This window comes from Dromiciops gliroides, chromosome 2 (genome assembly GCF_019393635.1).
Source record: "Dromiciops gliroides isolate mDroGli1 chromosome 2, mDroGli1.pri, whole genome shotgun sequence".
Taxonomy (NCBI): Eukaryota; Metazoa; Chordata; class Mammalia; order Microbiotheria; family Microbiotheriidae; genus Dromiciops; species Dromiciops gliroides.
Genome location: NC_057862.1, coordinates 79,937,451 through 80,400,250, shown reverse-complemented (window position 1 = coordinate 80,400,250; position 462,800 = coordinate 79,937,451). Strand labels below are relative to the sequence as shown.

Here is a 462,800-nt window from a genome sequence, read left to right as displayed (position 1 = left end):
GCTAGTTAAAGAAATACCACCTTGGCTCGGAGGTACCTAACTTCTGGAGAGAAAGTCTTTAACTTTGATTAGCCTGGGGGCCTTTCATTTTAGCTCTACCTTTCTCCCCTCACACACCCAAAAAAGGTATCGCCTTACAGTATTTAAAATTAAGTAAGAGACTCCCCCTTCTGTCCGACTTGAGAATAGCTGTATGGTACTAGGTTTTAAGCTCAAAACTAGGCTTAAATATGTAGTGTTTTAAATATCAAGTAGGTTTTAATTAGGCTTAATTGCTAATATAAGGAAATCTGGATGTCACTATCATACTTCCTATACCATTCTCTCCCCCTCTTCCTCTTCTTTTTTTTTTTGTTTGTTTTTGTAGTGAGGTAATTGGGGTTAAGTGACTTGCCCAGAGTCACACAGCTAGTAAGTTGTTAAGTGTCTGAGGCTGGATTTGAACTCAGGTACTCCTGACTCCAGGGCCGGTGCTCTATCCACTGCACCACCTAGCTGTCCAAGTTGTTTGTTTGTTTTTCGGGATAATGGGGTTTAAGTGACTTGCCGAGGGTCACACAGCTAGTAAGTGTCAAGTGTCTGAGGCCAGATTTGAATTCAGATACTACTGAATTCAGGGCTGGTGCTTTATCTACTGCGCCACCTACCTGCTCCCTCTCCCTCTTCTTATTGAGAAATAGAAGTTATCCATTGAGTTTCCTATTCTTCCCTTTTTCGTATCACAAAAGCTTTCGTTATCAGCCCTGATTCTGCCCTCCCTTGCTTCTGTCTTTAAGAAAGAGGCTATTTGGGCAGCTAGATGGCGCAGTGGATAAAGCACCGGCCCTGGAGTCAGGAGTACCTGAATTCAAATCCAGCCTCAGACACTTAACACTTACTAGCTGTGTGACCCTGGGCAAGTCACTTAACCCCAATTGCCTCACTGGAAAAAAAAAAAGAGGCTATTTTCTTTATCAAGGCTAATCCCTCCATTTGTGAACTTGGCCCCAACCCCTCTCATATCCACCAAAACCTTATCCCCTTGGAACATAGATGGATAGAGCACTGCCCTTTGAGTCCAAAAGGCTTAGGTTCAAATCTCACCTCTGATACCATGTTGTTGTTCAATTGTTTCAATCATGTCCCACTCTTCATGACCCTTTTTGGGGTTTTCTTGGCAGAAATATTAGAATGGTTTGCCATTTCCTTCTCCAGCTCATTTCACAAATGAGAAAACTGAGGCAAACAAGGTTAAATGTCTTGCCCAGGGTCACAAAGCTTGTAAATGTATGAGGCCGGATTTGAACTCAGGTCTTCCTGACTCCGAGCCTGGCACTCTATCCATTGTGCAACCTAGCTGCTCCTAGCTGTGTGGTAGCCATGAGCAAAGTCATTGAACCTCTTAGAGCCTCAGTTTTCTTCTATCTAAAGAGGGACTAGTTATGTCTGCAATGCTTGCCATATAATGTTGTGAAATTCTAATGACACAATCTTTGGAAAAGACTTTGTAAACCTTAAAGATCCAGATAAATGTCAGATAATAGAAGTTTGTGGTCATAGTTACAGTAGTCATTTCCTCTCACAGATTTTCAGTTTCTCCTTATCTCCTGGCTTCTTCCCTTCTGCCTATTAATAAACTCAAGTCTTCCATTCTTAGAAAATATTAATTTGTCCCTGCCATCCCTTCAAGTTTTATCTTCTCCCAGTTTGCTTTGAAATTTCTAAAAATTATAATAACGATTATAATTGATCACTACTCTCTGCCCTTATTTCTTCAACACCCACTCACTTCTCCAGTCCAAAGGAATCTTGCTCTGATCCTATACCTATACCAAAACTGTTCCTTTTCCAATGATTTAATTGTTCAGTCCAATGGATTTTTTTCACTCTTTCACCTATTTGACCTGGTCTATGGCTTTTGACACCGTCAACCACTGCCTCCTGGAAACCTTTTCCCTTTCTTGGTTTCCAGAAATGGCTCTTTCTTGGTTCTCTTCCAGCTTATTGAAGCACTCTTTAGTTTCCTTTGCTGTATAATCAGACTTCTGCCCTTTTAATGTGGATGTTCCTCAAGACTGTGCCCTGGACCTTCACCTTCTTCTCTTTTTTTCTCTGTACTCTCTCCCTCTCTCTGTCTCTCCTCCCCCTTATCTCTTTTTCTCTTTCTCTTCCCTACTTTCTCTCTCTCTCTTCCCTCCTTGTCTCTCTCTTCCCTCCTTTCTCTCTCTCTCTTGCCCTGTTCTCTCTGTGTGTCTCTGTGTGTCTCTGTCTGTCTCTTTCTTTCTCTCTTCCCCATCCTTCTCCTCCTCCTCCTCTCTCTCTGTGTCTCCCTCTGTCTCTTTGTGTCTCCCTCTCCCCTTCCTTCTTATCTCTGTCTCTGTTTCTCTCTCTCTCTCTCTCTCTCTGTCTCCACCCCCCATCATTTCATCTTTTTCCACATAGATTCAATTATCATTTCTATACAGATGACTCCCAATCCTACATTACCATCTCTACCTGGACGTTCCATTACCATCTCAAATTCAACATTCCCAAAATGGAATTCAAGATTTTTCCCTAAATGCACACATCTTTCATACTTTCATGTTTCTATTTTCATCCAGGTTTGCAATCTCAAGACCAACCACTACACTTCGCTTGCTAAATGCTCCCATATCTAGTCAGTTACCAAGTCTTGTTCAATTGTACCACCACATCTTTCATATCTGTTCCCTTCTCTCCCCTTAATATATACTATTCCAGTTTATTCCTCATCACATTTGGCCTGAACTATTGAATTAACCTCCTAAATGATCTCTTTGCTTCCAAACTCTACCCTCTTCAGACCATTCTCCATAGAGTAGTCAAATTATGTTTCAAGCTTCAAAGATCAGTTTTAGCTTTTATCTCCTGTGAAAAGCCTTTCCTGATCCAATGGGTTGTTGCTGCTCCCTCTTTTCCCTTTTTCATATTTCCAATGGTCTTTTTAAAAACATATTACTCTCCCCCACACATTCTATGGTCCAGTCATACTGGCCTACTCACTGTTCCTCACACATGATGCTCCATTTCCCATCTCCATGCCTTTGCACCAGCTGTCTCCCCTGCCCAGAATGCTCTCTCCCTCACCTTCACCTCTTACAATCTCCGGCTTCCTTCAAGACAGCTCAAATACCACTTTCTACAGGAGGCCTTTCCCATTTCATTTTGCCACATCCCCTTTCCATCTATTCTGTATGTCTTTTGTATGTACCAGGGGTTTTTTGTTTGTTTGTTTTGTGGGGCAATGCGGAGTAAGTGACTTGCCCAGGGTCACACAGCTAGTTCCAACTGTCTGAGGCTGGATTCGAACTCAGGTCCTCCTGAATTCAGATCCAGTGCTTTATCCACTGCACCACCTAGCTGCCCCTGTACCGGTTTTTTGTACATGTCACCTCCCCCGCTGAAGGCAGAGACTGTTATAGCTTTTCTTTGTATATATATATATATATATATGTATGTATGTATCTATCCAGTGCTCCACACAATGTCAGGCACATAGTAGGTACTTAATAAATGCTTATTGATTAATTGAAGAGGGTGATCCTTGCCAGATCCCCAGACTAGGTAATAGGAAAGCCCTAGCCATCAACCAATGATCCCAAGAGACACAACTGCTATGGATGTCATAACTGGATGGTCAGATCTGGTCTCCTCTGTCCAGGGTCCCCAAGGTTGGACTGGTGGTTGTATTCCTGTGTGTATGCCACTTTGGCTGCTCTTAAAGTGTATGTCAGTCTGGAAATGAGCAACTTCGTTCTCAAACTGGAATTTCTCTGATTTGACAAAGAACTGGTGCTCATAAAGGTCCTGGGAGTGATTTAGACCAGTTTGACAGCAAAGGCTCCAGGATGGGATTTCCAGAGATGAAAGGGTTAAACCTCCAGGTGGCAAAACTGTAGAGAAGATAGGTGGTGGGAAATAGGGAATGAGGAGAGTGAGGAATAGGAGACAAGTGTTACAAAATTCACTCTGGCTAAGAAGTATAAAAGTGCCCTTTAATCAACATTTAAAGACAAATTTCTGTTTTGGATATAAAGAGGAGAAATTTTCAAAAACTAATGAGAAAGGCCTCTGAATACCGCCCTCTATCTAGCAGGGAAGAGAGAAAGAGAGACTGGGATCCTGGCCCCCATAGACAGAAATTCCTTGATGCCCCTAGGTAACTGATCATACACTAGGTCAGCCTCTTTGGAGGCTGGGGTGAGTAGGGGTTCTTCTAGAGTAGACCCAGTGATATACTGATAAATATTTAACAACCAGCTCCCTGGAGGAAAGAAATACCCCATGACATACTTTTAAGTTTAATCTGCATCATTCACATTTTGTCTGTCACTTTCTTAAATCTAGGCAAAGAACAAAACAATAAACCAAACTCTGATTTGCAGTGATTTCCAAGGTGAAAAAGCTCACATTGAAAATTTAACAATCAACTCTGAGTCAGAGCTGGCTCCAGCACATCCCAGGGTGTGCATATTAGAAAGAGGAAAAATCATCTGAGAGTTTCCCATTCTAAGTTTTCCAGTTTGAGAGGCTATGCGATATAGCAGATGGAGACCTGGTCTTGGAGCTAAGAAAACCTATGTCTCACACAGACTGGCTGTGTGACCCTCAGCCTATCACAAAACCTCTCAGAGCTCTTGGCAACTCTAAGACTGTAAGTTTCAGTGCCAGTGCCAGTTTGTATTGGTAGAAGGAACTGCCTCAGGTGGGAGCTCCTTACATAGTGAAATCATAGGCCGGCCCCTATAGGTATTCTTGCTTAGTGTCAACCTGAATTCAAGAGAAAACAGCTAATATAGCAAAACTGAGGTCTTTAATCAGGGCAAGAGAGTTGCAGAGCAGGGCACCACACAGCAAGTTCTGGGGTACCCGAGGAGGAGGCTGGGAACATGGTTTATAAAGGACAGAGGGAATAGCCAAGTCTCAGGTGGGAGGGTTATAAAATAATCAGAGTCCCGGAGTGACTGTCTGGTCAGCTGCAGGCTAGACAAAGTCAGCTTCAGTCAGTCCATAGTCAACTATGTTTATCACTTCCTGCATTCTAAACTCAGCTGTTTTCATCTGCTGGAGTGTAAGTGCCATCAAAACCTTCTAAATTTTTGTACTCTTGGACAAAACTTTGATTACCTTGCCCTAGTTATGCCCCCGACCAAGGAGGGCCTACGTCTCCTAGTCTGGCAGGGCATGAATCTTTGAAAAATTGGATTTCGTGCAGGTCATAACAAATATGATAGGTTGCCTTTCTGTGTACAGAAAAAAATATGTCTGTAAATGATACTATTTGGTGGCTCTCAACAAGCATTTATTAAGCAATCATTATGTGTCAGGCACTGTGCTGAGCGATGGGCATACAAGTAAGGCAGGTATTCTGTGATCCAGTGACACTGGCTTTCTGGCTGTCCCTTGGACGAGATATTCCATCTCCCAATTTCATAGGCTGTTTTCCATGCCTGGAACTCTCTCCCTCCTCATCTCCTTCACCTGGCTTCTCTGGTTTCCTTCGAACCCTAGCTAAAACCCCACTTTGTACAGGATGTCTTTCCCAATCCCCTTTAATTTTATTCCCTTCCCTCTGCCAATTATTTCCAATTAATCCTGTATATAGCTTAGATACATAGCTGCATGTTGTCTATCCCATTAGAATCTAAGCTCCTTGAGAGCAGCATGTGGTACAGTGGACCCTGATAAACATGATTGGTTGATTACAGACAAGGACGGTCTTTTTTTTTTTCTTCAAATTTTCATCCCCAAAACTTAGCACAGTACCTAGCATATAGTGGACACTTAATACATGTTTATTGACTAACTGGCTATATGCACAGACCTTTCTTTATGTCTGACTTCCTTGTTGATATCTTCCAGGAGTGAGATCTCTGGTCACAGGGTACAACTAACTGTAAGGGAGAATAATTCCAGATAGTTTTCCAGGATGGATAGGGCAATTCACAGCTCCAGCAACAGACCACGTTGCTCTTCTTCCATCATGGAGATAAGTGTAGAGGGGAGGAAGGGGTGTGGATTTAAAGAGGAGCTGGGCCCAAATAAGGAGCATAAACCAAAGGCTAGGTCAGGTCAGCAACCAGAGACTCTTGGCCCACCAAATCCAAGAGGTTGCAGTGTGAGGGAGGAATGGGAAACAAGATGATGACCCAGCAAAGAAAATGAGGGAAAGGGGATAGCAGTGTCTGAAGGCCAGGAAAGGAGAGAATATCTAGGAAGAGGAAGGCATTGATATATTGAATGCTGCATAGAGGTCAAGCAGAATGAGAACTAAGAAAAGCCTAGTGAATTTAGCTGCTAAGCTTCTGGAGAGCAACTTCACTAGTGGCACAGTCAGAAACCAGGTTGCCAGGAGATGAAAAGTGAGTGGGAGGCAAAGAAATAGAGACAAAAAGTATAGATGTTAATAAATTTAAATAAAAATACATATACATATATAATAAAAATAAATATATAGCAGCTGGCTCTGAAAGAGTCTTTAATAGCTTGAGGGAATAGGGAAGGTCAAGTGAAGTGGTTAAATTTTTTTTTTGATGTGGTTAAATTTTTTAAGAAGTAGGTAAGTCAGTTGGCAGCTGGGAAGGCACCAGTAGATACACAATGAAGATAAGAGACTGAGACAAGATTCCAGAGGAGATAGGAAGGGATGATGCATCAAGAACAAAACAGGGGCAGCTAGGTGGCCCAGTGGATAAAGCACCTGGATTCAGGAGGACCTAAGTTCAAATTCGCCTCAGACTCTTGACACTCATTATCCTGCAAAAAAAAAAAAAAAAGAGCAAACAGAGGGGTTTATCTTGGAAGGGAGAAAAAAAAAGCCACCTCTTCCTTAGAAGCTAGAACAAAGGAATCAAGAAAAGGAGAAGGGAGGTGATGTATAGGGGATTTGAGGTACATTATAGAAAAGAAGAGCAAGCTTATGATGGATGGCCTCAATTTTCTCTGTAATTAGAAGATAAGATCACTTGTTAAAAGGAAAAAGAAAGGGACCCCAGGGTACTTGAAGAAATTGGAGAGGAGTGGTACAGGAAGTCTCTAGTTCAAAGGAAGAAGAGATATGGGGTATTAAATTAAATGAGACGGGAGGGGCTCAGAAGAAGGAAAGTAAAATAGTTGCTGTGGCCAAAGATAGTAATGCTGGTCAGTAAGGGAAGACTAAAAGGATAATTGACCCTTTCCCTTCCATCCTCTCAAGTTGTGGGTGTTTGGGGCTGAGGAATGAGATAGGAAGAGATCACAGGAATTGAGACCCACATAGCTGCAGCAGAGGGCAGTCAGGGGCAGAGGCAGAGGCAGAGGCCTACTGGGGTGGGATGGCAGCAGAACTCCTAGCTGGGCTATGAGTCTTCTGACCCCATTCCATTCTGGGCTTGTGGAGGATGGATCAGAGGTCCTGGCCTGAGACAGCACAGTTAGCTGTGACTGGGAAAGGCACTGACTTTCATGGGTTCCAGTTTGCCACAGAACCTGAGTAATATATCCTGGGCTAAGCTGAAACCCCAAGGGCAGACACTTGCATCTTCATGTAATAACTAGTCTTGTTGGGTTCAAGAACAGAATATGGTTCAGTTGTTTCAGACTGTGTTCTATTATCCAATCTTGCCCCTTCATAATGGAGGGACCATAGGGGACAAAACAAATTCCAATTGTGCATTGCTCTGGGTTCAAGAATGATACTGTAGGGTCCAAATTTAATATGGGGAGAGTTAACTGGGTGGCTTGCCGTAATATTGGGGTTCAGAAAATAATGAGGGACCTCTAGGTCCAAAGTTTCCTCCCCTCTGAACCGCCTTTTTTTAGTGATTTCTCCCAGGCCAATAAGGGGATCGACAGCCTCTTTTCCACAAACAAATCAGGTTTTATTAATGGGAATAAAATACACAGCAAAGGTGAAATTAATAAAGTCAAGGACAAGGGAATAGAGAAAAAGAAAAATGAATAAGCTTCCTAACCCTAGCAAAGGCCTATACAATCCCCAAATTCACTTCCAGCTCAGCTAATTCAAAGAGCCAGACTCCTTTTATTAACTCACTACCTGGGGTCTGTAGTTTCAATAGGCAACAGCTGTGCAGCATCCAGGGTCAACAGGAAAAGCCCATAGGAAAACCGACAGAAAGGCTCACAGGAGAAACTGACAGGAAAAAATCCTCTCAAGTCCGTTCCCGGAAGCTCACTGACAGGAAAAAAAAAAAAAAAGCCCTCCCCTCAGTGAGCATTCCCTTTTCTACTTTTACTCTCCCTCCCCCAAAAGGGAGGTCCTTCAAGCTGGATCAGAGAGTGATTCTCCTGCTGACATCAGCAGCATACGTCACTCAGGACAGGCCAGGTGTGGCCCATATCCAATCATTCCTAGTTGGTTTCCCAAACAGTACTAGGTCATTCAGGTGGGACCCCTAGGCATCTGCCAAATTCTATTATTTTACCACAATACTATAACTTAGGAACTCTGATCAATGCAATGACCAACCAAAATTCCAGAACACTCATGGTGAAACATGCTACCAGCTACTGATGAAATCAAAAGTAGGATCCCTAGGGGCAGCTAGGTAGCAAAGTAGAGCGCTGGACCTGGAGGTAAGAAGACCTGAATTCAATCCCTTTCTCAAAAACATATTAGCTGTGTGACTCTGAATGAGTTACATAACCTCTGTGTCAGTTTCCACATCTCTAAAATGGGATGACAACTACTACTACCACCACCACCACCACTATTACTACTACTACTAGTATTACAACTATGACTACTGATGTGGGATGGAATTAAGGGTTCAAATTGATCGTGAGGCATGCCAAAGGAATTACAAGACTCAGTGACTCAGTTTCCCAAGTTTTATTGCAATACTGTGAGTGACCATAGGGAAAGAACCAGAAAAGTGTAAAGGTATCTCTCCCGCCTTTCTTGATGATCTTATCAGCTCCCATGGGCACAATAATCAATTTGATGCAGATGAAAGAAAAGACAGTTATAGTTATAGTATGGATAAACTGATTATCAGTCTCATTATAATAATCTCCACTTTAGGGAGGTACAGGGGAGGGCTTATCCTAATTTGGAGTTCTTAGGGTCCTAAGAGAACCCCCCCTCCCCCAGGCAGGTACCTTTTTCCATAGAGGTGTGTTTTGGGGGTTTACATGTCATAAGGTGAATCTGGGGACAGATTTGTCCTTTTCTGTGCATGTCTCTTTCTGGTGATCTCTTCAGTTCCCATGAATTTAATTACCATCTCTATGCTGAGAATTCTCAAATCTACCAATACCATCCCAAACTCTCTTCTCCCCTCCAATCTAGAATCTCCAATTGACTTTCAGACATCTCAAACTAGATATCCAGTAGACACGTTAAAGTCAAAATGTCCAAAGTAGAACTCATTATCTTTCTTCCTAAACCCTCCTCCCTTCCTTATTACCAGATTGGGAAACACCATCCTCCCAGTCACTCAGGAGTCACCCTGGACTTCTCACTGTCTCTCATCCCTCATATCCAATCCTGCCAAAGCACTACAGGGGCTCTCTATTGCCTTCAGGATCAAATACAAAAATGTTCTGTTCGACACTCAAAGCCCTTCATAACCTAGTCCCCTTTCCAGTCTTCTGACACTTTGCTCTCTGCTATATATTCTTCCCATCCAGTGACACTGGCCTCCTGACTGTTCCATGAACAAGACGCCCCATCTCTACTCTGGGCATAATCCCTGACTGTCCCCTGGTCCCTTTGGAATGCTCTCCTGACTTTCCAGACTTCCTGTAAATCCCAACTAAAATCCCACCTTCTACAGGAAACCTCCCCCAACTGCTCTTAATTTCACTACCTTCTCTCAGTTAATTATTTCATTTTATCCTACGGAGGGTTTGCTTTGTATATATATTTGCTTACATTTTATCTTCCTGGTTAGATTGTAAGGTCCTTCAGGGTAGGCACTGTTTTTTGCCTCTTTTTATTTCCGGCTCTTAGCACTGTGTCTGGCACAGTAGGTGCTTAATTAATGTTTATGGATTGATTGGTAAAGCTCTTTGCAAAAAAGTTATCTAAAGCCTTTTATCACTTGACTGTGACACCCAACTTCCTTTCCTTTATCTTTAGGACTGTTTAGCCGCTTTATCTTTTTTCACATCAATCTTACTTATTTAGCTAGGTTTTGTTTTTGCTTAGGCAAATGCACCCCTTCCTCCCAACCTCAGGACGTGGATTGTTTCTTCTCTTTCAATTTCGTAAATTTCTCGAGCACCCAGGGCAGGCCCTAAATTAAGGTCAGAGTAGTGGAATCGCAATTAGTTACTTGTGGTCGGAACAAAGCATTGGGGAGTCTTGCGAGGCCAATAAGCAGTCTGCTCCTTTTTGATCCTTCCATTTGGCACCAGTTTAGGTGAAGTCGAGGGGAAATGACAACAACGCTTAAAAAACGTGGTTAAAAAGTACAGCCCTGGGCTGCTTACTACAAGCCGCCCCAAAGTTCAGACTAAGCCCCTAGGGCAGAAACTCGAGCTTCGGGAAGCGGCCGCAAGGACGCCGCAGCCTCAGGGCTGGGAGATGGAGGTTAAACTTCACTTCCATCCCTTCATTCCACCGGAGGAGCCTGCCCCCGACCACTTGAGTTGCCGATCCCCTTCGTGAGGACTCTAACAGGTGAAAGAGGCGGAGCTCGGGGCAGGGAGGGACTGGCCGGGAGGACAGACTGACAGCCCCACCTTTCTCCTTTTCCCCCCCATGTCCACGTGTTCAGGTCCCGCCCATTATCCCTCACTACCAATCCAGAAAGAGAGCGCCTTTCTCTCCGCCCCTTCTCTGCCGGAACCGCGCCCCCCGCCGGCAGTGACGTCACGCCCCTCCCCCCAGCAGCCGCGGGATTCAAATTCCCGGAAGCTACGGAGGGCTCGGCTGTGAAGGAGGGCGGACGACATCGCTGTCTCAGGTGGGTGGTTGCGCTGGCGACCCGGATGGACCGAAGTCTGTCAATCTCCAGGAGACGGGAACCGGGGGAGGCCCGGACCTAGGAGCCGGTAGACCTTGGATGGGTAGTGCCCGAGGCGGCAGGGATGCCGGAGCGCCTCAGTGGAGGGCCCCGCCCCGCCCCGCCCCGCCCTGCGGCGGAGATTGTCCCAGATTGTCCCAGACCTGGTTCTTCGGGCAGCGGTCCCAGATTGTGGATTCGTCTCGCCTTCCGATTCGGTGATAGCTCAGAGTCGTAGATTTAGGACCCCTGGAGGCGATCTGGCCGGGCCCCGGAAGGCTCTTCCTGCGAAAGAGTCAAAGCCAGAGTCTCTCCTCTCCCCCTGGAGTCCATTGGTCCGTCAACTTCACCAACGTCCTCGTTTTACATCGGAGGAAACTGAGGACCAGAGAAGAGGAGGGACTCGAACAGGGGCTTATTAAGAGTCTGTCGTGTAGGTCGATAATAATAACAATAATAATAATAACTAAAATTTATATAGCGCTTACTATATGCCTGGAGCTTTACAATCGTTATCTTACTTGGTCCTCACAACCACTTTGGGAGGTAGGTGCTATTATCCCCGTTTTGCAGATAAATATTAATATTAGTACAATGCCTAAATATTAATTATTACATGTATAAAGCACGAAACAATCTCTACTCTGAAAGAGCTTGAGCATTCGAATGGGGGAGACAACAGATACATATATTAAATAGTAGCACAGTGGGGATTGAGTGTTCTTGCCACTATACTACCCAGCTTAGCTAACATTGCTTCTGTCTTCTCAGTTCTCTTTGCAGTATTCTCCTAAAAGATTTTCCTGCTTGGACTCTCCCTATACTTCGTGCCATTGTGAGAATGATCTTCACAGAATCTCTGTCAGAAGGGATCTCCGTGGTCATTTAGTCCAACCCACACGAGGAGGAACCTCCCCCCCTCTTCCCCCCCCCACACCTACCTTTAGTACATAACTGACAAGAGTTTATCTAGTCATTGCTTGTTGACCAATACCTCACAAAATAGCCTGTTCTGCTTACATCAAGCCTAATTTTGCCAGTTTGTGAGTTCTACCCTTTGTCCTTCCTTATGAACAAAGCTGCTCATGTCACTCCTTTGCTCAGAAAAGTTTAGTTCAAACTAAATTCTTAGTTAAAGGCTTAGTTCAAACAATCTACACTACCTTTCTGGACTTCTCTCCTGTTACTTTGTTCCACACATAATACACTCGAGCCCAAGGACACTTTTCTCTGTTCCACATTATACCATGTACTGTCCCAAGTTTCTGGCTTTGCTCACACTGTTCCCTATGCCTTAAATATTTTCTGTCTTACTTTTTGGCTGTTGTATTTCTGCTCAGTCATTAGAGCCCCACTGAAATGCTCAAAGGCAGCGTGGTATAGTGGAAAGAGTGTTGGATTTGAAGTCAAGAAAGATCTATGTTCACATTTTACTGTTGATATGGATTAGCTGTGTAATCATGGGCTAGTGATGACCTCTCTGAACCTGTTTCCTCCTCTATAAAACAGGGATAATTATATCTGTATTTATTTCATAGGGTGAGGTAAAAGGGCCCTACAAACTTTATATGATCATGATGATGAAGCCTTTGTTAATCCCAGTAATGATCTTCCTCCTAACACTTTGTTCAACAACTCTCTAATATATACCTTGTAATACTGTATGTTAGTTTTTCTGTGTTTATCTCGCCCCTCTACCAAACTATAAGCTCCATGAAGATAGAAACGGTCTTATCTAAATTTTTATACCCCCTCCACCACTGAGTAGATGCTTAAATATTTGTTGAATGAATTTCCTGCTTGTATTTGTATTCCCAACACTTAGCACAGTACCTTGTCCATAGAGAGCACTTAATAAATGTTTGTTGACTTAACTTTCCAGGAGGCACTTAAAAATAGAAAAGAGCTTTACTCTCTATCATGTCTTATCAATCAGAAAAAATTTGTTGAATGCCTGTTAATGTTCAAGGCACTTTTGGGAATTTAAGAAGCAGAATCACCATCACCGTAACAGCTCATACATATAGAATTATAACACCTCAGAGCTAGAAGGCACCTTAGAAACAATCTAATCCAAAGCCTTCATTCTACAGATAGAGACTGAGGCTCATAGAGGACTTGCTTTTAAAGTCACATAACTAGTGGCAGAATCAGGACTAGTAATCAGGTCCCCAGACTTCTAGTTCAGTAAAAGACAGGGTCCCTGAAACAGTTACTGAACTATCCAAGATAGAACATAGTAATTGTTCAATTGTGTGTTAACAGCTAGACTTTCTATAGGAGGTCAGAGTGTGGGGTGGGGTTCCATTAGGACTAGGGAATTGGGGAAGGCTTCAGATACTTGGGGAAGCCTTGGCACTTAAATCTGGCCTTAAAGGATGGTAGGTTTTGATGACAGAAAAGGAAATAGAACAGCATGAGGAAGAAAAAAAATAATATGGTATGTTTTGGGGAGGCAGTAAGAACATTAGCAGGATTAGAGTGGAAGACTTAAAGGTCTTTTTCGTTTTTGTTTTTTATCTCCTTGGAATACAGACCTAGTAGTGGTATTGCTTGGCCAACGGGTATGTATGCCATTTTATCGCTCTTTGGACCTACTTCCAGATTGTCCTCCAGAATGGTTAGACCAGTTCACTATTCCACCAATAGCCCATTAGTGTACCTCTTCCCCACTCCCCACCTCCCATTCCCTCCAGCATTTGTTATTTCTTATAGGTGTGAAGTGGTACCTTAGAGTTGTTTTAATTTGCCTTTCTCTAATCAATAATGAGCATTTTTCCCCCTATGATTGTAGATAGCTTTGATTTCTTCTTCTGAAAACTTCCTGTTTATATCCTTTGACCATTCATCAGTTGGGGAGTGGTTATTTTTATAAATATGACTCAGTATATATTTGAGAAATGAGGCCTTTATCAGAGCAACTTGCTGTAAAATTGTTTTTGATATTCATTGTCTATGGTATCTTTTAGCAAAATGTAGTTTCCCTGATTATCTCTTTTAATTAGATCTGTTTCTGTTTTTGTTTTGTCTTAGATCATGATTGCTATTCCTGCCTATTTTTAGTTTAACTGAAACATATTAGATTCTGTTCCAGCCCTTTATTTTTTGTTGTTGTTTTGTGTTTTGTTTTTGTGCAGGCCAATGAGGGTTAAGTGACTTGCCCAGGTCACACAGCTAGTAAGTGTCAAAGGTTGCATTTGAACTCAGGTCCTCCTGAATCCAGGGCCAGTGCTTTATCCATTGTGCCACCTAGCTGCCCCCCAGCCTTTATTTTTACCATGTGTCTTTCTACTTCAAGTGTATCACTTGTAAACAATATATTGTTGGATTCTGGTTTCTAATCTATTCTGCTATCTGCGTTTATTCTATGGGTGAATTCATTCTACTTATATTCACTGTTGTCATTACTGGGTTTTTCCCTCCATTCCATTTCTTTAATGTAATCAAATTGATTTATTTTGCACTTCACAATGTTCTCTATCTCTTGTTTGGTTATAAATTCTTCCCCTCTCCACAGATCTGACAAGTAAACAATCTTTTCCTTTCCTAATTTGCCTGTAGTATCACCCTTCATATCTAAATGTAAAATATACCCATTTTGACCTTAATTTGGTATATGGTGTAAGGTTTGATCTAGGCCTCAATTCTGTTTTGTAACATGTTTTCTTCATTATTTGTGTGTGTGTGTGTATGTGTGTGTGTGTGTGTGTGTGCTTCTTTTACCAAGCTGTTAATTACTTAAATGATATTATCTCATTTGAGCTTTGTCACACCCATGTGGGAGACATAGTATTAGTAGTGTTAGATGCAGAAACTGAGCATCATTTAATAAAGGTTAATTGATTTGCCCAAGGTTACATAGTAAGTGGCAAAAACAGAATTGGAACCCAGGTCCTCTGACTCCTAATGCCTATATCACACTGCCTCTCTGAAACCAATCATTACTCCTGGGCTTTTCCCTACTTGATTTACTTTTTAGATTTCATGCATATTGTCATTTTTTCCTATACAGTGTCCAGTCTTATACCTTTCTCACTTAAACCTGTACCCATCATCTGAGTGCCTGCTGAAAGAGATCACAGAAGAACATTGTACTTGAAACTAGATTAAGGGGCAACTAGGTGGCACAGTGGATAAAGCACCAGCCCTGGATTCAGGAGGACCTGAGTTCAAATCCAGCCTCAGACACTTGACATGAGCTGCGTGACCTTGGGCAAGTCACTTAATCTCCATTGCCCTGCCCCCTCCCAAAAAAGAAAGAAACTAACTAAATTGAATGGGCTCAAGTGTTACTTAAAAGCTAGTTTACCTTGTGAAAATCATTTAACCTCTTTGATCTTCTATTCATCTTTAAAACTAGGAATAATAATGAGTATTATAACCGCCTCACAGAGTTGTTATGAGGATTAAATAAGGTCGTGTCTGAGAAAGTGCTTTGTAAAATGTAAAGTCCAATGTGCACTTAGCATTTTTTCTAGGTTGTAAATGTTCTTAGTTGTGACCTATATATGTGTGATGTTATGGTAGGGCCAATATATGATTTGAACACCTTTCCATTTTGGGTACTTTTTTTTTTTTTAGGGCAATGAGGGTTAAGTGACTTGCCCAGGGTGTCACTCAGCTAATAAGTGTCAGGTGTCTGAGGCCAATTTTGAATTCAGGTCCTTCTGAATCCAGGGCCAGGGCTTTATCCACTGCTCCACCTAGCTGCCCCTTGGGTACTTCTTTTGCTGACAACAACTGGGTATGTATGTATAGCTTTGAATCTTTCAACTAATATCCTTTTATATGCTTTCATTCTTGTTTTTCCAGAATATTCCAGATATGTCCTCCAGAAGTCCCAAAGATTTCGTTAAAAGCAAATGGGGATTAAAGACTAGCAGCTCCAAATCTGAAACTGAATTAGAGAAATTTAAGAAAGAAAATGCAGCCCTTAAAAAGTCTGTGGAAGAAAATGCAAATGGAAAGGGAAAGCTGGCAGAAAAAGAAAGACACAGACTTCTAGAGGTAGATGGTTTTGACTTTTGAATATTGTAATTGAATTACATGTTCTGTTCATCATTTCCTTCTCTTATCCTATTAACTTCAAATAGTTGACCTTCATAACTCTTGAACAAGTGATCTGATGAAAAGGGTGGATAACAAGGACACTTCTTTAGTGTATTCCTTTATCTTAAATTTATACATAATTAGGGGCAGCTAGTTGGCACAGTGGATAAAGCACTGGCTCTGGATTCAGGAGGAACTGAGTTCAAATCTGGCCTCAGACAGTTGACACTTACTAGCTGTGTGACCCTAGGCAAGTCACTTAACCCTCATTGCCCCACCCAAAAAATTATACATAATTCATTGACATTACCAGGTGTATATTAGATATAGAGTTAGAATATATGTTAGAAATCATCTAATATAGAACCCTCTCATTTTAGAAGTGAGACTACAAGAGGTTAAATGACTTATCCAAGGTCATACATATTTGGGGAAGAACCCAGGTTTTAAACTCAGGTCCTAACTCCAAGTCCAGAAGGCCATCAAATATTAACATGTTGGGGGCGGCTACGTGGCACAGTGGATAAAACGCCAGCCCTGGATTCAGGAGTACCTGAGTTCAAATCCAGCCTCAGATACTTGACACTTACTAGCTGTGTGACCCTGGGCAAGTCACTTAACCCCCATTGCCCCACAAAAAAAAAATTTAACATGTTTTAGAAATGAGTTATAGAATCTTTACCTCTACCAAGCAACCTAATAAATTTCTTTCTAAAACTTAAAACAAGTCTTCATTTGAGCCTATAATGCCAATACTTTACTGTTACTTATCTATAAAACACATTTAACTAAATTTCATTGCTAGAGTATTTTTAACTGGGATCTTTTCCCCTAAAAGTTTGAATCTATATAAATTATTTTGTATTTAATATTTTCACAATTTTATAATTTAAGTCATAGACTGGCTATTTGGTAATCATTGCTTTTTATTATTTTATCAAATGCCAGCCATTTTCATATTTTAAAGCACTTGATTTTCCTGAAAAACACACACACACACACACACACACACACACACACACACACACACACACACACACACACACCAAGTCTGTCATGACCACAGTCTGGTTTGTCTCTTCACTAATATCAAGGCTGCTCATTTCAGATTGCTGAATTAACAATCTGAAAATTTCATGTGAATATTTAACAACATATTATATCATAGATTATCATTATGAATTTAGATCATAGATTTAGGGCTGGAAAGAGCATTGAGTCTAACCCCCTTATTTTACAGATGAGGAAATTGAGGCCCAGAGATTGACTTGCCCAAGGTTATGCTAGTTCACTAGTAAGTGTTCAAAGCAGGATTTGAACTCAGGCCTTCCTAAGTCCAGTGCTCTATTCACCATATTGCCTCTCATTTCTTGGCTTCCTTCTAGGTAGTCTGATAGTTTTCCCCAGGCTTTTTTAAGTAAAGTTCTTTTAAAATTCCAATTCATAAAAATTAGCTTTTGGACTTTAGGAAGGGGCATTTTGTTGAGATAGTCTAAATATCTTTAAACCCTTTTGAGTATTTGAAGACAGTATAGTTGTCTTTCTTACTTTTCTGTTGTATAGACTAAAAAAAAGGACCCCCCCAACTTTTCTATTCTCATATGATATGGTTTCCAGACCCATCCTCCCATTCCTTTGAATACACTTTAGTTTATTAATACTTCTCTTAAATTGTAGTACCTGTGCATAAAATACTTGAGTCAATCTACTAAAGTACACAATACCTGTATAGATTCAGTTGTAAGATGCTCCTTTAAGAAATAAAGAACAACTTAATTAGCTGATGGAATATTCAGTGTTCATGACTAGGCCATGATAATATGAAAATAATGATATTACTGAAGGTAATTTGTAGATTTAGTATTATAACACTCAAACTACCAAAGGGATAGTTTTGTTTTTGTTTTTTTTTTTAGTGAGGCAATTGGGGTTAAGTGACTTGCCCAGGGTCACACAGCTAGTAAGTGTTAAGTGTCTGAGGCCGGATTTGAACTCAGGTACTCCTGACTCCAGGGCCGGTGCTCTATCCACTGCGCCATCTAGCTGCCCCCAAAGGGATAGTTTTTAAAGATGGATAAAAATTATAATTTATAAGTGGCTTATGGAGTCTTTCCCTCTACCAAAAAACCTAATAAATTGCTTTGTAAACTTTTAAAAAAAGTCTTGATTCCATAATGTCAGCACTTTACTATCATTTCTCTATAAAACACATCAGCTTTTGGACTTTAAGGAAGGGGCAATTAGTCCAAGATATTCTAAATATCTTTAAACTCTTTCAAGACAGGTTGGCTTTCTTCACTTGATCTAATCCCAGGGTAGCTCTCCACATTGTAATATATACAACTGATTTTTTTTTTTAACCCAGGGAAAGACTTTGTTTATCCTGTTCAGTTATATCTTTCTGTTAGTTATCATGGATTGTGATTGTGCTACCTATAAAAGGATAGTTCAAATGATCAAACTTTTAAATGTGTGCTTATGTTTTTTATGATAAATGAGTAATTACTAGATGTTTGCTATCCCTGCTTGTTTCCTATCATTACAAATTTGATAAGATGTCTTCTGTGTCTTCAGTTGATAAAAATGTTGAACAGAGTAGTACCATGGACAGAGTCCTTTGCCACCAGAGGCCCTTAATCAATACTCAACAGGTTAAACATGAATGTAGTATTAATAGGTTGTCATGAACAGCAATAGGCTTTTGGTTTTTCCAATTTGACACAAAACCTTTAAATATAAGATCTTTTATCTAATTGAGTTTTACCTTCCTTTTATTATTTATTCATATTCTTTAAAAAAATGAGGCTTTTTGCTTTTTCTTTTCTCAATTATTGTCTTAATTTTGAATTAATTAGTCCAAAAGGAGAAATGGGGGAAATGATTCTACATCAGTTCCTGCTGTTAAACTATGACTTTTTATCTTAGGAGTGCTTGAGTTCTTAGAGTTCACTGCTTATAACTTCCTTTAAATAGGAACTTCTACCTACTTACCTTTCTCTAGTTCTCATCTAATCAGATGAAGAGGACTGGGAATTGAGGTAAAAAATGACAAGAGAAATGGGAAGTTATTGGCTTTGTGTATGAGAATCTGGTGGTAAAATATTCAAATAGCTCATGTTTAATTCTTTACATATTTTCCAAATTTAAAAAAAAACTATTTTAGTACTAACTGAAAACTTTATTTTGTTGTGACATGCATTATCTCGTCTTCATTTTTGACATGTTTGTATCACATTGTTTAACTGATGTTTCAGTTTGCCTTGTAGTAAGATTTTTACCTTTTTTTTAATCTAGAAAATACTTGCCCTTGAAACTGAAAAGGAGAAGAATAGTTACCATCTGGCAGAAAAGGAAAAAGAAATACAGCAATTAAAAGACCAGCTGAAATCTAGAAATAGCACCAGTTCATTACTAAATCAATTAGAAGAAAAAACTAAAGAGGCAGAGAGGAGAGAGCAACTCTTAAAGTCATTATCAGAGGAGACCGACATTCTGAAAAAACAGCTGTCCATAGCAACCACAAGACTATCAGAACTTGAAAGCAAAGCCAGTACACTTCATTTATCACAGGTATTTAAATTTAAACAAGAAAGCCTAGCCTCTGACTTATTTTGGTATATAATCCAATACTTAGAAGATGTATTTTGTAACTATAGTATGCCTATAGAGTAACTATAGCAAAATATATAATAGAGATTATCTCATGACTTAGTTATAGGGTAACTAATTTCTTTCTTTCTTTCTTTCTTTCTTTCTTTCTTTCTTTCTTTCTTTCTTTCTTTCTTTCTTTCTTTCTTTCTTCCTTCCTTCCTTCCTTCCTTCCTTCCTTCCTTCCTTCCTTCCTTCCTTCCTTCCTTCCTTCCTTCCTTCCTTCCTTCCTTTCTTTCTTTCTTTCTTTCTTTCTTTCTTTCTTTCTTTCTTTCTTGCAGGGCAATGGGGGTTAAATGACTTGCCCAGGGTCACACAGCTAGTAAGTGTCAAGTGTCTGAGGCCAGATTTGAACTCAGATACTCCTAAATCCAGAGCCAGTGCTTTATCTACTGCGCTACCTAGCTGCCCCTCTAGGGTAACTAATTTCAGCAACCATTTTCTTTTACCCAAAGTGTTATTCTTGCTGAATTGCTCATTTGTTCATTTTCCCACAAAAATAATTATATCAGAATTACTTTGTCCAAGCTAGCTATGTAATAGATGCTATATGGATAAGATTATATCACTGCTGAGAATTTGAATATTTTCATGGAAGTGTCTGGAAGAAATTAACTATTATTTTCTTTAAATAAATGCTTCATTTTAAGAGATTTTCAATATGCTTTGGTAACATGGAGGCAACTAGTATTAAAATATGATAGCGGGGTGGCTAGGTGGCACAGTGGATAAAGCACCGGCCCTGGATTCAGGAGTACCTGAGTTCAAATCTGGCCTCAGACACTTGACACTTACCAGCTGTGTGACCCTGGGCAAGTCACTTAACCCCATTGCCCCGCAAAAAACCCAAAAAAACAAAAAACCAAAAACACACACAAAAAGACATGCTAGCATGTTGTCTCTATTTTACCTACCAATTTATTAATGTTTTACATAAGTTATACTTCTCTCTATATAATTAAAGGTGCTGTCTAAAGAGGTTAGATAAAATCAGAGATGGCTAAATCTTTAAAAAAATTTAGTCTACAAAAATGAAAATATTTGAATTTGGAATGCAAATGTTAACTTTTTTTTTTTTTAGTGAGGCAATTGGGGTTAAGTGACTTGCCCAGGGTCACACAGCTAGTACCCCAGGGCTGGTGCTCTATCCACTGTGCCACCTAGCTGCCTCCAAATGTTAACTTTTAAATAGAAATTCTAATTTAGCCCTGCATGGATTTTATAGTATTTGACATTTAAGAGGTAATACAATATAGTGGCTACAGAGTCAGCCTTAGATTCAGGAAGACCTAAGTTCAAGTCTTGCCTCTAGCAAATACTAGCCATCTGACAGCAGTGTCATTTAACCTCTCAATTTTCCAGGCAACTGTCTCTAAAATAATAGTTGTTGTCTGCACCTATGGAGGGAATCCTTACACCAATGAGATCACAGTCCCATATAAATTTTTAAAAGTCATTTCTCAAACAGCATTGTATCCATAAGTAATTTCTCCATTCTTATGCATTATCCTTGGCCTCCTTATCAGTTGTTATTGTACTGTGTGCTAAGGGGTCATGCCTAGATACAAAACAGAATATAGAGCTGAGCCTTTAAAAAAAGGCTTTAAGCTTTTTAGTCAAGAATGACAACCAAGTTCTTTAGTAATAAATCTTGAAGAGCTGAAATACATTTCTGTTATGGGCTTTTTGTGATCTAGTCTGAAAACTTAACTATTAGAATCTTTTATATATCTGACAGGGTTACAAACTGATTTTTGGATAATTAAGTAGGTACTTAATTATATCTTTGACATGACAATTTAGTGTCTCTCAAAAGATATTTAAATAGTTCGATGATTTTCATTTGAATGAAAATCTTTAGGCTATTTGTGACTTATTTACAAGGAAGTTTGTGCTATTCTGGTGGGCTTAAGGGATACACATCATACCTTAAGAACTCTGCTTCTTCCATTCTACTTAAATTTCCAAGAGATCCTTATTCCACCTACCCAAAGCCACACAGTGCATTTATGCCATGATAATTCCCCAGAGTACACCAAACTGGAATGTAGTGGGTGTAGTGGAGATCATCAGACTGGATAGATTAATAAACTTATGCTTAGTCTAAGTAGCTAATAACTTTGATTTGTTTGTAGAACATGACTGCAAGTTTCACTGAGTCGCCTGTGGTTAATATTCATGCAGTGGAAATACAGCTGAAGGACGTAAGTTCAATGGGCATTTTCTTTTTGATGAGTTCTTTATTTAAATGGAACTTTACATTCTATGGCAGTAGCTACTATGTTATATATTATATACTATAATTGTAATAAGCTACTGATGAGCTAGCAGAGTTGAATTTTTAAGACCTCCCTGGCTCCCCAGTATTGTCCCATGTTGCCTAGAGAGATTTAGAAAGTTTGACCATTTCCATTAGTGGATACTCAAAATTTCCCTCTCCCTAAAGAGTTCTATGCCTTCAGTCACCTATAATACAAGTTAATTGGTGGAATCTGTTTTATAAGCTGTCCTTTTTGTCTTTAACCAATGTAAATTATAATTTTTTAATGTGTCTCATTTTTTAGATTTACATTTCCTAGTTTGAAAAATGACTTAATCTTGTAATCCTTAGTCATAAAATGAAAATATTATGAAGAAAGTATGTTTTGCTCTTGTTCACATGTGATTTTACTCTAGAATCACACATGTACTTAATATGGATATTTGTATAATAAAATTGTATTATATAACTTAATAAATTATACATGGATTATTGACATAATTAAAAATGAATAAACTAAAGATACTATAGAAATTTTGTTCATAGGCTATCTTTTCTTGCTTTAATATTTAACACACGAGAGTTAATGATAATCATGAGTTGATTATCAGGCCAGCAGTTGTCATTTAAACCTGAAAAAGTGACTGGCCTGAAAAATGCAGGGGTAGACTTTTAAGGTTTCTGCCTTATTCTGACCAATAAGTACACAAACCTTATATAAAGTGGTTTTGCATTCTGAAAGGAGAAATAGAATTAATTTACCTCACTGAAAAAAGGGTCACAGTGGAGCAGCCCAATCCTTGTCAAAGTGCCTCTTCAAGAGGTAATTGAAAAAATTATATGATTGGTCTTTCTTCTTTTCTAGTCATACATGTTCTCAGTAACATCTTTACTTCTTGTATAAAGACTATTATTCGGGGGCAGCTAGGTGGCACAGTGGATAAGAGCACCAGCCCTGGAGTCAGGAGTACCTGAGTTCAAATCCAGCCTCGGACACTTAACACACACTTACTAGCTGTGTGACTCTGGGCAAGTCACTTAACCCCAATTGCCTCACTTAAAAAAAAAAAGACTATTATTGGCAATATGCTGCAGCCTACTTAGACTTAGCATGAATCTTTCTGTTGCCCTTTGGGTCACCCAAAATATTTATTCTTCTGAGGTGATGGTGTGCCATGATTAACGGCCATGTAGCTAGTATTGCCAGGAAAATACTGGTGATAAAAATGAGCTTTTGTGACAGAGAACAGGTTGTGATTTGGGAAAACACAGTCTGATTTTCCAAATGTAATCTGGCCTATCCTCTTCCTGTTCATTTCTGGAGCCAACTCATTGGTCATCTTCAGTACCCAAGATATGTACTGGTGGATTGCCTATTCAACTATATGCATTTTTATCTACTTGTATGAATTGCTAGCCTCTCAAATCACCATGGATCTTATTACAGAGATTCTTTAATGCTATTGGGCTTTATATAATCACCACAGTATTATCTGCAAACTGGTACAACTGGTACAAGCATCTCCAGCTATAGAATATTCCTCTTTTGTTTGTGTTTTGTATGGAACATCCACGACACTGCCAAAAGCCTTTTGGTGAGCATGTCTCTCCTCTTCATGCCACATTTAACGTTGATACTCAGTAGTTCTTTGTAGTTAAATTTATCCTGTACTCTCCTATGATCTATCTATCTTTTTTTTTGGGGGGGGGGATTGGGGTTAAGTGACTTGCCCAGGGTCACACAGCTAGTAAGTGTTGAGTGTTTGAGGTCAAATTTGAACTCGGGTCCTCCTGACTCCAGGGCCAGTGCTCTATCCACTGTGCCACCTAGCTGCCCCTCTCTTATGATCTTTAAGATTTTATTGAGGCTTTTTGATGTCACCAGCTCCACTTCCCAATATCCTTTCCACCATCCCCAACCTTCCCTTGTCAGAAAGATAAATGGTTAAGCACAACTGAATGATATAATAACCATTCCCAACGGCATTTGCAACAAATATTTGGTTACTACTAAATGGTGAGTAAATCCACCTCATCACCCCACCCCACCCCTTACCTCTCCTCACTGAATTCTTAACTGGAAGGAGAGGGCTATTTTTTTTTTATCATCTTGACTCTGGTATAGGTAATTTTCTTTAATCCAAGTTCACTTGCCTTTTAGTGGTTTTTAAAAAAAATTTATATTATTGTAATTAGGCATGTACTCCTAGCTCTATTTTCTTCATTATGCATCAGCTCATACAAGTCTTTCAATATTCCTCTGAATTCTTCCTTGTTTAAGCATAATTATTGTGTCATTCCACAATTTGTTGAATCATTCACCAATCGATGGGTACCTACTTTCTAGTTCTTTGCTACCATTAAAAAAATTACTGCTTTTAATATTTTGCCATATATGGGACTTACTCTGAAAAAGCACTTATTAAGTGCTTACCATATGCTAAGCACTGGGAATACAAATACAAAAACAAAAATAGTCTCTGCCCTCAAGGAACTTACATCCTAATAGGGAGAGACAATACATAATAGGGCAACTAGATGGTTTAGTGCTGGGCCTGGTCTGGCCTCAGACACTTACTAACTGTGTGATTCTGGGCAAGTCACTTAATTGCCTTTGTCTCAGTTTCCTTGTCCCGTTAAATGGCCTAAGTGCTGCCTAATTGTCTATTGTTTGATTAATAACAGTATCTACCTCTGAGGTTGTTGTAAGGATCAAATGAGGAAATCATTATAAAGTGTTCAGCACAGTGTGGCAAGCCACATAGTAAATGCTGTAACATTTTTAGTTGGCTAGTATTAATTATTTAAAACATTTTTATTGTAAAGGATTGGCGGTCAGGGATGGGTGATTTGGTTTGGAAAGTTACAGGGATAGTGAAATGGAGCTATAAGATAGAGAAATAGATACACACACACACACACACACACACACACACACACGGAGAGTTGGACCATTTTACAGCTCCATGAACAGACATTAGTGTGACTATCTTCCCATATTCCCCCCCAATAAGAGTTTCTTTTTGTTTTTTAATCATCCTTGCCAAGTAGATAAATGTGAGGAGAAACCTCACAGTTGTTTTAATTTGCATTTCTCTTTTAAGTAACTTGGAGTGCTTCTTTTTCCTCATGGTAGTATGTTGTTCTTTTGAGAATTTCGTTCACATCCTTTGACCACTTACTTAGTGGGGAGTAGCTGTTAGTCTAATGGATTTGCTTCAATTTCCTACAGATCTTGGATATCAGATTTATATCAGAGAGATTTGATGCAAAGTTTTCCTACACTTACTAATTTTTTCCTCTTATTTTAGTAGCATTGATTTTTTTTCCTAGAAAAGCTTTTAAATTTTAAATAATAGAAATTCTCTGTTGTGTGACTCATGAACTTCTAATGTGCATGGGAAACAACTTGTAAGAGGAAAAATCCCATGGGTTTTTTCTTACACTGATGAATGAAATGTTTGCTGTTTTTTTGTAATCAGCAAACACGTTAGCATGGTGTTATCTACACTATTGTAAAGTGCTTACCTAAGAAAATGCTGCAAAAATTTGTACATACAAGTTTGATTTATCCAGAGAGCACCATTATATATCTATTGCATTATCTTTTATTCTGCCCTGCTTCTCTCATACATTCCAGAAGTTTCTTGGGATATCTTTCTAATTATCTTTTTTTTTCCAAAAAACAACTAGGGTTTTTTATTGTACTGGGAAATTTATTGTTTATTGAACAGAGACATTCTTTGGTCTGTTTTGATATTTATTGCTTATTTTTGAGATCATATTGAACCTCTTTTGCTCTCTAATCTTGCAATGACCTTCAATAGTAAAAATTATCCACTCCCACCAAATAGCTGTTTGAAGGGTCATAGTACTGATTTCCCTTTATTTGAATATCAACAGATATTGAATATAAAAATTAATTCTATATTATATATAATATTAAAACCCCAAAAGAAAATAGAATAGGAATATAATTCCTATTGTTGGTCATTCACTAACACCATTAATTAGCTAGACTGCAATTCTTGCCTCCACAGCCCTCTCAAAGTTCCTACATGATCCTTTTAGATGATTCCCAATATATATATTTTTTTATTTTGTTAAGACTAGGTTAATCCATGGAAAGCCTTGGGTGTTAATGATTGCCTCCCTAAAAATTCAGCTGTACAATTCTTTGAATGTTTGTAAAGTCTGACTCACATAACATGACCTCCATAGAAGTAATTCTGCAATCATTACTTACTCTGAAGGTTTGGCAACATTTTTTTCTGTCTAGAACCACTAACCTGTATAGGGTCACATAAAGGTTTTTGTTTGTGTGGGGGTTTTTAGCACAAAAAAAATAAAAGCATTTTATTTAGCTGTACTTTTAGACAAAATTCATCAATATATTTTTTTAAATAGTTCTATATTATAGGCACTTAAGGGGAAAGGAAAGAAAGACACAAGAAGATAGATCTGGATCACCTCTAAGGTCTATTTCTGTCCTAATGATTCTTTCGATCTATGAATCTAAGACTAAACAGAGATAAACCAGTGAGGAGAAAGAGATTTTCTCCTTTTCTAGAATAATACCACCATCTTGTGGCCTCTTAGGATATTGCTTTTCAAGACTTTAAATCATTATGCATTTTAGTAGTCTTGTGTGTGTTATTACCTCAGTGCATCACCCACGTTCAGACAAAGGCTTGATTAAGTCCGAAAGTCATTGCTTCTCCCCCTACTCTACCATGTGAAGGTATAAACCTGATGTTTCAGTCTATGGAAATGAGAACAACATACCATTGGTGGTGGACTATTATTCAAAGATGGCTTTAACACTATGACATCTGAATTGTAACTGGTATAATCCCAGTAAGGCTGTCAATGCCACAAATGCTAATCCAGATTTAATCTCCAGTCTGAATTGACTGGCTATGGCTACATACTGTACTGCTATGTCAAAGGTGCATCAAATGCTAAAACAAGACAGTCTCCCTTGGTATCACTGGATCTGACTCAATATTATTACTGACTGCTAACTACTTGGTGGCTATTCAGGCCCAGCAGTATTTTTTTAATAGAATTTTATTTTCCAAAATATATGTAAAAACAAAATTTTAACATCAATTTTTAAAAAACTTTGTGTTCCAACTTCTCTTCCCCCCTCCATTTGCACCCCCCACCAGTATTGAACCTGTCCAGACATATTAATTAATCAGGAACCCTTAAGACTAAAAATATCTGAACTTAGCATTCTTGATTATCAGAAGAGCCAGAATGGTATGGTAGAAAAAAGCTTTGGAACTGGAGTCACAGGACATATGTCCAAATTATTGCTGGTGTAGACTTGTTCAAATCATTTAATCTCTATGGACATCAGTTTTATTATCTTCAAAATAAAGGGCATAGACTAGATGTTTAAGATCTTTTAACTCTGATTCCTATGATCTTAAGGTAGAGCAGTTCTGGGACTATGCATAGGAGCAACTGTGGCAAGACACTGAGCATTCAATATAGTGCTAGAGGCACACATTATCTTTGAATGGCTGATATATGCCTAAAGCTGGGCTCAGAATTTCTTGAATTAAGAACACAAAGCCAAAGAATTCACCCCAATAAATTGTCAGAGAACATGGTAACATGCAAAGAGAATCCATACTATTAAATCCTCCATTGTGTAGCCCATGGTCATTCTTTATTGGGAACACTATAAGAGTTTACATCTGTCTAGGTCAAAAGCACTTAGGATCTTAGATGTGAACTCTACAGTGGAATGATAGTTGGAACTAAATATTTTGATAATCAGGCACCATCCCTCTAGATGCTACCTAATGGCAATGGTGATTGCTAAAAATATTGATTCAGTGTTTTATCAGCTAACCTGTTAGCAGTATATACAAATGATTAGAGATGAGTTCAGCCATCATTTTGAATCTTTTATGTGAAGCAAAAGGCAGTGTGATATTGTAGAAAGAGCCCTTCCCTAAGAATTAGAAGTCCTTGATTCTCATCCTCACTACAACATCGACTTAGCTATGTGTCTGTGGTCAGTTCCTCAATGTCCTCCTCTGTAAAATGAGAGGATTGCACTAGATTATTAGCTGTGGTTTCCCTTCCAGTAATTATCTCCATCCTACCTACCTCTGCACCCTCTCAGAGACATGCTTTTTGATATAAGTATTGGTACTGTTTTATTTCCCATGTGATTTAGCTCGATGAGGGAATGACCCACCCACACTCTGAACCCAACTTAGTTTGGTTGATTTTTGCAGGGATATAACATAACATTAAACACCACCCAAAAGTGCTACTTTATATATTCTTCTGACCACAATTTAGCCATTCTTCAGTTATATTGTCTTCTCCCTATGCATTTGTGCATATGCCTTCATGGGCATGGATATTCCTTACTAGATGGTCCTTCAACTCTCCTTACTTAATTTGTACAGTGGTCTTCTCCATCCTTCATCTGTTTGCTCTGACCCAGGAGATAGTGATCCATGTTTATTTTCTTTTAAAACATCCTTGAAATCAAGCTTTTCTGAAATTTTCTAGCCCTCAGCTGATTAGCACAAATCTATTATATTTGTCATACTTACCACAGAAAATTTCATTTGTGTCTGTTAGGCAATGTGGTTCCAATCCCATTCTAACATAAAACAACTGTTCATTGATTTAATGCATTAAGGTTTGCCTACCCTAGAGTCAGCCAATAAGTGTCCATTAAGCACCAACTATGTGATGCACAAGCTCTGTGCTAAGCACTGGATAAAGTAATGTCCTATTCTTGTGCCTTACAATGTGAGGATGACCCCAGGACCTGAGGTATCCAATGAAGCATAAATGCCAGTGGGTCCCGCCAAGCTGGAAAAGGCTGGAAAGGCCTATATGGGTGGTTTTGTTTTTCTTCCTTGCTATGCTCATAGCAAGTGATACTTAAATTAATTTGTAGATTTGTAATATACTAATCCAACTAATAACAATTTTATAGAATTAAACAAAATATTAAAACTAATTTTTTTAAGACTAAAGGTCTTGCATCTTGAGGGACAATGAAAAAAGACCATAAGGAAGGAGCAAAGCATTATCAGATTTCAAACTATTATGGAATGATAATTATCAAGACTATTTAATATTGGTTAAAAAGAGTAGATCGATGAAACAGGATATGCAAAAGAAGCTATCAAATAGAAAGAAGTCCAGTAACTCCCTATTTAACATGAAGTACTGGGAAAAATGCAAAGTAGTTTAGTAGAAAATAGATTTAAACCAACATCTTATACATCACAATAAGCTCCAAATCAAGGTGACACACATTTATGTGTGTATAGTATATATGTATATGTGTGTATGCATGTTTATACATATTTGTACACAAATGTGTATAAATATATGTGTATGAGACACCATTAAAAATTAGAGAACAGAAGACAGTATCTTTCACAATTATGGCTAGGTGGACAGGATTCATTGGCAGATCAGTTTCTAGGAAGTATGGGAGTCAGATCAGTTCTCATTCTGTAAGCACTGACTCCCTATATTTATTTAGCCCGACTCCTCTGTCATGTCTCTGACAATGTCTGTGTAGCCTTCCCCTGCAGACATCCAGTTATGGCAAGTTCACTGACATTTGGGGATTTTTATTTCACCTTTGTTCAGCTCTCATTGTTAAGTTTTTCCTCACGTGGAGCCTAAATCTGACTCTGTAACTTCCCCCTATTGCTCTTAGTTCTGCCTTCTAGTTCAAACCAAACAAGTTCAATCCGTCTTCTATATGACAGCCTTTCATTAACTAAGCATTGCTATTATGTCCCCCTAAATCTTCTTTTCTCCAAAGTTCCTTCATAATTCCCCAAACATGGCTGAAGTGAAAATATACCAGATATAGTGTGGCCAAGACAGTACAGCAGGACTCTAATTTCCCTCATTCTGGATACTTTGTTTTATTAAGGCAGCCTAAGATAGCATTCGGTTTTATGGCTGCCATGTCACCTTGTTGACACCTTGAGCTTGCAGTCCACTGAAATCCTCATATCTTTTTCACATAAACTTTTTTTATCATACTGCCTCTGTCCAGTTGATTTCTTAACTATAGTGTATATCTTTATACTTGTCTCTATTAAATTTAAATTTATTAGATTGTGCCCATCATTCTAACATCTTGGATCCTTTTAGATTCCCTTTCATTCAACAAATTCAGCAAATAAAAATCCAACATTAATTAGCCAGACTTCCTAGCTTTGTGTCATCTGCAAACTTGACAAGTAATTATATCTTTATTCAAGTCATTGGAAAAAGAATTGAACAGAACAGAGCCAGATGCCAATTACACTCCACTATTTCCTCCAACTTGATACAGATTTGATAATCACCACTTCTTGGGTCTGATCATGCAGCCAGTTTCAAATGCATCTAATTGCTACCTTCCAGTCCCTACCTCTCCAAGTTGCCCATAAGAATCTCATGAGAGACTTTGCAGATGCTTTGCTGAAATTTAAGGTTGATTTGATTCCCCTGATTTTTTTCTTACATGAAAATTCTATAGGGGGCAGCTAGGTGGCACAGTGGATAAAGCATTGGCCCTGGATTCAGGAGGACCTGAGTTCAAATCTGACCTCAGACACTTAACACTTACTAACTGTGTGACCCTGGGCAAGTCACTTAACACCCAATTGCCTCACCAAAAAAAAGTGTTCTAGAATTTTTCCAGGAACTAAAGAAAGCAAGTACACCAGCCTATATCTTAAAAAAAAAACTTCAATTTTACTTCTCCTCTTCTCTCTACTCCCTGTCCCCTCAAACCTCCCATGACATTTTTATACAAGTTAAATCAGGCAGCATGATGTAGTATCTTGGAGTCAAGAAGACCTGGGTTCAAATCCTGTCTCTAACACTAGCTATGTGACCGTGGACAAATCACTTAAGTTCTTTGTGCCACAGACAACACTATAAAGATTTATTTATTATTAGGTGGGTTATGATCTATGGTCTATATTCAAAGAGGAAATTTCGACAGTAGGAACTCCTCATGCTGGCAAAATCACAGATCCTTCCCATTTTCTCATCTCACTGAAATTAGATCTGGAAAGGACAAAGCATTACCAGATCTCAGACAATTGCAAAGTGATAATTATCAAAACTATGTAATGTTAGTTAAAGAGAAGAGTAGATCAATGAAACAAGGTAAGCAAAAAGAACCTATTGAACAGGGAGTCCAGTGACTCCCTATTTAACATGAAATGCTGGGAAAACTGCAAAGCAGTTTAACATAAAATAGGTTTAGACCAACATCTTATATCGAACTTCAAGGATAAACTAGAAGGATAAGAGAAATTTTAATACAGTGACAGTCTGAGAGATGTGTATGTAAAAGGAAGGAGAGAGTGCATTGTTCTGTCTTGATGTATATGTGGTAAGGATTATGAATTAATTTATGTCTGCATAAGAACCTCATATGTTTTAGTACCACCTAACAGAGCCATCTCTACCTTTCCAAATAGCTCTTGCGATATCTCTCTCTCTCTCTCTCTCTCTCTCTCTCTCTCTCTCTCTCTCTCTCTCTCTCTCTCTCATTATTCATCTATCCAGTAGTACAGCCATTCCCTCCTTCAACCCCAATCTGTCCACCCTTTTTCCAAAGTGGGTGCCCAGAGCACTAAAGGTAATTAGAAGGGTGCCCAGCTACTGACAGAAGAGCCTTTGAAAATTTACAATGTGTATTCTCCCTTGCCTAGGGTTTCTAAGAGTAATAGCAAATATAGATCTAAATTTTAATACGACACTGTTCTAAACAATAAGAAAAGCAATTTATCTTGTTTTAAACTTTTATTGGTGACATCAAGATCCACTACCCATTTCAACTACAGATGGTTAATACATTTGTCCCATTTTACAAGATCCTCTTAGCTATACTACTATTGTGAAACAGGAGCCTTAAAAAAGATCTCAAATCCACACACCCATATTTGTATGTCCCTCTTTTGTTTAGTCCACTAATGCCCTTGTTGGATTCATCACACTGTTTCCTATAACAGTATTTGTTTTAAAGCTCGGCTATAAATCACATGATGTAATATGATAAATGACTTCATATTTTATAAGGTTCTGAAACCTCAGTCATCTTCAGTTCCTGTTTTTCCCTTCCCCCATCTAAAGTCTAATGATTCAATTTCAGTAGTGTCTCTTAAATCTTCCCCTTTCCTTTCCCATTCTCATTGTCATCCCCTAGTCTGTAGGTCTCGGCAATTCATTGGATGTAGGGAATGAGAGAGAAGAAGGAGTCACTAACTCCTAGGCTTCAAGACTGGGGAACTGGATGATGCCAATAACAGAAATGGAGAAGTCAGGAGGAGGAATGGGTTTGGAACGAAAGATTAGTTTTGTTCATGTTGAATATGAGGTGTCAGGAGGGAGAAATAGAGGACTGGAACTTTGGTTAAGAGGTCAGAAAAAGATAGAGATTTGGTAATCATCTAGAGACACTAGAGATGCCATGAGTAAGCAGGATTACCAAGAGGTAAATTATATAGAGGGGAAAGGACTGAGGTCAACTTTGGGAATAATAACAATTCACATTTCCAAAGCACTTTAAATTGTGCAAAGCTCTTTCCTCATAACAGCCATTAGATGGATGGAGCAGAAGTGCTTTCCCCCATTTTACAGATGAGGAAATTGAATTTCAGAGAAATTAAGTGATTTGCCTTTGATCACAAAGCTAGTAAATATCTAAGGTGGGATTTGAACTTGGGTCCGCCTGACTCTAAGTCATTCTAGCCTCTGTGCCATATGATCACTAAATGACTATATTTGGAGCATGGGACAAGGAAGAAGAGCCATCAGAGGAGGCAGGCAAAGTAGCAGAAGAACGGGGGTGGGGGGGGATGCACTGTTACAGAAGTGAAGGAAGGAGACCATCTCAGAGAGGTAGTCAGTGTCAGCTGGTACAGAGGGGCTAACTACGAAGACAGAGAGAAGGCCATTAGATTTAGCCATAGAAAGGGTATTGGTAACTCGAGAGAGAGTGACTTCAATAAAACAGGTCGGGGGTAGAAGCCAGAGTGTCCACAGATAGCAAGGGTGTGGATCCAGTGAGTAGCCTACACTTCTATAAGTTTGGTGGTGACGAGGGGAGACATGGGATGATCACTTGAGGGAAGAGCAGGGGGAGAAAGATCTTTAGGTTTGGAGGTTTGGGGCATGTTTGCTGGTGGAGGAAGAGGAGAATGTTAGTACAGAGGGAAAGATTAAAAATATAAATACAAAGATCACAGTTGATATAAAGATGATAGCTAGTCTAGGCGATGAAGAGAGATGCAAAAGAAGAGGTCAGGTGAAGATTTAGGTGAAGAATCGGGGTGCCACGAGTAAAGAGAAGGGAATACTTGCAAGAGATAAAATGGAGACAGAATTGACAGGTTTTTAGAAACTAATTGGATAAGTGGGGAAGGGAGAGTGAAGAGGAAAAGATCACCCCAAGGTTTCTACTCTGAATTCCTGGGGAGATGGTGGTACTAAAAAAAGAAAGTTTGGAGAATTGCTTTAGGGGGAAATAAGAAGAGTTTGGTTTTAGTGTGTTGAAGATTGAAATGCCAGTGGGCATTTTGCAAGTGAGGAACCTGAGGCCCAGAGAGGTCAAGTAACTTGTCCAAGGTCACACAAGTAGTAAGGCAGGATTTGAACCCAGGTCCTCTGATTTCATATCCAGTGTTCTTCTCCCTTATACCATGTTCCTTCTCTCAAGCAATGGCAGTAGTGATTTAATTATGGTTCTAGAGGTAGAAGGTAGCTAGATGACATAGCGAATAGAATGCTTAGCCTGAAGTCAGGAAGATTTGAGTTAAATCTGTCCTCATATACTTACTAGCTGTGTGACCTTGGGCAAGTCACTTAACCCTGCTTGCCTCAGTTCCTCATTTGTAAAATGAGCTGGAAAAGGACATGAAAAACTACTTCCGTATCTTTCCCAGGAAAACTCCAGTTGGAGCCACGAAGAGTCAGACACAACTGAAACCACTGAGTAACAACAACTAGAGGTGGAAAAGGGGAGGGAGGCAGGAAGGCAAGAGGCAAGAAGACGACCAGGGTTAAATGTGAAGCCTGGGTGGAGCTGGCTGTATTTAGAGAGCCACATTCTAGTTAAAACGTGGCTACAAATTGTCAGAAGATCTGGAACATGGATGAGGAGGCAGAGCAAAGAATGCAGTTTCTTCAGGGAAAACAAACAAACAGAAACTGTTTCATGAGGACCAAAAGCTGGAGAGAATACGAGAGGAAGACTTACAGGATAAAGGAGGATTTCTAAACAATCCATCCAGATTTACAAAGGTTACTAGGGAAGGGAAGGGCAGAAGAAGCTAACATCTGGGCCTGCCTGGGTGGCACAGAGATGAGAATGTGAGCGGGCATGGTGAATAGAGGGTTTTTTCAACAATGACTGTGAATCCAAATGGGTACATATCACCTTGGATTCACACTATTCTCAAACATCTTCAAGCTCCAAGTCCCCTGGGCTGTCTTCTCTCTCCACCCCAAACATTTTTCCCACTCTGATCTTCCACTCCACCTCCCCCATGAAAGGAACTAAAACCAGTGCAGTTCAGATATAGCATCTGCTAGACTCTACTTACTATTCATTCAGTGTTGATAACATTGCATTGGGAGAACACTTGGACCCAGAGCCAGAAAAGTTCAGTGGCAAATCACTTCCCCTTCCCCTCACAAGATGAACCCAGAAGATCCTGTTCGGGCTCCACGACACACCCTGAACCTGATCACTATACACTCCCAACTGTATAGGGTTTTCCGGAGGGCCAAGTGCCAGATCTTCATTATTTTGTAGGATCATCTTACCAGCACTTTCTCTGCTGTAGTAGAGTAGAAGACTTGGGTTTTGATTGGTATATTAGGGGAATAACAATGCTGATGAAGGCCTCAGATCATCAGAATAGTCAGCCCTTTTTTATTTGTACATGGTTTATTCAGTTGTAGTAATTTATGCATTTCTCCCTGGTAAATTTTCATTTCTGGTCTATCTTCAAATCACCTGACACATTTTTGAGCTACCTTACTAGCTAGCAGTCACTCAGCATTTCCTCAATAAATGCAATCATTTTAATATTAGCAAAGCAAAATGTAATTTTTAAAAAACTTTCCCCAAATGCCCTCACATATAGTAGATTTCTTAGTATTTTGAGTTATGGTACTGTTCTCCTTGGACCTGAACAACTGTAAACATAAATGTATCATAATTCATCTCTTTTATGGAATTACAGTCTTTTTCTCCCTTCACACTTAACCATATAGCCCTCACACTTACTAGTTTGTACAAATGACTAATAAATTTCAGTTACTTACGCAAACTCAAGGTCTAAAGTATAAACCAAAATTTGTCAAAGTTGTTGACATTTTCAATTCAGGACACTATTATTTAACTATAGCAACCACAAGTATGTGGAAATGTGCCTAAGTATATGTGGTTTTCTGTTCTGAAGCGGAATATTTTTAGAAATCACCTCCATGCCATGGGTCAAACAGGAGGCAAAATAGCTGGTGAAGCAAGCACTTATATAGCCCTTTATGGTTTGCAAAGCTCTTTAAATAGATTTTCTTATTTGATCAAATTAAGTTCTTTTCTGTGCCAAGGGCTTTCTTCTGTGTGTGTTTTTTATAATAATATCTGGGCCCCTTTGTTTTTCTCTTTTTCTATTTCATTTATTTTGTTTTTCATCTTCACTCAAAGGCTCTGGAGAAGAATCAGCAGTGGCTTGTATATGATCAGCAGCGAGAGGCCTATGTGAGGGGACTTATGGCAAAAATCTTTGAATTGGAACAGCAGTCGGAAGCAGCTACTCATTCACTCCAACAGCAATCAAAAAAGAGTGACGAAGAAGGTCAGGCTGATTCAAAAGATTTCTTTTAGAATAAGCTCTCCAAAATCATTTGTCAAATAGGATGTCCTGTTGTATGTTAGAACTAAGCAACTAGGAGAACGTTACCAATCCTGGCATTAGTAATTCCAGCTCACCCTAATCCTTTTGATTTCCTTAACATTAACCTAAAAAAAAAGGCATGAAGCAAAGATTTAGTCACTACAATTTTGGATTAACAATAGCTAACATGTTTGCAGAGGGCTTGTTATATAAACATTGATTATTTCATCTGAGCCTCAGAACAACCCTGTGAAGTACACAATACAAAGTGCTTCCATTATAGAAATATGGAAACAGACTCGGAAAGGTTAATTAGCTTTCCCATGGTCACATGGCTAGCGTCAGAGGCAGGATTTGAACCTAGGTTTTTCTGAGGCCAAGTCTGTCGCTCCTTTCTCAATACCACATTGCCTCTCAGCATTGCTCCAGCCTTTTTCCCAATCCAGGATTCTTTAATTCTTCAAAATTCTGCCCCAAACTCCCTTTTGGAAGCTTTCCCTGATTTCCCACCTATATGTACTGAGTGGTTTTTTTGTAAGAGAGTAAGCTTGACCCCAGGTATATAGGTATATAAAATAGACATATATAACCTTTTACCATTGCCAGATTTTTTGCAACATCACATGGGGTTGTAATCCACAGTTTAGGAAGCTAGAATCTAGTCTATCTCTTTTTGCCTTTCACTTCCAGTTCCAAGTTTGTTGACTTTGACTTGGACATCTTATCTCTGCCAAAAAAAAAAAAAAAGTTTTCCTCACTAATTAGAGTTGGAGCTGTTTGACTCAGACTCCAAGTTTTTTCCTAGACTAGAGGGAAACTTCCATGTTGATTTTTAATTCTTCTGGCCTTCTCAGGTTCACACACACACACCCTTATTTCTGTTTTTGTGCATGAAGTTAAAAAAAAAAACTATCATGGGGCAGCTAGGTGGCGCAGTGGATAAAGGCCCAGCCCTGGATTCAGGAATACCTGAGTTCAAATCCAGCGTCAGACACTTAACACTTACTATCTGTGTGACCCTGGGCAAGTCACTTAACCCCAATTGCCTTGCCCCTTCCCCCAAAATGTAATAAGATTAACATTAAACTCATTTAAGAAAACTATCATAATAGTAATTTTAATATAGTCCTCCCCATAGAATCATAGGATTTGAGAACCAGAAAGGACCTCTACCATCTAATGTAGGGTTCTATCCTTGACTGTGCTATGGAGCCATGGAAAAGTCATTCATATATCTGAGCTTCACTGTCTTTATCTATAAAATGGGAAGAATAAAGCCTACACTATGTATTTTACAGGGTTTTTGTGAGGAAAGCACTTCGTAAACTTTAAATCACTACATAAACTGTGAGTTTTTCTATAATTAAGACTTGGAGCATGTTTTCGTAAAAATGTACCAAATAGGTGGGGGTTTTTTTTGGGGGGGGGCAGGGCAATGAGGGTTAAGTGATTTGCCCAGGGTCACACAGCTAGTAAGTGTTAAGTGTCTGAGTCCAGATTTGAACTCAGGTCCTCCTGAATCCAGGGCCAGTGCTTTCTCCACTGTGACACCTAGCTGCCCCCTGGGTTACTTCTTTAGTTATTATTTTGGGGTTTTTTGTTTGTTTGTTTGTTTTGCAGGGCAATGAGGGTTAAGTGACTTGCCCAGGGTCACACAGCTAGTAAATGTTAAATGTCTGAGGCCGGATTTGAACTCAGGTCCTCCTGACTCCAGGGCCAGTGCTCTATCCACTGCGCCACCTAGCTGCCCCCTCCTCCCGGGTTACTTCTTAATAGAGCTCTTTTTTTTTTTTTTTTGGAGGGGCTTAATAGAGTTTTTAACAGCAAAGCCGAGACGACCATTTTGTTGCCATTGAGTCTTTTTTTTAAGTCATGTCCAACTCTTTACGAATCCATTTAGGGTTTTCTTGGCAGAGATACTAGAGTGGTTTGCCACTTCCTTATCCAGCTCATTTTACAGATGAGGAAACTGAGGCAAGCAGTAAAGTGACTTGCCCAGGGTCACACTGCTAGTAAGTGACTGAGGCCAGATTTGAACTCAGGAAAATGATTCTTGTTGACTCAAAGCCTGGCACTCTACACACTATGGTGCCCCCGAGCTGCCCTCTGAGATGCCATTGGCTGAATACATTATAAAGGGGACCATGATCAAGTGCAGGTTGGAAATAGAGGGCCTCTGAGGTCCCTTCCACCTCTGGAATTCTGTGAATTCAAGGACATCTGCTTCTACAGAAGTAATAGAGTATGTAAATGGGTCTTTTAGGTTTTCCTTTGGTCATTATTTATTCCTATATCCTCACAAGAGATTGAGAGTACAGACGTTCCTAGTGAAATTAGCTGTAAATAAATAATTTAGAAAAAATCAATCTCAGCAGAACAAAGCACTCTTCAAAATGATAATAGCCACCAGAAGGCAGAAAGCCTTTACTTAAACAAAGCACGAACCTTATTCCAGTCAGCACAGAAAACTGATAAACACGAGCTTACTCTGTAATTTTTAGATTTCAGATGGAATCCCTTAAGATGGTGATGGCAGCCCAGAGAATGTCTAAAGGGGAATTCTCTCTTTAAATGATGTGGCCCTGTCATGCTTGGAACTAATCCTAAGGGAACATAATCTTTTTTTTTTTTTTTTTTTTTTAGTGAGGCAATTGGGGTTAAGTGACTTGCCCAGGGTCACACAGCTAGTAAGTGTTAAGTGTCTGAGGCCGGATTTGAACTCAGGTACTCCCGACTCCAAGGCCAGTGCTCTATCCACTGCACCACCTAGCTGCCCTGAACATAATCTTTTAAATAAAGATTTGCTGTCTTTTCAAGTGTGCTTCTAATTCCATACTGGGTCTGAGAACTTGTGGAAATAAGAACCACAGTTATAGTAGCAGTCAGTGGGAACACATGGTTTGTAGCAATTTGCTTTCAAGCCAACGTTTGAGGACCAAATTGGTTGGCTAAAATGAGGTATTCCTTACTGTCCCTTGTACTAGGCTATCTTCAGGAGGAGAAACAAAAATACTACAACCATCTCTTGATGAATGTCAAAAAGGACCTGGAGGCTGAACGGCAAACTGTAACCCAGCTAAGTTTTGAGCTTAATGAAGTCCAAACAAAATATGAAGAAACCAAGAAAGAAGTTTTAGATTTAAATAGCCTCTTGTCTTCCCTAAGAGAAGCTGATGTACAACATTGGGAAGATATCAAATACAAAACAGAGAAAATACAGAAGCTAAAGAAAGAGAATGAACTTGCCAGAGAGAAACTTGAAGAAGAAAAAAGAAGGTCTGAAGATCTGTTGTCTCAGGTGAGCCCTTCATGGTTTCTCTGGTGTGCTGGCAGCTAGATTTCAGGACCTTCACAGCATTCACATCTCATGAGCATTTATCTGGCTCTGTAATCCCCAGACTGTGCCAGATTACTTAGTAGAGTCAGGGCAGCTTGCTTTGGTGTTGGTTAGTGGGACATTCTTCTCAGCATTATCTTACTTGCAGTAGAGATTCACTAACAATACAAAGCAGCCTTTTCATAAAAAACTTCAGAAGGAATCAATGGGAAGGTGAGTAGTTCTTCAGGGTCTTCCTGTTTGGGAGTGACAGGAGTGGTGGTGTTTGAAAAATCTCTGTAATTGTGGATGAGGGCACCTCGCCTCCCCACTTTTTCCAACCAGCACACTTGGAGAGATATTGGCAAAGGTTAGGCCCGCCACTAAAAAAAGCGGGGGAGAAGGAGAGGAACTGAAAGAGACCTCAGAGGACATCTGGTCCACATTTTACAGATGAGGAAAAGGAAACCCAGGAAAGTTAAGGGACGTGTCCAAGGTCACTCAGGGCAAGAGCATCAAAGATAGGATTTGAACTCAGGTTCTTTCTGGATTCAGCCTTCTTTCCCCTTGTAAATGCAGCCTCCTGTTGGTACTAAAGTAGTGGTGGTGGCTGCTATAGAATTCAAGAAGCTATTCATTCACTTCCTATTCTGTGATTCATCCCCTTCTCAATCGTCATGTTGCCACCCCCATCCTCATCCCCAAGTTATAGTCAGAAGAGCAAATTAGAATAGCTTCTTCCTTTGGCTACATCCACATGGCTCTCCATAGACAAGTCCCTTTGGCTTGAGCGTGAATTCAAATACCAACCCCTGGAGGTGATGAAAGGTTCTGTTGTTATAATGTAGCTCTTCTCTCTCTGTGGTAGGTCCAGTTTCTCTACACATCTCTGCTAAAGCAACAGGAGGAACACACAAGGGTGGCTTTATTGGAACAACAGGTATTCCTTGTACTTTCTTTTTAACATGGATCCATCACTGAAGATTAAAGGTTTCCTTATCTTTACAATATCATGTGGACAACTATTACAAAGTACATGAGAATTTTTTTGAATTTTTAAGTAGACCATATCAATTATACACTGCTGGGACTAGCTTGAGAGAAGACCCAGGCACCTGATGAAAAGAGATGTCCCTTGGTAAATTCTGTTAAGCAGTAACCCATAGGAGTAGATGGGGATTTCTGCTCCAGCTGCTTCATCAGTTCCCATCTTGGGAAAGTTCCCTAATGTAGCTTTCTTGGAATGGCAAATAAAAGCAAAGGTCTCTCCACTCTTTAAAAGCACCTAGTGGGACAAATATTCCCAGTGTTCTATTCCTTATTGATTCCAAATCAGGGATAACCCTATAGGAAAAAATACATTACTGTTGAGTGTGGTTTTTTTCTTCTTATGAAGTTTGAGATAGAGGAAATAAAGGAACTTAAATCATTTTCTTCATCCCAAATTCCACAAAGACCAACTGAAAACATTTTTCCTAACATTTCAGCACTTGGCACAGTGCTTGACACATAGCAGACACTTAATAAAGACTTGTCGACTTAGCTTGACCATCCAGCCCTTCTCAAATGACCAGCCCTGACAACACCTGCATGCCTATTTGGTCACTTGGAGTTTGTGGATGGACCTAAATAAAGAAAAAATTTAAAAGCAGCTGAAGACCCAGAGATGAGAAGTCCACTTTGGGATAGTTTGTACCCAGTTTTGAAGTAGAGAAACAGAATTAAGTCCACCAGGAAAGAGTGGAAATATTTTTCTCTCCTCATCCCTCCCTCAAGCAATCAGTCATCTTCCTCCTTGGATATTCCATAGCTTTCACTAATCGGAACTTGTTTTCATATTCCTCTGAACTAAACTGATTTTTGTTTACTATTTATAAATAATAAATGCTTATTATTTATCAGTTATGTGGATATACAGTGAGGAAAACTATACTGTAATTATTACTTCAATAATATTTGTAACTGTAATTATTTGTCTTTGGGATTTACCAGATACAAGCTTGTACTATAGATTTTGAAAACGAAAAACTTGATCGTCAGAACATGCAACATCAATTGCATAGAGTTCTTAAGGAGCTTAGAAGAGCAAGGGAACAAATAACACGGTTGGAGCCTTTGGTGAGTGTTGAATACTTAAAACTAGTATTTCTTTTTAAAAAAGTAATAAACTTTTTATTTATAGTTTTGGGTTCCAATTTTTATCCCTCCTTTACTCCCTTCCCTCCCCCCTCCCTGAGGTGGTAAGCAATCAGATATAGGTTATAGTATTTCATTTTGAACTGTAATCTCACCCTTTTGGGGTATATTTCTGTATGAGCTGAGTGAGGGGCAGGCCAGGAAGAATCCATGTAGGTAAGACCATGAGCCCAGAGCCCACACTTCTATGCACACAGCTGCCTTTTGTTCTACAATTCAAGACATATTCATTTAGAGAAATGTCTTCTCTTCCTATGTAGAAAGTTAACAGATTGCCAATATCCAGGAATATATGCTTTACACATGGCAGAATCCCTCCCCAGACGCTTCTACTGGGAGAACCACTTAAATTAGGAGGGAGATTGCAGAGTTCCTGTGAGAAACTCAGAATGCATTTTCCTATTGGAACATTTAAATGATGATTAGGTGGAGTTGAAATAGTACTATTATTATGATATCTCAGTTACATTGTGAGTTCAGCAGGTTTTTATGGACTAGACTGGGAACTAGTTACCATTTTACTATGTTTTCATGGAGAAATGTATGGCAAGTTCCACACAACCAATTTATAGACTTTTAGAACTCAATCTGTTTATGAGTAGGAGATTATGTTATATGTTATACGTCTCTCTCTCTCTCTATCTATCTCCTTTTTGGGGGTATAGTCACACTCTGCAGAACACTGCTCACATAACATTGTTTCACAACAACTGCACCCCATTATACCATCCTAACTTCCACAGCACTGTTCTAAGGCTCACCACCAGTGTGACTGAACCCTACTGGGACCATTCTAACTCTGCCCCAACAGTCATGACATGACACTAACAGTCATGTTTTAAAGGAACAGTTAACAATCTTACACAAGTCTGTGATTACAGCAACTACTGAAAAAGTCACAAAACTTTTTTTTAACAGATAATGGAAGTGAACCAAAATATTCCTTGAGTTCTATGAAGATTAAAAGCAAAAATAATTTTAGGGGAAAAGGAAAATTAAAACCCCAAAATATTCAACTGTAACTTCTGAGAAAGAAGTTTACATAGTCAGTGCCATCATATACCATGATGCGTGAGTTCCTAAAAATCATCACACTGCAAAATTGCTCAATAAAAGGCTTATGGGAATAATGGGTATAGTAGTACAACACTCAAAAACTTTGTCAGTGACACATTAGAAAGAATAATAAAAACAGTGCACAGTTTTATACGTGTTAAATGGTTAAGAAATAGATAAGTACTACAGTAAATAGTAGTGGGTTCCCGGACTTCGGCTGCTGCTCAGCCTAGACCCTGGTTCCCTCCAGGCCTGGGCTGGCAAAGGCCACAGGTAAAGGTGTGAGGGCAATCTCATCAGGCCAGGAAGTCCAGAACAGCTCGAAACCATGGCTGGTGAGAGGGGGGATGATTTAGTGGAGGTAGAGTAGTTGGGTGAAGAGTAGGACGAGCCCCCCCTTTGTCCATAACTCTTACTATATAAGAAAATAGACAAGAAATACAGCAATTTACCTTGGAAAAGACCTGAAGTTTGCTTGTAGACATGGGAGTCAAAGGGGTGGCAGCTTCTGAGTTATCATGAACTAGTGCAGTTTTCTGCATTCTTGCTGTTTCTCCAAGATGAAACTGAACATAAGTATAGTCGAAATTCACTTTATGCTCAAATTGTTCCCTAGTATATCAATCATTTGGGAACAAATTCACATTTTCAGAACAAGTATAATAGCAGACTGACTGCTATTGACTGTGATTCTAGGTTAATAGGATTTTAGCATCAAAGGACGTTATTAAGGGTTGGACTTGAAGTGAGAGATTTAAATCCCAGCTTTTCCATTGACTAGCTTTTTGACCTTGGGCAAGTCACTTGCCTCTCTAGATCTTAGTTTGTTCAGTTCTAAAATGAGGAGATTGGATGAAATGACTAAAGGTCCCATTCTATGTCCAGATTTTATATCCTCCCCAGAAAGAGAAAATTATTTGCCCCCAGTCAGTTATTAGGTGGTGGAGCCAGGGTACTGATTTCACCTGTTTAACACACATTTTATTAAGCACCTAGCATGTATAGAACATTGTCCTAGATAGTGAGAGCTAAAAAAATTGAATGAGATATTTTACGGCATTTTCATAACATGAAGACTGCAGCCCACAGCCATGACACTGTTTTGGTGCTCCCATTTATGCATTTTGGTGGGAGACAGGAAATGGGGAATCATGATCCAAATCACTTAAAGCACTTTGGTTTTCCCCTGGTTGTAACCTTGTAAATTTCTTACAACTAAACTGTAGGCTTGGAGTCTTACAGAGTCGTAAGGCCTGGCAAGAACACCTAGTCTCTCTGCCTTTTCCTCTCCTCAGTGCTCTTCCCCTCTACCCAATATCTAGTACAGCATTGATCTTAACATTTTATTTTTAAAATGAAATGCATTGGTTTTCTGTGCATGACCAGGTGATTTTTAAAATTCAGGAATGTCTCCGGTCATCTGCCAGTCATTCTCTACACTTGTTTTTGTATCTGACCCATCCATCGTCTTCACAGAGTGTCTTAAACATTGGTTCAGAGTTTTAAGGTTCATAGAGTCTTCTAACCTCCTCAGAGGAAATGATAAAAGTACAGGGTTTTAGTTTTACAAGTGCTCTGTGTACACTCAATGTGACCTCTTATAAATGTACCCATCGATTTGCATTCTGTACTCCCTTGCTGGATCTGTTCCTTATCTTCTAACAAACTGAATCAGCATTGGTCTCCATTGGTCATGGCTAAGAATTTTAATTCAAATGAAAATGATGAGATCCACCACCACTCCTTCTTGGGTGAGTGGTGCTCCCCTGCTACTAGGGAGTCATCACTATTATGCTATGAGGGAGAGGTTCACAAGAAAATCCATCTGCAGGAATAAAGGTATATACTGACAGCTATAAGCCCACCTCCCCTTGTATTTTTATGCACTGTGGCTTCAGATGAAAATCTCTTTTTTCAGAAACAACTCCAGGAGTATGTCCACATACAGCCATCCGACTTCTTCCCAGGAGAACGTGAGGAAAAGTTAAAAACTGATTCACCAAAGTGCTCCAATCTGTTAGATGAGAGCTTCTTAGAGTGTCCCAAATGTAAAGCGCAGTACCCAACGAGTCAGCACAGAGAGTTGTTAGCTCATATTGATTTCTGCGAAAACTAGCAAGGTAATACTTGTATTTATGCATCAAAGACCCAATACTGTATCTTACATTAGCTTATGGACATTTTGAATTCACATTTCATTTAAAACTGTAAAAGATGTTGCCTGCCTGCCTGCCTTTCAGATTCCAGCTGAAGGAGTCAGTCATTGTACTTATCTGGCTACTTCCTATTTTCCATTGCAGTGATATTTCCCAGGGTTCGTGCATCATCTAAGCATGTTGAAGATAATAGACTGTACTGAATATGTATGACTATGAGACTACTGACATTTTGCACTATCAAATATTCATTTGGGAAATGGAAATGCATAGAGAGTTCAGATTATTTTTAGTGCTCATGCACCAAATATTTGATGTTCAACGGTGCAATAAAAGAAACACTGGCAAGAACTTTGTAGAAAAGCAGGAACAATTATATAGGAATGTTTTATCTTTTGGTCCAAGCACTTATAAACCTAGAATACTGCCTTGCAAGCACTGGTTTTCATGTCTTTTTAAAAACATTGCAGTGGCATTTTTATTATTTTCACATGATATTATAGCATAATATGGGAAAAGTCAGAAGTGACATGTTTCTGCTGCTTGTTGCTGTGCCTTCTATATCAGCCATGTTCAGAGTATAAAACAGATTGCCTATGCAGACTAAAGTAACCAATAAGCAGCTGCACATGATGTTTACTTTCATATTTGCAGGAAAGATATTTCACCAGATTTTCAATAGCATATGTTGGTCCACTGAAAAATTAAAACTAATTCTACCAAAAGCATCTAGGCCTCTCATTTGAATCAGAAACCTTTTAAAATTTTTTCTTGGCATTTCTATACTCTATAGCTTAAATTTGGGAAATGTAAATATAGGGTAACTTTTCAGAATAAATATTTTTATATATACTGTTAATATAAACTAAATGCTTTTAAATTTTTTTTGTTTTCTAAAATTCTTGACATTGGGCTGTTCATAATAATATAAAGAGAAAAGAATAAAATCATTTAAATAAGTTTCAATGTGTGCAACATACATGTGGAGATAGACTACTAAAAATTATCTGTACTCTTCTTACTACTGAAACAAATGAAAATGGCTTACAGATCAGAACACAGCAACAAAACCATTTTAACACTCAGAAAGTGGAGGTCACAGAAAGAAGTCAAAGAGATGCTGTTGGTGGGGCCTGAAGTGAGATCATAACAGTTTTCCAGCACACTGGAAAAAAGGGAACTTTGTTCTATAACTTTGTTTCCTGCTGATGAAAGTATTCAGATTCATTGGCAGAGGCAACATTTTTCCTGAAATTAAAACTCAAGCAGATATTTATCCTGTACATAAAGGACATTGAGTGACATAGTTATAGACTCACAGAATGTTAGACCTGGACATGAGAAACCATCTAAACCACTGGTGTCAAACTTGGAGAGAAACTGAGGCTCCTAAAACATGCATGAGGATCCCTGTGGGTTACACATTCACATTATCTATGTTCTGTGATATTTTTATTTATTTTGTTAAATATTTCACAATTATGCTTTAATCTGGTTCAGGCCACACTCGAGAGTGTTGTGGCTGCAGTGGCACAAGTGTGTTTGAGCCCCTTGATCTATACTGACCTCTTTGTTTTACAGATAGTCAATAACTTCCCTAAGGTTACACAGCTAATTAAGTCCTTGCTGTTGACATGCAGCTTTGAAAATGTTCATATTTGAGACAAGAGGTTCCTTGTCATCTACAAGATAAGTCGAAATGGCTCAGTCTGGCATCGAACACTTTCATAATCCGCCTCTAACCTACTGTGCCAACTTCTCTACCATTGCTGCCCTTCACGAGCCTTCTGTTCTGCTCACTCACTGTTCCTGCAGAGGTCACAACATTAAAGCACAATGGTGTTTAGTAATGCATGTGCTCCCCAAGATGTCTTTGGAGTTGGAAGACTTCACGCTGAATTCAGATCTACTACTTACTAGTTGTCCAAGCCTCTTCCTTTGTAAAATGGGGCTAGGAATGCTTGCACTGCCTCTGTGTCCTTGTTATTGAGGATAAATGAGGTGATGTCCATAGAACTCTCTGGTCAGCTGTTACTGCCCGTCCCAAAAAGAATAGGACTTGTAACTTTTTTAAAAGAAATTTCAGAGCTTTCATTTTACTGTTGCATCTTATGAAGTATGAGGTAAGAAAATCAAAATGGACAGGGTTGTAAGTAATTTTTCATTATAAATTTAGAGTCAATGACTAGACTGGAACTACTATGGTCTCTTGACTGTGGTACTTAGAACCCAGTCCCTTCTGTTTTTATATCATAATGTCATGAGTGAAATTCAATAATGGTAGACTGAGGTACATTTTCTCCAAGCAAGATAACACTTTATTAACAGGCCTGCTACGTGCCAATAGAATGGATTAGTGGCTGCCTTAGTTTAGTCAAAGATCCAGAGATGGGAAATCAATTCCTTTTTATAAAATTATAAAACAGAGAAAGCAGGGAAATACAATTGGTTATAGGGTTGATGACATCCTGAGGGTGGGGAACAATATGATTGGTTGGAAGTTGGGAATGATGAGCTAGCAACAACCCCCTCCTTCCTTTAAGTGACTAGGAAGTATTCATTGTTTGAGTCCACATAAAGGTTAAAAGATAGTGAGCCAGACACTGGATAGCAAACTAGACATCCTTGAAGGATAGCTTGGTGGTATAAAGATACTAGACAAGACTCTCAGGTGTCCACCCACATCCCTCAGGGATAAAAGATTTCCTTGAGTCCAGGATGTAACAATGATTAACAGAAGAACTGGATTTCTAAACTTAACTTATTACAAGCCAGCTGAATTCTGAACTAAATTCAGAGACAGAGAACCCTGACAGGCAGTTACAGGATAAAATCAATTGATTGTACATAGGATTAATAAAAAATTATACAGATTCCATTTAATCTTCCCAATAATCGTTTCCTTATATACGCCTACCACAGTGAACCCTCTCTTAGAACAAATAAAACAATCAACTAGAACCAACCAACAAAATAACCATGTCTAACTGTGAATTGTGCACAGGAAATACGTTTCATTATCTGACCTCCAGGATAGAGGTCATCACATTTAATGTGAGTTTGGCTGCCTCTTACTGTTGTCTTCATGGTGGATCTTGTTTTCCTGGTTCTGTTTACCTCATTCTAAATCAGTTGATAGCAAGCTTCCCATGTTTCTCGAAATTCCTCACATTTGTCATTCCTTATGGTTCATTAACAGAGGTAGCTAGATGGTTCAGTGGATAAAACACTGGGTCTGAAGTCAGAAAGATCTGAGTTCAAATCCAGCCTCAGATGCTTATTAGCTATATGACTCTGGGCAAGTCACTTAACCTCTGCCTTAATCCACTAGAGAAAGAAATCCAAGAAAACCCTATGGACAAAGAGTCAGACATGACTGAAGAACAACAAATGGTGCAATAATATTCCATTATATTCATAAATCACAACTTGTTCAGTCATTCTCCAGAAGAAGAGCACCCTCTTTGTTTCCACCTCTCTTCTGTGCTTTAGTCTTTCCACTGACTCATGCTGCCTCTATGAATGGCTGAACTTGAAACAGAGAGTCAGGCTGGAGTGCTCTTGGGAGTTTGATCCCAGAGGCAAAGGGGCTACTTTCTGGAGTTAACTATGCGGGGATTCTGGCATCTCTATTCTATTCTTTTCCCATTATTAGATGATTAGCCACTAGGGATGACTCACCTAGTGTCACCAGCCTACAACCTCTTTTGTTGTACACAAAAAGTAATACATTGGAAGACTAACATGACTCTGAAGAGAGAATCAGTTACTTCTGGGAAGCCCATCCATTATGTGACAACTTCCCCCACAATATTGATCAATTAGTCGATAATTAGATCCCCAAGACATTGTACTCCAGGTCATTCCACCAAAGCAAAGACCAACAAAAGAGGAGTGTTTCAGCCCTGATAACTTTCAAGGGCCAGAACATCAGGGTAGTTCTCACCTACTTACTTCTACATTCCATTCCTATCCCCTTGTGCTAGAGTGAGCTATGACTACCTGCGTCATCTTCCCTAAAGAAAACAAATTGGGATATCCAGTTAGCTCGAATGACTAGCAAACCTTTTCTAACTGGCAGTTGGGTTTTAGGCATTTTGACCTTGCTTCATAGAAGCCATTTAACCACACAAGCCCTATACCTCATACCCAACTATTGTCCCACCGTGACTGCTTTCCATATGGCCACTGCCACCAATACAACTTCCTTATTTGCAAGTGTACTCTGTATAATCAACTGCTTGTGGTTTCCTGATTTCCTCAGATATGTAGAACTGCTCAATTTCCCCATACCTTATGGGCCTGAGTCATTCCAGGTCTAAGCCTTCCACTGCTGAGAGAGATTCCCTTCTCTCCAAAGTTGACTCCTCCAACTATTCCTTTTTGTCTCCTAAGGGACCTTTCCCTATTTTCATCTCCTCCTTCTCAACCCAATTAATTGCTCTATCTTAAAAAAAAACTTTCACTTGTTTGATCTCAGCTACCGAAACTCACAGCCACAATATCTCAGACAAATGCGCCAGACCCACTGCCTCTGTTTTCTCATTAATCTCTTCCTCTGTAACCCCCTGCAATCTAAGTTCTCTTCCTTCATTCTAATAAAACTACACCCCAGTCAAGTATTGGAAAGTCTTTTTTTCCCCTCATTTCTCTTACCCTTCTCAGACTCCCTGCCCCAAACGATCTCATCCTTTGGCTGTCATGATGCCTTGGTTTGGGACATTAACTTTGAAGAGAATAGCAGGGCATTCAAGTCAATATTATGTCCATTCCAATTCAACAGTACTGGACTGGAACATGGGTAAAGAGTACAGAACTTAGTAATTACCCACATTGAGATAGTTGGGTAGTACAGTGGATAGATCTCTGGACCAAGAGAGAGGAAGAACTGAGTTCAAATCTGGCCTCTGATACTTACTGGCCATGTGACATTGGGCAAGTCACTTAACCTCTGCCTGCCACAGTTTCCTCATCTGTGAAAGAGGGGAGGGAATATGCATTTATATAATACCTACTATGTGATCTCATGATCCTCACAACAACCCTAAGAGGTAGGTGCTATTATTATCCCCATTTTACAGTTTAGGCAACTGAGGCAAAGAGATGTTAAGTGATTTATCCAGGCTTACACAGTTGGTAAATATCTTAGGCTGGATTTGAAACTCAGGTTTTCATGACTCCAGGTGCATTACTCTCCACTGTGCCACCAGCTGCTTCTAGGTGCAGCTAGGTAGCACAGTGGATAAAACACTGGCCCTGAAGTTGAGAGGACTTAAGTTCAAAGTTCACCTCAGACACTTACTAGCTGTGTGACCCTGGGCAAGTTACTTAACCTCAACTGCCTTAAATATCCCGGGCCATCTCCAGTCATCCTGATATATATATATCTTGCCCACTGGACCCAGATGGCTCTGGAGGAGAGAGTGAGGTTGGTGACCTTGCATAGCCCTCCCTCACTTAAATCCAGTTCACTGCAAGTCATGACATCACCTCTGGATGTCATGGTCCTCTTTGAGAAGGAAGGACAAACAACAATAACTGCTTCTAAATGGGGATAATAATATCTACCTACCAGGGTTACAAGGATTAAATATTTGTAAAATCTTTTGCAAACCTCAAAGCTCTTTATCAGTGCTGGTTGGGTTATTATTACTATTATGTGATAGTTTTAAGTCCTTGAAGATGGGTGAGCTCCTCAAGAGAGAATCTTTTTTTTTTTTTTTTGGTGGGGCAGTGGGGGTTAAGTGACTTGCCCAGGGTCACACAGCTAGTAAGTGTCAAGTGTCTGAGGCCGGATTTGGTTTTTGGGTTTTGGTTTTTTAGTAAGGCAATTGGGGTTAAGTGACTTGCCCAGGGTCACACAGCTAGTAAGTGTTAAGTGTCCTAGGCCGGATTTGACCTCAGGTCCTCCTGAATCCAGGGCCAGTACTTTATCCACTGTACCACCTAGCTGCCCCCCTCAGGGGAGAAACTAAAGAGTAAAGAACAGAAAAGCTGAAGACAGCCATATGGCTTGCCAATAGTTAAGGAGTGGAAGGAGGATGAGAAATCAAGGACAAAAACAGGCGTGTTCAGCGAGGTAGGAGGAGACCCAGGATACTGCAGTGTCACCAAAGCCAAGGAAAAGAGCTGTTCCTGGAGGGTGACTGGAGAAGTGTCCAGGAAGTTGGTGGGGATTCAGAGTTAGTATCCAGTGATATTCTCACCATTCCCCTGCCTGCCAGTGTATTGTTGGGGATATAAAATAAACAGAAAACCAAAATAAAATATTTACAGTTTACGAAGTGCTTTCCTCATAGTAATCTTGTGATGTCAGTAGCATTATCATCCTACTTTATAGCTAAGGAACGTGGCTGGGGTCCAGAGAAGTTTCTCACATTATCATTATTTGCCTTCAATTACCGGTAGGTAATGACAGAGCCACCTGACCCACACCATTTGATTTCAAACTCAGCACATCATGCTGTCCCATATGAATGGGATTATGGAGAACGGAATCTTAACTTTTTTTTTGGTGAGGCAATGAGGGTCACACAGTTAATAAGTGTCAAGTGTCTGAGATCAGATTTGAACTCAGGTCCTCCTGAATCCAGGGCCAGTGTTTTATCCACTGTACCACCTCACTGACACCCCCCCCCCCAGGAATCTTAACTCTTGCTGTAATAGAAATGACTCAATTTTTAAAAAATGTTTTAATGTTACCTGTGCCTGAATTAGGTTAAAAGTAAAATGTTAAGGCCTGTGTTATGCTTGCCAAACATTTATTCTGATAAAGAATGTACAGACGTGTTCTATGAACATAACTCTTAGAACGATGAAAGATGCTCCTTCTCAACCAAGAAACTTAATAAAATGAGGTTGAAAAGCAGGTTGAAGCCACCGAGGAGCCTGAGCCTGCTTGTAGCATCATGGAATAGAGAATTTTGAATGTTGAAAAGTCAAAGAGGGTTTTTTTGTTTGTTTTGTTTTTTAATAAAGTGAAGCTTTGTTCTCTGATAGTCATTAAGCTTGCAGAAAGGTAGCCATGTTAGGTCGCACAGAACCTCATACAAGTGCACATATTTACTCAGCTTTTATGAGGTAGGGTAAATGGCAAGAGGAAAAAACCTTCTGACAATTGGAGATCTATTTCCTTTAAAGCTAATCCCCAAGTGTTATAATTGGTTACCGATTCAACTCAGTTTCCTTTATCTAATGGATGCCGTCCTGATTCATGAGAACCCACTATCTCCAGCAGCTTCACCCAGCTAAAATGCATCTGCTTCCTCCTCTGCTCTTTCACCTCTACTTTATAGCTCCTACTCTGGGAACTGTAATCAAAGCAATAATACCATTGCTTCTGGAAAGGACATGTCAATCAACTGCCTTATTCATGTACTTCTCATCCCTGTGACCTCAAACCCAAATATCTCTTCTTGTCCACCCGCTCCCTTTTGTATTCATTGTCTCTCCCAATTATGATATAAGCACCTTGAGGGCAAGGACTGTTTTTTGTGATTGTATCCCCAGTAATTAACACAGTGCCTGTCACATTGTGAACACATGATACATGCTTCATCATTGATTTATTCATTCATCTAGTCATACGATTCAGAGATGATTTGCAAATCCGGATTTGCAAGCTCCTGGATCATTCAGAATAATGATGTTCTTTAACATACTACTGGCATCTTCACCATTTGGTATCAGGCCTTGGTGCCTCACTGTGGTATCCAAATGATGTTGGGTTCTTGAAGGCTATGTCAGAGGAAGGCAAGCCCTGGTGAGTCCTAAATCCATATGTCTGTCATCTGAGGAATAGTCTAAGCTTAGAGTATCATCACCAGAAGACTGGCCACTAGCCGACAGATATTCTTGACCACAGTACATTAGGAAGAACAGTCTGTATAAACGAAGAAAATATCCCAAACACAGAAATGGCCCCCAAATCCATACAGGGCTAAACAGAAAAGTGAAATTCTGTATTTCAGAAAGGATTCTAAGAACCCTTAAAAGAATTAATGAGGATTTATGGTATGGATTCTTGTTTCTTCTTCCTACATATGTCTTCTTCCCTTACCATTTTTTTCGCCATTCAGCTAGTTTTGTAAAGGTACAAGTTTTGCTATCTATTGGTTTGGTTTTTCTCACTAAGCTACAATTTTCTACTTCCCATAGTTTTTTTATAAAAGGGGAAGGGGGGAGAAATATTTATTATTGGGTTTCTTTGGAATTTTAAGGCACAGCTTGATTTGCTTTAGAGAGAGGGACCTCGAGCCTTATTTAGCAGCATATACTTGTAGGGGGAAACCAACCTTCCTAGCAGGAGGAGCTAAGAAGTTAGAGATATATGAGCAAAGACCACTTTTCTCGATGGACTTGCATCAAGGTGCATGAGTGGTTGTGTATATCAAATGAGATAATATTTGTAAAAAAGAGCTCAGCACAATGTTTGGCACATAGTAGGTGCTATATAAATGCTTATTCTCTCTGTCCCACCCCATGTCTAAACCCCTCTCCCCTTTATCACCTCTCAACTTCAAGAAATGTACCAAGTATTATAAAAGAACAACAAAAAGAAAAAAAAAGAAATCAAGGAAAACTTTCCAGAAAACTCAGCAGAGAATGAAGGAATGAGAAAAAAAGAAAAGAGGCCCTAATATGGTGAATGGGGAAAAGGAGGTGAAGAGAAATCTCTGGAAGAAAAGAGGCATAGAGGAATAAAAACAACTAGACCAATGGATGTGGGAACAACCTCAAGATTAAGTTAGAATTCTTAAAAACAAATTTTGGGGGAAAAAAGACAACTAGAGAGTCAGTGGTGTAGACCAGATGGTGAAAAATTTTAAAGCAGTAGGTTCAGTCTGAAAATGAATAGCAAAGACAATACAAAGTATGTAGAAGTATAAAAACAAATATCAGAGCTTTAAAAAATAAACACAAAATCAGAAGAACCCAAATTCTCTACAACCCAAATAATTGGCCATAAGGCATAGCATCCTGTTGTAGTCTACACTTGCCATACCGTAATTGGAGTGTTGTGTTCATACTGAGTATTCTTTGGAGCTCTATATTCATTGATCACTTTTTTTGAGACTGGTTCTTACTATCTCACCCAGGCTGGAAGTGCAGTGGCCACTCACTTGGGGTCCACTGCTGCCTCGGTGGGAAACATTAACATACTCCACTTCCAACTGGGCTGATGCATTAGCCAGGCTGGTGCCCACCCTGGGCCCAGGGTCTCAACATATTTGTGCCTGTGTGGACTTAAGGCAGACACTCCTTTAGCTTTTAACCCTACTGTAGTTCAGAACCCCTGGATTCAAGGGATTGACCAATCTTGGCCTCCTCTAGTAGCAGGGATTGCAGGCACTCACCCCACAGGATACCACGTTTCAAGAAAGACGTTGAGTAGAGAGTGTCCAAAGAAGAGCAATCAGCACAGTGAAGGGCCTCAAGGTCGTGTCATATGAGAATTAATTAGTAGAAATGAAAACATTTAAACTGCAAGAGATGTAGGAGGATAGGAAAGGCGTTTTCAAGTATTTGAAGGGCTATTGTATAAAAGATCAGCTTCATTCTGCTTGGCCCTATACGGCAAAAGTAGTGCCAGAGGTAACATTTAGGCTTCATGTAGGACAAACTTCCTAACAATTTCAACAATTCAAAAGTGGAATGGGCTCCTTTGGGAGGTGATGCAACTCCCTCCATTGGAGCTCTTTAAGCAGAGGTTATGTTGTAAAAGATTTAGTTAGTTTCGCCACAGAAGTCTTGTCTTGCTCTGAAATTCTGTGATTCCATCAATGGGTCAAAGAACAAGCTACAAAACCAATGGATAATTACAGTAAAAAGAATGCTAGCAGAGGAGCAACATTTATTGGATGTGACTGGAATAGTCCTTATATCTCTGAACACATTAATGAAAGATTTAAAAAATGATTAATGAATCAAGTATGCAATTTAACAAGAAAGCCAACAAATTAAGAATCACAAAACAAATACTAAAGAAATTTTAAGACATTTTGTTGATACCTCTTGTAATTACATTACAGTAAATTCTCATCCCCATTCCTCAAATTGAACCCTCCCTTGTGACAAAAACAGTTAAGCAAAAAGATCCAGTGCAGTGACCCAATCTGACAATATAATAGAATATCCTGTGCTAGTAGTACCCCTCTCCCTTCTGCTGTGAAAAAGGTGGCAGGTTTCATTATCTCATCTTCAAGACCTTAAATGGTTTTTCTGTTTGTTAGAGTTCAACTTCTTTTTACTGGTCTTTTCATTAACACTGTCAAAGGAAGGGAGTTTAAAAATCATTTGTGATAAAATGAAAAACAAAAAGACTATTGAACTAATAAAAATCTGTATGAAAATCAATAAAAACAATGTGTATGTGTGTATATCCCCATTAGATTGCAAGCTCCTTGAAGGTAGGGACTGTCTTTTTTGCCTATTTTTGTATCTCACACACATAGTAGGCACTTAAATGTGTATTGATTATTTATTTATTGACTATAGAGCAGGGACTCAACCTTTTTTGTTTCATGGATTCACTCAGAGTTATGTTTTAAATGTATAAAGAAAAATGTGCAGTGTTACTAAGGAAATTATTATATTGAAATACAGTCATCAAAAGGTTTACAAAGGTTTACAAAGATAGAGTTCTAGGATTACAGTCAAGAAGTTCTAGGTTCAGATCACACTTCTGACACCTACTAGTTGTGTGACCCTGTTTAAGTTAACCTCTATATGCCTCAAACAGCTTCCTAGGACATATGGCTATTAAGTCATAAATTAATTATTATCTGTATTGTTTGAAAGACTTCCCATAATGGCGAAGAAAATCCCCATGCTATAAAATCCATTCAACAAATAGTTCATTCCCATATTAATGTAATAATGTTAGTAAACCATGACCTAAGTTGGTTCTTCAAAGATAAAAAGAAAATCGTATTACCAAAATCAAAAGAAAGGAGAATTCACAATGAATGGAAAAGAAAATCAAATGAACCAAACCCCAAATAGAGAACTCAAATAGCCTAATCTTAAAAAAGAAATGAAGTAAGCCATAATGCCCTCCCAAAGGAAAAAAGAAATAGTCCAGATGGATTTGCAAGTGAATTCTATCAAGCATTTAAAGAAAAAACTCCCATGCCACAAATTCTTCTCAGAAACAGAGGAAGAAGCCATCCTATTAAACCACTTTTATTAGATAAATATGGTTCTGAAACAACCCAGGGAAGGAGAAAACAGAGAAAGGGAAGCACAAATTCAAAGATGAATATTGATGCAAAATAATTACTAAAATATTAGCAAAGAGACTATAGCAATGTATAAACAAATTTATTATGACTTGTCATTATGATAACTATTCAAATTAATCTACAGATTTAACATTATACCAACCAAATCACTCAGGTATACTTTAATGAATTAGACAAAATAATTACAAAATTAATATGGAAGAATAAAATCTCAAAAATGTTAAGGGAAATAATAGAAAAAAAGTAGAATGAAGGGTGCTTGGCTTTGTCAGATCTAGTAAATAAAAACAGAAGAGCTGAGAGGAAGGTTCATATGCAAAAATAATACAAGTCAAAGCATCTTTTGGAATGGCAAAATTCTGGAAGCCAAATATGCTCCTGGGAATGAGGGCACAAGTGAACAAACTGTGTATATAATGTGTAAATATAATGGAATATTACTGTGCCACAAGGAAGAACAAACCAGACGGTTTCAGAGAATCATGGGAGGGCTTGTGTGAAGTCTTTCTGCAGAAAGAAGAAAGCTGACACAAAAGAATAGTACTCAGAAACCATCACTGTAAACAGATGCACTAAAAGGGAGAACAGCTCAAGTCAGAGACAACCCACAGGGTTGGTAGCAAATGACAGAAGAACTGTCTTTCCTTTTTGTTGATCTATTAATAATCATGTCAGCTACAAAACTGAAGTTATATCCATCAAAATGCAATATAATGATACCAGATGTTTTTGCCTTCCTGTTTTCAAGAAATGTTCTTTGTCAGGTTTGTCTGAGCAATTATTGCATAGTGTTTGTTGTGTAAAAGCAAATGCTTCAATAATAATAATTATTATAATTATTATTTTTACAAAATGAAATACATTGATACTCAGTACCTTCAAAGGTCGACTGTCACTTGCCACTCTTTTGTTTTTCCATTCAACCCTGTCCTCTGTAAATGTTACTTATTTCAAACCCCTCTCTCCCACACACCTCTTTAACAGACCCTGTGCTTGGCAGATGTCATAGTCCTCTTTGGAATGAAGGACAAACAACAAGCCTGGGTGTGTTCAGTAGACTTGCTTGACAAAAAGACTGGTAGGTGGGCAGCTAGGTGGCACAGTGGATAAAGCACTGGCCCTGGATTCAGAAAGACCTGAGTTCAAATTCAGCCTCAGACACTTGTCACTTACTAGCTGTGTGACCCCAGGCAAGTCACTTAACCCTCATTTCCCCACCAAAAAAAAAAAAAAAAAAGATGGATTTAATTTTGGGGGCAGCTAGGTGGCACAGTGGATGAAGCACTGGCCCTGGATTCAGGAGGACCTGAGTTCAAATCAGGCCTCAGACACTAGACACTAGCTGTGTGACCCTGGGCAAGTCACTTAACCCTCATTGCCCAGCGCAAAAAAAAAAAAAAAAAAAAAAAAAGACTGGTAGGACATGACCAGAAACTACAAGGCTCTTACAATAATTATTGCATTTCTATATTTGTCTGCAAAGTATAATATCTTTAGAATTTCCAATATACAATAACTCAATACCTAAAAAGCATATGTATCAAATATTGTGCAAAGAAGGCTTCAAGTATGTAAGCTATAAAGAAAGTAAATATTTAACAAATTACATCACCTACATAAAACGCTTCTCAAAAAAATTTCTTCTTGCCTTTGGAAACCACTTCTGACATCTGTTTAAACAGGATCTTCATCTCCAGGTTTAGAATTATTACAAAGTTCTCATATACTCGGGGTGATTTTCAGTTTCACTATTGTTCTTTCTGGGAACTGAGCAATCACTAATTACCCCTTCCCACACAAATGTAGGCCTGGAAAGGTCCTAGCCATTCAAGAAGGCAAGACAAATGAAGATTTATGTTCTTGATCCCAAAGTCCAGAAAACTGAAATAAAAATTCCACGGGTGAAGCTGAAAGGGGATAAAGTAGAGGGAATTTCATAGTAAGTTTCCTTAACAAGGAAGAGAAAGCGAGAGGCTTCTAAATGTTGCTAAAGGAGAATATTCAGTAGAGAGGTGGGACTTTACTGGGACACCCAGACCATCAAGACAGCAGATTTACATGCAGGGGTGAAGAGGCTGGGGATGACTTTTGGAGCTGGACTGCCAATTTTCTTCCCCAAAGAGTTTCTTCCTAGCGTAGCCTGGGCTCAGATCATTTCTGAGCCCAGCACAAAACATACCATAGACTTCCTCTGGAATCCAGAAAGGAAAAAAGGAAAAAAAAGGTATCCTGGAACAAGTCAGGGTTGGTGTAATTTCAGACAAGTGAAGGTCTTGAGTATTGCTTTTGGCACCCAGTCCTGCCTAGTATTAGCCAGCCCTGATGTACACACCCATGTCCCCACCCGAAACCTTCCCCCCCCCCCCCCCCGCCCCACACAAATACACCTCACAAACAAGAGCAGTGGCATTGGTGAAATGGAAAAACAAAACCCTGTGGGAGTTATTTTTCTTCCCAATAGTGAAATGGATTTAGAGTGAATTGGGATGACTAAAGTGGATTGCCTTCTTAACATAGTGGAGTGAGCACGTGAATCAAGACCCAGGTCCAAGTCGTGGCTTTGCCACTTACTGACCACATGAACTTGCATAAGTTATTTAATCTGATCCTGTCACGGAGGGTGCAGCAGGGTTAGAGGTTTGGCAGGTTCTATTGCACTGGGAAGGACTGGAACATTCACTGATCCAGACATATTAGCGGTGTGAACTTAGAGAGGCATCTTCACTGGCAGTGTCTTCACCTGTGATATAGGTTACTACGACTCCCTCTGACCACTTAAATCCCTACTCTGATGCTTCATCCTGTCATGGAGGTGACCCTTGGTTTTTAAAGGCTGTGCCAGGAGAGTATGAGCCCTGGTAGGTCCTAAGTTGGAAAGACTTACAGAACGGTGATGCATTGTGTCCAATATAACATGCTGCAGCTGCTTATACTATCCACACACCTCTCCAATACCCTCTGGGTGACAGTGATTTAATTTTTTTTAAAGATTGGATATCCCTTTCTCACTTGGGCTGGAATGGTAGTGGCCACTCATAGGCCTAACCTCACTGCTGATCATCACGGAAACTCTGACTAGCTTTATTTCTGATCTTGGCCCAATTTACCCTTCTAATTCAGCTCAGAACTCCCAAGCTCAGCATAGCCACCAGCCCGGGGCCTCCCCTGGCAGGAATTACAGATAGATGCTACCACACCTGTCTCATTTTCAGTTTTTTATACAACATAGTACTCCATGACTCACAGCTATGAAACCAACACTAGTATAATATTAGTATTTTTCAGCTTTTGTGGGGGCAGCTAGGTGGCACAGTGGATAAAGCACCAGCCCTGGATTCAGGAGGACTTGAGTTCAAATCTGGCCTCAGACACTTGACACTTTCTAGCTGTGTGACCCTGGGCAAGTCATTTAACCCTCATTGCCCCACAAAAATAAAATAAAATCAGCCTTTGTCTCAGGAAAAAGTTGTCAATGATTTTAAAACATGAACCTAGCCAGTTGCATTATGGGGGATGTTGAATTTAGACATTGTGATCTTACGAGTGACTCCAACCTGCCCTTATCATAGACTGATGGAAACAAACCTTTTCAACCACACCAACTCTCAAAGGTCATCTACTGAGTAATAGAATGGTGGTGCTCTTCACTGATGGAAGAAGCACCCACAATGACCAACACTGTAGATCTCTGGAGTGTGAGCCTACCCCAGGGGTTTGTTGTAAGGATCCAAGGACACAATGCCAACACAAAGTGTTTTATAAATTCACTTTCTCTTAAAAACTTAGAAACAATTTACTTTGACTCAAGAAACAAATCCAGCAGACCATGTCACAACTGGCCTATAAATCCCAGTCAGCACAGGCAGCTGACAAATATTTAGAACTGAGCTATCGATCTAGCCAGTCGGTAGATGCCTCCCACAGATGGAAACCCACATTAGGGTGGCTGAGAGTCCAAAGGCCACAGAGAGCTAGAAAAGATGTATTCACTAACTTCCTTTAATTAACATGACGATGGAGAAGGGGGGAAGAAATAGAGACAGACAGACGGAGAGATACATGGTGGAGGGAAAAAGAGAGGGGAGGAAAGGAAGAGGGAAGACACAGAGACAAAAAACGAGAACCCCTTTTATCAGAAAACTGGCCAGAAAGAGAAGCAAGCATCTAGGACCAGTCCCTTCCCCAGTGCAACAGTGCTAAGCTCCCTCCTCTTCTGCCACAACCAGCCAGTTAGAAGCCCTGCAGAGGCAGCCACCACTTCTACCATCTTTCTTTTCTTGTATAGAGCAAGGGTTTTTGTTGAGAGGTTTGGATCAACTAAAAATTAAAGGTCAGAGACTGAGTACATCATGTACATCAATTCTAGATTTTAAAACAGGAACTACACGCATCAGTTTCCTTTTAGGCCTTATGGTCATGAAGCCTCACTGATGTCCTGTTTAGCTAAGCCCCCAGTCATCCTGCAAAAAGGCAAAAAGAGGGAGCTGCCCTAGGGAAGAAAAATGCAAAAGCAAGTGCACTGGCAGCAACTACCACCAGGGGGCAGGATGGAGCTACTTTTCAAAACCACCTTTAAGTTCCTGAAGAGAAGGGAACAAGCGTTAATTAAGCACCTACTAAGAGTCACATAAAAAAAAACAAAAAACAAAAAAACACACAGAATAAAGACCCTGCCCTCAAGGAGCACACTATTTTCCATCTAACTTAACTGCACATCAGCTATTCAACTTGGTTTCAACTCTATCAACATCATGCCTCAGCCAGGTACCTGCTGGTGGGATCCTTCCATGCCACTCACCCCCTTCTCAGCTTCTTTTTGTGTATTGTAAGCTCCTTGAAGGATTTTTCTTGTCTTTTTCTTAAATGTATCCTCAACACTTGGCACACTGCCTGGCACATAGTAGACGCTTAATAAATGTTTATTGACTATTGACTCTATGCTTGGGAATTTTTGCTGATGTGCTATAGGCTTATTTATTTTTTTGAGAATTAACTGGTTAGAAATGAACTAATATATATTCAAAGACTGTGGGATGACAGTACTTTGGTGTCTGTTATATATAGATTGTGTGTGGGGGTGGGGGTGTATGTGCATGCATAAATAAAACCAATTTTTGAAACACTTGTGGTTCAGGAAATACATTTGGCCAGACCGTGACTAATTCAGAATTGAACTATTTCTCATTTTGAGTTAATCTAGTTTCCTTTTTAAATTTTGTCTTTGAACCACAATTCTTTCCAAGACTTTTCCCTATCAGTACAACTTGATCATAGGATGTTAACATTTCACTTCTCAAATTATGAATGACTTGGTTATTCTCAGCAACACATTCATCCAAGACAGTCCAGAGGACTAATAATGAAAAGTGCTATTTCCTCCAGAGAAATAACTAATAGTATCTGAATACAGACTGAAGCATACTATTTTTCTTTTTCTTCCTTTTTTCCTACTTCCTTCCTTCCTTCCTTTCCTTCTTTCTCTCTTGTTTTGTTGCACAACATTTTTTACATGATTATACATTTATAACCTCTATCAGATTGTTTACCATCTCAGGGAATGGGGAGGGAAGAGAAGGATAGGAAAAAAACCCAAAAGTTAAAAACTCTTTTTATGTATAATTGGGGAGAAAAAATAAAATATTGTTTTTTAGAATTCACTTCTTTTTGAATAAAACTTTTGGGAATTAAATTTTTTTTTCCAAACAAGAAACAAGAAGCTCTTGCCAACTCAAATTTCATCTTATTCTCATTTAGTTGAAAATAGAAATGAATGAAACTCCTTCGGAAAAATCACCCAGTAACATCCATCTCATAGGATCATAGTTGTTGAACTGAACAGACTCTAAGGTAGTCCATCTAGTCCAACCCTCGATTTGACAGATGAGAAAACTGAGCCTAGAGATGAAATAACTTTGCTTAGTCACACATGTAATAAGTGGCAAAGATAGGATCCAAACAGAGCTTTTCCCTCCAGGGTCAGTGTTTTTCTCTCTCTATAACAACTCTTCCCCTTAGAGTGAGACTTAGACAGATCCATTTTCTTTTCTCAATGATTTATCTAACAGTGGGATGAGTCAAAGAGGAAAGCTGAGACTAACAAGTGACTATTCACAAATTTGTTTTAATAGCAATTAAAATAATAAACATGTTTATTTATAGTTTTGAATTCCAAATTTCATCCCTCTTTCCCTCCCTTCCCTCACCCCTGAGACAGTATAAGCAAGCAGAAATGGGATATACATGTGCAATTTTAATAACAGTTTAACCCTGACTTTAACTCATGGATAGAGTGCTTGGACTTGGAACCAGGAAGACCTGGGTTCAAATCCTACCTCAAACACTTACTAGCCTTGTGATCCTGGGGGAGCCACTTAATCCCTCATTAAGCCTCAGTTTCCTCTTCTGTAAAATGAAAGCATTAATACTTGTAGTACCCATGTCATAGGATTGTTATGAGGATCAAATGTGATCACAAACGAGGGACAATTTGCAAACATTAAAATGCCATATGAAGGTCAGTTTTTATCATTACCATCTTCCCCCAGGCACAAATAGTCTACTTGTATCTGTTCTGCGGACTGTGCACAGGGTCCCAGTGAGAAAGGAATTTCCCACCTGATAAATCCAAGGTGAAGAATGCTGTGAAATGAAATGAGTGCTAGTGTGAGTCAGGAGATGTGGGTTCCTGTTCTGCCACCACTCCCGGCCATCACTTCACCCATATGAGCTTTTATTCCCTCATTTGTAAAACGAGGGAGCTGAAATAAATATTTCTGGTCTCTTCTGCTTGTTCCCTAGCTTAGTCAATGTTGAGTGGAATGAGTGAACCCACTGTCAGTGCCTTCAATGGCGAGCTTCCCCAACTGGAGCCTGTGAAGCCTACAGGTAAAGCTACAAACAGGTTACAGCGTGAGGTGAAACATGCAGACAAAATAAAAATCAATGCTCTTTTGTCGTCGAGGCCTGCTAAGTGAAAAACAGTGCACTAGGCAGTGGGGATAGAGCAGTGGCTGCCCTCAAAATGCTTACCTTCTAGTGGAAGATACATGCACATGGAATACTTTAGGGGATGGAGGAAGGGGGACATTGGAAGCAGGGAGGCCAATTAAGAGGACGTTCAAATTGTCCAGGTAAGAGGTGGTAAAGATGTGAGATTTGTGGAGGTGGAATCGACTAGACTTAGGTTAAAGGTGTGAGGATAGTTTCAATTAGCCATTATAACAATGGAACAATCCTAGTGGGACACCGAGGCATGCAACTTGTTAGTTACTAGACACATTTTCAGTCCCACATGGAAGCACTTTTCTCTCATCCTTTTGTGATACTGAGTGCACACGCATACGCATACACACACACACACCCTCTTGGCCATTATATACATAAACACATACATGTACACATACATGTACACACGTGTAAATGCATATACAATACAGGTATGCACACATATATACCTTGTGCATGCATATATAGGTGACAGACTTGGACTGTACATATTTATACTGAATGGATCCATTCTCTGTTCCCAATGATTTTTCTATCCCTTCCCACTCATTCTTACCCACAAGAATATGCATATAACCACTCATATATACTGACAGGTACTCAGAGGAAGCACAGTGGTTCTTTGTTGGACCTAGACACCCCTATGCCCACCCACTGTTGGCACAATCTCCAACAGGAATCAGTTCTGGATTCTCCAAATGCCAATCTGAGGCACACCAGAATGTCATAAACGTGCCCTTGTGCAGACATATGCATAGATCAGCAGTTACAATCCCATAGAGGTAGTTCACAGACAGACGTATCCACCCACTTTTTGCACAGATGCACACATACTTGTAGACACTCAAAAATAGAAGGGAGACGGTGGGCAAATAGGAAAGAATAAATTTTTAGGTAAATGGCAAAAATCAGACGGGGCAAAGTGAATAGGCATGGAGATGAAAAAAATGGGCAGTTGGAAGAGAGGAAAGCTCAGTGAAGGGAAAGATTTTGGGAAGAGAGCCAAAGTTGCTCTCCCTCCCCCCTAAAAAAGAAAGAAGAGAATGGAAGGAAAGTCCGAAACAATCACAGACAGTGAAGCAGGACAGCTTTGAAAGTTCCATTCATTATATACTTAAAGAAAAGCAAGCTGTAGGTAACGGAGACTCAGTTTCAGTACTATCATCTGTTCTACAAGTATATGGAAATACTCTTTTTGTTGTTGTTAAATTCAGAGTGAAAATGAAATAAAAAATTTTAATGGGTAAGTCAAAGAGTCGGTCGGTAATCAATTATAACAGCTGGCAGACAAACCGCATTCAGGTTTGCAAACATTATTACAGACATTAATCCATTTTAATTTCAACAGTTCTGAGAAGAGTTAGTTATAGATATTAATCCCCATTTAGGTTGAGAGCTTGAGCGACTTGCTCCCCCTACCTACCCGTTACGCAGCCCGTAAGTACCAGAAGTGGAATTTGAACCCAGGTTTCCCAAACTGCACCACTAGCGGGGCAAAGCCACAAGCCACTAGTGTGCAGGAATTGGGCGACGACGGCCGGGCACCCTCTGGGAAGGGAGGGACTTACAAAGGGCTCAGCCCAGCCAGGCTTTTCCAAAGGGAGCCTGCTCGGGGGCGTGGAACCCCGAGGGGCTTGGCGGGGCACCCCGCTCCTCGCGCCCTGGCACCCCCAGCCCCACAGCTGAGGAGCCGGCGACCGCTCCCCGCCCAGGCCGAGTGTATCCAGCCCTCCCCCACCAGTCACTTCCTCGTTCCCAGGCCCACGGGGAGCAGTAAAGTGCACGGATCCTGGGAGGGGGCAGGAGGGGAGATGTCAGAACCGCCTCCTTCCTCTTTCCTGCCAGGCCCAGCCTGCCAGATGATTGCAGCCCGCACAGGCAGACGGCTCGGGGCCGGCGGGCGGCCCGGGGCGCAATGCTGCAGCTCCTGGACAGCCCCTTGGGGTCCTGGGCGGCCCGAGGGCTGCCCCCGCCCTCGCCCAAGAGCCTGCTTCGGGTCAACCGGACCTTCTTCACCTTCTTCTCGGAGTTCAAGGGGGACCATGGGCTGGCCCTGACCGTCGTGGAGACTGCGGCGCTGGCCCTAATCTTCGCCGTGTCCCTGGTGGGCAACGTATGCGCCATCCAGCTGATGGCGCGGCAGCGGCGCCGGGGCACGACCGCCTGCCTGGTGCTCAACCTCTTCTGCGCGGACCTGCTCTTCATCACCGCCATCCCGCCGGTGCTAGCCGTGCGCTGGACCCAGGAGTGGCTGCTGGGCGACCTCGCTTGCCACCTGCTCTTCTATGTGATGAGCCTGAGCGGCAGCGTCACCATCCTGTCGCTGGCCGCCGTCAGTCTGGAGCGCATGGTGTGCATCGTGCGGATGCGGCACAGCGCACAGGGCCTCGAGCCCCGCGCCCAGGCCGGGCTGCTGGCGCTCATCTGGACCTACGCAGCCCTGGCCTCGCTGCCCCTCGGCGTTTTCTTCTCCGTGCGCCGCCAGCGGCTCGACGGCCACGACGAGGTGAGCGCCGCGCGGGGGGGCGCCCGCCGCTGCGCCCCGGGGCCCCCTAGGAAGGGACCGGAGGAAGGGGCGCGGGGCCGCAGCCCGCGCCGGCCGGTCCAGAGTAGAAAAGGGGCTGGCGTTGGGGCGTTCCAGGGACCCGGGTGCGTGCGAAGCCTGGCTTTGGAATCTCTTGCCACCTGAGGGAGTGTGACCGGGGCAAGCGAGCCCGCCCTGCTCCGCCTTTGGCTTCTCCGAGCGCCTAGACCCGCAGCCTCGTCCCCTCCCCCGTGCTTGGCCTCTCTCCCAGACTCCCCCCCCCCTCCCGCTTCCTCCTTATTTGGGGGAGAACCGCGTAGCAGACGGTAGGATCCTCCCTGGGTTTTTGCGCAGAGCCCTAGGGAACAAACCCCCGGGGCGGATCTTCCCCTCGGGCGCCCACTGGTAGAGCAGGATCCCTGCGGATTCACTCTTTGCATCCCACGCCCAGGCTCGGATTGCAGCCCACCTGGCCCTTAATGCTGGGTCAGCATTCCTAGACGGGACTTGGTCTGGTTACCTACACTTGCCACCCCTCGAAGGTTCCCAGCCCTGTGCAAATAGATGATAGAACTAGGAACTTAGGGAAACACCTGCTGGCCTTCCCGCCCCCCGCTGGGGTGGGGGGTGGGAGAGAAGAGGAAATAGTGCCCCGTGTGCTACAGGGTCTGGAATTTAGGGAGCTGATGTGAGCGTACTTCTTACCCGAGAGCCCTTAACCCTTTTTGTTTGTGAAGACCTTCTCAGAATGGTGTTTTTAAATGCTTAAAACACATAGGAATACAAAGGGAACTAATTTAATAAGTGAGAAACAATGATTAAACCATGTTTTAAAAGTTTATAGACCCCAGGTTAAGAACCCCGATTTTAACCAATATCGAGCGTGTGTGTGTGTGTGTGTGTGTGTGTGTGTAGGTTCCCTTCTAACAGATGGCGTTAAGAATGAGTCCTGAGTTTCTGAAAATAGGAATTTTAACTAAGAAATCTTTTCAAATTGTTTCCTTAGTAGTTTTTTCCTGCGGTTCGTCCGGTGATCCTGCCCCCCTCCCGCCAAAAGTTCTTGAATGCACAATTAAAATAAGCAAACAAACAAACCCCACCCCGGGAGTATTTTATCTCACCCGGCCTGCCCCAGACATCTCTGAAATGTCTGGAGCCCAGCGCTTGGATTAGGTGGTGTGCTATTTGCCTGGGACACCAATTAGCCGAGTTAACGTGTTAAAAGCACTTCGTTCATCTTAAAGCAGCTATAGAAATGCTAGGTAATATTTTAGGTGCCGATTTGAATTTGATTTACAATTCGAATTGATTCATAAAATGCCCAAACTCGGTCCTTTTTCATTTGTTTGAGCTTCCCTCCTCTGCTCTCTCACCCTGTGTGTGTTAAGGAAATAAAAGAAAAGTGATGTTTTAGGATTCCAACAATCTCTCTGGAGTATAGCAGATTTTTGTGCGCACACACCTATACATATAGTCCTTATATTACATAATGGTTCCTCATACATAATATCTATTAAATTCCCCATATATGTATATAGAGCATACATTTAATGTCCCCTAACATATAAGCAAGTACATTATATTCAACTGTTACTAGATACATTAAATTAAATATTGCTATCATTCATTCATATACAAGCATATCTCTGGGGGTGCTGCTCTTTAAAGAATGGCTGTAAAAATGGTAAGGGGGGTTTGGTATTGCCTTGGACGTTTCATTTATGTTTATAATCCCTATCACCTGGCTCGCGGCAGGTTTTCAAATTCATTCATTCGCCAAATATTGATTAAGCCTCTACTGTGTATTGAGCATTGTTTTGGGATAGATATACAGATTAAATGTCCTAGGCGCATTTCTTTTCTTTTCTTTCTCATGGTGATTCCACCTGCCCCTTCTCTGGGAAGATAATTGTTACACCAGAGCTTAAATCACACTTTGCTATTCAATTCTGCAAGCATTTATTAACTGCCTACTAAGGGCCAGCCTTTCTACCCTGTAGTTAGACTTTAGACACGGAAAGACCAAAACCTAAAACAGTCCCTGCCCTGGAGGAACATTCCACTGGGTTGGGGGTTATTAGGTCCTGTTTTACTGATGAAAAAATCGAAGCTCTTACCCTAAGTGTTGCCCTTGGTCACAATAGCTCTGAAGTATGAGTAGGGGATTTGAATCCCTGACTCCCCATTTTCTTTCTAGTCTGTATCCTGGTGAATCCCAGATCTTTCTGTTTTAATTCCTCTCATTATCTGCATCAGCTCCTGGGTGTCTAGTTGGCACCTCAAACTAAAGACATCCTCCAGCTTTTGGGACACATTCACCCCACCCTGCACCTGACCCTTCCCTGTCTTTGAAGGGAGAGGAAGAGGGATTCTGGTAAAAGCAAGAGGAAAAAGGAAGTAGGGAAGGGTCAGACTCCTGCTTTTGTTTTCATGATCCAGCAGGAAGAAAAAGCAGTGATGTGGCTGGGAAGGGCAGTGTTTGGAAGATGTTGTTTGACTTTCATTCTCAAATGATATCACAGCCCCAGACCTTTAAAGCAATTGGGGTTAAGTGACTTGCCTAGGGTCACACAGCTAGGAAGTATCTGAGGTGAGATTTGAACTCAACTCCTCCTGATTCCAGGGCCAGTGCTCTATCCATTGTGCCACCTTGCTGCCCCTTGGAAGATGCAGGTTGGAATCTTGCATCAGTTTCTTCCTAACTGCCCATCTTTTGGTTTGAATTGAAGCTAGTTCTGCTATGTATTTGTCAACCCGAAAAAGAATGAAACAATCAGTATAATAAAATTAAAGGCTTTAATCAAGGCAGAGGAGTTATAACAGGGTAGTGCATGACAGATGCTAAGAAAATCAAGAGTCGGGTTGAGAACAGATTTTTATATGGTACAAAGACAAAAGTGAATTGGTTACCTCAGGTTTTACCAGGTAAATTCTTTTACATAAGAAGCTGAGGGAGTCATGAGATTATCTTTGGGAGGGTTAAGTATGGAATAGTTTCATAAGGTAATTTGTTTTACATAACAAGCAAATGTACATAAAGAAAACTTGAGATTCTTTGGAGGGGAGAGTTTTGGGAGATCTACAAAATAATCAGAAGCTAGAATTGACAAAGTCTGGTCAGCCCCAGACACACCATTGGCTTGGGAACAAAACAAGATGAAGTCATGATTTCAGGATTTTATTTTATTTTTTTGGTAAGGCAACCAGGGTTAAGTGACTTGCCCAGGGTCACACAGCTAGTAAGTGTCAAGCTGGTGCCCTATCCACTGCACAATGGCCCAGGAGTCAGGAAGACCTGAGTTCAAATCTTCCTCAGACACTTGACACTTCCTAGCTGTGTGACCCTGGGCAAGTCACTTAACCCCAATTGCCTTAAACATTCAGGGCCATCTCTAGTCATCCTGATATATATCTTGCCACTGGACCCAGGTGGCTCTGGAGGAAAGAGTAAGTCTGGTGACTTTGCGATGCCCTCCCTCACTTAAATCCAATTCAGTGTAAGTCATGACATCACTTCCCGATGTCATGGTCCTCAAACAACAACAAGATGAAGTCAACCAGTTATCAATAATTGTGTATATCATATTATATATGGCCTGTGTGATTTTGGGTAAACGACATCATCTCCCCAGCCTCATCTGTAAAGTCAAGGTGAGTTTAGTAGTATTTAGTACACTTTGCTTCTTATTCTAGTGATTTTTCCCAGATTCACTTTATTCATAAGGTAGCATAGTAGATAAGGTGCTCAACTTTGAGCTAGGTTGCACTAGATTGAGAAGAGCTGGGTTCCAATCCTGCCGTTTCCCTTTATAAAGCTAGCTAGGTGCTTCCATAGAATGCTGAGCTTAGAGTCAGGAAAGCCTGAGTTAAGTTATCTGTCTCAGACACTGTGAGCTGCATGACTCTGGGCAAATCATTCCACATCTTTCTCATCCATCTAAATGGGGCTCATGTTGTTTGTCCTTCATTTTCGAAGAGGACGAGTGACATCACAGATGACATCTTGACTTGTGTGGGTGAATTGGATTAAAGTGAGGCAAAGTTGTACATAGTCCTCAGCCTCACTCTCCCTTGGAAGTCCAGTGGTGGGACAAAAGTCAGGCCTCAAATGGGTCTCGTGATGTTTGTGAGAAAAGGGCTCTCTAGGCTATAAAAGCAGAAATTGTTATTCTTCTAACAATAATAAAAATAAGAGAAATACTAGTAATTCAGAAATCGAAGTGAACTAAGAGATCATATAGACCAGGACTTTCTTAACCTTTTTCTTTTGTGGCCCCCCCCCTTTGGTAGTCTGGTGAACCCCTTCTCAGAATTGTGTTTTTAAAGGCAAATTTCATTTAAATTGTGTTTTTAAATGCGTGGGACTACAAAAGAAACCAGTGATATTGATACAGTTATCAAAACATTTTTCAAAACAAGTTTGTGGACTCGGGTAAAGAACCCCTGAATTTCTTGTCTAACTTCTCATTTTACAGATGAGAAAACAGTCAGAATAGTTAGTTGTAGGCTGGGACTGGCACCCAAGTCTCCTGACTATTAATCTTTTGCTGTTTCTACATGTCCAATTTATTGGGTTTTTTGCTTAAATTGACCTGTACAGTATAGTGTCCCATGTGCTGTGTAAACTTAGAGGAAAAAAACCCCATACACCTACCTTTGCTCTAAATATACTTTATTCCAGTATTGAGGGAGATAGATTCACATAAGAGTTTTAGAATGGGGGTTGACCATATAGGCTTGATCTCTTGCCGGGTTCAGGAATCCCTTTTAAAGGATCCGTGGTGCATGATAGAGTCTCCACTGACTCCTCCAGTTATAGAGCCCATTTCATTTTGTACACAACTCTAAAATTATGAAGAAGTTCTTGACAGTGATAGAGCTAAAATATGTCCTCCCAATTGTCCTGGTTCTGACCTTTAGAACTATCCAGAATAGGGGCAGCTAGATGGCGCAGTCGATAGAGCACTGGCCCTGGAGTCAGGGGTACCTGAGTTCAAATCTGGCCTCAGACACTTAACACTTACTGGCTGTGTGACCCTGGGCAAGTCACTTAACCCCAATTGCCTCACCAAAAAAAATATAATAATAATTAAAAAAAGAACTATCCAGAATAAATTTACTTCCTCATCTAGAGAATGATAACTAACATTGCTAGATGAAGGTTTGCAAAGCATTTTACCTATATTATCTCATTTGATATGCATAGCAAACCTTTGATGTGGATGTTTTTAATATTATGCCATTTTTACAGATGAGGAAACTGAGCCCAAATGAGGTTAAGTGACTTGCCTAGGGCGACACAGCTCCTAAGTGTCTGTCTGAGACAGGTCTTCCTGACTCCAAGTACAGTATTCTATCTCCTAAACCCTAGCTTCTTAAACTGTGGGTCTCTACCCCATTTGAGGTCCTGTAACTGAATGTGGGGGTCACGGAAAATTTGGCAACAGTAAAAGGTTATGTATACCTATTTTATATACCTATATACCAGGTTATGTAAAAATTTCTTGGGTGAAAAGTGATCGTGAGTAGAAAAGATTTAAGAAGCCATGCACTAAACCGTACTCCTTTCCTTCAGATACTCCAAGACAGCCCTCGTGTTACTCCTAAGGAGTCTTCTTTCTTCTAGAAGTCAGCATCCTCCTTGCTTTCTCCTAGTTTGTTAGGGGCCGTCTGCCATGTCTTGCCCAGAACCAAACAGAGATATTCCAAATGTGGTCTGACCAGGGCAGGGATGGAGGTGGGGAGGTAGCACCTTCCTTTGACAGGCGCAGCATCCTTCCCCATCAATATAGACTACAGTTGTATTGATTTTTTTTTTCCAGGAAGCCATAGCTGTTGACTCACGTGGCATGCAGATCACAACATACTCCCGGTTCTTGCCTCTATCTCCAGTTCCAGTTGAGACAGATTATCCCCCACACCCCATCCTGTATTTGTTCAATTGATTTGTTGAACCTGAAATCTAGGTCTTTCATTTATCCTTATTAGCTTTCATCTTGTTAGGTTCAGCCCATTGTTCTAGCCTAGTGACCATATCTCTATATACATATGTATACATATACACACATAGACATACATATAGACATATACATGCACACACACACACGTGTGTGTGTGTGTATGTAAAATAAAAACTGCTCATTCAGGAAACCCCAACATCAGAGTTGGAAAGGAACTCAGACCATCCATTCCATTGTAAACATGAACACAGATCTCTTCTACAATATTCCTGACAAGGGATCATCCATCCTTTACATGACAACTTCTGTTGAGGCAGGACTGACTACTTTCTGCTGTAGCCCATTCTACTTTGAATAGAAAGTGTTTCATATAGCAGTCCTTTGGGGATACCTCTCCAACCAGGGACTTGCATGTTTCAGGTTGGGTCAAAGGGGAAGACTGCTCCTTCAAGTTCAAAGTGTTTTGTGGGTCTAGACTAATAAAATTATAGCTCACGAGCCCCTGCCAGGGTACTCCCCTTTAATAGTCAGGCCATAGATACAATTAGCTCAAAGCAAAGGCATTTACTGAGATGGTATCATAAGAACAGTAGATACAGAATGTTCCCCACCCACCCATAAACTTGGGGCACACTCTCCCTAAAATACACAGTGTATTAGTGGGGAGAGTGGACACCAGTGTACACTTGTAAGGAGGAACATACTTGAATAATACATAATTTGCAAAGCAACTCATAGCTCAGGCACTGCAGGGCTCAATGACCTTTCTCCTCTTGTTATATCCTCATATGACTCCCACAGTGTACACTGTCTCCACTAAGCAGATTGATTATCTGGGCTCCCTAAGGCATCAACCTCTTTTCAGCTCAACTCCCAACTGATGGGGCCTATTCTCTCTTCTGTCCATAGCCAGCTCTCTTCTCTGCTTCTTAGAGCCACACTTCTCCACAAGACTCTCTCCTGCCTGGACTTTGTTTCCCTGACAGGTTTATCTTTGCTTTTTAAAGACCATTAGCAGTGTGGCTAAACCTTTTGCCAGCCCATTGACTAGCTACTCTCAGATTCTATCTACTTTGCCAGGGGGATTTCTTCACACTTTTAAGATCTAAAGATCTCCCTATCTCTCTTGACTGTCCAATACTTTCTGAGATAATATCACCTGGGCTAGGGGGAAGCAGTTATCAGATCAACTCCCTCTATTACACCCAAGTCAATCCTGAATTGGCCTTTCTACAATTTACACCAGTTGTTCCCTGGAAACAGGTAGAACAAGTACAATCTCATCACTAGGACAGCCCTTCAAGTACAATCAAGTTCATCCTTTCTAGGAACAATGTGCTTGTTTCTCTAACCAATCCTTATATGGCCTGATCCCTCTTCATCTTGATTGTCTTCCTTTGGATGCATTTCAGTTAATTAATGCCCTTCCTACCAGCATAAGCTATGAGAAAATTATTATTAATTATTGATTTTTGGAGGGACCCAGAGATAAGTCCTTTCTCCCCTTCCCCCACTCTAGAAAGTCAGTTCTCCTTGAGAAACTTGATCAAATTTCATCTGGGATAAACCCAGGGGAGCAAAAGGAATGGAGATAGATTCTTTTGTCTAGATTGCTGAATGGACAAAATGGACTTTGTTTTGAGCAGCTTGAGTGAGAGTTTTTTGCATTTCTTTCCTTGATGTCATTCCTAGAGTTCATTTTAATATAGGCCACCTTCAAGATTTAAATAATGCTAACCAATGAGATTTATTGATGGATAATGACCCAATTAACTTCTATCAATGCATAATGACCCACCTTTATCAAAAGAGGATAAAAAAGCCCCTAGAAGATGCCACAAGGGGGCTTCTGGGTCATTTTCTGGTCTTTGGGGCTTTTCTCTTGCTCTCGATAACTGGCATGCTGAAGTTCTCTCTCTACCTTCCCTACCATGGCCTGAGACCATGAGAAATTAGGGAGACATGTGGTTAATCCTTTACTGGCATAATGTTGACAAATTCATATATGCTTACCCCAAACTGGTATCTATAGTAATTATTTTCAAACCTCATAAAGCCCAGATCTGAGCACAGCATGGCAGATATGGTCTGGCCAGAGCAGTGTTCCAAGATTTTCACCTCCTTCCTTCTAGACACTAGTCACAGCTCGTAATTGCATTAGTTTGTTTGTTGTTGTTGTTTTAAGCTGCCATTTTGGGCAGCTAGGTGGTGCAGTGAGTCCCTGAGTTCCAATATGGCCTCGGATACTTATTAGTTGTGTGACTCTGGACAAGTCCTTTTTACCATATTATCAATCGTTGGATTTGCCATCCAATAAAACTCCAGCTCATGTTTTTGGTTTTTTGTTGTTTTTTTTTGCAGGGCAATAAGGGTAAAGTGACTTGCCCAGGGTCACACAACTAGTAAGTGTCAACTGTCTGAGGCCGGATTTGAACTCAGGTCCTCCTGAATCCAGGGCCTGTGCTTTATCCACTGCACCCACCTAGCTGCCCCCTAGCTAATTTTTTAATATGAACTCATATACTTATGCCTCCCCCATCTTGTACTTCTGTAGTTGACTTGTGCTACACCAAGAGTAGGAGTTCACACTTATTTCTATTAGAATTCATCTTATTAGATTCCAAATTGTAGTTCTAGCCTGTCAGGATCAGGTCCAGCATCCTAACAGAGTTCTTCCTTCCACTGAACCAGAGACTTCCCTTCAAGTTGACATCAGCACCGTAGGTACTTTTCTACCAATTTCAAATCCACCTGACTGTGATATCCCTCCCACGTCTTTCCATCTCATCAGCAAGCATGGCCTTAGAGTCTTTGTCAGAAATGTTACTGAGTGGGGGCAGCTAGGTGGCACAGTGGATAAAGCACCGGCCCTGAATTCAGGAGTACCTGAGTTCAAATCCGGCCTCAGACAGTTGACACTTACTAGCTGTGTGACCCTGGGCAAGTCACTTAACCCCCATTGCCCCGCAAAAAAAAAAAAATGTTACCGAAATCTTGGTATACCCCCTCTTGAGCAGTCCCCTGATCTGGTCACCGTGACAAAAAAGGAGATGGGGTCAAGCTTGAGTGACCCATCTGTCATCATCATAACTGAAATTCATGCATCATTTTCACATTCCCAAAATATTTTCAAATACATTATCTCCTTTGATGTTGATGAAGATAACCTTGGAGATCATTTCCAGCTCTAAATTGATCTGCCCACAAGCTTATCCTGATCCTTAGTGCTCACTAATTCACTGTCTGAAGGCACACCAACTGTCCCTTTATTTGTGAGATTTGGCAAGGAAATGAATAAAGCTCACAGGTGTTACTAGTTTGTATATTCTACCCTCTTCTCAGGGGATGCTCCCAGGCCTCAGTTTTCCCTTCAGTGAAATGAGGGAAGAGGACACTGATCCCTAAGACTCTTCTTAGACTCTGTCCCACTGTAATTTGCTGAATATTGTAAAAACCAGAAAAAAAATATTTGCAAGTTACTTTTATTGGGTTAAAAGCAAAAAGTTAATCCAGAAATCCCCCTTGTTCTTTCTCAATAGGAAGTTAAGATTTGTACATTGGTCTGGCCCACTGTCGAAGGAGAAATCTCTTGGGATGTGTTGTTTGCTATTTTGAACTTTTTGGTACCGGGACTTGTTATTGTGATCAGTTACTCCAAAATCTTACAGGTATGTTCATTTTTGGGGGGGTTTGGTTTGTTTTTGTGGGGCAATGAGGGTTAAGTGACTTGCCCAGGGTCACACAGCTAGTAAGTATCAAGTGTCTGAGGTCAAATATGAACTCAGGGCCTCCTGAATCCAGAGCCAGTGCTTTATCCACTGCACCACCTAGCTGCCTCTCGGGGTATGTTCATTCTTCTTCATTACCAATTACTGGGAAAGGATTGGATCTCAGGACCAGAGAATCAAAAGGGACCTGGGAGGCTGCCTGGTCTATTTCCTCATTTTACACATGAAGAAGCCAACACCTGGGGAGGGAGGTTGAATGACTGGCGCAGGGTCACACAGGTAGTAAACATCAGTGGTCATATGTGAACCTCTGACTCCAAAGCCTGGGCTCTTTCCACCTTAACATACTGGCTCAGGGTCTCCCTGCACAAGAATCCCCTATACCTTCATGCAATATCCCTGACAGATGGTCATCCAGCATCCACCTGAAGACCCCTGTAAATGGAAAACTTGCTACTTCCCAAGCCCGATCACTCAGGTTCAAGGTTTTAAAATGCACTTTAATAAGCACTTCTGTACCATAGATTCTGAGTAAAAATCAATTTTTTACTAATTAGAAGTTAAAAGAACACACTTTTAACAAATATAAAGTTAAAATACTTAGCTTTCCCTGCAGTATCAGCACAACAAAAAGCCAGGAAAACATTCCCGTGGGAATAAGAAGTTTCTTAACTCCAGCTTCCCTTGGGCTGGGCCTTTTATACCCCAGGAAGCAAACTTGCCTCCTCGTCCCTTTAAAGAACCAGGCCAGCTTACTTAAAACAAGCATTACTCCTATCACATTTAATGCAGCAGCCTGCAATACTTTTAGATGGATTTCATTGGTAGGAGATGTTTCCTTCTGGTGCCAAAATCTACTTCCATATACCTTCTACCTGTTGGTCCTAGTTCTGTCCCTTGGGGTCAAATAGGCCAAGGGTTCCCTCTTCCACATTCAAACCCATCAAATATGTGAAGACCATTTCAATTCAGGGTATTCCATGTAGGGTATTATGATAGGTTGTATAGTGTGTTAAGTGTTTAACCAAACTATATTCAGATCCAGCCACTGTGATATTTGTTACACATGATTCCTGTAGCATTAGGTGCTTCTACCCCTTGGACCCCTTAGAGTCTAGTTGATTCTACCAGGAGGTGCTGTGTTATAGAGGAGAGTGGGAGCTCTGAATATGGAGGTAGAAGGCCTGTGTTAAGAACAAACTTTACCGCTTAATAGGTTTGTGACCTAAGCAAAGTCTCTCAGACTTTGCCTCCCTTATCTGTCAATTGGAGAAGTTAATCCTGGCATTAGCCATATGTGGGAGGATATTTGAAGTGGTTTATAAGCATAAATCCCTATATGAATGCGAGCTATTATTGTTATTATTATTAAGACCCCAAGAGAGATAAAACACTTAGTCAATATAGTGCTCTCTGTCTCTGCCTCTGTGTCTCTTCTGTCTCTACCTCTGTCTCTTTATCTCTCTTTCTGTCTTGTTTTCTCTTCTGTCTCTGTCTATACTTCTGTCTCTGTCTCTTTGCCTCTCTTCTGTCTCTATATCTGTCTCTTTTTGTCAAAATATCTCTGTCTATCTCTATTTCTTTCTCTGTAGCTGTCTCTTTCTCTTCTGTCTCTGTCTATACCTCTGTCTCTGTCTCTTTGCCTCTCTTCTGTCTCTATATCTGTCTCTTTTTGTCAAAATATCTCTGTCTTATCTCTATTTCTCTTTCTCTGTAGCTGTCTCTTTCTCTTCTGTCTCTGTCTATACCTCTGTCTCTATATCTGTCTCTTTTTGTCAAAATATCTCTGTCTATCTCTATTTCTCTTTCTCTGTAGCTGTCTCTTTCTCTTCTGTCTCTGTCTATACCTCTGTCTCTGTCTCTTTGCCTCTCTTCTGTCTCTATATCTGTCTCTTTTTGTCAAAATATCTCTGTCTATCTCTATTTCTCTTTCTCTGTAGCTCTCTTTCTCTTCTGTCTCTGTCTATATCTCTGTCTTTCTGTCTCTCTCCTGTCTCTGTCCATCTCTCTTTCTCTATAGCTGTCTCTTTCTCATCTGTCTCTGCCTCTGGTCTGAGGAGGGAGCTTTGTTTCATTATCTCATCTCCTAGAACATTATCAAATTTTTAGTCACTCCTAGTTCAGTTTCTTTTAGTAATAATTTCATTTAGATTGCTGTAGTTCTTTGTGGTGTTCTTTTGGTTCTGCTTATTCCATTCCACCAGTCCATGCATATATTCCCATGTTTCTCTGAATTCCTCCATGTTCTCCCTTATTGTCCTAGTCTTTGGTGAGAGAAAACTTCATAAAATGATATGATATAATGTACCTCACTGTCCATTGCTGGAGCAGAGCTAGAGGGGACCTTCGAAGGCCCCTAGCCTCTTACTCTCATTTTATGGATAAGGAAACTAAAAACTGGGAACTTTAATTGATTTGGCTGGTGTCACACAGTGGTAGTCAGCCGTGGGGCCAGGATTTGAACTCAGATCCTCTGACTTCAATTGCAGAATTCTTCCCTCTGCATCATGCTGTTCTGAACTCTTCTGATACAATTGAATCTATTATTTAGTGGAAATAAGCTGATGACCATCTCCTCGAATGATCCTACTCACTTTTTTATTCTTCTTTTTCACTAAATCAACCCTATCTCCTATTTCTCATTTTGACTCTTTCCATTCCTTTCTTTCTCTTCCCTTTTTCTCTTTCCTTTTTCCTTTCTCCCCGTTTGCTTTCCCTTTCTCTACAAGCAGCATCATTAATTGATGGTGTAAAGCAGGGATGTCAGGCTCAGAAAGTGATCCCTGCCAGCCCTGCGGGGCGACTTAGAAAACCACAGATTAACATTGAGTATGCTGGATTATGCTTCGATGCATTTTGTTAAACATTCCCTAGTGCCATTTTCAGTACTGCAGAGGCTGCTGTGAGTCTGACAGCCCTTCCAGAACACTCTCCCAGACCTCTTGGAGAAGGTCATGTTTCTTAGGACACAGGACCGGCTCTTTGGGGTTATTCCTTAATGGAAAAAGGACCGGGCTGTCTCTCAGCATTACCTGACGCCTTGTTTTGATATTGCAGATTACAAAAGCTTCCAGAAAAAGGTTAAACGTCAACCTGGCCTACTCCCAAGACCACCTTGTCCGAGTCTCCCACCAGGATTATAAACTCTTCCGGACTCTCCTGGTGCTCATGGTCTCCTTCTTCATCATGTGGAGCCCCATCATGGTCACCATCTTCTTGATATTAGTCCAGAACTTCCAGCAGGACCTGGTGATATGGCCGTCCCTGTTCTTCTGGATCATAGTGTTTACATTGGCCAATTCGGCGGTCAACCCCATTCTGTACAGTGCCACCCACTTTCAGAAGGAGTGGTGGAAAGTCCTTTTCTCCTGCTCCTCTCTTCCTGAGAAGAGCGGTATGGCCACAGACACTTCGGTGAGAAGAAATGACTTGTCTGTGGTCACTGGCTGATGAGGTCACTGGCGGTGATCTTCCTGATTGAGGTTACTATGGACTTTTTCCCCACATGCACATCACTGAACTGTGGAGTGGGTTTAGTTTCACTGTTGAGTGTGCATTAGGCAAGGTTTTTCTCGTGGTGGTATAATTTCTAGGACCCTCATTCCAAACGTTCTCTCCTTTAAGAAAGTTTGCTATATGAAAGCTGATTTTTTTTTTTAACAAAAACTGCTTAAATGAGGGTAGGTGCTTACTCACCATAACAAAATATTCTTTGCTTTACAAAAGGATCCATCCCATTTTCCCCTTGATTTGTGGTTTGCCTGGAGCACTACAAATACGATGGTTGAAATGTGATTTGTGTATACCTTTCCAATTTATGCATAATTTATCCAATTTCTAGCAATTCTATTTAAACTCAATAAGACATACCTTCCTGACCGTACCAAGCTTGTGATGTGCATTGGTGGTCTTGAACTCTAGAGTGTTGCAGTCCCCTATGACAACCATTCTGCTTCCTTCCCCCAGTCCAGTGATAGCTCAGGGTGTCTCCAGTCTTCTTAAGACTTCCCATGAACTTCCTCAAGTATAATTAACTTTAATGCAATTCAGCACTCAGCCAAAGAAAGGACAAGAGGATATGGAGTGATAGCGTGTGAGTTGATTAAATTCGGTGTGCTAAAGGCTCCAGAAAGCCAGGTCATAAGGTACATCTGGAACGTAGACATCCATGGGAATTTTCAGTTCACTGCTAGTTGAGAAGCTAGACTGAGCCACCATGATGTCACCTTGGTCCCATCCCTCCCCTTTCCCCCAGGAATTTTCCTAATTGATTTTCCTCATAACAGACTTCTAGTGAAATAAGGTCTACAGTCATTCTGGGTATGGAACTTTATAACAAAAGATATGTGATCTTTTTGGAAAAATGTAGTTGGATGTAAATTAAAACTGTTTTGTGAAAGGCTTTATTATTCCTTTTGTGATCCGGAGATGTCTAGGTGAAGACAACTAAATAGTGTCTTTTAGAACAGTATGAAAAAAAGAAAGAAAAAAATTTTAAAAGAACAGTATGATATAGAAATTGAAATGAAAACCCTTCTGGGTTGTCCCAGACATCTCTTCCTTTTGGAAAGTAGGTAAAGTGGCATTAATAGATGACCACTAAATTATCATTTCTCATTTGTAGGCCCCTCAGCATCCTTCCATACATTTTGGCATGGTTCTCTGCCTAGCAGAGCCTTGCAGAAATTTTTGTTTAGACAGGACTTTCAGCATCTCTCATGGAGGCTAAGTCCTCCATCCTGTCTGCCTGAAACTATGGGAACATCCATTGGGAGCAGAGCACTAACCTAAGGCACCTTAGCATACCCTTCCCCACACCACTGAAATTCAGCCCTAGCCCTTTCTGTCATGCTTTATTTGTCATCATGCCAGGGAGAGAGGAAGTATGGAATGAATACCCCCTCACCCTTATACAAACAGGCCCCAGTTCCTCCCCATCCCTACCTCTAGTCTGCTAGCACCCACTTCCAAACCAGGACTCCATAGATGAACAGATTATATCTTTCTGTAAGGACAATGAAGCAATGGAGTTTTTCACTTCATTTGATAGAGAGTGAAGTGGCTCTAGGGTCAAGAGCTGGAGGCCCAACTCTGACCCCACTGGTTACCTTGAGCTCCTAACCTCCCTGAGGCTCAGTTCTCATAAGGATAAAATGAGCAAGGTGGACTAGATTGCTTCTCCCAACTCTAAATCTCCAAACCTGTGAAAGGAGAGTGAATGGACTCTGTCATTCAACCACAAAGGCCTTGCCATAGACCAAGGGGTCAACCTTCCCAATTGGACAGAGGCATAGAGCCACCTATGAAGTACTAAGGATCACTTGCTTAATAACTGGAAAACGCTGCTTTAGGAAATGGGTGGGAACCACTGTCATAAGAGTTAATTGGAGGATTATTCCAAGTCTCTCATTTTAATGGTAAAGAAAATGGGCCCATGGAGGTTGATTAACTTGCCCAGAGGGTAATAAGTGGTAGAGGTGGATTTGAAAACTGGGTTGGTTCTCCAAAGAGAAATCCAGTGTTTAACCATACCAGGCTTAAGTTGAAATTAACCATTAACATACTGCTTTGCATGGGGTTTTGTATGGGACTTCAGCATTCTTGAAGGACACACATGGGAATCTTCAGCTGAGAAATCTCAGTACTTAAGAATATACTCTCCACACTGTGCTTGTATAGAACAGAGCTGAGTACTTCTAATTTGGACAGCAACAAAAAACACAACAAGGGTAAATGGAAGAATACGTTTTTATAACATTTTGAAATCTTTAAAAGAAACTGATATTAAACATGTACATATTATTACAACTAGCATGCATTCCTTTATAACATTATGTTCAATAAAGGTTTCTTTATTTTTCAGAAACAAACTAGGCAACTCAGATAAATAGATCTGAAAGCTGAATGAGGGTGTTTCTGAGATTTTCAAATGAAACTCTACATTCATGGTGTAGTGACAAAATGAGTTTCCATTGCTTGGGGTGCCTATTAACCGCAGTAGCCTGAAATAAAAAATAAAACAAAACACCAAAGTTATTACTTCGAGGTAGATGACATTGTGAGTTAATTGCCTAGAAAACAGTGTCCTCTAACCTGAATTTGATCTTTCTCCATCAGTGCCTCCCAAAGGCTATGTTGTGGCACCTTACTATGCCAGGAGTTTAGACTAGGGGTTCAGAAAATTGCACTGTGCATTATAATTCCTCTTGGCAAAGCAAGATGTGCCACAAGTAAAAAGTAGTTGGAGAACCACTTGTCTACATGATGCAAATCAAAACAAAAAAATTGTCCTGGATGAAAATTGAAAAATTCACATAATCATCTAGAGTTTCCAAATGGTACCATGGAATCATCAGTCAAGGTCAGGGTCCCAGGAAGCTGTAGCCTACATAGATAGCCTCGATGCCAGTCTTAAAAGCTTATCTATAGGGGGCAGCTAGGCACAGTGGATAAAGCACCGGCCCTGGATTCAGGAGAACCTGAGTTCAAATCTGGCCTCAGACGCTTGACACTTACTAGCTGTGTGACCCTGGGCAAGTCACTTTTTGGGTGGGGGGTGAGGCAATTGGGGTTACGTGACTTGCCCAAGATCACACAGCTAGTGTGTCAAGATAATGGAACTCAGGGGTTCACCTGGAGATTGATCTGGGCTGATTGAGTTGGGGAAGAGTGACTGACTGGCATACTAGATTGTAAGCATGTCTGGCTAGTACTTAAGGGTACTTTGACTCATTTACTAGATTGTAAACACATCTGGATGGTACCTAAGGGTACTTAATGCATTTGAATGACACTAGCCAATCAGCTTGAGGAATCTCCCATTTCTGGGAGGGGAGCATGAAGCAAGAAGTGGATGCTGGAGGAGGGTTCTTGCTCTTTGGCTTCCAGACATTGGTGTGGTGGCAGAGAACTTCAGAAGTGGGAGATTAGGATGGCTAGAATTGCCAGGTTATAGGAAATCTGTTCTCAATCTCTTTCTTTAACTATTTTTCAATAAACCCTTAAAAAACCTAAACTCATTTATTATTAGTTTATTAGTTTAATATTTATTAGTTTAATAAATTAGTTTATTATCTAATTAGTTATTAGATTTTAGTCAGTTTCCCCCCAAAACTGGGGGGACAGATTAGAACCCACATTTAGAATTTTAAATTATACACTATTAAGTGTCAAGTGTCTGAGACCGGATTTGAACTCGGATGGTCCTGAATCCAGGGCCGGTGCTCTATCCACTGCACTACCTAGCTACCCCTGGGCAAGTGACTTAATCCTCATTGCCCTGCCCTCCCCCCCCCAAAAAAAAGCTTAGCTATACTCCATCTTCTCTTGGTAGCCATAGGTAGCCTTGTCACTCAAATCTGTCTAAACCCTCTTTGAAGCCTCTTCTCTTTCTTGCCTGCCTGTGGGGAGCTAGAGAGGGCATCATGGGCTCCCTGAGTTTTTTTGCTCTCTGAATTTCTACTGTGAGGCAGCATGTTGTACACAGTGGAATGAGCGCCGAACTTGGAGCCAAGGAAACCTGTCTTCATGACTCTTTGGTGCAAGTCACTTAAGCTCTCCTTATTCTGAGTAAATCCCTAAACCTCTAAGTGATAGAGATGGTCCTTATCTGGATTGGTAGAGGGAGTTTTCCTCACCCAGGTTCCCCCTGAAACCTATGAAGTCATAGATCCTGTCCCTGTCCCTGTGAGTGTGTTTGTCTTTGAATATGTCAGTTCTCTCCCATCCTTAAACAGCTTTTATTCATCCCTCCTAGAGATGCATCTACCACTTCCCTTCACAGTTATCTGTACTTATCTCTCCAGTGTCAAAGAGGGCTTCCTTGTCCCATGTCCTGGTATTTCTGGATTTGGTGGCCAAGTCATGATTTGATCAATCTTGAGCATGTCTCCTCTTGGCCCTCACTTCTCTAGCCCTGTGTCTTCTTTTTTTGGGGGGGGGGCAGGGCAATGAGGGTTAAGTGACTTGCCCAGGGTCACACAGCTAGTAAGTGGCAAGTGTCTGAGGCTGGATTTGAACTCAGGTCCTCCTAAATTCAGAGCCGGTGCTTTATCCACTGCGTCACCTAGCTGCTCCCAGCCCTGTGTCTTATTAATGTGTGTCTATTTGGCAAACATCTGGATGCCTGGTACTATGCAGGATAATAGGGCTAGGTTTTTCTTTTTCATTTTGCCTGGAAATTTGTCTTCATGGGATGCATGCTGAGAAAAGTTAATGCGGCCCCGTTTTTGGATTTTGGTAAGCAAAATCTGTGCACTGGCCAAGGAAAGCCACACAGCATTCTACTAGAAGCATTCTCTATGTTGGATTGCAACTCAACAAGCCTTATCAAGTGCCTGCTACACATGCGACTGTATTTGGTGTTGGAAATACAAAAGCCAAATGGTGCCTCCTCTCTCAAGAGTCAGCAAGAGCACTGTGATCGGATCAGTGGATGCCTCCCCTCAAAAGGAAGAAGGCAAGTAAGTAAATTTAATTATTAAGAAGGAAAAAAATTACAAACTCTTATTTGACCTCGGAGGCAAAAATAAATGTTGCCTGAAATGATCACATTTCAGCCCCTTTGTGGCAGTTACTATATAAATATTTCTTAGTCTTTTGCCTTTGATACAAACATGCACATTTGCTTTTCAGTATGATAGTTGTGTCTTCCTGATGCCCAAACAACTCTACCAGATTGGATAGTTACTCACAGACTCTTAGAGTTGGAAGGAAGATGAGGTCATTTGGTCAGACCCAACAAGTTATGCAACCTTCTCTTAATAAAGACTACCAGTGAGTGGTTGCCCCTCCTTAGGCAGCCATTTGGGGACATCTCTCCAAGGTTTTCCACAAGAATACCATTGCCAAATGTGCTCCTTGATAATTCAATGGCCTGTGAGTGAGACATCTGATTTTTTTTCATTTTTCAGTTGGTTATATTGGTGTCCTTCCAGTCCAGGAGAGGGCAATAGGGAAGAGAGAACAGAAATGAGCTCAGTCCTTAAATTTAGATTTAGGTTTTTTTAGGGTTTAGAAGAGACCTCACTTTTCTTCTTGCATGCACATAATATTTCTCTCTACAGGATTCATTACCAATTCACTAGCAAACATCAAGAGTGTCATAATTCAGCAAGATAAATGCCGTACCACACTCCTGAAGTTCGTGCTGACTACTGGCTAGATGTACCTAGAGGGAATTGGAAAAACACTTACCATCATGAACTATCATCCGGTACTGCTTCCCTAAGCAAAGCTCTTCTTGCCTTTGCCTAATCACTCTCTGAGCACGAAGGGGTAAACCATGAGGATCCCGAGAGAACACGAAAGAGTAGCTGTCAGCACAGGTACCATCAGGATTTTTGAGGCGGCAAGAGTACTGAAGTGCGTAGGTATCATAGTCAGTATCCACAATCCAGTGATCATCATCTAGGATCCAAGAAATAAAGGTGTCAGTACTTATGAGGGATAAAGTTCTACAGCTAGATTAAGAAGAGGACGCACTGGGGATGAACAGTGCTCCACAGCAGTCTTCTCCAGAGGCACACAAACCTGGCTTAGGACGATCTGAATAGGATTTGGTTCATTTAGTTCAGAAGTTAGCAAGTAAAATTCAGATAATTTTATGGCCAAGAAAAGTTGAGATAAATTTTACAGAATTGGAAAAAAATCTGGAAATTATTTTGCTTCATTTAAAACAACAAAGAATAACATCATTTTCAGTGATCATCCATGACCCTAAAATAATGATACTATCTTCCATTTTCAATTTATTATATGTTACCCTATAATACAGATGAGTGAGACCTCCTAGATGAGCATGTCATAAAGAGCAAATCCCATATAATGTTGATATTAGCCAGAAGGCTTTGGCTAATGTCAAGATCTCAGTCCAAAAGGTAAGTATAAAACAATCATAGTATAGTTGAAAGACATGTTACTGACATTTCCCCCTTGGCTCGTAGGAGATAGATGCCCCACTCAGATTGATTGTCCAAGAAATAAAGCTAATAACAGGAAGTGTATTTGTAGGACATGGGATGGGATGAAGGCAGTTTATGATGGTTTTGTATTTCCAATTCAATATTGATATAATCTTTTACAAGTTCACAATATTTCCTATGAAGAAATCCACTTTCAATGCCCTGATTAAGTTCCTCCTCCTGCCTCTGCCGGGTCATTTCAGATTCAGCTATGTTAAACTGAGAATGGATGAGAGTAGAAAGGGTACCATTCTATACCTGAAGACCCCTCCCCTTTCCCGACTGGATGAAAAGATCTGGGTTCGAATCCCACCTCTGCCACTTATCTGTGTGACCTTGATCAAGTTACTTAACTTCTCTGGGCCTCAACTGGGACTAGAAGACTTCTAAGATTCCTTCTAGCTCTAACTGTATGATAGCTATCACCATCCTGCCTTAGACAGGTGTGAATTATCAACCTAAGAAAGTAAAAGTTTGCCTTTCTCCAGCTTTGCTATCCTTGTCTCATACTTTCTTTAGTTAAGAAGCACAGTTAAAGCACAATTAAATTTTATTTCAAATGCCTTGAAGTATATAGGTTGAAAAGGCTTTTTCTGGGCTATATATACTATAAACAATAAACAAAACCAGTATGGCCAGTGTTTTCTTAGAACCAAGCAGAGTGGGTAATGATGTCAATAAAAACTTACAAACAAGATCTGCCATAGATAACGAGCTACATGTTTGGCCCATTTGTGGATAATTGAGTATTGACTCCATTATGTTGTTGTTGTTGTTGTTGAGTCAGTTTGGTTTTGTCTGACTCACCATGACCCCATTTATAGTTCTCTTGGCAAAGAAATTGGAGTAGTTTACCATGTCCTTCTTCAGTGTGTCCCCATTTTACAGATGAGGAACTGAGGCAAATAGGGGTTAAGAGATGCGTCCAGGGTCATATAGCTAATAAGTGTCTGAAACTGGGTTTGAACTCATATCTTCCTGACTCCAGGCTCAGTGCTCTATCTACTGTACCACCCTGCTGCCTAACACAGTAGATAGAGCACTGGCCCTGGAGTCAGAAGGACCTGAGTTCAAATCTCACCTCAGACACTTACTATCTGTGTGACCCTGGGCAAGTCACTTAACCCTGAATGCCTCAAACATCCAGGGCCATCTCCAGTCATCTTGGATGTACATCTTGCCACTGGACCCAGAAGGCTCTGGAGGACAGAGTGAGGTTGGTGACTTTGCACAGCCCTCCTTCACTTAAATCCAATTCACTGCAAGTCATGACATCACCTGCCTATATCATGGTCCTCTTTGAGAATGAAGGACAAACAACAATCACCACCACCTTGCTGCCAACAAAATATATTAACAATTGATAAACTCAGTACTCTGATATGTCAGATGATACAGAAAAACTTATTTCTTGCTCTTCCTTGGGAAGTGGAACAGGGTATCGCACTCCTAAAGTTCATGCTGGGTACTGGGTAGATGTACCCAGAAGTAGCTGGATGCTCCAGGAATTCTTATGAGCCATGAGCATGGACAGTCAATGAATAAGCATTTATTAAGCACCAACGGTGTGCCTGGCTCTGTGCCAGTTTTCTAGGAATATGAAGGATCTTGTATTCTAAGAGGAGAGACTATATAAGGAAATAAGCACAAAGGAATAGATGACAAAGTAGTTAAGGAAAGGGAGCTAGTTAGGGGCATCAGGAGAAGCTTCATGTAGATAGTGTCTTGAAAGAAGAGAGGGATTCTCCAAGACAGAGAGGAGGAGAAAATGCATTGCAGAGATAGGGGATGCCGGTCAGCACAAGAGCAATGAGATAGATGGTGGGTCATGTATCAGGAGCAGAGAGCAGGCCAGTTTGGCTGGTTCACAGAGCATGGATGGAGAGCAATGTCCACTGAGGCTGGAATGATAGTTTGGGGCTTTAAAAGCTAACCAGCTAATACTTTATCCTAAAGTGCTTGGCGCAGCACCTAGGGCATGTAGGTTTGTTCATAAATGTTTACTGGCTAAAGGCAATAGGGAACCATTGGAATTACTTGAGTAAGGGACTGACATCACTTTGGTGGCTAGATGAAGAAAAGACTAGACTGTGAAGAGACTTGAGGCAGTTAGATCAATTAGCAAAAATCTAGATGAGAGGAGATGGAGAGCCTAAACTAAAATGGCAGTTTGCGAGTACAGAGAAGGGGCCGTGTGCAAGAGCTATTGTGTAGGCAGATAAGAGCCAAGAATAAAACCAACAGTACAAATATGAGAGACTCAAAGGATGTTGGTGCATAGAACAGAAAAGGGGGAGTCTGGAAGAAGGAAGAGAATAGCATAGAGGGAAAGATTATGTTAGGGGCATGTTGAGTTTTAGATGTTTCTGACACATCCAGTTTAAATGTCCAGGAGGCAACTGGAAATGTGGGACTGAAGCTCTGGGTAGCCACTAGGGCTGGGTATATAGATCTGGAAGTTACCTACAAGGATGGTCCCTAATTTTTGTCCTAGGGTACTTGTACATACAACCTAGGACAAAGATTAGGGATCATCTATGTCTGTGTGAATGTGTCTTAGCAAAGAGATGCACACAGCAATCCTCTAGATGTAAATTGTGTTCTTATCCTGATCCACTGCCATCAAGTAATCTATGGCTGAGCCAAGAACTGGTTCCAAGACCATCTTTTTGTACTTTCTACCCCAGGCAAGACAGTGAAAAGAATTTGATTAAGGACCCTGCTTTATAATGCTGAATGTCTTCCATGACACACTTACATATGTAGTAAATGTTTTTGACTACTTTCCCAAACTAAAATCCCAACCTTTCTGTTTGGTAAAATTACCTCCATTTACTAATGGAGGAGCTGGTGGGCATCTGTTAAATGACTGGCCTGTGACACACAGTTAGTTATTAAGCCACAGAGCCAAGAATAGAAACCATGAGAATGAGTCCCACTTCCTCCCATGCCCCCACAGACTCCCTGGCAAATGGAGAATTCTCCTTTGTTCTCCCTTAAAGGCTTTCTTAGAATGATTCATAAATGAGCATGATTTTTCCTGTGGAGGTAAAGATCATTTTTCTTTGACATTTTATTTAGATAAACTCTCCAGGCTGTGACTAGCTCTGCAGATCTGTGCCTTGTGAATTTCCCCTACACAACTGGGAGAAAACAAATTCTGAGACCAAGATTCACTTGAGTTTTCACTTTTGGTTCTGTCAAATTTAAGACTGTTCTTGACTTTAAAAGGAATTAGAGTATTTGGGTTTACCCCCACCACACTCCCCATGAGCTTTTCTTTCTTTTTTTAAATGAGAATTTTATTGGTGCTTTTTTAAATAGTATAGTCATTTCTGGATATATCACCCCATCCATCTACCCAACCAGGGAGCCTTCTCATGTGACAAGGAAAGGAGATAAGTACAAGAGTTGTGATTTCATTGATAGGGGCAACTTCCAGATGAGAAAACTTCACCTACCAAAGGAGATGAGCACCTTCTATGCAATTTATAGTCTTGGAATTGGCTAGAAGTTAATTGACCTGATTGGGGTCACATAGACTTTAATCCAGGCCTTCCAAAGCTCTCCATCTACTACAACACAATGTCTCTACATGACAGAAAAGATTAGGAAAAAGCAATCACAGCTTCTGTCTGATACTATAGAAACATTCTGCATCCATTATTCCCCACCTCTTGAAGGAAAAGGAGGAGAGTCATTTCCCTGTCTCTTCCTGGATCCCTTTCTTTTCAGTTTAATGCCTCAACGATGATGTTAAGAAATAATGCCAGAGTAACAACCCTGGTCAGTCTCATCTTTATATTTTCAATGGAAGAATTGTTCATGGCCTATTGACAAGGACCAAGCCCACAATCTTACTGATACTGAGGGAGGAGCAGGCCTACATGATCCATTGGATTTCCATTTACTGGTAATGCTACTCTGTAGTAAGTCTCAATATTCTATATAGTGTTTCCTTATGTAGGGAGCTGATTCCCAAATGGTATCATGACATAAGACTTAGATGGTGGAAAGGCTGCTGCCTGGTTTTCTTAAACCCAAAAGGGAAAGATATCAACTGGTACATACACAATTTGGCTTAGCTACTCTGACCGCCATTTTCTTGCCCCCCAAAACCCCCACACCCTGCCCCCCAAAACTAGTCAAGTCAGTCCAACAAACAATGTGACTGAGACTTTTTCTGACTTATGAAACAGGTTTACTCCAGACTCTACATGGACAAGGTTGGTAGAAAATGAAAAGCATTAAGACTAGAAAAGGTAAAGAATCCAATTATCTAGATCAATCAGGCTGGAGTGTTTGAGGGGTTAAAGTTAATCCTCCTCCTTACCCCCTCCCCCTTCACCCAAAACCCCAGCCACGACTCAACAGGAACACGGTGCCTTTGGGACAGGGACAGAGGAATGCCCTTTGTCCTCCATTTGTAGGACACGTAACTCAGAGGGGAAGGTGCCAGGGCAGTTATTCATTTAAAGAAAACTTATTTGAACTCAAAATAGATGGGGGGGCATTTTGCAACTTTCCTTTTAAAATTAATGAATTTTTACGATTAAATAATAGCATTTGAATTCTTTCAGTGATGTAGATAGCCCTTCCTTAAATAGCTTGGGAACCAAAGAATTTAACTAGGAAAGGGGAGTCTTTAGAGACTGTCTGGGTCAATGCCCTTCCCCCAATTTGCTGATGGAGAAATAGAGGCCCTGATGAGCTAAAGGTGAAAGGCCCCGACTTGCCAAAGGTCAAACAACAAGCATCAGAGCCAAGATTTAAATCTAGGGCACCTATCTCCAAATCCATACCACACCTCCTAAGAAAAATAAAATAAAAAAAAAAAGGAGCAGCTATTTAAAAACAACGGTTCCTCACATTTTTACGGAGCTTTACAATTTACAAAGCATTGTACAGGCTTCATTTCATTTGCTCCTGACAGGAATCCTATGAGGCAAACTGGGCAAACATTCTTGTGCCCATCTTAAAGGATGAGAAAACTAAGGTCCATCTAAGTGACATCCCCAAGGTCACAAAGCTAGTGCCTCAAATCTAGGTCCTTCTGACACCCAAGTCTAGTGTCTCTGAACTGCATAGAAAAGGAAAGTGTTTGGGAGAATACAAACCTAAATAAAACTCATGGGCTTGGACGCAAAAACACACAAAAGTTCCCAGGAACTGAAAGGAGTTTCAGTCAGCTTGAAAATAGGGGAACTGTCTATGTCAAGAATGAATTCAAATCTCAAGACTCCAGATACTTAACTTTTTTTGTTTAGTGGATCCTTTCGACATTCTGGTAAACCCTTATCTGGTGCCCTTATCAGGATAATGTTTGTAAATGCATAAAATAAAACACATAATAACACAAAGGAAACTATATTGAAATGGTTATCAAAATACTTAAAAAAAAAAACAACACAAAAAATCAAGTTCAACAACCCCAGCTTAAGAATTCCTGTGTTGGGGGTAGTTAGGTGGTGTGGTGGATAAAGCACCAGCCCTAGATTCAGGAGGACCTGAGTTCAAATCCGACCTCAGACACTTGACACTTAACTAGCTGTGTGACCCGGGGCAAGTCACTTAACCCTTACTACCTCTCCAAAAAAAAAAAAACCAAAAAAAGAATCCCAGTGTTAATAATATATGCTACTAATTAGCTGTGTGGCCTTGGACAAGTTACATTACTGATCAAAAATAATTCTTTGGGCCTCAGTTTTCTCCGCTGGAAAGATGACCTCTAATCTCCCTGCCAATTCTATCAATCAGTGATTCTTTATTTGTTTATATTTCGTGATGGTTGGTAGTACCTTCCTAGTCAGAAGGAATTAATGATTAAGTCATGCAGATTGCATCACTTTCTCTATATTATTATGTGTCTACAGTTTCTGATTTGAGTCATATCTCAGCTGAGGTTTTGTAATCATAATTAATTTTTAGCAATAGTGTTGTTTGATTAGAAAATTCAATTTTCCCTTAAATGTATTATTTTTAAAGTTTTCCTGCTTTATTTAACGTGCTTTCATTATTGCTTAGGATGAAACTTCTTTTCCCTTGTGGGAATGCATTGACTTTTGGGGGGGGCGGGGCAACGGGGTTTAAGTGATTTGCCCAGGGTTACATAGCTAGTAAGTGTCAAGTGTCTGAGACTGAATTTGAACTCAAGTCTTCCTGAATCCAGGGCTGGTGCTTTATCCACTGTGCCACCTAGCTGCCCCCAATGCATTGACTTTTAAAAAATGTAAAACATCATTAACATAAAATTTGATATACATAGTTTCACCTAATATAGCTTTTTTTTTTTTTTTTTTTTAGGCAATGGGGGTTAAGTGACTTGCCCACAGTCACACAGCTAGTAAGTGTCAAGTGTCTGAGGCCGGATTTGAACTCAGGTACTCCTGAATCCAGGGCCGGTGCTTTAACCACTGCACCATCTAGCTGCCCCCTAATATAACTTTTTAGGAACTCATCTAATGGGTAAATGTATGGACACCTAAGGAGCAAGGATTTGGAACTGAAAGTGACCCCAAGGATCTGTCTGGTCCAACCCCCTTCATTTATAGATGAAGAAACTGAAGCATGGAGAGGTGAAGGAGCCAATCCAAAGTCACACAGGTGGTAAGTGACAAAGCTGGGATTCAAACTCAGATCCTTGAATTCCAAAGCCAGCACTTTTTCCAACTTATTCTACAGTAACTTATAAAAATAAGTTCCAAAAATACATTCTGGAAAGTGGATTTAGAATACTAGAATGATGGTAGGTTATAGCACCTACTATGTGCCAAGAACTGTACTAAGTGCTTTACAAATATTATCTTTTTTTTTTTTTTGTGAGGCAATTGGGGTTAAGTGACTTGCCCAGGGTCACACAGCTAGTAAGTGTCAAGTGTCTAAGGTCAGATTTTAACTCAGATCCTCCTGAATCCAGGGCCGGTGCTCTATCCACTGCACCACCTAGCTGCCCCTACAAATATTATCTTATTTGAACCTCACAACAACCCTGCAAGGTAAGTGTTAATTTCCCCTTTTTACAATGGAGGAAACTGAGGTAGGCAGAGGTTAAGTGACTTGTCCAGGGCCACACAGCCAGGAAGTATCTGAGGCTGAATTCCAACTCAAGTCTTACTGATTCAAGGCCCAACACTCTATCCACTGTGCCACCTAGCCAGAGTTCCTGTTTTAGAGGAAAGGGGAAGACATGATATGTAAGAAGCAGATCCATCCCGGGGGCAATGTCCAAGAGTTGTCAACAGAGCAGGATCATAGATCACAGGGAGTGCATTACAGCCTGGGGCACTCATCAAACAACTGAAATCACCCAAGGGCCCTGGTCAGCCCTCACCTCCTCTGACTTGGCACTTGTCTAAGATGTCCATCTCCCCTCCTGTTACTCAGCAGCACAACTCTTAGCTATAATGACAAAACAAAGGCACTGCATGGGGAGGCTGGCCATGTGAGCCATCATCTTGGCTCTGCCGGTCACAGGCTTCCCTGGGGCAAGTCACTTAACCCTTTGGGGCTGAAGCTTCCTCACAGAAAGCCTCCAGATCTATGCCCATGGCAGCTGAGGCAGAAGGGAAAGAACATGGCATTTGGAGACAGGACTTGGCTCAGTTATTTATCACTCACAAGGACTCGTGTAAAAGGAGGTACTTGGGTTCCATAATCCCGAAGGGTCCTTGTAAACTCTCAATTTTCAATTTCATTTTTTTTCTGTTCTAACATTTAGAACAATGCTCATATGACCATAGTTCTAGAACAGGAAGGGATCTCAAAGGTGATCCAGTCCAATCCTTTGTTTTATAGATGCAGAAAGTCTTTCTTTAGAGTCAGAAGTGGGATTTGAACCCAAGTCCTCTGACACCAACATCATGCTCTATTTCTTCTCATGAATAGACATAATAAAGATGCTTAAAAATATTTGTGCTTAGTGTTTACAAATGTTATGTTATTTATGCCGATATCCCCATTTACAGTTAAGGAAGCTAAGTCAAACGGATTAAATGACTTGCCCAGGGTCACACAGTTAGTAGGTGTATAATGCTAAACTTGAACTCAGGTCTTCCTGACTCCTAAGGCAGTCCTGTGGTGAAGTGGATAGATGTTCAGGGGCTAGAGTCAGGAAGACCTGAGTTTAAATCCAGCCTCAGACACTGGCTATGTGATCCTGGGCAAGTCATTTAACCCTGTTTGCCTCAGTTTCCTCATTTGTCAAATGAGCCAGAGAAGGAAACAGCAAACCATTCTAGTATCTTTGCCAAGAAAACCCCCCAAAATGGGGTCACAAAGAGTTGGACATGCCTAAATAACAACTATTTCCTGACTCCTAACGAGTGATCGGATTATTAGGTCCAGATACTCATTACCATTCTTTCCATTCCTTAAAGTCTGTGATTTGATGCTTCTTCATTCAGTACCTAGCAAGGAGGGTTACAAAGAGAATGCATCTGTGACTACATAAAGCCCCTTTTTTTTAAGAGAGTGACGGCTCATGAAAAAAACAAAACCAGATGAGGTAATGATATCTTTCCCTGCCCTCTCCTTATATCACTACCTGAGTGGCTAGGCAAGGAGAGGAGGGGAGGGGGAGGGGGAGGGGGAGACACCAAATGAGAGGATGAATAACTGGCTAGTAGAGATGCGACCAGGTAAAGACTACTCAACTTGGAGTCAAAAGATATGAGCTAGGGTCCCAGCTTTGCTACTTCCCAGCTGTGTGATGTAGACAAGTTCTTTTAACTCTTAGAAGCCTTTTTGTCATCTGCAAAATGAGGATAATGCCTGTTTTAACCACCTCATGGAACTGTTAACATCAAATGGGATGATATGTAGGAGAATTCACTTGGTCAGTGGTAAGGTTCTATGCAATTTAAAACATTATTTGGAGACACTGTTGGGTGACTACCTAAACTAGGATGATACTCCCCAAGAAAAGTAGGTAAGCATGTGATTTTTGCATATTTAAAGATATAGTAGATGGGGAAAAAATATCCCTAGCCAGTAATCTGCCACCTCACCTCCTCAACAACCTGGGACAGTATGATGGTGTAGAATTAAGGCTCCTGGAAATAGTCTGAATAATCCAAAGACCCCACAACACTCCCAAGAGACCATGCCAATTCATCTTCTCAGGTTTCCCATCCACTTCTATTTTCAGGCTCATCATCAACTCTGTCCCCAAGGAGTAAGATTTAGTGACTGGGAAGAAACATGTTTTTGCCCCACAAATCCTGGATCTCTGTCTCTCAGACCACGGCAATACTCACTTCCTCTCTGGAGAAAGGACGCCATTCCCCAGTATTTCATTTTGAACTTGGCAGGGTCTTCTGTATCCGTGAAAGTGCCCACCATGTCTGCGCACACGTTCCAGTCGCTGCAAAGGGGCCAGAAAAGGAGCGTTAAGTGGTGCCCGGCCGACGCACCCTCCTCTCTGATACCTTCTCCGCTCACCCACCCCCACCTCCCAGCACCGGGGCTGGGGGACCGGGGTGCAGACGCCTAGGAGAAGCGTACCCTGGCCCCGGCGCAGGCAGGGGCTGGCCGGGGCGCAGGGCGCAGGGCGCGGGGCTCGGGGCTCGGTGTTCAGAGCCCGCGCGAGTCCCGCCGACGCACAGAGCGCAGAGCTCGGACCCCGCGCAGTGGGAGCGCAAAGCTATTCCGGGGTCACTAACTTGAGGAGCCGGACTCTGCCCCTGGCCGTGGCTTTCATCTTGCCAGTCTCCGGTTCCACCGAGAACGTGGTGACGATATTGTCCTGCAGGAAGAGCCCCTCAGGGTCCTTCTTGGCCATTGCGTACCAGGTCCCGGAGAACTGTAAAGGAGAAGGGGAGGGGTCACTGGGGAGATCCGGCCAGGCCCTGAACGGGGTCCTGGGCCGACTGGGCGCAGGGGACGGACGGGCTGATACCTACTCGGGCCTTGTCGAAGTTTTCCATCACTCGGAAGGTGTCCACGCGGCAATCGCGCTCCGCTCTGCAGGCGCCCAGCGCCAGAAGCAGCAGGAGAGCCGAGGCTCGCTGCATCCTCCTGCTCCTGCGGTCCGTCCTGGTGGGCACAAGGGAAAGGAGCGTCTACAAGACGGCTGCCCCCTCCTGCCTGCCTGCCTGTTTTCCCGGGAGGCGAGCGCCGGGGCTGGCTCAGAGACAGACTCACTGAGATGCTGCGCGGCTCAGCCTGAGCGTCCGGCCAAAGCGGAGGCGCGCGGCTCACCGCCCCTTTTATAGCACCGGGGTGGGCCTCTCTTTCGTAACTTTGCAGGGTGAAAGACCGACCGACTGACCGACGCGGGAGCTGGGGGAGGGGGCGTGCACAGTCAAGCTCAGTAGGTGGTAGGGGGCTCACGGAGACTGAGCCTACGGAACAGTCTTTTCTATCTGCCGTCGCCTTCTGGGGGCACCATTTATCCGGATCTCTGGGGCCAGCCCACACACAGGGGTCTTCGGGAGGGACGTCAAACCCCTTCAGTTCCAGTGGTTAGAATCTTTGGGCTGTTGCTAGAATTGAAAGTGGGGTAGAGGGGTAGGAAGCAGCCCAACAATAGCCTAAAGTCCCCGGGTTCAGTTTCTCAACAGCTGTGCCCAGCTGTGGCCTGGCGTGTGTCTGCAGGGTCGTGGCTTCGGTGGCAGAAGGCCCTTTGCAACCCTGGCAAAAGGGAGGCGTTTCCTCAGAAGCGTTAGGTCCCTTAGAGACCCTGTGGAAATCAGTGTGGTCATCATTATATTAGTAACCATGGAGAGAGCTAACGTTGTCAGAGGTTTTCCTTCTCCCACTGGAGAATAAATTATGAGGAAAATTAGAGAGAATTTCAGCAAAAGAGCTCTTCATTACATAAAGGATTTCTTTTTCTCTCCGGGCAAGTGGTGGTGCCCCTAGGTCAATATTTGTCCGAGCCTTTCAACATCTGTAGAAACACTGAAACCCCTGTTAAATATTCTCCAGCAATGCAACCCTGGACAGCAGAGGAGAACTTTCAGTAATGGCTGTGATGACCCCCTTGCACCATTACACCATTCGCAAGGGAAGTTAACCATTTTAGAGTTCAATAGAAATTTGTTTTGTTTTGTTTTCTCCAAAACTGGTGATCTTGGGAAGAATCTGGGGTCGTCACAGATAAAAACCTATGTCCTGAGCCAATAGAATTCCAAAGTGTTTACGCAATACTATATACATACATACATATATATACATATATATATACACACACACATATATACACATACATATATATGTATGTATATATGTGTGTGTATATGTATATATATATGTATATGTATATTCAGATGGACTGGATTTTTTGAGTCTGAAATGGTTTGCTTTAGGTTTGTCTAGAGACAATCAAGAGATCAGCTTATTTAGTGCCCAAGGAAGACACAGCCTTTGACCAAAAGGAAATGAATTGGCCAAATGACCAAGAAATGGGGTCTTTCACTGAATATTCCATAAGTCCCCCCCCCCCCTTGCCCATATACTACCAGCATTACTGGCATGGACGACAAAAGATTCATTTGAACAAATAGATCAAGTACTTGATGAGAGGTTAAAAAAAGTGGGTTAGTTTGCAAACCATTTCACAGGTAAATTTATCTTTATCAGATAAAGTAGAGTAGGGCAGTTGGTTCCCAAGAATGGTCCTTTTAGGCAAGTATTGAGATGGCTTGAAGATCTCCTAAAATGACTTCCTTCTTTAACCTGTTTTTTTTTTAATTCTCTGTCTCCTACTCCTCTTTTCTCCTACCCATTTTTTTTTTAAACCAACTGAATGTTTTCCCAGACTAAGGCCTATTTCTATAACTTCTCCAGTGAGAGCACTGATTCCAGTTATAAGAGGCTTGAATAGGCTAGAGTGAGGACTGGTCAGTTTCTTGATGAGAAGGATTCCACTGAAGAACATATAATCCCACTTATATCCAAAGGAGATCCTCTTCATCTCTGTAATATTATAGTCAGGATGTGTGGTTCCTATGAGAAAGTGTGTCGTAGGAGAAAGAGCTAGCCTGGGAGTCAGGGTTTTAAGATCTAGCCCTTTCCTCTGCTTCTAATTAGCTGTATAACCTTGGGCATGTCTCCACCTCTCTGGCTCTCAGTTTCTGCATCTATAAAATAAAATATTTGAATTAGATATTAAGGACTTTTCTAACTGCCATTCTAAAATTACACTAATCACACCCACCACAAGTATGGGGGGAGGGGGGAGAGAGAGCTAAACATTTGGATGTGATTTTTACAACAAACTGTAAATCTTAGTCACCCAGGAAAAAGGTACTTAATCTTCATTCTTGTATGTTTTTTAGTTGGTCCTGATGAAATTAAGAGTTGATTTTGGCACACTTACTCAGATTTCTTCATGATTACAAATACTTGTATATAGGTTAACTCAAGTTTTGCTTTGGTGGGTAAAATAAGGTTGAACCACACTGAGATTTAGCCCCATAAAATAGTCTTAGATTCTCATTCTCATGCAAATGAAAGACTATTTTAGGTAAATTTTTCAGTCCTTCTGTCCTCAACCTCTGTTGTTCTAGGTAACTCCCCAAGTTCTTTAAAGGAAGGTGATCAGTAGTTTGGGGAATTGGTAGACATTTCCCCCTTGGAAGTTCCCCATGCCAATAAAATCAAAGGTCCAGTCCCCATTGCTATCCCTATGCTATGTGACACATTAAAAAGTAAGCTTCTGGGGTAGCTAGATGGAGCAGTGGATAGAACACCAGCCCTGGAGTCAGGAGTACCTGAGTTCAAATCCAGCCTCAGACACTTAACACTTACTAGCTGTGTGACCCTGGGCAAGTCACTTAACCCCAACTGCCTCACTAAAAAAAAAAAAAAAGTAAGCTTCCTTACCATACTTTACAATGGACAGGTAGTGTCTCATGTATAATCTTTATATCTCCTGAGCATCTCATGTTTCAGTTTAAGAAACTCCAGGTATAAAAACCCTCTGCATCTGTCACACATTATAACACCATCTTGGAGAATTGCCCATGGCCCTAAGAGGTTAAATGATTTGCCCACATGGTTTGTGCTCGAGGCAAGATCTGAACCCACATCTGACTCTAAGGCCAGCCTTTTCTCAACTATGGTGTGATCCTTCTCTGAGTGCACTTGTATGTAAAATGTTTTTAAGAAATATTTTGATTTGATTCTTCCCTCACTGAAACTGGCTTTTGTATACCTCAAGAGATCCATGATCTCGTTAATGCATTTAATTCCCTTAATTGATGCAGGTTGAACCCCATCCACTCTTCTTATCCTATTCGATCCTTGATTCATCTTAAATCTTTTCTTCTTTTATGCCTTCCATCTTGTACTCAGTGAGACCTGGCTCCCTCCTCCTGAAATGGCTTCCCTTGTCACCCTTTCCAACTCTGGTTACTTTAACTCACACTCCTGACTTATGGGTCATAGAAGGTGAATGGGAATACTCCTTGCTCTACTACCATCACTCAGTGACCTTTTTCTCCTTTGAGGTTCTTTTAATCCATTTATCACCAAATCAAGATTCTGGTAGCTGTTATTGAATGACCTCTGGGACATTCTCCTTCCATCCTTAATGAGTTCAGTGTCTGTCTCACAGTCTTTCCCTCCTTCCTAACTTCTACTCTTATTCCAGAGAACTTCAGCACACATACTGATATTCCCTCAAACATACTAACCTTCCAGTTTCTCAACTGATACATTTGACATTTTCCACTTCTACCCCACTTCAGCTACACACAGAGATAGTCAAAACCTCATCCTTGTTCTGCCTCCATATTTATGAACTCTGAAATTCCTTTATCTGATCATAATGGATTTTCCTTTCACCTTCCTTTCTGTTCTGACCTTCAGACTCACATTTCCTAGTGCCTATTAGGCATCTCAAACTCAACATGTTCAAAACTGAACATTTATTTCCTCCCTAAAGCCCTCCCCTCTTCCCAGTCACCCAAGCTCACAACCTAGGTGTCATACTCAGTTCCTCACTGTAACAACTGGAATGATGCCACCTGCTGGAGAGCTACTATAGGAATGTTCTGCCATGAGGAGAAGGTATCTGAGGGCAAGCCATGTGGTCAAGGTCCTTGGCATCAGGAAGTGACATTTGCTCATGGGTACTGTCTATCAAGGCTATCAGCCAATCAACTTGAGGAGCCTCCCATTTCTGGGAGGAGGACACGAAGTAGGAAGTGGATGCTGGGAGAGGGCTTTTTCCTCTTTGGGTTCCTGACCTCGCCATGGTGGGTCGGATGATGGGGTCTCTTAGAATTAGTTAGAGTTTTACCTTTCTCTCTGATCCTAATGCTCTTTAATAAATACCTAAACACTTAAATACTCTTGCTAAAGCTTATAATGTATTGGCAACCACTCATTAAATTTTAGATACTATAGCTAGAATTTTAGCCCCTTACATCACTTTTTCTTACTTCCCATATCCAATCTGTTGCCAAGTCCTGTTGTATCTACCTTCCTAACATTTCATATACTCCCCTTTCTCTCTTCTGACATTTCCACCACCCTGGTACAGACCCCCATCACCTCATTCTTGGACTATTACAATGGACTTCTGATTGGATTCTCTGCCTCAAGTCTCTCCCTACTCCTGTCCATTTTCCACTCAGCTTTCAAAGTAATCTTCCTAAAGTATGAGCGTGTTCACATCACATACCATCTGAACCATTCAATAAATTCCAATGACTGTCTGTTGCCTCCAGGATTAAGCACAAAGATTCTCATTTCACTTCTAAAGCCCTTCATAACATGCCTTCTAGGGTTGCTTTATCAAGTACCAGCCCTGGAGTCAGGAGTAGCTGAGTTCAAATCTGGCCTCAGACACTTAACACTTACTAGCTGTGTGACCCTGGGCAAGTCACTTAACCCCAGTTGCCTGACTAAAAAAAAAAAAAAAAGAAGAAGAATGTACATAACATGCCTTCTTCCTTCATTTCTAGTCTTCTTACACCATACTCCCCTTCACATATTCTGAGATCCAGTGCTACTGGAATCCTTGCTCTTCATCACAATAGATACTCCATTTCCCAATACCATCTATTTTCCCTGGCTATCTCCCATGCCTGGAATGCTTTCCCTCCTTATCTCCACATCTTGGCTTCCTTTCAAGTTTAAAGTAAAATCTAATTTTCTACCAGGAATTTTTCATGGTTTCCTTGAATGATAATGCCTTCCCTCTTAGTTTATCTCCATATATATATATATATATATTAACATGTATCTATTTTATTTGAACATAGTAGTTTACATGTTGTCTCACTCCTTTAAATTGTAAGTTCCTCAAGGGCAAAGATTATTTTTGCCTTTTTTGTATCCTCAATACTTCGCATAATGCCTGACACAGGGTAAGCACTTCACAAATACTTCTTCACATCATTTATACACATTTTTCATAAATCTTCCATAGATACAACTTATATCTGATTATTTACCAGCTCAGGAGGGGAGAGGGGAAGGAAAGAACAAGGGAGAGAGAGAAGTTTGAACTCAAAACTTTAAATAAAAATGTTTATTAAAAATTTAAAAAAGATAAACCTTCCATGGAGAATCTACTCAACATGCTAGAGGTTTCACCTAAGCCATTTAATTCTTTATGGGTACCATTACAGCATCTAAGTTATCCTTCCATTTTTTTTCTTTTCTTTTTGACTAGACCTGTGATTTCATTGGCATGGAAAATTTCTGATGAAGAAACTCCTTCTGGCCAAGGAGATTAGCAGCTATTCTGCAATTTCTAGTCTAAGAGATTGACCAAGGGCACTGAGAGGTGAGGTTACTTGCTAAGCATTTGAATTCTACCACCTCTCAGGGTTGTGGTCTGTCTACAGCTCCAAGCTGACTTTTTCCTTGTGCGCTATCTCTATTTGACTAGGCATACTCTTTCCCAGTAAAGTCTATCACAAAATCACAGTGTTTTAGAGTTGGAAGGTACCTTGCCACATATCTGCTCCAACTCATCCAAAATAGGAATCACCAACTATCACTTCCTTTACAATGATCACATAGCCTCAGCTCAAAGCCCTCCAAAATGGAAGAACCGCCACCTCCCGAAGTAGCCAGTTTCCATTCTTTTCTTTTCCTCACATAAAGTCCAAATTTGCAATTTTCCCCCTTGCAGTTTCCACCCATTGATTCTGGTTCTGCTTTCTGGGGTCAAACAGAAGAAATCGAAACCCTCTTTCACATGATGGCTCTTCAAATTCTTGCACACAGTTGTCATGACCCTCCAAGTCTTCTCTTCTCAGGCTAAAACATCACTCCTTTCTTCAACTGACCCTCATATAACATGGATTCTAGATCCTTTGTAATCCTCGTCACTCTTCTTTGGACATTCTCCAGCTTATGAATGTCCTTCCTAAAATGTAATGTCCAGAAATGAACATAATACTCCATATGGGGTCTGACCAGGGCAGAATTATCTCCTTATTCCTGGAAGCTCTTAATGCTGCCCAGCATCATACTAACTTAGCATCCACATCACACTGGTGACTCATACTGAGATTGCATCAAACCCCCTAGATCTTTTTTTCATGCAGACTGTAATTTAGGCACTTTTACTTCTGTTTATTTCTAACACTGATTTCTGAACCCAAGTCTAAGACATAACACTTATCTCAATCAAAATATGTCTTGTTAAACTCAGCTCAGTGTTCTAGCCAGTCAAGAGCTTTTTGGATTCCAACTGTTTCATTCAGTAGGAGAGCTGTCCTTCCCAACTTTATGTCATGCTCCTCTTTGAAAACAGAGACAATAACAACAAGAGCAACAGAGCAACAACAAGAACAACATCTATGAAGTTGAAAAGCATGCCATCTATGCCTTTATCCAAATTATTGGTAAAAAAATTATTACACATTGCAAAGACAAGACCAAGTTCCTAGGACACTCCAATGGAGAATTCCTACAAAATTGATATTCAACAATTAAAGACTAATCTTGGGGGCAGCTAGGTGGTGCAGTGGATAAAGCAACAGCCCTGGATTCAGGGGGGCCTGAGTTCAAATCCAGCCTCAGACCCTTGACACTTACTAGCTGTGTGACCTTGGGCAAGTCATTTAACCCTCATTGCCCTGCAAAAAAAAGACTAATTTAGTGCTGTCATTCAACCAGTTCCAAATTTATCTAACTTTATCATCTAGTCCATATTCCTCTATCTTTTTCGCAAGAAGATTATAAGATACTTTATCAAATATGTCACTAAAATCTAGGTAAACTATAGGGATAGGTTGTAAAGAATTTCCTCTACCACTTTAGGTTAACCTGAACTTAAAACCTTATCAATGCCAGGAGCACTGAGAAGTTAAGTGAATTGGTATCAGTTAGGACATAAACCCAGTTCTTCCTTTCATCGGAGCCATCTTTCTATCCTCTATGCCACACAACCTCTTAAGTAAACAATATCTACAGCCTCCCCTTGAGCTATCAGTTTGGTAACCCCATCAAAAAAGGAAATATATGTTTTGTCTGGGTTGGTCTGTTCTTGATAGAGCCATATTGGCTCTTTGTAATAAGTGTTTCCTTTTAAAGATGTTCACTATCAATCAATCAACAAACATTTATTAAATGCTTAATACATGTCAGGCACTAACTCTTTAATTATCTGTTCTAAAATTTTTCCCAGAAATCAAAGCCAAGGTTAGTTGCCTCTGGCTTGCAGACTCTTTTCCCTTTTTTTGAAATTAGGCCAACCTTTGCCGTTCTCTGATCCCAGGACACATTTCCTGCTCCCACCATCTTTCAGAGATCATTGGCCATTTCTTCAAAATCACAATCACTTATGCTAGCTCTTTCAGTACCTGAGGATGCACCTCATCTGGGCCAGGTGACTTGAATGAATCAAGGGCAGCCAAGTGTTTGCATCATGAGCATCAATACCATCTTAGCCATTTTCAGTCCCTTCTGGTAAAAAGAGCTTTCTCCTTGGCAGAAAAAAGAAGCAAAATGAGAATTGGGCAGCTCTCTCTTCACTCAGTGGGTGGTGATTATTGTCTCAAGCAGCAGCCTATTCTTTCTTTGATCCTCCTTTTCCTTGCTCCAACATAGCTTTAACAGCAACGTCAAAACAAGAGCAACTCTTTTTGTTGTTCTTCGCTTTCCTTGTCTGCTTTCTGCTCATTCTGAGCTCTGGTGTCCCTCTCTTGTGTTTCAGTCCCAGGACCACATGCTACTACAGGAATTCTTGACCACCACTCCAAAGCTGGAGTTTCAGGAGTTCCTACCACTTGGCTATGAGGTTCTTTTAGTCTTGTTTATCATCTCTTGGGTTATAAGGTTACACCAGTGCCTCTCCACAGCTGGTTCTAAGAATGTAAGGTCCAGGAACTTTGGGTTAGAAATTGTCCCGAGGCCACATGGTTGAGAAGCCCCATCCACTGCCCCTCATTGCCACTTCTCAGGCCATGTATGTGAGAGCACCCACACTTGCAATATATTTCTGGTCCAAGCTAAGGGCGGGGTACTAATGAGATCACAGGGTCATCGGTTTACTGATGGTGACCTGGGTAGTTTTCAGCACGAAGAAACTGACCTGGTCAGACTAGTTGACCTAACTTTGAGCAAGCAATTTGTAAAAATACATGGTCACAAGAGAGGCAGAGTAAATAAATATGGATAACTTAGTCAAAACATCTCTACTACCAGAGAAAATAAAATAAAATAAAAACATAGTCCTTCTTACAAAGCAGTATTTTCTACTTTGTTTAGCAGGTTCATACTATGAGTATGTTAGACCCAGAGTGAGGATAACAGCTCTGACAAATAATCCCAGTTGTGTGACCATAGGAAAATCACAACATCTCTGAATATCAGTTTCCTCATCTGTAAAATAGAGATAATTGTATTTATGTTATCTACCTCGCAGCTTTATTGTGTGAATAGCACTTTGCAAGCCCTAAAGTGCTGAATAAATCTATGAGTTGTTCCACTTAACCTTCGTGCATCTATAGATCATTCTCATAAAGATTTTATAGAGAAAGTAGACATATGGATCAGTAGCTGCTGCTGATTTCGTGATCACCTTTTGGTATTAATATAAACTGTAACGCTTTCCATCCTTTTGGGATCTTGAAAACTGATCTGAATTTCGCCTTCCAAACTCCATAACCTCAAGCATGGTTTTCATCTGTATATGTCTGGTCAAGGATTGCTACTCTTCCCAATTTCACTTTCTTAAGTGACAGTTCTACTTCCTCATATTATACACTAGGGAATCAGATATTAGAGTTCAAATGTGTTGAGTCTACTACCACTGATGATGATATTTGGTTGCTGACTAATCTATTACATTTGACACCAATTTCTGTTGTTATTCCCAGTTTCAACTATAAATGCTCTTGGGATAGTCTGGCTTAGTCTTATGCCAAACTTTCTTTTTCTTCTTCCTCTTTTTTTTTTTTTGGTAAATGGTATTTTATTTCTTTCCAATTACATGTTAAGATAGTTTTCAACATTCATTTTTTATAAGATTTTGAGTTCCAAATTTTTGTCCCTCCTTCCCTCCCTCCCCTCTCCCTTCTGCAAGACAGCAAGCAATCTGATATAAGTTATATATGTGCAATAATTTTAAACCTATTTCCACATTAGTCATGTTTTGAAAGAAGAAACAGGACAAAAGGGGAAAAACCATGAAAAAAACCCCCAAAACAACAAAAAAGTGAAAATAATATGCTTCTCTCTGCATTCAGACTCCATAGTTCTTTCTCTGGATATGGATAACATTTTCTGTTCATGCCAAACTCTCTACAGAGTCATTTTGCCCTTTGATGATTTTTGCTCTTTTGCAAAGTGGTACACTTTACTTAATCACCTTTTCATACAGTATTTTGCAAATGAGCCTATGCTCTAAAAGGTTTTCAATTCACTTTGATTCAACAAGTATTTGTTAAAGATGTGTGCTATGTGTGAAGCAATGTGTTGGGAATTCAAAATTAAAATGTGACAGGATTTTCTCTTAGGAGTTGACTTCCTTCTGGGGTATTATGAGATGTACAACACACAGATAAGTATAAGACAAGGTAGAAATTGAGACAATATACTAGAAGGAAAATTGAAAGAGGAAAAAAAATTGTTTGAACTAAGAGGTACCAAGTCATACCACAAATATTTTCCACAAGTACTTCATTACTCTTGTTATGACAAGATCAAGTGTTTGCTACCTCTGGCAGTTTCTCCTCCTCCTCCTCCTTCTTCTAGGGGCAATGAGGGTTAAGTGACTTTTCCAGGGTCACGCAGCTAGTGTCAAGTGTCCGAGGATGGGTTTGAACTATGGTCCTCCTGAATCCAGGGCCGGTACTTTGGCCACTGTGCCACCTAGCTGACTCCCCACCCCCCACCCAGCAGTTTGTAATTTCTTTTGGCATCTTTTTTTTTGTAGCAACTAGCTTATAATGTTTAAACTACTCTAAGTAATAATAAGAGTACATCTTTACTTTTAGCCATTTCCCACTTTAGGGAGTCAACTGCTTATTTAAATAGGTTGAGTTAGAGCTTTTATACTCACTCACACCCAATTTCTTCATGTCTTTATCTTTTCTCCTAATTTTTACCTTTGCTCTAAACAATATCTGACAAGTTACAAATAATTAATTCTGAAAGGACTGCCACACTGGCAAAATCATTTTCTGTCTTATAAGAGGTAGCATTTTCATTTCTTTTGTGTTCTTGTTTTGGGCTTGCTATGTCTGACACTTTGCAGCTCTCTTTTTTTGAGATGTATTTGTTACATGTGGGTGTGAAGTTTCTATTAATTTACAAACCTTCGGCCTCTTAATCCTGAAACATATTTTCCGATATATTTTTCACTTTCCTCCCCTCTGCTTACCTCCTCATTAAAGTCACTGAGAATTAAAATGTATTTTGACTTTGTGGAGGATGTTGTTAAATTCATTGTAAAATTTGTTATCCCTTAAAAAAATTTATTAAGCACTTGTTATTATTATTTCCTTTGATCATCCCAACAACACCATGAACTAGATACTTTTATAATCCTCATTCTACAGATGAGGAAACTAAGACTGCCAGAAGTTAAGTGATTTGCCCAGGATCATACAACTCCTAAGCGTCTGAGGTCAGATTTGAACTCAGATCTTCCTGACTCCAGGCCCAGTGCTCTCTCCATTGAGCCACCAGAGGAAACTGGTTCCTGGAAAGTGCTTTTTAGAAAAGACCCTCAAATTTGGATTTCTTATATTGAAAGATAATAACAATAATGATAACTCACTGGACTCGGTGCTTTAAGAATAGCTCGCATTTGCCCGGTCTGCCTATATAGATTGATAGAGTGAGTTAAGGTTTCAATAGGCTCTAAATAGAGTACCTAATTTAGGCTTCACATCAACCCTGTGAGGGAGATATGATCAGCATTCTCTCCCATTATCCCCATTTTAAAGATGAGAAACTGAAGTAGAAATAGATTGAGTGACTTGTCAATGGCAGCAAAAATTGCAGAAGCAGTATTTAAATTCTGATCTCCTTGACTACAAATCAAGCACTCTACCTATTATAATCTGCTAGTTTAGTTGGCTTGCCCATAGTCACACAGCAAAGTGGGTGGTGAATCCTGACCTGAATCTTGGTTTTCTGATTCTAATTCTAGTGCTTTTCATTTTTTTTTAAACAGAAGCTGCCCTGGCCTAGACTTTTAAAACTCATATTTTTATGAAACTTATGTAGTCAAAAGTCCTTTCCCCTTGTATCATTGTGACATGGAGGTCTCTCTGGATTCATAAAGGTTGTATCAGTGAAATAGAAGTCTCGGGGGCTTTTTTACATCCCTGCTTTTGGATGGTTAGTAGAGCAATGATGCTTTTGATTTTGCATAATTCTCCATAATTTTTTGCAAATAACCTGGAACTCTAAACCTGTGTTGCTCTTGACTGCCATGTCTATCTGTTAATAATAAGACACATTGTTTGCTAGCTTTTATAGTTTTTGTGTTGTTACAGCACCTCTTTTGGTGATTGTTACACCTAGTTAAAATTTTTCAAAGAAAAGGTGATAAGCAATGATATATTACCTTTATCTAGCAGTTCTCATTTTTTGAAATCACTACCAGCTTGGGCTAGAGAGGCATGTCTTCTCTTTTTTAAAATTTTTGCAGGGCAATGAGGGTTAAGTGACTTGCCCAGGGTCACACAGCTAGTAAGTGTCAAGTGTCTGAGACCGGATTTGAACTCAGGTCCTCCTGAATCCAGGACCAGAGCTTTAACCACTGCCCCACCTAGCTGCCCCCTTCTCTTCTTTATCCTTTTCTCTAAAGGGTCATTTTATGTTTATATCTGTTTTTTTTTATTTGTTTGTTTGTTTGGTTGGTTTTGGTGAGGTAATTGGGATTAAGTGACTTGCACAGAGTCACACAGTTAGTAAGTGTTAAATGTCTGAGGTCGGATTTGAACACAGGTCCTCCTGAATCTAGGGCTGGTGCTCTATCCACTGTGCCACCTAGCTGCCCCTGTTTGTATCTGTTTTGTGTATCATTATGACTAAAAAAAAAAATTATCATCTAGTGTCTACTTCCTGGTCATGAGGCTCTCTATATTTAAGTAGGCTGTTCCTCAAATGGGAGATACTTTGGGGATTATACTTGAAGTCTTTCCAACTTGGTAAGACCTGCTAAAACTTAGGGTGATTGGGTATGGGTTTCAAGAGCCAAGTCATATCCTGATGCCCTGACAACCCATATACCTACTTTATCTTTATAAAATGTACAAGAATGGTCTATTAATGCAATAAAGTCATTCGTAGTGAAAATACTAGAAGGGAACAAGAAGACTTTCATAGACAGTTTTTTTTTTACAACAAGCCACAACTTCATAATTACACAATTGACATAGTTATAGAAAGCATATGGTATAGAGAATATAACTGTAACCACCCAGGACAAGGGCTGACCTGGCCATAAAACCCCCTGGGATTTGTGGTTCTTCCCAGTTTTGGAAGAAAAGAAACTAAATCAAGATCAGAGGATTGTATGGTTAACCCACCCCTTGCCCTGGATTCTTCCATAAACAAAATATATCATACCATATTTATCCTTTATTAATTACAAAAAAGCATTTGACTTAGGAGAGAAGAATATAGCCTTAAAGAGTCACACAAGGTGTCTCCGGTATATATGTTAATATCCCATGGCAGATGTTAGCGATGATTGTGTTCAACAATCTTCAAAAATTCAAAATCAAAGTATCACAAGGGGAAACAAATGATCTTCAAGGTTCTCATCAATGTCATGGATGATGTCCTGTGCAAAGTCCAAATAGAATCTATCATTCATTTAATGGCTATTCATTAAGTTCCTGCAATTTGCAAAGCATCAATTTTCCTAGGGGCAAAAACCAAGCAGTCTCTTGCCCTCAGAGAGCTTGCAGTCTACTAGGGGGATATAACATGTTCACAAATAAATAAATACAAGATATATACAAAATTGACCAGAATTTATTAAAGATCTGCTATACGGGGGGGGGGGCAAGCTAGGTGGCTCAGTGGATAAAGCACTGGCCCTGGTTTCAGGAGGACTTGAGTTCAAATCTAGCCCCAGACACTTGACACTTACTAGCTGTGGGACCCTGGGCAAGTCACTTAACCCTGATTACCCCGAAAAAAAAAAAGAAAGAGAGAGAGATCTGTTATATGTCATGCACTGTGTTTGTTTTTAGTTAGGGAACTAATAACATGGTTTATGCCTACCATACATGATCAGAGTAATAGATGCATTCTTAAAATATGGAGAGTAAAGAAAATCATGTTTACAATAGGATTATAAACAGAAACACAATTGATTTGCTAATTTTTCTTCCCTGTTGTGTTTATTATTTTGTGTTATGTCATTAGCCATAATATCTACATATCACAAATGTTTATTTGAACACATATTCTAATGGAAAAATGTACTACTTGTATCCCATATTATTATGCCATCATAATGTAATTTTGCTGTCAAATCATTAATAGATTTTGTTTAAATAAAGTTTTCTTTGATTAGAATTAAGGGCACTTAAAATAGCCTGCCAAATCCACTTCCCTGAAATATGACTTGATAAATTAAAATACACTTCTGAAATCCATATGGTTTCCCTTACTAGCAGTGTAAAATTAGTCTTTGCTTCAATGAAAAAACAGTCACTATGCCCAAAGGACTATAGAACTGTCCATACCCTTTGATACAGCAATACCACTGCTAGGTTTATATCCCAAAGACATCCCCAAAAAAGAGAAAAAGACCTATTTGTACAAAAATACTTATAGCGGCTCTTTTTGCGGTGGCTAAGAACTGGAAATCAAAGGAATGCCCATCAGTTGGGGAATGGCTAAACAAGCTGTGGTATATGATGGTGATGGAATATTATTGTGCTATAAGCAGGATGATTTCAGAAAGGCCTGGAAAGACTTTTATGAACTGATGATGTATAGTGAAGTGAGCAGAACCAAAAGAACATTGTGCACAGAGACAGCAATATTATTTGATGAAGAACTGTGAAAGACTTAACTATTCTCAACAATATGATGATCCAAGATAACCTCAAAGGACCATTGATGAAACATCAATCCACCTCCAAAGGGAAGACTTTGTGGTTTCCAACACTCAACCACCTTCAAAGAAAGAACTGATATTGATGGAACACAGACTTAAGCATGCTATTTTTCATTTTCATTTTTTCTTTTACTCAAATTTTATTATACAAATGACTAAAAAGTGATGTTTTACATAATCCTACATGTATAACCTATATCTGTTTGCCACCTCAGGGAAGGGGGAGAGGAGGGAGGGAAAGAAGGATAAAAATGGGAACCCCAAACCATAAATAAAAATGTTTATTACTTTAAAAAAAGAAAAGGCAGTTACTTTACAAAGAGAATGCTGAATAAACATAATTTGTGAAATTCCCTAGATTTTTGTCCTCACCAAAGATGTTAACCAGTGCTAGGCCATTGCCTGTGACATATTCCCTTGTGATTTGATGTCTAAGAATGGATTGATCTAAGATGCTCAAATGATTCTCTCAGGATTTAGGAGCTAATTGCGCTTATAGGGCTTAGTGTCCTGAACAACAAAGTCACAGCTTCCAGGCTACCCCTGGCTAAGAGTACACTAAGCCAGCGCCTTCTGTCACATCTCTGGGTTTTCAGAAGGTTGGAGAGGGGCCAGAAGATGTCTCCTCTGGGAAGTGGTGCATATCTCTTCCTGTTTCCTCAGTAGCTGTTACTGCTTGTCCCTCCCTCCCCACCACCTTTGCTGTTACTGCTTCATAGGCAATTTGATTCTTCAGAGGCAAGAAGAAAAAGAAAAAGCAAAGCCAAAATGGGTGAGATCACCAAGGAAGATGTGGAGAGATACCTAGGAAACAACCCCCAGTTTGCTAAGGAATATTTTGACAAGAAGCTGCGGGCAGAGGTGCTGGGAGAAGTCTTCAAAAGCAGCCAGGCATCCATCAAAGAGAGTACCTCCTTTAAGGAGATGACCCAAGTAGAGGAATCTGCCTTGATCTTTGAGTTGCTGAAGAACATTCAGGATGAAGCAGCCAGCATGGAGGTGGTGGTGCACCGGGGTCTAAGGAGGCTGTGCCAGTTGCTGTCTGCAGACCGCTGCAGCATGTTCATTTGCCGATCACGCAATGGAATTCCAGAGGTGGCGTCAAAGCTGCTCGATGTCACCCCAACCTCCAAGCTGGAGGAGAACCTCGTGCCTCCTGACAAAGAAGCTGTTTTCCCTCTAGACATCGGCATTGTGGGTTGGGTTGCTCATACTAAAAAATCCTTTAATATCCCAGATGTAACCAAGGTAGGTGACCTGGGCATAGAGTGAGTAGGGGAGAGTACCTGTTTTCAGGGGAGGGTCTCATGGAAAAGCAAAACTTGTAGCCTAGGGACCCATTCCTATTAGTCATGCAGCTGCTCTTGGTTAATTGGACATAAGGAGAGAGACAATGACTGGAACTTCCTCCTGTATTTGCTATACTCTTTTGCTGTTATTTGATAGACCAGAGCCTGGGGCCTGCTGAGGGTTTATTCAGCCCACATCCTATAACTTCTGAGGTTGGTGGATTGTTTGCCCCAAATATGTTATCAGTTCATCTGTTCTTCCCAGTGAGTAAATGCTTTTCCCCAGGCTGGAGCATAAAGTGATTGGCTGTTTGCTTCCTGAAATCCTCCATGATGCCAGGCTGGGGATCCCACAGGGGCATTCTAAGGAAATGTTCTCCATGGAAGATAAAAGGTATCCCAAAAAACAAGTTTGATTTTTTTTCCTGAGAAAAAAAGAACAATCTTTTGGGAGAGAAGACTGTCCCTGGTGCTTGTGGGAAACGCAGCCAGGATTGTTTCTAATCTGGAAATATGATCCGGGTAGAAGAAATTCCTGAAGTGAGACAGTCTTTTGTGAAATCAGGGTAGAGTTCTACAAAGGGGAGTGTTGGGGTAGGCAAATAGAGACTATTTCTCAAGGCGAGAGAATTTTGCCTTTGTGCTAAGGTATATTTAAACTAGAGTGTGCCCCCAAAGTGACTCATGGGGGTAAAGTTTGTTTGTGACAGATACCAAAGAGCTGGTCTACATGTTACCTTCTTTACCTTTAGAAGTCAGGAAATCTGGGTTGAGTTGCTACACTAAAAATATTTATTAATAGAGATGTGAATTTTAACAGGACCACAGAATCAAAGAAGTTGAAGGGACTTTAGAGATCATTTAGTCTAATGTCCTCATTTTGCAGATGTGGAACCCCAGAGAAATTCAAGCAAGTTTGTTCAAAGTCCTGTAGTATGCTGGTCTATGACTCCTATTAAGGGTGGTGAGGTGCCACAATGAACAGAGTGCTGGGCCTGGAGTTAGGAAGACTCAACTTCCTGAGTTCAAATCTGGCCTCAGATACTTTCTAGGTGGGAGACCCCAGGCAAGACCCTTAACCCTATTTGCCTCAGTTTCCTCATCTGTAAGATGAGCTGGAGAAGGAAATGGCAAACCACTCCAGTATCTCAGCCAAGAAAACCCCCAATGGGGTCACAAAGAATCAGACACAACCAAAAAATGACTAAACAACAAAATGACTCCTATTCTCCCTTTGTTTCTTCCATTTCCAATGTGTTTACTTATTTGCCATTATTTACTGCTTCTGAGATTATTTCTCGATTTCTCCAACACTTGACCGTAAAGTCTTCCCTTTAATCTAACCAAATAGGTTCACTCCTGAACACTGCTCTTCTGTCTACAGACCACTTACAGCATGTAGAACTTAAAAACAGGTTCCACAGTGAGATGCTAAGTGGAAGTTCAGATAGTTCATTTTCTCATCATTTTCATATGGATTTTAAAACAAAATTAAATATAATTGCTTTTGTTTGAAGCTTTTCTACACCATAGGAATTTTTTTGTTGGGGAGAGAAGAGGAAGGGATCTGATTCTATTATGTTATTGGAAGGGTAGGAATTTCCAGTTATAGAAATTCTTTTCTCCATATGGATAGACATTAGACTGAAGCATTGAGAGGTTAAGAGACTTTACCTTTTGTCACACTTTTAGTACGAAACAGAGCCAGAATCTTAACCCAGGTCTTCCTAATTCCAAAGAAAGCTCCCTTTCTTCTAAGTCTGGATTATCTGGATCAGTTACATACAATGTATATAACACAGTTAAAATTTCTTGAAGGAAATAATCAATACAAACACAGGCCATCACCATTGTACCTTAAGATGGGGTAGGAAGAAAAGGTCTTGCAAAAGGACTGCTGTTACAGGACTGTTTTGTGCTGGGCTACTATTAATGCTGGGCTTTCCCTGTAGGGCTGCCTCTGACAAGCCATGGGCAGGCAGGAAGGATAATCCTTCTAAATTCATGAAGCTGATTACATAGGGAAAAGACTGCAGAGATCAAGAAAGATGCCACATGGGTGATTCCTTTCATGCCCTTCTCTCTGGTGAAGCTGACCCAAGTTTGCTTCTAGAGGTGATGGGCATAGATTTAGGGAGGACAACACACTGCTGTGAACCCTTGGTGCAAGGTGCTTTGATCAGCTGGAAGGATGGTAGCTCCACATTCTGAGTCATTTGCTACCAAAAAGCTCCTTTTTTTTTGTTCAGGGTAATTACGTAAGAAAAAAAACCAAACCTGAACATGTTCACATGAGTTATAACGTCTCTAGCTGAATTGGTGCTCATAATTGGCAGGACATTGGGTTATTAAGTAAACACTAAGTCAAAAGATTTTTGGTTCCTTTCATTTTTAATTAGAAAAAAATGAACTGCTTTTAAACATTGGTTTATTCCTTTCTGTGGCCTTTATGTAATTAATAGGCAGAGTTTCTTAAGTTCAGGGAACAAGCACAGTGGGAGTACTCAGCACACTGCAGCCACGGTCACATGTCTGCCCACAAGAAGAACAGCAGGTATTACAGAGAATGACCTATACCCAAAACCAGTTCACAATGGGAGGGTCCTCTAAAAGAGTACTAGTTCTAACTCTCCCTCTGAAAGACAAGGAAACAGGCTCAGAAGTGGTGCCCCTCCCTTTTTGTCCTCCCACCATGATTCTAAATGGGGTTGATTGAAGAGTGTGTCTCCCGCCATTAACACATTACTGGACCCAGAAGAAAGATGAATCACAAAATCAAGGAAACCTTAGAGTAAAAAGGGCTCCCACAGATGACTTAGTCCAATCCCTCTCAACTGACAGATTAAGAAATTGAGGTCCCATTGACTTGTCAATGTTAACACAGGTAGATGACTTTTGAGGGGAGTGAACCAGAGTCCTGGCTTGTTACTTCATCAGTGTAGGGAATGTCTGATGTTGATTAGCCAATGCCAAGGCAGATTAGCAACTATGCAATTTATAGCTTTATAGAATTGCAGAGGGAAATTAGCTAGTTTGTGTAAAAGGTAAGATTTGAATGCAAGCCTTTCCAATTCCAAGACTGGCCATTTATCCACTACACTATTGTAAAAACTATCATGAAACCTGCAAAATATCACATAGTTAATTTTTAACACAGACCCCCATAAACTGTCTTGCAACACCCCTTACTCTAGAAAAGGATCCACATGCTGATTTCTGAAAGCCCATTCCTTTCTACTGGTGGAACAAGAGGACCTCTGGGTTGGGGATCATCTCTCCACTCATCAGCTAGCTACCTTTTAATTATTTTATAGCTTATTAACACTTCCACTAGGGGGTGAGCAGGTACAGGAAGAGGTTAGAAAATTCTCATCAATTTACAAGGGCACAGTGAGGAAGAAGGTGGAAACTACTGAAAAAATGCTCTATAGACTTCATGGGTCCATGTTACCCTTGTCCCTCATCAGCAAGAATAATCCAAAGGTTTGTCTACATGCTATAAAATGCCCATTAACCCAATGCTCCAAAGTATCACAAATTCCCATCGTAGGCAGGGGAGAGTGCCTATATTATGTATCAGAACATGTTCCTTCAAAGATAATAGTTTGAACCAGACCTACCATCTCATTGATATAAGGAGCTTCTGAGGGGGGGCAGCTAGGTGGCTCAGTGGATAAAGCACTAGCCCTGGATTCAGGAGGACCTGAGTTCAAATCTGGCTTCAGACACTTGACACTTACTAGCTGTGTGACCCTGGGCAAGTCACTTAACCCTCATTGCCCAACCAAAAAATTAATAAATAAGGAGCTTCTAGAGGAAATTCCCTCTACCAATCCAGATTGGCAACTCTTCTGCATTTTATGCTCATCTTACAGAGTTGCCCAGGGACATTGTTGTTTGTCCTTCATTCTCAAAGAGGACTGTGACATTGGGGTTATGTCATGACTTCCACTGAATTGGACTTAAATGAGGAAGGGCTATGCAAGGTCACCAACCTCACTCTCTCCTCCAGAGCCATCTGGGTCCAGTGGCAAGATATACATCAGGATAACTAGAGATAGCCTTGGATGTTTAAGGCAATTGGAGTTAAGTGACTTGCCCAGGGTCACATAGCTATTAAGTATCTGAGGTAAGATTTGAACTCAGGTCCACCTAACTTCAGGGCCAGTGCTCTATCCACTGTGCTACCTAGCTGCCCCCAGGAGCATTGAGAGGTTAAATGACTTGCCTGGAGAAACATAACCAGTAGATACTAGGGGTAGAACTTGAACCCAGGTCTTTCTGAGTCAGAAGCCAGCTCTGCCACTATGCTAGTCTGCCTCTCAAAAATAATAATATTTATAATGAAACTTTTAAACGTTGACTTAATGGTAGACATTATTCCTGTTCCCTATCTCCCTCACTCCCCAACACAATGCTTATTAAAATGCTCTTATATCTTATTCTTTTCAAATTTCTACTGTTAAAAAATGTGTCATTTCAACACCAGAGGATTACATGGTGGGTGGACCAATAATAGGGTGTCACAACAGAGAGGAAACATAGTATCTAGTGAGAGGCAATATGATAGTGGATGAAAGACAAGGAGTCAGAATCCTGACACCCTTTTTTTTCTAACTGCCTCTTGACCACACATCTCTACCTCTGAGAGCCTCAGCTTCTTCATCTATAAATAGGAGATAATAATATTTATACTCCCTACCTCACAGTTGCTATGGGGAATCCATTTCAAAGTTAGAAGTGACCTCAAATGTCTAATCCAACCTTTACCTGACCAAGAAGTCCCATGACATACCCATCCAACCTTCTATTGAACATCTCTAGTGAGGCAGAACACAGTACTTACTGAGGCAGTCCACTAGCTCATTTTTAGATTGGGCTAAGACTATAACTTGCAGAAAAGGTACCAAGCTGTTTCTTAGGACAGATATACCTTGGAGACATTGTGAATTTGGTTCCAGACCACCGCAATAAAGCAAACATCTCAAAAAACCTCATGAATTTATTGGCTTCAAAGTGCATATAAAATTACGATTACAGTATACTGTAGTCTGTTAAGTTGCAATAGTATCATGCCCATAAAAAAACAGTGTACATACCTTAATTTAAAATACTTTATTGCTAAAAAAATTACTAACCATCATCAGAGCCTTTTTTTTGCCGGTGGAGGGTCTTGCCTAGACATTGATAGCTGCTGACTGATCAAGGTGGTGGTTGCTGAAGGTTGTGGCAATTTCTTAAAAAATGACAATGAAGTTTGCTGTATCGATTGATTCTTCCTTTCACTTGAACACCTAGAGACCATTGTAGGGTTTTTAATTGACCTAAGTTCAATATTGTTGTGCCTCAGGGAACAGGAAGTCCCACAAAACGGAGAGAGATGGGGAATGGCCAGTAATGGAGCAGTAGGAACACATATAACATTTATCGATTAAGTTCACCATATTATAAGGGCACAGGTCATGGCACTCCAAAACAATTGCAATTGTAACACCAAATATCATTGATCACATAACAAATATAATAATAATGAAAAAGTTTGAAATATTTTGAGAATTACCAAAATATGACATAGACACGATGTGAGCATATGCTTTTGGAAAAATGGTGTCAATAGACCTGCTCAGTACAGGGTTGCCACAAACCTTCAATTTGCAAAAATAAAAAATAAATAAAAAATAAAAACCCCATAATGTCTTCAAAGTGCAATAAAGAAAAATGCAATAAACCGAAGCATGTCTGTAGAGAAAGTTTCCTCGCTCAGATATTCCTATACCAATGAAATCACAGGTCTAATCACTATCCCCTAATGTAACAATGGCTCTGACCTTAAAACTATTTGTTAATGATGTCTCACAATCTTATTACATCATTATCATTACTATTTGAGGCCAAGATTTTAGCGTGAATAATGGCAGATTTCTAGCTTGGAGCTACACATACTCCATCTCCAGAGCACAAAAAGAGGGTACGAGAAGAATATGGGATGGAAAAAAAAGAAAATCTTGGTGACATGGCCAGGGCCCTGGAGTGGACTCTTCCCCTATAAATTTTTCTCTCTCTTTTTTTAGAAAATTATCTTGAATGACTTCAATTTAATACTTTCTGAAACTGAGAATTATTTGGTCTGCAGAAACTTTCAGGACTATGAAAAATAGCTACTTAGAATATGACCAGTGCTCACAGCTATACAAGTGTGTGCTAGTGTTACATACAGGTGCGTTGCCTTGAGTATTAGATTTGACATCAGAATGCTCTGAATTCAAAATCCAGCTCTGATACTTGTTAACTGTATATGATCCTGGGCACTCCCTCAGGCCCATTTGTAAAATGTGGATAATAATAGCACCTATCTCAAAGGATTGTTGTTAAGGCTCAAATGAAATAATGTCCAATAAGGATCTTCATAAACCTTCCAGTACTATAGAAGTATCATTTGTTATTATCATTCTATAAAATATTTCCCTGAAAATGCATTATAACCAGGGCTATACTGGCACCAGCTCTAACTAGCTTGCAAGAGCTCATTGTTAAATTTTCATTGTGAGCATTTACACCTCAGAAATCCCAGTCACCAAATATATCTTCCTTTCTTTCTTTCTTTCTTTCTTTCTTTCTTTCTTTCTTTCTTTCTTTCTTTCTTTCTTTCTTTCTTTCTTTCTTTCTATCTACCTATCTACCTATCTACCTATCTCTCTACCCACCTATCTATCTATCCATCCATTCATCTATATTTCTATCCATATATATATATATATATATATATATATATCTGTAAACAGGGATTGAGTGCATTGGAAGGTTCAGGGAAGAAGTTGTTACTAGACTAGAGATTAAGAATAAGAATATTAACTGTCATTTATAAAGAGTTTTGAGGTTTGCAAATCACTTTACATCCATTATCTTATTTGAACCTCACCACATCCTTGATTATAATCAAACACCAGTATGCAGTTCACAACCTGTCATGTCCATTTGTCCCATGAGACTTTTGCCCATCTCCTCCCATAATGTCACCACAGAGGGCCATGAAACACATAGGAAACCTCCCTTGCTTTCCTCTGACAATGAGGGAATCCCAATGGAGCACATGTGCCCCCTCACACTCACCCATCGCCTCACCAGCCCATATCTCAGTTACTTTAAAAACCACCAATAAAAGGGGAAAAGGACCCACATGTACAAAAATATTTATAGCTGCTCTTTATGTGGTGGCAAGGAATTGGAAGTGAATACAATGGAATACTATTGTGCTGTAAGAAACGATGAGCAGGAGGAGTTCAGAGAAACCTGGAGGGTCTTGCATGGGCTGATGATGAGTGAGATGAGCAGAACCAGAAGAACAATGTACACAGTATCATCAACATTGAGTGTTGATCTACTGTGATGGACTATATTCTTCTCACCAATACAATGGTACAGAAGAGTTCCAGGCAACTCATGATAGAAGATCTCCAAATCCAAGGAAAAAAAAGAACTGTGGAGTATAGATGCTGAATGAACCATACTATTTCTTTTGTTTTTGGTGCTGTTGTTTTTTCTATTTTGAGGTTTTTCATCACTGCTCTGATTCTTCTCTTATAACATGACTAATGCAGAAATAGGATTAATGTTACTATATATATATATATATATATATATATATATATATATATATATATAACCTATATCAGATTACCTGCTGTCTAGGGGAGGGGGGAGGGAGGGAGAAAAATCTGAAATTGGAAAGCCTGTATAAAGAAAAGTTGAGAACTATCTTTACATGTAACAGGAAAAAAATAAAATACTTTATTATTTTAAAAAAATAGGAAGGAAGGAAGAATAAAATAAAATCCAGTGTTGTCAGAGTTGTGGGAAAACATATTCTAACACATTATTCATGAAACTGTAGACTAGTGCAAAATATGACAATATTTAATAAAAATATAAAAAAGGATCATACACTTTGATGTAGATACAAAATCCAGCTCTCACTTCATTCAGCCAATCACCCATTTAGAAAATTGCTTCACCCCTTTTAAGCCATTTTTACTTGTGGCACTGTCTTGTTTCCAAAGAGATCAGGGTTGATGGCAATCTTCTCAGGCAAAAATCACACCTTTGATCCTCTGTGGAATCCCCTGACTGATGGGACCAATATGCCAACTCTTTCCACTGTGAGTGATTATGGGGAAGGAAATCAGAGGAGCAGGTAAACATGGGGTTGGGGCAGAGGAGGAGGAGTATCCAGAGAAGCCCCATGAGCATATGGAATTGGGAGGCAGAGCCATGAGACCATCAGTACCAGATTCCAAGAATGGGCTCAGTGGATAGATGTTGCATGTGGCCTGTAGGATCAGAGGCTGTATTGTTGACCACTACAGACTCCAAGGTGGTTATTCTTCATTTCCCTTTATATTTCTTTGGCTCTTCTCATGCCTTCCTGGGAAGAGGGGCAGGTGGGAGCCTCCTAATCTATGTATGTCATTGTTGAATCGAATCAGAGAAGGGAAATTAGGGGGCATCTGAGAGGAAAAATAAATTTAAAACTGTAGTTTTTCACAGCTTTTTTTTTAAACCAGCAACCTAATGACTGGGAGCTCAGAGATGAAAAAAGAAAAAAAAATTAACTCCCTATGGCATAAAGAGAAACGTGTATCAGGATCTCTCTAGACAATGAATAAATGAGTCAGCAGTGCTGGGGGAAGGGGAGGAAGAAGGTGGGCTCTGACTAGATTGGGATGGTGTTGGAGGTGGGACCTTCCTCTTTTCCTTCCCATTGTTTCTCACAACCAAATTTAAAAGGAAAACAATTCTTCCAAAGAGGAGAGGTTGAGGGGGTAAATGGTTAAAAAAAATCTCACCCAAAGGGGAGTAGATCCCTCTCATCAAGGGTTGGGAAAAGGAGGTGAGTGAGAGGGAGTGACAAGCTAGCTCATATGCCCTACCACTATTATTTGCCTAATGTCAAATATCCAGAGAACTAATTAATGCCCTTGGGTAGGGGGCAGGGTTGGATCTGCCTGAACAACTTTAATAAATGAATGAATATTTCTTTTATTTCAGAACAGCCACTTTTCTGACTTTCTGGACAAGCAAACGGGTTATACCACCAAGAATATGCTGGCAATTCCTATTATGATGGGCAAGGAGGTGCTTGCAGTCATGATGGCCCTAAACAAAATCAATGAGCCCGAATTTACTAAGCAGGACGAAGAGGTAATGGCGGGTATGGAGACAAGGAACAAATACAGGTTCCATTTTAGAAATTAGATTGTATTCTCATTTGCTTCTTTTTCAAGATGAAAGACAGCATGGCATAAAGCCTGCAGGGCCAGTCTTGGAGTCAGGAAGACCTAGTTTTGAGTTCTGCCTTTGCCACATATTCATGGGCACTTCATTTCTCAGAACCCCAGACAGCTCTATGCCTAGAAGTTACAGATAATTAGTGGTCTACTATGTCAAGAGGCTATCAAGATGTGCACACTCTTTGATCCAGCAATACCACTACTAGATCTGCATTCCAAAGAAATTTTTAAAAAGGGAAAAGGACCTATATATACAAAAATATAGCAGCTCTTTTTGTGGTGGGAAAGAATTAGAAATTAAAGGGATGCCCATCAATTGGAGAATGACTAAACAAGTTGTGTTATGTGATTATAATGGAATATTGTTACTGTATAAGAAATGATGAAAAGAAAAAAGACATGACCAGCAGGATGATTTCAGAAAAATCTGCAAAGATTTACATGAACTGATGCAAAGTGAAGTGAGCAGAATCAGGAGAGCATTGTACACAGTAACAGCAATACTACATGTTTTAGCTATTCTCTGCAATAATGATCTAAGACAATTCTAAAGGACTCATGATGAAAAGTGCTCTCCCCCTTCAAAGAAAGAACTGATGGAGTCTGAATGCAGATTAAAGCATACTATTTTTCCCTTTAAAAAAATTTTTTGTGTGTTTTTAAAAATTTGGTCTCTTTTCTTTCACAACATGACTAATATAGAAACAGATTTACATGACTGCATGTGTATAACCTATATCAAATTGTTTACCATCTCAGGAAGGGGGAAACATAAAGGAGAGTGGGAGAAAATTTTGAACTGAAAATTTATAAAAACAAATGTTAAAAATGGTTTTACATGTAACTGGGAAAAATTAAAATACTATTCAAACAAAAAAGATAAGTAGGGGTCTATTTAGGGCAACTGGGTGGCACAGTGCACTCCTTCATGAGTTAAAATCTGGCCTTAGACACTTACTAGCTAGCTGTGTGACCCTAGGCAAGTCATTTAACCTCCTTTGCCTCAGTTTCCTCATCTATAAAATAAGCTGGAGAAGGAAATGGCAAACCATTCAAGTATGTTTGCCAAGAAAACCCCAAAACAGTCAGACATGACTGACCAAGTTTCACACAGGAAATTCTCTATATTGGACCTATATTGCCTATATATGAATCATCTGCCCTGAACAAGAAAAAAAAAGAAAGAAAGAAAATTTAATTGCTACTCACATGTTGTTTTCTTTTTTTTTCTTTATAGGTTTTTTCCAAATACCTCAATTTTGTTTCTTTTGTCCTAAGACAGCACCACATGGCATACCTCTACAGTATTGAATCTCGAAAAACTCAGGTAAAAGAATAATGAAACCAGTCACCAATATACTCTTTTGCTGAGGAAGGCGCACAAGGGACAATGAGCTGGAATTCCTCCAGAATCCCAGAGGCAAGCCTTACCTCATTAAGCAGGGTATTAGGGCTGAGACCCCCGAGGCAGGTCTACACCTATGTGAAGATTTAGCTGTGCAGTAAGGGCAGTAAGTAGTTTCTCTACTAACCCTCCCAGATTTGACACTGTTTGTTATGGTTTGACTGGTGGTCTGAAGTCTAGTCTCTTGATTTCTTGGGTAGAAGGAGAAGTTGTTGAGTATAATCAGTCACATTGTCAAATGTCTACTATGTGCTTAGGCACTGGTTGTATACAGAGAAATAGGATCCTATACTGGGGACTAGGGTTGACTTCCTCTGCTGGTGCTTCAAACCCTGTGATTGAGTGTGCGCTAGTTGCTAGTGCTATCTCTATAGAATGATTCTACTTCTGGAGACTATGATGACAAAAATCCAGATAGGCTTGATAGGCACGGTTCTGAGCCTTCAGCTGAAAAAGGGGAAAGGAGAGGAGAGTATGAGGGAATCCAGAGCCAGTGCGTGAAAGTGAGCATGTGTTTATGTGAGCATGTGTCAAAGGCTCCTGAAGGGAGAAGGAAGTCACTAAAGCTTGGAATGCCTGTCCTCCTTACCTCTCTCTCTCTCTCTCAAATGTTTATTTTTAATTTTAATTTATAGAATAAAACAAGCATTTCCATAATATAGTACAATAAAAAAGATGATTGCACATAAAACTGCAAACATATTATGCACAACTTGATATTCTTTTCAAATATACAACAAAATTATGTAAACTGTTTTTTTCCCTCCTTCTATTCTCTCTACCCCCTGCCCTAGAGATGGCTACCATTAGACACAAATGAGTATACATATACATATGTGTGTGTGTGTGAAATTATTCTACACATACTTGTAGCTACTGGGGGATCAGGAAAGGTGGCATTTGAAGCTGGGATTTGAAGGAAACTAGGTATCCTATTTATTATCTGCCACCTTTCCTGATCCCCCAGTAGCTACATTTTTTTCTACCACTCAAAATGACCTTGGATTTATTTTGTACATCTTTGTCTCTATTTTTATGTGTACATGTTTTCTCTGCCAATAGAATGTAAGTTTCTTGAGGGCTGGAATTGTCTTGTTTTTGCCTTTGAATACCCATCACTTTTAAGTTCCTGGAACATAGTAGGTGCTTAATAAATACTTATTTTTATTTATTTTTTTATTTTAAATTAATTTTTTTTTTTTTGCAGGCCAATGAGGGTTAAATGACTTGCCCAGGGTCACATAGCTAGTAAGTGTCAAGTGTCTGAGGCCAGATTTGAACTTAGGGCCTCCTGAATCCAGGGCCAGTGCTTTATCCATAGTACCACCTAGCTGCTCCTAAATACTTGTTTTTAAAAAAACAAAACAAACTGACAGCCTTTCTGGATTTTGATATCTAGAACAAACCCCAATACTCCAGATATTATCTGACCTAGGTAGAGTACAGTAAGTCTGTTATCAAATGAAATGATATAGAGAAATTGCTTTACAAACCTTGAAGCTTTATATAAATGTTAGATAGTATTATTAATATTATTATCGGAGGCAGCTAGGTGGCACAGTGGATAGAGCACCGGCCCTGGATTCAGGAGGACCTGAGTTCAAATCTGGCCTCAGACCCTTGACACTTACTAGCTGTGTGACCCTGGGCAAGTCACTTAACCCCAATTGCCTCACCAGAAAAAAAAATTATTATTATCTCCCAGTTCTGAACATTGTCTCTCTTAATGCATTCTAAGTCTATATCAGCTCTTTTCGTTGTCTATATGATACATATTGAAATCGTTTACTTGGAAAATAGATTTTTTGAAACCAGGTATAAAAATTTTACATTTATCCTTATTAAAGTATATCTTATTAGAGTCGATCCAATGCTCAATCCTGTCAAAGTCTCTGTTTGGTCTCAACTTAGTTGTCCAGTATATTAACTAGCTTTCTCAGCTCTGTGTCATGTGAAAATCTGATGAACATGCCATTTATGCCTTTATCTAAATCATGAGTAAAAATGGTAAATTGTGTACAGTCAAGCACAGGTTTCTGGAACCATCTACTGGAGACCTCATTCCAAGCTGATATCAAACCATTAATAACTATTTTCTGGGTTCATGCATTCAATTGATTCTGAATCTTCCTAATTATACTATCATCTTGCCTATCTTTTTCCATATGTTCTATAAAAATAGCATGAAAGACTTTGTCAAATGCTTTGCTAAAAGATAGGTGAACTCATATGTACAACATCATTCTTTTGACCTACCAGTTCCAGGTATTGTAAAAAACAAAAAAACAAACAAAGTTAGTCTGATGTGACTTTTTTTTTTTTGGTGTGGCAATGAGGGTTAAGTGACTTGACCAGGGTCACACAGCTAGTAAGTGTCAAGTGTCTCAAGCTGGATTTGAACTCAGGTCCTCCTGAATCCAGGGCTGGTGCTTTATCCACTGCACCACCTAGCTGCCCCCTTAAAGTTAACTTCTTCTTCTTTTTTTTTTTTGGTGGGGCAATGAGGGTTAAGTGAGTTGCCCAGGGTGATGTGACCTATTCTTTATGAAATCACGATAGCCATTTGTACTCACTACTTCTTTTGGTGGGAGAGGGGGAAGTGGCTAGGTCATGCAATGTGTAGAGCTCCAGGCTGGGAGTCAGGAAGACCTGAGTTCAAATCTGACCTCAGACACTTACTAGCTTACTAGCTCACACTGCCCTCACCTTATGTTCCATATTCAGAGATTTGTACATTCAAGTTTTCACTAGATACTATTCTTTATGTTAGAATACTGTGCCACCTTCTCTGTCCCAATTAATCAATCCACAAAGGATGTCCCCTCAATTTACTTTCAATTGTCTACTCTTGCTCCTACTTGAGGGAGAATTGGGTACATTAGGAAGCTGTTGAAATATAGTCATAAAATATCAGTATAAATAAAATTTGTTTTGCCTAATACAAATACTCTAATCTTTCTAATGTTCTACCTAAATACTATAGATTTCATTCTTTCTTTTTCCTACCATTATTCACAGGTACTTTTATGGTCAGCCAACAAAGTATTTGAAGAACTTACAGATATTGAGCGACAATTTCACAAAGCTCTATATACCATTAGAGCCTATTTGAACTGTGAAAGATACTCCATCGGCCTACTGGACATGACTAAAGAAAAGGTCTTCATCATTCCATTGATATTTTTCCCATCTACAGTCTCTTGGAAATCATATACTTGTCATATAAAATGTAATTAGCTTAACGATTCACCTGAATTATTTCAATAACTAACTAAAAATAGATTGCAAGTACTTGGCTCATGTAAAGTTGCAGCTCTTAGCTTTGCACCACACACACAAAATTAAAATAGCATCTGTGAGGGTGTTTACCACTTTTGGTGAAATATAAAGAGCTTATAGTTCACCACTTTGTAATCCATGGTAATTAAATTCCATGTCTACTTAGAGAATCTATTATTATACTATTATATTAATAGCTAATTATTAAGTTGTGATGTGCCCTTTCCCTTGCTTTTTTCTGTTAAGGGCCAATTCCTGAAAAGGTCAGTTAGTCTCTGAAGGACATGGCTGAGTGATGAGATTGATTCTAACCCCCAAGGAACATGCTTCTTACCCTAGGTTGGGCCCAACCCTATCCAACTGGAAACCTAATTTCTGTTTAGAGTATAAACAGAGTCCAGTCTGGGTGAGCCTCTGCTTGGAGGAGGAATCCCCTGTCCTTGGTCCTCTCCATTAGAGTTTAGGGCAACCCAGCTCATGAATGAGAAAACTAGCTAGCGAGGTTCTTATGGAAATGGGTTCCCCTGCCCAGATACCTTGAGGCTGCTGAGTCTCATGATCAAACTACTTTCTCAGGAGGAAGAGCTGAAGACTTTTCTTCTACTTCCTTATTAAATGTCCACCAATCAGGGTTGAGCTCCATTTGTGAGAAGAGTTCCCTTTCAGAAAGGATTTAAGATAATTCTGAGCCTCCCTTTGGGTATTTGGTTACTGAGAGAAACTACTGACCATCATTTTATTGATTACTGGCTAGTTTAATTAATAAATTGATTATTGATTACCTAGAAATTCTTGTCTATTAGGGGTTTTCATTCATCACACTACCAATAACCAATCATTTTTTCTTGACACTCTTGAGATTTGAAGTGACATAAGCAAAGAGGTGTGGTGGTAAAGAAAGAAGGCTATCCTGAATTCTAATCCCAGTTCTGCTAATTATCTAGTTGTGTGACCCTGAGAAAGTCATTCAACTTTTCTTTTCCTCTTTCTTCATCTGTAAGGTGAGGGTGTTATACTAGATGACCTCTAAAGTAATCTAAATAATTCTGTGTCAATGAATGAGAAATACTGTGAAATACACTGAACTAAACAACCACATAAGATGTATCTAGAGTGTATTAATTTGTGAAATATTTTGTTGAATAACATTCAAACCTCATTGTCTGTAGGAGTTCTATGATGAATGGCCAATCAAGCTTGGAGAAGTGGAGCCTTACAAAGGCCCAAAGACACCAGATGGAAGAGTAAGTTCAAAGAAAGGTTTCCTTGGCTCACTGGAGCCATTGTACTGAAAGGAAGAAAATCCTGGGTCTTAGTTGCCTTTTGGGTAGGAGGCTCCACAAAACATAGATTGGGAGAGTCATCAATCCATCCATCCATCCACCTACCCACCCACTCATTCATCTATCCATCTATCCATCTGTTTATCCATCCATCAAAACTAATTGTGTAAAATGCTTTGCTAGATTCTGAGGAAGATATACCCAGGGGTCCACTGTCCTGATTGAAACTGCTGCTTCTGGTTAATTACTTCAGGAAGATATCAGCCATGCTTTGCTTCACTCTCTATTCCCCAGACATCTTTCTTTTCAATCTTCATAACCACCTTGTAACTGTAGGTAGTCTCTGCAAACTTCCCCCACTCCTAGTTCAGTTCAGCAGCCATTCAAGATCCACCTTCAGTTTCCTTCCTCTCATTTTTTTTTTTGCTGGGCAATGGGGGTTAAGTGACTTGCCCAGGTTCACACAGCTAGTAAGTGTCAAGTGTCTGAGGTCAGATTTGAACTCAGGTCCTCCTGAATCCAGGGCCGGTGCTTTATCCACTGCGCCACCTAGCTGCCCCCTCTCATTTTTATAATTATAAAATATCCTATGGTTCTTGGAGCACTGGAGAAATTTCAGTTCCACACCAAGGGAACCATGATTCACTTATATTTTCATTGGTCCTGTAAGGGTTCTGTCATTCTATTGGGTGCCTCCCCCTCCACATGACCCAAATCACCTGCCCTGTAAATTTGAAGACCAAAGAGACCTTCCCTGAACTCCTCTGCCCTACATGTATGTCTTCCACTGTAATAATGTAAACTCCTCGAAGGCTCATTTTATTTATATCTCCAGTACTTAGCACAGTTCTTGGCACATAGTAAGTGTTTAATAAATCCCTTTTCATTCATTCATTTAGTCAAGACATAGTCTCTGTGGAACTTTATTTTACAGGTGGGAAAGTAAAACTTCCATTGAAAACTGAGCCAGATATGACTTTTTGAGAACAAGTTTGAATATCTATCAGGCTACTTGTACATCACCAAAATCAAGCAGTTAAAAGTTTGGGGCGGGGGGAGAAGGGGGAAGGATTAAATCTGCTAAAATTTATGGCCACTTCTCTTCTCCTCCCAAAAATTCCCACAAAAACTTGACCAAAATTCAACTGTTTTTTTAAACAACTAAATTTGGTCAAAAAAGATTTATTGTATAGCTAAGTAGGCAGTACTCTTAAGTTTTACTACAACCTTAATCCATAGAAATAGATATTTATATCAGGAAGAAAAGGTATGTTGGGGAAGGGAGGGTGGTAGAGAAGATGCTGGACTATCTACTTTAAAGTGTTCTTATGAAAAATATTTCCCAAACTATGGGTTCCTTCCAAGAAACAGACTTCTTTGTTCATTTTGACTGATTCTCAGCCTGTCCCTTTCATTTAGGAAATTATCTTTTATAAGATTATTGATTATATTCTACATGGAAAAGAAGAAATCAAAGTCATCCAGTGAGTATTCTTATAAATGAGATTGTTATATGAATGGCAAATCATTTTTATCCCATATGTACCGACAGATTTTGTATAGCTTATATTTATCTACTCCATGATTTCCTTTCTTTTTTTGCCCTAAAGGACGCCTCCTGCAGACCACTGGTCTCTTGTTAGTGGATTGCCAACTTATGTTGCTGAACATGGATTTGTAAGTTTCATTGCAATTATCATTTATCAAAATGTAAATACCAACTGATGTTAGCTAAGAGACTGAAAATAATACACCAGGATATGGGCAATTAGCCTTGGAGCAGACCCTTCTTTCAACTGTGAGACAAAGTGGCGCATATGTCATAAAGCTACTTAAAGATTTCTAAACTCCATATTATTGGAGGAATGCCAAAGGGGCACCCAATAAGTCACACAACCAGGCGTAGAACTCAGGTTTTTGGACTCTAGGTTTCAACAGGATTCTTTCCATTGCACTATGCTATCAATGTCTCATAAATGGGCTCCTTGTTATAGTAGGGTTTTTTCATTTAAATCTTATTTTTATTTATTTATTTATTTGCAGAAAAATGGGGGTTAAGTGACTTGTCAAGGGTCACACAGCTAGTAAGTGTCAAGTGTCTGAGGCCAGATTTGAACTCAGGTCTTCCTGAATCTAAGGCCAGTGCTTTATCCACTGTGCCACCTAGCTGCCCCAAATCTTATTTTAATTGATGTCTTTTGTTCTTCTACCATCTTTATTTTCTAACCTGTCCCTCTCCCCTCACTTACCCAATGAGCAACCCCAAATATTAAATATATACATATATATTTATTTTAAATAAATCAATAAAACCACCACATTGTTCATGCCTGATAATGTATATACCATTCCACACTCATAGTCTACCCTGTCTTTGCAAAGATGGGCAGGGGAAGAGACATTTTCTCATATCTTCTCTGGGGCCAAACTTGGTCATCATAATTACATAGCATTTAGTTTCAAGTTTTTCTTCTTTCATATAGTCTCCTTCTATAATTTCCTTGCTCTTCTCTTTCATTCATTTCCCCCTCCCATACTGGCTCCTCATGAATTACCTAATTTCCTATCTGTTCCATGCACTCAACAGCTAATGAAGGATGAAGCCTCAATTTCCTTCTCCACTTTCTTCTAGCTTGAAAATTCTTTGATTCCCCAAGCACTGGAGGAAACCTGAGATTTGTACCAGTTTCTTCCATGTCAAATACCTCCTTCTCTACATCTGTGCTGGCTACTCCCAGATAGTATCAGGGCTCATTCATCATAACATAACCTTCCTATTGCTTATATAGAATCACAGAAGTTGGAAGCCATATGCTGCAACACTATTGTGTTGTTCTTTTATTAACATGCCAAAAAAAAAGTATCTCAGAGAAATGAAATGAACTGTCCAAGGTCAATCAACAAATTGGAGGCAAAGCTGGGAGTAGAACTCAGATCTCTTAACACCCCAGTTCACTGTCCTATCTAATACCCCGCACTGCCTAGTCCTTTTTTTTTTGATGAGGCAATTGGGGTTAAGTGACTTGCCCAAGGTCACACAGATAGTAAGCATCAAGTGTCTGAGGCTGTATTTGAACTCAGGTCCTCCTGACTCCAGGGCCGGTGCTCTAACCACTGCACTGCCTAGCCTTTTAAGGACACGTTTTTTCTCATTCCTGAATGGCTTGCCTCATTCAGCCCCTCCAAATCTGTCTTTGTCCCAGTCCTCCCTATTCCTGCTGATTCCTCCTACCAGCTTCTGATTCCTCATTCATCTACATCAAAATCTGTCCATTCCCAAAACATGGTCACCAGAGTCAGATTTTTCCTTGTTACCATGGATTCTTTTCTCCCCTTCACAGCCTGGCACCGGAAGTGTATTTTTACTGTGCTCACTTGCATGATTTCTCCTTTTCCTCTAACATTTTCTCTACACCTTTGGCAGCCTCCATTAAGTTTTGGCCACCTGGACTGAGAGTCCCAGTGACTCATAATGACTCATGGAGATTTACAAAGCAGTCAGTGTGAACCTATTTAGAATCTGGACCTTGTGATATTTTTCTTTTCTGTGGGTAATTTTTCTATGCTTGGAGTGTAGTTTTAATAGGCTATTAAAAGAAGGAAAAAAGAGAGCAAGGGAGAAATGGGGAAGAGGAGAAAAGGAGAAAATGGAGAGGAGGGGACAGGAAAAGGAAGAGAAGGGAAATATGAGCAGGGGAGGGGAAGAAAAGGAGAAGATAGAAAAAGAATGAGGGAAGAAAGTGAAGAGGGAAAGGAAAAGAAGGGAAAGAGGAGGGGAAGGAAGAAGGGAAGTGAAAGCAAGGGAGAGGAGAAGAGAGGGGGCAGAATGAAGAGAGGTGAAGGAAAGAAAGGGAGAGGGGGAAGATAGAAAGGAGCAGAGGGGGGGGGGACAAGGAAGAGAAGAAGGAGAGAGAAGTGAAGAAAGAGGGGAGGGGAAGATAGGAGAGAGCCAGGGTGGGGGGAGTGGGATGATAGCACATAGTAGAGGAATGTGTAGGACCCAAGAGAGGAGAGAAGGAAAGGAAATTTGCAAGTAATTACAGACTCAAAGCTGAGTAACAGCTCCATTATCTGCTATTTGGGAACCAAAAATAGCAGATAATGGAATGTCATCTTGTGCATACATTTGAATATAAATATGTCTCATGTTCTGAGAATTCACAACATTTAAAATAATGAAGTCACACTGTGAAAACCTAATTCAGAAGGAGCTGGGAAACTGTCTAGTTTCCTAGTCCTGCCCTCCCCTCATCTTCCCTAATCCCATTCTGTGTTGGAAAGACAATCTCCAGCATCCTTTAATACAAACCATTGAGTCTAAGCAAGGCTTCTTTCCACCCCACCCCACCCCATTCGCACTCCACCTCTTTTATCCCTGTCTTCCTTGGAGATGGGAAATAAAGGGCTTTGGTCTCAAATTACTAATAAATCAGTTTGCATGCAGAGGTATATGAGTCAACAGAGATAGTGCTAAGTGTCAACAAGTGACTTTAAGCAGAATAAATGTTAATGTCAATAAGAAGTCAATGGGTATTTGCTATAGATAAGCTTCTATTTGAAAAATCTATCTGGTTCATTAAGAATTAACTCCATAAAGAAGTCCTTGAGACCCCTGGTATACTCAGAAAGAAAATGAATGGGCTTCAGTTTTCACATAGCTGGGTAGGTTTGAATGGTTAATGACACCATTTTAATTAATAATTTTGTTTTGACACATTAGATAAATACAAAAAACCCCTACAAAATACTTCCATAAAACAGTTAAGCAAAACCCTTAATATTGATTCTGACTATTAGTGCATGCCACTTTCTACTTTGGTAATTGACCAGTTGGTAACATAGTGTCTTAACTTTGAAATTGTTGGTACTAAAGCTACTCACCATACTTGAGATTTGCTGTCTTTCATCATAGTCAGTTCCACCATTTCCGAAGATACTTTTCTTCTCCCTGCAGATTTGTAATATGATGAATGCACCAGCAGATGAATATTTTACATTTCAGGTAAGGTATTATCCAGTTCCTTCCTGTCCTTCCTCTCTGCCTCCTTCTTCTCCCCACCTTCCCCCAATCTTCTCCTCACCTTTCCCAATTTTTCTATCATCATTCCCATGGATGGACATGGCCTTAGAAACCCACTCCAACCCCTTCCCCCTCAACATCATTCCACATCTCAGGGGACAATAAGATTCATGTTCTTTTTTATAGATCATAATATTTCAAGGAGGAATCTGGTCCAACCCTCTCCTTTTACAGATAAGGAAAATGAAGCCTGGGAAGAAGAAATAATTGGATAAAGTCACAGGAACCCTAAGGAGCAGAGTTCTGATTCAAATCTTGGTCCTCTTATTCCAAATTCATTGTTTCCTACTTCTCTTTTTAAGTCCAATTTACCTGGTACGGCAGTAGTATTGGCTGTTGGCTGGGAATGAGGAACAAGGTTAGCAATATAAGTATGGATTAATTTATGCAAGTGATCAACAAACATTTATTAAGCACCTACTCTGCGAAAATCACATGATGAGGATACGAAAGTAAAAATGAGTTTCTTCCCTCAGTTGCTTAAGGGGAGGGAAAGGGGAAAGAAGGAATAAGAAGGAAAGAAAGGAGGGAGATAGTTGAGGGAAAAGAAAGGCAAGAGGGAGAAGAATATACCTTCTTCTTCATTCTGGCATTCAGGACTATACATCCTAGAGAAGGTTGTACCCCTACCACAATGCCATTCTTTCTTTTTCCCCCCACAATATTTTATTTTATTATAAAAGTATTTTATTATTTCCTAGTTACATGTAGAGATAGTTTTCAACATTTGGTTTTTTTTATAAGATTTCTAGTTCCAAATTTTTCTCCCTCCCTCCCCTCTCCCCAAGACAGCAAGCAATCTGATATAGGTTATATATGTACAATCACATTAAACATGTTCCTGCATTAGTCATGCTGTGAAAGAAGAATCAGAACAAAAGGGAAAAACCTCAAAAAAGAAGAAACAGTATGGTTCAATCTTTTTTTTTAAGTGAGGCAATTGGGGTTAAGTGACTTGCCCAGGGTCACACAGCTAGTAAGTGTTAAGTGTCTGAGGCCGGATTTGAACTCAGGTACTCCTGACTCCAGGGCCGGTGCTCTATCCACTGCGCCACCTATCTGCTTCCTCTTTTTTAAGTGAGGTTCAATCTTTATCTAGATTCCACAGTTCTTTTTTTTTCTGGATTTGGAGAGCATTTTTCTTCATGAGTCCTTTGGAATTATCTTGGACCATTGTATTGCTGAGAAGAGTCAAGTCTATCACAGTTGATACTGTGTACAATGTTCTCCTGGTTCTGCTCATCTCATTCAGCATCAGTTCATGTAAATCCTTCCAGGTTTCTCTGAAATCCACCTGCTCATCATTTCTTATAGCACAATAGTATTCCATTACATTTATATACCACAACTTATTCAGCCATTCCCCAGTTGATGGGCATCCCCTCAATTTCCAATTCCTTGCCACCACAAAAAGAGCAGCTATAAATATTTTTTGTACATGTGGATCCTTTTCCCTTTTTATGATCTCTTTGGGATAAAGACCTATTAGTGGTATTGCTGGGTCAAAGTGTATGCACAGTTTTATAGCCCTTTGGGCATAGTTCCAAATTGCTCTCCAGAATGGTTGGATCAGTTCATAGCTCCACCAACAATGCATTAGTGTTCCAATTTTTCCACAGCTTCTCCAACATTTATTATTTTCCTTTTTTGTCATATTAGCCAATCTGATAGGCGTCAGGTGGTACCTCAGAGTTGTTTTAATTTGCATTTCTCTAATCAATAGTGATTTAGAGCATTTTTTCACATAATGCCATTTTTTCTTACTCTCAATGGTAGAAATTTACCTCCTTCATCCTGAAATCAATTCCCTTTGATGGTTCTTCAGTTGCATTCATTTTGCTAAGTTTTTGTTGAGCTAATTAAACTTCTGCTACTGTCAAATTCCTCATTCCACACTCCAAAGTATGGCTTCCATTGCCTGAGAAGCATACCCTCTCATTCTACTCATCATCTTGCCTTCCTTAGGATAACTCCCCCATTTGGCGCCTCACTACATCCTGGGGAGTCTCGGAATGCTAATTCTTATACTACTTCCTTCCCTCAAACTTCACCCATTTCTTCTACCATCATTCTCATGGATGGAAATGGCTTTGGAAACCCACTTCAACCCCTCTCTCCTCAACATCACTCCACACCTCAGTCATGGGTCTGGTGAAATCTCTCAGTTTATATGCCACCTTTCTTCCCATCTGCCATCAGTGGCTGACCTTCACTGAATCTATCAGAAGGAGGATTGGCATTGATGTTGGAATGTTTCTCGTTCTATTTGGGACTTATTCTCTTATGTTTAACAAGCTTCTGGATAGAGCTAGAAGATCCATTCCCAGATAGAACCAGGGAGTAACAGTTCCCAGGGACATAAAGGTGAAACCTGGGACTCTCCCAACAGTCTGTGACACCCAGGAAGCTTAATTTATACTGTGTCATTTAAAATCTAAATGTGTGGTCACCTTAAATTAGAAGCTTTAGCACAAGCATTTATTAAAGCATACCAAGTATTCATATGGAGTTCAGAAAGTTAAGAAAAGGCCTATCTAGCCGAGAGTTCCAGCCTGGTTTGGGGTTAAGTGACTTGCCCAGGGTCACACAGCCAGTAAGTGTTAAGTGTCTGAGGCCGGATTTGAACTCAGGTCCTCCTGACTCCAGGGCCGGTACTCTATCCACTGCGCCACCTAGCTGCCCCAGGGCAATACACATATATGAACTCACAGACATACACATTCAGCCCTTGTCAGTGCTTGGAAAGAACATAGTACACATGGATAAAATAATCTTCCTTCAGCAAAAGGCTGAATTATGTTACTTGTGCTCAAATATCTCCAGCGGTTCCCTATTACCTCTAGGATACAATGTGATCTTCTCAGTGTGGAATATAACATTTTCCATAATCTGCCTCCAACCCACCTTTCCAATCTAGTTTCACATTATTGTCCTATGTTTACTCTATGCCACAAAGAGCTAGAAGATGAGCTGTTTTCTGGATTTAAGATTCCATATCCTCCCTCCATGCAATTAAAAATGCACATGGTACTTTTTATTCTGAATTTAACAACAAATAAAATGAGCATTTCTATATATAGTAAAACAGGAAAAGATGATTATACATGAAACTGCAAATCTTTACGTACAGCTTGCTTTTCTTTTTAAGCCTATAATATATAGACTTGGGGCAGCTAGGCAGCACAGTGGATAGAGCACCAGCCCTGGATTCAGGAAGACTTGAGTTCAAATCCGGCCTCAGACACTTAGCAGTTACTAGCTGTCTGACCCTGGGCAAGTTACTTAACCCTCATTGCCCTGCAAAAAACCAAAACAAAACAAAACAAAAAAACCAAACCAAGAATACTAAGGGGAGCATATTGTTACTCCTCAATTTGGGACCATATAATATATAGACTTAAATATATAAGCATATAATATATAGAGAGACAATATAACATAATATAGAGGAATAATTTAATATATGGGCATAAGTATATGACACAATCCATAGACATATAACTTATAATAGAGACATAACTTATAATACATAACTCATATGGGCATAACAATATATAGGCATATAAGTTATAATAAATAGGGTCATATAAATTATACTATAGAAGACATATGCTTTCAAAGCTATCCTGCTTGTCTGTGATGCCCATCTCCTTCCCATGAAATTTGCAAAAGGCATCCTCCCCCATGCCCAGAATTACCTCTTCCCTCATCATTGCCTCCCAGAATCTTTGTCTTCTTCCCTACCTCAGTTCTGATACTTATCCTCCAACAAGCCTTTCATATTCTCCACGGTTTATAGTTCTCTCTCCTTCTCTCCCTCCTCAGGTTATTTTGTATGTGTTTATTTGTATATTCTATATCACCCAATAGAATGGAATCTTCTTCAGGGCAGAGACTGTGCCTAGCACAGTGCCTTGCACATAGTAGGGTCTTAATAAATGTTTGTTGAGTTGTTGAATAAGCATTTTTTTCTTAACAACAAAACCAAACCTTCTGTGCCCAGGCTAATCAATGACCCATGTGCATGGACACTCACACGTGCATGCATTCATGCTTGTTCAGTACCAGGGAAAGCAACTAATTGATCCACCTGCTAATCTACTTGCTTATTCATGTGGAAAGCATGAAAACACCAGATGGAGGGAGTGCTCGCATCTTCTTTCTTGCAACCAAAGTCTGTCTGGGGACATGGTCCTGTGCAGGATTGATCAGTAGGGTCATTTCTATTGGAGCCAATAGAAGGCAAAGGAGGGAGAAAGGGTAAGATTTCCTAAATGCATTCGCACCTAAAGAAAAACTATTAAATCATTCAGTCATTATTTATCAAATACCTACCCAGTACAAAGCACCATGCTAGATATTGTGGGAGATCTGAAATTTAGGTAAAGCCTAGTTCCTGCCTGCATGGATTGACAATTTCATAAGGGGATAGCACATCAATAGGTACAACTATGATGTGCAATATTACATAGCAAGTGAATGAGAGAGGTACAAAACAAAGGCCTCTGAGGACCAAGGAACAAGGTTGTTGTTGGAACTAAGAGTGGCAATTAGAACCCAGGGAGAGACGATGAAGGTGAGACTGGAGAAATTCTACTCCCATCCCTTACCCCGGGTTGCCTTCCTCTTCTCAGTTTCCATTTTAGGAGAGGATTATAGAATCCGGAAGACATCTTAGAGGCGATCACCATAGTAACCAGCAATAACAAAGCACTTTACACATAGCATCGCATCTGATCCTCACAAACATCCTGTGAAGCAGGTTATTATCCCCATTTTATAAATGCAGAAATTAAGGCACAGAGAGGTTATGACTTGTCCAAGTTCACACAGCCAGTCAGTTTCTGAGTCAAGATTTGAACTCAACACTTCTTGACTCCAAGTACAACACTCTTATCTACTGCACCAGGTAGCTGCATCAGCTGATCTAGTTTTATTTTACATATGAGGAAACTGAGGCACAGAGATGAAGTGACTTGCTCGAGGTCTTTGCTACAATTAGTAGCAAAGCTGGGGCTAGAATTCTTGATTGTCAGTCTGGTGGGGCTTTTGCAGGGGGCTAGCCCTATATCTATCAGGCTCATTCTCATTGGGATGGCAATGCTTGATCTGAGTACTGTCACACACAATTACATGAATACAATTGGCAAGGAATAGACTGTGGGGTTCCTTGAAGCAGGGTGCATACCATTCTTAGTGTCTGACAGAGTCTGCCCATGGTGGCGGCTTGTTATGCAAAGAAATGACCTGATCTTCCACAAAACACCCTTTTAAGACCCTCCAGGATAGAGCATTAGCTGTCCCCCAGCCACACCTTGACCCTTCTCTGCCCTCCCTATCATGTAAATGACCACAGTTCTTATCCTTTATAGAAAGGACCCGTCGATGAAACAGGCTGGATCATTCAGAATGTCCTCTCCCTACCCATAGTCAACAAGAAGGAAGACATCGTGGGAGTTGTGACATTCTACAATCGAAAAGATGCGAAGCCCTTTGATGAATATGATGAGCAACTGACCGAGGTGAGCATTATGAACTAACGTGGGATAAATGCCTAATTACTGCTTTGGTGTGCTCATATTTCCTTTGAAAGCTTCATTATGTAGTGATTCACAAATGAGTGCTCAAAATAACTACCTCTCCAAATTGTTACTTCTGTATCCGGTCTACAGTACATTTTGCAGTCAGAATTTTAAATGGGGGCTTGCCAGGATGTTTCCCCAAATTAGGTAATGGAGAGAAGGGAGTTCTGCCTCCTGTTGTGGGGCAGGTAACTTAACTCCTGGCCTCCACACGGAACTCATTCCATTCTTTCTTATTATCCCTCCTATAGTCCCATTATCATCCTATTTCCCAGCTCTTATTTTCTCATTTTTAAGAGAACTGTGTGACCTGGAACAAATCACATCGCCTCTCTAAATCTCTGTTTCCTCATCTGCTCAATGAGACCCCTAATGTCCTTACTAGCTTTAGATACATGATCCCATGGGGCACTTAGGTGGTGCAGTAGACAGAGCACTGGCCCTGGAGTCAAGAGGATCTGAGTTCAAATCTCACCTCAGACACTTACTAGCTGTGTGACCCCTGGGCAAGTCACTTTACCCTAATTGCTTTAACATCCGGGGACATCTCCAGTCATCCTGATATAGATATAGATATAGATATAGATAGATAGATAGATATAGATATAGATATATCTTGCCACTGAATCCAGATGGCTTTGGAGGAGAAAGCGAGGTTAATGACCTTGTACAGCCCTCCCTCACTTAAATCCAATTCAGTGCAAGTCATGATATCATCCTGATGTCATGGTCCTCTTTAAGAAGGAAGGACAGGGGGGCAGCTAGGTGGCACAGTGGATAAAGCACCAGCCCTGGATTCAGGAGTACCTGAGTTCAAATCCGGACTCAGATACTTGATACTTACTAGCTGTGTGACCCTGAGCAAGTCACTTAACCCCCATTGCTAAGAAGAAGAAGAAGAAGAAGGAGGAGAAGAAGAAGGAGAAGAAGAAGAAGAAGGAGAAGAAGGAGAAGAAGAAGAAGAAGGAGAAGAAGAAGAAGAAGGAGAAGAAGGAGAAGAAGGAATGTGATATTTACCCTCAAGTATTTGAAGGGTTATCACACAGACAGAAAAGAGAAGGAAGGACAAACAACATGATCCCATAATCCTTTGGTGTTCCCTTCTCCCCTTTTCCCCCTTCTTTTCTTGCTGACATCTCAGGCTCTGTTTCCCCCCTTTAGAGATAAAGAAACTGAGACAGTGGCTGTGACTTTCTCAGGGTCACACAGCTAGTAAACATCTAAGGCTGGATTTGAATTCAGATCTTCCTGTCTCCAGGCCTGGTGCTCTATCCACTGTGCTGCCCAACTGCCTCTCATCTATAAGCAAGGCAGACCCTAATTACTGTTATTATTACTAGTATTGTTCTTGCTTGATCAAAACAAGAAACCGGGTGGTTGAGGATGAGGACATTGACTGACAGGGGGCCACAGTGTTTTTCATAACCAAATCACTCTAGTTACCTTCAAGAAGCAGACTGTTTTCTTTTCTTTCAGATTCTCACACAGTTTCTTGGTTGGTCCCTTTTAAATACTGACACCTATGAGAAAATGAATAAAATTGAAAACAGAAGGGACATCGCTTATGAAATGCTCATGTACCAGACCAAAGCTACTGCTGGTGAAATTGAGTCAATTTTGGTAAGTGTAGAGTTTAGCTTTCCAGATAGTTAATTACCTACCTGTTTTCCCCAGAATTCCCCCTTCGGGGTATGGTAAACTCATGTTGGAGTGAGAAACAACATGTCTAATGTAAAGAATTAATTGTTATTTGAGGTTTTTATGCCTCGGCCCACACTGGCCTAGACTCCGCAAACCGCACGGTGCTCCACCCACTGGTTGTAGCCGTTGCCAGGGCTCTGGCACCTCACGTCATCACCACTCGCCGACGCCTACATGGGCCTGGCAAAATTATAATGATTGGAAGCTTAGTGAGGGCAGTCATGTGACTGTCAGAGCGGCCATCCCATTGGCTGGGATTGTGTGGGGGTGTTTCTAGGTTTGGGGGAGGAGAATTGGGCATTCTAGGTGGAAGCTGGAGAGCAACAGGCGTTCTGCTGCGTATTTTCATCTGATTCCTGGGCGGTGGTATTTTTCAGGTATTATAATTTCCTTTTCCCCATTTTTATTTCCTTTCCCTTGATCCTACTGATCCTGTTTGTGTTGTTTTTTTTTAAGTTCGTTCTTGTTAAAATCAGTCTTGTTCTGTTTTGAGGGAGGCTGCCAGTTTCCTTCCTTGCCCCGATATTGTGGCGAGCTGCTTAGCTAGCACTCCCCAATTAAAAATTGGTCCCAGGGGCGGCTAGGTGGCGCGGTGGATAAAGCACCAGTCCTGGATTCAGGAGTACCTGAGTTCAAATCTGGCCTCAGACACTTGACACTTACCAGCCGTGTGACCCTGGGCAAGTCACTTAACCCCATTGCCCCGCGCAAAAAAAAAAAAAAATTGGTCCCCACACTATCATGGGTTGTGATTTCTCTTCTACTGAGAGGCCCTGAAAGAGATGAAGACTGGCAAACCTGGCCAAGAGAAGATTTGCCATAGATAGAAATCCTGATATGATAAATTCATCAGGCCATCCAGAAATTATATAATGGAATTTCATCAAATATGGTGAAATGTTATATTCTCAGACTTTGAGAGCTGGAGATCAAACAAAGCAATGTCCAGACCCTTTGAAGTTCATTGGCAAGTAAAATGAATGGTGTCTAATAGAGAAAGGAAGGAAATTCCATGCCCAGACCACTTCTTTTTTTGGCAAGGCAATGAGGGTTAAGTGACTTGCCCAGGGTCACACAGCTAGTGTCAAGTGTCTGAGACCAGATTTGAACTCAGATCCTCCTGAATCCAGGGCTGGTGCTTTATCCACTGAGCCACCTAGCTGCCCCCACCCAGACCACTTCTAACCCTTTACTCTTCCTAGCTCTTGGATCAGAGGAAGAAAGAGAATGTTGGAGCTGGAAGGGACCTTGCATATAGTTCAACCTCATTCTACAGAGTAACTGAAGCCAGAGAAGGAAGTGACTACTTCCAGGTCAAAAAGATGTAACTCAAACTCAGATTTCTGACTCCAAAGTGAGGGAGTTATCATGCTTTCTACATAAGTGGCAATAATTAAAACACCTGAGATAGTACAAAATCATGGCTGCTTGGGATAGCCACTCTACTCATGATTTTAAATAGTGTGAATTTTTATTAATTGTCTAGAAAACATCTGCATATATTGTGGTTGGGCTAAAAAAATAATTATTTTAAATATTTGACCTTCTGCGAGTGACACATCTCAGGACCTCATCTGCAAAACAGATCAAAATCTATGATTTTGTGATATTAATGAGAAGCAGCATGAAATAATAGATAGAATGTCAGACTTGCAAAAGATCTGGGTTCAAGTTCTTCCTTCTGTGATCATGGGCAAATCAATTAATCTCTCTAAGTTTCAGATACCCCTGAGACTAAGCCACTAAGTCATGTCAATCAATCAACAAGCATCTATTAAGAGCCTACTATATGCTAGGCAACAGTGCTCAGTGCTGGGGAAATCAAGCACTACTCTCAATGAATTGACATTTTCTTATAGGCTTGTTATAGATAGAATGTGCCCTGTGTTGAGGTTCCGTAGACAAACTCACAGATCTTTGATGTACTGACACATGGAAGATCATCTCCTATGGAGCTAATACAGTCAAAACTTATCTAAGCTGAGCTCAACTTTTCTTTTTTGGTGAATGGAGAACTGTCCTTTTGCAAAGGCTCCATGACCAGTGGATTCCAATTCCTTCAATTTGCAAATACCAGAAATTGTTCTTGTTCAGTCATTTCAGTAATATAGGACTCTTTATATAGGATAGCCAGTAACTCATGACGATGAGTCTTCCTGACTTCAGGCCTGGCAGGCAAGTCAATGGCTGCTTTCAACATAAACAAAAAAAATCAATGAAAAAAACGAAGTATCTATGGGAGAAGAGGGCAGGGAGGCATGCAGATATTGTCAAATTACACTGGAAACTTGCCATTCTTAGAACCTTAGGAGTAATTCCAATTTTATTAAGAAACTGAGGCTCCAGGGGCAGCTAGGTGGCGCAGTGGATAGAGCACCGGCCCTGGAGTCAGGAGTACCTGAGTTCAAATCCAGCCTCAGACACTTAACACACACTTACTAGCTGTGTGACCCTGGGCAAGTCACTTAACCCCAATTGCCTCACTAAAAAAAAAAAAAAAAAGAAAAATGAAACCGAGGCTCCAAAAAGCCTAAGATTACAAAACTAGTCAGTTGTCTGGGCAAAGACTAAAGCCCATACTTTCTGACTCCCAGGTTAGGGATCTTTCCATTATACCAGGCTGTTATGGAATTCAAAGTAAATGAAATCTGCCATAGAGAAATTTTGCACTTGTGTTCAAGGGGACTGATTAGTATTAAAACTTTATATTTGTTTTGTTCAAACATCCGTTGGTTTACTCAAGGGAATGTGAATGTAGATCCAGCAAGGGTTACTAAGGAAAACTACTTAGCCAAATAGCTTTCATTTCTATGTTATTTGAACACCGTCCTTTCAACAACAGTCTTAAAGATCAACCCAAGAGCCTTATTTTGGATACATTTGTCTTCATAATGAAGACTTTGCAATTTTTCCCCAATGTGCTATAAAATAATCCGATTAACAAACAGGAGCTTTAGCAAACAGAATAATTAAATCACTTTTAAGGTAGCTGTTTACAGCTAGAAGTCATACTACATTTTTGTATTTAATATACTCAACAACTTATTGATAATCTTCTTATACTGTGGTGCCCAGAATTGGACACAGTAACTTAGATGTGTTCAGAATTACTTTTTTTTTCAGAATTACTCTTGTAGAAAAAAAAATCAAAACCCCCACCACCATAATCATTACTGGGAAGTCACATTCTTGATGAATTTTTATAAAATTTCTTAGGTTGGTTCTCAATTTTCAGACATAAAGATTTTGAGAACACTATGATCTAAGTTTTTCCAAACTCATGAGAGTTTTTGAATTACTAGTATTGTCTATAAGAACACAAAGTTATGTTTATGTTACTATGAGACATCAACATAGGACTTTAGTTAAGGGTACATAAAACACTGTATTTAAGTAAATATTGAATGAATAAATAAAGGAAAAATTGTCCTTTAAGTGAAACAAATCTGCAAATGAAATTTTTTAGTTGAGAAGCAGCTATCTTCGAAGTGGAAAAAGTTTATAAATTGTGTGATTTTATTTGACAGTGGTCATGCTGAAAGGTGAATATCTTAGAAAATAATGATAAGAATAAGAATAAATTAAGAAGGGGGCAGCTGGGTGGCACAGTGGATAAAGCACCTGCCCTGGAATCAGGAGGACCTGAGTACAAATCTAGTCTCAGACAGTTGACACTTACTAACTGTGTGACCCTGGGCAAGTCACTTAACCCTCATAGCCCCACACGAAATAAAAGAAAAGAAAACAAGCAAAAAAAGGAAGAAAAGATATTAAGAATAAATTAAGAAAATATTTTATTTGGCCACACAAATCCTATGCAATGGTCCATTGCACATTAATATTAAAAGACTAGGACAAAAAACCTTATGTTTGTGTGTAGGAATTTATACTTTTCAAAATGCTTTCACTACGATACATGATCCTCACAATAACCCTGTTAGATAGAGCAAATATTACTATTATTTCCATTTTACAAATAAGGCTAGTGGGAAATAAAAAGATCAAGAGACCTGTCCAAGATCACATAGCCAGTAAAAAAAAAATGTCAATATTATGAATAGAAAGAGCATTGAACTATGTGTTAGGCGATGCAAAAGTCTTAATTTTCCTACTTACTTGCTATGTAATCTTGGTGAGCCCCTTCTACTCCCTCAGAAGTAAAATGAAGAGATTATAAGGTACCTTTTAGCTCTAAAATCTTATGGGGCAAAAGCCCAGATCTTCTCTCTCTTACTTCCTTATCTCTCCTTCTTACTTCTCCCTCTTCTAACTTCCTTCTCTCCTTCTTACTTCCCCCTCTTACTTATAGAAAGGCCATCTGGAAGATAACATAGGATAAATATCTAATAATTTCATAGCACGATCCATGGGAATGATTTTATGATGACACTCTAGAAGAGAAATATTCTTTTTGCAAGGAGCCAGTTCAGATGATAACTGGAAGACTCTTTTATTTATTTATTTTTTATTTTTGGTGGGGCTATGAGAGCTAAGTGACTCACCCAGGGTAACACAGCTAGCACATGTCAAGTGTGTGAGGTGGGATTTGAACTCAGGTCCTCCTGAATCCAAGACCAGTGCTTTAGCCACTGTGCTACCTAGCTGCCCCTGGAAGACTCTTGAGGAACATCAGTTGTCCATTGATCATATCTTGAGAATTCTGCTTTAGATGTCAGTAGGAAGATTGACAAATAGTTGCTTTCTATAAATGGAGGGAGAGTATGAAAGAAGGTCAGAAGAGAAGGAAAGATGAAAGACAATGTGGGTGGGGCAGCTAGGTGGCGCAGTGGATAGAGCACCAGCCTTGAAGTCAGGAGTACCTGAGTTCAAATCCGGCCTCAGACACTTAACACGTACTAGCTGTGTGACCCTGGGCAAGTCACTTAACCCCAATTGCCTCACTTAAAAAACAAAAAAAACAAAAAGAAGAAAGACAATGTGGGTAAAAATAACCACTTCAGGAGGATGAAGAGGTACCAAAAATTACACCCCTATTCACTTGGCTTCTGTTCCACCCCATACAGGTTTGTCCTGTCAAACTATGATATTGTAAGGTAATAGAGGGAGACGTTTTCCAATGGATTGAGTCCTCAAATTTCTTCCAAGGTGAAAAATATAGTTCTTTCTCTTTAAAATTACATCTCCCAGGAACTCACAAAACTAGGATTCCTCTTAAAAACCCAACTACCATTTTTGTTATTAATAGCATTGGTAGAATTCAGTAGGAGTTAATTTCTGCTCCAGAGAAATTCATGATCTCAATGGCTTTTACATTTTAGAAATACAAAGAGAAGTTGAATACAAATATTGAAGACTGTGAAGAAAAACAACTCATCCAGATTTTGGTAAGTACTCTCTTATTCTGTTTAATGACCTCATGTAGCAAAAGGGCTACTATGTAAGTAAGAGATGTAAGTCTGTAAGTTGTCATTTGCTATTTTCCCAGACCATCTTTCCTGGCGCCCCAGGGCAAAATGTGGGTAGAGATTATCCTTGTTAATCAAAGACTGAGCCTATGGGTCCCAGCCCTTCTTTTATTTTATCCACAGTAGTTCAGCGCAAAAGGAAATGGCAGGGGGGCAGCTAGGTGGCGCAGTGGATAAAGCACCAGCCCTGGAGTCAGGAGTACCTGAGTTCAAATCCGGCCTCAGACACTTGACACTTACTAGCTGTGTGACCCTGGGCAAGTCACTTAACCCCCATTGCCCTGGAAAAAAAAAAAAAAAGGAAATGGCAAACCACTCCAATATCTTTGCCAAGAAAACCCCAAATGGGGTCAATGAAGAGTTGGACATGATTGAACAACAACAGTGAAACTGCATGTAGTTTAAACACCCAGAAGTCCTTACCCTATAGTATGCTTTTTTTGTTTGTTTGTTTGTTTTTTGTGGGGCAATGAGGGTTAAGTGACTTGCCCAGGGTCACACAGCTAGTAAGTGTCAAGTGTCTGAGGTCGGATTTGAACTCAGGTCCTCCTAAATCCAGGGTCGGTGCTTTATCCACTGTGCCACCTACCTGCCCTACCTACTTGCACTGATTCTTGACAGAAGTTAGGGACTCTACAAAGTGGAGGTAAAGAAGCTCATTTCAGGCATGGGACACAGAAAGATAGATTATCACAGAATAGCACATAGATTAGATAAAGCATTTATTAAGTATTTATTCTGTGCCAGACACTCAGCTAGGTGCTAGGAATGGAAATACAAGCCTTCCTGCTCCAAACGGTGAGTTTCTCCTGGGAACCTCCATTTAAGGAGATATCAACTCCCTTCTATCCCCACCTTAGCAAGACCATACTTAAAGCCTCTTTAGCAAAATAGATCTAGCTGAGTTTGTGGCTCGCTGGAAGGGCCTTTGAGAAAATGTGGTGACCTGCATACCACAATGGGGCACTGGAGGATGCCTAAGGGAACATTGGTGTTATAAGATCAACTTTTATGCTAGGGTCCAGTTTCGGATCATGGAAAGCACTCACTGCAAAATTTCTGAAATGCAACCCAAGTCTCCTATTCAGTCCTGGGCCTAGGTCATTGTCCATATTCTCTCTGTGTCTAAATTACATGTTTTGATAGAAAAATTCAATGGATTGCCCATCTAACCACTTGTCATAAACTGGATAACATATATTATTTTTCTGTTTGGTTTTTCCTTCATGGATGCCTTCCTTGGCTGATCTCTTCAGAGAGGCCACAATTCTTACTAGTTAGGTTCTATGGCACTAGATAAAACTATTGCTCATTTATATTATATATTATAAGTAAAACAAAGTTTTGCAGGAAAGCCCAAGAACCAAGTACTGTTCATATGGAAAATATGTTCCAAGTACTGAACAACCAATTTTTTCCTAACATTTGGATTAACTCATTTGTAAGTCAACGACTCCAAATTGCTCTTTTCCTAAAAGAAAAAAGAGGCCCAAGCAAAAACAAAATGAAGGTTAAAATCCCCATTTTGTACCTGTTGATGCATATACTCTGAATATGTACTCAAAATATCAACAGTTCTACCAACACTTACCCGCCATCACATGTCACATGGCAAATAGGACAGCAAGGAGCACTGCCTAACAAATATGTGTGTCTCAGCATGTGGTAGGGTTAGACCACAACCCCCGGCAAAGAGAGAGGTCACCTCTCTACCTTTCCTTAACTCTCTAGCACGTCCCAACTCACTCCAAGATGCACTAAGAATTAAGGGTCCCAACAGGCTTCATCAGAGAGGGAGGAGGAAATCTATACAAGACACGCTTTGAAGTTTGCATTATTAGCATTTTCTTCTCCACTTTCTTATGTCTAAGCAATCAGCAAGACAATAAACCATGCCGTGATTTATAGAGTTTGATTTCCACCGTACAAATGCTCACAAAAAAATTTTGACAATGGGTTCACCCCCTAGCCCTGGGGAATTAGGGAATGATCCTCAGGTGATTGCTAGCCACATAAGAACATTCTCTAACTCGGTCCTACCCCCGCCCTCTTTGTGTCCCAAGCTGTGTTCCTAAGGAACCATTCCAATGGAGCCTCTCCTTGTAGATGTTTACTCTGTCCCCTGGAGAGTTAAGAATGGAATTACCAAACCCTGCCCTGGCTAATCTGGTCAATTTTGCACATGCTGATAAAAGCCTTCAAGTTAGGATTCCTTACTGATTAACTCCAGACACATTTAGGAAACTAGGTTATCCTAGCTGATTTCTTTCACATTACTGAGCAATGAGGAGAACCAGCAAATGAGGTCTCTAAGGTTTTCCTTTCAGGAAGGAACACACTGCCACATTCAATGATTTCAGGCATTTCCTATTATAGTTACATAACAAGAACACTTTTTGTCTGTTGACACATAACTCCTAATCCACGTTATCAGACTGGGCTTGGAAAGCTAATCAACTCAACAAAACCTTGAAAGCTCTGAATTGTCATCTCAATTTCCTCCATGATTTTGTGACCTCAGAAAAGTAACATCTCAACCATATGGCTTTCCACAAAGAACATGAGATCAACTTGTCTAATGACACCTGAAAGCAGACACCCTTCCTTTCCCAATCCTTCTGGTACTTAACTGTTTCTGACCCATTGGATAAGAGCAGAGGTTTGTTAATGGCAAGTCTTTACAGGATATAGGGGCCAGACCACATTCTCCTGACCTGGAGTTCAAACTGTAGTAAATTTAGATCTGGAAGGAACCTTAGAATCCATTTTTTAAAAAGTAATAAACATTTTTATTTATAGTTTGGGGTTCCAATTTTTATCCCCCCTTCCCTCCCTCTGCTCACCCCTCCCTGAGTCAGTCAGTAATCAGATATAGGTTATACATGTACAATTATGCAAAACATTAGTCATTTTGTATACAAAAACTTGAATAAAATAAAAAAATGAAAGAAAGAGAAAAATAGTATGCTTCATTCAGTCTGTGTTCCATCAATATCATTTCTTTCTTCCATCAATATCATTTCTTTCTTTGGGGGTGGATAGTATGTTTCATTGATAGTCCTTTGGGATTGTCTTGGATCATTGTATCATCGAGAATAGTTGTTTTTCAGAGTTCTTCATCAAACAATATTGCTGTCTCTGTGCACAATGTTCTCTTGGTTCTGCTCTCTTCACTATACATCAATTCATATAAGTCTTTCCAGACCTTTCTGAAATCATCCTGCTTGTCATTTCTTATAGCGCAATAATATTCTATCACCATTATATACCCCAGCTTGTTTAGCCATTCCACAATTGATGGGCATTCCAAGATTCTATTCTAAGATTTCCAATCTTAGAGTCCATTTAATCCATTCTTCTCATTTTAATATAAGGAATTTGAAGCCTAGAGAAAAGGTTAAGTCACTTGCCCAGAGTCACACAGGTAGTCAGTGATAGAGGAAGGTTCAAAGTACTTTGCAATTTGCCTATGGCTTAGAGTCTTAGAGCCTGGTCCCTTAACACTGATGATATATTTAAGGCTGAGGGAATACTATGGGCTGGAATTCCAATCATATTCTGAGGGATTCTCTTCTTCTGTCTTTTTTTACTCTACTCTGCCAGTCCTGGTCCTTATCCCAAGTTCCACGACTCTATTCCCATCTTGGTTAGGATTTTTTTAAATCTAAAACTATGGTTTTTACTCATGTAGGACATTCCTGGTATGGAAACTCCCTTTTCTAATGCAGATCAGAAACTCATCAATAACTAAATAGCTTAGATTAGTTGCCAGGAGACACTGAGTAGTTAAGTGATTTTCCCCATGCTCACATAGCTAGAATGTGTCATTCAAGTAGGACTTGAATCTGGGTCTTCTTGACTCCCAGGCTAGTAATCCTCTATCTATTTAGGCCGTGCTGCCCCTCTGGTCAAAGACAGGGTTGTTTCTAATTATACATAAATAAAATAAATAAATAAATGTATTTTGGGGAAAAGCTAAGCCTTATAGTAACCTTGGCCTCAGTGTTGCTTTTCTTATTCTAGTGCCTCCTCACTCTGTTCTGGCTTTTTTTCACATGTAGTTCCTGTCTGAAAATCTCCAGCTAATTTCTCCACTTAACTAACAATTTTCTCATCCGGTTTTGCTTATATATGTCTCCCAAAGCACTTAGTGGGAAATGTACTGAACTTTGAAAGGTGTGTAAGCATTAGTCATCAGCAGCACATTATAAATGAAGAACTTGCACAAGAGAAGTCACTTAAAGGTTGTCATTGGGGAAATGTGTGACTGAAAAAAAATAGGCCAGTCACATAGCAAGAATGAGGGATACTCCATGACTACCCCACATCCTCCATTAGTATCCACATAGTGTCAAGAGAAGTAGAGAAAGGGCACTAGTCTAATGGGAAGACCTCCTGTGGAAGATTTATGAGGAGAGAAGAGCTATGTGTTTTCAAGTAGTCAGATACAGCTGTGAGAATTGGACTATAAGGAAAGCCGAGCACCATAGAATCAACACTTCTGAATTGTGGTGCTGGAGAAGACTTTGCACAGCCCTCCCTCACTTAAATCCAATTCACTGCAGGTCATGATGTCACCTCCTGATGTCCTAGAATGAAGGACAAACAACAACTCTCTATTTACTTTGTAAATGGGTTGTTTTTATTTTGTGAGTACAGTTATTTTCACGCAGTAGAATGTGAATTCCTAGAACTGGGATTTCTCACCTCTTTTGTATCATGGACCCCTGTGACAATCTGATGAAGCCTATGAACACCCTTTCAGAATTAGGTTTTTAAATGCATAAAGTAAACCTCACAGGATTACAAAAGAAACCAGTGATATTAAAATACTCTCTCTCTATATATATGTGTGAATATATATGTATATACATACATATACATATATTTTTTAATGTGTTTCAGGTTAAGAACTCCTGTCCTAGAAGGCTGGGACTATTTGTGTTCCTTGTATTACCTCTCTTATAATAGGTCAGTGCTCAGCCCATCCTAAGCACTTTATAAATAATTGAATTGGATTCAGAAGGGCTTACTCTCTAGTTAACAATGGAACAACAGGAAAAGATGAGGGAAAACTGGTACTCACTGGCTGCTAACAACTTCAGATATTTTATCCAAGCAACTTGTTTTACTGTTTTTCACAGAGGACTGGCCAGTGGGAGCCATCCTCTGAGCATGCAGTGTTTTGCCTGTGGAGCATGAGCCAGCCTGGTTCCAGGTATTTGTAATGGAGGGCCCACTCCCCACTTCATAGTTGCATGGGACTCCCATTGACCAGCCCTCCGTCACCCTATAAATGTTTGAGTTTTGTGAGTATGAAAAGGACTGAAAGGTCAATTTTATTTGGAATATATCATCCTTGTTTTTCAGAAAGAGGAGCTGCCAAACCCAAAGGATGTAGAACTTTATGAATTCCACTTCAGTGACTTCCCCATGACAGAGCATGGATTGATTAAATGTGGGATCCAGTTATTTTTTGAAATAAAAGCTGTGGAAAAGTTTAAAGTGCCTGTGGAGGTCAGATGATATTTACTTGATCGCTAGGAATAGCAGTTCTTATAGTTTTCGAACCAAATGTCTTTTGTGTTTAGAAACAGTGAATTTTCAGTTTGGGTTTTGACTGACAAGAATGTATTAACTTTACAAATATTTCTGTGGAAACCTACCTAAACAAGACCAAGTGACCTTTTTTAGATAAGATCGATTGTCAATTACACCATCCCAGACCTTCTTAGCCTTTGGGAGTTAGATTCCAAAGTCTGAAATATCTTTTACCCCCTTCTTAATCCTTCCATCCATCCTTCCTTTTCTCCTTTTCTTCTTTCTTTCTTTTTTTTTGCTACAGGTCCTTATCAGATGGATGTACACAGTGAGAAAAGGTTACCGATCTGTCACCTATCACAACTGGAGGCATGGATTCAATGTGGGACAGACAATGTTTACCCTGCTAATGGTGGGTTCAGGAACCCTACAGATAATTGTAAAGGACAATGGTGTTGATTATCATGGTGCTGATGATAATGATGATGGCATTATGAAATAATAATAATAACGCCACGTTTCTACAGCATTTCATGGCTTACCAATTTCTTTCTGACTGCCAAAACTTCAGCATGACCAGTAGAGCCAAATTGATCACAGCCTCCAAGCTGGGATTCTCTATTCCTGTTCCCCCATTTTACTGTAGAGGGAACTAAAGTCCAGAGAAGTTTAGTGAATTGCTTAATGTTACAAAGCTAATAAATATCAGAGGAGGAATTTTAACCCAGTTGTCCTTGTCTCTAAGTCTAACATGCTATCCACCATGCTGGGCCGCCTCCTCATAAGTTTCCTTCACGCAGCAACATGATGTAATGGATAAAGTGCTAGATTTGAGGTCAGGAAAACTGGGGTTCAAATCCTGTCTCAGACTTTGTGTGATAATATACACTGGATGAAATACAACTTCTCTAGACCTCAGTTTTCTCATATACAAAATAATTGAGTTGGACTTGATGACTTTTAAGTTTTTTCCTACTCTAAGTCTCTGATTCTATGAAATGTTATTTTTCAAACGTATGTAGATGCTGTTGTGATTAATATAATAAAATAATGGAAAATTATTTTTCAGTCATTAGTTTTTATCAATTATTTTATTTTTCTCAATGACATATATATACAAATTTTTAACATTAATTTTTTAAAAATTTGAGTTCCAAATTCCCTCCTTTTCTTCCTTCCCTCCCCCATCTTTGAGAAGGTGAGTGATTTTATATAGATTATACATGTGTAGTCATGCAAAACATATTTCCATATTAGTCACAATCATTATATTCTAATAGTACTAACCCTAGTAATGTGTGAGGATATGACAGTTTTGTTGACACTAAAAAACAGGCCTCATCCTCAAAAAGGTTGGAATCACTCATTTTCAGTCTTCAAACTACCTTGTATATCAGATAGAGCTGTACCTAGCATTTGTGGCCCCCTGGTGAAGCAACACAAAACACTTGTTCAAATCAACTTCTAAAGAGAAATTCAGGGTTGTTCTTTTGTTTGATTGTTTATTTGTTTTGAGGAGGTAGAAAAGAGAAACTCCAAATCACTGGAAAGGAACTCCGGGGATGTCGCCTGGGAAACTATTGTCATGGGTTGATAGGGAGGGAGAAAGCAGTACGCTCATTTGGACATTGCCATTTGGTAGCTTCCTCTTTTAACTTATTATTCTTGCTAAATAAAGTCAAGGGTCTGTTGTTTCTGTGCTACTGAACAAATGTAAACACTGTCAGCACCTTTAAAATTTTGGTATCTTGGGACAATGTCCCAGTTGCCCTGTCCTAGTTATGGCTCTGGAAGTAGATCATAATAACAATAAAAACTTATATAGTCCTTTAAGGTTTTCAAAGAACTTTCTTCACAACAACCTTGCAAGTGGAAGTATTTTAGTGGAAGCATTTTTATTCCCATTTTACAGATAGGGAAACTGAGTCTCAGAAGAATAAAGTGACTTGCTCAAGGTACATGCAGCTAGTAGGTATCAGAGCTGGCTTGGGGAATCTCAGCCTCCTGACTTTTTAGCTCAGTGTTCTTTCTGTTATACCAGGCGACTTCCATTAATCCAGTTCTGTTTCCTTAAACAGACAGGAAAACTGAAGAAGTATTATACTGATCTGGAAGCCTTTGCTATGATTGCGGCTGCTTTCTGCCATGATATTGATCACAGAGGCACCAACAATTTGTATCAGATGAAGTAAGTACAAACAGAGTCATGTTGACATATATTGATGTACTCTTGAAGAAACCAAGGAACACCCATGCTAAAAGAGACAAAAAAGAAATCTTTTACTGTTCAACTTTTGCAATGCTCTTATTGATTATTATTACTGTTATGGTTAGAATCTTAAAATAAATGAACACTAGAGATAGAGGGATCTCAGAGGTCATCTAGTGGAATCTGTTTTACAGATAAGAAAACTGAGCCCCACAGAGGTTAAGTGATTGGACAGGTTATACAGGTAGTAGTAGCATTGTAAGCAGGATTTCTGGGGTTTGAAGCCAAATGCTAAATTCAGCACCACACTGCCTCAAATTGTAATCCTATTATCAGGACATAGCTAGTTAGCAGCATCGGGACTAAGCAGGTCTCCTAACTCCCAGAGCAGTGATCTTTCCACTATACCACATTGTTTCAATCAATCAGTCAACATTTATTAAGCATTTACTATGTGTCAGGCACCATGCTAAGTGCTAGGGATACAAAAAGAGGCAAAAGACAGTCCCTGCTCTCAAGGAGCTCATGGTCTAATGGGGAAGACAACATGTAAACAAATATATTCAAAGCAAGCTCTATACAAGATAAATAGAAAATGACTGAGGGAAGGCACTAGAATTAAAAAGGGTTGCTTCAATAATGACTTGCATTTATAACACTTTCTAGTGACTTGTGCTTTAGATATACAAGGTAATCTGATCCTTGGGGGGCAGCTAGGTGGCATAGTAGACAGAGCACCTAAGTTCAATTCTCACCTCTGGACACTGGACAAGTCACTTAAGCCCAGACGCCTCAAGCATCTGGGGCTATCTCCAGTCATCCTGATGGCTCTGGAGGAGAGAGTGAGGACGGCGACTTCGCACAGCTCTCCCTCATTTAAATGCAATTCAATGCAAGTCATGATATCACCCTGATGTTACGGTCCTCTTCCAGAATAAAGGACAAACAACAACAATAATCTGATCCTGCCAGTGACCCCGTGAGATAGACAGGACAAAGATGATTATTCTTATTTTAAAGATAAGAAATTGAGACACACCCCCCCCCAAGAGGTTAAATGACTTGTCCATGGTCACACAGGTAGCCAGTGACAGGACTGGGACATCTATCTATGAAAACAATTTTTTTTTCTGCTACAATAGTTTCTGTGCCAGGATGAGGTTGACATCCTGCTGGAACCCAGGACCAAATCAGGGACCTTTACATTTTCAGTCAAATGCCCTCTCCCCCATGAAGCTGTGTAGTAGTATTAGTCAGTCAGTAAGCACTTATTGAATGACCACTGTGTTCTAGGCATTGTGCTAAGCATTGAGGCTACAAAGAAAGACAAAAAAACAGTTCCTGATCTCGAGGAGCTCACAGTCTAATGCCAGGGACAACATGCAAACAATTATGCACAAACATGTATAAACATATATACTGTACAAAGATAGAAAGAGGAGAGGTTGGAGATCATCTCAGAGGGAAGGCAGGAAGAATAAGGAGTTTGGGGAGAGTCTTCTTTTTTTACTTTTTTGGGGGCAATGAGGGTTAAGTGATTTGCCCAGGGTCACACAGCTAGTAAATGCCAAGTGTCTGAGGCTGGATTTGAACTCAGGTCCTCCTGAATCCAGGGTCGGTGCTTTATCCACTGCGCCACCTAGCTGCCCCTCAATGCTCCTTGTACTGTCTACCTGACAAGATTGTTATGAGGGATGTGCTTTGTAAAACTGTAGAACTATAAAAGTAATGATAGAGCGGAAAAGTGAGGCTCAGAGAAATGATGCTTCCAAAGTCACACAGATAAGTGACAGAGCTAAGAATCAAACCCAGTTTTTATGGCTCTAGGTCCATTGTTCTTTGTTTTTTGTTTTTTTGGGGTTTTTTTTTTTTTTTTGGTTTTTTAGTGAGGCAATTGGGGTTAAGTGACTTGCCCAGGGTCACACGGCTAGTAGGTGTCAAGTGTCTGAGGCCGGATTTGAACTCAGGTCCTCCTGACTCCAGGGCCGGTGCTCTATCCACTGCGCCACCTAGCTGCCCCTCCATTGTTCTTTGTACACATATGCCTTCACTTTTCTTCTAAATATTTTGACCCAGAATCACTAGATGAGCCTGTACAACACTGGTCCTGACAAAAGCTTTCTCCTAAAACAAGGAACGCTGGTTCTTCCTTCTTCCTTCTTTTTCTTCTTCTTTATAACCCCTAGTTCCATGATGAGGTCAAGGAATACTGTATTTCCAATATTCTCTGTACTTCCCATAGTGGTTAGCACAAGGATATGATCCCAGTAGGTGTTTCAAAATACGTTTGTTGACTCCAGGCCCAGGGCTTTTTCCTCTGTGCCATCTGGCTGCTTCTAGTAGATGACCTCCAGAAACTGCCAAAAAATCGTCATTTGTAGACACTCAATAATGAGTTTTTTCACATTTGGCTAGACTGATCTTTGGATCACAGACATGCAATATACTCTCAGAGTAAAAGGATCATAGTGTTAGAGCGAAAAGGGATCTTAAGATGCCAGGCATCTTAACTGGTGGTTGTTGTTGATTTAGCAAATATTTATCGTGCCACGACTACACGCAAAGCACTGTTTCAGGCATTGGTGGAACCACAAGAAACAAAAAGAATTAAGGTCACGGGATAAGGAGCTGGAAGGAACCTTAGAGGTAATTTAGTCCAACTCTCCCATTTTACAGATGAAAACACTGAAGCAAAGGAGCAAATGAACTGACTCGCTCAAGGTCACACATGCAGAATGTAACAGCACCAGAATATGAAGCCAGGTTTTCTGACTCTTGATATAGTCATCTTTTTACTAGATCGTGTTGCTTTGGAATAACCCCTTTATCTTCTTGCAAAAATGTGAATTTAAAATTAATATTAAGAAAGCTTTCTAACAAGTAGAGCCATCCAGAAGTGAAATGGTCTACCTTATGTGGGAGTCTTCAAACAGAGGCTGGAAGACCATAATTGGATATCTCACAAAGGAAATATTTTTGGGGGGTGGAGGGGGATGGAGTTTTAGACTAGATGGCAACTGAGGTCTTCTTCAAACTCCAAAATTATTCTGTGATTCTATGATGTTCTATCCATTTTTTCTACCATAACTAATAGTGTTTCAGACATTCTTAGGGAAATGTCTTAGGCATCAGATATTACTACAGAATGTAGATGTAATTTTCGCATGGCTGTAATTTGTGGCACATTGTTTTCTTCCTAGATCAGCATCCCCCTTAGCCAAGCTTCATGGATCTTCCATTTTAGAGAGACACCACCTGGAGTTCAGTAAGACTCTGCTGAATGATGAGGTATGGAAGTTTTCTGGCAGAAAAACTCTGAGAGTCAGAAGCAAATCTAATACCTTGCTCCTGGGATGGCTTTAGATTAATGAGTGTACCTATGGGCAAAACAAACCCACAAAGCAAATATTACAATGTGAACATATCAATTAATGAATTATTTGCCATTAGCTTCTAAACAACTGAAATGATAATGTCTGGTAATGTTGTAGGAGCGAAGCTGGAAGGGACCTTACAGAAAGAAATGACTAGCCCAGGGTCATAGAGGTGATATTCAAAACCAGGTCTTCTGACTTCAAATCTAGCATACTTTCCATTAGATCACACCACCTGGGAATCAGAGAGCTCTAGTGGGACTCAAACTCAGCAGTCACCACTTCCAGGGTTTCCAAAATTTTTTAAATATTTTTTTCTTTTAAATAGTATTTTATTTTTCCTAGTTACATGTAAAGACAATTTTTAACCATTTTTTCTTTTTTTCGGGGCAATGAGGGTTAAGTGACTTGCCCAGGGTCACACAGCTAGTAAGTATCAAGTGTCTGAGGCTGGATTTGAACTCAGGTCCTCCTGAATCCAGGGCTGGTGCTTTATCCACTGTGCCACCTATCTGTCCCCTAACCTTTATTTTTTAATAAAATTTTGAGTTCCAAATTTTCTCCCTCCTTTCCTCCCCTCTCTTCTCCCTAAGACAGTAAACAATTTGATATAGGTTATATATGTGAAATCATGTAAAACATATTTCTATATTAGTCATGTTCTCCAATTTAAAGAGAATAGTTCTGTGTCTCTGTGTCTCAGAGTCACTTCATCTATGAGCTTAAGGATAGATCACTTTGCCTTCCTTCATGTAATACAAGAGAGACAACAGGGCAACTAGGTGGCACAGTGGATAGGGCACCGGCCCTGGAGTCAGAAGGACTTGAGTTCAAATCCAGCCGCAGACACTTAACACTTACTAGCTGTGTGACCCTGGGCAAGTCACTTAACCCCAATTGCCTCACTAAAAAATAAATAAATAATTTAAAATATAATTTTAAAAAAAGAGAGAGACAAGCAGCTCTTCCCTTAGTTTCAAGGGTTTGGTGTGAGAGTAGAAAAATCATGGAGAAACAGTCAAGGAATGGTAATACAGGCATATCTCCTATGGGAAGTTTCTATAAGAAAAAGTTATACTTTTCTAAATTATTAGAATTACATTTAGGGGGTTAAAATAATGTGGCTGTAAGGAACCAGTGAATATATACTTTCAAAAACCTTTGATGAGTTCTTACATAAAAGGCATCACCTCAATTCCCAGTCCTTTGCCAATACAAAAAGAGCTACTATAAATATTTTTGTACATATAGGTACTTTTCCTTTTCCTTTGATCTCTTTAGGATACAGACATAATGGTGGCATTGCTGGGTCAAAGTGTATGCAGCTTTTATAGGCCCTTGGGCCTAGTTTTAAATTGTTCTCCAGAGTGGTTGGACCAGTTCACTACTCCACCAACAATTCATTAATGTGCCAATTTTCCCTCATCCCCTACAGCATTTTTCATTTCTGATAGGTGTGATGTGGTACTTCAGAGTTATTTTAATTTGCCTTTCTCTAATCTAATAATGCTCTAATGATTTAGAGCATATTTTCATATGACTATAGATAGCTTTGATTTCTTCTTCTGAAAATTACCTATTTATATCCTTTGACCATTTATCAATTGCAGAATAGCTCTTATTTATATAAATTTGACTCAGTTCTATATTCAGTATATATTTGAGAAATGATGATTTTCTCAGAGAAACTTGCTATAAAAATGTTTACATTACTTCATTATCTATGATACCTTTTAGTAAAATGTAATTTTCCCAATTACTTCTTTTAATTAGGTCTATTTTTACTTTTGCTTTGTCTGCAATCATGATTGCTACCCCTGCCTTTTTTACTTCAGCTGAAGCATATTAAATTCTGCTCCAGCCCTTTATTTTAACTCTGTGTATGTCTTTCTGTTTCAAGTGTGTCTCTTGTAAGCAACATATTGTTGTATCCTAGCTTCTAATCCATTCTGCTATCTGCTTCCATTTTATGGGCGAGTTCATCCCATTAACATTCGCAGTTATGATTATTAACTGTGTATGTAGCTCTATCCCATTTTCTTAATGTACTTCTTCCCAGCAGAATACAGCAAGCAACCACCAATGTGATTTCTCTTGTAAAAGAATTCTCTCCACTGAAGAAAATTACAGCTCAGTTATAACCTTAGCAGATATATTTTAAAGAATTGTCTGAGGCTCTGAGGGAGTAAGTCACTTACTGGTGACCACACAGCTTACATAAGGTGGATTATGAACCCAGATCTTTCTAAATCCAAGTCCAAAACATTCACTACACCATGCTGCCTCTCTGTGTGACTTTAAAAGGCCAGCAAAATTCAAGGCATCATCAGGAGATGCTGAGAACAAAACTGAAAACAGTATCTTGCTGTCTATCTTCCAATGCCTCAGTACACATTAACCTAGAATCCTGTGCACAGGTCTCAGGAAAGAACAGTGGATAAAGTACTAAGCCTGGAGTCAGGAAGACCTGAGTTCAAATCTTGCCTCATGTACTTAACCCTGGGCAAGTCACATAACCTCTGTGTGTCTGAGATTTCCCATATATAGAATGGGAATATTAATAGCACCTACTTCAAAGGGTTGTTGTGAGGATAAAATAAGACATTTTCAAAGTGCTTTGTAAACCTTAAAACACTATATAAACTCCAGTTATTATTTTTAATACTAGCGGAGGTCCAAATAATAGGAGGGATGCAAAAAAAGTGTATAGGAGACCAGATGAACAAGGATGAGGATTCTTTCATCTGGAAAGATTAAGACAAGGGGGAGATATAATCAAAGTCTAGGAAATCACTAAGGACCTGGTTAAAGTGAATATGGACTTTGTTTATCAGACCCTGAAACACTAGAATGAGGAAGTTTACCTACCTTAGTCTGAAACAGGGAAATATGGGACAAATTAAAGGAAGTACGATTTTACACAGCTCGCAATAAAACTTAGGGAAATCATTGCCTTAGAAAAAAGGTGCTAGTTGAAAATGTCATCATAGTTTCAAAAGAATGATAGGAGGATGGATTTTGCATTTAAAGCTGGAAGAGATCGTGGAGGCTATCCTATCTAACCCCGTCACTTTACAGCCGAGGACCTAGGCTTGCCTAGGGCCAGACAGCCAGTCTATATTAGAGGGAGGACTTGAATCCAGGATATCTGGACTTGGGGACAATTCTCTATCCACTACGGCATGGATGACAACTCTATAATGTTACTAATGGAGACAGATGCATATGTGGGGAAGGAGATGGGGGAGTGGTCAATGGACCATAAATTTGACCTAGTGTGGTCATTCTTACCACCTAATAACCATAGGGTTCTTGTTCTAGCTCTTTATCTGTAAAATGGTAATAGAAATACGTGTCCCACCTGCCTTGCCAGATTGTAGGAATAGTAAAGAAGGGAATACATCTGAAAGTTCTTTTCAAGGATAAAATACTGCATCCATGTATATTGTCCTTAGTCACATGAAGCCTAGTGTTTTGGAGAGGGGGGAGAATCAAATCCTTGATGAGTTAAATCCTTTGATTTCTGAGTCACAAAAATCACCAATATCATTTCTTCTTTAATGCACATGGATTTGGCTTTGTATTAAAATTACAGTCAGGGGGGCAGCTAGGTGGCGCAGTGGATAAAGCACCGACCCTGGATTCAGGAGGACCCGAATTCAAATCCAGCCTCAGACACTTGACACTTACTAGCTGTCTGACCCTGGGCAAGTCACTTAACCTTCATTGCCCCACCAAAAAAAATTACAGTCAGCTCAACAGTCAAGTGCTGAGTAGTTGATGTAGCAGGATAGAGTTGGCATAGCAAGCATCCTTCACACTCCTCTTCTGGGGTCTAAGAGTTCATAATGGGACTGAGGCAGCTTTAAAAGTCTTTCATTTGTTCAGATTATTTACTCAGTAGTCTGAACTGGTTCTGATGGGCATAAATGACTTAATTGTCTTCTCTAAAAAGGAATATTGCCCGTCAATAATCTATAACACCTTTGACAAAGCCTCTCTGAAGCACAGATCAACCAGCTAAGTGCCAATTTGGAGACCATTGTCAACAATGTTGCCAGGCACTGGGCTCATTCAAAGCTTGTTGACACCCAGTAAGTTTGAACGTTTACTGCTCTGACGTTTTTAGTCACTGAACAGCCCTGCTACATTTTTTAGTAAACAGCATATTCCTCAGTTTCTTTTTTTTAACATTAGAAAGACAATGCATCTGACTTAACAGTTGTCAGGCTTAGTTTTAAAAAAGAAAGGTAAAGTCTTAGGATGGATGCAGTCATGGGTGAAATGTACTTTACTTACATAGGTAATTTTTTGTTTGTTTTTATACTTCATGTTTGTAACTAAAAATCTCTTCAAGTCCCTCACGTTGTTTGGCAGCCATTAGATCACCAAAGTGTCAGGAACTTAGGTGTCCTGTGTCACATAATGGGCCACAGCCACACCAAAGTTTTCTCAAGTGCCTCACTGTAGCATGGCCAAGGTCACCTTGAGGTTTTGAAGGACAACAGGACAGGAGGTCCTACTAAGCTGGAAAGGGCCATTGACAGACTATATCTGCTGTTGAAAGACCATCCTAGCTTGATGTGGAGGGACTCCCCAGCTATAGACTGACCACCACAGACTGGCCACCAGGTGATGAATTTTTTGGCCATCGTGATTCATCAGCTAAGATGTGGAAGGTTCGTGATCTTCATTAGTGGAAGCAACATTCACTGTGATGATACCACAAATTTTGAGGTAATGGGCCATATTGTTATTGTTTAGTCATTTTTCTTAGTTATGCCCAATTCTTTGTGACCCCCTTTTTGGGGTTTTCTTGATAGATACTGGAGCAAGTTTGCCATTTCCTTCTCCAGCCCATTTTACAGATGAGGAAACTGAGACAAACAGGGTTAAGTGATTTGCCCGGGGTTACACAACTAGTAAGTGTCTGAGGCCAGATTTGAACTTAGGTCTTCCTGATTGCAGGCCTGGTGCACTGAACTTCCAATGGACCATAGAGATGGCCTAATATTTATCATTTCTTTTGGGGCAATTAGAGTATTTTCTTCTCCAATTTAAACAGCCCCCATTCTGCCAACTCTTCTTTATGTGATGTGGTTACTGACCCTTTACCAGCCATTTCTGAACTTTCTCTAGTTTGTGAATGTCCAGAGCTGAATGAAGACTATGCTCTAATCATTGTTTGACCATAAACCAAATATTGTTTCTAAAAGACTGACCTTTTGAAGGTCGGTAGAGCTGTAACCTTCCTTGAGCTGGATGTTTTATTAAAGAAGCCCAAGACTGTATTTGATTTTATAGCATCTGCATTATGTGACATTATATTGACCTTATGGTCAACCAAATCCTGGGGGCTTTTTTTATATAGTGCTATTATCAAAACAGATCTCTTCCTATTTTTATATCTGTCCAATTAGCTTTGGGGGGGGCAGGGCTATGGGGGTTAAGTGACTTGCCCAGGGTCACACAGTTAGTAAGTCTGAGGCTGGATTTGAACTCAGGTCCTCCTGAATCCAGGGCTGGTGCTTTATCCACTGCGCCACCTAGCTGCCCCCATGTCCAATTAGCTTTTGAAACCTAAACAGACCAATTAATCAATAAATATTCATTAAGCACCTACTGTCTGCCATTCACTGTGATTAAGTGACAGGGAGGCAAAAGATAATTTGTGTCCTCAAGGAGCTTACAGTCTAATGGGGGAGACAACATGCAAACAAATATATACAAACAAGTTATATACAGGATAACATGAAATTGAGGGAATGCACTAGAATTAAGAAGGGTTGGGAAAGGTTTCCTACAGAAGATGGGATTTTAGTTGGAATTTAAAGGATGCTAGGGAAGTCTTGAGGAGAAAGAATATTCCAGGGGTGGAATCCCTGCCAGAGAAAATGCCCAGAGCTAAGAGATGGAGGGTCTTATTCACGTGAAAACCAGGAGGCTGGTGTCACTGGATTGAAGAGTACATGGTAGACAGTAAAGTATTAGGAGACTGGAAAGGCAGGAGGGGGCTAGGTTATGAAGGCTACAAATGGAAAACTTTGTGTTTCCCCCTGGGAAATTTCAGCTTATTGGCTTTGACCTAGTATACGTTCCATTCTAAATTTTGAATAATTTGGAATCCCAGTTTGGTCACCAGTCATACTGACTGTCCCTCTTGGTGTTGTGTCACCCGTATATGAATTCATCCAAATTATTGATAAAAATGATGAAGTGGGACAGAAAAAAAATCATAATGTGGTAGATACATATATGTATACATGTATATGTGTATATAGACACATATTTGTATGTATATACATTCATGTGTGCATGTAAATGTGTATACATACAAACATCTTTTTGTGTATGTGTAAAATGCTACCTCATTTATAAATGGTTTTAAATGCCTTCCTTAGGCTAGGAGGACATTCCCTTCTTCTCTAAGAGGAACTGGCATTAAACCAAAAAAAAAAAAGACACCCAGACCTGTTTTCTACACATAGGCAGAGCAGGAGGGGCCTTGGTAGGAGAAGAAAGAGGTCAGAAAGAATGTCTTCTGATATATAATGCAATAGAAGTATCAATCAATCGATAGATGGATAATGTATGAACGTATGTGTGTATACACATACACATACTCACACACATATACACATATATGTGTATATAGAGAGACATATATATAAGATTATTATATATTTTATATATAATCTTGTTTTGTTTTGTTTTTTGGTGAATTGAATCACTTTTTTTGTTTGTTTGTTTGTGAAGCAATTGGGGTTAAGTGACTTGCCCAGGGTCACACAGCTAGTAAGTGTCAAGGGTCTGAGGCTGGATTTGAACTCAGGTACACCTGAATCCAGGGCCGGTGCTCTATCCACTGTGCCACCTAGCTGCCCCTTGAATCACTTTTTAAACATCTCAGGGAGCTAAGTCAGTAGATGAGGGGAGTGCTGTGGATATAACATGACTAGATTTTAACAAAGTTTTTATTAAAACTTTGAAGATAGAGAGAGATAGATTTACAGATAATAAAATCATATGGATTCAGAATGGTTGGACAGCCAGACTCAAGATAAAGTTGTTAATGGTTCTATGTCATCGCGGCAGGAGACGTCCAACAGAGTCCACCAGGGATCTGCACCTGGCCCAGAAGGCCAATGCTGTTTAACACTCTTGTCAGTATCCTAGATAAAAGCACAGATGGCAGGTTAATCAAATTTTCAGATGACCCAAAGTTGGGAGGGCAAGTTCACATCCTGGATAATAGCATCAGGATTGAAAATCCTGATCAGTATTGATTAGGTTCAATCTAATAAAATAAAATGAGGCAGCTAGGTGACCCAGTAGAGAGTACTGGGCCGGGAGTCAGGAAGACTCATCTCCATGAGTTCATATCTGGCTTCAGACACTTATCAGCTACATGACTCTGGGCAACTCACTTAACCCCATTTGCTTCAGTTTTCTCATCTGTAAAATGATCTGGAGAAGGAAATAGCAAACCACTCCAGTATCTTTGCCAAGAAAACTCCAAATGGGGTCACAAAGAGTCTGAAACAACTGAAAAATATCAAGACAAAATGCATTAGGGATAAATTGTGTGTGTAACACACACACACACACACACACACAAATCACATTCACAAGGGTAACACAAGAGAGATTCAGCTAGATAGAAGTTCTGAAAAAGATCCAGGGATTTTAGTGGACTACAAGCTCAAAATGAGTTAGCAGCAGGATGCAGAGACCAAGAAAACTCATGGGCTCTTGGAGTACATTAAGAGGGATGTAGTTTCTAGAATTAGGAAGTGATAGTCCCACTGTTCTCTGTCCTGGTCAGGCCTCATCTGGCATATTGTGTTTCTTTCTGGGCCCCACAGTTTAAAAAGAACATTACTAAGATAGAAAATGTCCAAAGCAGGGCAGCCAGAATAATGAAGGGTCTTGACCCCATGTCATATGAGAATTAGTTGAAGGAAGTGGGCATGTGTAGAATGAAGAAAAGGAGACTTAGAAGGGACATGTTAACTATATTGTTTGTTTGCTAGTTTAAGGGCTCTAATGCATAGAATAGATAAGGCTTATTTTATTTAGACCAGAGAGAGAAAAGCCAGGCTCAGTGGGTGCAAATTACAAAGAGGCCAGCTTAGCCTGGATGTGCTGGAAAATTGGGGTCAGCTGGTGACCCAGTGGCTAGAACAGATAGGAGCTCAAATCTAGCCTCAGAGACTTAGCAGCTGTGTGACCCTGGGCAAGTCACTTAACCCCTGTTTGCCTGTTTCCTCACCTATAAAATGGAGATAATAAGAGCACCTACCTCAACCTGCATTTGTTCCCATTTCCTCATCTATAAAATGTGGAAAACAATAGGACTTACATCCTAGGGTTGTTATGAGGATCAAATGAGATAATGATCCTAAAGAGCTTAGCACCTTGCCCGATGGGAGTTATTATTATTGCTATTGTTATCATAAACAAGTAAAGCTTTCTAAAAATGGAATGGGCTACTTTGAGAGGTGGTGGGTTCCCCTTCCCTGGAGGTCTTTAAGCAGAGGCTGGACAACCAACTGTTGTCCACCACTAAAATTCATGATCCTGTGAATTAAAGTCAGTCATATATTGGTTGGACACAAAGTCAAGATCTCTTTCAACTCTCAAATTCTGTGGTTCTGGGAACTTTTTTTTTTAAGTGAAGCAATTGGGGTTAAGTGACTTGCCCAGGGTCACACAGCTAGTAAGTGTTGAGTGTCTGAGATCAGATTTGAACTCAGGTCCTCCTGAATCCAGGGCCAGTGCTCTATCCACTGCGCCACCTAGCTGCCCCACTGGGAACGCTTTTTAAAAGAACCCAGAGACAAATTCCTTTATAAAGTGAGGGATCTACCTTTTATAACAAAGATGAATCACCCCCAATTGATAGGGTTTATAAGACTGGGTTTTGTTTTCTAAGTTTTATAACTATAATCGTATTTCTTGAGGTGAGGAGCACTTGTACTAGAAAACTAAATGCCAACAGTGATGGGTAATCGGGGTTTTCAGATGAAGTCCAGGGTTATAATTGAATACTTTGATCTTTGTGATTCTTCCATTAGCTGAGTAAATAAACAGCTAATTAGTGCATCTAGAGAGTCCTTAATTAAAAGCAGTGAACCTGGGCCTGCCCTTGGGCATTCCTGGACTATAATAGATGCCCTCTTTCTGTCACAGGCAGAATGGTGATGCATCATTCCCTCTTTGAAGTAATGCTTGACCCCTCCCTTTCCATCACTTCTCATGGGAGTGACCAAGCCGGGGCAAACCCACCTCCACAACCTCTCTGTTGCATCTACCTCGCCAAGGTTTCCACTTCTAGGTAGTCTTCCCCAAAGATGGGATGCTGAGCTCATACATACACACATGTATAGGTATATTTGGATTTTATATACATACATGTGTATACACATACATAGACATGCTTATATATAAATATACATACATACATACATACATACATACATACATATGGAGAGACGGGGAAGGGTACTTGTCTCCTCTACTAAATGCTCTTTGCAAGTAGGAATTGTTTTATGCATTGTATTTGTATTCCCAGCCCCCATTACAGAGACTGGCCCATAATAGGAATTTTTTTTTGGTGGTTTTGGGGTTTTTGTTTGTGTGTGTGTATGTGTTTTTTGGTGAGGCAATTGGGGTTAAGTGACTTGCCCAGAGTCACACAGCTAGTAAGTGTCAAGCATCTGAGGCCGGATTTGAACTCAGGTATTCCTGACTCCCAGGGACGGTGCTCTATCCACTGTGCCACCTAGCTGCCCCCCATAATAGGAATTTAATAGCTATTTGGTGATAGATTCACTGTAAAAGAGCAGCAATACAAGGAAGGGAGGCAGCTGGTGGCTAAGCAGAGTCTAAAGTCAGGAGGACCTGAGTTCAAATCTGGCCTCAGACTCTTACTAGGTGTGTGACCCTGGGCAAGCCACTTAATCACCGTTTGCCTCAGTTTCCTCAGCTGTAAAATGGGGGATCATGATACTACCTACTTCCTAGGGTTGCTGTGAGGATCAGATGAGAAAAGACTTTTAAAAGCTCCTGACACATAGTGGGTACGATATAAATGGTTTTTTCCCACCCCCACTACAATCTGCAAGATTTATTATCACTGCTCATATTCCCTCTGGTACATGTTCTGTGTCGTGGGTCACACAGGATACCCAGGGAAGCACAGACTGGTGGGCTCCTCACTGACCATCCGCTCAGGGGCACAGCCCCTAGAGAGGGGCACAGCAACCAAGCCAATAGCAAGGAAAACTCCAGACGTACCAAGGCAGAGTCCCTTTGAGCAGAATCTGTCCATTTCCCCACAATGTGATACACCATGGGGTCTCAAGGCTTGGGTTCACGTGACAAGGGCGATCCAGCATGGAAAGTGGCACAGGGTTGGCTTCAACACCTACCAAATCTGGGCGGAGTCTAACCCCCCAATTCATGGGAGCTAACCAGGGCAAAGAGCTGGTTTGTGGTCGTCAGTGCCATCGTTTCCAATTTGGTCTGGGAATGTCCACTCAGAGATTGTCTTGACCAACTTTCTCACTTTACAGGGGAAGCTGAGGCCCACAAGTTGACTTGCCCTGCGTCATCTGGTTAGAACTTGGCAAAAGCAGGATTCTGCACCCCAGGCCTCTGACTCCCAGGCTATGCCCTTTTTCACTAGGCCACTCTGCCTGTGCCTTTACCCATGAGCCCCCTCCCAGATCCTGGGTCCTTAAGAGACTAGTCTACACATGGCATCCCTCCTCCTCCAGCCTTTCTGGGGCCTTTGTATAGGCCCCTTCTCTCACATCTGCCTCTTGGAATTACCATCTCCTTTCCCCAAACTACCTTGTATTTATTAGTGGAATAAAGAGCTCAACTCAGGCTCAGGAAGATTTGGGTTCAAGTCCCACCCCTGAAACATACTGTCTATCATGGATCAGTCGTTTTTCACTCATGTCCAACTCTTCCTGACCCCATTTTGGGTTTTCTTGGCAAAGATACTGGAGTGGTTTGTCATTTCCATCTCCAGTACATTTTACAGATGAGGAAACTGAGGCAAACAGGGTTAACTGATTTTCCCAGGGTCACACAGCTAGGAAGTATCTGAGGCCAGATTTGAACTCTGGAAGATGAGTTATGTTGACTCCAGGCTGAGCACTCTCTCTATTGAGCCACCTAGCTGCCCAACTGGTTATCATAACCTTGAACAAATCACTCTGATCTAAGACTAGAAATTGTCAAACTGATCTACATTTGTAGAGGAACTTTCCTCACTGAAGAGTTCTATGTGACAATGAAATCACTCCAAAGGTCTGTTCCAAATATATATATACACACACACACATATATATATACATATATACACATATATACACACACACACACACACATATATATATATATATATATATATATATATCTTGTGTTGATATTCCTCAGGGAAAATTCCAAAACAAAGAGGTCCTGAGAAAGAAAGCCATAAGTAGATTTTTTTCCCTTCCTAAACTTTAACAATGAGTTAACAAGCTTTTATTAAGAATCTATGAGGGCAGCTAGATGGCGCAGTGGTTAAAGCATTGGCCCTGGATTCAGGAGTACCTGAGTTCAAATCTGACCTCAGACACTTAACACTTACTAGCTGTGTGACCCTGGGCAAGTCACTTAACCCCCATTGCCTCACTAAAAAAAAAAAAAAAAAAAAAAAGAATCTATGGGGGCAGCTAGGTGGTGCAGTGGATAGAGCACCAGCCCTGGACTCAGTTCAAATCTGGCCTCAGACGCTTGACACTTAATATCTGTGTAACCCTGGGCAAGTCACTTAACCCCAGCTGCCTCACCAGCAACAACAACAAAAAAGAACCTATGGGTAGGGTACAGCTAGGTGGCATAGTGGATAAAGCACTGGTCCTGGATTCAGGAGGACCTGAGTTCAAATATGGCCTCAGACACTTGACATTTACTAGCTGTGTGACCCTGGGCAAGTCACTTAACCCTCATTGCCCAGCCAAAAAACAAACAAACAAACAAACAAAACCAATCTATGAGTAGCTTGGTACAGTGGATAGAGTGCTGAGCCTAGAGTCAGGAAGACCTGAGTTCAAATCTAGCCTGACACACTCAGTAGCTGTGTTACCCTGGGTAAGTCACTTAAGCTCTGTCTGCCTCGGTTTACTCAACTATAAAATGGCACCTAACTCCCAGTGTCGTGATGAGAATTAAATGAGATCACTTTTGTCAGGTGACTGGGTCACAAATACAAAGAGTGAAACAATCCTTGCTCTCAAAGATCTCACATTCTAACCAGAAAGACAACAAGGACACATAAGTATACACAAGGGAAGAAATACAAAAACTACAAATTGGTTAATTACAAGATACTTAGTGAAGAAGGGCATTGACCTTTGGGGAAATCAGGAAAGATTTCACTTAGAAGATGGTGCTTGAGCTGTTTCTGGAAGGAATAGAAGAATTCCATGAGTCGGAGGTGAGGAAGGATGATATGCCAGGCATGGCAGATGGTCAGTACAAAGGCATGGAGGTAGAAGATGGGAGATGGAGCATTGTGTGTGAGGAACAGGGAGGGCAGTTTCACTAGATCAAAAAATGAAGGAGTAATGTCCATTAAGGTTGAAAACATAGGTTGAAATGAGGTTGTGAAGAGATTTAAAAGCCAAACAAAGGAGTTTATATTTTATCCCAGTCACTGATTGTTGTTATTGTTTATCCTTCCTTCTTGAGGTGAATGTCATGACTTGCGGTGAATTGGATTTAAGAGAGGGAGGGCTGTGCAAAGTCACCAACCTCACTCTCTCCTTCAGAGACATCTGGGTCCAGTGGCAAGATATAGATCAGGATGACTGGAGAAGGTCCCAGATGTTTAAGGCAGTTGAGGTTAAGTAACTTGTCCAGGGTCATACAGCTAGTAAATGTCTAAGGACAGATTTGAACTCAGGTCATTTTGACTCCAGGGCCAGTGCTCTATCCACTGCTCCACCTAGCTGCACCCAATAGAGAAATAGGAGAGTGCCATGGTCATACCTACACTTAGGGGAAAATCACTTTGGCAGGACTTTGCAGGCTGGATTGGAGGCTGGGGAGAGAGGAGGGAGGGAGGCCTTTAAGAGACCATTTTATCTCATTTGCAAATTAGGCTTCTGGAAAGCACTTTGTAAATCATAAAGGACTACATGGAAATGATTATTATTTGTTCATCTAAGGCCGTGAATTTAGTCCCAGGGCTAGTAATACTTTAGCAGGGGAAAGAGAATGGACCTGTGACTTCCCTGAAAGAAGTAACTTTCAGGTGAAGAACAGCCCCCTATCAAAGCTGATCAACACCTGCTCCCCCAACTGAAGCACCTTAGATCATTGTCTGGGACAATAAGAGGTCAAGTGGCTTGCCCAGGGTCACACAGCCAACATGAGGCAGGAGCAGGATTTGAACCCAGGTCTTTCTGGCTTCAAGGCCAGGTTGCTGTCCCCTGCAACTCTTTAATGTTCTGTAACTGTGTGTGCAGCAAAAATGATGCCTTAGTTCTGCAAAATAACCTTTTTTTACTTAGGGCCCTCAGAATTGTGGGTCACTTGACTTTCATAACCTCATTCTTTAAATCTATAAATGCAAGAGGATGATGAAGTGCAGGGGACTGGGTGGGAACATTTTGATTCATTCCTCAGGGGGAATTCCAAAGCAAAGAGGTGCTAGGGGTTTTCTTCTGGAAAGTGTAACAATACTATTTTGTAAATCAATTTTTGTGGCTGTTGAGTCATTTCAGTAATGTCTGACTCTTTGTGATCCCCCTGGGGGTTTTCTTTGCAAAGATGCTGGAGTGTTTTTGCCATTTCCTTCTCCAGCTCATTTTACAGATGAGGAAATTGAAGCAAAGAGGGTTAAGTGACTTGTCCAAGGTCACACAGATAGTGTCTGAGGCCAGTTTTGGACTCATGTCTTCCTGATTTTAGGCCTGTTGGTCTATCCACTGTGCCCCCAGCTGCCCTTGTCAACCAATTAATAGACTTTTGGGGGCCAGGTGGTGCAATGGTTGGAGTGCCAGTCCCGGAATCAAGAAGACTCATCTTCCTGAGTTCAAATCTGTCTTCAGATACTTACTAGCTGTATGACCTTGAGCAAATCACCTAACCATATTGCCTCAGTTTCCTCATCTGTAAAATGAGCTGGAGAAGGAAACAGCCAACCACACCAGTATCTTTGCCAAGAAGACCCCAAACAGAGTCGCAAAGAATCAGACATTACTGAAATGACTGAACAACAACAATAACGAATCATTTGTATGCTCAAGGACCTGAATCTGACTGCCACTTGTCATCCGTTGGGCCTGAGGCAAGTCACTCAGTTTCTCATAAAATGGAGATGCCAACACTATTAGGTGGGTTAACAAAATGTACCACCCAGGGCTGTTCTGAGCACAAATGGGCCCATTACTGGAAGCACTTTGCCAGCCTTGAAGCAGTGTAAGAATATCAGCTACTACCATGATCTGCTTTGGTTTAGAGAACTGAAGACCCATGATTGACTGCATTGTGTCGTGACTTTCCATCTTACAGAGTTTAAACATCTTCCAGAATCTCAATAAGCGCCAATTTGAAACTGTTATTCATCTGTTTGAAGTGGCAATTATAGCAACTGACCTGGCTTTATATTTCAAGTAAGTCCTTCTCTTTCTACAAGTCTCCCTGCACCTCTCCCTGAGACTAAACCCTGTTTTTCAGTTTAGAGGTTTTTTTCTTCCCTGAGCTATTTGCACATCTGATGTTTATAAGGTCGTTATTCTGAAGCAAATAAACCTGTTCATTTTCCTCTTGAGTTCTCAGTAAGGTATCTCTTTCTGCTCTGAGACAGCCCTAAATGATTGCCCAAACTGGCCCTCTGGGGCCAAGCCAGACAGGCCTAATCGCTCTTCTACTTGACAAATCTTTACATAGTTAAAGACAATTTTCATGGGCACCCAGTCCTTGGAAAGTGTAATCTCCAGTCCTTTAAGAGAGATTTTAACTCACAAAAAAGGTGTAGAAGGCCAGCTTGGCCCTGACTACACAAAACACGGTTTTCTATTTTCTGAATGTTCTATTCTGAAAAATAAAGAACAAGTCCCACTCCTCAACAATGCCCCTGCACTCAAGATCTTTTTTCCTTTTTGTACCTTCTAAAACCAGCTAAAATCTTGGGCATTTAGCCCAGGGTTGATGAATTTGTTCTTTTAAAATTTTGATAACTATATTTCAATGTAGTTGGTTTCCCTGGTAATCCTATGTATTCCATTTTATGCATTTAAAATATTCTAAGAAGGTGTTCGTAGGCTTCACCAGACTCCCAAAGGGCACCATAACACACAGGGGATAAGAACCCTGCATCTAAACCTTCACCAGAAGAGGCAGAAGTGGGTAAGTAGAGCAATGAAAATAAGGCCACTCTAGACCAGATGCTGAAACCACCAGACTATAACACAAGATTGCATTTTGAGAATGATGGATGAGACTTTCCATTAACTCAGAGAAAGCCTAATTTTGTCCTTCATCCCACTAAGGGATTGATTTAATGTGGCAAAAACCAAATGTTCCAAAACACCAACATAGACAGGTTGGCACCAAATAACTCTTGACTCTTTGATCAGGTCACTGATCCCTTCCTGGGCCAAACCAGATAAAAAAGAGTTTCTTGGCTCTTCCCTTGGTGCTTGTCCCATTTAACATCTGGCTAGATGAAGCAAATTGGCGAGGAGCTCCCTCCATGGTTACTAGCAAATGGGAATCTTTAACCCACTTACCTTAGGAATAGGTAGGCTTTTTAGGAGGAACATGGTAGACCAATAGGTTACATGGCAGAATCATCATGTGGATACACATACAATGAGCTAACAGTAAGACTATTCATTCACTCAGCAAACATTTATTTAGTGCCTCCTATGTACAGAGCACTGTGCTAGGTTCTAGGCCAGATTTACAGTTTCAATAAGATACTGATGGTGTTCTCATGAAGTTCTCAGCTTAGTAGGGGAGCAAGACATAAACACATATCGCTACAATACACAACATTACACAATAGAGGAGTTGCAAAAGAGCTGTGTGAAATCTGTTGGGGATGTTAGTTACAATGACATTTTGCATCCTGACATGTTGCACTAAATTTATGCGATGTGCTTTCCTACTTTACGAGCTCTATAATGCTACCCCACCCATGCCACAAATCTCCAGCCACTCCTCATTTATCATCTCTTCTATTTCATCTCCCTTTTAGATAATTGTTTCCTTCTGGTGCTCTCAAGGATTTGAAATCTCTTCTCATCCATGGACATCCCAGTGCTAAGGTTATATATAGGGCAGCTAGGTAGTACAGTGGATAGAGCACGGGGTCTGGAATCAGGAAGACCTGAGTTCAAATCCAGACTGTGTGACCTTGGGCAAGTCACTTAAGGTCTGTTTGCCTCAGTTTCCTCAGCTGCAAAATGGAGATAATAATAGCACCTTCCTCCCAGGGCTGTTGTGAGGATGAAATGAGACAATAATTGTAAAGTGCTTAGCATAGTGCCTGACACATAGTGATCACTAAATAAATGTTGTTACTACTTATTATTGCTATTGTGATGTATGTGATTGTGAAGTCTGATGCTTAAGAACACAAAGTAGCTTGTCACCCTTCCCGTCACCACACCTACACATCTGTGTCTTTTTCAGGAAAAGAGCCATGTTTCAGAAGATTATCGACACTTGTGAAAAAATGGAAACCGAAGAGGAGGTCATTAAGTACATCTCCATTGACCCAACCAAAAAAGAAGTTATCATGTAGGTGGCTGGCTTTTAATTCCAAATCATTAGATACAAATCTGCATGTTCCATGATTGTGCTTAGGCCTCCTTTGCTTTGTTCACAAAGGGCAATGATGATGACTGGGTGTGACCTCTCTGCTATAACCAAGCCTTGGGAGATTCAAAGCCAGGTGAGTAGCATCTTCCTCTAGGCACATTGTCTTTTCTGTGACATTTGGCTCCTGCCCAAGTCTTATCTAAGGGGATTTGAGCATTCCATGCAATTTTAATAACACTTGTTTCTTAATGAGGACTCTACAGAGAATGACCCTTAACCTGGCTGAGTTTGTCTCTTCAGCCAAGGGGAGGAAGAAGAGGGAGACAAATGGGTAAGACGTGGTTAGAAAGAAGATGTATTTTTCTGTCATGCCTCAGTGACTGAAGAATGTGAACAAGCATTCAGGTTGGTTTCAAGCACCAGGTCAGACCCTAGCCAAGGCAAATAGGAGAGGAGGTTGGTTTCCCTGGGTAACCTGGATAACAATTATAAAAGCTTATCTGAAAGCATTACCAAATGATGGAACAGATTGTAAAAATGTATTCGAAATTCATTCTGGGAATTTCAGAGTTGTTTAGGAGGAGCAGTTACATTGGGCTTGAGAGTAGGTAGAGAGGGAAAGTAGTATCTTCCCCCATGTGACTTCTCAGAATCAGAGTCAGAATGGACCTCTGGGTTCGCTTAGGTCCAATCCCTCATTTTACAAGACAAGAAAACAGATGTACAGACAGCCTGAGATGACCCAGTTGCTTAGTAACCTAGTTAAATGCAGAACCCAAGGCTCCTAATTCCCAGGAGACCTTTTTCCATTGTCCCACTAATGATGATGAATAAAATGAATGAATGAATGAATTAATGAATGAATGAATGAAAAAGCATTTATTAAACATTCTGTTTGGCATTCAGAGCTCTTCATAACCTAGCCCCCTCCTACCTTTCCAATCTTCTTACACCTTACTCTCCAATATTACTCTTTGATCCAGTGACATTGGCCTCCTGGCTGTTTCAAGAACAAGACTCTCCATCTCTCGGCTCTGGGCATTTTCTTTGGCTATCTCTCATCCCTGGCATACTCTCCTTCCTTAACTCTACCTACCCCAACTGAAATCCCATCTTTTATAAGAAGACTTTCCCAACCCCTCTTCATTCCAGTGCCATGTCTCTGTTATTTCCTTTTTATGCTGTTCAGAGGATCTATGTTTGTATGCATTTGTTTGTCTGTCTCCCCCATTAGATTGTAAGCTCCTTGAGAGCAGGAACTGTCTTTTACCTCTTTTTGTACCCCCAGAGCTTGGGACAGTACCTGGCACATAGTAGGTGCTTAATAAATGTTTATTCAAAAATTGATAAGATTAAACACTTGCTCTGTCCCAAGAACTAGTGCTGATGTCCCAAGTGTGATATTCTGTCCCACTAGTGCCCATGTCCCAAGTGTGCTAATCACTTGGGATAGAAATAGAAAAACAGAGCCAGTTCTTTCTTTCAAGGGGCTTGTGCTTTTAATTGGGGGAGACAACACATAAAAGAAAGTTCAGTTGCAGGGTAGATGGTAAGGCCTGGAAGGCTTTCCGTCTCACAGGAGGGAATAGAGCTGGCGACTCCTGTCTCATCCAAGCTATGTTTACAGTCAGACAGCCCAGATGTGGTCTTAGAGGTCAGGGTTCAGGGGAGGAGAGGAAGTCAGTTATTAGTGTGGTAGCAGGGCTTAGCTTCAAGGTTTGTAAAGCATGTTACACATCAGCTCATTTGGTCATCACAACAGCCCTGTGACATGACTACTACAGCTATTACGTCCATTTTACTGATGAAGAAACTGAGGCTCAGAGAGGCTAAGTGTCAGATTTGAGTTCAAGCCCTTCTGCACTCCATGATAAGGACTTTTTCCATTATACCATGTTGCCTCTCAAGAATACTTCCAAGTATAAAAATGTGCTGAGTCTGTGATCATGGAAGTATCCCAAAAAAAGAACCCTCAGAGGAATGATGAGATTATAGAAGAAACCCAGGCCAAAGTGGGGTTTGAAGTTATCTGGGTTCAAGTATAAGTGTAATAGGGGATTGTCCAATGAGGGACCAGTCTTGGGAGTGTGCCTAGGGGACCCACATGGACATGTGGTGAGCCTACTTCTGGAAGTTTGTGATACAAAGGCTTAATATGTGATACATAACTGGATGATGTGTACATAGAATGCTGAGCTTGGAATGAGGAGGACCTGAGTTTGAATCCTGCCTTAGACATTTAATTGTGTGACCTAGAGCAAGTCACTTAACCTTGATTTCATGGCTCAATTTCCTCATCTCCAAAATGGGGTCATTAATTGTACCTACACTAAAGGTAAGTGTCAGGATGAAGTGAAATAACTTGTGTAAAGTGCTTTGCAAACCTTTCAACACTGTACAAATGCTAGCTATTATAAGTCTAATGGGTTTTTCATGCTTACATACCTTATGGATCACTGTTATTTTAACCCTGGGAGGATGAGAGACTCAGACAGTGAGGCTTCTCGTAAAATGAATCATGCAAGCAAACAAGAAAATGTGTCTGTGTGTGTTCTCAGACATTTTTTAAAATTAAAATCTTCTTAACAGGAACATGTTTGCAGTATATATGCACATTCAGAACCTGTAATTTAGGTGCCATTTTGGGCACTAGGTGGCACTATAGTGTGTAGAGTGCAGGGTCTGAAGTCAGGGAGACTCATCTTCTAAGCTCAAATCTGGCCTCAGACACTAGCTGTGTGTGACCTTGGGCAAGTCATTTAATCCTGTTTGCCTCAGTTTCCTCATCTGTAAAATGAGAAAGAGAAGGAGATGGCAAACTACTCCATATCTCTGCTAAGAAAACCCCAAATGGGGTCACAGAGAGTTGGATGGGACTGAAACACCTGAACAACAAATAGTTATATTTGCATAGTTAGAGATTATCAAAACAATCACATAGAACTCCAGTGGCAAGGTGTTCCAGAGCTGAGTAGGATCCCATGTTCCATTTGTGATAACTCATATATGATTTGTATGGCTATATGGGTCAAGCTGGAGTATAGTATGATATATAATAAAATATATGTGTATATAATCCTATATATAGGATTAGAGGGATCAATTGAACAGATTTTATTTTTTTTTAGTGTCCAGACTCTTAGTTTGACAATTTTTTTCCAGTATGGATTCTATTAGCAATCCAGTCAAACTGATTTAAGGTACCTGCCAATCTGTCAACAATTTATTAAAGGCTGATTATGTGCCAGGCACTGTTCTGAGCAATGGGGATACAAAGGGAGCCAGAAACAAGTCCTTGTCCTCAAGAAACTTCCATTCTAAATGGAGAAGGGGAAGAACACCAGATACCCAGACAGACATGTGTTAAAGTGAACATATATTTTGTTGAAGTGATATGATTGAACTGTCATTGTCCATTGCCTACTTGTGGCCTGGGATAAATAGGTGCTATAGCTACTTGGGAATTAGAGAACAGTTGCTCCTTGGTGAGACCAGAGTAATGAAAACTATTGATCGGGGGACTATAATTGATAGATATCAGAAGGCCTTTATGCCATGCTATGAATTTTATGTTGGGGGAATATAAAAAAACTGGACTAAACATGTAAGAAGGAACATGAAATTGTATTGCCTGGGGTGCCTAAAACTGGGACATCCCCAGGAAGCCAAGTATATTCTCAAGGAGACACTACATGGAGAAGAAGCTTCCTTTTTTTTTTTTTTTTTTTGGTGAGGCAATTGGGGTTAAGTGACTTGCCAGGGTCACACAGCTAGATGCCCCTCTGATAGCTTTTTTTTTTTTTTAAAGTGAGGCAATGAGGGTTAAGTGAATTGCCCAGAGTCACACAGCTAGTAAGTGTTAAGTGTCTGAGGCCAGATTTGAACTCAGATGCTCCTGAATCCAGGGCCAGTGCTTTATCCACTGCGCCACCTAGCTGCCCCTTGATAGTTTTTTGATAGACCTCACCACAGACATGATACCAGGGGAGCAAGGGACAGAAACAGAGAAACAGCAATTACTAGAGAGTCTTAGAGAATCTGATCTTAAGGTTATGTTGCTAGGATGTTGGTTGATGCTAATTTTGTAGTGGTAAGAATACCAAGGATACCTAGAAGTATCTCTATACTTGCCCACAGGAGGGAGAAAAGCCATGATCAGGGGTGCATATTCTTCAGAATATATGTAAGCCAGTGGGCTGACCCAGGGGCTTGAAGGTATGAACATGAAGCCATGGATATTAATGAACCTGGAACTGCATAAATGGTAGGAATAGCTACTCAAAATGAAAACAACCAATTTAGGAGGTAAAGGAAAAGCCTATGAAGAGAGAGAAGAGAAAGACTATGGCATTAAAAAGTGACCCCAGGGGCAGCTAGGTGGCACAATGGATAGAGCACCGGCCCTGGAGTCAGGAGTACCTGAGTTCAAATCCGGCCTCAGACACTTAACACTCACTAGCTGTGTGACCCTGGGCAAGTCACTTAACCCCAATTGCCTCACTAAAAAAAAAAAAAAAAAGTGACCCCACTAGTATGGCCTTTGGAGGCCAAAATAGATGCCAGTCTTGCTGGTAAATCCAAGTCAAACCTCCTGTTTACCTGGTCACTGTTCACAGTCCTTCTTTCTGGAGGCTCAAGGAGTTTTGGATTTAAAGATCAAGGGTACTCTCATCAGCATCCACATAGGCAGAGCATCCCCAAAGAGGATGAGCAACTCTCAGTTGCTACAACTGAAGACTTGATGGACATGTTTTTTGGGGTACACTTTGGAAAGAAATTTGGAATTGTTTTATGAATTTCAATATCACTAAATTATAGATCTATATCTGCAATGTAAAATATATGTATAATCTATATATAATAGAATCCAATATCTAATGTGTATTTATTCTATATCTATCTATATCTGTATACATATATATATCTGTATCTATATCTATATCTATGTCTATGTCTATGTCTCTCTATCTCTATCTACATCTATATCCATCTCCAATATCACTTAATTAACATTCAGAACTATAGATGAGGTGGGGGATATGTGCTGCCCTAGGCCAAGGGAACTGAAACTCTACCCCATCTACCTTTCCTGGATCCTTTCCACCAGGAGTCACTGCCTGTGTGGCAGTGATGGTTAGGTTGGAAGGTGTAGAGAAGTTGCTTGTTGTGTCGCACATTTATCTCACAAAGACAATTATATTCCAGTCATCTTATAAAGGGCACAAATACTTCTATAGCCATACAGGAACTGTGCCTCTTCATATAGAACAAGAGGTACTACTCACATTTGCGTTATGCCATAGTACATTTTGGCATTCTTTAGGGAAATTACAAATATCAGAAAGAGACGGACACTGCAGCCTTTATATATACAGAACTAGCAAACATTTCTGGATTTTCACTGGTGATCAGGACCAACTCCAGCCCCTTTAGGGCACAGGTAAGAGCACTGAAGGCAGACGGGCTGGGAAATCATCCTGACAGTCTATGTCTCCATAGTGGAAGTTTACAATAACATAGAAGAAATGCTGGTGAGATGCATCAAGCAACCCCTGGACCCTCCAGCTCAAAGGAGGATCTAGAGAAATGAGACTTTGGAGATTCTTCAATGACTAAGGAATGGAAGTATCATCTGAGAAAGAAAGCCAGCCCAAGGGCTGGTGTGTTCTTACTGCTTGAGTGGGATGTGGGAAGTACCCAAGTGATTATGCAAAAATTCACCTGAATTACTCTCAAACTGATTGATGATATCATCTACTCCAATTGTTCAAGTATCTTATCTACACAGATGGATTGTGTATGCTGGGATGTATATGCGTATGCATATATTTGTGGATGTGGAAGTGGGTATGTGTATATCCAGTTCTTTTTCCTGAGAACTCCAGTTATGCATTATCATCTGCCTGCAGGACATCTCTGCTTAGATATCCTATAGCCATCTCAAACTCCAACAAAATTTATTAGCTTCCTCTTTAGACTTTCCCCTATTTCTATCAAATAAACTAGCATCCTCCCAGTCACCCAAATTTGCATCCTTGGAGATAGTCTTGATTCTTCTTTCTCTCTTACCCTCAAGGTCAATTGGACAACTAGGTGGTGCAGTGGATAGAGCACTGGCCCTGAAGTTGGGAAGACCTGAGTTCAAATCTCACCTCAGACACTTACTAGCTGTATGACCCCTGGGCAAGTCAGTTAACCCCAATTTCTTTAAACATCCAGGACCATCTCCAGTTGAGCTGATCTATATCTTGCCACTGTACCCAGGTGTCTCTGGAGGAGAGACATGGCCCTTCCTCACTTAAATCCAATTCACTGAAAGTCACGACATCACCTCGGTCCTCTTTGAGAAGGAAGTTCAAACAATGACAATGTCAATCAGTTGCCCAACCCTACTGATTTTAACTCCATAACATCTCTTCCATCAGTCTCCTTTTTGCTCTGCTCAAGGCACCAAATGGGGTCTCTACTTGGAGTCTTTCTCCTTCTTGAGTCCATTTTCCATATAGTTTCAAAAACAATCTTCTTAAGGCTCAGATCTGACCATGTCAATGCCTTGTTCCAAACATTCTTCAGATTAATGTTTGAAGCCCTCTATACTCTGACTTCCACCTATCTTTCCAGATTTATTTCACATTATTCCCTTCATAAACTCTGCCTTCCTGTCCAACTGGACCATTAGCTGTTCCCCAGACTTATGTTCCACCCCTCTTCTGGATTCACAGATTGTCCTGTATGCATAGAAGCATTCCCTCCTCATCTCTGCCTCAGAATCTTGGTCTTCCTTTGAGAATCTTCCCAGATAACACATCCCCCAGGAAGGCTTCCTTCCTCCCTCAAGATACTAGGACGAGGGGCAGCTAGGTGACGCAGTGGATAGAGCACTGGCCCTGGATTCAGGAGGACCTGAGTTCAAATTCGGCCTCAGACACTTAACACTTACTAGCTGTGTGACCCTGGGCAAGTCACTTAACCCCAATTGCCTCAAACCCCCCCCCCACCCCCCAAAAAAGATACTAGGACTAATCATGCCTTAATTTTCTATGTATTGTATTTAATTGTATACATGTACAGGATAATGTAAGCTCCTTGAGGGTAATGACTATTTCCTATTTGCCTTGGCATCCCTGGAACCTAACATGCTGCCTTATACTTTGGGGGATGGGGAAGAAGATTGAGGACATGTTCAGACCTATGATTTCACTGGCATGGGAAACTTTTGGTGAAGAACCCTTTCCACAAATGCAGAGGCTACTGCTAATCTTTTTCCTTTTTTTTTTTTTTTAGTGAGGCAACTGGGGTTAAGTGACTTGCCCAGAGTCACACAGCTAGTAACTGTTAAGTGTCTGAGGCCGGATTTTAACTCAGGTCCTCCTGAATCCAGGGCCAGTGCTCTATCCACTGCGCCACCTAGCTGCCCTACTTTTTTTTTTTAATTTTATTTTTCATAGCTATTCTTCAGAGAAGGGCAGATAGGTGTACAGAGTGCTGGGCCTAGAGTTAAGAAGACCTGAGTTCAAATCTAGCCTCAGATACTAGCTGTGCAATGCTGGGCGAGTCATTTAACCTCAATTTGACTCAGTTTCCTTAGCAACAAAATGAGGAATAATAATAGCACTCACCTTATGGGGTTTTTGTGAGAATCAAACAAGATAACATTTATAAAGCACTTAGCACAGTGCCTAGTATATAGTAAGTGCTACATAAATGCTTATTCCCTTTTTCTGCCCCACTTCAACTTATAGCTTTGGAGAGTTACCTCAGGCACTTAGTTAAGTAAATTGCCCATGGTTCCAAAGGCAGTATGTGTCAAAGGTAAGACTTGAATTCACGTCTTCCTGATCCTGAGTCAGGTTTTCTCACCACTATGCTATGTTGCCTCACTCCATTGTATGCAGTAGGCACTTAATAATTATTTATCACATTGCTTTATGAAATCACTGTGCAAGGTACTGATGGGGATGCAGCTACACATCAGACATGTTCCCTGCCCTCAAGAAGTGCATTTTCTTCTTAAGTGGAAAAGAGATCAGACTCATTCTGATTGGCATTAGAAGATAGAACTGGGAACAACAGTTGGAAGTTTCTTGGCATCACATAAATCTGAGTTCAAGCTCTGCCTCTGCTACTCACATTTTTTTCTGTTAATAATCAGATTTTGGTAAACTAAACCTTTCTTATTTGCAGGTAGCCCTCATGGTCGCGAATGAATTTTGGGAACAAGGAGACCTGGAGAGAACAGTATTGCAACAACAACCAATTGTGAGGGGTTTGATATATTAATTAGCATGAATATCCTATAAAAACCTAAAATCGATCTGAATGCCTCCACTAATATTCCCCTCTGATGCCTCACCACAGTATAGAGGAGAGCTTGGGCACTCCCAAACTGTGCCTGCAGAACACAATCTCTGCCAACCAGGGCTGTGATGGACAGTGTGTCTGTCTTCTGTGGACCAGCCTAGCTAAGTTGAGACAGGCACATCCCCAGGTTGGTCACATCATCAGAGAACAATGAACTTCTAAGCCAGAGACGCTCCCAGAGACCCTCTGCTAAGGGACAGAGGAGATGGGATCTTCACTGGTGGAAAAGGGAACCCCATAATGAATCACAGAAAGTTAAAGTATTATAGCATCACGTTCTTCCTGTCATAAGACAGGCTCCTTGGGGATGGAAAATTAGAAATAACAAATAAAGGAATTTCTTCCTTTCTAGCCTATGATGGACAGAGAAAAAGGAGACGAACTACCCAAGCTCCAAGTTGGTTTCATCGATTTTGTGTGTACTTTTGTATACAAGGTGAGAAGGCATGATTTCTTTCTTTTATTGGGAGTATCGCTGTTGGAAAGGTCATTTCTTCATGCAGGCTTCAGCTAAGATGAGAAGAGATCCATCAAAGGTATGCCCAGAAAGACATTACTTGAGCACAGAATGCATTACAGTATTTTGACACTGCTCTTATTTTTAAAAGAGCTTCTGAGATCATTCAGTAGCAGCTGGTGCCACTGGACCTGGATCCAGGTAGACCTGAGTTCAAACCCAGCCTCAGATATTTACTTTCTGTGTGACCCTGGGCAAGTCACTTAACCTCTGTTTGCCTCAATTTCTTCATCTGTAAAACGGAGATAATAATAACACCTACTCCCCCATGGTTGTTGTGAAGATAAAATGATATAGTCATTCCCCAATTGATGGGCATCCCCTCAGTTTCCAATTCTTTGCCAACACAAAAAGAGCAGCTATGAATATTTTTTGTACATGTGGGTCCTTTTCCCTTTCTATGATATCTTTGGGATATAATCCTAGTGGTAATCCTGGATCAAAAGGGTATGCACAGTTTTATAGCTTTTGGGGTACGGTTCCAAGTTGCTCTCTGGAATGGTTGGATCAGTTCACAATCTCACCAACAGTAAGAACAGCTTACATTTATACAGGCTGTCTCAAAAGTTTTAGTGCAGTTTTGTTTTTGTTTGTAGGGCAGTGAGAGTTAAGTGACTTGCCCAGGGTCACACAGCTAGCAAGTGTCAAGTGTCTGAGGCCGGATTTGAACTCAGGTCCTTCTGAATCCAGAGCTGGTGCTTTATCCACTGCACCACCTAGCTGCCCTTTTTGTGCAGTTTTAAACTACGTAGGATTTAGCCTGCACTAAAACTTTTGGGACACTCTGTTTCACATGCATTGTCTCACCTGAATATCACAAGAAGGGAGGTAGTGCAAGTATTGTGTCCCCTCCTTACAGACAGGGAAATTGAGGCTCAGAGAGTTTGAGACTACTCAGAGTCACCAAGACCTAAGGAGAAAGTTAGGAATCTGATGCTAGTTCTTGTTCATTGCATATGTCATCCTACCCTTCAAAAGGAAAGCAGCATTTGCTATCCTTTGTTCCTGGGCTTCTAGGTCAGCCCTGAGCTCTGGCTCATTAACCACTCCCCACCCCCCACCCTACCACGTGACACCTGTCATTGTTCTAAAGCAAAAGAAATGTTTCAGGTTTGAATCCTACAATTGCCCACTGACAATTATTCCTTAGGAATTCTCCCGGTTTCACAAAGAAATTACACCAATGTTGGATGGTCTTCAAAACAACAGGGTGGAGTGGAAATCCCGAGCTGATGAATATGATGAAAAAATGAAGGTGATAGAAGAAGAGAAGAAAAAGAAGCAAGAAGCCAACACAGTCCCAAAAGGTGAGGCAAACAAATAAACAAAAAACAAACAAACCCAACTCAAATGAAACTTCAGGGGTAGCTAGATGGCACAGTGGATAAAGCACTGGCCCTGGATTCAGGAGGACCTGAGTTCAAATCTGGCCTGAAACACTTGACACTTACTAGCTGTGTGACCCTGGACAAGTCACTTAACCCTCATTGCCCTGCCAAAAAACCCAAAAAGACAAAATGAAACTTCAGTTTTCTAATCACCAGGGTGTCCCAAAGGTATTGCTGCAGTTTTAAGCTTTTAAAAAAAAAGCTTTAAGACAATAAATCTTAATACTACACCAAGACTTTTGGGATACCCTGTATCACACACTTGATTTCCAGGGTGCTCAAAGTTATGCTGAATTTTACTTCATGCAAGACAAGCTAGAAAGTTTAAAAAGGAAGAAAGAAAAATAATAAGGTTGTTTTATTTAACATGAGAACATACCTCACTGCTCTGAAGATAAGCAGAGGAAGTGGTTGGCCAAACAGGCATCACTGAATAGCAGAAATGACCAGAACCTTTGAGCCATAAGGCTTGGGTTCAAATCCTGTCACTTAAAACCTGTGTGACTTTGGATTAGTCTTTTCTCCTTTTTTTGGACCTCAGTTTCTTCATCTGTAAAATTAGGAAGCTGGACTAGATGATGGCTAAGATCCCTTGTTTTTTCTAATCTTTTGTAATTCTGTGTGATTAAAATCATGTTGCTATGCTCTATCAGTTCCAAGATATTTCACCCATGTTAGCTTATCATGGTGCCATCTTCCACTGACCTGACCATACATTCCTTTTTTTTGGTAAGAAATCATCAGTTTATTGAATGAAAAACCCAACAGCAACTCCCCCCATAGCCATGGCCCCAACCAGGAGAACAGCTGAGCCCAGGTCAGGTGCTTTGGACCATGCATTCTTACCAGTAGAATCAATACTATAGATTACAGGTTAGAATCAGTGATGAGGAAAATGAGTAAATGAGTTTAACTTTATCATCCATACCAAATGACACCTTGGAAGGTGTGACAGACCTTACTTCTTTATATTTAGGTTTGCAAATTCAGCACTCAAGAGGCTAATTAGGAATTCTCAGTTTTCTAAAGAAACTATGGCCCATATTGAATAGTCAGGAAAATAACTTTCTATAACATCATTTTTTATTTATTTTTTAGTGAGGCAATTGGGGGTAAGTGACTTGCCCAGGGTCACACAGCTAGTAAGTGTTAAGTGTCTGAGGCCGGATTTGAACTCAGGTACTCCTGACTCCAGGGCCGGTGCTCTATCCACTGCGCCACCTAGCCGCCCCTCTATAACATCATTTTAAACTATTCTTCATAATATCCTCTCAACCCTCCTACTCCAAAGTTGCCATCAAATCACTCACCCCTTCCACTGGAATGCCTGTTCCATAGGCAACAAACCTCTTGTCTTAAAATTTTTCCTCTCTCACTCTCTCTTCTAGTTGTTACTGAGACCCAGCTCCCCCATGATGACACCACCTACTTGGCCACCATTTCCACTTCTTGTTGTACCTTTTGCTCGCTGCTCGCTGGTTGAGGATGGGGGTCAGAGGGAGGGAGGGTTGGAATGCTCTATGCTCCTAATTGACACTTCCAGGTTTTTCTTACTACCTCCATCACTCTCCTCCTTTGAGGTTCATGCAATTCATAGCTACCAATCAATCAAAATCCTTGTAGCTGTTAGCTACAGACCTCCCAGATGACTCCCTTTCCTTACTCAATAAATTTGGCTCATAATATTTCTCTCTTTCTCAACTCTTGGGAACTTTAACATATACATTAACTCTCCCTCAAATGCCTTAACCACTCAGTTCTACTTATTTCCCATGACCTATTCCTCAACCACACACAAAGATGGTCATCTTTGATCTTGCCAACACCCACAAATGTACTACTTCCATGTATAAGAACTTGGAAACCCCTTTAAAAGACCATAATATATTGGTTCTCAACATCTTTTTCTGCCTTCTCTTGCCAAATCCTAGTTTTTATCCACACCATGACCTCTAATCCCTTGATTCCATCTCCCCAGAACTTGCCACTCTCTCTTCCTCTTCATATCTCGACTCCTTGGTGAACCAGTTAAACTATGCTATTTTTTTCTCTTGAGTCCCTAACCCCCTTTTATCACCAATTGCATCCTGCTGAGCCTCAGCCTTGTATCACTTCCACCATTCATTGTCTTCACTTTTACACGTGCTACTGAACAAAGGTAAGGGAAAAAATCACGCAGCCATTCTAACTGGGTCCACAGCAAATTCATGTTATGTGACCTTAACTGTGCCGTCACTGTGGCTAAGTAATTCTACTACTGTTCCATCATCAGCTCCATATTCCACTCTCCACAGTGACTCTTCCAAACCTTTCATCCCTTTTCAAACCTCCCATTTCTTCCCCTACTGCCACCCTCTCAGCTGAAAACCTTGCTTTGTATTTTACTGAAAAAAAAAATGAGGCCATTTGCTATGAGCTCCCTCTTCTCCCCATCATATTCCAATGATCTGAACTCCTCTAGATCATCGTCCAAAATGCACTCCTCACCCACTACCCCCAGATTCTTCATTCCCATCCCCCTCAATCCTTCTACCCCAGAGTTTTATCTTAATACCACCCAGACCTTCCACTGTGCCCTTTGGAATGCCTATTCCATAGGCAACAAATTTCCCTTCATCTTAAATCTGTTCCTCTCCTACTTCTTTCACCTACTAGCTCTTACTGAAACCTGACTTTGCCCTGACTCCCTGGCCACCCTTTCCAGTACTGGCTGTACCATCACTTATTCTCCTGAGCTCACTGGTCAAGGAGGAGGAGTTGGAATGCTCCTTTCACCACATTGCCACTTCTGGGTTCTCTCCCTTCCTTTATCACTCAGTGACCTCTCTTCCTTTGAGGTTCATACCTACCACCCAATCGAAATCCTGGTAGATGTTATCTGCAGACCCCCATGTCACTCTTCTTCCTTCCTCAATGAACTTGATACTTGGCTTACATTTTTTCTCTCCTCCCCAACTCCTGCCCCCATACTAGGGGACTTCAACATATTCTTCCTCAAATACCCTCATGATTTAATTCTTTAGCTCATTAACTTCCCATGAACTACTTCTCTTCCTGACCTCAGCCATACACAAAGATGATCACATCCTTAATCTTGCTGCCACTCACAATATACCACCTCCATGTTCAAGAATTCTGAAATCCCCGTATCCCACCAAAATCTATTGGCTTTTTTACTTTTCTCTGCCTCCCCTTACCATACTCTATTCTTCATCCATACCATGACCTCCAATCCCTTGATACCTCAGTTATCTCCCAGGCCATCTCTGCTGCATGAGCCACTCTCCTCTTCTCCCCACTTTGACTCCTTTAACCAATTCAAGTCTATACTGACCTCTTCTCTTGAATCCCTAGCCCCTTTATCATATTGCTGATTATGCCCACTGTCCCTCAATTCATTGCTTTTGCTCCTACATAACTCCCCTCCCCCTAGTCTCTCAGTTGAGAACTTTGCCTTATTTTACAGAAAAAAATGAGGATATTCTCTGTGAACTCCTCTCCTCTTCCTCATCTCCTGTCACTGATACCTTCCGCCACTTTCTCCTGCCTCACTCCTGTCTCACATGATGAGTGGCCTTACTCCTTTTTTGTTGTTTGTTGCTAAGTTATTTTTCAGTCTTTTCTGACTCTTCATGACCCCATTTGAGGTTTTCTTGGCAAAGATACCAGAGTGATTTGCTATTTCCTTCTCCAGTTCATTTTAAAGATGAAGAAACTGAACAAATAAGGTTAAGGGACTTGCCCAGGGTCCCACAGCTAGTAAGTGTCTGAGACCGGATTACAACTCAGAGAGAGAAATCTTCCTGATTCCAAGCCCAGTGCTCTATCCAATGAGCCACCCAGTTGTCAAGGCTAATAAGCCCTCTACTTGTTCAAGTGATTCCATTTCATTCTTTCTCCTGCAAGAGATTGTCCTCTCTGTCATCTCCACTCTTTCACTTCTTTTCAATCTCTTTCTCTACTGTCTCCTGTTCTGTTGCCTACAAATATGCCCATATCACCTTCATCCAAAAAAAACCCCTTAACTGACTCTTTGATTCCCACTGTTCTCCTATATCTCTTCTGTCCTTTGTAGCTAACACCACCAAAGGCCAACTATAATAGGTGCCTCCATTTTCTCCCTTCTTAGTCTCTTCTTAACCCCTTACGATCTGTTTGACATCATCATTCCATCAACACTATTTTCTCCAAAGTTACCAAAGTGATCTCTTAACTGGCAAACCCAATGGCTTTCTCAATCCTCATTCTCCTCAACCTCTTTGCAGCCTTTGACACCATTGATTATCCTCTTCTCTTTGATGCTCTTCTCTTTTGGGATACCCATCTCTCCTGGCTTTCCTCCTCCCTATCTGATCTCTCCTTCTCTGTCTCCTGTGCTGAATACTCCTCCAGAATATGCCCCCTAACTGTTGGTGTCCCTTAGGGTCCTGTCCCGGGGCCTCTTCTCCTTCTACACTATTTCTCTTGGTGACCTCATCAGCTCCCATGGATTTAATTACCATCTTGATGCTGATATTTCTCAAATCTACCTATCCTACCCAAACCTCTTTGCTGACTTCCAGTTTGAGGTCTCCAAGTGCCTTTCAGACATCTTGAACTGGATGCCAAGTAGACATATTAAATTCAATATGTCTAAAACTGAACTCATTATCTTTCCCCCTACACCCTTTCCCCTCCTTAACTTCCCTATTACTGTTGTCACTCATAACTTAGGTGTCATCTTCAATCTCTCACTATCTCTCAACCCACCCCCCCAACCCCCAATATCCAATCTGTTGCCAAGGCCTATCAATTTAACTTTTGCAACATCTCTAGAATATGCCCCCTTCTCTCCTCTGACACTGCCACCACTGTAGTGCAGCCCATCATCACACCTGGATTACTGCAACTACCAGCTGGTGGGTCTGCCTGCCTCAAGTCTGTCCCCACTCCAACCCATGTCATCTCCCCTCCTTTCCCGATTCAGTATATTCCAGTGATAACCTATTGCCTCTGGGATCAAATATAAAATCCTTGGTTGGGTGTTCAAAGCTCTTCATAGCCTACCCCCATCCCACCCTTCCAGTCTATTTATACCTTACCTACCACTATGTTCTCTTTGATCCAATGACACTGGCCATCCTTCTGTTCTATAAACAAGCTACTCCCAACTCTTAGCTCCAGGTATTTTCTTTGGCTATACCCTGTTCCTGGAATGTTCTTCCTTCTCATATTCACCTACTGACTTCCCTGGCTTCTTTAAGTCTCAGCTAAAATCCCATTTTCTACAGGAAGCCTTTCCCAACCTCTCTTGATTTGAGTACCTTCTCTCTCTTAATCATTTCTCTCTTATTCTGTATCTGGCTTATTTATATATCATTGTTTGCTTATTGTTTCCACCACTAGATTATGAGCTCCTTGAGGGCAGGGAATGTCTTTTGCTTCTTTTTATATCCCCAGCAGTTAGCACACACCTGGCATATAGTAGGTAAGTACATTGACTGACCGGTTATTGACTGGAGAGAAAAATAAATGTTTGTTCATTGAAAAAATTAATTAAAAGTCACATTCTATGCTTCAGTAATCATTTAAAACTATGAAACTTTAGGGTTATTATTTATATGCTTGACACTGTATAAAACACAGCAGCTACCAATCACTGTTAAAAACCAAATATGGATAATGTCTAATAGGTAAAAATTGACATATTCATTCATTGAAGTTGGGCATATAATCCACTGATGGATGAAGAATTGTTAGCTTAAGTAGAGATCTTAAGCTTCATTTACAAGTATCACTCATTTAAAATATTGAAGGAACCCACAGGAAATACAAAGTGGGTAGAAGGTTAATTGGTAGAATTCAAAGGTTATGATTTACTGCCTTGCAGTAGTGATCCTGGGGAAGGCTAGAGAGCTTATGACAAGCTAATGATTAGAGTTGAAAACAGAAAAGTAAATAGACTATTAAGTAGTAAATAGACTCTTTATTTTTTCCTGCTAGACATTAGCCCAATGCTGTCCAAATAGGATTTTGATGTGACCCGACCTTAGGGCAACTGGGTCATCATGTTCCCCACGTGATCATTGTGTCAGGTGCTGACGTGGTAAGGGCAGTGAGGAAGTAGGATGATGTTGATGATTGTACTAAGTTTAACTACTTGCAAAATAAACATATTATTCCAATGTTGTACGGTTAATTTCGGCTTCTTAGCAAAGGATTTAGAATGCCTCTTTGACTTACATGAACTGCAAAATATAGAGATGTCTACTTCCTGACAGTGAGGGAATGCTCATTCAGGGCTTAGCTGAAGTGGGTCTTATACATAAATCTAGTGTGCCAAGGCACTTGGGAGCCTCTGATAAATTTCTGAGATGTCAATTTGCTTACTTATAGGGAATATCAGTTTAATATAGTCAATATTACCTCTCCTCCACACTTCCTAAGAGTTCAGACCACCAAAAACTCAGGACAGGGGGGACCTTACTGCAGCAAGGTAATCCTTTTAAGTCTCACTAATGAAATCTCTGTCCTATTGATCACATACCTTTTCTTTCTTTTTTGTTGTGAGGCAATTGGGGTCAAGTGACTTGCCTATGGTCACACAGCTAGTAAGTGTAAATTGTCTGAGGTTGGATTTGAACTCAGGTCCTCCTGAATCCAGGGCCAGTGCTCTATCCACTGTACCACCTAGCTACCCTGATCACATACCTTTTCCAAAGCTTTTCACCTCTCCTCAAACTTCCCATCCTATTTCTACCCCACACCTTCTCACCTGAGAACCTTGCCTCTTATTTTGCTGAAAAAAAAATGGAAGCCATTCACCAAGAACTCCCTTTTCTCCCCTCCTCTTCATCTCACGTCATTTAGATGCCTCCAACTATTATCACCTCCTTCACTCCAGTCTCATGAGAAGGGGTGGCCCTTCTTGTTGCCAAAGCAAAGCCCCCTACACGTATATCCCATTTTATCCTCCAGCAAATTGCTCCCTCTATCATCCCCATTCTCCTACTAATTTTAAATCTCTCCCCATATACTGACTGCTTCCCTACTGCCTACAAACATGTCTACCCCAACCTCAAAAAACACTAACTTTATCCATCAATCCCCACTGGCCATCATCCTATATATCTCTGGCTAAACTCATTGAGAAAGCCATCTACAAAGAGGAAAGGTCATATATGAGTGTGAATAAATAAATGAATAACAGGGTATTCATTAAGAGAATAACAAAGAACAAGACAGAGGAGCTCAGATTTGGATAAGGAGTATAAACCAAACTACAAATTTCATAGATGACTGCAGATAAAGAGTTGACATCAGGGGATCAATTTTCATATAGGGATGCACCAGAAGACCCCACAAGTGGAAGTAGGAAAGAAAGCCCATGAAATCAAGGGAAAAAACAATGAAAGGGTAGGTTGGATCCAGAAAGGCAAACAGAACTCAGGGTAAGGGAAAGTAGGTAAAGTCATGGAAGAACAAGGAAAGAATAGGTCACACAACCACAGGATCTGAGCCTTGGAAGGAACCTCAGAGGCTATTTAGTCCCAGTCATAACTGAGGAAGAATCATAAGTATGTAGTAAGCAGGGACCAGGTGGACCAGAATTCTCAACCCCACCGTTCTAGGATTTTTCTTGTTGTTCAGTCGTTTCAGTCATGTCCAACTCTTCATGACCCCATTTGGGGTTTTCTTGGCAAAGATGCTGGAGTCGTTTGTCATTTCCTTCTCCAGCTCATTTTACAGATGAGGAAACCGAGGCAAACAGGTTTAAGTGACTTGTCCAGGGTGAGCTAGTAAGTGTCTAGGCCGGATTTGAACTGATGAAGCTGAATCTTCCTTATTCCAAGCCCAGTGCTCTATGCACTCTGCCGCCCCATGATTTTCCTCAAACATTCTTTCCCCCTTCCTCCAAGGAAAGGGTACTGCTGGTTCCAGGATGTGCCAACATACCTGGCCCATGATTGATGCACCTCTGCTGACAATATACTTAAGAAGTGATCATTAGAGCTTTACGGTGAGGAGGAATCTAGCCTCCAATTGTTAAGAAGTTCTTCCATACATTGCCTTACTATGTACCAGGTACTATGCTAGGTGCTTTATAATTATTATCTCCTTTGATCCTTACAACAACACTGGGAGTTAGATGCTACTATCATCCCCATTTTTATAGGTGAGGAAAGTTAGGCAAACAGAGGCTGTGACTTGCCCAGGGTCACACAGCTAGTAAGCATCTGAGGTCACATTTGAACTCAGGTCTTCCAGACCCCAGGCCTAGTGCTCTATTCACTGTGCCAGTTAGCTGCCTCAATACTAGTGAAATCACAAGTCTAGTTCAAAACAAAAATTTTGAACCCCCAAACATCAACTGTGGATAAAATATGTACATTTTTAAAAATCCTATATGAAATAATAAATTCCAAACTATTTACTAAATGGAACTAAATGGAAAGACTGTATGTATGTACACACACACACACACACACACACACACACACACACACACACACACACACACCCCTCCTTAAAATAAACTTATTTGCTTCTTTGTTCCTCTTCTTTTGTCTACTTATCAGATTATATTGCTATTTTTATATAGTAGCAGTCATTGTGGATGCCATTTTTCTGATTTTGCTTTGTTCTGCAGCATTTCCCATGTCTCTCCATATTCCTTTATATTCTTCATATCAAAGCTCTTCTTAACCTGGCCCCTTCCAACTTTTCAGACTTCTGGCATCTTCCTTCCTTCCATACAATCTCCAGTCTAGCTGTACCAGCCTATTTGAACGTCTCCCAACACAATCTTTATCTCCTTTCAATCCGTGCCTTTGTACTGTGTCCTCCATGCCTGAAACACTCTGCCCTCTTACCTCCCATTAGACTATCTAGCTTCCTTCAAGACAGCTCAAATCCAGTCTTCTTCAGGAAACTAATCCTTGCCCTGCCCAGCTCCTAATGCTTTAATATTACCTTTATTTACTCTGTATCTATCTTTGTATGTACCTAGAGATTTCTATTTTGTCTCCCTCAACAGAATGCCTGCTCTTGAGAAGAGAGATTGGGGGTGGGTGGAGTGTTGACCTGATTTCATAGTTGTCATTTCTTTGGTGCGATAATATTTCTGTTACTCTGATACAACATAGTTCATTTAGCTATTCCCCAACTGTTAGACATAGAAGTTACTTCCAGTTTTCTGCCATTACAAATAAAGATGTTGTGGGGCAGCTAGGTGGCACAGTGGATAAAACACTGGCCTTGGATTCAAGAGGTCCTGAGTTCAAATACGGCCTCAGACACTTGACACTAGCTGTGTGATCCTGGGCAAGCCACTTAACCCTCATTGCCCTGCAAAAACAAAGATGTTGGTATATTGCCTTAATATTCAGATCACAGGATCCAAGGATATGATTGGTTTTTGTCAGTCTGATTTTTGTATTGTCTGATTGCTTTCCAAAGTGACTACAACAAATCAGCCTCACCAACAATGTAACTGTATTTCTGTTCTCTTTTACCCCTACCCAATATTCCCCATATTCAATTTTATTATTTTTAAGCCATCTTTGTCAAATGGAATAACTTGCACTTCCCTTGCTATTAGAGAGTGTGTAATGTTTTTAGGTGAAATTGGTGTTTCTTCATTCAAAAACTACTATTTATATCCTCTTAGAGATAGGTATTATAATCTTGTAATATCCTCAAAGTTCCTTGTAGATTCTGAATGTCAGATTATTATCAGATATATTTATTGTAAAGATTTCTCTCGAGGGGCAGCTAGGTGGCACAGTGGATAAAGCACTGGTCCTGGATTTAGGAGGACCCGAGTTCAAATCCAGCCTCAGACACTTGACACTTACTAGCTGTCTGACCCTGGGCAAGTCACTTAACCCTCATTGCCCTACAACCCCCCCCCCCAAAAAAAAAGTAAGATTTCTCTCCAATATCTGTTTTTCTTTTTAGACACATTGCTTTTTTGTGAAAAAATAACCCTGTTTTTATATTCTAACATATCTATTTTGTCTCCAATAATTTCTTCCATTCATTTAATAGATATTCTGGTAATTTCTTGCTAACTCCCAGCCTGGTCTTGTTACATTCCAGGTTTTTAAAGTTCACCCAATTATTTTAGAATCTCAATTCTGTTGGCAGTAGACTCTGATAGTTTTCTTAAGTTTTTTTCTTTGCCAGTGTGGTTTTGAAATTTATCAATGATATACCTGACCAAGATTCATCTGGAGTTCCTTCCTTGGTGTCCTGTCAATTCTATTTATTGTTTTATTTTTAATATTTCCAGCAAGTTTTCTTGTATAGTTTTCTAAAATATATTGGTTAAATTATTTTTCTTCTTCAAAATTTTCCAGAACCTCAACAATCCTGAATTTCCCCATCTACCTCCATATTTGTCACTTACATCTGCATTATTTCCCAATCTTTTGCCAGTTATTTTCTGGGTTTGCTTGTATTTCAAATATGTCTTCTACCAATCTGTCTTCCAACATATTCTTTTTTTTCACTGTTTCTACTAAGGATTTTCTATTTTTAGAGTCAATTTCTAAGTTCCTAAGGTTCATCACTGAAGATTTCTGAGATTTCTTAGGGGCACCCAGTTCTTCTCTTTTTTTCCCCCTCGTATTTTGGCTATCTTTTATTCCTTTAATTCCCTCAGTGTGTACTGCTATCTACTTTATTGCATCTTGAGGAATCTCTTGCTTTATTTCTGATGTAATTTTTCAGCATATTTTTCTTCTAGTGTTTTTTACCTAACTTTTTTCCTTCAATTATATTTTCTGATTATTTTTGGACTCTCATTAAATTGAGCACTTCATTGCTATTTTTGAGGGGAATGAGGAGGTGTGTTCTCTCCTGTGACAGTCTTTTTTCAGTTCTCAACTTCTGAAGATTCTTCATAGACAGTATCTCTTGTACCCTCTTTTTTATTTCCACTGCTATTTCTGTTGTTCAAATTTTTGTTGTTGTTGTTTTTTGCTTTTTTTTGTTTGTTTGTTTGTTCTTTGCAGGGCAATGGGGGTTAAATGACTTGCCCAGGCTCACACTAGTAAGTGTCAAGTGTCTGAGGCCAGATTAGAACTCAGGTACTCCTGAATCCAGGGCTGGTGCTTTATCCACTGTGCCACCTAGCTGCCCCCTGTTCAAATTTTTATATCTTAGGCCTGAACTATTCCAATAGCTTTAATAGCTTTTTAACTAGTTTCCCCACATCCAGTTTCTCTTCTAGGCAATCCATGTTGAATACTGCTGCCAGATTAATTTTCCTAAAAACCCACTGATCACATCACTCCCCTTATTAAAAACATTTAGTGACTCTAAACTCACCAAATTTTAAAAATTTAACAGTTATAGCATGCTTTAGTCTGTGTTTAATCAATATCAGTTCTTTCTCTAGAGGCAGATAGGATGCTTCATCATTAGTCTTTTGGAATGTCTTGGATCATTGTATTGCTGAGGTACTGCTAAGAAGAGCTAAGTCATTCACAATTTATCAAACAATGTTGCTGTCACTGCACAATGTCCTCCTGCTTCTGTTCACTTCACTATATATAAGTTCATGTAAATCTTTCCAGGTTTTTCTGAAATCATCCTGCTTGCCGTTTCTTGTAGCACAATAACATTCCATTACAATCATATATGACAGCTTGCTTAGCCATTACTCAATTGACGGGTATCCCTTTGATTTCCAATTCTTGGCCACCACAAAAAGAGCTGCTACAAATAATTTTTGTACAAAGAGGTCCTTTTTTTTTGGATGGGATATAAACTTAGCAGTGCCAAAACGAAGGATATGCAGTTTTATAACTCTTTGGGCATAGCTCCAAATTGCCCTTCAGAATGCAAACCCACCGATTTTTACTCCTTTTTTCTTAAATAAATGAACCTTTTACACATAATTGGCCTATTCACCATTCTTTAAATACTCTTCTTTCCATGACCAACTGTCTTGTTTCATGAATAAAACCAATATTTTAGTTAAAAATTATCTTTATATGGTAATTGCATCAACAGAACTAGCTAATCATGTTTGTATTTATTACTTTTTTGATTCTGTGCTTTTGTTCATGGGGCTACACACACACACACACACCCCTAGACATATACAGACCCTTTATATTTCTTTACATCCCTATTTCTCCCAGGGCCAAGCCCAAATACCCTACTCTGCTCCATGAAGCCTTTCCTCATTACCATACCTAGAAATGATTTTTCTCATTCTCTACAATTCCTGTAGTGCTCAAATGGTGCTTACCACGTATTGGACAAATTGTTACAACTTTCCAACTAAATTACAAGATCATGGAAGTCAGGAACTATATTGTATAGGTTTTTATATTCCCCATTTAACACAATGCTTGCACCAATTAGGCATTTAATGTAAATAAATGATTAAAATTTAAATTTAAATCAGCAGAGATCCATTGAGCTAGCTAGGTGGTGTAGTGGATAGAGCAATAGGCCTGGAATCAGGAAGACCTGAGTTCAAATTTGGCCTCAGACACTTATTGTGACCATGGGCAAGTCACTTAACCCATTTGCCTGTTTCCTCAACTGTAAGATGAGAATAATAATAGAGCATATCTCCTAGGGTTGTTGTGAGGATCAAATGAGATATTTGTAAAAAGCTTGGCAGTTCCTGGCACATAGTAGGTGCTTAATAAGTACTTGTTCCCTTCTCCTTTCCACTGATTATGGGATAACAAGAATCAGGCTTCTTATGTTACCTAGCTGTCCTATCATATTGCTGTCCTGTTTTATTGCACATAAAAGGTTGTCTAAAAGACTATTTTAAAGGAAAACACAAAGTGTTTTATGACAGCAGCTATGACTATTGGTAAGATTTTTGGTAACGATACCTCTATATGTTTTAACACTCCTCAAATCTCACTACAAACATAAACACACATACATAGAAAATGCTACTGAATAGCAAATACTTTTTTTTAAAAATAAACATTTAGATAATTTTTTGAAAATTTCACAATGGCCCTTGCAGTTAACTGAAAGTACTCTGTAATATTACAAGACAAAGATTGAAAACCACTGAGCTAAATGAGACCTAATTTTTAAATATTTATTTTTTAAAATATTTAAAACAGGCAGTAAGTAATGGAAATGGATGGTTATCTCCACTTTGATTATCTTGGTCTACTTTTCTGCTGACCTACTTCAGTGGAAAGTCCAACATACATGTAAAACTAAATTAGATTTAAACAGTTTCATTCATTCTATGAAATATAGCCAAATATTTCCCAAAGTAGGAGACTGATTATGTGACGTGTTTTAATACAGGTGGAAAGGGTCGAAAATAACCTATTAACATGGTGATCCACAACTTTCAAATGTAAGTTTTAATTCTGATACTGCTAAGTTAATATAAGTGCAGCTGACATCATCAATTTCCACTGAAAAGAACATAAACAAGACCAATAAAATCAAATCTGTGGAATCATTCTGGAAAAGTTAACACTTAGAAAAAGTACATTTACTAAACTAATATTTAAAGGGGACACAATGCTTTAGTAGTAATAAGTAATACAATTTCTTAGAAAATGAACTTTTTTATTATCTAGTCAATAGACAGGTCACATACACTTCATACCAAACATTTATTTATTTATTTAGCTCAACTCTCTTAAGTTTTCTTGATTTATTTTTGTCTTCTGGGAGTGATGTTTCTGTATCTTTTAATTTCACCACACATATACACATATAGACACAAAGAACACAATGTGTTCCTGAAGTTATTTTTAAAATAAACATTTATTTAAACCATACTTTTCTGAAATACCAAATTAAGCATTTTACTTATTATATTCTTCCAATATGGATGGTTCAGTGTTTTTGTCTTTTGAAAAATGAAGATGCCAACTAACATATCATCTTTTTTTTCTATCCAATTAATCCATTTTTTAAAAAATGTACAACTAGAGAATCTGAATTCAACTTGGTCAAATTCGAATGGTTCCTCAAAATGAAATTACTAATTTAGTATTAAAGTTATTACTCGGAAAGCAAAACCAATGTTATTGACATTTAAAGGATGTATGTAAACTAACATCTTAACTTTCTGCTGTTTTTTACTAGCTGAAGAAGATTTAGGAAGTACTGGTGATGACAAAAAATCCAAAACGTGTCAAATTTTGTAATGTAATCCAATGGGACTAAGACACAAAGATTTTCTATTGATGGAGAAAAACAGAAAATGACCAAAGCGTTTCCATGGAGTTTAACCAAGTAAAGAACAATAAAACAAAAGAATCATCAAAAATAGCAAAAATACAAAGTACAAATCTTTTGGTCTCAAATCTTAGGTTTTAGACTTAAATCATATACAATCCATGTACTATCCACAAAACTTTAATAAACTATTTGTTAGAAATCAGTTTCCTTTTAATACCTGAAACCAACTTCCAGAGTCAAAATCCTTCAAGTCGACAAAAATTTGGGTACAAGAAAGAAGAAGTACAAGATGAAGAGACCAACCACTCAAGACTTCCTCCACCTGGAATAAACATCATCCTTTTTTTCCCCATATTTCTTACTTGATATTTTAATTGTCTAGGTTATATCACTTCCCAGCAGCCTATAATAAATCACAGCTTTGTGCCAACAGAGGCTCAAAGCATCTTTCCTGTTACTTAAATCTTTGTGACAATATTTTGTTAAGTTACAAAAAGTTCATGTCCTTACAAAGAACCATCATCTCTTCAGCTTCATAACACACACACACACACACACACACACACACACACACACACACTTATTTATGTCATTTAAAAATATTTCTGGAATTATTTGCCAGACATTTAAAAAGTATTATTTAGGAAAAAAAATAAAACGGAGGAAACATTACTTTGAACATATGGTAAATTTCTTGAGTCCACAGTAATTTAAAACTAAAAACTAAATAGAAATAATCTACTTCAGACTAAAACAGAAAAAAAAAAGACGATGTCAAAAGATTTCTAAATTAGAATAGCAATTCAAAACACCTGAAGGGCTCCTTTATTCTTAAAAATGTATATAAATATATTCTACTTGGCACCAATGGTTTCATTTTAAGCAGCAAAATAAAGTTTTATTGACAAATTTCCATCTTAATATTCTTTAACATAGGAATCATTAAGGACATGTATGACTGGATAGGGAAGCAGGTCATTTATAGAGTACAAAATAGACTCAGTTCACTGGTATCCATAAAATATTAAAAGAATGTCTTATTCAAACTGGGTAGGTTCTCTATGGAGAATTTATTGGAAGACTTGAATAAAAAATGCACAGGATGAAGAAGGCTGGCAAAATGCACTGGTGCAATAGGGTTTAGTCATACCAACGAAAGCATGGCTTCCTTAAAATACTGAAGTAATTAATACCTTCAAATTGGTTTTACCTCTATTCAATGGCACATCAATGGAATAAAGAAAATATAAAGTAATGAGCCTGATTTTTTATATGCAAACACAGAATGTATATATCTAAAAGACTACTTTCCTGTAAAGCATTCCATTTGGAACATTTAACATTATTCAAGCCATTTTTGGCACCCTTCTTCTGAAACTGCCTTCAGGGCCAGCTAATGGACTGCATAAAATCAATCTCATTTATAATCATACTTCACCTTGATCCAGTTTGATGTTGACTAGCTTGATCCACCATCTTATACATGAGATTTGGTTTCTGGCTGTTTCCAGAAGTCAAATCACTTACTCATATTCTAAGCTGGAAGAGACCCTAGAGGTCATCTAATTCAACTCCATTTTAGAAAGAAAGAGAGGAATAGAAAGGGGTAAAGTGACAGGCTCATGACAAACTGCTAAGTTACAGTCAGAAATTGAAATCAGGTAGCCTAAGCCAAACGTTTTTTCTATGACCCCATGCTGCTTTTTATTTTCAAAGTACAAAAGTTGGCTACCATTTGGGGATATTCAGAAAAATATGTTGCAGTCTCTGGAGTTAATTCTCAGTCACACCTTATATTGCCATTGCCTTCAATAAACATTTTAAATTTATATTTATGAAGTATTGAGTTTATAATAGATTGTAAAGGTTTTCAGTTCTTATCCTCACCCTCTGCCTCAAAGTATTTAGATTTTGTGTATTGTAGCAAAAAAAAAAATAGCAACGGATTAATTCCAGGGTCTTCATAAAACCAATGATAAACTGACATCTACCAACTGGATTAAGATCTAGTAAAGCTTGTGTTATAACAGAGAATTGACCTTTAAATCCATTACCTGATTTTAAAGAGAGCTCTTTAAATAGATTTTCTCTATTATTTAAACATAACTTCCTTGCTCTATCTACTATATATCTATAATCCTCTATTCAATTAATTGTCCACCCTCCCCAAGGTTATATTCATTTTTTTTCTTGGTAATAGACCTATATCCTTTACCTTCTGGACAGTCATATTCCAAGCTCTCTGCTCCTATATAATGGTGAGTGCTAAATCATCTGATATTCTGATTATGGTGCCTTGATTCTTTCATTCTTTCTTCTTGGCTGCTTGCATTTTTCTCCTTTGACCCAGAAGCTCTGAATTTTAGCTATGTTTCCTGGAGTTTTCATTTATGGGTTATCTTTCAGGAAGTGACGTGTGGATTCTGTTGCCACTTTGCCCTTTGGTTCTAAGAAATTTGAATAGAGGTTTTTTCGTTTTTTTTTTTTCTTTAAGATTTCTTGAAAAAGGATGTCTAGGTTCAGTTTTTGGTCACGGCTTTCAGGTAGTCCAATGATTCACAAAATTTTCTTCTTAATCTGTTTCCAGGTCAGTTATTTTAACTTATCTTTTATTTTTTTCAGCCTCTTGACTTTGTTTTAATATTTTTCTCATGTAGTCATTGGCTTCAATTTGGTATACTCCAATTTTCAGGGAGTTTGTTTTTTGGATAAGGATTTTGTACCTCTTGTGCCAAGCAACGAATTCCCTTTCCAGTTCTTTCTTCCATAGCTCTCATTTCTTTCCCAGTTGTTTCCTCAAGTGCTCCCATTTCATTTATAAAAACTTTTTAAAACTCTTGCTTCATTTCTTCCAGGAATTCTAGTTAAGTCTGTGCTCAAGCTATGTTTTTCTTTGAGGTTTTGATTGTAGATGTTTTGGATTTGTTTTCAAGTCTTGGGCATCCTTGCCACCACAATAACTCTTTATGGTAGGATTCTTTTTTTGTTTACCCATTCTTCTAACCTACTTCCAGACTTTAAGCTTAATGTTAAGGTTGGGCTCTGCAACACTTATGTAGAGGTCTGATCTGGCCTTTTTGCTATTTTTTTAAGGCATGGAGTGAGGAGGTATTGTGCTTTTCCAGGATCTCAACGACAGGCTGGGGATCTGCAAGCTTTCAATGTTCCCAAAGTGGTCTGATTGATGCAAAGCCTGCTGCCTCCCTAATCTAAGCTCTAGCCCTATTAGCTAGCCAGAAGTTCTGAGTGACAAAACTGCAGGCTGGGATTGGTCTGGGATTCTTGCTATACCTCTGAAGGCTGGGTTAGATGCTAAACTGAGATCCTACTATACTCCTGTTGTCTGAGCCACATAGCTGCTAATCTCTTCTAAATTTCCTCCTTTCTCAGTATACCACCCAGGGCCTGTCTACTGAGGAATGCCCCCTCTTAGAGCAGGTGCCCTTCCTGTCTGTCCTGGATCCCTGACCCAGAACTTGGTTGTGGGTGACAAATCTGCCAGTTAGCAACTGTTTCCATCTCAGTACCCTGATATGGGTCTAGGACTTCCTCTTGCCCTCACTCTGGGCACTGTAGTGTTCCACACATGATATGCTCTTAGATTGATCCATCCATCGCTATCTTTCTTCCTATACCAAAATGAGCTTGAGAAAGGACTCAAGGAATGACTTTTTTGGGGGGAATTTCCCTCTGAGGATTCAATTTGGTGCATTTTCTAGATCTATTTGGAATAGTTTTGTTGATGGGAACATCACTTCCTCCTACTGTGCTACTTTGGCTCCACCTCCTTGTCCAATTAACATTAAATATGTTTTAAAACCTAAAGATTTCAAAAACTATACCTATGATACTACAATTTATTAAAGTCATCTTTTCCATTATGATTTTCAGTTAGTTACTATAGGAACTCTTTCAGTACTATAAATATAAAGAATGAAAGTATCTTATTAAATATTTTATTGTATATTCAACTATTTATATCTTATTCCTATTATTTACAAACATATCCAATCCTTTCTATTCTCAAAAATCACATTTTTTATAATTAAGATATAATTTGTTTAAAAACAACAGGCTAATAATTTGAGTAGAGAATTCATTTAACACACTGTAGATCACACACTATAGTAACTAACCCAGGAATGGACTATTTATGGCTTCCTAATGGCATAGGACAAATTGCATATTATTCTCCTCCACAGTGCCCAATATATCAAACCTGATGATTAAATAAATGTCTACAGCGAACATTTTTTTTAAAAAAACAGATTCGATTATACATTTTGTGGTTTACTATGATAATGATTAATCAACTCTATAAAAGTTCTTAAAAGTTAATGTTGCAATGAACTAGAATCCTGTGGTCACTTCCATCCCATTTCCTCAATACCATCCATCACTTATTTACTGACCTACTCCCCTTTTATGGGCTATCTGCGTTACTATATCCAAGAATGTGTATGTATATATAAATAAAACTTATTCGGTTAAATTCTCCCAGTATATATAAACTGTTTTCTCAGAGGCAAGCACTTTGGAAAGCACACAAACTCTTGGAAGCCAAGATTAAAGCTTGCATTTGAAATATACAACAGCAATATTTTATACATGGGACCCCATGTGGCCCATGACTTTTGTAAGATAAACAAATTACACTTTTTACTAAGTATGGGAGGACACAGTGAGGTTGCCAGGAAAGGAAAGGTAGACCTAAAGTGAGAGATTGCTAGACATGTACCTAACTGGACAGAAGTAGATGCCTAAAAGAACATGCCAAAATTATGGGGGAATGGGTCATGAAAAGTGAAACAAGCAGGGAGTGGAGAAGACAAATTTGACTTACTTCCTAATTTTGCCTCAACAAAAATTTTATTTGGAGTAACAACAATAGGGGAAAACCAGCCTGAATTGGTAAAAATAAAATAAAATAAAATATTTTAGCAGTTATAGTGGAACCATGCTGTATTGATAATATTACGACTCTTCAGAGGGATTTTTGTGGCAAAACACTTGGTAAGTAAACCAGAATTATGTAACATGAGTTAATATTGTTATGATTACACTACTAGAAATCATACTCCTACTAAGAATTAAGAGATGAAATATAGCTTCTGATTCTCTGAAGTAAATTAATAAGTGAAGAGATCCTCTCAAACCTCTTCACCCCACCTCCAAGCTTGTAAAACTTTTTTTGTGTTACATTTTATTGAAGTAAATGGTCTGGGAATTTAGGTAGGAGGTAAAAGGGGGCCTAGGAGTAACTGCTTACTCCTGTTTCCCTCTTCCCCAAAAACAGAATAAAATCAACAACTTTTATAGGAATGACTATTTCACAGATAGAGAGATCAGAGAAAGCATTTTTGTAGCAGAATATGTTTTTAGGCAATTAGACAAACCAGAAACACTTACTATAGGCTATTCCCACAGTTTCATAATATGGAATATTCTATTATAAAGATAGACTAGACCTGTGATTTCATTGGTATGGGAAAACCCTCTACTAATGCAGATTGACATCTGCTCTGCAACATTAGAGTCTTAGAGATCTGTCTAGGGGCACTGAGAGGTTAAATGACTTACCCAGATCACAGAGCCAATATGTGTCAGAGTAAGACATGAACCCATGTTTTTCTGTTGAAAACAGAGGCCAACTCTCTAGACACTTGGCCACATCTCACTGTAATAATATTACCTATAGAAGGACTTTACCGATAACGTATTTCAGAAAGTGCGTCACTTCCAAGTAGTAATTTATACAAAGGACATGCTAACAATAAGGAACAAAATACATACTGAAATTGATTTTCTAAGGATAATACTGTCTAAATTTAGCAGTAGGAGGGAAGAAGGCCTACGTTGTCATTATCCATTCCCAACCCCTACCTCCTACTTTCTCTCCCCTCATCCCAAGTAGTGGTTCTGCACTGTGCAGAACTCGTTGGCTCCTTTGCTCCTTAGCAAAACAAATTCCATTTAGGAACATATGGAAAAGAACAGAGATAAGGAGACCTTATGCTTCTTATGGTTCTCTCCAACAAACTTCCAATCCTAACTAAATTTCTTCATATGGCTTTCATAGTATCATAGAGAAATAGCTAAAAAATAAGGATTGTCTTCTTTAGAACTTGAGGAAGAAATTTTTGGGAAAAGCAATGCAGTAAGGTTTTTTTACCCTTTCTACATATGAACAGTATCTCCTTGTAAGAATAAAATAAATCACATCTCATCTTTCTCAAAAATATCTATCCAAATTTTACCAGTGATGAAAATTACTTTGTGGCCAAGTGATTTAAACCTTTACAGAAGTAATTAGCTCTACAGGTTATGCAGAACTGCACTCTGTAAGAGAGTTAACATATCATATGAAGATCACTCCTATAAGATGTAGCTGAATGATTGGTTTTTTCCTAAAAAAGAAACTACTCAAGTTTTAACTTGGTAGAAAAAACATAAAAATCTAATTTAAAAAAGAGGTTCAAGGAAAATTTTCACATTAAGGAGTAAAGGCTCTATCCTGGATGTTTCACAGAAATAAATCTTGAAAATATTCATCAAACTCTTCTTCCCTGTTAAAAGAAAAAAAAATTAGAGATTTTCCTAGAAAGGTTTATGATAATCTGATTTTTTATCTATGGAATAGAAAATGAAGGAAACCATTACATTTCTTTTCACGTGGGACAGGTTATACTGGGAGTTTTTAAAGTATATACTAGAGGCATTTAAGAAGTAGATGGTTGGCCACCTGCCAGGGTCTTTTTAGCTCAAAGAGTCCATGGTTTTTCTATACAACCTTGTCTATTTTTTGAGACAGCTACTAATATACAGCCTCTGTAGCCAAGTGGTGCATTTATAACAGGGGCTGGGATCATTCTCTGTTTTATCCTGTTTGTGTCTAAAGATAATTAATTGGGAATAGATTCTGGTCTCCCTAAGCCATGTCATCTCTGCCATAAAAACAGCCATTTTTTATGCTTAATCTTTGCATAAGGTGCTAAAGAAAGGATAGGATGGTAACTTTCAGGTTAGGTTTTTAAGTTTGTTGTATTTTCTATCAATAGCAAAACTTACTGTGATTTTTCATCTGTTTCCTGCAGAGGACCCTTCCACAGTTCTGCTTCTGAAGTACCTTCTTCCTCATCACAGTTTTCTGAGGAAATTAAAATTTACAAGTTATTAAAAAAACATTTTGAGCAACCCGTAGCCCTATATTCACATCATGACCACAAACGCATTAAATTAACTTTGAATCTAACTGCAGCCTAGTTTCTATTATTGTAGCATCTTACAAACTTAATTATATTAGCCAATGAACGTTAAATACCTTTTTAAAAAACTGAGTAAAACAAAAGATGTATACCAATTGGCTCCTCCACTGAAATTCTCAGCAAAAAGATGAAAGATTTAATGGCTCAAGAAATGGTTCAAGTTTCACTGAACTAAAGTAACTATAGCAATTGTGTTACTAATGAACTTCTGAAAGTGCCAATCTACCTGCCATGCACGAAGGATGCTTATATTTTATAGTTTTGGCTTTACTTGTATTAGTTTTTCCCCTCAATATACATAGGTCCTAAATGATTACTTCTGTGGGCTTCATGCTTATATAAAGAACTTGATTTTCTTAGCTCTACTCTAGAAAAAAATTATCATAGTTTATTATGATAAAATATTTTCCAAACATATAAAATAACATATTTCTAAGAAAAATGTATTTTCACAACTAATTTTAAATGGTCCTTTCTATATTAAATAGTATTACAAAATGTTAAGTACTATATCACATAGCATTAAAAGTATGCCTACACAAAGCAAATGATTTTTGTCAATAACAACCATTTATGGTTTGTTTTTTTAAAAAGGAAAGAAAGAATGGAATCAACAAGAATTCTGCTTGTCAATGCACAATGTTACTTAGTTTAATACACTGTGAAAACAAAGTAGTATTGATTTGCCATGGTGGCCCTAAATCTGTTGGACTCCGATCCTTATATCAACACAAGTATCTGAACTTTGGTCTTGACCTAGTCTGTTCTGGCACAGAATGCCAACAATAACAAAAGAGATAGGAAAAAAAGAACCACTGAACCTCCTGATGATCTCAATGCAAAGAAAATACTATAATAAAAGTTTGAGAATAATCAATCAACCTCAGGCTCAATAATGAGCATTGAAATGGGAATTATTACTAGTACTGCAATTTGAACTACATGAAAAGAAAGCATAAAATCCACTTGTTCCACTTATACTAAAACTCACTGCAATGAGGCTACAAAAGAAAAAAGTAATTATTTAGGAGTTGGTTCTTTAGTGAAGCAATCCCTCTATAGGCACTCCGTTAATCCTATGGAGAGTAAGATTTATAAAGCTTTTGAAAGCTCCCATGCCAACAGTCCTTGAACCAGCTTTCAAGGGGCTAATAACCTGGCCACTCCATCTCTCTACATCCTTCCCAAGGATTCTCCCTGAACGCAGCCTTTCTGTTATCAGTTTGTTTGGGGGAAGGAAAGGAATCACACAATCTGAGTTTAATGACGAAAATAAGCAGAGGTGAGTTTTGTGTAAGACGACTCCTTTACTTTGAAGGGGTTATAAACACAAGATACAACTAAGTACCTTCAAAGAACCAGTTGGGGGGGGGGGCAGGGCAATGAGGGTTAAGTGACTTGCCCGGGGTCACACAGCTAGTAAGTGCCAAGTGTCTGAGGCCCGATTTGAACTCATGTCCTCCTGAATCCAGGATTGGTGCTTTATCCACTGTGCCACCTAGCTGCCCCAAAGAACCAATTTTATTAAGAAATATGATTTCCTCAAAAATCACAATAGCGCCTGTTGCTACCTGTTGAAGTAGGGAATGGTGTTACTATGTAAACAATAGCTGGAGAATGTCCAGTTCAAAGCAGAATTCATGTTCCAATTTCAAAACTATTCAGTAATTACTGGCAAATATGTATATATAGACATTTACCTGACCAATTTCAGACACTAAAATGAAGCTTTTATGAAAATGTTTTAATTCTTATGAAGAAGTTACTAAAATCACCAGTTAACAATACATTAATAAACAACTCAGTGAGCTCTGTGTCTGTCCTCAAACAGAAAAACAGATGCATTTGAAATCATTTTATGAGAATCCTTTTTGGGATAAGCTAATAAATTAAAATTACATATGTGAGAGCCAAATCTAATATATGGAAAGTTAATTGGGTGACTCGCTGAAATACTGGGGTCCCGGAAATAATGAGGGACCTTTAGGTTCAAAGCTCCCTCCCCTCTGAACTGCCCTTTTAGATATATCCTCCCAAGCCAATAAGAAAGTAGCCTTACAGCTTTATTTTCCACAAAAGATCAGATTTTATTACTTGGGAATTAAACAACAAAGGTGAAATTAATAAAAATGAAAGATAAGGAAATAGGGAAAAAGAAATACAGATAAATTCTCTTAACTCTAAACTAAATCTATGCAATACCCAGATCGTTTCCAATTAAGCTAATTCAAAGGAATGCAGGTTTTATTGTGTTCACTCACCAAAACCTGGAAAGTCTGCTAGCTTTCTTGCAGCACAAGGAAGAATCCAGGAAAGGGGGGAGAGGGAGAAAGGGAGAAAGGGAGGGGGGGGGGGGGAAGGAGAGGGAGAGGGAGAGGGAGAAGGGCAGAGGGACAGAGGGAGAGAGGGGGAGGGAGGGAGGGGGAGAGAGAGAGAGAGCGAGAGAGAGAAAGAGTGAGAGTGAGAGCGAGAGTGAGAGCGAGAGCACGAGAGAGAGAGAGAGAGAGAGAGAGAGAGAGAGAGAGAGAGAGAGAGAGAGAGAGAGCGAGAGAGAGCGAGCGAGAGAGAGCGAGCGAGAGAGAGAGAGAGAGAGAGAGAGAGAGAGAGAGAGAGAGAGAGAGTGTGTTTTCTAGAATTGAATCTTCGCCTCCCCTCAAGGAGCATTCAATCTCCCTCCCCCAAAAGGGGAGGTCCTTCAAAAACTGCCTATGGAGAGTTCTCCTTCTGACCTCAGTAGCATATGTAACTTCAGGGTGGGTCAGGTGTGGCCCCTCCCAAATGAGTCAGCTAAAACTCCAATGATTTTTACCACAAATAATTTTTTACCACACATATTATGCTACAAAGAATGATACAGTCTCAGAATGTCAGTCCTCTTTGAGGACCAAGTACGCCTTTGCTGCTCTCTGAACAGAATAAGGCATCAGAAAAAAGGGCTATAGAGGCTCAGAGAATAATAATAGCTAATGCAGATATAACATTATTTGATTCTCACAAAAACCCTGTGATTCCGGTAATATTATATTATCCCGATTTTATAGATGAGGAAACTGAGGCTAAAAGGTTTAGTGCCCTAAGTTTTCATAGCTAAGAGTTTGAGGCAAGATTCAAACTCATGTCTTCTGGCTACCATGCCATCTGATTGTCCTTATTATTACTCCTTCTGCAGACTGTAAGCTCCTTGAAGGCAAGGACTGTTTCGTTCTGTGTCTTTTTAAGCTCAGGGTCTAGTACAATATCTGGTACATAGTAGGGACCTAATAAATGTATGTTTGATGAAGATAAACATCTATACTAACTGCTGGCATACATTTGGGAATGAAAAAACAAAGTTCACCAAAATTTGAACAAAGGAAGCCTCTATGACCGATGCCTACAGCATATTGATATATATGATGGATTTTATATAACTACTAAAACAATTATCACCAGGCAAACATTTCTACAATCACAAATGACTTGAACATGCACACATAGTTTCAAAGGGAAATGTGCTGGATGAGGTTAGGAATAGATGAGCTCAACTAGGTTAACTAACAGAGCTCAAAGATTTGCTTAGCTCAGAAGACCCAAGTTTGAGTCTTAGCTCTTCAACTTCTAGTTGTGTTACCTTGGGCATAAAGAATCTCACAGGTGAGAGAGCCCTTACGGGTCATTTAGTATAATCCATTCCTCAAAAGTAACTCGTCCTGCAACATTTCCAACAAGTGGTCCTATAGCCTCCAGTGAAGACTTTCAATGATGAGAAATTTTTCTAAGGTAAACCATTACATTTTTGGCTAGTTCTAACTGTTAGAAAGTTCTTCATTTTATCAAATAAAATCTACTTTTTTTGTAACTTCCAACAACTGCTCCAAGTTTTGCTCTCTGAGGCCAAGGAAAATAACTACAGTCTCTCTTTCACATGACTTACTTCAATACAATGACAGGTCTATGACCTCATCAGTATAAGTACTCTTCAACTACACATACTGCAGCTCACTGTAGCACTAATTTTACCAATATCGATGCAAATATTTAAAATAAAAATACTAGGAGGGAGATGGCAACAATATATCACAAAGAACACATACTATGATCAGGTAGGATTTACATACCACAAATGTAGGGCTGGTTCAATATTAGGAAAACTAAAAGCATAACTGACATCAATAACAAAAACACCAAAAATCATATGGTTTTAACAACAAATTTGGAAAAAGCTTTTGACAAAATACAATACCCATTACTATTCAAAACACTAGAAAGTACAGGAAAAAATGAAGCTTTTCTTAAGGTGATACATAGCACCTATATAAAATTTGTAATGGGAGCCTTTCCAATATGAAAAGCTTCTCCAATAAGATCAGCGATGAAGCAAGGATGTACTTCATCACCACTATTATTCAATACTGTATTAGATATGCTAGCTATAGCAATAAGAAAAAGAAACTGAAAGAATAAGAATAGGTAACAATATAGTGATATACTTGGAGAACTCTAGAGAATTAACTAAAAAACTAATTGAACCAACTAACAATTTTAATAAAGCTACAAGATATAAACACATAAATCATCAGCATTTCTATATATCACAAAAAAAAACAAAAACACCCCAGACGGAAGAAATAGAAAGAAGAATTCCACGCAAAATAACTGCAGACAATATAAATACTTAGAAGTCTATCTGCCAAGACAAACTCAGGAACTATGTGAACACAATTACAAAACAGTTTTCACACAAATAAAGATAGATTTAAACAACTAAAGAATTATTAATTGCTCATGAGTGGGCCAAGTCAATATAATAAAAATTATAATTCTATCTAAATCAAATTACTTACTCAGTGCCTTACAAATAAAACAATTAAATAATTATGTTATGGGACTGGAAAAAATAATAACAAAATTCATCTGGAAGAACAAAAGGACAAAAGAAGTATCAAGGCAATCAATGAAAAAATGTGAAGAGAAAGTAGCTTAGCAGTACCAGATTTTAAATTATATTACAAAGAAAAAACCATCAAACTGAGCCATCTAGGTAGTGCAGTAGATAGAATGCTGGGCCTGGAGTCAGAAAAACTCATCTTCCTGAGTTCAAATCTGGCCTCAGACACTTACTAGCTATATGACCCTGGGCAAGTCACTTAATCCTGTTTACCTCAGTTTCCTCATCTATAAAATGAGCTGGAGAAGAACATGTCAAAACATGCCAATATCTTTGCCAAGAAAATCCCAAATGGGGTCAGGAAGAGTTGGACTTTCTACTTTCAGAGACAGAACTAATAAACCCTTGAGTACAAACTGAAGTATAATTGTTCCACTTTATTTTTCTTGCTTTTTTTTGCAATATGGTTAATATGGAAATGTTTTAAATATGGTTAATATGGAAAAGTTTTAAATGATTTTACATGTATAACTAACACATTGTTCACCTTCTCAGTAGGTGGGGGAATGATGAAAGGGAGAGAATTTGGAACTCAAAATTTTTTTTAAAACAATGCTAAAAAGGGATTGGAAATTGAGGGGTTGCTCATCAATTGGAAAATGGTTGAACAAATTGTGCTATGTGAATGTAATGGAATACTATTGTGTTGTAAGAAACGATGAGCAGGCAGATTTCAGAGAAACCTGGAAGGACTTGCATGAACTGATGATGAGTGAGATGAGCAGAATCAGGAGAACATCATACACAGTATCATCAACATTATGTGTTGATCAACTGTGATAAACTTGATTCTTCTCAGCAATACAATGGTACAAGATAGTTCCAAAGGACTCATCATGGAAAATGCTCTCCAAATCCAGAAAAAAAAGATCTGTGGAATATGGATGCAGATTGAACCATGCTATTTCTTTTGGTTTTGGTGCTGTTGTTTTTCTTTTTTGAGGTTTTCCTTTTTGCTCTGATTCTTCTTTCACAGAAAGACTAATGCAGAAATTTGTTTAATGTGATTGTACATATATAACCTATATCAGATTACTTGTTGTCTTGGGGAGGGGGGAGGAAGGGGAGGGAGGGAGAAAAATTTGAAACTAGAAATCTTATAAAAACAAATGTTGAAAACTATCTCTACATGTAACTGGAAAATAATAAAACACTTATAATTTTTAAAAAACAATGCTAAAATAAATAAATAGTATTTTTTTAAAATGAAATATGCTTAGCATGATTTCACAGATAACATGGGCATTGTATTGCTTACCTTCTCAATGGGTGGGGGAAGGGCCGGAGGAAGGGAGAAAATTTGTAACTCAAAAAAACTAGAAAATTATAAAAAAGTGTTTAAAAGTTTTTTTAAGGTAAAATATAAAGGGAAAAAAAGATGGAGCTTTGTTTAGAGAAAAGCTTACGGTCATTAAAAATACAATGCGGGGCAGCTAGGTAGAGCAATGGATAGCGCACCAGCCCTGGATTCAAGAGGAACTGAGTTCAAATCCGGCCTCAGACACTTGACACTTACTAGCTGTGTGACCCTGGGCAAGCCACTTAACCCCAATTGCCTCACCCCCCCCCAAAAAAAATATATATATATAATGCAATTTCCCAAAGACTCTCTTCATTTAAGAAGCCTCTGCAATGTTGCAGTACTTGATGCAATCAATAAAACATCTCATCCTCCACAGACACATCTTGAGGAATTCACTATCAGCTGGGAAGTCGTCTTCCTTCTGAATATCCTTCATGCTAGGAGCAAACACGTTTGGTTAATACATCACCCTATATTATGTCTCACTTGATTAAATAATCAGAGGATTGATGAACAGAGTTAAGTTGGCTTTATTATCTTTCAAGGAATATTGTGTATACTTTTGACATTTGCATAGGTAACATCTTGTTAGAGTTTTTAAGGCAGTCTTCTGCTCTGACAAATCAAATGTCATCTTATGGTGAAAAAAGTAAAAGACGATATTGTATTCTCTATGAATTTTGGTCAACTGAGTGAACATAAAGATACAGTAAATACAAAGTTGGGTGGTGCCATGAATAGAGAGCAAGGACTGGATGCGGGAAGACCTGAGTTCAAATCTAGTCTCAGACACTTGCTAGCTGTATGACCCTGGGCAAGTCGCTTAACCTCTGTTTACTTCTGTTTCTTCCTCTGTCAATTAGGACAATAGTAGCACCTACTGTTGCTGTTAGGATCAAATGACTAAATATCTGTAAAGCACCTGGTCCATACCAAGTGCTATATAAATGTTAGCTATTACTATTGTTGTTGTTGTCTGTTATAGAATGTCATTTGTGAAAACCTGGCTTTATACCTTGATCCAGCGTGCCCTTTAATGCAAATGTAGATTATTCTCCTAAAAGTTTTGGAAAACAAGAAAATGAGCATATAGGTTGGTACTTATTAATATTCTCTTAGTCTACATTAGAAGTTTTCCAACAAATAAATATAATAAGTATAGGAGTAATGCAAGGATGTACCCTTCTTCCCACTATTATTTGATATGATTTAAAAAATGCTTGCAAATGGCAGTGATATATGAGAATGAAATGAAAGGCATAAAAAGAGACAAATAGACAAACCTATCATTATTTGCTGACATCATGTTTTATGTGACCAACAAGATGGAGGACTAGACAGTTTCCTGATCCTCACAACTTCTCAAACCTCTCCAAAATAGAAATTATGTACATGAGATGAAGAAATTGCAGCTGTCTCCACAGTCTAGGACACCAAGAACCCAAATGAGATAACAATTTGATGAATTAAGAGCAGAGAAGGCTACTCAGTCGTTATGTTTTCAGACAGCCTAGCACACTCTACACACCAGAATCTCATCACTCTTCCACCATTACCACAGGAGTGGAAAGGGAGCCACATAGCACTGAGGGTCATTTGTATTTTTCTTTATTTTATGGTTTGCCAAAAGATTTGTTACAATTTTTTCAGACAACTGGAGATAATCTTCTCTATACTTAGTTGGCCTGGTCATTAAAACACACACAACGTTTGCTAGGATGCTTGCTTTTTCAGCATGAAGACCTGCTGGAGCTTGTCCCACTGCTGAAACAACCATCAAGAATCCAGAGCCCCCTCTATGCCACCTATGGGGCATCAGAGAAGGACTTCCACATGACAGTCATTTCACAAATAATTAAAATTTGGAAAAACAGCTCACTCCACTGGAAAAAATGCCAACTTTGAAATTAAAGAAGAATAATACTTGAATCCTGGTTCTGCTACTTGGTCAAGTCACTTAATTCTCTGGGATTCAGTTTCTTTACATGTAAAATGAGCTAAATCTATGATCCCGCTCCATCTCAACCTCCACTAAGATTTCTCTTGGCCAGGATATAAAAACTTGCAGTTAGGTACCCAGTTCCTTCAAATGATCTTTGGCATTTTCTTCTGTGTATGTGCTCCAAATTGTTAATTTCCCATCTAAAAGTTGCACTGGGAACATAAAATTCTAGATATGGACTAACCACAACAAGTCATTTAACCTTCTGTTCTCTAAGCACAGTTTCCTTATCTGTGAAATGAGGAAGATAATTCGATGATCTTTACTACATCTTCATTTTCTAAAAATAGTATCAGTAATATTAGAAATGCCCACAGGAACTATTGACCAAAAGTCAATTAATTTATTCTACTAAAGGAGATCAAACTTCAAAACTCTATTTTATACAAGAAAATCAATTGTTTTTAACCATTAAATTATTTTTCTTTAATATTACAGCTATTCTCAACATTTTTGCAATTTGTAAACTCTTGGGGTCACACAAAAATACTCAACCTGAATTTTTCTCCACTGGGAAAAAAATGCTCCAAATAGCTGTAAAATTTCAAGACTTCCAAAGGAAATGTTAATTCTTTGGTCTCCAGCTGGGTTAAATTACCATGCTTATCACATATGTTTCTGATTAAATTCTGGTCTAGCATTATCATCATTATCACCATGCTTATTATCCTTTTATTTCCACTGAGATTCAATATGGTATAGAAGAGTTACTGTGCTAAGTTGCAGAAAACCTAAGTTCTGATAGTTCCCCTATCTCGCCAATTGCCAACTACATAGCCTTACATAATTCTTAACTTGTCCTCTTTGGGTCTTAGTTGACCACCATGTGCAAAGTGAGGGTAACATGTCACCTTCTAGAAATGAGTAAACTGATCCCGATAATCCCTTTAGGTTTCTTATATCTCTAAGGCTCATATGACATTGTAGAAAAAGCACTAGGGTCTAGAGTCAGAGAACATGGGCTTGAATCTTTGCTCTAATACTGACTACCTGTGACATTGGTTAGGTCATCACACCTCTCTAGAGCTCATTTCCCTTAACTTTAAATGAAAGGGTTTGACTAGAAGATCTCCAAAGTTCCAACTACCTCACTCCAAAGAAGAGTTATGAAAAATGGAACATTGAACCTCCATTAAATTTTGGTTAAGTATAATCCATAGTTACTCCTTTTTTATTACTATATGGTGACGGTGCATTAGTATTGTGAAAATATTTTGTTAACTAGGGCTAATTTTGGGGGGCTAAACTATGGATGACTAAACTGGGGACTTTTGACTATTGGCTATCTGACTTCGTTAATTTAATGTGGGCCGTTTATAAAGTTCCACCACACTGCTCCCAAACTGATAGACTAAAGATTAAGAAGCCTCTTAACCAAATAATCAAAGCAGAGTTCATTTATGAGATACTATTTCAAATTAAGAATACAGGGAAATAAAGTACAACCTGCAGTCTCTTTCCCACCTACTGTGCTTCAAACTTTTTGAATACAATAAGGGGTTTAGCCACCTCCGGCCTCAGGGCACGTTACACTTTCCCTGCTCAGCTATTTTCTTCTAACTCCTCTTAATCTTCACTTTCTCCAACCTGTTCCCTGTGCTGACCTGCTTCTGTGCTCTCCGCTGCCTCCTGGTCAGTCTGTCTTCTGCCGCCTATGCTCCTAGTCCTGTGTTGCTGTTCGTCTCGTCCCCCCGTCTCTCCTTTCTAATCTTGTCAGCCACCTTCTTGACCTCTTCTCAGTCCCCTGTCTCCTTGTCCGAACCGAACTCTCCTCTGTCCTAGCTCCCCTCTAGTCCTGTCTATCTAGTCCCTCCTCCTCTAGTCAGCCCCTCTCCTCTTTTGCTGTCTAACTCCCAGGTCTACATATACCTTTTCTTCTCTCCACTCAAATCTCGGGGCTTCCTTTGTCCCCACAGACCAAGCTAATCCACCAGCCAGGGCTGCGGCTGGTTGGGGGGGCGGGGTGCACTCCCACTTCACGTGCCTCAGCACAGGCTATCCGGGATCTTTCAGATAGCTCCACTCAGGTCGGAGGGAGCTGGGGGCTTTTTTCCCCCCAGCTGTCTGACCTGGCATCTTGTATAGCCCACGGGGCTTTTTCGCTCAGCTGAAGCTGAGGAGGAGGGGGAGAGACCCTGAGGGCCTAAGGCTTTCTAATCTCAGCCTAAAGGTAGGGTCCCCAAATCAAAATAAATTTCCACAGTATGGAGAAAAATGAACTCCATCCAAAGAACAAGATGTGTATACAGTTCAGCATAAAATCCAGTTCTCAGAGATGAGGGAAACTAAGAAACCAAAATCACAATAATAACATAGATCAATGATAGCTAATGAAGTGTAGAATGGATTGGAGACTGGAGAGATAATCCTAGATTACAAAACCAGTGATATTGGTCCCATCCCACCCTGCCAGTGGTGCTATTCCAGCATCCAAACTGGGTCTCCAGAGACTATGCCTGGGATGACCTAAGCCACTCAGCTCTGAACTCCTTGAGACAATGTTTCTTTGGAAGAAGTTTGAAAGAGGTATGGGTTTGGAGGGGGGAAAGATGAAGTTTGTTTAGGACATGTTGAATTTTAAAAATCTCTGAGATATCCAGCCGAGATGTCTAATAAGGCAGCTGGTGGTGTGAAGAGAGTAGGACTAGATATCTGTGAGTCATCTGCATAAATATGGGAACTGATGAGGTCAGTAAGAGAAATTATGCAGAGAGAGAAGAGAGACCAAGAAAAAGCCCTGATTAGAACTTTCTTCCCTCTAGAGTACTAATTTTGATGACTTGAATAGCAGAAGAACACACAACTCATATCCTCTTGTGTCAGAAGATGACATAGGTCAACCTAATTCTTTTGTGATTAGATGTCAATGTGGATTTCAGGAGAACTCAAGAAACACCAAACCAAAATAACACAATGAATTAAGGGAAGAGACATTAAAAATCTGTCAGGACTGTGGAGAGGCTTGTAGAAGCAAAAACACTAGCAAGGGATTCCCGTAGCAGTAAGACATTGATCAGAATTAAAATTATATGCAACAAATGTTATGTTTTACCATTCTAATACTCAACATCAGAAGTTAGTTTTGGGGACAGCTAGGTGGCATAGTGGGTAAAGCACTGGCCCTGGAGTCAGGAGGACCTGAGTTCAAATCTGGCCTCAGACACTTAACACTTACTAGCTGTGTGACTCTGGGCAAGTCACTTAACCCCAATTGCCTCACCAAAAAAAAAAAAAAGAAGTTAGTTTTTATACTTTAAGGAGTCTTTTTATGACTTTAATTTATAGAAAGACTATTTTCTAGTGGGAAACTCAGCATGGTGCTAAGTGCTGGGGATACAAAAAGAGGCAAAAGTCTCTGCCTCAAGGAGCTCACAATCTAATGAGGGAAGACAACAAGCATAGATATATGTACAAGCAAAGCTATATGAAGGATAAATAGGAGATAATTAAGGAAGGCACTAGAATTAAAAGGGGCTGGGGGAGGCTTCCTGTAAAAGAGAGTATTTGAAGAAAGAATATTCAGGCACAAGGAACAGTCAGAGAAAATGTGCAGAGCCAAAAGATGTAGTACTTTGTTCTTGGAACAGCCAGGAGGGCAGTGTCACTGAACTGAAGAATACCTGTTGAGGGAGTCATGTATAATAAGATTGGAAAGGTAGGAAGGGGATAGGTTATGAAGGGCTTTAAGCATTCTGTATTTGCTCCAAGAGGCATTGGAGTTTATTGAGTAGCACAGGTGATATGGTCAGATCTGAGCTTTAAGAAAATTACCTTGGCAGCTGAATAGATAATGGATTGGAGTTGGGAGAGATTTCAGGCAAGACACATCAGTTGGCTATTGCAGTAGTCCATGCATGAAGTGATAAGGGTCTGCACCAGAGTGGTGGCAGGTCAAGAGGAGAAACAGAGGCACATTAAAGAAATATACAGATATACCTATATAGAGAGCTAGAAAGAGAGATTAAAAGGTAAAATCTATAGGCCTTGGCAACAGCTTGGATATGGAAGGTGAGAGACAGTGGGGATTTGAGGATGATACCTAGATTGTGTGAGAAAATAATGGGTTTTGGGGGTCCCAGAGGCCCCCCACTCGAGGGCCTAACTATGGAGTCTTGCCTTACTATTTTCAGAGCCAGCCCAGAGTCAGTAAAGTTGGAGTTATGACTCTAAATAGAGACAACAGAGATTAAAACCACACCTACCTTGAAAGCCTTTCCCCTCAGAAGGTCTGTCCTCTGGACTCTGACCTCAGCAGGTAATGCTCATTTTAATATGGATCACCCTTAAGTCCAGTAATCCAAAAGATTTGAATGATACTAGCCAATTAGCTTTGAGCAGTGTGTAAGGGCTGCCTCTCCTCCACTCTCTGACTCGCTCTCTCTTGGCTGGGACACTGGAGGAGACAGTCATGTTGTGTGTGTGTGTGTGTGTGTGTGTGTGTCTCTCTCTCTCTCTCTCTCTCTCTCTCTCTCTCTCTCTCTCTCTCTCTCTCTCTCTCTCTATCCTAGGTATGTAGGGCTTCTGAACTTTCAGAGCCATGTGCTCTCTCTTTATCACATTTAACATGCTTTAATAAATGCTTAATGTCAAAGACTGGTGCTATAGCCTCTAATTTATAAGTAGCAGTATATTAAAAACCCCAGCTAAGTTCCCTAAAACCTAGAACAGAGACAGGCTCCCCCATATAATTTCAAACGACACAGTTGCGAACCTGAGGGCTTGAGAGGATGGTGTTGCACTCTATAGGAATAGGGAAAGTGGAGAGGAGAAGAGAAGGGATTTAGAGGAATTTAGAAGAGTTAGAGGAAAAGATAATGAGTTCAGTTTTGGACATCTTGAGTTTAAGATGTCTACTGGACATCTAGTTTGAGTCCATCTGAAAAGTAGATGGAGATACAAGATAGGGAGTTAGCAGAGAAGTAAAGGCAGGATAGGTAAATCTGAGAATTGTCCACATAGAGATAGTAATTAAATCCATGGGAGCTGATGAGATTCACCAAGGGAAGTAATATAGAGGAAGAAGAGAAGGGGGCTCAAGGGAGAACCTTAACAAACACCCAGGGCTAGAGGACATGATCTGGAAGAGGATCCAGCAAAGGAGACTAAGAAGTAATGGTTAGAAAACCTAGAGAGAAAGTATCAATGAGGAGAGAGTGATCAACAATGTCAAAGGTTCCAGAGAGGTAGAGAAGACTGAGGATCAAGAAATAATAATAATAATAATAATAATAATAATAATAATAATAATAATAATAATAATAAAAATAATAATAATCAGATGATCACTGGTAACTTGGGAAAGAGCAGTTTTGAAGGAATGATGAGGTTGGAAGTCATATTATAAGGGGTTAAGAAGAAAATATTTCTCAAACCTCACTATCTCCACTAGAAATTTCATTTTCCCCTAACTTCCAAGAAATTGCTAATTTAAATTTTATCCATCTCCTAAGGACCACCATTTTCTGATTCTAGAGCAGCTACAAATTATACACATATTCTAGAAATTTGCAATTAAATCCACAACACATTTCTACAAAATATTTACAAGTCATATAAAATTAAAGTATGTAATAAAGATTTATTAAGCACTTATATGCATAGTAATGCAATGATGAATCTAACCTATTTTTTAAACAAATTTAACATATTCTAAATTAAAGGTTTATTTAAAAAAAAAACTGAACAGAAGTGATCCACCAGATTGCAACCCATCTAAGACCTATCAGACCTAGAACGTTGCCTCTAGTACAAAGTGGTTAAGTCATGTGACCAAAGTCACCTGGCCAACATGTATCAGAAGGATGGATTTCAACCAGTTTTTCTCATTCCAAGTGAAGTGCTCCCAATCAGCATGCTAAGATGCCTCTTATTAATTCACATGATTCAAATCTTTGGAATACCAAGGGAATAACCTGAATTTAATACTTACCATTATCTGACCCTTCTGATTTCTCTGAGGGTGAATGTTCTGCAAAGAAAATTGCATATTCATTAAAGCTTTACTATACAACACTTACACAACAACATGCTATGGTATTGATAAGCAGTGCCATGAAGTTTAGGTTCTTTGTTCTCTGAATATTTCAGATTTGTCAGTCATGTCTTCCCAACTAGAATATAAATCTCTTCAAAGGGCTGTGTTTCATATCCCTTTTGTGTACATCTATTCTCTGGAATGTGGGGCACAGCCCTCAGAACTTAGGCATGTCTCAAACACTTATTGATTGACTGGGCAGCTAAGGTGAATTAATAGTTCCAATGGGAGGAGGGGTCACACTTATCTGACCATAACTCTTGATTCTACCTGCCTGTCTATACCATAGATCTTTTACTTCTTAAAACAAAGTTAACTAAAAGCTTCTTGTTGCTTGTCCTTTGTTCTTAAAGAGGACCATGACATCAGGGTGATATCATGATTTGCACTGAATTGGATTTAAGTGAGGTCACCAACTTCACTTTTTCCTCCAGAGCCATCTGGGTCCAGTAACAAGATAAACATCAGGATGACAGGAGATGGCCCCAGATGTTTAAGGCAATTGGGGTTAAGTGACCTGCCCAGGGTCACACAGCTATTAAGCATCTGAGGTAAGATTTGAACTCATGTCCTCCTGACTCCACAGCCAGTGTTTTATCCACTTTTCCACATAGCTGTCCCTAACAAAATAAAACAAACAAAAAAAATAGAAACGAGTTTTAAAAAACCCACTGATTTCAGAATGGCTAAAAAAATTGAGCTATATGAATTTAATAGAATATTACCAAATCATAACAAAATAAAACAAATATGAGGAATTCAGACACACATAAGAAAACTTAAATGAACTGAAGGAAAATGAACCAGAAAAACATGTACATACCAAGACTGTCCCAAAATAATGTAAGCTCCTCAAGGGCAAACCACGCTCACTTCTATCATATCCCTAAGTCCTAGCATAAAGCCTAGCATATAGTGGGCGTCTAATAAATGTTTGCTGATTAAAACAGTAATGTAAATGAAACAACCATTAAAATGAAGTCAATTCTAACTCTAAATGAAACCAAATGGTCAGTGCTGGTTGTTTTATTGTTTTGTAGTCTTCCACAAGGAAAGGGTCACTGGATAAGGTAAAGGGCATTATACCTAGAAATGACTATGATGTAAAAAAACAAAAGGTATCAATAAAATGTTAACTTAATTAAAAAAAAATTAAACCAAAGTAGGTTAGTAGATAGCCTAATCTCCCATTTCTTAATCTATTACATAATATCTTTTTTACTGTGAAGTTAGTTTGTAATATCAGGATAATAATCATGTCAGGAAATTGCCAAACTGTTGCAAGTCAGCGGTATTAGACACCATTCAAGAGGCAGTCTCTATCCTCAGAAGCAGAAGTGTGGATGAATTAGAAAGCTGGATAACCATCAATATTCAAAGTGGAATTTCTAACATTTGTTTACATGAGTGTCACCTATCACCTCTATGGATCATATGCAACATTTGGGGGCTCAGAAGTATCCCAAGAGAAGTACAAAAAATAGGTGGGCTGGGTGGGAGCTGATAAGCCTTGAGAAGGCAAGAAAAGAACTATCACATTACATGCTTTTGTAGAATGGGATTATTCCTGGCCATTGGAAATTTCAATATGTAAGATTCTAATTATACACACACTCCCACCTAATGTAATCTGACATACTTCCCCACACAAACACTTATATATGGCCATAAAAATATCTAGAAAATATTCATAAAAAAGGGAAGCTTAGGTGGTTATTTTTATTTCTTCCTCAAAAACATTTATGTTTGCACAGCACTATTAGAGAAATTTCTAAAGAAATGTTTGCATCCTTAATGTACTTTGCAAACATTAGAGGCAAGAACTATTTTTCAAAACCAATCAGTCAGTAGCACACAGTTAGAGGCACAAAACAAAGACCTTCACCTCCATAGGCAATTTTCTATGAATTTAAGTTACAGAGAAGCCAGTGACTTGAATCAGTAAAAGGAGCTCCCTCATCTGGGAGTTCCCTAAACTAATGAAATCATTTCACTGCATTTTCTAAGTGAGAGAAAAGTACAAAAAAAGAAAAAAAAAATAGCTAGCATTTATAGAGCATTTAAGGTTTGCTGAATGTTTTATATATGCTTTCTCCTTTGATCTTCATACCACGCACTCTATTAGAATGAAAAAGAGCTCAGTTGTTATTCTTTTGTTGTTGTCCAGTCATTTCAGTCTTTGGATTCTGTGACCCCATTTAGATTTTCTTGGCAAAGATAGCTGGGTAGCTAGGTGGCACAGTGGAAAGAGTGCTGGGCCTGAAGTCAGGAAGACTCATCCAGTATCTTTGCCAAGAAAGACACAATGGGGTCACAAAGTCGGACACAACTGAAAAAAACCCCAACTGATTGGCAAAGATACTGGAAGAATGATTTGCCATTGCTTTCTCCAGCTCATTTTACAAATAAGAAATTGAAACAAACAGGATGAAGTAACTTGCCCAGGGTCACACAGCTAGTAAGTATTGAGGCTGGATTTGAACTCAGGAAGAGGAGTCTTCCCTGACTCCAGGCTCAGAATTCTGTGCAGTAAGGCACCACATAATTGTCCTTGTTACTCTAGGCCAAGAGCGTCACATAACTGAATGTGAAGGTGGTTAAAAATCTGAAAGTAAATGTTTTATTTGTATATCTATTTTATATACCTATATACTCAGGATCATGTAAAAATTTCTTGGGCAAAAAGGAGTCAAGAGTGTAAAAAGCCCTGCTCTAGGCTACTTAAGCAAACCAAAATAGAAGCAAGGCAAAGAGCCAGATCTCCCCTGACCATCAAGCACAGTTCAGCTTTTCCTAATCACCTTCCATTCCAAGTGGATGCCCCATAGGCCAAAGCTCAACAGATATGGCCTCTTTAAGGCTTCCATGAGAGAAATAGTGGGCTGTAAGGCAGGTATGGTTTGCTCTGCCAAGAGTCAAAAAAATGCTTTTTCTTGTTCATTTTCCCCTATTCATCATATATGATGAGTAAGAAAGCAAATACAAAGTAGCTAAACACCTGGCAACAACCTAATAAAAAGAGATCTATTCATTCAACAAGCACATATGTACACTATAATTTTGGGTAGGTTGAAGTAATTTGATATGGAAAAACACCAATAAGTCCAACCTGATTGATTACAGAAATCATTTATTCAATATTTGGGTCTTAAAATCAGTGACCTCCTTTACTACTTCAGAGCTCAGAATAAATCTGAATCCCAGAAACGACCCTAGTCATTCAACTTACATTCCTGGTCCCCCAAGCCCAGATAAGGCTTGGGACAAACTTCAGATATATTCTCACCTAGTTCTTTATTTCTGGGACCAGACTGGCATCTTGTAACAATAATCTACCTTTTTTATGTATATGTACATGAATTTAGGGAGAGCCAACATGTTCTTTGTTGATGAGTTGCTTGAGTAACAACCTTCTAAGACTCATGATGGGAATTGCTCTCCATATCCAGAAAAAGAACTGTGGAATCTGAATGCAGATTGAACCATACCATTTTTCCCTTTTGGGGTTTTTTTCTTTCTTGAGGTTTTTCCTTTTTGTTCTTATTCTTTTTTCACAACATGACTAATGTGGAAATATGTTTAATGTGATTGTATATATGTAACCTATATCAGATTGCTTGTCATCTTCAGGAGGGAAGGAGGGAGGGAGGGAGAAAATTTTGGAATTCAAAATCTTATAAAAACAAATATTGAAAACTATCTTTACATGTAACTGGGAAAAATACTATTAAGAGGGGAAAAAAAGAAAATGGTTAACAACTGAAAAAAAAAGAATAACTACCTTATAGGTATCATATATGTTCTTACAAGGTAGGGACTCTAAAAAATGTAGTACATAGAATAATGAGGACGTGTGCACATGAATGGCTAAAATAAAATGGTCCAAACTAATAAAATTTAATTTTTATAATAACATAATGAAGAACTAAGTCATTACTCCAAATTAGACCACTTAAAACTTTTATTAAAAAAGTATAAGTACATATGTGCATGTTAAATGAATAAATCTCCACAATTCAGATTATTTTTTTTTAATTGGTGAGAAGGCTGAGAGACAAGAAAGTGAGAAATCTGCTCTAAGTCCCATTTCTTACCACAATGTGAATAATATGTTTTCCCTACAGTTTAAATGACTTGGTCAAGCTTAAACCTAGGTCATTTACAATGTAGTTAATTGCTTTTTTTGGTCCAGACTTATGATTTCACTAGTGCAGGGAATTCACAATGTGGAAATTCTCTTTACTGATACAGACTAGTAACTCATCTGTAAGTAATAGCCTTAGAGGGTTATCAACGATCCTGAAAGGGTTGACTTGTCCAGGGTGACATAACTATTATGACTCTCAGGCAGAACGTGGCACTAGGACTTCCTAAGTTTAAAACTGGCCTTTCGACTACTACACTTCACCATGGCATAATTCACTAGAAATAAAAGGGGAAAAAATACAGTATGCTTATTTCCATAAGTGGAACAAGACAGCCCTCTCCTGTCTAAAGACAGAATTCAGCTTCAGCTTTGAAATTCCTATATTAGCATGGGACTGGATCAAATTCATAAGACATTTTCCTTCTATGTTATCTGCTTGCTTCTATTGATTGTTCATTATAATTATAGTGAATTTAGTGAATCTAAAGACAATTTAGTCTCATTTCATCTGTCTTCATCATGGGCCAACAGAACAAACAGATTCCCTCATTTGAAGAGATGAGAAAGTCACACAGAAACTAGCAAAGGTGAGATTAGGATTCAATTCTCTTGACTCTCCACGCATTGGCAAGTTACAGCCTCCATCCTAGAATTCAACTTTTGAAATGTTGAAGACATTTGAAATTTTCCCTTACATCTTTTGCATTTTATATCTGAAGAATAGAAGTCCAGTTCAACTTTATGTTTATAAATGAGTTTTATACATGTTACATTTATGCATTTGAATTTTTTTATAAATATAAATTACATATTGATTCCTCATACCTTTTCCCTTCTTTTTCTTGGAAGTCTTCATTTTTGAAGAAGATAATTTGGATTTTTTATTTGATGAGTCTTCACCTTCTTCTGTTCTATCTCTTATCTTTTTTGGTTTGACTTCTTTTCTCCTTTATGTTAAAAATTAAACAAAGAGTATATTTTATATTGATTTTTCCAAACAAAAATCAATGTGTGAAAAAGTATCAATTAAGCATTAAGAATAATGATAGTAATAATAGCATTTATATAGTGCTTTAAAGTTTGCAGTGCTTTACATACACTATTTCAATTGGTACTCACAACAAGCTTATTAGATAGGTGTTATCATATCCCCATTTAACAGAGGAAAAAACTGAGGCAGAGGAGTCTAAGTGCCTAGAGTTAGTTAAGTATCTGAGGCCATAATTGAACTCAGGTCTTTCTGACTATAAGTCCAGCACTCTATCCATTCTATCACCAAGGAATAGTTGCTTTCTTAAAATTACAAGTGAAATAATGGAACATTAGAAATACAATCATATTTTAATGTTAGTTTGAAAGATTTCTAAACCACAGAAACTATGCTACTGAAAATGGGCAATACCAGTTGAGAGTGAAAAATACACTCAAACAACCATCACCTAACTACTCCCACAGAACCCACCCCTTTCCATTCTTTAACTTATTTTTAGAATAAGTTATTAAGAATAAGAAAGAAGAAGATTGGAATGAAGAAATTCTTCTTTTCCAAATTCTAACAAGTAAAATATTTAATGAGGATTCCAAATATTTCTATGGTGAAATGACTTTGATCTCTAATGTCAATGTAATTATTTTGAATGTCACAGCTTATTTCAGGTAAATTTATTACAAGAAAAGAAAATATCACTTCACAATTCCATTGATGGCTTTTTAAGAGACCTAGTGCATCTAAAATCTCACCAAAAATACTCATAAACTCTAAAGTAGAAAGCAAAATCACTCTTGGATGTTTATGAATGAATATCCATTACATTTAACAACTTGTAAATAGGTCAAGAACACTATTTTTTATGTGCTACCTGAATGCTCTATAATATGATGGGATTTTTTATTTAATCAATGAGTACTGTACATTTGTGCCCATTTTACAGGATTTGGTCCATAATTTTACTATGTTAAGTGACTATTGAGTTTTACAGTTTTTCTTGACTTTAGCACATACTATTGGCCACTATCTGTGATCTGAAACCAAGTCCTTGATCAAAAATATAACACCTCAACTGTCACACTGTTCCTATAGGAAAATGTAAACTGCTATATGGAGATGTTTTATGACATAACTTCCTGAAATGCACTGAACCACAAAAAGTTGGAACAATCTGTTATAGTATCTGAATATAAGCTTTCCACCAAAAATTTGAACACCCATCCACTGCACCTACATAGGGCTATGAACTTACAGCTTTATAGGATTATATAAATTTAAAACACTTAGCACAGCCCTTGGCACTCAGTGGGTACTTAATAAATATTTGCTAAATGACTGATCAAGAATGGATGATGAGCAAGTACCATATTCCTGGCTTATGAGTGTATAAGAGAGTCCTGACATTCTTTATAACTATCCCACCATTTAGCCAAGCAAACAACCCACCAATCAATAATTAGGCACCCAAGGTAGGTAAATAAACATCTACTTCAAGGATACTGGTCCAGTAGTAGATATGCTACTTGAAATGACCAACTGAAATTGATTTTAAATATCACATTACCTGTGATGAAAATTTAGTCTGAAGGAACATTCTTGGCATAGTCCTAAAAGAAATATAAGCGGTAAAATTTATTTAATTGAATTTGAATAAACTGTCATACCATTTTTTACTTTGCAAATTCTCCTTTTTTCCCCAAAAAGTATTAATGGAAATAATCTGATAAAGAAACTATGGGCATATTATCTGTCTTTCCTAACCTCAAAAAGGTGTCTTAAGCATAACCAAAAAAGAGTCAGGGAATAAATAAAGCCACATAAACATATCCAGCTGATTAAAAATATTATAACATTACCTTAGAGGGAAAGAAGGGGAAAAGGGTTATCAGTATATTCAATATACTGATAAACAAATTAACAAAAATTGCTGCCAATATTGACTTGTCTCAATCCAAAGATATCTAAGAACAACAACTCGTTTATATATAAAATCTTTACTCTTAAGAGACCAGTGAGCTTGCAAATACAGCTAAAGCTCCACCTTTTAGGTGCTTGGTTAACCAGACTTCTAGCTCTTGATCCAACTGGCTGATCTTTAGATGAAGTTACACTGGGAAATGATCAGGAGCAAGGAATGGAGATCAAATTCAAATATGTTCTTTTTAAAATACTTTTTACTAGCAAATAGTGGCCATTAGTGCTTAGTAGGTACAATAAATGCTTTTCCACTGATAAAATAAAATTTGGAGATTATCTATGAATTTCCTTTATCCACAATATCAACCAGCCCATTAATACATATAATAAAAGTTTACTTTATTTTTCTTCAAAATATCTACATGACTAAGGAAAGGACAGGGACTACTATTCCCATCCATGTGCCCACAGAAAAAGTAAAGGAAGAGCAACTAAATATTTTGCTCAAGTTTGTGTGGTAAAGGGTGAACATATTACTAGAACCTTGGATGTTTGATTTCTAATTTAGTATTCCCACTGGAAAAAGTGGTGGTAGCTTATCTCCTAGCTTGTATATCCAGGTCCTAAAGTAGGCTAAATCAAGCAAGGTTTGGGACCAGGTATGAAAATAGGGGTAGTTTCTGAACATTTGAATGTGTGTACTCCAAAGTCAAATAGAAAAGATTTCTGAATAATCTATTATGTATTAGCCATACCTCTGTCTTCTCCCCTTTGATGCATGGATAATTGAGTATATTAATCTCCAAGAAACAGTGAATAGTATCTTATAAAACAACTTTCTTTCATTGCACTCATGTGACTTAACTCCACTATAGTCCATCAGCGATGAATAAGTAATTTCAGAATACCTTCTAAATTGAAGCATGCCTTTTTGGACAAAGCTCAATGCTATCAGAAATTATTTATAGATTATCCATGCTCTTCTCTATAAATATAGATAACTGAGAACTGACTATATGTGTTTGTTTTAAAAAGCTTATTTCTCTGATAATATATGTATATAAATATATTACCCTAAAACCAGTGGCACTTCATTTTGACAGAGAATTCTTTTACAAACTAATAATGCACAATTTATTAGCAAAAGAATAATAGATGACATTTATGTAAAACTTTAAGGTTTAAAAGATACTTGTGTGTGTATGTGTGTGTGTATAAAACTTATTTGATTCTTACAACAATCCTGTAAGGTAAGTGCACATTTAGTAGCAGCAAGAAGAGATGACAATATTGACATCTTCCTCATTAATCAACAAGAATTTATTAAGTGATTAATATGCGGTAGGTTCAAGGGACACAAATACAAAATTGAGACAGTCTTTGCTCTCAAGGAGCTTATATTCTGAGAGGGATACCCCATATTTACACATAAGTAAATACGAATGGCATACATAATAAATACATGGGGGTGTCTGTGCATTTGTGCCTGTGTGTGTATATAACAAATAACAACTGGGAACTCAGAAAAGATCTCTTACAGGAGGTGACATTTAAACTGAGCCTTGAAGGAAGCTAAAGGTTTCAAGAGATCAAAGTGAGTAAGTGAAGCACTGCAAGCATGGGGGAATGTGCAAAGGATGTTATGAATGGAGAACAGCAAGTAGACCAATTTTGCTGGAGTGTGCGGTTCATGAGAATATGGAATATAGGATAATCAACCTGGAAAAACAGGATAGAGTCAGACTGTGAAGAGCTTTAAACAACAAACAGAGAATACTGTGTTTTAACTTAAAAGGGATGGGGAACCAGGAGGAAAAAAAAAGTACTAGAGCTTCCTAAACAGAGAGACCCTGTTGGAAATCTGAGGAAAACGGAAGTTTTTAGGAAATTGTTTAACTTTAAAATGCAATTAGTCCAATTAATTTTCTAAAAATAGACATATTAATTCCAATTTTGCCTTAATCTGCTAATAAACATTGTTTTAAGAAGTGGTTCCAGTTAGATGTCATGTTAAATTAAAAACAATCCTTTCCAAATCAACTTACTTAATTTCACAAGCGCATTTCTCTTTTCACCATGTTCAATGTAGCCAAAATTCACTTCCCAACTCTTTAATCCTTCTTTTTCATCACATCGTTTATTTCCACAGAAAAACTGACCTAAAGGAGAGTCACAAAGAAAATTCTCCTTAAATAATTAGTTAAAATAATGTGTGCCTATGTTTCCTTTCTAACCTGTATTATGTAGTATTGTTGTTTAGTCATTTTCAGTCATGTCCAACTCTTTGTAACCTCATTTTGGGTTTTTCTTGGCAAAGATACTGGAGTACTTTGCCATTTCCTTCTCCAGCATCATATAACATTAACTGCAACTTAAATCTAAAATTCAGATCTAAAAACAGTTTAGATCTAATCTAGATTTGAAATGGAAACATAGCCTAGGTAACAAAATCAACTTTCCAAAAAAAAAAAACCCACCACATAAAGCTAGCCATGTTAAATTACATATTACTAGTTCTTTATGCTGTGAAAGTCTAGAATAGAGGGTAGGCCTTGAAGTCAGAAAAATGTGGGTTTAAGTTCTGCCCCTGACATGTTCTGGCTGTGGGACCTTCTACAAGGTAAGTCACTTAATCTTTACATTTCTCCAGTCAACTTAAATCAAGGTTAAGTTATGGAAGAGATGCCAAATCTGTACTGGTAGAAGGAATTCTTTCTGGGAGTTCTCTACCCCAATTAAATCACAAGTCCAGATTGTTCCCATAAACAAAAAAATACTGTCAACAATGTCAAAATTACCAGCCAAAAAGCAAAAATTGTAATTAAATTCCTCAATTCTCTTGCAAAATGGATACTTGAGCATTATATGATTTCCTGCCTTTCAATTTAGCTTGCATCTTTGCATAGCTAATTTCATATTTAACACAAGCAATACATTTACTTCACAGACTTAACCTTGGACAATATAAAAAGGCACTAATGCTGACAGGATAAATAAAAACAACTTATTTAAATTTTTTAACCTGGATTTTAAATTTAAACTAATAATCTTTTCAAAACACTGTAGGGGGCGGCTAGGTGGTGCAGTGGATAAAGCACCAGCCCTGGATTCAGGAGTACCTGAGTTCAAATCCGGCCTCAGACACTTGACACTTACTAGCTGTGTGACCCTGGGCAAGTCACTTAACCCCCATTGCCCCGCCAAAAATTAAAAAAAAAAACAAAACACTGTAAAAGTCTATACAGTTGTACAAAGAAATATCATGTGTAAAAGCACTATGCAAATACAAGTGATTACTAAAGATGTAAATAAATAGCATGATATAATTATGGAGTAAAAATAATAACTTCCAATTATTTACTATCTGAAACATTACACTGATGTAACTTTTAAGTGATCGTTTATGAAGAGGTCACAACAGGTGATTAGGAGCCTACTTGCTCCTCTATAGATAATTTAGGATAATCAAATAGAACCATTCTCTAAACAATGGGAGTCAGTCAGTCTAGAAGATCCATTAGTATCAAAGTAATATTTACTTTCTGTTTTCAAAATGTAGATTTGGCTATCATAAACATAATCCATTAACATACTTTGTTGTCAGAAACCAATTAGAGAGGTAAAAGCAACAGAGGTGGCACAGTTACGTATGCCAGGATGTCTGAAAAAAAGAGACAGCCACATTGTGAAAACAGCATAACACGCAAACTAAAATAACAAAATGTACAAAAATATTCATCAGTAAGTTTCTCTGAGTTTGAGTCTATTAATTCACATCAGTTAACCTTTACTTGTTCTGTCAAAGACCTACATGAGCTAGAGATAAAAAGACAAGGAAATGATTCCCTCCTTCAGTGAACTTATAAATATAAGCTACTGTGGGAACACACTGCAGAGAGGGGACCATAGATGGAGATTTCCCAGTAAGGGGCACCTGAGCTGTCCTGAAATGAAAGAGAGTCCTGAGGACAAAAATGGGGAAGAAACACACTCCTCACATGGACAAATGCAGGTAGTGATTTACATTTTATTCCATCCAATCCCAACAAAAAGTAAGCCTCATGAGGACCAAAATGGTTTCACTTCTGTCTTCAAAAAGCCCTGCACTAAGTAAGAGACTGGGCACAGAATGGGCTTGCTGTAAATGGAAAGCAGCAGATGGACTCGAGTTTGTGGATCATCAAATAGCTCAGTATGGCTAGAAAGTGGAGTCCATGAAAAACAATAATATGAAACATAGCTGCAAAGGTGGAATGCTTTAAATCCCAGGTGGTGAAGTTTGCATTTGATCTGGCTCCAGACGGAACAGGGAAGGGAGAAAAGTTTGAGCTCAAGAGACTTAGTTTTGGACTTAAGAAAACCAGAGATGAAATTAGAAGAGCTAGAGAAGTTTAAAGAAAAGGGCTCAAGCCAAAGGAAAGGGAATGTGATTACATAATGGGAAGACAAAGAAGGACCTGAGGAGTAGAAAGAAGGAAGAGGACTCTGAGAAGAAGAGGGAGAGACTGGGAAGACCAGGTAATTGGAGCAGGCAAGAAGACAAAGTGATAGATATGAAGGGGCGTACAAAGGACAAGAGGTGACAGGGAGAAGAAGATACAAACGAGGTGTAAAAGTGCTAATGAGAAAGGGACAGCTTTCTGTGCAGGCAAAACTGGATGTGTGCCCCACGGCTGCCCTGGGAAGCTATCAGAAGAACAAGTGCAGCATGAATGGAAAGAAGGGAGACCTTTGCCATGGCTTGTACAGAAGGTATAATTCCTATGTTTCTGCCATAGCCAGGTGACTGTTATCTCTGCTCACTAAAACACACAGGAGTCTAACAAAGGAAAAGGTCATGAAGAGACAGAAAGGAATGCATCTGAGGAGGGCAGAGGCAAAAAGGACATCCTGCCAAGAACACAAGGAAGAAAAGCAGCCCTGCAGATCTCCATGAAGCCCTGTCTGAAGAAGAGGATGGCAGGACATGACTGAGCCACAGGTGAAGAGAATCTGGGAATGGTCACAAGAAGAGATAAGGAGCTAGAGCTCATGGCTCTAGGTTGAGAGAGGCTGAGGCTGTTATCTGTCCTCTGATACTGATAGCAGCTTTTTCTTTCTTCCTGGGGCATGTAAACAACATGAGGCAGAGCCCCTCCCAAGACCTGTCAAACCAGATGACTCCTACTCACTCAACTCTAGTATTTCTCATGATCGTACATGATACCAGAAAGAATCTAAAATAAGCTTTTAAATAGAAGGTAGTCTTCAGCCAAACACTAGGGACACAGCTGGTATTTTCACTGCTGCCATTGGTCAAACGTGAAGGCTTTAGGGGCGGCTAGGTGGCACAGTGGATAAAGCACTGGCCCTGGATTCAGGAGTACCTGAGTTCAAATCCAGCCTCAGACACTTGACACTTACCAGCTGTGTGACCCTGGGCAAGTCACTTAACCCCCATTGCCCCACCAAAAAAAAAAAAAAAAGGTGAAGGCTTTAGAGGAGAAAGATAGAACAGTTATTTAAGGAGATGAACTCTCCCAGAGACTGGGGAACAGCTAAATTGTGGCACATAAATGTAATGGAATATTACTGAGCTGTAAGAAAAAAATGAGTATGAAGAATTCAGAACAGCATGAGAAGGCTTAAATGAACTGATACAGAATGAAGTAATAACAAAGAAAACAATATACACACTGACAAAAACAATGCAAAGAACAAATAAAGTGAATGGTGTATAATTATAATGACCAAGTTTATCCTCAGAGAAGAAATGAGTGAGTGTACCTCCTTCCCATTTGGTGTACTATTTAGTTATATTAAGAACATTGATAAGCTATGGGAGCATGCAAAGCCAGGAAACCAGGACAGCAAACGCTTACAATTTCATTTATCATGAGAACAGAAGTAATTAGGGATGTTTAGTTGAGTGAAAAGAGAAAAGTGAAGGGACACATGATAACTCTCCTCAAATATTTGAAGGATTGCCAGAGAGCACAGAATTAGGAACACTTGGTGGAACTTCCAGTGGCAAATTAAAGCTTGATACAAAGAAAAACATCCTAATTATTTAAGTGTAATGGGCTGCCTTGGGAGAGAATGGATTCTGTCTCACTGAAGATCTCCAAAGGAAAGACTGGATGTCCATTTGTCTGGCATGTTATGGAGAAGCTTCAAGTTCAAGAACAAATGGAATTAAGATGACCTCTTAGGTCTCTTTCAAGACTGAGATCTTGTGGTTGGTTAAAACAATTTAAGAAATAGTGATAAGCTTATAGGAACATGTTTTGTGGAAAGCAAAGAACTGAAAACACTGACTTTCAGTAGATAGATCCCTATTGTGAGATACAGTAATAACCTGAAAAGCATGCCCATATGAGGAACAACAAGGCAATATTATCTAGTGAACTATGTCAACTCAAGAATTTGAGAAAAGTAAGTTTTTCAGAGTTAGAGGGAGAACTGATAAAAACCATTTGGAGCTGACTCTCGCCAGTGTTCTAGTAAAAGTAGGTAAAAGTTCAACCCTAGTCACTACTGTGCTTGCTTAACAGACTTATTAATTAATATTAACTTCTACCATGCCTAAAATCTCCATCCCATTTTTGATCGTGGGTTGCAGAAAGATGTATGTGAATGGGAAGGGTAACATATTAAGGAGAATTTAGTCAGAACTCTTCTGGGAAGATTGTGAACCTGACATAACTGACCTATGGTGACTCAGGGGAGGGGCTTGCTGTGTTAGGGCTTAGGATAAATACAGGCTGCACACTCTTAGCACTTTCACTTGCTGATTGTTTTTACTGTTTTTACATTCTCATGAGAATGTAATAAAAAGCTTTTGTCATACCAAAGCTGCCTCTGAAAGAACTTATTTTGAGAACATGGTCAGCACTTGTTTCTCACACCTATCAACTGGGGAATGGCTAAATACACTGTGTACATGAATATAATGAAATATTACTGTGATTTAAGACAAATATGATAAATATAGAGAAGCACGAAAAGACACGAACTGATGCAAAGTAAGAAAAAGCAGTAAAATAAAATATATTATTACAACAATGTAAATGGAAAGAACAACAACCATAAAACTACTGAAAAATGAATGTTGTAAAATTATAAAGAACAAACTTGGCCCCTAGAAGAGAAATAAGAAGGTAACCAAAGAACTAAAGCACATTTCCTAAGGTAGGGTGTAGATCCCTTAACTACAGGTCCCACAAGTCTACTGAGATTAGAAGAAACAAATATAAAAAAAAGAGTATGGTCAGAAAAATGACACTTGGAGGAAGATCAATCAACCAATTAAGAAGCTAGAAGTAATATCAATGTAATAAAATGCCATATTAGAGAAATACTGCTGAGAAAAAAAATTTTAAATAAATATTTAGAAGCTATGTGATAAAGGAATGATTATAGTAAATAGTTTACTAAAATATGCAATATGTTAATTATATTTTTGCTTAAAGTGAAATTGTATTATATTCATTTGCTCATATGACATGTATATTTTTGGACAGCTAGGTGACACAGTAGATAGAATGCCAGGCCTGGAGTGAGAAAAAACTGAGTTCAAATCTGGCCTCGGACACTAGTTGTGTGACCCTGGGCAAGTCATTTAACTCCGTATACTTCAGTTTCCTTATCTGTAAAATGAGCTGGAGAAGGCAATGGCAAACCACTCCAGTATATTTGCCAAGAAAACCCCAAAGAGGGACACAGAGAGTCAGACACAACTGAAAAACAATTAACTAAAATATCTTCTATATAATCCTATTCAGAGATATTAACTGCCTAAGCCCAGAAATAACCTTCAGCAATGCTATTTAGGAGCATAATAAATAGCCTTTATGTTGAAAGGACAAAAAAATTACCTTTTCCTGAAACTACTTCTTTTTCTACTCGCCATCGAAATCCGAACTAACAAGAAAAAAACATTACATTAAGAGAGAAATACATTTTAACATTTTAAAAAACAAATTAAACTTGAGAACTGGATTTAGAATAATAATTGCCAACAAAAATAAGATCAATGAAATCTAAGGTAAATACTACAATAAAACGCAAACTGTTGTTTAAAGCCTTCCCCAATCTAGTTCCGACCCACCTTATCAGAATTATTTATCACTTCCCTTCACACACTCTAAGTTTCAGTCAAACTGGCCTCTCAGCTATTTCCCAGGCTTAATATTCCAACTCCTCTCTCTGTCTTTGTAAAGGCTGTTCCCCATGCCTGTCCTTACCTCCAACTCCTAGAATCCCTGGCTTCTGTCAAAGGTTCAGCTCAAGGGCCACCTGATCTATGAGGCTTTCCTGATTCCTCACAGTTGTTAGTGCTTCTTCCCACTTACATCAAAATGACCCTGTATTTACTATATTTACTTAAGTGTATAGTTACCTAAGTGTACATATGGTTTCCCATCAGAGAATGTAAGTTCCTAGAGGGGGCAAAGTTTTAGTTTTGCCTTTGCATTCCCAGGGCTAATATAGTACCTTGCACAAAATAAGTGCTTAATAAACATTTGTTGAACTGAATAGAACATCTAGAACAGTCCATGTCAAAAAAAACCCAAAAACCTGAGGCAGCTCAATTTAAATCTATATTTAAGCTTATAACTATATTTAGGAACTGTCTACCACCTAATATATTTTAGGACAGCTCATAAAACATGTTTTAATTTTCAAATTTTTGCATTCATATATTCAATAAACATTTATTTTTTTTAGAAATGAGTGAGGACTGGGAAGGCCATTATTCTCTCTCCTTCAAAATGCCTCGTAAATTTACTTATCAGTATATACACTGGATCTCCACCCCTACCCATTCCATAAACTGTAAGACTTCTGAGATATGTTTTTGTCTCTAGCATCTAGCACAGTACTCACTTAATAAGTAAGTGTTGTATTGAACTGAGGGAACAGGATGTATAAAGGTATGGAGTTGAAAAAGCTTTATGTTAAGGAAATAGGAAACAGTACAGTTAGAGTAGAGGGCTTATTTAAGAAAGCAGTAAGACACCAGGACAGAAAAGTAGGCTGTGGTAGGACTGTGGACAGTCTTGAACTACAGAGTTTGGATTTTATTTGGTAGGCAGTAGGGAAATCAATGAAGATGTTTAATAGACAAGTCACCTTTCAAGGCATTTATAGTCATTCATTCATTAGTTTCTGCATCAGGCCCCCAAGTAAGGGAGCACCAACTCAGGAGAAGTAGTAAAAAAGAGATGGAAAAGTTTCCACCAGCTGGTGTTAAAAAACAAAACAAAAAACCCTCTGAGGTTGATACATAAACAATCTATAAACACTATCCATCATCATTAAGGCAAAGAAAGATGAAGGATGACTTCCTCTCCCCTCTTCCGCTCACACGTATTCTTCAGTCTGTCTTTTCCTTTATGACTTTTCTTTTTTCCCTTCAGGGTCTCCCTTAAGATTGTATGTTGAAGGGGAGGTAGATAATAAAATGATAACTAAAGAAATAAATGGAATTGACTTTGAATGAATGCCTCTGCTTCCTACAAGGAATTTATATAGTGAAATCTAAGTCAATAATTTTGATTACCTATAGTATATTTGATTTAAATAGGTTAAACTTAAGATTCAGTGGTATAGTTTTGAGATAGATATATAGATATACACACACACACATTTTATAGAATAAAACAAGATATAAACAAAGGGAAGTGCATATTTGTATCCAATCGATTGGCATTTCATAAGCTAAGATGTATAACATAGTAGGAAGAATATTAGATATACTGCAAAAGACAAGAGACCTGGATTATTATCTCTGCTCTATGACCCTGAGCAAATCACTTAAACTCTCTCGGCCTTAATCCTCTCATCAGTAAAATGCTATTTTAGATGAAATATTCTCTAAAATCTCTTCTAATTTTAAAATTCTATTCCAACTAGGAGAATACTTCTATCATTATAAAGACAGGTGCAAGAATCACATAGGATAAGAAGAGATGCATCAGTGGAGTTAATACTGATGAAATTACAGATTCTTCAGAGATTCAATGTAATCATATTTGATTTTATAACATAAATTGATATTGAATTTTTACTTCAGAATACTACTCTTTTGAAAAAATATGATCTGCTTTAAAACAATCAACTTTGCACTGTTGCTTCCAGTCATGCATTTTGGCGAAAAATTGGAGCGTGCTTACATTTAACTTTTCTTTATTTTCTAAATGAATTTATAATTTTCTTTCAGGATTGTCTATCCCCTTAAATTTGGCATTGTCAGAAGGACAGTCTGCTGCCTTATACAATACCTTGTATTTTTAACTAGATTGTAAGCTTTGTGTATCCCCACAGTACTTGGCAGAATGATAATATCCACATTGTAGATGTTCAGAACAAACATCTTTACAGAATGAATGTACTTATTATAAATGGACCTAGGAGCTCAGCTGCTACTGATGTGTTAGATTTGTGTGGAGATCTAGCATAAAACAAGCTGCTGAAGTGTTGCTCAGTTTAGATTGGCAGACTCTTAGTTCTGAAATGAACTTCAAACTACAACCTAGATTCAATGACTGTTCATAACCAACTAGTCACTTCTTCAGGATTCACCAAACATTGCCTAGGAAATGTTGGGATACCTATTAGCCACTTAACCAAGTAATAATCCTCTGTATCTATCCCACAGAAATAGAAATTCGATGGAAGGGACCACAGAGGTCCCCTAGTCTACCACTTACCTAAATAATCTCCTCCAAACATACACACGTGTGCTCTCCATGCCAGCCAAACTGGCCCATATGTTTTTTTTTCTTTTTTTTAGTGAGGCAGTTGGAGTTAAGTGACTTGCCCAGGGTCACCCAGCTAGTAAGTGTTAAGTGTCTGAGGCCGGATTTGAACTTAGGTACCCCTGACTCCAGGGCCGATGCTCTATCCACTGTGCCACCTAGCTGCCCCTCCATATGTTTCTAAGTAAATGACATTCCACCTCCCACTTCCATGCCTTTGTAAAGGCTGGCCTCCATGCTTGAAATGCACTTATTCCTCACCCCTACCTCACAGACTTCTTAGTGGTTCCCCACCTCAAAGTCCATCTCTAGTGTCACTTCCTATGGAAGTCCATCCTGATCCTCAAGTTGTTACTGAGTGCCATTTCCCAGTATAAATAATTATCTAGTATGTATATTTTGGGTATTTACTTTCCTGTTTACATGTTATTTTCCACCAGAAGAATGTAAGTTCCTTGATGACAAAGACCGTTGAGTTTCTGTGTCTCCCCAATGCTTGGCACAATGCTCAGCCCAGTGTATGGCACATGACAGATACTTAGTAAATCCATGAACTGTCATCTAAATTTTGCTTAAACACTTTTAGTGAGGGAAACTTTCCAAGGTAGCCCATATCCCTCTTGTATAACTCTGATAATTAAGTTTTCCCTGACATTGAACCTAAAACTGTCCCTAAGCAACTTCCATAGATTACTCTTAGTTCTCTGGATTAGGACAATCTAGTCCCTCTTCCAAATGACAGCACTTCAAATACTTGAAGAGAACCAACATATTCAACACAAAAGCTCTCTTCTTACACCAAGCTCCAGTTCTTTTAATTGATCTTCATATCACAATACTCATGAGCAAGGATATTCATCACCATGGTTTGCTCTCTACTGGACACTCTCCGGATTATCAATGTCCTTCCTAAAATGTGCTGCCTAGAACTGGACACAACATTGCAGATGTGGTACAACCTGGAGAGAGCACAGTGGAACAATCACCATTACCTTGACGTGTTACCTCTCTTATGAAATCGTGCTATCACACTAGTCTTTTTGGCAGTCACATAACACTGCTGTCACACACTGAGGTTGATGATTAGTGAATTAGCAAGCACACTGGACAGTTCTTTCAGTACTTGGGCAGGGAATCTAGGTGTTCTCAATCCATTCCTCTCCTTATTGGTTTTCCAGTCCCTCACTATTTTTATTTGGCCCTTTCCAATGCAAAGATCATTCTCCTTGACAGAGGGGGAGAACTCCAATTAGGCACTATAAATATTTATTATTAAACCACAATTCCATTTAAGCATAATTGCAGTGAAAATCTAATTATCACTGGAACAAATAAAAAAACACTCTCAAAATAAACAAATCCAAGGCAGTTAATAGGCTGCCTTTTCCAATATAACTGTTGTCAAATTATGTACATGTAGATTTTCCGTAGCAAGTTTTTAATCCTAAAATAATTCTCTACTGTTTTACTAATCCATGCTCCTGGGCCACTTCCATCAGCCACAGTCAGTAAAGTCAATAAGCTTTAAAAAAAAAAGACAGGCTCTCCCTATCTTGCCCAGGTTGGAAGTGCAGGGGCTATTCAAGGCTCCAATCAGCACAGCTGTATCGTTGTTTCCAATCTAGTATAATTTGTGCCTCCTTAGGCAACACTGTAGGATGCCCCAGCAAGCTCACCTTATTGATGCCCACCTAAGTGCACATAGCTGTTTAGTTTATGCCACTGGAGCACAGAACTCCCAGCTTAAGAGCTCAAGAGATTCAGCTAGCTTCAGCTTCCTGGGCAGCAGGGAACAGAGACTGGCCATCACACCCAGTCCCAACAAGCTTTGATTGAGAACAGAAAGAAAGAAAAAACAGTCCTTGCACTAAAGGAGTTTCCATTCAAATAGAGGGCTCAACATGTAAGTAAGTAGATACACAAAAATAGATAAAGTATAGATGGAAGATAATCTCCAAAGGAAGGCACCAATAGCTGGTGGGACCAAGAAAAGCCTTCTGCAAAAGGTGAGATTTGTGCTAAATCTTGAAGGAATCCAAAGAACTCTTAGGAGCCAGAGGGGAGGAGAGAAAACATTACAGGTATGGAGAACAGACGTGAAAAGGCACTGAGATGGGAGATGCAGGGTCAGGAGGCCAGTAACTGGATCACAGAATGTGTGGAGGGAGGTAATGTGTAAGGAGACTGGAAAGGTAGCAAGGAGCCAGGTTATGAAGAGCTTTAAATGTCAAACAGTAAATTTCATATTTGCTCCTAGAATAGGGAGCCCCTGAGTTTATTGAGGGAGACTGGAAGGATAGTGAAACAGTCAGACCCATGCTTTAGAAAAATTGCTTGGGAAGATGACAGTAGCAAGAAAGACCAGCCAATCTCTCCCCCACAACTCCTCCACAAATATCTAGAAAATGCACCAAACTGAGTCCTCATCAAGATATCCAAGAAAAAAGGTAAGATTCCAAAATTAATGGAGTCAGGAAAATCTGTGGTTATAATTTCCCTAGATATTAAGAAAGCTTTTGATAGAATAGCTTATACTATTCTTCTGGAGAAATGGAAATAAATGGATTAACAATAAAATGAGATGATTTTTAAATGTTAATTTTTAAATGTACACTAATTTTAAATTAGTATATATAAAACATAACATAAGGAAGGAAATCTGCTGTTGCTATTTAGCACAAATAATCAAGAGCTAATTCTACCTGAATAAGCTCAAGTGCAACAGAAGAAATCACCTGCCTTTAATTTGGAGAATAACTTCTACTTCCAGTGTCACATGTGAAAGTACAAAAGAAATCACTTCACAGGAACAAACCCATGCCTGCGATCATTCAACTGCAGGATTCTCCTGCCACAACCCCACTACGAATTGCTCCATCTCCAGCATTCATTATATATTTTATTGCTGTCCAGCTGGACACTCATGTAGAGTCATTTGGAGCAGAATCAGATTCTTTAAAAAGTTAATATTAAAATGGGTTATGTAAGTTAGTAAAAGAAAAGTTTACCTTTTACTCATATAAAAATCAAATTTAGAAAAATAATTCATAAATAATGGTAAATTTTGGAGTTATACCTGGTTATCTTTGTATCTACTGAGATCTGCTATGCAGTATTCTTTGAATAATTTATCATAGTATTTCTTTGCAAGCCTCTTCTCCCTGGAGCCAGAAATATATAAATGTTACAATTTTAGAAATCCAACCAGTTGTTATTTGAAAACAAGGTCAAATAAAACAATGTAAACAGAAAGTGCAATTATTAATTTTAAAAGAGGTATATGGAAGTTTATTACAAGTACAATTTTAATGAGAGTTCTAATAAATTATTTTTTAAAGATGCAAGTCGAATAAATGAGAGTTTAAATAAAATTGCTAGGAATTAGCAAAATACTCAAGAAACACTCTCCTACCCTAGGAATGTTCTAATTTTTGCATAGGAAAAATCCCAAGAAGTAATTGGGCCTGGTGCAGTTCTTTCAAACCTGGCTGCTGTTCTGATGAAAGAGATAATGCTGTAAGCCCTGTATAGTAAGAGGTTTTAAGCTTTCCCCATCAGAAACTAAAATTTGGGATAAATATCCTCAGAGCTTATAAAGGCTACAAGTATGCACGCACATGCACACATCTATATACATATCTTTATGTATATATACATATATAAGATGTACATATATTTTATATACACATCTAAAATATATACACACATATGTATATATTTCCATTTGTGAAACAGAATGGACATGTATATGCACATATAATATATATACACACATACATACATATATATCAAGTATAGCTACACATACATATATAAATATATAAAATCTCCTCTGACCATATTATTTCAACCATTTTCTTGCCCAAAGTAATCCCTTAGTGAGTTTTTAATCATATGTTTTCAATATTTAAGGGGCTCAGTAAAATACTGGTCCACTTATATAGCAATTTGTTCCTTTTTTTTTTAAATGCTTCAATCTGTATTCAGACACCATCAGTTCTTTCTCTGGAGTTGAATCACATTTTTCACCATAAATCCTTCAGAACTGTCTTGGATCATTGTATTGCTTAGAATAGCAAAGTCATCCACAGCTATCTTACAATATGCTGTTAAGTTGTATACGATATATTTCACTTTGCATCAGCTCATGTAAGTCTTTCCAGGTTTTTCTGAGAGCATCCTGCTCATCATTTCTTACAGCACAATAGTGTTCCATCATAATCACATCCCACAATTTGTTCAGCCATTCCCCAATTAATGGGTATCCCCTCAATTTTGAATTATTTGCACTAGAAAAGAGCTGCCATAAATATTTTTTGTAATATAGGTCCCTTTAACTTTTTGGTTTTTATCTCTTTTTGGATACCAACCTACTAGTGGTATTACTAGGTCAAAGAGTATGCGTGGTTTTATAGCCCTTTGGCCATAGTTCCAAATTGCCCTACAGAATGTTTGAATCAATTTACGACTCCACCAACAGTGCATTAATGTCTCATTTTCCCTATATCCCCTACAACATTTGTCATTTTCCTCGGCTGCCTATTATCCAATCCAATAGGTATGAGGCAGTACCAGAATTGTTTTGACTTGCATCTTTCTAATCAATAGTTAGAGCATTTTTTTTCATATGACTATAGATAGCTTGATTATTTCATCTAAAAACTGTTCATATATTTTGATCATTTATCAGTTGGGAAATGGCTCTTAATTTAATAAATTGACTCAGTTCTCTATGTCTTAGAAATGATGCCTTTATCAGAGAAACTTGCTTCAAAAATTTAATTTGTTGCTTTTAATTCACTATGTATGTCTCTCATGACCAGGTCCTTCATTCCACCAGGGCAGACAATGAAGTTAAGAGAAGTGAGGAGTGAGGAGCCCAAAGTCACATAACTAATTAATAACAGAACTAGGACTAGAATACAGGTCTCCTCACTCCTGGCCTAGCTCTTTCCACTGCATCACCCCCACTTCCAAGGCTTTAGTCTTTCAACATTCCAAATTAGTAAAAGCAAATTGTTGAAGAATTCAAATTATTTCTTTGCATTTTCCTCCCTACTTTTCCAAACAAGGGAAAAATATGAATCTGAAAATCAACTGTCAAAGAACCTCAATGTGGTATGTCCCCATATAATAAAAATTACCAAGTCATGTCCATTTCATCTTCTTCATTCCATAGGAATCTATGATTTTCTCTTATAACATCCAAGTCTGTCTTGTCATTTTCCCTAGAAAAGATAATGTTTTATGAATTATTTAATTTAAATGTAATTTTAAACAAAAGTGAATGCCCAGATTCACCAGTATTGGCGGTGAATTTATCCCAAAGAAGACACCAAACAGACATTACAATCATAGATATAAATGGTCAACTATAAAAATTTCCTGGAGAAATGCTACTTGGCCAGAGAAAAAATAAAAGGAGTTCAAGAGTTAGTTGTTCCTGGAACAGAACCTTATGCTCATATAGAACAATTTGTTAATGTAGCCATCACTATACCAAACTTTACATCCATAATGACTAACAGGTCAAGAAAGAGATAAAGCCTTTATTAAGCACTTAGTATGTGCTAAGCACAGTGGGGAGACAGCTGGCAGTGGCCTGGAGGCTTGGATCTCAGTAAAACAAGCCAAAAAGCTCATCTATCAGATCCACAGAACCAGAGGTAAAGTCCAAATTTCTGGTACAATGAAGATGAAAGAAGAGTAGGGTCATGATAAGGGGGCAAACAGGAAAATGGCAAGGAGGCCTGGGCTCCAGCAAGACAAGGCAAAGGTCACCTATCAGAGTTGGAGGACCAAGGTGGACACCAGAACAACACATTCTCAAGGCAATGAAACCAAGAAATACCATACCTCTAATTCACATAACCTTGAGCAAGGAAGTATAAACTATATACTTCTAATTTACATAAACTTGCCATTATAAATAATACTTACCCTGAACGTCTGAAATCTTCTTTTTTGCCACCATAATATAAAATATAATCATTCACCAACTTCTTATGTCTTTCATACTGAAATATGAAAAATTAAGGAATTTTTACCCTTAAAAGCTATAGTTAATTAATGAATGATATACTGCTTCATAATGTCATTCATTCCAGTAACCAAATAATGAAATACAGAATTTCTCATTTCTAAAAACATAATGGGAATTCACTTTTTCTGCCTAGAAAAATAAGATTCAGCTAACCTGGCATAATTCCAGATTGGAGAGAATAGGATAAGTTATAGCTCTTAAAACTGAATTGTAAACTTAAGAACTCTGATCAACACAATGGAACCAATTTGAGGATGTATGATAAAACATGCTATCTCCTTCCAGACAGATAAGGTGATAGACTTAGAATACATCTTTTTAGACATGGCTAATGCAAGAATTTGACTATACATATTTGTAACACATTTTGTTTTTCTTGATTTCTCCATGAGTTGGGGAGGGGAAGAGGATGGGAGGGAGATATTGGGTTTGCAAAATTAAAATCTACTTAAAATCATAGACAAAAATAAAACTGTTTTCAGAGTAGAATGTGTTTATAACTGCTCACTTAAAGATACATTACATATAAAGCTTATAAATCCCTAAGACAGAACACTCACTAAAATTTTAAAAATATGATTATAACCTTGAACTTAGAATCACAGAATTTTACATTTGGAAGAGAACTCAGAAGGTATCTGGTCTAATTTGCCTGAAACATGAATCCTTCTACAAACCTCCCTAGCAGTTGTCTTCCATTCAGTTTCACGAATGGAAATATCTTTTGCATGAAGCCTTTTAAATAAAATTCATAAATAATACTCACATTTAAGTAGTACTATGAGGCAGTGGGAAAATCACTAAAGATTTTTAATAGATGAGTCATTTCTCAAGGCATTTATAGTCATTCCTTCATTCATTGGTTTATGCTTCAGTTTTGTCTCCCTCCCCTCAATTTCCCCATCTCCAGTAAGGGGGAATTGACTCAGGGGAAGTTGTAAAAAGGAGAGGGAAAACAAAATGAAACATCTAATAATACTGGCTCCTCCCACCCCTGGCTATAGCAATAGTTGCCCTGACCCACAGCATGGCTCAATCGAGTTGTTTTCATCCCCCACTATTTTTAACAGTAATATGGATTGACCAGGAGTCAGGAAAAACTGAAAATGTGGGCCGGTCCCATGTAGAAGCTAAACTGGAGCCAAATTGCTTCAGGTATGAGTCTTGGAGGGAGAAGGAAACTTTAAAAGACTATTTTAGAGGCTAAAAACCACAACAGGCCTAGGAACTACCACAAACTGACCTAACTAAAGCCTTCAGGTACAGGGTCTGCAGAGGTTTTAAATGTGAAAGGTCATAAGTTGGAAGTTCATTATACACCAGACAAAATGAGGTAGGGTAGGAAATACAAGGAAAATTTATTCTGGTGAATTTCTTAAATCTCTCCCTAAGACTTAAGAAATATTTTTTGGGGGGCAGCTAGGTGGCACAGTGGATAAAGCACCAGCCCTGGATTCAGGAGGACCTGAGTTCAAATCCAGCCTCAGACACTTGACACTTACTAGCTGTGTGACCCTGGACAAGTCACTTAACCCTCATTGCCCCACCCCCCAAAAAAGTTTTTTTTTTGTTTTGTTTTTGGGGTGGGTTTTTTTGGGGGGGTACTGTCTTAACTTTAGGTGTTAACAAAATGCAGAATATTATCCATTGGGATAAGTGGAAAAATTTTAGTTCAATAATGAACAATATACTTCTAAGTTTCTAGAGATTTCACTGAAAAAAAAAAAAATTAAAGAGTTTTCAATGTTCCACTATTCATTAAAGAATTGAGACCTGGGGGCAGCTAGGTGGCACAGTGGATAGAGCACCAGCCCTGGATTCAGGAGGACCTGAGTTCAAATCTGGCCTCAGACACTTGACACTTACTAGCTCTGTGACCCTGGGCAACTCACTTAACCCCAACTGCTTCACCAAAAAAAAAAAAGAATTGAGACCCATTAAAAGGATACAGCATTCATAGCTATTAGATGAAACCTCCTATTTCTTGCTTCTTCCCTGTTAAAAGGAATATTAAAAACATTTAAATTTCTAAAATTTTTATGCATTTAAATATTCTAGGTTTGTACAAATAAACATTATATAATCCACGAAAAAAATTACAAACTCAAAAGTTCACAATAAAATATCTTACCGATCCAGTTCCTCTGCTGCAACATGTCTATGAGCCACTTTTGCATACTTCTCTTTCTGAAATGGCTTTTTGAGCAATGAATCTTCATTAATTGTCCTAGTTCATTAAGTAGGGAGAAAAAAAGAATAAATGTTTCTAGTTAAAATAGTTTTTCTGACATTTTGTTTTTTCCAATTGGGTAACATATTTTAAAATATTCAGCACTAAACTCCAAATGATTGTGATAGGAGTGCTCAGTATTTGGCCTAAAAATGAAACCACTGACCTTGAAGTGATAATTTCCTATCTCTCTAACTTGAATTTTTATACCTCTAAAAAAAAAAAAAACCACTGATCACATCCTTACTTCATAGGTGTTCATGTGTATAAACAACAATTTTTAGAGGGCTCTTCCAGCTCTCAAATTCTATCAAGCTAGGGTGATGAGCTTTCTTTGGGCATTTTTAATTCCTTCAAAGAAAAGTATTACTTAAGGGCAAGATTATTTAATTGGCCATCAAAGTAAATTATACACTTGATCCATTAGCCTGAGTCTAGGATTCAATGCCCTCGGTAATATATTAGAAAGACAATATCCTGCTATGCTTTCCCTCCCAGCTCTGCTTCTGACTCTATGGATTTTGCCACCAAGCCTCAGTTGCCCTCTCACCCAGAAGTTGTCAGCACCTGTGGTCTCCTTATCCTAGAGCATCCCTGTGCCTAGGCAGTCCCCTTCTTCCATTGGTGTGTTCCTCCCAGAGAACCTCCATTTTAAAGAAGGGTGCCATCCATCCATCCATCCATCATTCTTCTCTTGGCTCGGCTTCTGGCACACTAGATTGTATTACTCCCCTTCTCCCCAGCCCTCCTACTCCTTTAAATTCCCTTTTCTGTGTGTCCTCTCACATTAGAATGTAAGCACCTTGAGGATAAAGACTTCTATTTGTATTTGCAGTGCTGAGCATAGTGCCTAGCACATAGGAAGCACTTAATATAAATGAGTACTGACTTCACTTGAGTCTACGACTCAGTTCTCTCAATATATATATATATATATATTTGAAAGGTAGCATGATATAGGAAAAGAATATTGGTCTTCAAGCCATAAGACCTTTTTGGTCTGAGTCCTGGCTCTCATAGCTCTGTGAACTTGAGCAAATCATTTAAGCTTTCTACAACTCAGTTTTCTTATTTATAAAACAGAAATAATAATGAAACCATCTAATTCACAAGGTTGTTATGAGCAATGTCAATTTATAGTTTATCTATTTGATATGAGCAGTATAGAAGGATAGGAGATAGAAACTAGACCTGTTATTCGTGCAGAGATGAGGAAGCTCCCTCTGACCAGTGCAAATTATAGTCTTAGAGCACTGAGAGGTTAAATGACTTTGGGAGGGTCATACAAACAATATGTGTCAGAAGCAGGACTTGAACTCAGGTCTTCCTGGCTCTGAAGCTGGCTCTCTAGCCACTAGGATACTCTGCTTCATTAGCAGCACTAGTTATATTAATTAGAATTTTAAGAACACAAACTTTTTTTTTCTTCCTTTGAAAGTTACCTATACTCAAACATATCTGTGATTCCTCCAGATATAACCACTTATCCAGAGTGACTCTTGTTCTTGTCTTCCATAAATTCTCCAGAAAGGTGACTGCCCAAGTACTGAAGGCTTTCCTCACTTTCTCCTCATATTGCAAGGGTACCTGTGCAACATGTTGGTTGTCCATCTGTCATCCCTAATTCTTTTTTTTTTTAATTTAAAAAGTTGAGTTTCAAATTCTATTCCTCCCTCCCTCCCTCCCTGAGATGGTAAGCATGTCAACCCTAATTCTTGTTAAGTGACCAACCCATCTCCTTTTCCTAGCATACAATTCACTGATGTCATCTTTTACCCCTGGTTTTCCTCAGAATTCCTTACTGGTTATTTATTGCAGCCTGTTTATATCTACCACATTCCTCTCCAGTGCCCTCCATGTGATACTCATTTTAAATTCTTCAGAAGTTCTACTGCATGTCTTGTTTGCATATAGGAATGCCAGTATGATGTTAATATGAACCACCAATAGAATATAAGACAATTTTTACTGGAGTCAGTAAAGCTTCCCATGAAAGCAAAGGCCCATCTTTTGAGTAGTTATAAACATACTGCACACATTTTAAAAGATTATTTCATTGATGACTGCTGTGGGCTACAGATGCAAGTATGACAAAGACAAAGTTTTGTCAGTAATCTTTACATTGTACAAATGAAGACTATTCTTATGTTGGCAGTCATAGCTACTATTTAAAGAGCTTATTACAGATTACTACTCTTACCACAGACTCAGAATTTAGTCATTGATCTTTACTAAAACAAAGAACTGCCCCATATCCAAATGCCATTCACTAAGAAAGTCTGTAATGCTGTTTGTAAATGGTACAGAGTTATACTGCATAGTTTAAATCAAGAGTTTTAATGCATTATTTTGAAGCACTGTGCCCTCCTTGGTTGTGGCTATCCTATCTCATTTACCACACAACTGCTCTTGGCTATCACATCATACATTTTCCATATATATTCAATGAAGAGGGGACGTGCTATGCTGAATTTTGCTTCAGTAGCAATAAACTGGCTATATCCTAGGAACTTATCATGATAAATTTGTCTTGTGATTTCTGTCTAGTATAGAGAGAATGCTGATGAAGCTGAATGAGAGGAACAAAGCAGGAGTAGGCCTAACAGGCACAAAGAGTAAGTTCTTAGAGCCTCAGTCTCTGTGTTAATAATGTCAAACCATATCAACCACCAGAAGGACATGCTGACCTTCTGGATTCAGTTTTATACTTTCTTATATCACTGCACTGTGATACTGAAATACAAGAAATTGTTAGCTGTTTTCAGCTTTATAGTGTTAATGGAAACGTTTAACATTATTAAGTAAAAATTCTTAACATTATGTAGTTATTCTTAATGCTGCCTTATAGTATATGAACTTCAAGCAAAGACTGAATGGCCATTTTGTCAGCTATCTTGTAGTTAAGATTCTTGTTTGGGTAGTGGTTAGACTAGATGGCTTCTAAGATCTCTTCCAACTCTCAAGACTTCATGATTCATTAGACCATATCACTGGGTTAACTCTTGCAAAACAGCTCAATGTCGTTAGCATGTCTAAACATTCAGTTTAAGAGAACAATCAGTAGCCCACAAGGTGTCGCTAGTAAAGTAAATTTTTTCAAAGCAAACATACCATAATATACAGAAATAAATGCATGTTATCTCTTTCAAAGTAACTAACTTGGTAGACTCTACACATTCCAAGGAAGCTACTGTTGCTCACAACACTTTTGGAGCTTCTTTTGGAACTTTCTTCATGCCCCGCAACATAGTCTTTTGAATAGCCTCAAAGGTGGTAAAATCATCCTCTGAGGGAGGGGCTGAATGTAATTCAGACCTACATGCTGAATAAGGCAGATGATTAAACTAGATGATACTTTTTTTTTCATTAATAACTTTCACACAAAGCCTACTGTGCAAAATTCAACCATGGAAAAGAAGCTAATCACAGAGGTATGATTCATTCAATTTTGTCATGAAGAATTTCTCAAAAAACTTCATAATTTCTACTTAATTAGTTTAGGTCACAGTTTAGCCTCATAAGATAAATTACATCACTTATTTCATGAAGCCTTCCCTTATATCCCAACCATTTGTTGCTCTTCCTTCTTCTGAATGCCATGAAATAAAAAACACTTTGTTTTATCTCCTTGATGATACTTTTCACATTTTGTCTTTTATTAAAGCTAAGGATTTTGAAGTCCTAGACAATAAAACTAAAGACTCTGGAAGCATATGTGAGGTTGCTTTTTTTCTTAAATCACTTCTGTTGATTGAAGGTAAAAGATTCAGAAGAGACAGGAAGAATTGAAAAAGTGAAGAACAGACTAAAAAGATGGTGTCCAAGAATAGGATTTTCACTTCTAAACCATGGCTTAAAATAAGCTAGCTTTCTTGAAGTCTTATGAATCTAAAAATGTGAGCTTTAAACTAAAAAGGGGGGAGGGGAAGGGAAAACAGCCCACAGGGATCTGAAAAGCCTAGTTCCATACAGAGTAGCAGGTACAACAGAGAAAGAGGAACCAACAAGAGAGTTCCAGAATAGAGTTTTGAATCTGATTTTCACCAATAGGAAAGAAATGGCTGTCTGACTGGAAATGTTGTGAAATGACCACTCACTGAAAGAGTTGATGCTAAGAGAGGTGAGGAAAGCTGGCCATAGTCTGACATGTACTCTAAATTTTGGGAAAGTTGATTTTAAAGGGTTAAAAAGGATAGGTATAGGGGGCAGCTAGGTGGCGCAGTGGATAGAGCACCGGCCCTGGAGTCAGGAGTACCTGAGGTCAAATCCGGCCTCAGACACTTGACACTTACTAGCTGTGTGACCCCGGGCAAGTCACTTAACCCCCATTGCCCCACCAAAAAAAAAGGATAGGTATACTCTATGTACTTTCCATCTCTTGCTCTGGGAACAGCAAAAATAAATAAATAAATGCTACCTCTGCTACTAAAAAAAAGTTACAACTGGCTATGCTTTGGCCCTACTCCTAATCCCTATGACTTCAAAGACCAAAACTCTTTTTCCTGCCTCTCTGGTCATCTCTTCCTAATATGTGTTCTTTTCCCTATTAGAACATAAGCTCCTCGAGGGCAGGAACTATTTCACTTTTTTATATTTGTTCTTAGCACTTAGTAAAGAGTCAGGCACATAGCAGGCACTTAAAAATGTTTTGTTTTTTACTTATTCATTTAATAATTCATTCAATAATGCAATATGATACCCTTTAAAAAAAAAAAACTAATGCAATCTTGGGTTGCATAAAGGTAGGGAAAGGTTCCAGTAATATTCGTTTGGTTCTGGGCACCATATTTCAGGAAGGTGAGTATTCAGAGAAAGTTGACTAGAATGATGAAAGGCCTCAAGTCCATGCCATATCAGGAACCACTGAAGGAAACGGGGGATGTTTAGCGTGGAGAAAGATTTAAGGGGCACATAAGAGCTATTTTCAAGAACCTGAAAGACTGTCACATGGAACAGGGATTAGACTTATTCTGTCTGGCCCCAGATGGCCAGTGGGTGGAAATAACAACAAGGCAAATTTAGACTTGGTATGAGGAAAAACTTCCTAACATTTTGAGCTATCCAAAAGTGAAATGGATCGCCTCTAGAGGACCTGGGTTCTCCCCTTAGCTGAAGGTCTTCAAGAAAAGGCTAGATAACCACATGTTAGGTGTCTCGTAGTCATGTTTCTTTTTCAGGTATGGGTTGGACCAGGATAGTGAGATTCCTAAAACTTCTGTAACCCTGTCATTCTGGGAACATCAGAAGAAAAGGTCAGCTATTGACAGAAGACAATATCCAAGAAAAGGATCAGCAATAAAATCCATGACAGATGTCTAAATATGAATGCACAAAGTGTGGGGTAATAAACAGGGTCAAATAGAGATCCTAATACAAGGAGGAAAATCTGATCTCATAGGCACTGGATGGAATGGGCGTCAAGGCTTGAATATGGCTTTACAAGGATATGAATTATTTAAAAGGAACAGAATAAATTAAAGAAAGTACAGTCATATTGTATACTAATGAAACAAGCTCCTGTGAAGAAATCCATTAGCCAGAGGAGAAAAGTATAGTACAGACTAGTTAGGTAAGTAGCAATAAGACAGAAAATGAAAAACGACACTGTTGCAGGGATATACCATGTACATTATGTGGACAGAAGGAAAAAAATTAGATGAAGAGTTTGGAAAACATCACAAAATTGGTATAGAAGCATGATACGGTAGTGGTATATGGCTTAAATTATTCAAACATCTGCTGGAACTATCTCACTACCAAAAGCAGAGAAGCTGAAAAATTTGTGACCTGCATTTACTGATGATTTTATCCTTCAAAAAGTGGAAAGAGAAATAAAGAAGGACTACTACCATCAACCTGATTATGACAAATTAGGAGGAACCGATTGTTAATGTAGAAAGACATAGGAAACCTCAAAGGCAAATAAAGTAGTTCCTCCTAGCAAGGAGGTCATAATCAGATCCAGAGTAGAAACAAGTTCTCCTTGTTTCTTATACCTTACCAGAAATGGTAAGAAAATCAAAGAACACACTATAAATAAATCAGGTAAAGAAACTACTACCTTTTTAGCTAGAAAAGAGCAGATTTAAGGAGAACAAGGTAGCTATGATTATCTAAAGGGCTATACTAAATAAAAAGGGAGAGCATTTGTTTTGCTTGGCCTCAGAATTAAAAGTAGGAGCTGTGGGGGCAGCTAGGTGGCGCAGTGGATAAAGCACAGGCCCTGGATTCAGGAGGACCTGAGTTCAAAGCCGGCCTCAGACACTTAACACTTACTAGACCCTGGGCAAGTCACTTAACCCCCATTGCCTCTCCAAAAAAAAAAAAAAAAGTAGGAGTTGTGGGTAGACATGGAAAAAAGGCAGACATGCTTGATGTAAGGAAGAACTTCCTAATAATTATATGTCCATAAGTAGAATGGGCAGAGGTTTCCAAGCAAAGGCAGGATGACCACTTAGTAGGGTTGTTATAGAAGGGAATCTTGTTGAGGTATCATTCTATTCCTATGCCTTATTTACTCCCTTTCTTCTTCCATACCACCTAACACAGAGCCTTACACAAAATAATTGACCAATATATGAATTAAATCTGACTCGACAAATATTTGTGTACTATATGCAATATACCATATTTAGAATGAATAATGTATATACCATATCCAAGATAGCAAAAAACTAGTGAACAATTCACTTGTGATTCTAACATATCTACTCTCTTAAAGTTTTGGCATGTTTTCCACTTCTGACATTAATGTTCTATTGTTAGCATGAGCTGGTAATACTACATTCAATTACTTGTTATTATTTTCCACACATAAAAATTATTTTATAGCATTTTCACTGAAAGGTCAGAAATGTTAAATCTAACTTCTCTGTTCATCACTCAAGATATGTGATATTATCCACACAAAGATTTTGGAATGACAATGAGGAGCCAAAAAAGGAAAAGGAAGACTAGCAGAAAGATAGTAGAAAAAGAAACTATAGGATCATTAAAGTCAAGAGATTATAAAGTACCCAGTAGAAGGAAGATTCAACTGTGTCAAAAGGTACAGACAGATAAAAGAGGATAAGGAGGAAAAAAAGGCAACCAGATTTGGTAATTAGGCCACTTGATGACTTTTGGGAGATGAGAAAAGAAACTGAAAATGGTAAAGAAGTCTGAAGTGAAAACAAAATGTATGGACATTTTTTTCAATAATTTTACAACTGTGAAAATGGATTTTGTAGTACCATTATATTAAAAAAACTGACAAGTTATATACATATGCACATATGAGCAACATGTGAGGGAATTTGACTTGATGATAATTATGGTCCCTTTCTAGCTTTAAGTATAGGATTCTAAGAATGATCCTACTATATACTAAAGAGCAAGATAAGATTTCAAAAATTGTAGCATTCCAGAAATGCAATCAGTATAGTTTTGCTGTACTGGATAACAATCACAAATGGAAGATGGTAGAATCACGAAAAATATGTTTCCATAGTATAAAGCTCTGTGGTATAAAAAAAAAAACTATGTGTACAGTTAACACAAAAATTAATGGCTTGTAACATCTTACTTCAACTGGTGAGGTTAGTAATGAAAATGCAATCTACATAGTAAACAAAGTATGATAACACCCTCAAATTGATTTAAGAATTTGTCCAGTAAAATCCAACACTAGTGAAAGGCATATGATATAATGTGTTGACAGCAGTATGCATCTGTGGACAGCTCCAGGGCTAAACTGTTCTCATATTTTAAAAACTTTTGCAGACAGTACAATGAAGGCTAAAGGCCTCATGTAAAGTACACCTCCTTAATTTGGAAACACTCAAGCAAAAAACATTTATTAAATGCTACTAGGCACTAGGCACTAGGCACTATACTAGGCACCAAGGATACAAAGATAATGAAACAGCTCCTGTCTTCAAGGAACTGATGTTCTATCTGAAGGAACAAATTATACACATGTAGATATATTTTTAAATGTAGAAAGCTGGGGGAATCTGGGAAAGCTTCATTTAAGAGATGGCACTTGAGCCGAGCTTTGAAGGAAGCTATGGATTCTAACAAATAGAAGGCAGAAGGAAGGATATTCCAGGGATGAAGGACAGTGTGCGCAAAGGCATAGACAGGAGATAGAATGTCATATATGAAGATGAGCAAAAAGGTCAGTTTGGACTTTAGATTATGTGAAGGGGAATGATGTTTAATAAGTCTGGAAAGATAGGCTGGAAAGGAAGGGAATAAAAATGTATGCTTATATAACCTGTGCTAAGAAATTAACATATTTCATTTCAATCTTACAATAACTATATGACATAGGTGTTATTATCCCCATTTTACAGCTGAGGAAAATTGAGGCCAAAGTTAAGTGACTTGCCCAGGATCATTCAGCTAATAAGTATCTGAGGCTGGATTTGAACTCAGGGCTTCCAGACTCCAGTTCCAGCACTAGCTGCCCAATTGTCCAAAAACTGGCTGGAACCAATCGTAAAGGACTTTAAATGCCAAAGGACTTTGATTTGAGGCAAGGGGAAACCAAGAGACCTATCATTTTGACAGATACATGGAAGGTGGGTTGGACAGGGGAGAGACCAGAGACAATTAAGACCAGAGACCAGCACAATTAAGGAGCTATTGTCAAAGTCCAGATAAGAGATGACGTAAGCCTGGTTGGGGCTATAAGAGTGGAGAGAAGAGAATGGATGTAAGAGCTTTTGAGGGGCAGAAGTGATAATACTTAACAACCAACAGAATAGGTGGAGTGAGGGATGACTCCAATAAAGAGAGAGATGACTCCAAAGTAACTGAGGTAGTATTCTCAACAGAAAAAGTAAAGTTAGAAAAGGGGTGGAAGTACTTAGAGGAAAACATAATGAGTTTTGCTTTGGATATGCTGAATTTGAAATGATCCAGTTCTAAATGCCTTGGTAACAAAGGACTAGATTAGGGTTGAATGTATAGATCTGGGACTCATCTGCAAGGACCAAACCCCATGAAAGTTGATAAAGTCATCGAGAGAGAGTGTGTATAGTAAAAGAAGGCCCAGGTCAGTCTTGGTGATACTCCCACAGATAGGTCGTAGGATCTAGATGATGATCCAGCAAAGACTGGGAAGGAATGATCAGTATGGGGAACAAAGAGAAAAAAAAATCCAAACCCAAAAAAGGTAAGTGGATTCAAGAAAGAGGGGTCAGCAATGTCAACCAACTACTGCAAAAAGATCAAAAAGGGTTAGAGGTTGAGAAAAGACCATCAGATTTGGAAAGTAAGAGATCACTGGTAACTTTGGAGAGAATAGTTTCAGTTAAGAGATGAGGTTGGTTGGGGGCAGCTAGATGGTGCAGTGGATAAAGCACCGGCCCTGGATTCAGGAGTACCTGAGTTCAAATCTGGCCTCAGACACTTGACACTTACTAGCTGTGTGACCCTGGGCAAGTCACTTAACCCCCATTGCTCCGCAAAAAAAAAAAAAAAATTATAAAAAAAAAAAGAGATGAGGTTGGAAGCCATATGACAAGGGGATGAGAAGTGAATGAAAGGGGAAAAGAGAAGGGGGAATGGAGACAACAAATGTCAACAGCTTTCTCCATGCCTTTGACTATGTAAAGAATGCTGGCTTGTGGAGATGAAAGGGTTGAGTGGGACTTGCCTCAGGATGAGGGAAACCTGGACAAGTCTGTGAACTGATAATACATAACATAATTTTGCAGTGCACCCAGTCACTTCCTTCAGCACCATTCAGCAGCAGGAGAATAGGAGTAGAAGGGGCAGATAGATAGTGAAAGGGTAAATGAGGGGTTGAACAAAACATAAGCAACATTAAGACAAGGGGAAAAGTTATTTGAGAGTAACGTTGGCCTGATTAACTACAGGATCAAAATTGAGAAGAGAGGAGAATGAAGTCAGATTAGGGGATGATAATATGGGATAAAAGAGGAGAACTAGAAGTCATGGTGAGAATGAAGAATAGGTTTAAAAGGAATGAGGCATAAAGAGAGACAGAAGGATTTGATGGTTGGAGGAATTTCAAAATTCTCAATTACAAAGTGGAATAAATTGATTGTGTTAAGAACAATTTAAATAAGTGGACGGATTTGTTACCAATAAAAATCTTGCCAGAAATAAAATGTCCTAAGAAATTCTGATTAGGTAAGAAAATGTTGATGAGGGGAGGCTATATCCCTAAAATCTAAAATCTTATTAAGAAAGCAATATTCTGGGGCAGCTAGGTGGTACAGTGGATAAAGCACCAGCCCTGGATTCAGGAGGACCTGAGTTCAAATCTGATCTCAGACACTTGATACTTACTAGCTGTGTGACCCTGGGCAAGTCACTTAACCCTCACTGCCCAGGAAAAAAGCAATATTCTAAAGTGTAATTCATAATAGTAACTGACATACATAGCACTTTACTTACACGTTTTTACTTATACTTTTACAGAGTACTTTACCTGCAACCCCATGAGGTGGGTAGTAAAGATATAAAACAGTATATAAATGTGTGCACCATTATGCCCATTTTACAAATGAGAAAACTAAGGTTTTTTTTTTTTTTTTTTTTTTTTTTTTTTTTTTTTTTTTTTATGCAATGGGGGTTAAGTGACTTGCCCACAGTCACACAGCTAGTAAGTGTCAAGTGTCTGAGGCCGGATTTGAACTCAGGTACTCCTGAATCCAGGGCCGGTGCTTTAACCACTGTGCCATCTAGCTGCCCCCGAAAACTAAGGTTTAAAGAGATTGACATACTCATGGTCATCCCACAGCAAAGTGTCACAGCCACAACTCTACTAGGTCCTTTGACTCCAAAACTATGGCCCTACTATATCATGATGGAATCTGAGAAACTGTAACTTAAGATAAATCCAGAAATTTGATAAATAACATCAAGAGTTGGCTAATAAAAATGTTTATAGTGTTTCTCTAACACAATCCAAAGGAAAACAAACTCCAAAATTCTAGACAATAAATGCTAGTAAGTTAAATAGAAAATTTCTGGATTGGAGAAAGGCAATTCACTAAGCTACCACTATAAGTAACTTTTTTAGCTATGATGTGGTATTAGTAAATTGTGAGAAAATAATGGGTTTGGGGATGCTCAGAGGCTCCAGGGGATAATACTGGGATTGATTGGATTGACTTTGATGATCAACTCACTTAAAGTTGACTTGATTGAAACCACACCTACCTGAGAGCCTGGCCCTCAGGGGGTATGTTCTCTGAACTCTGACCTCAGCACTCTGCTCATGGACCACCCTAAAGTCCAGTAAACCAACAGACTTGAATGATACTAGCCAATGAGCTTTGAGCAGTGTGAAGGGCCGCCTCTCCTCCAGACCCAGAGGAAGCTTCCACTCTCAGTTAGGCTCTTGGATGCACTCTTGGAGGACTTGGAGGAAGAAGCAGGCCAGGCTGAGCTCTAGGCTAGATAGGCCTTTTCTTAACTTTCTGAGCCAAGTGTCCTATCTTTACTAATATCTAATATACTTTAATAAATGCTTAATGACCCAAAACTGGTGCTAAAGCTTCAAATTTATAAGTAACAAATATATTAGCAACCCCAGCTAATTTTCCCTAAACTTGGGATGGAAATAAGGCAACCACATATAATTTTAAACTCCACAAAATATATCTACCAGGAGTGCCTTGTGTACATTTAATAGATTCCAGTTACTATAATAAATATATTTTTCCATTATACATTTATAAATTGACAACCTAATTTGGTATCTTCTGAGTTTGGTTAATGTGAATCAGTCTCTAAAAACTTGATCACCCCCTGACGAATTTATAAAGTCAAATTTCCAAACCTACAAAGCTAAGAGACCCTGGAACATGGTGATCTTGCCAAGGTACAGCCACCCAAATGGCCCAGTTGAATTAATCAACTAGACTCTCTCTACCCATCTTAATTACAATCAAAGGCTCAGTCCATTCATCCAAGTTACCATTTGAACTTGGCCTTATATTCTTGGCTCTCACTTTGCAGCAAAGCATTAGGAAAGAAAATAGATCAGGCAAATTCTCAGAGTTAACAAAATCTTAAGCAAAGCATGTTTCATAAATGAATAATATATGCAACAGATGGACCTAACAGCTTTGATCTTTTTTCCTTCTGTTTTCTGAAAAACATTCACAGCCAACAAATCCATCCTATAGCACCAACATCATTTTCTTAATTTTTCAAAACAGTTCTCAGCATTTGAGTCAAAGCATCACAGTTCAGTGGAAAGAAATTTTATTCATTAGAAATACAATCATGTACAGAGGTATGTAAATATTCTGCACAAAATTTAAGATAAGAATTAGGTACCTTTTTCTTTTTTTAGGTTCTCCACAGTTCTCATCATCACTAAAATCGGAGTCATAGCTTCCATGGCCATGGATCTGAAAAACAAATTTTTAATTGATTATAACCTTACAAGAAACTGACCACATATTATTTGATAATGTGAACTAACATTTGAAATAGTATCTGAAATTATACAAAATTTAGCTTGAGACAATTTTTACAGAATAATTTTAATAAGTAGCAAGATGCGGCTTGGTGACAGAAGATAGAGGTGCTGGTCCTGGAGTAAAGAAAACTTGATTTCTAATCTATCCTGAGACACTTCCTAGCTGTGTGACCCTGGGTACATCACTTAACCTCTGACTGCCAGTTTCCAAACCTGTAAAATAGGGCTAATAGCACTTCCTTTCCAGGGTTGCTATGAGAATAAAACAAGATAATTTGCAAAACTCTTTGCAAACCTTAAAGCACTTTATAAATGTTAAAACTATTATTATTAATATTTGGAGAAGGAAACAGCAAACCACTCTAGTATCTTTGCCACAGAAACCCTAAATGAGTTCAGTTGGATATGATTGAAAAACAACTGAACAAATTATTATTAATGTTATGTGGCACAATTACAACAAAGTTCTTACGTAAATTGTGGAGATCATGCTCATTGCTTTATGATCATACTATCTATACTAAAACCTTTTTTTTTTTCACAAAATAGGATATTACTCATATTGTGTATACATAGGCTATAGCATATTACCAATGGCAAACTGCACACATGAAGCAATCTAATTAAAAAATATATATGACTGGAAAATTTGACTTAATAGAGTAACAATTTTGGAGTCAAGAAAATCAGAGTTCAAATCCAGGCTCTGATACTTACTAACTAGCTGTGTGACCCTGCTTCAAGTCCTTAACTTTTCTGTTTCCTCATCTCTAAAATAGGGATAATAGCACTTTTCTCCTAGGGTTGTTGTGAGGATCAAATGAAATCATAAAGTACTTCGTAAACACTAAAGCACTATATGAATGTTAGCTTTTATTATTATTACATAATTATGTCAAGAGATTGTAGGCCACATAATTCACTGATAGTAAGACAATGTAAAGAGGTCTAGAGAAAAGCCAAGTGAACTTGGGGTGTACCTCCTGTGGCGGACTTATGAACAGAGAAGTCAGGGACAATTTGTGGCTTGTACCTCTGTAAGCACCTCTTACCAGTGAGATCTAGTAAGGTGCTGAACTTAAAGTAGAAGCATTATTGTCATGGGGTCTAGACTCAAGGGATTAAAGGTTCTCAAGATAACTAGTACAACGGCTCAACCTTCTGTGTCTGGCCCCTTTGGTATTCTGGTGAAACTTATGGACCCCTTCTCAGAATAATGCTTTCAAATACATAAAACACAGATTACCCCCCAAATTATACTAAAATAAAGATGTAATTTTTTCCCCATCCAAGCTTCTGGACCCCCTGAAATCTATTGCCAGGTTGAGAACACCTAATTTAGTCCAACATCTCATTTTATAGATGAGGGAAATGAGGCCTAGAGAAAAGAAAGTGACTGATTCTATTATTAAATGTAAAATGTATCACTGCAAAATTATTTCTTCAAAATGACAATGCAGCTTTCAACTAGATATTGCATTGCTAGTGTGCTGTTTTTAACATCCCAAAACATGCATTTTCAATTCAATTTTCAGTGATGATAGCTAATGCTCTATTATATACACATCTCAATTCAATGAACAATTATTGAGCAACTACTACATCAAATTTTTGGTCCCTATCCTCATGCCCTAAGCCATATGACTTAGTAACAGGTATCAGTGAGATTGATTGTTGGGAGGGGCAAACTGAGGTCAAGAAATAGACAGGGTTTGGTGTTTTTTTTTTAATATTTCATGGGAAATGCAGCGTAAAAAGGAAAAGTTACAAAGAAGGAACAGAGGAATAAAAATCAACCAACCCTTTTTCAAAGTGCTAACTCCTGGAGGTCTCCATAATAGAATCTGATCCTATCTTCAGAATTTAAACAACTTCTTAGATTCCTAATAATGGTAGCTTATATGTCTATAGCACCCTGAGGTATGTAAAGGCCTTTCTTCACACTCTCTGTGAGGAGGGTATGTCCCCCGTGCCTGGGATGCTCTGCCCCTTCACCTCCACTTCTTAATGTCCCCCAGCTGCTAATGCTCTCCCCTTTCTCTCTAGAGTCCTTGCACGTCCCTACGTGATTCCAGGTCGTGTCCATGAGAATGAGCCCTGCTGTTGGCGGGTGTCTGGATTTCGGTTTGGGGTCTTGGTATTTACGGCCAGGCCCATAATAAACTGGAAACCAGGCCGGCCTTCCACCCATGACATCACTGCCTCCCACGCGTGTCCGCAGTTCTGTTTACACCACACTGATACTCCTCCCCAGTCTGGAGGAACCTCCCCGAAGGCCGGCGGGGATTGCGTCTCTCGGTACCACGGCGGGCGCCGGTCTCTGCTGGGCAATGTATCGGGAAGGGGAGAGGAGGTGACGGATGAGGGAGGGGCTCCAGCCCCAGGCTCGCCCCTCAGCTGCCCTCCCCCCATGCTGACGGCCGGATGCAGCCTCACGTCCTCGCTTCTACTAGAGGCCCTTGACTGTTTGAAATTGCAAAAGGTCAGGGCCTCACCTGCCGGGGAGGTAAAACCTCCTGACCCAGGTCCCGCGGCCCTCTGCTCCCGCAGCGGGCTCCCAGGTTCCCCTACCTCTCCCCCGCGCCCACACCTCCCCGGCCCCGCCCCCAACGCTGCAGCGACCACGCACCGCCTGAGAGAGCCGCTGCTGGGCCGGCTCCATGGTCGGCAGCCGCACAGCCTCACGGGAACCGCCCCTTCAGCCTCGTTCTCCTACGGGCCCCGGATCTCAGGGGCTTCTTCCGCTTCCCCCCTCCGCCGCTGGTGCCACTGAGGAAAAGCACCGGCCGCGACTGCCGCAAAAGGCCGCTGCCGCCGCGTCCCGTAGCCTAAAGGGACCGGTCGGAAACCAGGGTGCCTGAAGGGACGGCCTCGAGCTTTCGCGAACACGGCGCCCTGAAGGTGCCGGGCGGCCCGCGGCCTGGTAGGGTGCTGTGGCTTAGAAAAGCCTGTTTTAGAACAAGCCCTGACGGATATAAACCGACACACACAAATGTAATCTCGTGCTCTCCTCCTCCCCAACCTTCTTTTCTTATCTCTCCCTCCCACCCCTCTCCCCTCCTCCGTTTCCCTTTCCCTTCTCCCCTTCCCTCCTCCCCCTCCCCCTTTTCGCCTTCCCTCTCCCCGCCTTCCGACATCGCCCCCCCCCCCCAATCATCTGCAACTTGTTGCAGCATAAACTGAAATTATTGCCACGGCGGGTTATTTGCAAATACTCAATAATGAGCTCTGCAATAATAGACATTTGTAAGAGTGATTTGTAAAAAAAAAAAAAATAAAAAAAAAAAAATAAAAAAAGAAATCATGGGGCAGCTAGGTGACGCAGTGGATAGAGCACTGGCCCTGGAGTCAGGAGTACCTGAGTTCAAATCCAGCCTAAGACACTTAACACTTACTGGCTTTGTGACCCTGGGCAAGTCACTTAACCCCAGTTGCCTCACTTAAAAAAAAAAGACTAAAAAAAAAGAAGAGTGATTTGTAAAACCATTAGTAAAATGCCTTCTACATAGTAGATGCTTAATAAATGTTACCTTCCCACACCCCTTCCCCCAAATGCTCCATCAAATCATGTTTCTTCTTATCTTTATATGTATGATAAGCCCTCCTCTATTTGCCTCTCCAAGGAGAGCCTGTGAGCTATCCTATTTACCTGCTATTTTCTTCTTCTGGTTTAGATAATAATAATAATAACATTTATACAGTGCTTACTATGTGCTAAGTGCTTTACAATTGTCCTACAAGGTAGGTGCTTTTATCAGCCCCATTTTATGGATGGGGATACTAGGACAAGCCCGTTAAGTGACTTGCCTAGGGTCATACAGCTTGTGTTGGAGAATGGATTTGAATTTAGCTCTTCCTGACACTGAGTCACCTAGCTTCCCCGGTATAGTAAACATGTCAAATTTGTAGATGATAACGCTTGGAGGGATAGTTAATATAACGAATGACAAAATTAGGATCTAAAAAGATCTTGACACATTAGAACAATGGACCAAATCTAATGAAGTGAAACTTAATAGGATCCTTCCTTATGAAGAAATTGCACTAAAGTCTTCATGGTGTGGAGGTAATCCTGTATTCTCAAAGGCAATAGGAGTCTTCTTTCATTTTCACTATTTCCAATGCCCGGAATTCTTTCCACACAAAAAAATCCCAGATGTCAAATTGTTATGTAGTCATCAACTTCTTTTTGTCATAAAAATGAAGCTAAGCAACTTCCAGGACAGTGGCGCATAGTAGGCTCTTGAAAATCCTTTGTTGACAGACTATAAAATGGATCACAGCAAAATTAATTATTTAGTTAGAATGACAAAGCATCCTTCTAACCAGACATTTGACTTGCCTTCTGGCTTTCTTCAAGTCTTGGCTAAAGGCCCACCATCTACCAGAAGCTCTTCCTGGTTCCCCTTAATGCTAATGTCTTCCCTCAAAGTTTATCTCCGATTTAGCCTACACCTCCTTCCCCCAAAACAATGACAACAACAAACCCAATGGCTTAGTCTTAATATCCATTCCCCTCCACCTCTCTTACAGCCTTTGATACTGTTGATCATTCTTTTCTCCTTGATACTCTTAATGTCTAGGTTTTCAGGACTCCACTCCCTTCTGGTTCTCTTCGCACCTATTTGACGGCTCTTTTCCTGTCTCCTTTACTGTATGTTCTTCCAGATCGTACCTTCTAATCATGGGTGTCCCCCCAGAGTTCTGTCCTATGCTTTTTCTTCTCCCTCTACACTACTTCACTTGGTGATCTCATCAGCTCCCATGGATTTAATTACCATCTCTATGCTGATAAATCTTAAGTCTGTCCTGCCCCAAACTCTCAGCTGACTTCCAGTATTGCATCTCCAATTGCCCATCCCTAAGCTCTCTACTCAAAATCCAGTGTCACCCTATTGCCTCTAGGATCAAACACAAAATGTTCTGTTTGGCATTTGACGTTCTTCATAACCTAACTCCCTCCAACCTTTCCAGCCTTTTTATGCATTACTCCCAGAAACACACTCTGATCCAGTGACACTGGCTTCCTGGCTGTTCCATGAATTGGGCACTCCATCTCTCAGCTCTGAGCATTTGCTCTTGCTTTCCCCCATATACGGAATTCTCTCCCTCCTCTACTCCACCTACTGACCTCCCAGGCTTCCTTTAAATCCCAACTAAAATCCCATCTTTTACAGGAAACCTTCCCCAACCCCTCTTAAGTCTAGTGCCTTCCCTCTATTAACTATTTCCTATTTATCCTGCACAGAACTTGCTTCTCATATATTTATCCTACATATATTTGCTTGCTTGTTGTCTTCCATTAGATTGTAAGCTCTTTGAGGGCAGGGATTGTGTTTTGCTGTTTTTGTAAAAAACAACCATACTTAATGTGGGGGTGGGGGAGAGACCAGGACAATTTGTGCAGAGTTATTTTTATCCTAATGCAAGGCACAGTGCCTGGGGCATAGTAGGTACTTAATACATTCTTTTTCACCTGACTCAACCAGACTTCCTAAGTTTGGAGAAATGAATTTTGCTCAGGTGGACTGCAGAGTGATCAATTTTTGGCTGAATCATCTCTCAAAAGCCATCTGTGAAGACATAGAGGGGTTGTAATCAGTGTCAGTGGAAGTATTGCACATACCAATGAAATCACAGGTAATGAAATAAGTTGTGAGGAAAGCCCTTTGCAACAACCTTAAAGCAGTATATACATGTGAATTATTGGAGAGATTTTAATCCAGCCTCTGAGACTAGTTGTGGAACAACTAACTTTACTTCCTGAAAATCTTAAAGCGCTATGTAGGTATCCTATTATTATAAATGTAAACTCTTATCCAGTGCAAAAACATCAACTTCAGTTGAAGGTGGCAGAGGCTGGGCTGCACCACAGTTTGGCTGGAGTAGATCTGAGTGTTCTAGCAGCTCAGCATGAGTCAACAATGCTACATTGCAACCAAAAAAAAGAAAAAAGAAAGAAAAAAAAGGAGAAGAAGAAAAGAAAGAAAGCTGGTGCAGGATTAGGGTTCACTGAGAAAGTATGTGTCCTGAAGACATCAGGCAAGAGAATACTGCTGTCCTCTGCCCTGGTCAGATCCCACCTAGAAGGACAATTCTGTACACCAAAGGCAACTGAAGTCACTTCACAGAGAGGAAGCAAATGTAGTGGAAAGGGTGTTGGACTGAGGATTTGGAATCCTCCCTCTAATACTTATGATCCGACCATGGACAAGTCACTTAATGCTCTCTGAGCCTCATTTTCTTTATCTGTAAAACGGGAACGATAGTATCTATAACAATACCCCACAGGGTTGTGTGAGGGAATCCAGAGAGATAACACATGTGTAACACAACTATGCAGACATTAAATTACTGCATAAATGTCAGTTATTACAGTAGTATAAGAGGAATGGTTAAAGGAATTGGGGACCTTTGGTCCAGAGAAGAGAAGTTTTAGGGAGGATGAGGGTATTATAGCTTTAACGGCTGAAGGATTTCCATGTAGAAATGGGAATAGAACTATTTTACATGGCTCCAAAGGGCAGAAGTGGTTGGAAGTTGGACTGGATAACTCCTGAAGTCCCTTCTGACACAGAAATTGTCTGATTCTGCTACTCTTTTATAGTTTACCACACTCCCTCTCCTGGGAAGAGAGGAATCATGTATATGTATTTTTGGTATGTGTGTACACTATATAAATATAATGTGTATATATATAGTACATATTATATGTAGTCAATTCAATTCATAACTATTTGTTTAACATTTAAATATGCATGTGCATTTTTATCATACTTGTGTATTATATAATGAACTTTAAAAGAAAAACTTAAATCATTGAGATCTTTAATTTTCTCTTTGGACAAAAGAAGTAACCAAATGCCTGCAACATCTTAGGTACTCTCTAGAGTATACTTTAAAGATCAGAGCTTTGCCTAAAGGTAAAACTTTGAAAAATTTTACTTTTTCATGATCTATGTTTTTTTTTCTTTTGTTTTGTTTTTGTTTTTTTTAGTGAGGCAATTGGGGTTAAGTGACTTGCCCAGGGTCACACAGCTGGTAAGTGTTAAGTGTCTGAGGCCACATTTGAACTCAGGTACTCCTGACTCCAGGGCTGGTGCTCTATGCACTGCGCCACCTAGCTGCCCCCATGATCTGTTTTTTTAAAGGCTATAGAAATAAAATCTTTTTTTTTTTGAATTCTGGCACTATGTTCTGTAGATAGATAGATAGAGATAGATATGTATATGTGTGTATATGCAAACATAAACACACATATATACATATATGAAATTATATGGACAATATGCAAATGCATATCCAAATATACAAAACAGATTTTACACACATAAATATGTATATTCACATATAATTATACATATATATCCTTTTTAAACATTATGAAGTTTTACTTGTAGGCAAAGGTTTAGTTTTTTAAAGTTCTCTCTAGAGAATACCTAAGATGTCATTGGCTACTGCTTACTTCTAAAAGAAAATGGGAAGATATTCTTGAAGGTTTTAAGTCCTTCTTTTAAAGTTCATTACATAAGACATAGGTATGATCCTGAAATTTTTTGAGGAAATAAAATATTTTGTAAATTTAGCAATTTAAAATGCAATAGAGAACTTCAGTGTTTGAAGGTATCCTATTAAATCATTTAGTAAAGTAGTTGAATCATTTAGTAAAGGATCCTTTTTGTAATGTGAATAACCATCCCTATATATCCTCTTTTCAATATCCATATCACCATATTCCTCAATCAAATTCATTTAAAACAAAATATTGTATGAGCCTCTAATTTACTTCATATCCCTTTTTGTTTTCATAATTTTAGCTTTTTTCAAAGAGCATTCACACCTCTTAATTCATCTTCAACTCTATAAGATAGCTACATTATTTTTCCCATTTGATAGTTGAGGAGCCTATCTAGTTAGGGAACAAGCTAGAACTAGAATATAGGTCTCCCAGCACCTTATATTCCTACTAGGAGACATTTCCTTTCTTTTTGACTCAAGCTTTCTTAGAAGAACAAAGATCTGAGTCAATCCACCTAGGATTCAGAACTGTGGTTCCAGGAAATGTAGTTATTCCAGAACTGTAAGCTATACTTTCAGCCAGTACTTTGATTTTGGCCATTTTAGTTAGAAAATAAAATGTATGTTAGGAATAAATTACATAGCCTGGAATAAAGATGTTTGCTTCTCTAGGAAAAACTGAAATATGCCTGAAAAGCATGCTATCTTCATTCAGTACAACTCAGCATCGGCATCACCATTATGAACAACAAACATTTATTTATTATCTATCATTTAGGTAGAATGATGTTGGGCATTGAGGATACAAAGAAGTAATAGACAGGTCTCTGCCCTCAAGGGACTTAAAATCTAATTGGACAGAAAATTCATATACTTAAAAAGATGGTATATGCTACCTTATGTTGTTATCCATTTTCCAAATGAATGTTACAGCCAAGAAGTATTTCCTGAACTCAGAGCAGAAAATTAATGTTGATGATTGAGAAGGTCTAGAAAGGTTCTCTGGAGAAAGTGAGATACAGGTATGTGGGAGGGAAGAAAGAAGGCCAGGGGTGGAGTGTTGGAGGTCGGGGGAGTTGCTGTGAACTAGGAGAAGGAGTAGGGATATTCATGGTTTATTTGGACAATAATAAATGCAGCGAGGTGGTTCAGTGGATAAAGTGCTAGGTCTGAAGTTAGATTCATCTTTGTGAGTTCAGTTCTGGTCTCAGACACTTCCTAGCTGTGTGATCCTGGGCTAGTTACTTAACCGTGTTTGTCTCAGTTTCTTCATCTGTAAAAGAATGAGCTGGAAAAGAAAATGGCAAACCACTCCAGTATCTTTGCCACTAAACCCCAAATGTGGTCACAATGAGTTGGACATGGCACAACAAAAACAACAAAATAAGTAATTCAATTTGGCTGAAGCTGAGAAGTCCTAGACTTGACAAGATAAATACCACAAATAAATACATCACAAGGCAGCATATTAAGTGTCTTTGCCTAGCAGTGTTAGGCACTTAAGTGCTAAAGGAGAGGAGAAGAGAAGGTTGAAGAGCCAGATACATTAGGTAGGTGAGTGCTAGCTGAAGTGATTAAGACTTTATTTTGCAGATAGTAGGGCACCATTAAAGCTTTCTGAGGAGGGGGAGGACTTGCCAAGTGATCATTTAGAAAGATTATTCTCACATCAATAATGCAGGATGTTGGGAGAGTTGGTGGGGAGACACTGGAGCTAAGCAATTGTGGCAATGATCCAAGAGTAAGGTGTTAGAAATGGAAAAGAAAGGGATGAATCACAAGAGTTGTTTCGGTGAAGAAAATGATGTGATTTGGTAAGTGATCCCTTAAAATTCTAGGTTAAACAGGAAAGGGTCATGAAGATGATGGCCCGAGAGATAGGAAGAACAATAGCACTAAGAGAAGTGGAGTAATTGAGAAGGGGAAGTTGGTTTGGGAGCAATAGAATGAGTTCACCTCCATGCATATTTAACTTAACATTGAGATGCCTCCTCTAGGTCTTCCCTAAATCTCCACTTTTGCTAATGCATTTACCATTGCTGGTGACTTCCTTTCTTTTTCTTTCTTTCTTTTTTTTTCAGGACAACGGGAGTGGGGGTTAAGTGATTTGCCCAGGGTCACACAACTAGTAAGTGTCAAGTGTCTAAGGCTGGATTTGAACTCAGGTCTTCCTGAATCCAGGGCCCGTGCTTTATCTACTTCACCACATAGCTGCCCCCGTGACTTCCTTTCTAAAACTATTCTGTATCTATCTTGTATGCAATGATTTATGTATGTTAGTTCTCCCATTAGAATTTAATTAGAATGTACTTGAGGACAGGGGCTGGTTTTGCTTTTTCTTTATGTCTCAAATGCTTAGCACTGGTATCCGACAGATAAGTCCTTAATAAACACTTATTGATTGATTGATCCAAGTGAAGATGCCTCCTTTGCAAGTTTGTAAAGTAAAATAAAACATTCTGGTATTCATGCCCTCACAGTTTTTCATCCCTTTTCTGCCACCAAAACCAGCTGTCAGGCACTTTATTGTGAATGAATTTAAGTCAGTCTCTCTTTTTTTAAAACTCTAATTTTGGAATGAAAGGCTTTGTCTCTTGTTAAAAGAATTTGAGACAGAAGGAACAGGTTGGAAAGGTTTTTGAGGGGATAGGAAAGTATTCTTGGAGATTCTAAAATTATACCACTCAGATGGCTGTCTCTTTTGCCTCCCTGTAAGCAAAATTTCTTCTAATTTTTGTTTGTTTTGTTTCAAGTAGATAATCAGGTTAAGGGCAAATAGGTGGTACAGTGGATGGAGCCTGCAGTTAAGAAAAGTCATCTTTTTTCATTTAAATCTGGCCTCAGACACTTACTAACTGTGTGACTCTGGATAAGTCACTTAATGCTGTTTGCCTCTGTTTCCTTATCTGTAAAATGAACTAGAGGAGGAAATGGCAAACCACTCGACCATATTTGCCAAGAAAACCCCAAATGGGGGGCAGCTAGGTGGCGCAGTGGATAGAGCACCGGCCCTGGAGTCAGGAGGACCTGAGTTCAAATCGGACCTCAGACACTTCACACTTAATAGCTGTGTGACCCTGGGCAAGTCACTTAACCCCAGTTGCCTTACCAAAAAAAAAAACACAAACAAACAAACAAAAAAAACCCACACACAACAAAACCAAACCAAATGGGGTCACATCAGATATGACTGAACAACAACATGTAAATGAGGTGCATCAATTTCTAGTGAACCTTTTTTGATTACATAAGAAGAGAGGAGCAAGATTGGCTAAGTAAACTCACTAGCCCCACCTCTAGGAACTTTAAATAGCTTGGACGAATTCCCAGTTTGAGTTTCAGTTTTGAAAGTTGAGGAACCCAGGCTGAAGAACATTTTGTGGAGATGCCTGGGGACTGGGAGGTCGGGAGGGGAGAGGAGGAAACTCGATCTCCTCCTGATCCCCCATCTGCCGTGTCATCAGACATACTGGGTGAGTTAGAAAGAACCAGCTCCAGCCAGCAGCCTGAGGCATATACCCAAGGATAGCCACAGAGTCAGACATGGTCACCTGAAGAAGTAAACACTTCCCCTGCCCCTAACTCCTTACAGCAGAGAAGACTACCAGATGTGGACTCAAGACAGGAACAGGCCCTGGGAGCCTAGCTGAATGTTCTACCCAGTAGAGTGTTAAATGCCTAAAGGAATAAAGGGGATGATGCTAAACCGAAAAGAGAACTGAAAGGGGATCGTAGGGACACATAATAACAATAATGATATCTAGCATTTATATAACATGAACTATATATATGCTTTACAAGTCTTATTTCGTTTGATTCTCACAATAACCCTAAGTGGTATGTACTATTGTCTCCATTTTATAGATGGGAAAACTGAAGCAAACAGGTTAAGTGACTTACCCAAGGTCACAAAACTAGTAAGTATCCGAGGCTAGATTTTGAACTCAAGTCTTCCTGACTCTCAGCCTAGAGTGCTTTGCAGAGGCCACCTAGCTGCCTCTAACTGTATTTGAGATAACATTCACCTACCCCAGATAAGTTTATGGAAAGCATAGAATTTTAAACATGAAAAGGACTTTAAAAATCACAGAGCTCAATCTTCTCAATATATAAATGTGAAGTGATTTTACTAAGGGTATAGAGATAGGGCCAAAAAAAAAACCAAACCAAAAAACCAGAGGCCTCAGGGGCAGCTAGGTGGTACAGTGGATAAAGCACCAGCCTTGGAGTCAGGAGGACCTGAGTTCAAATCCAACCTCAGACACTTGACACTTACTAGCTGTGTGACCCTGGGCAAGTCACTTAACCCCCATTGCCCCACAAAAACAAAAAAACAAAAAAAACTCCAGTGGCCTCCTCTCAATGAGGGCAGTGCCCTTTTGCCTTTGGTGCTCCCCACCCCCACCCCCAGCAGAAGACTTTTCATCAATAAGGACCCATTATAGATCCTTAAGTATGAAAGTGACATGATGAGAAAATGGCATTTGAAGGAAATGATTCCTGGCAACTAGAGCAAATTGAGAACGACAAGGAGAGAGCCTTGTTTGTAGGCTATTTGCATCAATTCAGGCACAAGGCGCTTTCTTTGTCCAACCCCCTACTTGTACATTTCACCTCTTGACTATTTAAATGATTTTTTCACTGTGTTCATGTAAGCCTTATCCCAATGTAAAAAAGTAATCACTTAAAAAAATACAAATAGATTGGGGCTCTGGAAATGAGTCAAAAGGAAGGAAAAGAGGGGCATTGTTCTTCCCACTATTGTGCCTGGGCCTGCATTCCACACACCCTCTACTGTCATTTCTGTTAGTTGTATGAGAACAAACTCCACATATCTTGGATGGTTTATTTTCACTTACAGCTAAATACAGTATAAACCAACCCATAAATCTTTTCTTGCTAGTTTACCCTCCCTTTGGACTTCAAAGTCTTTTTTACACATAAAATAAACCAAACCCACTTGTAGAGAGATAGTCTATTGCTATCTCTCTACAAGAAGTGGAAGGGAACAAGCATTTTTTAAATAATATTTTATTTTCCCCAATTACATGTAAAGATAATTTTTAACATTCATTTTTTTAAAAGTTGAGTTCCAAATTTTCTCCCTCTTTCCCTCACCCCCACTCTCCCTGAGACAATAAGTAATTTGATAAAGGTTTGCATGTGTAAACATGCAAGACATATTTCCATGTTAGTCATGTTATGTTATGCTACGAAATGAAATGAAAGGAGACAGACCAAAAGAAAAAAAAACACAACAACAACAAAAGAAAAATAGTATGATTCAAGCTGCATTCAGACTCCATTATTTCTTTTTTTGGAGGTAGATATCATTTATCACTGCGATTCCTTTGGAATTGTCTTGGATCATTTTATTGCTAAGAATAGCTAAGTCACGGGGCAGCTAGATGGCGCAGTGGATAGAGCACCGGCCTTGGATTCAGGAGTACCTGAGTTCAAATCCGGCCTCAGACACTTAACACTTACTAGCTGTGTGACCCTGGGCAAGTCACTTAACCCCCATTGCCTTACTAAAAAAAAAAAAAAAAAAGAATAGCTAAGTCATTCACAGTTGAATGTTGTACAAATATTGCTCTTACTGTGTACAACATTCCCCTGGTTCTACTCACTTCACTTTGTATCAGTTCTTGTAAGTCTTTCCAGGTTTTTCTGAAGTCAGCCTGCTCATCATTTCTTATAGTACAATAATATTCCAATATAATCATATACCCCAACTTGTTCAGCCATTCCCCATTTGATGGGCATCTCCTCGATTTCTAGGAACAAGCATTTATATTGTGCCTAGCATATGCCAGGCACTGTGCTAAGAGTTTTTTATGTATATTATCTCATTTGATCCTCACAATAACCCTGCAAAATAAAGCTGTTATTATCCTCATTCTACAGTGGAAGAAACTAAGGCAAAGAGAGGCTTTAATGACTTGCCTGGGGTCACGCAGCTGGTGAGTCTCTGAGGCCAGATTTGAGCTCAAGTTTTCCAGACTCCAGGCCCAGCCTCTCTTCCCTGTACCACTTCACTGCCTATAAGCTAATTTGGTATTTTTAATTTTTTAAAAAATAATAAACATTTTTATTTAAAGTTTTGAGTTCCAAATTTTAACTCTCCTTCCCTCTCTCCCCTCCCCACTCCCTGAGGTGGCAAGCAATCAGATATAGGTTATGCATGTGCAATCATGTAAAACACTACCATATTGGTCATTTTGTATAAGAAAACTTGAATAAAAGAAAAAAAGAAAAGAAAGTGAAAATATCATATTTCAGCCTGTATTCATTCAATGTCAGTTCTTTCTTTGGAGGTGGCTAGTATGCATCATCATTAGTCCATTGGGATTGTCTTGGGTCATTGTATTTCTGAGGATAGTTAAGTTTTTCAGAGTTATTTGTCAAACAGTGTTGCTCTCTCTGTGCACAGTGCTCTCCTGGTTCTGCTCACTTCACTATACATCAGTTCATACAAGTCTTTCCAGGCCTTTCTGAAATCATTCTGCTTGTCATTTCTTATAGCACTAATTTGGTATTTAAGAGGGCTACCCTCTCCATATCAGCTCCCTCTCCCTACATTTGCCCTACCTATTTTCTCTTGCCTGTGTGAAAACACTTATTCTCTCACAACAAAGATAGGAGACATCAGATGGAAAACTGAAACAAAGCCATAGTATTTTTAAACCTGTAATACAACAATACTGTATTAAGTGAGTATGTATAAGATACTATGCAGAATCAAAGTAGAGAAAAACAAAGTAACATTACCCCAAATTTAAGAATATTTCTGAGAATTGGGGTAATTTGAGTACTTTCATGAGTGTAGGGCATTCCCTGTGGGGAATACTCTTTGCCAATTCCAATCACTACCATCTTTGCCATTTATAGTTTTAGAGAGGTGGCTGGGACCCTGGGATGGTAAGTGATTTGACTCACAAAGTCAGTATGTGCTGTTTCTCTGGAAAACACTTTCCAGGCATAGCTACAGTGCTGTGAAAGCAAGAGTTCTCAAATGGTGTGACCAGGAGTTTCCCTGAATGAGCCTAGAAATCCCCAGCCACCATCCCCAGCTGCAATTTGCAGCCTGGTTTTCCCAGCTTGGCTTCAGGTAGGTCATGATAGAAGTTCTATCTGTGGAGGAACAAAGATGATTCCTCTGCTGGGAGCCCTGGGAAAGGAAAGAAAGAAGAAGAAGAGGAGGGGAAAGGCAAGGCAAGGCAGAGGTATCATAGGGTCCAGACAATGGGTCAGGAGGCCCAAATCCTGAAGAATCCTTCTTTGTTACCACCTTAAACATTGTGTGCTCTAATTCCTCTGGTCAAAGAAGACTGCCCTAAGGAAAAATAAGTTTAAGGACCACCACCATGAGAGAAAAATGAAGATTATTTACATTTTATTTATGAGAAAACCGCATAGGATATAAAATATATATACATACACACACACACATATATATATATAACATTGAATTTGTATTTAGTTTATATATATATATATAAATAGAGAGAGAGAGAGACATACAATAAAATTCAATGTTGATAGAATTTTGAGAAAACTAGAACCATAATGCTTTTTGTTGGGAATTCAGTTCAATTCTACATTTTTATTAAGCACCTGCTATGTGTCAGACACTATCAAAGAGTAAAACAAAACAGTCCCTGTCCACAAGGAACTTATATTCCACTGGGGAAAATAGCATGTACATAGACAAGTAAATAAAATATATTTGAAATAAATGCAAAGTAATCATGGAGGAAGAGATGGAGCAATAACAACTTAGGAAACCAGGAAAGGCCAATTGTAGGAAGTGATACTTGAGCTGAGCCCCAAAAGGAGCTGGGGGACCTAAGTATAAAGGGGGATTGGCCAATGAGAGCCCATTACTTAGTAGTTAGACATAGAGTGCACTGCCTGTTGGAATTCCCCAAGTGTATTTTTATTGAACCTTCTTCTAGGCACATCAATATATACATATCAGAGGATTCTCTCTGTCTCTCTCTGTCTCTGTCTCTCTCTGTCTCTGTCTCTGTCTCTCTCTGTCTCTGTCTTTCTCTCTCTCTCTCTCATTGTTTGTCATTCTATAGTGAAGAGGACCATGACATCAGGAGGTGATGTCCTGACTTGCAGTAAATTCAATTTTAGTCAGGGAGGGTTGTGCAAGGTCACCCTCACTCTATCCTCCAGAGGCATCTGGGTCCCATGGCAAGATATAGATATAGATCAGGACAACTGGAGATGGCCCTAGATGTTTAAGGCAATTGAGGTTAAGTGACTTGCCCAGGGTCACACAGATAGTGTCTGAGGTGAGATTTGAACTCAGGTCCTCCCAACTTCAGGGCCAGTGCTCTATCCACTGCACCACCTAGTTTCCCCTTCTCTCTATCTACCCACCTGTAAATCAGAGGGTCCTGATCTATACTTTGGAGAATGTTTGATACTCTGCGATTGTTTCCTGTCTGCTTACTATGTATCATTGTAAGGCCTTTTGATTGACTATTGAACAGTAACTGGTCAAAATGCTCTCTCTGTCTCTGTCTCTGTCTTTCTCTCTCCCTCCAGTTGCATTCCAGTAAGGAGAACAAAATGCTGTAAGCCTCCAGGTGGGAACAGAGGCCTCAGCCTTTAATTCCCCACCTGGACTGATACCATGGGGTTTGTCAGTGCATGACCTAATGTTGCTTCTGTCATTATTGTGTCTATTCTGGTCTTCTCTTGGTTGAAGACAAGTATTAGAGCCAAATAAAACTTTGTGAGCTTCAAAATATCAGAAGATTGAGCTACTTGGAGATCCAGGAACGGGAGTCCATGCCAGGACAATGAGGTCTATTTTAGACATGTTGAATCTGAGAAACCTAAGGGACATACAATTCAAAATGTCTAGTAGGCCAGTTGGTGATGCATTCTAGGCATAGTGGAGTCTGGACAAAGGCATGGAGAAGGGAGATGCAATATCTTATACAGGGAATACCAAGTAAAGTCAGTTTGGCTAGAACCTAAGCTGAAGAATATGATGGGGAGGATTGTAAAATAAAGCTAGAAAGAAAGGCTGGAGCCAGACCATAAAGGATGTTAAGTGGAGATGTAAATTGGTATTGGCTTTTTTGAGACCAATTTAGTATTATCGGTAAAAGTTATAAAATTGTCCATACTCTTTAACAAATAAGTGTTGTATCAATGGAATGAGATATTATTATCCTGCAAAAAATCACAATTGTGAAAACTACAAGGAAATTTGGAAAGATATATGATGTGATACAGAACAAAGATAAAATTTCTTTAAACAACATTTACATGAACTAATACTATATTTAAATACCAGTAACAGCAACAAAACCTCTTAAGTACCCATACATAAAAGAGATCAGTAGGGATTCACAAAGCAAGTAAATTATTATTATTTAAAGTTTAAATTTTGATACTTAAAGTATCTGTATTTTGTCACTGAGTAAACCAACATAGACTCCCAATCTGCTTCTGCCTTAGTAGATGGCCTTCAAGAATTTCTGTGATTGAAAAATTCATTACCCTACAGTCAATCTTGTGTTGAGCCCCTTTAAATTTAGTTAGGTTGTTCCTTAGACAGCCATCATGTAGTTTGTTGCTGGGTCTGTACTCAAAAGCATTTCTCCTGGGAAGAAAGCCAGAACTTGTTTCCCAAAAACAGTCTCTCCCTGCTTATCTTCTCCTATTCAATTGAGCTCAGTTCATGGTCCATTTCCAGTGTTTGTCCAATGGAGAAACCAATGGACAGTTCTTATGAGTTGTCCATCCAACTGCATGTTGTATTCAAGACATTAATAATCGACGGTATCCATGATGAAGGAACTAGAAGAGAACAATCAGGTTTTCACAAGCAATCGCCTACAGTCTTATAGGCTGTCCTCCAACAAGATGCCTCCCTTGCATGTCAAAAATTTCATGAGATTCCTCAAGAGGTGTCACAAAAGACATGCTTTTGTCAACAGTCTTCTGATCAATATCAAGCAAAGAACAAGACAGGAAGATGCAAGCTTGCCAAAGGTTTTTGGTGCCATAGTGGAGAGTGTCCAAGAGGGACCACATGGAAGAGGGATTCCTTATAGGCAATGAGTTTCTCCAGATTCTCCTATTTATGGATGATATTGCTTTGGGGCATATATAATAAGCAATTCAGAGACTCCTAAATAAGAAGATTTTTTTCAAATATTTATTATTTCAAATCGAAATGTAAAGCTCAGATTCTATGGTTTTACTAGATGTTAAACATTACATTCCACTTATTTGTATTTTTAGGAATATTAAGTTGATAATAAAAATAGTAAATATTTTAAATTAATTTTTATATTAGATTTTATTTTTGAATTATTTTAAAAAGATTTACTCTAGCGCTTAAAAAGGACAATAAACTAATGAAATTATTTCTTTTTTTAGTGCTTTTATGTATTTATTATTTCATATATGTCTATTTGGGAACCTATAATATTTTTAAGGATTTCAAAAGTTATGGTCTCAATATATAATTCTCAATTCAAATCACTGATTGCTTTATCCATTCAGTTGCATAGAACTGGATGAGTTATACCAAATTGTCTTTTGAAACAGATTCTGAAATTTGGCTCATGGTAATTTGGGCAGAATTCAATTAAATGTCTACCTACATATAGGTCAGTTTTCTTTTTTCAAGGAGCCTTTTTACTGAGGAAAGGAAAGGCCTATAATTTAACTTGTCATTTTCAAAAAAAAACATATTATACAAAGTACAGTCTCCTTGTTTTTCCTATAAAAAGGATGGGTGAGGAGTATTTTGGACCCTTCTATAAAATGCCTCAACTAAAAAGTTAATGAATATCAGAGCCAATAATTGGAAGTGAAGTGAAGAATGAAGACATGCTCAGTACCAGCTGCAGCAATTAAATAAGCACCTGCTTCATCTTCCATCCACCATCACCCCCGCCAATAAACCCAACGCTGCTTCACTTAGATTTGTTGCTGTGTTTTTTGAGGAAAAATACCCTTTCTTGTCCAAGCATACACACCTCATCTTATTGATTTTTAACTTGGACTTTCTGAGGAAAATGTAGGCAAGGGAAAGGTAGTGTTTACTTGAATGTAGTCATGCTTTTTGTGTTTCCACCATGCAAAATTTGAAATAACATAAGATCCCATGTAACCATAGCAATCAGCTTCAGTGACGTGAGGACCACTGTTAAGCTTAGCTAGGACAAAGTGGCAGATTACTCCATCTCAGGGAGGATAAGTATATCAGATTTCTTGAAGGAAGACTTCTAGGCTTTTAGAGAAGAACCATAGAAATTCATGAAAGGCAGCTTACCTTGCATGGATAAAAACTAGCAGACAACTGCTTTGGAATTTTTCTAGAATATGGTGAGCATTTCGTTGTCATGAGGAAAAATGAGATAACGGATGTGAAAGTACTCTAAAAAGTTAAAAGCACTGTGCAGAGGTAAGGTATTAATTATCATTATGTCTAAAAACAGAAAAGGGGCCAGAGAATGAGGTACTTAACTACAAAAATACAGTTATGCTAGGGGAACCCTTTATGAAGTTTAAATGAGTCCCTTGATTGAATCAGAAAGGAAGTAAATTCAAACCATGAAGAATTAGAAGCCACATAAAAGCCAGTTCAAGAAAGCACAGGAGACAGACTAGAAGAGGAACCTAGTTACTGATAGAGTGAGTAGAAGGTGGAAAAGGGGAATCTATAAGAAACCTGGGCCGAGTTGGGAGAATTGAGGCATAAGCGGTGGCAGCCACCATAAAGAAGGGAGCCAAAATTCTATGAACAAGGCTGCTTGGGCCAAGCAGGGAGCAGTGAAGCAAGAACCCAACCCTGAAAGAGAATCAGAATTGCTGTAGGGTAGGGGTGAGGGATAAGAAAGGGTTATTCCCCACCCACCCACCCAACCCCACCCTCCATCTCCCACTGTCCATATTGCTTTGAAACGGAGTTTTTCAATCTGTAGAAGACACTGTATCCAGCAGGGAGCAGAGATGCACGCTCCAGACAGATGTGGATGCAGTCAGTAACTAAAAGGAAGATGTTGTTGTTACTCATCTTTTATTCTTTTTTGTGTTTTTGTTTTGTTTTGGTTTTGGTTTTTGTTTTCTTTTTGCAGGGCAATGAGGGTTAAGTGATTTGTCCAGGGGAACGCAGCTCATAAGTGTCAAGTATCTGAGAGGCCATATTTGAACTTGGGTCCTCCTGAATCCAAGGCTGGTGCTTTATCCACTGCGCCACCTAGCTGCCCCCTATCTTTCATTCTTGAAGAGGTTTGAGGTCACTTTTCCTATGGACACTGTGTATTTGTGGGAGAGTGTACCTCAGGTTTAAATGAAGAGCAGGGGGAAGGAATGTTTTGTAGCTAACTATTATGCTTGCTATGACATCTTAAGTAAATACCTTTTCTCCCAGCTAATTATATCTGTTGTTGTTGTTGAGTCGTTTCAGTGGAGTCTGATTCTTTGTGACCTCATTTGAGGTCTTCTTGGATTGTAATAGTTAGCCATTTCCTGCTCCAGCTCATTTTACAGATGAAGAAGCTGAGCTAGCCAGCATCTGAGGAGGATTTGAACTCAGGGAGATGAGTCTTCCTGACTCCAGGCCCAGGTAACTGCCACCTAACTGCCCCAGTTATATCTATTGACTTTTAATGGAAAGCAGACTAGTGTAAACTTGTAAATTATAGTTGTAAAAAGTTGGGTCTACACAGGGGAATCCTAGAACCTGTCAGAGTAGTAACCACAATGTGGGGAGGGAATTAAGAGGGGAACTATACAAATAAGCATATATGCATGTATGTTTATATATATACACACAAATGTGTATATGTGAACACACCTATTTACATGCACATACAATATACACGTGTGTATGTATAGACTCACAAATATGTATATATGTGTGTATACACATGTGGAAGGCAAGATTAGAAGACAAAGATACTCATACCATAGTGTAAAACCTCTACCAGGCAAGAGAATTTGAAGTGAGAATTCCCAAGTTCTCATTTTGGGGTGGTGGGGAGGGGGGAGAAGATATTGAAGTCCATCCCCACCTTACAAGTATTTATATCACAGTCCCTGAGAATAGAAGTTCTCAGGATGGCTATAACAATCACAGAACACATTAGGTAAATCCAGCTTATACCCTCATTTTCTGGAGACCTAACGAATTCCTTTAGGGAGTAGATAATACATCGCTACTCTGGCACTGAAAGGGACTTCCACCCCCGCCCCATTAACAGATTTAGAGCTGCGAGGGAACTCAATGATTGTCATCTCCAAACAACTCATTCTATAGACGAGGAAACTGAAGTCCAAAGGGATCGTTTATTTAAGGTCACGAAGGTAATAAATAGCAAGATTGGAATTGGTCCTTTAGGGTCTGATTCCAAATCCGTCGTGCTTTCTCCTGAACCGTGCTGTCTCAGCTCCTCATCAGAAAATACTTTTTCTATACTTTCAGGGAGCATTCTGTCTCTATTCTGTAAGAGGAAATGTTTCAAGTTCCTGGACATTTTCACAACCATCATAGGGATGTCTACAGCAGGGTCAGGATAGATCTTACCTAGATAAAGGATAAGGCGCGGTGAGACCACTTGAAGTGATTTTATTCATAGCGGGATGATGGGAGGAGAGAACGTATCCTGTTCGTTTCCAGGTATCTTCTTATCCCCATCCCAAGAGACACTGTTTACAAAATGAATGCAAAAAAATCTCCAAGATGCTGCCTTCAAGACCTGCCTCTGTTTTAGATGTTTAGATTTTTTCCCCTCCCACTTTATTTTAAACAATGATTTCTCCCATTTGACACAATACCAACTCACGTCTCAATTTCTTGCCTTTATTTTGAAGTGAGGTCCTAAAATTAATTTCATGCTTTTCTTTTATCTCCAGCTTCGTAAAAGCATGCTATGTATTGGTGTGGGGGATGGGGGAGCATTTCTATTAACATGATAATGGTTCTGAAATGAGTCTGATGTGTGAAGAATTCCAATTGGCAGCCTTCTGAGCAGCTCCATTTTAGCTGTCTTTTTCTCCCAGTCTGAATAGTATGCTGGTGGACGTTGAATTATTTAGTGAGCTGCCATGAGTGAGCCACATAACATTGGGAAAAAAGGTCTTGCTGCATTTTCATGACATTTACAAAATTTAACTAAAATATTGAGGAAAGGAAAGCATGGGAAAAGGAGTCTAAGGCTATTAGGTAACTGGAATCAACTGATACCCTATAGTTAATGGTAACCAACCCTGTGAATAGGGGCCTTCCTGCATCCTGGCTTAAGGAGATATGGGAAAGCTCCCTTTGCCCTAAGATACTACACAAATTGGCTTTTCTCCTATTGTGGGAAATCTGTCTTCACTTTCATTCCTTTGCATTATAGCACTGTTCCCAGTTAAAAGACAAACCACCCCCTACCAAATCCCTCCTCCCAAAAGAAAAGCCACATAAAACAATTAAAAACAATTTCTAGTTATTATCATCTCTCTCTCTTTTGGGGGGTGGTGGTGAGGCAATTGGGGTTAAGTGACTTGCCCAGGTTCACACAGCTAGTAAGTGTCAAGTGTCTGAGGTCGGATTTGAACTCAGGTCCTCCTGACTCCAGGGCCAGTGCTCTATCCACTATACCACCTAGCTGCCCTAGTTATTATCATCTTAGGAGTTCCTTCCTTCCATCCTTCCTTCCTTCCTTCCTTTCTTGCTTTCTTCCTTTCTCCCTTCCTTTCTTTTTTCTTCTTTCTTCTTCCTTCCCTCCTTTATTTTTCTTCCTTTCTTCCTTCCTCCCTTTCTTTTTTCTATCTTTCTCTATTCCTTCCTTTCTTCCTACCCCTCTCTCTTTCTTTCCCTCTTACACTTTCTTTCTTTCTCTCTTTCCTTCTCCCTGTTCTCTCTCTTTCTTTCCTTCTTTCTTTCTTTTGTCTCAGATGAAGAGTGGTCCCTATCTTTGTCAAGGCTAATCCCTCTACTTGTGGCCTCAATCCCATCCCCTCCCAATTTGTAGTTTGTTTGTCATTATCTTTTCCTCCCTCCCTCTTCAATATCTACTGACTTCTCTGCTGCTTTAGAAACATTAATATTTCACCCCTCTTCTTAAAAATCCCTCACTATGACCCTACCACATCCTTTAGCTATTGACCTTTATTTCTCTTCCCATTTGTGCTAAACCTCTTGACAAATCCATCTCCATTTTGCGTTTTCATTTTCTCCTCTCTCACTCTTTTCCAAGCTAGCTTCCAATTTCATTATCAACTAGCCTCTTCAAAGCTATCAATGATCTCTAAATTGCTAGATCTAATGGCTTTTTCTCAAACTTTCCCCCTTGATTTCTCTACAGCATTGACACTGTTAAAATAATAATAATATTTAATAATAATAGCTAGCATTTTTATAACATCTATTATGTGCCAGGCATTGTGTGTTAAGCACTTTACAAATATTATCTCATTTGACCCTCATGACAACCCTAGGAAGGAGATGCTATTATTAGCCCCCTTTTTACAGTTGAAGAAACTGAGGCAAAGAAAGAGGTTAAGTGATTTGCCCAAGTTCACAGTTAAATGTCTGATTTGGAGTCAGGTCTTCCTGACTCGAGGCCCAGCACTCTATCTACTGTATCACTTCTCATCTTGGGTACTCTCCTCCCTGAGTTTTCATGACATAACTCTCTCCCAGTTCTCTCTATCTCTCTGACTACTCATTCTCTGACTCCTTTGCTAGTTCTTCATCCAAATCACACACTCCAGCAATGGGTGTCCCCTGAGTCTTTGCTTTGGGCCTCTTCTGTTTTAACTCTATACCATCTCTTTTAGGGATCTCATCGGTGCTCATTGGTTCAACTATATCTCTGTATAGATGACTCTCAAACTTATATATCCAACCCTAGTTTCTCTCCTGAGCCAGTCACACATCGCCAGCTTCCTCTTAGACATCTGGAATTGGAAGTCTCACAAACATCTCAAACTCCACATATCCAAAAAAGAATTAACTTTCTTCCTCTTCCCCTATTACTGTCAAGGATGCCTCTACCCTCTCAGTCATCTCTGCTAACAATTTAGGTGTCTTCATCCACTCCTGGCTCTTTTTCACTCTATTTGTATGATCCGTTGCCAGATCTTATCATTTCCACCTTCACAACTTCTCTCATATACACCCCCTTCTCTCCACTTACCCTGACAAAACCCTAATTCACACCCTCATCACCCCTTGCCCAGAAGGCTGCAATAGTTTCCCTGCTTCAAGTATCCCTTCCCTCCAACCCATCCTCCCCTCAGCTGATGTGATTTTTCAAAAGCATAAATCTGACCATGTCACCCCCCACCAATAGCTCCTTATTGCTTTCAGGATCCAATATAAATTCTTCTGTGTGACATTAATGACCTTCCTAACCTGGTCCCTTCCAACCTTTCCAGTCTGAGACTTCATTCTCTTCCATGTAATCTACAATCCAGCTATACTGGTCTATGTAGAGTTACTGAAACATGACTCTCCATCTCCTTTCCCTACAATTTTGCATTGACTCTCTCTAGACCTGGAATGCAGTGCCCCCTCTTGGCTTGCCTGGCTTCCTTCAAGACTCAGCTTGAATCTGACCTCTCAGGTGCTAGTACCTTCCCCTCTCAGATTATCTTCACCTCTTCCGGGTGTGTATAATCTCTCTACATCATATACATATGCACAAGTGTGTATGTGTATACACACATATATACTTGTATACTTATATTTTTATATATTTATAAACAATAATTGCTGCATATATACACACACATATATACTTGTATACTTATATATTTTATATATTTATAAACAATAATTGCTGCATATATATATATATATATATACACACACACACACACATATGAAGTACATCTAGTTATTTACATGTTGTCTCCTCCTTTAGAATATACACTGATTCCTTGATGGAAGTAACTGTTTTTACCTTTCCTTGTATCTGTAGTGCTTAGCATAATGCCTAGCAAATAATGTTGTTTGCTGTTGTTGTTGTTGAGTTGTGTCTGAGTCATCGTGACCCCATTTGGGGTTTTCTTGGCAAAGACATTGGAGTGGTTTGCCATTTTATTCTCCAGCTCATTTGACAGATGAGGAACTGAGGCAAATAGGGTTAAGTGACTTCCTTAAGGTCACATAGCTATAAGTGTCCGAGGCCAGATTAGTACTCAGGAAGACGAGTCTTCCCTACTTCTGACCTGGTGTTGTATCCACTGCAGCACCAAATTGCCCCTGGTAAGTATTAGGTATTTAATAAATGTTTATTAACTGATTGAATGAGCTCAGCATTTGACTCCAGAACATGCTAAAGATGTGAATAAATGGTGCTGAGCCCTTGGATAGGATCTATTGGTAAGGAGGCTGGCTACACACTGTGGTATATCACTGCTGTTTTCTACAATGTAGACCGCCACACTTAACCACAGTTTGTCCTATATCTACCACTGCCATGACACCTTCCACTGGCATTTTCCCCTCCACTATCTCCTAGTTTCCCTGTGTGCCCTTTTCTAAGGATAGAAAACCAGTAACAAATCCAATGGGCAATTTAGATGGACAGTACTAGACCAGGTTTGACTTTACAGTTTCATTTCACTTTTTCCCCCTCACTGGTCCCACGCAGAATGGGGACACTAAAGTGACCTAAGCCAAGAACTCAAACAGAAACTGATATTTGTGAACAACCTTTTCTCCAACACACACACACACACACACACACATACAGTGACAACAAAAGGGGAATTAAACCTAGCAATGATACTGTCCACATCTCTGACCTTTGCTGATCTCATTTCACATTCATTCTTTGAATATGAACTCTTACCAAAGGATCTATTTGTGCCAATTGACACTGCTTATCCACCAAATAACAATCAGTTTCTACATTCATCAAACTTTATACAGCAGCCAATCAACCTTTCCTTGAGTCAGCTGATCCCACAATGGGGAGACTTGCAGAGGGACCTTTTCCTCGTTGTTACAAACAGGACTTCTGTGCTCTTCAGGTCCCAGACAAGCAATTTCTAATGACTGCAATCATCCCTGGCAGAAATTTGGGGCAACTTAATATTTTCTGCTATCAACAAGAAAAGGTTAGTTCTATAAGAAATATTATATGGCAATATGTGTAATTGATCTGTAACTTCAAACATAAATACGAGTTATCTATGACTGCTCTAAAATCCTACTGCAACGCCCTACTGGGACATAAAGAGGACCCTAAGTACTCAAAGCCTATGCCAACAGAAGATAAGATCTAGGAGAAGGAAATGGCAAAGCACTCCAGTATTTTTGCCAAGAAAACCCCAAATGGAGTCACAAAGAGTCAAACACAACTGAAATGACTGAACAATAAACAATAGCAAAAAGAAGTGTAAGCTCCCTCAGGGTAGAGACCATTACATTGTGTCCCTATCACATAGCACAATACATGACACAGAGTAAGTGCTTAATAAATGCTTATTAATGGATTGATAGTCTACCAAAATTCCAAGGCTTGGAGTATGAACTTGAGGATGGATTACACCTAAATCATTGGAGAACCAACCTAGCTAAGTTCAAAGCTGGTTGACCACCAGGTAATGATTTTTGTGTTTCTCTATGGCAAGCCATTAAGCTGCCTACTCCTAAACAGGCAGTATGGAGGGGCTGAGACAGCATCAGTAAGTAATTACATAGATTAAATCATAAATCCCTAAAGCACTAAAACTAAAATACTTATGCTAATGGAACAGGGTAAAGTGACAGATTTTCCAAAACATAAAATAATTCCAAATTCTTTCTGTTTAGCTTTGGAATACATCCATCCCATTATTATCTTTGCAACAAAGTAACTTCCCTAAATTTTGCTTCGTCTAATATTTAATTTAGCTCATATTCTCTGACCACACACTTTCAGGCAATAATGGGGTGCTAACCTGGGAATATGTTGGATAAGACAGAGAACATATTTTCCTCTTAAAAATTAGCTACCTCTCATTTCGTTTTTTTGTTTTGTTTTGTTTTTTAGTGAGGCAATTGGGATTAAGTGACTTGCCCAGGGTCACACAACTAGTAAGTGTTAAGTGTCTGAGGCCGGATTTGAACTCAGGTCCTCCTGACTCCAGGGCCGGTGGTCTATCTACTTCGCCATCTAGCTGCCCCATACCTCTCATTTCCAAAACAAATAAGGCTCACACAGATAAATGATAGTTGTTAGTTTTTCTTTAGGGAGAAACAGACCAGCATACAAGCTAGTTTCTTAATAGCAGAAAGCTAGCAGGGCATTCTAAGGGAAATAAATCTCCCACTTGAATTGTTTTTAGAGGAAGAGTTTTGAAAAGCTATGGTTGGTTGCATTAAATACAGTAAATCTTAATTTATCTGGATCCCTTTAGGAATGAATCTTTATGGAAAGTTGAGCTTTTCAGAATGATACTAGAAAAGTTACTAAATTGAACATGTACTTGGAACCAGTGATCCCACTTCTAGGTATCTATTCCAAGGAAATCAGAGACAGAGAACAAAGATCTCATAAAATATTAAAAAAAACAAAACAAAACAAAACAAAACATTTGTGGCAGTACCTTGTACTACATGTGTCCCTTGGTGGAATGCTCTCCCTTCTCACCACCACCTTGATTTCCTGAGCTCCCTTCACATCTCAGGTAAATTCTCATTTATTTTTAGTCTTTTCCCAGTGCCCCCAGCAGCCTCTGGGATGATTTCCATCTATATTTTGTAGGTACCTACTTATTCATTTGTCTCCTCCATTAGAATGTAAGCTCCTTGAAGGCAGGGATTGTTTTTAACATTTATTTGGATCCCCAACATTTAGCACAGTGTCTGGTATATAGTAGGAGCCTAATTAATACTTGCCTTGAATTGAGTAGGGAAAAAAAGTAAACCCCTACAAATAAAGTGATTGTTTTTTGATTGGAGAATATCTGAACAAACTATGGTCTGTTAATATGATGGACTATTATTTCATGTAAGTAATGATGAATATGAGAAATTCATGGAAGCTTGGGAACACATGCAGAGCAAAGTAAGCAGAAAAAGGAGAACAATTTACAAGACAACCACCACAATGTAAAGAAAAACAAAAAGGAAAAGGAAAAAAAAGAAAGAAAAACAACAGTGAAGAATTCAGAGCTCTGCCAAGGACAGAGTAAAATAAGTAGAACTCTTGATTCAGGAGAGCTAATGATTACTTCCTTTCTTTTGACTGGAAAGTGATGGATTGGAAGGTAGAGTTTGGGGCACAAAATGTTACATTACCACCAGGCATAAACAATGTCCATTTTGTTTAGCTCTTTTTTTTTTTTGGTTAAAGGTATGTGAGGTTATTAGAAAGTTAGAACGTAACAGTAATGAAAAAAGGAACAATTTGAGAAGAAATTATTTACTCTATTCTGGATTATGACAATGTTAGCAATTAAAATAGAGGATGAATACTTGTATGTATTTCCTTCAAGTAGAGAGCTGGAAGAGAAACATAATTGTCAAAGATATTAGGGGCAGATAGGTGGCGTGGTAGATAAAGCAATAGCCCTGGATTCAGGAGGACCTGAGTTCAAATGCGGCCTCAGATACTTGATACTTACTAGCTGTGCGACCCTAGGCAAGTCACTTAACCCTCATTGCCCTGCCTCCCCCCCCCAAAAAAAAACTATAAAAAAAGACACTACTAGGCAACTAGATGGTACAGTCGATAGAGAGCTGGGCCTTGAGTCAGGAAGGCCTCCATTTAAATCTAACCCCTGTCAACTTAATGGCTATTTGCCTCAGTTTCCCCATTTGTAAAATGGGGATAATAATAGCAGCTACTTCCCCGATTGTTGAGGATCAAATGAGATATTATTTGTAAAGCATTTAATTGCTAACTATTATTATTGTTGTTCTCAGTGTTTCCATTATTTCATAATATTATCCTATAGATAGACAAAATGGGAAGAAGAGTCCAGAGAACAAGGTCAGAGCTTCAACCCTGCCATTTTAAAAAGCTCTATGATCTTAAGGGACTCACTCACTTCATCTCCTGGAGCTTCAGTTTCCCTCATCTATAAAATGGTAATCATTGTATCTACCCTGTCTGCCTCACAGAATTGTTGTGAGGATCAAATGATATAATGGAAATGAGAGCATGTTGTAAACCAGAGTGGTGGGTAAATAGAAGGCCCTAACTATTTTGTTTTCACCTTGGGTGCGTTTCAATGAAATCAGCCTGAGAACTGCTTGTTTCTAAGGGATAAAGCACTAAGGATGGGGGGAGGGGGCAGGGGGGAGGGGGGGTGAACCAGGTCTGGAGGAGGTGAGGCCCTGGGGGCGGGGGGCACAGGACAGTGGGGATGCAGGGAGACTGCAGACATCTGCCCCTGACCTAGAAACCTTTGGCATCATCATAATCAGAGCAGTCCCAGTGACGCAGGGAGCCACATGGGTGTTTTGCTCCCTGCAGGCCTGTTTGCTGTGCCTTTGGGAGGACCTTCCATCTCCCACCTCCAGTCTTTGCACTGGCTATTCTCCAGGCCCTCCTTTCTCCCTTCCCTCTCCTGGCTTCCTACAAGACTCAGGTCAAATCTCACCTTCTGCCCGAAGTGTTTCCCGGTACCTTCTCTTGCTAGAGTCCTCCCTCCGAGATTACTTTTCATTTAGGGAAAATAAAACTTGTATATACATAGTTATTTGCACGCTGTCTCCCCCCTTATAATGGGGGCTTCTTGTGGGCAAGGACCACATTTTTGCCCGTCTTTGTATCCCCAATGGCTACCACATAGCAAGCACTTAATACCTGTCAACTGTCTGAAATCTATCCATTAACTATAGAAAGGGCTGCTAGGTGGCGCCATAGTGCATAGAACACCAGGCCTGGAGTTAGGAAGACTCATATTCCTGAGTTCAAATTTGACTTCAAGACACTTACTAGCTGTGTGACCCTGGGCAAGTCACTTAACCCTATTTGCCTCAGTTTCCTCCTCTGTAAAAAGAGCTGGAGAAGGCACTGGCAAACCACTCCAGTACTTTTGCCAAAAAAAATCCTAAAACGGGGTCACAGAGAATTGGGCACAACTGAAACGACAGAACTACAAAAGCTATAGAAAGGCTAGGTACAAAGCTAATGCTGTGATTGCAAATATCTCTTTATGCTGAATAGTTGAAATGATGTTTTATGGAGAAGATTTGGGGATCACAGTCTCCTATTTTTGTATTATAACTTAGGGATTCCTTAAGGGAACATTTCTACAGGAAATAGCAAATTTATCTCATTTATCACAGTACAGCAGGACGTATGTCGAATTTGGAGTTAAAGGACCTCAGTTCAATCTGGTTCTGCCCTTACCACCTATGTGACCCATGGGCAAGTCTCTTCTCCTTCCTTATCTGTAAACTAAGGGGACTTTTCAGTTCTAAACCTATGGTTTTATTCACACACACACACACACACACACACACACACACACACACACACACACAAATTTGAAAATGCTGGTGGGTGACTTCTGCACAAGATTTTCCTTTTCCTGGAGGTGAAATCACCAAGATTCTTGCCAGAGAAAAATCATCCTGTTTATCCTGGACTCAGCATGGACAGCCTTCAGCTGCCTTTAGCTAATGGGTTATTGATTAATGCCCACAAATTTCCTAAAGATGTTCCTAATGTGTCCTTGCAGGGTTTTCCCGATATGAAGTGACCCTTTGCCCCTTTATTTGCTCTCCTCTTTCCTAGCTTAGAAGCAACAGCACCATGTAATTGGCAGCCAATAGTGGTGGGTAAGCCTAAGAATAAGGAAGTCCTGGGTTCAGGTCCTACCAGGGACACACTTTGGCAGAGCGACTATGTGGGCAAGTTACCTCTCAGTGCCCCCCAGACAACTATCAAAGGGTATAAATTGTAGATAAATTGAAGGAAGATCTGCATTGGTGGAGTTTCTACAACCGGGAGTTCCCTCCACTGATGAAATCAAAGGTCCAGGTCAAAAACAAACTGACTACCACACCATCACCACAATAAGGATCATTAGAAAGAAAGAACACTGGAAGTGGCCAGGAGTCAGGATGTCTGGTTTCTGCTCCTGATTCTGCTAATTGTATGTCATTGGGTAAGTCACTTCCTTCTCTGGGCTTTACTTTCTCTTTTTGGCTGAAGAAGAGTCTAGGGCTTTCTTGGTCCCTTCAATCAACTAGTCCACCTTTCTTTTTCTCCTTTCTCCTTGTTCTACAATGAAGCGCAAACTCTTCTTTCAACCAACCACTATCTTCAAGCACATTTGCAGTTATGTGGCCAGGACTAAGGGAAGAGGGGTAGGGAGCTATTCCTTGTCACTTACCTGCTAGACTCTCTAACTTTTCTTTCTCACTCCGACCCACATCTCTTTTAGGGGTTGGTGATGATTTGACAGGTTCCCTTTGCCCTCAAACATAAATGCTCCCTTTGACCTCAAATATTTCCCCTACTGGCCAATGCCTGCAATTCTACAATTGGAGTTTCATTCTTTTGGTTTCATTGCTCCTCTATTGAAAAAATAATTTAGAAGCTAAAATAATCTGGAGTTTCCTGTCATCAATTAACACCTTTGTGTGAATTATCTCTTTAGCAATCTTAGCAAGAGGTTCCCTACCAGCCACCTAATTTAACCCCATCACTTTTCAGGACAAGAAACTATAGGCAACAGAGGTTGTGACTTTCCTAGATTCACAGAATGAGTTACCAAAGTCAGCACAAGAACCCAGATCTCTGGATTCCAATGAGGTTGTGACTTGACAAAGGTCACAGAAGTGGTAAGTGCCAGAGCTGAAATTAGAACCCAGATCCTCTGATGACAAACTAGGAAGTCCCACATTGTTCTCCTGAGTCACCAGAAATTTGGGGAAGGGGGGGGGGAAGGGGAGGAAAGTCCCAAAGGGTTTCTTTCATAGCATCATTTTGCCTGGGGCCAGCCTGGGGTGTCCACAATACCTAGATTACACAAGGACCCAATGCCATTGCACACTCATTCTGTACTCCTAAAAAAGGGACAATGAGTCTTTCTGGTTTTTTGTGTTGTTGTTTTTTGTTGTTTTTTTTTTTTTTTTTGCGGGGTAATGGGGGTTAAGTGACTTGCCCAGGGTCACACAGCTAGTAAGTGTAAAGTGTCTGAGGCCAGATTTGAACTCAGGTACTCCCGAATCCACTGCGCCACCTAGCCGCCCCCTCTTTCTGTTTTTTAAATGAATTTGGACCTTCCTTTACCTGCCTCCCAGAAATAGAACCTAAGAGAGTAGAATTACTTCCATCTCTTCCAGTTTCCTATAAATCCTCAGGGAATAGCCTGAGGTCAAGAGTTGTCCAGCCTGAGGGCCACTGCACACATACTGTAAGCAGGATGATTATGTTTCAATTTAGCCTTGAAGATACATATTAATGGGGGAGGGGGCAGAGCCAAGATGGCAGAGGAAAGGCAGTGACTTCCCTGACCTCTCCCCAAACCCCTCCAAATACCTTCAAATAATGCCATAGGACAATTGTTGGAGCAGCAGAACTCCAAAAAGGACAGGCTGAAATAAATTTCCAGCCAAAGACAACTTAGAGGGTCAGCAGGAAAGGTCTGTTGTACCAGGTGAAAGTGGAGGGTTCTGAGCAGACCCAGTCCCAGCCCGAGAAGATACATATTAGCATTTTAACTTTCCATATTCTCTTAACTAACTCCCTCTGCCCTCTGCAAGGCCATATTAGCTGCATCATGGTTCCTCAGCAGTGGAACAGCCATTCTCTGGAATACATCCTATTATTCTTTTCTTCTTCTTCTTTTTTTTTTTTTTTTGCAGGCAATAGGGGGTTAAGTGACTTGCCCAGGGTCACACAGCTAGTAAGTGTCAAGTGTCTGAGGCCGGATTTGAACTCAGGTACTCCTGAATCCAGGGCCAGTGCTTTAACCACTGCGCCATCTAGCTGCCCCCCCTATTACTCTTTACAGCCCATTTACCTCCTTAAATTTTGCTCATTCCCTAAGCCAGGCTTCTATTTAAATCAGCTGGTATCTTCTGTCTGCACAAGTGCAGTCCTCCTGGAGTGCCTCTGAACTGAGCATGGCTTTTTTGGGAGCACGTCTGAATCGGTCCTTCCTAATATCCTATAAACCCCATCTCCATCCTGCTCTCTCCTGCCACAGGACCAATAGCATCCTGCCAGATGCTCCTCTGCCCCCATCGCCAGTAAGCAGGATCCATGTACTAGGATCCAGGGGGATGAGGTCAGGCACTTTCTGACCTGGAAAAAAAATGAATGTGAGAGAGGAATCAGAAGAAGAGGTAAAGAAGAGGACAGAAGAGGAGGGAAGATAAAGGAAGTAAGGAGAAACAGAGGATAAAAGGAGAGAGAAAGGAGGAACCGAGCACAGGAACATCTGAAAAATGAGGGCCAGCTCTGAGACAGCAGCTTTGAACTATTCTGAGGCAGTTCATGAATGGCGTTTGTAGACATTTCTCTCTGAAAATGAAACTTCTTGAAGAACCTTGGGGGTTGAGAGGCTTGGTCTGTGCAGAGCTCTAATCACATTGGGGTGACACTTAGAGATCCTGCCCCATTTTATATGTAGACTACAAAGCATGGGAACTGCCCTACTTGCAAGATTCAACATTTCCCCTTTCAGACCACAGTTTCTTGTCTGTCCGCCTCTTCCAGTGCTCTGCTAGTCCAGACCCTGCTATTGATCTTGAATTTGGTAGTGGGCTATAGCCTCAAAGGTGGAAAACTTGAGAGACCAACGCACTGCCACATAGGTATCTCCTCTTTAACATAACCAAGGAGTGGCCATCCAGCCTTTATTTGAAAACCTCAAGTAAGAAGTCATCTGAAAACTCCTATGGCAGCCTACTTCATTTGGGGGAGGCTCTAGTTATTAATAGATGTTTCTTTAAACAAGTCTATACTTTCAGCTTTTGCCCACTGCCCCTAGTCCTTCCCTGTGAGGCCAAGCAGAATAAGTCTCATTCCTCTTCTTTGTGATAAGCCTTCAAATACTGAAAGACAGCTATTACTTTGCTCAGTCCTTATTGAGCAAGATGATACAAGAGGAATTTAAGTCATAGAACTGACATCTCATCTTCACTGAGTTCCCATCAAATTAATCGTCTGAGGTTTATGAGGGGGTGAAATTTGCAAAATTGGAGTCTGTGTATTGAATAATGCCACATAATTCTCATAATGAATATGCCACATTGCTTTGATGGGCCTGAGTTAAAATCTGACCTCAGACATTTAGTAGCTGTGTGACCCTGGGCAGGTCACTTAAATCTCTGTCTCGGTTTCCTCACCTATAAAATGGGAATAATAATAGCATCTACTTTGCAGGATTATTGTAAGGATCAAATGAGATGTATTGGTAAAAAGCTCTTAGCACAGTACTGGACCCATAGTAAGCACTATATAAATGCTTATTCCCTTCCTACCCCCTCTCCTTTCATGGATAAGACTCCTTAATTATAGCAGATTTCTATGCTACTCTATATAAAGTAACCCCATGGTGTGTGTATTGTGAGATCCTAAGCAGGTAAGAGCAAACACCAAATTCAGCAACCCCTTAGCCTGCTACTAGCATGTTATTTTATTAATTCTTTCACCAGGTTCAAAAGCAATCAAAGGGTATGTTGTGGTATTTTCTCACAAATTTCTAAAAATGCAAACACTCTCATTAATTATTTAGCCTTGAGCCTCCACCCTAGTTTATAAAAACTGGTGAAACCTTTTTTTTTTTTCTATAAGCATTTTATTTTCTCTCTGTCTCAAATTCCGGTCTCAGAGCCATAGACAAATGTCAGTGTTGCTGGCCATATGATTTATTAACAATAACAAAAAAAAACAAAACAAGAAAACTAAAGAAACAAAAACAAAGACATGTGCTGTGTATGTGCTGTGAGAAAGGTCCCATTCTGAGGCATTTCACACCAATTTCTGTAGCTGCTGACTCCTCCAAAACACTGAAGCCACAGTCCAAACATTCAGTTCTCTCAGGATAGTAGCAGAAGGCTCTCAGGAATTCTCCTCAGAACATCTTCTCCATAGAATACCTTATCCACAGAACAAGAATTAAATTCAGTGCTCTCAAAATGTCTCTCCAAGATGGCATGTAACTCTCCAGATCTCTCACATACTCATTTTTTTCATGACAGTTAACTCTGATTTCTCACAGATCACACCCACCCACCCACCCATACATACATATCGCATGCATACACACACATATACACACATGTGTACACAACACACATATAACGCGAACATGTTAAATATACATGTGTACATGTACACACAAACATATAACACATTGCCTTGTGCATATATACACATGTATTTCTAGAGTTGTAGACAACACGTGTACACATGCATGTATGCATATATAAAATCTTGGAGACCGACAACTCACTGTTATCTTGGAAAGTGTCTGTATGAAGTAAGGTACTGAGAGGACTGGGTGATTTTTTTTCCCTAAGAAGACTTGGAGAGTTAATTGTCCAGGGCAGCTAGGTGGTGCAATGGATAAAGCACTGCCCCGGATTCAGGAGTACCTGAGTTCAAATCCGACCTCAGACACTTGACACTTACTAGCTGTGTGACCCTGGGCAAGTCACTTAACCCCCATTGCCCTGCAAAAAAAAAGAGTTAATTGTCATAAAGAAAAAAATCCAGAAGACACTGTTAACTATCATGAAAGGATATGTGTGTATATATTATTCATATATATTCTTAGAATAGATATATGTTCTTAGATTATATATAAAAGAAGAATAACAGGAGGCAGCTAGGTGATGCAGTGGATAAAGCACTGGCCCTGGATTCAGGAGGACCTAAATTCAAATCATGTCTCAGACACTTGACACTTACTAGCTGTGTGACCCTAGGCAAGTCACTTAACCTTCACTGCCCTGCAAAACAAAACAAAAAAAGAAAACAAAAGAATAATATAAACACATATAAGCATGCAAACCTATGCTTATATGTAGATGCATTTACCAAACCTCAGTAGTTCCCCTGAGTTCCAGGCTCATATTTCCAACAGTCAATTGGCCAGCTTCACCAAGATACTGTGGTCTCTCAACCTAGATTCATCTTCTCCATAGAACCCACTTCTCTGACTAACTAGCCTATTTTGATGATGGTACCAACATGTTCCCATCTATCCAGGCTTGAAGTTCCAACTTCATCTTCAATTTTCCCCTGTCTCTCACCCTACCACTTCTAAGTACCAAGTTCTATTGATTCTATGCCCACAGTAGTTTCCACATTTGACCCCCCTCATTCATGCTTATTCTAGCACAGCTTATCCCATATATTAAACTGTATACTCTTTAAACAGGGGCTATTTCAGTTTGGCCTTTATAGTCTCAGTGCCTATGATATTAGTGACTTGAAATTCATGTAGTGTTTTAAATTGTTCATAGCTCTTTAAAAACCTTAATCTCATTTGAATGTCCCAACAATCCTCTAAAGTAATTTTATTTACTATTTTTATGCTCCCTTTACAGATGAGAAAAATAAAGGACAAAGAGATTTTTTGACTTGCCCACAGTTCTAAAGCTAGCAAGCTTCAGAGTTCAGATTTAAATCCAGGTCTTCCTGATTTCAACTCTAGAACTCTACCCATTATTCTCTGCTGGTTAACACTTGCCTAGTCTGTGCTTAGTACAGAGTACACAAATAATAGTTATTTATTGAATAGAATTAAATTGAATATGGACATGAGACACATATAAAATTTAAAACAATATCCATAAATCTCGTAGAGATCCAAAAACCCATAAAGTATTTTGAAGGATTTAAGGAAGAAAATATTTACCATTAGGTAATTCAGAAAGGTTTCATGGAAAAGGTGGTATTTTAGGCAGGCCTTAAATTATGGACAGGATTTTACTAGTTGGAAATTGTAGAGGGCCCCTCACTCAGATACAGATAATGGTATACACATATGTTCAGAGGCATGAGAGTGTAAATTCAGAGGACAGTGAATAATTTGATTATAATATAGAGTATATAGGGCTCCACCTTCTCATCTTTTATATATTTTAAAATATGTACCTCCACCAATCTTTAATTCTTTTTACACCAGAATTCTCATCCAGCTGATAAGGACTACCAGTAGATCTTAAACTGATAGTTATCAAACTAACACACCCCTTCAGTGACATACTCTCTCTCTCTCTCTCTCTGACATGACCCCATGCCCATCTCAGGTCCCTTTATGGCTCTTCTCTCTCATACATTTTCCATAATATGCATATGGGAACTTGAGAAGAGAGAGGGTCACAACTAGTAGTACTTTCCACTCTCCCACTGTTATTCAGTTGTGAGACTCTTCTCCCCCATTCCTCCCCACCCATCACATTATAGTTATTTTATAGAGAAGTTAAACTGTTATAAGATATCCACCATAAACAGAAAGCCTGAAAATACCAGAAACAACCTCAGGCAGCAAAGAATTAATCTTCTTGCCAAGTGAAGAAATGAGAGAGCCAAAGGCAACACTGGTTTAGAATACAAATTGACTTGCAAAACATTTTAGGGCAGGATTATGGAAGATTATGAACAGAATTAACCTCACAAAACAAGGAAAAACAAAGGAGGAGGAAATCAGTCTTACAAAAAGTTTGGCATGAGAGCTGATCCAGTGTATCCCAAGAAGACTTGGAAATGAAATTGGAAGGAAAATAACAAATAGCTGTAAAATGGAACAGATCTACCAGCATTTCCATAGCAATTTATTCTCATTATAGATGCAAAGGAACTGCTACATTTAGACTGGAATTCCTCAGAACCTTATGTACTACTTGAAGGAATGGAAATAGCCCTCAACAGAATAAAATTAGGAAGCACAACTTGCCCCAACAGAAAAATCTGTACTGAAAGTGACACGTAGCCTGTAGGGATCAACCCTCAAGATACTTCAAAGAGGGAAAGATTTGAAAGGAACAGAGAGAATGATAATATCAGTGACGTTTGATTCATATGCCTCTTCTCTTATCTCTATAAAATCTTTGAGAGACAGCAGAGATTGTGAATAGAGAACTGATCTCAGAGCCAGGAATACTTGGGTTACAGCCCTATCCCTGACACATTGGCTATGTGACATGGACAAGTCATGTAACCTGTCAGTGCCCTAGACAGTTCCCTAAAGCTAAAAATTGCCAAGAAGGTGCTGACATTAGTTGGTACAGGAAGTTCCTTACTTGGAGTTCTTTTCACCAATGAAGTCAAAGTTTAGTACTCATCCCTGTACCATCTTTATCCTTGTTGAAAGCAGAGAAACAGAATAGGCAGGGTTGGGCAAATCTCTGAAATACACCTTCAAGGTTTCTTAATACCATGGTATAGAGAAAAGAGGAAAGGGAACAAACATTTATAGATGCATATAGAGGATAAAATTTATATATTCTCATAAAAAATATATAATCCTACTATGTTCATGATTTTTTTTTTGTTTACATAAAAGCATTTGACTCAATAGAGGAAATACAGTTTCTTTTTTCTTTCTTTCCTTCCTTCCTTCCTTCCTTCCTTCCTTCCTTCCTTCCTTCCTTCCTTCCTTCCTTCCTTCCTTCCTTCCTTTCTTTCTTTTCTTTGTGGGGCAATGGGGGTTAAGTGACTTGCCCAGGGTCACAAAGCTAGTAAGTGTCAAATATCTGAGGCTGGATTTCAATTCAGGTCCTCCTGAATCCAGGGCTGGTGCTTTATCCACTGCGCCACCTAGCTGCCCCAGAAATACAGTTTCAAGAGGTTTTTCCAATGAGGTGTCTCCTATACATACATTAAGATTGTACAAGATTCCTTGACAGATGCCACCAAAGAGATAACTGTCTAGTAATCTCTTGGTTACCAGTATCAAATGAGGTATAAAACTTGGAAATAGAAGCTCACCAAAGGTTTTGCCATGATCATGGAGAACATCCTACACAAAATACAAGGGAAAGAGGGATTCCCTATCAGAAGGGATGTTTTCTGGATATTCCTGCTTGTACATGATCATCTGATTGCATTAAGCCCTTGAACATTAAAGGACATCCTCAATGAGATCCACAGCCACCTAAAACATGATTCATGCATGAATCCACCCATAGCCGTAAGGAAACCCAAGTGGAAGAGGAATACCTATTTCCTGGATTATGGGAAGACCATTGAGTTAGTCCATATAACTTGAATGGACACTGAAGACTATGAATGGAGTCCAGAATTGAAAAGAAGGAAAACAGCAGGCTGGATTGCATTTGAAAAATTATACCATCTTCTTTCTCAAGCTACTCCTTACAACTAAAATCTGTCTTTTGAAGACATATTTTCACGGTCAAGCCATATGGTTGAAAGACATGGAACAATCTCATCTTAGAGGAATCATAATTGCAGGTGTCCCAAAGAGCAATGGAAAGATGTGATGCATATAAATAGACTGATAGCAATATATTAACAACGATGGCTTGTACAAAAGTGGTAGAAAAGACATCAATGAGAAAGGAGAATTTGTGTAGTGAGATTGAGGGTTTGATCAATTTACTGTTGCACAATTACTGAATTTTTTTTTAACATGGCATTCATTGCCTAGATCCTCTCTGGAGGACTCTTGGAAAGCCTTGGACAGGATGGGAAGTTCCATATGGATTTTGAACTATACCAGTGGAGGAAGTAGCAATATTGATGAGATCATAAATACATAGATGTTTCACTCTAAATATCAGACCTATCTTTTCTAGCAGGTGCTTCATCCTAGTCTGGAATTCTAGATTGCATAGAATTATAGAGTCATAGATTGAAGGGATTTCAAGAGACCATTTAATTCAACCTTTTCATTCCAGAGGTAAGTAAATTAAGGCAGAGAAAGGGGAAGGGACTTGCTCTTAGTTATTGGCAGAGCTGGATAGAACCTAGATCTCCAGACTTGCAGCCCCCTGCATATTCCACTTCCATAATAAATAATATTAACTCACATTTGTGAGAAGCAGTTCGGTTTAGTGTATGGAGACCTAAACTCAGGACGACCTGAATTTAAATCCCAACTATGTGACCACTGGCAAGTCATTTAACCCCATATGAGCCTCAGTTTACTCATTTGTAAAATGGGGATAATAAGAGAGGTAGTGGAAAGAACAATAGATTTTAGGTCAAAGAACCTAGGTTCAAATCCCACTTTTGCCAGTTGCTACTCACGTGACCTTGAGTAGGATATTTGACCTTCTTGAGCCTCAGTTTCCTCATTTATAAAATGAATGGGTTGAACTGAATGTCTCTTGAGGTCCCTTCCAGATCTAGATTTATATGTCTAGAACTATATTTAGTTCTCCTGCATTACCTACCACCTGTGTAGAGAGCTTTGCAAACATTTAAATGTCAATTATTATGGGTGCTTTATAATTCACTTTCCTAATATTCAGGATGGGGGTGGGGAGGGGAATGAGAGAAGAGGAACTCAACAGTACAGGGGCCTTACAGGGCAGTGAAGGAGACTGGCTGGGTGGAGCCCTAGTGTGTTCAAAATGCAACAACCCAGTAAGGTAGGTAAAAGGAAGTATCATTACCCCAGTTTTACAGATGAGGAAATGAAGGTTTTGACTCATGGTCACATAGAATTGGAGGCATAATTCGAACCCAAGTCTCATGGCTCAAAAACTGGTGCCTTTCCACTATACCCCACTGCTAAAAAAAAAAAAGTACTTTATTCATATAAAAAAGGCATTCTTCACTTCTACAACCTGATTTCTCAAATGATTCCTTTATATAGCAAGCTTCACTCATGCATTTAAAACAGGATTCGATTAACAAAAAAATCTGATTTACGGGGAACTTTTCAGGAAACACTCTGCTTGGGTAAAGTGAGACATATCTGTAATCTATCCAGTCTCACACACCCCTCCTCAGGAATAATATACACTCACCCCATGGTATTGATCAACAAACGTTTCTGATATTTATGATCATTATTCCCCTTGGGTTCATTTTTCTTTGGAGGAGAACTTGAACAAGGTAGAATAAAGGAAACATCAAAAGGCTCTCCAATAATGGGGAGAGTTTCGTCGAACTTCATTTTCCAGCGGGTGTCAGCTTTAAATAGAGCTTCACTTCTGAGTTTGCTTGCCATGGGGAAAGAAAATTCCCCAAGGTTTCTTCCGAGATTGCAGCGAGATCTAGTGCAGGATGACTGCTCCCACCCACCCACCCACCCACCCACTAATAAGCCATAATGCTGCTCTATTTTTGGTAACAATTAAAGGGCCTCCCTGTGAAAGCAGAAAGCTGTTTATTTTCTCTTACATCACTTTGCCCTCCAATGCTGTGTGGGGCTCGGTGTTGTCGCTGTGATGCAAGTCTGTTTTCTCTTCCAGCCAGTTGGATTCTCCCCATCTTAGAGCACCTCACAGGTCTCTCCCTCGGAGCTGTACACTGCCTGAGTGAGGAGCAGCTCACGAATCAGCTGCAGGTCCCTGTTTTCAAAAACAGGCACAGAGGCAAAGAGAAAAGGGTGGACGGATTCTGGACTTGGCCTGAGAGCAAGACAATCACCCTCTGAATCCAGAAGCGTTCTGTTCATGTTTGGGGAGATTTTTTCAACTGGATGGAACCAGAAAAGATCAAAAGGATGGAAAGTGTCAGCAGTGCCAGCGTCCCCTTGAAAAGAATTGCTTATTTCCTATGCTTTTTATCTGTGCTTTTGCTGACTGAAGGGAAGAAACCTACGAAGCCAAAATGTCCTGCCTTGTGTACTTGCACCAAAGATAATGCTTTATGTGAAAATGCCAGATCTATTCCACGCAGCGTTCCTCCTGATGTTATCTCACTGTAAGGCCCGTAAGCATTTTGTTCTTTCATTTATGTTATTTTTATATTAAAAAAAAATCTCTAAACCAGTGCATTTGGTATTTTGTACATACCGACAGAAGGATGATCTGAGGAGGAAAATTCCTCCTGCATGCCAAGCCTTCTGATAGTGTTACAGTCCGGCTGCATTTTAAAATCCTGATTCTTCTCCTCTCCTAGCTGATCTTAAAACCCGCTTTAGATTATTCTGTTCATTGTTATGAGAAACCTGTAGCGAATTCTTGCCTGTGACTTCATCTGGAAAGGAACAGTATTGTGTCACATAAAATAGTCTTTCATATAGTGACTGTTATGCTAAACTAGATTAACATAAGCTTCTTTTTTCTTTTTCTTTCAGATCCTTTGTGAGATCTGGTTTTACTGAAATCTTAGAAGGGAGTTTTATACTCACACCATCTCTGCAGCTTCTGTGAGAAATATTTATATCATGATTATTTATTATATCTTATTGATTACTTGTCCCTAAAAAGCTGAGTATTAGTTTTAGGAGAGGCATGGATGTGTTTTATAATATGTAGATATGTAGATATATATATATATATACATATGTATGTGTGTGCATATATACACTTAATTAGACAAAATAAGAAAGATATGGATTTTATCATCTCCCACTGGAAAGAGAATGGACAGCCCAGCTGGGGTGATGGCATGTTTGTTAACCTGTTCCACAGGGGACTTGAATGGCAATTGCTGAAGTTCGTTGACCATTACAACATTTCTTCCAATATCACCCCACTATTTCCCCTTCATTTTGGGCTTTGAGACTTTGGTGAATCTGCCCTTTCGGCTTGAATTAGTCAATACAGGCCCAATCATGACAACATATGTACTCAAGATGTTGACTCTCAGGAAAATTAAGCACGCAGTTGCTATGAGGGTGAAAAAAAACAAATTTTTACCATTCTCTGTATGGGTAATTAAAGATATCCTTAAGAATTTTCAACTGACAGATTTTGGTTTTATTTTTTGCTCATTAGCTAATCTTTAGCAATTTAAAGGAGTAGCTGCATGTTTTGAGTTGGCCACCAGGGACCAACATATTCAGGTCTATGCCTGAGAATATTTTTAAAAAATAACATTTGACCAAGAAATCAGCTCTCTGTGGTAGCTATTCAGCTGGTTATTTATTCTAAATTTTAACATTTGGGAGGGAACTTGCATTATTGAGCCTACCCTCTCTATAATTCACATTTAAAACGATGCTCAGGGTTGGTCTATACAGAACAAAGTGGAAATATTATAATCATATAACTCTTTTGATAATTTAGATAGCCTAACTGGATAATGAAGGGTCCAAAAGGGATGCTTTTGGCCTGAAGACATTGATTGGTTTGGATGCCTAAGGTTTTTAGATGCCTATCTGCACAGGGCCATGCAACCAGTATAAAAGGTAATTTAACCAACCCATCACTTTGTCTATAAGATATCAAAAAGCTGGCTTGACTGAGATTTTCACCCCAGTCTTTAAATTGGCCAGTTATTTTGATGTTGTATAGATATCTTAGCTAATGACCATAACTGGCTAAAAATAATGTCCTTCAGTGATGACAAATTTACTTGACACAGAATCTTAGAGTTGGAAGGTCATCTGGTGTCACCTCCCATCCAATGAAAAGAATGTCTTCTATAGGGAAAATGATAGATTTTTTTTCTAATGTTTCTGGTTACTCTTTTGCCCCGGAAGCTCTTAGTGAGGGGAGTGGAAATGTTTTTTTAAAATACTATTTTATGGCTCTAAAAGTCCCTAATGAAGACTGTTAATCAAGTGGTAAAGTTCAAAATAGAAGTGTCAACACAAGTCCAACCTTCTCTTTTCCTGACCCTTGATGGATATTAGCTGTGACACAGACAGCTGAAATTGATCAAATAAACCAATTACTCAATCTCTACTCCATTTCTTCCTGTGTAGACCTAGCCTTGGAAGGCACAGATGTGGTAGAACATTATGGAAATAGTTACTGTGGCTGCTCAGATAATGCAATTACACTTATTTAGAATCACAGGGGGAAGCCAAGTGACTTGTTTTTAAATAGCCTACTTGGAGAATGTGCCATGCTTCAGTGTTCCATGCTCTGAGTTCCTATGGAACATTCCAGCCCTTATTTCTAAAAGCAGTTCAGATTTCAGAAACAACAAAAGGACAAGTAACTCTTGTTCTATGCCCTTAGCTAACTCGTGCTGACATGCATCAAAATGGTAGATTGGTACCAGAGCTGATTCTCTATGACCTTGCAAAGTAGGTGAAGTTTATTCTTGATCCAGCATCCTTTTCTTCTCCCCCCCCCACTTTGTCTCCCCTTGCCATGTGCCACATTAAATATCAATTCCTTCTTATTCTCTCCCTGTTATCAAATTCTGATTTCAGGCAAGTATCTGATCAACTCATGTGCACTAAGGTGTTAATAAATGATAAGATTCAAAGTGGTGTTCCTCCCAGAGATATTTGTACTTTAATGGAGAAAAAGCCATAAGCCCCAAAAAAATGCTAAGGGTACACTTTCAGCCATCAGAAAATTGAAGAGAAAGGCATTAAGTTGGGGGGAAGGGGTGCAGAAAAACTTTCTGGAACCTTGAAAGCACACTAGCAGGACAGTTTCTACTGCCTCTATCTGTAAGACTGGAACTGATGGGTACACACATGTGCCAAGGTTCTAGCAATGTTTGGCTATGTCAGCAAGGTGAGAGGTGTAAGATACACCAACTATTACCTATGCTTTGTAATTAATTCGGGGAAAAGCTGTTAAATTGTTAGCATAGGTTACAGAACAAATTAGGTTGTATGTCATATCCTGTGAATAGACATATGTCAGCATTAAATCACTTTGTTGAGATGCAGAGGCAATTCATTGCTCTCTGTTGTGCTACGGGGGAGAGAAGGAAAGAAACAAACTATTTCTATCACCTCTTACAGCAATCTGACATTTTTTTAAATTGTGGAACCAAATGCTTTTGCAGACTTGCTGGTATTTCTGAGTATAGAAGTCAAGATGGAAGATACTTTTTAAAATGTCAGGCTGGGGTACCAAGGGAAACAGGCACAGTTCCTCCTTAAGTTCCAGGCAATGTGTGGAGAAAGAATCATGTGAGACTGAGGCTGCCAGTTTGTTTTGAAGAACAAAAAAAATCCACACTCTTGGAGAAGGAGAAAGGAAAAATCTGCCAATGGGAATAATAGAACGATCAAACAGAAAATTAAACAGATTGGTTGTGCAAGAATTCTTCAAAGTAATATCTCCAAGTAAGATTGTAGTTAACAAGATTTGCTAAAGCAAATTCATCTCTCTATATTCATGTTTTTTATGAAAGTCAATGATGAAACATAATCATTGAGAACATGTTCTCCCTCTAAGCTTAGCGGGTAAGAAGGAGATTTCATGAGTGAACACAATTTAGAGCACTGTAGTTTTTTGTGGTAATATGGCCCCTTTCCCTCTTGGATACAGGCTGGTTTTTTTTCTTCTTCTTTGAAATTCCCTAAAGGGAGGGACTAGTAGCTGGAACTTAACTCTAATTTGTAGAGAGCGATATGTGACCAAATCACCATTAGTTTGTGAGATGTTTTAATGCACTTTAAAGGCTTCTAGCTCCTAGGAGAATTCTCTAAGTACAGAGTGCATCTCGGGTTAGGATGTAGTATCAGGCTTCAGAAACTAGATATAAAAGGAGGTGATGTGAATAAGCAAAACTCCTATGTATTCCACTGAGATTCTGGCTGCGTAAGAGCTGCAAAATTGGTCCCCATAGAAAAGCTAGAAATACTTGTGGCTTTGATATTTTCTTGAATCTACAAATGAACCAACAAATTGGCAAAGATAAATAAACAATCCCAAACTAGATGACAAACAAAAATATGAACTTCAGAAATAATTATCAGCTTCCTAAGTTGTTTTTTAAAAAAATGAATAGGGTTCCCATTTATCCCTACCCATGCTTACTACTCACACATCTCTCCCCTTTCTAGCCCATTTCCATTTATTCCTTTTTCATCCGGTATCATTCCCCTAAAACAAAAACTCCCCAATGGAACAAAACTACACTCGTTAAATAGATAAAATCATACAAATTAGGGAACTAGAAGATACTTCAGTAGCCATTTGGTTCAATCCATATACCAAAGGAATCCCCACTCTAACATACCCAACAGATGGTTGTCCAACTTGTACCTGCAGACCTCCAAGGAAGGAAACCTGCTATTCTCAGAGGTCCCCCATATTGCTTTTGGGTAGCTCCAATAATTTAAGATGTTTTTCCTCTACCAAGCTTCATTTTGCTTCTCCCTCATCTACATGAAAGACCTTCAAATGCTTGAAGACAGATAGCTTTTGTGTCTCCTGCTGAGTCTTCTCTTCTTCAGGTTAAACATGCCCAGATCCTGCAAGTGATTCTCGTTTGTGATGGACTTAAGACCCTTAACCATACTAGTTTGCCTCCTCTGGACACCCTCTAGTTTATCAATGTCCTTTTTAAACTGTGGTGCCCAGAATTGAACACAAAATTCCAGATGAGGTCTGAGCAGAGAAGAAGCTCTCTATTTCTCAAAATTAGGCCCCTATTAATGAAACTCAAGATCATATTAACTTTTTTTTTTTGGCTGTTTCATCAACTTGCTGGTTCATATTGAGCTTGCAGTCTGCTAACAAACCCCAAACCCTTTGTCTACTAAACCTCTTTTCCAAAACAACTGCTAGCAATCTATGTCTCTCCCATGTTATATTGATGACATTGATTCTTTGTATCCAAGTGTAAAACTTTACATTTATCTAAAGTGAATTTAATTTTATTAGATTCAGTCAGAAGTTCTAGCTTGTTGATATGCTTTTTGGATTATGAGTGTCATCTAGATATTAGTTATCTCTCCTAGCAGCATTCTTAGGGGGAGAAACATAGCAAATATATGCAAGAGTAGGAATTCATTTTTTTTGTCTTTTTCTGCATGATCCCATCATCCACTAAAGGTCTATTCCATTGTCACTGTGGCATGGAGATGACCCTAGTTTAGTTATTATAGGCTATATCAACAGTTTCCTACCAAAGTGGAAAATCTTCAAGTATATACCAGCTGTAGACTGGGTATCTATTGTCTGAGGACCAGCCTAAATTTGGAAAGGTTTAATATCAGAGGTTAGCTGCTAGTAAAGTGTTTAGTTGGGTTTTTTTTTCATAGCACCAACTCAGGTAAACCAGATGCTCCCCAGGTGGAGTGAGATTTTAAGCTTCACTGGTACAAGTAATGCTTAGTACTCCAGTGAAGTACTCTCCAATGAGATCGATGATCTCATTAAGGTAGGTGTTTTCTTCAATGACGCAGCTCACAACCTATTCATGCTTTCCCATTCCATGTGTCTGGCATCCATATACTCTCCTAAGTTCTCCAGAGGAAGTCTATCCAAAGTGGTGGGACCATTTCATGTGTTCTCTTGACTGGACAGTCCATTGGTTGTCATTCACTCTTGCCACATGTATGGCCCATCACACATTTATTTATACCATTCTTTATACCACTTTTTCTGCCTAATTCCTGGTTTGAAACATGTTGAAGTCTGATTATGTCCACTTTACACTCAAATCCCAATTCTTTGGTATCTGAAATGTTCCATGACTCGCAGCCATAATGATATTTTTTAAATGGCTCGGTGTTTCAAGAAGAAGCTTGGAGTCCTTAAAAGAACTGTGCAATTTCTCAAGGTAATTTCCCACTCTCTCCCTCCTGTTCAATTCTGAACCTAGCTCATGCCCTTTTGCAAACTCTTTATGAGAAATAGAGACAGAGACAGAGAGATACCAGTGGGTAAGTTCTGTAGGTTGTCGATTGAACTGAATAGCATAATCTACACAATCCACTCGGTTTTTTCTGTGCAGATAGTAAAGCCAAACTCTTTTGAATAATAATGGATGTCATTTAGGAGGCTACACAATGTTTTGGGCCTTGATGCAAACAATACAATGTTACTGGCAAACAAAAGTACTATGAGGACCTCAACATCTACGTGATTTCACTCTTCAACTTGTACTATGCCCTAGATCTCCTCCATAACAGTGGCAAATGCCTCTGAAAAGCAGCCATTTTCCTATTTTTATGCTTTGCTTGATATTAATAGTCATAGGGTCATTGAACAAGGTTATCTGCTAAAAAAAAAAAGAATCTGCATAATTTTGACATGCATAGAGACACCTTATTGGAGGAAAGCCTTTAAGGGAGCATTTTGTAATCTTGAACCAAATGCTTTTTTATAGTTCAGAAACAAACACAGTGGAATCTTTTATTCTTTATACCTTTCATTCAATTGTGTATTGGTAAAAAATGTGTAATATTACTTGTGAAAGTCTACCAATTTTCTTGTAATATCTTCTTCATGAATATCTTCAATATGTGGGTAGATTATTCTCATTAAAGTTTAGTTTAGAAGAGAAAGTAGGTGCATAGGTTGGTTGTTTTAATGCTAGTTATGCTAGAATATAAGTCCAGTGCTAGGTCCAAGATTTTTTCCAAGTCCCTAATATTTTCTCTTCCTTCAGATATCTTAAAAATCAAGTCCGCAGTACTCTCAAAATTGTGTCACTTCCAGCACAGACTTGCTCTATATGTATTTGGTTTAGTCCAGTTGATTTATCCATCTTTGGTTTTTGAGGGGATTATTTTTATTTTGTCAAGATACACATCTGGGACAGGGGTGGCAGAGTCCAAATATGATGGTTCCACTATCCTGGATGTTAAAAAAAATTTACTATGAAAGTCTTTACAGATCTTTTCTAATTTTTGTCTGTTGTTTTCTTCTAAGTTTTACCCTTAAGTATCTTCAGAAAGACTTTGCTTAGTTGGTTACATATATAAACTTTCTTTAAATTTATTTTTTCCTATCATTATTTTATGAGGTAATCCTTCTTACAATCAGCTGAGGTCATTCATAGACTCTTCTGATCTTCATGTCATGACAATTGAGATTTATATCAGTTAAACTTCCATATGAAATCCTTATAATTGGTGTCAATAGTTTTTCCACTTTCCATATCCCATTTTCCAACATTAGCAATGTGTCTAAATAGTTCAGGTTTGAGTTATTTTTAATTGCATATGATACATTTTTCTTATTTTTGTTCTTCTGGGTTTTTATTATTAACTTTGACTTTTTTTTTCTCCAACAAATCAGTGGTCTGACTGTGCAAGACAGATCAATCAGTAATGACTCCCAGATCAATAATGACTCAATTCTTGCCTGGTAAAATATAAACAATTTTGTTTTTTGTGATGTTATTTGATGGTTGCCATAGTACCTCACAATTTTTGTCTCATTCATGATGTATAGGCCTGAGGCTTCTGTATGATCTATAAGCTATTGTCCTCTCTTCTTCATTGTTTATCAACTATGTTTTCAAAGATGCTTTTTGCCATTCTCACCTTTGCATGGAAGCTCTTGGGGACCAAGGTATATGTTCATTTACTAAATAGGGTTTTATCAAGTTCTTTGTAGAATTTCTCTGCCTCTTCATCCTCAGCAACAGATGCTGGTACATACATTGAAATTATTTTTTCAGATGCTATTTTTGCAAATATTTATTCTTAGCACCAGATTACAAGATGACCAAATGGGCCCATGAAGCAGTTTTTGAAAATCTAATAAAAAACCAGCCCTTTAATTTGCCTCTCCAAGAAAAACCCATTAACCATTTTTAACCTGCCCCTTTCTTTTGTCTTCTGGTTTTGTTTTTAGTGATGATATCAAGATGGCTATTCATGCTGGACACTGGATAAAGATTTGTCATTCAGGATACCAATAACTAAGTTGCTATTTAGAAACAGTCTAAAACTATGTGATGCTTGGCATTCTATGAACCGTCTTCTTCCACTTTCTCAACAGAAGTGGGCCACGGAGCTTTGTGAATAGTTTTGTATTTTTCATTATTCTAATGGGTTGCTTTGACCAAAGCATCCATCGCCAAGTGGGCATCCTACTGATTATGAACTTCTCAATATTTGGATAGGCAGTCAAGTAAACTCCAACTATGGCCAAAGCCACATTCAAAATCTCTCCATCATGAAAGAACTTCCAGAGCTTTTGCTTTGCTAACATAATTGTCAATAATTCCATGATGTAATGAGGGCTAAATGTAGGACTTTACAGAGGAAGAGGTAGCCACACTAATAAAATCAGGAGGGATGGGAAGCTCTCAAGAATAAAATTCTTATGTGAAGACATAAAGTAAAACAGTTCTTATGAGAAAAAAAGTGAAAGTTGCCTAAAAAGATATAGATGCACAGGGAACTCACCGGCCAACTTATACTTAAAGAAAGACAGGTGCAGAAAATAGACCCAAGACCAGGTAAAAAAGGATAAATAGAGAATAGTAGCACAATCCATAAGAATAGAACCAATAATGCTAAGGTTCACAATGAATTGAGGTTGGAGAAGTAAGCTAAGGATTGAAAAAAATCTTTGGCTATATTGGAGAAAAGAAAAGAAACAAAGAAGGGATAGGTCCACTGCTCAAGACAAATGGGATAATGCTAATGGAGGATGGAGTAAGGGAAGAACTACTCAATTATTAATTTATTTGTTTCCTCTATCAAGGAAAATGATCTTTGATCTGAAAAGAACAGAACAAAAACGGCTCCTGGAATGTTGATATCCAAGAAAGTAGTAAGATGAGAGAGCATCAACTTGTACTTGATGAGTTCATAACCAGGCCTAGATAGACCATATCCTTGGCTACTGAACGACTTTGGCAAGTGGATAGTTGAACCACTGTTAATAATCTGTAGGATCCATGAAAAATAGGATCAAAAGATCATAGAGTGAGAGCTGGAAGGGATATCACTGGTCCTCTAGTCCAACTACCTTATTTTATAGATAAGGAAACTTGAGGATCAAAGATGTCAAGTGTCTTTCCCAAGGTCAAAAGGTAGTAAGTAGCAGGATTAGAATTCAGGTTTTCTATACTCCAAATCTAGTATTCTTTCCACTATGCCATACTCATTGGGAGAAGGGAGTGGCATAGTACTAGAAAAAGGCAAACATTATCCTTATTTTTGTTGTTGTTGTTGTTTTTGTTTTTGTTTTTGTTTTTTTATGGGGCAATTGGGGTTAAGTGACTTGCCCAGGGTCACACAGCTAGTAAGTGTTAAGTGTCTGAGGCCGGATTTGAACTCAGGTCCTCCTGAATCCAGGGCCAGTGCTCTATCCACTGCACCACCTAGCTGCCCCCCATTATCCTCATTTTTAAAGATAAGAAGAGAATAGAGTCTATAAACTATAGGACAATGGCCTTGACTTTGATTCCAGGAAAAATTAAAAAACTTATTATTAAAGGAAGGTTTAAAGAACATCTAGAAAAGGAAGTAGTAACTACACAGGGCAAACGTGGCTTCATTTAGAAGAAATCATGCCAGAATAACCTCATTTCCTTTTTTAATGGTATTACTAGACTATAGGAGGAAATGGCGAACCACTCCAGTACCTTTGCCAAGAAAACCTCAAATGGGCTCACAAAGAGTCAGGCATGACTGAAAGTATGACCGAACAATAACAACTAGATTGGTAGATCAAGGGATGTCCTATCGATCTATTTGACAAAGACTCTCATGCTACTCTTATAGAAAAATGGGAAAATATAGACTAGATGGGTAATGCTCTCCTAAACCGCATTAGGAGGGGTGTAGCATCCAAGACTAGGGACATAATAGACCTGCTGTACTCTCCACTGACCAGACCACATCTGGAATACCATGTTCAGTTTGGTTTGCTACATTTTAGGAAGAACTCTGATAAACTAAACAATATCCTGAGAAGGGAGTCCAAGATGTAGAAGGGACTCTACTTTATGCCGTATGAGAAATGGTTGAAAGAACTGGGAATGTTTGGCCTAGAAAAGACTTTGGGGAATACTATAACTATATTTGATTATTAGAAGGGTTATAAGAGGGGTAAGTGTCTAGACTTGTTTTGTTTCACCCTAGAGGTCAGATCCAGGTAGAAGTTGCAAAGAGACAAGTTTAGACTCAACATCAGAAAAAACTTCCTAACGATCATATCTGTTTAACAGTGCAGCAAGGGCCTCACAAGGTAGCAGCTTCCCCTTTAAAAGTTTGTTACACAAAGGCTGGATGACCACTGGTCAGGTATGTTATAGAGGGGATTCCTGTTGAGTTATGAATTAGAATGGATGACCTCCTTCAGTCTCTTCTACTTTCAATGAACAAACAATTACATAGAGATATTTGCTGCATATAAACATGATTTCAAGATTCCTCCACAAAGGTTTTTGAAATTACACTAGAATCAAACAGCAAAGGCAGGATATATTAAGGTTTCTGCAGGCCCACTGTTAGAGTCTCCCTGAGAAAAACTTGGGAATTCACTACAAAACAAGGGTCCCAACCACTTCATTTTTAGACTGTTGTAGTTATTAGGAAGTCCTTTCTTCAATAGAGTTGAAATCTGCTTCTCCACATCTCCCACCCACTGCTCTTAGTTCTGCTTTCTGGGGCCAAGTAGAACGAATCTAATCTGTCTTCCATGGCAACCCTTCAAATACTTAGACAGCAATCATGGCTCCCCTTAGTCTTCCTTTCTTCAGGCGAAAAATTCCTGGTTTCTTCAACCACTTCATTAAATGTCTTCACCACCCTGGTGATATTCCAGCTTGTCAATATCTATCCTAAAATTTGACACTGAGAACTGAACACAATATTCCAGATGTATCTGACCAGGAAGATGAATAGCGGAACAATTTGTGGGTACCATTAAGATACAATACAAACTAATAGGAATTTGAATGTTTAGATGAGGGGAAAGAATGGAAAATTCTTGAGGATGCAGAAGTAGTGGAATGGGGAAGGAGAGAAGCCACAAAATCTGTTTGGATGTTGTTGAACTAGCTGGAGAGTAAGTCAGTTTGGGTTGTTAAGTAAAGGGTCATCTGTGATTTACCATCGGGACAAGTAGTTTTTTGTTTGCTTGTTTGTTTTGTAAATCTTCAAATACAGAGGGGCTCCAACTACCTGAGTATTCAGGAAGAACACTGAAAAAATGTTTATCATCAATTCTTCCCTCAGGATTTTCCCAACTCTATTTGTTAACTATTTGTTGACTGTTTTAACATATGCAAAAAAAATGTTTTGTTTTGTTTTGTTTTTTAAAAAGTAATATGTGACCATTCTACTGTGGCTTCAAGTGTCCATAATGACAAGACAAGGAAGCTTCCTGAGAAAGTTCCAAGATGGTGGAACCCTATGGCCCCTTATGCCTGGAAATGGGAATTACATAAGGCAGCACATGCTTAGAAAAAGACAATAGGAGAGAGGAAGCCATCTGGAGAAGAAACAAAAGTTTGTTTTTTAAAGTGAATCTATTCTAGGGATGTGCAGGGGAGGGAGAAGAGGTATAGAGAAAAGTTGTAGTCTGTGATCAGAGCTGGAAGACATAAGGGGGGCATATAGAACTCTGTATCTATGTTACCTAATCCAAACGTCATAGAAGAATTCTAATAACCCCAGAATTTAGGTAATAGGCTTCAGAGTTTTCTAGCCTTCACCAAGAGACAGCATGCGACCCTAAGCTTTTACCACCGAATCATGAGTTCTAAAATGATTATGTCCCTCTCTATATATGCTGGAGTGGAGGATTGCACAGGGATTGGGAGATAGATTAGGCTACAGTACCCCCTTGATTCTGCAGAGGTTTGTACCCATTTGCATGTAGAGGCAGAGAATGATTCTACTAGTTCGTTCCTTCTTAGTACTTACATTGTTGCTTTCACTATTGAATTTGTGACATGCCTAGTTTATTAATAAAGTTTTATACTGCTGGGGGCTCAAGATATGACTTGTGTAGAATAAGTGTAGCCCTTGAGCATGGCACCCAATCACCAACTTTCCTTTCTTGCTTTCTCTCTGGGATGGTTTGGTTGCTCAATTTACAGTTGCTTTGGAAGGTAAGGGAGGCTGCCAGAGGCAGTGTCATATGGCTACAATTCATTCTCAGGATCCTAGAGGTAATCTCTGGTGTGGGGGACCTATATATCTACTATTCACAGCTGTAGCCCCTGAGCTCCAACTATACCATTAGGTCTTAATCACTAAACATTTCTGAAACAGAATGCAAAGCAAACATAATCATGATGTAACAGTAAATTCATAAACCTCGGTCATACTTTCCCACCAATATACTCAATATCTCTAAGTGAGAGTGGACACAAACTACACAGAAACTTATCACAGAAATTCTGGGTTTGATGTCTTTGATTTCCTTAGGGAATGGAACAAGGCTTCTGCTGGGTGTGCCACTTCTGACTGCTCTATTCAGACCACCCTTAACTGGAATCGAAGTAGTATGTTCTTTTAGCAAAAATAGTTCCACTATGTCTTGAATCTACAAAGCTTTTTATGCCTTCTCCTGGCTGGGCTCTGAGGGATTTCAACCTCTTAAGTCATAAATGGCAGTGAGGGGCAAGGCTGACAAGTCTCTGCCTTTCTCAAGCCACACGTGGTAGTGCAGGGAAAGCCAGAGCAAACTTTCCTCTCTGTTGGCAGCAACAATTTCTTCTTCCTTCAATCTACTCCAGCAGCAAAACTGCTCCTCTAATCAGCAGCTCCCAGTAGCAGCCTGTCTTCCTCCAGGTAGCTCAGCAGGAGACAGAGAAGGTTCTATGCTCTTCTCTCAGCTCTCCTTTCTCAGCTTAACTCCATTTTTTTTTTGTGAGCCATCTACCCAGCTGGACTGCTGCATCTGGCTCTCTTCATGCATGAGGGGGCAGCCTATGTTTCTATATTCTTCCTCTATTCCTTTGGCTTCTACCTTCTCTGCTTTTCTTTCTGACTGATTCTTGCCCCCAAACAGGGTCTCCTTAGGTGAAGTGCCTCACCTCTACCATAAGGTGAGAAACAAAATTTACTTTCTGTTATAGACACCATAGACAATGTACAATACTCTCATAGTCACTAAAAATGACAGTTATCAGGGTGTTCCACCTATCATCCTCAAAGTCCTCATAATAGTTATATGCAAATTGCCTGCTGAGAAGCAAGATACTTTGGTCATCTTTGCCTTCAGGAAGTATTTTTTTTTTCTTCTAAAGGATTATTTCTCCCCAAATACTTTAAGGCTTTGCTTTTGAAGATTTTCTCTCTAAACTGTTTATGTTTCTACACCTTTAAACAACAACGACAGCAAATTGTTTAAATCCATTGATGGGTGTGAGGTGGCACCTCAGAGTTGTTTTAATTTGCATTTCTCTAATAAATAGTGATTTAGGGAATTTTTTCATATAATTATAGATAGCTTTGACTTCTAATACTGCCTATAGATATACTTTGACCATTTATCAATTGGGGAATTGTTCAAATTTTTATAAATTTGACAGTTTCCTATATATTTGAGGAATAAGGCATTTATAAAAGAAACTCACCATGATATTTTTTTAAATTACTTCACTGTCTATGGTACCTTTTAGCAAAATGTAATTTCCTTGATTATTTCATCACCTTACATTTGTAAAATTGATTAACCACACTGAATTTGGAAAAAAATAAAAAGCAGCTCCAAGGCCAAGGTTCTCAAAGTTTTGATGACCCAATGGTAACATTACTTTAAAAGTATACTGGGGAAGCTAGGTGGTACAGTGGATAGAGCACTGGCCCTGGATTCAGAAGGACCCGAGTTCAAATCCGACCTCAGACACTTAACACTTACTAGCTGTGTGACCCTGGGAAAGTCACTTAACCCCAACTGCCTCACCACTACCCCCCAAAAAAGTATTCCAATGCTTAATTTTAAATCTAAAATTAACATTCTAGTTTTAAATGTTGAATTGGCCTTCCCCCAAAGTAAAATGATGAATATCTCTCCTTCCAAAGAGCTCCACTGGCACTTCATAAAGCCTCTACCTTGTTTGTAGACTCTATTCTATCCTGGTCTTCCACCTCTCTCACTTCTCCCATTTCCCTCAAAGACCTTAAGAATGCTCTGGCTACTTGTATTTTCTTCTTTTGCTGCTTCTTAACAGCTAGTGAAGTTAGATCTGATCTAGTACTCATTTATACTAATCTTTCTTTTTAATCTTACTACTGCTTTACCTTCTCCCTGACATCATCTTATTACCTCTCCAAACAACAGGATTTACTGTTTCATTAAAAGCCTGTCTCTCCTCCTGAACCCTTGTTGTTTGCCCTTGAGTTGACAATTCTTCAAGGGTTTCCACTTGACACTATCCTCCCTTGCCTCTCCTTTTTGATGCCCATTCTATCAGACTCATATTATTAACCAAAACATTCCCTGCTTTCTTCCCCCATCTTTCCTTCTGACATGAGATGGTTCTCATTTTCCTAGGCTCAACCTGGAGACCTTCAAATATTCACTTTGAAGGATTCCTTTCAGCTCGCTTTTAAAAAAAAACATTTATTAGTCTCAGCTACAAAATAATCACCCCATTTACAAACTTGATTATTTACTTAATTTTGCCTTTTTGGTTCATTGTTTTAGGTCAAGCTGAAATGCATTTGTCTGTGGTCCTGATTTATGTGTCCTGAATTTCCTTCTCTCCGTTATTCCACTATTTCAAATCCCATGAATTCTCCTCACTTCTCTACTCTTTCCAATTCCATGCCAAATGCTTAGAAGCTATAAATTACTATATAAACAGGAGATTCTTTTTTCTCTTTCTTCTGATGCTTAGTGCTTTAACACCTGTTTCAATCAAAGCAATTCAGCTAGGCTGATCGTTGTTCTCCACAAAAACTTAAGAATCCTTCATTTTATTTTTCTTAGAGGAAGGTTCCAAGTAATTTATTTGCCAGCTTTCACAGAAGTGCAACTCTGGGGGATATTGAGCATTTTATAAGATTTGGAATAGAAAGAGAGCACTGCATAATATCCCACAGGACACAGTCTAAATCAAAATTTGGCAAAGACTGAAAGTTATGTTCTAACCCCATTGCCTCTTCCCTGTATCATCACTCCCTTTCCTCTTACCTCTACTTCTCCCCTCCCCTTCTCCCTTCTCCTCTCTCTCTCTCTTTAGATATAGATATGTAAATATATATATGTGTGTGTATGTTTGTCAATATATAAATGTATATACATACATATCCTTACAATTTACTTATTGTCTCAATTTACATCTTTTCCTGACTTCTATTCATTCTCCTTCCTTTCAACAATCAGTATTTGCTAAACCCTACAATGTATCCTGCCCTATTCTAGGCAGCATATAGCTCGACCCCTGGTATCAAGAGCTTTATACTCTAATTGGGGGAACCAAAATGTTTGGGTGTGCAAAAATTTGCCAGCCGTTATCCTACATACAGATAGAATCCCCTTTTCACTTATTTGAAAGGAAATCAAAACATATTTTTATATTCAAATTTTATTAAAACGAAAGATTTTTCTTTCATCACAATCTATGATGTACACAGCAGCAAAATAGTAGCCATTGGATAGAACATGGAAAAGACACTTTTCAAAGAGAATTGCATATTCAATTTACAGAAAGTAGAACAGCTACAAAAGCTGACCCAGTGGGACCTCACCAGAACCTCTTCCATGTCATCTTGCACAGAAACTCTGACCTATGGAAGAAGGGCTCATTCCCCTGATTAATTTACATACAAGATGTTGTACAAAATGTCTTAGCTATGACTAATGACACTTTTTTCCCTTACACGTATTTCTTTTTGGAAATTACCTTCAACGACATTTCAAAAGACAAAGAATATGAATACTTATACCTCCTTTCTCCACTCCCCTTCCCTCCCACCATAGGTATTTCCCAACCCAATGAGTCAAATTAGAATGAATTTTGGCTACTTCCAAAAATTATTCCCTCTCTAAAAATATAGAGATCTGCCAGCATTGAGGTATGAGAAATAATGTGTCATAGGCCCTAAATGAAATTACCAAATAGGAATTCCAAAAATGTTTTGAACAAAGGCAGAGTCTTTAGTCTAGTATATTGATTTCCTAAGGTTGAAAGGGAAAATACTTAGATGTTTAAGTTCTAGCTTATTCACTAGAAAATTCAGTCTCATTATTTTACAGTTAAACTTTATAAATATAGGTTGAATCTTAATGGGTACCATTGTGAACCTTGTTACATGGGACAGATATGCCCATGTCCCAACAAACATTTAAAATATTTTGGTGTTGTTGATATATATTATATGTGATTTCATGAGCGCCAGGTCACTGTAGTCCTCTCTATACTTAACGTTGTCCTCAATTGGTCCTCAATCTAGATCAGGGTTTCTTTACCTGTTTTGTGTCATGGACCTTTCTGGCAGTCTAGTGAAGCCAATAGACCCCTTCTTAGAATTGTTGTTGTTGCTGAGTCTTTTTGGTTATGTCCAACTCTCTGCAACTCCATTTGGAGGTTTCTTGGCAAAGACATTGGAGTGGTTTGCCATTTCCTTCTCCAGCTCATTTTACAGATGTAGAAACTGAGACAAACTGGGAGAAGTGACTTGCCCAGGGTCACACAGCTAGTAAATCTCTGAAGCCAGATTTGAACTCAGGTCCTTTTAAATCCAGAGTTGGCACTCTATGGACCATGCCACCTAGTTGGCCCTTCTTAGAATAGTGGCAATAAATAATTAGAGGAAACACTAAATTTTAGTGAGAAGTTAATAAAAAGCAAAGATGTAATTTCTTCCCTATCAAGTTCATGGCCCCTCTAAAATCTTTCCATGGATCCCTTGCCAATTTGTGGACCCTAAGTTAAGAACTTGTGATCTACATATATAAAATTATGCTATACTTGTTTTCCTGGCCAAATTAAATGAAAGATGGTACTTTTCAATGACAAATTTTTTATAAGTGTGAAATAATTGGGTTGTTTCATGTTTTATTATTTACATGCATTGAATGCATATTTTTAAAATTCTAAATAATTTATATAACACATTTATTTAAAATATGTTTGTTTTTACATCATCTTATAAGTGGATTACCAGACCATTATTAATTATCATTTAGTTTAATTCTGTTTTCTAAATGCAAAAGAGAGAATAGGGCTAAATAATATTAAGAACTGTAGGATTCATTTGGCAGCTAGATACATAGCAAACGAAATAATGATGCATGCCACATTGTTTATAAGCCTTAAAGAACCTCCCTGCTATGCCTTCCAAAAGACACTCCATCTCCCAACCCTGGCTTTTCCAGTGTTTGGAACTCTCTCCCTCCTCATCACCAAAAACCCACCTTCTACAAGAAGCCTTTTCTGGTCCTTCCTAATGCTAGTGTCTTCCCTACCAGATTACCTCCTATTTATCCTATATCTACCTTGTTTGCACATAATTGCTTGCATGTCATCTCTCTCCTTAGATTGTGAGCTCCTTGAGGACAGGAACTGCTTTTTTTTTGCCTTTCTTAGCATCTCTAGCACTTCGCACAGTACCTAACATATACATACGTAAGAAATTCTAGTTGATGAGTTGGGGAAAAACAAGAAACAAACAAATAAAAAAAAAACAATTGTAAAGATGGAAGGAATGAGGTATTTTTTTTTCTTTTTAAAATTCTTTTTGTTTTGTTTTGTTTTGTCAGGGCAATGAGGGTTAAGTGACTTGCCCAGGGTCACACAGCTAGTAAATGTCAAGTATTTGAGTCCGCATTTGAACTCAGGTCCTCCTGAATCCAGGGCCGGTGTTTTATCCACTGTGCCACCTAGCTGCCCCCCACTTTTAAAATTCTTTTTTGTTTTGTTTTGTTTTGTTTTTTGTTTTTTGCAATGAGGGCATTGAGGGTTAAGTGACTTGCCCAGGGTCACACAGCTAGTAAGTGTTGTGTCTGAGGCCGAATTTGAACTCGGGTCCTCCTGAATCCAGGGCCGGTGCTTTATCCACTGCGCCACCTAGCTGCCCCTTAAAATTCTTAATAGTATTTTATTCCCCCCAATCACATGTAAAGATGGTTTTCAACATTTATTTTTGTAAGATTTTGAGTTCCAAATTTTTTCTCCCTTCTTCCCTTCCCTCCCCCCTCCCCAAGACAGCAAGACAGCAAGCAATCTGATAAAGGTTATATATGTATAATCATGTTAAACCTATTTCCACATTAGTCATGTTGTGAAAGAAGAATCAGAACAAAAGGGAAAACCACAAAAAAGAAAAAAAAATAACAAAACAACAAAAAAAAGTGAAACTAGTATGGTTCAATCTGCATTCAGATTCCATAGTTCTTTTTCTGGATATGGAGAGCATTTTCCATCATGAGTCTTTTGGAATTGTCTTGGATCATTGTATTGCTGAGAAGAGCTAAGTCTATCACAGCTGATCATCGCACAATGTTGCTGTTACTGTGTACAATGTTCTCCTGGTTCTTCTCACTTCACTCAGCATCAGTTCATGTAAGTCTTTTCAGGTTTTTCTTAAATCTGTCTGCTCATTATTTCATGTAGTACAATAATAAGGAATAAGGTATTTGAAGGAATATAAGCAATGGCAAAATGGGTGCAGAGGGCATTCCTTTCCTCTCTAGGAAACACCTTCCAGTGATGTCCAGGAACTAATTCAGGTGATTCACTGGCCAATGGAATGATCTTGTACATATGCATGAGGCTATTCTCTCTTTCTCTTTCTCTCTCCCTCTCCTTATATAAATATATTATACATATATGTGTATATATAAATTGGCTAGGTAGATATAATGGTCCTATATAGATGATCTCAGTGGCTTCCTGAATATGAAAATATGAAAAGGAGCTTATGATTAATTATTTAAGACCCTGTAAAGCAAAGTGAAGTGGCAAATGACACCAAAACTTCTCTTGCCTAAAATAAACTAGATAATAGAGGGGAAAGGTTATTTTGGTGAATTATATGTAAAGCAGTGCCAATTCTTCAGATTGATTCATTAGTCAAGACATGAATCAAGTAGAGAAATATAGCTCATGATTTCCAAAAGCTTGTATCTAAGTAAATCAGAAAACTGTGAAAGTGGGGGAAATGACTTAACTCATCTTTTTTTCCCTTTAATAAAACATCCTTTTCTAGATGACAGAGCTCAAGCTTTTGACATTCTAGTGTAGTGCTTGGCATAGTGTGAACATTTATTAGCTTTTAAAGGATGATGGCAATGGAAAATGAGAGGCTACAGGGAGGCTGGTGGCAATTTAATCTTCCACTTGACTCTGGAAAGGGCCAGATAGAGGAGCTGTGGAATATCAAAACCCACCACTCTTCTTTCTAGGGCCTACATGGTTTTTTTTGTTTTTTGGCCAGGCAATGAGGGTTAAGTGACTTGCCCAGGGTCACACAGCTAGTAAGTGTCAAGTGTCTGAGGCTGGATTTGAACTCAGGTCCTCCTGAATCCAGGGCCAGTACTCTATCCACTGCGCCACCTAGCTGCCCTCTAGGGCCTACATGTTTTTGAAAGAACCCACACATTTAGTGTGGCTTTCTGAAACAATTCAGAGTCCCCCTACTAAGTTTCTCTTTCCTTTGACCCTGGCCCAGAACTGGATGGAGAAATCATCTCCATCTCTAATTACTTCTCCATCATATATTCTCTGAGACTCTGGCCCCTGTGCAAGTCAGGTCTCTGATCTCTCTGTCTTCCAGTTCTTCCCTTCCCCATCAACTTTCTTACTCCTCACCCAGCCACCTCAGTCCTGAACTATTCTTATACCCATGAATTTCCCTCAATCAAAATAGGATAAGAACTGAAGAAGAGAACTTCAAAGTACATGCAACACAGGGTAGTTGTGGGGTTCAAATGAAATAAAGAATGTAAAGTGCTCTTCAAATTTTAAAGCACGATTAAAAAAGCAAGTAGCTATCACCACCACCACCATCATCATCATCATGACTAGATTATGCATTGTCAGTCCTCTAATTCCCTCAGGAAAAGATCAAACAAACATATATATATATATATATATAAAACATTAAAAAATTATTGCTATCTTTTGTTTTTATATTATTTACACATATACCTGTATCCCTGTCCTACCCAGAAGGCAAACTAATAGGCTTTGAAAAGCAAGTCGAAGTTTATTACAAATATTTAAGACTGTGTTCAAATTCAATGCTGTACACAAAGTCCTTCACTTGCACACAAATGTGTCGCTTGGACCTATTATGGTCCATCCAGATTATGGAAAGCCTTGACATATAGGTAGGAATTGATCACTTGAAAGCTAAGCATGACATGAATGGTTGAATCTGATAGTGCAAAGGATGATGGAAAGAAAGGAAACAAAGACACTATAAATGCCCCGAGAGGCTGAAGTAAAATCATACCTTTAATGGGGAAGTAGGGAAGGGTTTGGACAAGAAGATGATAAATCAGATTCTTGTTCAGGTACAGGTTGGATTAGGTGGCTTCTGAGGTTACTTTCAATCCTGTCATTCTGTGATTTCCTTCCCAGGAACTACTACTGCTGTTCTGTGCCTGACGTCCTCACCTCAGACAGGTGGCCCACAATTCCTCTTTCCAGGACCCCATAACCTCCTTTGGGAGTTGACCTGCTGGGGAAATAAGAAATCCTAGAAGAATCCTAGAAGTAGGGGCAGGAAGGCTTTAGTGCCTGGTTTTTCTACTCTTCTGTTTTTTGCTTGTCCATTCTTTTACACTGCTGTTGACTCCCAACCCCTGACCATTAGGCTTGGACTCCCTACTATCCTTCCTTGGGCCAAATATTTCCCTTTACCTTCATCCCCCTGTAGCATCTTGTTTTGTTTCTGGCAGTCACTATGTCCTGGTAATTGTGCCTGATCATCAGTCCCCCTGCTGGTCTTCAGCATGTGGTTGGCTCCCCACCTTTCCTCCCTTCCTGGCTCCTTAAGTTGACCAGGTACCGGCCAGATAGCCACGCCCTGCTGCTGGTCCATGTTTGAGGTATGAAGATGGCCTCTAAGCAGCTAGAGCTATGTGGGACTGGAGCAGATTGGGTCAGGGATTGGGGATGGAGATGGAGATTCTGGAGTTAGAATCACAGGCTTTAGAGTTGATTTCAAATTGGTGGGAAGATTAGAGATTATCTCAGTGAATGAAGGTCAGAAGAAATAAGCATAGCAGTAGCTAAACTCTAGAGAGTTGGAAGAGGTCTTAGAATTCATCCAGTTGAGCCTTGTATTTACTCCCAAAATCCCTTACAAGGTATCCATTATGATTATTTAGCCTTTGTTTGAATACCCTCACTGACAAGGAACTCACTAACTATTGAAGCAGACTGTTCCATTGGAAGATGGCTCTAATTACTATAAAGTTCTTATTTATGTTGACCCCAAATCTGCTTCCCTGTAACTTCAATCCATTAGTCCTGATTCTACTTTCTCAAGCAACAAAGAACAAATTTGCTCCCTCTACCATTTGGTTTTTTTCAAATATTTCAAGGTAACCATTATATCATATATATTATATGACTATTATACCCTATTCTTCTCCTCTCCTAGCTGTGTCCATACTTCCTTCAACTGTTTTTCATTAGGCCTGGTTTCTAGACCCTTTACTTTCCTCATGGACCTTCTGACCACATTGTAGTTTGTCAAAATCCCTTTTCAAATATGGTACCCAGAAATGAACACAGTATTAGAGATGTGATCTGACCCCCAGATGTGAGCATAGCCCAGGCTGCATCTTAGCAGCTTCCCCTAATCTGCTGAAGTCAGTGGGAGTGCAGCAGTAGGACAGCGGTAAAGCAAATAAAGGTCAAAACTTGGTTTTCTGTACAGAAAATCCAAGTCAATCTATATGCTGAGTAGACTTACACTTTGCATGTATGGTAAATTGGCTGTTAAATAGACAGGGATTTATGAAGGCATCTGTTACACAGCATTTTTCATTAAATTAGAATTGTTATGTCCATACTAACAAAGCAATGTTTGCTCTCTGTTGGCTAATGGCCCACACCCCAGCTTCATCTCACAGACATGGACATTTTAATGAGGATTGTTTCATTGGGTTGGTACCTATAATTCATGGATGACAAATACAATCTGCCTAATTCTGCCCATCTTGCTAGGGAACATGTAACTCCTGATTACAGAAAGACATTTTCCTTCCCTCATGTTCCATCCCACCATACTGAGCTCATTTGGCTGCTGGCTAAGACATTCTTGTAAATACTCCCTAAGAAGTGGGCACAGGAGCATTAACATGAAAGATGTCAAAGAACATTACTCTGCCCCAGGGGAAGATTCCAGGCTTATGCAAGGTATGTTGTAAATGTTCTTCACACTTGTGCGTAAGAGCAACAGACAGGGTAGCAGAGATATATCCTTTGCTCCTACAGAACATAAGCAAAAAACAGATTCTATCTCCACTCTTATACAGTCAGTCAACAAACATTTAAGTGTTTACTATGTGCCAGGCACTAAGTGCATAGATAAAGCCAAAAGATGGTTCCTGTTTCTCAAGGAGTTCATGGTTTATACAAACTCATGGAGGCCTGCCTTTACAGGTTTGCCTAAACATAGTTTTCTTCTCTTTTAGAGAAAGAAGTTCATTTGTCTAGTTTTAGTAGAAATCTCTTAGAATACAGGTGTCAGAGGACAGTACCAAAATATTTTACAGGTCAGCAATGTTAGATCAAGGATTTTTCATGTCATTATGTTTGAAAGTCATGATCTGATCCATTTCTAAATCCATGTATTGTTATAATATGTATTAAAACAGACCCCTGTAGGGCAGCTAGGTGGCTCAGTGGATAAAGCACTGGCCCTGGATTCAGGAGGACCTGAGTTCAAATCTGGCCTCAGACACTTGACGCTTACTAGCTGTGTGACCCTGGACAAGTCACTTAACCTTTCATTGCCCCACCCCCCCCAAAAGGGGAAAAAATTAAACAGGCCCCTGTCATATCAATCAACAAGCATATATTAAGTACCCTCTATGTGGCATAGGGGTGACTAGATGGCAAAGTGGATAAAGTACTGGGCCTGAAGTCAGGAAGACCTAAGTTCAAATCTGACCTTGGATATTTACTAGATATGTGACCCTGGGCAAGTCACTTCACCCCGTTTGCCTCAGTTTCTACATCTGTAAAATGAGCTGGAGAAGGAAATGGCAAATCACTTCAGTATCTTTGCCAAGAAAACTCCAAATGGGGCCATGGAGAGTTGGACACAACTGACAATAACTGAATAACAACAAAAAATGTGCCATAAATACCCACTATATGCTGGGCACATTTCTAGACCCTGGGGATACAAAGACAAAAATGAAGCAGTCCCTGCCCTCAAGGAGCCTACAATCTATGAGGGGAAAGTACATAAGTACATACCAAGCACAGAGAAATTAAATATAAGATAATGTCAAGGGGGAGGCATCAGCCACTAAGGGAATCAGGAAAAGATCTCATGGAGAGGGTGGCATTTGTGCTAAACTTTGAAGGAAACAATGGATTTCAAGAAACAGAGCAAAGGCACCAAGATGGGAGATGGTATGTTGTGTGAAATACAGCAAGAAGCCCAGTTTGATTGAAACCCAGAGTACATAGCAGAGAGGAATATATAGACCTGGAAAGGTGGGTTGGAGCCAGGTTTTGAAGAGCTTTAGGGTACTTTCTAATCTCTGCTACTGAAGAGGCTAAGGCTGGTGGTTTACTTGAACTCAGGACTTCTGAGGTGCAGTGGGACTAAAGCTGATTGGATATCTATACTAAGTCCAGCATCAATTTGGGAGCCCCTTGGGGCATCCAGGCTCCCTAAGGAGGGGAAATCTGGCCAAGGTCAGAAAAATAAAACAGGTTAAAGCTTCTGTGATGACTTATATTAGAACTGGGCCTTGTGGGTGGCTGCTACACTTCCATCTTGGACAAGATAGGGACACTTAGTATTTTTTTTCATAGTGTACAGTATCACATGTTAGAGATATATAACTTCTAAGTATTCGTTAACTTCAAATGTACAATTTAAAGACTATTGTGCTTGTTACTGCCTTATCCAGTGGACTTCACTCATATAGTCTCCCAAGACTTGAATGTAATGTTTGATTTTTTATCATGTAAATATTTAGGCCAAATTCTGCCCACAAATGTCCAATTTGTCAGTCTCCTTGAGATCTGATTGGGCAGAAGTAGAACACATAACAGGAGTTGTTTACTCTGGTAACTTGGAATGTCTGATTTGAAATTACTGGCATACTGTTGGGCAGTTTTGCACAATAGCAGGACTGGGAACAGTTTCCATGCTTGTCTTTATCTTTTCCTCCTCCATCTTGACCACTGGAGAATGTGTCCACATCAGAAAGACCAAAGGTCCCCAGTTGCAGAAAGCTGCTGGAGGTGGTTGCAATAGCGTAGTCACTGGTGACCAGTCTTGCTATTTTCTGAAACCAAGAGGTGAGATCTTTAACTAGGTTGGTCCTTCAAGAACAGACCTTGAGGTTGTACTTAGTCTCTCTTGCTTGGTAGGACCTGACAGAATCATCCCCAGAGCTTTGGCCATGGATGAGGAATACTGTCAGTGACGCCAGCTTACAAAGAACTGTCTGTAAAGGTAGAGAGAGGTTGTGGTTTGTACCAGGGGAAGCCGTCTCTCACTGATGAAATCTTGGTCACCTGAAACACAAATATTAAAATATGAGGCAAGAAGCCATTGTATAGGGAATTCATTCCAAAAATAATCTCTTAAATTCCCCCATAACTTTGGAGCTAAAACAGGGGCCACTGTTTATGTTGCCACAGGATACAAGGGAGTTCCTGTACACTCTAAACTATTCCCCCCTCCTACCTATCCTAGTGCATCAGCAAGCTGGGTCTTAGCTCATTAATGCTCTCTGCAGGTTTCAAACTTATGTAATCACTTTGCCTTGATCCCCTAACTCCCCCCTGCCCCCAGAGAAAAGAGCTGTTTCCTTCACCTCATCCTTCCCCTTGCTTCCTGATACCAGTATATCAGCTTTTTAGATATTTAGAAATTTAAAAGGAGAAATGACTCAAACATTTTAAGGAATCATACAAATCATACAAAGTAAGAGCTTTCTCTTTCAGTGATAGATAGAAACAGCTAACAGTTCACAAAGGTATTCTAGTTTGATGTTGGTCCTCTATCGACTAATGACATTTGCAACTCTCCCTAGAACCTTCCTGCCTAAAATCTTCCTTAGGTCATCAGATTTTAAAGTCTAGTTCTCCTTGGGAATGACTGACGAGCAAATCGAGACCCAAAGAAATTAAGTCACTTTACTAAGGTACAAATTTTTGTTTTCTTTACTCCCCAATGCTCCTAATTCTCCCCTCTGGGATCATACAGTCTAAGTTTCTTCCCTCTTCCATGATAGCCCTTCAGGCATTTGAGAACAACGATCTACTCCATACTCCAATCCGCCCCAATTTAGGTTTGGCTAAGATCATGCCGTAGTCTTTTCTTCAGTAGTAAAATAGTCCCATGCCTTTCCTCTTATAACATGGCTTTAGGGGGCAGCTAGGTGGTGCAGTGGATAAAGCACCAGCCCTGGATTCAGGAGGACCCGAGTTCAAATCTGGCCTCAGACACTTGACACCTAATAGCTGTGTGACCCTGGGCAAGTCACTTAACCCTCATTGCCCTGCCAAAAAATAAAACAAAACCCAACAACAATAACATGGCTTTAGGCATCCTAGGTGCCCTTGTCTGTACATTCTCCGGTTTGTCAATGTCACTCTTTAAATGGCTCTTGGGCTCCATGGTAACTCAAGTCTAATTCCATGGTGAGGAAATTTGGCTGCCCTTCATAGTCTTCTGTAATTTGGCTGCCCCAGGTTTCAGTATGGCACACAGGAGTCTGCCCTTAGGCAAACATTTTTTTTTCTCAGCTTCCTGGCTCTGTCATCTTGCATAACTTCACCCTTAGCCTACTGGCTAAGGATGCTGAAAGCCTATCCTGTATTTGCCCATCCCCCGCCAAAGTCCTAGTAAGAAATGAGCATTCCTTTTCTGTCCCCAAAGTTCTCTCTACCCTGAGCTCGCTGTCTCCTTCCCCCTACCCAGGAGCTCTGCATGGCTCCAGCTGAAGCAACTCACCTTTTCTTGCCTATCTCCTAGCTCTTCCCAGTCTCTGGAAGCAGGTCACAGCTTTCAGTTGATTGAGCCCTTGACAAACTATTGGCATGTAGGCCTTGAGGCACAGTCAAGATAGACCCCCCCCCATAAATCTGACCCTCCTCCTACAAAAGTTTCCTCTCCCAGATGTTCTTGCTCCCTTGCTTCCAAGTGGACCCACCCTTAGGTTCCCAGTATTGGCTAAGCTAAGGTGACAGACAAACCAAAGAGCTAGAAGAGGGGGCACACTTTCCCTAGTCCTCCACTAGGGATCCAATCACTTTCTCTTTTTAGGGTCTAGTATCATTATCTTCATTTAGGCCACTCTCCACTCCCATACTCCCATGGATCCCTAAAGCCACTAGTAAGAGTTTATGGTTTATTGAAATATCAGGGGGGCAGCTAGGTGGCACAGTGGATAGAGCACCAGCCCTGGAGTCAGGAGGACCTGCGTTCAAATCCGGCCTCAGACATTTGACACTTACTAGCTGGGTGACCCTGGGCAAATCACTTAACCCTCATTGCCCCACAAAAACAAAACAAAAAAGCGAAACGAAATATCAGCATAGTCTTACCCCATGACTCACTAGAAACACTTCATTGCCCTGTTGTTCTTTTGTGTTTATTTATTTTTTGGATAAAGATGGAGGGAGCCCTTTGGCAGGAGAGGGAAGTTGGAAGGTTAATCAGAACATTTTAAGGAAAGGACAAAAGAATGACAGAATCTTAGAGCTGGAGGAAGTGGCATGACTCAATTTTACAGAGAAGGAAACTGAGGCTCAGAGAAGTATAGTGACTCACCTATTGTAGCATTACTAACAGAGTTGAGAGCATAGTACCAGGCCATGGCCTTCGCTCTTTCTTTTACCCCACAATGTCTCTGAGAGTGGAGCCCAAAGTAAGTGCTCCAACTCATAACCCTGAGCCTGAGCCTGAACCCTCTACTTACCGAGCTAATCATTTTGACATAAGAATTGACAGAGAGAATCAGACCCATAATTCACTCAAATCACAACCTTATTTCTGGCAAGGACAAGAAGAAGAAGAAGTAACCTCAAAAATTAGGGACATTCCCTGAACATTCTAGATTCTATTTGAAACCATTATGTCATCTATTAGTTTAGCTAAGAAACTTTTTGAAGCTACATGTTCAACCTGTACTGCCTTTGGGGGGGGGGTGTAAATTCCAGAAACTTAATGTCTAAGTTCTTATCTAAGTGCTCTATAAAACTTAAAGCAACATAGAAATAGGATTTATTATTTTTTAAAGGAACTGTGATTTAATGGTTAAGGAACTTCTAATGAGGAAACTCCCCGCTCCCCATATAAAGTAGCACTTGCTCAGCAATTTATAGCCAATCAGAAGGAGTTGCCCTGGGCACTGAAAAATTAAATGATTCACCTAGTGTTAACACAGCCAGTATAAGTGGGACTTGAACCCAGTGCTTCCTGACTTGAGACGCCTGCTCTCCATCTATATGCTATGTGATTTCTTTCTCTTTCTTTCTTTCTTTCTTTCTTTCTTTCTTTCTTTCTTTCTTTCTTTCTTTCTTTCTTTCTTTCTTTCTTTCTTTCTTTCTTTTTGAGGCAATTGGGGTTAAGTGACTTGCCCAGGGCCACACAGCTAGTGTCAAGTGTCTGAGGCTGGACTTGAACTCAGGTCCTCCTGAATCCAGGGCCGGTGCTTTATCCACTGCACCACCTAGCTGCCCCTGCTATGTGATTTCTTCCAGATTGTTGTTGTTGTTATTATTATTATTACTATGTAAAAATAGCCCCTTTTGTCTTCTACTTTCCATTATGGAATATGTGAAATATTCTTTGAAGAGCTCACCACTGTATTGGGCCAGACAGTGTATATTGTATTTCATAAGTGGCTTTTAAAACATTTCCTGCTGATTCTGAATGTGGATGTCTGTTTGTCAAAATGATAGTGGTGCTTGCATTGTTTAAGGAGAAAATAGGCTTATGTTTTTTGTTTTATCCTGCATTTTGTACTTGGCTTACCTCTCAACAAATGTTTAATTATTACTTATTTAACTGGTACAGATGGCTTGGCTGCTTATCTTCTCACCTCACCACTTAACATGACACCTTATTGGTTCATCCGTGGCCAACTGGTCAGGAACCCCACTGACTGGTCAGATGTTGTTCTGGTTGTCAGAAATCCTAAGCAGAAGAATTTCTCAAATAATTTTCTACTCAAAGCTATTGGTCTTGCTCATTGAGTGGTCTTGCCTGCCTCAAATGTAACTTCAATGATAGCTTTTGAACTTAAGGAGAAATGTCTCTGTTCAGTAAGGGCTAGTAAATATGTGTGTGTGTGTGTGTGTGTGTGTGTGTGTGTGTGTGTGTGTGTGTGTGTGTGTGTATGTGAGAGAGAGACAGAGAGAGAGAGAGAGAGAGAACAAGAGAGGGAGGGAGGTGGATCAGCACATGTGCTACAAGCTTTTTATAGCTAGAAAATTTGGGGTTACAAAAACTGCTTCAGAAATTACCCAAAGGAATACATCACGGGAGGCAGCCAGCAGGTGTTTTCCATACTAAGCTTCCACCAACACAGGGATTAGAGGCAGAAAACCTGGTGATTGTTGCCATTTTCACGATTACAAATTTTAAACCATATTTTCTTCTCTGCAGGTTGTTCACATCAAATTCCTTTGATGTGATCAGTGATGACGCTTTCATCGGCCTCCCTCACCTCGAGTACCTGTAAGTGAGCCTCTTGGGTTTCTCATCACAATTCAGTACACGAGCTTCCCAGCTGCTGTCGTTGTTTGACTAAAAAGTTATAACCTGTTGCAGATTCATAGAAAACAACAACATCAAGTCAATCTCAAGACATAGTTTTCGGGGCCTAAAGTCTTTAATCCACCTGTAAGTACGGAGGTTGTGTGTTACTTCTACTTCTACTTCTTCTTGCTGATTGAATATTCGGTCAACTCTCTGATTATTTGTGTAGGGATGATCCAGGACATTATGGGTTATTTGAAAATCTGGATCATCTCCTGTCCTCACTGGCATCTAACAGGTATCCTTTGGTGTGTTCTCAAGTGATTAAAAATAATTTGAATAAAGAATGTGAGCTGGAAAGCAGTCTCTTTGAAAGAAATCATGAGGGAAAAATCATTTGGGGGTTCCAAAATCACTGCCTACCTCCTCCATCAGCATGGTTAATGGAGGACCGACTCTTTCAATCTTTGGTTTTGCTATTATTCTCCTATCTGTGTAACTCATCAAAAACATGGCCTTGAGGACATGTCTACATGGAAATTAAATAAGGGGTTGAAAAAAGTACAAATTAAATTCATCCTCATGGCTACTTTTTCTGAATGATGCCAAGCAACTTATTCTGGGTGGCATTTGTAATTAAATCAGCAACTCTTTTGGTACCTCAAAGATACTTGCTCAGTAAGTAAATTATTTATGATTGAGTCATGTCAGCCTAGAACTACATTCTAGAATAAGATGATAGGGTTTTAGAGCAGGGAGGGACCTTAAAGATTTCCTGATCCAGGCTCTTCATTTTACAGACACTCATGAGAGCTGATATATGTATATGTCTTTAAAGATGAAAAATGCTTTCCATAGATTGCTTTCATTTGATCATCACAACTCCCATGTAAGGTTAAATCCTTTGGGCATTATCCCCATTTTAGAGATGAGAAATTTGATGCTTAGGTGAAATGACTTGCCCATGGTCACACAGCTGGAAAGGGTCAGAACTGGAATTCAGACCCAAGTCTTCCTGACTTCGTCTATTATTTTACACCGGATTGCCTCTTCAGAAAGGACCTGGGACCCTGAGCAGAAAAATTACTTAGGATCTGACATGTTAGAAGTTCTTATTTCAAGATGAATTCAGAAACAATACCTAAAAGTAAAAATGGAAACAAGGCCATGATTCATGAATTCCTTACTAATGCAAACCATGTCTACTTCACAAGAGTAGCTATTATTTCCTAGGGCATCTAAGTGGTTCCATGGATAGAGTATTGGTCAGGAAGATGAGAGTTCAAATCCAGCCTTAGCCACTTAGTAGCTGTGTGTCCCCAGACAAGTCACTTTAACCTCTTTCTGCCTCAGTTTCCTCATCTGTAAAATGGGGAAAATAATAGCACCTATCTCCCAGGATTGTTGTGAGGATCAAATGAGTTCCTATTTGTGCTTTATAAATGCTAGCTATTATTTTTATCTCTAACACCTAGACAGTGCCCTGCACACTGCGGATCCTTGATAAATGTTTCTGATTGAATTCAAAGGCACCCTAGCAAGAATTCTGAGGCACGTAGTTTTTATACCTCAGCGGTTGGTCGGAGCATAACAGAACTAAATGAGCTGATGATAGAGGGGGCAGTAACATCGGAAGTCATTAGATATATTTTTCTCTGCCTCTTCCTCTATCCTGATTCAATACAAACAGAAGGTCTTAAGTTGCACTCTGAAGATGCCAAGTACTCGCTGCTGTTCTGTAAACGTCTGAGTAACAATGGAAGCTAGCAGATCGTCACACTGCTCTGTGGTGTCTCCCGCCTTCCCTCCCTATAGTCGTAGTGGGGATGGGGGAGTAAGGGGGTGGGCAGAGGAAGGTTGGAGGAGGCTTACAGCTGGGACCTGAACATCCCCAAAGAAATGGAGCAGTGCCCCAAATACTCTAAAGTGGCTACAGCCCTGAATGGGGAAGTCTTATGACCCCAACCGGGAATGCCTTCCATTCAATTCAATCTAATTCAACAAGTATTTAGCAAGAGCCAACTTGAGTTGAGCCCAAAGCTCAATACACAGCACAAAAGAAGTACAAGACAATCCCTGCTCTTCAGGAGTTCATAACCTAATTAGGGAGTGACTGGGCAGCAGGGGATATGGAGCACCAGGCAGGCTGCACCAGGCAGGCAGGGACTCAAGACCCACTCTGCCTGCATAGAGGGCAAGCTCTGGACCCTCCCTACATCCTCCTCCTCAGCCCTTCACCCAGACTTCCCTTCACAGAGGAGAAGGGATTCTATTTCCACCTTCCTCCCTAAAAAGCATGAACAGTGATGGCTCAACAACCCAATAAAATCAGCTAGTTGTGTCTGAGAAGCATTCTGAGTGGGCCACTCGATCAAAATGAATGATAAATTTGGGTCATGATAAAAGTCATGCATGTAATGGTGATATCTGGAAGGGGATGCTCTCCTCATCCTCCAACCCGTCAACCTTTTTCTACAAGTAAAATATAATTACATTTCTTTTCATTTTTAAAATTCCATTTCTTTTAACAAACATCGTGGAGCTCCTACCATAGGCAAGTATGTATCCTTGGTGCTCAGATAATAAGACATGATTTCTGCCCTCAAAGAGATTACAGGCTTTAAGGCTGATAGAATGAAAGAATCTTAGGGAAATAGCCTAGTTCAGTTCTAACCTGAAGCAAGCATTCCCTCTTTAAAATCACAGAGAAGAGATGAGACAACTCCCAATTGAAATCCTCCAGCGATTCCCTGCCTTTTGAGGTAACCCGGTCCACATTTGGATAGCTCAAATTTTGGGGAAGTTCTCCCTGTACTAAATTAAAATCTGCCTCCCTGTAACTTCCATCTATTATACCTTGTTCTGCTCTCTGGGACCAAGCAGAATAAATTTAGTCCTCTTTCCATAACATAGCCCTTAGAATATTTGGAAAATGTAATCATCCCTTCTCCCCAACCCTTACCTCCACATATCTAAACCCTGTCTTTCTCCAAGTCAAACAGCCATAGTTCTTTCAACTGACTCTCAAATAATACTTCTTCACCAGCCTCATCTCCCTCAACCGGGTGCCCTCCAGTTTGTCTCTCACCAAAAATGTGGTGTCCAAAACAGGACATAATATTTCAGACACAGCTCAATTAGGGGAAAGAACAGCAGAACAATACTGTTCCCTTCATTCTAAACATTTGTATTTAATGCAGACCAAGAGCATGATGGATAAGATTGACCAATATTTTTCCCAAATCACTAGATCCCTTAAGGGATCTCTTGGAAGGGGAAAGCTCATAAGGAAAAGATAGTCTGGGATGGGGAGGAAGTGACTAAAGGAGAGAATGTTATGGCTAGAAGCAGCCTCAGAGATATTCTAATCCATAATGAGGAAACTTGGACCCTCAGAGAGGTCACACAGTGATAGAGCATGACAGGGCTGGCTCTAGAACCCAGCACTCCTGCCTTCCATGCTAAGTGCTTCCCTCAGCTGTCCACATGCCCACTCCTTTGCCTTAGTGTTGAAAGGAGTTATGGTTCCACTATAAGTAGGAACCTTGGGTCTTTTTTTTAGGACCATCTGGGGATGTAGCTCTTTCTGCCATTGCCCTGCCACTCCCCCACCCCGACACTGGCTGCCTTCCTGAGGCACCACCCAGCCCTCCAGCCAGGACACAGAACAGTTGTTCTAATTTGCTGTCCTCTCGAGATAGTGCTGGAAAAGACCAGATCCTGATAGGGTACGCTCGCCCACCAGTGGTCTTGCCATCTGTAATTCAATGACTGGAGACTGAGATGCTCAGTTCTGTGGCCACAGGGAGCCTGGGTCACATCTTTGGAAGTAGCAGTGAGGGCAGCCAGTGGAAGGTCTACTAGATGGTATGAGTAATATAGTTGGGAAACCAGAACCTTGCTGTGATCACTGGAGTATAGGTGAAAAGAAGGACTTTACAGCTGGTTCGTGGCAGTTGCCTGAAGTCAGATGAAGGCTTTTTAGCTTCATCTCATTATAACATATTCTCATATTCTCTAGCTGTGTGACCTTGGTAAATCATTTCTCCACTCTGGGCCTCAGTTTCCTTATCTGTAAAATGAGCAGGGCTTGACCTAGAGGATCTCTAAAGGCTCATCCAGATCTAACAGTCTGTGACTCTCTGATTCCTTCAAAGACAGGGATATAGCTTTGAGGGAATGAGACACAGGGCAGATAAAGTTTGGGGTTTTTGGGGGGCGGTTGGGGAGGCAGTTGGGGTTAAGTGACTTGTCCAGGGTCACACAGCAAGTAAATGTCTGAGGTTGGATTTGAACTCAGATCCTCTTGACTCCAGGGCAAGTGCTCTATCCACTGTGCCACCTAGCTACCCTGCAGAGAAGTTTCAATAGGAAATGAGAATTAAATAAATATTTGTTAAGCATTTGCTATGTGCAGAAACTGTGCTAAGCACTAGGTAAGATTAAATAAGATTGCATAAAAGGTTGAGTAAAACATAGCCCTTGTTCCCAATTAATCTCAGTCTCATAGGGGAATTCAGTAAGAGGGAAAGAAGGGTGTATTGGAGGTTACCATACCTGTGTCTGAATGCCAGCTCTGCCCTTCACATTATCTGTGCTACCTTGGGTAAGTCATTGAATTTCAATGGTTATCACTTACCTCAGTTGTCAAATCAAGAGGTTGAATTAGATTGCTTCCAATGTCCCTTTCTGTTCTAAATTTCTGAAGATTTAGAAGAATACAAATGCAAACATTAAAATACAAAAAGATTCAGGAGAGAGATGTCATGCATTGTGCAAGGTCCAAAGGGTTATGGGTTATTACTTACAGGGACAATCAAAATAGGACATTTGATCCGAGCATTAAAGGATGGGGAGAATTTCAAGGGGAGAAAGAGAGTGGAGAGGGCGTTCCAGGTCTAAGGAGGTGGGACAGTATAGGTTGTCTGCAGGAGACAGTGAATGGGCCAGTTTGGCTGAAACAGAACATGCATGGAGGGGAGGAGGGTAAAATAAGTCTGGGAAGGTCACAAGATGAAGAAGTTTAATTGAGGTGTTTGGTTTTTTTGACAAACTATATGGAGCTAAACAAGAGATGAAAAGGTAGGGGTCCCCTGATTCTAGAAGGACAGTCCAGGATGTTGGAATTCCTAGGGCAGATAGGGAGAAGGTAGGGGAATATTAAAAGGGGTTGAAGTCAAACATAAATTTGGTCTAAATTCAGACTTTTGCCCTGGGCTCTAGGAGAGCCCCTTAGCATTGGCTATATAATTTCTGATTGGTTTTACCAGCTAGTATATCTTAACAGAACAAGGTCACTTCGTATCAGCCCTCTGGTCTTTGAAATAGATGACAGAAGATAAAGTGCCACCACTAGGGATGGAAGATTATACAAACAAGATATCTCCTTTATCTCCTGGCTCCTTCTGCCTTTCTCAGTCCCAGCACTAGTAAGCTGATACTGTTTATCATTATTAGTATACTGCTGCCACTGAGGCTGACCCAGAAAATGGCAGGAGGGAGGGAACAGCAAAGACCCCTGGACCTCAGCTACCATGCTCTGTCTACCACATGTGCAGGGTTTCAGGTCACCACTGACCATCAGAAGGTTTTAAAAAGGAACAAAGGTCACTGAGTCTGGTCACCAGAGAAATCAAATGACTTGGACATTCTAGCCTCTAATTCAATTCTCACCATCCCTAGTCTTTGGCTATAGACATAGTTACTAAACTGGTGGGAATGACCAATCATCTCTTTTTTTAAAAGCTGCATGTGAAGACTTTTTGAAAGGTTATCATCACCTGCTTGCCAAACTAGAGGCCCTCCCTTCCCCAACTAGAACATGAGGGAATAGAAAAGACACTATAGAATAATCCTCAAAGATTCTACACAGCCCCAGTTCCTCATTGATTTGCATTTTCCTTGTTTGATTTTTTGCTCATATTGGCTTCCTTAGAGAGATTTCAGTTGGCCTTTTGTTCCCGGCTTTATTCTTGGGTTTTTTTGGACTGGCTAATAAATCTATGAGCTGGTTCCGCTTGCCTGAATTTACTTCACTCTGAATGTGAGGGGATTATTAACTTGTCTCTGCCAGTAATCTGCCTTCATGAGAATTTACTGAGAATCAAATGAGATTTTTATTCTCTTACAATTTCTCCTTTTGGCCAACCCTATTTGTTGACTATTTTGAATTCTCTTGGAATCTACTTCAAGCCTTAAAGCCAGTCATAGAATCATAGGATTAGGGCTGGAAAGGACCTTAGAAATGAACCCTCTCATTTTATAAATGAGGAAACTAAAACCCAGACACATTAAGTAACTTGTCTAAAGTCATACAACTAACAAGTGGAAGAGTAAGGAGAAAAACCCAGAACTTCTTAGGTTTTTTGACTCCAGGTTTAATGATCTTTCAGTATGCTCCTTCTGATCATGTATTTCAAAGTCAAAGTCAACTTGTTTCAGGAGTTGATTTATTTTTTCTTTATAAATTTAAGTTTCAACCTATGTAGGCAGAAGAATGATGGTATCATTGATTGATATAGGGACCTGCCAATGGAGAAGTCCCTCTACCAGTACAGGTTAGCACCTTCTTTGCAATTTATAGTCTTAGAGAGTTTCTTAAAGCACTGAGAGGTTAAAGGACAGCCATCATGTGCTAGAGCTTGAACTTGAACCCAGTTATTCCTAGCCAGCTATCTACAAGGCCATACTGCCTTTCAACCTGTTCAGCTCAGACCTATTCTCCCAGTCTCAGTGAAAGCAGACAATCCAAATATAAAGAAAATGTAGCTGTTGCCCAATGAGAAAGAAGACCTTGATTAACATGATTCAAGACTTGACAGCGAATTGGCTTAGGAGGAAACGGAAGATTCCAAAGCTAAGAAACTCAAGGCAATGGCCAGTATGTTCTTAGAGCCAATCTACAAAGGGATGCAGTATTAGGCATGCACAGGCACAGAGACTGGATTTGGAATTTATAGCCTGACTCTGTAGCCTTTCCAATGAACCTGCCTGGCATCATGAAATGTCATTCCCAGACTAAAATGAGCTAGTTTCATTTTTTGTTTTTGTATATCCAGGGCCCAACAAGGTAACTGGAACATAGTGGGTACTTAATAAATGCTTTTTGAATAGATATATTAAAAAGCAACTACCTTATCGCATCTTCTCATGCTTTAATATTCTAAACATGCCCTTACAGACCAGTTTGAAATTAGCTTTTGGCTTGTCGCGATAGCATCATATAAACATCCATATGAAGCTCTTCCAATACCCATGAGCTATTAGTAATATTTCCTAAGCTATCACATCAGATAGACTGTGATCCAATACTCTAGGGAGGAATTACTGTTGGTGTATGTTTATATGTAACATTTGGGAAGAATTTTCACTTTCCAAGTATCCACTGAGCACTTACTGCACTAGATGTTAGAGGATTACACAAGAAGTCTTTGTCATAAGATGCTTACCATCTCATAGTTAACCCCTTAATAGCTTATGTTTATACACTGTTTTAAGCATTACAAAATGCTTTGCACACATTTCTTCATTCGAGCTACACAGTAGCCCTTGGTGGGGATAAAGGTGGTAGACAGTGTGAGGATTATTATTTCCATTTTATAGATCAGGAAACTGAGACTCAGGGAGGTCATATGATTTGCCCAAGGTAACATTTCTAGTAAGTGTCAGAGCCAGGATTAAAATATAGGTTTTCTGACCTCATATCCACAGCTCTCTCCATTTGACCATATTATTCTTCCTCCCCCCATCCCAGATCTATGATTTTATCTATGTGGGGAACTCCTCGTAAGGAAACTCCCTCCATTGATGCAGGTCTCATTTATAACTTAGGATGTTAGAGAGTTGCCTGAGGGTATTGGAAGGTTAAGGAACTTGCCCATGGTATTTTTAGTATAAGTCAGAAGTAGGACAGGAACACAGGTCTTTCTGAGTCCAAGGCCAACCTTCTATTCACTACGATATGCTGGGTGAACTTAAACAGAGGTATATATAAATAGCTACTTGGAAAGAACATGCCTAGGTCTTTTTTTTTTTTTTTTGCAAGTGAGGATTTTAGTAACCATTCCTGCAACTTTAATATCAAAATGATAACTTAGAGAGGTTATACATTTTCAAAATGTTTTGGAATTTTGTAAGATTGCTCTTTAAGAAATACTGATTCAGTGAGATAAAAATGAGCATGAGGCTATCTACAATGCAGGGAAGAACAGGCCTGCACATATGGCTGTGGGCGGTACTTTCTTAACAACAGAACCCAATAGCCCTGACAGTACATTTTGGGAAACCATACCGTTTGAGCTGGTCTGTTCTCTTCTAGAGGGAGGGCGGGGTGGGTAAAGCTGGTCCCATTTTCAGATCTAGATGGTAGGGGTTTTTTCTCATGTAAACAAAGAAAACACTAAAATAGAAGGAATTACCCTGATTCCTATTTGTAAGCAAAGGCTATCTGTCTGTGGACATTTGTCAATCCTACTCCAACAATGAATTTAAGTCTTAAGTAAACAACGTAATCAAAAGTCCTATCTAGAGACAGTCCTAGTTTTGTATCTTTCAATCAATAGGCATTTAGTAGGTACTTACTTTGTGCCAAGTACTATGCTAGGCACCAGAGACACAAACACAGAAGTGATTTAGCCCTGCCCACTAGCATTTTATATTCTAATTTACAGGGGCAGCTAGGTTGCACAGTGGATAGAGCACCGGCCCTGGATTCAGGAGGACCTGAGTTCAAATCCGGCCTCAGACATTTAACACTTACTAGCTGTGTGACCCTGGGCAAGTCACTTAACCCCAATTGCCTCACCAAAAAAAACCCCAAAACCAAAAAAAAAAAACCATTCTAATGTACAATACATCCTTTTGCCAAGCACACACACACATCTCTTATATGGGCTCTCTTTCAGGGCCCATATAATATTAGCAGTAGTCACAGGCTGTGTATTGCTGTTTTGTGAACAGCTAAATCTAAGCTAAGTTGACATGGGTGCTTTCTAAATTCTTTTGTATAAACTATTGGATAATTAGTTCATTATAATATTAGATATTTAATTATAATGTTAGGTAATTATAATATTAGATATTTAATTATAATGTTAGGTAATTATAATATTAGATAATTATCAATTAGTTTAGAATAAGAACTCACCATACATCATAGACTTTTTCTGGAGCTCAAGAGAATTATACAGGTCACATAACCCAGTTCTTTTGTTTTGTAGATCAGGCCACTGAGGTCCAGAGAGGAAGGTAACACAGTAAGTGACAGAGCTAGGACAGGGGTTTTGGTTTGGCTTGGTTTTTTCCATGACAACATGCTGGGCAATTCACAGCTGGTCATCTCCATCCTGGAGGCCAGGAGCAACTTGGGTCAGCGAAGAGAATCTTCTTGCTTGGCCTAGCAATTCGAAAGCAGAAAGAAAAAGGAAGGCTGAATCATCGTTGACCTAGATGAGCAGCCCTCTCCATACACATGGTTTCCTGGCTCAGGATGTGGATCAGGGTTAGAAACTGGTTTATCACATACACTTAATCTACACTGGCTGCCCGAGAATATAACCACTTTATCTACAAGGGCTAAAAGAAGGGGTGGACAGAAAATTATTTTATATAGCAACCGATCTATAGAGTACAGAGCAAGAGGCAAGGGAGGAGGCAGTGTGTGATACAATGGGATGAGAGCTGAACTTAGAATCATAGCACCTGAGTTCAAATCCCAGCTCTTCCATAGATATGGGACCTTGAACAAATCATTTAGCCTTCTTGACCTCAGTTTCCTTATTTGTAAAATTAGAGGACTGAACTAAATGAACTCTAAACTCCCTTCCAGCTCTGTATTCATGATCCTATGAGAAGAAATAAACATAATATCAACTTATATCAGATTTACTTTGGAGACCAAGTGATATTAATTGCACCATCCTAAAAGTCAGTCCATTGAGCTACTAGCTCAATGTGTGGCTCTGGGTAAATTATCTCACTTTTCTGGACCTCAGGCTCTTCTGTAAAACAAAAGGGCTGGATTAGATCATCTCTAAGGTTACTACCAAAACCTTCAAGGTTTCTGTGATTCACCTCTCCTGGATTCCTCTCAGGTTCAGGCAGTCTGTCAGTCAAGTAGTATGTATTAAACACTTACTGGGTATCCAACCCTCGGAACTAGTGGTAGTATCTCTGAAAGGTTGGGTAAAATTATGAGGTTTAAGGGGCAGCTAGATGGCGCAGTGGTTAAAGCACCGGCCCTGGATTCGGGAGTACCTGAGTTCAAATCCGGCCTCAGACACTTAACACTTAGTAGCTGTGTGACCCTGGGCAAGTCACTTAACCCCCATTGCCTGAAAAAAATAAAATAAAATAAAAAGATCTATACACAAAATTATGAGGTTTAACTACAATTCCAGAAGACCAATAGTAAAGCATGCTGCCTACCTTCTGACAAAGAGGTAGTGGACTCAAGATGCAGAATAGGAAAATTTCTAGACATGGCCAGTGTGAGAATTTGTTTGCTTGACTGAATATTTGTTATAGAGGTTTTGCTTTTTATTTTTATTTTTCCAAAGGGGGTAGGTAGGAGGACCAGGAGGAAGTGAGAGTAGGTGGGGATAGGGTAAGATACCAAGAGAGAGACAGGGAGAGAGGGGGAGAGACAGACCAAGAGGGAGAGAGAGACAGACAGAGACAGAGAGACAGAGAGAAAGAGAGAGAACAGAAGGAAAGAAAGAATAAATAACAAAAAATACAACTTTGAAAGTTGCATGTTGAATTTCTTAGCTATTTTAAAAGATAAAGATCCACATTTTCATGTTTATACCTTTTTCTGAACTATTTTTGGAAACGTCCATTTTATCTGCTGTTTGTTAAGTTCAGGAAAACGTTCACAAAATTATGACATTAGCAAACTAGCTTTACCAACCATTATTTTCTGCCCCTCAGTAGTGACCTTTTCCTATTTTCCCCCATCGCAAGCATCTAGGAGCCCTAGCATTCTTTCCCCTCCTCCCTATAAAAACCTGACTATCAAAACTCTTTCTATGAAAATAAGTTTTATAGCATCACCTCTCCCTAAGGTATTTTATTTTAATTGGAAAAAAAAGGAATGGCTGGCTCCCTTGGTGTGAGACTCATGGAATTACAGAATTCCGTTTTTGTGGGTACTGTTCATTTGGAATGTAATCAAATCCTTCTTGGTGTTTATTGTTTAATTCATCATATGGATGTAGCTTATCTAGTGCTTCTTTGTCTGTTGTATAGAATCTAACCTGGAGCCAAGCACTTAAGAAGCTATTCCATAATACTTGTTGATTTAAATTCTATGAGTTGAAATCTCACAATATGTAGATTCCTTGCTGCTAGAGGAGTTAGACACCTTTAGAAGCTACATTAACTGACTTAGGTTGCTAGGATACTGTTTAATGTACTGGTTAGATACCTTTGGAAGCTATGTTAACTGTCTTGAGTTGCTAGGATACTGCTTAATGTACTGAAATGATTATTTATTAATGGTAATTTCATGAGCTGAAACCATTAGTGCAGCTGCCACAAGTGCCTAACTTATTCCTAAGAGCAGATCAATTTAAAAAAATGTATTTAATAAAAATATTGAAGTATTCAGAAGTATTCACCTATATCCAAAATGGCTTGAAGATGCTTACCATTTTAAATACAGCACAGGATAAGGCATTTAAGGATAAACTAGTGTAGAAAGGAAGCAGAAGGGATAGATGTCTTCAGGTACCTTAGTTTAGCAGAATGTAACGATACCAGAACAATGAATTTGGCGTGAAGTTTTCTGGCAACTAAGGCAAAAGGAGAAAAATTGAGTTATATCGTTTTTGCTTTCTGACAACAGAAAGCATGAAAATTGATCTTTCAGAGACCAGCATTTTCTTGAAGGAGGAATGGGTCTTAGAACAAAGGATACTGAGTAGCTAGCATAATGAATGATGTCTTCAACCTCAGTTTCACAGAAGCTGCAGAAATGCTGGTCAGCAGCAAGGGACTCATATTGACAGCCTAGAAGAACAGAGGGCAGAACATTAAATGACAACTCAGTGAAGGTATTTCTTCAAGGAGCTGAGATAATGCCCTTTGAGTATTTGACTTTCTAATGGCTTGACAGAAACAGAGCTTGGAAAATCCAGATGAGTAGATAAGATAACATATCCATTAGACTCTTTTTCAAATATCTGGTGTCTCAAGTGAGCTCGGGACAGTGGCTGGATCTTCTTCCATTCACAATTTTTGCTGGAAGAGCAAAAAATGTTCAATCTCAGGAGTACCAAAATGCCACAGTAGGGGCTCATGACCCCCATTAGTCGGGCATGATGCCCATAGCAACTTTGTCCTTGGTGATTCTCTATCTTGAATCTCAGAAACTTAGAATATCTTTTATAATTCATAGCATTTTTGTGAGGCTATGAATGTAGAGCAGTCCAGGAGATTCTTATATTGCCCATTTCAAGCCTAGACTGACTTCACATCTTGAGATTTCCCAGAGTGTGAGGGTTTGAACCTATACAAAGAAAGCTCACAACCAGCCTACTCCAACTAGCCTTCACATCCCTAGTTATGGTTTATGTGGGATTTCTTGGCAAGCCCTGGCAAGAGCGAACCCAATAAATTATTGCAGACATAGTCTTAATATCTTTACCATTCGTCCAGCCCCACCCAGGGGCAGGAGCAATTACAGACTAAGACTGGAGGAATATCATGTTGCTAATAGAAACCTTCCTGCTGCAATGGAAATTCTTGTGTAAAGGAGGAGGTCAGAAAAAAGCACCCTGGAAAAAAATCAAAGGTGTTAACCAGGATATAGGTTGTGGAGCTGAAGGGCCAGAGACAAAAAGTTTCTGGAACAACAAAAAAAAAAAGGGTCCAGGGGCAGCTAGGTGGCGCAGTGGATAAAGCACCAGCCCTGGATTCAGGAGTAGCTGAGTTCAAATCCGACTCCAGACACTTAACACTTACTAGCTATGTGACCCTGGACAAGTCACTTAACCCTCATTGCCCCACAACAAACAAACAAATAAATAAATAAATGAACAAATGAATGAATGATAATAAATAAATGAATAATCCAATGAATAGAAAGATACATAGATAAATGAATGAATGATTAGATAAATAAATGGATGAATAAATAAATAACATATATATATATATTTTTTTTTTTAAGGGTCCAAACAAAAGTGAAAAAAATCCAAGGGAGCTGAGAAGAAGGTCCAGGGTCAGGCTGTAGGGTTTTAATGCTAAGGGCAGGAGGGTCATATTTAGCAGAGTTCTCTCAACATTCAGTGTTCTATAGGCACTTACCTGTCTTCCATATCAGGCCATGTGTATCCGGGTCCATTTCTCTCCTGCCTTCTCTGACTTTGCCTCTGCTAGATAGCTCTCATTGCCTTCGTATAAAGTTCCATGAAGACAGCAAGCTCTAAATAGCAGTGGAAGAAAGCTATATCTGCTACCCTTGATCAAAATCCCAAGAAAATCTGTTTATTCCAAAGCATGCCTGCATATTAAGAAAAGGACTCTTGAGGCAGCTAGGTGGCACAGTGGATAAAGCACCAGTTCTGGATTCAGTAAGACCTAAGTTCAAATGTGGCCTCAGACACTTGATACTTACTAGCTGTGTGACCCTGGGCAAGTCACTTAACCCTCATTGTTCTGCAAAAAGAAAAAAAGAAAAGGATTCTTTTCAAAGACAACACTTTTCTGACTTGTAGAAAAACCTTCATTCATTTATTCCTTTAGCAGGCATTTCGTCAGTGCCAACTAAAGTCATGGCAATTTGGGGAGGCTAACGATTTTCAGAATGGGTGGGTGGTCTAGCATTACCTTGACAAGTGCAATCAATCTTCAGCTTACAAATGGGTTGTGTTCCCAGTATTTCTATAAATTAGTTGTTTGGAGCTCAGAGCATATTTTCTTTTAGAAGCAACATTATAAACAGTGGGTGGGTTCCCAAGCGAGCCCACAAAAGCCTACTGGGGAAAAAAAAACAATCATAGAAAACAGTAGTGTTGCAACTAAAATGAAAAAGTAAAACTGAGTAAAGCAACAATTTTGTTTGATGTATGTTGATATTTTACACACACACACACACACACACACACACACACACACACAAGGAGGTTTGCTTAGAAGAGGATGAGAAAGTAGGATTTTTATGGAGAATCTGAAGGGAACTTCGGGTCATTTTCCAGGGTGTTGGCAAGCATTAGTTCTTTGTCCTGTCCAGTTTCTCTTCAAAATTTATCACTTTCTTTGCCTTTATACAGATGTCTCATGAATATTCTTTACTTATTGGCCATGATGAGGACTTTGGGGGTGGTGGTGTCACCAGTAGAAAGAAAAGGAATCAGGAAAGGAGAAAGTGGGTTCAAGAAGAGTGAGAAGAAAGCGCCTTATAGAATTGACTGAATCATGAGTCATAAAAAGAAAAAGAGGGGTTATCATATGTAGGCTATTCAAAAGCCTCAAGGAAGAAGAAAGGAGGTAGTGTTCTCCTGACAAAGAGGTAACGGATCAACATGCAGAATGAGGCACACATGTTTGATTGTGTCAATATGAGAATTTGTTTTGATTAAATTAATTTTATTACCAGGTTGTTATTGTTTTTCTCCAGCAGGGGTAGAGAGAGATGAAGAGGAGAAATTAATAATTTATCATTAAAAAAATAAAACTTCCTTTAATTTTTTTTAAAAAAAAGGTGGCACAAAAGAGATCTCAGGTTAGATAGTTTCCTGTACTGGCCAATAGGTAGTGCCATTGGTTTCCGTATACTACATAAAGAGATAAGGACATATACATAGGATTATTCAAAAGGTAGGTATTTATAATTTGGAGAATAGCTGTACTAGAAAAACATTCAAGAATCTCAGAATGAGATCCTGGAATTTGTTCCAGGGATACATTATAATATTTACATCTGTATCATATTTGAGGTGACAGTAAATAGAGGCCTGGACCTAGAGTTAGGAAGACCTGAGTTCAAATCCAGATTCAGATATTTACTAGCTGTGTGACCCTCAGCAAGTCACAACTGTTATATGCCTCAGTTTCCTCATTTGTAAAAAGGGGGTAATAATAGAACCCATCTCCCAATTTGTTGTAAAGATCAAATGATATGATATTTATAAAGTGCTTTGCAAACCTTATATAAATGCTAGCTATCATTATTATTGTTGTTATTATTATTATTTTTTCTAGAGTTGATCACATCCAATAATCATATTCTACCATCTTACATAAGTGCTAGAAATGGTGAGTGTGTGGTGAAAAAAAGAGGGTAGAAACTGAAAATGCAATACTAGAATGTATCTTAGCAGGGAAAAAGTCTTACAAGTCAATGTATAAATAATGGAAAGAATTGATATGATAATGAATAACAGACATTTTGCATTCATAGCATTTCACCTTTATAATGATGTAGAATTTAAATATCACATTTATTCAGACTGATTGGAAATTTTTCTTTCTTTTTCCCCCCCAGGAGTCTTGCAAACAACAATCTCCAAACACTCCCCAAAGATATTTTCAAAGGCCTGGACTCTTTAACAAATGTGTAAGATATCAGCAATTATTAATTCCCAAACAATAATGAAAAAACTAAGTACCGATGGTTTAGATAATTATGTTTAAGTTGTACTACAGTGTTTGGTCTGACTTCTTAAAGGAATATTCCACAATATTATTGCTCCTCATTGCTGTTAGTAACTGAATATACAACATAAAAACATTCTTCTAATCTAGTGAACCTAGGAGTTTGGCAATCTGTGTGCAGAGGAGTGAGGAAAACTGTCCTAAAATATAAAGATTTTTCCCTCATGAGAGATCCAGGAAGGTGGACAGAGAAAAGAAACTGATATCAGAATGATGAAAAGCTAAAGCCATCAGTTATTGGGGGTTTGGGGAATGAGTGGAGAAAATAACTTTCTGATTAGAAGAAAATCTTTAGGATTTATCCTTAGGATTTTGACTTAAACTCCAGGAAGAGAATTCTGTCCTGGACCTTTTCCCAACAAAAAACCTTTTTTAAAAACAAAACAAAAAAACCCCTTTAGAATGAGGAGTTTTTGCACTGAGGATGGAACTTCAAAAAATAACATAATAACAAGGAGTATAGCCTCTGTAAGCCTGGAATTCAGCACCAATATTATATTCTGCTTCATTATGTATTTGATTTCTGCAGCACAAATAAAATTTAATATTAAAACAAGCATAACAGCATCTGATACCATAGTAATCCATTTAAGAATCCTATGACCATGGGATTTTCTGAGATTACTTAGGACCTTTAGATTATAAAACCAATTTTTACTTCACTAAGTATAGAGGTAAGGCATTTCATTCTAGGCTTACCAGTACTGCACCAGCAAGCCAGTGATGAAACCTACATTAACCCCTTTCCACTATTCCTACCTGTAGGTCTGATTCAGTCCTAAATCATCTCTGGGATTTTGGTCCAGTATATGGGTTATTGTAATTTACTTTGGTCTATATTGATCCTAATCAGGCTACCCCTGAACCACAGAATTCGTAGTAGATTGGGTTGGTTTTGTAGATGGCTTAACGTTGAAAACTCCTCACCAGGAACCTGGGAGTCCAGGTGAGTCTGGCCATCCAATCCACCCCTGGAAAAGACCCAAGAGAAAGTCTGAAATCAAGTTGGCCTCAAGTAGAAATGTCTCAAAAATGAGTTAGCTCTTAAAGGGTGCCTATAATTTAGGCCTATATCTCTGGAACTAGCCTAAGACTTGAATTAGTCTTGGGGGAAGGGAAGGTACTGTGAACATTTGCCTCAATATGAAACAACTGCAACGAAGAGGTACCAGAGGACTGTGTTTAGCTCCGAAGTACTAAGGCATCAGAAAAACTGACCCAGTATTCTAAGAATCCTTTGGATCAGAACTGACCAAGACTAGCTTGTTTGTGATAATACTCCTAACCAGTATATCTGGTTTTCATGTTCCCAGCTAAGAAGTAATTTTTATGGAAAAATTGTTTTGGGGGAGAGTTCATCTTGTCTCTGCCAAAATAATGTTTAAATGATTCTACTGTAATAATGATGACTGTCGGGGGCAACTAGGTGGCGCAGTGGATAAAGCATCGGCCCTGGATTCAGGAGGTCCTGAGTTCAAATCTGACCTCAGACACTTGACACTTACTAGCTGTGTGACCTTGGGTAAGTCACTTAACCCTCATTGCCCCGCCAAAAATAAAAAAGTAATAATAATAATAATGGTAACTATCGTGAATGGCATTCTAAGTTCTATGGGAAGGTACTACTTTTTATAGTACATCAGAGTTCCAAATGATTTAGAAATTGTCAAATTATATGAAGCAAAAAGTAAAGAAATATAGTCCAAAGGCAAGGATCATTATTTTAACCTGCAAACTGAACCTGATCTAGCTATATTAATGGGATTCACCAGAACGTATATATCAAACATTCAGAAAGTCTGGAAGTCCAGTCCTACACCCCACCTTGACCTGGCCCTGCTGTCTACTTCATCTCTAGTGCTAGGATCATGAAATCACAAATTTAGAGCTGGAAGAAGACTTAGAGATCACTGAATTCTAACCCCATCATTTAAGATAAAGAAAGTTAGGTTAGAGAGGTTAAAAGACTTATCCAGGGTCATATTAGCAATTGTCATAAGGTAGAATTCAAAATTGGGTTGTCCTAACCCCAAGTCCAGTTCTCTTTCCACTATATAACACTGCTTATCTTATGTCCCACTTTCACATATAGATCTGTATCCACATCCATCTTGACCTCAGCCCTAGCTCCATCCATCTGTCCTTTTCTCTCTCCCTCAAACAGTTATTTAATATGCAAAACATTGCAAAGCATGCTTTAAGGGACCTACTACCTCATCATCATGGGTATTCCCTCCTCAGTGCAGTTCATAACCTCCTCATTTCTTCATGAGTGACTGTTTTTTAAAAAATTATCCTCTGGTGGTCTGATGAACCTTTCCAAACTTAGCTGTGGTGGTCCTCAAAAGACAGATATAGTCTGTTGCTGAATCTGGACTAAATATCTTAGAAGCTCGGTGGGACCTTCCAGAGTTTGCAATCCAATGGCAGAGCTGTTAAGTACCCACGATCATCATACCCCAATAAGACATGGGGGTGGGGAGGAGGGCAAGAGTTCTTAACCTGGGTGCATGAATTTATTTCTTTAATATTTTGAAAACTATTTCAATATAATTGGTTTCTTTTGTAATCCTATATATTTTATGCATTTAAAAACACTATTTTGAGGAGTCTATGGGCTTTACAAGACTGCCAAAGGGGTCCATGACAGAAAAAAGGTTAACATCCCCTGCTCTAGTGAACTAAGACTGGGGGGCAGGGTGTAAAAAAACGAATAAGCCACATTTCTTCTCCTCTAGGAGCCTACAATAGAGCAAAAGAGATAAGGCATCAGTACAAATAACTAGACTATGAGACAGTGCCTTCTGAGGGGTACTGGCAACATGTTACGGGTGCTTTGAGGAAGGAGAGATCATTTTCAGCTGGGTTAATCAGTTGAGGACCAACAAAAAGCTGGAATTTGAGCTTAGATATGAAAGATAGATAGGATTTTGATAAGTGAAAAGGGACTGTTGAGCCAAAAAGTGGTCAAGATATACCACAGATCCAGATGACTGGGACTATGTATGTATGTGTGTATATGTAGGTAGGTATGTTGATATATAAGTATGCAGGTGTGTGTATGTGTATATTTATGTTTGTATATACATATATGTGTGAGTATATATATGTTTCTGTTATATAGTTGAAAAGCATCTGAGTTATACTATAGTAGCATTAGCAGTGCAATTTGTGTGGAAGGAAATTCCCATTAGAAAACAAGGACATTTGACTCCATCACTTCATGGCATGATTAAATGTATGTACCTATGAGACCAAAGAGAACAAAGATAAAAGGATAACAAATAATTTCCCAAAGCTATGGCTTAGAGGATTTCATGCTTGTATCCTTCTGAGCCTAGAAGGGGAGAATCAAGCCCCAAGAGACTGAGTGAAACTCAGGTTAATTTTGATAATTTGTTTCTGAACCTGTGATTTCATCAGTCTAAGGGGTACCGGTAAGGAGATTCCCACTGTTAATGGAGGTTGGTAACTGGGCTGTAACCCAGTTGCTTCGGGGCAGTAGGAAGCTAAATGACTTGCGTAGGGTTAGTATATATCAGAGGTAGAGCATGAACCCAAGTGTTCCTGAATCCAAGGCCACACCTCTATTCACTGTCTCCCAGTCCAAGTGAAAGATCTAAAGCAGAATAGAGACGCCCTGTAGAAGTCCCTAGTGGAAGTATAATTGATGCCCATAGAGGTAGTGCCCTGGTACAACAACAGCAGCTGAAGTTTGTTTTTCAGGGACCTAAGAGGGAATTCATTTAACTGTGACTGCAAACTGAAATGGTTAGTGGAGTGGCTAGACACCACCAATGCAACAGTTGAAGAAATCTACTGTGAAAACCCACCAGAATATAAGAAGCGTAAAATCCGTAGCCTCTCCTCAAAGGATTTTGATTGCATTATTACAGGTAATGTATCTAAAGTCATCACACCTCATCTGATAAATACCAAGGCTGCATTTTTTACAGATATAGGAGTTATTTTTTCCCACGTGGTAAAACTGAACAAGAAAATGAATTATTTTTTAAATACCAAGAATAATAATAGTTGCTATTTCTATCAGATTTTATGCTTATAATGTGTTTTACCATTCATTTAATTCTCACTACAGTTCTAGGAGTCAGTTGGTACAATTACTATCTTCCCTCTTTTATAGATGAAGAAATTAGAGCTCAAAGAGTTAAATGACTGCCTGAAAGTCACAGTTCATCAGTAGTAGAATTGGGACTCAAATTCTTTGCTCCTGAATTGAAGCTCCATTTCACTAAAGGGAAAAAAAAAATAAGATTGCTATTTAAATGTATTCTTTTAAAATAAATGAATATATTTGCACTTGTGTTTCTTTGTTCTGCAGAATTAATAACTTAAGGAAAATGTTTCCCCCAGGCCTTTACTTTATAACCCTGTTTATATATTTTTGCAGAATTTGCAGCATCTCAACTCCTGCCTTACCAGTCTCTGTCCATAGACACTTTTACTTATATGAATGATGAGTATGTAGTTATTGCTCAGCCTTTTACTGGGAAATGTATTTTTCTTGAATGGGACCATGTAGAAAAAACCTTCAGGAATTATGACAACATTACAGGTATGTAAAGTTTTCCATCTTTTGAATGGTATATTTAGATGCCTGAGCCCAATTCAATTTCATTTAGGTCAGTGAACATTTTTTAAGCAACTGCTCTGTGACAGGCATTGTACTAAGAGCTGGAGATACAAAGACAGAAATTAAGAGTGTTTGCCATCAGGAAACTTAAATTGAATTTTATTGTGAGTATGGAGGAGGAAATGGTTAAAACTCCAACAGTGCTGACTTACAAATACTTAATGGCTTTTCTGGTGATTTCACTGAAATGTGTTAAATATTTTCCTAAGAGTCCTATTTTCTTTTCTCTGCTTCCATGGGGTATCTAGACCTCTCTGGCACCAACCACCTATAGCAGGCTGCATAGTCACGGACACACAACTCCCCAAATCCCTGTACAGCTTTGAGTGCCTATGGGACAGGCCCAGGGGTAGTCCTTTGTGGGCAGTGCCATTAAGAAATCTCCCTTTAACATGGACATTTCCCTCAAGGTCTTTAATTTTTTTTTAAGGAAATTGGCTTTATGACCCTCTAACCTCTTCCCCTTAAGAGAATGTTCTAGTAGACTCTAGAAAGGTTCCAAGTGGTCCTGACTAGATTCCTCCCCAAGCTGTAGACCTACACAGCCGTAGAACAGTCCTTGAAATGCTACACACAGAATTCTTACAATCTGTGCACTGAGATTGAAACAGGGAGTTCACTTTCAGGTAAATTATAAGTTCCTCCTCACAAAAGGTTGGCAATGAATGCTGTAGCCCAGGAGACAAGACTAAGCCTGGAGGGGATACTTTACCATGACCCTGGACATCCTAAGCAGGCTTATCTAGTTGAGAGGTCAAACTTTTAGGGTGACTCTGGAAGCCATGGAGACTCTAAGGTCACTCCTGTTTTAGGCACATAAGTTAAATGACAGGTTATGGGAGTGACAGCTGAATCTCTCCTATTTCAACATGAGTCATGGTTCTGATTAAAATAAAAATCCATCAATCAATAAATGAATAAACAAATAGCAATGGGAAGATAGTACTCTTTGGAATAGAGCCTTGAGCTATTCTCTTTCTTTCAAATAAAATGTGAAAGACTAAAGCTCCAACCGTATGCATGTTTGTACAAACTGGATGTGATGAAAAGACTTGTTTGTTAACAAAAGAGCCCTTTGTATGGCTGGCCTGAGTGCTCTAGGTCCCACAGCTATAGTACTATAGAGATGGACCATGGAGAAAAAGACTAACAAAATCAGTAACATCTTACTTGGTCACAGCTGTAGCGGCAAAGCTCCTCTATTCCTTGGTTCCAAGGATGGTACTAATCCTTTATTTATCTTTTTCCCAGGAACATCTACTGTAGTATGCAAGCCTATAGTCATTGAAACTCAGCTCTATGTTATTGTGGCCCAGTTGTTTGGAGGGTCTCACATTTATAAGAGAGACAGTTTTGCAAACAAATTCATAAAAATTCAGGATATTGAAATTCTCAAAATCCGAAAACCAAATGATATTGAAACATTCAAGATTGAAAACAACTGGTACTTTGTGGTTGCTGACAGTTCAAAAGCTGGTTTCACTACTGTTTACAAGTGGAATGGAAATGGATTTTACTCCCATCAATCATTACACCAGTGGTACAGAGATACTGATGTGGAATACCTGGAAATAGCCAGGACACCTCAAACGGTCAGAACACCTCACTTGATTCTATCCAGTAGTTCCCAACGTCCTGTAATCTACCAATGGAACAAAAGCACAAAATTATTTACTAATCAAACTGATATCCCAAACATGGAAGATGTGTATGCAGTAAAGCACTTCACAGTCAAAGGTGATGTGTATATTTGCCTGACAAGATTCATTGGTGATTCCAAAGTAATGAAATGGGGAGGATCATCATTTGTGGATATACAAAGGATGCCATCCCGAGGATCCATGGTATTCCAACCTCTTCAGATAAATAATTACCAATATGCAATTCTTGGAAGTGATTATTCTTTTACTCAAGTGTATAACTGGGATGCAGAGAAAGCAAAATTTGTAAAATTTCAAGAGTTAAATATACAGGCCCCAAGATCTTTCACTCATGTGTCTATTAATAAGCATAATTTTCTCTTTGCTTCCAGTTTTAAGGGACGTACACAGATCTACACACATGTCATAGTTGATTTAAGCGCATGACACGTTCAGCTCTGTGGCTGCAGTCAAAAACTCTTTCCAATTAAGTGGACAGGATGAGCTAAGTGCATGATGACTCTTCTAATCATACTTCCAAATGAATGCCTTTCAAAAGTCGAGATTGCTAGAGCCAAGCATTACCAGTATCTTCATCTTTAACTGTCAGGTCTAGTGGTGTTGGAAGTTACCTTTTACATGACAGATTTAAATTGTTTAACTGGGCTTTGCCTTGACAATATGTAAATATGTGTGCAATGGCATCTGTCATTATGAGAAGAAATATTAATATGTACTTTTCTGTTTATTTATTCATGTGTTCAGAAACAACTGCCAAATAAAATGTTTACATTTTCTCTTTCACATTCCAAATGTAATTATTTACAAGATTTATGGAGATTATAGTGTCTCACACATAGCAGTTACTCAAAAAAAAATGTGTTGAATGATTGAATGCAACATGTTATCCGTGACATGTTGAGGGAATATTCATAGCCTAGGGCTATATTTTTATTGAGTGTTTCTGGTATTAATATTGAATTCCAAGATAAAAATAGCAGCACCAGCTATCAATAACTTAAGAATAGCTCAAGGTTGTTTAGAGTTCAATGTCACAAGCTGCAGAAGAACAAAAGTTTAAGATGTGGTAGAAAGCCTGATTCAGCTGACACCAAAAGAACTTTCAGGTAGGAGGGCAGGTTGGGCTATCTCTAGTGAAAAACCACAGAAGGTGACCTGGGTAATAAATAATATGATAATAATAAATAAATCATAAATAAGCTGTTTGAACACAGGGCAAAGAGGGTTTATTTCCCATCAAGAGAAATCATTAATGCTAAAACAAAGTCTTAAAAAAGTGGTATCAGCAGGAATGTATAAAGCTTTACAAGGAAACCCTGTCAAAGCCAGAACAAAGACTTTAACCTGGCTAACTTCTGAATACCCCTTCTATATCCTTCTTTGGTTAAAAATCCTCTGCCCTGACAAGTTAAAACAGGATGTTTCAAAGCACACTGGCCTATATTCCACATTCTAGAATTCTCTGGGGATCTTGGAAGACTTCACAATTTAAGATAGCTAACTCAATAAAGCAACTATTTTTCTATTTCACAAATATCTCCCCTAGTACCTTACACTCCCTCAAAGATTCTAAAGTGGTATCTAAAATCCTTTCTTTGGTGTCCTTATCACAATTTTTAGTCATTTCTAAAATTATCAGTCCTTTTTGAGAGTCTAGGCCTCCCATAACTGGTTGGACCTGGTGCTTACACTTACCTCCAAGATATAATTATACAATATACCTTTTGTCTCATGCCTGCATTGGTAATTATAACAGCAGAGAAAGTTAATCCCTAAACACTAACTCACTCACCCAAAACCCCTTTCCCCATGTGCCACCATATTCTGCACAACCAACCCAAGGGCTTAAAATAGAACTCAACTCTTCTCTTCCCCCACTCCTCACCCACATTCCCTCTGCAATGAAAAACCAAAAGGCAAAGAGGCTTGCTCTGTCTGGGAATGAAGTGTGGAAGTACTCTTGGCTGCAATAAAGTACAGTCAGAGAACAAACTGAGGCAGAATGCCAGAGTGTGACATTGGCTTTGAGGTTCAGCCTTCATGTTAATAGCTATTAAGGGGGAATGAGTCAGAAAATGAGTAACAGTGGAATATAAGGCACAAAAATAACTAAATTACTAAATCTCAGGAGGAAGACAACTCAGTTAAAGAGCATATGTAGATAAACCAACAAGGAAGATGTTAATAACAGAAGAGAATATGTAGGTCAGCTAAACAAGTCCAGATCAGCTAAACAGGTTGAGAAAATGAATCCACACCTGATGAGGCAGAGAATCTTGTGAATTTCCAAGAGAGTTTATGAATGGTTTTAAAAAGAAATAAAAATTGTGAAAGCAGAATTTAAATTCTGAACAGCATAAATAATCAATAGAATAGCAAAACTTGAATCCATGGTGGCAAACTTTACCAAAACAAAGGGGGTGGGGTGGGAATATCAGAATTCAGCTTGTTTTGCCCCATTGAAGTTTTGCCTTGGGAATATCAGCTTGTCTCTAATTCTCTACAGGATATTTAAAAGGGGCCCTCAGCTCCCAGACAATTAATTACTCAGGCTGACAATATGCCAAATAGAAGATAAACTTTATTTCATCTGAAAAAAAAGTGTCACACAAAAGACTCACACCCAAACCCATGAACAGACAAAATAACTCTCCTTCCCTTACTTGTAGGATTCCATCTTGTCAAGGGAACTATACTCTCCTCTTGACTCAGTATTACTTTGAGTAAACTCCATAGAAAATGGATGGCACCAGAGGGTTGATTACTCTCCCCCTAATATGTTCATATAACTCTCGGTAGCAATAAAGAACAAGAGTCAGGTTCATTTCTAGGCATCATTGACTCTGTCTCTCCTTTCTCTTCAACTCCAAACTCCTGCTTGGCTCCAGTTTTCTCTTTGGTCCTGAAGCTAGGCATTATCCAGTAACTATTATGAAATTTGCCCATGATATAAATCTTTTGTTTTTGGTTTTGGTTTTTTGGTTTTTGCGGGGCAATTGGGGTTAAGTGACTTGCCAAGTGTCACACAACTAGTAAGTGTTAAGTGTCTGAGGCCAGATTTGAACTCAGGTCTTCCTGAATCCAGGGCCAGTGCTCTATCCACTTCACCACCTAGCTGCCCCCCATGATATAAATCTTAAAGGCATAGCTAATGCACTGGATGGAAACGAGCTCAACTTGGCTAATTATTTTCCATCTCTGAACCTCAGCTTCCCCACCTGTAAAATGAAGTTGGATTTGATAAGGCCATAGGGCCTTTTGAGGACTAACATCTATCACCCAGAACTGACCAAAATACTCTCAGATATGATTGAGTCATCAGATGGTACTTCTTCCATCATCATAAAAGGCAAGTAGAACATTGAGAGATCAAGGGACAGCATGGTTCCTTAGGGTCTCTTGGTTTACCTGCTGAAGAATATCTCAAGTATGCTGATTTCAAATGTAGTATTACAAAAAAGACTGTGAGATTTGGGTTCTGTTGCTTGATCTATTATTAATTAGACATGAGACAGAGAGATCTCAAGGCTGGGAACACTGGGCCATCTCTAATGATGTGAAACTTAATAGGGATAATTTTGAACTACTACACTTGCATTTCAAAAAATTTGACTTCCTAAGTACAAAACAGGGACAAGAATGCATGACTACATGGTAATTTGTCTGGAAAAAAAAATCTGAAGGTTTTTGAGGATTTTTCAGGCTTGTTGTGAGACAAGAGCGTGATCTGGCAACTGAAAAAGTGAATGCAGTCTTGCATTGCATCCTAAGAAGCATAATTTCCAGGAATAAGGAGATCTCATTCCACTGTACTCTGCCTCATCAGAATATAACTGGAGGACTGTGTTTGGCTCTGGATGCCACAATTTAGGAAGGAAATTAATCAACTGGAGAGCATCCAGAGGAGGTTCAACCAAGATGGCAAAGGGCCTTGAGATCATGCCATGTAACGATCAAATGAAGAGAAGAGAAGATTCAGGAGGGATATGAGAGACATGTTCAAGTATCTGAAGGGCTATCCTGCAAAAGAGGCTTGTCCCCAGAGGGAAGAACTAGAGACAATAGGTGGGAACTATAAAAAGGTAACCTTGGGCTTCACATGAGGAAAAAGAATCATTCTTAATGATTCATGAAATAATAATTCTTAATAATCAGAGCTATCCCAAGGGGCAGCTAGGTGGCGCAGTGGATAGAGCGCTGGTCCTGGATTCAGGAGGACCTGAGTTCAAATCTGACCTCAGACACTTAACACTTACTAGCTGTGTGACCCTGGGCAAGTCACTTAACCCCAATTGCCTAAAAAATAATAATAATCAGAGCTATCCCAAAGTGGGAGGGGCTGCCTCAGGAGGTGACAGGTTTGCCCTCAGTAGAGGCCTGTAGGCAAAGAATAAATGACCATTTTATTTGTTGGTGTGTTTTTCAGGTATGGATTAGACTCTTCCAGCTCTGAAATTCAGCGATTCCTCCTTTTCTCTCCAGAAGTGCACCTACTATGGGCCTCCTATTTGTGAGCTCCTCAGTGTCCACATGACCAATATTTTGGTAGTGTCTATTGTTAGTATTGTACTCCCAAGTTTCATTACTGTACCACAAGCAAAAAGTTCCAGAGAAGGGCCTTTGCTCTTCTGTTAACTACAAAACAAATTGATCTCTTATCTAGGAAAGACCCCCTCCTTTCAGATGCAGTATCAGCCTCTTGCAAGATATTTACACCAACAGAAAAAGCACCAAGAGACCAAGGAACGCCATGATTCTTTTTTTCTTTTCTTTTCTTTTCTTTCTTTTTTTTTTTTTTGTGAGGCAATTGGGGTTAAGTGACTTGCCCAAAGTCACACAGCTAGTAAGTGTTAAGTGTCTGAGTCTGGATTTGAACTCAGGTACTCCTGACTCCAGGGCCAGTACTCTATCCACTGCACCACCTAGCTGCCCCGCCATGATTCTTTAGGCTTCTGTGACTTACGTGTTACAGAATATGGAAATTGGGTTGATTTTCCTTTCTTTGAGCAGAACTTTTAGTAGCAGTACAAGCGTGAAGTTATAGAAAAAAAAAAAAAGAATGAACTCAAAGACCTGGGTTCTAGTTCCTGCCGTGTGACCTTGGACAAGTTACTTTCCCACACTGAGCCTCTTTCCTCAGCTGAAATATGAAACGGTTGAACTAGGTAACGTCCAAGGACTTTATAACATTATATGATTCTGTGATCATAAATGCAGTTAGAAGAGAGGTTAAAGGTCCAACCACTGCATTTATAGATAAGGAAACTGAAGCCAAAGGGATTAAAGGGTGTTGGCCAAGGGCACACCAGTAATAACTTAACATCTTAGATATGGAGTTGTGATATAGAAATGCAGAGGACATGTAGTCCAACCCCTTCCTTTTACCATGGAGGAAAGTGAGGTCCAAAGTCAAGCAACTTGCCCATGGTCTCATTAGTAATAAGTAACAGAGGGGCAGCTAGGTGGTGCAGTGGATAAAGCACTGGCCCTGAATTCAGGAGGACCTGAGTTCAAATCCAACCTCAGACACTTGATATTTACTAGCTGTGTGACCCTGGGCAAGTCACTTAACCCTCATTACCCCACTCCCACCCCCAAAAATTAAAAAAAAAATGTAATAAGTAACAGAGCCAGAATTTGAAGTCAGTTGCCCTGATTTTAAATCTAGCATTCTTTTCACTTTACCACATTGTTATCTTGATATAGAGAAATATCATATACTTAAAGTTAAGATCAGTTGGTATCAGTCTATGGGGTTCTCTAGTCAAGAAGGTTTCTCAAGTTCCTGGTTAGAGGTTCAAGGCAAATCTGTAGCCTTCATGTCACACATCTTTGGCACCAGGACTACATTTAAGAATTTGTGCTATTTCTTTCTTTCTTTCTTTCTTTCTTTCTTTTTTTTTTTTTAGTGAGGCAATTGGGGTTAAGTGACTTGCCCAGGGTCACACAGCTAGTGTTAAGTGTCTAAGGCCGGATTTGAACTCAGGTCCTCCTGACTCCAGGACCGGTGCTCTATCCACTGCGCCATCTAGCTGCCCCAAGAATTTGTGCTATTTAAGACCCAAGTATCTTTAAAACATATTATTGTCTCTTACCAAAAGTCAACCAAGTCAACCTGAAGGAGTTTCCCAGGATCATGTTTGACATTTGGCAAGATATATTTTTTCCAATCTCATCCATTATTAACAAATAGTAACTACAATATTTTCTAGGTACATTTTAAGTTGTCTTCTCAAACATATCCTGTTGTAAAATATTTAAACTGATGTCACCTTGTTTTAAAATTAGATGTTTCCCTCAGTGCATACTACTACTGGTGGATTCTGCAGCCCCATGACCCGAAGGGAATAAGACTGATACCGCTCAATCATTTTCCTGTATTCTACAGGACATATTTTAATTTCTGACTGATCTTCATCAAGCAAGAGCAGTGTCAGCCACCTTTTGTCCTACTCACCTTGAGGTTAGAATTGCAGAGTGAAATCTTAGAAACTCATTTGCAAACAGGTTTTTCCTGACTCAGCTTTTTCCCTAGAATATCCCATTACCCACTATGATTTGTTATGGGTAGCCTGCAAAGATCAGCTTTAAACGTGAAAACAAAATAGGGTGAGGGAGTGATGGCTTTAATAACCACATTGAGTTAATCTGATTGCTTTTTCTTTTGTCCAGCACTGTATTGCATTAGATAGGTTTCACTTTCCCATGGTTGGTCAGAGGTATTCTTTATAACCCATCTCTCACCTTCCTCATGAGCTGAATGTGGCCTGTGACCACAGAGATCTCTTCGCTACCCCCAAAGGGACACAGCAGAAGATACACGATCAAGAGTGAGCCCCTCAGGGGGTCACCATATTGGTATGGGACCAAGTGTGGACTCCTTATTGACTTTAGTCTGAAAGCTCCCAAACTTAAGAGGTCTACCAGCCTTGGCTGCTCACCAAAACAGGGATTATAGTCATGGGTCACCACACCTGGCAAGGAGTCAACATTTTAATGGGGGAGACAACAGGCAGAATGTTGTACATATAAGATATATCCAACATTAATAGAAAGCAATTTCATAGAGAAAGCATTACCAGTGGGATAGTGAGAGGAAGCTAGAAATAGCAATTATAGAGTACAAATGTAAGTGGCCCTTTGAGGAAAAGCATTTTGTTCAGGTTTAGGCTGAAGATGCTCAAGCAGTATTTGGTAGGTTGATGTTCAGTGGCAGTGGCATTTTACTATACCAAATGGGAGTGGATTCTTCTTAGCCAGAATTCACAAGGCCAGTCCTCTGCATTGAGAATGGGCTTGATATTCTTATCAAGACCAACTGCAAAAACTGTTCCTTCTCCATTTATCATGAAGTTATATTTGCACTTGTTTTCACCACAAAGCTTGAAAAATACACCCCCTTCTATGTCTCCTAGAAGACAGCATGATGGGGCTCTGAGGGGGGCTCTTTCTGTTGGCTCATGCACACACCCACACACGTTTGACACATTTTGTACTAAAGTTTCATGTACTAGAAATGTTTTCTAATAGAACACAGAACTTTGACTCATCGAGCTGGAAAGGATGTTAGAAATCATCGAGTACTACCCCATCATTTTTCAGGGACGAAAACTGAGGCCCAGGCACATAGAACGATTTACCCATGGTCATTAGCAAGTGATGGAGGACCAGAATCCAGGCTTCCTGACTCTCTGACCACTTCTCTTTCCAGTTCATGACACTATTGAAATTGATGACATGCTTGCTCTAATGTACCAGACAACTGAGATGTCAGAAAAATCGTAATAGATTTAAGGCTGAAAGGGACCTTGCTGGTCATCTTGTCCAATCTGTTGGTTTTATAGATAAGGGAACTCAGGTCACACAGATGTGTCCATAATCTTCCTAAGATCACCAGAATCAACTACTTCAGAGACCAACTTTAAACTTTAACCACAATAGCCATCTCCATTATAGAATAGAGGTAGTATTCTTCACCCCACCACCACACACCCACACCCCGCCAAAAATAGCAGATAATAATTTAGATTCACTTAGAAAGGGTCTGAGTTTGAATAGATCAACTGAATTTGAAATGGCCAGAAGAGCCAATGAACTCTCCTCCAGTTACAACCCATGACCCTTCCTTTGTCGCCAGCTACTAGAGTTACCATTAGGACATATAGGCTTGAATCCCAGCTTGGACACTTATTAGCTATATGACCCTTGAGCAAGGGACATAGCCAGGGCCCCAGTTTTCTCATTTCTCAGTTTTTTCTAATTTTTCATAAAATGGTAATAATACTTGCATAACTTACTTTTTGGGGTTGTCATAAAGACAACCTCAAAGCACTCTATAAATGTAAATTATTATTATTACTTTACACTCATAATAAAATACATGATGTCCAATGCTCAGAATATCCTGAGAAATTCAGTGGATGCCAGACATCCTTTTTCACAATACTGAAACTTGTGTGGGGGTGAAGTGTAAAAAATTTTGTACACATCCATCTGCTCAGAGGCTTCTCTGCAGCGGAGAAGAGAGAGCATGTGTGGTAACTGTATCCCTTTAGAGTACTCATCGGGGATTACACAACACGTTTACACAGCGAGACAGCCAAACCTACATTCATGCACCTGGAAGGGTCATAGGAGCAGTTAAACTCTGGTTCTTGCCAATCCAAAGAGTCACAGAGACACGGCTGCAGATCAGCCCAAGAATTCCAGAGGACCAGTGTTCGATACACTGTTTGAAGTCAGAAAAAGAGTGGATCAGAGGAGCTGGACTTAAAGGGTAGGAAGGCTTCCTAATCCCTGCTCTCCCAAGAATTCTGGAGTATCGGGGCAGCTAGATGGAGCAGTGGATAAAGCACTGGCCCTGGATTCAGGAGTACCTGGGTTCAAATCTGGCCTCAGACACTTGACACTTACTAGCTGTGTGACCCTGGGCAAGTCATTTAACCCCCATTGCCCCACAAAAACAAAAACAAAGAATTCTGGAGTATCTTCTCAGTTCAGTTTGACCTTTTTCTTCCTTATTGCTGTGATTATTGCTAAATATTTATGTTCGAAGACAAGAGTGACACGGCAGCCATGTGGGTGCTGTGCACAAGTTCATAGATCCTCAAACATAGCAGATGAAACAAATTCAAGAAACAAGGCCAAGTCCAGAAGCATGAATGTTACAAAGAGTTCTACATTTGGAGTCAAAAGAACTGTCTCCACCCTTAATATATGACTGCAGACAAATCACTTAATCACCTTCAACTTCAGTGCCTCATGTGTAAAATGAAGAATTTGTATTAGATCACTTCTTTGGTCTCTTTCTGGTCTAAATCTAGCTAGGTAGGTGGTATAGTGGCTAGAGCACTGGCCCTGGAGTCAGGAAGACCTGAATTCAAATCTGTCCCTAGACACTTAGTAGATCCACGACACTGAGCAAGCTGTTTCATTTCTGTCTGCCTCAGTTTCTTCCATTGTAAAAATGGTGATAATAACAGGACCTATCTTGAAGGGTTGTTGTGAGGATCAAATGAGATAATATTTGTGAAGTGCTTAGCATAGTATCTGACACACAGTAGGAACTTAACAAATATTTTTTCCCTTCTCTTTTCTCCCCTCTTCCGCATCTAAATTTATGATTCTACAAAAGTCCATTCCCCTAAATGATGCTAATAAGAATAAAAAGAGGGGATGAACTTAAAATCCAGAATGAAAGATTCGTATTTGGACCTAGTCAATGTGGGGATTTGTTTTGCTGGATTTTGCATATCTATTGTGAGGGTTTTTAAAAATTGTTCCATGGTTGGGCCACTAGGTGGCGCAGTGGATAAAGCACTGGCCCTGGATTCAGGAAGACCTGAATTCAAATCCAGCTTCAGACACTTAACACTAGCTGTGTGACCCTGAGCAAGTCACTTAACCCTCATTGCCCCATTCCCCCTCCCCAAAATTGTCCCATGGTGTGGGAAAGGCATAAGGAGAGATAAAAAACATTTTTAAGTAAACTTTAAAAATTCCCTCCAAAAAGAATAAACACGGGGCATCTAGGTGGCATAGTGGATAGAGTACCAGCCCTGGAGTCAGGAGTACCTGAGTTCAAATCTGGCCTCAGACACTTAACACTTACTAGCTGTGTGACCCTGGGCAAGTCACTTAACCCCAATTGCCTCACTTTAAAAAAAAAAAAAAGAATAGACACACAATAACACCATATAATAATAACAGATTCCTAGAGCACTTTCAGCCTCACAAAGGCTTTCTCTCACAACAATCCTCCTGTAGGGTAGGTAGTGAGAGTATTGTAATGTCTGACTTTAAAGATAAGAGACCCGAGGCTCAGAGAGGCCTTACCATACAACTAATACATGTTAAAATCAGGATTCCGAACCAAGTTTCCTGATTCTGCATCCAGTACTCCATTCATTATGCTATGACCCTAGAAATCTATAAGAACTGTCCTTCCATTGCTTTTTTGGAGATAACATATTATGCAAATCAAGGACTAGGAAAGCAAGCCCTCTAAAAGATGTATTTCAGTTATTTCTGACTCTTCATGACCCCTTTTAAAGGTTTTCTTGGCAAAGATACTGGAGTGATTTGTTATTTCCTTCTCCAGCTTATTTTACAGATGAGGAAATAGAGGAAAAGGGGGAAGTAGCTTACGCAGGGTCACACAGCTAGTTAAGTGTCTGAGACTGAATTTGAACTCATGAAGGTGAGTCTAAAAGATGAATAGTGTAAAATAAAATGTAATCTGGAAAATTATAAATGCAGGTAATTCTCTTGTAAGAAAGTCCCCATTAGAACTTTATGGGGGGAAAAAAACTAAACTTTGGTTGTGACAAAAGGCAGGCACTCTAAAACATAAAAGGGATGCCCTTTCAGATGTTAAGGAAGCATTCTACAATTTAGAAAAGGTCTGGGAGGCTTGAACAGCTCAACTATTTATGAAATAGCCAGCAGAGGCAATGAACTTTCCCTGAGACACAGCCTGTATCCATATCTTTATCCACAATCACTGATCTGTAAAATATGCCAATAGAAATCTGAGAAGGGTAACTGGCCGATGGCCAACATTCAGGGTAGGGTCCTGAATTGAGGGAAGCCACTTCTGAACCAGAAAGAACTGCAACTAGACCTCTCCCACCTCCTGCATGGAGGTGACACACCTCAGGGCTGAATTACTGATTCAAAGAAGAGGGGCATCCGCCCCTCTTAGGCGAAGGGTTACTGTCCTGGCTGGAAAAGCACAGCTACACTGTAATGCCCAGCCAAACCATAGACTGGAGGTGGTGATCACCACACTTGTTCATCAAAGACTGAGAGCCCAAGGAGTCCAACAGATTGCCCTTTTTTGGCAGAGATGCTATACATTGATTAGAGCCGGGAGGCTGTGATTTATCTGGGCCAGCCAAGGAAGCCACAGAACAGCTGCTCTTTAAGGAGCTGCCCAAGAGCAGAGTGACCTGCTCAGCCCTATACGTTAGCAGCTGTTCAGGGGCAAAGTGACCAGAAGCTGAGCAAGCTGTGTGGTTCAGCCCAGATGAAACTAAATGATCCACTCAGAGTCTATTCCCAGCAAGGAGCAAGCACAGCTGAGCAATGAGATGTCACTCATCCATCACCAACAGCCCACGTCAAAGTGAACTTCTTGTGAGAAGAGAGATGTAAAGGGCATGCAAAGGAGGAAGAAAGGACATTAAAGTCCTGATGTTCCATAGTTGTGTTGTCTTGGCCATGAATATTCCCTACACGAGTGCCTCATTACCCTTGTACTTGTAAGTTCATTCCCACTTCTTCCTCCCTCCACTGACTCTGCATGTGATTATGGGAGAGTTTGCCATAAGTATATGTGTTGGGTGATATTTTGGAACTACCATTCTTGGTATACCATTTGAGCAAATGCTCTTCCTAAAAAGCCAGTCGAGTCTACTGGTTGCTTTTTTTTTTTTTTTTTTTGGTGAGGCAATTGGGGTTAAGTGACTTGCCCAGGGTCACACAGCTAGTAAGTGTCAAGTGTCTGAGGCCGGATTTGAACTCAGGTCCTCCTGAATCCAGGGCCGGTGCTTTAACCACTGCGCCACCTAGCTGCCCCTACTGGTTGCTTATTAAGGGGAAGAACACTGGTGGGTGCTTATGAGTTAGTGTTAGAAACATTGTCACCTTGAGGATTCCCTTTAGAACCTGAAGTAGCAGCTACCCCTCTGCAGACCCAACCTGCCAGGGCCAGTGTCAGTTGGAGGAATTTTGAGGACAGATAAGGAGAACTAGAAAGTAAATATTTCTAAGTGTTTGCTAATCTGATCCAAGGAAAAGAGTGCTTTGATTTGGCAACTTGAGTCATGCCAACTAGAATATTGGCAGGTATAACGACAGAGTAGATAAGGGTACATCAGGATATCCTGACTTGATGACACTAATACTTAAAATCATCTATTTCTCTTTATTCAGATTCTGTTCCAGCAATGTTAGTTTGGTTTTCCAAATACACTCTCTTCATAGGAAGTATTTGAGTTGACCAACCAATATGAGTTTCCCAGCTGGCAGTAGTTTCTCAAATTATGATTTACCAAACAACTGTCTATAAGCTTGGTTTGTATAAATTCATTTCTCCAAAATCTGATTATCCCTGGGCAAAAAATAATAGAACTGAGTCTCCAACCCTAAAAAGTTGAAGACCCAACCCAGAACCATGGGGCCCCACCAAAATCAAGATTCTACATGATGCCAACCTTCCCCATACATCACATAGCTACAGCTACAGCATCATTTGTGCTCCTGGAAGCAATGAGACATAGTAACTAGAGTGTTATACTTGGGCCCAGATGGAGCCTGGGTGCAAATCCTACCTCTGACACTTATGTACTGTGGAATAATGTGGAAGTCACTGAATTTCTCTGACCCTCCAATTTCTCTCTGTAAAATGAAACTAATAGTACCTATTAGAATCTCTCTTATAGGGTTGCCCTGAGGCTCAGATAAGATGAAGGCAAAATGCATGGCAGATTTTAAAATAAAAAACCATAAGATCAGATCCTGTCTAGTATACCATATCTGTAAGTCTACCTGACCTCCTCATGATTTCAGATTTAGAAAGAGAATATCTAAAGGGGGTGGAGAAAATGGGGTGCTACTACAGCTTAGCACCATTCCTGAGTGGCAAGGGATCCATTTTCTAGTAAGGGCTGAGCCTGTGATGAGAAGGTCTTTTAAAGTTAGCTCCAGCTGCATTTGCACATGATACAGAGCTTATTCCTGGACTCTACCCATTACGCCATGGGTGAGTTTGAGAGCTCATATTACAAGGTCTTTGGTAACAATGGAAACCAACCTTCTTTTCTCTGCCACTCTGGAGGGACTGCAACTGGAAGGGCACAAACTCAGGGAGATATTAAAGAACACTAATTATGGGCAGCTAGGTGGTGCAGTGGATAAAGCACTGGCCCTAGATTCAGGAGGACCTGAGTTCAAATTTGGCCTTAGACACTTGACACTTACTAGCTGTGTGACCCTGGGCAAGTCACTTAATCCTCATTGCACCACAAAAAGCCCCCACTAATTACTAGGGTAAAAACTCCCTATTAGAATGGTTCTAATCCTTTTTTTTTTTTTTGCCATGAACACCCTCCCATTGGACATCTGATGAAGGCAATGGACTTCATTCTCAGAATAATATCTTTAAATGCATAAAATCAAATACATAGAATTAGAAAGAAGACCAATGATACTGAAATATAGCTATTAAAATATGTTTATAAAAAAACTCACAGATTCCCCATGTTTAAAAAATGATAGGAAAACTACAAAGCAGTCTGATAGATATTAGGTTTAGACCAATATCTTACACCATATGACACAATCAGCTCAAAATGGACACAGGACATACATATCATAAAAGGTCATATCATTAAAAAGTAATTAGAGGAAGGGGCAGCTAGGTTTCGCAGTGGATAGAGCACTGGCCCTGGATTCAAGAGGACCTGAGTTCAAATCCGGCCTCAGACACTTAATACTTACTAGCTGTGTGACCCTGGGCAAGTCACTTAACCCAATTGCCTCACCAAAAAAAAAAAAAGTAATTAGAGGAGAATAGAAGGAGGTAGCATTTATAATGATGATGAAAGGGAGAATCATCTGCTAAACAAGATAAAAGTGATCATAAAAGATAAGATAGATAATTTCCGTTATTTAAAATTGACTTCCATGTCCCCCCCCCCTCCCTCTTCCCCTCAGGCTTCCTCAGCTGGGCCCTCTGCTCTCCCTGTCTCTAGACACAGAGCCTCTCAGGCTAAATAGGTCCTTATCTCTGGTTGTATTAACCATGTCATTGCTAGGAGGGTCCCATTTTCCTATTTCCCCTGGGCTTCCTGTTGACTCTTTATGCAGTTCCGAGATGGAAAACGTTGCTATATTACTTGACCTTTATTCTGTCTGGTACAAACTTCAGGGTTTGGTGGCAGTAAGGACGTGGGAGATGAGTAGCCTACCTTCAGTTTCAGGCAACCATCTTGGTCTGAAGTGTAGCATGGTTATTTTAGCAGAATACAGGGCCAGTATCAACTAGATGCGTAAGAAGAAGGAATTACTATTACTAGTTTCCATTACTAGTTAATTAGGCTGCCTAACTTCTGTGTCTTTAGGTAGTTTGGTATTGTTCATAGTGCCAGTCAGTCCCAGGTAACCCTCTGGGAAGAGCTGCCATTGCATGGCCTCAGCTTCCCAAGGAGATGTTTCCTCTCTGTTGCTTCCTCAGGCTGCTAACTAGAAGCCAGGCAGCTAGAAAAAAAGTATGCTGTGTTTGTTTTCCCTTCCCTGGGGGTTTAGTATTCTGTAATGGCACTTGGTTTCATCCCCAGATGGCAGGAGGTCAGTTTTCTATTAAAGGCTGAGTCTGTGACGTGAAGACCTTTTAGAAACAACCTTAGTCAATGCATCTAATAAAGCTCTTATTCTGCAGTCTGTAGCAGGGCATGATTGAGATCCTGCAAGAGAAAGGCTATAGCACTTGGCACCCATAATAAAGTACCAATTGCTTTTTTCACAGAGAGGATGACATCAAGACATTCTTACCTCATTACCATAAGAGGAGATCGCCCCTTATCCACCAACGTCTCCTCTTGACCCTCAGAAATATGATTAATATAACTTTTTAATGATATGGACCATCTCAAAATGTATTCCTGAAAAAAGAGCCTATTTCAGGCTGACCATCTCATCTCTTTGATAGAAAACAATGCTGAGGGGCAGCTAGGTGGCACAGTGGATAGAGCACTGGCCCTGGATTCAGGAGGACCTGAGTTCAAATCCGACCTCAGACACTTGACACTTACTAGCTGTGTGACCCTGGGCAAGTCACTTAACCCCAATTCCCTCACAAAAAAGAAAGAAAGAAAGAAAGAGAAAAAACAATGCTGAGATATGTCAGTAAGGTATACTAGGTGTTATATAATAGATGTCATGAGCACCATAGACTATACTAGTCAATCTCTTGTGAATTGCATTGACTAACCTGGAAGTGACCCAGTACAGTTTTATTAATACGAGGGGAAAGGAACTAGAATTTTAGTTCTGGCATCTTTCTTTGTGGGTACATTTGTACAGATAAATGCAGAGTATAAAAAGTTGACAGACTCTAGGATATGGGAAATTACCTAATTCACAAAACAATCCTTAATTTAACTAAAATATAGCATGTGGATTAATAATTTCTAACCTCAGAAAGCTGAAGGCCAGAACCTGACCACTTTTACCATCATAGCCATCGCGATCCTGCATTTCTGCTGCTCTTAGCATTCCTTTTAATATTCCTCAATGAGATATGCCCAATTGCTTATATAAAGTTTGTTTATTTCACCACAAATACTCAACACTAGTTCATATTCATTATCCCTATGCTATTCCAATGTCATCTTTGCTATTCGGTAGTCCTCGCTGTTTGAAACCTGGTTGTAGAAAATTCCTTTTTAACCTCTGAACGTCATTTTCCTCATCTACAATATAAATATTTTGGACTAGATGACTTCTGAGGTCCCTTTCAGCTTGAAATCTTTGATTTCATAACCCCTCCAGATCGAACATTCTATAGTTCTGTCCTTTTCTAAAAAGTCTGTAAGGACTTTACCTGGCTCCTGGCTGCACTCTCCACTCTGATGTGATGAAATGGTGTTTTATTTTCTGTTCAGAGAGCTATTCTGTTGTAAGGGACATTGGCACTTTAAACTTTCTGGATTCAAGACAGTTTTCAAAGAAGGCAGTTGCTAAGTGTTGCTAAGGCAACCTGGCTAAGAGGCTCATTAATTAACTAACAAGTATTGTATGTCCATTTAAGTAAAACACCAGAGTGGGGGTAATGGGGGTGGGAGGGGAGGAGAAGAAGGCTCAGATATGACTTCTGCCCAAAAATAAGGAAGGGAGAAGTAAAATGTAGAAATAACAGAAGGGGAAGCTTCCTCTAAACAGGGAAAGAAATAGATTTTATATCTAAAACCCAAGAGGGATGCTAGAGCCTTTTCTCTTGCCTTTTTTCTTCTTAGAAAGGATCAAGAATAGACATAGATAACTCAGAAAGAAGATACAGAACACAGATAAAGAGAGGTCTTGAAATTCACTGGGGAATTGGCTTCAGAAGCAGGTGGTATCACTGAACTGATATGGTTCTCGAATGTGGTAAAAATTATTTGTGGTAAAGATTAATATCGCAGTTTTAGCTGAATCATTTGGGAGGGGCCACACCTGGTCTACCCCGAGGTTATGTATGCTCCTGAGGTCAGAAGGAGGCCTCTCCATAGGTGGCTTTTGAAGGACCTCCCCTTTTGAGGGAGAAAAGATTGAACCCTCCCTGAAGGGAGGTGAGAGGGCACTTCCAGAATGCTAGCTCTGGAGGCACATCTGGAATGCTAGCTTTCACTCTTAGTGTGGCAACTGCTGACCTGGTGGCACATGCTGGCTCTCGGTCTGGTGGGCTGTTCAGGTGTTTGGTGAGTTTAATTATGGAAAACCCTAAATTCCTTTGAACTAGCTAAATTAGAAATGGCCTGGGTTTTGAATAGGTTAAGTTTAGAGTTAAGAGTATTTATCTGTATTTCTATTTTCCTATTTCCTTATCTTTGATTTTTATTAGCTTCACCTTTGTTGTTTAATTAATTCCCAAGTAATAAAATCTGATCCTTTTGTGAACTAAAGCTTAGAGGCTCCTTTCTTATTGGCCTGGGAGAAATATCTAAAAAGGGCAGTTCAGAGGGGAGGGTTAAACCTAAAAGGTCCCTCATATTTCCAGGACCCCAATATTAAGGCGAGTCACCCAAATAACGCTCCGTATATCAAATTTTAACCCTCACACTCAGTACCCGCAGTGACAGAGCTGATGGAGGAAGAGGGAATGGGGGGAGGGGAGTAAGTATTAAAGTAGGTGAGTGAAGGGGCAGCTAGGTAGCGTAGTGGATAAAGCACTGGCCCTGGATTCAGGAGGACCTGAGTTCAAATCCAGCCTCAGGCACTTTACACTTAGTAGCTGTGTGACCCTGGGCAAGTCACTTAACCCCAATTGCCCTACAAAAAGAAAAGAAAGAAAAGAAAAGGAAAAAATAAATAAAAAAAAATAAAGTAGGTGAGTGAATTGGAGCTGAGATTTTCTCCTTTAAGGTGAAGACAGGGTTAAAGGAGGGAAAGAATTCATTGGCATGGCAATTAAGAAATGAGAAAAATAATTGTAACGATTGGAATGATGCCACCTGCTGGAGACTTACTGTAGAAGAGTTTCACCCATGAAGCGAAGGTCTTTGAGGGCAAGACCAGGAGTCTTTTCTTTGGTGTCAGGAAGTGACGCGGGCTAGTGGGAGGAGGAAGGAAGAGACTGGCGCTGAGTCTCGGGCTCTTTCCTTTGGACTCTGGTGGAGAGCGGAGCTAAAAATGTGCTCTCCCTTTAATAGATAGAAATCTAGGCCTTTCTCTCTCTCTTTACCAAATTCTTGTTTTCCTTAATAAATGCTTAAAAGCCTAACTCTTGCTAAAGCTTATAATTTATTGGCGACCACTCATTAGATATTTTAGACAGTTTAGCTAGAATTTTAGCCCTTAACATAATAAAATAGCAGTTAAGAAACTAGAAAGATAATAAAAAAACAAATAGACCACAATTATATAGCACTTTAATAAAAAGTACTTTTCTCATAGCCATCCCAAGAGTTAGGTAGAAGATAGAGCTATCTTCAGAAATTTAATTTAATTTTTAAAGGTTTTTTTTAATTGCTTAGTTAAAGTTTAAATTTAAATTAAGAGATAGTTATTATGAAAAGGAAATTTCTGGGTATCAATGGCTGTTGGGGGGATGTGGGATGAGATAAGGAGAGGCCTCTTACAACCTGGTCCATATGAAAATGATTCCTCACTGCCACCTACTGTCATTGGATCTGAAGTGCATGAAGGCAATGGCAAAATAAGTTTTGTGACATGACCACTACTAAAAAAACTTTCCTTATCTATGACTGCTTCTCTCTCTCTTTTTTTCCTGAGCCAATGCCACTTCATTAAAGGGTCCAGGGCCCCCTTTAATGAAGTGGACCCCAGATCTTCCTCATGATCTGAGGCACCTCATTCTTCCAGGACCTTGTTCTTATAAGGTTTAATACCAGATCTATTACCTGGACATTCTAAAGCAGCTATACAAAGAACAGGATTCCACTGGTTGACACACAATGCATAAGCTAAAATAAATGGTATGTCAGCAGGGTCACGGCTTGGGCAAAGCAAGAAGTATCTCCACTGACTAGTTGGTCATGAGATGGTCACTTGCTCATGTTGGGCAAGAGAGAATAATCTGGAGATATGAAAATAGGTTGGAGGACTTTCCATGTAATTGAGTCACCTCCGCCACACTGGGTTTGGTCATCATGACAAGAAAAAACAATGGTGGAAGGCCTCTAGTTATCTTCCTATGGTTAAGCAAGTGAATTTATAATCTGAAGTTAACAGCTCTGAGGCCTAAGATATAGACATTATAATCACTATCCCTATGGAACCATATCAATTTGATTAATACTGATTGAAATAGAGTAAGGGTCCAAATGAATTATTTCTCACATTTCCTCCCTTAGTTCCACAGAAGACTTCAGTCTTTCTCTGGATCATTACAACCTAAATGCATAGAGGGCAGTCCTTCGTAGATGATGCAAAACCAGAAGGGGGTAGTCCCCTTACTGGGGTATGAAGATGACATTAGTGAAGAAGGAAGTGAATGCAACTTAAAACATGCTGATTAAGATTCATTTGATTAAGCTCATAATAAATCAAATTAATAATAAAATAAATTAAACTCATAATATACTAAATATACAATAAATGTTTGAATGCTTATTATATCTTTTTAAAAAACCAAATTCACAGGAAGCTAGATGGCGCAGTGGATAAAGCACCAGCCCTGGATTCAGGAGAACCTGAGTTCAAATTTGACCTCAGATACTTGACACTTACTAGCTGTGTGACACTGGGTAAGTCACTTAACCTCCATTGCCCCACCCCCCCAAAAAAATAATTCTCTAAGTGCTAGTCTACATTCTTTGCTTTGCTCTCTCCTGTTTCTGTACTCTTCTTTACCTGCTCCCTGCAATTCAAGGTCAAGTCTTCCTAATCCCAATTCCTCAGGTGCCTCCGTATCCTCTCTCCTCTATGTTCCCATCTCTGTATTATCCCCATTTCCACAATCTGTGTGACTTCTTACTTAAAAAAAAATAAACTGCTACCAATTCTCAACTTCCCAAATTATTCAGTCTCTGTCCTATATTCTCTGCATGGGTACTAGGCTCCTGCATTAATGTAAAAACCTTAGTCGTCTCCTAATTAGCATATCTGAAATTGGATATCGATAAAAATCCTACTTAGAGCAAACAGTTTTTCAGATGAGTTTTTATAACAGTTCTGTGCTTATTTATCAAAAGAGTACCTACAAAGTGGGCATGGTGGTTAGGATTTGCTTATCAAGGGCTGGTGATGATAGCTCAATATCATGTTAAAGTTAATATATTAGGGCAGCTAGGTGGTGCAGTGGATAGAGCACCTGCCCTGGATTTCAGGAGTACCTGAGTTCAAATCCGACCTCAGACACTTAACACTTACTAGCTGTGTGACCCTGGGCAAGTCACTTAACCCCAATTGCCTCACTAAAAAACAAAAACAAAAACAAATAAAGTTAATATATTAAATTGTAAGTAATCAAAATTCACAGTTTCAAATCAAATCCTCTTTTAAATTTTTCTTTGTACATTGAAATGTTCATGTTCATTGATGTTTGTTAAGTTCATAATAAAAAAGAAAAAAATTACTGCTGATTCTCTGGTCCTAGGCTCCCCACTTAAACCAGGTACCAAAAAAACTTGTATCCACCATCAGGGTTTAAAGCAGTCCCAATAGGATTGGTTCCTGCCCCAACAGGAACACAATCAATCAACATTTACTAAGCACCTACTATGTGCCATGGAAAAGCCTATAAGTAAGGGAAGGAAGTTGCTTGAGTGAACAAGTCTCTTGGTTCCTGGCTTGAACTTCTCTCTTTGCGGTTATCTGAGTCTGCACTAATTCCTCACCCAGACCACTTGCTTTGGCTGTTCTTGTACCAGGTATATATCATATGGCATCTTTCTGGTTTTCTGATCCCTATTTGTCTATTCCATCTCTGATTGCTGGTGCATATTCTTTTTTTTTTTTAATTAATTAATTTTTTTTTCCGTTACATGTAAAGATAGTTATCAACTTGTTTATACAAGCTTTCCAATTTCAGATTTTTCTCCCTCCCTCCCCTCCCTCCCCCGTCCCCTAGACAGCAGGTAGTCTGATATAGGTTATATATATATATATATATATATATATATATATATATATATATATATATATATATACACATAATAACATTAATCCTATTTCTGCATTAGTCATATCATAAGAGAAAAATCAGAGCAATGATGAAAAACCTCAAAATAGAAAAAACAACATCACCAAAACCAAAAGAAATAGTATGGTTCATTCAGCAACTATACTCCACAGTTCTTTTTTTTTTTCTTGGATTTGGAGATCCTCTTCTATCATGAGTTCCCTGGAACTCTTCTGTACCATTGCATTGGTGAGAAGAATATAGTCCATCACAGTAGATCAACACTCAATGCTGATGATATTGCACACAATGCTCTTCTGGTTCTGCTCATCTCACTCATCATCAGCCCATGCAAGACCCTCCAGGTTTCTCTGAACTCCTCCTGCTCATCATTTCTTACAGCACAATAGTATTCCATTGTATTCATATACCACAACTTGTCCAGCCATTCCCCAATGGATGGGCATCCCCTCAACTTCCAATTCCTTGCCACCACATAAAGAGCAGCTATAAATATTTTTGTACATGTGGGTCCCTTTCCACTTTCCATGATTTCTTTGGGGAAAAAGACCCAAAAGTGGTATTGCTGGGTTAAAGGGTATGCACAGCTTTATCGCCCTTTGGGCATAATTCCAAATTGCTCTCCAGAATGGTTGGATCAGTTCACAGCTCCACCAACAATGCATTAGTGTTCCAATTTTCCCACAGCTTCTCCATTATTTATTATTTTCCTTTTTTGTCATTTTAGTCAATCTGATAGGTGTCAGGTGGTACCTCAGAGTTGTTTTAATTTGCATCTCTCTAATCAATAGTGATTTAGAGCATTTTTTCATATGGGAATAGATAGCTTTGGTTTCTTCATCAGAAAACTGCCTGTTCATATCCTTTGACCATTTCTCAATTGGGGAATGACTTGGATTCTTATAAATTTGATTTAGTTCCCTATATATTTTAGAGATGAGGCCTTTATCAGAAGTACTGGCCACAAAAATTATTTCCCAGCTTTCTGCCTCCCTTCTAATTTTGGATTCATTGCTTCTGTTTGTACAAAACCTTTTTAATTTAATGTAATCAAAATCATCCATTTTGCATTTTATAATATACTCTATCTCTTGTTTGGTCATAAACTGTTTTCCTTTCCAAAGATCTGATAGGTAGACTATTCCTTTCTCTCCTAATTTACCTATGGCATCACCTCTTATGTCTAAATCATGTATCCATTTTGACCTTATTTTAGTATAAGGTGTAAGATGTTGGTCTATGCTTAATTTCTGCCATATTATCTTCCAGTTTTCCCAGAAGTGTTTGTCAAATACTGAGTTCCTATCCCAGAAGCTGGAGTCTTTGGGTTTATCAAACACTACATTACTAGTGTCATTTACTACTGCATTTCCTGAGCCTAGCCTATTCCATTGATCTACCACTCTATTTTTTAGCCAGTACCAGATAGTTTTGATGACTGCCACTTTATAGTAGAGCTCCAAGTTTGGTACCGCTAACCCACCTTCCTTTGAGTTTTTTTTCATTATGTCCCTGGATATTCTTGATTTTTTGTTTTTCCAGATGAATTTTGTTATTATTTTTTCTAGCTCTATAAAATAATTTTTAGGTAGTCTGATTGGTATGGCTCTGAATAAGTAAATTAATTTAGGCAGTATTGTCATTTTTACTATATTAGCTCTGCCTATCCATGAGCAATTGATATCTTTCCAATTATTTAGATCTGATTTGATTTGTGTGAAGAGTGTTTGGTAGTTGTGTTCATAGAGTTCCTGGATTTGTCTTGGCAAGTAGGCTCCCAAGTATTTTATATTATCTACCGTTACTTTAAATGGAATTTCTCTTTCTATCTCTTGCTGCTGGACTTTGTTGGTCATGTATAGAAATGCTGATGATTTCTGTGGATTTATTTTATATCCTGCTACTTTGCTAAAGTTGTTAAGTGTTTCTAGTAATTTTTGAGTTGATTCTCTAGGATTCTTTAAGTATACCATCATATCATCTGCAAAGAGTCATAGTTTTGTTTCCTCCTTGCCTATTCTAATTCCTTTCTCTTCTCTGATTGCTAAAGCTAACATTTCTAAGACAATATTAAATCATAGGGGTGATAATGGACATCCCTGTTTCACCCCTGATCTTATTGGGAAGGCCTCTAATTTATCTCCATTGCATATAATACTTGCTGATGGCTTTAGGTAGATACTGTTTATTATTTTAAGGAAAGTTCCACCTATTCCTAAACTCTTTAGTGTTTTTATTAGGAATGGGTGTTGTATTTTGTCAGAAGCTTTCTCTGCATCTATTGAGATAATCATATGATTTTGGTTGGTTTTCTTATTGATGTGGTTATGTTAATAGTTTTCCTAATGTTGAACCAGCCCTGCATTCCTGGTATAAATCCCACCAGGTCATAGTGTATTATCCTGGTGATCACTTGCTGTAATCTCCTTGCTAATATCTTATTTAAGATTTTAGCATCAATATTCATTGGGGAAATTGGTCTATAATTTTCTTTCTCTATTTTTGCTTTGCCTGGTTTTGGTATCACCACCATATCTGTGTCATAAAACAAATTTGGTAGAACTCCTTCTTCACCTATTTTTCCAAATAATTTGTATAATATTGGAATTAATTGTTTTTTAAATGTTTGGTAAAATTCACCCGTAAACCCATTTGGCCCTGGGGATTTTTTTTAGGGAGTTCATTAATGGCTTGTTCAATTTCTTTTTCTAATATGGGTTTATTTAAGGATTTTATTTCCTCTTCAGTTAACCTGGGCAATTTGTATTTTTGTAGATATTCATCCATTTTATTTAGATTGTCAAATTTATTGGCATACAGTTGGGCAAAATAATTCCCAATTATTGATTTAATTTCCACTTCATTGGTGGTAACATCACCCTTTTCATTTTTGATACTGGTGATTTGGTCTTCTTCTTTCTTTTTTTTAATCAAATTAACCAATATTTTATCTATTTTATTGTTTTTTTTTTATAAAACCAGCTCTTGGTTTTATTGATTAATTCTATAGTTTTTTTGCTTTCAATCTTATTAATTTCTCCTTTAATTTTCAGGATCTTTAGTATCTAATTGGGGATTTCTAATTTGTTCTTTTTCTAGCTTTTTAAGTTGCATGCTCAATTCGTTAATCTCCTCTTTCTCTTTTTTATTCATGTAAGCATTTAGAGCTATAAATTTTCCCCTAAGCACTGCTTTGGCTGCATCCCATAGATTTTGATATGTTGTCTCATTATTGTCATTCTCTTGGATATAGTTATTGATTGTTTCTATGATTTGTTGTTTGGTCCATTCATTCTTTAGAAAGATATTATTTAGTTTCTAATTGATTTTCATTCTACTTTTCCCTGGCTCTTTCTTACATGTAATTTTTATTGCATCATGATCTGAGAAGGATGCATTTACTATTTCTGCCTTTCTACATTTGACTATGATGTTTTTGTGCCCTAATACATGGTCAATTTTTGAAAATGTGCCATGTACTGCTGAGAAAAGGGTATATTCCTTTCTATCCCCATTCAATTTTCTCCAGACATCTATCATGTCTAACTTTTCTAGTAATCTATTCACCTCTTTCACTTCTTTCTTATTTATTTTTTGGCTAGGTTTATCTAATTCTGAGAGGGGGAGATTCAGATCCCCCACTAGTATAGTATTACTGTCTAATTCCTCTTGTAACTCATCTAACTTCTCCTCTAAGAACTTGGATGCTATACCACTTGGCGCATACATATTTAATATTGATATTACTTCATTATCTATAGTACCTTTAAGCAAGATGTAATTTCAGGAAAGATTGAAAGTTTCCAATGTCATTAAATGTCCATCTTTTCCCCTGAAAGAGAATGCACATTTTTGCTGGGTAATAGATTCTTGGCTGCAATCCAAGTTCCTTTGCCTTCCAGAATATCATATTCCAAGCCTTGCGGTCCTTTAATGTTGAAGCTGCCAGATCCTGAGCAATCCTGACTGTGGCTCCATGATATTTAAATTGCTTCTTTCTGGCTGCTTGGAGTATTTTCTCCTTCACCTGATAATTCTGGAATTTGTCTACAATATTCCTTGGAGTTTTCCTTTTGGGGTCTCTTTCAGGAGGTGATCTATGGATTCTTTCAATGATGATTTTATCCTCTGATTCTACGATATCAGGACAGTTCTCCTTAATAATTTCCTGGAATATGGTGTCTAGATTCTTTTTCTGGTCATGGCTTTCAGGCAGACCAATGATTCTCAAATTGTCTCTCCTCGATCTTTTTTCCAGATCAGTTGTCTTTCCAATGAGGCATTTCACATTTTCTTCTATTTTTTCATTCTTTTGATTCTGCTTGACTGATTCCTGGTGTCTCATGGATTCCTTATCTTCCAACTGACCAATTTTAATTTTTAAGGCATTGTTTTCTTCAGTGAGATTATGCACCTTTTTTTTTTCCATTTGGTCAAGTGAATTTTTTAAGGCATTGTTTTCTTCAATGAGATTATGCACCTTTTTTTCCATTTGGCCAAATGAATTTTTTAAGGCATTGTTTTCTTCAGTGAAATTATGCACTTTTTTTTTCCATTTGGCCAGTCAAATTTTGTGCTTCCTTTTCCAAGCTGCTGATTCTTTTTTCATAGTTTTCTTGTTTTGCTTTCATTTCTCTCCCCATTTTTTCTTCTACCTCTCTTAATTGATTTTCTTTTCTTTTCTTTTTGTTTTTTGTTTGTGAGGCAATTGGGATTAAGTGACTTGCCCAGGGTCACATAGCTAGTAAATGTTACATGTCTGAGGCCGGATTTGAACTCAGGTCCTCCTGACTCCAGGGCCAGTGCTCTATCCACTGTGCCACCTAGCTGCCCCCTCAATTGATTTTTAAAATCCTTTTTGAGCTCTTCCAGGAAGGATTTTTGTTCTTGAGACCAATTCACCTCCCCTCGTGAGGCTTTAGATGTAGGCAATTTGAGGCTATTGTCCTCATCTGAATTTGCATTGGCTTCTTCCCTATTGATACAGCACCTCTCAATGGAGAGGGCTCTTTTTTGCTTCTTACTCATTATTGCAGCTTATTTATTTATTTTTTAAGTTGAGGTCTGCTCTGGGGGCACCAGGGTCCCTGTTTTGGGCTTCTTGTGCAGAGGTACCGGCTTTTTACTCTGAGGCCTTTATAGTGTGTGCAGTTCGGCCCCCTGCACTTCCTGTCTGAGCGCTCGGCCAGGTGCCCGATCCCACCTGACCCATTCGTGGCCCTCCCGGCCGGTGCAGGTAGGTTTTTCCACTGTCCTTCTTGGCCACCAGATTTTTGAGCCAGCCTCCAGGGGCCTCAGTTGTTCGGCTGTGGCCCGCAGCTTCTGCTTACTTGCCCCGACCCCCTCAGCACTGGGCTGCTGCCCTGCGCTGGGCCTCCCTTTTACCCGAGTCAGACCGACTTTTTCCTGAAGTCTTCTAAATTATCTCTGGTTGGAAGACTGTGTCTCTCTGTCTCTTTGCAGGTTCTGTAGTTTCAGAATCTGTCCAGAGGCTTGATTTAATGTTCTTTTTAAGGGAACAGAAGGAGAGCTCAGGCAGCTTGCTGCTTCCTCTCTGCCATCTTGGCTCCGCCCCCCTCTGCATATTCTTTTTCTACTGATATCTTCCTCTGTTGCTGGCTCCTGGCTTACTTTGACTCTGATAGCCATCTTTTACCTGCTAGTATAAACATTGCCATGACACTGGTCTATGTCAAATTCTTCAAATCTTGGCTCCTTTCCCTTCCTCCGTAGCCTGCTACCATCAATACTTCTAAATTAATGAGTGATCTGATTATAACAGATTCTTTCCAGCAAACAATCCTAGATGACAAATAAATGTTTTCCCTGGACTTTGTCCACATACAAATTATTTCAATAATCAGTTGATCTGTGGACTATAGTTATCATTCACTGATATCATTGAAATTGTGTCCATTTGTAATCTTTATGGTCTTAAGAAATGAAGAGTCACAGAGTTTAGGCCACATATAAAGTAATTTTACTACTGATATTATAAATGTGAACTCCTTACCCAACAACCAAAGAATTGACATACTACTAACGTACCTGATCCATATCAATTTTGATGTTCTCACTTTAAATGAAATGATAAGATATAAGGAAGTTGAATTTAATTGAAGGATGGCTTACAGATTCTGCTTGGAGGAGCAGATGAAGGAGCTAGCAAAGTTGGTTTCATCATGTCTCCAAAGGAAACAAGAAACATTCCATGAGACATTTTGGATATCTCTCTTCACACTGTTCATGATGAACATAAGCAAAAAAAGAAAAGATATTTGATGTTTATTCTAACATCTTTTGCAGAGGATGAGTTAGAGCAATGTTAAAAAAAAGAATGAAATAAAATACTTCACACTAAGCTAGCCTATACCTTTATTTTTATGATTGGTTTTGTTTTGTTTTGTTTTGTTTGGGGGGGGGGGGCGATGAGGATTAAGTGATTTGCCCAAGGTCACACAGCTAGTAAGTGTCAAGTGTCCGAGGTCATATTTGAACTCAGGTCTTCCTGAATCCAGGGCCAGTGCTTTACCACTATGCCACCTAGGTACCCCCTAGCCTATACCTTTATAACCAATTACTACAATGCAAAGATAGGTAGCAGGAAGTTAATGAAAAATATATGAAATATATTCACAGGGATAGATAAAATATGTAAAATATGGCTCAGTACTGAGAACAAGTGAAGCCAAAGATTTGTATGTGACATAGAAGACTAATATTTTTTATATTATGAATACTTTATTCAAAAAGAAAGGTAGAGGGAACTGACCATAATGGGCATTGAACAATAGCAAAAAAATTAAATTGATTATATCTTTTAAAAAAAGAAATGACTAGGAAAGTCACTTAGCCCTCATTTCCCTGGAATTTTTTTTTAATTAAAAAAACATTTTTAAAGAAATGAGTAATCACTAATGTAGTCATTTCTGATTCAGTTTTTTTTTTTTTGGCAATGAAGCCATGACTTTGACAAAGCCAAAATCAAAACTAATACCAAGTTAGAAGAAAAGATAAAGACAAAAAGAAAATATGAAATGCTATTAGAACAAGTCAAACAAATTGTTGGTGCTCTTAACAAATGGTTTTATTACCATTTTCTACAGAATTTTAACTGATACAAAGCAAATGCTACAAGAAGGGTGCCCAAAGGGTCCATAAATGTACCCATCCAGCAAACATTTCATTTCCTCACTTAGCAGGGAAATATGGCAGCCAAGGGCAACTCTGATGTAGACTATAAAATTATTTGCAAAATATTACAGAGAAAGATGGCTGAAGATTAGGACAATTACCACTTCATCAAACACTGAAAAGCAGGATAGAATAAGTTTGCACAAAGTTTGCACACCCAGTCAAGACAGGTCAGTAGAAGAGCATTTAAAGATGAAATTTCTAATGCGTTGCATTCTTCTCTCTAAAGAATAAATAGGAAGGCAGCTAGGTGGCACAGTGGATAAAGCACTTGCCCTGAATTCAGGAGAACCTGAGTTCAAATCTGGCCTTAGACACTTGACACTTACTGGCTGTGTGACCCTGGGCAAGTCACAACCCTAATTGCCCCCACAAAATAAACAAATACATAAATAAATGAATTAATAAATGAATGAATGAATGAATAAATAAATAAATAGAATGACAGGGACATGGACAAGAGTATCACAGGATGAGAATGTGTGGATGGGTTGCAACTTGAAGTACTGACATCAGTAAAATTACAGATCCGTGGAAATACCAGTCTGGATTTAGGTTTCCGTTAAAGTATATCCTGATACCAAGTTTGGCTAAAATCAGGTTTGAAGGCTGACACATAACTAGAAATCAGGAGACTAGTTCTGTCTTTGGCTCTACTACTCACTGTTGCCTTGTAGCAGTTCTTCCTCAATAAAATGAGAGGTGTTGGACTAATTGACATCTTTGACCCTTTCAGTTATATGATCCTATGGAAAATGTTGAGTTGAAATTGATGCCACTTCATTCAAATAACTAGAATCAATCAATCCATAGGTATTTATTAAATATCTCCAATGTTCCAGGCACTGTGCTAGGCAACCTGAGTTCAAATCCAGTTTTAGACACTTGACATTTACTAGCTATTTGACCTTGGGCAAGTCACTTAACTCCAATTGCCTCCCCAAAATGAAAATAAATCAAATGGGGGGGGGGTGGGAGAAGCTGGATATTTAAAAATAAAAGTTAAAATTGAAATAGTCCTTTACCTCAGGGAGCTTAAATTCTAATGTATAGATATATACAAAAGAGATACAAGATGAAGGAGGAAAGTGGTGGGGAACAGTCATAGCACCTGGGGGGGGGCAGGTTAGGAAAGGCTTCATATAGAAAGTAGCATTTGAGGGCAGCTAGGTGGCACAGTGGATAAAGCACCAGTCCTGGATTCAGTGGAACCTGAGTTCAGATCCTTCCTCAGACACTTGACGCTTACTAGCTGAGTGACCCTGGGCAAGTCACTTAACCCCCGTTGCCCCGCAAAAAAAGAAAGAAAGAAAAGCATTTGAGCTGAGTCTTGAAAGAGACCAAGATTTCTAAAGTGATAAGGAAATGAATTCCAGCAGGGGTGGCAAATAGGGGATATGGAACCTATTCAAGGAGAGAGCTAGTGCAAAGGTATGTAGAGAGAGTCCCACTCTACACATGAAGTCAGAAAGAAGGCTAGTTTGACTGGTCTGTAGGGAGTATGAAGGTGACTAATGTGTATTAAAGCTGGAAAGGTGGATTGGGGGCAGGTTTTACAGGCTTTTAAATAACGATCAAAGGAGTCTATATTTGTTCCTAGAGATAACCATGAGCCCTGGAAGTTTGTTGAGCAAGGGAATAACATGGTCAAGCATGTGCTTTAGGAAAATCATTCTGGCAGCTGGAAGGATGAAGAATTGAAGTTGGGAGAGAATTAATACAGGAAAAGCAATAAAGAAACTATTGCAATCATCTAAGCAAGAGATGATAAGGACCTGAACCAGAGTGAGTTATCTATTATCTAATTCTCACCATATGACCAGCTCACCTCTTCTACTCCACATTTTATGCATGCCATTGTCAGCAATATGCTGTAGACTTTTTAGTTCTACTATTTTTATATCACAATTTTTAGGCCATTTACAAAATAATTTAACTACTGATATTACAAATGTGAGTTCCTTGTCCAACAACCAAAGAACAAAGTACCCAATCAATAGTCGACATTCAACAAACCTTTATTAAGTGCTGATTTGTGTCTGGCACTATGCTGGGGATACAATTTTTAAAAAGAAAAGAAAAGGGGTGGCTAGGTGGCACGGTGGATAAAGCACTGGCCCTGGAGTCAGGAGTACCTGAGTTCAAATCCGGCCTCAGACACTTGACACTTACTAGCTGTGTGACCCTGGGCAAGTCACTTAACCCCCATTGCCCCGCAAAAAAAAAAGAAAAGAAAAGAAAAAATAAATAAATAAAAAAGAGACAGTCTTACCCTCAGAAATCTTACAATCTAATAAGGGAAGACACGAAAAAGGAAAATGAAAGGGGGGGGTTAATCCCCTTTCCCCAGCCAGAGGGTTCCCTGGCCTGGGGGCCTAATGTTCTGTGAAGTCAAAACCAAGCAGAATAGCTGGTAGAAAATGAGGATAGCTAGAAAAACTTGAGTCCTCTATAATGGGAGACTTTAGGGTAAGTTTATTCTGCCTTCCTTCAGCCTTCTAATCAGAGGAGAAAGACAATTTAAGGTAGTAAAGAAGTACTGAGTGTCAAAGTTGAATCAATTTCCATGGTGATGAGATTTCAGGTGATGAGTTTATCTGGGGGGGGCATAATATAATGCAATATAATATAATATAATATAATATAATATAATATAATATAATATAATATAATATAATATAATAATTTCCATTGTCCTTAATGTAACCTGAAAATTCGATTCTTCTGTGATTGTAGAGTTCATAATTTGAACCAGTCTTTTTGATTCCAAGTCCACCATTCTATCCTCTGTAACACATTTTACAAACCCACCTTAGCCCCTTTATTCCAGGCTTAGTAGTCAATGAACATTCTAATTTTCCCAGCTATCTTTATTACTAATACTATAGATGGTTCCATATAGTGAAGCACCCAGATTTTCTATTAAGTTCTGGTCTTTTCATCAGGAAACCTTGAAAGTCCCCTATTTCATTGAATGTCCATCTTTTCCCCTGAAAGAGAATGATCATTTTTTGCTGAGTAATAAATTCTTGGCTTTAATCCAAGCTCCTTTGCCTTTTGGAATATCATATCCAAGCCTTGCTATCCTTTAATGTTGAAGCTACCAGGTCCTGAGCAATCCTGACTGTGGCTCCATGATATTTAAATTGCTTCTTTCTGGCTACTTGGAGTACTTTTTCCTTCACCTGATAATTCTGGAATTTGGCTACAATATTCCTTGGAGTTTTCCTTTGAGGATCTCTCAGGAGGTGATTGGTAAATTCTTTCAATGATGATTTTATTCTCTGATTCTATAATATCAGGGCAGTTCTCCTTGATAATTTCCTGGAATATGGTGTCTAGACTCTTTCTGATCATGGCTTTCAGGCAGTCCAATGATTCTCAGATTGTCTCTCCTGGATCTGTTTTCCAGGTCAGTTGTCTTTCCAATAAGGTATTTCACATTTTCTTCTATTTTTTCATTCTTTTGAATCTGTTTGACTGATTCCTGATGTCTCATGGAGTCATTAGCTTCCAACTGTCCAATTTGAATTTTTAAGGCATTGTTTTCTTCAGTCAGATTATGCACCTCCTTTTCCATTTGGCCAAAGGAATTTTTTAAGTAATTGTTTTCTTCAGTCAATCTTTGTGCTTCCTTTTCCAAGCTGCTGATTCACTCAGATTTTCTGATTGAGGCCAACAAGCAATGAGAGAAATTTCCCAAGTTGTAGCATATCCTTTAATGTCATATAAGGGGCTCTGCTGTGAAAGTTACATTTGGGAAGGAACATTCCAATCAAAACATCAGTTTCAGTAACATTACTTATGTCTTGACATGCCCAGACTACTCTATTCTACTACTACTGCTGATAAATGTGGTAGGATCACATCCCTCCCCCTTCTGCCATTCTTGGAACTCAATAATGCTACGAGAATACTAGGTATCCTCTCACCTCAAGATTGTCCCTGCTCATTTCCCTGCATGAGATTTTTAAAGAAGCAGCCCTGAGTAATTTGAATAATTCCATCAGTTGCCTCCAGAGGTACTCCACAAATAGGAGAGAGAAGTGTGCATGGAGGGTACTGTGGTATTTTGCCAAGCTTCTAAAGCCAGGAAAATTGTTCATGCAATCAGAAAACATACCATTCAAGAGATGGAAGAAAGTATATGACTATGAAATCACTCCGGTCCAAGCACATATCAATAATAAAAACTCATTTGAATGTTGGAGAAGCTTTGGAAAAATTGGAACACTAACGCATTGTTGGTGGAGTTGTGAACTCATCCAACCATTCTGAAGAGCAATTTGGAACTATACCCAAAGGGCTATGAGACTGTACATACCCTTTGACCCAGTAATACCACTACTAAATCTATATCCCAAAGCAATTATAGAAAAGGGACAAGGACCCACATGTACAAAAATATTTATAGCAGCTCTCTTTATGGTGGCAAAGAATTGGAAATCGAGGGAATGCCCATCTATTGGGGAATGGCTGAACAAGTTGTGGTATATGAATGTAATGGAATACTATTGTGCTGTAAGAAATGATGAGCAGACAGATTTCAGAAAAACCTGGAAATGCTTAAGTGGACTGATGTTGAGTGAAGTGAGCAGAACCAGAAGAACATTGTACATAGTAATAGCAACATTGCATGATGATCAACTGTGATAGACTTGGCTCTTCTCAGCAGTGCAATGATCCAAGACAATTCCAAAGAACTCATGATGGAAAATGTTCTCCACATCCAGAAAAAAAGAACTGTGGATTCTGAATGCAGATTGAACCATACTGTTTCTATTTTTGTTTTTGCTTTTTCTTTTTTGAGGTTTTTCGCTTTTGTTCTGATTCTTCTTTCACAACATGACTAATGCATAAATATGTTTAATGTGATTGTACATATATAACCTATATCGGATTGCTTTCTTTCTTAGGGAAGGGAGAGGGAAGGGAAGGAAGGAGAAAAAATTGGAACTAAAAATCTTAGGAAAATAAATGTTGAAAACTATCTTTACATGTAACTGGAAAATAATAAAATATTTTTATGATTTTAAAAAACTCATTTGAAAATGAAAAGGATAGATTTGAGTTTCTGGTTTTTAGTTGAACTTAGCCACTTGGACTATTATTAAATTATCCTAATTAAATTCCCTACCTCCATTTCCTCCCCCATTACATACACAAATCTGCCAGATTAATGTTTTTAAACTACATTTCTGATTATGTCACTGTGCTGCTAAAAAAAAAAATCTTCCTGAAATAATCTTTGATGCCTTGTCAACTACCTAGTATATAAAATGCAAATTCCTCAGATTTACATTCAAGGTTTTCTACAATTTATTCTTAACCACCTGTTCTAATATCTCAAAACTCCCTTACACATACCCTCCATTCCAGCCAAATTGGATCAGTCAATAAGCATTTAAATAGCTATTATGTGCCAGGTGTTGAGCTAGATGCTAGAACCATTAAGTGCACCTTGAATGCCCCAGTGCTGAATAATTCTCTGCCTTCCAATATTTAACCAATTTATCCTATTCAACCTTCAAGACCCAGCTCGAATACTAGCCTCTGAACAGACTCTGCTGAATCAACCAACTGAATATAATCTCTCTGCTCTCTGAAGACTCATAGTATTTTATCCCCCTTTTGAGACATATCATATTCTGCCCTGTAGCACAGTTACTATATTTGATTTATGTTTCCTATAAGACTGTGATTTCCTTACATCCAGAGACTATATCTTCACCATTGTTTCCCTTGTGGTTACCAGGAGGAACTCTGTATATAGCAATTGTTCGATACATATTTATTGAATTGATTTAAAATTTCATGGTTAGAGTTGAAGAAAAGATCATTGAAATGAACAGAAGAAAATAGAAGGAAGTTTAGCAGGACACACAAGACAAGGAGGACAGTTTTAAAAGTAACAAGTTTAATATATTATGTGATTTTGTTTTGTTTTGGTTTGGTTTTTTGGCAGGGCAATGAGGGTTAAGTGACTTGCCCAAGGTCATACAGCTAGTAAGTGTCAAGTGTCTGAAGCCAAATTTGAACTCAGGTCCTTCTGAATCCAGGACCTGTGCTTTATTCACTACACCACCTAGCTGCCCCCTATTATGTAATTTTTAAAAACATGAACTGCGAGGGTGTTAAGACTAACATGATTTCAGCACCACTCCCTTCAATCCCCAGATTTCTTACCTGCTTGTTGTTTCCTGAAGTTCTTTTGAAGAGGGGGGAAAGCCTTTCAATTGACAATGAAAGATCAAAGGTTTAAAATGTAAATTTTGGCTGAGGCAACACTTTCGTATAAAGTATAACCAATCAAGTTAAATCACTAATTCTTCCTATTTTGTTTGCTAGAAGGAGATAAGGAGGGCCAAAAGACACTACCTATAAGGAGGGAAGGCTTCTTCCCTAAAGGGGGAAAGATGTACAGAAAAAAAGGAAACTATGGACCCAAAAGACAAACCTAGCAAGAAGCCTTCACAATTTTGCCTAAAATAGTCCCTTTTTTTAACCTTAAATATCATTTGGACAAGTGGATGATTTTCAGAGAGGCATTTTTGATGCCTCTGAAGCTGCAAATGCAGATAGTTCCATATGATTTATGAAGATATGTCTTTGTTTTTGTTTTTGTTTTTAACAAAGCTAGTTTCAAGAAGCTCTAGGTCTTCCTGAATCAAGATATCATTATACATAGAAAAAAATCTGAGAACTAGGTAAGAGTAGATGGATTGGTATCAGAGGGGATAAGCAGGAAAGTCTACAAAGTGACCACAGAAAGGAAATAACTCCATAAGTGGCTCTATACTATTTTTTTCTGACTGGTTTGGGGACTTGGACTTTTTTGTTTGGTTGGGGTTTTTGTAGAATAAAGAATTCTGAATGCATTATAATATTTTCTGAGTAGCCACTGGCCATAATCTCAAACAGCCGTTGTTTGCCACCTGCAGTTTTAAATCTACATTAACCATGCAAGCAGTTTTTTGTTCTAGAAAAGCTATCACTATAGGGCTGCTTCTGGCAATGAAGAGGGATGGGAGGTTGTGGGGAGTTTGTTGGTGAGGAGGGAGGTGGCTGCATTAATGTACTGAGCCATAAATGGGCTTGAGGAGATCATAGAATGAGTTTGTATTTCAGTTCGGCTAGATGGTGATTGTACAAAAGGAAAATGGTGGGAAATGAGGCTGGAAAGGTACGTTGAAGCCAAATTTTTTGGAGGGGAGGGAGCACATTCCTTAAATACCAAAATAAGAAGTTAAACTGATGAGTCCATTCTGTCTAAATAGCAGTGGGACTGCCAAAAAGAATTAGTCATTTAGCATGGTGTCATGGAATGAGTGCTGGACTTGGACTCGAGAGAGTATAGGGTATAAAGCCTGTCCGTGACGCTTACCAGAGAGAGAATCGATGAACTCTGAGTGCAAAATGAAGTGTAATTTTTTACTTTTTTGCAACATGGCTAATATGGAAATATGTTTTGCATGATTTCACATGTATAATTCATATCATATTGCTTGTCTTTTTAATGGGTGGGGAAAGGGTGGGAGGAAGGGAGAGAATTTGAAACTCAAACATTTTTTCAAATTAATGTTAAAATAAGTCAATAACAAATTGATTTTTAAAATAAAAAAATAAGTGGACCAGTGACCTATAAGCAGAAAGGGAGAGAAAAAAGCAAATCAGAAAGTGAAAGAAGTCTCTACTTGCCCCCTGTGGTCTCTAGGAAAGAACCTTGAACAACAGTTTGTGCAAGACATAGTTGATAAGATAAGAAAGCTCTGAATAGCAAGGACTGATGAAATTGACAGTTCCTACTATAGGAGCTATGGGATGGACATGTGGGTACCTTAGAGCTCATCTAGTCTTCTCATTTTGCAGATGGAGAAGGCAAGGCCCAGAGGGATAGAATGCTAGTGCCTTCTTTCTCTTGATTAGCTCACATTTCTCTTTTTATATTTGTTTGCATGTGGTCTTGTCCAAGGTATATGAGCAACTTGAAAGCAGGATTTGTCTTTGACCTTTCTTTGTATCCCCAACCCTTTAGCACATAGTAGGCACTTAATAAATGCTTGTTGACTGGCTGACTTGCCCAAACTGACGTAACAATCAATGTCAAAAGAGGTACTCAAATCCAAGTCTCCTTATTCTAGTCAGGCTCTAAATGTGTATTATTTATCAGTATGTAGTACTATTTACAAACAGCAGATGTCCTCACTTATTCAATATTTATTGAGTACTTTCTGTAGTCAAAGTACTAGGCTAGCCACTGTCTGGGACACAAAAGATATAAGGTCCCTTCCATCAAGGAGTATACTACTTTCTGGTGGAAAGCACAATAGGCTTTATTTGAATCCAGACTGCCACTGACTTGCCCTGAGACCTTAAGCAAATCACTTCATTCCTATGAGCCTCCGACTCTTTATATATAAAATGAAGGCATAGGTACTATCTCCCTTCGACAAGGTTGTAATAGGGCTTATATCAAATAATGTTTATGTCATTACTTTGCGTAATGATTGGAATGATGCCACCTACTGGAGACTTACTATAGGAAAGCTCCACCATGAGGAGAATGCCTCAGAGGGCAAGGCCATGCAGCTTTTCCTTGGCATCTGGAAGTAACGTTTGCGAATGGGTACTGTCCACCAAGGCTACCAGCCAATCAACTTGAGGAGCCTCCCATTTTCTGGGAGGGGACAGGAAGGAGGAAGGAGGGCCTGCTCAGAAAGCAGGTGGTGGTGGTGGTGGCAGAGGACTTCACAGGAAAATTGAGGAAAAATAGGATTGCCATGCTATTGGAATTCTGTTCTCAATCTTTCTCCTTCTATCTTTCAATAAACCCTTAAAAACCTAAACTCGTTTTATCAGTGATTTTAGTCAGTTTCCCCCAAAACTGGGGGAACAGATTAGAACCCACATTTAGAATCTTAAATTACACATTTGTAAACCTTAAAGAATGATGCAAATGTCATTAGGGAAAGAATCTGCTAAGAAGATTAAGAAAAATAAAATTGCCATAGGTGTAGTGATATATGTATTCTTGAAAAGTCGAGTGCAAATCAAACTTTTATAAACCAAATCTTATTTCAAATTCCCTTCAGGAGCTTCATATTTAAGAGAATCTTATGATTGATCATGTTAAAGTGGTGAGGCGATCACCGTGGGGAAAATGATATACTTGAGAATCTGAGGATCTAGGTTCAAAATCTGGCTCTGTCACTTCTGTGTGGACTGCTAGAGTAGATCATTTCATCTCTTTGGGCCACAGCTTTCTCATCTGTAAAATGAGGTGATTGGAATAGTTGACTTCTATGGTCCCCTCCAGCTCTAAAGGTATGATCCTATGAATAACCAGTTATATTATGTTAGAGTCAGAAGAAACCTTACAGACCTTGTCAGACCCTTTCATTTGACAGATATGTCCTTTCAATCTGCCATGAATCTATACATATTGTCTCATCCAACTTGAATGTGAGCTCCTTGGAAGCAGGGACTGTCTTGCTCTTCTATTTGCATGTCCGGCATCTAGCACAATGCTTGGCACACAGTAAGTGCTTAATAAATGCTTTTCCACTCCACTCCACTCCATAAGAAAGTTGACAATCAGAGAGGTTGAAGTAACTAGTGTCAGATATTTACAGAAAGTATCACTTTGCTACCTTTTTAGGTGTATATTTTGTAGCTCATGCTTTACCCATCAGTATCTTCTTAGTTTTCTTATTGAGAATTATTTGGAAGCATAGACTTTCTATTCTTAGAGCAAATTCTTCCTGCAGAAATTTGGCAGAACATATTGGCATTATATATAGGAGCTCATCTTTGGGAAAATGTCAAAGATGTATCACTCATATCTTCTCTTTTTGAAATCTCTGAATTGCTATTTGATTAATATATGGATATTTCTCTTATAACTTCTTTTTGTTTCAGTTTTTCACAGGTAGATGTTTTCTGTCTCCAACACAGTATCTTAAACAGAGTGGGTTCTTAATTGAGAGTCAGTATAGCATAATGGAAAGAGATTATATCTAGAGTTCAAAAACCTGAATTCAAGTCCTACCAAGGTCATCTTCCAATTATGTGACTGTGGATTCTCACTTAACTTTTCTGGCTCTGATTTCTTCATTTGCAAAATAAGGATAATAAAATTTGCATTAGCTACCTCACAGCATGGTTGTGAGCAAAGTGCTTTGTAAAACAGTTACTCTACATAACCATGACTTGTTTTGATACTTGATAGATCCATGATTTCATTAATACTGTACTCCCTCCAGTGGTGCAGATTGTAATCCATCAAACTGCCCATCTTATAAGATCCTTATCCATGATCTCCTGTAAATCTTCATTGGGAATCCACTCAATGTGCTTGGCACTTTCTTGCATCTCTTGACATTTCAGGTAAGCCAATGGAGCAGAGAACTGTCCATTATTTATGCCTTGTTCTTGCTATGTGATTGGCCCACCTTCTTATCTGGTCATATATATTTATCAGTGTTTGCCTGTTTTACAATGTTTCTCCCATGCAGCATATTGTGAGCAATGCATTATGGGCTAATCATGTAAGTCATATACCTCTCCATTACCCTTTGAATGACCCTCAACTTTAGTTAATTAGGAAATGATTCAGAGTTATGCATCAACAGAATGTTCTTGTTTTTAAAAAGTGGGCTTCTGACTGTGCATACCCTTTGACCCAGTAATACCACTATTAGATCTGTATCCCAAAAAGATCATAAAACTGGGAAAAGGACCCACATGTACAAAAATATTTATAGCAGCTCTCTTTGTGGTGGCAAAGAATTGGAAATCGAGGGAATGCCCATCAATTGGGTATATGAATCAATTGTGGTATATGAATGTAATGGAATACTATTGTGCTGTAAGAAATGATGAGCAGACAGATTTCAGAAAAACCTGGAAATGCTTAAGTGGACTGATGTTGAGTGAAGTGAGCAGAACCAGAAGAACATTGTACACAGTAACAACACTGCATGATGATCAACTGTGATAGACTTGGCTCTTCTCAGCAGTGCAATGATCCAAGACAATTCCAAAGAACTCATGATGGAAAATGTTCTCCACATCCAGAAAAAAAGAACTGTGGATTCTTAATGCAGATTGAACCATACTGTTTCTACTTTTGTTTTTGTTTTTTCTTTTTTGAGGTTTTTCACTTTTGTTCTGATTCTTCTTTGACAACATGACTAATGCATAAATATGTTTAATGTGATTGTACATATGTAACCTATATCAGATTGCTTTCTGTCTTGAGGAAAGGGGAGGGAAGGGAAGGAGGGAAAAAATTGGAAATAAAAATCTCATGAAAACAAATGTTGAAAACTATCTTTATATGTAACTGGAAAATAATAAAATACTTTTATGATTTAAAAAATTAAAAATAAAAAGTAGGCCTTTGTTTTAGGTAGAAGCACTGCACAATTTTTCAAAAGCCATCCAATCCACTCTCCTCCTGTTCAATTCTGTGCTCAACTCATTGTCCATTTACAGTGACTAAGATATCTATCTATCTATCTATCTATCTATCCTGATGGATCGGCATTATGCATTGTTTAATTAACTGCATATCATAGCTGGACAATAGGTATTATGAGAATCAGGGTGCCACCCCCTGCTGAGAAAGACATTGTGAGAACCAGGCCGATGCCCCCACTGAAAAGAAAGCATGTGACTAGCGTCCAGAAGCTGCCTGGCATCCAGAAGTTACATCTATTCATAGACAACCTATAAGTCATGTCAATCAATGGACCAGCCAATTAGCTTGGAGCTGTCTGTGGAGACCACCCCTCTTCTGGTCCCACAGGAAGCTTCCACTGGAATGGACTGAGGAAGCTGTGGTGGCAGGGGAAGGCAGAGACAGATCTCCTAACTTTCAGAACTTCATGTGTTCTCTTTGAAAGCATGGATAGCTAGGTGAAGGCAGCTTTCTCTTTCTCTTTTTGCTAACCCCTAATATACTTTAATAAATGCTTAAAAGCATTTGTTGCTGAATTTTTCAGTAAACTTAGCTAGTTCTCCCCACACACACACTGTGGGGTGGGGCAGATAAGGCGATTGCATGTTAAATTTTAAACATCACAGTATTCTCAGTCCACTTGGTTTTTTCTCTGTGCATAAGAATTGGGTTGGGGGAGTTCTGGTTTCTGGTGCTTCAAATGCCCTTAAAAATGGGATGCCTTCAATAGGAAGCTGGCAGTTGTGTTAGAAGGATGAAAGGAAACATCACATACACCAACATTTTGTGTATTCAAGACAAAATTGGGGAGGAAGAAAAAGTTTTGGGTACAATTATCTGATCCTTGGTCTCAATTAGACAAAAACATGCCTAATGAAAAATGGGCTTCAGAGAAGCCTCATGTTCTTTTCAGTCTTTGGTGGGGAGAAAGGAGGAGAGATATTTCTGACTCTGACTGACATTCTAGAACCCTAGATCTAGAACTGGAAGGAACCTCAAAGACCTGATAGTCTAAACCTCTCATTTTACAGATGAGAAAACCGAGGATCAGAAAAGTGAAATCACGGGGCAGCTAGGTGGCGCAGTGGATAGAGCACCAGCCCCTGGAGTCAGGAGTACCTGAGTTCAAATCCAGCCTCAGACACTTAACACTTACTAGCTGTGTGACCCTGGGCAAGTCACTTAACCCCAATTGCCCCGCCAAAAAAAAAAAAAAAGTGAAATCACTTGCCCAGGGTCCCAAGGGAAATGGAATCAAGATTGGAACCTATGTCTTCTTTATCTGTAGGGCACATCAGAGATTAAACTTTACAGGCCAAGGACAAACCTTGAATCTGTGAAAGGGAGTTCAAATCTACCCATATCAAGAACAAAAAAGTGGGAGGGGAAGGAGTTTAGAATGGCACTTTACCTTTGACTTCATGGATTTTGTCAAGCAATGGGGAAGACAGACCCGGGATCAATCTTAGGAATTCAAGGTCAGTGATAAGTTGCCACTAAAGTCTTTTTTTAAGCAAAAAAAAAAAAGCAGAGTATGAACATATATGTGTATGTATATATGTATATGTATACTCACAGGTCCAGGCCCAGCTTTCTTGGTACAATGTTTACTTTTTTGGAAAATTCTTGAAAATAACACAGTCATTTATAGGCATAATTTTCTGATATCAGACAAATTCAAAAAGCTCTAGCTTTCTACGATATCCTACAAGTTGGTTGTTGCTCTTCTTGTTGGGATTTTTTTGGTTTGAGGGTTGTTGTTTTTTGTTTGTTTCACATTATTTATCTCATGAATAGAAGTAACACCCGTGTTGAATTACAAAGTTAGGATAATGCAAGTATATAGCTTAACAAACATCCTTGCATACCCTGTCCAGGTTCTTAGCAAAGACAGTGATCTCATAATTCCCAAATGAAAGCAGCCACTCTCTCTTAGTGATTGTCTTAGAAGGGGAAAATATTGCTTTGGATGATTGCTTTAGAGAGCAGGAAGGCTACTGTCAACCATTTACTCAAGGCGATTATCTCAAACAATTGGAAATTTAAGATGAAAAAGAGAAAAAAAAGAACTAGAAGATTGTTATTTATTACTGACTTTAAGAGAGTCTAGATGGGTCTAGAAAGCAAGAGGACAGGATTATTTTAAAATATAATAATCTGCAATTTTCTCATGTCTTTCAATGCGAATAACATCTTCAAAAGGAAGAATTTAGCCACTGAAGCTTCTTGAGTAGGTGTGAATTGTTCTAACTTAGGCCTGAATGCTTCAGGAATATCATTTTGGCAATTGAGTGAAAGATAGATTAGAGGGGGAATGGACTTGAAAGTAAGGAAACCAATTAGCAGACCATGTAATATATTATCCGGGACAGAGAGGGGAAGGGCCTGAACTAGGATTTTAGCTATGAATGGAGAGGAGACGAATGACAGAGATGGTGTGGAGGTAAGAATAGACAAGTCTTGCCAACAGATTGGATACAGATGTGATAAGATTGAGATTAAAGTGAAGAATCAAGCATGACTCTGAGGTCACAAATCTGAGTGACTGGAAAGAGTTGTATTCTCAACAGAAGTAACAAAGTTAGGGAAAGGGATGGATTTTACAAAGCTAGGGAAGCAGGTATATTCATGATATGTAGACTTAAGACTTATGTGTGGTCTACAAGTCTTTGGTCTCTTTCATTTCTTAATTCTGAATACATTTTATAACTTGCATGAATTCTTGGCTTATTTATATAACCCTTCACTAAAGTGTTATGCTTAATGACTTCTTGTGGTATGAAAGTAGCCATCGTTTTTTTTAAACAACTTATAGAGTATTTATTTGCCTTCCCTCAGTCAAACACAAAGCCATTGGCTTTTCCCAGGGCTATTAGGAGAGGAAAGGGGGAAAGAACCCACAAGGTAAACAAGACGCAGGAGGAGCAGGAGGAGCAGGAGAAATGGTGGTGAGTAGAAATGACCCCTTTGCATGTAGAAGAGATTGAGGCAGACCACTATCAGGCCAAAAAAAGTCCTATGACCTCAGACACAGCAAAACCCCGGACAGTATCGGAGAAGAGCAGCTGCTTCAAGGAGGGTTTTCTGGCATAACCAGTGGTGAAAGTTCCAAATGCAACCCCAATACCGGCCCCAGAGCCAGCTACCAGAACAGTGGCAACCAGACCCACTGAACTTGACTGCTATGCCAATGTCCCCTGAAATGGTACTGTGTTGGAAGCCACAGCTCAGGGTGAGTAAAGTTAGGGAAGCTGATGAGACCCAGAATCTGAGTTTCTTGTCTGTCTGACAAGACAGGCCATTCTACACCCCTGCAAAAGCAGTAGGGGGTAAGGATGAATTTGGCCCAGACTTACATTCTCAGGAGGTGAAGGGGTGAAGGAGAACAGACTACAGAGTACAATAAACAGGGAAGGGCTCTAGCAAAGGAGCAAAGCTCTGGGAGAGCCTGCCAAGCTGGCAAGTCTTAACATGTAGATCTGTTGTCCAACGACCAGCCTGGCAGAATTCAGAGAGCTTGGTCATATGGCTAACTTCAGCAGGATGACTTTTTTTTTTTGATAGACTTAGGAAGACCATCTTCTAGAAGGGTTCTTAACATAGGATCCACCGACTCCAGATTTCAGGGGGTCTGTGAATTTATATGGGGAAAAATACAGCTTTATTTCCATTAACTTCTAACTGAAATTTAGCACTTCCTTTGATTATGAATTTTTTCATCAGACTACCAAAGAGGTCTATGACACAGAAAGGTTAAGAATCTTTGCTCCGTTGGGTATATTACAAATTGCTATGGTGGAGACCATATCAACACCGAGCAATTTTTTGCTTCAAGAGTCAGGTATTTCCTTGTTACCATCTCTATTAATGACATCAAAGAAAAAGTTTAACTTTTAAAAAATGCAGTGGGAACCTAGTTCTCATGGCATCTTCCCAAGGCACAGCTAGTTCTTATCAGGTCTCTAATTAACCTGTTGCATAAGTGCAGATTTCAATATGCTGGTGTGCTTAGAGTGGGGAAACACTTGTATTGATCCATGAGGATGTTTTCAAATTGAAAAAGATAGAATGAAGGTCATGGTCAACAAAACGTCTCTCAAAGTGGGTACAATGTACTGGAAAAAAACTAAAGATGCATAAAGATATAGTTCAGTTCTTTTAATCATGAAAGGAAACCTCGGGAGAAAATTTGGAACTCGAAAAAAATTCTAAATGAAAGTTAAAAATTGTATTTACATATAATTGGGAAAAAATAAAATATTTTTTAAAAAGAAAAAATGATAGGAAATCTTTTCTACAAAAATTTGTTCTTTATTTCTAAATGTAAATTAATGTCTACAAAGACAGCCCTTTAAAAAGTAAGTGGTAAATATAAAGGTTAAATTTCTAAAAAGTAATGTTACTAAATGTTTTACATTACTTGAAGGAATTTTCAGGACACAGATTGTTCAATGTTAAAGGCTGTCACCTACTGGCCAAGTATGAGATTAAATATTTCAAAGAGTAAATCAAAAGAGAAAGGGTGAATGTGAAATCAGGGTTCTTTTCAGACCAAAAAGAAATTCCTCTGATTCAAAAAGATTTGGTGAATGACCAACAGTTGAGAAAGACTGCATGTTTCTCAACTGAATCAGGAATGAGGAAACTACTTTGGAAGAAATAAACTTTTAGGTGAAGAATACAACTCAAAGCAGATGGAGTAGATCTTTCAATGATCCTCAGACCACAGTCTTTCTTAATCAGTCAGCCACTCAAAAAAACATTTATTAAGTGCCTACTCTGTGCCAGACATTGTGCTCAGTACAAAAACAGTCCTTGCCTCCAGGGAGTTCACAGCCATGAAAACAATTAAGGATACATGAAAAATAATCAAGAGGGAATTCACTACCAATAAGGGTAGTAGAAGGTGAGATTTTAGCTGGGACTTGATAGGAAGCTCTTCTTTCATGTCTTTCCTCACCAAAACTTTTCAGTTCAATCTACTGGGAGATTTTCTTTGGAAACTTATTTCCATTTTTTTTTTCAGATTTGACCTTGTAATAAAACCACTGCCAAACAAAAATCTCCTTCATTCTTTTCTGTTCACTTTTGACACCACCTCATAAGAAAAAAGAGGGAGGTTTCCTTCTCTTTAGGCTTCAACCTTCAGTTTGCAAATTTGCCCTTTCTTTTCTTGCCCCCATTTCTACCAGTGTAGACACTGCACAAGCTCTCTCAGCTGCTTAGAGTACATTGCTACCTTGCTATAGTGTAAGAAGGCCTGGTATTACTTGTAATCAAAGATCTTGGTTTATGAGCACTGAGGTCAGTACTAAGGACTTCTAAATATTCATAGTGTGTTAGCTTTATCCCCTCCTAGAGTGTCTCCTAAAAACATCAAAATTTGGCTTATATCTAGGTCTTCTGGGGTGGGGGAGAGGGGGAACCTTCAATTTCAATTCAAGATCCCTGGCTAACAAGTCATTGAATACAGTAAAGGTTCCATTTGACAAAATAAAACACATCCCCCCTCAGAGAATTCTCATTCCAAGTCAAACAGTCAAAACTATTTTTCTTTCTCTTCTAGTGGTCCCTACTTCCTAGTGACCTATAGTCTCCAGATATACAGTTAATCCTAGGTAGATTTCCTCCCTCCCCCCCAAAAAAAATAGGAAAGTCCTTTGAGTTACCAAAGTTGAGACAGAGACAGAGACAGAGACAGATAGACACAGACAGAGACAGACACAGACAGAGACAGACAGAATGTTCAAGGTGTTTAGAGAGTTCCTGAGATCTCAGGAGCTGGCTTTGCTTCTCCAATTTTTCTCTGTACCTTGCTGCCTAACTCTCATTCCTGCTTACTCTAGGATCACCTCTAATTGGTCCAGGAATTCTTTTATAATATTCAGAAACTCCTCTAACTTCCTCGGGGTTGCCAGCTCACATTCCTGCAGCTCGAAGATTGGACCAGGAACCCTTCACCACTCAAATACTACCACTGCCCACTGTCATTCCAGGAACTACATATTTCCATAGTGCATATAATTCCATGGAGGATTCACGGTGGGACCTCAATCTGTATAGCTTCAAATGGAGATCAACTCCTGCAAGTCAAGGAGAGATTTCAAAAGAGACTTCTGGGTTGTGTAATATTCCCATTCCAGAAAGAGGCTGAGCTGTCATAGATTCTGAGCTGGAGAATGGGGTTCTGCAAGCTGGGGAGTATTTGAATGAGTCTGCAAGAGGACAGAACTAAGGGGAGGGCAAGGGGAGGGTCTGGCAGGAAGAATGAGCACTGAATCAGAGAGGAGACAGAGGCAGTAACTAAATTGCCACAGGATAAAACCATTGGCATCACTATACAGATGGACTAAAAATGGCTGACTGACCTTAGATTCAGTATCTACTTTATGGAATGAAGAACTCATATTCAGTTTATTGGGTAACTATCTTTTTAAGAAGTTGGGAGGCTGGGGCAGCTAGGTGGTGAAGTGGATAAAGCACTGGCCTTGGAGTCAGGAGGACCTGAGTTGAAATCCGGCCTCAGATACTTAACACTTACTAGCTGTGTGACCCTGGGCAAGTCACTTAACCCCAACTGCCCCACAAAAAAAAAAAAAGAAGTAGGGAGGCTGGGGCAGCTAGGTGGCACAGTGGTAAAGCACTGGCCCAGGATTCAGGAGGACCTGAGTTCAAATCTGACCTCAGACACTTGACACTAGCTGTGTGACCCTGAGCAAGTCACTTAACCCTCATTGCCCTGCAAAAAAAAAGAAAAAGAAAAAAGAAGTAGGGAGGCTTCAAAACATTTTTCTCTTCACCTCCCCTCTCTCCATGCTTTGAACATTGGGGGAAGAGAGGGAAGAGGAGACCCTGGAGACAGGGAGACAGAATCTTCCTGCCTCCAATGTGGAGAATAAGTATGAAGAAAGAGTGATGGGCAAAGCAAAGGTTACAAGCCAAGCCTACTCAGAGGAAGAGATAAGTGTGGTCTGGGAGAAATAACCGTCCCTTTTCCATTTGGAGGGAGGAATAAGAGAAGAGAGTGCAGTTACCTAATTACTTCACAGCAACACATACTTGTTACATAGGAACCAAGCAGACTTGTTTTAAAGTCAAGTCCCATGGATATAGCTCAGGTATAAGAACTAGCTGTGAATCATCATCAATTTGGCATCACAAAATAAATACCAAAGGTCAGATAGATGCATACCTTATCAAAGAATGAAGAATTGTATTCCTTGCTGGGGAGAAAATATTACCCCCCAAATAAGTGTTCATCAGTGGGGGGGAATTAGAACACCTTATATGAACACATTAACAATGTCAAAACAAAGGACCACATTCATGAAGCCACAGGCACCCAAGATAATGCCTGGGCAAATCCTCTATACTTAACATTTAAAATTCAGGGAGGTTAGTCCCAGACACCTTGCTTTATTGATTAGTTTAGCTTTGACATGGCTTAACACAGAAATCTGGTTTTTACATGTCCAACTCTTCTCAAGTGCCCAAGATAAATAAGGAGACAGTGAGTGTTTAGCTATACTTTTTTTTTTTTAGTGAGGCAATTGGGGTTAAGTGACTTGCCCAGGGTCACACAGCTAGTAAGTGTTAAGTGTCTGAGGCCGGATTTGAACTCAGGTACTCCTGACTCCAGGGCCGGTGCTCTATCCACTGCGCCATCTAGCTGCCCCTTAGCTATACTTTTAAATAATAATAGCTAGCTTTTATATAGTATACTAAGATTTGCAAAGTGCATTATAAATAATATCTAATTTTAGCCCCATGACAACCATGGGAGTTAATGCTATTATTATTTCCACTTTGCAGATATGGAAACTGAGGCCGACAGAGATCAAATGACTTTCTAGGATCACACAGCTAGTAGGTGTCTGAGACAGATTTGAACTCAGTTCTTCTCAACTCCAAGTCCAGTATTCTATCCTTTGCCTGACTTATCTCTATTAATAATAATAATAAACTAGCATTTGTAGAGTACTGTATGGTTTGCAAAGCACAGATTATCTCATTTAATTATTTGATAATTTAAATCAGGGCTTCTTAAATCTTTTCTACTTGGAACTCCTTTTTGCCCAAGAAATTTTTATGCAACCCTGGGTATATAGGTATATAAAATAGGTATACAAATCAAACATTTACTGCCAAATTTTTGGGTCCCCCACATGGCAACTCCACATGGCATGGAGACCCACAGTTTAAGAAGCTTTGATTTAAATCACTTGATTCAGATAAATTACATATATATTCTTAGGAATTAAAAAATGAGGTGGATGTGATTACTAAGCCATTATTCATATTGTGAGAAATGAATATTAATAATCAATATCTTGGGGAGATTCAGCACTCCCCCCTTCTTTCTAAATACTTCAGGTTTTTTCTGAAGGACTTTACTGATAAAATTTGGACTTTCTTGCACCAGACCATACCTAGGTGGAAACTACTGTGTTCTGCTCAATAAAAATAAAAATAAAAATTGTGTTCTGAGGTCTATAGTCTTTGAATTGATGACCATATATAGACATACTTTCCAAATCCAAGTGACCCTCTGTTCTTCATTTTAATATATCCCACCCCTAATCATGTCAACCAATTAGATTTGATTGCTATTTGATGGACCACCTCCTATCTGGAAGGGTATGTGAATCCATAACTATTTTTGTCTTTGGTCAGAGAGAGAAAGACAGCCAATTACCATCCTTTTATCCAAAATCTGCCGGCCTTATTAGTTAAATGATTAAATTACCCATATTTTTAATCATCAAGTTATGACTAACCATGAAAGAAAGGATCAGAGCCTTTTCACTCCAGATTCTTTTTTTTTTTTTGCTATAGCATATTAATTTGTAAATTTATTTTCTTGGAAGTATTTTAGTTTATTTCCCAATTACATGTAAAGATTGTTTTCAACCTTCATTTTTGTAAGATTTTGAGTTCCAAATTTTTCTCCCTCCCTCCCTTCCCTCTCCCCTCCACAAGATGGCAAGCAATCTTATATGGGTTATTACATATACAATCATGCTATACATATTTCCATATTAGTAATGTTGTGAAAGAAGAATCAGAACAAAAGGGGAAAACCACAAAAAAATAGCAACAAATAAAGTGGAAATAATACACTTTGGTCCGCATTCAGACTCCATAGTTCTTTTTCTGGATGTGGAGAGCATTTTCCATCATAAGTCTTTTGGAATTGTCTCTGATCATTGTATTGCTGTTCACTCCAGATTCTTAACAAGGAGCTCCCCTCAGCTGGGTCTACGTGGAGAGTTTCTTCACAAGGACAGTGCCCTGTTAGGACTCTGGACATGATCTGACTCTTGCTTTTACCAGTAAGTAAATTTTATCTGGGTAAGCATATGTGTGTCGGTAGGCCTGTCCCTGTTTTGAGGTGTTTGCTATATGTCTGTTCCAGCCATTACTCTCAATAATAGGTGTGGTCTCTTTGGCAGTAGCTATGGAGACAAGATGATTGATGTTGTACACAAAAATATTTTTGGAAAAGTTGCCTGAGAGGCTTTGGGCTTCTGTGGAATCGACCTGCTGTCATTCCAATCTTGTTTCAAGTGTGGTCCAAGATTCTCTTGCAGGAGAGTTCTGATAAAAGGCCTCTAAAATTCTGGCAGGAACTGTTGGTGAGAGGCAGAGATATGTTAAGTTAGACATTAAAGAAAACTGCAGAAAGGATTTTTTGGAGTGAACCTGCCATTCAACAGGGCTCTGCATCAGGAAATGAAGCCATCATGAAAATATACTATATGTTCTGTTTATCCTTGTTTGTCTTTTTGTCCATCTGTGTGAGGTTTTCTAATATTCGTTTGAGAAAGGGATTTGAAAAAGCAGTGTGAAATCAGAAGGGATTTTTCCCTCTAAAGATGCCAAATGCCTTTTCCCCCCTTGGCTGAAGCTCCAGCAACAATTCCAAATTGATCAAATCTAGACCAAACGTCCCAAAGATAGCAAAAGTGGATTAGGAAGAGCTAAGAGAGGCTCTGAGAATATGTTTAAATTAAATCTAGAGGGCAGGTAGGTGGCCAGTGCAATTCAGGAGGACCTGAGTTCAAATCCAGCCTCAGACATTTGACAGTGACCCTGGGCAAATCACTTAACCCTTATTGTTCCACAAAAAAAAATAAATAAATAAAAATAAATTAATTAAATCTAAAGAACTGTCTTTGCCCCCCCCAATATATCTGACATCAGAGAAATTTGTTTAAAACTTCAAAAATATTTTTTTGTCTTGAAAGACACTTTGATCCGATCTTTAAAATCATAGCCTTAAATTTAATCATTTTAGGACTCTAAAATGTATTAATATTGTAAAAAGCTGTTTTTATAGGTAATATTGGTGAAGGATATGAGAAGAACACAGCTCTCTTGATTTGTAAATTATTGTAAGTGGCAGGACAATGAAAAGGGTGAGTATGATATTTAATTTGGAAAAACTGTGCTAAATAGATAGTCAATCCCTTTGTAATCAGTTAATAGGGTTGAGAATAGCCAAAACCCCACTCTTGTGCATAAGCCACTGCATGTCTCCTAAAAGTTTTTGTAATTACTAAAAACATCTTAATGGATTTCTTTTAAGGATTTGTCCCACAAACTTCTTCCTATATTGGGATAGCTTAGCTTTTTTCTTTCCAAGACAACACCTTAATTTTGTGATAGGCAGATTAATGAAGACAATCCCCTGGGTTGAAGTTAACTCCATAACTTGGGAAAGTTGGACTTTAATAAGATATTGGCTTAATAATAATAAGGGTAGGGGCAGCTAGGTGGTGTAGTGGATAGAGTACTGGCCCTGGAGTCAGGAGGACCTGAGTTCAAATCCAGCCTCAGACACTTAACACTTACTAGCTGTGTGACCCTGGGCAAGTCACTTAAACCCAATTGCCCCGCAAAAAAAAAAAAAGTTATTTGTCTTTAGGAGGTCGTTGCTATTATATATATTTTCTCCTGATTCTTCTTCTCATTGCACTCCGCATGAGTTCATAGAAGACCTCTTAAGTTTCTCTGAAAAGATCCTATTAGCCATTTTATATGGCACAACAATTTTTATATTCATATACCATAATTTGTTCAGCCTTTCCCCAGTTTATGGACACCCCTTAGTTTCCAGTTCTTTGCCATCTAGAAAAATGCTGCTATATTTTTTTGTATTTTCCTCTGTCTTTGATCTCTTTGAAGTATAGGTCTGGTGGCAGTATTGCAAGGTCATAGGGTATGCACAGTTTAGTTACTTTTAGGGTATATGTGGCAGAAGCAATACCGTAACTTCTGTTTCTAATGCAGTTAGGCTAGTTTTTCCTTAAAAGATATTGAGGAAGGGGCAGCTAGGTGGCGCAGTGGATAGAGCACCGGCCCTGGAGTCAGGAGGACCTGAGTTCAAATCCGGCCTCAGACACTTAACACTTACTAGCTGTGTGACCCTGGGCAAGTCACTTAACCCCAATTGCCTCACTTAAAAACACACACACACACACAAACACACAAAAAGATATTGAGGGAAAAAAAAAGATATTGAGGGGCAGCTAGGTGGTGCAGTTGATAAAGCACTGGCCCTGGATTCAGGAGTACCTGAGTTCAAATCCGGCCTCAGACACTTACTAGCTGTGTGATCCTGGGCAAGTCACTTAACCCCCATAACCCAGCAAAACAAACAAATAAACAAAAGATATTGAGACATTCCTCTAGGCTTGGTTGGCTCAAGGACTAAGGACTGAGACAATTGGTGTGTCACTTCCTCATTTCTCAAGTACAAAACAGCTATGAGGAGTTAGAGGGCTTCTAAGATGATTGACTTGAATCCTGATGGGAGTTTTGCTCAGCTGAATCAAGTTAAGGGGTTCTCAATGCTTACCCTTGTTGAGCAGCCTTTTCTTGCTATAACTAAGTAAATCTCCTTTTGTTAACTGTTGAGTTATCTATGAGTATCTCATTTTGTTCTGATATCTAACCTAAGTTACCAGGGGACTGGCTTGAGTCAGGTCCAGCCAAGAGGAGCACAGTTCCAAATTGTTTTCCAGAATGGCTTTATGAATTCACAGCTCCACCAACAATGAATAAATACACATTTTCCTCCACAGTCCCTCCAATATTTGGGGTTTTTTTTTACTTTTTTGATAACTTTGACAATCTGACAGATGTGAGATAGAACTTCAGAACTGCTTTAATTTGTATTTCCCTAATTATTAGTGATTTGGAATATTTTAATATAGTCATAGGTCATTTAGATTTCTTCCTTTAAGAATGCCCTGTTCCTACCCTTTGACCATTAATTAATTGGTGAATAACTCTTATTCTTAAAAATCTTAATCTATCTTGTTTTATTCTTGTCCAAGTTCTATAAATCCTCTACTCATCCTATCAAGTGTTTTTCTCTAGATTCCCTCATAGTCCATAGCTATCAGTAACGCCTATGGGCTATCCACTAATTCTATAAGTAGCCCATTTGTGGGGATAACATCTCTCTGTGTTCCACTTTTCCTGAATAATTCTTCATTCCTAATGTATTATGGCCTGTTCACACCCACCCTATGCATCTCCACTGCCCTGTGAGTAACCCATAATTTTTATTACTTGAAGACAGGTACTCTACGATTCAGAGATAAAATATCACAGGAAGAATATTGGTGTTGAGAAGATAGACTTTTGTTTCAGAAAGAAGCTTAGAGTCAGTTGATTACCCAATTTCCCAAAGGCAATCTAACATACTCTTCTCTACCTGATGAAGGTAGAGAATGGAGAACATCCAGTTACATTGTCTGTCCAACACATGTACATGGATGAATTCTAGAGATTGTTCAACTGCTTTTCATAGTCCATTGGTGTCAAACTTAAACAGAAAATGATTTCTACAGGCCTCATTTTGTCTTAGAAAACCACAAATTAGCATAATCCATGTTGTATTGCATTTTTACTTGTTAAAAATTTCCCACTTACATTTTATTGTCTCTCTTCGATCTGTTTTCCAGATCAGTTGTCTTTCCAATGAGGTATTTCACATTTTCTTCTATTTTTTCATTTTTTTGATTCTCTTTGACTGATTCCTGGTGTCTCATGGATTCCTTATCTTCCAACTGTCCCATTTTAATTTTTAAGGCTTTGTTTTCTTCAGTAAGATTATGTACCTTTTTTCCATTTGGCCAAGTGAATTTTTTAAGGCAGTGTTTTCTTCAATGAGATTATGCACCTTTTTTTCCATTTGGCCAAATGAATTTTTTAAGGCTTTGTTTTCTTCAGTGAAATTATGTGCTTCCTTTTCCAAGCTGCTGATTCTTTTTTCATAGTTTTCTTGTTTTGCTTTCATTTCTCTTCCCATTTTTCTTCTACCTCTCTCAATTGATTTTTAATTTTTTTTAATTTTTTTTTTTAGTGAGGCAATTGGGGTTAAGTGATTTGCCCAGGGTCACACAGCTAGTAAGTGTTAAGTGTCTGAGGCCAGATTTGAACTTAGGTACTCCTGAATCCAGGGCCGGTGCTTTATCCACTGCGCCACCTAGCTGCCCCTCAATTGATTTTTAAAATCCTTTTTGAGCTCTTCCAGGAAGGCTTTTTGTTCTTGAGACCAATTCACCTTCCCTCGTGAGGCTTCAGATGTAGGCAATTTGAGGCTGTTGTCCTCATCTGAGTTTGTGTTGGCTTCTTCCCTATTGATAGAGAAGCTCTCAATGGAGAGGGCTCTTTTTTGCTTCTTACTCATTATTGCAGCTTTTTAATTTATTTTTTAAGTTGAGGTCTGCTCTGGGGGCACCAGGGTCCCTGTTTTGGGCTTCTTGTGCAGGGGTATAGGTGCTGTGTGACCGGCTTTTTTACTCTGAGGTCTTTATGGTGTGTGGAGATCCCCCGCCCTGCACTTCCTGTCTGATTGCGCTCGGCCAGCCAGGCGCCCAATCTCAGCGTCTGATCCCACCTGACCTGTTCATGGCCCTCTTGGCGGGTGCAGGTAGGTTTTTCCACTGTCCTTCTTGGCCACCAGATTTTTGAACCAGGTTCCAGGGGCCTCAGTTGTCCAGCTGTGGCCCGCAGCTCCTGCTGACTTGCCCCGACCCCCTCGGCGCTGGGTTGCTGCCCTGCGCTGGGCCTCCCTTTTGCCCGAGTCAGACCGACCTTTTCCTGAAGTCTTCTAAATTATCTCTGGTTGGAGGACTGTGTCTCTCTGTCTCTTTGCAGGTTCTGTAGTTTCAGAATCTGTCCAGAGGCTTGATTTAATGTTCTTTTTGAGGGAACAGAAGGAGAGCTCAGGCAGCTTGCTGCTTCCTCTCCACCATCTTGGCTCCGCCCGAAAAGTCCCACTTACATTTTAATCTGATTCAGGCTCCACTTGGGAGTTTTATGGGCCATTGGCTGCTGGTGGGCCAAGAGTTTGATATCTCTGGATCTAGAAAATAGACATTCATCCATTAGGTTTTTCCTTTCTGAATAGTTGGGTCAAATTTTGAATGGTTATGTATCTCTTTTAGGAGTCTCTGCAATGCTCTAAGGCTTCATGTAATTGTCACAATGCCATTCACAAACAGGAGGATTGGAAGGACCTCACCCACTATAGGAAATCCCCTCTCCTCCTGGACCTGGCATCTTCACAGTGTGAGGGCCAAAATTAGATTTTTTTTTTAATTTTTTTTTTTTTTAGTGAGGCAATTGGGGTTAAGTGACTTGCCAAGGGTCACACAGCTAGTAAGTATTAAGTGTCTGAGGTCAGATTTGAACTCAGGTACTCCTGACTCCAGGGCCGGTGCTCTATCCATTGTGCCACCTAGCTGCCCCTCCAAAATTAGATATACTGAGCGTTATTTAAGTGAATTGCCTTAATATTGGGGTCCTGGAAATATGAGGGACCTTTTTAGGTTTAATCTCCCCTCTGAACTATTCTTTTTAGATATTTCTCACAGGCCAATAAGAAAGGAGCCTCTAAGCTTTAGTTCACAAAAGGATCAGATTTTATTACTTGGGAATTGATTAAACAACAAAGGTGAAACTAATAAAAATCAAAGATAAGAAAATGGGAAAATAGAAATACAGATAGATGCTCTTAACTCTAAACTTAGCCTAAGCTGGTTGAAAGGAATTTAGGGTTTTCAGTAGATAACTCACCAACCTGAACAGCCTGCCAGTCTAAGTTGCTCACACGCCACCACAACCTCAGTCAACCGCCAGAGAGAGCATTCAGCGTTCCAGAAGTCCCCTGAGAGCTTATCCTACCAGAAGTGCCTCACCTCCCTTCAGGTCCCGTTCAATCTCTCCTCCCCCAAAAGGGGAGGTCCCTCAAAAGCTGTTCATGGAGAGTTCTTCTGACCTTGGTAGTATACATAATCTCAGAGTGGGCCAGGTGTGGCCTCTCCCAAATGATTCAGCTAAAACTTGCGATATTAATCTTTACCACAAATAATTTTTACCACAACAAGCAGTGGCAAATGCCTTTAGAGATTATATTTGGTTGATTTTTTTTTTTTTAAGTTAGGCAATTGGGGTTAAGTGACTTGCCCAGGGTCACACAGCTAGTAAGTGTTAAGTGTCTGAGGCCGGATTTGAACTCAGGTACTCCTGACTCCAGGGCCAGTGCTCTATCCACTACGCCACCTAGCTGCCCCGTATTTGGTTGATATTAATAATCCAATGATCACCCAAAAAAGCTATTTTTGGTGTTGCCTCTTTCAAGTATGCAATTTGATCCCAGACTAACTTTTAGTAATGACCTGGATATAAGTATTCACATATATCCTTTTTACTAACTACTACCACTGTGGCAATCCACAGACTTACTCCAATGTATTGGCATAGTGCGCGTGTGTGTGTAGGTGACTCTGAGTTCTCAAAGGCTACACCAGAAGAATACAAATGCTGGCAGGTACTACCAAAATGGAAAGGCTTTCAATACAGGCCAAATGATGGACTGACTATATCTCTGTTGTTCTAGGACCAACTTAACTTGGCTGAATTTGGAAAGGTTTATCACCAAGTTGGTAAGGGGGGCTGAAACACATTTTTCTCTTTCAGTCACTCTAAAAGAACTTCTAGAAAGTCAGAGAGAGGTTGTGGTTTGCTTTAGTGAAGGCTGATGCCAACTAAAGCATGTATCCTTGAAATATATTCAACATAAACATATGTAAAATGTAAATACTGGTTTTCAAATTAGTATGGAGATAGTGCTTCCAAGAGTAAGGTGCAGCCAGGAGGAAGGAAACACAAGAGCATTCAGTAGCAGAACAGAAAATAATAGCTTTCTGGAAGTGGATTTTTAAAAGTCACTAAGAAATCAGAAAGGAAAAAAATCACAAAGCTGATACATAGTGCTGAGGATCATTTTTTGTAGCAAAAGAAAAAGCAAATAAGTGACTAGGAAGCTAAAAGAAATACATGTTGATAGAAATGTCAAGTTATTATAATAATCTCTTTAATAGCACCTAACTAGATGGCATAAGGGCTAAAGCTCTGGGGCTGGAGTCAGGAAAATGTGAGTTCAAATCCAGGCTCAGACGTTTTCTAGTTGTGTGACCCTGAGCAAATTACTTAGCCTCCATTTGCCTCAGTTTCCTTATCTGCAAAATGGGGATAATAATAGCACTTACCTCACAGGTTGTAAGGATCAAATGAGATTTTGTAAAGCTCTTAATACAGTGCCTGTTACATAAAAAGCACTATAAAAATGTTAACTATTATTATCACGGAGAGGCAAGGTAGTACAGTGGATAGAGTGCTGGGCCTGGAGTCAGGAAGATCTGAGTTTAAATCCAACCTCAGACACTTATTAGCTGTGTGACCCAGGGCCAGTTACTTAATGCTGTTTGCCTCCATTTATTCATCTGTAAAAATGAGCTGAAGGAGGAAATGGCAAACCACTCCAGTATCTCTACCAATAAAACCCCAAATGGGGCCACAAAGAATTGGACACTGAAACTATTGAACAAGAAAAATTATTATTATTATTATTATTATTATTATTATTATTATTATCGATACCTAATACTCCAAAAGATATAAAGGCCTTCACTATAAAGAGGTTATAAAGGATAGCAAAAAAAGACTTCTCTATGAGATGAGCAGAACCAGGAGAACATTGTACACAGTATCAACAACATTGTGTGTTGATAAACTGTGATAGATTTAACTCTTCTCAGCAATCCAGTAGTCTGGGATATTCCAAAGGACTCATGATGGAAAATGCTCTCCAGATCCAGAAAAAAAGAACTGTGGAATCTAGATGCAGATTGAACCATACTTTTTCTATTTTTTTGTTTTTCTTTTTTGAGATTTTTCCTTTTTGCTCTGATTCTTCTTTCACAGCATGACTAATGCAGAAATATGTTTAATGTGATTGTACATATATAACCTTTATCAGATTGCTTGCTGTCTTGGGAAGGGGGGAGGGAGGGGAGGGAGGGAGAAAAATTTGAAACTAGAAATCTTATAAAAACACATGTTGAAAACTATCTCTACATGTAACTGAAAAATAATAAAATACCTTAATGAAAAAATATACCTCTAATCAAGGACTATCATTTGAGATCATGCTTTTTTTTGAGGATACATGCAAATCCTTGGGGTTTTAAAAGGAAATAGAGGTTAAAATCTTGCTTTAAGGAAACCGTTACAATGTTAAAGATGCCATAAAAAGGTCATTTTTATGTCTAGCTCAACACTCATGCTAACACTATTGTGCAGATAGTATTAAGCAGATAGATATACATATTCCACAGAATGAGAAATCTCATATATATGTGTATGTGTGTATGTACCTATAGGTGTATACACATAAACACATATATGTACACACACATAGAGACATATGTTTATTTATATTTCTGCTGCTAAATTGGAGATACATTTCATGAACAAATGATGGCCCCAAGATGCAATTTTTAAAACTTAGTGTCCAAGGACACTAAGGAAAATGACAGGAAGATCTTAAATTAGAGAATGAAATGTCATTAAATCAGCTAACAATTAACACTGATCTCCCAGAGCCCTGACATCTCTCTCCTGCAGGGAAAGACAAATTTTCTTCATCCCATCTCCTGTGCCTTCCCAACCATCAAGAATCCACCTCTGATATCATGGCTCATTACACCCACAAGCACAAATGCACCAATACAAAAATACTAACATCCAGTCATCTCTTTTCATCTAAGAATAACATCCAGTTCGACTTCCATTGCCCCAACAGAAACACATTGTTGTTCTAGGCATAGCCACCAGGTGACACTGTGAGAACTAGGTAAGCTGACAAATTCTCTCAATCAGGACCCAAAAAGGCAGCTACAACAGGGTGTGCTGGAGACAACTTGAACCATTGTTAAATTTTCAGTGTGAGCATTTACATCTAGAGAAGTGGAAAAATAATAGGAATCAGAATCGGATTGTGGTTTTTTTTTAATTGACTCAACTCAAGAAAGATGGAGAAAATGTTAATAATTCAAATTAAACTTAAAAATGGGTTGTGCATACAATTTTTCTCAGAGAGCCAATTGTTAAACATTTACCAGCATACAACCAGTCTAGAAGTAGCTAATCTAATCTTGCTATTTCTTTCCTTCAGGATATTAACTAATAGCTTCTGTCCAAAGAATCATTACTTTAGCAAACAGTTTAATCATATTAGGTTAAAAGGTAATTAAAAAAAAAAAAATAAGCAGAACCATGTGTATCACAAAAGCAGCAGCCATCTCGGTTTTTCTGGCCTTAATTAGAGTGGAGCCTCGCTTTAGCTGGCACCTACTTCAGGGAGAAGTAAATAGAAAGTTCAGGAACTTAAGAAAACTTCCCAGCACCCATGAGTACAAGGAAGAGGGGTGAGTTTAAATCACTCAGATGGTCTACAGTGGCTTCAGGCTGAAATTCTTACTCTTAGCTAGGTGCTCAACTCCACCCTCACTGCCTTTCTATACTACTCATTAGCTCAGCTTTTGCTGGGCTGTTCACATAACCTGTCTTTTCTTCTGGTGAAATGGGAATTTTTTTTTTTTGTACTGAGGTAGAGATAAGCCAGGGTGTGGTGGAAGGGGAAAAAAGGGACCATGATTGCCATGCCACCACATCTTGAAAATTTATCTTTATAATCCCATTTGTGTAACTCAACAGATAGTGGAAAAAGCTGTGAGACTCATATATTACCCTCCTGAGTAAAAAAACCTAGAGGAAAACAGATATGTTTCCTGTGCCTACTGGAGAGTCACAGGATTTATGCAATTACTAAGATTTGACCTTGCAGAAAGTGAATTGCCCAGTTGCAGCATAGGAATTAGGCATATTAAGTGGAAGTGGTTGCTCCCTGATAAGTGTTGGTGTCACTTTTTATTTTTATTTTATTTTTTAAATTTTTTTTGTGTGTGTGTGGAGCTATGGGGGTTAAGTGACTTGCCCAAGGTCACACAGCTAGTAAGTGTCAAGTGTCTGAGGCCAGATTTTGTGAGTGAGATTTTCCCCATCCCTTAGTTATAAGAGATTTACCATAGTTATAAGTGATTTGATTAAGATAATAATCAATATATTAACTAAAAATTGTGATTTATTATATTTAGATATTATTATATTTAGATTACATAAGGTCAAAAGGTTAAGTCTTTTCTCATATTTCCTAATTTTCCAATGTCAAGCATTAGGTAATATCACAAGATCTAGCAGTCAACAATGCTATATTTTAATAATCACAAGTGACATACTTTTCTATAAAGAGTTCACGCTACTGACCAGTGTCCTGACAATGACCCACCCTATTGTCATCATAATGCTGACATTTATGGTCATTTAGGTAGTTCCTCATATTTCCTAAGAATATGTTTTAATTTTAGAAGCACAACTAATGATATAATGCTGTACAAGTGTAACTTTGGAAGGGTATATAAACCCATGGATTGTGTAATTCTGGGTCTTTCAGGCCCAATGCCTGGATGACCGGATTTATTGGGAGGCTAAAACCCTCTCAATAAACCTATTAGCTTTGTTGGGGGACTAACCCTCTCTCAATAAACCTATTTGCTTCAGCCTGGAAATGTTGTTGTTTTTGTTCTTCCGTCGGACTTAATTTCCCCAACAATTTGGTAACCTCGACGTGATCCTGCAGTAATTCTGTTATTCAGGTCCCTCTTCTCCAACTTGGGACTTTACTTTAAGCTCGAGCAAAGGGCCTTTTGCCCTAAGTCCTTTCTTGAGGGAGAGAAATCTGGGCACAAGTTCTCGCAGGTTCAACCTTCCAGGCTGGTGAGCATCCACAAGCTGCAGATTGTGATATTCATTTTATTATTATAATTTGGTACCTTCTGATTCTAAATTAATTTTAATTGGATTTTTTTAAAAGGCTGTAATTCATTCTCTGCTTCCCCACAATTTCACTTATACAGGAACTTCTGCTTTTTACACTGTGCACTGGAAAAGAGGAAGTTCTCTGTGAAACTGCACAGCACTTAATTCTGAGAGGATTAATTACCTCTCAAGGTAGACTTGGGTGGGAAAGATATTAAATCCTGTGAATGTGTCTGTAAGATTGTGTTTGAGAGATGTGTGTGTGAGACGTACCCTAGGCACGGAGCAAGTGGGAGTCCTGAGTACGTGGTTCCGATATCCCGCGAGGGACTCGGCCAGAAGGTGGTATACCTGAGCCAATAGTCTATCTCATGATTACTGCATACGGCCCAGTGGACTGGTTTGTTCCTGGATGACTACTCAGGGGTCCTTAAGTCAAGCAGAATCTGCAAGATCCCCTCCAGGGATGCGAGTAGACTGGTGTGTGTCTGTACATGTTTGTCTGTCTTCCCTGCCCTTGTGTGCGTGTGTGGGACTAAAATTTAAAATTAGGTTTAGGAAAAGAGCGTTCAGGGGACCTTAGATCTTGGTTGGCATAGGCTAACCAGAGTGATCAGGTCCATTAGTAAAGTGTCTAGGAGGGCTTTAGATCTGGGTCAGCCCAGGCTAACCATTGTGCACATAACTGAAATCAAGCCAGTCCACCAGAGTGTAGGAGGACTAGAATCTGGTCCTTTTTGCCTTAAAAATTTCCCCGACAATTTGAACTCAGGTCCTCCTGAATCCAGGGCCGGTGCTTTATCCACTGAGCCACCTAGCTGCCCTGGTGTCACTTTTATAAAAAGGTAGAAGGGGTTATTGAAATGAGGAATACAACAACCATCTAGGAGATAGGCTCCAGTGAGGAGGTGTGTAATTTAAAATTCTAAATGTGGGTCCTAATCTGTTCCCCCAGTTTTGGGGGAAACTGACTAAAATCACTGATAAAACGAGTTTAGGTTTTTAAGGGTTTATTGAAAGATAGAAAGAGAAAGATTGAGAACAGAATTCCTACAGCCTGGCAATCCTATCTTTCCTCAATTTCCCTGTGAAGTCCTCTGGAGTCTCTCTCCTCCACCACAGTGAAGTCAGGAACCCAAAGAGAGAGAACTCCTCCCCCAGTGCCCACTTCCTACTTTGTGTTCTCCTCCCAGAAATGGGAGGCTCCTCAAGTTGATTGGCTGGTAGCCTTGATAGACAGTACCCATGAGCAAATGTCACTTCCTGACGCCAAGGAAAAGCCGCATGGGCTTGCCCTCAGAGGCATTCTCCTCATGGTGGAGCTTTCCTATAGTAAGTCTCCAGCAGGTGACGTCATTCCAATCATTACAGAGGGTAGGGTTAAAGGCATATGGTACCATGTCATGGCTGCCCTGAAGTCACTTCACTCCAGTTATGTGCCTGATAAAAATAATTTATTAGCTATTGTCATTCCCAGGAGATCTGGCCAACTGCAAAGTAACAGACCAGAGGGGCAGATAGAAACACAAATATGAGTCCAAAATGAGTCCATTATAACCATGATATGATAAGATGTCTAAGCCAACCAAATAAAGGGAGAAACTGGAATGGAAAATACCCTGCATCAATACCACAGAAAACCGAGTAGTGACTTCTTTGTAGGGTACATCAATGTCAAGATAAGTTGTCAAACAGTAAGTGATAATGGCTCCCAAGAGCCTATCAGTGCCACCGGTGCTGCCATCTTGGAGCACTCCTGTCACGTTGGGTTCAGAAGGATTCCCTTCAATTCTAGGAACTATGGAAAGCTCCCTGTTTATTATACTGAAATCTGATCTTTCAGCACAACTGGAACTGTTGACTTTTTATTTGCATTTTTCCATGTTGACTTTTTTCTGCTGCCTTAAAATTGTTGTTTCTTTCATAGGGAACTTTGAATTCAAATAGTTTTGTACATCTAGATTTGCTCTTCTATTGACTTAATAGTGACCAATAATTCTGTTGCCTCACTCTGCTTGACTTTGGGTATATCCTTTGGGCTACTTGGCAGAGAACACCAGTGTCCCATTTGAATGTAATCCCCTAGAAACAAAGAGGAAATTTTGACTTTATGTCAGAAGTGTTACAGAAGCTTCCTACCTGGTGAAGAGTGGGACTGGGGTTTCATGGGGCCGGGGAAAGGGGGAAATCTCCTGCTTTTGCCCCTTCTCTCTCCCATACATCTAGAGTTGTCTGGATAATCTCAAATTTGTTTTCATCCCATCAGTCCTATGAACTTAAGATTCTTCAGTGTTCTCCTACTATTTTGTACTGTACCAAATCTAAACTCCTTGTTCTCTCATGCAAGAGGTCTCTCAGTGAGCCTGCTTCCAATGCTCACTCGTCCAACTTCATTTTGTTAGAATACCCATTTAAATCTACATTCAGACCTTTTGAGGGGCAGAGGTGGCATTTCTTCCTCAAGCAATTCAACACACATTAACTGTGTATTCACTATTGTGCAAGGTTTTGTAGGTACAAAGATAGAAAAGAAGTTGCCCTTCAAGGACCTTAGAATCTAATGGGAGGATAGGAAATGTACAGAAATATATGTGGTACAAGGTAGAATGCAATGGGGCAAACAAGAAATCCAAGCAAGAGTATTCCAGAAAATTTTAAGGAAGGAGCGAATACTCTTAGCTGGTGGAGAAGAATGGGTAAGGAAGGAGGGGAAATCAGGAAAGGCTTTCTTCATGCTTTTTCTTCTGCCTGGTGGGGGTGCAGTGAAAAGTAATCTCCAATTCTCTTTATATAATTTACTTCAAAACCTTACTTGACTCATGTGCATAAAGACAGGAAGACTTGAATTCAAATTCCACCTAAAACAGTTACTACCTTCCTTATCCTGGACTAATCACTTAACTGCTTTCAGTCTGTTTCCTCTGTAAAATGAGAATAATAGTTATAGGGCTGACTTCATTGAGTTATTGTAAAGACTGACATCTTATATATAAAGCCCTTTGCAAATCAGTCATTGTTATTCTAAATGCTTCTATTCTTGGCCTATGACAGATTCACCCACCTAGAACTCAACCGAGCAACATTAAATATCTACCAGATTGGTAAGATGAAAACCAAAAAAGGTCTTTGAGGAAGGGAGATAGATGTCACAAAGTCTGTACACCAAAGCTTATGAGTATCTTATCCTACTTGGCGTGGTCCTAGTCCAGTGTCTTTCAGGGCAGTAAGAGGGAAATGATCAACCTGGAAAGCCATTCAAGGTTAAGCTGAATAAATGTGCAAAGCCTGTAAGACAAAGTTTTACCTATGGGTGAAGTTCTAGGTCAAGAGGCATGCAAACTCGAGCAGGAACAGGAGCTTCTCTGAAAATATAATGATAAGTCCATTAATAAATTAGCAAAACCACCTCTGAAGGCACATGAACCAAAGGTGCTCTCAAGCCTGGTCTACCATCAAACTAGCAAACTGACAACATTGAGACTTGGGCAGAATCAAGTCAAAATAACTAGCCAGAAACTAGGTGAACAGGATCAAAGCCAAGGGCAGCATCAAATAACCAGGGACAATCTTCTTTACTCAAGTGGCTGGGGCATCCATTGCCTTTTTTTTTTTTTTTTTTTTGCAGGGCAAAGGGGGTTAAGTGACTTGCCAGGGTCACACAGCTAGTAAGTGTCAAATGTCTGAGGCCAGATTTGAACTCAGGTACTCCTGAATCCAGGGCTGGTGCTTTATCCACTATGCCATCTAGCTGCCCCCGCCCCCCATCCATTGCCTTTTAAACATTTTTTTGTTTTTTATTTATATATCTTGTTTTGCACTCATTTACATTTTGTCATTTTCTTTCCCCTCCCAAAGAGCCTTTCCCAATATCAAAGTTTCTTTATAACCAAGAAATATTTTTTAAAAGAGGGAAAAATGAGCAAATCTAATCACCACAATGAAAAATAGTCTGACTTTATATACAATGTTTCACACCTGTGTACCCCTGCCTCTGTGTACCTTCAAAGGTGGGAGAAAGAACCTTCTATCTCTTCTTTAGAGCCAAGCTTATTCTTTATGATTTTAGTCATTTTATGGTTGTAGTTCTTCCCATTTCCACTGAGGTAGTCATTGTATAGATTGTCTTCCTGGCCCATCTTACTTCACTTGGCATTAGTTCATGTCTTTCCATGTTTCTTTCTATTCATCATGTTTGTTGTTTCTTAGAGCACAGTAGTATCCTATTACAATTTGTAGCCATTCCCCAATTGACGGATATGTACTTTGTTTCCAGTTCTTTGATATTGCAAAAAATGCTATAAATTTTCTGGTATATATGGAGTATTTGACAAAAATGTCAATGACCTCCTTGGAACACAAACCTAGGAGTGGAATCATTAGATCAAAGAATATGGAAATTGTGGTCACATTATTTGAACAATTCCAAATTAATTTCCACTCATTTTCAGGGATATCTGTAATATGTCTTGTAACGATTGGAATGACGCCACCTGCTGGAGACTTACTGTAGAAGAGCTCCGCCCATGAAGCGAAGGTCTTTGAGGGCAAGACCAGGAGTCTTTTCTTTGGCATCAGGAAGTGACATTGGCTAGTGGGAAGAGGAAGGAAGAGACTGGCGCTCGGTCTCATGCTCTTTCCTTTGGACTCTGGTGGAGAGCGGAGCTAGAAATGTGCTCTCCCTTTAATAAATAGGAATCTAGGCCTTTCTTTCTCTCTTTACCAAATTCTTATTCTCTTTAATAAACGCTTAAAAATCTAACTCTTGCTAAAGCTTATAATTTATTGGCGACCACTCATTGGATATTTTAGACAGACTAGCTAGAATTTTAGCCCTTAACAGTCTCCAACTAGACTGTGAGAAAATAATGGGTTTTGGGACTCCCAGAGTTCCCCGCTCGAGGGCCTAACCCAGAGAGTCTTGCCTGACCTTTCTTAAGGCCAGCCCAGAGTCAGGAGAATTTCAAGGAAAATGTAGATTGACCTTGCTGACTACCTACAGGAAGTTACCTCACTCAAAACCACACTTACCTGAAAGCTTTTCCCCCCAGAGAGTCTGTCCTCTGTCATTTGACCTAAGCACATACTGCGCCGGACCACTCTCAAGTCCAGTAAGCCAATAGATATGAATGATGCTATCCAAGTAACTTTGAGCAGTGTGGAAGGGCTGCCTCTCCTCCTGACTGCAACGAGCTTATGCTCGGAGTTGCTCTCTTGGTTGTAACATTCAAGGAGGCTGGACGTGGCTTACTCTCACTCCTCTATCCTGGATAGGCCTTCTGATCTTTTGGAGCCATGTGCGCTCTTTTTACTAATATTTAATATGCTTTAATAAATTCTTAATGCCCAAACTGGTGCTATAGCCTCTAATTTCTAAGTAGCAATTTATTAGAAACCCCAGCTAAGTTTCCCTAAAACTTGGGACAGATATAGGGCACCCCATAAATTTTTAATTGCCACAAGACTATAGGCTTCTTAAAACTGGGTTCATATATCCTATTTTTGTATCCTTCACAATACTGAGTATTATGCTTATACATAGTATTAACTCAATAAATACTCATTGATTGACAGGCCCAATCCAAACAAGGTTTAAATGTCCCCCTCCCTTCATATGACCACCCCTGCCTGATAGATACTTCCTTGCTTTAGCAGAAGTGATCTGTGATATTTCTTTCCAAGGTAGCAATCAGAACCCATACACACTTCTCATTCTAAATAAAAACTAGTCCAAATCCTTTCGTAAATAAGATGCATTGTATTGGTGGTCTTCATTTAGCAATTTTGACATTGTAGGAGTATCAATGTACATGGGCTATTTTGGCCAAACTATATTAAACACTCCAAACAATCAACTTTTAAATGGTTTTATTTAAAACAGGGTTAAATATTCTGGATTTTTCTAGAAAAATAAAAATAAGAAACATTTTACTCAAGGAAGTGCTTACTAAATGTGGGGTTTTTTTTGTCCATTTGTTCATTCATTCATTTATTCCAATCATTTATGCCTCTCATACCATGTGACCGGTCTACTTCCTTTCCCAGTTATACATTTCTTTCATAATGTCTTTTACACTAATTTTCTGTACAGTTCTTCATAAGGACTATACAGCAACTTATCCACCACTGCCCTTTGGGCCAGCACCAACATGACCTTATTATTTCTGAATATAAATTTGCTTTGTAGGATAATCCTGATTTGCCCTAACTGTATCAAAAGAATGAAATTGGAGATACTGAAGGGCAATTCTCATACTTTTGAGATTAATCGTAACCCCCAAACATATACACCAAGTAATAAGTAGCAACCATATCACTGTCACTGATAGTCACTAGAGTTATAGGAAAAGAATAAACAAGCAGGACCATTTCAAGGTTGTGCCCACAGACATGAATCCATTAAACTTAAACAGCAGGATTGCTGTTGCTGGGTGACCGGAGAGCCTGCCTACATGGGGTGACTTTTTCTCTCACATATAAAAGCAATTTATTTGATTTTTTCCAGATTGATTTTGCAACTTTATTAGAAAGTTCAGTGATTGTTTGGTTATTTTATGTAACAAGGTTAACTGAAGTTGATACTTAGGAAAATACTGGAAGGTGAAATAATCCCTAAATTTAATCACGAGCATTAGAATAATAATTATAGTAACAGCTAACATTTATATAAGGTTTTTAAAGGTTGTAAAACCCTTTATACACATTATCTCATTTGGTTTAGATAACTACCCTGTGAGGGAGGTGCTATTATTATCCCCATTTTCTAATAAGTATTTTTGCCAAACTATATTAAACACTCCAAAACAGTAGACACAAATTATTTTATTTAACTAAAATTAGGTTAAATATTCTGGATTTTTCTAGAACAACAAATATAAATTAGCATAAGAAACATTTTACTCAAAAGATTAGAGATGCTTAATTAGTACCCCCATTTTACAGTTAAGTAAACTGAGGCAGACAGTGGTTAGGTGGCTTGCCCAGGATCACACAGCTAGGAAGTGCTTATAACTGAGTTTGAATTTTAGGCCTAGTGCCTAGAAGGTAAGATAAGGGATATTATTATTACTATTTTACAGATGAGGAAACAGGCTCTGAAAAGGAGGATGACTTGCAGAAAATTATTTAGCTAGGAAATGCTGGAGCTGGCAACAGGATCTAAGTTATCTGATTCTAAGTCCACCAAAAGGTCTCTTCTAAGTAGGGAAGGCTTTGGGAGGACAAATGGATTAATATGTTACATTTAAGATAACAAATGTGTAATTAGTTTCTTCTTTTATTCCCCCATACCTCACCATTCTGATTCTTTAGGAGTTGGTATCATGTGCTTTGTGCCTTGGGTAGGACAACAGAATATTAAAACTGCTGGAGATGAGGTCAGGGGAGATGCAGGGAGCCGGAAAGGCAGTTGCTAAGAAGTAAATCCAGTCCACTTTGCTGGGCCTTCAACCTGCCTTGGGGAGCAGAGATTGAGGGAAGCTATCAGGCCACCACCACGCCAGAGTGGACTTCATGAGTAAACAATTTTGCCTCGATCAACCAGTTGGTCTAGTTCATTCCCTCATTTAATAGCTGAGAAAAAGATAGCCTGAAGAGACTATTTGTCCAAGGTCTCAGCTAGTGGTAAAGCACAACTGGCTCTGGCACCACTGGCTTTTGAATACAGGTCTCCTGAATCACAGTTCAGTACCCTTTCCACTCTCCTCTGCTCTTTCTCTTACCCTTTATCTTCCTTCTCTTCATCTGTGTCTTCATTCTTTTGGTACAAGGAGGCCCCAGACTTGTAGAAAGGGGAAGGAGGTTGTTATTGTTGTTTTGTCAATTAATCCAGTGACTCTCTGTGACCCCATTTGGGTTTTGTTGGTTTGTTTGTTTGTTTTTTGCAAAAAAACTGGAGTGTTTTTGCCATACCCTTCTCCAGCTCATTTAACAGATGAGGAAACAGTCAAGTGACTTGCCCAGGATCACACAGCTAATAAGTGTCTGAAGCCAGATTTTAACTCAGGAAAATGAGTATTCGTGACTCCAGGCCTCACACTCTATGCACTATGGCTCCACCTAGCTGCCCTTGGAGAGGGAGAAGCCATTACCAATTTGCCAGCATCCTTAATATTGGGATATCATTTCCCTTCCAGACAGTTCAGGACCTGTCTGATTAGGGAATAAGCATTTGTATAGCCCCTACTAGGAGCTAGGCAATGTGCTAAGCACTTTAAAAAAAAAAATGTTACCTCATTTGAGACTCACAAAAAACCTGTAAAGTATGTCCTGCCATTATTATCTCCATTTTTACAGTGCAGAAAATGAAAATAGAAAATAGAAGCAAATAGCAAATAGAAGTTAGGTGACTTGCCTGGGGTTACATAACAAGGAAATGTCTGAGGTAGTGACTGAACTCGGATTTTCTTGACTCCAGGTCCAGTGCTCTATCCATGGTTTTCCTCTTAGTTTTCCTGAGTCCTCTAGCCCCCAGGATTAATACAAGAGGAACAACTAACAATAGAATCCTTTCACTTCTAAAATAGAATTGACTACAAAGTACTATAGAAAAAACAAGACTGGGGGCAGCAAGGGGGCACAGTGGATAGAGCACCAGTCCTGGAGTCAGGAGGACTTGAGTTCAAATCCGGCCTCAGACGCTTGACACTTACTAGCTGTGTGACCCTGGGCAAGTCACTTAACCCCCATTGCCCTGCAAAAAAGAAAAAAAAAAAGACTGTTATTTTTGTTGTTGACGATGATGATTACGTTTGGTCATATCCAACTCCTTGTGACCCCATTTGGGGTTTTCTTGGCAAAGATACTGGAGTGGTTTGCCATTTCTTTTTCCAGTTCATTTTACAGATGAGGAAACTGAGGCCAAAAGGGTTAAATGATTTCCCCAGGGTCTCCCAGCTACTGTCTGAGGCCAGATTTTAATTCAGAGAGATGAGTCTTCCTAACTTTAGGACTGGTGCTCTGTTTCCTGCACCACCTCGCTGGTGTAAAATGGATAGACAATTGAGTTTGGAATCATGAAGACCTGGGCTCAGTTTCTGACATTTACCAATTAGGAATCTTTTCGAGTCATTTCTAGGCACTTCAAGCAACTCATGAGTTGTCTGTGTTGATGGAGAGTGTTTCCACATCGGGAATTCCCCACATTGATGGAATGTAACTATTCCCACTGGGATGGGGCTCTCCCCTTGTTGGTAAAGATCAATGCCTCACACCTGCATGAGGGAATGGGTAGGTCAGAGTTGGCAGGAGCTGTAGAGAGAAGAGCTTCAGTGTCTTCAGTCTCTAGAGTCTCTTTAATTCAATTCAAAATATTTATCAAGAGCCTACTGTGTGGGGCAGCTAGGTGACACAGTGGATAGAGCACCAGCCCTGGAGTCAGGAGGACCTGAGTTCAAATCCAACCTCAGACACTTGACACTTACTAGATGTGTGACCTTAGGCAAGTCACTTAACCCCAATTGCCTCACCAAAAAAAAAAAGAAACTAATGTGTGCCAGGCTAAGCTTCTCTCTTGAGTTTCTTCTGGCTCTTTGGTCTCTTTATGCTTCAGATGATTCTGGTTTCCAGCTTCCAGGGAAAAGGTGGATGATGCCAACCCCATTTCAGGTTACTGAAGGAAAAATAAGACGCTGGGAAGAAGCCAACATTGGAAGGCCTAGCAGTCTCCATCATGTCCCTAAGGCTGGCTTACTATGTTAGCAACTGTAAAGAACTTCCCTTTGGGTAAGGTCTAAGGCTCTTGCTCTTGGTCAAGCTGTTGCTTGGCTCCCAGTGAAAGAGTTCCTTTATTCTGTGTTGTCTAGCATACATTCTCCTACATATACTTTCACTAATTTGTGTTTCACTAAGGACTTGGAAAAATTAATTTCTTTGCTAATGGCTATGTGTATTCATTGTACAACTGGTATTTGGTGGAAAGGGAGTCAAGCCATGGATATAAAGCGTGGTGTCCTGCTTCCCCCCATTAATGAATAGCAATCAGAAGTTTTAGCCTGGACCTGAAAACCATATTCCCTAGACTAATTATATATATAGGGCAATGAGGGTTAAGTGACTTGCCCAGGGTCACACAGCTAGTAAGTGTCAAATGTCTGAGGTCGCATTTGAACTCAGGTACTCCTGAATCCAGGACCACCGCTTTATCCACTATGCCACCTAGCTGCCCCTGACTAATGATATTTAAAGGAGCAGAGAGATATTGTTCTAGCCTGGTACTCACTCTCTCTAAGGAGAGCAAAGTGGCCAAACTTTTGGCCCCAAGCTCCTGCTTCCTTTTGTGGCAGGAATTAAATTCTCCCTTTGAGAAGAGTGGAGGGAGAAGAGGCTAGAGATGTCTATTCTGCCTCCCATCAATGCTGTTCCCAGGTTACATGTGAGGGGTCAGACCTCATGGCAGAAATAACAGCTCCTTTGTATATTTGCACATCAGACAAGGAAAACACAAAAAGGGAACACAAAAACAGAAAGACTCCATGTTTTATACATTGCAAACCTCTTATGACTTAAACTTCAGGACTAGACCTACTCTTCTTAGATCATCTTCCATTGATGAACTACATCGTTGTATCCTGAAGGAACTGGCAGACGTCAGCAATACAGCGTATCAAACTGTACTAAGACTTTTAGGACATCCTGTGTTTGAAAAGTTATGAACAGGAGAGGCACCACAAGATTGGAGAGTGGCAAATGATTGTTTTTCAAAAAGGGGGAAGAAAAGCATTGGAAAATTATAGGCCAGTGAGCTTGATTTCCATTCCTGAGAAAATTCTAGAACAAATTATTGGATACACAGCTGGTGAAAAATCCAAAAAGGAAGTGGCAATTACAAAGAGCTAGCCTGGGCTTCTTCAAGAATAAGTCAGGTCAGACTAATGCCATTTCTTTACCTTTTTTTCAGGATTACTAAACTAATAGATGATGGGAATCCTGTAGATATAAATTTACCAGGATTTTAGCAAAGCTTTTGAAAAAGTATCTCATTCTATTCTTGTGGAGGAAATGGAGAGATATTGATCAAATGAGAATACCATTAGATTCAGGACTGGTTGGATGGGTGGCCTCAAAGAGTATTGATGGTTCGATGTGAACTTGGCAGAAAGTCTCTAGAAGAAGGCTCCAGGGATCCGCGCATTTGTTGCCATGATGTAAAACATTTTTACCACTGACTTGAATAAAGGTATCCATGACATGCTTATCTGATTTACAGATGACACAAAGCTAGAAAGGAGAAGTAACATACTGGGATGACAAAGAGAATCCAAATAAATCTTGACAGGCTAGAGCATTGAGTGGAATATGGTCAGATGAAATTCAATAGTGATAACTAGAAGGCCTTACACCTGGACTTTTAAAAATCCACAAAATTCCCAAGAACAAACAGGGAGACATGCTTAGGCAACAGTTTACCTGAAAAAGACTGGATACATCCAGTCCACTCAGAACTTCTGTATTGCTTCTTTTTTTTTTTTTTTTTTGGTGAGGCAATTGGGGTTAAGTGACTTGCCCAGGGTCACACAGCTAGTAAGTGTTAAGTGTCTGAGGCCGGATTTGAACTCAGGTACTCCTGAATCTAGGGCCGGTGCTCTATCCACTGCGCCACCTAGCTGCCCCTTCTGTGTTGCTTCTTAAGCACCTTTATCTGCAGCTGCTTTTCCCCAAAGTTCATTCCAAATAGTTCATGCTTCATCTAAGGCTACTTTTCCCCACCGTGTTTTGCACAAAAAGTCCTTTTTCTGCCCCTGTCAATAAATATAATGTAAAAAGAATGTCCACCTAAGAAAGAGAAGTACCTTGGATTTATGTTTGTACCTCTAGCACCTAGCACAGTGTCTGACACATAAAAATGCTTACTGGTTGATTAATTGATTGAAGAAAGGAAGAAAGCAAGCATTCATTAAGAGCCTACTATGTGCCAAGCACTTTTACAAATACTCTCTCATTTGATCCTCACAACAATCCGAGGAAGGAAATTATCCTCAGTTTAGAGGGGATACTGAGAAAACAGAGGTAGAGGTTAAATAACTTGCCTGAGGTCACAAAGCAGCCAGTAAGTATCTGAGGCTAGATTTTTTTTTGTTGTTGTTTTTCTTCTTCTTTTTTTTTTTTTTTTTTGCAGGCAATGGGGGTTAAGTGACTTGCCCAGCGTCACACAGCTAGTAAGTGTCAAGTGTCTGAGGCCAGATTTGAACTCAGGTCCTCCTGAATCCAGGGCCAGTGCTTTATCATTGCATCATCTAGCTGCCCCTGAGGCTAGATTTGAACTCAGGCCTTCCTGCCTCCAGGCCCAACTCTCTGTCCACTCACTGGGCTACTTTTCTGCTCTGAGGAGTAGATGTAGTTAGCATGACGACATTAAAGCATATCTCCTCAGTATTCTGAGCTTTGAATGAGAAGTTCTTACCTTTGCAGGGCTTTCTGGTTATTCACTTTCTTTTGATGTCTGAGGCAGGGTATTATGCTAAGACTATTGGTTTCCACATGAGGCCAGTTGACTCCTTTCCAGATCTGGAAGGAAAATGGAAGTTATCTACTCATTTCATGTATGAGGAAAATGAGGCATATAGGGGTTAAGTAATTTGACCAAGGTCACATAGGTAACAAATTGCAGATTAGAACCTAGGTCCTCTGACTGTGACCCACCCTGCTTTCCACTGCCATAGGGTCATCTTCTCACTGGACTAAAGTAGCAGTGGGATTCTGCAGCCCCCTGGGTGTCTGAGCAGCCTTTTTGAAGGACCACACTATTCACTTCCTGGGGTGAGGAAGAGGCTAGAAAAGGTGTCCTAAAAATTTTCTGCTAACAAACCCTGGCCAACTTAATGTGGCAGGCAGGGACCCCACCTTGGAGTCAAAACACACCAAAAAAAGTTTAAAAACTTTTGTAAACATGATTCCACTCACCACTCGTTCATGGAATATGTATACACTTATAGACAACATGAAATCCCATAGACCTGAAAGATAAACAGCTCTTGTTTCAAAAGAACTCAGCAGGTATCACGTTTGGATGTGTGCTTGTGTGCCTACGAAAAGGAGTGAATGACAGGCTCATGATAATGTGATTGCCACTTGCAGGAAAACACCACGCCACCATCATCAGTGCCTACACTTCCACCTTGACATACCCTGATGAAGTCAAAGAAAAATTTTATGAAGACCTGGAGATCAATGTGCCAAAAGAGGGCAAGCTTATAATTCTGGGTGACTTTAATGCAAGGGCAAGCACAGACTACCAGACATGGCAGGAAGTTCTTGGGAAGAACTGACTTGGAAACAGCAACAGTAATAGTCACTTACTATTGAACATTTGTGCATCTCATGACCTTTTAATCACCAACACTGTTTTCTGTTTATGTAAATACATTAAAAGTTTGTGGAGGCATCCTCAAAGCAAACATTGGCATTTGATAGACATCTCATTGTAAGGAGAAGAGACAAACGGGATGTGATAGTGACAAAGGTCATGTATGATGCAGAGTGCTGGCCTGATCATAGACTTCTTCTCTCCAAGTTAAATATTCACATTCAACAAAATCTGTGGCCCTAAGGCAAGACAACTAGCAGAAGACTTAATGTCACTACAATATAGCACTTCTCTGAGTTTAAAGTTTGTTGCTAACCTAGAGGGAAAGCTGTACCAACACAGAGTTGACAACAGTGGAGCAGAAAAGGAATGAGCAGCTTTCAGAGATTTTGTATACAGCACTGCACTCATTCTTCTGGACCAGAACATTCCCAAACATCAAGATTGGTCTGTCAAAAATGATGGGGAAGTTCAGAAGCTGCTAAACAAAAGGTGAGAACTCCACAGGGTTTACCACCAGGGCAGTTCATCCATCTATAAGAAGTCAGCATTTAACTCCATCAAAAGTAAAGAGCAACATGTATAACCTATATCTGATTGCTTACCATCTTGGGGAAGGGGGAAGAGAGGGAGGCATAGAATCTGAAAAGCAAAACTTTTTAAAAAGTTAAAAATTGTTTTAACATGTAATTGGGGGAAACAATATTACATATTAAAAGTATTTTTTAAAGTGCAAAGCTTAGAAAGATGCAGGATTCTTGGTTCAGTAATAAGATAGATGAAATTTTGTTTTATACCGATAGTAACAATCCAAATCATTTTTATGATGCCCTGAAAGCTATTTATGGGCCAAAAACATATGGTGCATCTCAACTACTCAGTGCTGATGCAGTCATATTGATTAGTGATAAGGACATGACCCTAAAGCTATGAGCTGAACACTTTCCATAGTGTTCTCAATGGACTATTATCAATCAATGCTGAAGCCATTGACCATATACCTCAAGTTGAAGTCTGTCCCTCTCTAGCCAAATTTCCAACTGAAGAAAAGATTTTGAATGCCGTTAGGCTCCTCTCCTGCGGCAAAGCACCTTATGCTAGTTCTATTCCAGCTGAGATTTCCAAGGCAGGGAGTCACTGCTCATACAAAAGCTGACTGAAATCTTCCAGGTTATATGGCAAGAGGAAGTTATCCCCCAGGAGTTCAAGGATGCCTCTATTGTCCACCTCTATAAAGGCAAAGGAAATAGGTTGCCTTGCAACAATTATGGGGGAGGGGGAAGCATCTCTCTCTTAGTCATTGCTGGCAATATTCTTGCCAAAGTCCTCCTTAATAGGCTGTCCTGGAAGACAGTCATCTACCTTGGCGGCAGCATGGCTTCAGAAAGGACACAAGAACAGCTAGTTTTATGATGGCACGATTACATGAATTCTGGAAGATGAATGATGCTCTTGTGCTTTCCCAGTCATCAATGGAGTGAATCAGGGCTGTGTGTTTGCTCCCATGCTATTTAGCATGATGTTATCAGCGATATTATTGGATGCCTTCAAGGAGGATGAAAATGGCATCAAGGTCAGCTACTGCACCAACAATAGATTATTTAACTTGAAAAGGTTACAAGTCAAAGTTAAAATGTAGGGAAAGTTGGTGCGTTATTTTTTTTTTGTTTGTAGATGACTACACTCAATGAAGACTCTGAGGCTGAGATGCAACAAAGTATGAATTGATTCTCTGCTGCTTGTGCTAATTTTGGCCTAACAATTAACACCAAAAAAACCCCCAGAGGTTCTCAGGGGCAGCTAGGTGGCAAAGTGGATAAAGCACTAGCCCTGAATTCAGGAGTACCTGAGATCAAATCTGGCCTCAGACACTTGACACTTACTAGCTTTGTGACCCTGGGCAAGTCATTTAACCCCTCATTGCCTTGCAAAAAAACCCAACAACAACAACAACAAAAACAGAGGTTCTCCACCAGCCAGCACCACATCAGCCATACATGGAACAACTGATTACAGAAAATGGAGAAATATTGAATATTGTGGATAAGTTCAATTACTTTGGCAGTATACTTTCCAGGGATGATGAGGTTGACACATTCATTGCCAGAGCTAGCTCATTTGTTTCGGAGGCTCTGAAGAAAAGTGTGGGATAAAAGAGGTATTAAATAACCTACCAAATTAAAGGTCTACAGAGCTGCTGTGCTGACCTCATTGTTGTATGCCTATGAAACCTGGAGAGTCTACCAGTGCCATGGCAGGAAACTGAATCACTTCCATTTGAATTGTCTTAGGAAGAGACTGAAGGTCACCTGGAAAGATAAGTTACCAAACACTGAGGTCCTCTCTAGAGATGAACTGCCAAGCATTCAAACTCTACTGCAGAGAAAGCAACTCCAATGGGCTGGCCAAATTGTTTAATTGCCAAACATATGTTGGGCTAAAAGATTATTTTATGGAGAACTCACACAAGGCTAGTGCTCACATGAAGGTCAGAAGAAACAATACAAGGACACTCTTGAGGTCTCACTGAAGAACTTTGGAATTAATTTTGTGACATGGGAGACATTAGCAAAAGACCACCCAGGGGCGGCTAGGTGGCGCAGTGGATAGAGCACCGGCCCTGGAATCAGGAGTACCTGAGTTCAAATCCGGCCTCAGACACTTATACTTACTAGCTGTGTGACCCTGGGCAAGTCACTTAACCCCAATTGCCTCACTAAAAAAAAAAAAAAACAACAGCAATAGACCACCCAGCATGGTGCACCTGCATCAAAGAAGGCACTGTGCACTATGAACAAATCAGAATCGTAGTAGCTGAAAAGAAATATGAAATGCTCAAATTTAGAGACATCTCCACTCCAAATGTTCATGTGGACTATTTGTGCCCAACCTGTGGTGTAGCCTTCTGAGCTCGTATTAGTCTGATTAGATGGACTCACGGTACCTTTATTCTAACATAGTGATATCATTTTGGTCCTCTTCAAGAATGAAGGACAACAACCAACCAACCAGTAAAACTGCCCCTTTTAATAAAAAATGTAAACATAATATGTTTTCATAGACTTTCAGAATTCATTTTTCAAAACAGAGACCTGATCATAGTTTTTCATATGAATAGAGATATGCAACATATATCCAAAATATATGTAAATACATTTCATATTCAATACTATATACAGACAGCAAATTCAGTATTACTAAAATAGAAATTATTTTACATAATTTCCCAAAGATAAAGATTACTTTTACCATGAATATTTAAATAGGTTACTTTTTAATGTTTTATATCATTTTATTTTATTTTCAGGTTGGGATTTTCTTCTCCTGCTCCCTACATTAGGGAAACAAGAAAAATAAAACTCCTGTTACAAGCATGTATAGTCAAATGCTGTATTTTAAATGAAGTTACTAAAGCTTGTCAAAAGAGCAAGACATTTTACAAAAGGCTGAGCTCAAGAATATGGCTTTACTATCATGGCATATTAAGCATATAAAGGTAGAAAAGGACACATAATTTCAGTACAGTCACAGTCAGTGAAATTCTTTTTTATTACTTTAAGCAATAAGCAAAGGCAATCTAAATGATATATTTTGAATCATCCATTTTCATTATATTTAATATCATGATTTTCTTATTCCAACAGCTTGAAATGTTGTCCCTTTATAACTAGGAGGCTTTAGACTTTTAAAATACCAAGAAATAAAGAAGTCTATTTTTTTTTTTTTTTGGTGAGGCAATTGGGGTTAAGTGACTTGCCAGGGTCACACAGCTAGTAAGTGTCAAGTGTCTGAGGTCAGATTTGAACTCAGGTCCTCCTGACTCCAGGGCCAGTGCTCTATCCACTGCGCCACCTAGCTGCTCCATCTAATTTTTTTTTTAAGTTTGTGTATTTTTAGAACCATCTCCCCTTTCTCCTCTGCTAGGAGCATTAGTATCAGTTTGTTATTATTTAGGCTTATCTGGCTTTTTGTGATGCAGGGGACCATAGTGTCCACCAAGTTTTCTTGGCAAGGATACTGAAGTGGTTTACCATTTCCTTCTTCAGTAGATTAAGGCAAACAGAGGTTAAGAGACTTGCCCAAGGTCATACAACTGGTAAGTATTTGAGGCCAAATTGAATTCTGGTCTTCCTGACTCCAGATCCAGCACTTTATCCACTGAGCCAGCAGTATCAGTTTAGCGCACTCTTAATAATGTATAAAGTAATGTAGTTGTGACTCTAGTTTGGGGTCTGAATCATTTCTCATCCACACATCATTTCTATGAGATAAATCAAGGTTTAGTTTTAAGTTTCAATATAAACATCCCCCATGCCCAAAGTAGACAACAGCCTTAGCCCCCTCAATTGCAGATGTTTGGTCTATATGACTCCCCACCTCTTCCTAATGAAAGATACCACCCTTCCCAGGCTCAAATACTTACCATCCTATCCTGCTTCTATTATGTAAATAAAGGTCATAGCATCCTGGCCTTCCACTATTATAAACTCAAAGGAAACTGGACTTAATGAGTTGAAGTCCAGTAAATCATGGTGGATAATAAAAGTCTTAGTCAATATGTCTTCTTTTAAGAGGCAGTGGCTCCCACTGTTGGGCCACTAGCCTTGGCTAACAAGAGAATTTTGCCTTCAACCAACTCCACCATCCCAAGCTGTAGACCTACTATACTTTTCATCCATACCCATTCCCTCCCTTCTCGATCCATTGTGAGGGACCATTTTCCTCCAAGATTTCTCTTCCACTGTCAATCTGGAAAATATGTTATGTTCCTAATCATTAGATGAATAAAGTAAAAATATTTAGCAATTTAGTATATAATTTGTCAATAAGTAAGAGCTGGTGTAAAAAAAAAGCATAAGCAAATAACAGTCATTTTCTATTTTCTATTTGAACAGTTCATTTTTTTCCCCAATGGGCCACTAAATCTACCCTTGCTCATATTGAACTTTTATCTGTTTCCTCTTTGCTTAACCAAGGTCATTTTGCCCATTCTGAGCCTATCCAAAGAGTTTTAGGATTCTTCCAAAAACATGTACACATGGGCCCCACCCAAGAGACTGGTTTTATCTACAAATTTAGTGAACACACTCTCAATTCTACTACTAGGTCATGAGAATAATAGGAATCAAGAAAACATTTTCATAAACTATAAAATACAATATTTTATTTAGTAAAATATAAAATACAACATAGAGTATAGTTAATAAATACTGGTTTTATGAATGGCCTTTCCATGTGAACACCTGAGTCTTATTGCCCACAATGGCCCCATCATTTTCCTGCACTGGGGAATACATTGGCTGCATTGGGGAAGATGTGTTCCTGGTGTCCCAAACTGAAATTCAGGATGTTTTCCCACAGAAATTAAATTACAAATCATAATTAGGCTCTGGACTCTAGATTATACTCTAGGTTCTAAAGTATATTAGTCCTTTTGGGGGATATAGAATGAATGAACTTTTATGACTTACCTCGGGAAACTAAATGCTGTTTATAAAATTATTTCTAAGTGAGAATATATTCTGACTTCCAAACAATTAGCTTATGTACACACTTGAACACATTCCATTTTTAAGTTGAATGTTACACGAATGACTACTAGTACTTATAATGTATTTTTGTGTGTGAGGCAATTGGGGTTAAGTGACTTTCCCAGGGTCACACAGCTAGTAAGTGTCAAATGTCTGAGGCCAGATTTGAACTCAGGTCCTCCTGAATCCAGGGCTGGTGCTCTATCCACTGTGCCACCTAACTGTCCATAATGTATTTCTTAAAGTAGTAGTAGTAATAGTAATTGCAATATTTGGGGTGCATTTTAAATAAATATCAATGTACCACACATGACTGGTGTGCTTCTCCCATTAGGAGTGGGGTTTGGAGCGGTTGCCTCCAGGTAGCGTTCACTGTTTGAGTTATGCCAACTTGAGCAAACTGAGCTCATGAAAAAGCACCTCCTATGTTCTAATTGCTCTATACATTTCCAAGCGTTCTGGGTGCATTAAAACTCTGGATATTAATTAATTCAGTCAAAATCATAATAACATCAGATGACTCAGCCCTCATTCCATCTAGGTTCCCAATCTTGCTTTGTCTTATGAGGATAAATTCTCAGGAATTTACTCACTTGACATTTAGAGTGGATAAAGCTTAATTACAACAAAATGTAACAAAATTAAAATCTGAAGTGACTTGAATAGCTACCACGACTACTCTGAATCTCTAATCCCCAACTCTATCCTGTGTTCTGTCCCCTTTTCTTCAAAAGGGAACAGAAATTCCCAAAGGTCATATGTGTAAGCCTTTGTAATCAAGCATTCTTGGTCATAGTGATAAAGGCAGAGGAGAAGAATGGTAACTACCCACTGTACATAAAATTCCACTGTAGCTATTCCTGCTCTGCACTTCCCCCCACATGGTGCAGTGGATAAAGGGCTAGGCCTGGAGTCAGAAAGACCTGAGTTCAAATCCAGCTTCAGCAACTTCCTAGCTGTGTGACCCTGGGCAACTCATTCAATCTCTATCTACTTGAGTTTCCTCAGCTGTAAAATAAGGAAGATAATAATAGCACCAACTTTCAAAGATTGTTTTGAGGATCAAATGAGATAATATTTGTAAAAAGCTTGACACACAGTTGTTGTTCACCCTTCCTTTTCGAAGAGGACTGATGTTATCACAGGGTAATGTACTGACTTGTGTATAAATTGTATTTAAGTGAGGCAGAGCTGCACAACTTCATCAGCCTCATTCTTTCCTCCAGAGTCATATAAGTTAAGTGGCCAGACAAAATACAGGACTATTGGTGATGGCCTGAGATGCAGTAGATAACTGCGGCATCTTTGATGTTGGATTAAGGACTCAACACACCACAGTGCTTGCTCCAGCCACCTTTATGGTCATTGGAACAAATTGTTCTCCTTCCATTTCACTGGGGAAAGTCTTCACATGCTTGGGATAGACACTCCCCCAACTCATCAATATGTTTGATACCTGTCAGTTACCCTCAACCTTGTTTAGCCTATCTGCAGAGACAATTTTACAGGGGTGTGGCTGCTGCATGCTACAGCTTCTTGGATCCATAGGTAAGAGTTGAGTGCCAGGTAGACACCAAAGGTGGATGAGCAGCCTTGAAATGGTCTCAGCAAGCCTTAAGACCAGAAGTGCTAATCTTCCCTCAATACCCCAAATACCCCACATAGTAGATACTTAATAAATGCTTATTCTCTTCTCCCTTCTGCCTCATATCTCTTTGCTGCCTAAAGATCGTGAAAATGTAGAGGAAAAGACAGGTATGCTGAGCAGCAAAGGCACCTTCAGCTAAGAGATTTTACACACACACACACACACACACACACAGAGTAATCAAATAAATTATATTTATGGTAACAGACAAGTACTAAACCAGTAAAGAAAAATTTATGGCTCAACAGGCCTGAATTACATTTATTACAAAAATGAGTAGGGTTAGATATGTTGTGAAATCATCTGAAAGACTGCAGGGTAGTGGGCAAGGCATTGGGGATCTTTTGGAATATGACACTATTGAATTAAAACATTATTTGTGGGGGCAGCTAGGTGGCACAGTGGATAAAGCACCGGCCCTGGATTCAGGAGGACCTCAGACACTTGATACTTACTAGCTGTGTGACCCTTAGCAAGTCACTTAACCCTCATTGCCCCACCAAAACAAACAAACAAACAAAAACATTTGCATTCTTTTTTTTTGTTACATTTTAAGTTCCAAACTGCCTCCCTCCCTCCCCACCCTACTCTAGAGAAGGCCAACATCTGATGTAGATTAATAAATGTATACATATGTTATAAATAAAAGGCCATCACTATACTATGCGTACTTCTATTTATCAGTTCTTTCTCTGGTACCGTATAGCATCTTTCTTCATAGGTCCTTTGTAGTTGATTTAAATGTTTATAGTAATCAGAATAATTTGGCTGTTCACAATTATTTTTTGAACAACATTGCTATTACTGTATACAATGTTCTTTGATTCTGTTCACTTTACCTTTTATTATTTCATGCAAGTCTTTCCCTGCTTTACAGACTACTTTTTAAGACATCTTGACAACCCTGGCGAAGCAGAGCTGTCAAAAGGGATTTGGAGATTAGTAGTAATAATAGGTCACATGGTACTTTAAGGATCACAAAGTACTTTCCCTACACTAGCTCTGTGAGGTCTGTAATGTGCACTAGATTATCCATGCTAATGGTAAAGCAGGTGGGTGATATCAAACAATAGATGATTCAAAACTAGCTTATATTTGTCTTTGGAATGTGGTTAGATGATTAGTTCTTGAGGCCACCATGATCGTCTCCCCTTAAGGAAGGTTGTAAGCTTATAGAACATACTCATGGAAAAATACTGATGATAACATTTTTTGAAGGTTAGTACAGCTGTGCTCCCCCAAACAATATTTTGTCTACCACCAGCTTATTTTTCTCCCCAATATGCAAACCTTCAAAGTAGTATTTTGTCTGTCACTAGCTTGTTTTTTTTTTCTTCCTGATAACAAACCTCTCAAAATAATATTTTGCCTTGACCCTTGATAAATGATTTGACCAGCTCCAGGAAGGCCATCCAAAATCAGAGGATAAGAACCCCACTCTCAGAAGGGCCCTTTGGAATGCATACCCCACTCCAGCAGGAGCATGGCTTCCTGATGCGGCACCCCCTTCCTGTTAACTGGACCCCTGTCTGTGTGCTCCCCAATGCAGCACCACTCTTACATGAGTTATACTCTATGTTAGTGTATATGGCTGAGTTGTAAACAGGCTCCCTTCTCCTTCATTTCTGCCTCTTCTCCATTGCTTACGATAAAGCTTTGCATAGAACTGATTCCCATTGTTTTGCATAATATTCTCAGCACCCAAACTCATTAAAGAGTTGTTTTCCCATGTCTCTGGCTGGCCTACAGGCTTTTCCTTAGATGTAAACTGGGTATTCAGACAAGGATTTAGCCTGTTGACAGCTGGACCTATACCTGGGGAACGTGGCATTGTGAGCCCAGGTGTAGAAAGCAAAGACTAATGGGGAACCTCATGTTCTCCCAAGATGGACTCCCTTATGCCAAAAGACTGTCACAAAATATGTTCAGAACAATGTACATCATATAATGTACATGTGGGTACTCACCTACATCAATTTTCATTCCAGTTAACAGACTTACCCTCACTTGGTCTAATTGCTAATAATCGTGACCAGAATGGAGAAGCTATGGGGCAGAAGTGGGTCATTACCACCACCTTTTAGTCTTGAATGGTCCACTGGAAGATCAAATGGTGAAAACACAGCACAATTCCTGACTTATAAATGTTAATAATAAATGTTTATTGATTGACAGGAATTGGAGTTAATGTAAGGAAATAGCATCAAATTTGGCATGGGCGAAGACATGAATGAGAACAAATGACAGAAAGGAGTCTAGTTTAATTAAAACATCAACTATATGAAAGAGGAATATATGACAAAGTCGGACAGGTGGATTGGAACCAGATTGTAGTGACAGAATGTCAGGGTCAAGAGTTCATACATTATTGAAGAGTCTACAAGGAGCCATTTAGTGACATCATCATAGCAATGCATTAGAAAGATCAATCAGGAGATGGTGCGGGAAATGGATTGAAGAAGGGATAGACAAGATACAAGAAGACCAGTTAGTACAACATTGCAATAGTTTAGATGAAAAGAGATGGGAGTAAACAAGGGGCTTACAGTGGGAGTAAAGAGGAAGAGCAAAGTCTAACACATATTGGCAGAGGTAATAATACTAGTATTTATAATGATGCTAAAAACCAGTCGGTGATATCTCAACAGAGAGGAAACAAACAACTGGTTTAGTCCTGAAGATCTGTGGGTGAAAACAGTAATTAATGGTGGCCATTCAAGACCCAGTCATCGCCACCAGAAATTACAGAAGCTTCTACCTGGACTCAATGATTAGTGACGAATAGAGATTAATCAATGAAATTGCAAGAATGGTGCAACATATCTCTGCAGCCTGTAAAGCTGAAAAGAGAAGGGCAGTAGGAGTTACCAGCTCATAGACTCAAAGCCAAGCAGAGTGGCCAATGGAAAATGGAGTTAAGGGGAAAATAGTGAGCCCTCTATAAAGGAAAGCTTTGGGAGGAGTTTAGTGTTCTGCCCTTCCTCCCCCCCCCCAACCTTCCCAGCCCTCCAAACAGAGGAGAGAAACAACTGAAGGTAAATTGAGAAAGTATCTTAGGTAAAGTAAGTGTGCCCATTGCTAATACTAAAGGGGCTTTGCAAAAGCCATGAGAAAAGCAATAGGCCATTTTTGCATGTATAGCCTGGGGCATAGTACCAGGCCCTCATTCTCTCCAGGCTCTCTCTTTCTAGGCTGCGACTGTCATCTACTTCTTGTTCAGTCTTGTCTGACTCTTTGTCACCCTGTTTGGGGTTTTCTTAGCAAAGATACTGGAGTGGTTGGCCATTTTCTTCTCCAGCTCATTTTACAGATGAGGAAACTGAGGCAAACAGGATTAAGTGACTTGCCCAGGGTCACATAGTAAATATCTGAGGCCAGATTTGAACTCAGGTCTTCCTGACTCCAGGCACAGCACTCTATCCATTCACTGAAACCATCTAACTGCCCCATATAAACGTTAGCTATTATTATTCAGTCTTTCAGTCATATCTAATTCTACTTGACCCCATGGGGTTTTCTTGGCAAAGATATTTGAATATTTTACTATTTTCTTCTTTGGTGTGTCCCCATTTTACAGAGAAGGAACTGAAGTGAATAGAGGTTAAGTGACTTGCCCAGGGTCACATTGCTTGTATGTGTCTGAGCCTTCATGACTCCAGACCTAACAGTCTATTCACCTAGCTGCCCCATATAGTAACAACAATAATAGCTATTATTATTATTACACAGTGAATAAAAGTAGTTCCCTCTAGTCATGCAATCTACAAAGTTATTCAGATCTAATCTTCACAAACTTTGGGGGATTTTCAGTAGGGGATATTCTGACGTCCACCTTCTCAAGCTATAGACAACTCTTGAAAGCAAGCCAGGTGATTCAGCTGAGCAAAGTTATCCATTATGGTCCAGCATCCAAGCATCAGAGTACCTCTGGAGTACATGCCTCTGGGACTCAGAGGACCATGAAGGTTAGGGTTAGGGCCAGGAAATGGTCTGAGGGTTTAGTTTCCTGAGTATTGAGAATGGTTTCAATAACTTTCAAGGCAAAACTAGTTAAATGCATGATAAAGAGAAGGTTAGAATATTAATCCCATAAGAGAGTGCCACCAGGAAGCTTTGAGAATCATGGACTTTAGGTCATAGCAGGAAGGAATTCATAAAGATCTAGGCTTCCTGGGTCTATGCCTTAGAGGAACTCAGACCTTTCTAGGGATAGGGCATTTCCTGGATTGACTAAGATATCCAGACTGATTCCATCCAGATCAGATATTTTTCTAGGGAGGGGAAGTACCACTCAGGTGAGTTTAATTGGTTTGGTTGGTTTTTTTTGTTTTTTGTTTTTTTTTTACCCCTGAGGTCACAGGGCAGGGAGATGATAATCAATTAGGAAGTTGATCATTTCCAGTCTGGAATGTTACAAGTATAGAGGGTTTCTATATATTGGGATGAGGGTGGAATGGGCAGAAAGGAAGGGGGTACCAGTAAGGAGAAAGAGTCATGTCTAAGAAATAGGGGGGCTGTTGGACAGAAAAATCTGGGTAAGAACTAGAGGTTTTCCCAGACCACAACAGAGAGGGGTAGGTCTACATGATCGCTAAGGTCCCTGAATGCTTTTATAATTCTACTTTTTTTTTTCCCTATCTGAAACAATAAAAAGTCTGTTCTTTTCCTAGACAAGTGCCAATATGCAAAACTACTTTGGGCAAAACAGATGAAACACTTTGTTACCAAAAGAAAAGTATATGGTAGGCATAGCAATGACTGGACATTCTACTAGGACAGTTGATTACCAAATGGTACTGCTAAAGAAGTTTCCACAAGAGCTGGATTGTCAGGCAGGGAGTCATTTATGTATAGAGTGAATGTGGCTTGAAAAGAATAAATCAGTTCATAGATTTAAATGGAGTAGGCAGGCTGCCCTGAATGGAAGCTCTCCAGGAAAGCTTCACTTGCCTGTGGTTATGATAGAGGGGAGTCGCTGTTCATTGGAGAAGTGACCTGTAGGACATGAGACTCCCAAGAATATTTTACTTGAATATGGGGTTTGTATCAGGCAAGGAAAAACTGAAAAAAGAAGAGAAGTAGAGACACATGGATGGGGGAGAAGAGAGTTGACTGGACTGAACAGCTGTGGGCATGGGGCTGGACCTGCAGAACGAATTAAGGGAAACAAGACTTACAGAAGAGTGGGAGCAAGCAGGGACAGAGGAGGTCAGGCAGAAACCTGATGACTCCTGAGCAACAGATTTCTTCATCCCTTGCCTTCCCCTCCCCCAGATTAGCATATCTCAGTGACTGACATTGCCAGCCTGGTGAGAGAAGACTGGGGATTGATTCACAGTTCTCTTATCTCATTTGTCCACATGCAGAGGGACAGTTTCCCCAGCTCCTCATTAGCCTTCTCCAGTCAGTTTCTAACTGGTATCTAAATCTAACCTTCTCTGGGGAAGTATAGAAGATTTTACACACACACACACACACACACACACACACACACACACACACAAACATATTTACATATATAATTTCTATATATACACATATACACACACACACACATTTGTGTACAGGGCATAGACTGACTCTGCTACTTAGTTCCTTTTTTCTTATTAACATTTATTTTATATGTTAATTACTTTACAATTTAATTTATATGTCATATGTATGGTCTGGCAGTAGATAATGCACTGGATGGGGGCTCTTGTTATAAGTAGCTCAATTGACCAACAGAACAATCTTACACTGAACTTGAAATGTCCATGGGGTTCAGGGTTGTGTGAAACCCATATAACAGATAAATTTTACAACCTCCAAAGTTTGCTATATCTGTTATCTCATTGATGTGGTTACTTTTTCAGGGTAGCTAGGTGGCACAGTGGATAGAATTCTGGGCCTGGAGTCAGCAACACTCATCTTCCCAAGTTCAAATCTGGCCTCAGACATTTACTAGTTGTGTGACCCTGGGTAAGTCACTTAACCCTGTTGGCCTCAGTTTTCTCATCTGTAAAAATGGGCTAGAGAAAGAATTGGCAAACTACTCCAATATTTTTGCCAAGAAAACCCCAAATGGGATCACAAAGAGTTGGACATGACTGAAACAACTGAACAACAATGATGCTTCTTCAGGTTCAGATTACAGTGACACCTTCTCAAACTGTGTGGTTCTTGTTCACAGCTTTCTATCAAGGAGCTAGCCAGTGTGCTGGAGGCTTTTCTCTGGTTCTCTTAGATACCAGTGCAGTCATAGCACTGAATCTGTATCTCTAACTCTACCTACATGACAGGCTCACCTTCCTTTCTTATCCTACATGTCTTTGATGACATCTTTTAAGTCACCAAGGATTGCAGGGTAAATGATTTAAAACTGTAAGTCATCTTAAAGTAATCTTAATTTCAATCCTTCATCTTCCAGATGGGAAAAAAAGAAGTGCATAGAGGTGATGTAACCTGCCAAAGCTCATACAAGTATTAGTCCCAGAGCTAGGATTCCAATCTATGTCTTTGGACTATGAATCTAGCCTCCTGTATGTGCCATTATTAGTAATATTCTCCAACCAACTTACATTCATCATGTATCTTTACCTTTTCCTATGGATTACTTATAAATTTGATTCTTCTGAAATTAGGTGGTCTAAGTAGACAGATTGATTACTTAGAGTCAGGAAGTCTTGTTTGGTCAATTTTTTTCAGCCGTGTCCAACTCTTCGTGACCCCTTTTTGGGATTTTCTTAACAAAGACACTAGCGTGGCTTGTTATTTCCTTCTCCAGCTCATTTTACAGATAAGGAAACAGAGTTAAGTGACTTGTCCAGTGACAGGTAGAAAGTGTCTGAAGCCAAATTTGAACTCAGATTGTCCTGACTCCAGATTCACCACTCTTCAGACACTTACTAGCTATGTCATTTAACTACCATATGCCTCAGTCTACCCCTCCATAAAATGGGAACAACAATAGCATTTACCTCCCAGGGTTGTTGTGGGGGTCAAATGAGATGTTTATGAAGTGTTTTTGCAAATCTTAAAGCATATAAATGCTAGCTATTATTATTTTCATAATGTTCAGTCAGTAGCATATTGCAGCAGAGAAACACATTAAGATTCAGTGCAGTAGAGTCCAATGGCATAGTTGAGTCCACTGGAGTTGTTGAAAAGAGGTGCCAGGCTGGAACCTTGCGGGGATCATACTTTTGGGAGATGAATTGATCCTAGAGTAAGTATAGGCCCTGGTTCTTCCCCAAAAAGTGCATAACAGTACTCTAAGGCAGGATTTCAGCTAAACCTGAACATGCCAGACAGCAAAGATCCACAGCCCAGTGCAGGAGCAAGCACAGAAGTCTAGCTGAACAACTTACCCAGCAGCACCTCAGGAAAAGCAACAAGAAGAAATTTGGAGAAGACAGAGAAAACATTAGGGCAAGGGGCATTGGAGGTATAGATAGTGTTGGCAAAGTGTATGTCATTTCACTTGAAAACCTATGGGTGTCCTATATTTCCAGTCAGTCAATAAGCATTTATTAAGCACCTATTAAGTTTCAGGCATAGCTAGGTGGCACAGTTGAGAGGGCAGCTAGGTGTCACAGTGGATAGAGCACTGGGTTTAGAATCAGGAAGATTCCTGTGCATGAGTTCAAATCCTGCCTCAAACACTTAGTATGTGACCCTGGGCAAGTCACTTAAACCTGTTTACTTCAGTTTCCTCATCTGTCAAATGAGCTGGGAAAGGAAAGAATCAACCATTCCAGTATCTTTAGCAAGAAAACCCCAAATGAGGTCACAAAGATTTTTGGTGGGCAGCTAGATGGCACAGTGGATAAAGTACTGAGCTTGGAATCAAGAAGATATGTTCATGAGTTCAAATCCTGCTTCAGACACTTACTAGCTGGGCAAGTCATTTAACCCTGTTTGCCTCGTTTTCCATGTCAGTAAAATGAGCTGAAGAACAAAATGGCAAAGCACTGAAAATCCCCAAAAGCGTCATGAAGAGTCAGACATAACTGGAAACGACTAAACAACGTTTCAGGCACTGATCCAAGTGCTGAGGGATATAAAGAAAGGCAAAAACAGTTTCTTTCAAGGAGCTTACAGTCCGGGGGAAGGGGTAAGAGAGCAGAGCAATGTACCAACGAAATATGTACCGGATAAATAGGAGATAATCAGTAGAGGGAAGGCACTAGCCCTAAAGGAGATCTGGAAAAGCTTCCTGCTGAAGGTAGGATTTTAGCGAGGATTTAAAGGAAGCCAAGGGAGAGGAACGAGCAGAGAGAGTGTCACAAGCATGGAGAACATCCAACAAAAAGTCCCGTGTCTGGAGATGGAGTGTTTTGTGTGACACGTGTTTGTCAGGGAGTTTGCTACTATGACATTTCAGTGAATGTCTTTGCAATCAGCTCCTGGTGTCCTCTGCCTGACTCTCCAATGGTAAGCATAGAGGTGGGAGCTCTTGCGCTATAGAACTTTCAATCGGTGGCACTGGGGCAAAGGGCATCCACCTGCCCGTGATAGTTGAGGGGTGTTCCACACACCACACACACGAGTCGCATAAATTCACAGGCTTGGGTTACGGGCTTAGTTTGTAACTTCAACGCGGCTCCCGGGGCCCCAGGAGACCGCGTGCGCAGCGGGACAGGGTGATCCAGGACCGTGCGGGGTAGCCCCCGGGGCGCCCCTGGAAGCCTTTCGAGGGCGGGGAGCAGGGAGGGGAGGGGCAGGGGTTCTGCGGTGGGGCGGCCGCGCGCATGCGCCGCTCGGAGGCTGCCGGAAGAGCCGGGGCTGCGGGGCCGGCGGCCGCCCAGTGCTGGCCGGCCGGGACTACAGGATGAGCGGTGGGGGCGCTGTGACGGCCGAGCCGCAGGAGCCGGAGCTCCGGGAGCCGGCGCTGCAGGAGCCCGAGCTCCGGGAGCCGGCGCTGCAGGAGCCCGAGCTCCGGGAGCCGGCGCTGCAGGAGCCCGAGCTCCGGGAGCCGGCGCTGCAGGAGCCGGAGCTCCGGGAGCCGGCGCTGCAGGAGCCCGAGCTCCGGGAGCCGGCGCTGCAGGCTCCCGAGGAAGAGCGCCTGCAGCTGAGCGGCCGCCAGGAGGAGGAGGCGGCGGCCGTGGCGGTGGAACCGGACCCGGACCCAAACCCGGACCCGAACCCGGCCCCGGCCCCTCAGCTGCCTGCCCCTGGCGGTTGCTGTCCCTGCGCGATCCCAAACGAAAACGCCGGTGAGTGCGGCGGAGTGACCCCGAGGTCCCGCTGCCGGCGCCCGCGGCCAGGGGATAGGCTGGGGCTGCCCACGAGGCACCGACGGAGCATCCCTCCCGACCCCCAGCAGGAAGCGTGCGGAGCCCGGCAGGACTGTGCCTACCTGGGCACCTCCCCCGGAGCCGCGTTCCTGCGGGTAGCAGCCCCCAGAGATTTCCCCCTGGCAAGGGAGCGCTCGAGCGCCCCACGCCTGAACCTGAACCTGAACTTGATCAAGTGAGGTCAAGTGTGATCATAGAGGAGCGCCTCGGGAGAGTCCATTCTACCCCCGGCGAGTCTCGCTCGGCGGAGCCCCCGGCCCGGGAGAGCGATGGGTCTGGGCAGAAATGTGGCTGGGGGCGCGCGGGAATCATTCTTTCAAAATCATGCAGCTCTGTGTTACCTCCGGCTGAACGCCGAAATGCTGCTTGCTTCTCAGACCCCTACCTCTATTTAGAAAACAGTTATCCACCCCTCCTTTTCCCATATCCACAATTAATGTCACTTAAGTTGAACAGCATGGATGGAGCCACCCAATTAGTTACCATATAGCAGATTAGGCTAGAAGTTTAGAAAGTAGAAAAAAAGCCTATAAAATGTATGGAATTAGGCTAGAAGGCAATCGGAAATGTATAGAAAGTATTTTTTAAATCTATTAAATGTGTAGAATTAGGCTGGAAGGCAATGGAGACAAGTATAGGAAGTATTTGGGGGGGAAGTATTTTTTTAAATTCTTTATATAATGTATAGAATTAGATTGGAAAGCCCTTTGCATGTAGTATGTATGCTGGAAAAATGGGTGGGCTGAGAGCAGGCCCCAGTTCTTGTCCTACCAACTCATTTTGTGACCTTGGACAATTCACTTCCCTGCTGGAATATTGGTTTTCTCATCTATAAAATGGACAGGTTAGAATAAATAATTGTTGGTTGGTTGATTGTATGGTCCCTACTATAAGTGCCTTTTAGCTCTGGTTATGGTGATGTCAGTCCAGTGACAAAGGTGGGGGGTGTGGTTGAGGGTGTGGCTCATTCTTCAACTCTTTGCAACTGACTAGTTGTACCATCTTATCTACCTAACAATTAACTATTCTAGTGTAATGATTAGTGGATATTTTGCAAACTTATAAAATTGTTTATGATATTCGTTGCTGGTAATTATTTAGAAACTCTCTAGTTTTCTCTACCTTAGCATAAAGTACATAATTACTTATTCTGTTAAATAGTGTGGGAAGATTTAATTATTTTCGGGGGAAGGTAAGAATGATCACTCATTTCAGAAATGATTACTATATTGCCAAATAATTGAAGCTAAATAATCACATTAAAATACAGGATGTACCTCCAGCTTCCTTCCCCTCTCTTTGATGTAGGTGGGAGGTCCACAGGCATTACAAAACCTTGATTGCACATGGTTTTGGACTTTTTCAATATATCCATCAAGTGTGCTGGGTTGTGTTTGTTTTTTCTCAAACTTTTAGTTTGTTATATGGGATAGTTTTCTGGAAGGAAGTAGGGAAGGGATACTGGGGACATAATTATAATTATATCAAAAACAGAAGACAGGATGAAAACTTTAAAAACAGAGGGTGTCCCAAAAGCTTCAGTGCAGTTTTTTTTAACCTACATATTCTTTATTTTTTTGTTTTTGTTTTTGGTTTTTTGCAAGGCAATGGGGGTTAAGTGACTTGCCCAGGGTCACACAGCTGGTGTCAAGTGTCTGAGACCAGACTTGAACTCGGGTCCTCCTAAATCCACTTCATCCACTGTGCCATCCAGCTGCCCCCGCTTCAGTGCAGTTTTAAGCAATAATAGTTTAAATAGCCTAATAGCTTACAACTGCACCAAGACTTTTGGGACACCCTTTGCTTAGGGTTTCAATAGCCATTTTTAATAACAACATTTAGTAGCTTTCTTGAAACTACTCAGGTTGAAGCAATTGAGGCTCTTTGGTTGAAACAAAAAGTCGTTTTGGAAAACAAGCCTTAAAAAGTAAGATTAAATGTCATTACAGTTTGTTTTTTCTCTCCCTTTCCTTCCGACATGTGGCCAACTTCTGTTATCTCCACAAATCTTTTTTTTTTTAAGTTTTATCTTGGGGGAAAAAAAAGGATAACCTAATTTCTTTAAGTTCTTTGCAAACTCGAGCATTACAACAATAGCTGAAATTTATAATGGAGTGCTTTGGCTTAAACTTCACTCCATGGCTTTCATTATTTGGTTTGAAGCATTGTTCTAGAAGAATGTTCTCTCATATTCAAGTAAAACACAGGAATGCATTACGAGGCCAAACACTACTTGAAGTGATCTCTACTACTGCTCCCCTCTGTTATTGCCAATAATTGAAATGTGAATGTAGTTTGGCAAGGTCTAGTCCAGGCTGTTCATCCCCCTTCTACTTGATGCACTCAGGGTCTTCCACAACTTTTTTTTTGGGGGGGGGCGGGGCAGTGAGAGTTAAGTGACTTGCCCAGAGTCACACAGCTGGTAAGTGCCAAGTGTCTAAGGTCGGATTTGAACTCAGGTCCTCCTGAATCCAGGGCCGGTGCTCTATTCACTGCACCACCTAGCTGCCCCACCCCACCCCACCCCACAACTTTTTTCAGACTACCTTTGTAGACATTTTGCCAGAATTCAGTTTATTATCATTAATTAATTATTAATTAAATGCTTACCATATGGAAAGTATTCTGTTAAGTGCTAAAGGAGATACTGAAACATCTGCACCTCCAGTCTTTGAGTTTAGAGTCTAGTAGGGAAGAGAATGAGCCACTCCATCAGTCTTGGTCACATTCAGCCTTTCCAAAACCTAACACTTTTCAAAAGGCCCAGTGTAAGTGTTTTTACCCCCATGAGATTTTATCTGATCATTTGAGTTCCCAGGAGTCTCTCCCCACTGAACTCTGATAACAGTATCATTTGTTTGGCACTTGGATTCCTTGTGATATCTCTTGGATTGCCCTGCAAGTTACTTGACTCCAAATGTTCTCTAATTATTTAATGTGCCTATATCTTATCTTCCCAGCCAGATTTTAAGCAGTTTCAGAGGACAGTAATTTGGTGAGGGGCTTATTAGTGTCTGTTAGTTTGAATATGATTAATCCCCATCCACTATTTCTATATAACCAGTCCCACCCACCCACTCCCCACTTGACTTATCATGGACCTGTTCCACTTGTCCCAATTATGAATATAATTGTATTATATTTGTGTGTATAATTAAAGTCCAAATGTGTGACTTAAGTTAAAAGAATTTCTTAGAAAGTTAAAATATTTCTTGAAGTAAATGTAATAAAATTAGGCATTAATGACTATAAGTATGGAATGACAGAAAAAGCGAAGTTTTTCTGTCCTAGGTTTGTTTTTTTCTTTTTTTCTTTTTCCTGTTCTAATCTAGGAGTTCAGGCTCCATGAATGTTTTTCTTTAAAAAAGAATCTATTTCTTTTGGACCTGAAGTATGAAATTTCAAAAATGTAATTTCTAGGACCTAACCACAACAGAGGCATGCATTTCACACCAGTTAATTTGGAACAGTCTTGAAATTTCATTCTTCTGGGATGAAATATGTCTAGTTTTTTGTTTTCATACAGACTATAAACTGGAGGGTTTTGATTACGTACATTAATGACTGCTACCTACAAAATAGTCTTCAGCCAAATTTAAACAAGCAAACCCATTCTTTTTTCTTTTTCTTTCTTTTTTTTTTTTTTAGTGAGGCAATGGGGGTTAAGTGACTTGCCCAGGGTCACACAGCTAGTATGTGTTAAGTGTCTGAGGCCGGATTTGAACTCAGGTACTCCTGACTCCAGGGCCGGTGCTCTATCCACTGCCCCACCTAGCTGCCCCACAAACCCATTCTTAAATACAAATGATAAATTTTTAGAGATGTCCTTGCAAAGTTTGCTCCCATAGTTATACTTCCATTCCAGGCTGTGGGTTACCTCTCTTATTAAAAAAAAAATAATGGAACTTAAAAGTTGAAATGAATATATAAGCTATTTGGTGTTTAGAATTGTAAAGTGACATATATTTATAGAAATAGGGCAGTTGTTTGTTGTTTTTTTAACAGGGTACTAGCAACATCTTAAGCAGTAGTGTTTAGTGGCTAACCCTGTACATTCCTGTCTTGAAAATTATAATTTTAGTTTACAAAGCTTCCCATGTGGTTGGCCTTCTCTGAACCTTTACTCAAGGGACTGAGGGTTGCATGTACTTTTCTAAATGTTGTATCTTATATAACTGGGAAGAGCATCAGGCCATCTGCCTTGAAAATCTAGATGGTTTTATTGTCATTAGTTTAAAAAGTTTTAAAAGTTTGTGGCACCTTATGTACTGTCTTATCCCAGGCCTAATTTACTTGTGTCACAAATTATACTACTCCCAGGGAGAAGACCCTTGGCTATTAGTATCAGGTGCTCCACACACACCTCCTTGTATAGGAATATAAGGGATATAGAAATTTATGGTTGAATTTCAAGCTCATATGACCAACAAGGGAACCAAGAATCCTAAAATCATAGATTTAGAACAGGCAGAAATCTGAAAGGTCATCTGGTCCAACCCCATCATTTTATAGATGAAGGAACCAAGACAGGTCACACAGGTAGAAAGTAGCAGACATAGGATTAGAACCCAGGTCTTCTTGAACCCAGGTCTTCTGACTTCAAATCCAGTGGTCCCCCATATAAACTTCAGATGATAAAGGCCAAAAATGAAATAGTTGTATACCTATGTGAAAGGTATTATAATTGGTTGTATGGGAATTACAGAGAAGTATAGGACTATCCTGTTCTCAAGGTGTTTACTGTCTACAGAGAGAGAAGACCAGGACACAAGAAAAGTTTAATTTAACATTTCAAGATAACTGTTAAAAAACAAAGATCGATATTTATGAGCTAATGCTGCCTCCTAGTGTTGCTAAAGTGATTCCCTGCCTTGTATAAAGTGCTTTTATGAAAGACATTTTTGTTTTAACTCAGTAGTTAGAGAATACTTGCATTTGAGAAGCTGCTTCCATAGTAAATACCTGTTTTTAGAGGGGCTAATGAAATTTCCCCTGCCTTTTTGCAAACCATTTTTCCAGCTTTTTCTTGTCATCTCAGCGGCGAGCTTCTTGGTTTCCTGATATAGACAATGTGAGGAGTGAATGGTATTTCTCTAATTTTTTTTTAAATGGCTGTGTACAATCAGACATGGCCCACAATGATGCTTGGGATAGTGAGTGAATGACTTAACAGGTAAGGTTGATGAACTCATTCATCTTTTGAATACTATGGTATTTTTCCCAGATTTCTAACTGAAATAACCATTTTGTAACTAGTAGAAGTACTAATGAAAACAAAAACTAATTGGAATTTAATCTTTTTTCAGAAACTAAGAAGAAAGCTTCCTGTCCGGGACTTGGCTTGTTTTATGCATTATTGTCTGCCTTCTTTTTCTCGGTGGCCTCCTTATTAGTAAAAAAAATACAAGATATCCATTCAACAGAAATTAGTGCATTTCGATGTGTGTTCCAAATGTTATTCATTCTTCCCTTCTTAATGTACAAAAAGTAAGTATACTTTTAACTGTAAAATAAGGGAATTTATAGTTTTTCACAATTTGTCAAACCTAAAATTTGTCTACTTTGTCTATAGAATCTTCATTAGCCCCATTAACATTGATCAATAAACGTTTTGTCAGTGTTCCTATCCATTACCAACTTTCATGGTCATATCAATAGAATATATCTGCTTGTAGGAGATTTCCCATCCTGATTTCCATATAAACCAAATGGAAATTCAGTATGAACTTTTTATTTTCTTACCTCCCATAAAGTAGAGGTAGGTGACAAAGGGGTGGGAGAAGGGAACAAACATTTTTTTTTTTTTTGGCGTGGGGCAGTGAGAGTTAAGTGACTTGCCCAGGGTCACACAGCTAGTAAGTGTTAAATGTCTGAGGCCGGATTTGAACTCAGGTCCTCCTGAATCCAGGGCTGGTGCTCTATCCACTGTACCACCTAGCTTCCCCTGGAACAAACATATTTTAAGAGTCTACTCTGTGCCAGGTACTGTGGAAAATACTTTACAAATATTATCTCATTTGATTCTCACAATAATCCTGTGAGGTAGGTGTGATTATCTTCATTTTGCAGTTGAGGAAATTGAGGTAGACAGAAGTGAAGTAACTTGCCCAGGGTCACACAGTTAGTAAGTGTCTGAGGCTAGATTTGAACTTAGTTCTTCTTGACCCCAGTCCAAGCCCTCTGTCCACTGCACTACCTAGCTGCCTCATAAGAAACATACCTGTACTCATTTTGAAAAGGTATGTTCCTGAGTAATTGCTTCATTCACTCTCATACCCATGCAACACTACCACCAATTATTTTTCTTATTTGATATGGTATATTGTTGTTGCCAGCAGAGTTTTTTCTAAGCCACAGATATTTCATTTTATTACTATTCTAATTATTATATAATAGAATAACATATAGTAGAATAGAGTATTATAATAGTATAATTAATATATAATGATATGATATTCAGTATAACAGACTAGTATTCTATAACATAATTATATAATGATATTTGGTATGTAGGACAAACAAAAGTAGTAAATTAACAGATCATTTGATGCTTACATAGGGAAGAGAGAAGCTAGTCAGTGTTGACTTTTTTTTTTTTTTTGGTGAGGCAATTGGGGTTAAGTGACTTGCCCAGGGTCACACAGCTAGGAAGTGTTAAGTGTCTGAGGCTGGATTTGAACTCAGGGTCCTCCTGAATTCAGGGCTGGTGCTCTATCCACTGCGCCACCTAGCTGCCCCAAAGTGTTGACTTCTTTATCAGCCTGCTCTCTTCCTATCCTCCCCCTCTCCTTTTGCCTTCCCTGTGTTAAGAGTATGAGACTGTAACCTCTAACTCTCACTAGAATGCTGTTGGGGCAGAGGTAAACAATAAGCTAGAATCATTTGGATTGTTTTGGGGCAAGGATACTCGACTCTCAAACTGGAAGCCAGAAAGAAAATTCCAAATGTAAACTATATATTTCAGTTATTTAAAAATAGTTTCCTTCTCACCAACATACATTCATAGAATCCTGCCTTATATATAGGACTTGAGAGGTCAATTCAGTCATCTTCCTACCCCATGAAGTGATTTTCAATATAATACTCTGACCAGTGGTTGTTCAGCCTCACTGTCACACAGGACAGTCCATTTAAAAAAAAATTTTAGGACATTCACTTAAAATGTATTTTCATTCCAGACAACAAGAAATTAATAAAAGAAATATGCGGATCTAGATTCTAGTTAACTTTGTCACATAATACTATATAAAATTTGTGAGTCTTAATTTTTTTAGTGAATAGAAGTAAAAATCCAAAAAATATGGTTTTCCCAAAAGTCTTAGTGCAATGTTAAGATAATTTACTGTAAAGCTTAATAACTGCACTAAGACTTTTTGGACACCTTTTATTTTAAAGACGATAGCCCGCTAGAAATCTGATAGACTTATCTCTCCCTCCCTAAAGCCCCAGTTAAAAAAAAAAATAGGGTATTTATGAAGGGGGAGATGGTGGTCTATGGAATTATATTTATATCAATTTTATTTTAGGCTTTCTTTTCAGTTTCTTTAAAGGCATAGTCTAATCCTCTTAACTGGTTGGTTGTGTCACAGAGATTTTATTAAGAATGCCTTTTATTGGGGCAGCTAGGTGGCGCAGTGGATAGAGCACCGGCCCTGGATTCAAGAGGTCCTGAGTTCAAATTAAGTATCTTTTGAATGCCAGGGATTATTTTCTCTATCTGTAGTCCCTGGGGGTATACAGTGGTCATTTAATAAATGCTTGTTTAGCAGTTTCTGTGGCTGGAGTCATCTTAGTCATTAAAGGATAGTATTGATTTTTAAAAAGAAAGAGTTTGCTGTATCGGGAGAGGAGCTCTGATTTAGACACAAAAAGCAGGGTTTGGTGAGTTGGGCTGGGGTGCAGCTGAATAAACCTTTTAAGGACCAAGATTAATAAATAAATAAGTGCTTGCTTGTCACGTTGATTGTGAAGATTGTAGTCAATCTTTAGCCCGTTTATATTGCAGAAAGTTTTCTAAATGATGTAACTGGATTTAAAATCAGCAGCTGGTCAAGTGATTCTGGCAAAAAAAATTTTAGTTCTTTGATTGTTTTCCATTGTTGTACTGCATATTTTCTGTAGTTTTAGCCTCTCCTGTAGAGCATATCCTCCCCAGACACATATCCAGCTAACGGTACATATTACTCATTGGTGAGTTTCCTTTACAGGGTAGACGAAATGTGCAAATCAATACAAATTTAATATAACATGCTTTTCTTTATTTTAATTTACAGAACGGGGTTTGTGGGACCAAAAGGCAAACGAATTTTCCTTCTCTTCAGGGGAATCTTTGGTTCCACAGCCATGATCCTTCTCTACTATGCTTTCCAGTTAATGCCCATCGCTGATGCCACTGTTATCACATTTACTACTCCAGTTTTCACTTCACTATTTGCTTGTATATATCTCAAGGAAAAATATAGTTTTTGGGATCTTTTGTTCACTCTCTTTGCAATTGCTGGCGTGCTGCTTATCGCAAGACCACCATTTTTGTTTGGCTCCAACACAGCAGAAATAGAAGACGACCATTCCCACCACCTCAAAGGAGCATTAGCAGCTGTGGGCAGTGCCCTGTGCGGTGCTCTGACACTTGTTATCCTAAGAAAGGTGGGGAAGTCTGTGCACTACCTTCTGAGCATTTGGTACTATTTGGTGATTGGACTGTTGGAGTGTGTCATCGCACTCTTCGTGTTGGGGGAGTGGCGGCTACCTCATTGTGGTTTAGATAGGCTGTATTTGATATTAATAGCACTTTTGGGGCTGGGGGGGCAGATTTTTATCACAAGAGCACTTCAGATAGAAAAGGCAGGGCCTGTGTCCATAATGAAAACAATGGATGTGGTCTTTGCTTTCATACTTCAGATTATTTTCCTGCATAAAATACCAACCTGGTGGACAATAGGTGGTGCACTTTGTGTGGTAACCAGCAGCTCTGGAGCTGTCATTCGCAATTGGTATAATAATTCCAAAGTGAGTCATCAGTCCTAAAATAGACATGTCAGGTAGAATTTCATCCCAGTGATACAGAAAATTTTAAGGTATATTTTTATTTATTGTTCATCCAGGTTATAAGTTTAATAATTGGAGTATAATTTTCAAAAACAACATATGTGTTTATAATAGTTTTAAATGACTTGGCTAGTTTGCTCTCCCTGGCATTATGAATTTTTATCAAAAGAAAAAATTTTGATTCAAGTTTTTTTTCATGACTGGAACAAAAAAGTGCTTGTAAAATGCTTTTTAAAAAAGAGTAATTGTCTTTATTATGAGCACCTGGATAGAATAGGGAATTAAGGATATTTTGAGCTACATGATGGCCAAATTAGCATTATCTTAATTAAAAGAATAAATATTTACATTTATCAATTTTAGTACAATAAGCAAAAACTTAAAATAGACATCTTGATTTTTTTTTAATTGTGCAAATTTATTTTTTTTAGACCAAAGCCAAGTCCTATAAAGTGCCTTTCCATGCTCATACTAGAATTTGAACAGGCAAAAGCTTTGCTTTTTTTTTTTTTTTAAAAGCAAAAAGTCCTTAAGTCAAATTTGGCCAATCATTTAAGTAGCCACAGTAATAATAACTACAGCTTACAATTTTAATTTTCCTATATTATTATGTAAAACTGCACTCAAATTTTGTTTTTCAAATCATAAAGGGACAAAATATAGCATATTTTAGCCACATTTATAGCCTAAAGTGGTTTCCTTCCCAAAAAAGGTAGTTTTCTATAAATCTGTTCTAGACATATAAAGCAATACCAAGTGGAAATCTCTCAGGATTTTAGATAACTTTTTAAAATTACTTTTTACAGTAACCTCTAAACCAAAAACATGGCTTAGAGAACTTTGGTGTACTTTTAAAAGCCAACTTTTCTAAGCAAGCATTCGTCATCTTAATTTATCAGAGAACAGACTTTTTTTTTTCCAATGTAATTGGAATGTGGTTTCTTATTTTTTTTAATGTCAAAACCTTTTGTCATTATCTTCATGATGCCTTGAATGGAAAAAAATAAATATTTCACTTCACTTTAAAATGATGGACAAATAATTGCTGGTATGTTATTGTATGTTATATGCATTAAGTCCATTTAAGTTAAATGACACCATGGGTTCAAATATAACATTTCATATGTAGCATCTGTCAAGCCAGAATTTACCATGCCTACAAATGGAAGAAACTGTTATATCCAGGAGACTATTTGGTAGCTTGCTTAGTATGTAGCTTAATGTAAGATGAATGGATTTGGGAATGGAAGACCTGGTTTTCAGTTCTGGCTTTTGTTGCTCATTGTTTTTGAGCCCTGGCCAGGTCACTTACCTCTGGGCTTTCCATTTCCTCACCTGTAGACCTCTAGCTCCAGGGAATACAAACAAAAGACCTCTGTGTTTGGTCTTAAGCACCTCCCTAATTACCCCAAGCTGACTTTCCTGTTAGCCTAACCCTTGAGCCACTGAGTTGGAGTAATAGAGCTTTCCCTTCGATTTTCTGGTCATTTATTCTGAAGAAACAGGGATTTGAGGTCCTGATGCCTTTATGAGAATTTATTTTCCTTTCTGGAAATAATCATGAGAATACTTTTTCCCCCTCTCAGTCCTTCCTGACTGAAGAATTGCAAATGAAGATTAAACAAAGATTGATTTTTGCCTATATAACTAACCTCCATAGTATGTTAATTGAAACGTTTGCAGAAATGTCAGTTCCTGACTATCTCTGAAATCATACAATGTTAGAACTGGGATGTCAGAAATGATCAAATCCAGTGATTCTCAAAGTATGATCTGGGGATTTCCTGGGCATCCTGAGACCCTTTCAGGAGTCTGTGGGTCAGACTTATTTTTATAATAATACTAAGATGTTTTTTAAAAAAGAGGTTTTCATTTCTAATATGATAAGTATCAATAGATATACCCCTTATAAAACCTTTTTGGGGGCCTCAGTAATTTTAAGGGTCTTCCTATTGTTGTTCCCCAAATAACCCTTATTCCCCATCCCCTCATATATCCAGTGAAAGGATTTGATTTTCCCCAGGTCTTTTTATCTATCATAGGTATCTCTATTAATACCACGATAAACCAAGGTAAGTAAACTACTCTGTACTCTATGCAAAGGTGAATTACGCCTCATAGGGAATACCTGATAAATATCGTATCTTCTGCAGGGTCCCCTGGGATCCTGAAACCTAAGTCACTTTGCTCTAACACATGGAAAGTCGATTTCATCTGTGTAATTTAATCATTAGGAGATCATGATGAAAGTTTACCACCTCTCCAGACTTTTGCTTCAGATCTCCATCCTTGGAACTCTGAAGAACTTAGAGTTTATGATTTTTATTTTAAAAGAAGGGCTTATAATGTTTAAAATATGCAAAGTCCTATGTGTTGTAAGACTATTTTTTGGTATATGTATTTTGCAGAGATCTTTACTATTTCTTGAAAAATAAAATATTTTCAGAAGATGTTTTTATTTCATAAGCACTAATAAAAATAAATATTAAGAATAAGTATGCTTTCTTTTTCATAAAATAACAAATGCCTGACTTTTAACCCTAAACTCCAAATGGAAAATAGTTGATTAATCAGTCCTAGGGTACATTTCTTGTTCTTTCTCTTTCCAAACATACTTCGGTGTTCCTGTGATTTCCTCAATGTGGGTTGTAAGTACGGTAATGCTTCAGTTACTTGGTGGATGATCTTGGTCATTTGCCATGGCTGGAATATTTCATCACCTCAATAGCAACCAGTGTTGTAGAGCTAAGCCAATGCTCAGACCTCTAAGAGTTTGTGGTCTGCTGGCATAACCTCTAAGAACCCAGGAGTTTTACTCCACAACATAGCAAGGAATCTTAGGAGAACATTCATCAAGGATTCCTGAGCATAGATGAAATGAAACTATAAATGGCATATATTATGCATTTCTGAACAAAATAAAATATTTTTTAAAATAATGAAATGATTTGCTATTGTCATGCAAACTTAACATCAATCCAAAGGACCAACACATAATAATTTTTATCACTAAAACTTTTTCTTTCTATAAAATTAATTTTATTCAACAAATGATTAAGTGCTATGAGCCTGATTAAGTGAGGAAAGGAACCATATAAACACTTGAAAATTATTTTTGAATTTTCCTAAAACTACTGTTTATTCAGTTTCCCTTTCCTGGATTTACTCACTCTCTTCCCCAAATTTGAAGTAATACTCAAATTTATATTTTCTAAAATAATAATTTAGAGGTAGTAATTATCCAAATAATTTCTTCCAGAAGATAGTTGCTTTTTCAAGAAGTAGTATCTAACATAATAATGATCTTAGTAATAATCTATCAGGAAGTTAAAGGAAGGAAAAAAATCCCTTCAAATGGGGGACGAATGGTTTTTGCTAAAAAAGAGCTGCTTTGGTCAATTCATAGACTCTGTTTCAAATATCATTTCAATCTGCTGGCTTTCAAATAGCTATCTCTATCACTGCCCTTTTCTCCCCAGCTCTGATCTTCCATCTCCAACTGCCTGTTGCATATCACCTGGCTGGTTTGCAGCACTCCAGATATAATATTGCTTACAAGGTAGGTTACCTATATCCTACCCACATTCTAAGTGTGTGAACTGGCTTTTTTTTTTCTCATAGTTTTCAACATGCATTTTCATAAGATTTGGAGTTCCAGATTTTTCTCCCTCCCTCCCTTTCCTCCCCCCTCCATAAGATATCAACCAAGTTATACATGTACAATCCACAAGTGCCCTTTTTATCAGTTCTTTCTATGGGGTAGATAGTAAGTTTCATCATTAGTCCCTTGGGATTGTCTTAAATCATTGTATTGCTGAGAGTAGTTAAGTCATTCATAATTGCTCATCAAACAATGCTGCTGTCACTATGTACAGTGTCTTCCCACTTCTGCTCATTTCACTATATATCAGTTCATATGAGTCTTTCCAGGTTTTTCTGGTATCATCTTGTTTGTCATTTCCTATAGCACGATACCATCCACTACAATCATATACCACAACTTCTTCAGTCATTCCTCAATTGATGGACATTCCCCTGATTCCCAATTCTTAGCCACCATAAAGAGTTGCTATAAATATTTTTTATGCAATTTTTCCCCCTTTTCTCTTTTTCATGATTACTATTGTTAACTGTTTCCCTCCATCCTATTCCCTTCCCCATGATATTTACTCTATTATCTATCTACTTTCACCCTATCCCTCTTCAAAAGGGATTAGCTTCCCCTCCCCCAATCTGCCCTCCCTTCTTTTGCCCCTTTCTCTTTATCCCCTTCCCCTCCTATTTTCCTGCCGGGGAATTGAGTGTGTATGTTATTCTCTCTTTGAGCCAATTCTTGAATAACTGACTTTTTTTCTTTTTTGGTGGGGCAGTGAGGGTTAAGTGACTTGCCCAAGGTCACACAGCTAGTAAATGTCAAGTGTCTGAGACCGGATTTGAACTCAGGTCCTCCTGAATCCAGGGCCGGTGCTTTATCCACTGTGCCACCTAACTGCCCCCTTTGAGCCAATTCTGATGAGTGTTAGGCTCATTTACTACCCAGATTAAATAGATTAATCCACCCAATTGGGTGTGTGTTAATCCCTCGAGCCAACTCTGATGAGATTAAGGTCTTTGAGCCTATTCTGATGAGTGTAAAATTCATTTACTGCCCTGATCCTCCCTCCTCTCTTCCCCCACTCCATAAGCCCTTTCCTGTTTCTTTCATGTGTGATTTCACCCCATGCTGCCTCTGCCCTTCCCCCTCCCCCAGTGCATTCCTCTCACCTCTCAATTTAACCCTAAATATGTCATCATGGGGCAGCTAGGTGACCCAGTGGACAAAGCATCCACCCTGGACCCAGGAGGATCCCAGCCAAAACCTGACCTCAGACACAAGACAGTCACCCACTGCACAACCCCAGGTATGTCCCCCAACTCCAATTTTTTATGGTTCTCTAGGGTCTTATATTCAAAAGTCAAATTTGCCATTCAGTTCAGGTCTTTTCATCACAAATACCTGAAAGTCCTCTTTTTCATTGAAGTCCCATTTTTTCCTCTGAAAGATTAGGATCAGTTTTCCTGGATATGTGATTCTTCGTTGTAATCCCAATTCCTTTGCCCTCTGGAATATCATATTCTATGCCCTCCAGTCCTTTAATGTAGAAGCTGCTAGATCTTGTGCTATCCTGATTGGGGTTCCACGGTACTTTAATTCTTTCTTTTTGGCAGCTTGCAATATTTTCTCCTTGACTTGAGAGCTCTGGAATTTAGCTATAATATTCCTGGGAGTTTTCCTTTTGGCATCTCTTCCAGGAGGTGATGGGTGGATTCTTTCAATGTCTATTTTACCTTCTTCTAGAATATCAGGGCAATTTTCCCTGACAATTTCTGATCAAATGAGATAATATTTGTAAAGTACTTAGCACAGTCCCCAACAAATAGTAGGAGCTATGTAAATGCTTATTCCCTTCCCCTTTCTCCTCTCCAATTCTTCCCCATTTTGTCCTTGTAAAGTTAATTTCTTTGAATCCATGGATAAACATCTCTAACAAATTTCATCTTCAATTCAACCCAATGTACTAGCCTGTCAAGATCTTTTGGGTGACTTCCATTGTGTTGGTTATTTCTCCCAGATTTGTATCATCTGTAAATTTGATAAGCATGGCCTCTAAGTCTTTATCCAAGTTATTGATAAAAATGGCATAGGGCCTAGAACAGATTCTTGGGGTACTCCATTGGAGTATCAAATCATTAATGTCCATGCTTTTAGTCTAGCCATTCAATAAATTCTAAATCCATTGGGTAAGATTTCTTAAATATAATATTAAAATCATTAAATGAACTATTTAAGATCGCTTTAATAAACAGAGACCTTCATATGATCAAAATAAAAATCTATCTGCCTTTATCTCTCCATCTTTTGCACAAGAATAGCATGACATACCTTATCAAATATTTTGCTAAGATCTAGGTAAACAACTTCTACAGCATTCCCTGATATACCAGTTTTTTGGCCCTTTTTGATAAAGGACATTAAAGTAGAGTTTTCTTTTGATAAGAAAATTGGCCTGACCTGTTTTTAATGAAACAATGCTGTTGGTTCTTTCCTTTTCTAGAAATTTGTTCAGTATCCATCCTGTATTCTAGATTTCCCCAGGAATCAAAGTCAAACTAACTGACCTTTGGTTTGCAGGATCCATTCTATTTACTTTTAAAAAACAAAAACAGGGACATTTGTCATTTTTAAGGACTCTGGTACCTCTGTTCTCTATGATCTTTTAGATCTTATCTGCTATTTCTTTCTGTCTTTTTCAGTGACTTCAGGCTTGCATGTAGTCTCTTCATCTCATCTCCTGCCATTATCCATAAAGACTTCAGTATTCATATGATGACCCTATTGACAATCTGACCACACAAATCCTCAACCTCTTTGTTATGTGTCCTCCCTTTTGCTGCATATGTTACCAGGGGAAGATAGTAAGAGGATGGTGCAGAAGCCAGAGGAGGATGAGGTGGAGGGGAGAGGCAGGGTGAGCATTTAGTTCCATCTCTAGTGTCATGTGGAAATGCAAGGTGTCTGTATTGTTGGGGTCACAAGTGGCATCTTCCCAACCATTGTATTCTCCATTCTCTAAGGGGACCCTTGAAAAGCAGATGCAGCTACTGAGAAGTCTCTGCCTAGCTCTGGGCAACAACTAATGGCCTCAGGAAAGTTTTCCTGAGCATGGGGAGGGTGCAGGAGAGAAGATAAGAACACAGAGAGGGGAGCAAGTTGCAAGTGGAATGGTGTTTATTAGCAATACTCATAGGTTGGAGAGTCATAAGGATGGTGGTGGGGTTCCAGGACCTGGGTTGCAGTGACCAGCCAGAGGCCCCTGCTTTAGACCCTGGGATACCAGGGAACAAGTACAGTTGATTGTCTTGGGGCCTTCCAGTCTACTCATGCTGACTTAGTATCCTAGCAGGTAGAGGTAGAAAGAGGGCTTCTGGGGAAGCTAAACAGGACTCTACATTCTTCAATTCCAACAACTTTCACTGCCCACACAAAACATTAATACCACTCTTTAGGCCCCACCAACTCCAAGGTGCAGAATTTTGAAATTCTCTTCTCACCAACACCTCCTAGCTTTCTACTTCTCCCATTCTTTCATATTAAGCCTTCTCTTTATGGAAACACTTCCCAGACCACAGACCCTGCTTCCAGCCTAGCCCTGGACCATTGTAAATTGCTTCCTAATTGTTCTGGCCTCAATATTTTCTCCTCTCTAATCCATCCAACACATAACTGCCAAAGTGATATTCCTAAAGCACAGGTCTGACCATGTCATTCCCCCTGCTCAAGAACCCAAGTGGCTCCCCATTCCCTCTATGATCAACTATAGATTCCTCTCTTTTTGGCATTCAAAGCTTTCCTCAACCTCTTCACTCTTCTCTAGTCTTTTTACACATTTTTCTCCCCATGTACTTGAAGGTCTTGCCACATTGGTTGGCCTCTTTCATGTTATTCACATACAAGTCTCTATCTCCTGATCTCAATACCTTTGTATTGGGTATCCACCATGCCTAGAATATTCTCCTTCCCTCCCTCCAGATCTTGGAAACCCTCTTTGACTTCAGGCTTGAGCACTGTTTTGTGTAAGAGGCTTTTCTTTTTTTTCTTTTTTCTTTTTTTAGTGAGGCAATTGAGGTTAAGTGACTTGCCCAGGGTCACACAGCTAGTAAGTGTTAAGTGTCTGAGGCCGGATTTGAACTCAGGTCTTCCTGACTCCAGGGCCGGTGCTCTATCCACTGCACCACCTAGCCGCCCCGTAAGAGGCTTTTCTTGATCGTTGCTACTGCTGCTGGTCCTTTCCATCTATGTCTGTTTTGGAGAGGTCTTGTACATACTTCCATGGATGTATGTTTTCTCCCCTGATGGGATGTAAGCTTCCTTAGGACAGGGACTGTAGCTCTTTCTTTCTTGTATCATCGGTGTTTAGTCCAGTGCCTGGTACATATTAGACATCTAATTGATTGATTATGCAATTATCAATTGCTGATTGATTGATTTACATAATTTATGATAGGGTAAAAAATTAGTAGCAGCAATAATTATTAATATTAGTATACTGGTTAATAATGTATTATAATTAATATTGGTATGTGGTTGTTATATATTATTGAATATTAATGTATTAATCTTATTTGGTTATATCATGAAAATTATTCTATATAATTATAGTCTCTATAGAAAACATACCCAACTTACCTCTTCCTAGATATGCCAGGATTAATGTTTCTCTTGGACTGTAGTCTCCTATTTCCAACCACCTGTATATCCTCAAATTCAGCATGTTGAATTTGGAAGCCCTAATCTTCTCCCACTAAACCTATATCTCCTTCAGTTTCTGTTTCTGTTGGTGATTTATCTTCCTTTGGCTCCCAGTCACTCAGGTTCAAAACCCAAGGATTAAAGTTGATCCTTCTTTCACCTCTGTCCCCATATCCAATCAGTTGCACTTCTATTTCTACAATATCTCTTGCATGTATCCCATTTCTCTACTCACTGCCATTGCCCTTTTTAGGCCTATATCACCCCTTGTCTATAAGGGGTTTGTTTATAAGAACCTCCTAATTGTTTTCACTCTTTCCAGGCTCTCAGCTCCTCAATCCATCCTTAAGCAACTGCTAAAATAAGGTGCAAGTCTGTCCATTTAATTCTCCTCCTCAAAACCCCTCAGTAGTTCTTCATTTCCACCAGGATAAAAACCCAAATCCATCAGTCTTGGCTTTTCTGGCCTTCCGTAATCATAGGCTCATACACAGAGCTGGAAAGGAACTTGGAGGTTATCTTGTTCCCTTTCATTTCACAGATAAGGGGTTAACTGAGCCCAAGAAGAGCTAAGTGATTTGTCTAAACTGATAGAGGAGGGAAAGTAGCAGAGCTGGGATTAAAACCCAAATCCTCTTGACTTTTTCGGGATCATACAGCTAGTGAGTGTCTGAGGCCATATTTGAACTGAGATCTTCCAGACTCCAAGCCCAATGCTTTGAGACTCACGGCTCCTCTTAGTTGTAATAATAGTAACAATAACTAGAACAATGCTCTTTTGCTTTAGACTCTGTATCCCTGGTACCCAGCATAGGGTTTGGCACATATTAGGGACCACACGCATATTAAGCACTTCATAAATGCTTGCTTGCTCTTCTTTGACCCCACCCTCAGCTGAAAGCATTTTATCCTTCATCAGACATTCCTAATACACTTCACCTGGATTTCCCTTTTGCTTCCTACCCTATACAAGATTACTTTGTGTACAATAGAATCTATGCGCCCTCATGGCAAGGACAATTCCTCTGTTAGCCAAGTGTCTTGAATGGGGTAGGCACTTAACAAGTTGAATTTAATACACATCGTTATGCATTCATCTACGAATTGTTGTTTAGTTGTTTCAGTTGTGTCTGACTCTTTGTGACCCCCATTTTGGGTCACAGAGATACGGGAGGGAGTGGTTTGTTTGCCATTTCCTTCTCCAGCTCATTGTTCAGATGAGATAACTGAGGCAAACAAGGGTAAGTGACTTACCCGGGTTCACACAGCTAGTAAGTGTCTGAGGCTAGATTTGAACTCAGGAAGATGAATCTTCCTGACCCCATGCCTGGCACTCTGTGCACTATGGTGCCACCCATTGGCCCTCATATATGGATATATACCTGCTCACACACATATTCTAGATCTACATATGATCGGTTTCTTCAGCATCCTAACTTCCCTATATTAGCCGTTCGTATACTCCTGGTCTCCAGATAGTATCTCATCTGGCCTGTTTCCCAGGCTTCTATGTTCCAAGCCTGAACTGAACCTATTCATATTCCTAATGTATCACCTGTCATTGGAAGAGCTCTTGGATGTCAGATCCTTGATTCCATCAGCTCCCCAGTCTACAGTGTGCCAGAGAATAGATGGCATCAGGTGGTGGATCCTAGACAAGGAGCTAGGACCACACTTGGAGCCAGATTACATGATAAAACAGCCAAGAAGCTGGCAGACAAGCACAGACAGGAGAAGTGAGTGCAAGCCAGGAACGAGCAGCGGTGTATGTAGGCAGGCAGGGAGGAACTCGGTACCCTAGAATCTACTACTAGGAGACAAAGACAACATCGAGTTCTAGACAGATTGCTGGAATCCAGGAAATCCATGGGAGTAAAAGGGATGAGGTGACAGCGAGCCAGAGGATAGGAACACAAAACCATTTCCATAGTACTCCATTACTGGAGTAGCTTCCTGCCCCTGCTCCCAGTTTGCTGCAAAGCCTATAGCCTTGACTTCAGGCTTTTCTTTGGCTCTTCTAAGGCAGATGTCACCCTGCCGTGAAATGCATTCAGTATATGTCATACGCTGTTTCTCTCCACCGCAGTTCCTGCCCTCCTTTTATGGGATGTTAATTCAATCAGTCAGTAAACATTAAGGTGTGTCAGGCACTATGCTAAGCACCAAAGGTACAGAGAAAGGCAAAAGTCAGTCCCTGCTCTCAAGGAGTCCATGTTCTATTGGGGGAGACAACATGCAAACAGCTCTGTCTAAAAGAAACGTAGGCAGAAGAGGAAAGGTGCCCACATTAAGGAGGCACAGAAAAGGCTTCTTGCCAGAGGTGGGACTTTAGCTGAGACTTGAAGGAAACCAGAGAAACTAGGAGGCAGAGATGAGAGAGAGGGAAGGAGAGAAAGAGAGAGAGGGAGAGAGGAAGGGGAGAGAGGGAGAGGAGGACAGAGAAGAGAGAGGGGGGAGAAGGTAAGAGGGAGGGAAGGGAGAGGTAAAGAGGAAAAAAGGAGAGTGGGAGGGAAAGGGGAAAGAGAAAGAAGAGAGGAGAGGGAGAAAGAGGAGAAGAGAGGAGGGAGAAAGTAAGAGGGAGGAAAGAGAGGTAAAGAGAGAAAAAGGGAGAGGGGGAAGGAAAGAGAAAGAAGAGAGAGGAAAGAGAGAGGAAGGGAGGGAAAGGGGAAAGAGAGGGAGCAAGAGAGACACACAAAGTTGGGTGATGGAATGTGTCATGTATGAGGAATAGCAAGGAGGCCCGTTACTGGATCATATGGAGGGGACTAAGATATAAGAGGCCTGGAAATATAAGAGGCCAGGTTATGAAGAGCTTTACAAGCCAAACAGTAGATTTTTTTATTTGATCCTAGAGGCAATAGAGAGCCACTGGAGTTGATTAAACTGGGTGGGATGGTGGGGGGTAGGTTATGGGTAAGGGGAGTGACATACTTGACAGTTATATGTAGGATGGAGTAAATTGGAGACTTGAGGAAGACAGTCCTTTTCGAAGGCTATTACAATAGTTCAGGTGTGAGGTGATGAGAGCCTGGAGCAGGATAGGGACAGTGTCAGAGAGAAGGAGTGGATAGGAAAGATATTAAAAAGGTAGAAAAGATAGAATTTGGCAGTTGATTGGTTATGGGGGTGGTGACGAGAGAAAGTGAGGAGTCAAGTATGACACCTAGTTTGCAAGCCCAGATGAATGGGAGGATGATGGTACTCTCCACAGTAATAAGGAAGTTAGGATGAGCTCGGTTTTGGAAATGTTGACCTAATGATGTTTACAGGACATCAAGTTTGAGGTGTCCCACAGGAAATTGAAAAAAAACACATATATCTATATTCCTTCAAATTTTCTAACTTTCTAGGTCCTCAATCTACTCACATCCCATATATAGTCCCCTAATCCACCCCATTATACACAGAGATGGTCACATTTTTCATCTTGCCATCACCCACAAATGCTCCACTTCCATTTTAACCAATGGCAAAATTCTTTGTCTGGTCATAAAATTGGATCACTCCATCTTACCCTATGCCTTCTAACCCAGTTCTCACCAGGACTTTCTAATTCCTCTTCCCCTTAGTACTTTCCCAGGCTATCCCCTGTGAATATTTACATTCTCCTCCCTTCCCAATCTCAACCCTTTGGGAAACCAGTTCACCTCTACATTCAGTCCCTTCTACCTTTGTCCTATTACCAATTCCACCTTAGCAAACACCACCCCTGGATTACTGCTACAATCCTACATTCTTTTCTCCTGCTCATGAACTATTGAGTTGAGCTGGAGGAAGTTGAAAAACTATGCTGATTGGGTCTGATACAAATTTATGTCATCTACTCTCAAACTAAACCTTCATGACAGGAAGGCAATGCCTTTCAAATTGATTCTCTATTCCACTCACGACAGTTGCTACTCTACACCTTTTTATCTTTCCTCAAGTATCCCATGGTACCCCCTCATCTGAGGACCTCACCTTATACTTCACCAAAAAATTGAGGCCATTCTCCACAAACTACCTCTTCTCCTTTTAGATCCTCCTGATATCTTCCCCCACTATGGTCTTCCTTCAAGCCAGTCTGATAAAGAAGTAGCTCGTCTCCTTGCCAAGGTCAGCCCCTCTAAATGTGCTCTTGATCTCATCTCTTCTTTTCTTTTCCAGGAATTTGCTGCCACCATTGTCCCCAATATTTCTCTAATCCTCCATTTCTCCCTGTTTATTAGCTCTTTCCCTATTGCCTACAAACGTGCTAGTTGCCCCCATTAGCAAAAATTCCTCACTTGGTCCTACTGTCACTTCTAGTGATCATCCTGAATCTCTCTTCCCCTTTGTGTGTAAATTTCTTGAAAAAAGTCATCTTTACCTGGTGCTTTCACTTTCTCTCCTTTCACTTCTTCACTGTCTGCAGTCTGGCTTCTGACCACATGGTTCAACTGGAACTGGTCTCCTCTCTTCTACCTGTCTTCTAATGACTTCTTTCTGGTCCTCTTCACTGGATCTTTATCCTTGTCATACCTTACTACCATGGTGATCCCCCAAGGTGCTGTTCTGAACACTCTTCCCTTTTCTTTTTATAATTACTGTCTTATTTGGTGATCTCTATCAGATCCCATGGGTTCAACAATTATCTCTACCCGGCTGATTCCCAGATCTAGAAAATTGTTCCTCTTCTGAGCTCCAGGTTGTTGGTTTTTGTCCTTCATTTTTAAAGAGGATCATGACATCAGGAGGTAATATCATAACTTTTACTGAATTGGATTTAAGTGAGGGAGGGCTGTGCAAGATCACCAACCTCTCTCTCTCCTCCAAAGCAATCTGGGTTCAGTGGCAAAATAGAGATAGAGATAGATAGAGAATCAGGACAACTAGAGATAGCCCTGGATGTTTTTTAAGGCACTTGGGGTTAAGTGACTTGCCTAGGGTCACACAGCCAGTAAGTGTCTGAGGTAAGATTTGAACTCAGGTCCTCCTGACTCCAGGGCCAGTGCTTTATACACTGCTCCACCTAGCTGCCCCTCAGCTCCAGGAGCATATCACCGAGTGCTTACTGGACATCTTGAGCTAAATGTCCCTTAATCATCCCAAACTCAACACATTCAGAACAACTCATTACCTTTTCCTCAGAATCCCTCCCTCTTCTAAGCTTTCCTCTTCCTGTTGAGGGCAGTACGGTCCTCTCAGTCACCCAGATTCACAACCTTGGCCTTCTCCTTGACTTCTTACTCTTAATCACCCTACATATCTAATCAGTTGCCAAATATTTTCCTTTCAATTTTCACATCTCTCACATAAGCCCTTTTGTCTACACTTATAGTCACTACCCCCAATCAGGCCCTCATTACATTTAAGCTGGACTATTGAAAAATCTTCTAACTGGTCCCTCTGCCTCTAGTCTCTCCCCACTCCACTCCATAATGCGCAGAGCTGCCAAAGTGATTGTCCTCAAGTGTATATCTGACCATGTCAATCCCTTCTCAATAAACTCTATCACCTGTTAGTTCCAGGATCAAACATAAAGACTTTTGTTAAGCATCTACAGCTCCTCCCAATCTGGCCCCTTCCTACCTTTCCAGTCTTCTCACAATTTACTCCATGCATAGATCTATATAGGTAGTGTCCCCCTACCCCTGGCTATCTCCCTCCTTACCCTTGTCTGTTGACATCCCTGAATTCCTTCAAATCCCAGATCAAACTCTATTTTCTGTAGGAGGTCTTTTCAACACTTAGTAGCTGTGTGACCCTGGGCAAGTCACTTAACCCCCATTGCCCTGGGGGAAAAAAAAAGGAGGTCTTTTCAAGTTCCACTATCCCACTGACCTTCCCCTCTAAGGTTACTTTCCTTCTGCTCTGTGTATATCTTGTATATGTCATACATTTTACATGGGATCTCCTCCATTTGTAAGTAAGCTCCTTGAAGGCAGGACCTGGTTTAGTATTTTTTGCCTTTCTTTGTATTATGAGAAATGAAATTTTCTCGTATTTAATAACTGATTATTGTATTAGGGCCAAGGTTTTTCCCCTTTTCTACTTCCTCATCCAGAAACCAATCAGTGTGGGAAATTTCTCTTAGAGATTTACCCAGGCCAATATCTAATCAGATTTTTTTTTTTTTTTAGTGAGGCAATTGGGGTTAAGTGACTTGTCCAGGGTCACACAGCTAGTAAGTGTTAAGTGTCTGAGGCTGGATTTGAACTCAGGTACTCCTGACTCCAGGGCCGGTGCTCTATCCACTGTGCCACCTAGCTGCCCCTCTAATCAGTTATTAAAAGAAATTCTAATGGATGTATTTCTGTTTATTGTGTTTGCTTAGACAGGTCTTGGGGAAATGTTGATTCTCCCTGTTATCAAGACAGATAATATGGACATTGACGTCTCTTTGTCCAAGATTTGAGTGACCTAAATCGTGTACCCCAAGATAGCCCACCTCTCATTTGACTAACCAATCAGAGGTGATTAGGCATACCTCAGGAATACCTCCTCTTTGAAGGGTATATTAGCTGTGACCCCATTGCCATTTGGAATCTTTGGTCTGAGAGAAATGGCCAAAGGACCACCCTTTTATTAATAACCTGCTGGTCTTATTAATAAGATTATTAAATTATGCAGAAAGTATGTCTCTCCTATTTTTAAACTTCACAGTATCTCTAGTGCCTACCACAGTACCTGGTATACAAGTCTTAATAGAGGCTTGTTGATTGATTGATTGATTTTAGGTACAGGAGACAGATTGCACAAAGGGATAGTGGCAGAGGATAGTAATGAAGTCAATTTGATTGTGGTATAGAATGCATGAAAGAAAGTATTATGTAGTAAACCTGTACAGGCATGCTGGAGTCAGACTTTAAAAGCCAAACGTTTCTTGTTGTTTAGTCGTGTCCGACTATTTGTGACCCCACTGGGGTTTTCTTGGTAGAGATACTGGACTGGTTTTCAATTTTCTTCCCCAGCTCATTTTACAGTTGAGGAAACCAAGGCCAACAGGGTTAAGTGACTTGCCCAAGATCACATAGCTAGTTGATTTGAACTTAGGTCTTCCTGACTCCAGGCCCGGTACTCAATCCCCTTCACCACCTAACTGCCCAGCTAAGTTACTTTAGCCAGTCTTTTCCCCTTCTTATTCCTTGATGGGGCTCTCTACTTCCCTAACAATGAATTGATTTTTCTTTACCAAACATTTTATCAACTTAGAAAACAGTTATTAAACCGAATTTCTCCATACTAGCACACACACAAAAACTGAATAATGACTCAATTTTATTTTTTTCCTGTTTTATTTACTAGTATTCCCAGTAGCATGGTTTTTTTGTTCTTACCACTTTTTATCATAAATATATCTTAATTCATGTGCACTAAGCTGCTTCCCTTTGAGATTTTTTAATCTATCTTTACATTAAAACAAAGGGGATTGGGGCCAGCTAGGTGGCACAGTGGATAGAGCACCAGCCCTGGAGTCAGGAGGGCCTGAGTTCAAATTCGGCCTCAGACACTTAAGACTTACTAGCTGTGTGACCCTGGGCAAGTCACTTAACCCCAATTGCCTCACTTAAAACAACAACAACAACAAAAAAACAAAACAAAACAAAGGGGATTGGGGGAAGCTAGGTGGTACAGTGGATAAAGAACTGGCCCTGGATTCAGGAGGACCTGAGTTCAAGTTTGGCCTCAGACACTTGACACTTACTAGCTTGTGTGACCCTGGGCAAGTCACTTAACCCTCACT

The 462,800-nt window shown here is 39.5% G+C and overlaps 7 protein-coding genes and 1 long non-coding RNA gene across 12 annotated transcripts; 5 read left to right on the top strand and 3 right to left on the bottom strand.

The window, feature by feature from the left end:
• Positions 1 to 10,856: 10,856 nt before the first annotated feature.
• Positions 10,857 to 45,449, top strand: CEP55 (centrosomal protein 55). Its single transcript, XM_043987609.1, has 9 exons — positions 10,857 to 10,910; positions 15,762 to 15,956; positions 19,293 to 19,568; positions 21,782 to 21,850; positions 35,630 to 35,780; positions 38,804 to 39,117; positions 40,004 to 40,075; positions 41,128 to 41,253; positions 44,306 to 45,449. The coding sequence occupies exons 2-9, from the start codon at positions 15,774 to 15,776 to the stop codon at positions 44,501 to 44,503; spliced, it is 1,389 nt and encodes a 462-aa protein (XP_043843544.1). The 5' UTR covers positions 10,857 to 10,910; positions 15,762 to 15,773; the 3' UTR covers positions 44,504 to 45,449.
• Positions 45,450 to 64,541: 19,092 nt separating this feature from the next.
• Positions 64,542 to 80,763, top strand: FFAR4 (free fatty acid receptor 4). The gene is made up of 3 exons (XM_043981991.1): positions 64,542 to 65,297; positions 74,815 to 74,943; positions 78,061 to 80,763. Exons 1-3 carry the CDS (start codon positions 64,707 to 64,709, stop codon positions 78,451 to 78,453), a joined length of 1,113 nt encoding a protein of 370 aa, XP_043837926.1. The 5' UTR covers positions 64,542 to 64,706; the 3' UTR covers positions 78,454 to 80,763.
• On the bottom strand, positions 80,734 to 95,157 carry RBP4 (retinol binding protein 4). The gene is made up of 5 exons (XM_043981992.1): positions 94,865 to 95,157; positions 94,625 to 94,764; positions 94,220 to 94,326; positions 84,199 to 84,411; positions 80,734 to 81,005 (listed from the first exon to the last, which is right to left on the bottom strand). The coding sequence occupies exons 1-5, from the start codon at positions 94,973 to 94,975 to the stop codon at positions 80,992 to 80,994; spliced, it is 585 nt and encodes a 194-aa protein (XP_043837927.1). The 5' UTR covers positions 94,976 to 95,157; the 3' UTR covers positions 80,734 to 80,991.
• A 15,075-nt stretch (positions 95,158 to 110,232) lies between these two features.
• Positions 110,233 to 196,157, top strand: PDE6C (phosphodiesterase 6C). The gene is made up of 22 exons (XM_043984273.1): positions 110,233 to 110,712; positions 119,799 to 119,951; positions 121,278 to 121,367; positions 124,464 to 124,604; positions 125,894 to 125,968; positions 127,427 to 127,491; positions 127,618 to 127,684; positions 130,962 to 131,009; positions 136,460 to 136,609; positions 138,146 to 138,289; positions 143,650 to 143,715; positions 149,167 to 149,313; positions 149,642 to 149,749; positions 151,416 to 151,525; positions 154,747 to 154,834; positions 169,498 to 169,598; positions 171,625 to 171,732; positions 171,823 to 171,886; positions 179,938 to 180,012; positions 180,467 to 180,550; positions 181,782 to 181,938; positions 196,096 to 196,157. Exons 1-22 carry the CDS (start codon positions 110,233 to 110,235, stop codon positions 196,155 to 196,157), a joined length of 2,583 nt encoding a protein of 860 aa, XP_043840208.1.
• Positions 183,198 to 297,116, bottom strand: LOC122741142 (protein FRA10AC1). Of its 2 annotated transcripts, XM_043984278.1 has the most exons (15): positions 258,867 to 259,225; positions 256,093 to 256,166; positions 243,691 to 243,786; positions 243,509 to 243,554; positions 241,457 to 241,533; positions 240,661 to 240,744; positions 238,593 to 238,677; positions 232,631 to 232,676; positions 226,820 to 226,933; positions 224,422 to 224,464; positions 222,695 to 222,816; positions 217,618 to 217,656; positions 203,260 to 203,338; positions 197,004 to 202,757; positions 183,198 to 183,250 (listed from the first exon to the last, which is right to left on the bottom strand). In XM_043984278.1, exons 1-14 carry the CDS (start codon positions 258,897 to 258,899, stop codon positions 202,715 to 202,717), a joined length of 981 nt encoding a protein of 326 aa, XP_043840213.1. In that variant the 5' UTR covers positions 258,900 to 259,225; the 3' UTR covers positions 183,198 to 183,250; positions 197,004 to 202,714. The 2 variants fall into 2 exon arrangements, with proteins under 2 accessions (XP_043840213.1, XP_043840212.1); XM_043984277.1 differs by lacking the exons at positions 183,198 to 183,250; positions 258,867 to 259,225 and adding an exon at positions 297,016 to 297,116 and having other exon boundaries at positions 195,374 to 202,757.
• Positions 297,104 to 349,026, top strand: LGI1 (leucine rich glioma inactivated 1). Of its 3 annotated transcripts, XM_043984274.1 has the most exons (9): positions 297,104 to 297,540; positions 297,917 to 297,988; positions 326,177 to 326,248; positions 326,342 to 326,413; positions 326,499 to 326,567; positions 341,757 to 341,828; positions 345,653 to 345,822; positions 346,338 to 346,502; positions 347,832 to 349,026. In XM_043984274.1, exons 1-9 carry the CDS (start codon positions 297,317 to 297,319, stop codon positions 348,665 to 348,667), a joined length of 1,752 nt encoding a protein of 583 aa, XP_043840209.1. In that variant the 5' UTR covers positions 297,104 to 297,316; the 3' UTR covers positions 348,668 to 349,026. The 3 variants fall into 3 exon arrangements, with proteins under 3 accessions (XP_043840209.1, XP_043840211.1, XP_043840210.1); XM_043984275.1 differs by lacking the exon at positions 326,499 to 326,567 and having other exon boundaries at positions 297,107 to 297,540; XM_043984276.1 differs by lacking the exons at positions 326,342 to 326,413; positions 326,499 to 326,567 and having other exon boundaries at positions 297,106 to 297,540.
• LOC122741143 lies at positions 334,615 to 339,150 on the bottom strand. Its single transcript, XR_006354819.1, has 3 exons — positions 338,187 to 339,150; positions 337,077 to 337,115; positions 334,615 to 335,663 (listed from the first exon to the last, which is right to left on the bottom strand). It is a non-coding gene; the product is annotated as an uncharacterized LOC122741143 (long non-coding RNA).
• Positions 349,027 to 437,230: 88,204 nt separating the features above from the next.
• SLC35G1 (solute carrier family 35 member G1) lies at positions 437,231 to 449,269 on the top strand. 2 transcript variants are annotated; one of them, XM_043989965.1, is made up of 4 exons: positions 437,231 to 437,357; positions 437,448 to 437,676; positions 443,064 to 443,244; positions 446,031 to 449,269. In XM_043989965.1, exons 1-4 carry the CDS (start codon positions 437,292 to 437,294, stop codon positions 446,782 to 446,784), a joined length of 1,230 nt encoding a protein of 409 aa, XP_043845900.1. In that variant the 5' UTR covers positions 437,231 to 437,291; the 3' UTR covers positions 446,785 to 449,269. The 2 variants fall into 2 exon arrangements, with proteins under 2 accessions (XP_043845900.1, XP_043845899.1); XM_043989964.1 differs by having other exon boundaries at positions 437,231 to 437,387; positions 437,478 to 437,676.
• Positions 449,270 to 462,800: the final 13,531 nt, after the last annotated feature.

Excerpts from the sequence above, each read along its gene's own strand:
- CEP55 (XM_043987609.1), top strand. The coding sequence starts at position 15,774 with ATGTCCTCCAGAAGTCCCAAAGATTTCGTTAAAAGCAAATGGGGATTA. Across the intron at positions 15,957-19,292 it reads AAAGACACAGACTTCTAGAG|AAAATACTTGCCCTTGAAAC; the intron begins GTAGATGGTTTT and ends TTTTTAATCTAG. Across the intron at positions 41,254-44,305 it reads TAACACGGTTGGAGCCTTTG|AAACAACTCCAGGAGTATGT; the intron begins GTGAGTGTTGAA and ends CTCTTTTTTCAG.
- FFAR4 (XM_043981991.1), top strand. The coding sequence starts at position 64,707 with ATGCTGCAGCTCCTGGACAGCCCCTTGGGGTCCTGGGCGGCCCGAGGG. Across the intron at positions 65,298-74,814 it reads GGCTCGACGGCCACGACGAG|GAAGTTAAGATTTGTACATT; the intron begins GTGAGCGCCGCG and ends CTTTCTCAATAG. Across the intron at positions 74,944-78,060 it reads GTTACTCCAAAATCTTACAG|ATTACAAAAGCTTCCAGAAA; the intron begins GTATGTTCATTT and ends TTGATATTGCAG.
- RBP4 (XM_043981992.1), bottom strand. The coding sequence starts at position 94,975 with ATGCAGCGAGCCTCGGCTCTCCTGCTGCTTCTGGCGCTGGGCGCCTGC. Across the intron at positions 94,765-94,864 it reads AAAACTTCGACAAGGCCCGA|TTCTCCGGGACCTGGTACGC; the intron begins GTAGGTATCAGC and ends TCTCCTTTACAG. Across the intron at positions 84,412-94,219 it reads GTCCTTTCTCCAGAGAGGAA|ATGATGATCACTGGATTGTG; the intron begins GTGAGTATTGCC and ends CTTGGATCCTAG.
- PDE6C (XM_043984273.1), top strand. The coding sequence starts at position 110,233 with ATGGGTGAGATCACCAAGGAAGATGTGGAGAGATACCTAGGAAACAAC. Across the intron at positions 121,368-124,463 it reads TTGAATCTCGAAAAACTCAG|GTACTTTTATGGTCAGCCAA; the intron begins GTAAAAGAATAA and ends CATTATTCACAG. Across the intron at positions 149,314-149,641 it reads AGTTTAAAGTGCCTGTGGAG|GTCCTTATCAGATGGATGTA; the intron begins GTCAGATGATAT and ends TTTTTGCTACAG.
- LOC122741142 (XM_043984277.1), bottom strand. The coding sequence starts at position 297,105 with ATGGGGAGAATCCAACTGGCTGGAAGAGAAAACAGACTTGCATCACAG. Across the intron at positions 238,678-240,660 it reads GATGAAATGGACATGACTTG|GGAGAAGAGGCTTGCAAAGA; the intron begins GTAATTTTTATT and ends TTCTGGCTCCAG. Across the intron at positions 203,339-217,617 it reads ATCAGAAGGGTCAGATAATG|AAAACTGTGATGAGGAAGAA; the intron begins GTAAGTATTAAA and ends TAATTTCCTCAG.
- LGI1 (XM_043984274.1), top strand. The coding sequence starts at position 297,317 with ATGGAACCAGAAAAGATCAAAAGGATGGAAAGTGTCAGCAGTGCCAGC. Across the intron at positions 297,541-297,916 it reads CCTCCTGATGTTATCTCACT|ATCCTTTGTGAGATCTGGTT; the intron begins GTAAGGCCCGTA and ends TTTTTCTTTCAG. Across the intron at positions 341,829-345,652 it reads CTGGACTCTTTAACAAATGT|GGACCTAAGAGGGAATTCAT; the intron begins GTAAGATATCAG and ends TTTGTTTTTCAG.
- SLC35G1 (XM_043989965.1), top strand. The coding sequence starts at position 437,292 with ATGAGCGGTGGGGGCGCTGTGACGGCCGAGCCGCAGGAGCCGGAGCTC. Across the intron at positions 437,677-443,063 it reads GATCCCAAACGAAAACGCCG|AAACTAAGAAGAAAGCTTCC; the intron begins GTGAGTGCGGCG and ends ATCTTTTTTCAG. Across the intron at positions 443,245-446,030 it reads CCCTTCTTAATGTACAAAAA|AACGGGGTTTGTGGGACCAA; the intron begins GTAAGTATACTT and ends TTTAATTTACAG.